We start from the raw sequence: 576,716 nt of genomic DNA on the forward strand, positions 1-576,716 counted from the left end.
AATTAATGATTATAACTATGATCTACGACATGACCTAGCACTTCGTTGTTTGTATGCACACCGAGAGCTTATGCACCAGAGAAATTCCTTGTCTGTCCAAAATAAAGATTATTCTATTCTATTCTATTCTATTCCATCCCAATTCCCACTCCCACTCCCTCTACTCTACTCTACTCTACTCTACTCTACTCTACTCTACTCTACTCTAGCTTATAACATGCCTGTGAGCAGCCTCCCTCCCTCGCAAGCCACTATTCATTTAGCAGCTGCGGATCCGATTTTGCCAAAAATAAAAGAAAGAGAGAAAAAAAATACCCAGGGATTTGGAAGCAGCAAGAGATGGTCCAAAAAATGGACTTGTGAAAACCAGCCAATTGTAATAAATTGTCAAAAACACGTAGCTGAATACAGATACAATTTTTAAGTAGTGGGCACATGTTGGGCGGTTGTGTAACTCTTAATTCAGCCACAATCCTCACAATATGAAGCCACAAAATATGATTTAGAAATCACTTGAGCGCGCTAAACAAGCCACAAAGAGCTTTAAAGGGGACAATCAGCACCTTGAAATTCACTCGGAAACACATTGGCAACCAATGCAGCCCCTGAAGCAGTGGTGTTACTTGTGCCAAATAAGCAACTCCATTTGCAACCCCTGCAGTTGCATTCTGCACCAGCTAAAGCTTCTGAATGCTCCTCAAGGGCAGCCCCATGTAGAATGCATTGTAGTAGTCCATTTATGGTCCCTTAGACCTCCGTTCCTGAATCATTTGTTATCTAAAGATGCTTCGTTATGGCTCCCAACGGTGATGCTTGATTGGAGAGGATGGGAATTATATTTCAGGACATCAGGAGAATGTCAGATAGGATTTTACAATACAGTAGAGTAGAGTAGAGCAGTGGTCCCCAATCCCGGGCCATGGCCCACTACTGGGTCTTGAGCCCTTTGAAACCTGGCCACAGAGGTGGCGAACGAGTGCAAACATATCTGCACTTGCGCAAGCAGTGGCTGAGCATGTGTGTACATCTGCGTGGGAACTCCATTTGCGTGAGCGGCAAACACGTGTGCCCCACTGCTCGTGTAGACTCATCTCCTCTCCCCCACTTCTACCGGTGTGCAAAGGTGGAAAAGTTGGGACCTCTGGAGTAGAGTAGAGTAGAGTAGAGTAAGGAATAGAAATAAAAATAATAGAAATTTAGTGGAATGGAATGGAATGGAATGGAATGGAATAGAGTAGAGCAGAGCAGAGCAGAGCAGAGCAGAGCAGAGCAGAGCAGAGCAGAGCAGAACAGAACAGAACAGAACAGAACAGAACAGAACAGAACAGAACAGAACAGAATAGAATAGAATAGAATAGAATAGAATAGAATAGAATAGAATAGAATACTTTATTGGCCATGTGTGATTGGACACACAAAGAATTTGTCTCCTGTGCAGGAGCTCTCAGAATTTGTCTCCCGTGTAGGAGCTCTCAGTGTACAAAGAAATATAAGAAACCAATAGGAGAAGGTAGTAGAAAAGATGAGAAGCCCGATTCATTTAAATGACCATGTGATTGTACTGTTCAACAACTACAGCAAAAAGGTTGTGAAATTGGATGCGACTCACTTAACAACCACATCACTTAGTGACAGAAGTTCCCAATTGTGGTCATAAATCAAGGACTACCTGTAGTATCTCACCCAAACGTTAACTGAGCATAATCCTACATAGCTTTTCCAAAATCTGATACTTGCTGAAGTGCCCTCCTGTAACAGATAACTCCAATCAACACAAAGACAACTGAGGTAGGAAGAAGTGGCTCCATTCATGTGAGGAGATACAGGCTTTTGTCATTGCTTTGGCCTCAAGTTTTGCATATATAGGGATTCACATCCTGGATATAATGCTTTTCAATTCCTCCTCTCAGGATGCTGCTGTAGGGCATTGCATGGCAAAACAACTAGACAGAGTTTTTTCCCTTGTGCTATTATTCTGCTGAATAATAATTCTACTTCCTACAGCACTGTCTTATGTCTAAGGATATTTATCCTTGTGGTAGGGCTGTATTGCTATTATTCTTCTCTCATTGACTTTGCTCTTCAGAAGCCAAATGGCAAATGTGGCCCTGGTTGCTGATTGCCAACTGCCCAAATATTCATCACGTGACTATGGAGATGCTGCAAAAGTCATAAGTGCAAGGACCAGTCATAAGTCAGTTTTTTTCAGTGCCATTGTAACTTCTGACAGTAGTCAAATAATTACTTGCAAGTTGAGGACTACTTGTATGAAGAAATCCAACATTTTGCACAGAATGGAACAGAATGTTTTGAAAGTCAGGTCCCATGGGCCAATCATCGTCTCTTTTAGTTTTCATTTCAGATAAATTGTTATTGGAACAATACTTACTTAGGAATGTTCAAAAGTCATAGGTCACATAAATAAGGAAGTGTTCAGAAGGAAATAACCACCAGTTTGCGTATTTAATGTAATTTATATGATAAATTGTCTGTTATACCCTGCAAGTAGAAATATGTCCAGATTCTGTTTGAAATAAGAAAGTCAGAATGGCGTCTGCATATATCTCTTTCCCATCAATTCTTTTTATCTCTGCCATCTGCTAAGCAGGAGTGGTATAACCAGACAGGCAAAACAGGAGCAGATACCTCCAAACCAGAAGGTAAACAAGTTAAGAGACAACTTTGTTCCTTACTTGATCAAGAAATATATGTGGGTATTATAACTGAAGAATTTAAGTTAGAACTGAAGTCCACCCATCTTAAAGTAACCAAGGTTGAAAAACATTGCACTTAGAACTTGTTCTTTCTTACCTTTCAGCTTCATTAAATTTGCATTTGTATTTGCATTTACATAGCAAAACAAGCTAAACAATTTCCAGTTTAGCCTGGTTACTAATGCAAACCCAGAAAAGGCTTTTGATAGTGCAAACCTTGACTCCAGCAAGGCAAAAGAGCTACCTGTAATGCAACATAATATCTGTGTAGTAGCCCATTATTTATTGAATAAATCTTATCTTCTGGGTTTACACACCATACTGATCTACAAATTAATCACCAGTCTGTTTTTACATAGTAAAAAGGCTGTTTTATGGTGCCATGGGTGATTCAAACAATTACTACTTAATTTATATCACAGATAGGTTCTTAAGATCAGGTGAGAAGAGAATCCAGATATGGTACTTGCATGGAAAAAGAGAGCTAGAAATAAAAATTAATTAAGAGATTGTACTAAGTTTCCAGCAACTATTCTTTGAATAAAAATACAGGGTCATCTGGAAGTTCTTGATCTTATGGTATTCTTTGAATACTCACAAAATGAAGACTATATTTCAAAAAAATTTTAAAGTAACAAAGGATTAAAATGCTATTACTCTTATTGCTGTTGTATGTCCCAATTCTATGCGGAATAAATCAGAGATAAAAAAGGATAGTATTAAAGACTACCAGTAATCCTCAATTTATGGCCACAACTGAGCCCAACATTCCTACTGGTAAGCAAGAATGAATTTTGCTCTGTTTTACAAATTTTTATTTTTATTTTTATTTTTTTTATTTTTTGCAATAGGAGTCACTGCAGTTCTTAGTAACACGGTTGTTAAGGGAATCAGGCTTCCCCATTGACTTTGCTTGTCAGAGGGTTGCAAAAGGGGATCACATGATCCCAGGACACTTCAACCATCATAAATATGAGTCACTTGCCAAGCATCTGAATTTTGATCATGTGCCCATGGGGATGCTGGATTAGTTGTAAGTGTGAAAAACAGTCATAAGTCACTTTTTTCAGTGCCTTAACTTTGAACAGTCACTAAATGAAGTGTTGTAGGTTGAGAACTACTTGTAGCCTTAATTTCAAGTTCCATGTATGCCTCCTATGGGTTATACCAGGGGTAAAATCCAGCAGGTTCTGACAGGTTCTGGAGAACCGGTAGCGGAAATTTTGAGTAGTTCGAAGAACTGGCAAATACCACCTCTGGCTGGCCCCAGAGTGGGGTGGGAATGGAGATTTTGCAATATCCTTCCCCTGCCACGCCCATCAAGCCACACCCACCAAGCCACGCCCAAAGAACCGGTAATGAAAAAAAAATTGGATTTCACCACTGGGTTATACCTTCAATCTGAAGAGATGTTTCCAGAAGCAGATTTCCTGATCCAGAATTTATAGTTATAAATTCATAAAAATCCCATTAAGGAAAAATTGACTAATGATAACAAAGGAAATTGAGGAGTAGCTGAAAGAAATAATTCATGGCAATAAATTAGCCCAGTACAGTACATTTTTCTACTGGGAAAGCATTACAGTTTCATTCTGAGGATACCTGTTGCATGGTATGTTTACCTGGGCAAAAATCCCAGTGACATTAATTGAACTTCCTCGTGAATAAACTTGTATGACATTGGGCTAATAATCTTCGGTGACCTGCACGTAGCATATATTTCTTTCTTTCCCTTTTGAAATAGGGTTACAATCCTTTCATTTTGAACTCTGGATGTTTATTAATGAAATTTATTGTGGTTCTGGGCAGAGTACAAAAATCCAATAAAACAAAAAATATAATGAATCACTACCTAAAACCATTATATAATTATGATTTTTTTTTAAAAAAAACATCAAACTATAAAAGCAGAATTAAAGAAGAAAAGACAATAAGAGATGGAGAAACGTTAATAATAATGGAATCACCTCACAAGTTCACCCTGATCCTGGACTCCTCGGATCTTCAGGCATAATCTTGAGGGACCTTTGAAAGCTCAGCATTGATGTCACCAATCCCATCTCTGTGTTTTAATATGCTAATTATTAATAATGTGTACAAATATTATTTTAATATTGATGTTTTAATACACAGGCACAGGTACCCCTCGACATATGGCCAAATATGAGCCCAAAATTTCCATTTCTAACCAAGGCAGTTGTTAAGTGAGGTCTGTTCCATTTTATGGCCTTTTTGGCCAAAGGTTTTAAGCAAATCACTGCGGTTATTAAGTGAATCTTCTGGTCATTAAGTAAATCTGGCTTCTTCCATTGATTTTGCTTGATAGAACCTGTTGGGAAGATTACAAATGATCACATGTTCATGTGATCCAAGGATAGTGCAACTGTCATAAGTACAAGCCAGTTGCCAAGCCTCCAAATTTTGATCACGTGACTGTGGGGATGCTGCAGTGGTTGTAAGTGTGAAAAACAGTCATAAGTCACTGTTTTTAGTACCGTTGTAACTTTGAACAGTCACTAAACAAATGGTTGTAAATCGAGGATTACCTGTAGTCCTTGATTTACGACAGTAACAGAACCTTCTCATTACTGTCTCAAGTCATGACGGTCATAAAGCTGTCAACAATCCAATTTTACAACCTTGCAGCAATTGTTAAGTAAATGCGACAGTCCGAAAGTTGTTGTTAAACGAATACGGCAGTTGTTAAATGAACCAATGGTTTATTATGGGCTAGTATGTCAGTTATCAGCAAAACCATCATAAAACATGGTCACATAACCACAAGATGTTGCAGATGGCAGTAAATGTGACTTGGTTGCCGAGTGTCCGAAATGCAGTCATGTTACCATGGTGGGTGGGAGGGGGAGGGCTGGGGGGCTAGCTGACTGTCAGAACTTCAGAACTGGGTCTGGACAGTTCGAGGGAGGTCCATTATAATTTTGACCAGTCTCTAAGCATGGCTGGGTAAGGAATTCTAGGAGTTGAAGTCCACCAATGTTAATGTGATTGAAAGGTTGAAAAAGTTGAAGAACACTATCTTTGAGTTTTTACCTTTTGTCCATTAATGGGTGTCAATGGTTGTGCAGACATTTTTAAGCTATGTCGGAAGAAATATCCAGATTCAGTTCCAAGTCAGGAAAAAAGCACTGAAGACAAAATGGAGGCTGGAGGCTTATTGGAAAGAGGATCCATTTATTGATGAAGCAGAAGCACGTGGGCGGTTCTGGGCAGCTGACCACATGGAGTTGAAAGTGAGGGGCTTTTATATCTTCTCTTGGGCTTTGAACTTGAGCTTCCTGTTCCTGTGCAAGAATATGTATTCTATTGGCTGTTGTCAGATTCCTATGGGGTCGTTTGTCTGAGCTCCCAGGTTTGATCGAAGCTTGCTGGGTGATGCAATATCCTTGGCAGATTGTGCAATGCAGTGACCTGTGTCTTCTGCTAAATGGTCCTATTATATCCTGAGAGGCCATGTCTTAATTCCATCACCCTGGAGCTGAAGGTCTTTTGTCCTGTAGATAGATTGGCCCTGTCCTGCTGGGGCTCTTAAGAAAGGTGGAGGCTGCTTTCCCAACAGCATGTTTCTCCTTTAGGGAAATATAATATTTAAAATATTTCCCAAAATATTTCATTCTTCTAGGAGGGGGTTGGGTGCTAACTTTGTACAGCTATGTGCTCTGAGTTTGCACGAGTCACTTGGCAGCAGTGAACGAATGCCATGCAAAGACAAAACTCCAACATTATGTTTATGTGTATACTTTTACCTATTCTTTGCTGTAGGCTCTTAGATGGCCCTGATAGCTTCCTAATTCCCACACCTGGGCTTGAGCGAAGTTAGGCAATGAATAATGCGAAGGCAGATCTCGCTCTGATACCACTAAACCAGAAGCAACAACCTACTAAATAAACTTAAGCTTCCCTGTCTAATTTATATATGTGATTATCCACACATGCTGGCCTGCATCGACAATATTTTCCACGACTGTAAGACCATTAGTAGTAACATGCAGCTGTTTACTCAGGGTCCCGCTGTGAGTTCTTGACCCATAATTGAACTAGACTCCCAGCTGAGATTTCTATGCTACATGGATATGCTGGGTTTTTTTCCCAGGAGTGACTCGATCCGGACATGTTAGGACGGCCTCTCCCAAAACGTCTCACCCAGCAGGTTTCAAATGGCAACGCACATGGTTGACCAAATTCAATACTTTCGTAAGATGCCATCTTGGGAGAAAGTCGATAGACAGGATTACGGCTTCCATCACCACCTGACTGTGGTGGTGATGGAAGCCATGCAAAGATAGAGTGGCTGCAGGTAAGGGAAGCAAACATGCAGGTGAATAGGAATAGGAAGGGCTTCCGTGACAAACAGCTAACCACACGCATGGTTTGTTGAAATCCACACCCTCTTTTCTGAATTCATTTCTGCCCAAGAACAAATTTCTCTCGTATCACACACCCTTCCGTTATATAACAACCATTGCACAATTGAGGAGACTTCTTAAGACTTCTTTTTGCATCTTCCTGGGTTGGCTCCAAATCTGATTGTGGTCTGTTTTCAGGATGCAGTCCTATTTCTCTTTGACTTTGCTCCCATTTACAGGTAGTTCTTGACTTACAGCTACAACTGAACCCAAAATTTCCACTGCTAAGTAAGGCAGTTGATAATTTGGTAAGCAAATTTAACAAACGAATAAAAAAGATTGCATAAGTCGGGGGTCACCAACCTTTCGCATCTCAGGGACCACTAAATTCATAATTTTAAATCCTGCCTAATGACCAGCTGGGTGGGGGTGGCTAGGTGGTCATGCGACTGGGTGGACATGGTCAACTTAATGTCACTCATGTCGAGGGGAGCCTCACCAGCCTCTACTCACCCCTCCCCTCCCAGCCACTCCTCGCCTTCCCGCCCAGGCTCCTTAGGGCCCCAACAGGAAGCAGTTGTTGGAGCTAAGCAGCCACCATGAGAAAGAGTTGGCAAAACAGCTCGGTTCAAATTGGATCTGACCGAGAAGGAGGCTCAGTAGAAGCACCTCACTGAGGACTAGGAGCATAGGCTTTCCAAGCAGAGGGAAGACCTGCGGGAATGCAAGGCCAGGTACCAGCGCCTGGAGGCTCAGCGTGCTGAGATGGTCAGCCAGTTCCAGGCCATGAAGCTGTCCCACTGGAACAAGGTCCTCCAGCTCTTCGCCACCAGCGGCACTTCCTTCCAGCCTTCGCCCAAAGCCCTGAACCAGGAGGCCAAAGCAGACCCCAAGTCGGAATTTCTGTCCCCCTCCGACCCACACAAAAAGACCCCGAAGAGGGAGACTCTCTGCAGCAACACAAAAATTCATTGCAATATAAAAAATGCAAACAATTTTTCTGCGGACCACCAAAATTTTCTTGTGGACCACCAGTGGTTGGTGACCGCTGGCATAACTGAGTTTGTTGTTAAGAGAATTGTGCAGCACAATTTTGCTTGTCAGAAGCTGGCTGGGAAGGTTACAAATGCTGATCATGTGACTTCGAGATACAAGGACCCGAGTACCTTCGAGACCGACTTCTGCCACCAATAGCCTCCCACCGGCCAGTCCGCTCCCACAGAGAGGTTCTCCTCAGGGTGCCATCAGCCAAGTTATGTCGGCTGGCGACACCCAGGGGGAGGGCCTTCTCTGTGGGAGCCCCTGCCCTGTGGAATGAACTGCCCCCAAAAATGCATAAGATCTCCGACCTCCGGGTATTTCGCTGTGCACTCAAGACCCTGTTGTTCCGCCAGGCCGGGCTATCAACATAATAATTTTAAATTGGGTGTTTTAAATTTCTGGGGTTTTAAATTGAGCCGAATTATTTAATAATTTTAAATAATTTTAATTGATGTTTGTCTTGTGCTTTTATTAGGCTGTACACCGCCCTGAGTCCTTCAGGAGAAGGGCGGTATAGAAATAAAATTATTATTATTATTATTATTATTATTATTATTATTATTATTATTATTATTATTATTATTATTATTATTGCAACTGTCTTAAATACATGCCAGTTGCCAAGTGCCCGAATTTTGATAACGTGACTATGGGGATGCTGCAACGAATGTAAGTGCGAAAACCGGTCATAAGTCACTTTTTTCAGTGCCATTGTAACTTTGAACGGTCGCTAAATGAATGTTTGTGAGTTGAGGACTACCTGTACTGGAGGCTGTAGCAATGCTAGTTCTCCTTCTTTGAATCACTGAGGATCTGCAGACAACAATATCTGTTTCCTCATCTAACTCCTGGCTCCTAGGTTCATTGTGTTGTTTTTCTCCTGACTTCATCAGGGTAACGATTCATCACTCTATTCCCAAAGCTTGTTTTTTCCTGAAGACATCAGGTCAGAATTTCAATAACTTCCTCATAATCAGCCTCAGTATGTTGCTAAACATACAGTCATTACAACAAGCATTCAGTTCTCAGAAAGCAAGCATGGCGGCTTCTATCTTCATAGCTCACGGGGCTTTTAAATGTAATGGAGGAATAGCAGCCTTGCAGCCAGGAAACCTTTGGAAGATTTCAATGCTTTTGTTGATATCTTTACAATTCCTTGGTCCAGTTTCCTCTCTTAGAAACTGTTCACGTTCTTTTGGAAACCAGCAAAGATATGCATACAAACACATGTACTGAAAAGCGGCTTGAGGGAATAGTAGCCATTTATACCATGCTTTTTTTAAACCAAGGGAGAGTAAAGAGAATATTGGACTGGTAGAGCTCAGAGGGCCAGAAACAGACAGTGGTTTTGCTCTATGTCAGCTGGAGTGTTGATCTCTTGTGTCTTCTATCTGTATTTGAGGCTGAAAGAAATGAGAGCAATTACAGATCAGATTTAAACTGCTTTGTAAGAGATTAGTGGGAGTAAATCGAAGGTGCAGAAATAGCCTTCAATTGCCAACAAAACAATTTTATATACCTAAATGGGGAAATATTTCAAATTCTTGTAGGTTCTGTAATTGTCGTTCTCTCTCCTCTCCTCTCCTCTCCTCTCCTCTCCTGTCCTCTCCTGTCCTCTCCTCTCCTCTCCTCTCCTCTCCTCTCTTTCCGTCCTTTTCCCTCCCCTCCAGTGGTAGGATTCAAAAATTTTTACTATTGGTTCTGTGGGCATGGCTTGGTGGGCGTAGCGTAGTGGACATGACAGAAGAAGGATACTGTAAAATCTCCATTCCCACCCCACTCCAGGGAAAGGTTACTGCAAAATCCCCATTTCCTCCTGATCAGCTGGGACTCGGGAGGCAGAGAATAGATGGGAGTGGGGAAGGGGTGGGTTCTAACCGGCTTTACTACCGGTTCTCTTTGTGCGCATGCTTCGCGCGTGATTGCCTTTTCAGTCACGCGCTTTGCGCGCGATCACCGTGCACATGCTCACTTTGCTCGCCTGCGTGCCAAACTTGCACTTTGCACAAGCGCATTGCGAATCTGCCCAGCTGAGGTGTGGCAATCCGCTCTGCCGCACCTCTCAGCTGGGTGAAAAAAGAAATATAAGGTTGGCATAATGCCGGGGTGGGCGGTAGGGCCCAGCTCCTGAAGACAGAGAACCAGTTCAGTGACGTCATATCGTCACCGCTACCGGCTCTCGAGAACTGGTGTGAACCGGGAGCAGCCCACCACTGGAGCGGGGCCAGTGGTATTTACCGGTTCTCTGAACTACTCAAAATTTCTGCTACCGGTTCTTCAGAAATGGTCAGAACTTGCTGAATACCACCTCTGCTCCCCTCCCTTCTCTTCTCTTCTCCTCCACTCCACTCCACTCCACTCCACTCCTCTCTTCCCCTCCACTCCCTATTGGTTGACCCTTGGCACGAAATATGAAAGCTTCTGATAGCCAGAAACCCATGGCTGCTGTGTTAGCTCCTGATCCACTGATTTGTTGCAAAGAACACCAAACCTCTGAATGGATCTTGATTTGATTCAATAAAATTTGTCATATACAACCTTTCCAGTGGTGGGTTGCTACCGGTTCTCCCCAGGTCTTGCGAACTGATAGTGGAAATTTTGAGTAGTTTGGAGAACCGGTAAATACCACCTCTGCCTGGCCCTGACCCCAATCTATTTGCTGCCTCCCGAATCCCAGCTGATCGGCTAGAAGGAAAAAAACTATTTAAACTCTTGCCGCAGCGCTTCAAAGGGCCACCCTACAGCTGATCAGCGGTAAAAGGCAGTGTGGTAGTAGATCAGTACGCTCCAAAACCAAATGGGTAGACCGGAACGCTCCAAAAACAAATTGCTAGAGCTCTGCAAGCAGTTAAAAGCCTGGTAGACCAGTACCTCTGCTAAATCCTAAAGAATTGTCATATGACCATCAATCCACGCCCACAAAAAAAGCCACGCCCACAGAACCGGTAGTAAAAAAAAATTAGAACCCACTGAACCTTTCCCATCCTGGTGCTCTCCAAATTTATGGGTTTCAACTCTCATAACCTGAGGCTAAGTTGTCTAAATGGGACTCAATCTAATGAATCAGGACGACAGCTGACTGGAAAAAAACTGTTATTAAGCAAGACTGCAGATTTGGGATTATTTGTAAGACGTCATTATGCTCCCAATTTTAAGCAGCCTGTCCAATGAGTGTATTCTCGCATATTTTTAGCATAGAATTATAGAGTATCTAGATAAAAAAGGTGTAGTAGATTAAGCAATAACAAACTCTTCCCACCAATAGGCAAGGATGTATACCCATCCTATGGTTTCCTGACGCTTTCTGGTTTTAGTCTATCGTGCTCTAAACCTCCACCACATGAAACTGTCAACCAGATCATGGAGAAGCCTTCTGCTGATCGGTCATCTGAAGATCACGTTGCTATAGGCAAGCGGCTTCCTGCAAACATTACTTGTAGAACATTCTCAAACCCTCAAGGCAGTTTCAGAAGTTATTATCATCAAATTACCACTCGCTCACAGATACACGCACCCAGCAACTCTGCCTTTATAAGAGGAGGGGGGTTCGAATAAAAACCCGTCAGATTCCATGGCAACATAATCTTGCTCTTATCTCATAGTATCTAAGAGCGGCTCTGTTCGCACAACATATTTACTCCATGACTAATGCGGTTTCTTAATTAGCCCAGTTTCTTGGATGTATACAACCTACTGAATCAGAATCTAGGCAATAGGTAGACTACGGTGTGTTTGAGATATTTAGCTGGAGCAGTGAAGGGTTGGACAATGAGTAAGAACACACAGTTATAGCTAATGGGTTAAAGAGAGCTGGCCATTGCATGAGGGAAACTGAGGTGTAATTTGTTGCTGTGAGAGTAAAGGGGGAGTTTGCTTGTTCCCCGTCTTCTTCCTCTGTGTGTTGTGTGTACTCTGTGATTTACCTGATGATGTTCCTGCTGCGTTGATTTACCTGACGATGCTCCTGTTTGCCTCTCTTATTTACTGTAAATATATTTATTTATATAAAACCACAAGTTGTCGTCAGCCTTTCCTGACAGTTAGAACAATTAATCAGTGCAACAACTTGCCTCCAGGAGTTGTGAGTGCTGCAACACTGGAGGTTTTTAAGAAGAGATTGGACAAATATTTGTCTGAAACGGTGTAGGGTTTCCTGCCTAAGCAGGGGGTTAGACTAGAAGACCTCCAAGGTCCCTTCCAACTCTGTTATTCTATTCTTCTATTCTGTGTCTCTGACTCCATTTGGACACTGGCTACGCGATTCCCTGACATGGTGTCATTGGCTAGTTTATAGTTTAAGGTATCCTGTGAAGTCAACCAATACTGAACTGGATTTGATTTACGGGAAGGCACTTTATAGTAGTGTTTTCAGAACAACGTCGCCTTGCGGTGTGCAACTGGAAGTTTTCAGCAACTCACCTGGCAGCTGAACAAAATTTCAAAGAAAGAGAAAAATGTAGCGTATAATAAACCAGGTTGCTTGGGACTGATGAAACATTGGTCATGTGACTTCAGGACGCTACAAGCAGCCTTAAAATGCAGGCCAGTTATCAAGCACCCAAATTGTGATCCCATGACCATGGGGAAGAAGGGGGCTGTCGGAATTTTAAAACCAGGTTGTAAGTAATTCAGCGGAGATCCGACGTGTCTTCAAATGGTCGCTAAGCGACCATTCATAAATCAAGGAGTACCTTGTATTGCCAATGAGGAGAAATGCTGGATGCTTAACAACCACTGGAAAGCTATAGTAAATACTGTAGCCTTTCAGGTTGACAAAATTCTTCATTGTTTTGCTGCTACAAACTAAAACCGCTACTGTACCGCTGTGGAAATGGACGATTTATCGTTCTACCATCATCCTCTCTATTTCGGGCATTCAGTTTCTCAATGTTGCTGCATTTGTGGCCTAAATATGTCACTCAAATACAAGAGGGAAGTTAGGGGCACAAGGTTTTGCCGAAGTGTATACCCCACTGCCACAAAGTGTTAGGAAAAAGGAAACGCATCTAGAGAGGGACTTGTCAGAAAACATTTAGATGAGAATCAAGTAGGCTCAGTGGAAGGTGAAAATGTTGGAAGGAGGGAACGAAATAGCTGGAATCTGGGACAGCTGTAAAGTCACATCGTTCAGCTTTGGGAAACTTCCATGAAAAAGTAGTCACGGAACCCCTCTCTTTATCCATAAAACATTAGAGGAGGTCTAATTTTTCATTTATCTATCCTTTCCTGCCTTCTTTTGCCCTTTTGTCTTCCAATAACATGATTCAGACAGCGAGGAGGCTGGTGTGATGCTGCACCACAGCCTGGGCAGCTGGCACTCGAGTCAGACAATGAGGAGGCTGGAGAAGATGTGGTGCCAGAGGCGGGGATTCAGCCAGGGCCTTCAGAACCTCCAGAAGCTCCCTTAAGTGACGAGGACAAAGAGGAGGAGCCTCTTCTCGATGCGCGGGCGCGCAGAGCTGCCAAAAGACAGGAGTGGCTCCTCAGGAGGAGGTCTCCTCAAGGGCTAATTGGCCACTCCCTTAGCCTATTTAAGGAGGAACACCGACTAAAGCAATTTGCAGGGAACAACTTCGTTCACATACTTTCGTGTCTTGTCTTGCTTATCTTATCAGCTTCCTGCAAATTGCTTCTGGGCATTCTACCAACCACAGTAAGCTTTCAGTATTATTCTTTGAATTCTTGGCGGCTGTTAATGCGGTTAATTAACAGCCGTTGTTGTAAAAAACTGGTTTATTTAGTAAACTAAGGTTTGAACGGACTTTGTGTGTGCTGCGTTCTTTGGGGTCCGTAGCTGGGGCAGAACAGTAGTCTACAGTTTACAATCATTCATTTAGTGACCATTCACAGTTACAACAGCACTGGAAAAGGTGACTAACGACTGTTTTTCACACTTACAACTTTTGCAGCATCCTCATCATCACGTGATCAGAATTCAGATGCTTGGCAACTGGCATGGATTTATGACAGTTGCAGTGTCATGTGGGGTCATGTGACCATTTTTTGGCAACCTTCTCACAAGCAAAGTCAAAGGGGAAGCCAGATTCACTTAACAACTGCGTTCCTAACTTAACAACCGCAGTGATCTGCTTAACACATGCGGCAAGACAGGTGGTAAACTGGAGTGCAACTCACTCAAAAACTGTCTCACTTAGCAACAGGAATTTTGGGCAAACTTCTGGATTTTTTATTTCATTTGGTGTTTGATTTGTAGCGAAATTAAGTACAGTAAATAAACAGGTGGACAATAAGGAAATTAAAGTAAGGAGGAATATCTACTTGCTGGCTAGGAAGGTCGCCAATGATGATCATGTGACCCTGGGATCAGTGGTGAAATCTAAAATTTGTTACTACCGGTTCTGGGTGTGGCTTGGTGGGGGGGTAATGTGACTGGGTGGGCGTGGCCTTTTTTTTTTACTTTTAAAACCATTTTTTCTACAACCTCTTCGGCAAAGAGGTTGTAAAAAAATGTTTTCAAAGGGCTCTGACGATCCCAGCTGAGTTGCCTGATTGGCAGAGACTTTTTCTTTTAAATGCCTCTGACGATCCAAGCTGAGTTGCTTGATCGTTAGAGGCATTTAAAAGAAAAAAAGTCTCTGCCGATCAGGCAACTCAGCTTGGATCGTCAGAGGCATTTAAAAGAAAAAAAGCCATGTGATCATCAGAGGCTTTTTTTTTTTACTTTTAAAAGCATTTTTTCGGCCGAAGAGGTTGTAGAAAAAATGCTTTTAAAAGTAAAAAAATGCCTCTGATGATTGTGCGGCTCAGCTGGGCATGGGGAGGCGGGTGCATGCAGGGATTTTTGCTACTGGTTCTCCGAACCACCCACCTCCATCGCTACCAGATCAGGCGATCCGGTCCAAACCGGAGCATTTCACCCCTGCCTGGGATGCACAACCATCATAAATGTTTGCTGGTTGTGAAGCATCTGAATTTTGATCATATAACCATGGGGATGCAATGGTGATAAGTATATTATAGATAAATAAGATATAATATAATATATCTATTACATAAGTGGCACGACTGGTCATACCGGTAAGTCACTTTTTTTCAGTGCCGTTATAATTTTGAACAGTTACTAAACAAAGGGTTATAAATTGAGGATTACCTGTATATCTTCTAGCCATGAAATCCATTTTTAAATATGCGCTGTGTGAAGAGTTCTTTCTTTTGTCGGAAATCTCTTGCTACTCGGTTTTATTAGGTCATTTTAAAATGATCTGTTTTTGTAAAGGCTAAGATTCCCTTTGCCATGTTTTTTCTCTCTCTCTCTCTTTCTCTCTCTCTCTCTTTCTCTCTCTGTGTGTGTGTGTGTGTGTATGTTATGTCTCTAAACTACAAACCCTTAAACATTGCAACTGGGAAAGATTCGCTCGCTCTTGTGGGAACTTTTTGAAGTTCACAATATTTACATTCCACCTTTTGCGATATAATAAAACCCTCCCCGAGAGCAAAGTCAAATTAAACTGTGAAATTGCAATAAACAAACTACCCCCGCATTAATGACTTTAGTCTTTTGTATTTGTTCGTTGCTTCGACCCATCGCTTCCCAACGCTGCCACTGAAAGCAAAGGAAATCTCCTGGAATCTGACTTCTTAGAAAGCATCAAGCAGGCTGTAAGATTTACAGTATGTCTGGACGGTTAGGGAGCCGAAGGCTGCTTTATCATTAAACAGCAGCAACTCTGTCTTTTGCTACGTCTATGTCTGTAAATAAACAATGTTAGAGGAACACAGTAAGTCTCCAGTGCTATCTGTTCTTCAATAAACAAAACCTCCAAAACAGAACTAACAGTCCTAGAAAGGTCAGGGGTCATCCTGCAGTCTCCTGATCTTCTGGAAGGCTGCAGAAGACCATCTGCAGATAATACACAAGCAAATAATAGGTACAAACTCAAGGTAAACCGCTCCAAACTCAATTGCAGAAAATATGATTTCAGTAACAGAATGGTCAATGCCTGGAATGCACTACCTGACTCTGTGGTTTCTTCCCCAAACCCCCAAAACTTTAACCTTAAACTGTCTACTGTTGACCTCACCCCATTCCTAAGAGGTCTGTAAGGGGCGTGCATAAGTCCACCAGCGTGCCTACTGTCCCTGTCCTAATATTCCTTTTTACTTACTCTTTTCATGTTTTACCTGTTATTTTATATATGCTTGACAAAATAAATAAATAAAAATAAATCTGGAGAAATTTTCACAGTACTGGCACAGGCGGGGCTCATGTATTTCAACAGGTTTTGTTTTGCTTTCATTTGCTTTTGGGGTGGGGTTCCTGGGTGGAGACAGGAACAGGAGGACTCTGAAAGATCTTCATTCCCACTTTTAAAAATCACGCCAAATAGAAATCAGAATAACAGAATTGGAAGGGACCTTTGAGGTCTTTTAGTCCACTCCAACCCCCTGGTATAGAAAGAGATCCTACACCCATGATGGGGAGCCTATGGCATGCGTGCCACAGGTGGCACATGTAGCCATATCAGTGGACACACGAGCTCAACCAGAAGTTGGCAAACGGGCCGTTTCTAGCCTCTGGAGGACCTCCAGGGAGGTGGGGAAGGCCGTTTTCGCCCTCCCCAAACTCCTAGAAAGGCTCTGGAGCCAGGTGAGAGAGAAAAATGGGCCTACTGGGCCTGCGCCCATGCGCGGGGTGCATAAAATTATGGGTGTGGGCACGCGTGTATGCAACCCCCCTCCCGGCACACGATGGCAAAAAGGTTCGCCATCATGGCCCTATATCATTTCAGACAAATGGTTGTCCAATATCTCCTGTGATGGGAGCACCCACAACTTCTGAAGGCAAGGAGGTCCACTGGTTAATTGGTCTCACTGTTAATAAATTTCTCCTTAGTTCTACGTTGGTTCTCTCCTTGATTAGTTTCCATCCAATGTTTCTTGTTTTGCCTTCTGATGCTTTGGAGAATAGGTTGATGCATCTTCTTTGTGGCTGCCCCTCAAATATTGGAATATTGCTATCAGGTCACTCCTAGTCCTTCTTTTCACTAGACTAGACATACCCAATTCCTGCAACTATTCTTTATACCGGTATGTTTTAGGCTCCAATCCTCTAATCATCTTTGTTAATCTTTTCTGCCCTCTTTCCAGAATCTTAATATTTTTTTTATAATATGGGGACCAAAACTGGATGTGTGGTATGGTCTTATTAAGACTTAAACAGGTACTAATACTTTGGGACACGGTGGTGCAGTGGTTAAGACGCTGAGCTTGTCGATCAAAAGGTCAGCAGTTCAGAGGTTCGAATCCCTAGTGCCGCGTAATGGGGTGAGCTCCCGTTACTTGTCTCAGCTTCTGCCAACCTAGCAGTTCGAAAGCACGTAAAAATTGCAAGTAGAAAAATAGGGACCACCTTTAGGGGGAAGGTAACAGCGTTCTGTGTGCCTTTGGCATTTAATCATGCCGGCCACATGACCACGGAGACGTCTTCGGACAGCTCTGGCTCTCTTCAGCTTTGTAATGGAGATGAGCACCGCCCCCTAGAGTCGGGAACGACTAGCACATATGTGCCAGGGGAACCTTTACCTTTTACCTTCATGTGCTCTTGATTCTACCCCTCTATTAATGCAACCTAGGATTGCATTGGGGGGATGGGGGGTTTGGCTGCTGGCACACACAAAATCCAATTGTTCCCATGTTGTCTTCAATTTGTTCTCCTGGGCAACTGAAGGTAAATCTAAGAACAGCACCAAGTAGCTTGACTTTGTACAACTGCTAGGCTGAGGGTAAGTCTTCGGTAAATGACAATCAGCTGATTAAGAAGTTCCATCTGTTTTTTCATTGTTCCTGTTGCTTCTAAATGTGAAAACCTAAAAATTGCTGAAGTTTCTGAAAAGGCAGCAGCAGCTGATGTAGCTGAATAAACTAATTTTTTTTTGAATGAGGAAAAAACTCTCAGCAGTTCCAGTAACATTATGTACTGTAAATGCACGCATCACTTCCACCATTTTTGACACTAAAACTGGGGGGTTGGGATAATCTTGAGAATAATCAGAATAGAGCTGGAAGAGACTTTGGAGGTCTTCTAATCCAGCCCCCTGTTCAAGCAGGAGATCCTATACCATTTCAGACTGTCCAGTCTCTTCTTAAAAACCCCCACTGATGAAGCACCCACAACGTCTGAAGCAGTGGTAGGTTTCAAAAATTTGGTTCTGTGAGTGTGGCTTGGTGGGCATGCCTTGGTGGGCGTGGCAGGGAAGGATACTGTAAAATCTCCATTCCCACCCCACTCCAGGGGAAGGATGCTGCAAAATCCCCATTTCCTCCCGATCAGCTGGGACTTGGGAGGCAGAGAATAGATGGGGGTGGGGCCAGTCCGAAATTTTACTACCGGTTCTCCGAACTACTCAAAATTTCCGCTACCAGTTCTTCAGAACTGGTCATAACCTGCTGAAACCCACCTCTGGTCTGAAGGCAAGCTGTTCCATTGGCTAATTAGGAAGTTTCTCCTCAATTCCAGGTTGCTTCTCTCCTTGATTGACTTTCCATCCATTGTTTCTTGTTCTGCCCTCTGGTGCTTTTGAAAATAAATTGATCCCCTCTTCTTTGTGACAGCCTCTCAAATACTGGAATACTGCTATCATGTCCCCCCTAGTCCTTCTTTTCTCTAGACTGGAGAAAGATACCCAGTTCCTTCAACCGTTCTTCATATGTTTTAGTCTCCAGACCTTAGTTTCTTAGTTTCTATTCTTTGCACTTTTTCCAAAATCTCAACATCTTTTTTGCAATGAGGTGACCAAAACTGGATGCAATATTCCAGATGTTGGCTTACCAAGGCTTGATAAGGTGGTACTAATACTTCACATGATTTTGATTCTTCCTTTTGTCCACGAGTAAATTTTTTCAGATAATGCCCTGAGTGACTTCAGTCATGTGAACAGAATGTATTTCTCAAGGTTGGGAGCTGCGCGTGCAACTTCTAGTGTTTTTTTGTGCAGTCACAACTTGTGCTTCTATTTTTCAGAGTATTGCATACTACTCCAGGTCATTAAGAATAGTGGAATACGATACGAAGGTAGCAAATGTATTCACCAAGTTTCAGACAAATTTCATTTTGAACCAATCGTGACTTAACGATGATTCAAGATTCAACCTTTACGGGATTTTTCAATTGTTCAGCAATTTTTTAAGAAATATAGTAAGAAAAAGTCTGTGCGAAATTACAGATAGTCCTTGACTTACAACCTTTCCTTTAGTTACCGTTTGAAGTTACAACAGCACTTAAAAAAGTGACTGATGACTATTTTTCATACTTAATGACCATTGCAGAATCCCCATAGTCACATGAACAAAATTTGGCACCTGACTCATATTTATGACAGTTGCAGTCTCCCGTGGTCATGTAATCATCTTTTGTAACCTTCTGACGAGCAAAGTCAATGGGGAAACCAGATTCACTTAACCATCATCAAAGGCATAGAAAATATATCCAAAGGTTTACATTTATGGATTGCATTAAACTATGATTTGCTTTTTGGCAAGTACCTCAATAAATCATAGTGACTAACTTCACTCTCAGGCCAAAACCAAAGTAACTGAAGGATGATTTTAGCTCTATTAACTTAACCAATTTAACCAGATTAGTTAAAAGCCTTGTCACATTTGAACAATGTATTAAGTTTGGCTAATCTTAACTTGGGTTAGATTCACAGAAGGAAGCCATAGCATTTCGTGTGAACCCAAACCATTTACAGGTAGTCCTCAACTTATAGCACTTCATTTAGTGACCATTCAAAGTGACTAGTCACACCTACGACTATTGCAGCATCTCCATGGTCACGTGATCAAAATTTGGATGCTTGGCAACTGGCTCATATTTATGACCTTTGCATGTCCCAAGATCATGTGATCACTTTTTGCGATCTTCTGGCAAGCAAAGTCAATGGAGAAGCAAGATTCACTTAACAACCATGTTACTTGCTTAATAAGTGCAGTGATTCATTTAACAACTGTGGCAAGAAAAGGTGTAAAATAGAATGGAATAGAATAGAATAGAATTCTTTATTGACCAAGTGTGATTGGACACACAAGGAATTTGTCTTGGTGCATATGCTCTCGGAGTACATAAAAGAAAAGATACATTCGTCAAGAATCGTAAGGTACAACACTTAATGATAGTCATAGGGAAACAGTCAATATAAATCTTAAGGATACCAGCAGCAAGGTAACAGTCATGCAGTCACAAGTGGGAGGAGATGGGCGACAGGAATGATGAGAAGATTAATAGTAATAGTAATGCATCCTAATGTGAATAGTTTGACAGTATTGAGGGAATTATTTAGCAGAATGATGGCGTTTGGGAAAAAAACTGTCCTTGTGTCTAGTTGTTCTGGTGTGCAGTGCTCTACAGCGTCGTTTTGAGAGTAGGCGTTGAAACAGTTTATGTTCAGGATGTGAAGGAACTGTAGATATTTTCACAGCCCTCTTTTTGACTCGTGCAGTATACAGGTCCTCAATGGAAGGCAGGTTGGTAGCCATTGTTTTTTCTGCAGTTCTAATTATCCTCTAATCTAATTATGGGGCAAAACTCACTTAACCAAGGGTGGGATTCAGCCGGTTCGGACCAGTTCGGGCGAACCGGTAGTTGTGACCTGCAAGTGGGCCCGCCCCCCCACCCCAGTGCTATGCCATCCTATTTAGCTGTGTTTTTTAAACCACGTGCTTGCGTGAAAGCGCGTGCGCAAGCATAGCACATGCGCAGAAGGCGCGCAATCCCACATTTTCGGTGCTGGGGCAAACCGGTTGTTAAATTATGTAAAGCCCACCTCTGCACTTAACAACTGTCTTGCTTAACAACAGAAATCGTGGGCTCAGTTGTGATTGTGAAGTTGAGAACCACCTGTACATATGTTGAAAGCCAGTGGGATATAGTAGCTATAATTGGGGACAAATATACCCCCATGCTGGTGTTCACCTTTAGCCACAAATGTTCACCAGGTGATATGGTTCTAATTTCTCTCTATCGCTTTCTCTTTCTCTTTCCCCAACCTGTCTCACAGGGTTGTTCTAGAGATAAATTGTAGAGATAAAGATAGATGCTGCTTTGATTTCCCCTGAAGGAAAAACAGGTTATAAACAGTGGTGAAATGTAAAATTTGTTACTACCAGTTCTGTGGGCATGGCTTGGTGGGGGGGATAATGTGACTGGGTGGGTGTGGGCAACTTTTTTTTTTTAACTTTTAAAAGCATTTTTTCTACAACCTCTTCGGCTGAAAAAAATGCTTTTAAAACCCTCTGACGATCCCAGATGAGTTGCCTGATCGGCAGAGGGTTTTTTTTTCTTTTAAAAGCCTCTGACGATCCCAGCTGAGTTGCCTGATCGGCAGAGGCTTTTTTTTAACTTTTAAAAGCATTTTTTCTGCCGAAGAGGTTGTAGAAAAATGCTTTTTAAAATTAAAAAAAAGCTTCTGATGATTGCGCGGCTCAGCTGGACATGGGGGGGGCAGGGATTTTTGCTACCGGTTCTCCAAACCACCTGCCGCCATCGCTACCGGATCGGGCGATCCGGTCCGAACCGGGAGCACTTCACCCCTGGTTATAAACCTTGCAAATAAAAACAGATCAAATTAATATGTTCACTCAAAATAATATACAAGAATGTATAAGTATTACCTCAGGAAAATTATGCATCTATCTAGATCCATGAAAGAATTGTTTGAAGAAATGTATGTGAAAACCCACACACATTTCAAGGAAATCAAAACTGACCCACCAAACTTGACAAATCCACAGACTTGGGGAAAAAAATGAGAGGAAAAAAAGGACATGCATGAGAAGCTGACCCAATCTTTAGTGGGTCAAGACAATTGGAACTGATGGGAACACCCTTCGTAGGAGAATTACAGTCCCCACGGAGACACCGCTGAGGGTAGCTGGGAAGTTCTCATGTCTTATTTTAGAAAACAAAATGTACTTGGGAGGAAGCATAATTGTAGGGCTGACTTAGAACTGGCTAGGCTTGAGAAAGTCTGGGAGAGGTAGATGAAGAATGATCCTTATTTGTTTCAGAGAAGCTAAGCAAGGGTAGCAATCTGAAATGCTGATTGCCAACCAGCTGTTTATTTACTATTCATTCATTCTTCTTCTTCTTCTTCTTCTTCTTCTTCTTCTTCTTCTTCTTCTTCTTCTTCTTCTTCTTCTTCTTCTTCTTCTTCTTCTTCTTCTTCTTCTTCTTCTTCTTCTCCTCCTCCTCCTCCTCCTCCTCCTCCTCCTCCTCCTTTTCCTCTTCGCCTCCTCCTCCTCCTCTTCTTCTCCTCCTCCTTCTCTTCCTCCTCCTCCTCTTCTCCTTCTCCTCTTCTTCTCCTTCTCCTCCTCCTCTCCCCCTCCCCTCGTCCTCCTCCTCCTCTTCTTCTTCCTCCTCCTCCTCCTCTTTCTTTTCCTCTTCTTCTTCTCCACCTCTTCCTCCTCCTCTTCTCCTTCTTCTCCTCCTCTTCTTCTCCTTCTCCTCCTCCTCCCCTCCCCCCCTCCTCCTCTTCTTTCTTTTCCTCTTTCCCTTCTCCTCCTCCTCCTCCTCCTTCTCCTCATCCATTATTTTAGAATACAGTAAAAAGGGCCAGTGGATTTCACATCACGATCATTATCTCATGTACAATTTTGTCCCCACCAGTAATGCCACAATTGCTTGATTATGTACCATCAAGTTAACCAATTGCCATTGTTAACTGAGGACTCTCTGTATAGGTAGTCCTTGACTTACAGCAGTTCATTTATTGACTGAAGCTACAACGTCACTGGAAAAAGTGACACATGTCCATTTTTCACACTTACAACCGTTGCAGCATTTCCATGGTCAAAAGGCAAGCGCTGGGCAACTGACTCATATTTATGACAGTTGCAGTGTCTCTGAGTCACGTCATCCCCTTTTGCGACCTTCTGACAAGCAAAGTCAGTGCGGGAAGCCAGATTCACTCAACAACCGGGTTACTAATTTACCAACGGCAGTGATTCCCTTAACTGTGTGATGCCAAGAAAAAAACTCACTTAACCAATGTTTCACTTAACGACAAAAATTTTGGGCTCAATTATGGTCGTAAGTTGAGGACTACCTGTCTACTGCCTAACACAGGAAGCAATATATAGCTAGGAAGAGGAAAGGAAGGATTGAATATTCATACAGGTGCAGATCACACAATATGCTAAGAACACAAATGTAATATATGATTAGGCATGTTGTAGAAACCCAGGTCATCCCATTAGTTCATAATTTCCCTTAATTGGGCATGGCATATTCTGTTACCCAGGAGTTACAGGCAGTCCTCGATTTGCAACCATTTGTTTAGTGAATGGCACCAGAGGTGGGTTTCAGCAGGTTCTGACCAGTTCTGGAGAACCGGTAGCAGAAATTGTGAGTAGTTTGGAGAACCGGTAGTAAAAATTCTGACTGGCCTCACCCCCATCTATTCTCTGCCTCCCGAGTCCCAGCTGATCGGGGGGAAATGGGGATTTTACAGTATTCTTCCCCTGGAGTGGAGAGGGAATGGGGATTTTGCAGTAACCTTCCCCTGGATTGGGGAGGGAATGGAGATTTTACAGTATCCTTCCCCTGAAGTGGGGTGGTAATGAAGATTTTATAGTAACCTTCCCCTGCCACCTCTACCAAGCCACGCCCACCAAGCCATGCCACGCCCACCAAGCCACACCCACAGAACCGGAAGTAAAAAATTTTGAAATCCACCACTGAATGGCACTGAAAAAAAGTGATTTATGACCATTTTTTCACACTAACCACCATTGCAGCATCCAAATGGCCACACGATCAAAATTCAGACACTTGGCAACTGGCTCATATTTATGACAATGGCAGTGTCCCCTGAGGTCATGTGATCCCTTTTCACGACCTTCTGGCAAGTGGGATCAATGGGGAAGCCAGACTCACTTTGCAGTCATGTTATTACCTTCACAACTGGAGTGATTCACTTAACAGCTGCGCAAGGAAGGTCCTAAAATGGGACAAAACTCATTAACAACGGTCTCTCTTACCAACAGAAATATTGGGCCCCAATCACCAAATTACCAACTGTCTGCAAGGAATATAATTTTTTTTTACTACCGAGTCTGTGGGCGTGGCTTGGTGCGTGTGGTGTGGCTTGGTGGGCGTGGCTTGGTGGGCATGGCAGGGGAAGGATACTGCAAAATCTCCATTCCCACTCCACTCCAGGGGAAAGATACTGCAAAATCCCCATTCCCTCCCCAATCCTGGGGGAAGGATATTGCAAAATCTCCATTCCCACTCCACTCTGGGGCCAGCCAGAGGTGGTATTTGCCAGTTCTCCGAACTACTCAAAATTTCCGCTACCGGTTCTCTGAACTGCCCAAAATTTCTGCTACCGGTTCTCCAGAACCTGTCAGAACCTGCTGGATTTCACCCCTGATATAAATCCTTCCACTCCCCACTATCCTGTCAGAGTTGAAGAAGCTTCTTGGATGAGAAGCGAAACGTCTTCAAAAGAAAAGAAAAAAAAACCCCAAGAAAGTCCAGTTGCCTCCTGAAAAAGCACCTTTGGGACAACCATGACCTGGATGTCTGAGAATCTCTACAGACCATTGGGCCCAATTGTGATTGTAAGTCCAGGACTACCTGTATACGTCCTTCGCTGGAGTACAAAATAAGAATACAAAATGGTACTTTGTGAAAATAAATATCCAACTTGCCTTTGGATCCAGCATTACAATAGGCGGTTGGGTTTCGTCAGGGGTGTAATGCTCCCGGTTTGGCTGGTTCGGCCGAACTGGTAGCGACGGCAGCCGGTGGTTTGGAGAACCGGTAGTGATGGTGACGCGAGGCTCCACCCACCCACCCGCCCATCGTTACTTCCTGGTTTTACCCAGGAAATAACCTGTTTTTTACCCTCCAAGCATGTGCAGAAGGGTTTGCGCATTCTCAGAGGGTCCACACGGCACTTCCGAACCAGTTGGGAAGGTAAGTAGATTTCACCCCTGGGTTTTGGTAGGAAAAAAAAAAAAGCTTTTATAGCTAGAATAAAATGAAGTGCCTGTTGTAATGCAGAGACTGACAAGCAGCAAATGCAACACCCCCTCCTTTCCTTCTGTAGCATAGACAGTGATGTAGACAGCTCTGCATAGAATGGAATCTGGGCTTTGAACCAAACTGAATGGCATGAGGTCAAGCTGCAGCCGGAGACAAATATAGCAGTGACTGGATGCTATTATGTACTCCTTTAATTAGTTTTTCTTTTTTTCTGTAGAAGCCAATGTACTAATTTACCACATTCCACAAATAAACGGGGAAAGGAAAAGCTGGTCTTTTAATTTTAGACATGAAGGACGAAGTTGAGTTGTAGCTCAGCTGCAAATGTGAGTAGTTATTGCAGTTTGGCGGATAACTTCAGTCCTGGGATCCTGGAATAGATGTGACAGCCTTTGGTAGTCCTCAACTTACAACCACAATTGAGATCAGGATTTCTGTGGTTAAGCAAGGTGGTTGTTAAGTGAGCCGCTTCTGATTTTACGACTCTTTCTCGTTGTTAAGTGAATCACTCAGTTCTTAAGCGAATCTGACTTTCACCATTGACTTTCCTCGTCAGAAGCCAGAGGGGAAGGACGTAAAGGGCAACATCTCATAAATACGTGCCTGGTTGCCAAAGGCCCACTTTCGATCACGGGGCTGTGGGGATATTGAGATGGTTGTGAAAGCAAGGACTGGTTGTAAGTCACTGTTTATCCAGTGCCGTTGCAACTCTGAACGGTGGCGAAACCAATGGTTGTACGTCGAGGACCAGCTGTATGTGAAGCTCAAATTCTAAGGCAAGGCTGCCGGATTTTAGGCTGCAAGTCTACACACAGCCACTAGATGGCAATGAAGAGATACTCAAGCACTTTATTTCCATCTAATGGTCATTTAGACTTTTGCAGGTTAGATGTAACAAAAACTGAGTAACAGAATAAGAGATTGAAGTGGTGGAATTCAAATTTTTTTACTACTGGTTCTGTGGGTGTGGTGTGGCTTGGTGGGCGTGGCAGGGGAAGGATACTGCAAAATCTCCATTCCCACCCCACTCCAGGGGAAGGATATTGCAAAATCTCCATTCCCACCCCATACTGGGGCCAGCCAGAGGTGGTATTTGCCAGTTCTCTGAACTACTCAAAATTTCCACTACCAGTTCTCCAGAACCTGTCAGAACCTGTTGAATAGCACCCCTGGATTGAAGGGACCTTGGAGGTCTTCTAGCCTAACCCCCTGCTCAAGCAGGAAACCCTATACCATTTCAGACAACTTGTTGTCCAATCTCTTCTTAAAAACATTTAGTGTTGGAGCACCCACAATTTCTCTACTCTAGTCTCCAACAGTTAACAAACAGCATGCCATTGACTGAAAATTGGAGTAACTAAATGGGAGAATTGTATTTTTGAAAGAAATGGGACCCTTTGTCTCCATGTGACAATCATATTTTCCTCACCCAAAGGTTGGTTTGCACCAGGGGTGAAATGCTACTGGTTTGGGCTGGTTTGCCCGAACCTGTAGTAAAAAATGCTACAGATTCACCAAACCGGTAGTAAAACAAGTAAAAAAAAAAAGTTCTGACGATCAGCTGAGCGACACGCGATTTTCGGAACTTTTTTTAAAAATTTTTAAAGCATTTTTAATTACCAGTTCTGGAGAACTGGTAATAAAAAAATGCTTAAAAAGTAAAAAAAAAGAAAGAAAAAAGTTCCGATGATCGTGCGTCACTCAGCTGATCGTCGGAACCTTTTTTTTTTACTTTTTAAGCATTTTTTACTACCGGTTCTCCAGAACCGGTAGTAAAAAATGCTTTAACAAGGTAAAAAAAAGCTTCCGACGATCACAGCTGTGGCGCGCAATCATCGGAACCTTTTTAAAAACTTTTTAAAAGCATTTTTACTACCGATTCTCCAGAAAATGCTTTTAAAAAGTAAAAAAAAAAAGGTTCTGATGATAGCGTGCCACAGCTTTAATCGTCAGAACCTTTTTTTTACCTTTTTAAAGCATTTTTTTACTACCGGTTCCGGAGAACCGGTAGTAAAAAATGCTTTTAAAAAGTTTTTTAAAAAGTTCCCAAGCTCACACGCCACAGCTGATTCCCCCTCCTCGTTGCTTACCTTCCCAAGCCTCCTTCTGGTGTGCACTGCGCATGTGCGCACATAGTGCACACACAGTGTGCACTTGGTGCACAGCGTGCATGCGCAGCCAACGAACCGGTAGCAAACCGGTTCAGATTTCACAACTGGTTTGCACCCAGGATGCATTGACTGGCTCTGTTCCTATTTTAATAAGCATTTTGGTTTGAAGCGTTCATTATTTCAATTTGAATCCTCATGTTTTGAAATGTCAGAGCGTTTTAATTTAAAATACTGTTCCAAATTGTCAAGTCAAGTTTTTTTTTTTTAAAAAAAAGAATTGGTTCACAAACATGGCAAAAATTCTCCTTGTTTCAAACTGACAAAATTCTATTTATCATTTCAATTAATCTTTCCGATTTGACTCGGAAAGCTGATTTGTTTTGGAGTTTCGATGGAATTCATCCTCAAATGAAATATCTCTGTAATCCTGGGACACACATTGTACTGGATCTTAATGTCTTTTATTTTGATTTTTAGTTCTATGGAAGTTAGTTCTCACACAATCGAAAATAAACATCCTGATGTGAGATCAGTACCAAAATAAGGAAAAGAAGGATGAATTCTGGTCCTTCAAGTTGAACCAGCAGACGAAAAAGGCATCAGAAGTTTGATTGTACAGTAGAGCTCACGGTTGCTGACATTCCTTCCTAGATCATTGCAGATGCTCCTTCATAACAACTTCATGGTGTTTTTTTTTTAAATAAATGTACTTTGTTAAGTCCTAGGAAATATATTCTTGCAGTTGTTTTCTCTGCCAAATTGAGAACATTTGTGGATCAAATCCACTGGGGTTTGCAAACCATAGTTTCTGGCAATGACTTTCAAAGATGGTCTGTGGACCATGAATGATCCATGGAGGTTTATGAGCTAGTCAATCATACTGGTAGTCCTTGATTTACCACCATTTGTTTAGACACATTTCAAAGTTACGACGGCGCTGAAAAGAGTGACTTATGACTGTCTTCGCGCTTACAACCATTGCAGTATCCCCATGGTCATGTGATCAAATTTGAATGCTTGGTAACTGGCATGTATTTATGACGGTTGCAGTGTCCTGAGGTCATGTGATCACCTGACAAACAAGTCAACGGGGAAGCCAGATTCACTTAACAACCCCGTTACTAACATAACAACTACATTGTTTCACTTAACAACTATGGCAAGAAAGTTTAGAAAATGGAGTAAAATTCACTTCACTGTCTTGCTTAGCAACAGAAATTTAAATGTGGTCATACATTGAGGACTACCCGTACTAAGATATTTTTCTCAAACAACATTCTCAACCAACAATAATCTGTTACAAGCTGTTGTTGTTATGCCATAGATTATGGAAAACATTGGAAGGAGTTAATGAGGACTTTATTTTAGATTTATTTAGTTAGCATATAAATTTTAGTTTTAAAATGCAGCCCTAGCCGTATCTTCTTCTCCCCTAAAATGTGAACTTTCATGCTTTTAAAGAAGAAACCATAGGGAAGAAAGTGTTTGTTAATGGTGCCAATGTATTTTGAGTCTTTATTTAATAATCCACCACTGCATAAGGTTTGAGAAACTCTCTGGTTGATGGCTCTTGTATAATCCCAGGTATGAAGGATTTATTTAATTAATCATGGGTATGGGAATTATCACCACATTTGTATTCCCTTCTGCCTCTTCTATTCCTTCAAGATCACCAAGTTTGGTTATCGAAGCAGTGATGATCAGATAATACCACCTACCACCGAAATAGTCGCATCACACACACACACCCCGGGAACCCTTTTGGCGGTTTTTAGGTAGCGCTTCATTCTGGATTTTCAGAAATCTCTATATGAGTAGAAGAGAAAATTTGTAGCTCAGGGTTGAACTGTGGAACCTTTGATGTTCTCTGAGTTTGGTTGCTTTCTTACAGACATTTCATTACCCAACTAGGTAACCCAATCAGTTCCAAATGCTAAGCGCTGATGATGTTACCTAGTTGGGTGATGAAATGTCTGCAAGAAAGCAACCAAGCCCAGAGAGTAACAGGGACCCCACAATCTCTGTATATTTAAAAGTACAGTCTAAAACAGGGATGTCAAACTAAAGGCCTGGGGGCCAGATCCAGCCCGTGTGGTGCCTCGATCTGGCCCGCAGGGCCACCCTAGAAACATCAAAGGACCAGCCTGCGGTGCCTCTGCCAGCGAAAACCGAGCTCAGGAGGGCTGCGTGCAGTCCTTCCAGGCTCTGTTTCAGCCACGAAGTCCTCCATTTTTACTGCCAGAGGGTGGCAGGAGGCTGTCACAGCTGAAAACAGAGCTCGGGAGCCCGTTTAAGCTGGCAGAGCAATCGGGCCACCACAGATGCCCCTGACATGAGTGACTTCAAGCTGGCCACACCCACAGTGGCCACGCCCACCACGGCCTCCGAGGTCAAACACAACCCTGATGCGGCCCTCAATGAAAACCAGGCACCACATAAATATGACGTGTAGAATAGCCCAAAGCATACATTCCAGTAGAGCAGGGGTGTCAAACTCGCGGCCCGCAACCCAGATGCGTCACGTGCTGGCCCCGCCCCAGCCCAGTTTAGCAAAGGGGGAAAAAAATCCCGATACGTCATGTGACACCGCCATGATGATGCGAGTTTGACACCCCTGCGGTAGAGAGAAGTTCCCTGAGGATGGGCTCCAGCACGAGTCCGAAAGCTCGGAAGACTAAAACTTTGATGTCCGTGACTGACCCAGATTGGATCCTGCAACATTATCCTGGGACTCGTATATTTGCCTTCATTCATGAGTAAAAAGTACATCTAGACATTAACACCCACGCTGATCTCGTACTCACTGTTTTGCAATGTGTGTTAAATGAATAAATAAACAGATTTCTACAAAAGTCTGCTAGCAAAGAAAACAGATCTTCCATGGGGAACCTCCGTATTCTCTGTTTCAGATATTTTCCCTCTCTGTCGCCATAGCTCTTGAATAGATTTAGAAAAGATCTGGTAATCCTGTCCCCCGACTCTTCCCCCTCCCCTCTGCCCCCAATGTGACTGCCAACATAGATGTCAACAGGATGATGAGAAATTAATGCTTCTGGTTTGGAAAATGTGAACTGGAGTCTTGGCTACGTATGCACAGAAATGTCTCTTTATTATTTCCCTGGCAAATCTAGATATTAGCTGGGGGAAAGACTGTTTTCATTATGACAAGCATTGTTTTTGTTTTAATAATAACATTCGTCCTCAACCTTGTAAATTAAAAAGCTGCTTCCGTGCAATATGTTAAGCATCATTATTTACGAGATTTTTGTGACTGTAAGAGCCCAGCTCAATACACTGACCCATTAAAAATGGGCTAAGTCAGTAACTTATAAATGCAACTTTGCAGCGTATGTTTTATTTTGGTTTTAATAGCAGGGATGCAGAATATAAGGCTCCCTGGGCCCAAGGCATTCTTCAAAGGAAATTACTCTAAAAGCTGAGCTAGCTGGTATTTTGTTTTGCAGCTTGCCACCTTTCCGCTTTCATAATACAGATTGTAATTTTTTATGTGAAAATTAGGGGCCCAGGGCAGAGGTATCTAAAAGGTATGGTTAAAAAAACAACAACAAGATGGATTCACGAAGGTGTGATCAAAGCTCTGCCTCGGCACCAGAGGTGGGTTTCAACAGGTTCTGACCAGTTCTGGAGAACCAGTAGCGGAAATTTTGAGTAGTTCGGAGAACCGGTAGTAAAAATTCAACTAACTCATGCAATTCCCCCCCACACACACACACTAGCAGTTCACCTCCCAACGACCCTTACCTGAAGTAATCACAAGACCCATCACAAGACTCACACCTGACTCATCACAAGACCTGTCACAAGACACACCCAGGGGTGGGCTGCTGGGGGTTCACAGGGGTTCGGGAGAACATCAAGCTAAGATTCTGTGCAGTTCAGAGGACCCCCAAATCCCACTCCTGGCTGGCACCGCCCTGCCCACCCCGCCCCTCCCAGGAGTCCCCACACCGCCCGTTTTGGATGCAGGTAAGTGCAGGGCATGCATGGAGGCTCAGGAAGGGTGAAAAACGGGCCTACTGGAAGTTCGGGAAGGCCGGAAATGGTAGGCCCATTTCCAGCCTCCAGAGGGCCTCTGGAGGCCTGGGAACGCCGTTTTTGCCCTCCGAGAGGCTCAAAGAAAGCTTCTGGAACCCGGGGAGGGCAAAAATGCTCCCCTCCATGGTGCAGGAGGCTGACTAGGCCATGCCCACCATGGCTACACTCACCCAGCAACTGGGCAGATAACCCTTTGCTAAAATTTTTGAAGCCCACCCCTGGACAAACCCATACCTGAAGCCTTTATAAACAGAACACTGACATTGAAATCTCCTAAACTCCGCTGAAGATGTTACCTAGCCTAGTAACAAAATGTTCGGAAATCAACCCACGAGCTCGGAGAACGAACCTTTACCCTCAGAGCTAAGTCAGTCCAACTTGAATTCCATTGACTCTTATCTACCGCCAATTTGCTTTGATCGTTAGTAGTTCAGATTCTTGCTTAAGCTTGCATAAACCTTTATATTCATTTGAACTGCCTGGATTCCCTGTGCTTGGCAATAGGCTGTTGTTTCATGACTTAAATACATCTAACATGACGGCAGTATTGGGTTTCATTTCTTCCTCCAAGTATGGCGTTTGCTGTAAAGTCCCATCCATTTTTAATTATTGCATTAAACCCACTACTACAGACTGTGATTATATCATATCACACATCCATCAACCGGTTGATGATTTAGTTATATTTGGAAGAGTTGATGCAAATATCACTAAAATTCTTTAGTGCAAGTAGGGTTTCACGATGAAAATTTTCACTTTATTCTTTCCTAGCTTCCTCCAGGATTTTACTTCTTATTGCAGGTCAAAAGTATTCAAGTCCGTGATTGGAACTGAACTGAGTGACACAAAGATTTGGAATATGAGCACTTTCAGCAGAAGAACAATCATAATTAAAATGGCGACTGTGGATAAGCAATGACCGAGGAATAAAAGCAGGGGTGAAATCCAGCAGGTTCTGACAGGTTCTGGAGAACTGGTAGCAGAAATTTTGAGCAGTTCAGAGAACCGGCAAATACCACCTCTGGCTGGCCCCAAAGTGGGGTGGGAATGGAGATTTTACAGTTTCCTTCCCTCAGGAATGGGGTGGGAATAGAGATTTTGCAGTATCCTTCCCCTGCCACATCCACCAAACCACACCACGCCCAACAAGCCACGCCCACAGAACCAGTAGTAAAAAAATTTGGATTTCACCATGGAATAAAAGTGAATATGGCAGATGTTCATGTCATGTATAATTCCATTTGCCAATAGAATAGTGCAAAATCTAAGGCATTTTCACATTGCCTGCTTAACCTTTGTAGAGATTTTGCCCTATTAACACAAAAATAACTGAATAATGGAAGGGACCTTGGAAGTCTTCTAGTCCAACCCACCTGGTTGCCTGCTCCAACAGGCGATTTTAGACTAGAAGACCTCCAAAGTCCCTTCCAACCCTGTTATTCTATGATCTACACCACAGTCCGGGGGAGGGTGTCAAACTCAATTTCATTGAGGGCCGCATCAGGGTTGTGTTTGACTTTGGGTAGGGCTGGGAGGCATGGCCAAGGTGGGTGTAGCCAGCTTGACATCACTCGTGTCAGGGGCGCCTATGGTGGCCCAAGCACTCTGCCAGCGAAAATTGGCTCCCAAACTCCATTTTTGGCTGGGATGGGCTCCTGCAACCCTCTGCCGGCGAAAATGGAGCTTGTGAGGGCTGCACGTGGTCCTTCTGAGCTCCATTTTCGCCGGCAGAGGCACCGTGGGCCAGTCCTTTGCTGTTTCCAGGATGACCCCATGAGTCAGATCTAAGCACTCACGGGCCGGATCTGGCCCCTGGGCCTGCCTGCCACGGTCCCTTGCTTTGCAAAATAGATGAAGAAAATGAAGATGAATTCCTAGGAGATGGGAGAGAGGCCAATGCAGGAGTTCCTGACAATGGGAAGCTGTTCACTGTGCAACTTCAAGGAAATCTTTGAAAAGTTTTAATTGGGAAATCTTATTTTACGATCTACACTGTCATGGGGATAGTCCTGACTTTAGTTTGGTCATACTCTGCCCCCTCTGAAGAGGGAAAATATACTCAATTGCACTAAAACCATGTTTGAAAATTCATCTTTCTATTCTAGAATGTTCCTCTATCTTGCTGCTTTTTCCCCCCCTGTATAAATTACTCAGACTCAACAGATTATGGAATATTTGATGTGCAGCATGTTGGAAATTCAATATTGCTCATCCTTTTACACAAGGAGGAATTATTTTGTGATTAATAGCAAGCGCTCAACCAAGATATTTTTAGAAAATGCCTCACGATGATCCTGGTAGGTTCATTCCCAGCTTAATGATCATGACTTCACCATCAGAAATAAGATTTGCTTGAGAAATAAGAAGTAGGGCATCCATAGTGGGTGGATAATTCACACATATCTGGATGGGAGTTTTGTAATCAAAAGTCAATATACCAATTGCGTCAGTTTGGGTACCCAGCTGCAGAGAGAAAGAGTATGCCATAAGCCAGACCTTAGAGTTCAAGTAGTTTATTATAAAATAGGCTGTGTGCTCCATTTAAACAATGCCAGCAAGAGTTGAAAGAGACGTAAGGAGGGGAGCAGAAACAGAATGGACTCTGGACAGGTGATAAAAGTGATGTAGGAAGAAGAAAGGTGGTGCTATTGTGTGGGTGACTGTTGAAGAGGCAGAGCTGGTGGGCAGAGTTAAGCACATCATTAGCTTGGACCTATAAATGGTCCAAATTCAATCCCTCTTGAATTCCATTGACCTTTATCTGACGCCAATTTAACATTGAACTCAAATCTCCTGTTTTCTATACAGGTGTCTTAACCTCTAGATCAGTGGTGTCAAACTCGATTTCATTGAGGGCCGCACCAGGATCGTGTTTGACCTCAGGGGACCAGGGTGGGCGTGGCCAGCTCGACATCACTCGTGTTGGGGGCACCTGTGGTGGCCCGAGTGCTATGCCAGCAAAAACAACTCCTGGGCTCCATTTTCGTCTGCCTTCCGCAACCCTCTGCCAGCGCAAACAGAGCTCGGAAGGGCTGCCCGTGGCCCTCCCAAGCTCCGTTTTTGCTGGCAGAGGCCCCACGGGATGGTCCTTTGCTGTTTCCAGGGCAGCCATGCGGCCCAGATCTAAGTATCTCGTGGGCTGGATCCGGCCCCCGGGCCTTGAGTTTGACACCTCTGCACTAGATCAAACTGGCTGTAAATTCCTGAACCATGGGGGTGTGATAATAGATAGATAGAAGCTATGTGGATTGACAACTCATAGGTGCATAGAAGCTCCCAGACAAAGCAGGAAAAGAAAGCTCTCCCCCTCCCCATTAATTTCGTAGATCAAGTTTTGACAGGCGACTAAACCTATTGCTCGAACTATCTGTTGAAACTCGCCTCCTTCTGTATCCTCTGCCCAGCTGATATTAGGGAAAACAATTGGTGGATATTTCCTCCCGTTGGCAGGGAAATCTGCCAATCCCTGTACCTTAACTTACTCTGCAGTAAACTGTAGTAACAGCACCACTCAGTGACCTTATCAACAAGATTTTGTTGTTAGTTGTGAAGTCGTTTCCGACCCATCACGACCCCATGGACAACGTTCCTCCAGGCCTTCCTGTCCTCTACCATCCTCTGGAGTCCATTTAAGCTCACGCCGACTGCTTCAGTGACTCCAATCAGCCACCTCGTTCTCTGTCGTCCCCTTCTTCTTTTGCCCTCAGTCTTTCCCAGCATTAGGTTCTTCTCTAGTGAGTCCTTCCTTCTCCTTAGGTGGCCAAAGTATTTGTGTTTCACCTTCAGGATCTGGCCTTCTAAAGAGCAGTCAGGATTGATCTCCTCTAGGACTGACCGGTTTGATTGCCTTGCAGTCCAAGGGACTCGCTGGAGTCTTCTCCAGCACCATAGTTCAAAGGCCTCAATTCTTTGGCGCTCAGCCTTCCTTATGGTCCAACTTTCACAGCCATCCATTGCAACTGGGAAAACCATAGCCTTGACTATACACACTTTTGTTGGCAGGGTGAGTTCTCTCCTTCAACAAGATAGAGACCCATTAATTAGAAAGCACCCATTTCTTTTGTCTGCTTTATGCTACCCCTCAGGCTGGCTCATGCCTGTCTGGTTGTGCCCTTAGAATGGTATTCAATTCTGCTGTTCCTGCTCTGGTTTTTCCATCTCTTCCTCCCCCTGAACTGAGGCTTATGGGAAAGAGGATAGGAAAGAGATGAAATAATGTGCACTTTTTTGATGGCCTGAAAGGCTGCAGTAGTCATCTGAATGAACCATGCATTAAGTAGCTACAGCAGCAAATGGAGCCATTGAAGTCTTTCTTATTCAACTACGCCTTCTTAAGAAATCAGCCCATTGCCTAGGGGGTTATGTATACTGTAGTCCTGTTAAGCACGTAGTAGACGCATAGTAGGTCAGCTATAAATGCATTTGCTTTGTTGTTGTTGAGAGGCAGTTGGGGGACACACAACCATGATGCTGGATTCTGTGCTTTTGTAAAGCTTGGTGGAGGAATTTTGTTTAAAAAGCTCCTCTAATATTACAAGATGTTGTAAAACGGGGTATAATTATAGCCTCCTAGAGTTCTCAGCCTTTTGCCTCCGGCCAGGGTAATTAATAGAATACAACATTTCCTTGATAAGCCCAACAGGATAATATGAAAGCGTCTCTTTTCAGCTTTTGATTTCTACAAAAGAGACAGTTTAAACAAGGAAGAAAGATCAATTGTCTTTATATTTTATTAGGGTAAATTAGCAGGGAAAAAAAAACCTTTTGTGCTGACAAGGAAGATCTAACTGCTTAAAAGAGACATCTGTTACAGTCACCAAAGAGAGTATTTATTCATTAGGGATCTAGGAAGTTATAAAGGGGAACAGATTTTAAAGATTGGTTCTGACCTCTACGCCTCCAATAGGGCCACTATGCACTTCTTGAAATGTATGCATAGCTATCTGTCTATCTATCCATCCATCCATCATCTATCTATCTATCTATCTAACTATCTATCTATCTATCATCTATCTATCTCAGTGGTGGGTTCCTCCCGGTTCGGTCCGGTTCGGCCGAGCCGGTAGCGGTGATGATACGATGTCACTGAACCGGTTCTCCCCCCCCCGCCCACCCCCCACGTTATTCTTACCTTTTATTTTGTCCCACCCCCAATCTATTGCTGCCTCCTGAGTCCCAGCTGATGACTAGAGGGAAAAAAACTGTTTAAACTCTTGCCGCGGGGCTTCAAAGGGCCGCCCTACAGCTGATCAGTGTTAAAAGCAAACAAATGAGTCGGGTCGTAAGTGCGAGGACTGGACGTAAGTGCGAGGACCTTCCAGAAATGACTCTGACTAGTTAGCCACGCCCATCTAGTCACATGACCTTCAAGCCACACCCACAAAATAAGCCACGCCCACAGAACCAGTAGTAAAAAAAATTAGAACCCACCCCTGGTTCCAAGTAATACACCCATAGCAAACAGAACTCAGGGCCAAGTAGCAGTGGTGGGTTTTTAAAAATTTTTGCTACCGGTTTGGTGGGCGTGGCTAAGTGGGGGGGGATGTGACTGAGTGGTTGTGGCCAACTTGACGTCACTCACACCCATGCCCACTCAGTCACATGACCCCCTCCACCTAGCCATGCCCAAAGGGAAAAGTAGGAAAATTTTTGGAATTTCCACCTATCTACCCCTGCCCTTCCTTTGCCAGTCACCCCCGTTTCCCCTCCTTTAGCGGCCCCGACCTTAGCCCCGCTTCCTCCCCCACCACCGCCGTTTTGTTCGGGCTGCTTACCTTTCGCGACGGCTGGTCCAGAAGGCAAGCTGACTGGAGTTTTCAGCAGCTCCCAGACAGCCGCCGCTGCTGGAAAGTGGCTGGCAAAGAAGCCTCCTGCTTTGTGGCTGTGGCGGCTGTCTGGGGCCCCAGGCCGCCGAAAAGAGGTCACGGAAAAAGCTGCTGCCGTGCCGTCGCCGCCATGTTCTTTGCGCATGCACATCCCATTGGACTTGCAAGGCAATGGGATGCGCGTGCATGAAGAACATGGCGGCGACGAACATGGCGGGCGGGGCGGGTGAGCGGCAACCGGTGTGAACCACCTCTGACAAATAGGTTCCTCAAAGAACAGGTTTTTATTGGATATATCATATTGGCACAGACTGGTGAAAACCGACTCTAAAGGTTCCCGTGGTTTTCACCTAATTAAAAGTAAAAGTATCCCCCTTTTCCCAAACAATCAGTCACATAGTCCAATCAAGGTGCTGTCTGGTTGCTTGGAAACTTCACTCCTCCTCTCTTCAGCCACCTGTGGGAATGTCCTTGGTTCTCAGGGGAAACTATTTTGTTTTGGCTACCCAACCCCAACTATCTCTGTTCCCCCTCTCTATCCCCCAGCACCATTGTGGCAACACTGAAGCCTCCAAGATGGCCTCAGTCAGGCCAGCTTCAGAGTTGACTATTTATCTATCTCTATCTATCATCTATCTATCTGTCTGTCATCTATGTCTGTCTGTCTGTCCATCTGTCTGTCTCTATATCTATGGACCACATTTTGGGCACTCTGCAACCAGCCTGCATTCCCACCCGTTTGCAATGTCCTGCAGTCACATGACTGCAATTTATGTTTTTGCTGGAAATCGGCCTTTATTTCTGTGGTTTGGGGCAAAACCTGGCCTGTTGTGAACAATGGGTTCATTTAATGACCATGGCATTCACTTAACGACTGTGGTATTTTCTTAACTGCTGCCATGTTTACTTAATGACTGCTACAAAAAAGGTCATAGAATCAGGTTGGGCATGTGATGACCAGATTTACAACTGTCACAATTTACACCCTTAATTGCCAGGCTCAATTCCAGTCGTAAATTGAAGACTAGTTGTATACAAAAAAAAATCAGTGTACAACTTACTTTATGTAGCTGACAAGGACACAGCTTTTTTCTTCTTCTAAGAATTTCTTGGGGGGGGGGGAGGGATCTTAAACTCAATGTCTCTTTTCTTGGAAGAAATGTAGCACCCACTTACCCAGAAGCTCACAATCATATTTCTAAAGCGGTTGGCAACTTTAAGATGTGTGGATTTCAACGCGCAGCTCGCTAGATCATTTCCTGCTGGCTTTCCTGGAATTTGCTCACTGCTAGAGATGATTGACAGGATAAGAAGATCTCATTTCTGTGCCATCTGTCTCCTTAGTTCTAGTTTTTATATAATTTTTCAAATAATAATTGGTTTTATATTTATAAAGTGATTTTATATTGTTATTCTTTGTAAGCTGCCCAGAGTCGCCTTGTTTAGTTTAGTTTAGTTTAGTTTATTGTCATTGCACCTCATATAATGAAATTAAATGCCATCTTCACTGTACATTATAACTATAAAAATAAAACACAAACACACATCCTTTACATTCTACACAATTGAATTGAAACCCCCTGATATTGCATTAATATTGCCCTATACAGTAGAAGTCAATATAGTTACTGCCCTGGGATAGAAGCTGTTTTTCAGCCTATTTGTCCTTGTTTTTATTATCCTGTACCGTCTGCCAGATGGTAATGGTTAAAAAAAAAAATGGTGCCCAGGATGAGATGGAGCTTTAAGAATGTTTTGAACTTTCTTAAAGCAGCGGGAGCTGTAAAGCTCTTCCAAAAAGGGGAGAGGGCAACCAGTGATCCTCTGGGCAATGACGTTAGCCCTCTGGAGCAGGAGTCTCCAACCTTGGCAACTTTAAGACTTGTGGACTTCAACTCCCAGAGTTCCTCAGCTGGCTGAGGAACTCTGGGAGTTGAAGTCCACAAGTCTTAAAGTTGCCAAGGTTGGAGACCCCTGCTCTGGAGTGCTGTCCTATCTGCCACTGTGCAACTAGCAAACCATAAACACATGCAGTAAGTTAAAATACTCTCTATGGTGCAGTAGTAGAAGGTCATTCAGTTGTTGTTTCCTGAGAAGTCTGAGGTAATATAATCTTATCAAGGAGATAGGTGGCCTATAAATTTCATAAATCAATAAATCAATAAAAACTCCCAGAATTCCCCAGCTGGTCATGCCTGCTGGAGCATTCTGGGGGTTGAAGTCCAGACACCTTAAAGTCATCAAAATTTGAGAAACACCAGTCTAGAGTCTTGCTCCTTTATAGACCCTTCACCAATTCAGCTTAAACAAATGTAATACATTGGTGTGCAGGTAGTCCTCGACGTACGACCACAATTGAGCCCAAAATTTCTGTTGTTAAGTGAGTTTTGCCCCCATTTTACAACCTTTCTTGCCACAGTTGTTAAGTGAATCACTCCAGTTGACGGGTTAGTCACAAGGTTGCTAAGTGAATCTGGCTTCCCCTTTGATTTTGCTTGTGAGAAGGTCACAAAAGGGGATCACATGACCCTGGGACACAGCAACAGTCATAAGTATGAACCAGTTGCCAAGCTTCTGAATTCTGATCACATGATCATAGGGATGCTACAAAGGTCGTAAGTGTGAAAAATGGTCACAAATCACTTTTGTCAGGGCTGTTGTAACTTTGAACGGACACTAAATGAACTGTTGTAAGTCGAGGACTTGCCTGTACTGTTAACAAAGCATTTTCTAAAGCTGGGCCCAGGGACAAAATCTACAATTTAACACAGTCTGGGAACATAGGAACTTGTAAAAAGGAAACCTCTAGAAAATCAAAGAAGAAATGACTGCATAATTATGCTAATTTATGACGGCTCCCTCTTCACCTGGTTCTTCATGATCCCAAATTATTTCTGACTCAAAATAAGAGAAGCACAATCTTCCACGTCATTTCCTGCTGTATCACTGGCTTTCCTAGAATTTGCTCAGTCAGCATAAGAAATCACACAAGATCATAAATAGATTGGAAAGAACCCAGGTGTGCCGTTATAAGGCTTAAGCGGATGATCTGACACAGGCAAAGAAAAAAGTGAACGAATGCTAAACTACAGGAAATACCAGAGAAAGGTTTGCCAGAATGAGGGGGAAAGCTGCAACGGCTGATCAAACATAATTGGTTTTTTTTTTAAAGATTCTCTGAGTAAGCTGGGATCAAAGCCAATGAACCCTAAGCCTGGCCCAGAGATTTATTTAGCGCTCAGTCCAAAGATTATTTCCAATTTAAGCCTTCCACTGTCAAGGCAGAGCACAGAACCTGCCAGGAACTGAAAGATAAAATGGAATATTGGCAGAGGCGGATGCCATAATCAGGTATTCATCCCTCACCTTTTCCATAATAACAATAGCAATAGCACTTAGACTTATACACCGCTTCACAGCGTTTTATAGCCCTCTCTAAGTGATTTACAGAATCAGCATATTACCCCCAACAATCTGAGTTCTCATTTTACCTACCTCGGAAAGATGGAGGGACGAGTCAATCTTGAACTGGTCAGGATTGAACTCCTGGCAGTCGGCAGAATCAGCCTGCAGTACTGCACTCTAACCACTGTGCCACTATAGCTATTATAACATCATCTTGCATATCTGTTAGCCCTTCGAGCAGTGGTGGGCCCGAACCGGCAGTTCCGACTATCATCTGGACACGCCCAACCGCCTCCACCCTATCCTGTCCCTGCCCTACCCTGTCCTATATTTCCTTCTTTCTGGCTCAGCTGATTCACGCGGCACAGCTGATTTCCGCGCCTCAGCTGTTCTACTTACCGGGGCTGCCTTAGAAGGTAAGCAACTGAGCTTCAAATTTCTGTATTTTGAATGCTGCGCACAAGTGCGTTAGGCGCACACGTGCGCAAAACACACACTCACAGAACTGGTTGATGATGATAATAATAATAATAATAATAATAATAATAATAATAATAATAATAATAATAATAATAATAATAATTTTATTTCTATACCGCCCTTCTCCCGAAGGACTCAGGGCGGTGTACAGCCTATTTAAAAACACAAGACAAAACATCAATTTAAAATTTAAAATTATTAAATAAATTTGGCTCCATTTAAAACCCCAGAAATTTAAAATACCCCAATTTAAAATTATCATGTCGATAGCCCGGCCTGGCAGAACAACAGGGTCTTCAGTGCACAGCGAAATACCCGGAGGTCGGGGATCTTACTTATTTCCGGGGGCAGTTCATTCCACAGGGCTGGGGCTCCCACAGAGAAGGCCCTTCCCCTGGGTGTCGTCAGCCGACATAACTTGGCTGATGGCACCCTGAGGAGACCCTCTCTGTGGGAGCGAACTGGTTGGTGGGAGGCTATTGGTGGCAGAAGTCGGTCTCGAAGGTACCCGGGTCCTATGCCATGGAGCGCTTTAAAGGTGGTAACCAGCACCTTGAATTGCGCCTGGAGGACCACTGGGAGCCAGTGCAGCTCGCGCAGGAGGGGTGTCACATGGGCACAACGAGTTGCGCCCATAATCACCCGCGCGGCTGCATTCTGGACCAGTTGGAGCCTCCGAGTGCTCTTCAAGGGGAGCCCCATGTAGAGAGCATTACAATAGTCCAGACGGGAGGTGACAAGGGCGTGAGTGACCGTGCGCAAGGGTCCCGGTCCAGAAAGGGCTGCAACTGGCGAATCAGGCGAACCTGATAAAAGGCCCCCTTGGCCACGGCTGTCATATGCTCTTCTAAAGACAGCCGTTGCAGCTTTCGAAGTAGTCCAGATGAGACACAAGACAAGGAGTATTCAGTCTATCTTTATTGTAAGGTTACCTTAACAGAATTTTGCCAGACTGAAAGTATTTCTCTCCTCCTTTCCTTTTATTTCTGGAAAAATAGGAAAGGTCCCTTCTGAAGGATTTCCCATGCCTTCCTTCCTCCTGTGGGCTGAGGTATCTTTTCCATGATGGTCGTCCAGTTTGCAGCTCTTCTTCATGTCTCCCAAGGTTATTCCCACCTGCTATTACACTATCAGAAGTGTCTACAAAGAGTATCAAAATATGCAAAACCATCAATCAAATCTCCAGATTGTTTTTATCCATACTGATGATCTCATGGTCTGATCCCTTCAGAACTCTTCTTAGATTCTTAAACCTGTTAGCTATATCATGTCTGTTTTGCCAAATTGTTTCTTTCCTGGTTGCAAATCAAGGAGGGATCACCTCAGGGGTGAAATCCATCAGGTTCTAACAAAGTTCTGAGAACCGATAGCGGAAATTTTGACCAGTTCGGAGAACCGGAAGCGGAAATTTTGAGTAGTTCAGAGAACTGGCAAATACCACCTCTGGCTGGCCCCAGAGTGGGATGGGAATGAAGATTTTACAATATCCTTCCCCTGGAGTGGGGTGGGAATGGGGATTTTGTAATATCCTTCCCCCAGGAGTGTGGGGGGGGAATGGAGATTTTGCAGTATTCTTCCCCTTTCATGCCCACCAAGCCACACCATGCCCACCAAGCCATGCCCACAGAACCAGTAGTAAAAAAAATTGGATTTCACCACTGGATCACCTGGTGTCCTACTTTCCATTTCTGTTCTGCTGCCATTATGCACATGAATGCATTAAATCTGAAATAAGGAGAGGCCACGGCCTTTGGAACTATCTATGCTAATTATCAATAATAATGTTTCTAATGGCCACAGAAAGTCCCATGCCTTTAGTTATAAAGATATCTATATATCTATATATCTATATATCTATATATCTATATCTATATCTATATCTATATCTATATCTATATCTATATCTATATCTATATCTATATCTATATCTATCTATCTATCTATCTATCTATCTATAATCAATCAAGATTGTTGACATTATATGATAACAGCAGCAAGATTGTTGATAGGTAAATATTGGAAGAATGAAGCTTTGCCTACTATCGAGGAATGGACTTCGAAGATGGCTAGTTTTGCAGAGATGGCGAAGATTTCAGCATATTTAAAAGATTGTTCACAAGAGACTTATGAATGGGAATGGAAAAGGTGGATAGAATATGTTCAGAACAAATACCAAATTAGAAAGTATCAAATAGCTTTTATTTGAAAACAATGTATTAGAAATATTTTAATATAAAGAGACAAAGAGGGAAAATTATGTAGGGGGAGGGATGGGTTCAGGTATATATATCAGTGTTATTAGTTATGAGTACATAATAGGGAAGTCTGGGGGGGGGAGGGTTAGGGAGGGTTAGGGAGGACGGGAAGTTTGGGGAGGGAGGTGGGGGGGTGAAAAAAAGGGGTGAAAATGTAATTGTAAAACTTTTGCAATAAAAAAAAAAAAAAGATTGTTGACATTAAAGGCTCTGCCCTTTTACCTCTTGTCTATTACTCGTGACTCTTTTCTTCTCTGCCTGTTTTTAATCCCCCCCTTTTTTTTTGCCAGTTAACTGTTTTTGAAGTTTGCCATTGTTTAATATCTAAACATCGAGCTATATTTTTTTTTTGCTGGCTGGACTGAGCGATGTGTGTAGCGATCCTGCCAGGCACAGTTTTTAGCTGGCCTTCATTGTGATGTTTCAGCAAGGTCAGACATGATATGTCTGGATAATGTTTTATCAGCTGAAAAACCTTCAGTTTTTGGCTCCGTAACTTTTGTCTGACAGCCAGCTAAGCATCATTCTTCTCCTTCTTCCCTCATGTCTTTCATATGCTTGAATTTCTACAGCTGAAGACTATCACATGTGTGTCTGCACAAAGATGCAGTAGAGTCTGGGATTTGCAAAGATGTGTTTACGTTCCCTTGTTCACTCTTCCTTCCCATTTTCACAAGCAATTATGCAATTCTGTTCATGCAGTGCATCGTTTTAGAAATACTAGAGAATTTTAGTTGGAACAGATAAGAGGAAATGTTTGACAGAGAGTATCAAAGCCAATATTTTTACTGTCTCACATCTTGTAGAAGAAGTTTTGTTTATGTGACACCAAACTTCACATGCCCTTATTATGATATTTTCAGGCAAAAATGATGCCTGAGGACACGAAGGAACTGTGCTTTTAATTATTATTTTTTTTAACAAGGAAAATGTAAATGTCTTTCTGTTTTCTGAACTGTATTGACAGGATACTAATTTACCAAAACAGTTCATCCCAGAACTGTCACAAAAACCTGGGATTTTATTATCATTTAATGTATAAAAAAAATAAATCATTTTTGTGAGGTAATTATTTTAGGCAAATTATTTATAAGATTTATTATCTGCTGCAGTCCCAGGCCTCTTGGTGGTCTACATGATTAAACATAAAAATAAAATACCCCCACAGTAAAAAAAAAATTAAATGGTAAAATCTAAAGAATATTGTACAGCTAGTCTCAACTTAGAACCAGTCATTTAATGACTGTTCAGAGTTATGTTGGCCCTTACACTTAAGACTGTCAAAAGGTCCTCATGGTCATGTGATCAAAATTTGGGCGCCTAGCAATCAGCATGTATTTATGATGGTTGCAGTGTCCAGAAGTCACATGATCATCATTTGCAACCTTCCCAGGCAGTTTCTGACAAGCAAAAACAATGGGGGAGGAACCAGATTCATTTAACAACCACGTGATTCACTTAGTAACCATGATGATTCACTTAACATCCGTGGCATAAAAGATCTTAAAGTTGAGTATAACTCACCTAACAACCATCTCGCTTTGTAATGGAAGCTCCAGTCCCAAGTATGGTCATGACCAGGAGTGGGTTCTAAATTTTTTACTACCGGTTATGTGGGTGTGGTTTATTTTGTGGGCGTGGCTTGGTGGGGGATAATGTGACTGGGTGGGTGTGGCCAACTTTTTTTTTTTTTTTACTTTTAAAAGCATTTTTTTCTACAACCTTAACAGGTTGCAGAAAAAAATGCTTTCAGGATTCTCGAACGACGAGGCAACTCAGCTTGGATCTCCAGAGGCTTTTAAAGGCATTTTTTCCCCCTACAAGCTCTTCGGCCAAAGAGGTTGCAGAAAAAATGCTTTCAGGAGCCTTTGACGATCCCAGCTGAGCCGCGCAATCATCAGAGGCTTTTTTTTCTTACTTTTAAAAGCATTTTTTTCGGCCGAAGAGGTTGTAGAAAAAATGCTTTTAAAAGTAAAAAAAAAAAAGCTTCTGATGAGGTGGGCGAAGTAAGTGAGCAGCGCCCAGGCCGGGGATGGGTTCGGGGGTGTGGCCAGTCAATGTTATTACTGGTTCTCCGATCTACTACAAATTTTTACTACCGGTTCTTGTGAACCGGTGCGAACCGGGAGCAACCCACCACTGGTCATAACTCAAGGACTACCTGTACAATAATTAATTCTGGATACCCTGGATACAGCTCTCTTTACAGTATTTTTACTGTACAGTATTTTATGAGCTCTGGTGGCGCAGTGATTAGAATGCAGTATTGCTGTACTGACTCTGCCCACTGCCAGGAGTTCGATCCTGACAGGCTCAAAGTTGACTCAACCTTCCATCGTTCTGAGGTTGGTAAAATGAGGACGCAGATTGTTGGGGAGCAATATGTTGACTCTGTAAGCTGCTTAGAGAGGACTGTAAAGCACTGTGAAGCGATATAGAAGTCTAAGTGTTATTGCTATTGTTGTTTTTTGAAGGGCCCAGATTGTAAGGCAGTGATGAAATCCATTTTTTTTTTACTACCGGTTCTGTCGGCATGGTATGGCTTGGTGGGCATGGCAGGGGAAGGATATTGCAAAATCCCCATTCCCTCCCCACTCCTGGGGGAAGGATATTGCAAAATCTCCATTCCCACCCCACTCTGGGGCCAGCCAGAGGTGGTATTTGCTCAAAATTTCTGCTACCGGTTCTCCAGAACCTGTCAGAACCTGCTGGATTTCACCCCTGCTGTAAGGGTTTAGCATCTCAGTTCACATCTGTACAGCAAAGCATAGATGGAGCATCAACCAATGTCTTGTGGAAATCGGGAGTTACCAGGTGTTTCTCCTGCTGATTTAAATGCTGCTAGTTCATAAGAAAGTATTTTGGAGCAGGAGTGTCCACCCATATAGAAAAAAACCAGTCAGAACAATAGCTGAATAGCTGTGATGATGCAATCAAAGCTCCACCTGTTATTTAACATGACTCAAAACACACATAAAATTCGTCAGATGGCACCATCTCGGCTATCTTGACTTTTCTTTACTGTATCCCTTGGATTCTCCGCTTTGGAGGGTGCAAAGAGGTAGAAGAGAATTCTGCAAGAAACCTAGGCTGTCTTTATCAAACTGAAAAGTAGTTTGGTGACAGATGGCATCTCCCACATTATAGGTCCATGCCACAGATGTTCTTTTAAAATGGCCGCGCCGTGGAGAAGTTCATCCAAATGGATGCAACTCAGGGGTGGATTCCACTTACCTTTACTACCGGTTCGCAGCAGGAGCGTGTGCACTCGCTTTGCTCGCTTGCACATGCTTCTGTGCATGTGCAGATCACCCATGATGATGTTGTGGCGAGTGGGCGGAGCCACCCGCCAGTTTTACTACCGGTTCTATAGAACCGGACTGAACCGGGAGCAACTCACCACTGATGGAACTGTTTAATCATACAGTATTGCAATAAGCTGGGTCTACATAAAGGACGTTTGCATATTAAGAACAATACATGGGCTTATTTTAATACTCATTTACTTGATCTATTTTTGAACTTCATTAGTACTGGTGGTTTGGGCGGTCGTTGTACATTTTATGAGATTTTTTTTTTAATTGGAGTCTTCAAAACACTGGAATACAAAATAACCAGTACAACGAAAATAATAATAATAATAATAATAAAACTGGAGAAGATTTAAAAAAAATACGAAGACCTGCAAGTAGAAATAGAACGGCAAAAAACAGCATCGGCATTGACAAATTCACCCTCAGTCAATTGCAAAAGGCAGCTTTACTTGGAACAGCTTACATAAGATTTAGATAACCTTGATTGTCATTTTTTACTGTGAGCACACTGGCCCACATTAAAAAGGAAATTCTGTTGCCTGCTTTCAAAAGAAAGTATATATCTACTCATACACATACATAACACACATATACACATGCTATATACATACACACACATGTTAATCACTGTCCATTTTGAAGACATAGCGGAAAGAGGAAACTTGAGAGTTCACAAGGTTGATGCTATATGGAACAAAACTGTGATCGAATCTGTATGTTCTGCTTCCGGTATCTCCGAGAAGGTAACAAGGAAAACAGGTCATGAAGAGGATGTGTAGTGTCCCAGACAATCCTGCGGCCAGAAAGAAATGAACTACCAATAATCTTTTTTGCCCTCCTCACCACTCTCTGCACCGCCTTCCTGACCAGACAATAATGCAATACGACAGGATGCTCTTGATTGTCCCTCTATAGAAAGTGGTAAGGACAGAGGAAGGAAGATGTATGCCTGCAAAGATATCTATAACATCATCAAACATCAACATCTACCTATCCCAGGTTCTTGGAAAGGATTCGATGGGTGGATAAAAACACCAAATCCAGTGTGAACATCTGGCTGACTGTATGACAAACAGCAATAATAATAGTAATAATAATAATAGGCAGAGCATCCTGTTCTCCCCCAGGAAGATTTCTGTAGGCACCTGGAACATCAGTTTATTACTCACAGGACTCCACCCACATATATGATAAAATTGCCAGTTGCAAAGTTTCAAAATTATCCTATTACTGATGTGACAACAAAGCAGTTAATTTAAGATGATTTTTTTTAATTTTTTTTTTAAAATAAAATTATAGAAATGTTTGTGTAAATTTTCCCAAACTGAAGTCAGTTGTGCCTTGTGATGCTAGCCTAAGCTGTTTTATTTTTCTGGGTATTTTAGTTCATAAAATAATACAGGTAGTCCTTGTTTACTAACAGTAATTGAGTCTGGGAAGTCTGTCACTAAGCGACATGACTGCGCCAATTCACAATGGTAGCTATGACCGTCCCAGTTGTTGTAGTTAAGCGAATCTCGCAAGAGGTGCACTGCAGTGGCTCAATGATGTTGGAGTTCCAGCGGTTCAAGTCCTAGCATTGCATTGTGGGGTGAGTTTCCATCACTTGCCTCAGCTTCTGCCCACCTAGCAGTTCAAAAGCATACTACATGCAAGTAGATAAATAGGTACCACTTCGGTGGGAAAGCAAGATAGCGCTTTGTGTGGACAGTCAGAATCCTGCTGGACCTTCCCGGTTGTGATGCCCATTTGTTCAATGGAGAAGGAGAGGATGCTGGATGATACTGCAGGATGCCATTCATCTTTTTTTCTGGTATGGAGTTAGTCTGCCTCCTGTGGCACACCTTGGAAAGTGTGAGAGCTTGAACCAAACAGGGTAGCCAAAGTACTACTCTGTATTAGCATTGTAGTCACCAGGCTAACGTAACATCACTATGTGCCAACTAAATAAATAATTGCAGCATTGTGCAGTCACCTGATCACCATTTGAGACCTCTTGCTAGCTTCCCCATTGATTTTGCTTGTTGGAAGCTGACAGAGAAGATCACAAGGATAATCGTGCGATGGGGGATACTGCAACATTGCAATTGAGCATCAGATGCCAAGTAGCCCACATTGCAATCATCTGATGCTGCGATAACTCCAACCTCGATAACCCATGGTAAATGCCCCTTGTTCAGCACCATGGTAACTTCAAACATTTACTGAATGAGTGGACATTGTGAGGACTATCTGTACTTCTTTATTTATCATGTTTTTCCGTTGTTGCTTGTTTTTGCAGAGCAACTTGGAAGCTCTGCTGAAGAACGATAAATAAACCTTTCCCTTCAATGATCACACATTCAGAGGCAAATACATACAAATAAATGCATCTGATTGACTAATTAGCCCATCAAGTGATTGCTGATGCCTACTGACTACACTGATAGAATGCTCTCCATGATAATCTATCTCCATCCTGGTCCTTCAGGACATCCAATGGTGGATCCATTGTCCCGTGACTGACTCCATTCATCTTGTTGCTGATTGTCCTCTTCTTCTCTTCCCTGCCACCTTCCCAGCATCAGAGCCTTCTCCAGAGAGCTGGATCTTCATATAAGGTGTCCAAAGAAGGATAATTTGAGCTTGGTGATTTGAGCCTTGAGTGAGAACTCTGGGTTGATTTCTTCAATGATCCGTTAGTTTGTTTTCTTGGCTGTCCATGGTATTCTCAAGGATCACATTCAGTTTTTTTCAATAATCTATGCTATCTTGTAAAAGGGATGAGGTGGCTCAGTGGCTAAGACGCTGAGCTTGTCGATCAAAAGGTTGGCAGTTCAGCAGTTCGAATCCCTAGTGCCGCGTAATGGGGTAAGCTCCCATTACTTATCCCAGCTTCTGCCAACCTAGCAGTTCGAAAGCACATAAAAAATGCAAGTAGAAAAATAGGGACCACCTTTGGTGGGAAGGTAACAGCATTCTGTGTGCCTTTGGTGTTTAGTCATGCCGGCCACAAGACCACGGAGATATCTTTGGACAGCACTGGCTCTTTGGCTTTGAAACGGAGATGAGCACTGCCCCCTAGAGTCGGGAACGACTAGCACATATGTGCGAGGGGAACCTTTACCTTTATCTTTTATGCTATCTTGTATTGGACTACAGCTCCCTTTGTTTCAATACAGCTGCGTTGTAGAATGATAGGAAATGTAGGCTAATGCATCTGGAGGGCGTTAATTTGGAACAGGATGTTTGTCTTTTTAATCAACTTACTGTTGACCTTTAATCACTGAGTAGTCCTTAACTACACATTAGAACAGTAAACCTACTCCTAATCCATCTAGTTTTAACATGCATATACGCAGAATGAGTAATAAAGCTGAACTAGCAATGTCTTGATCAAGAACTCTTCAGACAGACCCAAAGAGCAGATAAACAAAGCGGATGAGTAATAATAATATTTTTTTAAAAAACAGGACACAAAAAATCTCTTTGTTTCACAAAGGTGTTCCCTCAGGTACAGTTTTCATAATAGACAATAGTTTAGTTCTTGCCCATCTCTAACTGGCAGACAGAAAGTCTGCTAAAAAATCAAAAACAGAAAACACTTACCGGTATGTCAAAAGCAAAGGACCAGTATGTCAAATTAGGGACTGGAAGCAAAAGCAGTGGAGAAAACCCTTAGGAAATTACCGGTATTTATTTATTACATTTGTATTTTGCCTTTCTCTTTATACACCACTTATTGTAGTTTCCACATTGTCACTTGGCCTTTTGATATGTAGATAAAGTGGTTTTTGCTGCTCACGCTCTGAATTCTAAAACATCTTTCTGATATTATTTATGGATGTGTTTTCTTTTATTGCTTCCATGGTTTTTGTTTTTAAAGAAACTTTGTAATTTTCCCAGAGAGTTTTTGATTATTGGGTGGATGGTAATGATAACAGCAGTTTCAGTTTCAATAAACACTGTTTTTGGGAAAATTGACCTTCTGTTACCTTTGCTGATTGTCCCATGATCATTGTTCCTGATAATGTAATCAACAAGGTAAAAAAAGAGAACTCGTGCTATTTATTAACTTATCTTGGTTGTAAGATGTCACATGGATACTGTTATTGCCTCTTAATCTACACTGTCTTTACCTAGATTTTAGTTTTACAATCTGAGATTCCAGAGCAAGAAAAATTAGCAGGCTTTGCAACAAAACAAGAAGGGAGGGTCTCGTACAATGCTATCTTTCTCTTTTATTGCCCATCTCATTATTTCTCTGGCTGTACACTCTGGAGTCCGCGCCCCCCCCCCAAAAAACAAGAGCATCTCCTCAAAATCTTGATTTTCCTTGAGTAAAAAAAAACTCTAGAAGTAAAACTGGACCATTGCAAGGTAGAAACTTACACTACTGCATCATAAGAGCCATAGAAGCACATCTGGTTGAAGAAATGGCAAAAATCTCCATGCCATTTCCAGAGGTTTTTTTCCCCCCCTCCAGTTTTTGGTAATCTCAGAAAAACAACAACAAAAGGGTCAGGCCAGTGCTTTGTGTACCCACATGCTGGCTGGGGAATTCTGGGATTTGAAGTCCACACAATTATCATAAAGTTGCTGAAGTTAAGAAAGCCTGCTTAGGAAAAGAAGAGCTGCTTGTTTTCTTCAGCCTCTTCCCTAATAAATCCTTCTCTGCTAGGGAAGCAAAATAAATAAATAAATAAAAAATTAGCATTTAAAAAAATAAAATCCTTAAGACGCATTCTCTAAACGGCCTTGCACGCTGTGTACTTGTTTTTCTTAACAGCATTCCGAACATTTCAGAGTTTAGCTGGAAACCTTGGTGGGTCTTGCCCTCTTGCAAAATTTGTTTTCAATTACTCTGAGTGTCTTCAACTCCAAAGACATCCCTTTACTGCCTGTGTCCCTGTTCAGAACAGAACAGAATAACAGAATTGGAAGGGATCTTGGAGCAGTGGTGGAATTCAAATTTTTTTACTATGGGTTCTGTGGGCGTGGCTTGGTGGGCGTGGTGTGGTTTGATGGGCGTGGCAGGGGAAGGATACTGCAGACTCTCCATTCCCACCCCACTCAGGGGCCAGCCAGAGGTGGTAAATTTGCCGGTTCTCTGAACTACTCAAAATTTCTGCTACTGGTTCTCCAGAACCTGTCAGAACCTGCTGAATTTCACCCCTGCGTTGGAGTCTTCTCATCCAACCCCCTGTTCATGCAGGAGAGACCCTATACCAGTGATGGCTAACCTTTTTGCCATCGCGTGCCAGGAAGCGGGGGCAGGGGAGGTTTGCGTGCATGCGTACCTACACCCATAATTCTATGCGCCCCGCCCCACGCATGCGACCCCCCTCCCCCCCCGCTCCTAGCACGTGATGGCCCAGTAGGCCTGTTTTTCTTTCTCATCTGGCTCCAGATCCTCTCTATGCATCTGGGGAGGGCGAAAACAGACTTCCCCACCCCCTCGGAGGCCCCCCGGAGGCCCAAAACAGCCTGTTGGACAGGAAGTGACTTTTTTGCTGTTCCCAGCCTCCAGAGACTCCGACGCATGCACGCCGGAGCTGAGCTGGCGTGCCAGGCGACATGGCTCTGCGTGCCGCCTGTGGCACGCGTGCCATAGGTTCGCCATCACGGCCCTATACCATTCCAGACAAGTGGCTGTCCAGACTCTTCTTAAAAGTCTCCAGTGATAGAGCACCCACAATTTCTGACAGCAAGCCGTTCCATCAGTTGATTGTTGTCACTATTAGTTTTAGAGTTGCTTCTCTCCTTCATTAGTTTCCATCCATTGTTTTTTGTCTTGCCTTCTGGTGCTTTGGAAAATAGGTTGACCCCCTCTTCTTTGTGGCAGCCCCTCAAATATTGGAACTCTGCTATCATGTCATTCCTAGCCCATCTTTTCACTAGACTAGACAGAAAGATAATTTAATCACATAGACATTACAAACATTACAGAATGATGTTCATGTGTTACACAAATGACAGCTAAGGGATGTGGGAAGGTCTCCATAAGCACTGGCAATGGAAGCACCACAAAAGTAGGATAAATCAACTTTTCACCTATCCTTAATATGTTAAAACCTTTTGCAATTTGGATATATATAACTGCACTTTTCTAATGCTTTTCGCAGGCGTCTTCTTTAAACCCTGGGATAAAAAGCAAATTAAATGTAATTCACGCTTAATTTGTGGGCTTTAAAAAAAAGTATTTGCACACTTCAACACAAATATAGGTCTGAAGCTGTGATGCGGTTGAAAAATGTGGCTTGATTCTGCACCAGTTATCTTCAGCTATGAAAGGAAAACAAATCAAATATCAACTATGAGCCGATGCCTTCCATGTAAGTAGGGCATCAGCTCCAGTAATCCCCAGATATTAGCCTTGGTTGAGAGTTGGTCTAATGCTTCTGAAAGGCACTGGAGAAGAGAAAGCTGAAAAGGGAGATTTTATAGCGATTTCTTTCCTTCCCCATGGCCCAAGAGTAACTGCATTTACATTAGATGCTTAACTTGGTTTCTGAATTCTTGCAGTGCATTGAACCATTAAGGAACCAAATGGACTCGGTTTGTTTATGACACTGCAGGCAAAACTAAGGGAGGGAAAATTTAGCCTTAGGTTGTGTGAACAGAGTTACTGGGATTTTTAACTGCTTCTGGTCTATGGGATACACAAACCCAGCAGCCACAGAGTTGCGTACATGTGAGTTAAATTAAGGAAATGGTGTGGCATTAACAAACATCTTCCCTCCATTCAAGCTCCAGATGCGATTTTTAAATGAAGAACAATGATAGAAGGAATCTAACCTAGGAATTCATAAGATCTTTGTGTTTTTTCAGAATATTGTTAAGAAAAGCCAATGTGGCCACGTCACAAGGTGCGTCGTACGACTCATACCTCCTAAGGGTGTGTATGCAACATCACCGTGCACATCAAAAAGGGAGGCGATCAGCCTGTTCCCCACTGCTCCCACAACATCTGGACATTAAGAATTATAATGTCAGCCATAGTGTTCAGTTATCATTAAGTCAGCATATCCTGACATGTCCAGCCTGCTGGGCAGGCAAAGGAAATAGCAAGGAGAATAAGATGCCCATTAGCTCTTCACATTCACATGAGTTGGAGACCAATTGTGCCAAAAGAATGTATCTAAATTCATCCTGCTGGGTAGAAGGATGATTTTTCCCCCCAGAGTTTAAAAATCAAACTAGAAGCATGTTTCAGATTCCCACCTTTGAAATTTATCCTCCTATGAGCTGCTCTAAAATTAGAATGCTCAACTTTGTCCTATGCAGCATAAACTGATTTGATTCAGAAGGCTGAGCATCCAAATAGAAATTTCACTTGGCCCTGATTAGATTGTTTCTCTCTCTCTCTCTCTCTCTCTCTCTCTCTCTCTCTCTCTCTCTCTCTCTCTCTCTCTCTCTCTCTCTCTCTCTCTGTTAAGGGAGGGAGACTGGGAAGGTTGAATCATGGAATTAAATGGTAAACGCTGCCAGGTTTTCATTTCTCTGGAAGGAAAAGAAGAAAAGGTGTATTTGTCATGCTAATCTAATACTTAAAAGAAAAGAGGGGATGGGCCAACTATTAGAAAGACAATGCACAGTGTCATTTCAAATTATTTGTCGCAAATTTTGCAAATCTCCAGAAAGATCTGCAGCCTTTGTTAGGTGTTTGTCAACACACAAGAGCCCTAAATAACCGATAGAGGAATAATGAACTGTCAATCACAACCTTTTCCAACACCATCATCTAGAACAGATTATGCAACCAGATTGTGAGGTCTGTCAGACTAATCATTTATCAACTAACCATTTCCTTGGTGATTAATCCTTAAGGCGGACAGGCTTTATATCACTACAGATAGCTGGGTGACATTATAAATCTCTAGTCAAAAAAACGACTTCCTACTTCTGTGGATGTATCAGGTGACTGCATTGAAAGGGCTGTAGGAAGAAATATCCTTCTGGGTTCAGCTCCAAGTGGGGAAAAAGACTCTGGAAACATGGAGACTGCTTGGAAAGATGGTTTAATGGTGGACAGGATCACATGGTTTGAGTTCCTGAACAGAAAAAGGGGCGAGAGGCAGTGAGTCCCCGGGTTTTATGCCCTCTCTGGCTTTGAACTTCCTGGGGCCCAGAAAGAGTATCCTGATTGGTTGTCAAACTCCCAGGCAGTCTAGGGGCCTTAGCTAACTTTGTAGGTTGTCTCTCAAGCTTGCTTGAGTCTTGCCATGTAGTGAGTTTCTGTTGCTAGATGGGTCCTATTGTGTTGCAGATGATGGCCCATTGAGTGAGCTTGGCTGAGGCCTTAATGGCCCATTAACAAAGGTGTGTGTGTGTGTGGGGAGGCAGGAAGCTGCTTTGTCTTTAAAACATGTTTCTCCATTTCTCATCCAGGGAAACATAATATTCTGCCTTTTTAATATTTCCCAAAATATTTCATTCTTCTAGGAAAGGGTTGGGTGCTGCCATATATGTATGGTAGTTTTCATTTAGTTGATTCTCTAAACCAGGGTTTCTCAACCTTGGTAACTTTTAAGATGTGTGGACTTCAATTCCCAGAATTGCCCAACCACCAGGCTGGCTGGAGAAGTTTGGGAGTTGAAGTCCACACATCTTAAAGTTGCCAAGGTTGAAAAAAAAACAAAACCCACCATGTTAATTCCCAACAAGAATGACAGCTGGTAATTATTACAGTCCCCTTTATATAACATTCAGTACTTCAAAAATGTTTGTTCATCCAAGAGAAACAGTTGCACTGAAGATTTTTACGTAACCAAAACTTTGCTTTCCTTATTCTGCAGTCACAGGAGGTTGCGAATTCCTTAAAAGCTACTACAATTTCCTTCTGAGAAAATAACAACAACAGGACAGGAGTTGTGCTGAAGCCTCACCGTTCCCCTGTTTTGTCTAGCGTAGACCAGGGATGGAGAACTATGGTCTTTGTTGGCTCAGGGATTCTGGGAATTGAAGTCCTCAAGTCATAAAGGGGACATATTTCCCCACCTCTGGTCTAGACAATGCTAATAATTCTTTTTTTTTTTCTTTTGGAATTTTTTTTTATTTTTTAAACAAAACTTAAAACATAAAACAATTATCATCCATTACAATTACAGAAAGTGTATTGATCGGTTACAAATCTTTTGTACTTAATCCTCTATCCAACATTTTCTTATTTAACAGTTTATTACATTATTATTCTTATTTACCAATTATTTAACAGTAAATTATCCTCTATAAGGGGAAAAAAAACCCTTTATATATTTTATTATCTTATCCATTTCATATTTCATATTTCATTTCCATTCTTTCTTGTCTAACCATTGATAAAATAAATCCCATATCAAATAGTATTGTTTATCTTCTTGTTCCCTAATTTCAAATGTCAATTTACTCATTTCAGCACACTCCAAAATTTTCTTGATAACGTCGTCATCCGTGGGTATCTTCTCACCTTTCCAGTTTCTAGCAAACACAATTCTAGCCGCCGTTAAAACATTCACAATTAAATATCTCTTTCTCTATTGTATATTTCTGGTAAAATCCCCAATAAAAATATCTCTGGTTTAAAGTCAGTATGTTTCTTTGTCATTTTTTTCCAACCATTTGTGTATTTTAGTCCAATATCTTTTAGTTTCTGCACATGTCCACCACATATGGTAATATGAGCCCGGAGTCTGATGACACATCCAACATTTCTCCGATTTATTCTTGTACATTCTGGCTATTCTCGCCGGGGGTAAATGCCACCTGTAAAACATCTTATACAGATTTTCCTTATATGCTGACAATGCTAATAATTCTTGATAAGAAGCCATTGTCTCAAACCTAAACCCACACATTTATGTTCTTCCAAGTTGGCATTCAATACTAGGGTAACCATGCAGATTAAACATTTCCATATGGATTTATTACAGGTAGTCCTCGGCTTACAACTGTGACCATTCAAAGTTACAATGGCACTGATAAAAGTGGCTTCTGGCTGTTTTTCACACTTATGACCACTGTAACACCCATGGTCACACAATCAAACTTCAGATGCTTGCCAACATATTTATGACGGTTGCATCCCGTGGGGGTCACGTGATCCCCACTTGCGACCTTCAGACCAAGCAAAGTCAATGGGGAAACCAGATTCACTTAACAATCGTGTTACTAACTTAACAACTGCAGTGCTTCACTTAACGACTGTGGCAAGAAAGGTCGTAAAATGGGGCAAAACTCACTTAACATCCGAAATTTTGGGCTGAAATGTGGTCGCAAGTTGAGGACTATCTATATATCAGTCCCTGATTTAGAAAAACATCCTGCAAACATCAACCTGTAGAGGTGACTGATATAACCCAACAATTACCGGTAACCCAATTTCTAGCACAACTGAAAAACTTTTCTACCAACTGAGACTAACCTCCTTTACAAATTTATTACAACAGGCAATCCTTCCTCTTTTCTTTAATAATCAAGGCTGACTCAGCCTTCCATCCTTTCTAAGGTAGGTGAAATGAGGACCCAGTTGTGGGGGCAATAAGCTGACTTTGTATAAATGTACAAAAGAATGAAGGCTATTGCTTAGCGCATTGTAAGCTGCCCTGAGTCTCCGGAGAAGGGCAGCATATAAATCAAAATAATAATAATAATAATAATAATAATAATAATAATAATAATAATAATAATAATAATAATAATAATAATAATAGTCCAGATTTAATGTAGAGGACTGTCTCATTTTTGGAAGCTCACAGACATTCTGCAATTATAGATGCCATTGCTAACTGACTGGATGGTTTCTTTTTAAGGTAGCTAAGAGTTGATTATTTATCTGAAGGCTTCTGGGAATGTATACAAGATAAGGATTTGATTTTAGAGGATGTTTTACATCAAAGCAGCTTTTTCAACCGGGAAGGCAAATAGAGGCCAGAGAGGAAATATACATCAGCAAAGAAAACATATATTCAGGCCAAGGTTCAGCCTGTGTCACACCTCATCAAAGGATGTGGTGATTCCAGAGGAAAAGACCTGGTGAGACCTTTTCAATCCTAGAAAATTATCCTGGGTATTATTTGATTTAAGCATTTTTCGGCCAGATGATTTTCAGAATGGCATGTATGATGTGGAGCGGTGAAAGTCCTTGGGAAAAGGTGCTTTGTAAGGCAGTGGAGCATGAAGGAAGTTATCTCTAGTCATATCATTAAAGGGCTGCATTTTTCCCCTCCAGGGATTAAAGCAAAAGGTGTGGCTGTGAGTTTATCTGCACGTATACCTAGTCCAGAGTAGCTTCCAAAGCTGAAGAGAGAGCCTGGATTGGTGCTTGCCCTGTGCCGGGAAGGAGTTGCACAGCCATAACACCATGGTTAGAAATAGTATAATAAAGGGACTTGAAACTCAGATGAGATCCAAGAGAAAAGACAATTACTCCCCCCCCCCCTATTTTTAATGCAAAAGCAGATGAACTTAAGCAGGCTGACAAGCTAGCAGAGAGCCATTGATGAGATGGCTGGAAGGTCTATCCCAAGGGTCAGCAACCTGCGGCTCCAGAGCCGCATGTGGCTCTTTGAGTCCTCTGCTTTGGCTCCCTGTCAGGTGATCCCACCACTGGCTGGCCCCGCCCCTCACTCTCCCCTCCCAGTCACTCCTTGCCTGGCCTGAGAAGGTACGGGCGATGGCAGGGGATGGAGAAACAGCCAGGGCAGAGACAGAGAGATACAGAGAGAGAGGGAGAGGGGGGAGAGAGGGATATGTCAAAAGGATTTTGTGGTTCCCGGTGTTTTTTAACAACTGGTTCTCTGCCCTAATGACCGGCTGGGTAGGCATGGCTAGAGAATCATGTGACTGGTGGAAGTGAGTGACATCGAGTTGGCCACGCCCACCCAGATTTTGTGGCTCCTGGTGTTTTCTTTTCTGTGGGAAATGGGTCCAAATGGCTCTTTGAGTATTTAAGGTTGTAGACCCCTGGCCTATCTGTACTATCAAATTTGATTCAATTTTATTAATTTAGTATTGCAGTTTATATGGCGGCCTACCTCAAGACATGACTCTGGCTGGATCACAGCCGTTACAAATTTTACAAAAGAGAAAAGAGCAACATTAAAAAAACACGTTACAGCCCTACAAAATAAACAGCAGCAGTATTAGAAATCCCCAACAGCAATCATCATTGCCACCATACAGGCCCCACCAGATTCACAAGCCCATGGCACAACCGTGTCTTGAAGGCCTGAGGAAACGTTAGTCAGATTGGGGCCAATCTTATCTCTGGGGGATGATATTATGCCAGGGGTGGCTGACCGAATGGAGAGATCTCCACCGCGGGGGCTGAAATCCAGCAGGTTCTGACAGGTTCTGGAGAACCGGTAGCGGAAATTTTGAGCAGTTTGGAGAACTGGCAGCGGAAATTTTGAGTAGTTCAGAGAACTGGCAAATACTACCTCTGGCTGGCCTCAGAGTGGGAATGGAGATTTTGCAATATCCTCCCCCAGGAGTGGGGAGGGAATGGGGATTTTGCAGTATCCTTCCCTTGCCACGCCCACCAAACCACACCATGCCCACCAAGCCATGTCCACAGAACCGGTAGTTAAAAAAATTGGATTTCACCACTGCTCCACCGCCATGTCGCTTGTCCTCTTGGCTTGTAGTCTTTATTTAATCTATTTAATCTTCCTATATTTAAATCACTTTGTATTATTGTTTTATCTTTTTATCATTTTGTAAGCTGTCCAGAGTCGCTGCAACAGTGAAATAGGTGGCATATAAATTTAAGAAACAAACAAACAAATAGTGATAAGTATCTGGAATCTTCAGCTGTTTAAAAATGCAGCGATACAGGCAATTATGTGTACTCGTAGAACAGTACACGTAGCACCTCTGCTCTGAGAGCTATATCAGTTGCTAGTTTAGCAATAGCAATAGCACTTAGACTTATATACCGCTTTATAGTGCTTTACAGCCCTCTCTAAGCAGTTTTACAGAGTCAGCCTATTGCCCCCAACAATCTGGCTCCTCATTTTACCCACCTCAGAAGGATAGAAAGCTGAGTCAATCTTGAGCCTGGTGGGAGTTGAACTGCCAAATTGCAGGCAGCCAGTAGTCAGCAGAAGTGGCCTGCAGTACTATACTCTAACCACTGTGCCATGGAGGCTCAGTTTGATTTCAGGTCTAGTTCAAGGTGCTGGTTTTGATCTTTGAAGCCCTACATTGTATGGGACTGGATTACTTTTTTAAAAAATAAAATTCTTATTAAACAAACAGTAAAAACATGTTTTTAATGTTTTTAAGTATGGGACTAGGTTACTTGAGGGACCTCCTCTTTTGAATCCAATCTTTTGGATTGACACCCCCCACCCCCCCGATCCGGAGAGGACATGCTGTGGATTCCATCTGTTAGGGAATTATATCTGGTGGGTCCCAGGAGGTGGGTCTTCTCTGCCATGGTGACCACCTTGTGGAATCTTCACACCCAGGAAGTGAGGTCATCTCCACCCCTTTTAACATTCTGCCAGTCTATGGTATCAGACCTGTTGTCCCAGGGAGATCTTGCTATGGCTATCTTACTACAGCTAACATCATCCTCTCTGGCTCATGTGTTCTTTAATAGTTTTTTTAATAGGTTTTAATAATGTTTTTATATACTTCTTGGCTTTCTTTTTTTTGTTAACTGTTGCCCGCCGTCCAGACTCACATTCTTGTGAGATTGGTGGCCGTGCAAATATGATAGATAGATAGATAGATAGATAGATAGATAGATAGATAGATAGATAGATATGATTGAGATGATTGATATATATATATAGAGAGAGAGAGACAAAAAGAGAGAGAGAGACAGAGAGAGAGAGACAGAGAGGATAGATAGATAGATAGATAGATAGATAGATAGATAGATAGATAGATAGATAGATAGATAGAATAGAGGGAGATGATAGATAGATAGATAATGATAGAGATGACTGATTGATAGAGAGAGACAGAGAGAGAGAGACAGAGACAGTGAGGATAGATAGAGAGAGAGGAGAGAGAGAGATGATAGAGAGAGAGAGAGAGAGAGAGAGAGAGAGAATAGGTATGCTACCACTTTGTAAATAAGGCATAGTCTCCAGCCATAGTTGGTGAGGAGCAGTGAAGAAATCTACTTGGTGGTCTGGAAAAAAATGTAGACATCCTGTTCTTTTTCCAGGAACAGAAGTTGCTTAAGAGAAACAAGAGTGATTAACGTCTCCAGATAACAGTATGTGATCTCACCCGTTTTCAGGTCTTCCATCTCATATCTCCTACAGAGAATCAAGATACAGCTCTGGTAGCCCATATGTAGTTCTTTCCCCTTTAGATACAACCATGCTGTGGTCTGCAGTTCCTTCTTTGTTGCTCCACTTCATTTTGTCTCATCACTTGAGACCAAAATTGTTGTTCCTGGTGGCAACATGAACAAGGGTTTCCATAAACAAACTTAAGCCCACTCCAGCAAACCTCACGATCTGAATTATATAATTTCAACTCTAGGCCTCTCTACACAAAGCAAGAAAAGCTTCTGGGTATAATCCCTGAAACATCTTTGTTGCCTTCGTCAAAAAAGTCAAAATGGTAGTAATTAAATCTCCATCCATTTGGATGAGCACCAGGTAGACCTTCGACTGCACCACTGTGGCCGCCATTTTGAACACTCCCTGTGGACACCCCTGAGGTAATTTATAGCCATTGAATTGTGCCTGTTAGTAACTAAATTCAAAAAACAACAAGTCGTTTCCTCAAATTTTCCTTTTGACACTAGACTGGCGCACCATGTTGCCTTGGCTCCTAAGATACCAAAAACCAAGTGTAAACAAACAGAGGTTGTGTGGTTTGCGATGTCTCTAAACTCTAAAGGCAAGAGTTGTGTTTAAGGCATGACACAACTCATCTTTAAAATCGTGTTTTCTTCCTGTTAAAGATGACTCATAAGCGATTGCTTCAAGTATGATGAGTTGCTTCTACAGTACGTAGGAAATTTTTCACATGAGAGCCGTTACTGATGACATCCTAATTTATATTTTGAAGTGGTCCGGTCTCTTAGGGAGACCTGACCACATTATGTTCCTCTTGGCTCTGTTGGTGCTTTCACTCCAGTTAGTTCACCTTAGCACAGTAGTTTCTGGGTCATTTGAGGAATTGGATGTAAGGGAAGAATTAGTCTGAGGAATAAATGGCTTCACTTTGATGAACTTAGTGGCCAAAAACGTTAGACACTTAGTGATACAAATTGGTTTTCCCCAGCTTGATGTCCTCCAAATATCTTGCATTTTCTATTCCTAACACATCAGGAGGGCACCAAGCTGGGAAAGGCTGATCATCTAGAAATTTAAATTTGCCTTCCCCAAGCTGTGTGCTCCTTGGAGCTTGAAACAATTTTCTAGCCAGTGTGTCTTAAGACTTGCGGTCTTGATCCAATCCATTCAAAGTTTCCATGAAGATAGCTAGTCTAGTTTGCTAAGGAAAGATTCAATTACAGAATGATATTTGAACAACTTCTGACTCTACAAATTTAATTTGTGACTCAGTGTCTAGTGCAAACCTGGAAAATGAGTTATTTAATAGCCAAGTTAAATATACTAACCTAGACTGATCATTTAATTGCTGTAAATGTTTGGGTTAACACAAAATGCTAAGGCTTCCTTCTCAGAATCTAACTCAAGTTAAGACTAGCCAAGCTTAATACATTGTTCAAATGTGACAAGGCTTTTAATTAACCTGGTTAAATTGGTTAAGTTAATAGAGCTAAAATCATCCTTCAGTTACTTTGGTTTTGGCTTGAGAGTGAAGTTAGTCAGTATGATTTATTGAGGTACTTGCCAAAAAGCAAACCGTAGTTTAATGCAATCCATAAACATGAACCTTTGGATATATTTTCTATGCCTTTGATGATGGCAAGATGACTATGAAGAGCAGATGACATCTCTTCCCACCCAAGAAAATCCCAAAACCATGAAGATCCATCAAGGCACGTCGAGAAGCAGAACTGGAACAAGACTTACTGGCAAAAAATAACCTTCCATCATTGCACATTATGTTCATTTGTGGTTGCCGCAACATATTCTGTACAAGGCATATTCAGACACATCCTCACAGTTTACAACAACAAAATCACATAATAAAAGAAGTGTGAAACAGATTGCCTCAACAAAAAGATGCAAACAATAGTCTAGACATCAGATTAGGTAATTAGCAGCAGATGCAATTTGTTAGATCAGTGACACTGAAGCACAATATGAATAATCCACCAGTAAGCGTACACTTGTAATGGCATGCAGAAGGATCAAGATACACAAAATGTCAAAGCAGGCTAATTATTAGGCACAGTTAATGCATCTAGATCAGGGCTGTCAAACTCCTGGCCCGCGGGCCAGATGCGTCATGCACTGGCCACGTCCACCCCCGGTTTAGCAAAGGGGGGGGGAAGTCCCAATACGTCACATGATGCCGCCGTGACGACGTGAGTTTGACACCCCTGATCTAGATGATGCATTGTAGAGTACAAAATTAGTAATAAAAGTGAATTTTAAATCAGGAGGAGAAGTTCAAGCTCTGAATGTTTAGAAGTAGGGCTCTGATTTTTGGTAAATCTTATTGGTATAAAAGTCACCTTTCCTGCATTTTTATTTGTTTGTCCACTATCCCCACTCTGGGTTGACAACTGCAGATCAGGTGAGCTAGACACACAACAATACAACTGATTTAAAGTGCTCTTATCTGGGTCAATGTATGGAGGTTGAATTTGAGTTTATGGTGAATATGTAGGTCTATTAAGGAACAAATGTAAAAATCTCTTTTTCAAACCAGTGCAGTAGCTTAAATTGTATCCAGAAAGCATGGTGCTTGATCCCAGGTCAAGCAATGAAATAGAAGAGTGACACCTAGTGACAGAACACAGCATTACAGGACATGAATTAAAGGTAAAGGTAAAGGTTCCCCTTGCACATATGTGCTAGTTGTTCCCAACTCCAGGGGGCAGTGCTCATCTCCCTTTCAAAGCTGAAGAGCCAGTGCTGTCCAAAGACATCTCTGTGGCCATGTGGCCTGCATGACTAAATGCCAAAGGCACACAGAATGCTGTTATCTTCCCACCAAAGGTGGTGACTATTTTTCCACTTGCATTTTTTACGTGCTTTCAAACTGCTAGGTTGGCAGAAGCTGGGAGAAGTAACAGGAACTCACCCCGTTAGGCGGCACTATGGATTCAAACCGTGGGTTTCAGCAGATTCTTATTATTCTTATTATTCTTATTCGAATTTCTATACCGCCCTTCTCCTTTCGGACTCACACCTCTGGTTAGAAGATAAAATAAGATATAAAATACGAAAGTAAATAAGAAAATAGTGGGGAGGAAGAAGGGAAAGAGAAGTGAGGGAGGATAAGAAAAGAAACATTGACTTCTGACTCTCTTTGTTGCAGTAAAATAAGGCATTAACATCAAATCACAACTTTTTTGTTTTTTCATAATAATATGAACAAGCCATTTCTATAAAGATCTATCAATCTAGAAGTTCATGCATCTTAAAGTCACTGAGGTTGAGAAATACTGACCTATATATAGACTCAATTCTGAAAATAACAGAGCCTCTATGATTTTCCTACTCTGAACTTTTGGCAGAGGGACAGAGAGAGAGAAAGTTTTCTGCCAATGATTCTATCAGTCTTTCTTCCTTCTTAAACTCAAAACTTTGGAACTCATACAGTACAGTAATTATTTAACCTAGAAAATTTGCCTGAATTAACCTATAGTAGTCTTCACAATTAGAATCAGAATTTCCATTGTATAAGTGTATTGTGCCCAATTTTTAAAATCTTTTTGCCATGGTTGTTAAGCGAAACACTGCCTTTGTTAAGTGAATCATGGTTATTAAGCAAACCGAGCTTCCCCTATTAACTTTATTTGTCGGAAGCTGTCTGGGAAGATAGCAAACACTATTCACATGGCCCAGGACACTACAACTGTTGTAAATACATCCCAGTTGCCAAGTGCCCTTATTTTGATCACGCGACCATAGGGTTATTGCAACGCAACAGTCATAAGTGCAAGGACTATTTGTAAGACACTTTTTCCAGTGTGCTCTAACTTCAATCAGTCACTAAACAGATGGTTGTAAGTTAAGGATTCTGTTGTGACCCCAGCCCCGGAGGCTGATTTATCTTTGCATGCTGATTCGGAGGATGATATGGAGGAGGAGGAAGCTGTCACGAGCTATGTGCCGGAGGGGCCGTCTTCACTGGTGAGTCAGCAATAACTGACAGTTGCTGATGTGCCTATGGACCCCAGCCAAATTGAGGAGGAAACAGAGGCCAGTAACGACGAGGGGGAGACCCTATTGGATGCAAGAGAGAGACGTAGGAGATGTCGTAGAGAACAGCTATTGCCACATCCTAAGAGGTGTGGTCAGGAGACGTAGGGTCACACCCTACAAAGTATAAAAGGGGTGTGACTGGGCTGGAAAGGCGTGATGAACAATTTGTTGGCGTTTTGGATGCAGTGGAGTTACAACTGTTATTTTGGAGTTTTTTGACAAGAGTCTGCATTCCTGCATTAGCCTGCTGGCTGTCTGCCAAGACCTTTGGAACATTGCCTGGTAACTATTGGACTGATGTACGCTTTGGAAGAGAACTATTTATTAAAGGGCCACCTTCAGTCTCTCTACCCTGCATTTGTTACTGCCGAGATATTTGAGCCTCTGCAAGGCCACTCGTGTGAGGGGACAGAACAGATTCCCTGTATTTGCGCTGTTCTTTGCCTGCTAGGATGAATCCATTATTATGGAGCAACCAGATCTTCAAAATGAATGATGGGTCATTTCAATATATTTGGCCCAATTCGATGAGCATGTCAGTGGTGGTATTCAGCCGGTTCTATCTGGTTCAGGAGAACCGGTAGGGGAGACTATGGGATGCTGTATCCATCCGTGCGGACGTCATGACGTCCCATTTTTCCACATTTTTGAGGCTGTGCGCATTTGCGTGCACAATTTTGCGAACTGGTAGGGAAGGTAAATGAATACCACCCCTGGAGCACTTGTCTGGAATGGTATAGGGCAGGGGTCAGCAACTCACAGCTCTGGATCCACATGTGGTTCTTTCACCCCTCTGTTGTGGCTCCCTGTCACCGGTCGACTCCACAATTGATAGGGCTTTCAGTTAGGACAGGTAGAGGAAAAAGAATGCCACGGTAGGAGGAGACTCTATGATGGGGGGGGGAACTAGATTTCTGTTTGGCAGAGGAAAAAGGACACCGTGTTAGGAGGCGACTCTGTGGTGGACGAACCGGACTTCTGGTCAGCTGCGGAATTGTACGGGGGACTTCCGGTTAGGACCTTTGCGGCTCTTTGAGTGTTTAAGGTTGCTGGCTCCTAATATAGGGTTTCCTGCTTGAGCAGGGGGTTGGACTAGAAGACCTCCAAGGTTCAGGGGTGAAATCTACTTACCTTCCTTACTGGTTCAGAAGTGCATGGTTAAAACCAGGAAGTAATGACACCCGGGCAGCGACCACTACCGGATCGCCAAACCACAGGGAAAAATCCCTACCAGATCGGGCGATCCGGTCCGATCTGGGATCATTTCATCCCTGCCAAAGTCCCTTCCAGCTCTATCAATTGATTGATTGATTGTCCTCAGTAGAATGGGAAACTTCTCTACATTCCTCAGGATTCCAACAGGGTTGATTGCCTTTGGGTATGAATCATTTTAATCCATCTGTCATCCCTGACAAGAGGAATCTGTTTACAGAAAGCCTAAACCTAAACAGGAAGCAATCTGGCTATGAGAAATGGATAAATTTACACAGAACATGTACTCAGTTCGTGACAGAGAAATGCAAATCCAGAACCATCTTTTGCTCTGTGAGTCTGTCTAGAATCTGGTTGGTTGTCAAAATGGCCATAACGAGACTCCAGGCCTCCCCAACTGGATTCCGATGTCCATGGCTTTCTGCTAGTAGTTTCCAAGCTATTACCAATAGTCCTTGACTTACAACTGGCCACTTAGGAACAAGGACCCCAAAAAAGGTACTTAGGATCCACAGTCAAAATTTTGATGCACTCTCTCCCTCACGGCCACTGAGAAACTAACATTTATTTTCAGTGTCCAGCAAAAAAAATAAAAAATAAAAGTCCACTACAGACGATCAATTTGCTTAAGGACCGCAAGATAAGCTTAACTACAGCGTTGTTCACTTTATAACCACTGCTTTTGCTTAATGACTGCCACAGTTAAGTTCATAAAATTGGGCGTAGTCACGTAATGACACGCTTAACGGCCAGCACAACTTATAACTGTAATTTCGGGCTCAATTATTATTGTAAGATGAGGAGTACCTGTAACAAGGAATAATTTGATGTTACACCTTGATATTTCTTCAACAGCTTGCTCGGCTTTGCTAGCTGGTCTATTACCCCCACCCACCCCCGCTCCCGAATTTGCCAAAAAGTTAAATATGTAGACAGATGTTTGACATCAAGATCTTAATTGTTTTATCACAAGGACCTGCAGAGATGAGTACTTTGAAAATAATGGACGGGCCATCGGTAGTTCTTTGAAAATAATTCTTCTACGCCTTCCCTCTCCTCTTTCATACTTATTCCCCATGGCCATGACATTCTTCTTTTTTTATTTCTGCATCAAGTTTCTTGCTTTTTTTCCACATCCAGCTTTTACAGCTATTTTTAGAAGTGGTATTTGAGCAGCTCAAACAGATGGCTATAGAGCCTGACACTTGAATCCAAATTGAGGATCTGCTTTCCAAGAGCTACATGTGAAATCTATAATCTTTGGACTTTGGGAGACTAAATGAGCAGCGTGAACTCCCCAAAACTGCTCCTTATTTCATCAGCGCCCAAAACAGATGGTAGGGAATTGCCAGCTAAGATAAATTAGGCAATATTTTTATCATTCCCAGACCATTCTTCTCATACCGGAGCCGATCCAAGTATCCTGCCCCACAAGAAGTTGGAATGGATCCCTGCACCATTCTGGAATGTCTATTATCTATTCTAGAATACCAGGCCAAAATTAGAAACGGGGGTGAGATACTTTGAAGGGTCAATAAATCAGGGCCAAATAGCTCATTCTCCTCTCTTTGAGTAAGGTGACCAGACTTCCCGCTTTTGGCGGGACAGTCCCGCTTTTGAGCAATTTGTCCCGCGTCCCGCGGCGTTTTAAAAAAGTCCCAATTTTTCATTCTGCCTCCTGAGTCCCAGCTGATGGCTAGAGGGAAAAAAACTGTTTAAACTCTTGCCGCGGGGCTTCAAAGGGCCGCCCTACAGCTGATTAGCTCGGCTTCCCCCTCTCAGCTGTTTTGCGGAGGGCCCTTGCTGCTTGCTAAATTGCTCCAGCAGATTTTTTTTTCTCCTTGTGCAAACCAAGCTCAAAAGGAAACTGAAAGTGAAACAGGCTGTTGGCTTGTTTGGTGCAACGTTGGAAAATTAGGCAGCAGAATTCTTTTCTTTTTCCTCACCAAAAAAGGTAGGTACAGACAATGGGAAATTTAGGGCAAAAGAGGAGAGTTCAAGATTTTAAAACACAAAAGGAAAAAAAGCTCTTTTTAACTAGGGAATTGTAATAATTGAGATACTATTGTATACTGTGTTGAAAGCAGAAATGGTTAAGTTGTGGTTTGGAGGAATATATGGGGGAAATTATTTGGTTTATTATTATTGGTAAATATAATTAATTGATTTGTAAGAAATTGGATTGCATGGAAATAATTGGAATATTCATGTTCATATTGATTAATATACAAAAAAGATAGTTATATAACTAATTGATTTATATTAAAATGCTGAATTTGTATTAAACAACTGTATTACATAATTACATAATTAACCAATGTGAGGATGGATATAAAAATAGATGACAATGGGAAGGGATATAATATAGAATAGAAGGGAAAAATTGAATTTGATTAAGATTAGAGATGAGGATGAAGGGTAATATTGTTTTTTTAAAAAAATAGATGAGGAATAAATATGGCAAAAAGGAAATATAGAAATTGTAAATTTAATTGAAATGACTAAACACTGTTTAAATTTGTGAACCAGCCAAATATTCTGTTCAAAGAAAATACATTGCATGTTTGTATGTGTGTTTCTAATTATTGCTATTTATTCATATTTGTTCTCTTTTGTTCTTTAAAGTTTAACAATTCATTCTTTATCTTAATATCTTTATATTTGTTTGGGATTGGCTTTCTTTCTTTTCATCTTTTTTATTGTACAGCAATCTTTCTCCTCAAACCTACCACCTCTCTCTTTTCTTTCCTTCTTACTTTCTCTTCCCCCCACCCTCTTCTTCTCCTCCCTATTTCCTCTTCCTTTCTCCTTCTCCTCCTCTCTTCCTCCCTCTCTTCCCCTCACTCCTACTCTAATTTCCCTTCCCTTCCTTCATCCCTCTCTATTGCTGTATCCTTTTATGCATATGGACTACTCAGAGGGCTGAAAATGTTATTTTTGACTGGTCCTCACACTTTTGACCAGTCCTCGAACTTACGACTGTCCTCACATTTTACATTTTTGCCCTATCTTGTCACCATGGTGAAGAGAAGCAGTTGTGAAATGAGTGACATGGTTGTTAAGAATGCTGCACGGGCATAAATGTGAGGATGGTCATAAGTGTGAGGACCAGTCAAAAGTGTGAGGACCTGTCAGAAATGACTCTTTTCAGCCCTCTGGTTAGTCCTTTTGTGCATATGGACTACTCAGAGGGCTGAAAAAGTTATTTTTGACTGGCCCTTGCACTTTTGACCAGTCCTCGAACTTACGACTGTCCTCACATTTTACTTTTTTGCCCTATCTTGTCACCATGGTGAAGAGAAGCAGTTGTGAAATGAGTGACATGGTTGTTAAGAATGCTGCACGGCCATAAATGTGAAGATGGACATAAGTGTGAGGACCAGTCAAAAGTGCGAGGACCTGTCAGAAATGACTTTTTTCAGCCCTCTGAATAGTCCCTATACATATAGCCATGGCCACCCGGTCACATGACCAGCTAGCCACACCCACCCAGTCACATGACCTCCAAGCCACGCCCACAAAATAAGCCACGCCCACAATGGTGTCCCTCTTTACCAATGTTAAAATCTGGTCACCTTATCTTTGAGCTTTGTTTAGACCGGAGTGGGGAAACCATGGCCCTTTTATGACTTATGGACTTCAACTCCCAGAATTCCTATCAGCCATGCTGGCTCAGGAATTCTGGGAATTGAAGTCTACAAGTCATAAAAGGGCCATGGTGCCCCACCCTGGATTAGACCAACATCATTGTTAGCAACAAGGCCCAACAGAGGCAGCTGCGAATTAGAATCCAATTTTAATTTGTAGCCAGTCAACTCTCTGATTAATGGTTTACAGGATTAATATCTCAAATATTTTAGGAAAATATGCATCGTTTGAAACATCCCTGAAGGAGTTAATACCAAAAAATGTCTGAACTGCTTGGGCCTAAAGGAGAAGCATTCAAAGCTGTTAATGAATAAAACTGTAGTTTTATTTATTTATGATCCCGTCTTTATTATTTTTCTACATAACTCAAGGCGGCGACCAGACCTAATACTCATTCCTCTTCCTATTTTCCCCAGAACAACCCTGTGAGGTAGGTTGGGCTGAGAGAGAGCGGCTGACTTAAAGTCACCCAGCTGGCTTTCATGCCTAAGGCAGGACTAGAACTCACAATCTCCTGATGATTGGCCCAAAGTCACCAGTCAGAACTCATGCCTAAGGTAGGATTAGATCTCCTGGTTTCTACTGTAGCTTGATACCAAACTGAGTCTAGTTTTATCAAATATATAATTTAGATATTTCTAGGGCATTTAAGAATTTGGTATTAGAAAAATAGGGCTAAAATATAAATTTCCTTTGGAGATTTTTCTATCTCCTCCTCCTCTCCAAAAAAATAGGTTGGTTCACTTATAGAAAAAGCTGTCATTGCTCTTCAGTTTCATTTCCTTATTGCCTTTAGCGACATAATCTCTACAGACACAATCAGTGGAGTGGTAGCATAAGGTCCTCCCATTCATTTCTGCCTTCTATGAAGTCAGATTGTGAGTCCATTTACTCAAAATTTCATTTGCGCTCGGTAGCAGCGTTCTCCCCAATGATTTCTTGCAACCTTATCTGGGAGAATTCAACCTAGGCTGTACAGAGCCATGGCGTTATCATCCTTCCCCAAGTGCCAATCTTGGAAAACAGAGACACCAAGCCAGAGAAGAAGTAAATCTTTACACCAGCTAAAATCCCACAGAAATGACCAAGCTGTGAATTTGTTTTCTATATCTAAATTTAAAAATCTGAAAAGATAAATGTACAAGAAATGTCACCCTGATGGAAAGAATGAAATACTTCAAAGAGGAAGCATTTAGCTGTTGGCTCTATAGAAAGTCTCCAGCTGTTGCCTGGGGAAATTGTGGGATCCCATTCCCCAATTCTGAGAACTTTATTAGATCCCATCAAGTTTGAGAATGCTACAATTGGACTTGTGTACTCAGAAAATAGCCATCTTGCAATAGAATGGATAGACAGCCATCCTGACGTATAGCAAGGCAAATCAACACTCCCAGCTATATATCCCACCAAATATTTTCTGAAACTAGAAAGTCAACACAAGGCTCGTCAAAATGAGTCACTTCACATGTCATGTTAAATCTGATTTATTTTAGAATATTAAGAAGAGATCATCAAAATATCTTTGCAATATGCAGCCCTTTTCCGAAGGATATTCTGTAATGGAAATATCCAATGGTTCAGAAGAAAGAACTTTTCTGCTCTTAACCAGTTATAAATATAAATATAGGCTTTGTTCATGTACAGTAGCCCCTAACCCTCTCCCGTTACCAGGGGTGGGTTCTACATTTTTTTACTACTAATAAGCGTGGCTTATTTTGTGGGCGTGGCTTGATGGTCATGTGACAATTCTTTAGGATTTAGCAGAGGTACTGGTCTACCAGGCTTTTAACTGCTTGCAGAGCTGTACCAGTCTACCCATTTATCTTTGCAGGCACCGGTCTACTCATGTATTTTTGCAGGCAGGATTTAGCAGAGGTACTGGTCTACCAGGCTTTTAACTGCTTGCAGAGCTGTACCAGTCTACCCATTTATCTTTGCAGGCACCGGTCTACTCATGTATTTTTGCAGGCACTGGTCTACCCATTTGTTTTTGCAGGCACCGGTCTACTCATTTGTTTTTGGAGGCACCGGTCTACCACCAAACTGCCTTTTATCACTGATCAGCTGTAGGGCGGCCCTTTGAAGCCCCACGGCAAGAGTTAAACAGTTTTTTTCCTTATAGCCCATCAGCTGGGAGGCAGCAATAGATTGGGGGTGGGGCCAAATAAAAGGTAAGAATAACGTGGGGGGTGGGGGGACGGGGGCGGCAGAACCGGTTCGGTGACGTCATATCATCACCGCTACCGGTTCGGGCCAAACCGGGAGGAACCCACCACTGCCCATTACCCTGAAAATTCTTAAAAGATGATTGCAACACCGGTTGGCTGAATGTGTGAAGCTACTGTTTGCTTTCAGACCCTCCAGTTCAATACAGAAAGATGGACACAGGAACTAAGAAAACTCTCAGAAAAATACTGAGAAGCGACTGGATTTACAGGGCTGAGGGATTAATTTGATGCTAGATTGACTAGCTTTAAAAAGGAATTGGACCACTTCAGAGAAATCATGGGGTTCCATGGCTATTAGCCTGGGTAGCAGTGGGACTGTCTCTGAAGACCACCTGCTAGGAGACTGGTGGGCCACCACAGACTCCTGGATTAGCTTCCCCTATTAACTTCGCTTGTCGGAAGTTGTTGGGGTTCACATGGCTCAGGGACCTACAACTGTTGTAAATGCATGCCAGTTGTCAAGTGCCCAAATTTTGATCATGTGACCATGGGGTTATTGTAACTGCAACAGTCATAAGTGCAAGGACCACTTGTAAGCCACTCTTTCCAGCGTGTTGTAACTTCAATCAATCACTAAACAAATGGTTGTAAATTGAGGACTCCCTGTATTTGCTCTGTGCTTCGTCTGCTAGGATGAATCCATTATTATGGAGCAACAGCATCTTCAAAATGAATGTTGGGTAGTTTCGAGGTATCTGGCTAGGCTAGACTAGACTAGACTAACAGAGTTGGAAGGGACCTTGGAGGTCTTCTAGTCCAACCCCCTACTCAAACAGGAAACCCTATACCAGTGATGGCTAACCTTTTTGCCATCGCGTGCCAAAAGTGGGGGGAGTGCGGGGCGGGTCGCACGTGTGTGTGCCCACACGCATAATTCTATGTGCCCCACCCCTGTGCATGTGTGTGTGACCCCCCCTGCGCTTCCCCCGTTTTTGGCACATGATGGCCCGGTGGGCCCGGTAGGCCCATTTTTTGCCTCCCCAGGCTCCAGAGCCTTTCTAGGAGCCTGGGGAGGGTGAAAACGGCCTCCCCCCCCACCCCCGGAGGGCCTCTGGAGGCCGGAAGTGGCCTGTTTGCCGACTTCCAGTTGGCCCAGAAGGCCCGAAAATCAGCTGGCCGGCACACACATGTGCGCCGGAGCTGAGCTTGCATGCCCTCCGATATGGCTCTGCGTACCACCTGTGGCGCGCGTGCCATAGGTTCACCATCAAGGCCCTATTTCAGACAAATGGTTATCCAATCTCTTCTTAAAAACTTCCAGTATTGGAGCATTTACAATGTCTAAGTGTCATAAGTGTGAAAAACGGCCATAAGTCACGTTTTCAGTGCTGTTGTAACTTTGAACAGTCACTAAATGAATTGTTGTAAATTGAGGACTACCTATAGCAAAATCGCATTGTTGTATTTTTGAAAATCGCATTGTTGTATTTTTGTATTTTTTGCCACATTTAGAGGGCAGATTAAATACACATGATGATGTGAAGACTCTGACTCTCTCTCTCTCTCTCTCTCACACACACACATACACACACACACACACTTTGCAGAAATAGACATTCAAGATAGACACTAAAGGCCCTTCATTTTTTTCTCTGAAGAATAGCATGTTAGGAATAGCCTGTAGGCAGGGCAATTCCATATAACATAACCATTTTTCAGAATGCAATTAAATTCTGACCCAAGGGGAAATTCTTTTTAATGGGATGTATTTTTACAAATTCAAAGCAATCGCTCCTTTTGCTCCATGGGTTCCTTATGTAAGGCCCATTGCCTTGAGATTTGGGTCAGCAGAAAATGCCTTCCCTTCTGCGTACACACCAAACTGTAAAATCCCCACCTGCAACCCCACGGCCCACCATTTTCCCTTCATCTCGTGCGGGATCTACTAGCGCCTCTACATTTATTTAAAACATGCATGAGATGTATTTTCTGCTTGATGTGAATGCTCGGCTTAATGTAGTGCTTAGAATTAAGAGCCAGCAATAATGCATTTTTGCAAATTCTTTCCAAAATCCCATGATTAAGCTATAACCTAAATTGACAGAGATATCCCCTTCATCAGAAAAAGACGATGTTCACAAAACATGCCATAACATAGAAGCAGTCATCCATATTTTAGCCTAGCGCATGGGTTCCTCAAATTCTTGACACTGTGACATCTTAAGAGGTAGGTAGTCCTCAGGTTATGACTGCAGTTGGAATTGGGATTGCCGTCACCAAGCGATGCAGTTATAAAGCATAACTTCAGTGGCTGCATTGAATAGCAATGGAAATCTAACCAGTCCTGGTTGTTGTTGTAACTCCAGATGTGTGAGTTGTTACATGGGACATGGAAAGAATCCTAGGTAAAGAGTGTGGGAATGCCATAAACGGGTGGGGGAATTAGGGTTAGGGTTAGGACGTGGGTGAGAGCTCCAGAAGGCCAGAGAAAAAGAATGCTGTGTGTGTGTGTGTGTGTGTGTGTGTGTGTGTGTGTGAGTGTGAGTGTGAGTGCAGGGGGTCAAGTAAAGGTTTGAGCAGACGTCTCCAGCACTGCATGTCAGGGAATGTATAAATCTGTAGTTCTGGGAATGATTGCATAGGTGTTCCATTTATATTTCTGCAGATGTTAATGTTTTGGCTTGGGGGCACTCAAAACAGTAAAGCATAGAACAGGAAGTCGGATCAGCCAATCAGCATGCAGGATGCGCACCTCTGCACAGTTGGGATTTGAAAGATGTGCACATCGGCCCACCTGCAGCCATCGGCAACCTTCACTTACTCATCAATCCCTTTGCAGTGTAGGTATGCACCAATGGCTACGGACAGTTGCAGTCAACTCTAAATCAGCATTAAGAGAGCACAGCGTGCAAGCGTGCAAGTGCAGGAAGGCCAGGAAAAAGAGTGTAGGTAAGTGCAAGTAAAGTGGGGAAAGAAAATCACAGTGCGTACGAGTGAAGAAAGGCTGCGGATGGGGGAAGACTTACTTGAGCAACTTATGACCTTTCCTGATGGCTTCCCCAATGACTTTGCTCTTGGGAAATCGGCAGGGAAGCTCACAAATGGCAATGACATAACCCTAAGACGCTAAAAACCGGTTGTAAGTGTGAGCTGGTTGCCAAGGGCTTGACTTTTGTGCACATGACCGAGCTGATGCTGTGACAGCTGGGAACTTTGAGAACCAATCATAAGTCCCTTCATTCAGGACTGCCATAACTTCAATGGTTGCGGCCTTTGCCGTACCTCGAGGACTACCCGTCACGAATTCGTGAGATTGCTGTTGATGATGTGGATGGTGAAGAGTTGCTGAAAGAATTTAACTTCTTCCAGTTGTGTGGAATTTTCTGCTCTAGTTAATTCTGCATTCCAGCCTCTGTGTAGAAATCATCATCAGGCCTGCATGTGCAAAGCTGAAGCTCGGCCAAGATTTGGTCCATGATCTGCTTGGACAAGCCAGCTGCCTGTTCTAAATTCTTGGCAAACATTTCAATTGTCACTGGAGAAATTTCTGTCCAGGGTGGGTTTACGTGCACTTCTGAGGGGGTTTTGTGGTTTTTTTTTTTTTGGTTTTTTTTTGCTGATTTTGCTTGCCCTCCTCCCAGTCTAATGCCTTATTTTCTTCTCTTTTATTTTCTCCTTGTTTTCTTCACTTTTATTTTCTCTCCTACACTACTAGAGCAACAACTAAGGGACATGGATTACCAATGATCACCACTCCTAGTCTCGTGGACAGTGAATATACAGAAAGTCCTCAACTGATGACCCTAATAAAACCTGCCTTTTACAGTCATAATTTGCAATGGTCATAAAGCAGGTCACTCACATGACCAACCCAATTTTATAACCTTTTTTTTTTTTGTATGGTCTTTAAGCAATTGTTAAGCAAATACCATGGTTTTTAAGTGACTCCATTGTTCACTATGGGGTGTTTTTGCAAAAAACAACAACCGAGAAGTAAATGCCAGTTTTCTGTATAAATGTTGTAAATTGCAGTTGCATGATTGCGGGATGCTGCAAAAGGCTTTAAATGGGCCAAAATGATTTAATTTGATTTTATCTGGTTTTTAAATTTTTTGTATCTATGTATTTTATTGTTTGGCTGTTCACCGCCCTGAGTCCTTCAGGAGTAGGGCGGTATACAAATCAAATAAACTAAACTAAACTAAACTAAATGTGGGCTAAGCACCAAGGGACCAAAATGTGGTCATATGACCACGGGAGAGGATGGCCATTGGAACTTCGGAAAGATTGTGTCTTTTGAGATGGGGGTCTGTTGCAACTCTGCATGGTTGGTACCAGTGGTGGGTTTCACATTATGTTACTACCGGTTTGCCACTCGTGTACCCGGTTCATGCGTGCATGCCTTCCACCTCAAAAACGTGCCTAAATAGGATGGCGTAGAGTCGGGGCGGGGGGTGGGCCCAACCATGATTTCTGCTACCGGTTCGGGTAAACGGGTCCAAACCAGCTGAGTACCACCTGATAACAGTGACACCTAAAGTAGTATTTATCAACCTTAGCTACCTGAAGACTGACTTCAACTCCCAGCATTCCTCAGCCAGCTTGCTAAAGCAGTTAAAGTAGGAGAAGGGCAGGCGGAGCTGGGGGCTGGAGTTAAACGTGTCATCAATGTAGAGTCCTTATGTTGCCTCAAACAATTCAAGTCCAACTGCCCTTGAATCCGTGGACTTATTTAGCAGCAATTTAGTACTGTTAGTTGATTAGATTCTTGTGTATAGGCTTGAATGAATCTTCTGATCCTTTGTGCCTGACACTATCAGATTGTTATCATCAGCCTTTGCAAGGTAGAACAGGAACATGTCTCCAGTTTTACCTGGGCATGCCCCCAAAATATTCGAAACTCCTAACATTTCGTGCAACCTCCTGGGATATGTTCCACAATTTGAGAACTCCTGCAAAGCCAACCTGGGTTAGCAAATGGGTCAGTGAGTTGTGCTAATGCAGGGCAGAACAACTGTGATTTTTTTTCAGCAAATGCCTCTTGCAGATCTCTCTCTGTCAATCACTGATCCACCACTGAAGCTACTTTTTACATGCATCAATTATACTTGTGGCTTTATCCATTGGAGTTGGTCCTATGGGAAATCATGAATCCTCAGAATGATTGGACAGTTTTTTGTCTGAAATGTTATAGGGCAGTGATGGCTAATCTTTTTGCCATCGCGTGCCAGGAAGGGGGGGGGCGGGGGAGGTTCACATGCGTGTGTGCCCACACCCATAATTCTATGTGCCCCATCCCAAGCATGCGACCCCCGCTCCTGGCACATGATGGTCCAGTAGCCCCGTTTTTCTTTCTTACCTGGCTCCAGATCCTCTATATGCATCTGGGGAGGGCAAAAACAGCTTTCCCCACTCTCTCGGGAGGTCCTCCGGAGGCCCGAAAGGGCCCGTTTTCCACATTTCAATTAGACAGGAAGTGACTTTTTTGCTGTCCCCAGCCTCCAGAGTCTCCTAGAGAGGCTGAGAGCTGAGCTAGCGTGCCAGGCGATATGGTTCCACGTGCCACCTGTGGCACGCTTGCCATAGGTTCGCCATCATGGTTATAGGGTCTCCTGCTTGAGCAGGGATTTGGACTAGAAGACTTCCAAGGTTCCTTCCAACTGTGTTATTCTGTTAAAACAATGGGAATTTGAATTATTCTTCAATAAACCTTGTGGTCTGTGCACACATGGACAATCAGATTCTTAGCCCACCAGAAGACTCTTTATATTAAATAAGGTTGCTGGTGTTTGCAATAAAGGATCCTATCTAGTGTCCAGTGAGAAGGCTAAATTCCAGAGAAAGAATTATTGCTGACACACGGGGATTTTTCTGTAGTAACCAACTTCCTCTCCATTAATATTCAGCAGGCAATGTCTTCTGTCCCTCTAGAAATGTTCTTTTGGAATTTTTAAAAAAGTGATGGAATTTTAAACATATTTACCAGAGCAATTTTCTGAGGCTCAGCCATTTGATGACGTGTGGACTTCAACTTCCAGAATTCTCAAACCAACAAGGCTGGCTGGGGAATTCTGAGTACTGGAGTCCACACATTTTCAAAGAGCCTTGGTGGTGCAGCGGACTAAAGTGCACTTAGCTGCCAGCTACCTGCAATTACTGCGAGTTCAAATCTCACCAGGCTCAAGGTTGACTCAGCCTTCCATCCTTTCAAGGTAGGTAAAATGAGGACCCGCATTGTGGGGGCAATAAGCTGACTTTGTATAAAAAAGAACACCGCTTAGGGGGGGCCAAAAGCCCTACTAAGCAGGTATATACAAAAGTATGAAGGCTATTGCTTAACGCATTGTAAGCTGCCCTGAGTCTCCGGAGAAGGGCGGCATATAAATCGAACCAATAAATAAATAAATAAATAAATAAAATAAATGGCTACGCTTGAAAAACACTGCCCTAGGGAACTGGCCCTATGGAATGCAGTGGGATGATTTCCCCCCCTTTTTCTGATAGTTATATGAGAGGTCTTCGAAGAATGCCAGAGCTCTAGGCAAGATTGGGAAGTTGAAATAAACATCCTGGAAAAAGAAGGAAATGGTAAATAAGCAAACAGCATGGTTGCGTGCAGCAAAATACCAGGACTCAAGGCTGATTTAAAAGTCATTTTTACTTTTTTTTAATAGCCATAAGATTACACAACAGATTTGCCTATTACAGTGTTCTGCTGAATTAGTCTGCTGTTCCTGTTGTTAATTTATCTTCAGCTTTGATGGATTTTATTGTCATGTATGAGCTGCACAGGACTATTTCAAGATAATTTACTGCGTGAGGCAAAAAAGCCATTCAAATTGACACACGTGTTCAAATAAACGTATTGAATGTTCCCTTTCAAATCTATTTTCTGCATTAGCCTTTGGATTTTAGTTAAGACATTTACTGCAACATTCTGTGACTTTTATTTACATTTTTAAAATTACATTAAACTGTTTCGCAAAAAAAAAGAAAAAAAGGGGGGGTACACACAACAGTTAGCAAAACCATGCATCTCAACATTTATAGGTGTAACCATCTAAAAGTAAAAGGGAAAAAATGTCCTGGGAAATTATAAGCAAAGAAACTTCCCCAAATTTTATCATATTGCTCAAAAGTCTTCTTGCCCTCATTTTCTTTTTCTTTTTTAAAATTCAATTTGACCAACCATATTTCTCAACAACCCATTGCTGCATTTGATTAGAAGATCTCCAAGTTCCCTTTCAACTCTGTTTTTCTGTTTATCTGTTAATATTATGGAAGGTTAGTTGCTGGATGCACTATTTTTTTTCTCCTTCCAGTGTAGCATGATAATTCATTTAACCAGCCTACATAGCCCCAAATCTGATATGTTTGAAGTTTTGATAAATTCTGAATACTGGAGACAGAGCCATCAAGAACGTATGCAAAACTCAATGATTGATCCAGTCATACGAACCAAACCCCAAATGGGACAATAATAAAACAAATCAATTTCTATGTTCCACATTCTGGAAAGATGCACACACTTTTATCTTCTGAAACATTTGGCTGCGAGATCCTAACAAGATTCACCTACAAACATCTGCAAAGGAAAAATGTACTTGGATAGAAACAGATGAATGTTAGATCTGCATCAGTAAGGAGACCTCAAGGTGTACAAGAATCAAAAACTGTTAAGTAGTTAACAAGATCAATTAAAGATACAAAAAAAACCCCCTTCTTTAGACTGTTGGAACCAAGAGAGCTTCGGACAGTAGAAAACATGGAATGGATTTTGATATAAAAATGCTCCTTTATATGAAGGAGGTCTCTATTTATAATCCATGTCCTCCTCTTATCCGCCTACAAGCCTATATTATACTTTGGGCTGTTGGTTCTCGGAGCTGTAATGAAAAATTAAATGAATCAAGGCCAATTAGTAGACTTTACTCTGATTCAGCAGAGAACCTCCAGAACGCTTGTGCCATCTTTCAATGCTTAACAACTGTGAAATAATCTACATAGTTGATATCAAAACTTGTTTGGACTGAAGGATTAATAATGCTTGACAAACCGGGGCTGAGACTGACCTGCTGAGACAGCAATTGAAGACAAATAAAACAGAGCTTGGGATGGATACAGAAAATTAAGCTTCACTCTGTCAGGCCTCGTGGCTCATTAATGCAGGCCGTGAATCGAGGAATTGCATGTTATTTTAATATTTTATCGTGAGCCGGAGGTGTAGGGAAGAGAGGCTGGGGAAAAAAAGCTTGCACAAAAACTAATCTGCCTAGGAAATCAGTGCCACTGGCTAGAGTAAAGCCTGCACGTACAATACGAGTGGCTGTTTAAACGGTTGACACAAACACTTCCCAGCTCAAGCTTCATTCCTCTGCAAGATCTAACTAATTAGTACAACAAAGCAAGGAGTTTATTTAGGGGAGATGCCGGCTTTGATTGAGCAAGATCTTCACTTTGCAGGTTTGTTATAAATTGCCGGCGTTAACGTTTCCAAATACAGGAAGTCCTCCACTTACAACAGTTCATTTAGTGACAGTTCGAAGTTACGATGGCACTGAAAAAAGCAGCTTACATACATTTTTCACACTTATGACCATTGAAGCATCTCCCCCACCCCCCCACCCCACGGTCACATGTTCAAAATTCAGACGCTTGGCAACTGACTCGTATTTATGACGGTTGCAGTGTCCTGGAGTCACGTGATCAGCTTTTGCGACCTTCTGACAAGGAAAGTCAATGGGGAAGCCAGATTAATTTAACAACCGTGTTACTAATTTAACAACCGCAGTGATTCACTTAAAAACATGCGTCAAGAAAGGTTGTAAGATCTCACTTAACAACTGTCTCACTTAGCAGCAGAAATTTTGGGCTCAATTGTGGTCGTCAGTCGAGGACTCCCTGCGTGCAATCCTTCCACCAGATACAATTTGTTTGGGTTACACACCTTAATTGAATCAAATGCTACCACTGTTTTTAGAATGCATGTTATGTTGCTGTATGCTACCCACTCGGATCTTCAAAGAGGATTGCAAAAATAACCAATTGCTCAGGCGGTAATTTATAAAAATTTCCTTGCACCACGATTGATGAAAAGGCCTCAAACAGATTTCTGCAACGGAGACCCCTTCCCTACCTCCAGAATCTTCCGCTGTTGCTAAAACAACTCCCCCCCATGCTTTATAAAACCTGATTCCTATGCTGCAATCCTACGTACCAACCGAGAGAGAGAGATGGAATTATTTATGCTTAGGGAATCAAAGCTTTTCAACTGACAGGATGAAAATTTTTAAAATGTACTTAAGTTAAAATGTGCTTCGTTCCTAATAGGGAAGAACCTTTCTCAGCTAAATCGGTCCTCACCTATTTTTGTGACTCCTGAGATATGCCCAGCGAACAGACTCATCTTCCCACTGATCCTAATTCTACTGTACATACTGAAATTGGTAGGATGAAAGCACCCCAGGGCTGGTAAAGACTACTTTTGATTTCCTAAGCGTGATCCAGGGCATGCAGTCTTATTTATTTATTTTTCTGCTGGTGCTACATATTGCACATTATTCCTTATCTATTCCCCTCCCATCTGAAATTGGTTTGCAATAATCTTAGCCAACTTCCTTTGCTGGCTGGCTCGAATTTCTGTTCTTTTCCTTTCTCTAATTCTCAGGAGTTTAGTTAAGAGCATATTATGGTATAGTTCAGAGAGATCCAGATCCTAAGGGAATCTGAGAAAGATAAAAAGAAAACTTATTTTAAAACTGAGGAAATAATAATGGTTCTTTTTATTCCCTAAAAGAAAAAACAAGTCTGTACCATATACAGTCCTCGAATTACGACAGCAGTTGAGCCTAAAGTTATGGTTGCTAAGTGAGACAGATAAGTGAGTTTAGACCTGTTTTGTTACAGCTGTTAAGCGAATCCCTGCAGTTGTTAAATTGGTTACTACTGTTAATTGAATCTGGCCTCCCCATTGGCTTTGCTCGTCAGAAGGTCGCAAAGTGTGATCATGTGACCCTGGGACACTGCAACCGTCATAAATGAGTCAGTTGCGAAGCATCTGAATTTTGATTACGTGACCATGGAGATGCTGTGGGAGTCGTAAACAGGAAAAACAGCCCTACACTGCTTTTCTTTAGTGCTGTTGTAAATTTCAATAGTCACTAACTCAGGGGTGTCAAACTCAAGGCCCGTGGGCCACATCTGGCCCACGAGGTGCTTAGATCTGGCCCGCGGGGCCACCTTGGAAACAATGAAGGACTGGCCCACGGTGCTTCTGCCAGCGAAAATGGAGCTCAGGAGGGCCGCAGGAGGCCGTCGCAGCTGAAAACGGAGCTCAGGAGCCCGTTTTTGCTGTCAGAGTGCTCGGGCCACCACAGGCGCCCCCCACAGAAATGACGTTGAGCTGGTCATGCCCATCCTAGCCACACCCACCCCAGCCCCCTGAGGTCAAACACAACCCTGAGGCGGCCCTCAATGAAATGGAGTTTGACACCCCTGCACTAAACGAACTGTTGTTAAGTTGAGGAATACCCGTACAAGACTCCCCCAGGCAATCGTGGTTTATAACCATGGCAGAAAAAGTCATAACAGCTGCCATGTCTCCTTTAACAACCACCTTATTAGCAATGGAAATTCCAGTCCCAATGGTAGTCATATGATATATATATATATATATCTCGCAAGCTTCGTTTCTATCTCTGGGACCCACATTTAGGTACTGTTTCAGGTATTTGTTTATTTATGAACATTTGTATGGCCGCCCACTAGAGTCACTAGGCAAGCCATCTAGTGACTCCAGGCAATTTACAAAAATAAAAAACCAATGTAACAAATAAACAATAAATGCTCCACCTGCTAGAGTAGGGATTTTCTAATTTTCTCAGCCCACAGAATCTGTCAGTTAAAAATAAATTGCTATAATCCGTGACAAAGAAATAAAGCGTTAATGATAGAAAATTGGCTGTGAACCTGTAACTTTTTTTTAACGCTTAATCTCTCAAGGAAATCCATCAAGGTCTTATGGAACCCTAGAATCCCTGGAACGCAGTTTGAAAAACTTTCTTCCAGACGGTGCCTTGCAAAATCCAATGGAATTTATTCCTAAATAAAAATGTGACTAAAGTTTGCAAATGGCTTCGCCAATTTGAACGACTTTATTCTTCGTGGCCTATTCTTTGGGCCTATACAGACCCCAAAAATACCAGCTTCAGTTCAAATTAATATTCGCACTAGGGAGACTGCATTATTTGCAATAATTTTTACATCTCCCTCCGCGAAGCCCATTTTGATGTCTTCGCAGGAAAGAACGCTTTCCTTGCTATTTAATACCTTCACCGTGGGATGCTGCACCTTTAAATAAACTGCTACAAGCCAAGAATGCAAGAAAGTTCATGCAAGGGTCAGGGCAGCTCATCTCTGCTTGAAAAACCTGGTTATTTATTAATCATATTTAAAATTTAATGTCAGAGACAGCTTCCCTCCTGGGTAAGCCTTATTACTGCTGGATCCTTGTTTTTAAGGCTTCTGACAGTTCTAGCTGCTGGTGTGTTTTGCAGAACTTTTGCTTGGATGTAGAGATCAGGGGTTATTCTAGAGGGTCTGTTATATACCTTTATGGACTCCTACATAGACTGAGAGCCAGCATCATGCAGCAGGTACAGTACAGGTAATCCTCAAATTACAACAGTTCATTTAGTAACTGTTCGAAGTTACAACGGCACTGAAAAAAGTGACTTCTGACTGTTTTTCAAACTTACATCTCTTGTAGTAACCCCATGGTCGAAATTCAGATGCTTAACAACTGGCTCCTATTTATGATAGTTGCAGTGTCCTGACATCATGTGATCTTCTTTTGACACCTTTTGACAAGCAAAGTCAACGGGGAAGCCAAGTTCACTTAACAACCATATTACTAACATAACAACTGCAATGATTCACCTACCAACTGTGGCAAGAAAGGTTGTAAATTGGGACAAAACTCACTTAACAAATGTCTCACTTAGCAATAGAAATTTTGGGCTCAATTGCGGTCGTAAGTTGAGGACTACCTGTAACATATCTGCTGGCTCAGTTGGTCTCACTGTAAAATTGGCCTCACTTTAAAAGTCACAGCCCACTTCCCTTGTAGACTTCTGCATCTCACTCATCAGTTTTATGGGAAAAAGCAGGTGGGACCCAGTGGTGGGTTGCCCCCGGTTCTTGTGAACCGGTAGTAAAACCGGGGGTGAGGCTCCGCCCACCCATCCGGATATTGTCATAAACAATCTGCGCATGCACAGAACACTCATGCGTGCGTGAGCGAAGCGATTGTGCACGCGCAATCCCGTTGTGAAGCGGTAGTAAAGGTAAGTAGAACCCTCTCCTGATGGGACAGGATAACTTTGCAAGTCCTTTTTTAATTTATCAGACGCCTCTGTCAACCCTGAAGTGAACCTGGCTGAGGCCATCTTGGAGGCTTCAGGGTTACCACACAACAGAGGGAGTGGGGAAATAGTTAGGCGGGTTTGATAGCCAAAACAATAAAGTTTTCCTGTGGGAACCAAGGACATTCTCACAGGTGGCTGGCCAGAGGAGGAGCAAAGTAACCAAGCAACCGGCCAGCAACTGGATTGGACAGTGTGACCAGTGATTTGGGGGGAAGGGGAAACTTTTACTTTTAGTTAGGTGAAAGCTGCGGGAACTTTAGAGTTGGCTTTCATCAGTTGTGCCAATATGACGTATCCAATAAATTGTTCTTTGAGGAACTTGCCTGCCTCAGAGTTCTCCTTTCTATGGGTACATTACTTTGAACGCTGACAGCCTTCATGAGTCTATTCAGTGTTTCTCAAATAGGCGGACTTCAAACTCCCAGAATTCCCTGATGATGATGTTAATGATTATATCCATTCAGATATCCGACTCTTAGTGATTCTATGGGCGAGGTCTCTCCCACATCTTTTAATCTTGCACTACTTCTTTGAGTTGTTCTATGCTCTGGCTAGTGTCAGCTTTGATGGTGTCCAGCCACCGTGTTCTTTAACATGTTTCCTTTCACCACTAACTCTTCCAAGCATGGATGCTTTCTCCAGGGAAGAATTCCGTAGTCAGCATGAAATAAAGTTCACAGGTCTTAAAGTTAGGGAGTTTGAGAGATGCTGATGAGGGCTGAAGTCACAGTTCCCTGTAGGAGATGACCAGGCTGAGCCTGAGGGAAGGGTCAAATACGCCATCAGTCATGAGTTCCTTTGCGCCCACAAGAATCAAAGTGTAGCCCACCTTGAATTCCTTCTTAACTCCCGCTTATGTCCTTTGACTGTTAGTAGTTCAGATTCTTTTAGAGAGCTTAAGCTTGGAATAAATCTTTACACCCATGTGAACTGTCTGGTTCTCTGGATTTCCCCGATGTTTGACACTCCCTACTTTTAACCAAATCTTGCCCCTCACTGCAAGAAATAGGCTGCCAACTTTGCGTAACTTTTCATAGCCTGATTCTTTACCCTCCAATAATTGGACAGCAACTCCCATCATTCAATATAGGACGATGGGCTGCAATTACCCTCAGGTAATAAAGGTAGTCCTTGACTAACAACTGATTGCTTAACAACCATTCAAAGTTGCGATGCATCCAAAAAAGGTATTTATGACCCAGTTTTGAAGTTCTGACAGCTGGGCCCCCCTATAGGCATTTGAGTACATTTGGGACATTCAGCAACAGGCCCATGTTTATGGTAGTTTGCGATGTCCAAGTCACATGACTGCAATTTTCAACTTTGAGGTCTTTGGTGTAAAGCTTGGTTGTTTTCTTGCAGACGTTTCATTACCCAAACTAGATAACTTCATCAGTGCTAGAAGAGAGTGGGGTTGGCTCTCTCTTCTCCTTTATCAATTTACGTCTTTTCCCCTCAGAAATGAGTATTTACAAGGGGTCCTTGGTGCTCTCTGAACTTGGTTGTTTACTTGCAGTTCATTTCTGTTACAGTTTCATTACTAGACATTTAGACACTTAAAGAAATTTCATTGCTAGTACCGATGATATTACCTAGTTTGGGTAATGAAAAAACAAACAACCAAGCCAGCACCAAAGACCCTAACCCTAACCCTAACCCTATCCTGAACTACAAATATTCTCCATTATGGGTATTTGCTTTTGTCTCCAGCAATACAATCCCATTCTGGACAATAGGTTTTTTAACCATCATGGTGATTTGTTTAACAACAGCTGCAAAAAAAGTCACAAAATTAGGTTGGTCATGTGATGACCCACTTAAGTGGCATAATATACAACCATAATTCTGAGCTCAATTACAGCCATAAGTCAAGTACTACCTGTACCGTTGACTGTCTCACAGGTCGGTTGTAAGTCATTGCGATGACATATGGAAATAGTTCCAGTGCAATTGAATCCCATACATTTACATTCCAATGTACAGTTCTGACTCTAAATCTAATTAAAGTGCTGCCTTTTAAATTGGTGCGGCAATGAATTAATACATGAATTGCTCTACTTTAGATTTCCAGATGAATGAGACTTGAGTATCGTTTCAGTTGCATGAATTTCAGTTAAATACCTCTCAATTTACACAAAAATCCCTTAGTCAGGAAGTGAGGATGACCATCAAGCTTTCCTTCAACGTCCATTTTGCGCCATCTACTGGTCTGTAGGCCATCAAATAAGCATTATATTTCCTCAGTCCAATGTCACATCTGAATCCTGATCAATTGTACTTTTAAACGTGTATATAAACATCTATAATAATCTGCTTAGTTGCAGAAAGACGGCATAAATCAGATGAGTTGAAGTTGTTTGGAGACACAAGAATGTAATTTTTCTCCAGATTCAATCAACAGTCCTTTCATTTGGCAACAGTTAGGTCAAGGTTGGGGAACCTGTGACTTGCCTGATGAAGAATAATAATGAAGCATATACAACTGATAATTGAGGGACATTAGAAATTACAGCCTAGTAGCAATGCCATACAATGTATTGAGGCCACAGATGCTATTTTGATCTCACGAGATATACTTTTGAAATGCCACTTAGTTAATAAAAACCAGTTTTATCCAAGGCATGAAAAAAAGGAATACAGATTATTATTAACATAAACAGGGAAATCAAAGCTAGGAGAGGTCAAAAGAGCTAGACATGCAAAATAACACAAAGCATTTACAGCCATCTAATTGCAGCCCCTCAGTGATATGCCTAGATTCCCATTCAGTCATGGGTAAGATCAGTGGTGAAACGTAAAATTTGTTACTACCGGTTCTGTGGGCGTGGCTTGGTGGGGGGGGTAATGTGACTGGGTGGGCGTGGCCAACTTTTTTTTTAAAAAACTCTTAAAACTATTTTTTCTACAACCTCTTTGGCCGAAGAGGTTGTAAAAAAAAATGCTTTTAAAAGCCTCTGACGATCAGGCAACTCAGCTGGGATCGTCAGAGGCTTTTAAAAGCATTTTTTTCTACAACTTCTTCGGCTGAAGAGGTTGTAGAAAAAATGCTTTTAAAAGCCTCTGATGATCCCAGCTGAGCCGCGCGATCATCAAAGGCTTTTTTTTTTTACTTTTAAAAGCACTTTTTCGTCGGAAGAGGTTGTAGAAAAAATGCTTAAAAAAAAAAAGCCTCTGATGATTGCGCAGCTCAGCTGGGCATGGCGGGGGGGAGGGATTTTTGCTACTGGTTCTCCGAACCACCTGCTGTTATCGCTACCGGATTGGGTGATCCGGTCTGAACCGGGAGCATTTCACCCCTGGATAAGATGGTACCAAGAAGTAAATGATGACATCACAATGCAAGGTTCTCTTCTTGGATCTGTCTGATTGTGACATCATATGTATGTAAGGTTTACAGCTTGCATCATAGCACCTGTTTCACCTGACAAATTCTTCAGACTCTGTGGGCATGGATGATTTAACTCTTCTTAAGGCAATTTTTTTGTCAAACTTGACAACTTCAGTATGTGTGAATTCCATGGAATCATGGGAGTCAAAATTCACACACCTTAAATCCTTAGTGTTCTCTGAGTTTGATTGTTTTATTTTAGACATTTCATTACCAGAGTAGGTAACATCATCAGTGTATTTTCATTACCTAATGAAAATTACCTAATGCTAATGAAACACCTGCAAGAAAACAATCAAGCTCAGAGAGCACCAAGGTCCTCTCATTTTAACCTGAGCTACAAATATCCTCCTCTATCGATAACACATCTTAAAGTTGACAAGCTTGAAAATAAGGATTAAGTGAGTGATTCTACCTCTACCAGACATTCTGTGAGTTATCCATCCACAATCCCATCATGCTACTTTAATATATTTTAAGTTCCACTCGCATGCAGGTATTTAACCAGATTCATCATATAGGTATCCTCTGACATACGATCACAATTGAGCCCCTAATTTTTTATACTAAGCAAGGTGAATTTTGCTCTACTGTATGACCTTTTTTTTGCCATTGTTAACTGAATTATCCAGTCATTAAGTAAATGTGGCTTCTCCCATTGTCTTTGTTTGCCGGAAGCTGGCTGGGTAGGTTATAAATGGTGATCAACATAGACATGGGAAAGTGCAACTGTCATAAATACATGTCAGTTGCCAAGAGCCCAAATTTTGATTACATTACTATGGGGATGCTACAATGGTCATTAAGTGTGAAAAAAGGCCACAAGTCACTTTTTTCAGTGTGGCTATAACTTTGAAATGGTCACTAAATGTATGGTTGGAAGTCAAGGACTATCTGTAGTCCCTTCCTTGTTAGATGGACTGTCAGATATCCTGACTGGAAGTCATTTCTCTTGGCATAGTGCTTAAGAGGCCTTGATGAACTCTTTACACTGAAACAAATTGGACTGGTTTCTGGCTCGTGTTTAGTGGCATCTCCCAGCAACAAATTACAAAGTGACATTTATGCAGCCCTAGTTTGTAGTGGGAGGTAAGAAAATATTCTGCTCTCACTACAGTATAAATTGATTGAATGTGGGTAACAAGCCAGGTGCTGAATCATCAGGCTGGATTAATCAGCAGTTTGGAAACAGAGATTACAGATTCTCATGTTGCTCTTTTGATGAGCCTGACAAACTGCCTTTTCTTGGTAGATATCAGTCTAATTTAATTATACTGATGGCTACTCAATGTTTCAATAAGGCTTACAATATTAGTGACCTAAAAATAGCCTCCAAAATATATTTTGTTACATTTATAAAAGGATTTCCAAAGAACACAGCAAAAGTCTAAGTAATGAATTTTTACTGATTTATTCGTGAAATACGTTCCATGCTGCTTTTTAGCAAAGACTGCAGAGCAGCAGATGGAATTAAGAGACTAAAATGAAAAATAAATGCAATGTCAATCGATCACACAATTGAATAAGCAGAACTAAAAACCAGCAAAAGATGCAGATCAATTACCAGATAATGGACAGGCTAGAATGCCTTCAACACTAAATCAATCAACTGAATTTGACTGATGCTGGAAAATCAGCAAATTTGGGGTTAGGCAGGCTTACCTCAAAATGAAATTTCAGATATGGATTGTCAGCTTTAGAAGAGTTTCCAATGGTGAAGACAAAGGCCTATTTCATATTTCTTCATCCTATACCATGATAATTTGACACTGCATCGGTGATGGCTTGGTTTTATGCATAGACTAGATTAATATAACTGTATAGACAATATAAACTATGATTAAATTACTGGCTTAGCATTATGTGATTATTACCAACACCCAGACTAGACTTGTGTAGAAGATTGTGCTCTTTCACAAACTAGGTTTCATGCAGTTCATAATAAAGAGAAGCAACATGTAGAACTGGGCCTGAAAATGTCGGATGGAAAGTAGCTGTTTAATGTGAAGTAAGATACAATCACTATATCCAGTTTCACTTGGCAATTTGTATCCCTATTGACAATGCAAATATCTGTATAAGATGCTAACTGAAGATTCTGAAATCTGCTAAGAAAATTTTACACATATTACAGCAGTATTCATTTTGTGCCTTCTAATGACAAAATTACTACAGATTATGTTGGTTGTGTGAATCAGGAGTAAACTGGAAATATAAGTGAGATGAAGGAAGAATATGTAATCCTAGAGCCATTTGTGACCCACTTATATCAATATTAACATTACAGTATACCTTGCTGTTGTTTTCTAGCTTTAAGAACTAATGGTTCTCCCATAGCCATCTTTCAAATTGGAGCAATTGCAATTTAATTTCTCTTTACTAGCGCCTTGTAAAAGTCAGACAGGATTTGGATTAGGGGCCTAAAACTGTTAAAATCATGGAATCTGATACTACAGTATGAATATAAATTATTTTATCTGTCAAACACCTTGTATCACCATTCTCATGCCTTGCAGGCCAAACACTAACTTTTATTTTTTTGAAGTATCATGTGTACAGACGAGAATGCTTGTAAGAAACTATCTAAGAGACCTCAAAAATGTCCTGTCAGTAAAGGCTGACACCATAATCCACCGATAATCCATCAATAATCTCCAACCCTGAATTTTCAGATACATTAACCTCTAGGGTTAACCATTATAAATGGGAAGAAAATCCATTTGTGTTACAACCTATTTGGTCCTCACTTAGCCTCCCTTGCATTCTCTCCCTGACAAGTGTTCAGCTTAAATACTTCCTGAACTACCCCATCAAAACAAAACAAGAAATTATTGCAGTCAGTCAAGTCCTCCTTTATGCCAGCCTCAGTGTTTGAATTGGTATACAATTTATACCGTGTTTGAATTGAATTGACGGAAAAAAGAGAAAGAAAATATTCAATGTGGACAGATAGGATTAAAAAAAGTAATAAAATAGGCTTTAATAAACTATGTTACTATGGGAAACAAGCCAATTTGTCTATGGGGTCACCTGGATTTGAATCCGATGATGTTCGTCCATTGTGTTCGAAGAGGACCTTGACATCTAATAGGTTGTAGGCTGTCCACAATGTGTCCGCAGATGACTGGAAAGGCCTATATGGGCATAATTTGTGCCCGTATTTGAATCTGATGCCTATCTGAACTTCTTTAGAATTTTACAAATGTATGTTCCCTGCCCTGGTTATTACTGTTTTGAAAATTTTCAAAACAAACCACTTAAAAATGAGGAAAATAGGAGGAAAGAGTGTTAGATATATCCACTGACTTGAATTATTTATAAAAATAATGGCAGAATATATTTTTTTAAAAAAACCTGTAAATTGTGATGACATGTCACAAACTTGTATCCAACAGGGGGCGATAGCATCCATCCAATAAGTAGAACCAAAATGTTTGCAAAGAATGCAGATTTTGCTTTTAAAAATGTTATGCACAATCTGAAAACCAAATTGAATGATCTCCCAATTAGAAAAGGTAGAATTATTTAATCTGTAAAAGGCAACTGCGCTCCATAAATTTAAATAAGTTTGGTGGTCAGTATAAATAGGTAAAACATTCACACACCAGTTTGCTGCTTTGGACAACTAGCTGAAATGCCAAACCAGTATTAAAATTTGAGTTGATCTTCATGGAAAAAGGCATTTACTGGCATGTGAAACCTAGATAAGAATAAAAGCATTCCATCAGAAAATGATAGAAAACAAGCAGTCTTTTATTATTCCAAATGTATTTCAATTCAGGGTATACCAAATATTTCATAATTATATACAAATGTCCAGGTAAGAATTTCATCTATCTCTAAATGGTGAATCAGTTTATAACTCAAGTGTGTATCTAAACCCATGCAACCAGGTGAATCATGGTTCAGTTACTCATGTTTACCATGCTCTATGAACATGTTTATGCTGAACAGGTTACTCAAAGTGATTAATCCATGTTGCCAATGCTTTCTCCACAATTCTGATATTAGAGGCAGTCTGGTTTTCATAATTATTTGCTGCCATTTCATAGTTCAATTTCTCATGATCTCCTACCTTTGCAGAAAAACACAAAATCAACCCAACCAGATGAGAGTCAGTGGCAGGTAAAAGATGTCCCTACCTTTACACACTGAGAGAATACATTGGGGGGGAAAAGGGGGAGGCAGTAATGATTATATTTTCCCTGAAGGACAAATATTTCTAGAAGTGGTTCCTTATAAAGAAGTAACATTTCACAATACTAATTTTTCAGAAATTATGAAAAAGAAAATCTAGCTCTCCCTGTTTTAAGCTTCCTCAAGGTCAGAGAACCAGAGATATCTTGCTTAGGATTATCGCATTCAGACTAATCAACATTTTCCCAGCAATGTCACTCCTGCACTTCCCACATTGAATGCTTTCCCAGCCAAAACAGATTCGGAATAACTTGGGAGATCCAATGCTATGGGAATGGGGAACTTTGGTTTCTTCACAGCCAAGAAACAATCAAATATATTTAATAATAATAACAGGAACAGGAAGAGTTGGAAGGGACCTTGGAGGTCATCTAGCCCAACCCTCTGCTCATGCAGGAGACCTATATTAGTGATTCGAACCACCAAACCTTTCTGATTGACAAGCTCAGCATCTTAGCCACTGAGCCACCTAGCCAGGTTATTTAACCAGGAGCTTCTTATTAGAAGAGCTTATAATTGAAGAAAACTGTATTAGATGTGACCAATCCTTGTGTGACTTGTGGTCAGTCGCATTCTCTCAGCCAAACCTACCTCACAGAATTTTCTTGTTTGAAAAAAATAGAGAGATATAGACACTACCTCCAGCATCTAGAAGAAAGTCCTTCAGAGAAAATGTAATCATTATGGCCTCTCTCTTTTTGTCAATGCATTCTCTCAGTGTGTAAAGGTAAGGACATCTTTTGTCTGTCATTGATACTTATCTTGAGTATCTAATGCCCCTCAGTTCAGATTTGTTCTTGATATACACATGCAAAATTGCATGCACACTGCATGGAATTTGAGGCAATGTCGATAAGCCTGGGTATACTTCTCACAAAAGCTGGTTATTTTGAAGTCCTTGCTAGAAATCAGAAAGCTGAAGAAGGAAGAATAATATGGTTATATGGTATTATTTCTCTTTCTTCTCCTTTGAGGTCCTTTCATTAAGAATTAGGGAAGAAAAGAAAAAAAGTAATCAGACAAGACGAACAAGGTTCTGTTCTTACCCATCAACCTCTGAGTCACTCTCTTCAGCTTTCTGTGGTAGCCTTTTAATGCTAATGATTAAGTCAACACTAAGCAACTGAGCTGCACACTGAAGCACTGAAGCTACTAAGTGGTATTTACAAGAAATTGATTCTAGAAGCTTTTGATTTGGCAGAAGCTGCTGATTGCTTTTGAGGGCACTGGTAACTTGGAGACAGAGCTGAGGAAAGGCATTCCTTTTTCGTGTCATGCAGAGTGTTTTTGGAATACTTAGCAATACATCAGCAAGTATAGAACAAATGATGGATGCATTTGAGGACTGGCATTGTTTTGCATAGTTAGATAGATAGTAATGTAACAGGATTTCAAAGAGTCCTCCTACTGGCAGAACTGATCCCAGTTCTATGCAAGAGTCAGAGTAATTCTGATTACCCCTTTGATCATTCTCCTCATATTTAAGCAGCCTGGCACAACTGGCAGTAGTAACTTGCAGCTGTACATTTTTATCGACTGCATTAAAAGCAGGCTGTTTATCTTCAAGAAGTTCGTTCTCAGTCATTTGCAACCTTTTTTTTGGAAATTTGGGTTTTAAAGAAGCCGTTTGACAGCCAACTAAGTCATCGTCCCTTTTCTGGAATAATGAGCTCTTAATACCATGCATCAAATCAACAGAAGGCATGACTATGGTTGAAGAATTATAACTGGATGAATGCAGTAACTTTTCATCTACTACAGAAAAAGATGCAGTGTGTTTCTCCATTTTAAGCCCACAAGGTGTAAGATGCTTGGTGTTGGTTTGAAGTTTTCTCCAATCATTGTGTTCCTGAAATAATGGCTGATTGGGAGATGAATGTGGCTGAGTTTTATTCAGATTATTTAGAAGACCGTGATTTTCCAATTCTGAGTCACAATTCTGAGGAAGATGAATTGCTGTAAACATTTGTTGTAGCATTTTGAATGCTTCACGAAAAGCAGAAGCGTGTTGCTCCGTAACTCCATGTACTGGTCCACAGAGAATCACGCAATAAAGCTGGATGGTAGAGGTTTTCGCAAAGCCAATGTGAACAAACCTTTTGGTTCCAAGGTGGAAGGGCTGGCAAAATTTGGCTACAGCTGTTTGAGTGATTTCATGGTTAATATTATCCAAAGATGGTTTGAAAGGTGAAATTCCGGTAATCTTGCAAATAAGAGAGATTTCCTCTGTTAACAAGCAATCTACAATAGATATACCATTATTTTTGCCATAGCAATGAACAATATCATGCTGTTTTACACCTGATAGTATTACTTTGATGTCATTATCTTGTATGTGCTGTAGAAGGGTTTTGGTTCTTTTTGTAATCCAGATTTCTGATGCCTTGAATTGACCTTCAGCAGTTATGACAACTTCTATACCCAACTCAGAGAGAGAGGAGTGAATAGGTTCTGTTATTATTATAATTCTTTTATCACCATCTGCAGGACAGTATATGGCAAAGTCTCTGTGAAGTAGTAAGCCATCTAGGATCCTGGAATCTGAAAAAGGAAGGCCTGTCACAGTGGTATGCAGTTCTGTAAAACATTCATTCACCAAGTATAATGCCTCATTCTGATTTTTACCCGCTGTAACTTTGAAGTAAAAATCACATGTCAAATGAGTTAGAAACTTTTGTCTGTTACTTCCTACTTTTCCACAAAAATAAGGTTCTAACACTAATTCCATATTCCGTCTTGTATCTGAATCAGAAGCAGAAAAGATTGACCAAAAATGTTTCTTAAGGTCCTGTGTCATTATATGGTCCAGGATGTTTGTTTGGATCTTCACAAGAAACTGGGAAATGTGTTTCAAACTGCAATATTTCCCTTGATCTCTTTTATTAAGCTTTTCAAACTGTTGTAGTAAATCAGAGAGTAGAATGATAAAGGTTTTAGCGCCATCTCCAAACAAATTGCAGTGTGTAGAAATGCATGCTATCATAATTCTGTCAAAACCAAAGAAACCAATTGTTAACATAAAAAACTGTTTATTTCAAACATCTAAAGTATCTAAAACTCTCCAATTTCTGCCCAAAAGACAGTTCTTGACAAGACCCACATATATCTATAAAAGACTGCTAAACACAATTATCTTGTTTACATATGAATCTTCATGCTATAATTTCATGCACAAGCTGAAATGAATCATTTTAAGCATATATGCCTTTGAAAAGTTTGATTTGTTTGGAACTAGCAGAGATTATGCAGAAAAACAGATTTTGAGGAGTTGTTGAATAATTAAATAAGAATTTAAATATAAGATTTCATTCAAGACAGCAGGGTGGGCTTGGAAAAGCAGGTAATCAAATATTTGGCAACAATTATTAGCATTCATGGGAAGCATGATTTCCTAGATTGCTTTAGTTTAGCAATATACAGTATGTCATAGAAGTGAGTACATCCCCTCACATTTTGTAAATATTTAATTATATCTTTTTATGTGACAACACTGAAGAAATGACAATGTAAAGTAGTGAGTATACAGCTTGTATAACAATGTAAATGTGTTGTCTTCTCAAAATAACGCAACACACAGCCATTAATGTCTAAACTGCTGGCAACAAAAGTGAGTACACCTCTAAGTGATAATGTCCAAATGGGCCCCAACTAGCTGTTTTCCCTCCCTGGTGTCATGTGATGTGTTAGTGTTACAAGGTCTCAGGTGTGAAGGAGGAGCAGGTGTGTTAAATTTGGTGTTATCGCTCTCACCCTCTCATACTGGTCACTGGAAGTTCAACATGGCACCTCATGGCAATGAACTCTCTGAGGATCTGAAAAAATGAATTGTTGCTCTACATAAAGAGGGCCTAGGGGTGGGGACCAGCCTGTCAGTGCTCAGACCATATGCTGCACGTTGCATTAAATTGGTCTGCAGGGCTGTCGTCCCAGAATGAAGCTTCTTCTAAAGATGATGCACAAGAAAGCCCGCAAATGGTTTGCTCCAGACAAGCAGACTTAGGACATGGATTCCTGGAACCATATCCTGTGGTTCAATGAGACCAAGATAAACTTATCTGGTTCAGATGTTGTCAAGCGTGTGTGGTGGAAACCAGGTGAGGTGTATAAAGACAAGTGTGTCTTACCTATAGTCAAGCATGGTGGTGGGAATGTCATGGTCTGGGGCTGCATGAGTGCTGCTGGCACTGGGAAGCTACAGTTCATTGAGGGAATCATGAATGCCAACATGTACTGTGATATACTGAAGCAGAGCATGATCCCCTCCTTTCAGAGACTGGGCCGCAGGGCAGTATTCCAACATGATAACAACCCCAAACACACCTCCAAAATGACCACTGTCTTGCTAAAGAAGCTGAGAGTAAAGGTGATGGACTGCCCAAGCATGTCTCCAGACCTAAACCCTATTGAGCATCTGTGGGGCATCCTGAAACAGAATGTGGAGGTGTGCAAGATCTCTAACATCCACCAGCTCCATGACGTTGTCATGGAGGAGTGGAAGAGGACTCCAGTGGGAACCTGTGAAGCTCTAGTGAACTCTATGCCCATGTTGTGACCTAGGCTTACTGAGTCACTACAAGACACAATTAGTCCCAAACAAACCTATTTTATTATAACAGCTGAGAATTATGTTCATTCCCAGCTGAGTCCCAATTAGTTGCAAAACAAGTCCTTCAGAAGAAGTCCTTCGGGATAATCACCAACCTTTAACTTCTTTGACACCCTGCCAAAGGCCCATGAAGTTCAGAAACAAACAAGAGATGCTGACTGGAAACAAGAGTTAGCAATGTGGCTTTCCTGCAAAAGGCCCAAGTGCCTTTGTTTTTCTTTGAAGCCTTATGGGAGGGGCCAATCATCTCCTGGCCTTACTCCCAAGTCGTCCTTTTTGCTTTAGCTGCTCTTGCCTTCTGGCAGCTCTGCGCATGCGTGCACTAGGAACAGGCTCCTCCTGTTCCTCTGCCTCTCTGCTGTCTGATTCTTGGGGTCCAGAGTCCGCACATCACTCCCAGATGGCCCTGGCCCCATCTCTGCCTCTGACGCAGAGCCCTCGTCTGGGCCTTCCCCAGACTCTAGAACTGGCCCATGTTCATCCACAGCCTCCTCACTGTCCGACTCCGCTGCCAGCTCTGCAGGCTGCTGGCGGACCACAACAACTCAAGAGGGTTAAGGCAGTGCTGAAAAAAAATGGTGGCCACACAAAATATTGACACTTTGGGCCCCAATTGGACATTATCACTTAGGGGTATGCTCACTTTTGTTGCCAGCAGTTTAGACATTAATGGCTGTGTGTTGTGTTATTTTGAGGGGAAAGCACATTTACACTGTTATACAAGCTGTATACTCACTACTTTACATTGTAGCCAAGTGTCATTTCTTCAGTGTTGTCATATGAAAAGATATACTTAAATATTTACAAAATGTGAGGGGGGTGTACTCACGTCTGTGACATACTGTATGCAGCCCAAAGGCTGTTCTGCTGGGTAGAAATAATAGCAACAATGACAATACTGCAAAGTCCTCAATCAAATATATAATGTACAAGAAGGTCTTTGTGTTCCCGTTGATGGCATTTCCAGGTCTTTGAATAGCTGCAAAGCTGCTAGCGTGGTAAATTAGTTTTTTTTTTTACTATAATACATTAATTTTTGTTATTCATATTTGAATGCTATCTAAAATCCTATGGAATTAAGCAGCTATAAATTATATTAAGACAATAAATAAACAATACAATATAGTTCAACACTGTTCTAACAAAATATTTTCTATATTAGCCAGAGTCGCTTGAGAGAAAGCATATAAAATAAATAAATAAATAAATAAATAAATAAATAAATAAAATTGATACACACATACATTTGGAGTCTTTTGCTTTAGTTAAAAAAGATGACTAAGAAAAAATAGAACGCTCTTACAATTTTTGCCTCAGGCAAGCGTGAAATTATAGGTAATAACTACACCTAGTATTAAGCTTCCTCCATGAGAAAGGAAGAAGTCAAGTTCTGTCTTGTAAGTAGAGATGGTGAAATTACTTTTATGTCAGCTCAATCTCTAGAGCTGGATCTTGTATGACAACATTTCTTGCTTTTGAGCAGGAAAGATTAGTTTGTGTGAGTACATGTTATATTGCTCAGTGGCCCTTTCACCATGTAATGATAAATCTCATCTTTCTTTCCATCTTCGGAGGCAGAATATTTATTGGTTTGATTTATACGCCGCCCTTCTCCGGAGACTCAGGGTGGCTTACAATGCGTTAAGCAATAGCCTTCATACTTTTGTATATACCTGCTTAGTAGGGCTTTTGGCCCCCCTAAGCAGTGTTCTTTTTTATACAAAGTCAGCTTATTTCCCCCACAATCCGGGTCCTCATTTTACCTACCTCGGAAAGATGGAAGTCTAAATCAACCTTGAGCCTGGTGAGATTTGAACTCGCAGTAATTGCAGGCAGCTGGCAGCTAAGTACTACTTAACAGCACTTTAGTCCGCTGACCACCAAGGCAGAATAATGTATTTTAGATCTATATATCTCCACGAGAGTGGTAAAAATAAAAAAATGAATAAAGAATTGTGAAGTTGTTGGTGCTCTGAGCTTATTTTTTATTCACAGGCTTTTATTACCCAACTAGATAACATCATTACTGCTGATGATTCAGTTTTGAGCTATATATATTCTTTTCTATTAATAAAGAATATAAAAACAAAAAGCCTTTGTTTATTGAAAATATTCTTTTCTCATTGGTGTGAAGCAATCCTTCCAAGGGTTTGCTTCTAAGACAAAGGGCGGTTAAGAAATATGGAATATAAATAAATAAAATATATTACTACCTGGGTTTATTATCTTATTTTCCTATTGCGATTGTATGAGTATTTATGGCTTTGTGTTTATTGTATGATTACAGCAGCACAGGAACAGTGTAAAATAAATGATGCTCAAACAAGACACTAAATGTGAACTCCTAGCTCATATCGCATATTCACTGTGATTCAGTTAATTGATTTACTCAGCTAAAGTTTCTAGGTTGCATGGCATAATCTTATTTGACCCTGCTTTATTAACCATGTTCAATCACATAAAAATAAGTTTCATAAAGAATATAGTGTACTTTATATACTTGGGTTGCATACTAAAAATGATTCCTATGTGACCGAAAAGGACTAGTGAATCAGATTCAATTAATAGGCAAACATTTCATTTGCATGGTATGAGACATATCGGTAATCTAGTCCCAGGTTTGCATCACAGGAGAGGATAAAATGTGGTTAGCTAATTCTGGTCCAGAACTCAGCTGAAACTAAAATAACAACAATACTGCAAAAATGATTTGCTGGTTTTGGCTTAACTTGAATCATTTATAAATCATAATTTGTGATACAAAGAGCAGGGGAAAGAAAGGCTCAGCATCCCCTGACCTTCAGGTGCTACACATTTCAAAGCAGGATGAGGGAAGAGCAATTTCCCTGGTCCTATTTGAACTCTCAACAACTTTCAATGCCACTGGGTGTAGTATCCTTCTAGACCAGGGTTGTCATGCGCAGGCCACGCCCACCCTAGCTCCGTGACTAGGGAAAATCATTGCAAAATGTCACATGACGGCAACGTGACACAGCGAGTTTGACACCCATGTTCTAGACCAGTGGTCCCCAACCCCCGGTCCGCGGACCGGTGCCGGGCCGTGGAGTACCTGGCACCGGGCCGCGCAGCGGCCGGGGGACATGAACGCTGCAGCGCAAAGGCTCCTGGGCCGTGCACAAAAGCTCCTGGGCCGTGCGCAAAAGCTCCTGGGCCGTGCGCAAAGGCTCCAGGGAAGAGAGCCCCGCGCAGGTACGCACGTGTGGCCCAAAGACCCCACCCCTGCGCGCGCTCAGCGGGCCACGGTAAAATTATCAAAGGCTGATTGGTCCGCGGCGATAAAAAGGTTGGGGACCACTGTTCTAGACCATCTCTGGTGGACTGGAATGGGGGATATTTTCTTACAGATGCTCTTCTCTGCCTTGAAGGTGAGTTACAGCCAAAGGAGGGACTATCCCCTCCCAAATTCAGGTCTTGCTTGATGAGAAGGCAACTCTCACAAGAAGGGCTTTTGCAAAGCTATACCTAGTATGTCAACAGTGGCCATTCTTGGATCGGGAAGCTTTGCTCATAATCTCTCACACCCTAATCATCTCCCAATTGGTTTACAGTAGTGAGTTCTATATAGAGTTGTCCATAAAGAACATTTGGAAGTACTATCCCAGGCAGTGATGGGAGATACCTGGGATCATCCACCGGCTTCTGACAAGATTCAAGATAACAAGTTTCCCTTTGATGGCCCTACATGACTTTGATCTGATCATTTAGCCTATGGGTATTCTCTGGCTCAACTCACTCCTGGCCCCATCCTTACACAACTGCCCTCTGATGGAACTTTTTTCTATATCTTTCCCCCCACACTTTCCAACTAGGAAGTTGAAATCCTGAAAAGATCAGATTTTTCTAACCATCCTGAACTTCGGGAAATCTGACAAAGCCTTTCTGGAGGGGGGCACGCTATGCCTGAAGATAGGGTTCACCACTGCATGGCTTTTGTACTTAATGGTTTCGTACTTGTTTATTTTGATACTTTTATGACCATTTGGGGTTTTACAGATAGTCCTCGACTTACGACCACAATTGAGCCCACATTTTTTGTTGCTAAGTGAAACTGTTAAGTGAGTTTTACCTCATTTTACGACCTTTCCTGCCACAGTTTTTAAGGGAATCCCTGCACGTGTTAAGTTAGTAACATGGTTGTTAAGTGAATCTGGTTTGTCCCCATTGACCTGGCTTGTCAGAAAGTCGCAAAAGGGGATCACATGACTCCCGGGACACTGCAACCGTCATAAATATGAACCAGCTGCCAAGCATCCTAATTTTGATCCTGTGACCACAGGGACGCTTCAACGGCCGTGTGAAAAATGGTCGTCCCTTTTTTGTGCCGTTGTAACTTTGAACGGTCACTAAATGAACTATTGTAAATTGAGGATTACCTGTATTTTCTTTGTTTTTATTTATTTATTCATTCATTCATTTATTTATATTTATTTATTTTGTCAAGCATGTATGAGAAAATAAGTATAAGTATAAACATAATATAAACATATAAGTATAAACATGTATAAGCATAAGAAATGAGTACGAATAAATGGGAACAGTAGGACAGGGATGGAAGGCACACTGGTGCGCTTATGCACGCCCCTTAAAGACCTCTTAGGAATGGGGTGAGGTAAACAGTAGACAGTTTAAGGTTAAAGTTTTGGGGGTTTGGGGAAGAAACCACAGAGTGCATTCCAGGCATTAGCAACTCTGTTGCTGAAGTCATATTTTCTGCAATCGAGTTTATTTATTTATTTTATTTATTTATTAGATTTTTATACCGCCCCCTCTCCCGAAGGACTCGGGGCGGTGAACAGCCAAAGTTAAAAACATACAATATAAACAATTAAAATACGTTTAAAACAGAATTAAATCTAAAATGGCTCCCCAATTTAAAATGCCTTACCCATACCCCTATAAAAAGACGAATTTAAAATTTAAAAATTTAAAATTTCCACATTTAAAAAGGGGGAAGATTTAGGCCAGGCCAGCTTGATAAAATAGAAAGGTCTTAAGCGCGCGGCGGAAGGTGCGCAGATCCGGGATCCTACGTATCTCCGGGGGGAGCTCGTTCCAAATCGTAGGTGCCCCCACAGAGAAGGCTCTCCCCCTAGGGGCCGACAGCCGACATTGTTTGGCCGACGGCACCCGGAGGGGCCACTCTCTATGGGAGCGTACTGGCCGGTGGGAGGCTATTGGTGGTAGCAGGCGGTCCCGTAAATAACCAGGTCCTAAGCCATGGAGCGCTTTGAAGGTGATAACCAGAACCTTGAAGCGCACTCGGAAGACCACCGGGAGCCAGTGCAGCTCGCGCAGGAGAGGTGTCACATGGGAACTCCATGTCGCTCCCATCACCACCCGCGCGGCCGCACTCTGCGCCAGTTGGAGCCTCCGAGTGCACCTCAAGGGGAGCCCCATGTAGAGAGCGTTGCAGTAATCCAGACGAGAAGTAACGAGGGCATGAGTGACTGTGTGTAAGGAGTCCCGATCTAGATAGGGACGCAACTGGCGGATCAGGCGAACCTGATGAAAAATCCTCCCGGACACGGCCGTCACATGCTCTTCTAACGACAGCCGTGAATCCAGGAGGACACCCAAGTTGCGAGCCCTATCCGTGGGGGCCAATGATTCGCCCCCAATAGTCAGCGATGGCATTAGCTGACTATATCGGGACGTCGGAAACCACAGCCACTCGGTCTTGGATGGGTTGAGCCTGAGCCTGTTCCTCCCCATCCAGATCCGTACGGCCTCCAGGCACTGGGACATCACTTCAAGGGCATCGTTGGGGTGGTCCGGGGTGGAGATGTACAGCTGGGTGTCATCCGCGTACTGATGGTGCTTCACCCCAAAACCACGGATGATCTCGCCCAGCGGCTTTACATAAATGTTGAACAAAAGGGGCGAGAGGATCGATCCCTGTGGCACCCCACATATGAGGGGCCTCGGGGTCGACCTCTGCCCCCCTGTCAACACAGACTGCGACCGGTCGGAGAGAAAGGAGGAGAACCACCTTAGTACGGTGCCTCCCACCCCCAACTCTTCCAACCGGTGCAGCATGATACCATGGTCGATGGTATCAAAAGCCGCTGAGAGATCTAACAGGACCAGGACAGAGGAACAGCCCCTGTCCCGAGCCCTCCAGAGATCATCAACCAACGCGACCAATGCCGTTTCCGTGCTGTATCCAGGCCTGAAACCCGACTGGAACGGATCCAGATACGACGCTTCATCCAGGTACTGGGGAAGCTGTCCCGCAACCACACTCTCAACAACCTTCGCCACAAAACGAAGGTTGGAGACTGGATGATAATTAGCCAATATTGCCGGGTCCAGGGAAGGCTTCTTGAGGAGGGGCCTCACCACCGCCTCCTTAAGGGCGGCGGGGAAGACACCCTCACCCAATGAAGCATTTATAATCCCCTGGAGCCAGCCTCGCGTCACCTCCCGGGAAGCCAGCACTAACCAGGAGGGACACGGGTCCAACAAACATGTGGTCGCGTTCAATCTACCCAGAATCCTGTCCACGTCATCTGGGGTCACAGGATCAAACTCATCCCAGATAACAGTCTCAAGACCTGCCTCCGTCACTCTCGCTGGATCTACCCAGTCAGAGTCCAGACCTTCCCGAATCTGAGTGATTTTGTCATACAGATACTGAACAAAGTCCTCGGCTCTTCCCTCCAAGGGGTCCTCCCGCGCTTCCTGGTGGAGCAGGGAGCGGGTCACCCTAAACAGGGCGGCCGGGCGATTATCTGATGACGCAATAAGAGCAGCAAAATGCATACATTTTGCTGCTTTTATCGCCACTAGGTAAGTCCTAATATGGGATCTAACCAGTGTCCGGTCCGATTCAGAAAGACTAGCTCTCCAACTACTCTCTAGGCGTCTTTTCCGGCGCTTCATCTCCCTCAGCTCCTCGGTAAACCAAGGAGCCAGGCGAGATCCGCGCCGGGTCAGAGGCCGCAAAGGCACGACTCGATCCAGGGCCCCAGCGGCCGCCCTATCCCAGGCGGCCACTAGGTCTCCAGTCGAGGCGTGAGCCAGAACCTCAGGAATTGGCCCAAGCTCCGTCTGGAACCTATCGGGTTTGGAGCGGTTTACCTTAAGTTTGTATCTATTTTTTTTTTTTAATTTGATTTATATGCCACCCTTCTCTGGAGACTCAGGGCGGTTTACAATGCGTTAAGCTGAAACTTGCAGTTTCAACTTGCGGTTGAAACTGAAGTAGTGATTGATAGGTAGGATGTTGTAGCAGATAATTTTGTGTACTAAGATTAGATCAGACTGTAGGCGGCATAGTTCTAGGTTGTCCAGGCCCAAAATTTTAATCCTGGCGGCATAAGATATTCTATTGCGAGAAGAGGACTGGAGTAATCTTCTCATGAAATATTTCTGGACTCGCTCAATTGTATTAATGTCCGATATACAGTGTGGATTCCAGGCAGACGAGCTGCATTTGAGAATTGGTCTGGCAAAGTTTTTATATGCCCTGGTTAATAGTATACATATTATAGATTTTATATATAATATAATACAGTTATAATACCGTATTCTATTTTAGGAGGAGACCTTGACTTCAGAACTGGACGATCGATCACTGAAACAAGAAAATCAATAAAAAAAAAATAAATAACCCTCGTCGTCTCCTGTTTCTGTAGTATGCTCAGCCCAAGCCCCAGGCCAGTCTCTCCGCTCCCCCGCGGACCGCAAAGGGAACCTAGGCCACAAATTCGATCCGAAAGCGGCTACCTGGCCGTTGGCGAGTCCACATTCAGGGCCTCCAGCACACGCCGTCCGTCTCGGGAAAGCAGGACCTCCCCCGTGGGGCGGGTGAGCAGAACCTGTCCTCCATGAGGGCCGAGAGACCCGCGGACGGCCCCCGCCAGGGCCGCGGCCTCCTGGGCCAAGCGCCCCAATTCCAGGCGCGCCGCGGTCGCCATGGCAACGGCGGCCCGACCTGGTCCAGACGAAGGGCGAGACCCGCCGAGTGACGTCACCGCCCTCCGCGCTCGTAATTGGTGGGACACGGAACCATTCGGCGGAGTTGATTGGTGGAGTTTAAACTATTTGGTGTTTTTTTTTTTCGGTTTAATCCGCCAGAGCGTGGCTGCTCGTGGAGGGCGTCAAAGCCTCTGTGAGGCACAACGAGGGCCACCTTCCCCTCTTTCAGGAATAATGTTTTGTTGTGTGTGGGGAAGGTTTTCCTCACCTATAGAGGAGCCGTTTTCGAGAACGGCTTCAGTAAATATCCTCCTCTCTTGCCCTTCCCCTCCACGTTCCTTTAAAAATGAAATGAAGAACATCTTTCAACAAATCCCGAAATACCCTGAGGCGATTTTCGGAGGACCGCATTCCCACCCAGCCCCCACCCCCCGTGAAGTTCAAGCCCTTTCGAGGGGTTTCGCTGCCTTGCTGCACGAGAGGGGGGATTGCCAAGCGCGAGCCTCCGTCCCCATGACAACCAAGCAGCCCTCCGCTCGCGCGCTCCCAACGTCACATCGCACTAGGCTCCTGAGGAACGGCTAACCCCGCCTCTTCCCTCTTCCCATTGGCCGGAGCTTCATAAGGCCATCTCGGCATAGCGCCACCGATTGGCCAGGCGGGGCTGAGCCGCGAAGAGCGCGGCGCGCCAGAGGAGTTTGGAAAGGCGATGGGTGATTAGCATAAACTCCTCCCCTCTTCTCATATGGCCTCCGCGCTGCCCCTCCTTCTCCCGGTCTCTGCAGCGCGATCCTTCGCCGGCTTCACCTGGAATATCCTCGGCCGGCCGGCGCATCTTCGTTGCGGGGAGGCGGTTGGGAGCCCGTGCGAGCCCTACGAAGGAAGACGACGAGCCTTGACGAGATCTTCTCCTTCTCCTGTTTTGGGGTGGGGTGGGGTGGAGAAAAAGGGGGCGCAACCTCATCCTCGAGCAACGGACAGAAGACGCAAATCGCCTTTTCTGCTTGTCCCGTTTGGGCTTTTTGGGGGCGCATCGGAGACGGGGGGGGGGAAGGGAAGCTCGAGAAACCCCCCCAGCCTCGTCTTCTCATTCATCCTTCTGTAGATGTAGGTATTTTAAAACCTCTACCTGGCTGGGTCATCTGCGGGCTTGCCTTCCTATCCATTCCTATAAATGCGGGCTTGTTTTCCCTTCCATCCCCAGTTTTGGACTACCTTTCCATCATCCCCAGCCCTCGCGGTCAGGAACCTGAATGGGACCAGCCCAGGGGGAGAACCTATGGAAAGTAACCAAATGCTTTCCATCGTGGCCAGAGGTCTGGCCCCTCACCTGGTTTGAATGACAGCTGTCCTTCTACTTTTTTTGTTTTTGTTTTTAAATCAATTCTCTTTTTTTCTTTCTTTCAGGATCTTTTAAAGTATTTCGAAAGAAGAAGGGGAAAACCCATCACCATGGACTGCAGCACTTTTCTCATACTGGCTTGACTGGATGTTTTACTTTCTTAAACAAGCATGGGGACAGGCAGGTTATTTTAGCTGCCACTCTTGATGAATGAAGGGTCAGGTGCCCTAAAATTTATATATAGATATATCCAGCCCTACAGACTGTTCAACAGTAAGAAATAAGTGAACTTGAGGTACATCCATTATTTTGACAGAGTATCTGCATTCAGATATTGGTGGGTGGGTGGGGGGGTTTGTGACCAAAAAGGAATTTTGAATCAAATGCATGGTACAACAACAAAAACAATTAGGATAAGGTGAATGAGCCTTATACGTACCGGTAATTGCAGTTTATGGGCATATGCGAAGGAGTTTTGCGAGAACGTGGTGGAAGAAGTTTCTAGCTTTCTGTTTATACTGTGTCATAAACACCTACAGTGTTCTTATTTGACCAAACTAGGATCCGTGAAAGCTATGTTTCCTCAAACTATCCTTTGATTTAGGAAAGGTAACAAGAATCTTCTTTATTCTTAAGCAAAACTGTATTTGACAGTATTCTTCATAGCCTCTGCTAAAACAATTGTTGGAAAGCTTGCCCTAAATGGCATACTGTAGTTTTGTACAGTACATAGTTACACATATTGTTCCATACTTAGTTTAGACTGTGGCTAGCATCCCGAGTGGAGTAGGACAGCTTTGTGTCACAAAATGGTTCTTCACAAAAGCCAGCGCTCGTGCAAACGCCTTGAAGTTTCCTGACTGCTTTGACGTCATATACGTGCCTTTTTTTTTTTCTTGGTGTTTATAAAATCTTTTAAACAATTTTGTACATCTCTGGACATAAAAAAAACAGAACACTCACAATGTGGACTTTTCTGGGCATTGCTTCCTTTATCTACGTCTACAAAAAATGTGGAGATTTGCTAAGTTATGCTAACAAGGAGGTGCTTATTTCCACCGTGGTGTTTTTTTCTCTTGGCTTGATGCTCTCGTATTGGTACCGATTGTGGGGACCTCAACAGCAAAATAAGCAGCAACCTCATTGTGGAATGTTTTCCAATTTCCTTGCTGCCTTGCCATTTGTTGGCTTTTTCTGGACTAAATCCCACACTGATTCCATAGAGAAACTGCAGCTGAAGACCAGAAAGGTATGCTCTATTTTAGTTGAATAGTTTAAAAGAGAATAGTCTTGCTTTTTTTTTAATTTGGGGATTGACAAAATACATAAGATGGCTGTGAAAACACTATTACAAATTTGTGTTCCAGGAGGCTTCTCATGAATTTTACTGCAAAATTAAAATTGAAGGAACCTCATCAGATTTTAGATGATTTTACTGCTATAGAAGTGTTCGCTTGCATAAAAAACTCAGCTTTGAAATTTTATCTTGAATTTACAGAATGTGTCTCAATTATATAATTCTAGGATTTCAGATCCCAGCCAATTATTTCAGCTTGCTGGGACGAGGGCTACAACTATGAAATAACAGGCATATTCTTTCGAAATTTCAGTTATGCACACAAAGCAGCTACAGTACTAGACTACCTATTTAAATTCACCTGCAAGTAAGTCCCCTTGGTTGAATTTGCCACAAAGTAATCACATTTTAACAGTGTGTTTTCAATTATCATTCAATATCATGTATTGCATCATTTTAGTAAATTATGGTTACATAAACCATGTATGTTTGTGTGTGAACACTGCCAGTGTTTGGATCTAAATTGGGGGTGTCAAACCCGTGGCCCATGAGCCGGATGTGTCACATGCTGGCCCCGCCCGGTTTAGTAAAGGGGAAAAAAGTCCCGATATGTGACGCTGCTATGACGACACGAGTTTGACACCCCTGATCTAAATCTAGGCCAGTTTTTCCCAATGTGATTTTCTCCAGATCATCTAAGTCCTAGGATGACAATTCTTGGAAAAAGATATTGTTGCTGGGAACTTTAGAAGCTGTCCCAAGATATTTGAAGGCAGAAGGATGGAAGAGACAATGTGATTCACGCATTATTTAATTTAACATAAACCTTCCCTCAATCTCTTGGTTTCTAATTTTCAGTATACACTGTGTTTGTTAGTTATGGATGATGGGAATTGCAAGGTGGCCCAATTGGTTAGTGCTGGAGAAACAGAAAGTCCCATGTACAGGTAGCCCTTGACTTATAACCACTCGTTTAATGACTGTTCATAATTACAACAACTTTATGAGTGTTGCATCAGACCCATGGTCACATGACCAAAATTTGGGCACTTGGCAACTGGCATGTATTTATGATCCCCATTTGTGACCTTCTCAGCTGGCTTCTGTTCTGACAAAAGTTAATGGGGGAAACTGGATTCGGTTAACAACTGCTCAATTCATTTAACAACTGCAGTGATTTGCTTAACAACTGTGCAAAAGTTGTAAAATTGAACACGGCTTACTTAATAACCGTCTTGCTTAGCAAGAGAAATTCTGGTCCCAATTATGACTGTAAGTACCTGTACTGTCATGATACCTCTAAGTGAAGAATTCTTGGACAGCAGAGGTGAAAATCACCTGTTCAAAGGTACATGTAAGCATAATTCATCATAGTTGTCAATGGGCTGTTCTTGTATATTCATGATATGGATGTGCCAGAGCTGGAATGTGCAACTGTTGCCGTAAGAGCAATGAGACCATCCACAGACTAGAACAGTGGCTCTCAAAATTTAGTCTGGGGAGCCCTAGAGATCTGTAAAGTCAAACAAATAAATATTGTAAGTTTCTTTAGTTTTAATTTTAGTTTTAAAAGTTCATGTTCTACCCATGGGTGCTTTGGATAATAGCTTGACTCCCTCTTCTTTGTGGCAACCCCTGAGATATGGGAACACTGCTATCATGTCTCCTGTAGTCCTTTTTTTCATTAAACTAGACATACCCAATTCCTGCAACCGTTCTTCATATGTTCCTGCCTCCAGTCCCCTAATCATCTTTGTTGCTCTTCTCTGCACTCTTTCTAGAGTCTCAACATCTTTTTTACATTGTGGAGACCAAAACTGAATGCAATATTCCAAGTGTGGCCTTACGAAGTGGTATTAACACTTCACATGATCTTGATTCTATCCCTCTGTTTATACAGTTTAGGACTGTGTTGGCTTTTTTGGCAGCTGCTGCATACATGCTGGCTCATATTTAAATGGTTGTCCACTAGGACTCCAAGATCCCTCTCACAGTTACTACTATTGAGCAAGGTACCACATATACTGTACCTGTGCATTTTGTTTTTCTTGCCTAAATGTAGAACCTTAACTTTTTTCACTGTTGTATTTCATTTTGTTAGATAGCGTCCAATGTTCAAGTCTGTCACGATCCTTTTGTATCTTAAGCCTATCTTCTGGAGTGTTGGCTATTCCTGCCAGTTTGGCATCAATCTGCAAATTTGATGAGTTCCCCATATATCCCCTCGTCCAACTCATTGATGAAGTTGTTGAAGAGTACTGGGCCTAAAACAGAGCCTTGGGCTACTCCACTGCATACTTCTCTCCATATAGATGCAGTTCCATTGAGGACTACACGCTGAGTGCGGTTGGTCAGCCAGTTACGAATCCATCTGGTGGTGATGCTGTCTAACCAAGATTTTTCTACTTTATCTAGTAGTAGGCTATGGTCTACTTTATCAAATGCCTTACTGAAGTCCAAGTAAATTATATCAACAGTATTCCTCTGGTCCACTAATTTTGTCATTTTGTCAAAGAATGCAATAAGATTAATTTGTCATGATCTGTTTTTGACGAAGCCATGTTGGCTTTTGGTTATTACTTTGTTTGCTTCTAGGTGTTCGCTGATTCATTGCTTAGTTATCTTTTCCAGAATCTTCCCTAGTATTGAGGTCAGGCTGATAGGTCTGTAGTTTCCTGGATCTATTTTTTCCTCTTTTTTGAAGATGGGAACTACATCAGCTCTTTTCCAATCCATGTAGTAAATATTGATAACTACAAGCCATATAAACCAAAGCTCTTTGGGGTCCTCAATTATTTTTGAGAATGTAAAGGGGTCCCGGGATCAAAATGTTCAAGAAGCACTGGACTAGACTTTTTTTTTTCTTTTAATGATCCTCTAATCCCTTTTATCGGGGTGGAGTTAGAGTGACTGAATGGAGCTGAGCATTTACTAGCCAGGTGCCCTTCCTGATGCCTACCCGGAGTTCTCAGCAGATATTTTCTCTTTGCTCCCTGATAGAGAAACATCTGCTGCTGCCTAGGATTGAACTCTCCACCTCCCAAGGGGGAGGTGAGCGTCTTCACTTCGAGGCCACCGTGCCGCTCAATCTGTGGACTAGACCAGTGGTCCCCAACCTTTTTATCGCCGCGGCCCGCTGAGCGCGCGCAGGGGTGGGGGCACGGCCCAGGAGCTTTTGCGCACGGCCCATTGCGCACGGCCCAGGAGCTTTTGCGCATGGCCCAGGAGCCTTTGCGCTGCAGCGTTCATGTCCCCCGGCCGCTGTGCGGCCCGGTGCCAGGTACTCCACGGCCCGGCACCGGTCCGCGGACCGGGGGTTGGGGACCACTGGACTAGACTATAGTTACAAAATTTGAAATACTGAATATATTTCATATTGGGTGCAAAGGCCATGGAACAATTAAAACTTGAATGAAATCTGAGGCAGTTTTTCCAACTCAACAGGCATGATTTCTTCCATTTGGTCAGCCTTAGTGTTAGTGGGGAACTTTGAAAGGAGGAGTTTATGAATTCTTAGAGCCCATAGGCCTTGGGATGGGAACCAAAGAAATAGGGTCTTCGACAATCACCACTAATGTTTTGTTTTATCTGCTACTTCTAAGGAGGCAAAAATAAAAAACGTGTTTCTCATGATTCAGCACTTTATAAGCCCATTTGTAACAAGCACAGTTTAAAGTAACTTCAGTCACTAAATTTACAATTAGTGAAGTCTACTTTTCAGTAGACTGAACACCAAACATCCATCCATCTGTAAAACACTTTAGTAACAAAATAATTTTTATTCAGGGGTGAAATCCAGCAGGTTCTGACAGGTTCTGGAGAACCGGTAGCGGAAATTTTGAGCAGTTCGGAGAACCGGCAAATTCCACCTCTGGCTGGCCCCTAGCCCCGGGAATGGAGATTTTGCAGTATCCTTCCCCTGGAGTGGGGTGGGAATGGGGATTTTGCAGTATCCTTCCCCTGGAGTGGGGTGGGAATGGGGATTTTGCAACATCCTTCCCCTGCCACGCCCACCAAGCCACGCCCACAAAACCGGTAGTAAAAAAAAAATTGGATTTCACCACTACTTGTATCTGAAGTGCTGAAAATTAATTATGGCAGGAAGCCATTTTTCACTGCTTTTGAATTTATGGAAAGGTTGCATTTTTACATGCAATCTATCTATTCTACCACTGAGTTGTCCTTGGTGCAGCCACTTCTATTTTGAGTCTGCCAGGATAACTGTTTGTACCTTCTAATTGGTAAGTGGGCAAAAAAAAAAAAAAAAGTTCAATTTCAAGGTTGTGTTTGGTTAGAGGTTCTGGCTTACATAGAGTAGTGTGAGTATTTTAGAGTAAATGACATATGTGGTACACTAACCAGATTAGTGATGGGTTGCTATTGGTTCACCCTGGTTCGGGCGAACCAGTAGTGGCGGTGGCGGGAGGTTCCGCCCATCCACCCACCCGTCATCAAAAACGCTTTGTGCATGCGCAGAACCCTCTGCACATGCATAGAAGTGCAGCATGCGCACAAAGCGCACATGTGCTCCCGCACGCTCCCAATAGCGAACTGGTAGCGCCGGGAATTGAAACCCACTACTGAACCAGATGTGTCAAACTGATCAAGGCTGTGCTTTTACCATTAGCAGAGAATGGTGCATCGATATGTTTAAACCTGGTAATCTAGTTCGCTCTTTATCTATGTTACTAAAAAGTTGTACAAGTAGTCCTTGACCGACAACCATTCATTCAGCAACTGTTCAAAGTTACGAGGGCACTGAACAACAGGATGTTACAACTGGTCCTTGGAGTTTTGGCTGTCCCAGCATTCCCGTGGTCATATGATTGCCATCTTGGTGCTTGTCAACAGATTCACCCTTACAGTCGGTTGCACTGCTCCATGATCAGGTGATCACCATTTGAAACCTTCCTGCTGGTTTCCCCAGAAAGTCAGTGGGGAAGCTGGCAGCAAAGTTTGAGTAAGTCTTTCCCACCCCCAGTCCCTCTGTGTTTGGACCACCCCAGCCAGTTGCCTATTTCCACACACCCTTCCCATTCCTTCCTTGCACTCCTGCGCATCCTCTCCTATTTGTGTTCTCATGCGCACTCCCTTGTGCCCTCCTCAACCTTCCCCCATACCCTTCACACTGGTTTCCCCCAACCCAGCAGCAGCCATTTACTTGCCTGCAGGCCTGGGATTTACAGTTTCCTGCCAGTTTTCCCACTGACTTTGGATGTTGGAAACTGGTAGGAAACTGCCTCATCTAATGACTGGGATTTGGTTAACGTGGCAACTCGAACTGCAGGGATTGCTAGTGCTAAGGGATGTGGTTGCTTGCATTGCTTAATGATGGAATTGCCATCGTAAGTCAAGGAGCACTTGTTTTGAAGCCTTTGACTAAGACATGGTGAACCATGGAGGTTAAAATCCGTGAGCACATTTGTGGATGACCGTACGGAAGAAAGATTGTAACTTGGAATGTATATAATAATGTTTATAATATTGAGCATGAATTAATGAAGACAAGGCTCTTGAATATCCTCACCTATCTCTCTGTCCTTTTGATGGCCTGCATACCGGCTGCCATCAGGATTTTTTCATGAAAAATATTTGTGATAATAAATATTAAATATTTATAAAATAATAAATATTTATAAAATAATAAATATTTCAGGGGTGAAATCCAGCACGTTCTGACAGGTTCTGGAGAACTGGTAGCGGAAATTTTGAACAGTTCAGAGAACCGGCAGGAGTGAAATGCTCCTGGATTGGACCGGATTGCCCGATCCGGTAGCGATTTTTCCCTGTGGTTCGTCGATCCGGTAGTGATCGCCGCCCAGGTGTCATTATTTCCTGGTTTTAACCAGGGAGTAATGTTTTTTTACCTTCTGCGCATGCACAGAAGGTTTTGCACATGCACAGAAGGTGTGAGTGCGCACATGATGTGCCCGCACATGCGTGAGCGAAGTGAGCGCCCGCGCATGGAGCGTGTTCTTCCGAACCGGTAATGAAGGTAAGTAGATTTCACCCCTGCGGCAAATACCACCTCTGGCTGGCCCCAGAGCGGGGTGGGAATGGAGATTTTGCAGTATCCTCTTGCCACATCCACCAAGTCACACCATGCCCACCAAGCCACGCCCATAGAACTGGTAGTAAAAAAAATTGGATTTCACCACTGGTTTAATATTGTTATTTATACAACATTCAATAAAGAAAAATACTCAATGAATGCTTCAATTTTCATTTTTAATACAATAAATATTGATAAAAGCTCTTTTTAAGAGTCCTCCATAATTTTTAAAAGTGGGAAGTCCTGAGAGCAAAATGTTTAAGAAATGCTGATTTGGAAAAACGTAGGATAAAGCAAAGAAGCTTGAATTTGATTGCTGGGTGTGATAAGTGTTTATATGACGGAAGTGAAGGGTGCTTGAAAGTGATGGAAACACTTACCAAATGGTTTGATCCCAAGCAGGCAAGAAAAGAATGTATGATGTTCCCATGGACGTTTAATATATTTATCACCTGACGTTTAAGGAATCCTTATGGTGTTAGAACTGTGTTGATTGGAAACATGAATATGCATGAACTTTGCTATGCAAATAAAGCCATGCTGTTGACTGAGAACCTGAACGATTTACAGCCCATTTGAGATAGGTTGAGTGTTGCATGAGAAGTACAGATTTGAAAATTAATGGAAAGATAGTTGCACTTGACAACAAAAATGGAGTGAGATTGCAAGCTGCACACAGATGATGAACAACAGAGCAAAATGAAGATCCATGAGAGAGGTGAGGTTTAGAAAAAAAAAAAAACAAGGGGCAGTGTGAGATATTGCTTATGGCTTTGATGGAAGGAAAAGTGGTTTGCAAGATTAAAAGTAGAGGTTTAGTAAATGGCGATATAAATCAGTTTCAGCTGTTGCTCTTTTTATTATCTTAAGCCTTTACTTTCTCTGACATACTGTTGCTTATTCCTTTCCTTCACTCTGCCTAACATTGCTTATTTGCATGGACATAGCCCAAGGACTATTTATGTAATTATGCAATTATTTGAGGAAATAAGCTTCTAAAAGATACGTCCGATAATATGTTAGAACTCTGATGTAACCAGTTTACCTAGACTTTGAAACAGAAATATCTGGCAAAATAGTATTTGGAATTATCTGAAATAATCTACTGACCTGAGGACAGAAATTCTAAACCTGAAGAGGCGCCAGAAAAAAGAGGGGAAATTGCCAAGAATTTTACTATGCTGTTGTACAGGTGCTCTGAAAAATCTTAATTGTTGAGTGTTCAAAATCAGAAACTTCTTGGTTTCTCATATTTCATTTCAGTTCTTGGCACCCAAATGCCAAAAATGGCCTTTACATGTGCAGTGATGTGGTCCTGCATATGCTGCATTTAGATACTTGCCTCTTTTTACCTGATGCAGGTGCATAAGCCCTAAAGTTGTGAGGTAGATATTGTGGTTATCCAAATTTGTTATGTCCAAAATACCCCCTCAAATACAGCTGTTAAGTGTGACACAAAATTTAGACTGCTTTAAACTGAGTTTGAGTATAGGTAGTCCTCAACTTACAACTACAATTGTGTCCCAAATTTCTGTTGCTAAGTGAGAACATTTGTTAAATGAATTTTGCTCCGATTTATGACCTTTCTTGCCACAGTTGTTAAGTGAATCACTGTGGTTGTTAAATTAATAACACGGTTGTTAAGTGAGCCTGGTTTCCTCGTCGACTTTGCTTGTCAGACAGTGACAAAAACAGTGATCACATGACCCCAGGACACTGCAACCATCATAAATATGAGTCAGTTGCCAAGTGTCTGAATTTTGATGATGTGATGATGGGGTTGCTAAAACGGTCGTAAGTGTGAAAAACTGTCATAGGTTACTTTTTTCAGTGCTGTTGTAACTTTGAATGGTCACTAAAAGGACTGTTGCACTACTACAACTGTATTGGGAGTACCAAAATGTTTCTGGATTGTGAAAGGATTGAACGGTTGCCTGAAGAGCTCAACGGCCAGTTGAGAGCTCTTTTCATGTCCTCATTAAGTTGTCCGGCAAAGTGGTACCCATCTATCTACTCACAGCCACCTACTTTCGAACTGCTGGGTTGGCAGGAGCTGGACCTTGAGACAGGATGTCACCCCGTCCCACGGCAGCAACCGGGTCTCGAATAAGAGCCTGCCAATCGTCAGCCCAGGGTCCTAACCATTAGAGCCACTGGGCTCCCACTGAGTGTCACTAAATCTGCTGCATATTGTAAGGCCATTGTACCAGCCTAAATGCCTTTGATTTGTCTTCTTTCTGACTTAGGGTACAAGAGGAGTCATCCCTTCACCTGACAGTAGAACAGAAACCGATTCAGCTTCTACAGCCGCTGCGCAACCTGATCCAGAAGTGATCATTGTGGGGGCTGGTGTACTGGGCTCTGCTCTGGCCACAGTGCTGGCCCGGGATGGTAGGAAAGTGACGGTCATTGAGCGGGATTTGAAGGAACCTGATAGGATTGTTGGAGAACTCTTACAGCCAGGAGGTTATAACACGCTAAAAGAACTAGGCCTTCAAGGTACATGAATTGCTGGTAAAAACACTTCTGTCTTCCATTCACAGATCTGGGAATTAATGCTTTAACTGCAAGTTTTTGAAACTCACTCAACAGCCCGTCAGCTGTTCTACCTCTACTTTGTATTCTTGTAATTACAGGTAGTCCTGGTCTTATGACCACAATTGAGCCCAAAATTTCTGTTGCTCAGCAAGACGTTTATTAAGTGAGTTTGGCCCCATTTTACAACTTTTCTTGCCACAGTTGTTAAGTGAATCACTGCAGTTGTTAAGTTAGTACAACAGTTGTTAAGTGAATCTGGCTTCCCCCTTGATTTTGCTTGTCAGAAGGTCGCAAAAGTTGATGACACGACCTGGGCACACTGCAACCGTCATAAATATGAGTCAGTTGCCAAATGTGTGAATTTTGATCACATGATCATGGGGAATGCTGCCATGGTCATTGTATGAAAAGGGGGTCATAAGCCCCCTTTTCAGTGTGTTGTCACTTCGCAGTCATTAAATGAACTGCTGTAAGTCGAGGACTAACTATATTACAAAAGCCAGAAAAGAAATAATACTAATAAAACTTCTCCAATTGTACAGCCTAACTTGCCTTAAATTCATGGCTCAGAATTAACACTGAAAAAAGAGAAAAATCAAAAGATGAAAAACCAAGATAGTGAAAAAAACCTGCTTGACAGAGGAAAGATTTTATAGCTAGAAGAGAAGAAACGTGGTTAAGATTGTCATTATCATTGCTTGTTGGATATTGCCCTTAATGAAGGGAAGCAAAATGTGTGATTTTTGAACATGAACAGAGTGATGTTTTCTTCTTCTTCTTCATCCCACCATCAGTTTATTCATGTTTTTCTTCCTTCTTTTCAGACCATTTAAGGTAGTCCTCGACTTACAACAGTTCATTTAGTGACCGTTCAAAGTTACAACGACACTGAAAAAAATGACTTTTGGCCATTGTTCACAATTACAATGTTGCAGTGCTCCCATCATTATGTGATCAAATTTGAGATGCTTGGCAACTGGCTCTTATTCATGACGGTTGCGGTGTCCCGAGATCATGTGATCCCCTTTTGCGACCTCACAAGAGTCAACGGGGAAGCCAGATTCACTTAACCACCGCGTTACTAACTTATCAACTGCAGTGATTCACTTAACAACTGTGGGAAGAAAGGTCATAAAATGGGGCAAAACTCACTTAACATATCTTACGTAACAGACAATTTGGGTTCAATTTTTTTTTTGCTTTAATTTATATGCCGCCCTTCTCCGGAGACTCAGGGCGGCTTACAATGCGTTAAGCAATAGCCTTCATACTTTTGTATATTTATACAAAGTCAGCTTATTGCCCCCACAATCTGGGTCCTCATTGTGCTTGTAAATCAAGGACTACCTGTACCTATAAATATTTAGATAAACATTCCCTGACATCTTTTCTATGCTATTTCCCCAAGATATTATCTTAGTCCCAGGTTACCAGTGATGCAGTTTAAGTGGTCTTTAGCTGTTCAAGTGTTAGAGGAATTTTCCAAAACTGTCCAAGATGAACTTCAAATTTGACTTTTTCACCTATTACCCTGAAGGAAAGTTAAGTGCAATAATTTGAAATAGAGGCAGTAGAGAGATAATAAGATTCAGCAAAGGAAGTACCCTCATACTCAACCAGGTATAGGTAGACTTACAACTGGTTGCTTAATGACCATTCGAAGTTATGATCCACTTTCATGGCTATTTGCAATGTCCAGCACATTATGACTTTTTTTTAAAAACCAGAAACTGACATTGATTTCTTGTTAAAAAAAACACTCCCATTGCTAACAGTAAGTTTGCTTAATGGCCATGATGTTCACTTAATGACCGCTTCGTTTTGATTTACAACGACCACAAAAAAGGTCATAAAATTGGGTGTGGTTATGTGATGACCCACTTAATGACCAGCATTAGTTAGGATCATAATTCTAGGCTCAATTATGGTTGTACATTGAGGACTATGTACTAGTCCTCAATGTACTAGAGGACTAGTGTGTGCATAAAAGTTTAAATTCTATACATTTGCTGAACTTTTATGTAAAGAAAATTTCACTCAAACAAATACAGAGAAAAGTAATTAAAATAAAACACTCTTGAAATTGCAAGGAGATCAAATTAGTCAATCCTAAAGAAAATCAACTCTGACTGTTCTTTGGAAGGACAGAAATTGAAGCTGAAGCCCAAATCCTTTGGCCACCAAATGGGAAGAGTGGGCTCCTTGGAAAAGACCCTGAAATTGGGAAAGGGCAAAAGGAGAAGGGGACAACAGAGGATGAAATGGTTAGATAGTGTCATGGTTGCAATGAACATGAATTTGGCCAAACTCTGGGAGTCAGTGGAGGACAGGGGAAGATTTTGTCCTGTGGTCCATGAGTCGGCAAAGAGTCGGAACAACATCCACAACAACAAAATGCAGAAACAAAGTTCCCCGTTCTTTCGCTTGGGTTACTCCTGGAGATAATTCCTACTATTTGCCAGAGCTGTTGTGGACATAATATATCCAAACTTAGGGACCGTAAGTCTTTTTTCTATTTCCCTGGAAATTCCCTATTTCCCTTTTAAAAGAACAATGCTTTTTTTTTCTCTATCCAGAAGTGGGGGAAAAAAACAGATAAAATGTCTGAATTAAAGCCTACATGAAAAAAAAAAGCATTTGAACCTGAACTTCATTCAGACTTGAATCCAAATTGGATTCAAACTCAGCCCTTGATTCCATTCAGACTGGCTGAGAGGCTGCTGTGTTATGAATCCTGACTGTATATCCCAGGGTGGGGAACTATGACAACTTTACGATCTGTGGACTTCAACTCCCAGAATTCCTGAGCTAACCATGCTGGCTCGGGAACTCTGTGCGTTGAAGTCCACAGATCGTAAAGTTGCCATAGTTGCCCAACCCTGGGCTATACATACCACCAGTCACTGCAGATATCTTAGTTTACTTTATTGATTAGCCCTTGGGCCAAGTGCAGAGTTCTAGACGCAAATTATTAAGTAAAATCTGATAAAAACAATTTAAAATGGAATTGGAATGAAATACAATAATTTAATATAGAGATAAATAAAATACAATAAAATTATATTTCGGTGTCACCCCTATAACCTGGCCCAATCCATCCTACCTATGCCGAACACAACCAAACCATTTTGCTTAAGTACTGTGCTGTATTAAATGTTATTTTTGGATTCTGGCCACACATAAGGTAAGTGGTTTTGATATGGGGTCCCAATGGATCATTCGTTTAATATATAGACCAAGGTACCTGTCTGTCACCCTCTTATATAGGCAACGATCAAATAAGATGCGATCCAGGTCATCTACTCTGCTGCTGCGCAAATGCAGAGACGTCCATTGTAGGGTATAGAATGGAATCTCCCATATTTGACCGTTATTGTGTCAAGCTGTTCAAATCTCACTTGCGTAAATATCTCCCTAAGACGTTTTGGCAGTTGTAACTTTAAATAGCTGTCTATTTGAAAAGTACACTGTATATATGTGTTTTTAAGATAGCTGGCTCCTCCTAAATCTTCCTCCTTTCTCCATCCATTTATTTTGCAGATGCTGTGGAAGATATAGATGCTCATACAATAAATGGCTACATCGTTCATAACCTTGAGAACAAGGCAGAGGTTGAGATCCCTTACCCTTGCACAGCAGCCGGGCAAGTGCAGAACGGGAAAGCATTTCATCATGGACGCTTCATCATGGGTCTCCGAAGGGCAGCCATGTCAGAACCCAAGTAAGTATCATAATCTAAAATCTCAGCCCAAGTAAGTTAGGCCGCATGCCTAACAGGGGCATCCATCTGTTTTTCATTTTAAATGTGCTTTTCTTTTATTCATTGCATTTGAGAATAGTTTGGAGTTAGCCAGAAGAAGCATTTTCAATATCAGTTGGATTGGTTTTTATATGTTCTGTCAGTGAAACTCTTAGAAGTTAATGCGTAAACCCTTTTTGTTTTGCTGTTTGAGTCACCAGTGTTACAAAACAGGTTACTTCTGTTGAAGCCTAATTTTGTCATTTTTGGCATACTGACAGCCTGAAAACAAAGAATTAATTGTCTACATTAAAAGTACGTAAACCAGGGATGGGCACATGTGGCCCTTTTATAACCTGTTGACTTCAAGTCCCAGAATTCCTGAGACAGCCAAGCTGCACCCCTGACGTAAACTATCAGTCCAGAAAACAGATTGTATTTGAAGAGAGGGATAAGATTCGGAGTACACTTGAATTTATGCATTGCCGAAGCCCCTTAAATAAGTTGTGTCTTTTCCTGGGTTCATGTGATTGCTCTCGCAACTGCAGTGCATTCCTGGAAAAGGTTTAACATGTTCTTACAAGTGTTATGTGAATGTTCCAGGCACCCTTAATCAAAGTTCTCTCTGCAAGTAGCATTTCTAATATCTAGAAAGAAACTTGTTAAATATGGTGGAAAGAAAAAGTGATTTATAGAAACATCTTAGGAGGACAGAGGTTAGCTTAGGCTATCAAATTAGTGCAGTATTTCTCAAGGTTGGGCATTTTAAGATGTGTGGATTTCAATTCCCAAATTCCCCAGCCAGCTTGGTAGGGAATTCTGGGAACTGAAGTCCACACATCTTAAAATTGCCAAGATTTAGAAATGCTGTCTAGAAAAATGGTATGGTTTGTGCACTATTGGAAGACCTGAAAGCCCAGGCTCGGGACACATGATTTGAAGAATGTCTGTTTAGATCAGACATGGGCATTTTATGGCCCACAGGCCACATCTGACCTGTGGATAGTCCGAGCGTGGCCGGCGGCAGCAGCAACAGTGAAGGTGGGGCGTTGGTGGGGTTGGGGCACCAGGGCAGCATTGGTAGCAGGAATTGGTGCAGCATCGGGGGCGAGTACAGGGGGCGGGGTGTCAGCAGCAATAGGGCGGGGTAGACGCAGCCCTCGACAACTCTTCCAGTTTCTCATTGGCCTCTTGGGAAAATTAATTGTCCCCCTCTGGTCTAGAATGGTTCCTAGAACATACCAACCTGATAACACATAGTTATTCTCCTTTGCTCAGATTTTTCTTAAAACTATTTTCTTTCACGGTTGACACTTTAACATCTTCTTCCTTTTCTTTTCTTTTCAACTTCAGAAGTCCAGTTTTCCATATAACAGCTCTTTTGTCTAACAGTGAATATAATTTCATGGTTTATTAATTATGTACTTTATATGAAAATAAAAATCACACATAGAAAAAGAGGGGTACAGAGAGAGAATGAATGAATTTTTGTGGTTCACAGTGAACTAGATTTCCCTCTTCCTAGTCTAGCAACTTAACCATTATACCAATCTGGCAGCCAGACTAGATTATTTTGTCTGTTTCGAGAAGGGACCCTCTCTAGTTTTAGTCTTTAGTGTAGACCAGGTGTATTATACTTGATTGCATTGAGGACCACATCAGGGTTGTTGTTTGACCTTGGGTGGCCAGGTGGGCATGGCCAGTGCAACATCATTCATGTCGGGAGCACCTGGGTAGGCCTGGGTGGATCCTCCTGCAGCCCTCTACCAGCAAAAATGGAGCCCGGGAGCCCGAGTTCCGTTTTCACTGGCAGAGGCACCACAGGCAGGTCCTTCACTATTTTGAGGGCGACCACATGGGCCAGATCTAAGCACCCTGCGGGCCAGATCTGGCCCCTGGGCCTTGAGTTTGACACCCCTGGTGTAGACTAAAAAAGAAAAGAGAGAAGAAATACTTTCCAACTTGCAACATTTCTAAACAGAGGCACCCATTTCAATTCCAACACAATAAAATGTATACCATGTATGCATTTTTAAAAAATCTGCTTTTTTCCAGTGCAAAATTTATTGAGGGGACAGTGGTACAATTGCTTGAAGAAGAGGAATGTGTAGCTGGAATCGTATACAAAGATAAAGAAACTGGTGATACAAAGGTGAGATTTTCCAGCAATTCTGGTTATTCCAGTGTTCTAGGACACTACATCAGTTTTAAACAAGTTGCAATTCTTAATCAGATAGCTTATTACAGTGATGGTGAACCTATGACACGCATGTCAAAAGGTGACACGCCACAACCTTTTGGGTGATGCCATCATGCACCAGCAGCCGACAGTAAGAATTCTTGAAGGCAAATCCCATTGGAGCATGATTTTTAGAAGCTTTGGAGGCCATGTGAGAATGGGGTATACGGTCTTGTGCAGCTTCTGGATTGTGCTGAAGTCGTGTGGGAGGGCTGTGCTCTCAAGGAGCTTTCAGACCCTCTGAAAATTTTGTGCAGTTTTAGGACCCTGCAGAGACCGCAAAGGAGCATCCTCTGAAGCCACTTCAAGAACGTAAGCCTTGGGCGATCCCAAGCACATTGCGGTACAGCAGAAGGAGGCCATTTTGAATGGCAGCCATGGTACTAGAGCTGGTCGAGGCCTCAGGCTCTGCTTTAGGCCCAGCCTTGGCGCTGTCACCGAGTACCGCTGTTCATGGCGGCCTAATTGGGGAGAAGATAAAGAAATTGTTTCTGTTTTGTTTGCGTGTTTGTATGAGACATGCCAAAAAAGACAAATGAAGCATTTTTCCTAATTTTTGATGCGCTGAGCCCAAAACATTCGCCATTATTGGCTTAGTAAAATAATAGGAATACAAACCATATTTTGAATTAGGCAATGTGGTATATGCCTTCCAATGGAATCATTGTTTTTAAAGCACTTAATGTGGATGTCAGGATGTGTGCAAGGTGTAGCTTGAGGAATATAAAGATGTGTGAGAAAATCGCGGGTGAGAAGAATTCAGCGCAGAATGAAACCTTCAAAAATTATTAACTCATTCCTGACTCACATACTACTATGCGTTTCAGGTTGGCCTGTTAAAACCAGTAAGGTACAAGGAGTCCTCAACTTATGACCGGTTGCTTAGTAACCATTCAATAACAATGGACTTCCCCAGGCTAATTATGTCCCAGATTCGAAATTCTGACTGCTTCCCCCCTTGCGGTCATGTGATTGCATTTTGGGCATTCAGCAACTGGCCCATGTTTATGGCTGTTTGCAGCATCCTGCAGTCAGAGGTCTGTGATTTATGATATTTTTTGGCAAAAAGCACCCATTGCGGACAATGGATTTGCTTAACGACTGCAGAGATTCACCTAATGACCATTGCAAAAACAAAAAGTCATAAAATCAGGGACGGTCATGTGGTGACCCGCTTAATACCTAGCATGACCTATGACTGTAATTCTGGGCTCAGTTACAGTTAAAGTTGGGGACTATCTGTAACAGGTTGTGCATCGTGATCAGGGGTGCTATTCAGCAGGTTCTGACAGGTTCTGGAGAACTGTTAGCGGAAATTTTGAGTAGTTCGGAGAACTGGCAAATACCACTTCTGGCTGGCCCCAGAGTGGAGTGGGAATGGAGATTTTGCAATATCCTTCCCCCAGGAGTGGGGAGGGAATGGGGATTTTGCAGTATCCTTCCCCTGGATTGGGGAGGGAATGGAGATTTTGCAGGATCCTTCCCCTGCCACGCCCACCAAGCCACACCACGCCCACGGAACTGGTAGTAAAAAAAATTGAATTCCGCCACTGATCGCGATGATCATTATCATTTAGTCCCTATTTAGTTGATTTGTTTTGTATTGCAGGAACTCCACGCCCCCTTAACGGTAGTTGCTGATGGTCTGTTTTCCAAGTTTCGAAAAAATCTCATCTCCAGCAAAGTGAAAGTCCCCTCTCATTTTGTAGGATGCATTTTGAAGGTAAGTGTTTCCATAAAACACGAAGCAATACTATCATCAAATTTGGATGTTTGGTGGTTATAATTACAGTCCTCGACTTACAACCATAACTGAATCCAACATTTCTGTTGTTGAGTGAGAGATTTGTGAAGTGAGTTTTGCCCCATTTTAAGACCTTTCTTGACACAGTCGTTGAGTGAATCTCGGCAGTTGGTAAGATAGGAACCCAGTTGCATAGTGAATCTGGCCTCCCCATTGGCTTCTGACCTTGGGACACAGCAACGGTCATAAATATAAACCAGTTGCCAAGCAATTTTGATCATGTGATTGTGGGGATGCTGCAAAGGTTGTAACTCTGAAAAACGGTCATAAATCACATTTTTCAGTGCTGTTGTAACTTTGAACAGTGACTAAATGAATTGTTGTAAACCGAGGATTACCTATACCAGTGATGGCTAACCTTTTTGCCATCACGTGCCAGAAAGGGGGGGAGGCGGGGGAGGTTCGCATGTGTGCGTGCCCACACCCATAATTCTATGTGCCCTGTCCATGCACGCATGACCCCCTCTCCCCCCGCTCCTGGCACGCCTTTCTAGGAGTCTCTGGAGGCTGGGGACAGCAAAAAAAGTCACTTCCTGTCCAACTGGAAGTTGGGAAACAGGCCATTTCGGGCCTCTGAGGGGGTGGGGAAGGCTGTTTTCACTCTCCACAGATGCATAGAGAGGATCTGGAGCCGGGTGAGAAAGAAAAACAGGCCTTCCCCACCCCACCCCACCCCCCAGGCCCTCCGGAGTCAGGAAACAGCCTGTTTCCCTACTACTGGTGGGCCCAGAAGGCCCGAAAATCAGCATGTGTGTGCCAGAGCTAAGCTGGCGTGCCAGGCGACATGGCTTCGTGTGCCACCTGTGGCACGCGTGCCATAGGTTAGCCATCACGGACCTATACCATAGAATAGCATTTCACATGTTTTTATCTCTACCCACCACACAAATGATTTCTTTTGTTGCCCTTTTGCTGATGCATCTTCCTTAAAGCAGGCGTGTCAAATTCAAGGCCCGCAGGGTGCTTAGATCTGGCCCGCAGGGCCGCCCTGGAAACAGCAAAGAACCGGACTGCGGTGCCTCTGCCAGCAAAAATGGAGCTCTGTTTTCAGCTGCGATGGCCTCTTGCAACTCTCCACCAGTGAAAACGGAGTGCGGCCTTCCTGACCTCCATTTTCGCTGGCAGAATGCTCGGACCACCACAGGCACCCCCAACACAAGTGATGTCAAACTGGCCATGCCTCCTGGCCATGCCCCCACTCCCCGAGGTCAAACACAACCCTGAGGCAGCCCGCAATGAAATCGAGTTTGACACCCCTGCTTTAAAGCAGTTTAATCCAGTTCTTCAGTCCCAGATTCTCTCAAACTGGCTTGCAAAGAATCATCTTCAGGCATGAGTTGGAGAGGAAAGAAATTACAGCGGGGAGAAAACACTCCGCTTAGTTAAATGATTTCAGCCTGATGATGGGTTGTGGTAGAGCCTGTTGCTATATGAACTTTCAGTCTTGTTGAAAGTCTATGAGCCTTGGGTTATTAGTCAGCCAAAAATTACTCATTGCAATCAAGGAAGAGCAGGAAGGTTCTGGGAAATTCTTTTTTTTAAATAATGTTTTTCTTTCTTTCTTTGTCTATAAAGAATTCTCCTCAATTTAAAGCCAATTATGCCGAGCTGGTTTTAGGCAATCCTTGCCCAGTGCTTATCTACCAGATTTCTTCCAATGAAACTCGAGTTCTTGTTGACATTCGAGGTGAAATGCCAAAAAATCTTAAGGAATATATGGTTGAAAAGATTTATCCACAGCTACCAGGTAAGAACCTTTGCCCAGAGACTTAATATCTTTACAGGTAGTCCTCGACTTATGACCGCAGTGTAGACAGGAACGTTCGTTGACACTCAGCACAATTGATGAGTGAGCTGCATCTGATATTACAACCTTTTTTGCTCTGGTTGTTAAGAAAATCACTGTGGTCATTAAGTGAATTACATTGTTGTTAAGTGGATCCAGTTTTTTCCATTGATTTGCATATTGGAAACCCCCTGGGAAGGTTGCAAATGGTGATCACGTGACCATAGAGACATTACTACAGTCATGAGGACTGGTTGTAAGTGACTTTATTCATTGCCATTGTAATGTAGAATCATTGTTGAATGTTCGTTAAATGAATGGTCATAAGTTGAAGACTATTTGTATGCCAGTGACTTGAATAGTAGTTTAGGCATCTTTTTTTTTTAAATTTGATTTATATGCCGCCCTTCTCCAGAGACTCAGGGTGGCTTACAATGCGTTAAGCAATAGCCTTCATACTTTTGTATATTTATACAAAGTCAGCTTATTGCCCCCACAAACTGGGTCCTCATTTTACCTACCTTAGAAAGGATGGAAGGCTGAGTCAACCTTGAGCCTGGTGAGATTCGAACTCACAGTAATTGCAGACAGCTGGTGTAAATCACAATGCTTTTAGTCTACTGAGCCACCAGGCCCTTTGTGCATCTGTTTTAATGCAGTGTTTCCCAATCTTGGCTAGAATAGAGTAGAGTAGAGTAGAGTAGAGTAGAGTAGAGTAGAGTAGAGTAGAGTAGAGTAGAGTAGAGTAGAGTAGAGTAGAGTAGAATAGAATAGAATAGAATAGAATAGAATAGAATAGAATAACAGAGTTGGGAGGGACCTTGGAGGTCTTCTAGTCCAACCCCCTGCCCAGGCAGGAAACCCTACACCACTTCAGACAAATGGTTATCCAACATCTTCTTAAAAATTTCCAGTGTTGGAGCATTCACAACTTCTGCAGGCAAGTTGTTCCCCTTATTAATTCAGGAAATTTCTCCTTAGTTCTAAATTGCTTCTCTCCTTGATTAGTTTCCACCCATTGCTTCTTGTCCTACCCTCAGGTGCCTTGAAGAATAGTTTGACTCCCTCTTCTTTGTGGCAGCCCCTGAGATATTGGAACACTGCTATCATGTCACCTCTAGTCCTTCTTTTCATCAGACTAGACATACCCAGTTCCTGCAACTGTTCTTCATATGTTTTAGCCTCCAGTCCCCTAATCATCTTTGTTGCTCTTCTCTGCACTCTTTCTAGAGTCTCAACATCTTTTTTACATTGTGGTGATCAAAGCGGAATGCAATATTCCAAGTGTGGCCTTATCAAGGCATTATAAAGTTGTATTAACACTTTATGTGATCTTGATTCAATCCCTCTGTTTATGCAGCCCAGAACCGTGTTGGCTTTTTTGGCAGCTGCTGCACACGGCTGGCTCATATCTAAATGGTTGTCCACTAGGACTCCAAGATCCCTCTCACAGTTACTACTATTGAGCAAGGTACCACATATTCGGTACCTGTGCATTTTGTTTTTCTTCCCTAAATGTAGAACCTTAGTTTTTTCACTGTTGAATTTCATTTTGTTAGAGAGCACCCAATATTCAAGTCTAACCTTAAACCAGCAGTTCCCAACCTTTGTGCAGGGATGAAATGCTACCAGTTGGTTCCGGTTTGGGCAGTTTGCCTGAACCGGTAGTGATAAAAACTACCGGTTCGGGCAAACCGGTAGTAAAAAAATGGTTCCGACGATCACAGCTGTGCTCTGCGATCATGGGAACGTGTTTTTTTTATTTTTTTAAAGCATTTTTTTACTATCAGTTCGGGCGAATAGGTAGTAAAAATGCTTTAAAAAAGTGTTTCTCTACCTTGGTAGGTTGAAGATGGGTGGACTTCAACTCCCAGAATCTCCCAGCCAGCAACGCTGGCTGGGGGATTCTGGGAGTTGAAGTCCACCCATCTTCAAGCTACCAAGGTTGAGAAACACTGCTTTAAAAAGTAAAAAAAGAAAGTTGGCCATGCCCACCCAGTCACATGATCCCCACCAAGCCGCACCCACCAAGCCACTCCTACAGAACCCGTAGCAAAAAATTGTGCATTTCATCACTGCCTTTGTGGTTTGGCAGCCCTGCTGGGGGGAGAGAGGGGAACTGGGTCATGTGAGTGGCAGGCTGGCACACACCTGAGTGCTCGCTGGCCCACTGCTCCAGAACTTGAGCTGCGTGTGCACCCTCTGGCCAGCCACTCGCGCAGCCCAATTCCAAATAGGCCACGGCCCAGTAGTGGGTGGCGGCCCAGGGGTTGGGGACCTCCGTCTTAAACTACGAAGTTTAAGATGTGTGTGTGTCTTAAAACTGTCAAGGTGGGGAAACATTGTCTTAAAGTTGAAGAACTGAAGTTGACCTTGGGTTATCAGGTTATCAGAGATCTTATTTCTGTTAAGTGTATTTTCTTCTGAATCTTGGCCCAAGGACAAATGTTCTAAAACTCACAAACCACATTTGCTTGTGTTGTTTTTTTTTGAACAGAACACATTCAAGAGCCTTTCCTAATAGCAGTACAGAATGAACGCTTGAGAGTCATGCCGGCAAGCTTTCTACCGCCTTGTCCTGTCAATAAAGCAGGTCTGTGAACAAAGCAGTGAATGCAGAAAATATCACAAACTAACACAGAGCTGTCCAATCTTGGCAACTTGAAGCCAGTCGTGCTGGGAATTCTGGAAGTCTACAAGTCCTTAAAAGTTGTTAAGGTTGGACAGTCCAGATCTAACAAAAGGCTTGGGAGCATGGATGGGATTTTTTTTCTCTCTGAGTAGAACAAATTATGAGCCCCCTTATGGTGCTAGGGGGCTCATAATGACATTCTAAAAGAAGGTGATCATATATTTTTGAATCACAAGATCTGATACTGGAGCATACAGAATTACTTGCATATTTTTTTGCACTTCAGCCAATCTTTTTGACCATTGTTTAATAACCCTTAGCCTTTAGAGCAATTCTCTTTAGAATTAAATTGGCATCCTCTCTGAATGTATTGCAGTAAACATCAGAATACATTTATTAGTAAAACACAAGTTGGCTTTGGTTGATTAAAGATGTTTTAATATGGATTCCTGAAGCGGGAATATTAATTGATTCATAATTGACTTCACATCAGAGAGACTGAGAGAAAGCCAGCTCTGCAGGAGGGCAGTTACGCTTAGTTCAACTGCAATTTAATAGTACATCATTTGCACTAATTCATCTCATTTGCATAATGACATGTTTACACATGGTAAAGGTAAAGGAGTCCCTGCGGATTTTACTCCGCTAGTCATTGCTGACTACAGGGGGTGATGCTCATCTCCATTTCAAGGCCATTGAGGAAGTCGTTTCCACGGTCATGTGGCCAGCATGACACCACGGAGCGCTGTTACCTTCTCACCGAAGTGGTACCTGTTTTCACATTTGCCTGCTTTCAAACTGCTAGGTTGGCAGGAGCTGGGGCTAGGACAGGAACTCACCCCGTAGCGTGCAGCTCAGGTCTTGAACCTGGGCTGCCGGCTTTCCAGCTAACAAGCCCAACGTCTTAATTGCTGAACCATCATGCTTCTCCCCTTCAGATTCAGAGCCATTTACATGACTTTGATGCAAACTACCATGAATCATTTGAAATATTTGACAGTGCTAAGCAATGATGTACAGTAGTGGCCAAAATTGTGGAAACCTTTTGGGAAAAGTGTATTTTCTAAAACTAGCTAATAACACCACTTTTTTTGGGAGTAGTACCATAAAATTATATATCAATGGAAAGATAATTTAATCAAGAATGTAATGCATTAACTTTATTAGAATAGCAGTTACTATATAAAGTGGAAAAGTGAAACACATGGAAAAAACGAGATATACAAAAATTATCACCATAGAAAAAACGAGATATACAAAAATTATCATGTGAGTTAATCCTTAGTTGGGTAACCTTTAGATGTCTTCCCATGGAGTGAATCAGGGGTCAAATCTAGCACGTTCTAGCAGATTCTGGCAGTTCTGGAGAACCGGTAGCGGAAATTTTGAGTAGTTTGGAGAACTGGCAAATACCACCACTGGCTGGCGCCAGATTGGGGTGGGAATGAAGATTTTGCAATATCCTTCCCCCAGGAGTGGGGAGGGAATGGGGATTTTACAATATCCTTCCCCTGCCATGCCCACCAAGCCACACCCACCAAGCCACGCCCACAGAACCGGTAGTAAAAAAATTTGGATTTCACCACTGGAGTGAACCAAGTCTTTTAGTTCTGCAGCTGTTATAATGTTGAAACCAAGATTGAATGATTGCTTCTGTTAACTGGGTTTTATTGCTAGGTCACTTCTGACTAGCAAGTTTCTTTAGTCGGCTCCATAGATTTTCAATTGGGTTTAAGGTCTGAGCTATTTCCAGGCCATTCCAGCAGTGGAATATGATTATCTTGAATCTCCCCCCAAAAAAGTGGTGTTATTAGCCATCAAACCTCAAAAATACACTTTTCTCAAAAGATTTCCACAATTTTAGCCACTACTGTACTTTGTCATGAATGACATTGCAGTTTTATACACATACTCATTGGCGCTTCTTTGCAGTTTGCAGAACTTCTTTGCAGAAGCTTTGCAGAAGCTTCTTTGCAGTTTTACCAGCCAGTCACTTAACAATTTGCATGGAAAGGCTTTTAAGAAGCCTTTCAAACTTTTGAATCACATCCCAAAAAGTGCATCTGTGCAAGTTTTGATATTACGACTCTTTCCTTTTTAGGAGTCCTCCTCCTAGGAGACGCTTACAATATGAGGCATCCACTGACAGGTGGAGGAATGAGCGTTGCTCTGAATGACATCAAGATCTGGAGATGTTTGCTACAGACCATTCCGGATTTGTATGAAGACTCTGCTCTACTGCAAGTAAGATACATATATTTTTCTTTCATAAAGAATTGATGGTCTCCACGTTTCTTTCATACAACTTCAAGTATGCACTCTAATTTTATATTTGAAATCTTTTTTTTTTCCCCATCTGACTGAGTACCAAGTGGACCAATATGTTGGAAATTTATCTTTTGCAGGCCAAAAAGACCTTCTACTGGACAAGAAAGAAGTCTCATTCCTTTGTTGTGAATGTTCTTGCTCAGGCGCTTTATGAATTATTCGCTGCAACAGATGGTATGTGCTTGTCCGGAAATGCATTTTCCTACAAGCCTGGTTCTTCTCCTTCTCTTTAGCCTAATAATTTGTGCTGCATCTTGCTTCTCTTCCTGCTGTCTCCTTCATTCTTGACTGTCTTCAAGTTGCCAAGGTTGAGAAATACTGGTCTTAATGGTTTAAGTCAGGGGTCTGCAACCTTAAACACTCAAAGAGCCATTTGGACCCGTTTCCCACAGAAAAGAAAACACCGGGAGCCACAAAACTCCTCCCGTGCCTGAGTATTTCCTGAGCGGCCACAAAACAAGCATATGTAGTTGAATTAAACGTTCTGTTTTCTTCTAAAATTGTTCTTTTCTTGGATTTATCCATGGTTGGCCTACCGGGAGTCGAAAAGCTCAATAAATTGTGTGCCGGCGGGTATTGCACATTGGTGGTTGTGATGCATATTTTGAGCGACAGGGAGCCGCAGCAGAGGGATGAAAGAGCCACATGTGGCTCCAGAGCCGTGGTTTGCTGGTTTAAGTTAACTGGCTTCCTGTACATCAGGCTGCTCCTGTCTAATTCCCACCTGATGCATGACTTTTTTGAAATATTGGCATTTTTCTCTCAGGCTCCTTCCTCCATACCCAGTCCTCTTTACAGTTAATCAAAGAATTATTCACCTTCCTGTACACTTACTCATTTTTAGGTTGTAAGAAATCTCTCTCTGTATATGTGTGAGTGTGTGTGTGTGTGTGTGTGTGTCAAGCCCAAAATTGATGCTGCTAACAGAGAAAATTGTTAAGTGAGTTTTGCCCCGTTTTATGACATTTCTCACCAGTCGTTAAGTGAATCACTGCATTTGTTAAGTTAGTAACCCAATTGTTAAGTGAATCTGGTTTCTCGATTGATTTTGCTTGACAGGACGCAAAAGGGGATGACATGACCTTGGGACACAGCAACGGTCATAAGTATGAACCAGTTGCCAAGCGTCTGAATTTTGATCCTCACTGTGAATAACGGTCATAAGTTACTTTTTTCAGTGCTGTTGTAACTTTGAACGATCACTGAACGAACTGTTGTAAATCAAGCACTACCTGTAGATATGAATTCGATGAATCTTATTTTCTGGTTGATAACTTATCTTGCCCCATTTCTGGCCACAGAATGCTAGGCACTAGGCTTGGGGCTCAGAACATGGACACCCCTCTTTGAACCCAACACAGCTCTTACCAGATTTTATTTTTTATGGTTTGTTTGAAAAATAAAAATGAAATCAAGCAACTCCTTTAATTTCAAAAAAGCTGTAGAGCACCGTTTCTTTTACCTCTACAAGTTTAAGATACGTGAACTTTAACTTCTGGAAACAGCATGCTGACTGGGGAATTCTGGGAGTTGAAGTCCACACATCTTAATCCTGCAGAGGTTGGGAAATACTCCTGTGGAGCAAAAGTAAAAGAAGAAATACAGGTACTCCTCAATTTATGACCATAATGGAGCCTGGAACTGCTGTTGTATGTCATAGCGGTCATAAGTTAAGGCATGCACTTGATTTCAGTTTCATTTTATGACATTTTTTGCAGTGGTCATAAAGGAAACGATGCGGTTATTAAGTAAACCCATTGTCTTATAATGGCGGTTTTTGCTGGAAACTGAGATAAATAAAAGTTTCCGGCAGAAAAACATTGTCAATTGTGGTTATATGAGCGCAAGACACTGCAAAGGGTCATAAATGTGGACTAGTTGCCAAAAATGTGATCACATGACTGCGGGGTGGATGGGTGACTATCAGAACTTTGAATCCAGCTTATAAGTATCCTTTGGGGAGGTCATTCGAAACTTCAAATGGTCGCTAAGTGACCTGTCATAAATCGAGGACTACCTGAAAGAGGTGAACTTTAAAAGTAATAATAGTTGGTATCTACTATTCTAGAAAATAGTATAAAAAATAGAAAAAAAAACCATAGAAAAAAAATAGAAAAAAGGGACGTGGTGGCTCTGTAGCTAAGACACTGAGCTTGTCAATCAAATGGTCGGGAGTTCAGTGGTTTGAATCCCTAATGCCGCATAACGAGGTGAGCTCCCGTTCCTTGTCCCAGCTTCTGCCAACCTAGCAGTTCGAAAGCACATAAAAAATAGGGACCACCTTTGGTGGGACGGTAACAGCGTTCCATGTGCCTTTGGTGTTTAGTCATGTCGGCCACATGACCACGGAGATGTCTTCGGACAGTATTGGCTCTTTGGCTTAGAAATGGAGATGTGCACCACCTCCTAGAGTCAGGAACGACTAGGACATATGTGCGAGGGGAACCTTTACCTTTACTATTCTAGAAGTTGAAGGACATGCTGGAAACATCCTCATAGGTTTTCCTTCTGCTATCCTGAAGGTGACGGATGATATCACAAGTTCTCACATCTTGCTGCTAAAAATGGGCCAACTAGCCCTGTTCTCCCTTGCTTAATTGTGGCCCCTGATCTGAGCCAAACATCCAAGTACACTATATACCTCACAATGACATAACAAGCTATGTTAACAACTGCACCCTTGCAGAAGGACTTCTCTCCAAAAGTTGCTGTTGCCGTGATGTCAAATCCATCTGGTAAAGGTTTTGTTCACCTACGTGGGGCAGGGATGAAATGCTACTGGTTCACACCGGTTTGGGAGAACTGCTAGTGATAAAAGCTACTGGTTTGGGCGAACCAGGAGTATAAAAAAAAGCTACGACGATCAGCTGTGCCGCGCAATTTAAATTTGCTAGAATTTAATCCTGTTTTCTAGCGAATCTAAATCGCGTGGCACAGCTGTTCCTTCCCCTCGCTGTTCTACTTACCTTCCCAAGCCTCCTTTTTCCACGTAAAGTGTGCATTTGGTGCACACTACGCAGTGTGCATTTGGTGTGCACTGCACAGGCACACACGCAGCGCAAATCATGCATGGCGTGGGCAGCAAACTGGTGGCAAACCAGGGAGGATTTCACCACTGACGTGGGGTAAGATTTTAAAGGGAATGTTTATTTAGGCAAAATATTGTGCTATCGTACTGTACATTTTCATTTTTCTAATTTTCCCTGGCCTTTCTGCAAAGGTGACATCATGTTTCATCTGTTTGACAGATTCTCTGCAGAAGTTAAGGAGAGCCTGCTTTCTCTATTTCAAGCTTGGGGGCAAATGTATTTCTGGTCCAGTTGGATTACTTTCCATGTAAGTTGGGGTACTGTGCCCCCCCGCCTCCGATTCTTGTTCAACTTGTTATTGGCAGCAGTTGTAGGTAGCATAACCATGACTTGCCTTAAGAGCCTTTAGAACAGAGGTTTTCAAACTTGGCAGCTTTAAGACTTGTGGACTTCAACTCCCAGAATTCTCCAGCCAGAGTTGAAGTCCACAAGTCTTAAAGCTGCCAAGTTTGAAAACCTCTGCTTTAGAAAGAGACACACGGAAGGTAATAACGATCAAAAGTTTTCTGGCTAGACAATTAAATCAAGCCATATACCGTATTTTATTTAATAATTATTTACGGTGTAAATAGCTGAACTGGCTATGTCAGAATACAAATAGTTCTCAACTTATGCCTCCAATTGGAACTGTAACTTCTATCGCTAAGCAATGCAGTTGTTAAATGAATCATGCCAGATTTTATAATCTTTTTTTTTTTGGCTGCGGTCGTTATGCGAACCTGGCTTCTTCCCCCATTGATTTTCCTTGTGAGAAGCCTGTTGGGAATGTATGCAAAATGGAGATCACTTGGCTTTGGGACATTGCCATTGTCATAAATACATGCCAGTTGCCGAATGCCAAAATTTTTGGTCACATGACTGCAGGGCCACTGCTATAGTTGTAAGTGCAAGAACTGATCATAAGGTAACTTTTTCCGACACCACTGTAACTTTGCACTGTCATTAAACGAATGATTGTAAGTTGAGGACTACTTGTATGAGGGTTGAATGAAGTCTTTCCAATTATTGACTTCTTCAGCCTTTTATTATAATAGTAATTAAATCTAAGACCTTCCATGCCTAAAATACTTATAACTGTGTGTGGTCTCTCAGTATGACCCTATGGTTCTTGAAGATGTAAAATGTTAGAATTAGCAAATAAAATTTCTGCTTGCCTGCTTATGATAGTAACAAATATTGAATAAAAGAAAATAGCAAAGAGAGAAAGAGGAACTGAGCAGGAACAAATAGGATTTCAAAAAATTGAAGAATGGGAGTGCCTGAAATGAGCCTAATAAACAGTCAGAAAGTAATAACTTGTTATACAACCCCTCTGTTGAATTATCCTGCATTGTAAAGCAAGTTTTTATGGAAAAGCAGAGAGAACTAATATATTGTAAAAAGTGATTTGGGTTCTCAGCTTTCTATGGAAAAGTTTCAAGGGGGAAAAAAAGCAATATTCTTTATTCTGTTATCCTGCCGTATTAATGGATGGCCTTTTCATAGTTTCTAGTATTTTACTCACAAATATATATATTCCTCATAATTTATTTCTGCTACCAAATCTTTCTTTACAGTTTGTCTCCGAAGCCCATCGTCCTGATCGGCCACTTCTTTGCCGTTGCCCTCTACGCCACTTACTTTTGTTTCAAATCCGAATCTTGGCTCACCAAACCCCGGGCCATTTTCAGCAGCCTCGCGGTGATGTACCGAGCTTGCTCAGTCATATTCCCACTTATATATTCTGAAATGAAACACCTCGTCTACTGAATACAGATGGGCAAAGAGACGGGGAAGAAAAAAACCGCTTGGATTTCTTTGCGCCTTCCGGGACGTGTCCGTCTCTTTAAGTCGAAAAGATAACAGCAGCAACAAAACTGTCGGCCTGAAATCTCACAGCGGCGCTTTGAGGTTTATAAGCACATAGATAATCTTGTCAAACAAGGGCATGTAAAAAACAAAACAAAAACTCAACCATTCTAATCCAAAGGAGCGAGGGGGGGGGGTCACAACAGTTACTTCTGAGAGTAAGTGTCTAGCATATTAGAGGAGGGGAATGTTGGCAGATTGCCAAGTTCTTCCCTTTCCTTGTCCCCTCTGACATTTGAGGCCCGGACTTATAAAAAAAAATAAATTAATGACATTTCTAGAGCTATTGGTCTGAACTACGAGTGTATGCCCAGAGATCACATCTTAGAAAGCCCCCAGACTGTTCATGTTTTTTTTCTAGTCCTACAGAATTGGCTTTATTTCTTTTCTCCCTGACCAGCTGCTCTTCTTCTATTTCCTTCTTTTTGTGTGTGTGTGGGGTGGGGGGAAGAAATGGGAGTTTGTTCATCCCCTTAATAGGGACTTACCAACAGTGGAGGGGACAAATTAAAAAATGGATGATTTTGCTTATGTTGGCACAGTAAGCCATCATAACTGTTCTTAGACCGCAGGTAAAAACTGGCCTATTTAAATGATCTTCCAAATTCACTTTGCAGAGAGAAACCGGAAAAAGTATTCTCTCCAATCTGTTTGGGTTTTTTTTACAAAAAATATAGGATTTTATTTATTTACGAAGGAATGCTTGCTGAGATTCCACTGTAGCCTGAAATGACATAGCCCAGGGCTTACCACCTCAGGAAGAACTAAGCCAATACTAAGGTTTATGTGATGACTGCAAAGAATTCTAGTTGCCTTCATATTGCCGGCCTCATTAGAACTGACTCGTTTTGAGAGGTTAGATTAGAACTAGGGAACCTATGGTCCTCAAGATGTTGTTGTACTAGAGCTTTCATAAATAAGTGATGGCTGGGGCTGATGGAACATGGAATCGCAACATGTCATGGCAAGGTGGATGGCAGGAGGAATTAGTGCAGAGGGAGCAGTGATGTCTATGTATGGCACTGTCTCCATTCTGTCGGATTTCTGGGAAGAGAGTCAAGCATCATGATGGATCGAAAGATTTAGCTATTGGGTATACTGAGATAAACAGGGTTATGTGCTTTGTACACAAACACACACATTTATTTGTACCTTGTACAAATAAAAGTTTATAAAAGAGATACTTGCAACAACCCTTTTCAGCTACTGTAACAGAAATAGCTAAAATGGCAGTATGAACGGCACTGCTTTGTTACATTGATAAAATAAATGAAACTAAGGCGGTCAGCTCAAATCGATTTTTAAAAAAGCATCCGCGGCTCTTACATGTATATTTCTTCACCGATACTTTCTGGCATTGAGCTTTTCTGTCAAGTAACACGTAAACATGTATTCCATGAATATGCTGTGTTTTTGTTTCAAGTTCTGGTACATATTCTAGGGATCGTCTCCATTTTCTTTTCCATTCGATTATAGAAGGAAGGGGAATAGTCTTCTGGCAGGTCCAAAACCATTTTTTGGGGGGGGGGGGTGCGGCATTTTTTAAATGGGTGCCAGGAATAGGCAGCGCCAAGACAAAAACGGATTCAATTAGAATAAAAACAAACCAGTAGCACAACAGGTAGTCATCCCAAGTTTTTAATATATATATATTTCTGTTGTTGCATTAAAGTGTGCAACTTTTAACAGGACCTTTGGGGAGAGGGGTGAACATCTATATTCTTGTTGTTATTGTTATAGCCCAGAACTTATAATAAATTGCTTTTCTGATCATTTTTGTGCAACTCTTAATTTACATTCTCACATTCTGTTAAGGTTGAGATTCTGTGCTGGTTGCAAATTGGATGCCCAGAAATGGGAGGCAGAAACTCTAACCCCACCTTGATCTTGTATAATGTAAGATGGGAAAGAGAGAAAGTTGGACAGGTTTTCAAGAATTTGTTATTGTATCTTACTATGTTAAATAATATAATTACTATCCAAGTTTCTCATCTTATGCCAAACAAAATTGAGGAGTTATTTTGACCTTCTATGTTGTCCAAGTATTGAAGCAGCGTAATTATATGGAAAAGGCTACCTCAAATTGTGGATGAGAGAGACCTAACAAACTGGAATATGGTGCATTAGCTAAATTAGAAATTTAAGTAACTAGGTAAGATCAAACAGGAGAATTAGCAAGTAAAAATTTATTGAATAAATATAATGCTGTCTTGTGGTCCACCCTTACCGCTAAGACATTCTTTGAATAGTATGTGTCCATTACAAGCATGGCTGTTTTATTTGGCTAAGGGGACAATGGAATCTTGCTGAGACTAGCAGAATTATGACAAGATTGCTGTGACTTCTGGCATTTGACAAGGAGAAAGATAGCATCATTGTCTAATATCAGATAAGTCAGGAAGTCAGCAAACCTTGGATCAAACGTTTAGCATACAAGCTTCATGAATTGTATATTGTATACAGTTGTATATTAACATTGTATATATTATTAACGGGATTGAATCAAGATCACATGAAGGGTTAGTATTATTTTATAATGCCTTGGTTAAGGCCACACTTGGAATTGTTGCTTCCAGTTTTGGTTGCCACGATATAAAAAAGATGTTGAGACTTTAGAAAGAGTGCAGAGAAGAGCAACAAAGATGATTAGGGGACTGGAGGCTAAAACACATAAAGAACGGTTGCTGGAATTGGGTATGTCTACTTTTATGAAAGGAAGGACTAGGGGTGACACGACAGCAGCGTTCCAATGTCTAAGGACTCCCACCAAAGAAGAGGGAGTTAAGCCATTTTCCAAAGCACCTGTAGGCAGGACAAGAAGCAATGGATAAAAACTAATCAAGGAGAGAAGCAACCTAGAACTAAGAAGAAATTTCCTGACAGGACAATTAATCAGTGGAACAGCTTGCCTTCAGAATTAGTGGGGACTCCATTTTAAGTTTTAAAGAAGAGACTAGACAGCCATTTGTCTAAAATGGGATAGGGCCTCCTGCTTGAGCAGAAGGTTGGACTAGAAGACCTCCAAGGTCCTTCCAACTCCTGTTATTCTGATTCTCATTAACATACATAATGGTACTATGTAAATAATGCACTGGTGAAAAAGGTAAACATTTACAATCCATTCATTTCATTGTTATTTTTTTTTAGGTGCATTACAAAAAATATTGTTCCATATTCACATGCTGTTCAAAAATGATTTTTGTAAATTGTGTATGTCATAGATTAAGTACAAAATACACACTGCTTGAATTTAATAATCAGTTGGCTATGATGCCATGATTCCAGTTATTTTTATGAAGAATATTAATATTCAGTGATTAGCAAACTCATACATTTGTAGATGCTTTTTTTCCTTGTCATTTTTTGAGGTTTGTTTCTTGTTTCCATTCAGAATCAGCAGTTGATATTTCATAGAACTGTCCGAAATTCATCAAAAATGAAATTAGGCACGTGGGCCTCGACCACCTAAGGAAAAAAAGAGCTCATTATTCTTGTTAAATATTTCTTTTTTTACTTTTTAAATGTTCTTATTAAAGTTAATTGTAGGGTAAAATATAAATAAAACAAAAAACTAAGAAAGAAAGAAAAGTGCAGAAAGAAGCAAAAAGGGAAGAGAAAAAATATTGATTTTCAAGTTTTTTTTCAGTGCAGTAAAATATAAAAAAAGTTCCAGCCTCAATCTTTTGCTTTATATTTCCAAATGTTTCAAACTATTTCTATATTTGTGACATTGGCTTTCTGAAGAGAAGCACTTAGGCATGAAGTGGGAAACTGCAACTGTACAAGAATCATTAAGACAAATCTACACTTAATTCATTTAATTTTGGCTAAGCTTGCCATTTGCAGATCAAATTTTATTTTCAAAAAAAAAGATGAGCCTTGTTCCAAATTAATGGTGAAGTAAGTTATTCAGAGTGTGATATCCGAATTCCAAGCAAGCCAGACTTGCAAAGCAAACTGCTCAATTATTCTTTTATAGGAATCTCAGCTGTGGCTGCCTTTTAAAACCAGAATTATCAGAAATGATCTTCCTAGAGGAAATAGAGCCTTGATAGAGGAAAGAGCCTTGATAGTACAGTGGTCTACGCACCCTGTTATTAACACAGCTGCCTGCAATTTCTGCTGGTTCGAATCTCTCCAAGGCTCAAGGTTGACTCAGCCTTCCATCCTTTCTAAGGTAGGTGAAATGAGGACCCAGTTTGTGGGGGCAATAAGCTGACTTTGTATAAAATATACAAAAGTATGAAGGCTATTGCTTAACGCATTGTAAGCCGCCCTGAGTCTCCAGAGAAGGGCGGCATATAAATCAAATAAAAAAAAAAAATGATCTGGGAGTTGAGGTCCACATATCTTAAAAGTTGCCAAATTTGGGAAACACCGCTCCATAGCATATCTAAGGATGATCTGAGAAATACAGGCAAAAATTCTGGGTACTTTTGTCCATTCATTACATTGGACTCATTCTCAAAAAATCTTGTTATACTCACCCTTCTTGGTAATTTTGTGTAACGAACATAATCTTCTAAAAAAAGCAGGGCGCCCACAACATCTGCTGGCATTTCCGGGACCTTCTGGCTGTGAACAGGCACAAAACCACAAAACAAAATGTTTTTAATTTTGGTACATCTCTGATGGGCCAGCTACAAAACACATCAATGTTTTAGGAAAACACCTCTCACCTCCATATAGGTTCAGTTTAATTGAAGGATGATTTAGAATGGGGCCATTTTGTGTCACAGCACAGCAGACACAGAACCTAGCTGAGGACTGGCTGATCTCCCCATACCACCTCTTATTTTAAGAGGGATTAAACCTGGTAAATTATCTAATATGTATAAAGGTATGCCAAATGAATGTTGGAAGTTTAAAAGCAAAGAAGGGACTTTTTAATCATCTATGGTGGACATGTGATAAAGCAAAAAAATCAAATAAAAAATAAAATTGGAGTATGATTCATATTTTAAAACAGAAAATTTTGAAAACGAAGATAAAGGTGAAACCAGATTTTTTTTCTTTTGGGCCTAATGGAAAAAGACCTGGAGAAAAAATTTGGAACTTTGTTACTATATATGTTGAGAGCAGCATGACCAGGGGTGGGATTGAAAAATTTAACAACCGATTCACTGCCCGGTTGCTGAGTGGGCGTAGCCATGGGGGCGTGGCCTACTCAGCCTCCTGCACCATGGGGGGGGGGGTGTTTTCGCCCTCCTGAGGCTCCGCAGCCTTTCCTTGAGCCTCCGGGAGGGTGAAAAGAACCTCCCCCGGGCTCTGGAGGCCGGAAATCGGCTTGTTCCTGGACTTCTGGTAGGCCTGATTTTTGTCCTCCTGAGGCTTTCCTTAAGCCTCCAGGAGGGCGAAAATGGCCTCCCCCGGGCTCTGGAAACGGGCCCATTTCCAGACTTCCAGTAGGCCCATTTTTCGCCCTCCCAGAGCCTCCATGTGGTCCCTGCACTTATCTCACATCCAAAACAGGCTACATAGAGACTCCTGGGAGGGGCGGGGTGGGTAGGGTCAGACAGTCCTTGTAACTACCAGTTCAGTGAACCAGATTAAAATTAATATCCGGTTCGCCAGAACCGGTCCAAACCGGCTGAATCCCACCCCTGAAGAAGACTATTGTATGCACAAAAATGGAAGGACACTTCGATTCCTACCATGGACAAATGGTTGCAGAAGTTGATGAAGTTGGCAGAAATGGCAAAATTTGACTATTTTGACTAAAGAAAAGAATATAAGTACTTTTGTTTCCACATAGAGACCGCTTTTGAACTTTGTGCTTGAAGTGGAAAAGAATGAAACTTTGATTTTGGGTTTTACCGATTAGACTGATAGATCCTTATAGAAATGGCTTGTCCATAATATTATGAAAAATCAAAAAGCTGTGATTTGATGTTAATGCCTTATTTTACTGCAACAGGAGAGAGTCAGAAGTCAATGCTTCTTTTTCCTAATCCTTCCTCACTTCTCTTCCCTCTCTCCCTCTCCACTGCTTTCCTATTTACTTTCGTATTTTGTATCTTATTTTATCTTATAACTCAATACAAATATTAAACCATGAAAGCTGGTAAGTATTTGACCGGGAGACAAATCCCAGGCCTCTTAAGCTAGACAGGAATTTTAAAAAGTGCTGGTGCTATAAGATCCGTCAAGGACAGGATTTACACACTTTCAATATGTAGTTTGACTGACTAGCTTAACACATCATGTGAACTCATACTGCTTGTGATTTGTTAACTAAACTGTGCCTTGAGATTATGTGAATTTAACCATTGACAAGAAAGCAACGTTATGGTTGGATTATTGATGTACATCCTGGCAAATAGATGGGGAAGAAATGGAGGTAGTGACAGACTTTATTTTCCTGGGCTCCAAGATCATTGCAGATGGGGACTACAGCCAAGACATTAAAAGACGCTTGCTCCTGGGGAGGAAAGCCATGGCAAATCTAGACAGCATACTAAAAAGCAGAGACCTCACCCTGCCAACAAAAGTGCGTATAGTCAAGGCTATGGTTTTCCCAGTTGCAATGTCTGGCTGTGGAAGTTGGACCATAAGAAAGGCTGAGCGCCAAAGAATTGAGGCCTTTGAACTATGGTGCTGGAGAAGACTCCTGTGAGTTCCTTGGACTGCAAGGCAATCAAACCGGTCACTTCTAGAGGAGATCAACCCTGACTGCTCTTTAGAAGGCCAGATCCTGAAGATGAAACTCAAATACTTTGGCCATCTAATGAGAAGGAAGCACTCACTGGAGAAGAGCCTAATGTTGGGAAAGATTGAAGGCAAAAGAAGAAAGGGACAGCAGAGAATGAGGTGGCTGGATGGAGTCACTGAAGCAGTAGACGTGAGCTTAAATGGGCTCCAGAGGATGGTAGAGGACAGGAAGGAACATTGTCCATGGGGTTGTGATGGGTCGGACACGACTTCGCAATTAACAACAACAAAATTGATGTACAGTTCTGTGCCTCTTTGGGCGACCACATTTCAAACAGGTTTAAAGAGAATTGGAAACAATTTTAGAAAAGGGACAAGGGAGCCACCAATGATCCAACTTTTAATTTTATCGAGGGTGGGGAAATTATGGCCCTTTGAATGTTAGTAAGCTACAACTTTCAGAATCCCGAGTCATTAGCCAACTTGCATTGTTGCAAGCTGTAACTTAACAACATCCAAAGGCCAGATGTTCTCCTCCCTCTACTGAGCAGCTCATGTCTTCTTAATCATGGAGAGTAACACTCAACTCAGAAATTCAAATTAAAACTTCCTGGGTAATGACCATTTGAAGGGGAATCTAATCCTCCTAATGTATTTGATTCAGCTGCTGTGTTGCTAAGGGAAGGCAGTGCGAGGGCTTTGTGAAGGAAAAGTTGGTACCTGGTGCACTGTTCCATTGTGGAGCGAACAAATTGACCAATCAGACCCAGAAATTGTTCAGTGTAGCGTGAGTGAAACTGCTTCAGCAAGGTCAGGAGTCCCAGCACCAGAGGCGGCCAGTCAATGGGATCGGCTGGCTTTCGACACACCATCCCTGAAGGAAAACAAAACCTAACCTAATACATTTCCTCATAGTTTGGGGGGAAGGTTGCTGCATAAGAAGACACAGCTGGTGGCATCAATTCAAAATACTATGGAAAATTTGTGTTACATGGTGGAGAAAAAGTGGAGAAATGAATTCTCTTTGTAGTATTTACCCTGGATTATAGTCCACCTTAATATTTGCAAGTTGCATCTAAGGAACAGTTCATTGCCCAAGGACAAAAATCCCCAAAAAGGAATTTAAACAGAATTTGTATATGAAAGGTTTCCCCTGTCCAGGTGTATCCAACTCGGGTGTTTGTGTGTGCTCATCTCCATTTCTTAGCAGATGGAGCCAACTACACACACACACACACAATGTGTACATATATTTATAGATATACACTTATCTATCCTGATGGGCAAAAGACCCATATGCACATAACTATAAAACTAGATAGATAGATATAAATTGATATATTGATCTATATAAATGCAAAAAATTAAAATCTCAGGTGTTTTCCTGCGTCATTGTAAATAAGTTGGTTAAAATGTTTAAAATTCTGGTTAAAATCCCAGCTTGAAATTTTAGCTGAGGTTTTAAAGGACCTTGCAGAGTGCTCTGTAAGGATTTTTAGAAGACTTTAAGCTGGGATTTTAACCAGAATTTTAAACATTTTAACCAACTTATTTACAATGACGCGGGAAAACACCCGAGATTTTAATTTTTTGCATATGCACACCCGCGAAAACTTAAGAAGACATCTATATAAATGTATATATAAATATTCAATATGTGTACAGTATATCGAAATGTAAGGCATACCCCAAGGAAAGGTAAATCTTCATAGTCATTCAAATTATATCTTACTTAGGGTTCCTCTATTTTGCTCTAAAATTCCAACTATCTTTGATTACTGGTCATCTCACCAGAACTCATAAGAATTGTAGGACAAATTTAGAGCAATTAAACTCTGTGCAATTCTATCTGCAAGGAAATTTGAGTGCTAGTAATTTTGCTAGAGTGAAAATATTTTCCTAATCACCTACGTTTAAAGTTAAAGGATGCAGAATAATTATACTATACCTGAGTTTTTACTGTACTGAAGTTTTGGCAACTGAGAAATCAGAAACAGAAAATTCACAATGGGGAAATACGGCAATCGTTTCGTTGTAATGTAGATCTGGGAAAGAACATTTCGAAGAAAAGAATGTATTAATTTTTTTAAAAAGAATCCAGATTATTTTACAATCCCCGCTTTAGACAGCAAAGCAATGAAATTCATATATAACTTTTTAAAAAAAAAAAATCACTTAAAAGAACTGAAGAAAAAGATTATGCTGTGCTAAATCAATGAAAAGAAAGAACAGAGGGAGGAAAAATAAATCTATTAAAAAAAGGAAATAATGGGATAATTCTACAGTTGAGAAAATAGATAGACCATCAGGTTAAGGATCAGATATGTTTTTCTGAAGATGCTGTTTAATTAAGGTACCTTCACTAAAGAAGCCTTTTCTATCCACAATCCCTGAATGTTGGATGGAGCTTTTGAAATAAAGCCAGGGGTGAAATACTCCCGGTTTGGACTGGATCGCCTGATCCGGTAGCGATGGCGGCGGGTGGTTCGGAGAACCGGTAGCAAAAATCCCTGCCCTCCCCCCATTGCCCAGCTGAGCCGCGCAATCATCAGAGGCTTTTTTTTTTATTTTTAAAAGCATTTTTTCTACAACCTCTTCGGCCGAAGAGGTTATAGAAAAAATGTTTTTAAAAGGAAAAAAAGAAAAAGCCTCTGCCAATCAGGCAAGTCAGCTGCGATCCTCAGAGGCTTAAAAAAAAAAAAGAAAAAGCCTCTGCCAATCAGGCAAGTCAGCTGGGATCGTCAGAGGCTTTAAAAGCATTTTTTTTACAACCTCCTCAGCCGAAGAGGTTTTAGAAAAAATGGTTTTAAAAGTAAAAAAAAAAAAAGTTGGCCACGCCCACTCAGTCATATTACACCCCCACCAAGCCACGCCCACAGACCTGGTAGTAACAAAATTTACATTTCACCACTGAATAAAGCTTGATGTGATGACAAATATATTATCTATTTCTGTTTGCATTTCTGGCCCACTGTTTCTATGCTGTCCAGAGTTGTTGCATGGTTGGGTGATAAATTTAAACAAATAAACAAATATTTCCCCCCATATCTCTCCCCCCCATCCCCCCCTCCAATCTAAGCTCTGCTGCCTCTTTTTCCAAGAAATGAATTCTTTTCTTGCCTGCTTCACATTGTTTTTTTCACAGTTAAAACAGAATGGAGACCTTTTAGCAGGGTGGATAAAAATAAGATTTAAAAAAGAAATAATTAAAAAATTGGATTTAAAAATTTTAAATTAAAATTTTAAAAAATTAAAATTTAAATTGGATTTTTAAAATTTAAATCGGATTTTTATTTATTTTTATCAAATTTATTTTAATAAAATGCTTTTGGAGTAAAAAATTATCTAATGATAGTTTTCTATTTAAGATACATTGATAATTTAGTTTATTCAGCATGGAATAGAGCCATGATGGCGAACCTATGGCACGCTTCCCACAGGTGGCACACGGAGCCATATTGGTGGGCACACGAGCAGTGCCCTAACTCAGCTCCAGTGCGCAAGTGTGTGCCAGCCAGCTAATTTTCGAGCCTTCCGGGCCCACGGGAAGTCGGGAAACAGGCTGTTTCCGGCCTCCGGAAGGCTTCTGGTGGAGGGGGGGTAGAAAGGCCGTTTTTGCCCTCCCCAGGCTTCTAGAAAGCCTCTGGACCCAGGGAAGAGTGAAAAACGGGCCTTCCGGTCCCACTGGAAGTCAGGAAACGAGCCGTTTCTGGCTTCCAAACGGCCTTCAAGGGGGTGGGGAAGGCCGTTCCAAGAAAGACTCTGGAATCTGGGGAGGGCAAAAAACAAGCCTACAGTGCCTACCGTGCCATTGTGTGCCAAAAGCGGGGGGAGCACGGGGGAGGGATCGTGCGCACATACACGGGGGGCAGGGCACATTGAATTATGGGTTGGGCACACGCGCTTGCGACCCCCCCCACGTTCCCCATGCTTTTGGCATGCAACGGCAAAAAAGTTAGCCATTTTTAAAAAAATTATTTTAATTTGATTTATATGCCGGCCTTCTCTGGAGACTCAGGGCCGCTTACAATGCGTTAAGCAATAGCCTTCATACTTTTGTATATTTATACAAAGTCAGCTTATTGCCCCCACAAACTGGGTCCTCATTTACCCACCTTAGAAAGGATGGAAGGCTGAGTCAACCTTGAGCCTGGTGAGAATTGAACTCGCAGTAATTGCAGGCAGCTGGATGTTAAATGCTGCCTTAGGAGGCATTAACCTCCTACGCCACTCAGGCTCCTACTCAGCCATCACTGGAATAGAGCTTAGTTATGAAGCATGAGGGTGTATATTCTGCAATATTGGGACTGTCGGTGAGTCAACAGCAGGTCGAGGAAGAGCTGCTGCAGGACAGAGATGACAGTTGCTCTTTCAAAATTAGGATTTAAATAGAGTTGATTTAAATCAACTCCACCCTGCCTCTTAGTAAAGATGGTGTCTCATAGGTTAGAAAGCCCTGCTGATTAAACAGGCCAGTGGTTGGTGCAACACATTGGGATGGCACCAAGGGCTGAGATAGCTTAATAAGGAAAATGGCCTCACCTTATTCAATGGATTATGGATGCCAGCAGCCTCCAGGTAAGCAGTAATTTCATACAGCAGGGTGTTATCTTCTTTGGGACAAGGCAAAGAAGGATCTTGATAGTGGGCCTCTATATCAGCCAGGATTGCTCTACAAGAGGAAAAGGAATAGCAGAGCAGCTTTAGACCAACCTATTTCTGTATTCTATGTCCTGCAGTAATTAGAATGGATTTGAGAAGCCCAAATATTTGAGAGGAGTAGAACAGTGATCACCAACTGGTGGTCTGCGAGAAAATTTTGGTGGTCCGCAGAAAAATTATTTGCATTTTTTATATTGCACTAAATCAGGGGTCCTCAAACTACGGGCCCTGGGACAGATATGTGCAATGAACGTTTGTGTTGCTGCAGAGAGTCTCCCCCTTTGGGGTCTTTTTGTGTGGGTCGGAGGCAGGGAGAAATTCCGACTTGGGGTCTGCTTCAGCCTCCTGGTGCAGGGCTTTGGGCGAAGGCTGGAGGGACGTGCTGCTGGTGGTAAAGAGCCGGAGAGCCTCGTTCCAGTGGGACTGCATCATGGCCTGGAACTGGCTAACCATCTCAGCCTGCTGAGCCTTCAGGTGCCGGTACCTGGCCTTGCACTCCCGCAGGTCTTCCCTCTGCTTGGAAAGCCTATGCGCGTAGTCCTCAGTGAGGTGCTTCTGCTGAGCCTCCTTCTCGGTCAGATCCAATTTGAACTGAGCCAGTTGTTTTGCCAATTCTTTCTCATGGTGGCTGCTTAGTTCCAATAACTGCTTCCTGTTAGGGCCCTAAGAAGCGCTGGAGGGCAGGTGAGGAGTGGTGGGAGGGGAGGGGCGAGTAGAGGCTGGCGAGGCACCCCTTGACGTGAGTGACATTGAGTTGGCCACGCCCACCCAGTCACATGACCACCTAGCCAAGCCGATCCAGCTGATCATTAGGCAGATCATATTAATGGTCCGCGGGATTTAAAATTATGAATTTAGTGGTCCCTGAGGTCCGAAAGGTTGGTGATCCCTGGACTAGAAGACCTCTAAAGTCCCTTCCAACTCTGTTATTCTGACCTGCACTCCGGAGAGGCTGGACGAATGACCTCCCAGAGCCTACAAACTCTTACATTCTGTAATTCTATCAATATTTATATCAAACCTAGTAACTCTCTGCTCTGTTCCTGGGTGTTAATGTTATTGTTATTAATACTAATAACATTAATTATATTATTAGTATTATTACAATGTAATTATTTTTTCACTTGGTTTTATAATCTGTAAGCCGCCCAGAGTTACCCTGTAGAGGAGATGCACGGCATGGAAATGTAATCAATCAATCAATCAATCAATCAATATAACATTAAAATAACCCACGGCCTGGGAATAACTAGGCCTGGGAACCAGATAGGGAATTTTATGCTGGAAGTAGCTGCTTCATTGATGGCAGACTCCACCTCAAACCCCCTCAAATGGTTTATTTTATTGTTCTATTATTTTACTTATGTTCTGTTTATGTTTTTTTCATTTCTCTTCCTTTTTACCATTATAAGCTATCTACAGCACCCCCATGGTGAGATAGACCACAACTAAATTTAACTTTGTTAGTACAGTGGTCTAAAGCACCCTGTTATTAAGATCAGCTGCCTGCAATTACTGCAGGTTCGAATCTCGCCAAGGCTCAAGGTCGACTCAGCCTTCCATCCTTTCTAAGGTAGGTAAATTGAGGACCCAGTTGTGGGGGCAATAAGCTGACTTTGTATAAATATACAAAAGGATGAAGGCTATTGCTTAGCGCATTGTAAGCTGCCCTGAGTCTCCGGTGAAGGGCGGCATATAAATCAAATTAAAAAAAAAAAACTACCAAACAAATAAACCCCCTTTTCTATTTCCCCCAGCAGCTGCTATTTATAGATTTGTAAGCTTATGATTCTGGAGCTTGGAAAGGGTCAATGAGATGAATAGCCATTCACACTTGATCCTCCCAAAATGGGCCTGGATTTCTTTCAAAACCGAATTGATGGTCATGGTTACAATTAAGGGCCAAATAAAGAATTGGGACCACTTAGCTTGGATGAACATAAATCTGGATCAGATTTCAGGAGGATTCCAAACATTGGAACGGATACTTGCTTCCTGCTACCACAATCCATAAATGACTAGAGACTAATTTCACAATCTTTGTGATGCAACCTATTTTTTTTGAACCCATGGCTCTCCCCAAATTTGCTTAGCATTCTGGGTTGAGAGGAACATCCCAAATTGTAGATGTTCCCTTTTGACGCAGGTGGATTTGAAAAGCTATTATGATTTATGTTACCATCCCAGGATATGAGAAGCTATTATTGACACTGTTGCCATCCCAGTGACACAAGCTGGTCCCCAGGAAGCTTGCAGTCTTACTTGTTAAGGTTCTCCAGGGCAGCTGCTAAATGCTTGGAGTCGAATCTGCAGGAATAGTTAAGTTCGTTGCCTATTTGGCGTCTTAAAATCTGCATCTGGCCAACCTAGGGAGGAGACGATGAGAATTAAAAGACCCCCAAAATGAAAACGAATGAATAGGAGTAAGTACAATTTATTGCCTAAAACATCCTGGTTTTTTATATGGACACTGAGGATTACCAATGAAAAGTTACTATTAACTTTTCCTCATGAGGATTTTCCCAAGACATCCCAGATGTATTGATCCTACAACTTTGTCAGAGTAGTAATTTAAGAGCTGACCAGCTGCTGCAATGATGGGAATGAGTCAGCAAGGTTTTGGGCTGTTATCCCTTTAAGAACCTGCATAATAAGAGGAGGCCCTGTTAGGGCGTCTTTCTCTCACCATGTTTTCCCTGCTGTAATTGCTGATTGCTTGACCTATATATAGTATATATTCTTTTGTAGATAGAACCACTATTATATGACAAACCTGTTTGCTGTTATTGTTCCTGGGTTGTCTCATGTAGTAAAGCTGTGCACACTCTGACAAACTTCCAGAATTCCTATTCATTCAAGAAAGGGTAATGTAGGAAAGAGCACCCTAATTCTCTACATTATGATTCAGAAGACTCAACTAACTTATAAGAGAATTGCTCCCAAGAAAATAGGCACTTTGTCTCCTTAAGGATAGTGTGCGATTCTGACATTAATGGAGCCTCAGCTAACTTAGTTGTTTTCTTATAGCAATCAAAACTTCAGGTTTTACCCTCCTGTTAAAGAACAACATGGCTGTTGCATTTTATTTACCTACATATCCATATCTTTCCAATTTCCTGATCTAGACAAAAGCCTGGGATTTTCTGATAGCCTCCCACCCCAAAATTAACTAGGTCCAACTCTGTTTAGCTTTTTCAACATCAGAATGTCAGGCCTGGAAGCCATCTTTTGTATTAGGCCTTCAGACCTGCCATGTTTACTACTGTGGGAAACTGGGAGGGGGGAATTGTATGGAGCATGGGTGATATATATTGTCATAATAACATTCCTTTCTCAAGAAGTCAAGGACAACTTGCCCTGCACCTGGAAGGCTAGAACTGGGAGGCAGTTCTCCAGTTGGAACGATGTTTGATTGATCTAGACTTGTGGGTATTGGGCAGGGACTTAAACTTTTCTTTGGGTGGGGAAAACCTGGAAACTTTCAGATTTGGGTTTTCCCAGATATGCCAATATGACATCTCTAATAAAGTGTAATTTTAAGGGAACTCAAGCCTCAGAGTTTTCTTTCGTTGGGGGTGTTACTTGGAACCCTGACATTGAGATTGTGAGGACATCCAAGTTTTCAGAGACTTGAGATCCAGGTGGATTCTGCTGGTAAGGTACAACTCCCAAACTTCTTTCAACTGGAAGGTCACCAGATGTTCCCTCCCTCATGACTGAGATAGCCAAAGTACCTTCATAATTGTGTCCAGGTAGGCAGCCCAGATCTTCTGTGTTTTGGTAATTGCTGTAGAGTAGACTCTATTACAATTGGCTGCAACAGAACATTGAGAGAAAAATAAGTTTCAGAAGTGTCATCCCATCCCTCTCTTTAGGATTATTATTCTGTGTCCTCCACCTCATAAAAATACAGTACAGGTAGTCCTTGATTTATAACAGTTCCTTTAATGACTGTTCAAAGTTACAACGGCACTGAAAAATGCAACTTATGACCGTTTTTTCAAAGTTACGACCTTGGCAGCACTCCCATAATCATGTGATTGAAATTCAGACGCTTGGCAAACTGGTTCATACTTAACGACTGTTGCTGTGTCCCAAGGTCGTGTGATCCTCTTTGGCGATCTTTTGACAGGCAAAGTCAATGGGGATGCCAGATTCACTTCACAACCGGGTTACTAACTTATCAACTTCAATGTTTCACTTAATGACTATGGCAAGAAAGGTGGTAAAATGGGGCAAAGGTTCACTCAACAAATGTCTCACTTAACAACATAAATATTGGGCTCGAAATGCACGCCCCATTTTCCGCCCGTTCTGGGTGGCGGGTATCGGAATAGGCAGAAAATGGGGCGCGCAGAGGCCAAAAATGGGATGTGGAGGCCAAAAATGGGGCGTGTGGAGGTGGCAGTGGCGATCCTTGCAGCCTGAAACAGCTGATCCTTGGGAGGCCAATCCAACCGACAATCAGCTGCTTGTGCTAATCAGGCTGTGCTGAAGCTGAAACAGGCTGTTTGGTGCAAGGAGGCAGAGGCCAAAGGGTGGGGGCAGGTGGGTGGGTGGGTCTACATTTGGTGTATAAGACACACCCAAATTTTCATCCTCTTTTGGGAGGGGGGGGAAGTGTGTCTTATACTCCAAAAAGTATGGTAAATCCTGGGCATTTTCCAGCCCAGGATCCTGCTTGAAGGAACTTACCCACAAGTCCTTTCAGGGGGCTGACACTCCTCATGAGAGACTTCAGTGCTTCATGGACCCCTTTATCGCGCAGCACTATTTTCTGAAACATGATGAGGAAATTCTAGAGAGAAAAGAAAAGAGACGCGTTGGGATATTCTGCAGAAAAGTCCACTGAGGTTGCACATACTGTGTTTCGTATGGCATGAATAATCTAGAATGGAACCCAGGATCTTGCTTGCAGCTGTGTTTTTTCAACTTTGGCAACATTAAAATGTATGGACCTCCAAAGAAATGCGGGCTGGGGAATTTTGGGAGTTGAGGTCCACACATCTTAAAGCTGTCAAAGTTGAGAAAGACTTGATTTGTGAACTGGAGCAGGGCTAGGGCCTGGTTACCTGCAACTCTTTGACAATCATGAAGCAGAGAAGACGGTCTAACCCGTTAAGACCAAAGGTACCCAAAGTGTTCTGGATCTCGGCCAACAAGCGACTATTGGAGACTTCCTGGTGAGTTTTCATATCATACCAGGTGTTAAGTTGGTCAATATAGCAGGCAGACCTGATGGGAAACAGGTAAAAAGGTAAGAAGCCGCCACTGAAGGATCTTATCTGTGACTAGGTTGGCAAGGGTGAACAATCTTTAAGCAATCAGATATCGAAAAAAGTTGGACAGACAAGAAATAAGAAGATCTGCAATAGTACAACGTAGACACATTAAATTAAATGGCTTAGGCCTAGGATATTTGTTGGACCATCTGCAACCAGCAACAGCTTCCCATCGCCCGGTGTGTTCTCACAGGGAGAGCCTACTCAGGGTGCCGTCGGCTAGACAATTTCGGCTGGCGGCCCCCAGAGGTAGAGCTTTCTCTGTGGGTGCGCCCACCCTTTGGAATCAACCCCCCTGGGGCTCCGGTTGGCCCCTGACCTTCGCACCTTGCGCCGTGAACTAAAGACATGGCTGTTTAAATCGCCCAGCCTGGACTGATGAGGTTTGATTATTTTAATGAGTTTTAACATACGTTTAATTATTTTAATATGTTTTTATCTGGTTTCATTTTAATTGTTGTGAGCCACCCTGAGTCCTTTGGAGGTAGGGCGGCATACACATCAAATTAAATAAATCAAATTAAATTAATAAATTATGCAATTTTTCATACCGAGGATCAGTCTGTCAGCTGATCAGCTAAAACTTGTGCCGGGTTGGAATGAGATAATAGTTTTGAGTTTTTGACTAGTTCAGGAAGAAGAGGGGAGAAGGAGGAGGAGGAAGGGGGAGGGAAAGAAAAAGGAGGAAAAAAATTGGAAGGGGGAGGAAGAGAAAAGGAGAGGCAAGAAGAGTAGGGAGACGGGAAAGGAAAGGAGGAGGAGGAGGAGGAAGGAAGGAAAAGGAAAGAAGGAGGAGGGAAGAAAGAGAGGGAGAAGGAGAGGAAGACTCTGTAAGAGATGAAGGGGTAGGAGCTTTATGAAACTTTTGTCCGGTTTAACCCAGTCCTGCTGGTCATACAGTATGTGAAGATGTCAGGAAAAAGCCCATTTTCTATATGCTATATGCAAATTATGCAGCCCGCTTACTTTGGGTCAGTGATTCTCAGAATTTCTCTGCAGAGGCGACCGATAAAAGTAACAGATTCATCTGTAGGCACAAATTTGGGTATTGGAATATGGGTGGATTGGTAGATGCTTTGCCAGTCTTGAATCTGAAAAGACACGCACAGTGAAGTCATGCTCAGCTATATTCTGATTATACACCTAATTGTGTGTTTCCAAACCCATCAGGCTGTTTTTCAAAGACCACGGTATCCTCGTGTTATCTATCGGTGTGTTGGGTTTCAGGGCTCTTGACAGCTGCTCTCAGTCTGTCCACATCATCTAGATAGTCGACTTATGGCTGGTCACCCAGTCAACAGTGACTGAATTTTTGACAGACATCCGCCTCCACCCCGCTCAAGGCACTTACAACCTGGTTCCGAAGTTCCGCTCTCCCCCTCTTTAAAGTGAATAATGTGAATAATATAATAATGTGAATAATGTGAATGGTATAGGGTCAGCTATATGAACACTGGAGGACCCTCTTTATTCATATTATTATAAAAAAAGAAATGTGCTTGTTCAGAGATTACACTGTCAGCTAAATTCCATTCTTGGCAACATATCTTTTGAGGGGCCTATCTGTCAAAGATGCAAGGACCATATGTAATATACATCTTCTGAGGGGCCTATCTGTCAAGGATGCAGAGACAGCCATATGAAACAAAAGTTAATTATTATCAAAGGAAACCATAAATCTACGCATCAGTGGATACAGAACTAAGGAGGATGTTTAGGTAAAATTATCTCATGTACTATAAATTAATGTAGGAATTTGGTAATTAAAAAGTGTCAATTATCATGTAACAAATGTATGTTAACCATATATGGAAAACTGCTGTGCTAGCAAAATCCTTTGTCTTGGAAAGGTATAAAAACAGTTGTATCAGAACTCTTCCTTTGTTCAGAATTGCAGATTCAAATCTGGTTCTGAAACTACGCAATAAACTGACTCTGGCTGACCCAGGAATGTTGTTCAGTCTTCTCTTTCTACAACACCTTGGCCATATTGTCAGAGTTTGTTGCAGCAATCAAATCCAGAAAGCACACACAGGTAACTGATTCAGCAGGATTCATGAACTTCTCTTTGCATATATAATAGAACACATGAAATAAACATACAATACCAATGGCAGATTCTCCAACGTGGTAGTAGTTACAAGCAAACACAGGCAGAGGACAGAACAGTTTCAGTTTCAATGCCGCAGAGAGACTAGTTTCAGTTTCAGAGCTGAGCACAGAGCTAAGCCACGCCCAGGCTCCAAACTGTTTCAGTCACCAATCAGCTCCCATTGGCTGACTTAGTTGCTATGCCTATACATTGGCTGACCTTGTTACTAAGCCCTATTTAAGTTCGTGAATATTCTGACACATATGACTGCTGTCTGACGCATTTGCCAGAAATCTGCATTTAGGCAACAATCAGGCTCAGCGAGCATCAAGGACACTGTAGTGCAGCCCTGAGCTACAAATATATATTTTTTTCTATTGGCCTCCATACAGTCTGCAGCTTTTTAATTAAGGGGGTTTAATACCTTTGTCCTTAAGAAGTTGTTGCATTCCTGCTCCACGTTGTAATTAATAATTCGGGATACTTCCTCCTGCCAAATCTTTAATCCACAGATGTTGACATAGTCCTGGATGTACTCAAAGGAACGGTGGAACCCATCCATTGTGGCTGCCATATCTCTCAGCCTGGGCATGAGCTCGCTGGGCTGTGGAAATAGGGAAGATTAAAAGAGCCATCAGAAGGATATTCACCATCTTTGCTTTCTTAAATTTGTTCTTTCTCCATTCAGGGATAACTACAGAACGGCAGGTTTAGGAAACTCACGATGGGAAATGCTAAGGAAGGACTGCGAGTTTGGACTGCACAGTTGCAGCTGCCATTTTGATTACTTTAATCTCTTTGTGCACATCCCAGTACAGATAGTCCTCAACTTACAGCCATTCATTTAGCGACTTACAACAGGTCGTCACACTTATGACTGTTGCAGCATCCCCACAATCTTGTGATCAGAATTTGGGCACTTGGAAACTGGCATTTATTTAACCATGGTTTCAATGTCCCAGGGTCATGTGATTGCCATTTGTAACCTTCCCAGCTGGCTTCCGGCAAACAAAGTCAATGGCAGTGATCTGCTCAACAACCATGGCAAAATAGGTTGTAAAATCAAGCACGACTTACTTAACAACCTCCATGCCTAGGAATGGAAATTCAGTCCCAACCGTGGTCGTAAGTTGAGGACTATTTGTAGATGTTGCTATTCCAGAATTTCCTCCTCCAGCTCTTTTTCCTGAAACCTTCTCCTTTCCTTCCAAGGAGAAAGTATTTCACCATTACAAGGTGGAGATAAGGAAAGGCTGCTCTGGTTCCAAGTATTTTTAAATTGTATTCGCAAGCTGGAACATCCCTGCCCTACCACCTTTTAAAAGAATTGCCCATAAATCCAAAATAAAATTTGAGGTTGTGTGATGTGTGAAACCTCTCTTTTGTGAATCTCTCTTTCACACATTCCTTGTGTGTGACCAATCACATGTGGCCAATAAAGAATTCCAATGAACCTGTAGGAAGATGACTTGAAGCATTTACCGTATTTTTCAGACTATAAGACGCACCAAGATTTCAAAGAGGAAAACATAAAAAAAAAAAGAAATAGTTTTTGGTCTGGTTTTTTCCTCCCCAGGAGTACCCTGCAGATCTCCCAAACCCTCTGTGCGTCCCGTTTTCATGAAAAACGGGCCCATTTTGGCCTCCTGAACCCCCCCACGCATCCTGTTTTTGCCCTCCCCAGCCCCCAGGAACACTCTGCAGGCCTCCTGAACCCTCTGCGCGTCCCGTTTTTGGCAAAAACGGGATGCGCGGGGAGGGGTTTCAGGAGGCCAAAAATGGCCGTATTCGGTGTATAAGACACACCAACATTTCCACCTTCTTTTAGGGGGGAAAATAGTGCGTTTTATAGTCTGAAAAATACGGTAATTTCTAAAAGGGGAACAAGGAAGTATGAGAATTTTACTGTAACTGTTGGTGAGATAACAGAAGAGCTAGGCTAAATTGGAATTAGATCATCTTGTACCTTTGCTCTAGGATTGAAGGTGAGCCCTCGGTGTAGGGCAAAAGCCACACGTTTGACCAGCTCCTTTCTAATTCCATCTTCAAGCAACTGCTTTGGGTCAACCTAGAAAACCCATAGAAGAGAGAAATCATAATGTGCCTTTCCATTTGTTGGATAAGTCTTTCCTACCCTTTATTATAGAACAGAGTTGGAAGGGACCTTGGAGGTTTTCTAGTCCAACCCTCTGCTTAGGCAGGAAACCCTACACCACTTCAGACAAATGGTTATCCAACATCTTAAAAATTTCCAGTGTTGGAGCATTCACTTCTCAGGCAGGTTGTTCCACTTATTATTTATTTATTTATTGGTTTAATTTATATGCTGCCCTTTTCCGGAGACTCAGAATTGTTCTAATTGTCAGAAAATTTCTCCTTAGTTCTAGGTTGCTTCTCTCCTTGATTAGTTTCCACCCATTGCTTCTTGTTCTACCCTCAGGTGCTTTGGAGAATAGTTTGACTCCCTCTTCTTTGTGGAAGCCCCTGAGAAGTATGCTATGCCTGAACTAAGAGTTTTATCTTGAGGAAGATAAGATCATCTCCAAGGGAGGAAACCTTTGCAGAACAGCTACGTCCTCAATATTCTGATAGTAGATGCCTCTCGAGATTGTTTTTCATGTTGATCATGGATGACTTATGAAGGCCTCTTTGAAGATCATGTGGTAGCTATAATTGCAGGGACTAATCCAGGCAATCACCGGGAGTCAATACTGATTTGAAGAAACATAAGGTAAGGTAAAGGTAAAGGTTCCCCTCGCACATACGTGTTAGTCGTTCCTGATTCTAGGGGGGCGGTGCTCATCTCTGTTTCAAAGCCCAAGAGCCAGTGCTGTCCGAAGACGTCTCCATGGTCATGTGGCTGGCATGATTAAATGCCAAAGGCACACAGAACACTGTTACCTTCCCACCAAAGGTGGTCCCTATTTTTCTCCTTGCATTTTTTACGTGCTTTCAAACTGCTAGGTTGGCAGAAGCTGGGACAAATAACGGGAGCTCACCCCGTTACGCGGCACTAGGGATTCGAACTGCTGAACTGCCAACCTTTCAATCGACAAGCTCAGCGTCTTAGCCCCTGAGCCATCGCGTCCCTTTTTGAAGAAACATACATGCACACAAATATCCCTTGAAAAATGACCTTCAAAACTGCTATTCCTTCAGGCGATGCTACTGTGTCATTTTCACAGGGCCCCCACCTATCCCCAAATTCATGAAACTTAACTTGAGCAACCGACAAGATTTTCTCGTCCACCCGCAATGGAAAACGTTACCTTGATGATGCCAACCAATGTTGTTTTCATCATCAGGATGCCTTCTGTGAAAATGGAGATGGCGTGTGTAAGCTTAGCAACCTTTGAGAAAGAGAGGAGAGGTTGGTCATTAGAAGGGACCTCCAGAGCATTGGGCAGGTGAAAAGAACATCACTGATAAGGAAGCTGTTTTCTTCTTTTACCACATGGGCTTTTTTTTCCTTATCCCAAAGGCACTTTTTCAAGAGGCAACTGGACTTTCTGGTTCTTCTTTAAAGACGTTTCACTTCTCATCCAAGAAGTTTCTTCAGCTCTTCTTCAGAGCTGAAGAAGCATCTTGGATGAGAAGTGAAACGTCTTCAAAGGAAAAAAAAAAGAAAAAGAAAGTCCAGCTGCCTTTTGAAAAAGCACTTTGGGGACAACTATGACCCAGATGACTAAGAATCTCCATAGACATTTTTTCTCCTTAGTTTCCTGTTTTAAATAACATGCCCAACTGTCACTTCCTTATGACAAGAGGGACAGAAACAACCTTTCAATTTTCCTGATAAATATACATTCTTTATTACAGATCATCCAGGTCATGGTTGTCCCAAAGGTGCTTTTTTTCAAAAGACAGCTGAACTTTTTTTTTTCTTTGAAAACATTTTGCTTCTCATCCAAGAAGCTTCTTCAGTTTATTTTCAAAGAAAAAAAAATCAAGAAAGACATCAAGAAAATCCAGTTGCTTTTTGGAAAAAAGCATCCATGATCTGGATGATTCGAGAATCTCTATAAATGATGTCTTACTACCTAACACTGTTCTACCAGCATTTACGATTAACAAACCAGATCAGCTTCTTCCATTTTATTTGGAATATAGAAGGATATATGGGTGAAGGTGTATATTGGGTGGGGGTGGGGGTCAAATATATTTATTTACAGCTTCAGCTTAACCAAGAGACTTTGAAAGGAGGAAGTCCCAGATCTCCACCTTTCCTGGAAAGGTTCCCTGCCTCTAAAAGCTGGTTACTGGATACAAAACTGAGATAGATCAATGATCTGATTCTGAATATGAGAGTTTATTCATGCACATAGCTCTCATAAAAGTGGCAGTCCTCATTCTCTCATTCTTTGATCTGCAGGAAAACTTTCATTTGCATCTATAAAATGCCATCTGGTCTGGATAGTACAATAAACTGAATTATTGAGTTTAATAATAATAAACTCAATAAACTTGAGGGAACCAATCCCCTCAACAGTGTCAAACTATTCACTAATTTTGCATTACTATTACTATTAATCTTCTCATTGTTCCTATCACCCATCTCCTCCCACTTATGACTGCATGACTGTAACTTTGTTGCTTGTATATTTACGATTTATATTGTTTCCTAGTATGATTTGATTATCTGTACCCTATGACTATCATTAAGTGTTGTACCTTATGATTCTTGACGAATGTATCTTGTCTTTTTATGTACACTGAGAGCGTAGACACCAAAGACAAATTCCTTGTGTGTCCAATCACACTTGGCCAATAAAGAATTCAATTCAATTCAATTCAATTCAATTCAATTCAATTCAATTCTAATATTTGTAGCTCAGGGCTGAAATGAGGGGTCCTTGGTGTTCTCTGAGCTTTCTACAAGAAAACAACCAGAGTTCAGAGAGTACCAACGATCCCTCACGCTCTGGATGGTTTAATGAGATTTTAGGAAAAACAACGGGAATTGGCTATGTCCATCAAATCCTATCACTTGAAGGCATCTGGCTGGCTTTGGTGACAAACAAACCTGAGCATGAGTCTGTAAAATTCATACAAATTCCAAAAGTGCACCTAATCTCTCTAACCCTGTGAACTTTGATGCACCTCGTAGCGTGGTCCAAGTTGAGCATAATCTCGCAGCTTGTCTTTGTCCAGGCGAGTTGGCACCTCAATGATGTCGTGAGTCTGCAGTTTTATAATCTTCAGAAGGGAAGTGAACATGCTTTCTGGAATGATCTGTAAAACCTTTTCTCCAAAAACAACATAAAACAAATGCAAAAATATTGATTAGTGAAACAGTAGTTCCTTTAAGGGGTGTGACGCCCCTCTAGTTTTTAGCATGACAGTGAAGCATCTCACTGAAGCATCGCATGAAGAGAGATTTGAATTAGCAAAAGTTATCTTTTGTTACCTGCCAGTAAAGCCTTTTTCATCTTTTATTGGGGGGGAAGGAGGAGTCATAAATTGTTCAGTGCCATTGTAATTTAAGACAGTTGCTGAACAAATGGTCATTAAACGAGGACTACTTGTACACCAAACTGGCTTTCTAGCAGCCACATAGATAAGTGTGATCTATCCCAACAGGATATAATAAACTGTTTCAGTCAATATTATTTAGAATTTGGTGTCTGTGTTTACTACCTTCCCTTTCGTTTTTATATTTCCTTTCTCCAATAAAATTATATTATTTTTATCTAGAAATGTACCTTTACTGATTTAAATAGAGAACATTCTCATTATAAAAGTTCCCAGGTTGAATGCTGAGTGATTACACAACTACTCTTTACATTCTTAGGTTGTTGTTCAGTTTTTTTTATTGCTGGATTTGGGCAGGAAGATCCAAAACAACTTCGTTTCTGGCTTCTGGGGCTGGGATAAAGGAGACTATCCTTGGTTGAAAGGTCTAGAAAGTTCCTGGCTACAATGGCCAGGAGGTTCAGCTTGAAGTGTGATAGCCTGCTGCAAGCATTTTCTCAACTTCAGCCATTTTTAAGATGTGTGGATTTCAATTTCCAGAATTCCTCAGTCAGAATGGGAAACTCTGGAAGTCCACAAATCCTACCTATAACTAGGGAGAAATTTCCTGACAGTGAGAACAGATAATCAGTGGAACTCCTTGTCTCCATCACTGGAGGTTTTTAAAAAGAGATTGGACAGCCATTTATCCAGAATAGTATAGGAGCAGGGTGTTGGACTAGAAGACTAGGAGCCTGGTTTAGCTCTGCAGACTAAAGCACCGTAATTAACATCCAGCTGTCTGCAGTTACACCAGTTTGAATCTCGCCAGGCTCAAGGTTGACTCAGCCTTCCATCCTTTCTAAGGTAGGTGAAATGAGGACCCAGTTTATGGGGGCAATAAGCTGACTTTGTATAAATATACAAAAGTATGAAGGCTATTGCTTAACACATTGTAAGCCGCCCTGAGTCTCCGGAGAAGGGTGGCATATAAATCAAATTAAAAAAAAAAAAAAAAAAGACCTCCAAGGTCACTTCTAACTCTGTTATTCTGTATTCTGGCTGAGAAACAATGGTCTACTGTAAAGTTCTTCCAGAGGGGAACTCTTGAAAAATGGCTTTCTGTTCTGACCTAGACTTCCTTAGAAATTAAACAGCACAAACTTAGTCCCGGCAAACCTTTTTAATTCATAGGGCTGTAAATCACTTTCATTTACAGTCCGCAAGGCTTGATAAACAGTCTTTCAGAGGAAGGTTATCAACACCCACCTATCTCACGTGGAACGCTGCCAAAGAGCTAATTTCCAGATGCAGGGCAAGGCCAAACTTGGCACAGAGTCACAAACAGAATTTTCAAATCTTGAATCGGCCAGATGAACTAATTGCTTCCTGCAAAAGCTCACGTCCCGTTTGCTCTTCCTTTTATGTCTTATGGGAGGGGCCAATCATCTCTAAGCCTTACTCCCAAGTCGAGCCTGTTTCTTAATTGTTCCTGTCTCCTGGCAGCTCTGTGCATGCGCACACTGGGAACAGGCTCACACTGTTCTTCTGCTTCGCTGATGTCAGACTCCGGAGACTCTGGAGGCAGCAAAGAACTACCAGATGCCTTGGCCCCCTCTTTGCCTCCGATGCAGAGCCCTCATCTGAGCCTTCCCCAGACTCCAGGACTGGCCCATGTTCCTCCCCAACCTCCTCACTGTTCAACTCTGCTGGCTGCTGGCAGGCCACAACACTTTCCCAGTTTGTAACAGGGGAGAAAATATCCCCCCAAAGTGATCCTGCTCACCTTTCTCACATAGGACACCAGTTCTCCAGAATAGTACTGTGATACACTGAGAAGATCAGGACTGTTTGCTTGATTGATGCGAAGAAGGGGCATGTCAAGAGCTGAAGCCAGCTGGAAGTAAGTGACACAGAGATGTCAGTAAGGTTCCCAGATATACTTTACCTTATAATATGTTTTTTCTTGCTAGTGGCTTAGTGCAATGAATGAATCTAGGCCTTATAAATCATGGTTTGTGGCTTAGTCTACTAACTATATGAACTCAGCCAGTTGAAGCTTATTTAACAAAATGTGGCTAAGCAAGCTTTGTCTTTGGTGTGTAAACTGAGCCTCACACTTCCACGCATGAGAGTGAAAATAATGATTATGTAAGTGGAAAGTGGACCCGGTGGCTCAGTGACTAAGACGCTGAGCTTGTCGATTGAAAGGTCAGCAGTTCAGTGGTTCGAATCCCTAGTGCCGTGTAACGGGGTGAGCTCCAGTTACTTGTCACAGCTTCTGCCAACCTAACAATTCGAAAGCACATAAAAAATGCAAGTAGGAAAATAGGGACCCCCTTTGGTGGGAAGGTAACAGCGTTCCGTGTACCTTCAGCGTTTAGTCATGCCGGCCACATGACCATGGAGTCGTCTTCGGACAGCGCTGGCTCTTCGGCTTTGTAATGGAGATGAGCACTGCCCCCTAGAGTTGGGAACTAGCACATATGTGCGAGGGGAACCTTTACCTTTTAAGTGGAAAGTATCTTGAATCAAATAGACCCTTAGTTATTTTTCAAAGCCTAATTCCATTCTGGAAATACGCGCCAATAAAATGGATCAGTTCTTTATGGTCTTGGAAATCCAATTTGTAAACTTGAGACAAAGGATTTGAAGAGGGAGAAAAATGAGTCCTCCCCCCCTCCAAAAGACATAAAGGCTTCCCAACCTGACCTCCCAAAAGCTGGAGTTGTTATACTCTTATACTAACCAACTCACCTTTAAAAAGGTGGCCCGGAGTTTGGTTACCATAGATGGGCTGACTCTTATACTTTCCTGCATGATAGAGGTGAAACTGGAAGGGAAGGCAGGGGAGGAGGAGAAATGAAGTCATGATCAGTGAAACCAATATTCCAGGACACAGGTGTGCGAAAATATTTTTGTGGGCCTCTGACAATTGCCAAAAATGAGCGGTGTGCTTTTCTGCTATGCTTAGAAAGATGCACACAAAAATTAGTTTAATAAGGACTAAAACAGACATAACATGGTTAAGATTTAAATGGCAACTGGTTCATATTTATGACGGTTGCAGTGTCCCGGAGTCCCGGGATCACTTTTTGCGACCTTCTGACAAGCAAAGTGGATGGGGAAACCAGATTCACTTAACAATTGTGTTAATAATGTAATTGCTGCGATGATTCACTTAACAATGGTGGCAAGGAAGGTCATAAAATTGGACATAACTCACGTCACAAATGTCTCACTTCGCAACATAAATTTTGGGCACAACTGTGGTCGTACGTCGAGGACTAGCTGTAATCAGTACCAGTAAGAATAATTCCGAATGCCTCTGTATTGTCATACCTGTCGATGAGCTGCCAAGCGTAGGAAAGGTCCCCTACGATCTGCATGGTGATTAAAACCTCTTCTTTAATGTTGATGGTTCGGATCATTTGATGGAGGAACTTACGAGAGTCTGCGAGAAACTGGCAAACGTGAAGGTTGGACTCCAGCTGGTGAAATTCCTGGACCTGCATGAAGCATTTGAATGCAACTCATTCCCTGGGGAGGTTTTCAATCATATTATTCCACCAAGCAAATATTTGTAGACAAGGAACTCCCTCCTTACCTCTTCCAAAGCTTGAATCAACTGCACTGTTTTCCTGCCTGCTGCAGTGGAGTCGTTATAATTCAGAGACATGATCTGCTTGGAGATTTCTCTAAACCAAGCTTGCAGATTTTCTGTTCAGACAGGAAAAGGAATAAAAGGGGTCAACTTGTGGTGGCAGGTGTGACTGTCAATGCCCCTGAAACTCCCCTAAACTCTCAGTTTACAAATGTTGCGTTTCCAAATATTGACTAAAAAAAGCAAAAATAGAATTAGAGGATTGTTTTCTTTCATTTGCAACCATACTAATTGTTATGCCCCTGTTGGAGTCTGAATCTGAGACAGAAGACGGACAGTTGACAGAAAGTGGGAGAATGGCTCTGTTGGCTGTGGAGGAAATTGGGGAAGGGCAAAGTCAGGCTGGGCAGAGCAGAGGTAGAACAAGGGAGAGGGGGTTCAGATGAAGACCAAGGCCCACCCTCTCCTCATCCTAGGGCATGCAGGGAAGAACACAGAAGAGAGCAACGTGGGTTGCGTGGTTTACGAGGAAGGGCCCTGATTCCCATCACAAGGGACACCTGGGGATGGAGTTTAAAGGAGAGGCTGAATCCATCTAGTGTTGAGACTGGGGCCTGCATTCCTGGCATTCCTCCTGACTGTTTGAATTATAGTAGTGCTTCTGTGTGCTTATCTTGTCTTGCTGGAATTATTGCTGTGAAGCTTTTGGGACTCATTAAGTTGCTCTGCTGGAGTGACTTATCTGCAGTCATTCTGCTTACAGCATTTGGACTAGAGTATCTGCGGACAGAAGCTGCTGCAGGTTTGTGGGAGAGCTTTTCTCCAGACCAGAGAGTAAATGGGACGTTGGGGGCAAAGTTGGTGCCAATAAAGGGACTAATGCCGGTTCTCTCTGTGTTGCCTTCGTGCCACGCCCCGGGTCATCACACTAACCTTTATGCGCCATGGCAATGCAAGACTTAGAAGCCTGATTTGTGGGGGGAAAATACAGAGGCAGGATTCTTGACATTTTTTTAGCTTCGAGAAAGAAGATATATTTCTGCTTACTCCATAAAAACGTGGAAATATGTGAGCATCTCACTGCCAGAAATGCTTAATTTATTAAATATGCACCTGCCACGAAAGGATTCAACTTGCCATATTTCAGCAGATGTTTCTAGAGGACATAGGTCTGAATAGCAAGCGTCACATCTATCAAATAAATACTGAACACAATTCATCGTTGCTCTTTATTAATTCACTGAAAAAATTTAGCCCTCCATTTTTCTCCTCTTAAAAAGAGCCAACAGCATGAAGACAATGGCCACGTCTGCTAAAAACTAAAAGCAACCACTCACACAAGATAAAATCAGAATGCCTGAATAAATAAATGCAGTGAATTTCTGTTTCAGCCTACCATTTTTCTCCACTCTGGTTAATGGTTTCACTCCTGAAAAGACATCTGCCAGTTCGGCCATTCTTTCGGATCCTTCTGTTTTATAGCTCTCCCACTTCGTTTGCTTTTCTGACAACATTTGTTTGAACATCTAATGGAAAGACAGACGTTTCTCAGATTTATTAAATTTATATGCCACCCATCTTACTACCCAAAGCTCCTCTGGGAAGCTTAGATTAAAAGACAAGTGGCCAAAACACAAAGTTGTTAATGATGCACTGAAGGATGTCAGTGAATCGCTGCAAGTCCTATTGAAATCACTGACCCAAAAAATCAGCTTGCAGAGCTGGGTCTATGACTCAAAATATCTGATTAGGAAGAAGAGGTATATGTCAGAATGTTGATCAAATAAACTTAAAAGCACTCTATTTGACTCGCCATATGTTAAAATATGTTTGATAAATACATATATTTTGTTAATTTTGTTTTTTAACTATGCTTTTACAGGTAGACTACATCTAACACTGGAACGTTGGTTGCTAAGTGAGGGGGTTGTTAAGTGAGTCATGACTGATTTTGCAACCTTATTTTGCCACACCTGTTAGGTGAATTACCCAGGTTGTTAAATGAATCTTATGATCATTAAGTGACTCCGGCTTCCTCCATTCACTTTGCTTGTGGGATGCCAGCTGCAAGAGTCACAAATGGAGATCGCATGATCCCAGGATGCTGAAACAATCATAACATATGCAGGTTGCTAAGCACCCATATTTTGGTCATGTGACATGGGGACATTACAACGGTTGTTGGTGCAAGAACCGGTCATAAGTCACTGTAGTAACTTCGAACAGTCGCTAAACGGATGGTTGCAGGGTGGGGGCTACCTCTGCATGATTTTATTGTTTTATTTGTAAAAGGCCCGAAGTCATGCAAATATAATGGGTGCTACAGAAATTTGATAAATAAACACATAAAGATAAGAAATCATCAATAATACATTTTTCAAAGATTCTGCAAGAAAATAAGAAAGGATCAGGCCATCTTAAAAAAAACCCAAACATTTGTTTTATGAAATTCTCCTTCAAGGATTTTAAAGAGAAAAAAAAGAACTCATGAGGCTGTTTTTCTGGGTTCTTGCAATGATACATCTATGACCCAAGAGAACAATTGTCCCGACACCCTAAATAAATAGCCAAATCGCATGAATTTTCAAGTGTTATCATGTTGGAACGACCCATAGCTTCTTATGAACTGTGCCACACTCCCTCCCACCTCAGAAATGAGCCCCCAGATTTATTTATTTATTTTTTACCTCTTTCAAAATGAATTCAAACTGGGCTGTATCCAGGAGGAGCTGGAAAAGAATCTTGGGATTGAATCTGGAGTCAGTGAGAACTTGGTCTTTTATCTGGCGGAGGCGCTTGTTATTTGGATCATAAGCTGGGGAGGGAAGGAAAAAGAGGCGTGCTTTTTTTTTCCCCCAGAGGTAGCAAATTATTTGAAATCATTATTAAAAGTGAACTTGTCCCAAAGGACAAGCTTTTTTCAAGAGGCAACTGGACTTTCTGGTTTTTTTTTTTTTAAGACGTTTCACTTCTCATCCAAGAAGCTTCTTCAGCTCGGACTGGATGGTGGGAAACCATTTCCCACCATCCAGTCAGAGCTGAAGAAGCTTCTTGGATGAGAAGCGAAATGTCTTCAAAGAAAAACTAGAAATTCCAGTTGCCTCTTAAAAAAAGGGACAACCTGGATGATTGAGAATCTTCACAGACATATAAGTGAACTTGTGTTAAGGTATTTAATAGCGGGAACAGTAAAGGGTATAACAGGCCAAAACACACAGTTGGAGTTGATTTGTTGGAGAGTGTGGCTCCGGCATGAGACAATCTACGTTATGATTGGTTGCTGGATATAAAGGGGGAGTTTCCCCTTTTTTCCCCCTACCTGTTTCTTCTGTGTGCTCTGTATGCTGTTCTGTGATTTATCTGACGAATCACCTCATGATGTAGTGGTGTGCTTATATTGCTTGTTCTAAATATAAGTAAAGGTAAAGGTAAAGATTCCCCTCGCATATGTGCTAGTCATTCCCGACTCTAGGGGGCGGTGTTCATCTCTGTTTCAAAGCCGAAGAGCCAGTTCTGTCTGAAGACGTCTCCGTGGTCATGTGGCCGCCATGACTAAACACCAAAGGCTCATGGAATGCTGTTACCTTCCTACCAAAGGTGGTCCCTATTTTTCTGTTTGCATTTTTTATGTGCTTTCGAACTGCTAGGTTGGCAGAAGCTGGAACAAGTAACGGGAGCTCACCCTGTTACGTGGCACTGGGGATACGAACCGCTGAACTGCCTACTTTTCGATCGACAAACTCAGCATCTTAGCCACCGTGTCACCATGTCTCTTATGCTCTAAATATAGATGTTAAATATATTTATTTATATAAAACCACAAGTTTGACTGATTCCATTTGGACGCCAGCTGTCCAATTCCCTGACAACTTGAAACCGGCATCACATTTTTCTTTTTCTTTAATTTTTAAAAAGTTTTTTATTTTAAACACATTAAAAACACATTAAAAATCAAACATACTGGAGTAGATGGTATGAATGGTTGAAACATAAGGAAATAAGTTAAATGAATGAAGAAAGGAGGGGGAAAATGTGTATGATCTTTTGTTAGTAAAGAAGAAATGATATAAAGTAGAAAACGAATGTCAAATAAGTATATACTTAAATATTTGTAAATATTGATGTATAGAAAGAGCAGACCGCTGTGTATAGCTGAAAGAAAAGTGATATTTTTCTCCGGCATCACATTTTTCAGCAGGAGCAAGAGTTTCCATTCCCTTGAAACATTCCAAATGGGGTCTGAAGACCATGGCTTCCCTTGTTGGGTTTTTTTAACATACATGGATCCTGAATATGGAGACTGCATATGAATTACAGATGGTCCTCCACTTACGGCCACAATTGGGCCCAGAACTGAGGGGAATTTGAGAAGGGACTGTCTCTAACCAGGGCATGAAAATAAAAGGTGACTTGCCAAACAGTAAAATGCAAAACACAAATAACAACATCATATAATATTTTACAACTTTCTGCATCGACAATTATCTTTACTTTTAAATTCAATCAGCCTAATCATTCTCTTATTCTTGTATAACCATAATGAACATTCTTATAAACTAAATTGTTATATATACTTACATCCTATTTATTAACATAGTCAATATTTTATCCTTACCAGTATTCAATACTCTTAGATTCCAATTGGTCAATTTTCGATTTACATTTTTATTTCTTGTTTTGATTTCTATTTTTTCCCCCATTTTTTGTCTTTTTCTATTATGTTTTTGGTTTTAAAAATGTAAAATATTCAATAAAAACTATTTTAAAATAAAAGAAAATAAAAGGTGACTTGCAAACTTCCCTTTTCTAAATGGATTCTCCATCCTTGTTGTAAAACAAACCATCATCACCTCTTACCCAAGTCTGCAGTATGAAGCATCAGCCAACGGATGGCCACGTTGCAGTCCCTTAAGCAGTTCAGCAGTTTTGGGATGTTGTCCAGCACCATCTCTTCTCTTAAACAACCTTCTTTCAGAAATTGTTGCACTTGGGTGTGAATACGCTCAGTGACGGCAGCAGCTCGGCTGGCCTTCAAAGGCAGAAAACAAAGGCTTAGCATTAACAGAGGAACAGCAAAGCCCTAGGGCTGAAATGGACATTTCAGAACTCGTGGGCAAAGGCTCAACTACATCTCCCAGCATCCTTCATGCTTGGCTAAATTGTCTAACACACCTGGGGAATTGTAGTTTTCGATACCCAGAGAGTAACAAGTGCGTAACCTGGTATAAATGTTCCTAACCAAACTATTGAAATTCTTCAGTTTTTAAATATGTTACTGTTGCTCCTAAATAACTTAAAACGATAACCCTTAATTTACAAAATGTAAAAAAAAAAATGCAGATGTTCAACATATTCCAGGGGTGGGTTCTAAATTTTTTTACTACCGGTTCTGTGGGTGTGGCTTATTTTGTGGGTGTGGCTTGGAGGTCATGTGACTAGGTGAGCGTGGCTAGCTGGTCAGAGTCATTTCTGGAAGGTCCTTGCACTTACAACCAGTCCTCGCACTTATGACCTGACTCATTTGTTTGCTTTTAACACTGATCAGCTGTAGGACGGCCCTTTGAAGCCCCACGGCAAGAGTTTAAACAGTTTTTTCCCTCTAGTCATCAGCTGGGACTCAGGAGGCAGCAATAGATTGGGGGTGGGACCAAATAAAAGGTAAGAATAACGTGGGTGGGTGGGGGAGGGAGAACCAGTTTGGTGACGTCATATTGTCACTGCTACCGGCTCGGCCGAACTGGACCGAACTGGGAGGAACCCACCACTGACATATTCTAATGGAATAAGTTACTTTCCAATTTATGAAGAAATGTATCATTGCCAAATTTCCCTGTCAGGACTCGGAAGCAAATCATTCTTTCTCTGTTCAATGTTAGTTCGGGTGAAGTTGCTTTCCAAGTTTCTTTTCTAATCAGCAATCTGTTTGTGGTTGTTCTCAAAAAGCGAAACAGGGTTAGATCTGGTTAGTGCTTAAATGGGATATATTAGTACCAGGCAATCTCAACTGTAAGTGATTGTACACAGAAATGTAAGGGATTATGTCTACAGAACAGGAGAATTTATTTTAATTAATTTCTCCGCTTTTATTTCTGCTCTGCCATGTAATGCCATGGAAGGGACTCTTCAGTAACATTAGCATCATTCAGATTTAGTATTTATTTGCCTGGAGAGTTGAAATGTATCCTAGGAGAAGGAAGTGTCCAATTACTTTTGTCCTGCTGCTAAGCAAGCAACAGATTTTCTATGAAGTCATCAGTCCTTGAAATGGACGCAGAGGAGAAAGTAGCTACCTCTTGTGAAGTATAAACATGTACATTTGACTGAAGCTTGCTAATGAGAATGCTACAAGGGCACAAATGGTCACTCGGGAATTTTATAAGTCCACGAAGGGCGCAAAAGTGGATTGAGACATCTTGTCCAGCTTCTTTTATTAAATTTCAGCCACAGTCAATGTTGTGAGCTACACTCACTTAGTTATTACAGGACACAATTAGTCTCAAACAAAACTATTTTATTATAACAGCTGAGAATTACGTTCATTCCCTGCTGAGTCCCAATTAGTTGCAAAACAAGTCCTTCGGAAGAAGTCCTTCAGGATAATCACCAACCTTTATCTTCTTTGACACCCTGCTAAAGGCCTTACTTGACAAAGCCCCACGAAGTTCAGAAACAAACAAGAAATGCCCACTGGAAACAGAGTTAACAACGTTGCTTTCCTGCAAAAGGCCCAAGTGCCTTTGTTTCTCTTTTAAGCCTTATGGGAGGGGCCAATCATCTCCTGGCCTTACTCCTGAGTCGTCCCTTTTGCTTTAGCTGCTCTTGCCTTCTGGCAGCTCTGCGCATACGTGCACTAGGAACAGGCTCCTCCTGTTCCTCTGCCTCTCGGCTGTCTGCCTCTGGAGGCTCCGGAATCCGCGCATCACTCCCAGATGGCCCTGGCCCCATCTCTGCCTCCGACGCAGAGCCCTTGTCCGGGCGTTCCCCAGACTCTAGGACTGGCCCATGGTCCTCCCCAGCCTCCTCACTGTCCGATTCCGCTGCTAGCTCCACGGACAGGACCACAACAGTCAATCACACTATGGTTCTAGGCATCTACTATTCTTCCTCAAAGGTTGGCCAAGACCTTCCTTCCTTCCTTTCCTCCCTCCCATTTTAAAGTCTTTCTGATGTAGATCTACAGTCATGGGAAAATGCCCCCACTTCCCATTTAAATTTGCTATGCTCTCCTTCCTCACAAAGCTCAGCATTAGAGTGCACACCTTCCTTTCCCCACTTGTATGTGCAAATTCAGGATGCCAAGGGTAACAAGACAGGAAGGCCTTAAGGTAAGAGGTCCTTGGAAAGCTTTACATTTGCTGAAAAGATCACAAGTTGATAAATTTAATGAAAACAAATCAGATTCCAACATAACTTCACTTATCCTGCTATAAGCTCACATTTCCTTACCTGCTCCTTAACATTGGAAAGATCCAATGTGTAGTTCAGAGCTGTTTTGGCAGCCTTGTATGGATCCCAGGCTTCTCCCAGATTGACTGATATTCCCATGTAAATGCTAATAACCTGCAAACAGAAGCCAAAACAAAGTCCCTGAAAACTCCATTTATGGGGAAAGAAAAGCATCAACACGTCACAAAACAGATTTATGTATAGTTGGCTGCGGAGATGGCTAATCATGGTTGCAGTATTAGCTATGATGGCTATACATGGCTTTAGAGATGGTTAACCATGGTTATGCATGTGGTTAGCCATGGTGGTGGGTGTGACTAACTATGGTTGTGGATGTGATTAACCATGGTTGTGGAGGCAGTTTAGTGGCTTTCTGGCAGACATCATTTTAAAACTAGTGGAAAATCAATGCTGGACACGGTTTTAGGTTTAGTTATGGTTATGGCTATGGCTATGGCTAGCCATGATTGTGAAGACAGTTATCTGTGATTATGTGGCCAGTTAGCCATGGTTGTGGAGACAGCTTAGTGGCTCTCTGGCAGGCAAAATTTTAAGTTTAATAGAGAACAAGGGTGCTTGGTCTAACTATAGTGGGAAAACTTAACTGGTTCAAAACTACAACAATCCCAGAATTAATTAAATGTAAAAGGCCCAGTGGACTCTCAGATCTCTAGACCTGGATTCTGAACGGGTAAAGGGGAGAATGGAATTGTCCTCACTGGCTTTGCCTGGCTCTCTTGTATTCACACCAAGGATCTGAAATGACGATGAAGCGGAAACTTATGGGCAGCCTTGGGAGTGGGGTCGGCAAATGAGGAAAAATTACCACACAAACAGCATTGTCATACACTTAGATCAGACATCAAGACTCAGGGATGCAACGGCAGCATTGGCCGGATGACCTTGTGTGTCTTAATTTGAGCATCCCTGAAATTTATAATGTAATGTAATGTAATGTAATGTAATGTAATGCAATGCAATGCAATGCAATGCAATGCAATGCAATGCAATGCAATGCAATGCATAGTATAGTATAGTATAGTATAGTATAGTATAGTATAGTATAATATAATATAATATAATATAATATAATATTTATTTATTTATTTTTTCAGATTTCTATACCGCCCTTCTCCTTTCGGACTCAGGGCGGTGAACAGCCAAGATAAAAAACATTTATACACAAAAGTTAAAATAGATTTAAAATAATTAAATAAATTTGGCCCGTAATTTAAAACATTTCAATTAAAATCTATATCAAATTTTAAAACCAAACATAAAATCAGGACAGCCCGGCTAACTGAAAAAATAGGTTTTTTAGGGCCAGACGAAAAGTCCGGAGGTCGGAGATCACTCGTATCTCTGGGGGTAGGTCGTTCCAGAGCGCAGGTGCCACCACAGAGAAGGCTTTCCCCCTGGGGGTCGCCAGCCGACATTGTCTGGCCAACGGCACCCTGAGGAGGCCCTCTCTGTGGGAGCGAACTGGCTGGTGGGAGGCAATTGGTGGCAGAAGGCTGTCCCATAAGTACCCCGGCCCTAAGCTATGGAGCTTATATATAATATAATATAATATAATATAATATAATATAATATAATATAATATAATATAATATAATATAATATAATATAATATAATATAATAAATATAATATAATAAATATAATATAATATAATATAATATAATATAATATAATATAATATAATATAATATAATATAATATAATTAGAGTAGAATAGAATAGAATATATAATAATGGAATGGAATGGAATGGAATAGAATAGAAGAGATTAGCTTTATTTGGCCAAGTGTGATTAGACACACAAGGAATTTGTCTGGTGCAGAAGTTTTCAGTGTACATGAAAAACAACAGAATCATCACCATTCGTATCAATAAGAGTAGTAGCAAAGAAGATAATAAGATAATAATATAGCCATACTACATGGGTAAATATAAATACTTATCAGACAATACTGTGAGGATTAGGTGTTTAGCAGTGTGTTGGCAGGAGGGAAAAAATCTGTCCCTGTTTTGGCATGCAATGCCCTACAGCGGCGTCCCGAGGGGAGGAGGTGAAACGGTTTATGTCCAGGATGTGAGATGCTGAGGCAACTCAATCATTAATAGCAGCATTAACAATATATTTACCCAGTTGTCTGGAAAATATTTATCTACTATTTCTCTCATCTTTGCTTGTTGGGTGTGAAGGATGGAGGGGTCGAAGTAAAGCGTCACGTACAACATGGCTGCCTGCGTTGCCAGAGCTGTGCTGCGATGTTCTGGCAGTGGATATGCAGAAACCTGAGAAGGGAACAGAGTGAAAGGGCACCTTATGAGCCTGCTGGCTATTTTCCTACTTCTTCCCCTACCCTGGGCCTTTTTCCAGCCTGACTTACCTGGTTGTAGATATCATCTGACCTCAAGCGGCCAATCACCATGCTGATGAATATTTTGTTGATGGGCACCCTGCTGAAGTAACTCTCGGGATAGTTTGCGGGCCTTTTTGCTCCAATTTGACTCGAATACCCTGTGCTCCGAAGCAGCTTACATATATCATCCATATTGGAGTCAGCAGAGCGAGCAGCACTGGATGGGGCATGACACGCACACGTCACCAACGGAGGATCTTATCAAAGTACAAGTAGCCCTTGACTTATGACCGGTCATTTAGCGACTGTTCAAAATTATGATGGATCCTGAAAAAACTACTTATGACCCGGATTTAGAGTTCCGACATCCACTCCCACCTTGCAGTCACATGATTGCATTTTAGGTGCTTGGCAAACAGCTTACATTTACAGCCATTTGCTGTGCCCACAATTTAAAATATTTTTGAAAGAAACTAGCATTTACTTTAGAATGCCTTGGTAAGGCCACACTTGGAATATTGCATTCAGTTTTGGTCGCCACGATGTAAAAAAGATGTTGAGACTCTAGAAAGAGTACAGAGAAGAGCAACAAAGATGATTAGAGGACTGGAGGCTAAAACATATGAAGAAGGGTTGCAGGAACTGGGTATGTCTAGTTTAGTGAAAAGAAGGACTAGGGGAAACATGATAGAGTGTTCCAATATCTCAGGGGCTGCCACAAAGAAGAGGGAGTCAAACTATTCTTCAAAGCACTTGAAGGTAGAACAAGACGCAATGGGTAGAAACTAATCAAGGAGAGAAGCAATTTAGAACTAAGGAGAAATTTCCTGACAGTTAGAACAATTAATAAGTGGAACAACCTGCCAGCAGAAGTTGTGCATGCTCCAACACTAGAAATTTTTAAGATGATGTTGGATAACCATTTGTCTGAAGTGGTGTAGGGTTTCCTGCCTGGGCAGGGGGTTGGACTAGAAGACCTTCAAGGTCCCTTCTAACTCTGTTATTCTATTCTATTCTACTTCCAGTTTCCAGCAAAAATTGCCCCATGTTGAACAATTGTTCATTAATGACTACGGCATTGGCTTTATGACCACTAGAAAAAAGATAATAAAAATCAGATTCAGTCACATGGGGACCCACTTTCTGACCGTCACAACTTAAGACCAAAATTGTGGGCTCCATTACAATTGTAAATTGAGAATTACCAGTGCAGTAAAAAGGATAAATTTGAAAATCCTTTGATTTCATAGGTGCATCCTAATCCGTTTTTTGGTAGCAATATGAAAACAGTTTTTCTCTCTTGTTCCAGGATATTTTTTTTTCAAATTCTCAGTTTGGCTTTGAGCCCTGGTATTTCTTGAATGTCTTTCATGGAAGCACTAGCCAGACCAGACTCTACTTATTTTCCCAGGTCAGAAAGACTGGCTCAATTTTGCAATCAATGGCATCAATGAGAAAGTGGGAACTTTAAGATGAGTGAACTCCAGAATTTCCCTGCCAGTCACGTTAGCTGGGGAATTCTGGGAGATGAAGTTCACACATTTTAAATCTTTGAAAGTTGAGAAACATTGGAGAGAGACTTTCCTTTAAAGGCATTGCAAATGTTTCTTAAAACAAGTATATTGATGCAATCAATATACAGTAGTGGCCAAAATTGTGGAAACCTTTTGGGAAAAGTGTATTTTCTAAAACTAGCTAATGACATCACTTTTTTGTGGAGTAGTACCATAAAATTATATAGCAATGGAAAGATAATTTAATCAAGAATGTAATGCAATAACTTTTATGAAGGATTTGCTATTAGAATAGCAGTTACAGTAGAAAGAAGAAAAGTGAAACACATAGAAAAAACGAGACATACAAAAATGATCGCCATAGAAAAAATGAGATATACAAAAATTATCACCATGTCAGTTAATCCTTAGTTGGGTAACCTTTAGCATGAATTACGGCCTTACAAAGTCTTCCCGTGGAGTGAACCAAGTCTTTTAGTTCTGCAGCTGTTATAATGTGAAACCAAGATTGAATGATTGTTTTTATTAACTGGGTTTTATTTATTTATTTATTTTAAATTTGATTTATATGCCGCCCTTCTCTGGAGACTCAGGGCGGCTTACAATGCGTTAAGCAATAGCCTTCATACTTTTGTATATTTTTATACAAAGTCAGCTTATTGCCCCCACAATCTGGGTCCTCATTTTACCTACCTTAGAAAGGATGGAAGGCTGAGTCAACCTTGAGCCTGGTGAGATTTGAACTTGCAGTAATTGCAGGCAGCTGATGTTAATAACTGTTAATAACAGTGCTTTAGTCTGCCGCGCCACTAGGCTCCTATTGCTGGGTCGTTTCTGATTAACAAGTTTCTTTAGTCGGCTCCATAGAGTTTAAGGTCTGGGCTATTCCCAAGCCACTCCAGCAGTGGAATATGATTATCTTGAAACTCCAAAAAAAAGAAAAAAAGAAAAAAAAAGAAAAGAAAAGAAAAGAAAATGTGGTGTTATTAGCCATCAAACCTCAAAAATACACTTTTCCCAAAAAGGTTTCCAATTTTGGCCACTAATGTAATGGTTGAGTTTGAATGAAATAATCAGCCACAAAATAGCCAATTGATCATATCCTGAATCAGAGATATTATACCTGTATCGATAATAGGAAACCAGCATTCTCTCCCGGACTTCGCCTTCAATTTTCTGATCAATGACAAGGAGCATGACACCATACAAATAAAGGGCTTCACACTGCAGCAAAGAAGACAGACAGACAGAGAAATTCATAGTTAAAATTGCAAGGATATTAAGCAAAGTGTGTGATTTCCTGTTACATCAAACTCATTTATTACAGTGTTCTCCATCATAGAAATTTTGTGATGTGTTTAATAACAATTTTCTAATTCTTCGGTGAAAGCAGTTTGGTGTAGTGGTGAAGGCATCAGGTTAGAAACCAGGAGGTGAAAAGATTAAAATATCTAAAGAACAAAATACAGTAAATAAATATTGCTGCATGGTTAGAGTAAATTTACCAATAGCTGTTTTCCATCCTCATTCAGCAGCACTGTTTCCAGAGTTTGCTGAATATAAATGCCTTCATTGAGATCATCCAGGTATCTAGAAACAATAAGAATGAAATATAAATATAAATCTTCTGCAGAGGTGGATGTTAGCAAAAACTCCTGTTTATTTACAGATTTATTCCCTTCTTTAATTGGGCTTCCAAACCCTTTGACATAAATTCTTTCCAAAGTTCCTTTGCATCCAAAAGAATAAAAAGCTGATGCAGTCGAAGAGAAGGAAGAGCTATAAAACTCATTATTTGGCTGTCATTTATGGCTTTATATCCAAAGGATCTCAATGAATTTTATTTAGTTATGTGGCATGTTAAGAATTGTTGATCACTATCAAACTATCTTGGGAGAAGTGTCTCTTAATCACACAGTATTTAAATCATTCCTTGATACAGTGTCTTTCTCTTTACAGGTAGTCCTCACTTAATGACCATTCGTTTAGTAACTGTTTGAAGTAATACAACAGAATACAACAGACACTTTCAAAAGCTACTTATGACACAGTTCTGGAGTTTTGATGGCTGCGCGTATCCCCATGGTCACATAACTGCGTTATGAGACTAGTTATAATGCGTTAAAATGAGTATAAGATGCACCTTTTTCCCGCAAAAAAGAGGGTGAAAATCTGGGTGCGTCTTATACTCCGAATGTAGCTCCGCCCAGCCTCTCAAACGGAGGTTTCAGAGGCTGAAAAAAGCCTCAGAAATGAAGCTTCAGAAAAAAAGCCTCCGAACAGCGCTTCAGAAAAAAAAGCCTCTGAAAGGAAGCTTCAGAAAAAAACCCTCTGAAACAGAGCCTCTGTTTCAGAGGCTTTCAGAGGCAGAAAAAATAGTTTTTGCTGAAACAGAGTTTCAGAAGTTTCAGAAGCTGGAAAAAAAGCAAGGCACAGAGTTCACAACCAACGAACCTATTGCTAAAATTCACCTCTGGGAACAGCTGATTGGGCGTCTTATACACCGAAAAATACTGTAATTGCAGTGTTGCACAGTAACATAACAATTTATGGGTTTTTTTTAGCGTTTTTGACTTCCAATAAAAAATATCCATTGGAACATTGATTTGTTTCCACAACTGTGGTGTTTGATTAAAGAGTGCCCTAAAAAAGTCATAAAATCAATTCCAGTCATATGGGTGCCTCAATTTATGACCATCATGACTTACAACAGAAATTCCAGACTCCATTGCAGTTGTTAAATTGAAGATTACCTGTACTAAAGTATATTACAAGTTAAAAAAGACTTACTAATGTCAAAATTTAATGTCACATTTTTACATCAGTATCTTATTAGGTCTATCATATAACAGAAACATTGAGGAAAACTCTGAAATGGCATCTGCATACATTCTCTTATACCTTTTTCCCCTAATTTGATTATTTACTTAATCCACGTTTCAAATCTGATAAATATATCATGGCTGGTAATCCTGGACAATTAATCTGAGATCATGCCATCTTCTTCCCCAATTTTTAAAATATTATGTCTCAAACATTTTGCTCCAAATATGAGTGAATTCATATTTACAAATTCTGAGTGTTGTATGTGTGTGGAATTCTGCTGTGTTTCTGTTGTGTTCTGAAAAAATCTGAAATCTAAGCAACAATGACTTAATGATATTTCACATAATCCCACACTATTTCCTTGGCTGTAATACAAATTCTGTTCCAAATGAGTTGCTGCTATTTCAATTCATGTCCAATTGCTTACCTGTTTAAATCAACAATATATTTATGAACACTTTGGAAAGCCAAATAAAATCTGGTCAAAATTTCTATGTTGTTTTCACGAAATTCATCATCTAAATCTTGCAGTTCAGGTTTGGCTTCTAGCTTCCCTTCACACAATTCAGGCCCCTAAGACGGGGGGAAAATCAGGAACAGAATTAGTATGTTTGGGATAGAACACTAATCATTTAATACTTCATTCATTAGCATCTGGCAAAACTGAAATTAACTTTAAAGAATGCTTCAGTACAGCACAATTCTTACTTTGAAGTAGCTGAAATCAAATATGATATCTCCATATTTTTGTTGATCGGCTTTGTCTTTGAGGCGGAATACAGGCGGGACAAACTCGGACAGTCTCAGTAATTCAGCAATGATAGCATTTCCACAAGACACAATCCGAAGAACGGCTTGTCCACAATGATTATTTTCCGCTAAGAAGTCCAACATGGCGAAGAAGAAGGAGGTAGTATTTTTTCAGTGCAGGTTTATATAGTCGTCAAAATTATCTAAAGAAAAATCCTTTGCAATTCCTCCATTACATTCCTGAAAAAGTCATTAACCACAGAAAGAACATTTTAATGTTGTTTTTTCATGCTACAATTTTATTATTATTATTATTATTTCAAACTGAAGGTTGAATTTTGCAACAGCATTTTTACTGCAGAAGATAATTTAAAAGTTCTATTTGGAAGTAAATGTAGACCTCAGGATACCGCAGTTTGTGACAAGGATTTAAAGATTTATCCAGATTTTCTTGTTACAAAACCAGAAACATTCCTGTGTTATATTCCTATGTTGAGTGATGGTATAACACAAAATGTCTGCTTAATACAATCATTAATAATGAATAGAATTATTAAAATGAGATTATTGATGAAGTCAAATAGAACCTTCAGGTGCCAGGCTAATATATCTTGGAGAAACCAAATGCTACATAATTTTAAAAAAAAAATCCATCATGCTCTCATGTGACTTACTTTCACAAAAACATGCAGCTTTCATGAAAATGAATCAGAGCAGGAAGCTAGAAACATTTTGGCAATATGCCGAGTTTTTAAAGAATTAAGAGTAGCCACATAATTTTGAATTTGAAAACCATTCTGATTAAAAAATAATTGGATGGTCAGGGTGAATTGCAATTGTTTTCAACAGGAGAGGAAAACAAATTCCCATTTTCAGTATAAACATCTTTAAAATGAATAAAAATGTTGTCTATGAACTCAGGAGTTTCTTTTGCACAAGTGGACATCAGTTAGGCGATTCAGCTTCCTTGCTATCATTTTAAAACTTCTCTTTTAAGCTGATATTTATGTTCCACATTTTCACTCTTGGAGATCACAGCACACTTGTAAGGTAGGCCAGACTGACAATGACAACTGAGCTGGGGAATCTACCACTGGGCCCCAAAATGACTTTGCCTTCCACGTTTAATTAACAACTAATTTAATTTAATTAACATTATTGATTAGGCCCTTTATTAAAGGCCAGGCAGAATTATAAACACTCACACTTATAGTTCTTTTTATAGCTTTTTAAACTGCTTTTAATTGCATTTTAATGCTTTGAATGCAGCTAAACTGTGTTATATTATTAAATTAGGCAGACTTTGACGGCCCATGGATGACTTCACTAAACTGTAATGTAGTATTATGTCTTGTTCTGTTCTGTTGCCTTTTATTTTAATGTTTTAATTTTTTTAAATTCTGGCTTGTAATAAAAAAAGTGACTGATTAACGCTTCTGCTTCTCAATTGTATTGTTTGCTTGGTTTTTCTAAACCCTGCAGGCTGCCCAAACTCCCATATGTGAGACGGGCAGCTGTATAAATTTAATAAATAAATACATTTTTCTCCCCCAAGAGGCATCGAACTGCGCTTCGGTATTATGGCATTACCGAGAATAACACTCAATATTTGATCATGAATTAACACATTTTCCGTACAGGACTTACTTTCTCCTCCCCTCTTCCTGCAGAGAGGAAGAAGAAGAGATGGACGGAGACTTCTTTCTCTTTGGCTCCCCTTGTAGCAGACCCGCGAGTCAGGTCAGGACCCTGCGGGGTGCACGCAGCTCGTCAGAACGGGTGCAAAGTTGAGTGCAAGGCGAAAAACAGCCAGCAAAGAGAAGAAACCGAGCCGGAAACCGAGGCCAGGCTGCAAACGGCCATCAAGACAAGGCAGGGCCGGGAGACCTTCCCTTCATCTCATGTCACATGAGGGTTTGCGCGATCATGTGAACAGGCGCCGGCGTATGAGAAGCCTCGCCGCCCTTCCGAGTCGGTCCCGCCTTCTCTTGCAAAGCATCTGAGCGAAGATTCAAAATAAGAGAAAATAAAGAGGGTCTTTTTCCCCCTCCCCAAGGAAACAGGTAAGGTGGGGTGGGGTGTGTGGGGGGAAAGGGATGCTTAGAGTAACCGCTGGAGAAATAATTGCATCCAACACCCGCGCTCGATCCGCGTCCCGGATGAACCCGTTTCTTGCATTCACACGAATGCTTTTCCATCCCCCCAGCTAGCAAAAGGGCTGCCTTTGCCCAGGACTCGGCTTCCGTGCAAGCTTGGGGAGCTTTCCTGACTATGTGTGGATGCAGTCATGGTTTTGGGCGTATTGTGCGAACGGAGCCAAGTTTTTTTTTTTTTTTTAATGGAAAGAAAGCGGGGAGAGAGAGAGAGAGAGGTTTCATTTCTGAAAAGATGCTGCTGTGTGGAAATCTGGGGAGTTGAAGTCCACACAACTGAAAGTTGCCTAGTTTGAAAAAAAAATATTGATTTATATCTCGCTTTTCAACAGGTTCCCTGATGTGTTTGGTTGAGTTCTAGCTCACCTCGGCTTTCCAAATTGTTATTTTTACTTTTCATAATCATAATCATAAGTTTATTTGTCAAGCATTTATTATTTATTTATTTATTTATTGGTTCGATTTATATGTCAAGCATATATAAGATAACACGTAAAAGTATAAACATAATTTGAATACATGAAAAGAGTAAGTAAAAAGGAATATTAGGATAGGGACGGTAAGCACGCTGGTGGACTTATGCACGCCCCTTACAGACCTCTTAGGAATGGGGTGAGGTCAACAGTAGACAGTTTAAAGTTTTGGGGGTTTGGGGAAGAAACTACAGAGTCAGGTAGTGCATTCCAGGCATTGACCACTCTGTTACTGAAGTCATATTTTCTGCAATCAAGTTTGTTGGCAAGTGTTTTTTTTTTCTTTAACCACACAATCAAGTCCTTGTTGTTGTTTTTGTTGCAATATTTTCAGGATCAGACTCAATAAATCTAGTTTTTTTATTTAAAAAGTTTTTTTATTTTATAAAGAAACAAACAAGCAATACATAATCATTCAGTGTATCTTCTGAATACATCTTTTGTGTCTTCTTTTTACTCCTCCAATATTTATCATATCTTAAAATTATCATTTCATTTATTATGACATTTCCCCCACATTTCTTACTTCTCTATTAATACATTTATCTATCTTTTAATTTTATTAAAAATTATACAAGAATTTTATCCCCACACAACCTTGTTTTGTCATTGGCCAAGCAAAGAAAACATAAGAACGCTGCTACGTCCCAGTAAGAATAATTCATAATCATTCAAGAGCTATATGGGATCAAGCCGGCATTCTGGGTTAAAGACGAATGGAATAGACATTTATGAGAAGCCACAATCTCAGGTCTATATCCAGGTATTATAAAAGTGGACCCCATGGCTAGGTTCATTTCTGGTGCTGAAACATACGGTATTTGGTTTTGGTTTGGCATGATTGCCAATCAGATCTCTGGTTTAGCATGATGTGAATCCCAGGTACATTACTGTGCTTCATTCAACAGGTGGGAAAGAAAAGATCTCAATTTTAAGCGATCTTGTGTAAACACTGGTGTAGCGTCTCAAGAACAGTGCGAAGTCGCTGGTGCTTACCATCGTCTGAGATAGTTCTGGAGTCTAGCCTAGGGGAATTTTTTTTGTGGTCTAACCCTATGTGAGAATGACCTTGGGAGACTGATGCTGTCTGAGGAATGGTTAGATAATAGGAATAATTTCAAAAAGGAATAGAAGGGAAGGGAAGGAACGGAAGAGTTGAGTTGGAAGGGACCTTGGAAGTCCAACCCTGCTTAGGCAGGAAACCTTATATCATTTCAGACAAATGGTAGTCCAATCTCTTCTTAAAAACTTCCAGTGTTGGAGCATTCACAACTTCTGGAGGCAAGTTGTTCCACTGATTCATTGTTCTAACTGTCAGGAAATATCTCCTTAGTTCTAGATTGCTTCTCTCCTGGATTAGCTTCCATCCATAGTTTCTTGTCTTGCGCTCAGGTTCTTTGGAGGATAGCTTGACTCCCTCTTCTTTGTAGCAAACCCTGAGATATTGGAACACTGCTATCATGTCACTCCTAGTCCTTCTTTTCATTAAAGATAAGAGAGAGCATAGCCCACAGTTATATCGTGGGTGGAGCAAGAAGAAATCCTTCCTAGTATTTCAGAATATAAAATAGATGGTGGGAGACTTGTACTTTCAGACTTGCATGATTGTCTTAATGTAAGTCTTACAATAATTGAATTACCTTATGTAGCCATATTCCCGGTATAGTCTACCTGGTAAAGCTGACATAATCTGGCTATATTATGCATAGCGTGCAAGATTAATCGAATGCTGCCACCTGGTGAGACTTATTCAATAAGCAATAGTTGGATCAGGGCTTAGGGTGTCATTGTTTAGATATACAGGTCCTGCTAAATTGCAGTGACATCTGTTGGACTCATTGTTGCTATAGAAACTAAGCCCTGACCCTTCACAAACATAGCTTAGTGTGGTATCTGATATGTCAGTATTTTCCATAAACTAACCAATGATTAAACAAACAGTCAGAATGAGCAAGTAAAAAATTAGCTGCAGTTAAAATTATATGAGAGCAATAACATCATGGTATGCTTACAGCAACAGTAAAAATGGCACTTGTACTCCTATAAAATCCTAAATCTAGAATTGCCCAAGTTAGGGTTGGATGTTATTAATTAAATGTACAGGTAGTCCTTGACTTACAACAGTTAGCTTAGTGACAGTTCAAAGTTATGACGACACTGAAAAAAGTGACTTATGACCATTTTTCACACTTATGACCGTTGCAGCAATCCCATGGTCATGAGATTTACATTTCGATGCTTGGCAACTGACTCACATTTACGACGGTTGCAGTGTCCTGGGGTCATGTGATCACCTTTTGCCACCTTCTGACAAGGCAAGTCAATGGGGAAACCAGATTCACTTAACAACCATGTTACTAATTTAACAACTGCAGTGATTCACTTAACCAATGTGGCAAGAAAAGTCGTAAAATGGGGCAAAAATCACTTAACAAATTTTTCACTTAGCAACATACATTTGGGGCTCAGTTGTGATCGTAAGTTGAGGACTACCTGTATTTGCCTGTATTTATGAGCACTGAACACCAGAAAACTAGACACAAGAACAGTTTTTCCCCGAATGCCATCACTCTGCTAAACAAATAATTCCCTCAACACTGTCGAACTATTGACTAAGTCTGCATTACTATTAATCTTCTCATCGTTCCCACCACCCACCTCCTTCCACTTATGACTGTATGACTGTAATTTTGTTGCTTGTATCCTTATGATTTATATTGATATTGTTTCCTGATTGCTTATTTGTACCCCATGACTATCATTAAATGTTGTACCTTATGATTCTTGATGAACGTATCTTTTCTTTTATGTACACTGAGAGCATATGCACCAATACAAATTCCTTGTGTGTCCAATCACACTTGGCCAATAAAAAATTCTATTCTATTCTATTCTATTCTATTCTATTCTATTCTATTCTATTCTATTCTATTCTATTCTATTCTATTCTATTCTATTCTATTCTATCTCGTTTCGAAGCGACTCTTCTCAACCTTGCTAAATAGAGATGCTAAGGTTTTGACTGCTACTTTGGCACAAAGTTTTCAGAAGTTATTTACCTCAGTAAAAGCATCTAACAAAAGTGTGCATTTTTAGCTGTTTTCTCTCAAGGTGAAAACATTCAGTTGTGCTAGGAGAGCTTTTACACAGGTTTGCGTTGCGTGCCAGTGAGGCCTGATACTCATGCTTTAGTCACCCTCTGATTGGATTACTGCAGTGCGGGCTACATGGGGCTGCCCTTGAAGAGTATCCCCTAGCTTCAGCTTGCACAAAATGCAGTGATGTCGGCAATTATAAGTGCTTCCAAATGGCACATGTTAATAACACCTCTGCTCCCAGAGGTGCATAGGTTGCCAATCTGGGTCTAATTTAAGATTTTGGTCCCTAAAACCCTTTATGGCATGGTAACTACTGTACATTATTTGGGGGACTGCCTTGTCCTGGTTTGATCTGCTCATCCTCTCAGATCCGTCAAGAAAGACAAGGGCCATCTCTCTCGGGCAACTAACACCTGGCGGGCCTGAGGAGGTGGGCCTTCTCTGCTATGATGCCTATCTAAGGCTGGTTCTAAAGTTTGGACTTCTTTATATTCAATTTTGGCCCATTTTTTTTACACTTTGCTCCTTAACTTTAGTATTAGACCTTACAGATCCTCCCTGGTGGAATTAAAATTTGAAGATTTGAGGCAAAACGGGCCATTTCTGCTCAATTGCTACTTGGCCAAACAGCTGTTGTGACTTGTTCGTTTACAATATTCTACATGAATATTTATATTCATGTAGTACATATTTATAACATGTAGTACATAAAATACAATGAAATAGCAGGATGGGTTTATTTCTGGCCTGTTTTCATCCAGGTTTTGAATGGGAGAACATTGAGAAATCCTGGGACAGAAAGAAAACCAGGAAGTTAAAAACTTACTGGGAAAAGAATGAAACTATTTCCATATTATTGCCAAGAAAATTATGTGAATGTATTCCTTTGGTTGTAGTAGTTGAGTCTAAATTAAAGGATTTTTCAGCTGTTATACAAAGAGAACTAAAAGTCTTTAAGCTTTAATAGCTTAAAAGAACACTATGATTTCTGTATATATATTATATATATATTGTTTTGTTGTTTGCAATATTTGGATTAATATACAAACTTGTTGTCTATGTATAGCCAAGAATTAATTTTTCTCTCTCCTTGTTTAAGGCAAAACCATGCATACATTTTCTTTTCGAGAAAGCCTAATTTAACATTCAGTTTACATTTTTTATGTTTAAAACTGCTCACCAAATATATTTTAGAGGATTTAAATCATCTTCTTCCATTATTTGCAAAAGACTGTGTTCATTATTTTTATTTATTTTCTTATGTATATTTTATTATTCTGCTAGTGAGATGAAAGGTTTTTCATAGCATGTGTGGCTTAGGAGGAGAAAAACACCCCATATTTATTAAAAGCCATTACACCACTTCTTAAAATGAAACAAATCTCCCAATTAAAATGAAATAATAGCAGAAGTTGAAAGGCGTTGAAAGAATACGTGAATGGGTGGTTGACTTAAAGCCAATGTGATTACTCTATATGCCTGCTATACCACACCTACTATACCCAGCTAATATATTAAGTGACTACATGTTTAATAAAGTGTATATATTGTGCATGATCCAACCTCATGTGGAGAAATTTCATCGGTTGTGATATAATAAATGGTGTTATATCACCAGGCCTGGGCCTCATGAGACCTGGAGAGATGGCTCTATCACTGAGATGGATATACTCCCTTTCTTCATGCCTGGAATTTGGACATTATTTTAATAATATTTAAATTTTAAATATTAATAATATAATTTAGTATAATATAAATAATATAATGTAATATAATATAAATAATATAATTTAATATAATATAAATAATATAATTTAATAATAATATTTAATTTTATGACACTGATTTTTTTATATATTTATAAGATTGCTTTTATATATTTATATGGATTATGGTACACAGCACAGAGTCGCTTTCAGTGAGATGGGCAGCCATATAAATTCAATCAACAAATTAATGTCACATGTGCATGTTGCTCCTCCATCTGCTAGATGAACATGTAAACTTTTTTTTAAAGATTTGGTTGTTGTTATTATTATTATTATTATTATTATTATTATTATCATCATCATTATTTTATTCATAAACATTTTTGAATACAGTGTATTGTCAGGGTATACCATTTACAAGACAGAAAGAAAAAAAAAGGTCAACTGGAAAATAGTAATAAATATTAACACATGAACTAATAACAATAATAATGTAATAACACATGTACTGAGAATAGTAGTAATAATATAAGCAAATAATTTTAACTTAAGTTTCTTTTTATATTGGTTTATTTACATTTTTGTTAATTATAATGAGTGTAATTATAAACCTTGTCTATTGTTAATACAAATATTCGTAGTCTTTCTTCCTCTAATTTCTACCTCTCGTCTCTTATCCACTCATAAAATCTGTTCCACATCAAATAATATTCTGTGTCTTTCATATAAACTTTCATTTGGTAGGATGATGTTGACTGCTTGTTTTTGTGATTTTTGAATTGGTCTAAGAAAAGGCTTGTCCTTAAGATGGACACTGATTGCAGGTTCTTATTCCTTCCAAAATAGATTGAGATGGACAAGACAGTTATTTTTTTTAAAGGCTATGAAAATTGTATTATTTTATTTATTGGCTGATACCATTTTTAAGCCTGCTTTCTGTTTAAACCACGTTAAAAAAAACCAGATGGGTCACATGCATGTCATAGAATAATAAAAATTGTAGTGATAACCATTGTTTGTTTTTTTAGGGAACTTGATCAGAATGTCTGGACGTCCATTGATTTCCCTTAGTGGTGTGGACACATGTCTGACTTCTCTGAAAACCTGCAAGACCTACATAAACACTGGCATGGATGTAACCACAAATGTGGCCCTTGATCTTGTGGAAAATCACAGTGAGTTCAAGTTTTGGGATCTATTCTTCTAGCTTGTTTTTTAAAACTTTCAAGGTGTCTTGGGATCCTGCCACATAGGCTTCAGCCCCGTTCTTCCATTGTGTGATCCAACATGGACATTTAGCTATGTCAGCTGATTTTCTGTCAGCTTGAGCTTGGCTACCATGCAGCATAACAAACAAAATTTCTGATTTGCAATAGGAGTTTTGAGGATGGGCTGTTCTCCCTTGCAGCCTGAATTCTAAGACCTTCATAAGATCCTTGCTTTTTCGATTTCTTTCCAGCATCTGGGCTCAGAGAATCAATATGTCCTTTCCAGGTGCTAAACTGCTTTTTATAGATGTGGCTGCAACTACCGATAGTGGGGGAAAACAGTGAGCTACAAATTGTGTGATGCCATCTCCAGAGTGTTCAGTGGCATTTAGGTAAGGGGCAAATGCCATCTTTGAAAGTGAGTTGGCATCTCCTTGTATCAGTAGCCCAGTTTTGGGGGTACATGTTGCCAGATGAAAGTTCAGAAAACTTGGAGAGTGGGGGAAACTAAGACCTTTGATCATCTCCTTTTCTGACTTTACCAGAAGCAAAAATATTTGTGTTTTTCCAGAAGATGGCTGTAATTCAACACGGAGTGCAGTTGCTTGCCTTTGTGGATAGGAGGCATAGTTGTGGGGCACTCAGGTTTATTTATTCTTATTTATTTTACAATATTTGTAAAGCACCTTAATCCAAAAGATAGTAGGCTATGTAATAAAAAGAGAAGAACAACATATTAATTAACTGCATTCAAAAAGGGCAATAAAATAACTAACCCTACTATATTCTGATAGATGTATATAGCCCACATGCTCACTGAAATAAAATGGTTTTAAGAGAGGAAAGTTGCAGCCCTGGGTTTGGTAGTGGAAAGCATGTTTTGGGACTGCTATCAAAATACCTGTCTTTCAAATCATACCCCACTTAGATCACATGGAAACAGGACTCTAGTAGACTTCCTCTTGAAGTTTAGGCCAGATAGGCAGAATTATACTTGACCTGAAGAAGGCCATGTTAGGATAAAAATTGTGATTCAGCCCAAATGTTCAACATCTTGTTCCAAATTCTGGAAATCCTTCTTAATTTTCATCTATTAGTTCTAGTCCTCTTCTCGGGGGCAATGCCCACACCCTCTTTTATGCAACTACACTTCAGATTTTTGAAGGCTGTTTTCAGATCTCCCCAGTTGTCTCTTCTATTGGCTAAACATACCAAAATTTAACTGATCTAATGCCAAGATTTAAGATTATCTGTTGTTATTTATTTTTATAATACTTGAGATAATATCGTAACCATAAGATCAGTTTAACCATAAATATTCACTGGATCAAAAAGAGGGTTCAGTTGGGTTCACTTGGCAAATCTGCACAGATTTGGGAGTTGAATTGGGTGGCTTGAAATCCCTTCTAATTCTGTAGTTGAATATTCACTTATTACGTTTGTGCCCTGCTTATCTCCACCACCACAGCCCTGCAAAATAGGTTGGGCTGACAAGAGAATGATTGGCCCAAAGTCATTCTGCAATTTTTATGGTGAAGTAGGAAGCTGAATAAGGTATGTTTTGTCAAGATTCATGTCCCTAACCAATGCACTCTACTGCCTCTCAAAGCTTTCTCTCTACATCTCCCAGATAATTCACAATTCTTTTACAATTATCCTCCCACTTGTGACTGCATGACTGTAACTTGTTGCTTATATCCTTGCGATTTATATTGATATTGATTGTTTCCTAGTATGATTTGATTGCTTATTGTACCGTATGACTGTCACTGGGTGTTGTGCCTTGAGATTCTTGACGAGTGTATCTTGTCTTTTTATGTACACTGAGAGCTTATGCACCAAAGACAAATTCCTTGTGTGTCCAATCACACTTGGCCAATAAAGAATTCTATTCTATTATTCCCTAGGTGGTGTTGGGATTTGTAGTTTAATATCGTGGATGAAGTATTGTCCTTTGAACAACTATGGAAAGAGCATACCATGAGATGGCAGCAGAGACTTCATATTGCATAACTCATGAAGTTATTTGTGGTCATACTTCTGCTAAATGTTCTGCAGGTTCCTAGTATTGAAAGGCAAGAGGATTTAGGACCATGTCTTAAAGAAGGCATGAACAAAGAACTCCACTGTAAGAATTAACAGATCAAACTCGTCTTTTAGAATAAATTTAAATCAAGATTTTAGCATGCTTTTCTGTACTGGGAATGTCACATTTTCTTGCTTGGCATTGCCTACTGGGATTCTCAATCTTCATGCCAATGATGGCATGAAGTGATGGCATGTCAGTGATGGGGAAACAGTGATTTCCTCTCATTTGCCTTGTGCTATTAAGTCCTTCTTGGTAGGGCTGTTCAGTATAGCTGAAGCTACTTTCAAGGTATAAAAATGGATAATGATATTTAAATTTTTTTGCAGGTTTGCCTGACAATTTACATGCTGAATTATTACAATTTTGCTCAAAGTCACTCATAAAAACAGTGTAGGGGGTTAAATAAAATAATTATAAATTGTTAGCTCTAGAAAGTTGGCCAGGTCACAAAATAGATCCCGCAGATATTTCGGGAACTGTCCTTTTGCATATCAATACTAGGGAACTGCAGGACATTTAGCAAAGGCATGTAAGATATAATAATAGATTCTACGAAGCCTATCCAAGTTTCTCTGTGTTGCATTTTATACTGAACAAGATCAACGTGGGGTTATTTTGAGTTTCTTTCTCATGCTTCTGTCAGTCTCTGGACTGTTCAAATTCTTTAACAGGTCTCCTCTGTCTTCCCCAAATTGACTAAATTCCTTTGTATAAATAGGCGTTTTGTGATACAGAGTTGAAATCTACACCAACCAACTAATTTTACCATTAATTAGTCCCTAAGAATATGAAAAACCTGTCACTTTTCACACAAACATCTATATTTGGTTAAGGAATCCTTTTTTAACAAATCCAAATCACCAAGCCACTTTTTTCCACCTGATGCCCTTAAGAGGTTTTGAGATTCCCAACTTATGCACCTGGTTAGGAAATATGGGAAATATAGTTCAGTAGATCTGAAGAGGCTGAATGAGAAAAAACTGTTCAGTTGTTAACAAAAAAAAAAAAAGGCTGCTTGTATCAAAAGCAGTTAATAGTTTGATATTTTGGTTATCAATATGGCATCGTTGTGACAAGTATAGAAACATTGGACATCATCAAGCTTTATAATATAGATCCACCAGAGTCCTGCATATAGGAGCCTCTGTCTGGAGACAGGTCCTATTTTTCTTAGAGGAAGGGAGACAAGAACCAAACAATGATATGAGGCCGATTTTGAAAGTATTTTGGCTACGAATGATCTTGTGCTTCAAGGACACCAATCTCAAACATAAATATGCAAGGGCAACCAACTAATACAAAAAGATACGTAGGAGTGTGGTGAGAGCCAATGGTTTGTAGTGGTTAAGGGATTGGACCAGGAGTGGGAAGACCCGGAAAAATTCTCTAAAATCCTCCCTCCTTGTATTAATTTTTTTTAAAAAAAAATTCTACTGTTTAACTATAGAAAGCTAAGTGGTTAAAATAGTGTTTATCCTAGTGTTGAGACTCTAGAAACAACAAAACAATTAGGGAGCTGGAGGCTAAAACATACAAAGAACTATTGCAAGAATTGGGTATCTCTAGCTTAATGAAAAGAAGGAATGTTTGTGGCTTTGCCCAGAAATAAAGAAATATTGGAAAAAAATAAAAACATGGATAGTAGAAATAATAGATCAAGAAATTAAATTAGAACCAGAAGTTTTCTTATTAGGCATGATAAAAAGGAATATTAGAAAAGACATAAAATATTTGACACTACACATAATTACGGTGGCCAGACTGGCTATAGCACAACTGTGGAAAACAGATCGTATGCCAACAGATCAGGAAGTAATTCAAAAAATCTATACATGCGCAGAAATGGATAAATTAACTCTAGAATTAAAAGACAAGGAAGACTCAAAATATTTTATAGTATGGAATAGATGGTATAAGTGGATAAACCGAAGGAAAAAAAAGGGTAAAGATAAGAATTAGTGGAAATGCAAGTAATAATTTAAAAAAAAGCACCGTCAGATAGATAGAATAGGTAAATAAGTCACTGTTTGTATATTTGTATATATGTGTTTATATAATCACATGTATTTAGTATGTTAGTGTAACTGGATTGAAAATGTAAATTTTATGAGTGAGAAAATCTGTATATTTTCTCTTTTTTTTTCTTGTTAATATTTTTAAATTCAATAAAGTTTGTTTTTTAAAATAAAAAAAAGAAAAGAAAAGAAGGACTAGGGGTGACATGATAACAGTCTTCCAATGTCTAAAGGGCTGCCACAAAGAAGGAGTCAACCTGAAGGCAGGACAAGAAGAAATAGATGGAAACTAATCAAGGAGAGAATCAACTAAGGAAAAATTTCCTGTCAGTGAGAACAATTAATCAGTGGAATGGCTTGCATCCAAAAGTTGTGGGTGCTCCAATGTTGGAGGTTTTTAAGAAGAGATTGGACAACCATTTCTCTGAAATGGTCTAGGGTTTCCTGCCTGAGAAGGGGGTTTGACTAGAAGACCTCCAAGGTCCCTTCCAACTCGTGTTATTTTGTTATTCTTTGGTCACAATGCATTTCCCATCTCACCTTAATGGAAAGATAATCCCAAATCCCTACTGAGTCCATTCCTTTGTTATTCCGTCTAAATGTTTTAAAATCTTGCTTTTTCAAACTCTGGCAAGTATCTGAGGGTCATGGAACTCTCTCCTACTGACTACTTGAAAATCCAAAATTATGCCTGTTAGGGATTTTAAACATTTTCCCCAGTGGCCCACATAGTTCCTTTTAAAAAAGTGATTTATTTTTTAAGAGAAGCAACAGTTAAAAAAATAATCCCTAGAGCAGAGATTTGTGGGGCTTCAGTGATGTCTACAAACCATGACTCAGCTGAATCAGGTTGACCTAAGGAAGGAGTTGAAAATACAGAAAAGACTGGAAAGTTCTCCCTACACATACTGTTTTTGCGGGGGTGGGGGCACAGTTCACAAGTCCAGTATTGCAGTAACATCTTTATTCTCTGCTTGCCTTGTCATTATTCCTCAGAAAGCTTTCGTTATGTTGTTAACCTGACATTGTCTGGACTGGAGAAGCTGGCCAGGCTTTACATATCAGGGTTTCCCCCTTGTATCAATTTCCTTGTTTGGAAATGTCTCTTGCAAAGGTTAAAGAAAGAGGGGGTTTCTTTCTCACAAAGTTGGAAGTTACTTCATTTGACTTGTTTGTAATTTTTTTAAAAATAAAAATCAGTTTCCCAACTAACACTTGGGAAATTGTGACGGTTTTTTTCCCCAACCATTACCTGGGGACCCATAATCCACAATTATCTCTTTTAGAGTATGAATTTGCCTCCAGTGTCGCTCCTCAAAAGCTACCTGAATGGAATACAATGGCCATCTCCTATCAAAATTTGGGATTTTCCATCCAAGGTTTAGATTGAGGAAGGTGAAGGATTTCAGTTGATTTCATTAAAAGGTATAAAGATAAAGATTCCCCTCGCACATATGTGCTAATCATTCCCGGCTCTAGGGGGCGGTGCTCATCTCCGTTTCAAAGCTGAAGAGCCAGCACTGTCTGATGATAATTCCCATGGTCATATGGCCAGCAAGACTAAACACCAAAGGCGCACGGAACGCTGTTACCTTCCCACCAAAGGTGGTCCCTATTTTTCTACTTGCATTTTTTACATGCTTTCGAATGGCTAGGTTGGCAGAAGCTGGGACAAGAACAGAAGCTCACCCCATTACGCGGCACTAGGGATTCAAACCGCTGAACTGCCGACCTTAGCCACTGAGCCACTGCGTCCCTATGGCCATTTCCTATCAAAATTTGGGATTTTCCATCCAAGGCTTAGATTGAGGAAGGTGAAGTATTTCAGTTGATTTTATTGAACGCAATCAATTTGAGGAGAAAACTAGACAACCCATGGGCCCTGTGGGTCACCCTTTCAGAGATACCGGTATTTCCTTACCAGATTCTTCAGTGCCTTCAATAATATGTGCTACCTTCACTGGAAAAGTTGAGATACATTCAGAGATGTACAGTATCTGCCTTGAAAGTAGCCCATGTTGAACTGTATGGCACAGTCAAATATCGGCACTGGAAATGTTTTGGGGAGTTTTGCATTATGTCATAAACTTTTAAATTATAATTATGCCATAAAATGTTTTATGAAATTTGCCAAATTTCAATTCCATGGGATTGATGGTTCCTGAATTTTGGACACATTCTGTAAGTTAGGGCATTTGAGGTACCTTAGCTCAAAACATTTTGCACTGTTTTGCCTAGTTAAGGGTGATGGGAATGAGAGATTTAGTACAGGTAGTCCTCGAGCTATAACCAGAATTGAACCCAACATTTCTGTTGCTAAGCAAGATAGTTGTTAGGTGAGTTTTGCTCCATTTTATGACCTTTCTTGCCACAGTTGTTAAATGAATCCTTCCAGTTGGTAACATGGTTGTTAAAGTGAATCTGGCTCCCCCATTGTATTTGCTTGTCAGAAAGTCACAAAAGGTGATCACATGACCCCAGGGCACTGAAACTGTCATCAATATGAGCCAGTTGCCAAGCACCCAAATTTTGATCACATGACGGTGGGGATGCTGCAATGGTTGTAAGTGTAAAAAATGGTAATAAGTCATTTTTTTCGTACCATTGTAATTTCAAACAGTCACTAAACGAATTGTTGTAAATTGAGGATTACCTGTAGTAAATAGATTCAAAACACTGTTTTGATTTGGTTTGGGAAAAACAATTTTTTCTAAATCAGGGTGATAAAAAATATTGAGTTGGACATTAGCCTCGCTGTATCCAATGGGACATATTAATAATAAGGTTGAAGTTACATGTTATCTTAATTTGTAATATGAATTGCTTGGTTTTGGCTTAATATAATACATGGTTTCTTAAACAAACCATGACTTAGCATAATGCATGAATCCTGCCGCTGGCTGCGTCCAGTCATCAAATTAAGGAATATGATGGTCGAATGATAGCCTGTTGAACAACTATTGGCTAAGCATAATGTATGAATCTTGGCACTACTTGGGTTGATACATCATATTAAGCCACACTATTGCTTAAGTGTGATATTTGTATCCGATAAAACGGACTATATAAACAATGGACTGTATGGACTGTTGTGTGTAAATTAAGTTAATTTGGCATATTCAGCCAACCACGGCTAGAGAAAATTTGGTAGTATGATAGTTGAACATGACCAGTAGTTGGATTCCTATAGCATGTTAAGGAGTAACATTGTTTGTTTAGAAACTCAGCCACTGTGGCTTATTAAATATGGTTATTCCTAAGACATATATGATATGCCGTACGCTAAATAAATAATAATATGCCGTACGCTAAATACATAAATAATATGTTTAATGACTTTCTGAAGCCAAGCCAATTCTAGCTTATTTAACAAACTATAGCTACACAAACTCTGTGCACTCAGGTGCTGTAGTGTGTTTAGAATCAATCACATACATACATACATACATACATACATACATACATACATACATGTGTGTGTGTATGTGTCCGTGTGTGTATGTGTAAAATGGAGACTCATAGTAACATGGAATTGTAAAATCAGAATTTGGAAGCGGCTATTCAGGCCATCAGATTTAGGGCAAAAGTCCAAATTAAAGCATTTCTAACTGTTTTAATTATCTAACTTGAACACAAAAAGCTGCCATTCTATACTATGCATTTTGGAATGACGAAGAAAGGGCCTGTTTTATGGTACCTCCTGAGATTCTCCTTTTCTAAATATGGCCATTTTCTTTGGTCTTTCTTTTTCTTTTTCTTTTTTTAAAACAAAAGTTTTTTATTTTTTATATTCAAACAACCAAACATTACACAATCAATTATCATGCATCATTTTAACTCCACCCAACCCCCCCTCCCCAATTCCCCCCCTGACTTTCCAGAGCAAAAACAGGATATAGCATTTAACAAACATAAACTAAAATATGCTAGCTATTACAGAATTCAAAGCTCTCTCACACTTGTTAACTCCCCTTTTAAAAATTATACTTCAACCTTCCTTTTATAAATTCTCTTATCACATTTCACCTTTGTAAAAAAAAAACCATAATCTTATTTTAAACATTTTAAAATTCTCTTAATACATTAGCAGAACATTCTCCAAAATATAAGTTTCAAAACTTTCAAAAAGTTATCCATTAAATTTGAAGTTATCCACCTTTAGACTTCAATACTTTAAAGCTACCATAAAATTCAGAAGTTATCCAACTTTAATTAAGTCTTTTAACATCATGAGACAATCTCCAAAATATGACCAGTCTTTCTTTCTTTCTATATTTTTACCTTTAAAGTCCCATTTTCCATTTTCTTTGGTCTTTCTTGTAAGGCTTAGCTTCTTGTCTTCTGAGCATCCTTATCTCCTGTGACCCTATTGCAATTTCTCAGAAGTCTTCTTAAAGTGTGATAATTGTAGAATTGGACATAGTGCTTGAAATGAGTTATGAAGACCTTGCTTGTTCTTCAATTCCAGTTGGACAATTTATAGTTTAGACTGTAGAATGGTTGATTTAGTCTGTTTTGAAAAAGAACTGGCAGCAGCTGTTAATTCCCACAACAATTTTGTTGAGATCATAACTAGGAATTGAGGAGAGCCATAGCAATCAATGCTTACTTATTCACAGCGTAAATACAATGGGTAACCTTTTCTCCCTGGTTAATAAGCATATCCTTTGATTTGTCCAAGCCTGCAGGTGTTTATGATTTTCCTTTATTTGCATCATCACACTCTTTTGAACTTGGAAGAACCGGAATGGTTTACGTCCATAGAAAGCATAACCAAATAGTTATTACAATACAAGTGTCAGTGTCATTTTAAAGGGATGTCGCTAGAAGCTGTGGGCATTAAGAAATATGTAAAAAAATAACTCCAGTAAGATACAGTAAAACCGTGTTTTAAAAAACCTGATAAAAAGACAATAGTTATATAACAGGAGATTTCTGGTTTATCTTCCAGTTTAGGGTAGCTTGCAGCTTATCTTGGCTCATCTCATAATATTAACAGGGTCAGACCTGATCAGAACCTTACGATGGTTTTGAATACCAGAGCCATAAACTATGAAAATACATCCCAGAAGAATGCAATGGGACACTAATGGCTTACTGTGACCTATGAAGTCAACCGAGTCGAGTGCAGCTCAGAGGAACTTCCATAAATGCAATTTGCTGATGCGACATTCTGCAATATTTCATTTTAAATTCCTTGCAAGATCTTTTCTTTCAGAAAAAAAGCTCGTAAGTTCAAAATTGGGCTTCTCTTTTAAAACGAACAAGGAACCTTTAAATATAGAACATCAGTGGGTTTTTATGGGGATAGCTTGATAGAGATAGTAGCCCACAAGCATTCGTCTCATTTTGGCACTTAGAGACCAAGCATATTGGTTGAGCAATCTTTGGCCAAGGCTGTAGGCTGCCGGCTGATGATGAAGAGACAGCAGATCCTGTCATACATGTGGGAGGGGGAGTTAAAATTTCCTATTTTTTTTATGGGTTTCTGCAGGTGGTTTCCTAGTTTTAAAAAAATGATGTGGCAGCTATTTTCGAGTTTATTCTACTTCTGTATTCCAGTATAGTTTAAGGACTCAAATTGGTAGCCACTATAAAGGAATATAGAGCTTATTTGGAGGATAGGGAAAAAATGAATGAGGAATGAATGGAGGGGGCACTTATTTTAATGATTATACCGCCCTGTGAAAGGAAGAAGCACGTCTGTGATTTTGTTTGGTATAAGGTGGGACAGAGGAAAACTTGGAGAGATTTCCAAGGTTCTATTCTACCTTTCTACAAGTTGCCAGCCCTACAAAATAGATGAGATTGGGAAACCTACACTTTAAGGAAGCCTCTAGCTCTGCTTTACTGGTGAGATAGCCTGTAGTAATAGAATCTTGCAAGTCAGGGTGGTGTTTGCTTGAGCTTTTTATGAGCACAGGTAGTTCTTGACTTACGACTTGTCACTTAGCAACCATTCAAAGTTACAACAGACCCCCCTCAAAAGGTACTTTTGATCAGGATTTGAACTTACAAAGGCCACCCCCTTGTCAGTGGTGGGTTGCTACCTATTCGCCCCGGATCGTGCAAATCGGTAGAATCGGTAGCGGTGGGAGGGTCCGCCCACCCATCCAGAAGCTTGTACGCATGCGCGTAGAAGCATCATGCGTGCACCCACGAGCGAACCAGTAGCGACGGGTTTTCAAATCCACCTCTGCCCCTTGTCTGTGGTCACATGATCGCACTTTGGACACTTGGCTGCTATCTTATCAATAGCATCACGAAGCATAACTTTACCCTGTGTTGGATCTCTTTCCATAATCCCCAAAGGGCAGGGGATTGAAGGAATTGAGGTGCAGCACGTCTAGAGAGCATCTACATAGGAAAGACTGATTGATCCTGGTGGGAATAAATTTTCTCACACTTCTCTTTCTTTGGATTTATTGTGTTTGGCAGTTGATGGAAGAGAGCAGGCTGTGTTATAAGACCCTTTAATATTATCTTTATACCAACACAGTTTGGCTTTAGTTAGCTTCTCAAATTCAATACAGGATGACTCCTGATTTTTCGTGCCTCTACTTTTTTTTTACTACTGGATGGCACAGTTTCTGTCTTCCTGGATCCAAAACAAGGCATGCCTACTTACTTGTAGCTGCCATCAGTGAGGGCTTATTCCTTACTATTGGGGTGTTTCTGTTTGTACTAACAGAGAGTTAATAGGTGAATTAAATTTGATGCTCAGTGCAGACTCAAATTCCAGAACGCAACTTTAGATAGGTAGAATCATAGAAGTACAATGTTCAAAAGCCTTCAGAGGTCACCAATTCATTTGGGAGGTAGGGATATAGATCAGAGAAGGCTTATAACTCAATGCTAGAACAAACAGTTTGACTGCAGAAGGCTGTAAGTTCACACGGTGACATCTCTATATTTAAATAACATCTCCTTCATATCAAATTTGACTTTTGGTAACCTAATAGGGACACTCATTCTTGGTACCAATATAGAAATGCTTTATCACTGCAAATTTTGGGATGGTTTTTCAACACGTCAGTTTACCTTTCAGGTTTTCCTAGTGGCTTCTCATCCAAGAACTGATCAAGTCTGACCCCTTTAAGGTTTTTCAGCTCAATCAAAGTCAGTTAAATTTACCACATCGCTTTTCCAAGCAAGTGTCTCCAGAGCAATTCGGCAGATACTTTGTGTGGGTTGTAGACTCCATCTCATGCTACCACTAGAGTGACAGCACCGCCAGCATTCAAAAGTGACCAAACCATCAGCCAGAAAGCATAGGAACTGAGAAGTGGTCTGTGGTCATCACCTGCAGAACCACTCCTTTATTGGGGATGTCTTGCTAACTGCCTATGCTTTCCACCTGTTGCCTATTCCATTTGCACAACAGCATGTGAAATTGATTGTCAATCAGTGTTGCTACCTAAGTGGACAGTTTGATTTCACAGAATTTCACAGATTGACTTGGAGTTACATTGTGTTGTTTAAGTGTTCCCTTTATTTTTTTGAGCAGTGTAATAATGTGGCTCCTTGGGAAAATTAATTGCCCACCTCTGCTCTGGAGGAAGTGTCTTCCGAAGGGGGAGCATGATAGTGAAGATCTGCTGCCTAGCCCCCCCATGTACTTTGTGTGGTGGGGAATTCTCAACATGGTCTCATTAGGTCAGTGGTGGTGAACCTGTGACACATGTGTCAAAAATGCATAACATTTTGGGTGACATACCGGCATTCAGTAACAATTATTTTCCATAGCACGCCCTGTTTTTGTGGTATTTTCAGAGGCTGTGTGAGAATGGGTCTCTGGACTCTTTGAAAATGAGTTTGTACTGTTCGTTATAAAGAATTTTTGGCATGCCGACCTCAAATAGTTTGCCATCACAGTCTCAGGTGGACAACAAGGAAATTTGTGGCTAAGCCCTAAAAAGTCCTCCTTTGGAACTGATTCCCTGAACCAGGGGTGAAATCCAGCAGGTTCTGACAGGTTCTGGAGAACTGGTAGCAGAAATTTTGAGTAGATCGGAGAACTGACAAATACCACTTCTGGCTGGCCCCAGAGTGGGGCGGGAATGGGTATTTTGCAGTATCCTTCCCCTGGAGTGGGGAGGGAATGGGGATTTTGCAGTATCCTTCCCCCAGGAGTGGGGAGGGAATGGGGATTTTGCAGTATCCTTCCCCTGCCACATCCACCAAGCCACGCCCACCAAGCCACGCCATGCCCACCAAGCCACACCCACAGAACCGGTAGTAAAAAAAAATTGGATTTCACCACTGCCCTGAACCCACTAAGAACAGGTATCTCTCTGTAATGGCAAAGTTTCTTTCTTTATTTATCAAATTTATGTAGCTGCCAATCTCACCAGAAGTGATTCCTGGATGTTCTGCTGGCACCCTGGTTGCTGTGCTGTAGCCCTTCTACAACTTTTGAGCCATCTCTAAAGTAATCCATCTTGAGTCTGCTGGAGTCGCCCATCTTAGTGGCGACTGAGTCCAAGAGGTTAGTTTATGCCAGGGTGGATAAAAATCAATCATTTTTTTAAAAAAATCAAAAAAATCAGATTTTTTTTATTTAAATCAGATTTTTTTTATTTAAATCGGATTTTTTTGATTTTTATCGAATTTATTTTAATAAAAAACTTTTGGGGTAAAAATCTATCGTAAGATAGTTTTCTATTTAAGATACATAAATAATTTAGTTTACTCAGCATGAAATGGAGCTTAGTTACGTAACACAAGGCTGTATATTCTGCAACACTGGGACTATCGGTGAGTCAACAGTGGGTCAAAGGAGTAGCAGAGATGACAGTTGCTTTTTAAAAATTATGACTTAAATCGAGTTGATTTAAATCAAGCCTTTTTACTAGTGATTTAAATCATGATTTAAATTGTGATTTAAATCAACTCGATTTAAATCAAATCCACCCTGGTTTATGCAGCCGGAAATGAATGAAAGAACGAAGCTGATGGAGTCAGCAGAGTACCCAGGCACTTAGTCCTAACCTCATGGTAAAAGTGCCCTCCTTTTTCAACTCTGAATGCTCTGCCTCCTCCAATAATGCGGGGGTGTGGAGTGGAATAATAAAGGACCAACTTCATTTACTTCCATTAGTTCCGAGGCTTCTCACGGGTACAAATTTGACCTTGTTAATTCTGAAACTATTTGTCTGTGACAGTCTGTGGGAGTTGAGTAATGTATTAAAACTTTATCTAGTTTCATTAAGTTTCAAAGCACCTTGGGAGACTTTAGTGAAGGGGAAGAGCAGAAGTTTTGGAGCTACCTTGGTCAAGGGCAGGGGTGTCAAACTGGCATCATCATGGTGTCGCCACATAATGTATCGTGACTTTTCCTCCCCTTTGCTAAACCGGGCGTGGACGTGGCCAGCGCGTGACGCATCTGGCCCACGAGTTTAACACCCCTGGTGTCACCCCTAGACTGCACCCCTAGAGCAGTCTAGAGGACTGGCTGTGAGATTCTCTTAGTTGAAGTCCACACATCTTAAAGTTGCCAAGGTTGAAAAAACACTGTTCTAGAGGATCCAGAAAGAAAGGTTCCTTTTCACTCCCACCTTGCACTCATTTCGGGCACAGGCTGAATTCCCACTTTGCCCTTAGCTGTACAGGTAGTCCTTGACATGTGATCGTTCATTTAACAATGGCTGAAAGTTTTAAGACACCCTGGGAAAAAGTGATTTTGGACCTGTCCTCAAAGTTACACAATCCCCACAGTCTCATGATCGCAATTCGGGTGCTTGACAACTGGCTCACATTTATGATGGTTTTCAATGTCTTGCAGTCATGTGATTGAGATTTGTGACCTTACCTTACCAGCTGGCTTCCAACAAGCAAAGTCAAATGGGGAAGCCAGATTTGCTAAATGTATAATTTGTTTAACAATCATGATAGACTAGTAGGCAAATTGGGTTTGATCACATGATCACATGATCACTTAGCAACCAAAATTCTAGTTCTACTTTTGGTTGTAAGTCAAGGACTGTCCTTCCTTCCTTCCTTCCTTCCTTCCTTCCTTCCTTCCTTCCTTCCTTCCTTCCTTCCTTCCTTTTACCTGTTAGTATCCTTAATTTATCAGCATGAACGATCATCTTCCACCAGGGGAATTGGCAGGGTTAAATGATGTTTATGGGACTGTTAATTCTCAGATGGAAGCAACACAAAATATCCAGTGTTCAGAAATACCTTTGAATGTGACTAGCTCCTCAATTAATCTCTCTGCATTACTTCATGTTGGTCCCAGTGAGGTTTTTTTTCCCTATTAGTTATACCACAGTTGAGTTGGAATAAACAAATCAAATGGTTCAGTAAAGTGAACTTAAGTGAACTTAAGTGAACCAGGATGAGAGAGGAATAGTTTTAATTGAGGAAGGGTGGAAAAAAAATGAGAAAATGATCCAGATAAAATCAGGATGTGAGAGGAACAAGAAAGGTCATAGTTGAATGTGTTCTGTATGGTGCATTAACGCTGATGATAGAAGTTCACATTTTGAAGCTTTATGCTAGAGTGGGTTATGTTTATAAGTAACAATGAATAGCTTGTTGGATAAATAGTGGAGTGGGAAAGGTAATAAATGTCAGGTGTGCTTCCTTCAAAGTTGAAAAGACAATAAAGTTGAAAAGAACACATTGCCAAGGCAGGAAAATAGAAATGTTTATGTCCTTATTTAAAAGTCTGCCTTTAATTTAAATTAAATTAAATTCCTATTTATTTTCTTTGATACGTACTAGTATCACCTTCAAAATTACTACTGTTATATTTTTCCTTTAACCTAAGTGTTTCTCATTCTGAACAGCTTGACAATGTGTGGACTTCATGATGGCTGGGAAATTCTGGGAATTGCAGTTTACACATCTTAGGTTGCCCAGAATGAGAAGCACGCTTTAACTTAAGGACATGCAGATAAAAGGACAAAGAAGAGGGGGTCAGCCTATTCTCCAAAGCACCTGAAGGCAAGGCAAGAAGCAATAGATGGAAACTAATCAAGGAGAGAAGCAACCTAGAACTAATAAGAGAAAGGAGAAATTTTCTGACAGTGAAAATAATTAGTGTCATGGTTTGTCTTCAGAAGTTATTGGGGCTCCATCACTGGAGGTTTTTAAGAGGAGACTGGACACCCGCTTGTTTGAAATGGTAGGGTCTCCTGCTGCAGCAGAGGGTTAGGACTAGATGACCTTCAAGAGCTTTCAGTTCTGTTATTCTGTGATCAGTTGGGTTAACTGAATCTCCTTCAACATGTTGGTTTTGTTGCACCCATTCACTATGTCTCGGTAGGTGGCAGCATCTAACTGACCTTGGCTACTCTTGAAAAAACCCAGCAAGATTGGTCTTGATTTATCATTTCTGGCTAGTAGAAGACTGGCTAGGAAATCCTAGAGATGTAGCTAAATTGGGTAATGGGGAAGAGAGAATTGAGCTTGAATTAAGGGAAACTTTCCTTTGATATCACCAGGCAGCTTTTATTTATTTTCCAAATTTCCTTTGTCTCCTTAATTTGTAAGTCAACTTGATCACAGATTTTCCCCCGCTTGCTGTCTTTTGAGTATTAACTTCTGCTTCTGACAGACTAAATTGTAGACACAATTTTCCTGATTGATTTACTGAAACCATTTGCTTCTGAACTTCCCACTTTGAATGAATTTTCTGGGCTGGGGAATGAAGTAAGCAGTAAGAATGAAAAACCCAGCAAGAAATATAAACGTTGTCATGAATCAGTTGCTAAAAGACACCAATTTGTTCAGAAGGTAGCAAAAGTTTAAATTTTAGGTTGCTGATTATACTTTAAAAGCCCTTGGAAATGAAAAGGCCTTTTCATCTTAAGGCAAAGAAAGATGTAAGGAAACTGGTTTGCAATTCTCTAGACCAGTTTCAAAGTCTACATGCCTGGCATGTTTTGCTAAAGATGAGCACAGTCTCATACATTATCTGAAGACTTGAGAAGTTAATGTTATAATTGGGGAAGCAGCATTCTTTTCAGATGGAAGACGTTTCTAGGCTAGGAGTTTAGCTTTGCAACAGGTTGCAGCTGTGGACAATTTATGACACGGATAGTCAAATAGGTCACAGGGTGGAAACCGAGTGATGGATGGGCCAGCTGTCAAATATCCTATAAGGCAGGCAAGATGGCAGATACATGTTCAAAAGCCAGATTGGGAAGAGAAGCTGAGGCCAGAAGATCTGTTCAAATCCAATTATGTCTTCACTGGTTGGTGAAATTCCCTGATTTTTATATAGCTACCAATCTCACAAACAAGTGACTTTGGGTGGCAAACTGATGGTCCTCAAGGCAATCTAAACCAGTTAATGGAGCTTTGAGCAGCAGTGAGGAATCTCTGGCCTTCAGGGATTTGGTCAAGTCTCATATGTCTCCATTAGTTAGTGAAGTTCACCAATGGCCCTCAAGCAGTCTAACTCTATCAGTAGAGCCTTGAACAGGAGTATGGAGTCTCTGGCCTCTTCTAGAAGTTGATAAACCATAACTTTCAACATTTTTCAGTATTGGCTGGGTTGTTTGGAACAAGTGCGAGATGTGGTTCAACTCATCCAGAAAGCTACAAGTATCTTTGCATAAGTCTAGCAGATACTCTACTTATTTTGCCTGCATAAGGAGAATGGATCAGGGTGGGAGCCTACCGGTTTAACAACCTGTATGCTAAGCACGCGTGTGCGCAGTTTGAAGAAAACTCACCTTCCGCATTGCTGCTGGCAAGGAAAACAGCTGAAGGATGACAATCCACTCAGCCGTGCTGATCAGCTGGGCTTCGGAAACGGAAATATACGTGACTATAACGCAGGGGCAGGCAGGCCCATTTCAAAATCAGAGTGACCCGTTTCGCTCACGGCTGAAAGTCAGAGCTAATGGTTCGCCCGAACCGGTCTGAACCGATAGAATCCCACCACTGAAATGGATGGTTTGGCTTGATGGGACCTTATAGAACTACAATGCAGTGGGCCCTGACAATGCAGTGGGAAAAATCATAGTGATAAGGTAGTATATATGCTTTGCATTTCAGGAGATTCTAGTCAAACATTGAACAGGGTAACTTGAAGGATTACGCTTCATGTTATAATTATAAATGTCTAGTATAAAAAAGGTCACTCTTGCTTGGGGGCCTATCACGTGAGAATTAGTGAAATGTTAAAACAAATGACACCCAGAAGAGATAGCAAAGCACAAACAACTGTGTTCCTTCTTCCTCCTTTTCCTTGGTATATAGAACAGGCGCCCAAAACATTTATATTTTGCTGGAGCGTAAAGTTCTGTTTTGCAAATATCCAAGCTGTGATAGGTAAGGATAATAGGAGTTGTAATCCAAGCACATTTGGAGAGTACCAGGTTGAGAAATAATGCTGTACTATTGAAAATGGTATGCACAAACGGTGCATACACATGCTAAAAAATTAGAGGCCTATTTAGTTTCTGTTGAGCATCATTAAATTAGCAACAGAGGCACTGTGGGTGGATTGTTGAGCCCGGAAGAATAAAGTGTAAGAGATAATTAGTTAATATCCGTCTTGTCTCAGTTGGGCTCCACCTGTTTATTATTAGCTCCTTTTTTAAAAAAAAAAGTCTAAAATTCATAGCAATTAAGCCATTCTCAGTAAGTCTGAGGGCTGTCAGCTACTTGTTCTCTCAATCACTTTCTCTAATGAGAATGCTATTGTTGCAATTCCTTGCATTATCAATGTTCTGATGTATAGCTCAGTGAAGGTTAGTATTGGTTGGAAGTATGATTCATTGAGAGAGGAGGATGACATGTGTTCACCAAATTTATGATTCATGAAATGTGATCCATGTCAGTTCTGAAGGAGAGAAGAAGCTCACTGGCCACCTGGCTGGTGTGGAATTGCTTCCCAAAGGATCGTAGGAAAGCAACTGTATGAAAGGTAGGTGAGGACAGGAGGAGACAGGAGTTTGTTCTCAAGACTGATGTCTACAACTTCACCTGGATGTCTGTGAGTGACACTTTTTCCAAGTCTGAGAATTGGATATGCTTTGGAGAAAGAGGCTTCTTAGCCTTTCACTTATTACATTCTTGTGCTTTTGACTGTGTGCACACATTAGGCTAATCATAATTTGCTTTAAGCATTATGTTGCATAAGCACAGTTTCTGGGTTCTCGTGTCCCATTAATCCATAAAATACGGTTTACAAACCACAAGGGCCAATTTTCTGTAATGAGCTCCAATGAACAATATCTATATAAATACAAAACAATACAATTGACCAAGTAGGTTTGACAAAAGAAAACTTTTCACTCAACACATAATTATGGGATTTATGTTTATACAATGTTGTCATAGCAGGTTTGCTCAAGATATTTTGATGCCTGAAGCAAAAGATAAAATGATGTCCCTTCTCCATCTTACATACAGAAATTGACAAAGTTGATATCTTTCACTCTACTTATCTCAATCAAGTAAGTTTCACAGTCCATTTAAGAAGAGAAAAGAGACTTAGGAATTTTCCCAGAGAGATAGTTATGCAATTGTGAAGCTACCTTGGAGAAGACTCTTTATCTATAGCAGTAGATGAACTTAAGGCTCAAGCGTACACTGTTCATCAACAAATGAAGGCAAATATACATGTCCTCAGATAATGTTGCAGAATCCAATCTGGGACCAGAGGTTTTATTTTTCGAGCTTTCGGGCTTGTGCTGGAGATCATCCTCTGGGAACTTGTCTCTAGTAGAGAGACCAGCACACACTCTGCTAGAAAGATGTTCCCTGAAATTTGTCTCCAGCATGAGTCTGAAAGCTCAGAAGATAAAACCTCTGGTCCCAGTGACCGATCCAGATTGGATCCTGCAACTTTCCACTAAGTAACATGCTTAGACCGCAAAAAATCTTCAGTGGTTCGCCATAATTCACAAGATATGTTTTTCTCCCATTAGTTTATCCCTTGTTTTCTCCATTAACCCATTTCCTTTGCCCAACATGCTGAACTGTGAACGAACTGTATGGATTGAAATGCCACATCCTTCATTAAAAAGTGATTGGCATCTTTGTGGCTCAGCAGCTCGTGAGGATCTAGCCCAGGGGTATCAAACTCATGTCATGGAGGCATCACATGATGTATCGGGACTTTTTCCCCCTTCGCTAAACCGGGTGTGGGTGTGGCCAGCATGTGACACATCCGGCCCGTGGGCCAGGAGTTTGACAACCCTGACCTAGCCTATCACTTTAAACGGAGCCCAGAAATGGATGTGCAAACAGTTTAAATTTCAAACTGGTCCAGAATGTGGCCGCGCGGGTGATTATGGGAGCGTCATGGTGCTCCCATGTAACATTTCTCCTGCGCGAGCTGCACTGGCTTCCGGTGGTCTTTTGGGTGCGATTCAAGGTGTTGGTCACCACCTTTAGAGCGTTCCATATCTTAGGATATCTATGAGACCGCCTTCTGTCGCTGAGAGCTTTCCACCGGCCAGTACGCTTCCACAGAGAGGGGCTCCTCGGGGGCCCGCCGGTCAAACAATGTCAACTGGTGGCCCCCAGGGGGAGAGCTTTCTCTGTGGGAGCACCTGCCCTCTGGAACGAGCTCCCCCCGGAGATACAGATGATCCCGGACTTACGAACTTTTTGCCGGGCCCTAAAGACTTTCTTATTTCACCAAGCCGGGCTGGCCTAATTTTTAAATTTTTAAATTGTTTAATTTTAATCTGAATTTTAATGGGGTATTTAAACTGTTGGGCCAAATTATTTAATTTATTTTAAATTGCTTTTAAATTTTGTATTGTGTGTTTTTACCTTTGGCTGTTCACCGTCCTGAGTCCTTCGGGAGAAGGGCGGTATATTAAATAAATAAATAAATAAATAAATAAATAAATAAATAAATAAATAAATAAATAAATAAATAAATAAATAAATAAATAAATAAAGCAGTTTGCACAAGCTGAATATTTGTGCTACATTTTGCATGATTTGCATGCTTCCAAGTTGTTTCTAAAGTTAGCCCCAGTTAGAAAGAATTGCTGCAATCCTGTTTAGTAACTGAAACCAGCCTTGTTTAAGATAACTCATCGGAGGATTTGACCTTCCAGGAGGAAGATTAGGTGAGCAAGGCAGTAAGGTAGATTGCTATATTACAGTGTTTCTCAACCTTGCCTTTGAGATGTGTGGACTTTAACTCCCAGAGTGCAGGCTAGGGAATTCTGGGAGTTGAAGTTCACACAACTGAAAGTGGCCAAGAAACATTGCTATAATTAGTATACGAGGCACTGAATCTGTGTTTTGCTTGGGATGCTGCAGGATGCTAGCTAAGAAAGCACTGAAGAGACCTTTAGCATCCTGGCTAGAAAACGTCCTGTTTGTTTGATGCTGTTCATAGACTCTACCGAGAAAAGGAATTGCTCAATGGGAAAGGAAGCTTACTCTGGACTTTTGTACCGTTTACATGCCTTTTCCATGAAAAACAATACCAAATTATATGTTGCAATGGAGAAGGGATTTATTTGGAGGAAAGGTGAGAAGTCAGCTTAAAAGACATGTGTTTGGATTTTTTAAAATAATAGGTTCTCCTTTCTTGTGGAAAGATAAATCTTATGATCTGCTTCAGTTTTGTGGGCAAAGCACAGCTTCTGGTTGATGCTATTTCAATTTGGATAAACCTTTATTATTTTTGTTGGGCTAGAAAATGCTGACTCAGATTTGATTTTATAAGGGATGACATTTAAAAGAATGGGGGCTAATTATAGTTTCAACCATAGTTCCGCAGGAGAAGGCATTCATATTTCTGTTAAATATTTCTGGAGCAATATGATGACTCATTAAATACAACTTCTGCACTAAATACCCTGATTGCCTAATGATTAGGTGTTGGTAACTGAAATCACACGCACTCACACCATTCTTTCTCTCTCAAAATCCTTCTTGCATAAAACGAAGGAAATGTTGTTCTGAGTAATACATTAGCTGGGGTTGCCCAAGAATTGTAAAACGGCCTTTGGTTGCACAACATGTAAAAATGCAGTCTGGAAAATGTCTGTTATGCCTATGACAGAAATGTTACTTCTGTAATTACATAGGCAAAAATAGTAAAAAAAAAAAAAAAAGAGGATAATCTTTTTGATAGTGGTGAACAATATAATAGATGCTGATAATAAGTGTTAAATAAGTGTACAGTGGTCTAAGCACCCTGTTATTAACACAGCTGCCTGCAATTACTGCTGGTTCGAATCTCTCCAAGGCTCAAGGTTGACTCAGCCTTCCATCCTTTCTAAGGTAGGTGAAATGAGGACCCAGTTTGTGGGGGCAATAAGCTGACTTTGTATAAATATATAAAAGTATGAAGGCTATTGCTTAACGCATTGTAAGCCGCCCTGAGTCTCCGGAGAAGGGCGGCATATAAATCAAATTAAAAAAATAATAATTTCATAGCCAGCTGGTGGATAACTGGTGTAGGACAGTGGACAAAATTAAGTTCGTTTGCTTCCCTTCAGATCATTGTGGATTTTTAACCCATACTCTCTTGTGGGGTTTATGAAGATAAAGTGGGAATGGTTTTCAAAAATATAGATGGTTTTCTTCCAAGTAATGGCTTGGATTAATGTAACCTCTTAGGAAACAGATCTTATGATCATCTCAGCACTTCACATACCTCTACAGTTCAAATGTAAAAATGTGACTAAAATTATTTACTTGGAAAAAAAATTAGTTCAAGTAACCAAGAAGTTTACATGCTCAGTAAAAAAAAAAAAAATGCATGAAAGTAATAGTGATATTGATTGAATGCTGTCCTACCCTTGGCGCATAGTCACATGTTGCCACTTTAAAATTAAGAAATCTAATTTTGCAAACAAATTGGAAAGAAAAGTCTTCTTTCCATTTCTTCTTTTTCCAATCAGATCAAGAAAAAAAAAGGGGGGGGCCCTCCTGTAATGGTGCTACTATCAATCTTAGTTTGATATAAGAGACAACTCTGGGGCTAAAACAGAAATGGGAATATATCAAGCCATAATTAATGATGAGCAGATGGATAATTCAGAGTTGATCGTAGCTAGGAAAATAATGATTAGCTGGCCCATCTGTCCTGCATTCTAGGAAAAAGAGGTTCAAGCAGCTTTGAGAGGTCCTGCTTTAATTGATTTACTAATAATTAGCTTTAAGAATTTTGGCTTATTCAGTTTCAAAGATTCCCTATGTTCACTCCTTAGCGTCTTGACAATAAACTGAGCTACAGAAACTCACTGTAAATCTTTCAGGGTTGTACTCTGCTGTTAGAGATTTGATGGTTCAGAGGGAGGAAGAGAAAGATTTTAAATCTATACTCATTTGTGAGTTGCAGACTCATTTAACTCCTATTTCCTGGAGAGCAGATTGAAGATAATTTCCATAGAGACACATTTTGTCCTTCTCAGTTTAACCAACTGAGTTGGGAGCTGTATATCTTGGTGCAGTTGGGCATTTCCCATTAGTTGGAAACATTCTGTTACTCAGCCTACCACAGGCAAAAAGGGGGGGCTTTTTTGGTCCCATATTTTGTTACCACAGGGAAAACCAGATGACTCTTAGAAAGTCCACAAGTTGGAAACTCTGATGTGGGTGCCATAAGCTACTAAAATCTAAAGACTAGTAGTTACTATTAGTTTAATCCTTTATGAATTGTCTATTCCTCTTCTAAAGTCCTTCATGGGAGACTCAACTCTTGGAGATTACAAGTAAATATCCAAATTTGCAGGCAGTCTATATAACCTACAACCATTTGTTCAGTAAGCTTTCGAAGTTACAGAAACTTTGGTCCCAATTGTGGTTATAAATCAAGGACTGTAAACAGATTCAACCTAGAAATAAGGAGACATTTTCTGACAGTGAGAACAGTCAACCAATGGAACAGAAATTGCCTTCAGGAGTTGTGGGAGCTTCATCACTGGAGGCTTTGAAGAAGAGATTGGACTGCCATTTGTCAGAAATGGTGTAGTGGGTCTCCAGCTTGGGTGCGGGTTGGACTTGATGACCTACAAGGTCCCTTCCACCTCTGTTAATCTGAGAAACTACCTGTACTTGGTAGCAATATGGAGGTGGTGGTTGTTGCCATCTTATGGGATACAATTTTCAAATTTTACAGTCTAGCCCATAACTTTTTTCTCTGGTGGTCTCCCATGCTAGTATTTAAACAGTATTTAATTTCCAAGCCCCAACAAGATGGTTGGTGATATTCATTGGATCTTGTAGCGATGAGTTCCACAGTTGAACTGTGCCGTCTTTAGAGAAACACTTATGGCAGCAATTATGAGTGCTGATGTTAATGGTATGGAAAGTTGAATTGCTGTATTTACATGTACCTTGAAAAAGACGGTTGATTTCCATGAAATGTTTAATCATAATAGACCATGAATTGCAGCTGTGATCCTGGCACAGCACTATTTTGATTTAATTTATTTATTTAGGGTTACTTACTTTAATCTTAATGCAGCATTACAATGCATCAAGCCTTAACGCATCAAGCCTTTACTTGATGTCTCAGAATATTAAATGACTATAAATACAATTTAAAACATATTTTAAATGGTAAACAGACATTTAATGGAAGAATTTGGTCAAGTAAGATAGGCAAATGGATTTTGAAACTGAATCCATCCAAAGGTGCAGGAAATCCTTGACTTATAACAGTTCATTTAGTGACCATTCAACAGCACTGAAAAAAAAAGTGAGTTATGATCATTTTTCACACTTATGACCATTGGTCATGTGATTTATATTTGGATGCTTGACAACTGATTCATATTTCTGATGATTGCAATGTCCTTGGGGACTTTTTGTGACCTTCTGATAAGCAAAGTCAGTTGGGAAGCCAGATTCACTTTAAGAATCACGTTAACTGGAATGATTCACTTAGCAACTGTGGTCATAAAATGGGGCAAAACTCACTTAACAAATTTCTCATCTAGCAACATAGGTGAGAAATCTACGGGCTCAATGGTGGTAATAAGTCGAGGACAACCTGTATTTGAAATTCATGAGGGAGAGAACATGATCATTTCCCTCAAACCATCACTGAAAGAGCCTGTTTGTGATCTCCATCAATGATGGTTAGAACTGACTTTTAAAAGAAGCCACTCAGTCCGGTTTTCTATAATTAGAACGGCAGAAAAAACAATTGCTACCCACCTGCCTTCCATTGAGGACCTGTATACTGCACGAGTCAAAAAGACGGCTGTGAAAATATTTACAGACCCCTCGCATCCTGGACATAAACTGTTTCAACTCCTACCCTCAAAACAATGCTGTAGAGCACTGCACCCCAGAACAATTGGACACAAGAACAGTTTTTTCCCAAATGCCATCACTCTGCTAAACAAATAATTCCCTCAACACTGTCAAACTATTTACTAAGTCTGCACTACTATTAATCTTCTCACCATTCCCACCACCCATCTCCTCCCACTTATGACTGTATGATTGTAACTTTGTTGCTTGTATCCTTACGATTTATATCAATATTTTTTCCTGGTTACTTATTTGTACCCTATGACTCATTAAGTGTTGTACCTTATGATTCTTGATGAACGTATCTTTTATTTTATGTACACTGAGAGCATATGTACCAAGACAAATTCCTTGTGTGTCCAATCACACTTGGCCAATAAAAAAAATCTATTCTATTCCCTAATCTAATCTAATCTAATCTATTCTAATCTATTCTATCAATGCAGCATTTAGGGAAATAGTTTTTACATGTTTAAATTAAACTATGTTGCCCCTGCTTTTTTCTTGCATACATTTACTATGTTTGTTCTAATTTGGTTCTCTCTAAACATCTTCAGATTCTAGTTGCCTGAAAGAGTGAATTCCTTTTTTTTTTTTAATTAAGTAAACTTTTATTTTGCAGATGACCTGGAAGAAATTAAGACAATGGAAGAAGTCATGTTAGAATATGCTGTAATGAGCAGAGAACTGAGTCATTATGTACAAGCTGTTGAAGAAACAGTAAATCAGGTAAATGTGGCTGATCTTTAGTCCAACTTTTATAGCTTTCCCATGTCATGAAAGCAAACCCGGAGTTTGAAACACTCTAATGATTAACAAATTGTATGAGATCACTTTTCTTCTCTCGACATGTGACAGATAGCGAATTAGGAACTTAGTCACAGAAGCCGGTACTGTATTCATATATACATTTTGTGTCTTAGAACAGTGGCCAGTATTTGCCCTGCCCATATGAGAACCATTTGTTGTCTTGTGCCCTCTTTAATTTTAAAGCTGATCTTTGGTAGTGGCTAAGGAAGATAGGGATGCAGTGGCTCAGTGGCTAAGACGCTGAGCTTGTTGATCAAAAGATCAGCAGTTCAGCGGTTCGAATCCCTAGTGTCGCGTAACGGGATCAGCTCCCGTTACTTGTCCCAACTTCTGCCAACCTAGCAGTTCGAAAGCATGTAAAAAATGCAAGTAGAAAAATAGGGACCACCTTTGGTGGGAAGGTAACAGCGTTCCGTGCGCCTTTGGTGTTTAGTCATGCCGGCCACATGACCATGGAGACGTCTTCGGACAGCGCTGGCTCTTCGGCTTTGAAACGGAGATGAGCACCACCCCCTAGAGTCAGGAACGGCTAGCACATATGTGTGAGGGGAACCTTTACCTTTACTTTTACCTTTAAGGAAGATGTGGGAATTCTTTTATTTTTCCTTCCCTGTAACTTGGAATAAAAGTGACCTCCCTTAGAAGTGTATCTGAAGCACTTTAAGTCAGGGGTTTTCAAAAATTTTAAAGTCACAGAACCCATTAGTTGTTTTTTTTTTTAAAGTCCTTGAATTCCAGATCAAGAGGTAAAGCTGTAGTGATGGAAAATTGGCTGATTTTGAAGGAAGGTTGGTGTGTATGGGGGTGGGGTTGCTCCTGGTCTCTCATAGACCCCCGTCAAGTTCTTTAAACTTAATTGTAGGGGTCAGTGGAACACAATTTGGAAAATGTCGTTTCACTTATTCACTATGTTAGAAGAGCTCAGCATTTGTTCCGTACCAATCCCTGGATTTTAACAAGTGACATACTTTTGCAAGCTTCTATAAAATTCTGGAACTGTTTCAAATATTTCAGTGGAATTATGAAGTACTCGAAATTGTACCAAAAAAAAAAAAAAAAAAATCCTTGTGGGTACGGGGAAGGAGAGGTTAGGGGAGCTATCTAGCTGTATATGGAAGATGAAAATCTAAAGAGAAAGAAAAAATTATGTGGTAGAATAAAGGGAATGGTTAGTGACCGTGCTATGAAAGTTTGAGACACCGCCAACTCCATCCATTCCCAAACCAGGACCATGCTGCTATGCTGGGACTACAACTCGCAGGCAGGGACCTAAGGAATTCTGGGAGCTGTAGTCTCAACACATCTACAGAGAACCAGGCTGGGGATGTCTGAACTATTTAATGAGATGCAATTATAATATGCAGACATGAAGGTTATAGAGTTAGGGGAAGGAATATTAACAATTCAGAGACTTTTCTGGTGATTTATAGCACCAAATCTCTGACGGGTGTCAAACTCGGGTCATTACGGCGTCATCATGTGACGTATCGTGACTTTTCCCCCCTTCTCTAAATCGGGCATGGGCACGTGACACATCCGGCCCACGAGTTGAACAGCCCTGTCTTAGAGATTCGGGTTTGGCCAAGAAAATTGGGTAACCAGGTGGTATTGCAAAAACTGTAGGATTGATTGAAGCCAGAGATCAGAGAGTTGGCTTGGACAGATCAGAAAGCGGTGAGAGGCATGGAGGTGGATTTGACATGGTGAAAAGAGCTGTAGCATGAAACACGCCAAAACTGTGTCTTCAGACATGCTTCTTCAAAGCTTCACTGGCAAGCTGGATTAATCCTTTCGTCCAGAGATTCCACATCCCTTAAATGTCTTAAAGACTAAGACAGGGGTGTCAAACTGGCAGCCTGCAGGCCGGATGCATCACGCACAGGCCACACCCACCCCAGCTCCGTGAAGGGAAAAAACATCAGGAAGCATCACGTAACGGCAACGTGACGCCGTGAGTTTGACACCCGTGCTCTAAGAGGTGAATAGATAAAGGAGCATATTTGTAGCTCAGGCTTAAAATGAGGGGTCTTTGATAACTCTCTGATCTTGGCTGTTTTCTTGCAGTTGTTTCATTATCCAACTAGGTAACATCATCAGTGAGCTGCATTGATGATGTTACCTAATTTGGGCAATGACACTTTTGCAAGAAAACAACCAAGCTCAGAGAGCACCAAGGACCCCTCATGGATACAACCCTTAGCCTCTGTTTCATCACATTAACTTGAGATGAGGGACAATGAAATTCTGGTTATTGATACGGTTGCCACAGATTGAGAAGGCTTGGCGGTTCTGTCAATTTTGGGTGCAAGGCCTTTGCCCTCCAACCTAAGGGGGGGTGGGAAAGCGAAGGGCAAAGGCCCCTGGGCTTGTAGAAAAGCAGAACTGGCATTCCTGCTCTTTCGTCGCTTTCAGCGAAGGTGTTGGCAGAAAATGCCCTTTCTCGCTTGCCGTTAATAAAAATCCGAGGCAGAACACTTCAGTTTGATGCATTTTACATGGATGGTGTTACAACCCAGGCTGTTTTGATGGAAGAGCTGACCTCGGATGACCCTGTCAGCATGATTGCTTTACAGGAATCACAGTTAGTGGCATTCATTATGAGCAGCCGCAGTCGCTGTTTTTGGCAGATTGGTGGGTGTTGAGTAAGTAATCATGAGATCACTTGCTGGTTCCCAGAGCTATCCATTTCTTTTCTTTCTCCCCCCCTCCCTCTACCTCAAATAATCCTTCACCCCTGCTACTTATAAAACAATAAAAGGGTCTGTCGAAAATGAAAGATTGGTAGCAAAACGTATAGATAGGTGCGTAGCTGAGAAAGCCAAGTTTTTGTTGACTTAAGCTGTTGTAAGAGCAAAAGGGCAGGTGAGCCACGCCAACATCCTCATTTGATTGACTCAGCACTCATTGAATAAGAAACCAGCAATTGAGTTGCTGTAATATTTCTAACAATTGGCTTTGGGAAACCCTTTGTTTGAGCAGAAATGGAAACTCCCTTCTGTGCTCCTTTTAGCTTACCTGGCAGGTAACCCACCTTTTGTTACTTCTCTTTTTTAGTAGGCTTAGGTTATTTTTTATTTCTCACCCCCCCTTTTTTTTTTCTTCAGATTGATCAATATTAAATTAGCAAATTTAAGTGATGGGCTTAAGTCAGGGCTGTCAAGCTGTTGGCCTGCAGGCTGGATGTGTCACACGCTGGCCACGGCCACACCCTGTTTAGTAAAGGGGGGGGGGAAAGTCCCGATACGTCACGTGATGCTGCCGTGACGACGTGATTTTGACACCCCTGGCTTAAGGGTAACTTTATTTAATTTTTTAAAAGGAGGAAAAGTTTATATTTATTGAAAACACAGGTGTCAAACTCGATTTTGTCATGTGACACCTTGTGACTTTTTTGCCTTTGTGGAGCCGGGTGGGCGTGGCCTGTGCGTGATGCATCTGGCCTGCACGCCGCCAGTTTGACACCCAGTGGCAAAAATTATTTTCATTGTTTTCTTTGTCATGGGGCAGCATAAAGGGCAGGAATAAGCTCTGGACAGAGGATAGAGGACAGTCTGAGGGAATCCTCAGTTTATGCCTGCAATTGGGACCAGAATTTTGCTCATAACAGCCATAAATCGAGGCACCCATGTGATTGGACTAGATTTTATGACTCTTTTTACAGCAGTCATTAGGTGAATCACATAGTAAATGTGAACCCATTTCCCAGATGGACATTTTTTTGCCAGAAAAATGCTGCAGATCAACAAAAAATGTCATGAAATGTGGTCATGTGACCACAGGATGCCACAACCAATTGTAAATGTGAAGTGCCAAGTGCCCAAAATCACAGTCGTGTGAACACAGTGGCGGGGAGGGCGCCAAAACATTTTACGAAGGCTGGAAGTACTTTACGGGCCATAAAGCAAACTTTCCAAAGCTGTCGTAACTCCAAACAGTTGTTTAATGATAGGTCGTATGTCAAGGAATACCTGTCAAACATATGAAATTTTTATGCAGCCATTAGTCAATCAAAAATGGCTGAGATCTGCATTAAAAATCAAATATTGAAAAAAGTCTGGTGGTAGCACTTTTTCAAACTAAGATTTTGTTAAGTAAAATGTACTTTTTCTGATAATGATCAGTTGGGTATATGGATTACACCAGGGGTCAGCAACCTGCGGCTCTGGAGCCACATGTGGCTCTTTCACTCCTCTGCTGTGGCTTCCTGTCACTCAAAATATGCGTCACAACCGCCAATGTGCGACACTCGCTGGCATGCGATTTATTGAGCTTTTCAACCCCCGGTAGGCGAACCATGGATAAATCCAAGAAAAGAAAAGTTTCAGAAGAAAACAGAATGTTTAATTCGACTACATATGCTAGTTTTGTGGCCGCTCAAGAAATAGTCAGGCACGGGAGGGGTTTTGTGGCTCCCGGTGTTTTCTTTTCTGTGGGAAATGGGTCCAAATGGCTCTTTGAGTGTTTAAGATTGCAGACCCCTGGGTTACACTGTTCACTGCCCTCAACATCATGTATGGGTAGTCTTCAACTTACGAACACAATGGAGCTGAAAATTTCTGTTGCTAAACAAGGCAGTTATTACCTGGATTTTGCCCCATTTTACGACCTTTCTTGACACAGTTCAGTGATTCACTGCAGTTGTTAAGTTAGCAACACAGTTCGATAAGCTTCGATAAACTTTCCCATTGACTTTGCTTGTCAAGAGGTCACAAAAGCCGATTACATAACCTTGGGTCACTGCAACTGTCATAAGTTTGAATTGTTTGCCAAGCATCCGAATTTTGATCACCTGATCATGGGGATGCTGTGACGGTCATAAGTGTGAAAGATGGTCAAAAGACATGTTTGTGCCATTGAAACTTTGAACGGTCACTAAATAAATGGTTGTAAATCGAGGATACCTGTATTTGGAGGTATATTTTAATAATACTGTTCCTTTCAGCTGTCATGATATCAACGAGTAGATATAGCATAGTGATTTAGCCTAGCTTTAAAACAGCGGTCCACAACCATTCTGGCTGGGCGGAGGAAGGGGTGGCGGGTGGTGGGAGAGGGGATGGTTGCACAAATGCAGCGCATTCACCCACCCCTTCTGTGGCCCGGTTCTGAACGGGCTAAATCCCAGCATCAGGCCACGAACGGGGGGGGGGGGACTAGGGACCCTTGCTTTAAAGCATAATTATCTGCAGTATGGCTTCCTCCTCCTATGAGGACTAAATTCCATGTTTTTATTATTTAGATTAGATTAGATTAGAATTCTTTATTGGCCAAGTGTGATTGGACACACAAGGAATTTGTCTTTGGTGCATATGCTCTCTGTGTACATAAAAAGACAAGATACATTTGTTAAGAATCATAAGGTACAACACTTAATGATAGTCATAGGGTACAAATAAGCAATCAAATCATACTAGGAAACAGTCAATTTAAATCATAAGGATACAGCAACAAGTTACAGTCATACAGTGGAGATGGGTGATAGGAACAATGAGAAGATTAATAGTAATAGTAATGGAGACTTAGTGAATGGTTTGACAGTGTTGAGGGAATTATTTGTTTAGCAGAGTGATGGCGTTCGGGAAAAAACTGTTCTTGTGTCTAGTTGTTCTGGTGTGCAGTGCTCTACAGCATCATTTTGAGGGTAGGAGTTGAAACAGTTTATGTCCATGATGCGAGGGGTCTGTAAATATTTTCACAGCCCTCTTTTTGACTCGTGCAGTATACAAGTCCTCAATGGAAGGCAGGTTGGTAGTAATTGTTTTTTCTGCAGTTCTAATTAACCTCTGAAGTCTGTGTCTGTCTTGTTGGGTTGCAGAACCAAACAAACAGTTACTAGAGGTGCAGATGACAGACTCAATAATTCCTCTGTAGAACCACTCTTTTTTTTACCACTCTTGAAATGAATTCTGTTTCCTTACAACAACTTGTATGAAAACATCCTAAAATTGTAAAGTTTCTAAACTAAAAGCCGGCAATAATTTTGTAATATAATGGATGGGGCACAAAGAGAGTTTAGATATATTATTCTACAGGTAAATGCTTGACTGAGAAGAAGGATCTATATGTAGGTAAGTTGCAAGTTTGAATATTCAAATACGATATTCAAATTAGCACAACCCAGAATTGAGTTAAAGTGAGGCTAAGATATACACCGTTGTAGTTTTTGACAATCTCTGTGCATGCAAAATGGAGACATGGAAGGTTCTGTCAAAATATAATTTTTTTTAAAAAAAGTATTCATTTTATAAAGAATATACACACTATGTTTATACACAGTATACATTTTAAAAAGAGGCTTGCTGTTTACATTCGAGCAAAAATATAATGTAATTGAATGACATGAATGTGGTCATAGCTACAATAAAAGGACAAGATATTGGCACACCTGTATGTATGGCAGATTTTTGTTTATTTACTTTGCTTTCTATAACTACTCTGATTTTGTTAACCATAAATTTAAATCATAAATACATTCTTTTTTTTTCTTTGCTGTAATATTTTATTAATTGTACATACAAAAAATTATGCTTAAAAGTTTTCATTGCCTACTTCCATTGAGCTGGAACCAATTGCCATACTTTCCATGGAAATATCCCTTCAAATGGAGCAATTTAAACAATGCAACCATTGATTCATTAATCGCACTAATCAGGACCTATCTATAATCTTTCAACCAATTTTCCCTCTTTGCACATGTCTTAAAACTGGACATGTTGGATGTTTTCAGGAAGTTAGAAGACAGCTTATTAAAAGGTGCAACAGTTGATCTTATCTCTCTCATTACTGACCGGTTAATTACAAAGTGTGTTACTGGAATAAATTTCCTATCTTATAATTGGAGAAGACAATATTCCATATCTGGGACACGGAAGGGACAAGAAAAGCATCTTTTTTTTTTTAATTGAAAAAGTTTTCAATTACAAATTTCCCCCCCTTTCCCCCCCCCCTAACCGCCCCTCACCACCCCATCCCCCCTGTGACTTCTTCAAAATAAAAACCTAATACATAACAGATTATATAATATTTTACCATCCCCTTACCCCCACTCCAAATACTGACCCTTACTTCTAGTGATATTATTAATATTATTACTTCCCCCACTTACCAAACACTTCAAAATAACATTCCATTATAACACTATATGATAACTTCTGATTTAACACAGTAATATTATTATAACTCCCAATTTATCGATAGTCTGCCCTTTTTTTTCCCCCTTCCCCATACTTATGTCTGTATATTAATATAACATTTCAAAACAACCTTCCACTTTAAAACTATATAATAAATCCTACTTTAACATTTAATCTTTTGCGTATATTAATATAACATTTCAAAGCGGCCTTCCCCATGAATTCTAGTTTTACATTTGTTCTACTCTATCCATTTCCTCCACTCCCATGTATATGTCTCTTAAGCATCCCCTTTTTTTTAATCTATACAATCAATACAAACAAGAAAAGCATCTTGTTAAGAAGGGCTGATGCGGTTTTGATGCTGGCTGCACAATTTGCCACCCTGTGAATGTGTAAAAGTATGAGCCGTCAAATGTACATTGGTGGTGTGATGCAAGACATTGGCTGGCTGCTGAATGGGCAATAGCTTGGGTGGTGTTCTGGTTCTTCATGCAAATGTAACTTCTGGTGGGAAATTTGCTAACCCTTTCTCAGCAGTCTTCGTTGTATAACACTTGGAACCTGGAAGTTTTGCAAAACAAATCCAGATAGGAATCATTGTTGCACGAGGAGGGAGGAGACAGAAAGGGAAGCGAAGGAGTGATATAGAGGAACTCATCTTGATTGATATGAGAAGGAGGTTACCAAGGAAGACTATTGAAACCAAATTATTCTGCCGTAATTTTCATAGACGTTGGGAGTTTTAAATGCAAAAATACACAAACACACGTATGTATGTATGTATGTATGTATGTATGTATGTATGTATGTATACATATAAATGAATGCATATAGGCAGTCCTCGACTTACATTAGTTCATTTAGTGACTGAAGTTACTAAACTGAAACAAGTGACTTGTAACCAGGGTGGATTTGATTTTAAATTATTGGGAGTTTTAAATTGTCTCGGCCAAAAATTATTTAATTGGGTTTTAATCATGTCTTAACTTTTGTATTTATGTGTTTTATTTCGTGCCTGTTCACCGCCCTGAGTCCTTCGGGAGTAGGGCGGTATACAAATCTAATAAAATGAAAAAAAAAATGAAAATGAAATGAAATCGAGTTGATTTAAATCACAATTTAAATCATGATTTAAATCACTAGTAAAAAGGCTTGATTTAAATCAACTCGATTTAAATCATAATTTTTAAAGAGCAACTGCCATCTCTGCTACTCCTTTGACCCACTGTTGACTCACCGATAGTCCCAGTGTTGCAGAATATACAGCCTCATGCTACATAACTAAGCTCCATTTCATGCTGAATAAACTAAATTATTTATGTATCTTAAATAGAAAACTATCTTACGATAGATTTTTACCCCAAAAGTTTTTTATTAAAATAAATTCGATAAAAATCAAAAAAATCCAATTTAAATAAAAAAAAATCCGATTTAAATAAAAAAAATCTGATTTTTTGATTTTTTTAAAAAAATCATTGATTTTTATTTATTTATTTATTTTATTTTTTATTTTTATTTTGATTTATATGCCGCCCTTCTCCGGAGACTCAGGGCGGCTTACAATGTGCTAAGCAATAGCCTTCATCCTTTTGTATATTTATACAAAGTCAGCTTATTGCCCCCACAAACTGGGTCCTCATTTTACCTACCTTAGAAAGGATGGAAGGCTGAGTCAACCTTGAGCCTGGTGAGATTTGAACCTGCAGTAATTGCAGGCAGCTGGTGTTAATAACAGGGTGCTTTAGACCACTGTACTACCAAGGCTCCATCCCTTATCCACCCTGCTTGTAACTGGTTTTTCACACTTAACAACCTTTGCAGCATCCCCATGGTCACGCGATTCTTGGCAACTGACTCATATTTATGACGGTTGCAGTGTCCCAGGGTCATGTGATCACTTTTTGCGACCTTTTGACAAGCAAAGTCAATGGGGAAGCCTGATTCACTTGACAGCCATGTTATTAAGTTAACAACTGCAATGATTCACTTAACAACGGAGGCAAGAAAGGTCATAAAATGGGGCAAAACTCACTTAACACATACGTTGCTTAGCAACAGAAATTTTGGGCTCAGTTGTGATCGTAAGTTGAGGACTACCTGAACTGTGTTTTGCAGTGAAAAATAGAGACAAGGACTCTAAGATGTATTAAAAAGGCTGTTTATTTGAAGCATTGGCTGCTCATCTGGAATCCCTAATGCATTTTCTGTGCTCCTAACTGTGGTTGCTGATAATTGACAGTACAATTTATTCCTATCTTAAAGTAAAAAGAGATGTAAACTGTAAAAGAGATGTAGCCCGCTTGGTTTTTTTTTTTTAAACCTTAACCCAGGGGTCTGCAACCTTAAACACTCAAAGAGCCATTTGGACCCATTTCCCACAGAAAAGAAAATACCGGGAGCCACAAAACCCTTCCCATGCCTGACTATTTCTTGAGTGGCCACAAAACTAGCATATGCAGTTGAATTAAATGTTCTGTTTTCTCTGAAACTTTTCTTTTCTTGGATTTATCCATGGTTGGCCTACTGGGGGTTGAAAAGCTCAATAAATCGCGTGCTGGCAGGTGTCGCACATTGGCGGATGTGATGCATATTTTGAGTGACAGGGAGCTGCAGCAGAAGGGTGAAAGAGCCACATGTGGCTCCAGAGTCACAGGTTGCTGTCCCCTGCCCTAACCCATAAAGAAACTCCTGAAATGGTTCCCTCAACCTTCTGATTTAAATGCCTCCATATATACATGTATAATGATTGCAACCTTTTTGGTTCAGTGGGCAGGGCTGATTTTGGTTTGTGGATGGTCTTCCACATTAAAGAAATGATTACTTGGGTCTCAAAACATTGCTTTATCCCCGTGATTTTCAAACTTGGCTACTGAAAGGTGCGTGGACTTCAACTCCTAGAATTTCCCAACCTAATGGTGACTGGGGAAATTCTGGGAGTTGAAGTCCACGTATTTTCCAGTTGCCAAGTTTGAAAAACACTGGTTTATCAAAAGGCAAGTTGGATATACTTCATCAAGTTTTGTTGCTTCTTTGGAATACAAGGAAAATCCAGTGGTAATCTTTGGAAGAAAAATTATATCAGAAACTATTGTTTTGCTTGGCATTTAAATTTTGGTTGAAAATTAATCAAGCTTAAAAAGAATGGGAAGGGATAGACAGACACATAAAGAGAGCACAGGGGGTTTAGAAATGTAAAAACAAACAAATACATTGTCGGCTGGCGACCCCCCGGGGAAGAGCCTTCTCTGTGGGGGTACCCGCCCTCTGGAATGAGCTACCCCCAGGGATACGACTAATCCCGGACCTCCGGACCTTCCGCCGGGCCCTGAAGACTTTTTTATTTCAGCAAGCCGGGCTGGGTTAAAAATTTTTAATTGGGTGAATTTTATGGGTAAGGGGTTTTAAATTGGAGAAGCCTAAGATAATTTAATTTTGTTTTAATGTATTTTAATATTTGTATTGTGTGTTTTTAATTCTGGCTGTTCACCGCCCCGAGTCCTTCGGGAGAGGGGGCGATATAAAAATTTAATAAATAAAATAAATAAATAAAATAAATACCACCGATATAATGTTGGAGATCTCAGATTTGCCATTAAATTAAATAGTTGCAGTAAGTGGAAAGGAGATGCAGAAGATATTGAATACTTTCCTGAGATGTAACTATCTCAAATTCTGATCAGATGTTTTTACAATTGATTTAATGTGTTGTAGTAGCCCATGTACACCAGCTTTCCCAATCCTAAGTAATGTTGTAGGGATGACTTTATTTTAAAATGCATTTCCCCCCAGATTTTTTTCTGCTTTAACATTTAGTAGTAATTTTGCTTTGCATCCTTACTCTCATTTCTGAAAATGAAAGAGGGATATTACTTTCTATTACTGTTTTCCATTTTATGTCAGGGAGCGTTACAGCTTTTAAAAGAAATCCTTCAATTTCAGTAATTGTGCCGTGCTAAAAAATCCTTCCAGCTCTGAGGCACTAAAGCTGCTTTCAGAACAGTTTGAATCCTTTAGTAAACTTATAGCCCCTGCAAGCTTCGTTTTCAAAATCCAGTTTGCTTACATTTCTGAATCCCTAAAGCTCTGAAAGAGGTAAAATCCCTTCTGTCCCTATGCAGTCTATGAGTAGCTGATCTTATTTATTAATTTATTTTGACGTGGATGTTGATGAGGAAGTTACGCGAACTGAGACTTGCATTCTGAATGTTTTAGCATTTGCCATGTTCATTTTGAAAATGGAACTAGGAATGGTTTAATGACAGGAGAAACTCTCCTGAGAAAATCCAACTGATATTAAAGAAGGGGTGACAACTGAATAACTTACCCTGCATATCCCAAAGGTGCTTTTTCAAGAGTCAGCTGGACTTTCTGGTTTTTCTTGGAAGAGGTTTCACTTCTCATCCAAGAAGCTTCTTCAGCTCTGAGCTCACCTTGGATGAGAAGTGAAACATCTTCCAAGAAAACCCAGAAAATCCAGTTGCCTCTTGAAAAAGCACCTTTGGGACAACCATGACCTGGATGATTGAGGATCTCCATAGACATCTACCCTGTGTAATTGCAGAGATATTCTTAGGAAATCCATAGGGATGCTATTAGAGTCAGCAATGGCTCTCCGAAACTCCTTATCTGGTGCCCCAAAATCCTAACTCCCTCATCAGCAAAAGAAAAATTATTAAGAAAGCAACAAGAATGTCCCAGTAGATTACAGATAGTCCTTGACTTACAACCATTTGTTTCGTGACCATTTGAAGTTACAAATGGCATTGAAAAAAAGTGTCTTGTGCCTGTTTTTCACAATTACTGCTGTTGCAGCATCCCTGTGGTCATGTGATCAAAATTTGGATGCTTGGAAACTGACTCATATTTATGACAGTTGCAGTGTCCCGGGATCAGGTGATCACCTTTTGCGAACTTCTGATGAGCAAATTCATTGGGGGAGCCAGATTCATTTAATATCTATGTTACTAACTTAACAACTGCAGTGATTCACTTAACAACTTGGGCAAGAAAGGTTGTAAAATGAGTCAAAACCTATTTAACTACCGTCTTGCTTAGCCACAGAAATTTTGGGCTCAGTTGTGGTTATGAGTCAAGTACTATCTGTATATATTTGACAGGTGAGTGGGGCCAGCTTTCTTTCAGGAAGATAGGCTTGCCAAAACTGACTACCCTTGACAAGCTTCTCAGCACTGTATGAGGTATTGGTCTAGGACAGTGAAGAAGGCTAATCTTTTACATCACCGTGTGCCGACCTGCGAGCTGGAAATGGCACACAAAACCATCCCACCTGGACCGCGTGGCCTTGCTGGCCTTCATGCACGCAGGAGCTCTGAAACCCGGAAGAGCTGAGTTCCATTGTGCATGTGCGTGCTGGTACCCAAACATCCGGTTTCCGGCACGGAGGCGCGCCCGACATGGAAACCCAGAAGTTTGGGTGCTGGCATGTGCATGCGCAATGGAACGCTGCTCTTCCAGGTTTTGGTGCTCCCGCATGTGCGAAGGCCAGCTGACTAGCGTGCGTGTGTGCACTGGAACATGGAAGAGTACCCAGCAAGGCCACATGTACCACATGGGGTGGTTCTGCGTGCCACTTCCAGCACCCGTTCCATAGGTTTGCCAACACGGGGCTAGGAGTATTTTATCTTATATTTATAAAAGTTTGATAAAAAGGGGACCGTTCTGATAAGTTGCAAGGATAGAATCTTACATTATCTTCTGTACAGCTCATGGGCTAGGCTACTGTCTTTTATTTTCCTTTCCCTCTTCAAACATATTTTCTGTAAACCCTTAGCGTGTTGTTTTGTGGAATGACTAATGCATATTAGTGGATTTGTGTTCAGTTCTGAGTCACCACTTTGTTTTATTGTGACTTGAAATCCCTATAGAAATGAAATATTGTAGAGGACTTTAACCTTTTGTTCCAGGGATGTATTTTGACATAGTGGTTCTGTGTCAACAATTCTTCTGTTGTGGGACAAGCATTTTAGCTGGTGAAAAAAAAAACAATAGAACATTTTTGTAATAGTTTACTTTTATTTTTTAATAGAAAAAGATGAGCCAAACCATATGGAGTAACCATTGTGGAAGACATATTTGTTTTTACGTTAGCACTAGCCCTGGAATACAGCCTGTTTCTAATAATTGAGTTTCAAACTAGGATCCAGAAAACATGTAGCTCAATTAGCACACTTACAAATAGACTTTGCATCTTAGAAGCATAGCTTTTCTCAATCAACAGGTGGTCTGCTTTTCTCTGGCTTTATTAGGAAAACAGCCTCTTAAAAATACTGTTTAAAGTCTTTAAAAACATAGCAAGCAAGTCTCTGGGTTCCATTAAAAATGTTCTTATCCAGGACAAAGTTGAGCAAATATGTGATATGTCAAATGTGTTGCATTTCATGATAAAAAGCAAGTTGTCCAATTCAAAACAATAATGAGGAATGGGGTGTAAACTCTTATAATTTATTAAATTCTTAATCCAGTTAAATATTAGTTAATTCAGTTCTTTTTCAAAAGTGCTTGCTTCATTCATTCATTCATTCATTCATTCATTCATTCATTCATTTTCTATAGCCAAATGTTGTCCCTTGGAATTATACATTATAACATTGGTTGTGAGGTATGTTGGAGATACAATTTGAATAAAATTTCATAGTCACATCCATGTAATTTTGTTGGAAATGGCAGAGAAGTGGATGTGTTTGAAATGTTCTGAAGGCCTTCAATTTAAAAACTAACCAGATCTGAGCATGCTTAGCCTTTTGAGATCAGACTGAGTTGGTTAGATCCTACCATCTAGTTGGGTGTGAGCTAGAGAGACAATTTGGTGATATAGTCAGATGAGCCAGAGAGTCAGTTTGGTGTAGTGGTTAAGGCATCAGCCTAGAAACTGGGTGACTGTGAGTTCTAGTCCTGGTATAGCGAACTGGGTGATATGGGATCAATCTCCCTTTCTCATTCCCTCTCTGAACCCTAGGAAGAAGGCAAGAACAAACCACTTCTGAAAATCTTGCCAAAACAACTGCAGGTCCAGATAGTTGCCAATAGTCAACACTGATTTGAAGGCACATGTGCGCACGCAGACATGGTCAATTAAGTAATTATTACTTACCCATCGAACTTTATGCTAAGTGCCTATTGCCATTGTGGACCAAATTCAGCCTTATCTATAGTCATAGTCATTCTTGAGGCAGGGGGCCGGGGGACAAGGACACTGCAGTACAAAGTCTTAAGTTAATTGCCTGCAAATATCATGGCCCGAGTACAAAATGGCAGATGTGTATCATGACATTTCAGTGCACATTTTATCATTCTGGTGTCATGATGGTTAGTAATAGATTAGAGACAATCCCATGTTATTTTTCCCATTGTCTTGGTACCATATGGAAACCTATAAGTACTATATTTTTTTTTAAAAAAAATAAATACTTGGGCCTGATATTTAACCTTGAAATTATTTTTATTAGGGTTTGTCCTGCATGGGTCAGGGTTGGCTTGCCTTTGAGTAACTCACTTAGCACCCTGACACAGTCATTAAGTGAACCAACTGTTCACTATGGAATGCTTTTACCAAAACACAGAAATAAATGCCTTTTTTTAAAAACCAAAGGTTGTAAAATGTAGTGATGTGATTGCAGGATGCTGCAAATGGCCGTAAGTGTGGGCTGGCTGCTGAGCACTTAAATGCAGTCACGTGACCATCGATGAGAGTGGCTATTGGAAGTGCAGAACCGGTTTGTAAGTACCCCTGGAGAGGTCCGTCATAACTTTGAACGGTCTCTAAGTGACTGATTGTAAATTGAAGACTACCAGGACTATGTATAAAGTATTTGGAAGGCCTTGAGGGTTCAAGAGCCCTCTGCAAAGAGTGCTCAGATCCAACAAATACTAATGGAACTGAATTTTAAGTTTGAAATTTAATATTAAATAGTTTATTTTTAATTCATGTATTGAATTTATATGCTACCCATCTCATTGTCGAGCAGATCTGCACTCATCTGATTAAACACATTTTATTTATTTATTAATTAAATTTGTATGTCGCCCCCCTCCGAAGACTCAGGGCGGCTCACAATGCATTTAAAATCATTATAAAAAACATTTAAAAATTAAAAACATTAAAACTCATTCACACCATTCATGGCCGGATCTCACCAGATCGCAAGAGCGAGATCAACGGCCCCAGGTCTGCCGGAAAAGACAGGTCTTCACCGCTTTTCGGAAGGCCAATAGGGTGGGGATTGTCCGGACCTCAGGAGGTAACTGGTTCCAGAGAGCTGGGGCAGCCAGAGAAGGCCCTCCCCCGGCATTGTTTAACTGACGGGACCTTGAGGAGACCAACTCTGTGGGATCTTATCGGTCCCACAGTGATTATTCCATGTGGATTTAATGATTTTCTCTTTATGCCATACTAAAAAGTACATTTTGTTGGGAATTTTTCGAGGAATTCTTGGTGTCACGTCCAAGATTTGGAAGTGTAGACACATGTAGTCCTATTCTACATCTATGTAGATTAATACTGCACATCCAAAATTATAGAAACTAATAAGCCACATTGAAGAAGTTGAAGATGCTCTCTATAATGGATACGTTTGGGGCCAATATTTGTAGCTTTTGTTCATTTTTCCTTTCTTTTCCCTTATTCCCTGGGAATAATTTTTTAATCTGGATTTTCACAACGCTAGGTTTACCACATACATTGAGAAATTCAGGAAAGACTGATATAATGCTATCTGGAGCCATCATGGATTTCAACTGTTTTGCAAGAATTCATTGCTTAAAGTGTAGCAGGGATTATATTTATGTGGAGAAGATATTTTCTGGAGAAGAAGATAGATAAGAGGATGAATAATAAAGCAATTGACCAAACAAAAAGAAAAAAGAAAGAAGGGAAAGGAAAGGAAAGGTTGGAGAAGCAGCAGAATGCAGGAAAAGAAGAATGAATAGTCTTAACTTCTATGGAATCCTTGATGCTCCCTGAACTTGCTTGCAAAGATTTTATAACCCAGCTAGATAACATCAGTGCCAGATATTGTTACCTAGTTGTCAGATCAGTTCCAGGACATGTACTGATGACGTTAGTTAGTAAGGTAATGAAACGTCTGCAAGCAAACGTTTCCACAGTTCAGCCCTAAGCAAGTTATTCTCTTCTATTGATTTGGGGCCTCCTTCATATGTGTGTGTGAGTGTTTGTGTGTGTATGATTGTGGTTTCTCAAAATGCCATGTGCATTTTTGTATTGATCGAACACAAACAGCCCCCAAAAATGTGTATTATTGGAATATAAATACATCTGAACCACAAAAGATAGGTGATCGCAATGAAATGTAAGGAAATAGATATGAAAAGAGCATTAATAAGTCAAGTCAAAGACTTTTCTAGCTTAGCATCCTGTTTTCTGGATCCTTCATGGATGTTTCTGGGAACCAGATGTTTCTACGATTTTTTGCAAACAGAGCATAAAGGTAGCTACAATCTGTAACAGATGATCCCAAAGTTTTTTTTGGTTCACAGCACCTTTAGAGTCTCAGTAATTTTTTTCCACCGGTCCCTATTATGACCCTCCAGTGCCCCTGTGAGTTCATTGTGTCAGTTGCGAATTACAGGTCTATAGGATATTTCTCTGCCTCCGAGAATAGGAAGTGCATGTTGTTACGGGGCCTTGTACTTGACTTAATCACTTTAAACCACTTAAGCCAATAATTCTCAGTTGCTATCTAGTGTCTTTTTGGCATTTGCAAGAAAGTTACAAGTCCTGGAGCTTTTAAATTTTATTCTTCTCATCTCTCATCTCTCCAGCTGGCACTTTTAATTTAATTTTTTTTCTTCTCCACTTGAAAATATATAATATTACAGTACAATATTATAGCACAGAAAGAAAACAGTGGAATACATTTATAGACTGATAACGTTTTAATGTGAAAAAGTATGAAAAAACAGATATGCACAGAAGGGAGGGAGGGAAGGAAGGAAGGAAGGAAGGAAGGAAGGAAGGAAGGATGGATTATATATACTGTATTTTCCGGCGTATAAGACGACTGGGCGTATAAGACGACCCCCAACTTTTCCTGTTAAAATATAGGGTTTGGGCTATACTCGCCATATAAGACTGCCCCTCTTCCAATGCACACCAAATAAAAATTAAAAAACATCAACTGGCTCACCTACAATGTAAAAGCAGCTGTGCTAGACCCAAAATGGCCCCTGTAACAAGCAGGAACCTCACACAGCCACAAAAAGCCCCCCCAAAAAACTTTCACACTCTAAACACACACAACACAAAACAACTGGCTCACCCACAATGTAAAAGCAGCTGTGCTAGACCCAAAATGGCCCCTGCAACAAGCAGGAACCTCACACAGCCACAAAAAGTCCAAAAAACCAACTTTCACACTTTACACACACAAAATTCCACATACAGCTTTGTGAGATTTTGTGTGTTTGTGTAGTTGAAGTGAAACACTACAGAAACACACTAAATCTCAGAAAGCTGCACAAATATTGTTTTATTTTATTTTATTTTTATTTTTATATGAAAGCTAAATTTAAAACTTCCTAAACTTTAAATGGCTAGGTCTAAAAAAGAACAACTAAAAAAACCCCAATTGACTATTTTTTTTAAAGCTCCCAAAGGGGAAAAAAACTTACCCAATAGAACAGGGGTCTCCAACCTTGGCAACTTTAAGACTTGTAGACTTCAACTCCCAGAATTCCTCAGCCAGCTTTGCTTTGCTGGCTGAGGAATTCTGGGAGTTGAAGTCCACAACTAACTCCTTGCTTGATTGCAGGCAGGGAGTTGCTTGCTTGCCTGAATAGATTCAGGCAAGCAAAGCAAGGCAAGCGTTGCGACTAGCAGCTGAGGTAAGCAAGCTGGAGGGGGAAAACTTTTTCCCTTTTACATGGCTCTGGCCATCCCAGCTGAGTTGCAGGGAACTCAGCTGGGATCGTCAGAGCTGGGATCCTCAGAGTAAAAGGGAAAAAACTTTTTTCCTTTTACGTGGTTTCTGGCGATCCCAGCTGAGTTGCAGGGAACTCAGCTGGGATTGTCAGAGCTGGGATCGCCAGAGCTGGGATCGCCAGAGCCATTTAAGGCTCGTCAGAGCCTTTCGGGCTGGTCTGCCTGGTTACAGGAGAACTACACCCGGCGTATAAGACGACCCCCGACTTTTGAGAAGATTTTCATGTGTTAAAAAGTCGTCTTATACGCCGGAAAATACGGTAGTAATAGTTTTTTTATAATATGGAGCTACCTTTCCTGGTTGGGGGCTGAGGGGCTGCATGGAGAACCATAGTGCAAATTGACCAGAATCATCTCATGCATATATATGGAATGTTCAGATTTTTCTTGGGGCGGAATTTCATTTCATTTCCCTCTCTTCATTTTCTTTTTTTAAAACAGTTTAAGATCTTCTGTTATATTTTTCTCCAGCTGGAGTCTGAAAAGGTAGTGGGAACCCACAGAAGTTTGGGGCTTCAGATGCCAGCTTTAAATCTTATAGTCGTTTAGTATAGTATATGTAAATGCTGATATTCCCAAACCAGGGTATATATTTTGCCTTTTGGCAAGAAGCTACATCTCTAATTAGTTTTGGCTTTTTTAATCTTGAAGTTTGTCTTGTTTGAACATCTTCCTCCAGGGTTTGGGTGAGAATCTTGAAGATGAGAGTGTCAAAATCTCACGGAACCTCTGAGTTGAAAAGATGGAAATCTTTGAATTACAGTCATTTAACATAATCTTATATATATAGGTTTTATGGGAGGGATATCTGCAGTAATTGAGTAATGGCACTTGCGTTTTAAAAAGCTCCTGGCTACCTGGTGCTAATTCAGAAGTACATATCAACGTATATACATGACTCCAGTTTCATACCAAGGAGCGTTACTCCTCCCCCTCTGCATATCTGACTTGTAGATAATTATAGAAGAGTCATTAAATCCTTTGTTGATGCCAATCAGCAAGCAGAACTGAAAGCTATACACTTTTTCTTATCTCCATTTGATTCTGTTCATTCCCTTCCCATTTTTGTGTACCAGCAGGAATTAAAGACAAATTAATTAAAACAGGGAAATGCGATTAGGATCTACTAGTAGCTCTTTGAGTGTTTCACAGTGGATCAGCAAAGATTTATCATTCCCTGTTGTAGGACAATGTGATGTTTCCTTTTCCCCACCTTAAATTATACTGGCTGGTAGGGTGAAAGGTGCGATATAGTGATATAGTCAGATAGATGCAAGTAAAGCGTTCAAGTGACAAAAAGAACAGGATTCTTGAAGATATAATGAATAAAAAGAAAGAAAAAGAAGGGGGTATCAGTCAAGCTCAATAGAGTGATACAGAACCAACTGTTTAAACTTTTCTGCACCTGCAGCAATCTATCCCGTAGAAAAACGCAAATGGAGGTAAGCTTTGTGGAGTTCATAGAATAGAATAGAATAGAATAGAATAGAATAGAATAGAATAGAATAGAATAGAATAGAATAGAATAGAATAGAATAGAATAGAATAGAATAGAATTGAATTCTTTATTGGCCAAGTGTGATTGGACACACAAGGAATTTGTCTTGGTGCATACGCTCTCAGTGTACATAAAAGAACATGAGTCCAAAGCAGCTGAACTGAGCTGGCATTACAGGTAGTCCTTGACTTATGACTGTAATTGATCCTGAAATTACGGTGATAAGTCCTTACGGTCATAAGTCAAGGTATCCCTGTGACTGGAAGTATAAAAACATCGTGAATTGCAGTCACGTGACTATGGAACGTGGCAACAGGTCATAAAGTTGATCCGTCTTACATGTCATGTGACCTGACAGGGGTAACAACCATTTTATGACCATCAGAAGTGCTTTATGAACTGTAAATCATAGCTTTGGATGGTAGTAAAATGATTGTCAGGTTTCGAGGTTGTCTCAAATAAATTGCATTTCAAACAAAGTCTTTGAAGGAAAACTCCTATTTATTAAGCACAACATTCTAAAATCCGACTCCATCGAAGCCAACACTGACTTCCAGACCCAAAACCCTCCCTTTCCGTTCCCCACTCCCCTGCACTCATTGGCCATCTTCCAAGTCATTCTACCCCTAATCTACCGCTCCAGCTCAAAGGAATTTCCCCCCTCCCATCCCATCTCCTAGGGGATATTATCTCCAGGGAAAATAAATAGGTGAAAAGTCAAACGTCCCTTTCCAGACGCCTCCGCTTCTCCTTCTTATGTCAGCACTAGAGTAAATGCAGCTTGAAGTGCTGACAATGATTTCTTGTTAAGTGAGGACTACCTGTAGGTAGGGGGATGTGATCAATTTTGGGAGGCAAGTTAAAAAAGATGGCATATTGGAATCTGGCCCCATATCTGGGCCGACACCCAGATCACGACAAGGACTTAGAAAATGCCAGCTTGGGTCCTCATTTTACCAACCTCAGAAGGATGGAAGACTGAGTCAACTTTGGGCTGGTCAGAATCAAACTTCTGGCAATCGGCAGAATTAGCCTGCAATACTGCATTCTAACCAATGCGCCACCACGGTTCTAACATCCCAGCTTGTTGATAATGTTTTGATGCTGCTCTGGAAGAAAACCAGGCTAAAAGCCTAGGAAATACATAATCAAAAGATGGAAGCAACATTATTAGAAAGTAGACATGCAATCCTGCACCTCCAAACGGGGGGAAAAGGAACCTGCAAATTCAACTGTATCCACTCCCGCAACATCACAACATAACAGAGATGAGACCAGTCCTGACCATGATTCTCTCAGATCAGGAAGTGTGAGTGATACAATAGTTGTGTTGACTTTGCATTGATGAGTTTTTCAGCCTGAATACAGATGACATCTGTGGGATTGTTTCTTGTTAGAATTTTATTCTGATTTTTTTTTTAAAAAAAAAATTATTATTGTTAGTCACCCATAGTCATGAACTTGATTTGAATGGCCATATAACTCCATTGGGAAGTATTGTTTCCCTGCCATACCTGATACTGGTTCTCCATCCTTGGTAGGATTCGTGTCTCATATGGCTTAGGAACAGGGATGGTTAACTATGGTAACTTTATGACCTGTGGACTTCAATTCCCATAATTCCTAAGCCAGCTGCCCACCCCTGCTCTAAAAGGTATCAATATGGGGAAGGACAGCACTATGTATATTTGAGTGTCTTATTTTGTTTTGGGTTTGCTGTTATCACAAGCTGTGAGATTGCAATTCTTCCTGCTGTTTTGCTCCCTGCATCTTTTTGCAGTTTTTGCTGCAGCCCAGTAGATGGTAGAATATTGCCTGGACAACCCTATATATTACCTGCTATTATTTCATGGGAATTTGTCGGGTTAAGTTAAACATGCGGCAATGCAGAATAGAATAGAATAGAATTTTTTATTGGCCAAGTGTGATTGGACACACAAGGAATTTGTCTTGGTGCATACTCTCTCAGTGTACATAAAAGAAAAAATACGTTCATCAAGAATCATAAGGTACAACACTTAATGATAGTCATAGGATACAAATAAGCAATCAGGAACAATATCAATATAAATCATAAGGATACAAGCAACAAAGTTACAGTCATTCAATCATAAGTGGAAGGAGATGGGCGATAGGAATGATGAGAAGATTAATAATAGTTCAGCCTTCGTAAATAGTTTGACAGTGTTGAGGGAATTATTTGTTTAGCAGAATGATGGTGTTTGGGAAAAAACTGTTCTTTTCTCTAGTTGTTCTGGTGTGCAGTGCTCTATAGCATCGTTTTGAGGGTAGAAGTGGAAACAATTTTTGTCCAGGATGTGAGGGGTCCGTAGATATTGTCACAGCCCTCTTTTTGACTCGTGCAGTATACAGGTCCTCAAATGGAAGGCAGGTTGGTAGCAATTGTTTTTTCTGCAGTTCTAATTATCCTCTGAAGTCTGTGTCTGTCTTGTTGGGTTGCAGAACCAAACCAGACAGTTATAGAGGTTCAGATGACAGACTCAATAATTCCTCTGTACAACTGTATCAGCAGCTCTTTGGGAAGTTTGAGCTTTCTGAGTTGGCGCAGAAAGAACATTCTTTGTCGTGCTTTTTTGATGACGTTTTTGATGTTAGCTGTCCATTTTAGATCTTGTGATATGGTAGAACCTAGAAATTTGAAGGTCTCTACTGTTGATACTGTGTTGTCTAGTATTGTAAGAGGTAGTAGTATGGGAGGGTTTCTCCTAAAGTCTACCACCATTTCTACGGTTTTGAGTGTGTTCAGTTCCAGATTGTTCTGGTCACACCACGAGGCTAGTTGTTCAACCTCCTGTCTGTGTGCGGATTCATCATTGTCTCGAATGAGACTGATCACTGTTGTGTAATCTGTGAACTTCAGTAGTTTAACAGATGAATCATTAGAGATGCAGTCATTGGTATATAGAGAGAAGTGGGGAGAGCACACAGCCTTGGGGGACTCTTGTGCTAATTGTACAGGTATCACACTCATTTGTTCTGGAGACACTCATCTCCAGAACAAAACGCTTAGCTGATGAACAACACCTAAAACACTCTCACTAACGTACTAACATCCAATGGATTCCAAAGAAATAAGATCACCAACCTAATCCAAAAAGAAACCCCCACTAAAATCCAAGACAGAGAACAAGAAAACGGCAAAGCCCTCCTCCCATACATAAAAGGCACCACAGACAGAATCAGCAAGATCCTCCACAAACCCAACATCAAGACAGCATTCTGCACAAACCTAAAAATATCCACCATCCTAAGAAACCCCAAAGACAAAATTGAGTTAGAAAATCAAGGAGTATATGAAATCCCTTGCACCGCCTGCCCCACCACATACATCGGACAAACCAACAGAAGAATAAGTGCACGCATTGAAGAACACAAGAACTCAGTTAGAAAAGAGGAACCAACTTCTTCCCTGGTCCAACACCTCAAAGCCACAGGACATGATATTGACTTTAAAAAGACCAGAACTATCACCAAAACTGAACACTTTAACAACAGAATAATCAGAGAAGCCATCGAGATAGAAAAACGTCCACACAGCATGAATAAACGAGATGACATCTCCTGCCTGCCAGCCATTTAGAAACCCGCCCTTATTGACAAACGAGTCCCTAACACAAAGAATGACACCAGACCCACACTCACGAGAGCCACACAGGATGTAACCACCACACATCCACGCAGAAAGCAGACTCAAACCCACACTGATGATCAGGCACGACCACGGGCCAGAAGCCAGACCATAGCTGCATCATTAGCCACTTTAAACCCCTCCAATCCATACATGAAGCAGACTGACACCCAACATGAAGAGATGGCACGGCCACGAACACGAAGCCAAACAACAACACAGCTCACCAGCTCAAATCCCCCTGCTACTCAGACTAACCCGAGCACAACCAAGCCCCCACCTAAACAGAACACACACTGATCCAATCAGAGCACAGCCAACCCCCCATCCAATCAGAGCACAGCCAAACCCCCAACCAATCAGAACACCTCCACCCAATCAGAACACAGCCAAGCTCCCACTCAATCAGTTCACACCCCCACTGGCAGTTAAAAGGAAGAAACAGCTGCGATCACACACATTGCTCCTAGAAGCACGAAGCCGAGAACACCAGCCTGAAGATGACGAATGAGACTTCGTCGAAACGTTGCCAAGACACCTCCAATTTTACGCGGAGAAAACCCGAATAACCAAAGACCTATACACACACACACACACACACACACACACACACACACACACACACACACAATTTTCTAGATCTTTTTGTCTCTGTCTGTATACCAAGAGATATGTAGAAGAATCTTTATCATAGAAGGACATTTCCCATCTACATTCCCATCATTTCTTTAAAAAGTTTTTCTGCTTTCAGATTACTTTTCTAACCCAATACTTACGATTTTTAAGACTTCATGAGCTAATTTTACTGGGTGGTTATTATCAGCCCTGTGGAAAAAGAGAGTCAAAATAATTTTGCGTTGATTATGTTTGGTGTAAGAAGAGGCAGAGACACACTGGCAAAAATACTGTTACTAGACCCTAGAACATTATTTTTCAAACTTGGCAAGTTTAAGAAATGTGGACTTCATCGCCTAGAATTCTGGCTGGGGGATTCTGGGAGTTGAAGCCCACGTATCTTAAACTTGTCAGGTTTGGAAAACCCTAGAACAACAGGATTTTCAATAATGCTTGCCTGTCTGTTCCATGACCTGATCTACTTGAAGGGCTTAGGAATGCAGAAGAAGACTCATCTATGAGTTCCCTTAATTTACAACTACAATTGGGACTGTAACTTCAGTTGTTGAAAGAAGCAGTCATTAAGCAAGATGTCATGTGATTGCTTTGCTCAATGACCACAATCTTGGCATTCCTGGTTCTGGTTGTTAAGTGATCTCATATGTTGCTAAGTGGACAGAGTCCCTGTTAGAAGTGTGGGGTGCCTCACAGATGAGGGAGCAGGAGTGAAATCCAGCAGGTTCTGACAGGTTCTGGAGAACAGGTAGCGGAAATTTTGAGTAGTTCAGAGAACCGGCAAATACCACCTCTGGCTGGTCCCAGAGTGGGGTGGGAATGGAGATTTTGCAGTATCCTTCCCCTGGAGTAGGATGGAAATGGAGATTTTGCAGTATCCTTCCCCTGCCACGCCCACCAGCCACGCCCATAGAACCAGTAGTAAACAAAAAATGAATTTCACCACTGTGAGGGAGGCTCTGGGAGGCCCGGCACAGGCCACATGTAAGTGACTCTCTACTCAGGAGTTGAAAATTCTCCCTGCTGAAATCCAAACAGGCTTCTGGGCAGGGAGGTATACTTGTGTGCGGCCTGCAGTAGGCCTCCCAGGGCCTACCCAACACTTCTGAGACATCCTGTGCTCCTTACTTTACCATGATGTCTTTGTGTCAGGGGGCTGAAAATCCTGCTTGGATTTCAGCTCTCTCCAATCTCTAGCACTGGGTGGAAGAGCTCCCTGCCGAAGGATTTCAGCACCGTGCCTGCGTGCACAGAGCTGAAATCCTACAGCAGGAAGCTCTTTCACCCAGCCCTAAGAGACAATAGGGAGGCAGCAGCAGCTCTGCAATCCTCCCTGCAGGCTTCCCCATTGACTTTCTGGGGAAGCCAGCTGAGGAGAATGCAGATGGTGATCATATGATCACGGGACACGTGGCAACCAGTCATAATTGCAAACAGGTTGCCAGGCCCCCAGATGATGATCAGATGGCTGCAGGGGGGAGGGGTACATCAGATATTTTGTGATGGTAGTAAGTGCTTTGCTTTGAGTTTTAATGTTTTTAATGTTTTTAATTTTTAAATGTTTTCTATAATGATTTTAAATGCATTGTGAGCCGCCCTGAGTCTGAGTCTTCGGAGAGGGGCGGCATACAAATTGAATTAATAAATAATAATAATAATAAATTAATAAATTTGAATCATTGTTAAATGAACGGTCATACATCAAGAACTATCTGTACTTCTAGATTATTGCCAAATTGGGAGTTATAATAATATTACTATGCTAAATCAGAAGTTATTATACAATGTCATAGTAGAATGTTACTTTGAAATGTATGGTAAAAGGGGGATGTAATAATATTATTAGAAAGAAAGGGTCAGTATTTGGGGGATGGAGTAAGGGGATGGTAAAATATTATATTATATAATCTGTTGTGAATTAGGATTTTACTCTGAAGAAGTCACAGGGGGATGGGTGGTGAGGGGGGGTTAGGGAGGAGGGGGGGGAGAAAAAAGGGGGAAAATTTGTATTTGAAAAACTTTTTCAATAAAAAAAAAGAACTATCTGTACTTCTCACTGTACTTTACTACTTTTTACTGTTGCTACTGGTCCTCATTCATCTGCTTCCCCTCATTTATTTTTTAATCATACTTGAGAGATAAAGTGTATGTGTGTGAGAGATAAAAATGAATAATTTCTGCCTGGCTGAAGCTTGGCCCAGATGCTGGAATCTATAGAGAAGCTGACTAAGAGGCTTGTCCACCAGCGAAAGTAATTAGGGACTTCCCCCTAAAATACTTTCAACCAAGAAAATCGCATTTCTGGAGTTCAGGAACAGAAATTTGGAAATTCCATTCTAAGAGTAATCTGAGGCTACACCATCCGTCTCGGAGTTTCATGTTGTTGGGAAGAAATTTCCACTCAGCTTGTCTTTTGAAACCACATTCATCCCCAAAATTTTAACCTTGTTGACCTCACCCCATTCTTAAGAGGTCTGTAAGGGGCGTGCATAAGAGCACCAGCGTGCCTACCATCCCTGTCCTAATGTTCCCTTTAATTGTATTCATTTTATGTATTCAATTCACACTTATATTTATATATACAATATTATCTAATACATACTCGACAAATAAATAAAATAAAAAAATAAAAATAAATGGAGAACCACTAGACTAGAGCTTCTGACCACTACAAGCTGCCTTAATGATGTCTCATCATTAAGCAGAACAAGCTCGGAAACTGAATTTGCAACCAGCACGCATGGAAACTGTAGTGAAAATGATATGTTTGATATGTTTCACGCATACCCCATCTTCCTCTAAAGTAAATTTTGCTATTGGTGCCTCTACCTGAGGAATTAAGAGAGGGAGGATATTTACCTGATGTTAACAGATCTGTATTTTTAGGTTGGAAAGAGCATTTCCTTTTTGAAACAAACAAATGAATATAGGTGCAGGTGGTCCTCGAGTTATGACTGGTTCTTTAGCAACCATTTGAAGTTACGACAGATCTCAAAAAAGATACTGCCAGTGTGGATTTAAAGTTTGGAGGGTCAGGCCTTCCCTGCTGTCCCATAATCGCATTTGGGGCATTCAGCAACCAGCCTGCATTTACAGCCATTTGCTTTAATATATCATTGTCATGTGACCATGATTTATGATGTTTTATATTGGAAACCGGAGTTTACTTCTGGTTTCCAATAAAAAATACCCATTGTGAAAAATGGGTTTACTTACCAACTATGGCATTTGCTTAATAACTGTAGCAAAAAAGGTCATAAAATTTTGTTACGGTCACACAATGACCTGCATAATGACCCACATGAGTTACAACTATACTTATGGGCTCAATTACAGTCATAAGTCGAGGACTACTTGTATACATTGTGTATAGACTTGGAGGGATTTGTGCATGTGAGTGCATCATTTTTTTTTTAAGTACAGTGAGATAGGAGTTGATTTGTTCCTTTCCAGATGAAAATCTATTGAAAACTCACCACTCATTTCCCCCAATCAACATTACAATGTGCCTTGGAAATTTTTTTTTATATAGAAAAAGATTGCCCGTAATTTCCTGTATTTGCTTTAAAGAATTATCTTCTTCCTCCTCCCAAGTCATTGCAGAAAGAGTTCAGTAAAGCTGGAATATTTTATAGGGGAAAAATATCTAGCTGGATAATAGGTTATAACTTCACCGCAAGCTAGAAAATAAATACAAATCATTATGTTTATGTGAAATTTCTCCTTATATGTGAAATTTCTAGCATTGACACCCGTTATAATAAAAATCTTACCGTATTAATTTTAAATGTTAAAACAGATGAAGTCATGCACTTTTATATGGAAGGAAAATAAAACTGATGATGCACTGATCCAGTCCGGTGCTGCTCTTAAAACAGACCTGTTTATATTAAAATATTTAACTGTATTTAAAAGACAGAGTTGTAAAACTACTTCCAAGTCACTTTTAACTCAGTGCATTAGTCCTTGAGTTACAACCATTCATTCAGTGACCATTTGAAGTTACAACAGCACTAAAGAAAAGTGACTTATAACCAGTCCTCATACTTACAACCATCGTCACATCCCACAGTCATGTAATCAAAATTCAGGCGCTTAGCAACCAGCATGTACTTATGACATCATAAGCGATGATCAACATTTGTGATCTTCCCAGCCAGCTTCTGACAAGCAAAATCAATGGAGGGGAGTTATATTCACTTAATGATTGCATGATTCACTTATTGACTTCAATGATAGACTGTTGCCACAGCCTTAGCAAAAGAGGTCATAAAATCAGGTGCACCTCACTTAACTGCTGCCTGCCTTAGCAATGGAAATTCTGGTCTCAATTGTGATGATAAGTTGAGGACTGCCTGTACAGTACATGTCAGCAAGAGGTGTCAATTCTTAATCTCCACAGTGGAGTGTTAACAATCACAAGCTATACTAATTCAAATTTAGATCGGTATTTCTCTCCCCAGGTCATTCCAGCACATGAGTTTTAGTGGTTAACTAAGTGTTTTTCTCAAGCCGCTGTTTTTACATTTATATGGATCTCGTGGCTTGGTAGAAAATTCAAGAAATGTTCCCTTTTGGTGGTGTAATAAATCAAAATAAATTATGTATTCTAATTCAGACTTCTGTGACTTTTTGCTCTCTAACCCAGGTTGTCCTCGGCTTACAACCACAATTGAACCCAAAATTTATGTTGCTAAGCGAGATAGTTAAGTGAGTTTTGCAGCCATTTTACAGCCTTTCTTGCCGCATTTGTTAAGCGAATCACTGCAAGTGTTAAATGACTAATACAGTTCTTAAGTGAATCTGGCTTCCCCATTGACTTTGCTTGTCAGAAGGTTGCAAAAGGGGATCACATGACCCTGGGACACTGCAACCCTCGTAAATATGAATCCGTTGCAAAGCATCTAAATTTTTATTATTATGACCATAGGGATGCTGCAAGAGTCATAAGCATGAAAAACGGTCATAAGTCATTTTTTTCAGTGCCGTTACAACTTCGAATGGTGACTAAATGGACTGTTGTAAGTCAAGGACTACCTGAATTACTTTTATTGATCTATCCAGGTTCTTCTTCTTGTGCCATATCCATCATCGGACACTGGCAATCATGTTGGCAATCCTATTTTCGTCAACAGCCGCATGAAAAAGTGCTGCTGAGTTTTGTCCAAACCAAGTCCCTTAGGTTTTGAAGCCATGATGTTCTTCTTCTGCCTGGTTCTTGTTTGCCTTCAATCTTACCCTGGAGGATTAAGTTAAGGATGCCGTATTTCTCCATCGAAGAGGAAAAACGTCAGTCAGAGTGGGGATACATCCCGTCCAGCCAATGACCGAGTCCTATCCAAGCTAAAGCTCCGCCCCTCGAGGCTGCCCCAGTTCTTCGTCTCGGTCTTCGCCTGACAGGACGTGTCCTCCTCTGAAGAAAGTTTTCCTCACATCTCTACTAGTCTCCTTTCGCTGCCTATGATCTTCTTCTCGACCGGCAAGTGTTTCTCGATCTGCAGGCTTCGCGCCTCGCAGCGGGACAGTCTTTTCGCCTAAATTTGTGCTGCGTGTAAACGGCCTTTGCCTAGCAGCTATTCCTGGCGCTAGCGGCTGCTCGCCAGTCCCCCGGGTCGCGATTGTACCCGGACGGCTAGCGAGTGAAGAGCACCTCTTTCTCCAGCTGATCGGCGCAAACGGGGGTGATCGGAGAGATAAGGCTGGAGCGGACGCTCGCCTTAACCCACAGCCGTCGCTCATAGCCGGAGGGCTTGCGACGTGGGCGCTCGCTCTCCTGGGCTTGGTTTACTGTGGAGAGAGCGCTAGCCGTTTTTTTGTCTGTTGGCGCCCATTTCGGCGGCTCTAATTATCTTCAAAATGGCGGCCGCCATTCTTCAAATGGTTTTCTGTCAGAGATCAATTCTCTACTCCAGTGATGGCTAACCTTTTTGCCATCGTGTGCCAAAAGTGGGGGGAATGCGTGGGGGTCGGGCATGTGTGTGCCCACACCCATAATTCAATGCGCCCCAGCCCCCATGCATGCACACGTGACCCTCCGCGCTCCCCCTGCTTTTGGCACGCGATGGCACGATGGGTCTGGTAGGCCCCTTTTTTGGCCTCCCCAGGCTCCAGAGGCTTTCTAGGAGCCTGGGGAGGTTGAAAACGGCCTCCCCCCCCCCGGAGCTCCTCCAGAGGCCAGAAACAGCCCGTTTCCCAACTTCCGGTTGCCCAGAAGGCCTGAAAATTAGCTGGCCGGCATGCGCATGTGCGCTGGAGGTGAGCTAGGGCAACACTCATGTGCCCACAGATATGGCTCCGCGTGCCATCTGTGGCACGCGTGCTATAGGTTTGCCATCACAGTTCTACTCCGTAGAGCAGGATAGAAAAGATGTAACATCTAGCAAGCCTGATGTTCAGTCTTAGGCTTATGTCATGACTGCGGAAGACCTTTTTCATTTTTTTTTATTTTTAATTTGATTTATATGCCGCCCTTCTCCGGAGACTCAGGGCGGCTTACAATGCGTTAAGCAATAGCCTTCATACTTTTGTATATTTATACAAAGTCAGCTTATTGCCCCCACAAACCGGGTCCTCAATTTTGAAGAATGCTGTTCGAGCTTTCTCTATCCTTGTCCCTTTACTTCACTGATCATGTCCCAGCTTTCATGTAAATTAAAACCGAGGCACGTGAACCTTTTTCTAGTGGTATTCCTTCCGAATTTATCAGTGGTAAATTAATGGGTTGTTTGCTGACGACCATGAACTTGGTTTTTGAAGTGTTAAGCTTCAAGCCATATCCAGGTTACTAAACATAATTAAGCCTGAAGCAAAACTGTAATTTAGAACAGTCACTGCATGAAGTGTTGTGAGTCGAGGCCTCCCTGTGGTGCAGGAATACATGTCCCATAATTCCTGCCAGAGAGTGAAATCGGTCAGTATATCTGGAAGAGGCCAACTTTACGAAGGCTTAGGGAATCTTTTTTCCATTTATTGTACAGGTATATAGCTTTTTTACATAAAGCTGATTGTTGGTCTGAAGTATGCTAAAATCTGGAATTATGGTTAGCCTCCAACAGCACAGAAAATGCCCGTGTGTGGGTTGAGTGTGCCTGTGTGTTCTGACTACACAGCAAGTGAATGAGTTGCAAAGTGCAGCGTTAGCCTTCTTTTCTTTTGAAGAAAAGATAAGAAAGGCCTATTATGTATGAAGGCGAGGAGGAGGAGGAGATACTGAAGTAAAGAAATCTCTTGGAAAATCAGGTTGATCTGCACGGTGCTACCTTGAGGTATAGGATCAGGGTGAGATGAGTCAGGTTTTTTGTGGGATGAGAAAGGAGACAGACTTGCAGATAGAGGATCAGGTGTCTTCTTTAAAGAAAAAAAACATCTTTGAACTAAAAAAACCGTCAATCTGCTGTATTGCTAAACCCATTTGTTCTTAACTGCCTCTGCAAATATTGCTACTTTCTTAATTAGATATAAGAATTCTTACCAACTTAACAGAACAAAACAGAATAAAATTGTTGGAAGGGACCTTGGAGATATTCTACTTCAAGCAGGGGACCCTATATAGCAGAGGTCTCCAACCTTGGCAACTTTAAGACTTGTGGACTTCAACTCTCAGAATTCAGCAAAACTGGCTGAGGAACTCTGGGAGTTGAAGTCCACGAGTCTTAAAGTTGCCAAGGTTAGAGACCCGTGCTATATACCATTTCAGACAAATCTCATCTTCAAATCCTCCAGTGTTACAACACCCACAACTTCTGGAGGCAACTCATTCCACCGATGAATTGTGAATTGGAAGTTGTGGCAACCTCTGCATGAGCTGCTAGTGAGATATGAGACTTCCTGTTTGAAAGCAGAGATCAAAGAGGTGAGAAATAATCCTGCCTTGTTAAAAACAGATGTCCCTAAGTTTGAATTTTTGAGTTTTCTGAAAAATCTCTAAACCCATTCTGGATTCGTTTTGCAGGGGTTGAAATGAAGTGCATTTGGTAAACATCAAGCCGGAGAAGCTAAACCTTTTTGTAACCAACCTGCCTCTTTTCTCTACCAACAAACTGAAGCCTGAGTTGGATATTTTGTGAAACAAAAAAAAACCCTGTAGTATTTGTTGTTTTCCATCTGAGAAGAGGGGCTGTAAAAGAGGGGGAAAGAATGGGGAGATACCCCACAAAATCTAACATATATACAGCTAGTCCTCAATAGTGTTCTAGCTATTGAAATTTGATATTGTAAAATTTTAATGTCATCTATCATATATTTTTAGATTGCTATTTTTGTAACTGTTTTATCTTTTTCCCTTTTTCTTTTCTGTTTTGTTTGAAAAGGCCTTCGGGCTATTCAATAAACTATACTATACTGTAAGTGTTTTTGTTTTGCAATAGTGTTCAAAATTAGAACGGCACTGAAAAAATTGTCTTATGACCGTTTTTCACATTTATGACAGTTGCAGCATCCCTGCGGTCACGTGATCAAAATCCAGCTTGAATTTTGGCAGCTGACTCATATTTATGAGCGTAATATGACTCATATTATGTCGCAGGGTTATGTGATCACTCTTTGCAAACTTCTGACAAGCAAAGTTAATGGGGAAGCCAGATTCACTTAACAACCGTGTTGCTAACTTAACAACTGCAGAGGTTCACTTAACAACGGTGGAAAGAAAAGTCGTAAAATGGTGCAAAATTCACTTAACAAATGTCTCACTTAGCGACATAAATTTTGGGCTCAATTGTGATTGTAAGTCGAGGATTACCTGAACACTGAATGTGAAAAGCCAAGCTGCATAGAAGCGGAGGCTGTGGAAAGGGCAAATGGCTACGTTGAAACAGATAACTGTGATGGCTATTCATTGATTTGTTGATTTATGGAAGCTTAGCAGTTTCTTGCAAACCAAACTTATTGTTCATTGTACAGGTAATCCTCGATTTACAACAGTTCATTTAGTGACCATTAAAAGTTACAACGGCACTGAAAAAAGTGACTTTGTCTGTTTTTCAGTTACAACCATTTCAGCATCCCCATGGTCACATGATCGAAATTCAAGTCTGACTCATGTTTGTGACGGTTGCAGTGTCCCGGGCATCATATGTTCCCCTTTTGCAACCTTCTGACAAGCAAAATCATCGGGGAAGCTGGATTCGCTTAATAGCCGTGTTATTAATTTAAAAACTGCAGTAATTCACTTAACAACAGTGTCAAGAAAGGTCATAAAATGGGGCAAAAATCACTTAACAGCGGTCTCGCTTAGCAACATAAATTTTGGGGTCCATTATCATACATCGAGGACTACCTGTATTGTGCGAACATAGAAAATAGATTAGTTTTGCCAAATATTCAATTAGTATCTGCTTTTCTGTAAATTAAGACTACATTATCCCATTTAGGTTACGTGGCCAGCCTTGTCTGGGCTTGCAAGCTATGATACGTAGAATGCACCCTGTTTAGTGCTTGGATGGAGAAAGAACTTGGGAATCGTAGTCTGACACCACTGGAAAGTTGAAAAAATAATTCTGGAAAAAAATCAAACTCAATACCTACATTTACTGAAAGGATGGGGTTGTTTAGCACTGCTTACTTCTGTATTCCATTTTTTTCCCCTCCAACTTAGATTTTCAAACTCTTCTGAGCGGGGTCAAATTTAATTATAATTAGCACGTCTGTTCCTATTCCATCTGCAGTTTGTGAATTTTTTTATTGCCCATTAAAGGTTGGTTTTTGAGAATGGCAAGTGAGATTTCTAGAAAGTGATATGCCATTTAGATGAGTGAAGAGAAATTTTCCATGGAGAAAATATGCCTGCTCATCTCTTAAGACACTCTTAAGAGTAGCAACTTGTAATAAGGCGTTATCATTAGATCTTTAAGACTGCCTTGGCATAATAACACAGATATGTTCCTTATGGTGGTTTCTCTTGTTGCAGCCTTTGTTGAATCTCATCAGATAATTGCTGGAAATGGTAGCAAAGTAATTAAGATAACTAGAGAGAAAAGCTCTTAAAGATTCCCATTGTAAGCATAATACGCAAGCAAAAGTACCTTGGGCAAAGCAATTGTGTTTCTCTTCCAACTAGCGTGTACGTTTCAATGGCTAGGCTGATTGGGGTGGGTGTGTTGTATGATAGAATTTATAATCCAACCCAACTGGAAGGAATCAGGGAATCCTGTTCTGTGCAGACAGATGTTGGAACTTACGACTGTTTGTTTAGCAACCGGTTAAAGTTATGACGGACCTACCTTGGAGCTACTTACAATCTGGATTTGAAGTTCTGATGGTCGGTTCCCATCCATGCTCATGTGACTGAACTTCGGGCTGCATTTATGGCTGTTGCAGCATTCCGTAGTCATGTGACTTTCAGTTTTGCAAAAATTGGCATTTCCATTTTTTAGCAAAACCGTGTCTATAGTGAACCATCAGTTTATTTAACGATTGCCTCGTTTGTTTAATGTCCGTGGTGTCTGCTTTATGACTGTGGCATTCTTTTAATGACCACCACAAAAAAGATTGTAATTTTTTTTTGTAACCTGCATCTTACAACTTATGACTAAAATGGGCAATCTCCATGACAGTCATATGTTGTGGTCTATCTATAATGTTTGGTTTATTGTTAAGGGTTAGGACATCTCTGATATTAGGTTAATTTTTTAATGAAGTATAAGGTTTCTGCTTTTTAGCTACCACCATAGTAGCTCTTATTTTGGGGTGTGTAAAGTACTCTAGTTTTGACACAATCTTTTTGCAGCATAAAGTTAAACTTGGTTTGTCATTTTATCTTCCTTGAGAGTTAATAACACTACGCCTCCCCTTGAGGGATAAAAGAAAGTTTTATTTTGTTTTTAAAAAAACTCCAGTAAATTTTAGAGCAATTATTTAATTATGTTTAATTGAAAAGCAGTTTTCCCCCCAATTAACTTTAAACTTGCATAAATCTTTTCCTGGGTCAAGAATTAGGTAATGTAGCATTGAATTTGCTAAGCTTATCTGTAGGTAATAGAGACATCAGTTTTGCTCCTATTTCTTACTGCTTGCATAATTATAACTCCGGATCAGAGACATAATGCAAAATTACTTTCCTCTGCACTTGTATCTATTACATGATGAAGACTCTTAGATTCATAGCTGAATTTCTTCATTTATGGTTTCCATAAAACAGCAATTTACATCCTGACTTTCATCTGTGCTTCTAAGAAGTGCTTCCTTGCTAGAACACCAAATAAAATCTCTGCAAGAAAAAATCTCTTGTTAATCAGGACTCCGTGAGGCAAGTACCATCAAACAGGCAACGTATTTATGGTCTAACCATAAATATTGACATCTGCTTTATGAAAACAAGGAAACTGGCAAGAAGCTCCAAGCATGATTTTCTTGAGTAACTTCCCACTGCCAGTCCAGCCATTCAGAAATTTCAGAATGTTCCAATGATATCATCACCTTAGTCTGTTTCTGGTTAGATGTGGCTTTATTGGTTAGATCGAAAATATGGAAGAGGAGATGGTGATCAAGATTCTTCGGACTGTGGAAAGGTATTAAGACTTGTCTGTGGTTGTTAACTAAGGCTTTAACTTCGACTGAGAATAGATGCACGAAAATGCGTGGGACACAGAGCGCCTGTTGGCGACTCATTAAAGTAGCTGTTTCTATTTCTAGGAATGTGGGTCCCTGACAGGTGCCTCCGTTTTGCAGTTTGCGAACCTGAGAAATCGGGTTGCTGTTTAATGAATGGCAGATCGGTGCTGTGTTTGCGATCCGTGTGTTTTGAAGAACCTCTTCCAGGCTGAATCTGAAATATGTCCTGCACCTAATCAACATAGCTGTACAAAAACAGAAGCCGCACGTTCTGAATTCCAGTTGTAAAATGTGACCGGAAGAATCCCTTTGCCATCATGTTGTAGGAAGTTAGCACCCACCCCTTTCTCCTGGAAGAGTGAAATATTTTAGGAAATATGAAAAAGGCAGAATATTATATTTCCCTGGGATAAGCATGTTTTGAAGCAGCTCCCATCTTCCTGCCCCACCCTTTGTCAATGGGCCATTAAGGCTTGGGCCAGTCTATTCTACATAACAAAGATCTACCTCCTTCAGGCAGAGCCATAGTAGGAATTGCCAAAGATCCAACAAAGATAGGATTAGCCCTCTACACAATAGCAGCAGAAACTCACCACATGTGTCCTGGGAAGCATGTGACCTGGGAAGCACATGTGACCATCAGCCAGCAAGGCTAGCTAAGGCCCCCACCCCCTGGGAGTCTGACAACCAATCAGGATACTCTTTCTGGGCCCCAAGAAGTTCAGAGCCAGGGAGAGCATAAAAACCCAGGGACTCATTGTATCTCGTCCCTTTTTCTGTTCAGGAACTCAAGTCATGTGATCCTGTCCACCATTAAACCATCTTTCCAAGCAGTCTCCATGTCTCCAGTGTCTTTTCCCCCACTTGGAGCAGAACCTAGAAGGATGTTTCTTCCAACAATGTCCTACTTGGGTGGTTTTCTCAAAAAACGTAAAGGAGAATATTTATAGCCCAGGGTTGAAGTGAGAGGTCCTTGGTGCTCTCTGAGCTTGGTTGTTTTTCTGGCAGACATTTTATTACCCAACCAGGTAACATCATCAGTGCTAGTAGTCTGGTGCAGCTGATCAGCCTTCTTACTCTCTGGGTAATCCTTCCTATAGTTTTGTAAAGACTTTTGGGTTTGTTTATACTACATAGAATCTATCAGAGCTCTGAACATTCTGCAGGTTTTGAGAAGAGCTATTCAAGGCAGTGTCTCTTTGAATGAATGCCACTTCTGACAGAGCGCACGCTGAACTGCTGCGACCCACTTTGTAACTTCCTATACTGTTTGCTCTGAAGATTACATTTAGCCTTAACAAGAGAGGACGATATGAGTCATCCAGCCAGTTTGCAAAGCATGGAAAAAAAAAAAAAAGAAGCTGTCTGAGAACAAGAATCTCAGTGGGTGAATGAAATAATAATGAAGCCAGCAAAGGGAAGTATGATGGGAGGAAGTGTTCACTTTGGTATTGTCACGGATGAAAAAAAGATAATTTTTTATTAGACGTTGCTGGGTATTTGCATATATATATATATGTAGCCAAAGCGCATATATATATATATATATGAACCTTGGTGGTGCAGTGGACTAAAGTGCTGTTAAGTAGCACCAGCTGCCTGCAATTACTGCGAGTTCAAATCTCACCAGGCTCAAGGTTGACTCAGCCTTCCATCCTTCCGAGGTAGGTAAAATGAGGACCCGGATTGTGGGGGCAATAAGCTGACTTTGTATAAAAAAGAACACCGCTTGGGGGGGGCGAAAGCCCTACTAAGCAGGTATATACAAAAGTATGAAGGCTATTGCTTAACGCATTGTAAGCCGCCCTGAGTCTCCGGAGAAGGGCGGCATATAAATCGAACCAATAAATAAATAAATAAATGCTGGAACAGGACATTTCTTCATGATTGAGGTGTGTGGTATAGGAGATGGACTTCTTTTTTTATCCTTCCTTCCTTCCTTCCTTCCTTCCTTCCTTCCTTCCTTCCTTCCTTCCTTCCTTCCTATCCCACTTTTATAAGGAACTTAAGGTGGTGAACATTCATAATATTCCTTCCTCCTATTTACCACACAACAACCCTGTGAGGTTGATTGGGCTGAGAGAGAGAGAGTGACTAGCCCAAAGTCAGCTTTCATGCCTAAGGTGGGACTAGAACTCAAGAATATCTTGGTTTCTAGGCCAACACCTTAACCACTACACCAAATTGGCTTTTAAATGGCCATTTAGCTTAAGCAATTCAGGTTTGTAAGAAGAGAGGAATGATTAGTTGAAACAAGACTTGGGGAAAAAATTAGCTTGTGTAATCTTTCAGAATTACATAACATATATGTTAGCATTCATGAAGTCAAAATGTATATATGAACAAGCAAAAATGTAGAAAAGGAAAAGCAGAAATTAGTTTGCAAAAGAGAAATCTTCCTGTCATTCTCACTCCAAATTCCCTAAAGAGAATATTTTCTCATCCTTCACTCAAGAGCACTTTCTCTCCTGCATATGCCATAGGTCCTTCCCTGTTTCCCCTTCTTTAGCATTTCTGTAGGCTGTTCATTCATCTCACCTTGTTGAATGATACCGCTAAGTATTGAAGCTGGAAATGCAAGTAATCCTCAACTTTGAACAGTTCATTTGGTGACCATTCAAAATTACAGTGGCAGTGAAAAAACTGACTTCTCACCATTTTTCACACTTAGGATCATTTCGACATTCCCATGATCATGTGATCACTTGGCACCTGGCATGGATCATGTGACCTTCTGCAAGCAAAGTCAGTGGGGAAGCCAGATTCACTTAATGACTGTGTTACTAACACACTTAACGACCGTGGCAAGAAAGGTCAACTCACTTGCTTAGCAATAAAATTTTTGACTCAGTTGTAATCCTAAATCAAGGACTACCTGTTCTCAAGATTCCCATGTCAGGTGTTTGGTAAATAGGGGACTTGGAGGGACATGGTGGCTCAGTGGCTAAGATGCTGAGCTTGTCGATCGAAAGGTCGGCAGTTCAGCGGTTCGAATCCCTAGTGCCACATAATGGGGTGAGTTCCCATTACTTGTCCTAGCTTCTGCCAACCTAGCAGTTCGAAAGCATGTAAAAAATGCAAGTAGAAAAATAGGGATCACCTTTGGTGGGAAGGTAACAGCGTTCCATGCACCTTTGGTGTTTAATCATGCCGGCCACATGACCACGGAGACGTCTTTGGACAACGCTGGCTCTTCAGCTTTGAAACGGAGATGAGCACCGCTCCCTAGAGTCGGGAACAACTAGCACATATGTGCGAGGGGAACCTTTACCTTAAGTAGGGGACTGGTGACAAGGAGCTTTAAGGCTGGGAAAAGAATAGCCCGAAGCCCATTGGCTCAGAAGGGGAGGAGAAAGTACCGGTAACTTAACATTTAAAGCAAAGAAAGTGGAAGCGGGTTTCTTGCATTTTCCTGTGGCACATTTCTTTGTATAAATGGCGTCCTAATTCTCTGCAAAACAGCAATACAATGACTTCTGCTTGGGAATGCAGAAATTAGGGAGAGGAAAGAGTGTGGGCTTTATTGCCATGCCAGGCAGGAAGTCCTGATAATACTCAGTTGCAACTCCTCATTATACTTCCTTTCTCATTCGCACAACAGCAATAAAGCCAAAGCCCAGATTACAAATTACAATTGCTTTATTCACATAAGATGCACCTTAGCTTAATAAAAGGGCCAGATTTGCACAGCAGCCCAAGAGGATAGGTTCCTTCAATATGGTGAGATTTCCCAAGCTCATTTTATTTCATGTGAATCCGGTCATTGGCTCCTTCCTAGCTGGGGAGTTGACAGTATTGTTTTAATAAGAAAGAAAATGATAAAGCAAATCTCATTTACAGAGATTGGTGTGTTAAAGTATTTAACAAAGTATATAGTGCCTTAGCTGCTTATTTCGTATCCTTTTTATATGTCCCAAATAAATTATACAGGTAGTCCTTGGGTTACAGTTACTCATTCAGCAGCCATTCAAAATTTGATGGTACTGAACAATTAGCACTTACGATCAGTCCTCTGAATTCTGCCCATCTCAGCATCCCAGTCACATGATTGTGAAAATCAATGGGGAAGCCAGCAGGAAGTTGGAACTCGCAATCACATGATTTTTATAGGTACATTAAAGCTAATAAAAAGTATGTTTTACTCCGATTAATGGGTAGTATGATTATTTACAATTATTGTGTTAGTATGTTTTAATCTAGAATATTTATAATTATCAAAGTATCAGATTCTTCCCTTACGCTCTATCTAGATAGATTTGTAAAAAAATTGGTAGAGCTAGATAAAATAGCTGTTTAAACTTCAAAAGTGTTACATTAAAAAAAAGTCCTTAGTAATTTTTCATTCATTATTATTATGTCACGTAGAAACATTTAAAAAGTTGATCAATATATTTCTGCAGCCTGTGAAACAAAATAATTTTTCATATCAGAATTCAAGGATAAGCAAAATCTTGCTAGAAAATGAACAACTATTCACTTTCCTCTGATTCTTTTTTTTCAAAAGGACCAGAGGAGAAACTTCATAGACATCCTTTAAAAAAAAATTAGTCCATCAATAAACTGTTGAAGTGCTTGAACTTTTTTTTCTTTTTAATTTGGCCCCTGTGAGAAATAAACAAAAGCCATTTTCAGATCTTATAAATCTAGGATCAGGGTGAAATTGACAAGAGTTTGCCAGTTTCTTCTTTTACTTCAAGATAAGAATTAGAAAATGATCCACTGGTGAAATACTTTAAAAAAACAACAACTACAGAACAGTGTATTTCAGGTAAGCAGAAATAATAATTTAAAAATATATTTTTTTCTGTCTCTGTTTCTGTGAGGCAAAAGTTCACTAAAGTTCTGGAACATTACTACAGCAATTATGGTTGTCGAATTTAGGAATACAAACTTGTGAAAATGAAGATTTTTAAAGCTGGTCGCAATTTGTGCAAATGTATGTGTTTTGATGCTTTAACTTTGTAAATAGCATATCCCACCCTCCACCTTCCCCAAAGATCTAGACCTTTTAAGACCTGCATGCTGAAAGGAAAGTGATTAATTAATTTATTGACTCTACCAATGAGAGGCGATGTTAACCACAGTCTAATCCAGGGGTGAAATGTAAAATTTGTTACTACCGGTTCTGTGGGCATGGCTTGGTGGGGGGGTAATGTGACTGGGTGGGTGTGGCCAACTTTTTTTTTTTAACTTTTCAAAGCATTTTTTCTAATGGTTTGAAAAGCCTCTGCCGATCAGGCAAATCAGCTAGGATTGTCAGAGAGGCTTTTAAAAAAATACCTCTCTGAGATCCCATCTGAGTTGCCTGATCGGCAGAGAGGTATTTTTCTAAAAGCCTCTCTGACGATCCCAGCTGAGTTGCCTGATCGTCAGAGAGGCAACTCAGCTGGGATCGTCAGAGACTTTTCAAAGCATTTTTTACCACCTTTTCGGCCAAGAGGTTGCAGAAAAAAATGCTTTGAAAAGCCTCTGATGATCCCAGCTGAGCCGCGTAATGATCAGAGGCTTTTTTTTTTTACTTTTAAAAGCATTTTTTGTCAGAAGAGGTTGTAGAAAAAATGCTTTTAAAAGTAAAAAAAAGAGCCTCTGATGATCGTGCGGCTCAGCTGGGCATGGGGGGGCGGGCGCCCAGGGATTTTTGCTACCGGTTCTCCAGACCACCCGCCGCCATCGCTATCGGATCGGGCAATCCAGTCCGAACCGGGAGCATTTCACCCCTGGTCTAATCTATCAAAAGTTGATGTTGATGTGCAAGAAGGGCTTTTTTTTTTTTTAAAAAAAAATCAATTTAAGTGTGGAGGAGAAGTTGCTGGAGGCTGCCAAATAGAAGAACTGAACAGCAGAGCACAACAATGGGAGTTGCTTCAGTGTGGAGCTGAATTTTTCCTTGCATATCATTTTCCTGCTGAATGCCCTGTTTGCTGCGATTTGTTCCTAAAATAGCTACCAAATTCAACATTAATTTGCTTGCTTCAACTAAACAAATACATTTATTAGTGTAGGAAGCTTATAGAAAGATATAATCCCATACTCTATCCCCGTGATGGCGAACCTATGGCACGCGTGCCCGAAGTGGCACACGGATCCATGTCACCTGGCACACGTGGTGTTGCCTGTTCCTCTTCCAGGTTTGTGGCACGCATGTATGTGCGATGATCAGCTGGCCTTTTTGTGTGCGGCAGTGCCAGAAACTGGAAGAGCTGGTTTTCCGTTTTGCTGCGTAACCATGCACGCCGGCCAGCTGATCATCGCGCACGCATGCGCGCCAGAAACCTGGAAGACTAGCTGGCCAGCGTGCATGCGCACGCCGGAAACCTAAAATTCATTTTTAGGTGTACGCATGCACCCTGGGCAGCTCCTCTTCTGGGTTGCAGCCCAGACGAGCGTCCGCACACTCCCTTTTCGGCACTCAGTGCCAAAAGGTTCACCATCACTGCTCTACCCTTATCTACCCTTAGTGAAGGTCTGTCTACACTTGAGTTTTCAGTGGGAGTCACTTAAATTGCAGAATGCAATTTGTAGCAGATGTGCATTGGTGAGGATTCATGTTTATTTTTTATTTTTTTATTTTTTCTAATTTACATACTGTATTAGATAATATATATAAGTATAAGCATGAATTGAATACATAAGTTGAATACAATTAGCGGAAACATTAGGACAGGGACGGTAGGCACACTGGTGCTCTTACGCACGCCCCTTACAGACCTCTTAGGAATGGGGTGAGGTCAACAGTAGACAGTCTTAGGTTAAAGTTTTGGTGGGTTTTGGGATGAGACCACAGAGTCAGGTAGTGCATTCCTGGCATTGACAATTCTGTTGCTGAAGTCGTATTTTCTGCAATTAGAGTTTGGAGCGGTTCACTTTAAGTTTGTATCTATTGTGTGCTCGTGTATTGTTGTGGTTGAAGCTGAAATAATCATTGACAGGTAGGACATTGTAGCAGATGATTTTGTGAGTTATGCTTAGGTCATACCGAAGGCGGCGTAGTTCTAAATTTTCTAAACCCAGAATTTCAAGTCTGGTGGCATAGGGTATTTGTTGTGAGCAGAGGAGTGGAGGACTTTTCTTGTGAAATATTTCTGGACGTGCTCAATTGTATTAATGTCCGATATGCAGTGCGGGTTCCAGACAGATGAGCTGTATTCGAGAATTGGTCTAGCAAATGTTTTGTTTGCTCTGGTTAATAGTGTAATATTACTGGAGAAGAAGCTATGCAAGATTAGGTTTACAACCCTTTTAATGTCTTTTTGGCGATGTTGTTACAGTGGGCTTTGGCACTTAGATCATTTGATATGAGTACTCCAAGGTCCTTGACAGAGTGAGGGTCATCTACAAGGTCATGTCCACTTAGCTTGTATTTTGTGTTCTGATTCTTATTGCGTGAATTTACCTTAAGCCTCTGTTTCCTCATCTTTTCCTTTGCTTCCCTTTTCTCTTTTACCTGAGAGAGACTTCTTCGAAATGGAAGTTTGCATACTCATAGAAATACTTACCATATTATGTAACTTACATAACATTTCCAACCAGCAGCAGAACTTCCCTACTGAATTGGGGACAGATTTTTGTTTCTCTGTCATATTGATTTTGTAGAATTTTGAGCTTTAAAACATTTGTTACCTAGAGCTTCTCAATTTAAATTATATGTCTCTGTCATGGACTGCATGGTTGGCTCTAGATAAGGCAACCTATTTTTCAGTTTCTATCCCTGTAACCGATAGGGAGAATTAAATTGCATTCGGTTTAATGGTGGTTGACCATTAAGATCATGTATTGGAATAATATGAAAGTATTTAATCTACTTTACAAGGAGTCCTCAAGTTATAACCATAATTGGGACTAGAATTTCTATTGCTAAGCAAGGTGGTTGTTGAGTCATGCCCAACTTTATGACCATTATTTTTGCCATGGTTGTTAAGTGAATTCTTGCAGTTGTTACATGAATCATGTGATTGTTAAGCAAAACTGGCTTCCCCATTGATTTTGCTTGTCTGGAGCCAGCTGGGAAGGTCACAGATGGAAGTTTCTTGACTCCAAGATGCTGCAAATGGCATAAATATATATTGGTTGCCACATACTCACATTCTGATCATGTGATGATGTTGCAGTGGTCATACATGCGAGGACAGGTCATAAGTCACTTTTTTTTTAGTGCTGGTGTAATTTCAAATGATCATTAAATGAACGGTTTGTATGTCAGTGACCACCTGTAGACTTGAAAGTGTCTGTCTGCCTTTTTTCCTTTATTTATTTTTGATCTTAGCTCCTTCTGTCTATAATACAGTAGCATCACTGATTTAGATTGTACTTTTCAAGTGAAATAATCAAACCAAAACAAACAAGCACCTTCCCTGAAAAACTTACAGTGATGTTTGGTACCAGGTGTAAGTGACACTCAAGTTACATGAAGTCTGGCACAAATATAAGGAATATAAGTAGAAAATAAATTCATTAGTTATAATTTTTTGATTAGGAAGGCCTTTGAAAGTGTGTAGGGCGGTCGGAGGAAGGATGACACGGGGTTCTCAAGTGAGTTAAATTAATGTTACTGTATGACTGATCGTAGATTCCTCCCAACACATTAATTCGCTCCTTTGCCACTTAAATTAAAGCTTCCAGAGTTCCTTTCTAGAAAACCCATTGCTAGGGTTGCTGTCAATTCTGGAGTTCATATCCCAGTTTATCCATCTATGGCAGTGAGTGAAATTGTAAATCTACTTAGCCTGCCAGGACTTGCTGGTGTTGTCAGGTTAATTACAGCCCAGGATTGGTGTGGTTAAGATGGCAATGCCAGCAAGGTCGGGCATAATTCTTGATGCTTTCAATGAATAAGAGTTCGGGTGCCAATGGAGAGGTAGAAAGCTGGGTGGGGGCAGCCCGGCAGTGCTGCCAAATGGCGTTCTGTGGACATTTTGCCATTAACTTAGAAACACCGCCATTATTTAGCACCATCTTGTAATTATGCCAACTCTATGCTAATATATACACACTTGGCTAATTCATTAGGCAGCATTGTTGAATAAAGATCTTAAGTCTACTACATAGCCCCAAATTTGCATGGCATCGCCATGGCAGACCCAGAAGTGGTGTGCCCACTAATTAGTAAGTGACAGGTTGGCATTAGCAGGAGCTGGAATCCATTAGAAGGACATTGAGAACTGTTGATTCATGTCCAACTCAATCCAGCCAACCTCAGAGCAGATTCAGATGTAAGCTGAGCTGCAACAGGATTGCCAAACCACACAGCTTTCAGGCCATGCTGATATTTGTTTCTTTTCAGTTTTGCTGTTCTCCTAAAATCTACCTTTAAAAATTTGTAATTTATAGGATAAAAACCGTATCTGGAAGAGATAATTCTCCAGATTTGTATTTTAGTTTTCAGCCGGCCTTTAATGAAAAAAAAAAAAAAAAAAATGGGGGAAATGCTGCAATATATTGGATTATTTGTATTTATTTAAAAATAAAAAGGTAAAGGTTTCCCTCACACATATGTGCTAGTCGTTCCCGACTCTAGGAGGCGGTGCTCATCTCCGTTTCAAAGCCGAAGAGCCAGCGCTGTCCAAAGACGTCTCCGTGGTCATGTGGCCAGCATGACGAAACGCCAAAGGCGCACAGAACGCTGTTACCTTCCCACCAAAGGTGGTCCCTATTTTTCTACTTGCATTTTTTACGTGCTTTTGAACTGCTAGGTTGGCAGAAGCTGGGACAAGTAATGGGAGCTCACCCCGTTACATGGGATTTGAACCGCTGAACCTCTGACCTTTCGATCGACAAGCTCAGCATCTTAGCCACTGAGCCACCACGTCCCTCTTATTTAAAAATACAGTACATCAAAATTAGTATTTTTCAGAGAAAGCATAAATACAAAAGCAAAACAAAAACTGAACTTCTGATTCAGTTTCAGCCTTTGATAACTAGCTGTTGATATACTGACACAAATTCCATTTTCATTTCAGTTTTAGAGGCATTCGGACTTTTTTTAAAAAAACAAGGACCAACATTTGCTCCTTCAAGGAATGACATGCAGCTTCTTGTTGTGTTCCTGACCTCTTTGGAGTCATCCTGGTTTCCTTGAGAGATTCCATCCATTCCAAATTGGCTTTATCTGATAATAGTTTTCTGAGTGCAGAAGTGCAGGAAGTAAATATAAATTTAACTATATTTTAGCTGCAACTGTAGAGTCACTTTGGGTAGTGGGATGGGCGGCATATAAATTAACTGCCTGCCTGACAATGAATGAATGAATGAATGAATGAATGAATGAAAGAATGAACGAACAAACTTCTGTCAACCAGATCTTGCTTACTTAGCCATCAAGGCTATGTTTCGTTATGGATTTTCTGATGGAAACCCTGCAGGCTTTCTGCCATCAAGAGCCTGACACTAGCTTAGTTTGCACAAGCCGTGTACCATACATGTGGGTCAACACCTTCAAATGTGCCTCATTTGGCATTGTGGGTCCTTAATGCTCACTGAGCTTGCTTGGGAGACATTTCATTACCAAACTAGGTAACATCATCAGTGCTAGTAAGGGAGTGCGGTTTGCTCTCATTGTTCTCAAATGACACAAACACTGAGAGGCTTGCCTTGTCAGTGTTGGTGTCATTTGGCATTTTCCAGTTGTCCGGGAATCTGTTGCTCAACCGTCCCTTAAGTCATGATCTGAAGCAGTCTTAAGCCAGTCTCAGGATCAGATATTAACCTTCGGGAAATTGGGATTTCTGTGTAGTTGGAAATCCAGTCCTTTTACTGATTTATTACCGTTTCACATTTCACATGGTCTAATCCCTTATTTAATTTGGTACGCGGAGGAGCCAGCTTTTCATTCTATCCGCAGAAGATATGAGTGCCGCCTTCTTTTTGAAGGCAAGGTTTAGCATTGTAAGCCTGTGCTTGAGAAAAGGAGAAGGCATATAAAATAAATAAATAAATAAATGTATTAGTGGTGGGTCATTTCTTTATTTTTCCTTTTTTAAAAAAAGAAATTGGGGGGAGGGTGGCGGTGGAGAAAGCAGAAACCTTTCAGCCTGCTTTCAGTTAATAGAAAATGAGTCACTTCAAAGATTTGCTTCTCAGATGATTCAGATAGGCCACATGTGACTCAACTTGCAAATTTGCTCTGCTCTCATGAGTTCTTTCTCCCCTCCCAGTGAATAATGGTTGTCCAAATATAAATAAATTAATGATGGAGGGAGAATTTTTATTTTGCCTCGGGCACAAAAGCAAATGCATTCATAATTTTTCTCAAGGCACGCTGGAGAAATAGAAGGCCACGAGAAGAACATCATCTACTTCCCAGCCCAACAGCAACGCAAACATATTTCATTTTGTTGTTGTATTCTAATACCCTCTGTTGTTTTGCAGCCTTCTGATTTAAAAGCATTATACAGTCCCAAGTGCTGGGTGTATTAGATGCCATAATCTGAATAAATAATTCAATTTGGGTGCAGACTTCCTTTTCCTATAGTCCAGTTTTTCTCAACCTTGACGACTTGAAGATGTGTGGACTTCAAACTCCCGGAATTTCCCAGCACCCATGTTTTTTCCTCAGGACTACAGTTTGGTGGAAGCTCTTTCTAAAGAGATCAAGCCACTTAATATCATGTGAAAATCAGAGAGGATTGATGGAATACAAATTATTTGCTAACCTGAAGAAAAGGGATTATGGTACTTATTTAAAAGCAAATAGTGTTCTTTACTATTAATACCCTGTTTTCCCCAAAATAAAACATCCCCTGATAATAAGCCCAATCGGGCTTTTGAGTGCATGGCAATAAGGCCAAGGGCTTATTTCAGGGTTCAGAAAAAATATAACGCAGGGTCTTATTTTCGGGGAAACACGGTATTATATTTGTCTTTGTGCTGTAGAGAATCTATATGGTCATTTGCAAACTATACGACCAGCTACCTTGTTTCCCTCAAAATAAGACATCCCTTGATAATAAGCCCAATCGGGCTTTTGAGCGCATGGCAATAAGGCCAAGCATTTATTTCAGGGTTCAAAAAAATATAAGACAGGGTCTTATTTTCGGGGAAACATGGTATTTTTACCTTTTGGAAAAAGGCAACATTCTTCTAATTACTGAGCTGATTGCACAAGGTTACGCATGTGATGCGCTGATATGTTCTCTTTCATGGGATAACTTCTCACTTTCCTTCATTTTTCATAAACAGTCACACTGAGTCATTTGCTTGATTTTCCACATTTTATTCAAATCTTGGCAGTTTGAAGGGATTAGTTCAAAGCCCACCTTATTTTCCCCCTGTGTGTCAGTGCGTAGGCCAAGAACATTATTTCAATTGATGGGGCATCTCATCCTGATTATTTTTCCTATTTTGGGGTGGGTGTTAGAGTGCCCAGCTCTACATTAATTTGAATACAGTTAGCTCTCAATTTATGACCACAATTGAGCTCAACATTTGTGTTGGTAAATAAGACAGTTATGTGAGTTTTGCTCCATTTTATGACCTTTCTTGCCACAGTTGTTAAGTGAATCACTACAGTTGTTAAATAACACAGTTGTTAAGCGAATCTGGCTTCCCCGTTGACTTTGCTTGTCAGAAGGTTGCAAAAGGTGATCCCATGACCCCAGGACACTGCAACCATCATATGTACATGCCAATTGCCAAGTGTCTGAATTTTGATTACCATGGAGATGCTGCAATGGTAGTAAGCGTGAAAAATGGTCGTAAGTCAATTTTTTCAGTGCCGTTGTAACTTTGAATGGTCACTAAACAAATAGTTGTAATTCAAGGACTACTCCTATGTCAGCTTAATCTTGTGGTTGAGTGCTCTTTTTGTTCTCGAGTGGTCTTGTCAAACCGGCACCTTCTTTATAGGTTGGGGATGATGCCATTATGTGACCAATATATCTTGGGCCTCTGGATAATGGAAGGACATTTTGGGGACTGCACAAAAGTGTGCATATGTGTGTGTTTGTGTGTCAAAGGATGGAAGCAGCATCGCAATGTACTGTCTACTCTGCCCCTTTCGGATGTGCAGTCTGATACCACGAGACTACAAGAAAGGGAAGGAGGTTGCCTCTCAATGATGCAATGTTGCCCTTGCCAAAATGAAGAGAGAATCAGATCCTGTGGACACTCCTGAGTCTAAGCTCACTTCCTTTACTATTTGGAAATAACTGAAGTCTTAAAACGTGGCAGGAGTTGAGATGAATTACAGAAGTGGTCCATGAAAGAGAGTCAGCATTGTTCCAGATAAATGCTCATCCCACGTTTCTCTAGAAGTATGTGAATGCGTAATTGTTTATGTACTGGTACTTTTGAACTGTGCAAAAGTTGAATAATCATTCACTCTTCAAATGAAGGGGCAAAGAAAAGTTGCTCTTTTGTTACCAGGATCCCATATACATAAATGCATTACTAATAATATTTGGTATGTTAATACCTCTTTTATTTGTTATGCAAACACCTTTATTTATTTATTATTTTATTTTTATTATTCGAATTTCTATACCGCCCTTCTCCTTTCGGACTCAGGGCGGTGAACAGCCAGAATAAAAAACATTTATACATAAGTACGATTAAAAAATAGATTTAAAATAATTAAATTTGGCCCATAGTTTAAAATTTATCAATTTAAAATCCATATCAAAATTTAAAACCAACCATAAAATCATAAAATCAAGAGAGACCAGCTAACTGAAAGAGATGAGTTTTTAGGGCCCGACAAAAGGTCCGGAGGTCGGAGATCACTCGTATCTCTGGGGGTAGATTGTTCCAAAGGGTAGGTGCCACCACAGAGAAGGCTCTCCTCCTGGGGGTCGCCAGCCGGCATTGTCTGGCCGACGGCACCCTGAGGAGGCCCTCTCTGTGGGAGCGAACTGGCCGGTGGGAGGCTATTGGTGGCAGAAGGCGGTCCCGTAAGTACCCTGGCCCTAAGCCATGGAGCGCTTTAAAGGTGATCACCAACACCTTGAAGCGCACCCGGAAGTCCACCGGAAGCCAATGCAGCTCGCGCAGGAGAGGAGTCACATGGGAGCGCCCAGTCACTCCCATAATCCCCCGCGCAACCTAATTATTTCTGGCTTTCGAGGGAGGAATGGTGGGTTGAAGAAATCTCTCTGAAAGTGGAATTGATGATCCTGGCAAAGACCAAGGAACCAATAGCAATAACAATAGCACTTAGACTTATATACTGCTTCACAATGCTTCACAGCACACTTTAAGCAGTTTACAGAGTCAGCATATTGCCCCCAACAATCTGGGTTTTCATTTTACCGACCTTGGAAGGATGGAAGACTGAGTCAACCTTGAGCCTGTCATAACTCCTGGCTGTGTGTAGAGTTAGCCTGCAATATTGCATTCTAACCACTGCACCACCATGGCTCCTTGAGTGAGTGAGTAGACTGGTTTCTTGGAACTTCTTCAGATAAGGAGAGATCAGGAGATCACCCATATATGTTCTGAATGACTGCACCTCATAAGGAGATTACAAGACAGTGGGCTCCTGCAGGTGTAAGTCCTGGGAGATGATGGGAATTGCCATCTTCCCTGCAACTGAAGTCAATTTTTTAAACACACTTAAATTTGCTAATCTTACTTGCTAATACTTTTGGAATTTGATTATTAACTACTTTTAAGCTATTGAAGACCACAAATTAGCCACAATATCAACAGTTTCAGTCATGTTGTCTGCCTCTAGGGATATGCTATGTCCAGATGTGGAACATATTTTGTAGGATTCAATCTGGGTTGGTCACCAGGACCAGAGGTTTAGTCTTCCAAGCTTTCAGACTCATGCTGGAGCCCATCCTCAGGGAACTTCTCTCTAGCAGAGTGTGTGCTGTGAGCTATTCTGTGTGTGATATTTATATGGTGCCTGATGTGTGTGACTTTTAATTGTTGATTGGGGGTGTGGATGACCCTGGATATTAAATTGGCTGTTGTTTCCTTGTGCTGCCAAGCCCTCACCTCCTAAGTACTTCATAAGCTGGTGATAAATCAGCATTCCTGTTGACCGACAAGGGGTCCATTTCCCAGGCCTCAATCACTTCCCTGGCTGTTTTTGTACCTGCTCGTCCAACAATCTTAATAGCTGCAAAATTGAATGTATGTCCTTGTTCATTGCAATGTGAGGCTGCCAATGAGTTCAGGTCTTCTCATCTGACTGCTTGCTTGTGTTCTTGCCACCTGGTGGTTAGCTTCTTCCCTACGTCCCACATAGTCACAGGGGCAATCCACGCAGGGGATCTGGTAGATTGCATTGCAAGTATCTCCCACCAGGGGTGAAATGTACTTACCTTCCTTACCAGTTCGGAAGTGCACGTGCTGCGCACTTGCTTGCTTTGCTCACACGCAGGTGCACACATCACACATACACAAAACCTTCTGTGCAGGTGCAGAAGGTAAAAAACATTACTTGCTGGTTAAAACCAGGAAGTAATGACACCCGGGAGGGTGGGCGGAGCTTTGCTCTGCCATCGTTACTGGATCGCCGAACCAACAGCCAAGATCGCTACCGGACCGGGCGATCCAGTCCGATCCGGGAGCATTTCACCCCTGTCTTCCACCTCCGAGAGATCTTTACAATGCATAATTTGCCCCCGCATACCAGCCTCAGGGCAGTGTGCGACGCCGACTTGCAGATCTTGGAAGCTGCATTCTACTACTTCTGAAATATCTTTGAGGTATGGCAGGGTGTGCCATGTAGTTGGTTTTGTACTTTGTTTCTTCCTTTCTCTCCCCACCATGTTGCACAGACATCTTGTAACAAGTGCTTGTGGGTATCGGCTCTGCCTGAATTGTTCACGTAGGTACCTGCTCTCCAGTTGTTTAGCTTGTTGGCTACTACAGGGGGCTCTCACCCTGCGGTATAGGCATCATACCAAAAGAGAGTTGCATGGGAACTCTATGACCTGAGAAATAGCTTAGAAGTTGGGATAATCACAAGGGAGCAAGTAGCTTTTGAGGGAAGCTGCCAGATTTGAGTTGCAGCCTCTTAAGGTAAGAAATAGTGCCGCTGTGTGCCGTCGTTTTCCACATTGCGAAGGAAAACATGTGAATCATAGGAATTGTATCATGGGAGGTGGTCACCGTTAGCAGTACAGCAAACCATCTGTTTGAGAGTCAACTGTAAACTTTGTTTGAGAAAACTGCTTTTGGTATGTATCGCATGTGGGCTGCCTTTCTGAAAGGAATCTGCCTGTGAAGGCCAAAACAACTCTCTCTTGCAACCCCGCAAACACATGAAAAGTGAAGGAATTCATTCATGGAAATATCATAGGGGGTTGAGGGCACCTCGGTGCTCCTTGGCTGAAGTCACAAAGCTGGGATGAAAAAGTCACCCAGAAGAACCACTAGAGGCAGAGAATGCTTGGATTAGTCTCTTTCTCACCCAAGTCACTTTTACTTGTGTTTAAAATGCTACAGCACTCTTGAAAACAAATTTTCCTAGAGGGGGTGGAGGTGGTTAAACATTGCAACCTAAAAATAGCAAAATGTAATGAGAGAAACAATGAAAGCAATTAAAACACTTTCTGCATAGCGGCAATAAGAGATGATAATGATAAATGGCACATGTTTTCACTAAGCAAAAAAATCTAAAAGGCCTTTTGCAGGAGCCAATGTATAAAGCCGTTTTGTCCTGTATCCACGTTAATTAATAAATTATTTTTAAAATGTCAGCATGAATTCATGCTTAAATACACATTTAATGTCAAAACATGACTTAAAATTGTGTGTGTTCTACACATTTGCACATACCCAGAGGGAATACAAACAGCTTTGTGGTGCTCATTTTGCTTTTAATCTGGGATAAATATGGACTACACAATCAATATGGATGGAAACTTATCAAGGAGAGATCCAACCTGGAACTAAGGAGAACTTCCCTGACAGTAAGAACAATTAATCAATGGAACAGCTTGCCTCCAGAAGGTGTGGTTTTTATAAAGAGATTGGACAACCATTTGTATGAAATGGTATAGGCCTCCTGCTTGAGCAGGGGTTGGACTAGAAGACCTCCAAGGGCCCTTCCAACTGTTATTCTGTTAAATCCACTGCAGCGCTCTCAATCTTGACATTTGCTTAGGAATTTAAGATCAGTTCAGTTCTCGATAGAATTTACAAACTGAGTTTCTCGAGCATCTTGAATTTGAAGAGCTTTGCTCTTGAATGATGACTCTGCAAACGATGAGTTTATTTTTTCAAGAGCCAGCTCCAGAAGCTGAACATAGAGAGCAGAAAGTTAACTCCAGTCAAATTGCCCTTCGGCAAAATCTTGGAAAAGCAGCTAAAATCCTGACCTTGAGAGAAATTAAAGTTCTCTATTCTATTCTTAGGCAATAGCATATTTGAGTTTGGCTGATCTTTTATAGGAAATGTAAGAGGACCAGGCTGTTGTCTATGGAGATTCTCAATCATGCAGGTCATGGTTGTCTCAAAGGTGCTTTTCAAAAGGCAAAAGAACCTTGGTGGCGCAGCAGACTAAAGCACTGTTAAGTAACACCAGCTGCCTGCAATTACTGCAAGTTCAAATCTCACCAGGCTCAAGGTTGACTCAGCCTTCCATCCTTTCGAGGTAGGTAAAATGAGGACCCGGATTGTGGGGGCAATAAGCTGACTTTGTATAAAAAAGGACACCACTTGGGGAGGGGGGGCGAAAGCCCTACTAAGCAGGTATATACAAAAGTACGAAGGCTATTGCTTAACGCATTGTAAGCCGCCTTGAGTCTCCGGAAAAGGGCGGCATATAAATCGAACCAATAGATAGATAGATAGATAGATAGATAGATAGATAGATAGATAGATAGATAGATAGATAGATGATAGATAGGACTTTCTTGGTTTTTTTCCTTGAAAACATTTCACTTTCTCATCCAAGAAGCTTCTTCTTAGGCCCAGTACTCTTCAATATCTTCATAAATGATTTAGATGAGGGAAAAGAAAGGGAACTCATTAAATTTGCAGATGACACCAAACTGGCAGGAATAGCCAACACCCTAGAAGATAGGCTCACGACCCAGAAGGATCTTGAAAGACTTGAACACTGGGCTCTGTCTAACAAAATGAAATTCAACGGTGAGAAAAGTAAGGTTTTACACTTAGGTAAGAAAAACCAAATATACAAGTATAGAATTGGTGGAACCTGGCTCAATAGCAACAACAGCAAGAGGGATCTAGGAGTCCTATTAGACAATCATTTAAATATAAGCCAGCAGTATCCTGGCAGCCATCAAAAAAGCCAATGCAATCCTAGGCTGTATTAACAGAGAGACAAAGTCAAGATCATGTGAAGTCTTAGTAGCGCTTTATAATGCCTTGGTAAGACCACACGTGGAATACTGCATCCAGTTTTGCTCGTTGCAATGTAAAAAATGTTGAGACTCTAGAAAAAGTGCAGAGAAGAAGAACAAAGATGATTAGGGGCTTGGAGGCTAAAATATATGAAGAACGTTTGCAGGAATTGGGTATATTTAGTTTAGTGAAAAGAAGGATTAGGATTGACATGATAGCAGTTTTCCAATATTTGAGGGGCTGCCACGAAGAAGAGGGGATCAACCTATTTTCCAAGGCATCAGAAGGCAGGACAAGAAGCAATGGATGGAAACTAATAAAGGAGAGAACCAACCTAGCACTAAGAAGAAATTTCCTGACAGTAAGAACAATTAATCAGTGGAACAACTTGCCTCCAGAAGTTGTAGGTGATCCATCAGTGGAGGTTTATAAGAAGAAATTGGAGTATAGGATCTCCTACTTGTGCAGGGATTGGACTAGAAGACTTCCAAGGTACTTCCAACTCTTATTCTGTTATCTTTTATGGTGGAAGGTTAGTTGTTGGAAGGTAGTCTTTGACTTACGACTGCAATTGAGATCAGAATTTTGATCGTACGTTGTAATGGTTGTAAGTTGAAACAGTTTCGTAACCAGATTCAATTTTACTATCCTTTTTACAGCAGTTGTTAAGTAAATCATATGGTCATAAGTCTGAATCAAACAGTTGTTAAACAAATCATGCCGTTGTATGTCCGAATCCATTCTCCTGTATGGGCAATTTTTGCCAGAAACTCACAAAAAACATTGCAAATGAACAGTCATATGACTGCAGGACACTGTAATCAATCATAAATGTGACACAGTTGCCAAACACTTGAAATACAGACATGTGATGGCAGAGGGGCAATAGTTTATGATGAACTGTTTTATGGATCATAAAGCTCCTTTTCCAAGGCTGTTGTTAACTATTAAAAGTCTTGTTGTAAATCAAGGGCTATCTTAAAAAGCCATCAATATATAATACAATATAGTACATGACAATAAGTGAAAATCAATGAGTGTGAATAAATAGAATCCCTCAACAGAAGAGGAGGAGAAGAAGAAGAAGAAGAAGGAGACATAAAATGCTTAACAAATGATTTATCTGGGATTAAGGAAATAATTTGAGTTGTCCACTTGATTGTTTAGTGTACTTATGCATAAATGTGTAAGAAATGCCTATTTCAGCCATAAATTTATGTTTTTTGCTTCCCTTGTTATATGGAAGTGAGATTTGATTATGTCAGAAGAAAAATAAAAGTTAATTGCAAATGGGAGTGGAGTACCTAAGAAGTTTCTGTGGTGAAACAAGAAGAGATGAAGTCAAGAATATATGGTGATTAAATGAATGTGGTCAGAATACAATCATGATTGTTTGTACAAGGATTGCAAAGCAAGTATAAGAAGGAGGGGAAATGAGATTAAGAAGAAAAATGAAAAGATAATGGTTGAAGTTGATGAGTTCCTCAAAAAGAAGGGGTTTTTTTTTTTTGGTTTAAAAAACAAAAGGTACCATCTAATCTGGGGATGATCCAGCAGTGAAATCCACTTACCTTCGCTACTGGTTCAGGGACGCGAGCACGCCTCTTCTGCGCATGCGCAGAGGGTCAAAAATGGGATGTGATGATGTCCCGGCAGGTGGGCGGAGCCTTCCACCGCCGGCGCTACCGGTTCACGTAAGCCAGATAAATCTGGCGGGATTTCACCGCTGGGATGATCCGGTAATGTTGGCATGAAATCTGTAAGGTGGTTACATACAGATAGTCCTCGACTTAACACCACAATTGGGACTGGGATTTCTGTCTCTAAGCAATGGAACAACGGAGTCACACCTGGTTTTATGACCTTTTTTGGCATGGTGAATCACATGATTGTTAAGCAAAATTGTACATGACCATCCATTCCCCCATTGACTTTGCTTGTTGGAAGCCCCTGAGATCATGAATGGTGATCACGTGAAACCCCCCCCCCCCCCCAAGATGCTGCAACAGTCATAAGTCACTTTTTAAAAGGCGGTCATAATTTCAAACAGTTGTTAAATGAATTGATGTACGTCAACGATTAATTATCTGTAGTTACGGAAACAAATTATATTTCATGGTTTTATTAGTTTGACTGCTTTTAATGTTTTTTTTTGTTGTTGTTCTTGTGCTTTTTGATTATTTATTTTACTGTCCTGTTTTAAACTTTGTTCAACTGCCCAGAGTCATATATTATAATGGGAAGCTATATACATTTGTTTAATGTTTAATTTTTATACTCATTGTTTACTCCAGATGTAGCTAGTTCTAGAAATAGAATAGCATAGTTGCTATTATGCTTAACTATTAGCATAGTTGCTACTATGCTACAAGAGTGCCATTTTGGAAAAAAAAAAGTATTTATAAATCCAGTGCCAATTCAGGTCTCTGTAAATGTGGTCTTTCTGAGAAAGTGATTCTGAGGGGATGATTGTTTTTTTCAAAGAGAGAAAGAGAACAATGGTTATGGTTTGGTCAAAGAATAATTCAGGATAGCAGAGACAGCTTATATTTCCACCCCGTGATGAGGCTGTAAATTGTGATGTGTAACCAAGTGATGAATCATTGCATTGTAAAGCAGTAAGCAGCAATTTTGCAGTAGGTGCAGTACTGAAGTTTGATCACAAATCTTAATTCCGATTGTAGATATGTCTGTAAAATGTGAATCAGTCATATATATACTAACCTACCTTAGCCACCAGAAACATCCTTCCTGCTTGTCTTTATTTTTAGCCTTATAAAACGTGACAGATCACAACTGCTTTTTTTTCCTGGTTAATTTTTCATCATTTAGTCCCCTTCTTCCCCAGCCTCCTGCCTTCCAGCTGTGTTGCAATTCTTGCCGTTGTGTGGGAATTATTGAAATGGCAAACTGTCACAATTCTCCACGCATACCTTGCAACAGAAGGTTTCTTAGATACAGTCAACATTTTGGCTCCCAAATTTTTGCACATCTTCATAAAGCAGCACACGTATGCACACTTAACAGAGAGTTTACCATATTCACCTGGAAACTTTTTGGTCTCCTGTTTGATCTAAAAGGTTATTGGTAAAATGCCAAATTATGCCCAAATTAGCAGCAGATTCAAAGACATTAAACTGAAGTTTCAGACATGTGGCAACAGCATCAAATATATTCTTAGAATTGTACTAGTGATTCAGCTTTCTGGATACCACAGTTTCTCCTTTCCCCTTTCGTTGTACTCCTGACAGTTCTACTGCAGTACATGCTAACATTTATATAGATTAAATGTTGTTTTAAATTGTTTAGAAGCTCATGTCTAATATGTCCACGGAAAGCAGATGCATTTTTTGGATTGTGAAAAGCTGAGACATTCTTCGTTCTTTGCTTTCAGTTTGAGGCCAATTGCATAAAAATTTATACAGGTAGTCCTCGATTTACAATCATATATTTAACCGCCATTTGAAGCTATGATGGAACTGAAAAAAATTACTTACAACTGGTCCTCACACTTATGACCATTGCAGCATCAAGAGGGTCACATGATCAAAATTTGGGTGTCAAGGTTCCAAGTAACAGACCCAACGCAATCAAAACTCCGAGGCCAAGGGTGCTTCTCAAAGTCCAAATTTATTAGGCATGTCATATTGGCACATCTGGTGAAAACCCTACTCTGAAGGTCCTGAGGTTTTCCCCATCCAAATTAAATTCACAGTTCCTTCCCCCAGTCCACATGTCCATCACATGATCCATCCAGGCCACAGTCCCAACCTCAGCTGGTTTCAGTCCACGCCTCCCCAGCACCTGGTGGGAACGTCCTTGATTCCCAGGAGAAAGATTTTTATTTTGGCTACAAGTCCCCAGCTATCTCTACTCCCCACTCCCATTCCCATAGCTCCAACCAGCCTTGCTGTGGCAGCCCTGAAGATGCTCCAAAATGGCTTCAGGGCAGGGGTGGGTTCTAAATTTTTTTACTACAGGTTCTGTGGGTGTGGCTTATTTTGTGGGCGTGGCTTGATAGTCATGCGACAATTCTTTAGGATTTAGCAGAGGTACTGGTCTACCAGGCTTTTAACTACTTGCAGAGCTGTACCGGTCTACCCATGTATTTTTGCAAGCACTGATCTACTCATGTATTTTTGCAGGCACTGGTCCACTCATTTATTTTTGTAGGCACTGGTCTACCCATTTATTTTTGCAGGCACTGGTCTACTCATTTGTTTTCTTTTAACACTGATCGGCTCAAGGGCGGCCCTTTGAAGCCCCGCGGCAAGAGTTTAAACAGTTTTTTTCCCCTCTAGCCTATCAGCTGGGACTCAGGAGGCAGCAGTAGATTGGGGGGGGGGGGCAAATAAAAGGTAAGAATAATGCGCGGGGGGCGGGGGGGCCAGAACAGGTTTGGTGACGTCATATCGTCACCGCTACCGGCTCAGCGGAATCGGGTGGAACCGGGAGGAACCCACCACTGCTTCAGGGTTGACACTGGACACTTAATGATCGGCATGTATTTACAGTAGTTGCAGTGTCCCAGACTCATGTGATCACTCTTTGCCACATTCCCAGCCAGCTTCTGACAAAGATATCTTTGCTTAAAGACCATGTGACTCACTTAACAACCATGGCAAAAAAAGGCCACAAAAATCAGGTGCGAATCACTTAACCACCTTGCTTAGAATGGAAATTCTGATCTCAATTGTGGTCGTAAGTCGAGGACTACCTGCATTTAGAATATTGAGCACAAAAACTAAATTATGCAATTTTAGCAGACCCTGTTTTATACATTTCTGTTTGAAGTGCTACCTTGACTTGTTCCCCATTCAAAGAAGGCACAGAGAGTCACGCAGAGGCTCAACACGCAGGGATTTTGGCAAAACTTTTCATTTGTGGAATGGTTAAATGTTGTTTTAGCAACATAGCTAGTAGCTCCTCCTCCCCAATCTTCATTTAAAAAGAGGAGGAAAACTGAGCATTTTAAATATCTGTCATTTTTAATATATGCCCCTCTTTACCATTTTTTAAACTGAAGAAAATGTTTAGAATAGGGGTCAGCAACCTGTGGCTCTGGAGCCGCATGTGGCTCTTTCACCCTTTTGCTGCAGCTCCCTGACACTCAAAACATGTGTCACAACCGCCAATGTGTGACACCCGCCGGCACGCAATTTATTGAGCTTTTCAACCCCCAGTAGGCCAACCATGGATAAATCCAAGAAAAGAAAAGTTTCAGAAGAAAACAGAACGTTTAATTCAACGACATATGCTAGTTTTGTGGCTGCTCAAGAAACAGTCAGGCACCGGAAGGGTTTTGTGGCTCCCGGTGTTTTCTTTTCTGTGGGAAACGGGTCCAAATGGCTCTTTCAGCGTTTAAGGTTGCAGATCCCTGGTTTAGAGGATCAGGGGTGCGTGGGTATGCTTGCATGTGCCTGATAATAAAGAAATATTTAATTACAGTTTACAATTTGAAAACTGCTAGTCCATTTTTCTTAGTGCAAGCAGAAATAATATCATTGTACTAGGAAGGTTGGACGTAGCATATGTCCTCTTTTAGGTGTCCCGGAGGACAGGGCCATTTCTGTTTTGAAAATGCAGCTTCTTCTTTGAAAGTCTTGCAGAAACTTTCTCAAAAGCCAGCATGCGGTTGTACGTTTTCCCCTCTGTTCCCACAGGGTGTTTTCCATATTGCAGCTTCATGTTGCTGCTCATTTATCACTAGGGCCTGTCAGCTGGCAGGGTGACTTCCTACCCTTTTCCATCTTGTTAGAAGAGCTGGCTGCCTTGTTTAACATATTTTATCCACCAAGAAGGGGGGAAAAAAAAACCTGGTGAAAAGTAGACTATGAAGAGGGATTTCCTTAGAGTATCCTCAAGATTTAGAATGCCTTTTTTCACCTTGTCCTCCCTTTCACTTTTTTCTTTTTCTTTTTAATTTTGGAGAGCTTGGGTGGAACAAGTTATGCTAGTAAACCCTGGAATGACTCGTGTGGATAGTTATTGCTCAGGATGGGCTGATGTTAGAAAATCATCCTGTGCAAATGACTTCTCAGCTATGGATTCATCGGAGGCCATATTACCTTGTCCCTTACAAGAAATTCTTAAATTGGGATGACCACATGTGGCAGATAAGCTTAATATCTGTGGAGATTCTCAGTCATCCAGGACATGGTTTATTTATTTTATTTATTGGTTCAATTTATATGCCGCCCTTCTCCGGAGACTCAGGGCGGCTTACAATGTGTTAAGCAATAGCCTTCATACTTTTGTATATACCTGCTTAGTAGGGCTTTCACCCCCCCCCCCAGCGGTGTTCTTTTTTATACAAAGTCAGCTTATTGCCCCCACAATCCGGGTCCTCATTTTACCTACCTCGAAAGGATGGAAGGCTGAGTCAACCTTGAGCCTGGTGAGATTTGAACTTGCAGTAATTGCAGGCAGCTGGTGTTACTTAACAGTGCTTTAGTCTGCTGCGCCACCAAGGCTCTTTTGCCTTTTGAAAAGCACCTTTGAGACAACCATGACCTGCATGATTGAGAATCTCCATAGACAACAGCCTGGTCCTCTTACATTTCCTCATTTTACCTACCTCGAAAGGATGGAAGGTACTTTTTCTCAAGAAACAACTGGACATTCTGGTTTTTCCTTGAAGACATTTCCCTTCTCATCCAAGAAGCTTCATTCAGTTCATTGAACTGAAGTTCAGTGATCAGTGAACTGAATGAAGCTTCTTGGATGAGAAGCGAAATGTCTGCAAAGAAAAACCAGAAAGTCCAGTTGCCTCTTGAAAAAAGCACCTTTGGGACAGATAAGCTTAATTTTTCTTTCTTTCTTTCTTTCTTTCTTTCTTTCTTTCTTTCTTTCTTTCTTTCTTTCTTTCTTTCTTTCTTTCTTTCTTTCTTTCTTTCTTTCTTTCTTTCTTTATTCAATTTATATACCGCCCTTCTCCTAGTGGACTCAGGACGGTGCACAGCCAAAACTAAAATACATAACAATACAAAATTTAAAATTAATTAAAAGAATTATATACTTTGGCCCGAATTAAAACAGTGTGAATTAAAACCCATTAACAAATTAAAACTAAACAATTAATAACCATTAAAAACTAAAAAAGGGGGGCGGGGTCCTGCTTGCTGGAAAAGAAGAGTTTTCAGGGCTCGGCGAAAGACCCGAAGATCTGATATCCTTCTTATCTCCGGGGGCAAATCGTTCCAGAGGGCGGGGGCTGCCACAGAGAAGGCCCTCCCCCTGGGGGTCGCCAGCCGACATTGCCTGGCCGACGGCACCCTGAGGAGTCCCTCTCTGTGGGAGCGTACTGGACGGTGGGAGGCTATCGGCGGCAGAAGGCGGTCCCGCAAGTACCCAGGTCCTATGCCATGGAGCGCTTTAAAGGTGGTAACCAACACCTTGAAGCGCACCTGGAAGACCACTGGAAGCCAATGCAGCTCACGCAGGAGAGGTGTCACATGGGAGCGACCCCTCGCTCCCATAATCCCCCGCGCGGCTGCATTCTGCACCAGTTGGAGCCTCCGGGTACTCCTCAAGGGGAGCCCCATGTAGAGAGCATGGCTTCAGCACATGGCTGTTGATTTCTGACCGGATACAACCTGACATCCGATTGTGCACTGGGCAGGGGAATACAGCAAAATGTTTTCCCATGAGTGTCCAACATCGTATTTGTTATGATGTCCTTGTCCGAAATAAGTCATATCTTTTGGAGGATAATGTCACGATGCATATGGGGTCATTGCAGCTTCTACCAGATGGCTAGGGTGCGTCCATGGATCATCACCACAGTTGGAAGTCTGCATGACCTTCTTCTTTGCAGATCAGAGGTGCTTTTCATTTGGGAATGAAATAATGAATAACCTGTAATGGGAACTCTAAGTTGGATTTTTTTTAAAAATGGCACTTAATATTCTCGCTTTAGTCTCAGGTCTTGTAGGAGCATGGTGGCTCAAGAGGTTGGAACACTGGGCATGAGGTTAGCAAGGCCACGTTCGAGACCTGAAAGCTGCTGTTGGGCAGGGTTAAATTCCCGTTTTTCACTCCAGCTCCTGAAAGGAGCCCCCAGCTGGGCGTCCTGAGGGTAATAGTGATGTCACCCGCTAATCCTTTCAACCCGGAAACGCCTCAGTGCTTCTGACATGAGTGCAGCAGTCTCAGGACTGGAGTTAACCTATTAATATATTATTGTATTTTGGGAAGAGCCTTTTTTTGTGTATCTTTTAAGATCATTTTAGTCTGGACCAGGGGTGCTATTCAGCAGGTTCATACAGGTTCTGGAGAACCAGTAGCGGAAATTTTGAGTAGTTCGGAGAACTGGCAAATACCACTCTGGCTGGCCCCAGAGTGGGGTGGGGATGGAGATTTTGCAATATCCTTCCCCCAGGAGTGGGGAGGGAATGGGGATTTTGCAATATCCTTCCCCTGGAGTGGGGTGGGAATGGAGATTTTGCAGTGTCCTTCCCCTGCCACACTCACCAAGCCATGCCCACCAAGCCACACCATGCCCACCAAGCCACGCCCACAGAACCAGTAGTAAAAAAATTTGAATTCCACCACTAGTCTGGACTGTCTGCGTGGTCTCATGTCTTATCTGTTTCTATGGATGTTTTGATTTTGTACACCGCTCAGAGTCTACTGAAGATGAGAGACTATCACAAATTCGAATGAATGAATGAATGAATGGTTAAACGAAAGAACAAATGAATGATACCCTATAAACCATACGGTAGATGACATATTTCCACATTTGCATTAAATACAATAAAGAAAGAACTGGCAATTGCCTTCTTGCCAGCTTTGTTTAGCCTGTCTTGAGTTTGCTGTTTGGAGTAGCCAGAAGTGGAGGACTTTACGTCAGAGAAACTCATGGGTGGAAAAACAATTCCTGTTTGAGGAGAGAGAACATTTCAGGAGTGGAAATTATAGTGAGCTGATAGATCACAGAAGCTAAACATTAGAAAGTATGTTAATGCATTTGAAAGCTCTGAGTCAGTGATAGAGTATTGATAAACCGGATTGCTACAGAGATGTTTTTCCAATAGGTATTAGAGAAAGGCTGCTGTTGTTATCATTGCCGCAATTGCTATAAACAATCTTGAGGGGATTAGCCCATTAATACTTATGTGCTAAGGCCACTCCCTGCTTGCACTGGTTGTGTCACTGGCCAAATATTTTAGATACTCTCTGTTCCTCCACCCCCATGACAAAATAGCATGTGAATTTTCAGTACATTAGCCAATCCCAGGGAACTGTTGATTGAAGTGTATGATTGTTTCTTCATTGACAGAAGTGGCATGAAACATTGTCCTTTACCTCACGCTAGTACATTTGAAGCAAAACACGCCAGTATTTGCTATCAGGGTGTTTGGTTGGCTGCAAGCGTTTCTTTCAATCTGACATCTGGAAAGCAGCAGCCCACCAAAGATGGTGCTTCCATCCTTCACTAGGAGAAGTTGCAGGATCGATGAGTTGAGATTATCTGATTCACAGTGAACGGAATCAAGATGGCCCCATTAACCATTAAAAAAAAAAAAAACTCTTCAGGATGATGTTACTGCAGACAGGACAGAAAAGATAGATCTGGACATCTTAGCCTTCCTCATAAACAAAGTCACTCCATGATCAACTCTTTTGGAAGCAACCTTGATTTGGAGTCTTCTCCTTGATAAATTCTCAAGAATTACATTTTTGAACTACCGGTAGTCCTCAACTTACACCAGTTCATTTAGTGACCATTCAATGTTACAACGGTACTGAAAATGACCATTTTTCACAGTTATGACCTTTCCAGCATCCCCATGATCATGTGATCAAAATTCAGATGCTTGGCAACTGGTTCATATTTATGACAATTGCAGTGTCCGCAAGGTCCTGTGATCCCCGTTTGCGACCTTCTGACAATCAAAGTCAATGAGGAAGCCAGATCCACTTTACAACCGGGTTACTAACTTGTCAATTGCAGTGATTCACTTAACAACTGAGGAAAGGAAGGTCGTAAAACAGGGCATAATTCACTTAACAAATGTCTCACTTAACAACAGAAATTTTGGGCTCAATTGTGATCATAAGTCGAGGACTACCTCTATTTGGAGACTGTCACTCATATGATTCCTGCCATCTCTTTTCTGAAAGAGCATAACTATAAATAAATATGGGGATTGTATGATACTCCTTGAACTTTAAAGCAATTTTCTTTATTTACTGAACTCCTTGTCTATAGGTAATCCTTGACTTATAACCATTTGTTTAGCAACCATTCAACATTACAACATTACACTGAAAAAAAAAATGACTTACAGTTGATCCTCACACTTACAACTATCGCATCACTTAACGACCGTGTGATTCACTTAACAGGTGCACTGATTTCCTGAACAACCGTGGCAAAAGAGGTCACAGAGTCAGGCACAGAATTTTTGCTTGTAAATCAAGGATTACCTGCATCTGCTGGTCTTTTTGACTCCCCAGTTTCGATCTCTTAATATCGATAAAGATATTGCGGTACAATACTTCATTCATTCATCTCCATATTTTTGTCTTTCAAACATTCCTCTTACGATGCAACTGCAGATTCCACCCCTTCCCCTCCTCACCCCTTCCCGACTTCAGTCTTTCAAAGCTTTCATTCTTGCTTTGATTGTACTTGTCAGTTTTCTTTTCATCACAGTTCGGTGCAATAGGCACCGTCACTAAAAGATTCAACAGATTAGGTTAGGTATGGTACCGGTTTGGCTGGTTGTTTTTTTTTTTTTTTTAAGTTGGGGGAATCCTTTCCAGAGCACTACTGAGAAGAGAGGGGAAAAAAAAACATGAAATGCTAATTATGGAGCTCCCCACAACACTTCTCAGCTTTGTTGGAAAGAAACCTGTTAATTTATCAGCAACCCACGGCTCTGGAGCCGCATGTGGCTCTTTCATCCCTCTGCTGCGGCTCCCTGTCGCCGGTCGGCTCCACAATTGATAGGGCTTTCGGTTAGGATAGGTAGAGGAAAAAGGACACCGCACAAGGAGGAGACTCTATGGTGAGGGAACCAGACTTCCGGTCCGCAGAGGAAAAAGGACACCGCGCTAGGAGAAGACTCTATGGTGGGGGAACTGGACTTCTGATTGGCTCCAGAATTGAATGAGGGGCTTCCAGTTAGGACCTTTGTGGCTCTTTGAGTGTTTAAGGTTGCCGACCCCTGATCTAGACTCTAAATTACGGTAGCTCTTTAGAAGTGAGTCCAGCTATAGCTGAGTCTTCGTTTATACCTGGGACACCTTCCTAATTTAATATATTCAAAGACCACATGTTGGTGGGCAAAGCAGAGGCATCTTAGTTCTTCACACAAGTCCTTTATATTTCAGTTATGATGGTGTTTTTTCCCTGTATTAGCCAACTCAGATTCTTAGTACAGGCAATCCTTACTACCACAACTGAGCGCAACATTTCTATTGCTAAGTGAAATAGTTGTTAAGTGAGTCTTGCCCCTTTTTGCAACTTTCCTCGCCAGAGTAGGTAAGTGAATCACTGCAATTGTTAAGTTAGGTTAACATGGTTGTTAAGCAAATCTGGCTTCCCCATTGACTTTTTTCAGAAGGTCGCAAAAAGGGGATCACATGACCCCGGGACACTGCAACCATCATGAATATGAGCCGGTTGCCAAGCATCCGAATTTTGTTCACATGACAAGAGTATGCTGCAATGGATATAAGTGTGAAAAATGGTCATAAATCACTTTTTTCAGTGCCTTTGTTTGTAACTTCATTAAAAGTAACGGTCACATTTATTTTTGCAACAGACACTAAATGAATGGTTGTAAGTTGAGGACTATCTGGCTGGCTGGACTATACCCAACAAGAAGACCTTCTCAAAAACATTGGAGAAATATCAATATAATAAGAAACCACCAAAGTACCTGAGGGTAGGACATGAAGCAATGGGTGGAAACTAATCAAGGAGATAAGCAACTTAGAACTAAGTAGAAATTTCCTGACAGAGCAATGAATCAGTGGAACAACTTGCCTTCAGAAGTTTGTGAATGCTCCAAAACTGGGAGTTTTAAAGAAGAGATTGGATAACCATTTGTCTGAAGTGGTGGTAGAGTTTCCTGCCTAAGCAGGGGGTTGGACTGGAAGACCTCCAAGGTCCCTTCTAACTCTTTTATTCTTTTTCTATTTCTAAGGTTTTCAGCACTAAACTCATAAGTAGTGGAGAAAAACATCACCTCAGTTACCTAGGACTGAGTCTATTTAGGAATTATGGAATGTAGACTGTCGGTTGGAAAAGCAACCAGAAACCTGTCTATGTGAGGGGTGGAAGGCCCTGCCTTGCTGGAGGCACTTTGAAAGGGCATATTTCAAAAAGCAGAAGTCGGAAAGGAGCTGAGAATACCCTGTGGCAATTTTTGCAGGTTAGCCTTATTGAAAATTTCTTTTAGAATAGAATAAAATAGAATTCTTTATTGGCCAAGTGTGATTGGACACCCAAGGAATTTGTCTTGGTGCATACGCTCTCAGTGTACATGAAAGAAAAGATACGTTCATCAAGAATCATAAGGTACTAATGATAGTAATAGGATACAAATAAGCAATCAGGAAACAATAAAATTAAAAACAATAAAATTTTCAATAAAAAATTACTTTTCAGTTCAATTACTAATTGAAAAATTATTTTTCAATAGGACTAATTAAAAACATTTCCAAAGCAATCCTTTATATTCAAGGAAATTTGCAAGCATATTTATTTTGAATGCTGTTTATAAACTTAGTAAAGGCTGTAAATCTTGCCATTTGGAATGAAGGAATGGATTTGCTTGCCTTACATCTAGTAAGCTAGGCACTCTTGGCTTGTGGGAGAAAGTAAGGAATAAGTCTACCACAAAGCACTTATACACTTGACTATCAAAGTTTAATATTGGAGAGGTTGATATAGCAGTACTTTGAGGATTAAAACTGTCTGTCTGTCCATCCGTCCATCCATCCATCCAGAGCCATGCACACCCTTGACAAAATAGCATAGAAGAATATCCAGAAGTGAAATTTGAACACTGCCAAAATAACTTTTTCTTTCGCGTCTAAGGAACGTGAAGTGTTTTTCTGTCTTAGCAACTTTAATGTATGGATTTCAACTTCCAAAATTCCCATGGCTGGCTAGGGAATTCTGGGAGTCGGAAGTCCACACCTCTTAAAGTTGCTATGGTCGAGAACCCTGGCGATGTGAATGTGTCTACAAATCCACCACGATGTGAGCTCAGCTTGAAGGTAATTCTTAACTTTTTTTTAAGGATGGTGCGGGGAGGGGAGGAGGAGGTCAATTCTCAAAATGAGTGGTATAAATAAAATTCAAAGGTAATTCAGTGAAACATTTGCCCACCACCTACTGATCACCTATCATTGCTTCCATTCCTCAGAGTTTCATTGCTGTGTTGTATTTCTACACAACTATTAACACATTTGCAGCTCAGCTTGTGAAAGAAGTTTAGATATCTGTAATTTTGCCAGCCTTGCTCCCAAACTTCGTATCTCTTTGGCTCCAGTTCAAAGCATGCTTGTGCAAGCAGACAGGAGAATGTTTGTTCGAAAGTAAACTATATTTGATTTTGGTGTCTTATACACTCCACAGTATATGTTGCTGCAACATATGGAAATTCAAAAGCCCCAACTTCCCCTTCATACCTCAAACGAAGTAGGATGGGAGCAAGGTTTGAGACGACTGCTTGGGAGCTTTCCTTGTCATATAAGAGATTTAGCGAAAGTGTTTGTCATTAGTTCAGGAATTATTGGCTGCTACTAGGATATTATTTAAGGGGTGTGTGCAAGAGTGTGTGTGTACATAGTCATACCTAAAACAATGTCTACCTCAAATTGGCATTGTGAAGTGTATGTGAAAGCATTCAGGTACGGGCAGGTGAACTTTCCCAATTTCTCCTGGGTTAAATTGTAAGAAATGACATCCTGTTGATGTTAGTTAAGAGTGATTGCTTGGTTAAAGAAATCTCAACTGACTAATTGCAGAGAACGTGTATTTAGAATAGAATAGAATAGAAGACCTTGGAGGTTCTTCTAATCTAACATCCCTACTCAGGCAGGAAACCCTATAGCAGCGATGGCGAACCTTTTATTTATTTATTTTAATTTAATTTATTTTATTTATTTTTATATGCCGCCCTTCTCCGGAGACTCAGGGTGGCTTACAATGCGTTAAGCAATAGCCTTCATACTTTTGTATATTTTATACAAAGTCAGCTTATTGCCCCCACAAACCGGGTCCTTTTAGATACCGAGTGCCCTGACTATGCGTGTGTGCATGACCAAACTGAAAGGTGAGTGCGTGCGCGTGAATGCACCAACGTGTGCATGTGTGGACATGCGCATGCATGAACATGCGTACAGGCGCAGCAGAGATCCAAAGACCAGCTGGGCGGCAGGAGGCGGGGCATCCCAACACCAGTGGGGCAAGAGGTAAGATCTTTTTCTTTCGTGAGCTTCTGTTTCGTCGTTTGCAGGGAAACAGAAGCTCACGAAAGAAACTCCACGGAGATCTGACCTGGGGCGACGGCACGCGTGCCAGCAGAGAGGGCTCTCCGTGCCACCTCTAGCACGCGTGCCATAGGTTCGTCATCACGGCCCTATAGTATACAATTTCAGACGAATGGTCGTCCAATTTCTTCTTAAAAACTCCCAGTGTTGGAGCATTCACAACTTCTGGAGGCAAGTTGTTCCACTGATTAATTGTTCTCACTGTCAGGAAATTTCTCCTTAGTTCTAGGTTGCTTCTCTCCTGGATTAGTTTTCATCCATTGCTTCTTGTCCTGCCTTCATTCAAACATGCATGTTAATAGAATAATAACTCATAGAAATGGGATCTTCACAGATCCCCTCTGTAGGGGGACAGAGATGCAGGGAAACTCTTGAGTCCCTGGGTAACCCCTATGATGAAATAATATTTTCTGGTTTATGAACAATACTCTAGGATTTAATATGTCTGATTCAGGAGCTTAGTAATAGTGAATGAGCACCTAGTCTCCCTTTTGGTTACTGTATGTTGGGACCTGTTGTTGCAACTCCCAACTACTCATCCTACATGTTGACTGGGAAATTGGGGGAGTAACAGTCACAACCAGTTTGGAGAGTTTAGGGCTAAGGAAGGACACATGTTGCAGAAAAGTTATGTGTATTACTGCTCATTTTAATCTTGCAGGGTACATCCAAAATGATTTTAGATTATGTTCTCTGATCTTTCTAGCTCAATGCTGGCTGGGGAATTCTGGGAGTTGAAGTCCACACATCAGTGGTGGATTGCTACTGGTTCTCCGCGGTTCAGGAGAGCAGGTAGTGGAAATCTTCATAGGAGAGCGAACCAGTTCGCTCTGAATGTCATTTGGGCCCTTCCCCCCGCCCCCGTGCTATACTTACTTTTATTTCATTTTTTTTTTGGTCAGGCGTGGCAGAGGGGATTGCCATGCCTTAGCTGTTTTTTTTCTCAATGGGTTGCGTGAAGCGCAAGTTCGGCGTATGTGCGAGCGAAGCTATCATGCGCATGGCGATCGCGTGCAATGCGAACTGGTGGTAAAACTGTTTAAAACTCACCACTGTCACGCATCATAAAGTTGCCAAGTTTGAAAAACGATGCACTGGGTGAAAATTGGGCAGTACTCTCTCCCATACAATCTCCATGGAACATATACAGTATTAGCTTTCATAGATATTTGCACATTTTTAAATAGTTCCCCAAATAATAGCATTTTTTTTTTCCAGATTGCAAGATATCCCTGTTAATTACCGATAATAGGATCTGAACTAGCCAGGACTGATTAGGAAAACTATTTTGAAGTTGTGCAGGATAGCTTCATGTAAATTTTGATCCAATATGTAACTCTGGAAAAGAAAAAATAATTTCCAGTCTTGTAATCATGAGGGGGAAAGGGAAAGTAAAATAATATAGCATATCCCTTATATAAATCTATAGTTAGAGTGCACTTGGAGTTCTAGCTATATTATTCTAGCTATATTATATAAAAAAAAAATCAAAATCAAAATTACATATTGTTCTATACTGAGAGCCATTTTGGCCTAATTCTAAAGGTGGTTGGTCTTTACTACTGGAAACTGGGAAACCAGGAGACTGTGAGTTCTAGTTCCTCCCCAGGCATGAACGCTGGCTGGGTGACCTTTCACCAATCATCAAGAGACTGTGAGTTCTAGTCCCACCTTAAGCATGAAAACCGGCTGGATGACTTTGGGCCAATCACCAGAGATTGTGAGTTCTAGTACCAATTTAGGCATCAAAGTTGGGTGGGTATCTTTTGGGCATTCATTGTCTCTCAACCCACCCCACCCCACAGTTGTTGTGTGGAAAATAGGAGAGGAAGAAGTATAATTTTTTTTGTTAAATTATTTGCCGCCTGTTTCACTGTGGGGCTACTCTAGGTGGCTATATTATATACGTTCACTGCTTTTAATTAACTATTCTGAAGTAATAAAGGCAGGCTAAAATATAATAAATAAAATTGTCAAATCCTTAGAAACCATAAGAGGAATTTTCTTCCATCATTTATAATGATGGTATGGTAGGGTCTTCTGGTATGGGTAGGCTGTATTACGGTCATATCTCAAGGACTACCTGAAGGACTACCTATTTGTACATAGTTGGTATTAAATAACAATTTATGATATCAATATCACAAGCATAAAATTAAATAATTTTAGTTTTTGAAATTGAGGAGATAGCTGTAGATTACATCAAAGTATTTGTTGTACAATAAAGAATTTGATCTGGAGCTACCATAGTTACTTGGTATTGAAGTTGATATATACACCTGATATATTGTTAATAAAAGGGAAAAATATAAGTTGAACTAATTTAACAAAAATTAAAATACCCAACAATAATTTTGAAGAACAAAGAAAAAGGATTATGAGAGTCTAATGTTTCCCTTTTTGTACATCTGTTCATTTGTCATATTGTATGTATGGAGACCATTCTTGCTTAAATTTGATTAAACTTCTATTAGATATATATTCGTTTTGTCATTGCTATATATTCCGTAAATTTAAATTCCCAATAAGATATTATTGGAATTGTATCTTTCTTCCAATGTTCAGCAAAATTTATTCTTTTGTTATAAACATATATCTCATCAAATCATGATGTTTCTGATAATTTTTTTTCTGAGATTATTATGCCTACTAAAAAGATTTGTAGTTTCATTTCAAATTCAAATTGATATTTTACATGTCCACCATATGTGATAAAATGTTCTTTCTGATTCACGACACTTCCAACGTTTATTATTATGTGATTTGTCTGTGATAAATATTACTTGATGGCATTGTGCATCATCTGTAGAACATTTTGTACCAATTTTCCTTTAAGTTGTAACTTGGCATACATTTTACAGATTTAGTCCATAATTCTTCCTATGGTTGTTCCTTTAATGACTTGGAAGTCTTCAGATTTTACTGACAAAATGGTTGTCTCTAGCACGAGAATCACTGGTTTCAGTCCATAGATTGCTCATCAAACCTCAAAGGAGATATTGTTGAACTGAAAAAAAAAAGTGTGGGCAATTATAATAATGAGTAGGCTGGAACTGAGAAGAAAAGACTGTAGCGATTGTGGAACGAAAGCAAGTAAGAGGAAATATGATAGACTAGAGGCATATAAAAACTGAAGATGTAGAAAACGTGGATGGTGAAAATTTTTTCATATCAATATTCGGTATTAGAACTCAGTTCATCCCTTGAAACTACAAGGGAGATTCAGAACTGGTCAAAAGAAGGAAGTTTAGTTAAGTGTCCCTCAAACTAGGTATCTTCTTAAAACAGTGTTTCTCAATTTTGGCTGCTTGAAAGGTGTAGACTTCAACTCCCAGAATTCCACAGCGAGCATAGGAGTTGGGAGCTGAATAGTGGTGGGTTCCTCCTGGTTCGGTCCGGTTCGGCCGAGCTGGTAGCAGTGACGATATGACATCACCGAACCGGTTCTCTTTGTTTGGGAGCTGGGCCCCCCGCCCACCCGCCCCTTCTGCGTTATTCTTACCTTTTATTTGGCCCCGCCCCCAATCTATTGCTGCCTCCCGAGTCCCAGCTGATTGGCTAGAAGGAAAAAAAACTGTTTAAACTCTTGCCGCGAGGCTTCAAAGGGCCGCCCTATAGCTGATCAGTGTTAAAAGGCAGTGTGGTGGTAGACCGGTGCCTCCAAAAACAAATGAATAGACCGGTACAGCTCTGCAAGCAGTTAAAAGCCTGGTAGACCAGTACCTCTGCTAAATCCTAAAGAATTGTCACATGACCATCAAGCCACGCCCACAAAATAAGCCACGTCCACAGAACCGGTAGTAAAAAATTTTAGAACCCAGCCCTGGAGCTGAAGTTCTCATATCTTCAAACAGCCATGGCTGAAAAACACTATCCTCGTGTATAGGTCAATTCCTAGAATTGCTTACCTATTCTATCTATTACTGAGAATTCTGGGAGTCAAAATTCAGAAAGTAGGACTGGGAACTACTGGTCTAGTTATAGAGGTAATCCTCGCCTTATGACCACAACTGAACCCAAAATTTATGTTGCTAAGTGAGAAATTTGTTAAGTGGGTTTTGCCCCATTTTACGACTTTTCTTGCCACATTTGTTAACTGAATCCCTGCAGTTGTTAAATTAGTAACACGGTTGTTAAGCGAATCTGGTTTCCCCATTGACTTTGCTCGTCAAAAGTTTGCAAAAGGCCATCACATGCTGCAACGATCGCAAGTGGTGAAAAATGGTGATAAGCCACTTTTTTCATTGCCGTTGTAACTTTGAACAGTTACTAAACGAACTGTTGTAACTTGAGGACTGCCTGTACTGAGGAATTTGTTGCCTTCAGACTTGGCTACGGCTATTATTTTAGGTAGCTTTAAAAGCAGACTTTTGTGGGGACGTGGTGGCTCAGTGGCTAAGATGCTGAGCTTGTCGATCAGAAGGTCGGCAGTTCAGCGGTTCGAATCCCTAGTGCCGCGTAATGGGGTGAGCTCCCGTTACTTGTCCCAGCTTCTGCCAACCTAGCAGTTCGAAAGTACGTAAAAAATGCAAGTAGAAAAACAGGGACCACCTTTGGTGGGAAGGTAACAGCGCTCTGTGGGCCTTCAGTGTTTAGCCATCCCGGCCACATGACCACAGAGACGTCTTCGGACAATTCTGTCCCTTGGGCTTTGAAATGGAGATGAGCACTGTCCCCTAGAGTCGGGAACGACTAGCACATATGTGCAAGGGGAACCTTTACCTAAAAGGAGGCTGGACAAATTTTAATTTTGTGCAGAATTCAAAATTTCAAAACATCTAAGAACAGAGTGAAGTAGTGATCTGGCAAATCCTAAGGAGATGTTGATGCATTTGGTTGAGGCTTTACAGAGAGAGAGGATGCTTCCTACTGGACATGGTTGCATTCCTTCCTCCATTAAGTCTCTATCAATGTATTGGCGGGGAAAAATGGTAAATACAAATCAATGTTGCTTTGTCTCTCCCTTTTCTCACAGTGAGTGTCTCTCCCTTTTCTCACAGTGAGTTCAGTCCATTTGTTTAATTTTTTAAAAAAATATTTAACCTTTCTGTTGAATTAGCATGCCTAGTTTCAATAGCACAATTTCTGGTAATGCTTCATTTCTGATGACATTTCTTCCGTTCTTTTTTACTGCTCTGGAAGCTTTAAAAATGTGTACATGGTGCAATGTTATGATAGTATTTTGTGGCAGATTTTTTTTTTAGCACCTTCATTTCAAAATTCCCCATTTGAATCAAAGCAAGTCATTAATTAAGTGTGTTAATCCAATTTTAATGAGAATTGTGGCATGGACTGTAAAGTTGGTGTAATCATTTCCATATTCTTGCAGTTCCGGAATTTAATGTCATTGGAGCAAAGTAAATAATCTGGGAATTTTAGACAATCACTGCCTTTTTTTTCTTCTGATGAGCTCAGAGAACTGATATTTGCTTGGGAATAACTGGTTTAAATCTATGTCTTCTTTTATTTTATGTGTTTTTCTTTCCCAGATAAAAAAAGATAAACCAGAAATTGTCCCAAATTTAAGACAACTAGTCATGGAGAGATTCGGAAATCTGGAAAGCAAGAACTGTAATGCTGATTTACAAAGAAATGAGAAAGTTGTCCTATTTAAGGAGCAGATCAAGCAAATGAAGGCTCAGTGTAAGTGTGGCTTTATCTCTAAGTCGTCATGTTGTATATGGTTTCGGTGCCTCTGTTACCTTTGTCTCTTACTACAAACCTGTGATATTTATTCATGTATTAAGAAAAATTTTAGAGCCGTCCAACTCGGGAGCAACTCCAGGCAGCTTGTGAGAAATAAGACCCCAAATACAAAACCTAGCAACTCCCTAGCAACACCAATCAGACAAGCCGCTTGATGGGCTTTGTGTCACCCTTGGGTCCCTACGCCCACCAGCAGAACCATGCAGGGATGAAATTAAAAAATTTCCCCTGCCGGTTCTGTGGGTGTGGCTTGTTGGGGGGAGGTCATGTGCCTGGGTGGGCGTGGCCAACTCAACATCACTCACATGGAGGGGTTCCTCACCGGCCCCTCCCCTCCCAGCCACTCCTTGTCGCGAATGGTAGGAAAATGGGGAGGGAAATATTCCTGCCTTCCCTCAGTCTGTGCTGAGATTGAGGAATGGATGACAGGCAAGAAAATCCCCTTCCTCATTTTCCTGCCTTTCACAAAAACGGTTCCATTCCAGCTGCCCCCCCCCCAGTCCCCCTCCCTCCTGGGAACTACTTTAAAGGAACAGGCTGCAGCAGCTCCGTTGTGAATGGAGGGAGAAAAGTTAGCATTCTCTCTGCTGCATTTAACATTGAATTCTATGGAATATTGAGTGGCCGGGTGAGCGGCGACCGGCGGGCGTGGGTGGGGCCAAGGAGGGGTAATTACTACTGGTTCAGCGAACTGATGCTCATAATCCCTAGCGGTTCATCTGAACTGGTGGGATTTCACCCCTGGAACCATGTCTTAAGGGTCTTTTGAAAGTATCAAGGTGAGGATCAATCTGATTCCCACAGGTTTGATGTTCCACAGGGAGAGAGCCACCATGGAGAAGGTCCTTCTTCTTGTTTTGCGCTAGATGAACCCCTATAAGAGAGGGGACCCTGCCTCCCTGCTCTGGTGGGTTGGGTAGATGTAAATGAGAAAAAAGATGGTCCTTAAAATAACCTGGTCCCAAGTCATGTAAGGTTTTTAAAAAATGAAACCAGCACCACGAATTGGAGCCGGAAGCAAATCTGCAAGAGAAGTGACAAATGTGCAAATCTAGACTTGTACAAAACCATCTGGGCATCACATTTTGAACTAATAAAAGTTTCTGGGTACTTTTCAAGGGCAGTCCATGCGCCTTGCAGTAGTCAGAGGTAGAGAAACCACTGCTCTGCATCTAAAACAGCACATAAATCTTTGCTCAGCCATCCCATCCCAAATTACCTCTTGGCTTTTCGAAGAAGAAGGCAAAACAGTATACCTAACTAGAACATTGTGATGAAAAAGTGCATAGAGGTTTTTTTTTGTGGTCTTTCTGTTCCCATCCATTTTAACAACTGGCCTTTTTGAATTTCTCCATCAAATGTGTGAGGGATGATTTCTCTGGATTCTTTCATGGGAAGAGGAAAAAAAAATCTTTTAATAATTTCTCAAGGACAGGATTCCTCCATTTTAGTGACTAACTCAAAAATAACTCCTCGGAAGGAGTTTCCTCCTGATGCATTGAATGGAATTGAATTAATCTCTCTTTGGGATTGAATTGAAGCATTAAATTAAATTTAAAGCTCCGGGAACTTGCAAAAAGCCTTGTATAGCATCCAAAAGGACTTCATGCCCAAAGACACAAAAAGAGCCTTCTCGTTAGTAAATGAGTGTGAGCACACAACACTTCATGAGATTTTCACCAACATTCTCTTCTCTTTTGAAATAATTTTGAGAGCAAATTCTCTATTGTCAAACTGAATGGAAGCCAGAACGATTCCTCTTATACTCTGTTTCCAATTAATATGTACATTTAAACAGATTCAACATTTTCCTTTTAATTTACTAGTAAATTGTTTTAAAACACAAAAGAGGAAAATGGGAGGAAGAAGCTATGATTTTCATTCCTTTTATTAGGCTCCCAGGAAGGTGTCCCAGTAGTAAAAAAAATGATTTTTCTTTAGTCTCTTGGTGCTGGTTTTATTTTTATAATTACCGGTATGTAAGGAAAATCTTGCTTCATAGCCTTTTTTAATATTTGAAGGTGATTTTTTTTTTTAAAAAAATCAAACGTATGTTACATTCTCTTTTTGATATGATCTTTCTAAACTGATTAGGTAAGCTGTTTTTGTTTTGTCACTCTTAACAAAATTGCTCCAATTTCACAATCCAGGCTGTGTTGCAACTCTAAAGAGACCTTTGCTATAATCATGGAACTGTATTGTTAGAAAATGCTTACGGTGTCTGTTCCCAGGTTTACAGCTTGTGTATATAAGCCCTGCAACACCGCAGCATATTAAAATCCCTATGGCCCAATTCAATCATTTTGGGGCTGCTGTGGGAAAACTGGGATCCTTGGACAGCTTGTTTTCCAAATTTCTTCCAGGCATCCGCAGCCACAATGCTATTGGGAATAACACAGGTTGCATTTCCAGTTTGCAGAATGCAAGGAAGAAACCAGAGGGCCTGTCTGTGGAATGAGTTCACATCCCAATTGATTTTGGAAAAAAAATAATATGCATTTAATTTTGGTGTTCCACAAGCACTTTTTAAACTGGTGTGGAGTCACTTCTTTCAGACTCTTAAGGCTAATTCTTGGCTTATTGTAACCTACCAAAGCTTCGGATGGTGAGGCAATAGTTTGCTTGAAGGAAATGTCTGGAAACTGCTTCTCTAGAGCATGTTTTCATAAAGTAGATAGATAATTGTGGATAGGTAACCTTAGGTAGAGAGATGCGGTGGCTCAGTGGCTAAGATGCTGAGTTTGTTGATCAAAAAGTGGGCAGTTCAGCGGTTTGAATCTCTAGTGCCGCATAACGGGGTGAGCTCCTGTTACTTGTCCCAGCTTCTGCCAATCTAGCAGTTCGAAAGCAGATAAAAAATGCAAGTAAAAAAATAGGGACCACCTTTCGTGGGAAGGTAACAGCGTTCCATGCGCCTTTGGCATTTAGTCACACCGGCCACATGACCACGGAGACGTCTTTGGGCAGCGCTGGCTCTTCGGCTTTGGAGCGGAGATGAGCACCGCCCCTTAGAGTCAGGAACGATTAGCACATAGGTGCAAGGGGAACCTTTACCTTAGGTAGGCTGAAAACCTTTTGAAGATTTTTGGAGTAAGGCATCTAAGTTCTTCAGGCACTGGGATATTGTGGATTTCAAAGGAAAATCAAAGGACAAGTTTCTCTTCAGTCAACTCATTTTGATGACATAGACAAACTCATGGGATTATCTTGCTAAGAATACGGAAGTGTTTACTATTGCTGATTTTCAAACGTTGAGATTCTCAGTAGAAAAGCCCCTTTATCTCAGGGGCTGCCACAAAGAAGAAGAAGTCAAGCTATTCTCCAAAGCACCTGAGGGTAGGACAAGAAGCAATGGGTGGAAACTAATCAAGAAGAGAAGCAACCTAGAACTAAGGAGACATTTCCTGACAGTTAGAACAATTAATCAGCGGAACAACTTGCCTCCAGAAGTTGTGAATGTTCCAACACTGGAAGTTTTTAAGAAGATGTTGGATAACCATTTGTCTGAAGTGGTGTAGGGTTTCCTGTCTAAGCAGGGCGATGGACTAGAAGACCTCCAAGGTCCCTTCCAACTCTGTTATTCTATTTCTATTTCTATTCGGTTCTGTTCTGTTCTATTCTGTTCTATTCTCTGTCTATTAACTGGTTTCCCCCTTCTCAATATTAATGCCTGATCCTGCTTAGCATTTTGAGATCAGCCAAGACACGGCTGCCTCCAGCTTGGTATAATAATTGTATTAAAATACTTTGTTGGGAGAGGAAATGAGCAATTATGAATTACAGACTAGATTTCTGTTCTCGGCAAAGAAAAGAAAGAGCTCTTAACAATATACTTCCTTAGCAAGAGAAATCTGTGCAAAGTCTGCAGGTAAGAATGCTGACATAATGTGCTAATGCAGAGGCCCACGGCCCACTATCGGGCCGTGGCCCATTTAAAACTGGGCTGCTGAAGGGGCAGGTGAGTGCGCAGCTTCCCTTGCACAAGCAGCGGGCATGTGTGTTTGGGCACAAAGCTCCATTTCCACAGGTGCACACGCTTGCCCATGAAGCTTCATTGTGCAAATGGAACTGCGCACGGGCCTGCCACTCGCACAAAATCATCCCCTTTCCTTCCCCATCAGACTGCCAATCTGGAAAGGTTGGGACCGCTGTCCTAATGTACCTTCAGCAAAGGAGAACTCACCTGCTCTCAAAACTTTGTTCCCCTGAAGAATATATTATTAGGATATTGTGAGATGCATAATACCCGAGAGTGAGCCACTGTGAGTTAGAGAAGAATGGTTGAGGGACATAATCTTTGCTTTGTAATGAAGAGGTGGGCAGAACATTTGAAATTTCAATGCCCCAATCTGTAAAACGCATTCCTAGAGAATCCTGGGAAATGTAGTTCTTTGATGGGGAGGGCCACTGAACTTCTAGCACTATTTTCAAGTTAAGTTCTCAATTAATTTGGGGTTTCTACACAACCTTGGTCCTTAACTGGTGTGCAAGACCTCCATCAATCCCTTATTGATGAATAACTTGAACTTGAACTTCAGTGGAATGCATAAATAACCCTGGTGAATATTTTAGGAGTTGTATAGGCTGCCCTGGAACTCAGTGCCCTGAAATTCAAATTCTACCTGGGCAGTTTGATTTTTTTTTTTTAATGTCTCCTTTTGCACATGAAGTCCATTAATCCTGGTGCAATATTGGGAACGTAAGATAGTTTAGGAATAATTTCATTCTCGTTTACTGCAGCCTTCTGCAACAGTTCAGATGTAATGAACGATAGATTAATATAGTAAAATGGGAATTCTAGGCCTAAACCAAGTTTATCTTTTGAAAAAGAAGCTGGTGTTGGCTAGGAAATAGATCATTTACTGATACTATATTGGCTTGGCAGTTTCATTTTCTCACAACCACAAAGGTTATGCTGCTAAGCTATGCAAAACAATAACCATGCAATTGTAATGGAATGTTTCTGCCTTAGCTTCAGGGGGAATACATACCAACATGCATATAGGTAATTAACACTCGCACATACATACAGGTCTAACTCTTAAAACTCTCAAATATTTGCTCAAAAGATCCAACTTACGGCAACAGCTGTTGTTAAATTGTCATGGAGGAAGAGGTAGGGTGGGAAAATCGGAAGGCAAGAGTCTTCTTCAAGTGGAGCTTGATGACTTCATCGACATATTGTTGTAGAGCTCTTGAAAGCCATGTAAAAATGGTTAGCCACCACCTACTTTAAGGAATCTTTAAAAACTTCCCATTCTAGTATAGAGCCTCAATATTTCTTAGTGGTCCCCTGTCCAAGGCATGACTTTGCTTAGTTCCTTCCATCATCCAGAACAGATCAATTTACTACTGTCAACTGCTGAGATGGGTATTAGAAAAGAGTATTTAAATTCATTATTGAGTCACCTAAATAGACCAGCAAGACTGGTGATCATGATGATAACAAATAAAATTGTCATTCATTTTAAGAAGTCTTAATCTATAAATCAAACAGAGCTTAATCTTTTAATTATTAACTGATTGATTAAATCTGCATCCATCTGCAAATAACTAAAACAATAGATTGGACGGGAAAAGCCCACACAATGTTTTTAGAAAGCACTTGCGCTTGTCAGCCAGCCAAAGTCTTATAAAATGCACACTTTGGGATTTGAGGATTACACTTGATTTCATTAGAGAAACACTGTTCATTGTTAAATATATGATTATGAATTGTTTATAGTTAATAGGTTATTATAGTAGATTAAACTTAAATTAAGAATACTGTATATGAATTGTTTTTAACATTAATAATATACAATTATTAGCACTTTAAAGGTTGTTACGTAATTGCTATTATTCGTTTAAACCTAGAGGTTGTTGTATTTTACTATTGTTTCTGGACTGGAAAAAGTCAAAGGTCATCTTTTTTAATAATTAGTTTTATGTACTTTTTTGGTCACTTTCTAACTTTAGCATTTTATTTCTTTCTGTTTTTTCCTTTTATGATAGTTTGTGAATGATCCTTGGGGTTCTCTGAGTTTGGCTGTTTTCTTGCCTATGTTTCATTACCAAACTAGGTAATATCATCAGTGCTAGTAAGGAGTGGGGTTTGCTCACCGTTTATATTCTAGTGGCTTGCCCCGTCTGTGTTGGTGGGGATGTTCTTGATGGTTTTTGGTACAGGTAGATAGTCCTCAACCTATGACCACAACTGAGCCCAAAATTTATGTTGCGAAGTGAGAAATTCGTTAAGTGAGTTTTGCCCCATCTTATGACTTTTCTCGCCCCATTTGTTAAGTGAATCACTGCAGTTGTTAAGTTAGTAACACAGTTGTTAAGTGAATCTGACTTCCCCATTGACTTTGCCTATCAGGAGGTTGTAAAAGGAGATGACACGACCCTGGGACACTGCAATCGTCATAAATGTGAGTCAGTTGTCAAGCATCCGAATGTAAATCAAATGATCAAATGAGGGATGCTGCAATGGTCATAAGTGTAAAAAATGATCATAAGTCACTTTTGTCAGTACCGTTGTAACTTTGTACGGTCACTAAGTGAACTGTTGTAAGCCGAGGACTACCTGTATAGCTGTTGACTGTTAGCTCTTTTGGCAGTTCCTTGATTGGGGTATTGTTTACTTTTTGATTGCTGGTTTAATGTTAATCTTAGTGTTAATCTCTACTCATCTGGGTGTTGATTGCTGGTGGGGAGGTGTTTTCATTTTTTTTGTTTCCTTTTTGTCTTGTTGATTGTCTCTCTTGCACAGTATGTAGATATTGTTTATGTCTATGTGCCTGTTGATGGCTAACTTGTCAGAGTGCCAGGCTTCCAGGAATTCTCTAGTGTTGTTTGGTCTAGGTTATGGTCACAATTTCCCAGGTGAAAACAACCAAGTTCGGAGAGCACCAAGGACCATATATTCTCCTCGCCTTTATATTTTTATTGTTCTTTTTAAATTTTAATAATTTTTTTTTAAAGAAACAAATTAAAATAAATATGTTAAGGTTGGCATTTGGGACCAGTAGACCACTACTCATTTTTATGGCGAGCCGAAATTTATGGCTTCCTTGATTCTATTTCTGTTTATCCTCTACCAAGGGGTTTGAGTCCCTCACACCATTCTCCAGATAACAAGAGAGGTAGAACGCAGCCCCATTGTGTTAAATGTTACTTTCTCATCATTAGAGAATCTCGTTGATTCTCTATGAATCTCCAAGATTCAGTGCAGCCCCAGGGCTCCCTGTACAGTTATTCTGGGATCAATTAGGGTAATAAATTAAGGACTACAGGTAGTCCTCGACCTAGGACACCAATTGAGCCCAACAATTCTGTGGCTAAGTGAGACATTTAAGTGAGTTTTGCCTCATTTTAGGATCTTTCTTGCCACAGTTGTTAAGTGAAGCATTGCAGTTGTTACATTAGTAACACGGTTGTTGAATGAATCTGGCTTTCCCATCGACTTTGAAGGTGGCAAAAAGGGAATCACATGACCCCAGGACATCATCAATATGAACCCAGTTATCAAGCGTCTGAATTTTGATCATTGTGATCATGGGGATGCCGTAATGGTCGTAAGTGTGAAAACTGTCATGAATCACTTTTTTTCAGTGACCTTGTAACTTGGTACGGTCACCAAATGAACCGTTTTTAAGTCGAGGACTTGTGTTTATGCTGATCTCTGACTGTGTTGAAGATAGATTTGATTTGAGTGGAGATATTATTAATCATTTGCAGGAAGTGGCTGTGGAAAGATACTCCTGCAAATTCTTGTACTACGCCAGATACCATCTTACCAGAAATAGCAGATAGCATGTCAGAAATGGGGCAAAACAGCCAGACAGTAGTCAGAGCATCCGAGGTGAATCTCTATCTTCCTCATCCTGCCCCACCTTACAGCAAGGAAACATAAGTAGACACACATATTTGGCACTAGAGGTTAAAACCAGGGATGAAATCCAGCAGGTTCTGACAGGTTCTGGAGAACCGGTAGCGGAAATTTTGAGTAGTTCGGAGAAGAGCCTTGATAGTACACTGGTCTACGCACCCTGTTATTAACACAGCTGCCTGCAATTTACTGCTGGTTCGAATCTCTCCAAGGCTCAAGGTTGACTCAGCCTTCCATCCTTTCTAAGGTAGGTGAAATGAGGACCCAGTTTGTGGGGGCAATAAGCTGACTTTGTATAAAAATATACAAAAGTATGAAGGCTATTGCTTAACACATTGTAAGCCGCCCTGAGTCTCCGGAGAAGGGCGGCATATAAATCAAATTAAAAAAAAACAAAAAACCGGCAAATACCACCTTTGGCTGGCCCCAGAATGGGGTGGGAATGGAGATTTTGCAGTATCCTTCCCCTACCATTCCCACCAAGCCATGCCCACAAAATTTCTATTTTGCAGGAATTGGGAATCTCTAGTTTAATTAAAAGAAGAACAAAAGGTGACATGATAGCGGTATTCTGATATCTCAGGGGCTGCCACAAAGAAGAGGAGGTCAAATTATTCTCCAATGCACCTGAAGGCAGAACAAGAAGCAAAGGATGGAAACTAACCAAGGAGAGAAGCAACCTAGAACTAAGGAGAAATTTCCTGACAGTTAGAACAATTAATCAGTAGAACAACCTGCCTCCAGAAGTTGTGGATGCTTCAACACTGGAGGTTTTTAAGAAGAGAGTGGACATCCATTTATCTGAAATGGTATAAGTTTCCTGCCTGAGCAGGGGGTTGGACTAGAAGACCTCCAAGGTCCCTTCCAACTGGGTTATTCTGTTACTTTTTATAAATTCTGCTGTGCACTTCTCAGAGCTTTTTCTCACCTAAGAATTTACTCAGCACTTCAGGGAATGTTTTGCAATACAAAATTGCCTTGACCAGTCAACTGACTAATATTCAGGCTTGCTTCACTGCTCTCACTCTTCCCCAGACATTCAACCCAACAGTATTTTTTTCTCTTTTGCCCCCCCACCCCCACCCCCTCCCGAAGTTAGAACTTATTGCTTGTGGAGAGCAGGGGTGCCAACCCTCTGCCTAGTAGCAGTGTTGCGAATTGGTGAGGTTATTATCTTTGCAGAGAAGAAAATGTTTCGATCCTTTCAGCTTTAGTGCTACAGTTGCCCAGGCTTAGCAATTAAGCAACTGCAGCTGATTTTGGTGATGTTCAGCAACATTTTTCCCCTCTTCATCAGATCATTCTGTTCCCATAATTCTTGATTGTATAAGTAATTCATTTGTGCAATTGAGTTGTATTACAAAATCATGACATCTTGTGACCAGGCTTGCTTGCACTCATCAGAAATTTTGTCCATCTTTAGGATTAGTAATGTGCATATGAGGAGACTGTTGGATGACTTGCAATTTGTTTATACACTCCATGCTCCTTTTAAGAATCATTTCTCTCGGATTTGACTGATGGTAAGCCTTCAGTTGTTTTAAGAGTTATAGACTTCTATTTGTGGCAGCGGTTTATTTCTTAAGTATTAACAGGTTGTATGATATTCTTAACACTGCTATGCATAGCCAAGATCCACTGCTTTGTATGTGATTGTTAATAATATTACAGCCAATTATAAAATGCAACTTGGGTTGTAAAACAACCCTCCTTAAGTAATCTCCTTTCTTCATGCTTATTAGACAACCAAGGCTGAGTAGGTTTGATGGGAGCTAGAGTCTCAGTATGTCTACAAGATGCTGTAATGTACAAGTACAGATTAGGAGAAACCTGGCTAAAAAGCAGTCACTATGAGGGGGACCTTGGAGTCTTAGTGGGCAATCACTTAAATATTGTGCGGTGGCAGCCAAAAAAAGCCAATGCAATCCTTGGTTGCATAAACAGAGGGATAGAGTCGAGATCATGGGAAGTATTAGTTCCGCTTTATAAAACATTAACAAGACCACATCTGGAATACTGCATCCAGTTTTGGTCACCTCACTATAGAAAAGATGTTGAGACTTTGGAAAGAGTGCAGAGAAGAACAGCTAAGATGATGAAGGGCCTGGAGACTAAAGCATATAAAAAATGGTTGCAGGAATTGGGTGTGCTCAGTGGCTAAGACGCTGAGCTTGTCGATCGAAAGGTCAGCAGTTCAGCAGTTCGAATCCCTAGTGCTGCGTAACAGAGTGAGCTCCCATTACTTGTCCCAGCTTCTGCCAACCTAGCAGTTTGAAAGCAGGTAAAAAATGCAAGTAGAAAAATAGGGACCACCTTTGGTGGGAAGGTAACAGGGTTCCGTGCACCTTTGGTGTTTAGTCATGCCGGCCACATGACCACGGAGACGTCTTCAGACAGCGCTGGCTCTTCGGCTTTGAAACGGAGATGAGCACCGCCCCCTAGAGTCAGGAACGACTAGCATATATGTGCGAGGGGAACCTTTACCTTTATGTCTAGTTTAATGAAAAGAAGGACTAGGGAGGACATGAAGCAGTCTTCCAATATTTTAGAGGTTGCCACAAAGAAGAGGGGGTCAACCTATTCTCTAAAACACTTAAAGGCAGGAACAAGAAACAATGAATGGAAACTAATCAAGGAGAGAACCAACCTAGAATTAAAGAGAAATTTCCTGACAGAACAATTAATCAGTAGAGTAAGCTGTTTCCAGAAGTTGTGAGTGCTCCATCACTGGAGGCTTTTTAGAAGAGACTGGACAGCCATTTGTCTGAAATTATGTAGGGTCTCCTGCTTGAGCCTGGGGTTGGACTGGAAGACTTCCAAGGTCCCTTCCAACACTATTATTCTGTATACTTTGCTGTGTTGGGGAAAACAGATGTAAACTACTTAAATCAAGGCAGGGTTACACTTCTTCCAATGTCAGAGAGGAAATACATAGAATAGTTAGCAGTTCTTTCTCTTGGAAGCTTAAGAGAGATAAAATCCAAAGAAGGGCCTAAATATTGAGACTTTTTTAGATGCCAGCAAATACATGTTAAAAATATTGTAGAGAAAGGTTTTACCAGAGAAGGGACAATTCCCGTTAGAGAGAAAGAGAGAATGAGGCCACCTTATGATTTATCGAAAAATTTCAAAATTTCAATGCTGATGTCCAAGCGAATAAATTATGCAATAATTTTAATACGTTGGTGTGATCCATCTAGCATTGGACAACAAAGATTGCATTCCAAAACATTTTAACTACGAACCGCCAAACTTGATTTTAACTTAGTCCATTGTGCTGTGTGAATTCAGCCAGTGACTTTTTCCCTTTTTCCTTGCCCTTGGAGAGGGGACTGTTGCTCATTTAACCACAGGCTTTCAAAAGAAAAATAAAGAAAGAAAGAAACTCCTAATGAAATATTTTTGTCCACTGGGGATAGAAATGAGGACGGTCAACCTTAGCTGAATCTCCTGGGAATGAGCACCGTCATTTACCTTAAATCTGCATGGTGATGAAAAGCCAAGGGAGAGAAAAATGTTGACAGTCTTTGACTTTAACAAGTTGTGTCTGGACTCGTAAACAGAGGTTGTGTAGGAATCCTCTTCCCACAGTCAGAAGAACAGTAAGTAATAGCAGCTTGATTACTTTATCTCACTCTAGGCTGCAAATAATAATTACAGCAACTTAAGTCTGATGAATAAAAGCCGGGCATTAAAATGCAAAGGAAGAAAGCATTTCTTTAACAGGCAGTCATAATCATGTGTAATTGTTTGGCAATCTAATGTGGCTCTTGTAATCCATCTACATAATTACCTTTCGGGTTCCCCCCCTTTCTCTAATATCCACCCCTGCACCCCTGGGATATTACTGAAGCAAACTTATTTGAAATATTTCCTTTGAACAAGCAGAAATCAAGGGACTCCGATAGCTTGTTCCCATTGATGTTTCATGATCCTCAGACCTACATGGGTAATGCACCATTAATTTTTGGCAGCTGCCAAGCACAATGTATTTCAAAACATGGATAGGCAAACATGAAGAAGTATTGGCTCTCATTTCTTGAGCAATCCACCCGAATTAGCTAGGTGCTTTTGGGACTGAATCCTATATCTTATTGGCAGAGAGCCCCTTTGAATTTGGAGCAGCTCAGACATGTTGTTCTGTTGGCCATTGTGAAAGTAGCAGATGGCTGGGAGAATGTTGTTTGCTTCTATACAGGTAGTGCTTTCCAACTGCTAGGTGAGCAGGAGCTCAGGCAAGGACGGGAGCTCACCCCATCACGTGGTGCTCAGGTCTCAAACCTGGGCTGCTGGCTTTCCAACTGACAAGTCCAGCATCTTAACCAGTGGTGGGATTCAGCCAGTTTGCACCACTTCGGGAGAACCGGTTGTTAACTTTCTGAGCAGTTTGGCAAACTGGTTGTTGGAAGAAATCAGTAGGGCAGAGAACCGGTTGTTAAATTACTTGAATCCCATCACTGGTCTTAACCACTAAGCCACCATGTTGCCCCACTCAGTACAGCATAGAAGTAGAAATCTCTTGTTTGGAGAACTTACAATGTACAAGTGGACATACAAGAGACAAGAAAAGAAAGTGATATAGGGGAGGGAATTAAAGCCCTAGGAAAAATATATTTATTTTAATGCAAGTATTTAGGCTTGCAAAAGAAGGCTATGGGAATTGAAGGCTACACTAAGATTTTCTAGGAAATATGTCATACAGGATGGATCTTATGGGATAGATGAGTCTATATTGTTTTATGCAAACTGGATGCCATTCAGATACGTTGAATTTTGACTTTCAGAAATCTTAGCAGCAATAGCATTGAAGAACACCAGTTGGTGAAGATCAGTTTTATAAACCCAATTTGTTGCCTAAATCTGAAAGTTAAAAAAAAAATCTGCAGAACTACTGGTAAATATGTATTCTTCATTGTATTTTCCTCAAAAGAATCTTTATTTCTTAATATATTTTATCCAAAAATATGTACTTTTTTAAAAGCCAAAAGCTATATTGCAAAATATGAAGGAATGTGAAATCCCAATGATATTTGCATTCCAATCTGAACAGCTGGCCAGGATGTCTGATTTGTTAATGTACTTTTTGTAGGACTGGGAATGTGAAAAAATAATTTCCCACATAAAAAAAAAATCAAGGCCAAACTATGGTGGAATTGCAGCATGTCCAAATCTGATCTTGAACCATCTTTCTGGAGAAATCGGGGTTGATCACAAACATTACAAAGTTTTCTTATGATCTGCCTACCAGCAAATATGGATACTATCTGAGTCAGTTTTTAGTCGTCTTTTCATCAAGTGGCTAAAAACAAATAAAAGCTGAAAAGGAACTTCATATTCAAACCCAGAACTGCAAGTGTGTCCATATAGCAGCGTTATAAAAATAAACTTACTTATTTGTGTTAAATAAAAGCCCAACAATTGCCTTTGTATAAGATGCTAAGATTGGTTAAATTTAATCAGATGTGTGTATATTGTGAGTATATATGTTTTAGTTTATTGTACTGGTAGTTTTCGACTTACAACCATTCATTTAGTGATGGTTCAAAATTACAATGGCACTGAAAAAGTGTCTTACAACTGATCCTCACACTTACCACCATTGCAGCAGGGGTGGGTTCTATTTACCTTTACTACTGGTTCGCAACGGGTTTGCGCATGCGTAGATCGCTTCTGATGACATCAGGGTCAGTGGGCGGAGCTTCCCGCCAATTTTACTATCAGTTCTATAGAACCGGTCCGAACCGGGGGCAACCCACCACTGCATTGCAGCATCCCCACGGTCGCACATTCAAAATTTGGGTGATTGACAATTGGCAAATATTTATGATGATTGCAGCATCATAAATATTGAGTTATTTGATTATCATTTGTGACCTTTCCAGCTGGCTTTCAACAACCAAAGTCAATGGGAGAAGCTGGATTTGCTTAATGACCGCAGGATTCACCTAACAGTTGCAGTGATTCACTTAACAACTTTGGCAAAAAGGTCATAATATCAGCCATGATTCACTTAACAACCATCTTGCTTACCAACGGAACGTCTGGTCCCAATTGTGGTCATAAGTCGAGGACTATGGAAAAAGTGCAGAGAAGAGCAACTAAGATGATTAAGGCCCTGGAGACTAAAACATGAAGAACGGTTGCAGGATTTGGTTATGGCTAATCTAGAGAAAAGAAGGACATGGGGGGGACATGATAGCAGCATTTCAATATTTGAGGGGCTGCCAAGGGTCAAATTATTCTCCTAAGCACCTGAGGGCAGGGCAAGAAGAAATGAATGGAAACTAATCGAGGAGAGAAGCAACCTAGAACTAAGGAGAAATTTCCTAACAGTGAGAACAATTAACCAGTGGAACTGCTTGCCTTCAGAAGTTCTGGATGCTCCATCACTGGAGGTTTTAAAGAGACTGGACAGCCACTTATCTGAAATGGTATAGCATCTCCTGCTTGAGCAAGGGGTTGGATTAGAAGACCCCCAAGGTCCCTTCCAGCTCTATTCTGATTTGAATTGGTTTATCTGCCCAGCCTATTTTATTAGTTCATATTTCAGTGTGTTATGCAATCCCAGAAGGTAGGTTAATTCAGCAACCTGGTGAGTCATGTTGCACAAATGCAATCAACAATTGTGCTTGAGAAAGAGCTTCCAATTCAGGCAGACTAAAATGTACTGTGGTACCCAAATCTGCACTACCATGATGCTCAGATGGGAAGAGGTGAGTTGCAGCCTTTGAAGGGTTTACCCTCTCTTCCCTGTCCACTTCAAGGATCGTCCATGTAATTGCAATAGGCAGGGTTATAATAAACACTACCATTGATTCAAAATTTTGTTCTAAAGCCATGGCAATTTAACTGTCTATCTTTCAGTCTCCAATAGAATGGTACCCATTATCCTACAACATTGCATATCCAGCTGCTGGATCATTCTCCTGATGTCTCTCGTCCTCTTAACTTGTCAGTTGATCTACTGCCTGTGGATCAGCTTTCTCCAATCTAGTCCCTTCTGGTGTATTGTGGCTTCAGCTCCCAAAATTCTTACTCAGCATAGCTGATCTAAATGGAATGGCGATTAGAGCTTGCAGGCTCACTTATGTGTTGCTGCTTCCGTTTTTGCTCGCTGGAATTCCTCCATCTCTTGTGTCTCGTTTCCACCGCTTCTGTTTATAAAATCTAACCTTCTGGCATCCAGAATCCTCTTCCTCCTGTTGCTGGCTTCATTTATAGAATGGCTGGCACTGAATTCACATGAGAGACGCGATAAGTTTTCATTCACAGGCACTATCTTCACATAATAATAAAAAGTTTACATTGCAATCATACATCTGAAACAGCAGTTTTATGGTAGCCAGTTGATATCTGATAGCCAAAATGATCAGTGGGTAAACATAGTTCTCTTAATTGTTTCTAATTCCAACTCTGTCTGAGTAATTAATGGATAACCTCTTTCCTTCAATAATAAGAAGAGAGAGGAAAGCCAAAAGGAAGAGGCAGAATCCCAAAGAACAGGGAGAAACATGTTCCTAAGATTTAAGGTTTAATGTTTAGCCCTTGATGGATTGCGAATGAATGATTGCTTTTTATTTCAATTTATTTGCCATAAAAGTAGCAACGGCGTGAGTCATAAACCAAGGTCCCAAGCTTTGGGTTTGCTAATTAAAAAAAAAAAAAAAGGGGGGGGGTGTTTGTCTCTAATGAATTTGGCTTAACCTTCCGAATTTATTAGTTGCACACAAACATCATAAATGTTGTTGGGGAGCAACCATGGAAACTCTTGTTTTTCCTGCCATTGCTAAATTTACCACGGGTTGAATATTAACACAGTGCCTGGCAATACTTTCAAAGCAAAAATAGCTTTGGTGTGACTCACCGTGACTCATTTTACTGCTAGGCCTGGGACGGTGCCTAGAGTTGACACTGAACGAGCTGGCTGCCTGCATTGCTGCGGATTTTTTTCTCTCTCTCTCCTTTTCTAGGAACTGTGGACACAGCTCATTCTTGCGAATTATCTTGTGCAATACTTTGAATGCAGCAATGTGTTTGTTTTGCTTTCCAAGTCAGATGAATCAGAGGATGGTGAAAGACATACCCATAAGAAACTTTTCTACTTTTTAAATATATATATATATATATTTCCACAGTTCTAGAAAATACAGCTTCTCTGAATTTAGCTTTTGGCTTCAGCCGTCAAGAAACAGCATTCCAATATTAAACTTTATGACCCTTTCTCCGTATTATGTAACCTGTTGCTTTTAAAAATGTTCGCATCGCTTGGAAGGTGTTTTTCAAGAAAAGCTTTATTTTCTTGTTGAACTTTGACCCTTCCTATGACTTGGGAGTGGGGAGAGTTCAATTGTCTCATAAGCAGGCCAAGAAAGAGGAAGAAATTCATCCGACACATGCCACATATGAAGGATATCCTTTTTCACTGTCCATATTGCTGATTGTGTGTGCCTGTTTTGTGTCAGGCGTGAAAGACCAGGTCCACACGTGAGGGTCCAACTAAACTGATTTATTGCTAGTTTGCTTGTGGCTATGGAGGGATTCTAGTCTGATCCCTTTTTTAACTCCACCATCAGGTTCTTCCACTCCTTCTCCTACAGTAGGACTGGATTTGATACCTACAGTTCCTTTCTGCAGCTCTGAAACACTTCACACAGAACTCTGCAAAATTCCAATGTTTGCAAGCTGACATTTTTGTACAGGTGATCAGCTCTGAAACCCAGTGTTACTTTTGGCTTTGAAGTATAGCAGGTGATTGAGAAGCCAGCTACATAGTGATACTCTATAACTAATGATGGAAGATCCACTATTGATCTGCTCCTAGATAATTTCATGACCAAATTTGGAGCATCTGAAATAAGCAACCTGAGCAAATACACGCTAAGATTAATTTAATAGGATGCTTTGAAGAGAATATAGGAAATCCTTGTCTTATGGCCATAGTGGAGCCTGCCCATTATAGTTGTAAGTCCTGATGGTCATAAAGCAAGCTATCATGTGACCGGGCCTGATTTTATGACCTTTTTGCAGTGGCTATTAAGCCTTTGTTCATGATGGGGTATTTTTGCAGAAAACCAGAAGTAACCACCGATTTCCAGCAAAAATGTAATCATGGTCATGTGACCATGGGACATTGCAAACAGCCATAAAAGTGGGGTTACCAAGTCCTCAAAATGTGGTCTTGTGACTGCAGGATATAGCCATTAGAAGTTCAGAACCAGGTTGTATCTTTTGAGTGGTCAATCATAACTTTGAATAGTCTGGAAGTTGGGTCATGGCAACTAGACTTCTTTTTAGTTTGAAAAGTTTTGCTGCTTATCCAAACTTCTAAAGTTTGAGCAAGTTGGTTAGGGGGACCCCATATGGTGGTTTCATTTCTCACCTAACGTGAATAGGTTTGTTAGGTGAGTAGGCAAAGAGTTGTTAAGGGCCGTTGCTTCTAAATCCTTCTCTTAGGTGGGTCATTAAGTGTGACCTCCCTGTTGAACCTGTGAAGTAGTCTTGATCTTTCTGGGGAACTGATGCAAGAGGAGCATTAAAAAAATGGGGGACAGGTTGTGTCTGAGGCCTCCACCTCTATTGAGGGAAGGATTGTACAACTAAACATAAGAGGAGTAATGTAGTGTTGCAATCCAATGCAGTGAGGAATGTTCAGAGCTCTACATTGGAGAAATCAAGCAGCCTTTACACAAGAGGATGGCTCAGCATAGGAGAAACGATACTACAGGACCAGAATCAGCAGTGTCCCTCCACTTAAAAGAAAAAGGACACTCTTTTGAGGACCACAACGTTCACATTTTGGACAGGGATGGATTTAGGAGCAACAACCTTAACGAGACTCTGCCTACTCATAGATCAGGGGTCTCCAACCTTGGCAACTTTAAGACTTGTGGACTTCAACTCCCAGAATTCCTCAGCCAGCAAAGCATGTCATAGATGGCTTGAGAGAGGAGTGAAGGAATCCATTCATGCTGAAGTGGAAAATCCTTCATTTAATAGAGGGGCAGGCCTCAGACACAACCTGCCTCCCATTTTTTAGGCTACTCTTGCATTCAACAAGGGACTCCATCTCAATCTAAATCCTGAGAGAAGGGCCATGTCTTGAAGGTTGGAATAGAAGAGAACGTCGGTAACTCGGTGTTGAACTGTGAAGACCTTGGTGCTCTCTGAGCTTGGTTGTTTGCTTGTGGACGTTACATTACCCAACTAGGTAACATCATCAGTATGAGTGTTTGTGGAGTTACTGCCTGTTTATATACAGTAGCTTGCTCTTCTAGTTTTGATAGAGGTGTGGTTTCCTTCTTGGCGGTTTTGTGATTAAGAGTATTGTTTTCTGCCTGATTATCCGGTGTTGATCCTTGTTTATCTGAGTTTTGGCTGCTGGAAGTGATGCCTTCTAATCTTTTTGTTTCCTTCCTAGGTTATACATTGTCTCTTTTAAAACCTTTTTCTTTTCTAAATAGCAACTAATATTAATTAGTGTTGGAGCCTCGTATAGGAGGAATGGAAAGTAATTGTCACCAGAGGAGCCCTAGCTCTAGATTGCTATTAAATGCCATTTTGCAAGACCTGAGACAGAGTAGGAACTCCTTGAAAATCATTAGGGTGTGGGAAGCAAGTGCAATGAAAAAATCTGAAGTATTTATATTTTCATATTGATCCTGACAGAGTAACTCAGTAAGAGGATGACAGTTCAGACAGATTTTTTTAAAAAAACCCAAGTGTAATATGGAAAATAACTGGAATAAAATGTATTGAATGCTGTAATCAGTACCCTGTTTCCCCCCACAATAAGACATCCCTTGATAATAAGCCCAATCGGGCTTTTGAGCGCATGGCAATAAGGCCAAGCACTTATTTCAGGGTTCAAAAAAAATATAAGACAGGGTCTTATTTTCGGGGAAACACGGTATCTTAAAAAAAAAGCTTGTTTTGAACATTGTTGAATGCATTTTTCTAACAGGAGCACATTTCTTCCTACTGAGAAGCATAACTTCCATTCTGCCTTTTTAATTTTTTTTTTTTTTAAATGGGGTGGGAGAAACAAACCTCCAGCTTATTTTATTAGGAACAATGATTTTATCACAATCACATTAGTTCCTTTAAATTCAAGCTGCTTAAAATACCACACATACATTGATTATTTTCCATCAGTAAATCAGGGCAAAATCTGCGTTGTGCCTTTACTAAAGGAGAATATGATTTCCTTGGACTTTAAAAATAAGAAAGCTTTACTGATTGTTGATAGAGTTTGGATTATAATAGAGAGCATTTCTGAACTGTTATTTCTATCATCTTGCTATTGTTTCATTTCCTTAGATATTTTACCCAAACCAAAACTTCTGAATTTGCCTTTGAGGTTTTGCTTCAGCTTGAATCCTGATGGGTTTACATCCATTCTTGGAAACGTTTCATTTACCCCATCAAAATGCATCTCCCCCTTCGTCCAATTCCTAGGATATTTCATCATGAAGAATCTCCATATTGTATTGTGAAATTTCACCTTGGTAGCAGTGCTAATTAAAGTAGTTTCTGTGACTGGCCAATGTTAGGTCAAGCGTCATTATTTCTTAAAATTGTTTGTTAGGCAGTTATTCCATAATGCATGTCTTTAGCAATCTTTTCTAAGTTTATTGTACAACCTTATTAAGTCATCCACTCTTTCAGATTAGATATTCTGAATGCTAGAATGTGTTTATTCATATATGGAAGATATATTGTGGTTTCATAGACACCACCCTGTGTAGGAGGTGAAGTAGCTTCCTGCTGCTGTGGCAAGGGAGACAACCGAAGTGACTTTTGACCAACATTAAGTCACATCAAAAATGGCCAACCCATCCGCTTCACGCTGGCGGACTTTATGCATGAGAGGCTGTGGCCTAGAATGTTTCTTGCTGATGGTATATTTATCTAATTAGTGGGAGTTCTTTCTCAACAGTGTAAGATTAGTGTCCCAACCAAGAGTGAAGACTCTGCCATAATTATCAAAGTAAAAAAAAAAAAAAAGAACTAACTCGTAATACTCTTCAATAATTCCAGAATTAAAACCAAGACATTTTATGAATAGAGTAGCCACAATCAGGAGACAAAGGTGAGATTCAGCAGCCTCTTTTTCCTCCAAATGCTATTCCATTTTATGCCTTATAATGACCAACCTTTGGATCTAGACTGGGATAGAATAAACCCACTGAAAACATTACCCTGTCAGACCTGTTTTTTTATTGCCTATGAAGGTCTAGACTACTTATTGATACTGTTGATTGGAGAAGATGTAATTTCAGTCCAACATCAATTAGACGATGAAGATGGGCCATTAAAGAATGTTTCATCATTCTATTAGAAAATATTGGATACAATTTACATTTCTTTCTGTTAAGTGCCTATAAAATATTAGGGCAACACAAGAGCCAAATAATGGTTTCTTAGTTGAGAAGAATGAATTGCCAAAACCTGTTTTATGGTTGCAAAGAAGGCTTTAGTGACAGAAGTCGAGCACCAATTAGAAACTCTAGGCTTGTTAATTCAGGTTGATATTATCTGGTGCCACCTGATCCAAAGCATTCATCATTTTAGATAGAATGCATGAAAGTCTAATTTGCAATTTCCAGTCTCCCAGTAATTACATGGCTGTTTCTTACTAGTTTCTGCTATGACATTTAAATTTCCTGTCACATGAATCAAAAGCTGGGGTTGGGGGGGGGAAGCCTTTGTCAACAAGCGTTGACTACAGCACTGTGCATAGAGAAGGCAAGGATTTCAGAATTAGTCAGAACCCAGAGTAGATAGGATAATCGATTAATTAATCAATGACACACAACTGCCTAAGGTGAAAAATAAAGTCATATATGAAGCAAATGGTGATCCCCGGGGTGTGTGTGTGTGAGTGATGGTGATCGGGTCACACTCTGATTGAGGATAGGCCTATTTCTTCCTGACATCCAATATACTTCTTCCTCACCTTGACATTTTACACAAATAATGAAAGCTCACAGATTTAATGCTGTTCTTTATAGAACCTTGAAGCTACAGAGAAAAAAAGAGCCCCCCCCTAAATTTCAGTGGTTTCCTGAATCCCACAGAGTTAATCCACTCTGACATGAAAAATGAAAATCCCGTTCTGAATGTGTATGCTCCAGAATCCAGGTAAATGGGATGCCCCTCCCTGATTAATAACCCTAATTCCTCTGACTTATTCTCATCTCCTTTTGAAACTGGTCACCACAGATATTCTCCTAACTGTCTCTATATAGCACAACAGCAATTTCCATAATTTAACCATGAAATTTGCAAAGAAGTACACCTTTTAACCTGCTAGGGTTTTCCCATCACAGTTTCATTTTAGGATCCTGGGATCTTATTTTATGAGAAGGAGAAATAAAAGGCCTGTTCACATTCTGTATTCCACATATAAAGGTAAAAGGAGTCCCTGCGGTTTATAATCCACTAGTCATTGTTGATTCTAGGGGGCAGTGCTCATCTCCATTTCAAGGCCATTGAACCAGCACTGTCCGAAGAAATTTCCATGGTCGTGTGGCCAGCATGACATCATGGAGCATTGTTATCTTCCCACCAAAGTGGTACCTACTGTGTTTCTCCGAAAATAAGACCGGGTCTTATATTAATTTTTGCTCCAAAAGACGCATTAGGGCTTATTTTCTGGTTAGGTCTTATTTTGGGGGAAACACGGTACTAAATGCATCCATTTGGCTGACAATCTTAACTGGGGCTTATTTTGGGGATAGAGCTTATATTACGAGCATCCTGAAAAATCATGCTAGGACTTATTTTCCAGTTGGGTCTTATTTTCGGGGAAACAGGATATTTATCTATTCATATTTGCATGCTTTAGAACTGCTAGGTTGGCAGGAGCTGGGGTGAGGACGGGAGCTCATCCCATTGCGTGGTGCTCAGGTCTCGAACCTGGACTACCAGCTGTTCAGCTGACAAGCCCAGCATCTTAACCGCTGAGCCACCACACAGCCCATTCTACATATAATCATATAATAAATCTGCATCATGTATGCCACTCTCCTTTATTACTTTTTCCCCCCAAGCGCAATTGTTGTTTTTTCCACTCGGGAGTTGCTCCATTCCACTCAACATGCAAGTGGTATCTTTTATAGATGTACAATAACCATTTTGAGATGTAGCAATCAGAACTGTGCCCTAATTACAAATACAGACACATCATCAATGCATATAGGGCAATACATAAAGGTATTTTTTTTTCCCCCAGCAGGCTGCATACTGTATAGGGTGAATTAGATCATCCACAATAACCTTTCCTGGTTATTAATTCTAGGTCAGATCCTATCACTCTCCATGTCAATATTTTTTTTACCTGCAAATGGATCACTTTATAGTTATTACTTAATCATTGAATCACATAGCAATTTGCAAACTAGGCAGAAATCCGTGGTTTAAGATCTCTTCATTTTAAAAAATCTTCCATTTCTCTACTTTTCTACGTTTTAGGCCTGAAGATTATTCCTTGCATGTTGCAGAAAAAAGAACAAATTCCCTTCTCCTTTAAATGCCAGTTTTTGTTTCACCATCCTTTCCTTGAAGGAGGGGGGGGGGGAAATCAACCTTTATCCATTCTAACCCTGAGTAGCAAGATAATTGGATATAGGAATAAAGATGACAGAATGAGCAGTAGAATTCAGAAGACTCAATAAAATAAACTGATAGCCAGAAAAACAAGATGTTTCCAATAGAAGAGAATATTTGTAGCTCAGGGTTGAACTTTGAGATCCTTAATGTTCTCTGAGCGTGGCTGTTTTTTTGGTTTTTTTGCAGACGTTTTCATTATTCAACTAGATAACAACATCAGTGCTAGAACTCCACTTCCTTCTAGCACTGATGATGTTACTTAGTTGGGTAATGAAACTTCTGCAAGAAAATAACCAAGCTCGGTGAAACATCAAAGGTCACAAAGTGATATTAGTTATCTGCTTGTTATAGTTACAGAAATTATATATGAGATTAAGGCAAAAGATTGGCTTGCTGGAAGTAGCTGATTCCTGTTTAAAGTTAGGGTACATTCTTCAATAGCATCACCTTACTCAGTTGATTCAAAACATATTATAATTTTTAACAGAGACTATGCTCCATGTGATCATAATACAGAGGGGGAAAAACCAGGGGTGAAATCCAGCAGGTTCTGACAGGTTCTGGAGAACCGGTAGCGGAAATTTTGAGTAGTTCGGAGAACTGGCAAATATCACCTCTGACTGGCCCCAGAGAGGGGTCGGAATAGGGATTTTGCAGTATCCTTCCCCTGGAGTGGGGTGGGAATGGAGATTTTGCAGTATCCTTCCCCTGCCAAGCCCATCAAGCCACACCACGCCCACCATGCCATGCCCACAGAACCAGTAGTAAAAAAAATTGGATTTCACCACTGGAAAAACCTCTTGCTACAATACTGTCATTTATTCTGAATGTCAATGAAAACTGGCATCTGCACAGACTCCTATTTTATCCCATGATTCCTGAGTCTGTTTTGGTTTTTGCTGAAATAATATGCAGGTATAGGCTTTCATGGCTGGTCTGTTGGGCACAGTTGAACTTCGGGACATAGGGGACTGGAGTCTAAAACATACGAAGAAGGGTTGCAGGAATTGTGTGTGTCTAGTCTAGTGAAAAGAAGGACTAGGGGTGACAGGATAGCACTGTTATAATATCTAAGGGGCTGCCACAAACAAGAAGGGGGGGGGGGTGTCAACCTATTCTCCAAAGCACCATAAGGCAAGACAAGAAACAATGGGTGGAAACTAATGAAAGAGAGAACCAACCTAAAACTAAGGAGAAATTTCTTGACACATCAAATAATCAGTGGAATGGGTTGCCCAACCCATTGGAGGCTAAGACATGTGAAGAACAATTGCAGGAATTGGGTTCTTTTACTTGGGCTCCATGAACTTGGATGGGAAAAAATATAGAACTTTGTCTTCTTTTACTTTATTTCCTTTTTTACATTCAATAATGCATGTAAGCAACAAAGTATTTTATGCCCCTAGATTTCAATGTTTTTTAAATCATTTCCAAAAACATTTTATTAAAGTTATAAGAGAAGATACAAATTTCAGTGTTAATCATTAACTCAGAACATATATTAGTATATTGCATTTTTAAATTTTGTAATGTTTTGCTAGTTGAGGATAATTGGTTTCCATTGTAATTTAAGCTGTATTTGTGAATTTGCCTTTTTGCATTTACATTTTTTTGAGAAGGAGATCCTAAATTTCATCAGACTCTCCAAGAGCCAGTAGAGTAGAGTAGAGTAGAGTAGAGTAGAGTAGAGTAGAGTAGAGTAGAGTAGAGTAGAGTAGAAAAAAATAGATTAGAACAGAACAGAGCAGAACAGAATAACAGAGTTGGAAGGGACCTTGGAGGTCTTCTAGTCCAACCTGCTGCTTAGGCAGGAAGCCCTATATCATTTCAGACAAAGCTTGTCCAATCTTTTCTTAAAAACTTCCAGTCTTGGAGCATTCACAACTTCTGGAGGCAAGTTGTTCCACTGATTAATTCTTCTAACTGTCAGGAAATTTCTCCTTAGTTCTAGGTTGCTTCTCTCTTTGATTAGTTTCCATCCATCATTTCTTGTCCTGCCTTCAGCTGCTTTGGAGAATAGCTTGGCTCCCTCTTCTTTGTGACAACCCCTGAGATATCGGAACACTGCTATCATGTCACCCCTCGTCCTTAAAGTAAACCTACCCAGTTCCAGATTTCAGAACCCCCGATCTAGCCTATCCTGATGGTATTCTTAATTGTGCGGATAGCACAATAAATAATAGCTTTTAGCATCCTACTTTGCCTTAATCAGATCTTGGGAATCTAAGTCTTGGGGATATTCTAAAAATTCTTCTACCCTTATCTGCTATAATTTTTCGCTCTCTTGAAATGATATCACAGGTGCCCCAGAGATTGAATGAGGGACAGAAAATTTTACTGAGATCTTATTCCAGCAAGATAGGATCTACTGTATCTAATTGGATACCCATCTAGTTTCAGCTGGTTCATGGCACACTTCCGCCTCTTTGATGACATCCCAGTGCAAAAAGTTGGACTCGCAGGAGTAATCCAAAACTCCTCGATAGCATTAATTTAAGGAGAACCTTGTGGATTGTCAGCAATTTGAGCCTCATTCTTTCAGTTTAAAATAATATAAATCTAACACAGTAGGGGAATCAGTCGGTTATCGTAATCAACTAGCAGGTAAACAAGTGATTTATTTCCCAATAACTTTTTTTTTCTCATATGATGGTGACAAACTCCATTGCACAAGAACAGTCATATTCCAAAATTGCAATCAGGTTCTGGAGGACTTAATTGCACAATTGCTTACTGTGTCACATCGTAGTGCAATGACCTTGCTGTGGGAAGGGACGCTGTTTTCCTTCTCCTAAAAACTTTGTTTGACTTCAGCTGTGTAGGCTAAATACTGACATCCCCCTGTTTTTAATCAGCTGAACTCAGGGATTGGCTGACTTGTGTGAAGCTTTCGTATTTGTGTATGTATAAATCAATGTGCTATATCAGACGTCGTAATGGATACTAGCAGTGTTAGCAAACCATGAGTCTGGTTGGGGGGGGGAATTATTAAAGACAAATTTCTATTTTATGGGAAAGTCTTGATAAAAGTTGATTTATGTTTCAAATCCAAGTCAGTGCTACTTGCATTGCTTTCATATGCTTATAAGGCAGATCCCCCCCCCCCCAGGAATGGATCAGTGATGGCTAACCTTTTTTTCTTCGGGTGCCAAAAGTGTGCATACTTTTGGTTATCGCACGTGCATACGTGCCCACACCCATAGTGCAATGCCCCTCCCACACGTTCTGCCCCCTGCACATGCACATGACCCCCGCATGCGCATGCAACCCCCCTTCCCCCCCGCGCATGCATGTGCGACTCCCCCCTTTTGGCCTCACATCCCAAAACAGCACGGGGGGGGGGGAGTCTTTGCCTCCCAAAATGGCTGGGAGGGGGGGAAAGCCTCCAAAATCGCTGGGAGGGGAAAAATAAAGTCTTTGCCTCCCAAAATGGCCAGGAGGGGGGGGGAAAGCTTCACCTCCCAAAACAGTGCTGGGTGGGGAATCTCCGGAAATCTGGGAAGGCAGAGGCAACAGAAAGGAGAAAGGTAAGTCCCCCCATGCATGCGCGTGTCTCCCGTTTGCAGGGCAGAGCCGAAAATCAGCTGGCCGGCGGGAAGCGGGTGCGCATGTGCAGTGGAGCTGAGCTGGGCAATGGCTCACGTGCCCGCAGAGAGGGCTCCACGTCCCATAGGTTCGCCATCACGGAAATAGATCAATATGCAAGTTCAGTGCTGAAGCTCCCCTTCATTGAGTCTTAATGTTTAGGGCCAAATGCCCCATTGTGTCAGAACTCCGATCAACTATCTTGGCAATTTAATTTTTACTTAAAAATAGCTCTATGGCCCTCAGAGTGTTGTTCCATGTTGTTTTTAATAATCCTTCCAGAAACTAATGGATTGCTAATATTGCTAGTATCCAGCAGCAGAATTGAGGGGAAAATAGCCCTGATCAACTCGTTGTATGCCATGTCAATTATCTCCTCAACATAAACTCTTCTCTGCTTGACATAATAGTGATAGCACTTAGACTTATATGCCGCTTCACAGTGTCAGCGTTCCAAGTAATGTACCCGTAGAAAGCAGAACTCTGAGGCAGGCAAGTTCCTCGAAGAATAATTTATTCGATACATCATATTGGCACAGATGGTGAAAGCCAACTCTAAAGTTCCCGTGACTTTCACCTAACTAAAAGTAAAAGTTTCCCCTTTCCCCCCTGGTCACACTGTGCAATCAAGGTGCTGGCCGGTTGCTTGGTTACTTCACTCCTCCCCTGGCCAGCCACCTGTCGGAGTGCCCTTGGTTCCCACAGGAAAACTTTCTTGTTTTGGCTACACAATCCCATCCAGCAATTTTCCCTCTCCCTGCCCTTTCTTCTGCTTTGTGGCAACCCTGAAGCTTCCAAGATGGCCTCAGCCAGGTTCACTTCAGGGTTTACAGCCTCTTTAAGCGGTTTACAGAGTCAGCCTATCGCCCCCAACAATCTGGGTCCTCATCTTACCCACCTCGGAAGGATGGAAGACTGAGTCAACCTTGAGCCGGTGAGTATAATGCTTCATTCATAGTCACTGAATGTCCTCAAAGGAACAATGGGAATACATCTCTATACATAGGATAAACATCAGTTTAGAGTGGATGGTGATCACATGTAGACATTTCTATGAGAAATTCTGGATGTTCACTCCAGGATCTCCCAATTTACTATGTAATGCAGTTCTTATACAGCACAGGATCTCTCTCAGAGTAAGTTTTAAACATTGGACCAAGCTGCATCTTTATTGCTGATTTCTCACTTTTCTGGGGGTGAGAACGTTAGGTAGGATGAAATGATGAAATGTGGTTTCTGCTGCACCCAGACTTGAGGGAAAAGATGGTTTGATTAGGGTTTGAAGAGCTTAACAGTAGACACAGAAGGAGATTTGAGGGCTCCATCAAAGAAGAAAATCTCAAAGCAGCTATGCAAAAAGGCAAGATATGCCAAGATTTTGTCTAGCTCTCTGTTGTTTGCTGGATGGAGTTGTGAAAACGGGGGTCTGATTCATTGCAAAAATTACCTTATGTTTCTTCTCACTGCCATTTTTCCATTGCTAATAATTTTACAGGAGCTCAATAGTAGGTAATTGCCATTAGGTAATTATTGCGTTCTTGGTTTCTATTTTCTTTTCCAATGTTCCTTAGCACTGTAGATTTTGACTTATAATGGTGTGTGCTTTCTAATTTCTCCCCAATTAGGGAGAGTTGAGCTGCCATTTGCTCCTGTGTGTTAAAAAGACATTCATTGAATACATTCATTTATTGATCTTGTTTCTGTGCTGCTCTTAATCTATGAGAAAGCCTACAAAAGAAACCTTAAAACATTTTTGATATAGTCAGAGAACTAATCGATAAAAATTGTTGTTGCTGTTAAATAAAATCATCAGCAATAATACCAATAGTCTAAAAAGGAATTAACAGTACCAAAACCCTGTTAAAAGTCCATTTGTTAATAAAGCTGTTGGAAAGGCAGTTGGATGTCAGAGCAGTTGGTTCTACAAATAATGGGCTAAATACCCAATTTTCCACTTAATGTTGAAGAGAAAGCAGAGATGCCAGAGGAGGCTTACCAGGAACCATTATTCAAGGAGCCATTATATTTCTGTTGTCACATGCTCCAAGCAGGACTTTATAATATTTAGAACCTGCTGCCGAACAAATATTCATAATTGTAAAAGACAGTGTGCTACCATTGTGTGTAAAATATTTATTTATTTATTTATTTTAAAAATCGCTTCTCACCCCTGTGGGTGGTATGTGCCTTCCTCAATCTTGAGTCTTTGAGGCCTGGGAATTTGAGACTTCTGTGCAGTATCTTAGCTGTTCCCAGCACTGCACTGTTGTGGTCCGCCAGCAGCCTGAGGAGCTGGCAGCAGAGTTAGACAGTGAGGAGGCTGGGACGGGGGGGGGGACCATGGGCCAGTCCTTGAGTCTGGGGAAGGCTCGGAGGCAGAAAAAGGGCCATCTGGGAGGTATGTGCTGCCTCCGGAGCCTCCAGGGTCGGACCTCAGCGAGGCAGAGGAACAGGGGGAGCCTGTTCCCAGTGCGCGCATGCGCAGAGCTGCCAGAAGGCAAGAACAGTTAAGACAAAAGGGACGACTCAGGAGTAGGGCTGGGAGATGATTGGCCGTTCCCATAAGACTTAAAAGAGGAGCAAGAGAGATAAAGGTGGGTGATTATCCCGAAGGACTCTTTACAACTAATTGGGACTCATCTGTGAATAAACAGAATTCACAGCTGTTGCAATAAAAGAGGTTTTTGGGACTACTTGTAAGATTTAATGACTCAGGAAGCCTAGGTCAGAACATGCACTCTTCTGGAGAGAGAACTCTGATTTATTCCGGGCATCAGTTGGAGCCACTCTCCCAGCTTACCTTCTTGGCCTCTCCATCTCTAGTGCATCTCCTTAGCCTGGTAGCCACTGCAGTGAGCTTTTGTTTAGCAGTTTCTAGGGCTTTGGATGGAGTCAGGCCCTTGTATTTTTTTTTTTGTCAATAATCAAGTCTTACCCTTAAATCTTCACACCCTTTTATAATACCAACTGACTTTCTTTTCTACTTTTTTCTATGTAAATTCTGGAAAAGTTGGGATGTTTGGACATTTAATGAGTGATTTGCTTCCATTTCTTTGTCTAGTCCAGAGGTCACCAAGTGGTGGTCCATGGACCACTGGTGGTTCATGAGAATTTTTTTTTTTAAAGCATTTTTTTACCACCTATTCGCCAGAACTGGTAGTAAAAAAAAGGTTTAAAAAAGAAAAAAAGAGGTTCTGACAATCGCACGGCACAGTTGATTGTCAATCAGCTAATTGTCAATCAGCTGTGTCACGCGATCGTCGGAACCTTTTTCTTACCTTTTTAAAGCATTTTTTGTTGCTGGTTCACCTGAACTGGTAGTTTTTATCACTACCAGTTCGCTCGAACTGGAGTGAACCGGTAGCATTTCATCCCTGGGCAAAACTCACTTAATAAATTTCTCACTTAACAACATAAATTTTGGGCTCAATTGTGGTCATAGGTTGAAGACAACCTGTACTGATTAGTTTACTTTTGGAAGCAATCTTTTTCACTGGTCATGCAAGACAAATGGACCATCATCTTCAGGGATTCATTGAAATTCCTGTATTGAGTTAATCCTTGGATTGAAAAGCCCCTTTCAATTTTATGGTTCCATTGATTATCATTTAATAACAGATAAAGGCCCTGTTCTTTTGAAGCTAATATTCACTCTGCTTCTTAGCATTAAAGCCTATGGATGTTAACAGTTGCTTTCAAAAGTTTGTGCTTTTTATTCCAACACACTGCTTTATTTTGGAATCAGGCAAATAATAGGTCTTTCAAAATGCCAGAACATTCTATGTCATTCCAAATGCCTGGCAATGTTTTGTACCCAAAATAAGCATTGAATTAGAAGTTACTTGTTTTTGATCTGTTCTCTCTTATGATGATGATGATGCTAATCCGGTTATTGCCGCAGAAAATTTTGTTTGCAATTATTTTTTAAAATCTACAGATAGATTTTGTTTTCCGTAACTGAGCGTATTATATGTATCTATATAAGTTGATGGGATATAGGGAACAGTTATCTTGGCTTTTTCACAAGCTGGGAACAAAATTCTGAACTTTTTAGACTAATCTTTCCTACCAGGTAAACTTCAGATAGATTGAATGGCAGATTCCCATAATTTTTTAAGAAACTCAAGAGCACCAATTGGGAAGGATGTGAAATATCCTTTGATCTTGTCTGCCCTTTTCAGTGTTTACAGGTTGTGAGAAAACGTATTTTTTTGTCCTTATCTCCTCAATTATTCCAGGGTAAATCTAATACAAGGTAAGCACAGATTCTGAGTTTCTCCCAGAGTTGTGCAACGGGAATTGCAGAAGTCTTTCTGTGATGAAATTATTTGCTCGTTCCTTTTCTCTTCTAACTTCTGCCATTCTCAAAAAAAATCAATTAACGTTGAGTCCAACCGGTTCACTAAATGCTATCCATATATACGGTACGGTTCAGTGAAACTGTTATTTTAGATGCCAAAACTAAGATATAATTTCCTCTTAAAATTATTCAGACACCCACTTTGTTATTATTGCCAGTTTTTTTAAAGAGTTGACCATCAACTGAAATTATGAAACACTTGGAAAACAAGAGCTACCAATGTGATAAAGGAAAACAAGTCCTGGCATTTTGCATATTGTTGTGTTATGTTTGCCACCTAATGAAAGATGGCATTCATTTACTTAATTGTATGGATTTTGATTCATTCTTCAGGAAGCAACACTGTGTGACATGCATACACTGTGGGAGTTGAAGAGATAACTAGTTCTACAGAGGATCTAGATTTGAATATAGAGGATCTATGACAGGGGTGGGAACAGAAGAAGAAATACCAGATATAGGTAGTCCTCGACTTACGACCACACATTGAGCCCAAAATTTCTGTTGGTAAGTGAGACATTTGTTAAGTGAATTTTGCCCCATTTTATGACTTTCCCTGCCCCAGTTATTAAGTGAATCATTGCAGTTGATGTTAGTAACACGGTTGTTAAGTGAATCACTTTTCCCCATTGACTTTGCTTGTCAGAAAGTCACAGAAGGGGATGCCATGACCCTGGGACACAGCAACCGTCACAAGTTGCCAAGCACCTAAATTTTGATCACATGATCATGAGGCTGCAACAAAGGTTGTAAGTGTGAAAATGGTCATAAGTCACTTTTTTCACTGCCATTGTAACTTTGAACGGTCACTAAATGAACTGTTGTAAGTCGAGGACTACCTGTGTAGATGGAAATGCCTATGAAAGAAACATGGTGAGTGGCCAGATCTTTGAGGCAGAAGTACTGCCAGGCAGAGGCCCTAAACAAGGTATTTGCTGGTGGGTTTGTACCATTAAGTTAGACTTTTGCACCCAAACTAATATATAGCGATAATATTTAAAATAGTGTCCTGCTGCTGTATCTTTAGAGTAGTTTGAGAAGCATTGATGGAGGTGATCCTATTAACATAGTGTGCTTGGATTTTCAAAAGGTTCCTCTTCATAGAAGTCTCTTGAGTAATATTAGTGGTTATAGGACAGTGTTGGTGAACCTTTTGGGCAAAGTGCCAAAACAGGAGCGCGCGCGCCAGTGGTGGGTTTCAAAATTTTTTACTACCGGTTCTGTGGGCGTGACTTGGTGGGCGTGGCATGGCTTGGTGGGTATGGCATGGAAAGGATACTGTAAAATCTCCATTCCCACCCCACTCCAGGGAAAAGTTACTGCAAAATCCCCATTTCCTCCCGATCAGCTGGGACTCGGGAGGCAGAGAATAGACAGGGGCGGGGGCAGTCAGAATTTTTACTACCGGTTCTTCGAACTATTCAAAATTTCCGCTACCGGTTCTTCAGAACTGGTCAGAACCTGCTGAAACCCAACTCTGGGGCGCGCGCATGCCGGAAACTGGAAGAGCAGCCATCCAGTGCGCATGCGCGCCCCAGGAAGATGAACTTCCAGTTTCCGGTGTGCACATGTGCACTGGCCAGCTGGACTTCTGGTGCATGTGAAGACCAGCTGACTGGGGCACATGCGCGTTCTGGAGACCAGAAGATCATCTTCCTGGCATTCACATGCTCACTGGGTGACTGCTCTTCCGGTTTCCGGTGCTCCCGCATGCATGAAAACCAGCTAGCTGGCATGCCAGAACCCGGAACCCAGAAGGGCAGCGGGCAATGGCTCACGTGCCCGGAGAAATGGCTCTGCGTGCCTCTTCCGGCACGCATGCCATAGGTTCGCCATCACGGCTATAGGCTAAAAGATTCTTGCCTTTTATGAATTGCTGATTGGTGAAAAAACAGTAAGTAAAGAATAAACTAGAAATAAGGAGAAATTTCCTGACAGAACGATTAATCAGTGGAACGGCTTGCCTCCAGAAGTTGTGGGTGCTCCATCACTGGAGGCTTTTAAGAAGGACAACCACTTGTCTGAAATTGTATCGGGCAGTGGTTGTCAACCTGTGGTCTGAGGACCACTGGGGGTGGGGCACAATGTCCCGGGGAGGATGTGCCCATGATGACTTGAAGAAATGTTATGATTTAAGTCTTGAGTTAAGTCTTGGGGGTTCCGTGACCACAAAAAGTATTTAAAAGGGGTCCATGGTGAAGCAAAGGTTGAGAATCACTGGTATAGGATCTCCTGTTTAAGCAGAGGTTGGACTAGAAAACCTCCAAGTTCTTTTCAACTCTGTCATTCTGTTACTAAGAATAAATAGACAATTTTCTCATTAATGGGAAGTAGGGAATGAACACTTAGGGATCTAGGTGGATAAGTTTTTTTTAAAAAAAACCTTTTTCATAAACTGACTTGCTAGTAAGAAGTTTGCTGCCCAAATTAACGGATGAGACTAAATTATTTAGGATGATTAAAAAGCCAATGTGCCTGTAAAAACCTCAGAAAGGTCTCTTAAGCCTGGATGAATTGTCAACCACATGGCAAATGCAATTCAGTTTAAGTACCTGTTATTGCACGCTCGGGTCAAAAGACCACATTCATGTGGTCTGAACTGTAACTAACCAAGCAAAAGATCTTTGAGTCCCAGAATGGGCAGCAGAATGGAGATATTGACTTAATGTGCAGCAGCTGTAAAATAAGCCAGTTCCTTGCTAGGAGTCATTAGGAAAGGTATTCAAAATAAAAACGCTGACGCTGTAAAGTGCCCTTATATCAATCTGTGCTTTGTCTCTACCTGGAATACAGTGTACAGTTCTCACTGACGCTTCAAAAAGGATAGAGCTAAGCTAGAAAAAAATGACCAGAAAGGCAGTTAAGACATTTCAGAAACTTAAACAGCTTCCATATGAGAAATAGCTAGAAACCTTGGGGGGGGAGGGGAGAGGGGGGTGTACAACCAAGAAGAGACAAGATTGCATGGCATGGGGAATTAAACAGGGAAAAATATTGCTATCTCTCTCCCTTTCCTTTCCTTTCCTTTCCTTTCCTTTCCTTTCCTTTCCTTTCCTTTCCTTTCCTTTCCTTTCCTTTCTTTTCCTTCCTTCCTTCTCCATACTTCCCTTCCCTTCCCCTCCCTTTCCTTCCCTTCCCCTCCCTTTCCTTCCTTTCCCTATATTTTCCTTTCCTTCCTTTTCCTTCCTTCCTTCAACATACTTCCCTTCCCTCCCTTCTCTTCCTTTCCCTATATTTTCCTTTCCTTCCTTCTTTTTTCTTTCTTTCCTTTCCTTTCCTTTCCTTTCCTTTCCTTTCCTTTCCTTTCCTTTCCTTTCCTGTCCTGTCCTGTCCTGTCCTGTCCTGTCCTGTCCTGTCCTGTCCTTTCCTTTCCTTTCCTTCCTTTTCCTTTCTTTTCCTTCCTTCCTTCTCCATACTTCCCTTCCCCTCTCTTTCCTTCCTTTCCCTATATTTTCCTTTCCTTCCTTTTCCTTCCTTCCTTCAACATACTTCCCTTCCCTCCCTTCCCTTCCTTTCCCTATATTTTCCTTTCCTTCCTTCTTTTTCTTTTCCTTTCCTTTCCTTCCCTTCCCTTCCCTTCCCTTCCCTTCCCTTCCCTTCCCTTCCCTTCCCCCAGAGCTGATTGAAAAGAGTCTTAAAACAGACAAGAGAAAGTACTTCTTCATCTGAACTAATAGAATATTATAGAACATTGTGGAATTCCTTATAACAGGGCATGGCAGAGGCCCCTAATTGGATGGCTTGAAAAGGGAATTGGCTAAGTTTGTAGAAGGCAAGTCTATCAAGAGATATTATTTCTGAAGATGGTGGTATTTCTTTACAAGTTGGGTCAAAGACCAGTTGCCAGGAAGCAACCATATATGAGGGATAGGTTTCCATTTCTGGCAAACAAGAACTCCAGAGAGGCATCTGATTGACCATTGTGAGACACAAAATGAATTAAGGTGGCCTTGGTTCAATCCAGCAGGGATGCACCTGCTTCCTTATGTCTAGCTGCCATGTTGGTTTCCCTCTCATTTTCCTCTCACTTTGTGTCATTTTAAGGCACTGTAGGAAATAAGAACGGTAGTGCTTTACTCAGGGTATTTGGAGTGCTGGACCAGATCAGAGTTGGGTTTCAACAGGTTCTGATCAATCCTGGAGAACCGGTGGTGGAAATTATGAGTAGTTCGGAGAACCAGTAGTAAAAATTCTGACTGGCCCCACCCCCATCTATTCTCTGCCTCCCAAGTCCCAGCTGATCGGGAGGAAATGGGGATTTTGGCAGTAACCTTCCCCTGGAGTGGGGTGGGAATGGAGATTTTATAGTATCCTTCCCATGCCACGTCCACCAAGCCATGCCACTCCCACAGAACCGGTAGTAAAAAAATTTGAAACCCACCAGGGGACCAGATCTTTTGATTGAGCATGGGAGAGGAAGCAACTTTTAAGATTTCTACGCAGCAAATTGCTTGAACTTCAATTGATATCTAAGAAAACATTATCCTGCTCATGTTTTGGCCTGAAGGAATATAGTCGACTTTTGACTTACTCATCAGGTAGATGAGGGACTCAGGAAATAGACCTCAAAAGACAGAGGAAGTGAGAAACCAGAGGAGTGTTAACAGTGTTAGCAAATGGTGAATAAACAGATTATGATTTCATCTCTTCCCCATCTTGGAGCCAAAACCTTCTTCTAGGCACCCTTCTTAAGCAAGCACTCTGTAGTAGAACTGTCTTTTTAAAAGAAACACTTCGTTTTGCATGTGAAAGAAGAGGAAATCCGATTTTTAAGAAGATAACCTGCCCTGTGCACACTGATAAAGATATATAAGGAACTAAAGAAGCTTCTTGGGTGAGAAATAAAATGTTTTCAAAGAAAAAACAAGAAAGTCCAGTTGCCTTTGGGACAAGCATGATCTGGATGATTGAGATAGACATATACAGTATAAGGAAGTTTCTTCTTTCTTTTGTTTAAATCTGTTTGATATGGAGTATGTCTGTAACTAATTGAAAAATAGTGGGATACGAGAAACGGACCTGGTGTTGTTGCCAAGCTTTTAACTTAAATCTGTGTTTAGTCATAAGACACTTCACAGTTACAAATCGCTGCAGATGTATAGAAAGGTTCAAGAAAAAGACTAGGGTGCTACAGTAATTATGCCTCCCTTAATAGGGACTTTAATAAATATTATGTTAATGATTTAGTTACCAAAATGTAATTGCATAAACATATGACAGATCAAGTTACTTGCTTATGGGATTCACTTTATTTCCTTTAGTAAATAAATGTCTATCTCTATTGTCTATTTATCTATTATCCATCTGTATCTATCTGTCTGTCTGTCGAATCAATCTATCATATATTTCTTTCTCCTTCCTGACTTATGTGGACATCCTCAGTGGTAAGGGGGAAATGATAGACCTAATGATAATGTCATTATGCAAATGCCACAACTTACATACCCACATCAGAGCTTAGGATGCATACGGGCAACAGTCTTTTGCACAGTGGCATCCTCACTTTGAGTCCTCTTCGTTCTCTAGAGATGCCATGACTTCCTACGTTCCCTCTTTCCTTTTCAAAGATTCTCAACAGAACTTTAAAACAATGACATCATGTAATTGTAAAGCAAGAATTAAAAACAGCAATAGCAATGATAAACATGCTTGTTTATCTGGTCAAGACCAGTTAATTCAAGTTCCTCTCAAAATAAGTTGTTTTTTTAAGTAATTTTCATAATAAAAGGTTTTTATTACTTAGGCTTAAAAATCTGTAGAACTATAAAAAAGTAGAAAAAAGAAAGAAAATATAAAGGAGTAGGAAAGAAAGTGAGAGAGTATTTAACAAAACAACTTTTGATCTTCTTTGCGGCAATTAAAAACATTACATCTTCACTCTCCTATGGTTCCCTTCTTCCCATACGTAAACCTTTTTAATCAGTAAATCCCCAAATCAACAGTTCACTTTTATCCATTTACAGGAAAAAGCCATAAAAGTTTCCAGTCTTTTATAAAAGTACCGGTACTTCTTGTTCCCTCTTAATCAAACAACTTCGTTTAGCCATTTTTTTTTTACAAACATCCGTCTTCAAAATCCATTCCTCCATTATAGCAGTTTCTGTAATCTTCCGTCTTTATGCCTATAATAATAGCTTCACCGCAATTACTATATATAAAATCAATTGTCCGTGAGCCTTTTGTAGTGACTGTCCATAAGTTCTAGTAAGTAAACCTCCAGTTTCAGAAAAGTTCCAGTTTCATCAGGGTATCATATTTTTAAAATATCTGCATCAACCTTTGCATTTGTATCCAATATCTTTTTGCTTTATCACAAGTTAACTATGCATGATAAAATGCCCCTTCATACTTTTCGCATTTCCAGCAGCAATCATGAATATTTTCATACATCTTAAGTAATTTCTTTTGCGTCATATACCAACGGGAAATCATTTCCCAAAAGTTCTCTTTTAGATTATAAGACAATGTGACCACATCATCTTCTATTGATCCATTCGGATGTTATTTATATGGTTGTTTGTTTATATCTTGCCTTTATTATTTTTACAAATAACTTAATTTTCCCCTCAACAACAACCCTGTGAGGTGAATTAGACTGAGAGAAAGTAACTGGCCAAAAATCACCCAGCCAGCTTTCATGGCTAAGGTGGGTCTCCCGCCTTGTAGCTTGGTGCCATTTTATGGTACATTATTTAACTTTGCTCAAAATGAGTATTTATAAAACACCCTTTTGCCTAATTCATTGCAGGTCAACTCTTGATGAATTGCAAGTAATTCTGAGGGCGTGTGGCAATGATTGTGATATTCCTACTACAAGGTACCCTTCCATCTTGCCTGAATTGGTCACAGTCTCTTCGCAACATGGAATGGGAAGTATTACTACATGCTTGCAATTACGAAAAGATATTAAATTAACTAAAGAAAAACAAAATCAATACATTACACCTATAACAAGGTTTTTTTTTAAAAAAATCACTTGTTAGGGCAAATGACAGGAGCAGGAAGAGAAATAACCTCTGCTTCTTCACCAAATCAAGAGAAATTGCCTCTATTTCTGTCCTACCTTTTCTTCAAGGATGTGGTGCTGGTCGGTATAACTTTTTTTCTGTTTTATTTCTCTTCTGTGAAATTGCTTGGACTCTGCTTGTCATTTAACATAACATGCACACAGACACATCCCCCAAAGGAATACATGAATCCAACATTTTCTGGCCTATATTTTCTGCTCTGTACATGATGCTGATTTAATATTTCTGTTTTTGATATCCCAAACACTGATGGGAATACTGTTAAACGCAACAGAGGCTTTCATCAATTTGTGTTAGAATTTTTGAAAGTGGTGTTTAGAATATCTTTTAGAGCAGGGGTCTCCAACTGGGAGTTGAAATCCACCAGGCTTAAAGTTGCCAAGGTTGGAGACCCCTGTTCTAGAGAAAATATAATGAAACTTAGCTTCTATGAGGATTGGAATGATATGTTGAAGAAAGACTGGCTTTCAATTTGGAGATAGTCCTTGGTTTAAGACCATCATTGATTTCTGTTGCTAAGCAAGACAGTTGTGAAGTGAGTTTTGCCCATTTTATAACCTTTCTTGCTACTGTTGTTAAGTGAATCACTGCAGTTAAGTTAGTAACTTAACAAAATTTAAGTTATTATTAAATTTTCTTAAATTTCTTAAAACGTAAGAAAAAAAAACTTAAGAAAATATTTATAGACCCCTCGCATCCTGGACATAAATTGTTTCAACTCCTACCCTCAAAATATAGAACACTGCACACCAAAACAACTAGACACAAGAACAGTTTTTCCCCGAACGCCATCACTCTGCTAAACAAATCATTCCCTCAACACTGTCAAACTATTCACTAAGTCTGCATTACTATTACTATTAGTCTTCTCATCGTTCCCACCACCCATCTCCTCCCACTTAGACTGTATGACTATAACTTTGTTGCTGGTATCCTTACGATTTATATTGATATTGTTTTCTGATTGCTTATTTGTACCCTATGACTATCATTAAGTGTTGTACCTTATGATTCTTGATGAATGTATCTTTTCTTTTTATATATACTGAGAGCGTATGCACCAAAGACAAATTCCTTGTGTGTCCAATCACACTTGGCCAATAAAGAATTCTATTCTGTTCTGTTCTGTTCTATTCTATTCTATTCTATTCTATTCTATTCTATTCTATTCTATTCTATTCTATTCTATTCTATTCTATTCTATTCTATTCTATTCTATTCTATTCTGTTTTTTTTTAAATTTGATTTATATGCCGCTCTTCTCCGGAGACTCAGGGCGGCTTACAATGTGCTGAGCAATAGCCTTCATCCTTTTGTATATTTATACAAAGTCATCTTATTGCCCCCACAAACTGGGTCCTCAATTTACCTACCTTAGAAAGGATGGAAGGCTGAGTCAACCTTGAGCCTGGCGAGATTCGAACCTGCAGTAATTATAGGCAGCTGGTCTTAATAACAGGGTGCTTTAGACCACCAAGGCTCTTCTCTTCTCTTCTCTCTTCTCTTCTCTCTTCTCTCTTCTCTCTTCTCTCTTCTCTCTTCTCTCTTCTCTCTTCTCTCTTCTCTCTTCTCTTCTCTTCTCTTCTCTTCTCTTCTCTTCTATTCTAACACGGTTGTTAAGTAAATCTGGCTTCCCCATCGACTTTGCTTGTCAGAAGGTGATCACATGACCCCGGGACACTGCAACTGTCATAAATTCATGCCAGTTGCCAAGCGTCTAAAATTTGCATCATGTGACCATGGGGATGCTGCAATAAGAGTGAAAAACACTCATAAATCAATTTTTTTTTCAGTGCCATTCTAACTTTGAGCAGTCACTAATGAATGGTTATAAGTCAAGGGCTATCTGTGTTCAGTTCTGAACCCTCAGGTTGATTCACCCATTTTGTATTTGAAATGTAAAGCCAGATTTATCTTCTGCCCTCACTTGAAGACTTTCCTCTCTGTTACCAAAAAAGAAAGTTTATAGTCCTGGAGCAGCAGAGAACTGAATGTGCTTCCATAGAGACCGGGCAAGTCCAGACATGGAACTGGAAGAGACATAGATTGATACGGTCAAGTGAAAACTCCCTAAACATCCTTTGCCATCGCAGTAGCCTCTTGAGCGTATAAACAAGTGGAAAAAAATGTAGATGAGCCAGGCAGAAGCAATGAAGCCAGGTTGGTGCCAGATCCACACAAAAGCCAGGAGATGGTTGCTTAAAAGCTCCATTGCTTCAGTAGTTCCACCTGCTTCCATTGAAAAGTCCCTTTTTTTCTTCTTCTTTTAAAAAGCTGACATTGAACAGACAATTCAAGGAACTGGCTATTTATTGCTTCCTTGTTTAACAATTTGCAGGGACTCCAGGTTGGGGATTTTCCAACAAATGTTTAACTTTAAAGGGTTGCTAATTTCCAGAATAACCCCATCCGATGTAGAAATGCCGAGGCAGGCTGGGATATTTTCTCTCTGTCTGGGCAGCATTCATGCATTGCAGTAAGCTAAGGTTGTTTAACCATGGCTTTGAATAAACCACTGTTGGTGAGTCTATACAACAAACGAAGCCAGGCCAGATCACAGTAATATTAAACACAGTTTGGGAATCCAGTCAGAATCTTGTACAGTCTTCTGTGTTCTTTGCTTGTCAGAAGGTCATAAAAAATGATCAAATGACCTTGGGACTGAGCAACGGTCATAAATATGAACCGAGCATCTGAATTTTGATCACGTGATCATGGGGACGCTGCAAAGGTCATAACTGTGAAAAACGGTCATAAGTCACTTTTTCCAGTGCCGAACTGTCACTAAATGAACTGTTGCAAACCAAGAACTACCTGTATTTGATTAGTAGGCTGAAAAGTAGACCAAAAAGAGGGCACGCTAAAATTTAACCAAAACATCTCACACTTTTTAAAAGAAACTATACAGATTGTTATTTTTTTTTTTTTTAGAGAAATCCTTTGAAAGGTGTTTTGAAATATGTAGAACTTGTATGAAGTTTCCGCGGTGTTTGTGCAGTTGAGGTCATCTTGCATCACAGCATAGTTTGCACCACCGTACCTATTTTAACTTCCCCATCCTACAGAGAATGCTGCGAATGATCACTTTTTAAATCCTGAATGTGATGATTTCAGAAAAAGAGTTTCCATTCTTGAGCACCACTTCTGGCCATCTTTTGAGCAGGCTGGGAATGATGGTTTTGGGGCCTTGAACTAAATTTTCCATTTTCCACCTCTGCCATTCTCAACTTAAGTCTATGCCAGTGATGGCTAACCTTTTTGCCATTGCGTGCCAAAGGCGGGGGGAGCGCGGAATTCAATGTGCCCCACCCCCCGTACATGCGCGCGTGACCCCCCTCGCATTCCCCCCACGATGGCCCAGTGGGCCCGGTAGGCCTGGGTTTTTTGCCCTCCCCAGGCTCCAGAGGCTTTCTTGGCGCCTGGGGAGGGCAAAAACGGCCTTCCTCTCTCCCCTGGAGGCCGGAAATGGCCTGTTTCCTGACTTCCGATGGGCCCAGAAGGCCTGAAAATCAGCTGGCTAGTGCATGCATGCACGCTGGAGCCGAGCTAGGGCAATGCTTGCGTGCCCACAGATATGGCTCCATGTGCCACCTGTGGCACGCGTGCCATAGGTTCGCCATCACAGGTCTATGCATTTCCTATCAAGTTGTTAGAATACAAAGATTGCCTCACATTGTGCATAAAGCTTGGAATCACTGTGATTTCTGAGAGGGAGGATAACTTCCTCCTCAGAAGCTTTTTGTGGATTTAGAACTGAACAAGGAAACAGAAAGTGAAAATGTGACTTTTTGCCCCGCCAATAAAAGTGCACCAATTTAACTGAAGAAGGAAGTTACACTTTCATGATAATGTTAGTCATTGGTGTTTTTTCCTTTGTCCTTCTAAGGGAGTGAACACATTTCCTTCCACAATTATGGCAGTCAGGGGTGACATTAGAGGTGAACCAAAGGGACATATTATCTCTGAAGCCTTCAGCACCAAAATGCTGATGAATTTGTTCACAGCAGCAGGAACCGTTTCTCTGTTTTGTTGTGGCAAAAACAACCGTTTTGTGATACCTTAAAAACTACACATCATACATTTGTTAAGCTGGACTGATTTTTTTCCTACTCGGAAAGGAGATGTTAGTGGCTTATTTATACAACACCTAAAAATAGAAGTGGTCTCTAAAAATGTGAATTGCGAGTGCCACAAACATGAATCTGCAAACATATGAATCATATAAATATTTGTGAATGTGTTCGGTGTTGATTCCTATGGCGGTATTCATTTTTTCCTGATGTAATTTTAACATTTTGAGTGGATGTTACATAGCATCCATCTTCACCTTATTTAAAATTAATTGGAGGTTCGTTGTGAATTTTATTGCCTGTTCAGAATGTTATTGCTTAGAAATAATGTGATGGAGCCTAAACATTTCCATTGGTATTCTGTTTTAGATTTTGAGACTTAAATTTCACAGTGGTTGTGAAGAAGCAGTGCATCTTGGGTGCATTTGTTGGACACATTTCTCACTTGTTTACTCCTTTGATGGCTTACAGTTGAATATTTGAACTGATTCGCTTGTGAGTAGGGATGTGTCAAGAGTTGGCAAAGTTTGTGCCCATTTGATTTGTGGCTCAAGGAAAGAGGGATATGTGCATGAACTAGGCTTTAATAAGTGATGAATGCAGGCAAAATGTTTTGCTAAAAAGCTGAAGTTTGTTTTTCAAAAAAAAAAATTCTCTGGGTTGCTCATAAGCAGAGCAAATGTAAGACAAATAACATAATTAAAAACAGTGGAAAAAAAGTTACATAAGTGAGCAATCTGTGAGTAGGATACCAGCACCATCAAATACAGTAGTTTCTTCTATATCTGCTGCATCATCATCGCAAAGGGAATTGGGGTGAAAGCCTTCAGAGATTATGACTGGGATTGCTATGTTTCTCTGTCAGTTTTTCCTAAACTAGAACCATGCGGACATATTGAATTTCAACTCCCATCGTCTCAGTACATAACCATTCAGTACAGAGGTGGGTTTCAGCAGGTTCTGACCAGTTCTGGAGAACCAGTAGTGGAAATTTTGAGTAGTTTGGAGAACCGGTAGTAAAAATTCTGACTGGCCCCACCCCCATCTATTTTCTGCCTTCCAAGTCCCAGCTGATCGGGAGGAAATGGGGATTTTGCAGTAACCTTCCCCTGCTACGCCCACCAAGCCATGCCACGCTCACCAAGCCACGCCCATAGAACCGGTAGTAAAAATTTTTGAAACCCACCACTGATTCAGTAGCATTCAATAACCATCTGCTCAGGATTCACTTGGCCACAAGGTCTAAACTGAAACTATAGGGTTCTTGTTAGTAATCCATAACATGGCTAGGAGGTCCATTAGGTTTCCAACACTCTGAAGCCCATTTCTTTCTTCTCCCAGGTTTGGGATTGGGAAAAAAAAATCATTACAATATTTTGAAAACAGAGGTTGACTTTGAAATAGACCAGCTATTTGGATAAAGTTGATGTCAGCATTCTGATGCTGCCATAAAAAGGAGGAGACGAGGCTTGACTTTTCACCTACTTATTTTCTCTGTAGATAATATCCCCTAGGAGATGGGATGGGAGGGGGGACATTCCTGTGGGGTGAGGTCAGAAGCTGGGGAGACTGACTTGGAAGATGGCCAATGAGAAGATGAGAATTGGGGAACGGAAAGGGAAGGGTTTGGGGGTCAGAGGGTTAGTATCGGCTACGATGAAGTCGGGGCCAGATCTGTCGTACTCAATAAATGGAATATTTCAGCAAAGATTAATTGTTTGGGAGTGCAATTTATTTGAGATGACATCGAAACCTGACAGTTGATCAATTAAAATCCTTGATGTTCTCTAAGCTTCGTTGCTTGCTTGCTTGCTTGCAGACATTTCATTACCCAACTAGGTAACATCATCTGTGCAAGTGAGTGTGGGGTTTTCTCCCTGTTTATATACAGTAGTTTGTCCTGCCAGTGGGGTGTGGTTTCCTCCTTGGTAGTTCTTTTATTAGGACATTGTTTTATGCTTGATTATTTGCCTGGTGTTAATCCCTATTTATCTGGGTGTTGACTGCTGGGAGGATGTCTTTTTATTTCCTTTTTAGCTTTTTTATTGTCTCTTTCATGTTGTGTAAATACAGTTTATATTTATGTGTTTGAATGCCAAGATTGCCTAGCGTTTTTAAATTTAGCTTAGTCTAGGATGCTTACAGTTTTCCAGTTGAAATTATGTTTGGCTTTATCCATGTGGTGTGAGATTAGGGAGTTTTCATTGTGTTTTTGGCTACTAGTGGGTGCTTATAAATAAATAACTTTATTGTCATTGTACGTGTATACACAGTATACCCATGGATGTGTTCTGGTAGGCTTCTGAATAATGTCCTACATAATGGCTGTTACAGTCCTTACACGGCATATTGTACATGACTCCTGTTTTTTCTTCTTCGACTACTGGGTCTCTTGGTTTATTTAAGATATTTTGGAACACTTTAGTTGGTTTGTGTGCTACAATGATGCCATGTGATTATAATAGTCTGTCGGTAGTTTCTGACATGTTTTTGATGTATGGTAGTGTTACCCTTTTCATAGTTTGTGTTGGCTGTGCTGTAATGGTGATCAGCAATCATGCATGGATGTCCTTTGTATTGGAAGATATATAGACACTCTTTCCTTTTTCTGGTGTTCCGGATTGCTACGGTATATTTGTATTCATCTGAATAATGTTCTCACAGAGTTCCTTTTGTGAACATTTGGGTTGTTACTTTGGTAATGCAGCACTTGGTTAGGGTGAATTGATTTTCAGTAGACTTTCCTTTCTAATTTGCTGCCTTTTTCTCCGCTGATTAGGATATCCAAAGATATCCAAGAAAGATAATGTGCTGTTTTTTTCCTTCTTCCCTTGTGAATTTTATTCCTTTTAAAAATGTCTTCATGTACCTTCTCTAGTTGTTCCTTTATTATTATGACAAAGATGTCATAATAAAAATTTGGGTATGTCTAGTTTGATGAAAAGAAGGACTAGGGCTGTGATGGCGAACCTATGGCACACGTGCCACAGGTGGCACATGTAGCCATATTGGTGGGCACGCAAGCTCAGCTCCTGTGCGCATGCGCACGCCGGCCAGCTGATTTTCGGGCCTTCTGGGCCCACCAGAAGTAGGGAAACAGGCTGTTTCCTGCCTCCGGAGGACTCAGGAGGTGGGTGGTGGGGAAGGCCCATTTTTCTCTCTCCCCAGCCTCCAGAGCCTTTCTAGGAGTCTGGGGAGGGCGAAAACAGCCTTCCCCACCCCACCGGAGGCCCTACGGAGGCTGAAAACGGCCTGTGTGCCAATTGGGGACAGCAAAAAACGGGCCTACCGTTCCATCGTGTGCCATGAGGGGGCAGCATGGGGGGTCGCGCACACATGCATGGGGGCAGGGTGCATAGGATTATGGGTATTGGCACTTACGCGCACGACACCCCCCCCCCCCGCACGTGATGGCAAAAAGGTTAGCCATCACTGGACTAGGGGATGACATGATAGCAATGTTCCAATATCTGAGGGGCTGCCACAAAGAAGAGGGAGTCAAGCTATTCTCCAAAGCACCTAAGGGTGGGACAAGAAGCAGTGGGTGGAAACTAACCAAGGAAAGATCCAACCTATAACAAAGGAGAAGTTTCCTGACAGTTAGAACAATAAATCAGTGGAACAACTTGACCCCAGAAGTTGTGGGTGCTCCATCATTGGAGGTTTTTTAAGAAGAGATTGGACAACCAATTTGTCTGAAATGGTATCGGGTTTCCTGTCTGAGCAGAGGGTTGGACTAGATGACCTCCAAGGTCCCTTCCAACTCTGTTATTCTGTGCTGTCTACATATCTAATAAAGAACAACTCTGAATGTACAGGGGGAAGAAGAATATAAAGGCATTCATATATACAATTTTTAAAGCTTATTAGGGCATCTCATTTGTTAGAAGTACCCAGACTACCATGAAAAATGCTCTTTCAGTTGCTGCGTTCCATTCTTTTAAAAGGCAAATATATATCTTTGGCAAAAAAAAAAAAAAAAACCTCAGCCAAACCTTTGTCCAATTCGAATGTTGTGGTTTATACAGAAGTATAAACATCTGCCTAATTCTTTCTTCCCCGCAGTCGGTGGACTTTTAAACCTGCTTGCTTTTGGCTGCTTTATGCTCTTTGACCGAAGGGCTGCCATTAGCCTTTCTAAGTGCTTTATCTTAACCTCTAGTACAACTGTGAAACTGCATTCTCAATCTGGTTACTAAATTAATCCTTTTCACCAAATATTCTAAGTTTGCAAGCTAAACTGCCAAACTGCCAAAACTAATTGTGGCGTGCCCTGTGAATGGTTCACTAGGCCCAGAGATCAGACTAAAGATATTGGACAAACACAGGATATTCATACTTGGTGTGCATTACTGTAATCTTAAATTTTCTTTTTCTAAGCCATGGCCCTCAGATTACTTCCTCGAGGGGTCCCAGGTTTTAAAAAAGCCTCTCTGATCCTATCCTAACTTTTCTTAAAAGCGGTACAGTGGTATAACAACACCCATCTGTAACCTTTCCTCTGTATATTTTCTTCTCATCATAAACCTGCCTGTTCACTGCTGTTTCCCTTTTAGAAGAAATTGCAATCCTAGGCAGATGGTGGGTTCTGATACAAATGCCCTGATGACTGAAAAGAAAAAAAAAAGCAATTCTGACTACTTTCTTACTCAGAGTTTTCCTGCTTCATCCTGGCCTATTTTAATTTGCCCTATTCCACCTCTGTAATCTTCATCAGGGATAGTCAACTTGATGTCTGAATCAGGCCCCTGCAGCAGTTTTCTTGTCAGCAAATGAAGATGTGATAAAATGCGTACGTACAGTTTCATATATAAGGCCAAGATAAAAGTTCTTCAAGCTTCAAAGAAATCGAGTCATCCTCATTTTATTGCATTATAGAGCAGTGGTGGCTGATGCAGCCTTTAAAATTAAGCAGGAACTACTGGTTATCGCAGGGGGAAAATTAAAGGCAAATTCCTTTCTATGATCCTACCAGAAACCAATGAAAAGTGGAGAAAGAGAAGTAGGACAGGCTGACTAGCTAACAGCACCCTAGGCTGATACAATCTTTGGGTGTCATTTTTAAAAAGTTAGCAAATTCAATCATTATTTGCAGCCAGTGCTGAACAGAGGCATTTCTACCCTCAGTTTAATATAAAATTTGGTTTTCATATGAGCTTGCCTTTCCTCAGTAAAAACATTTCATGATGAGGAATAAAGGTTTTTTTTGAAGTTTGGGAGTAATGTCCTGGCTAAATCTGAGGGCATGTATTCTAAAATAATGAATGTAACTGCTATATGGTGCTTTACCATTTGCAGATGTTCAGAAATCAGTTTGCTCAGCAAAATAGATCACCAAGGTCTCTTCTTCTGCCACTCATACTTTACAGATGTGCTGGATTTCAGCTGCATAATGCCTAGTTAGTGTGGGCCTGTCGGATGTGGTTTATAGGGGCTAATTGGCAATAAATAGTCATTGTACCTTAGGATGTATTAAAAAAAAAATGGTTGTCCATACATTGTTTCTGCCCCTGAAATTTAATACTCCTTTTTACAACATATAGTTATAGCACATTGGAAGATTAATTCCACATCTGCCCTGTTTTAATATGCTATGAAATCTGAATGACCTCCAGATGGTAGCAAAGAGATATAGAAAAGTGCTGCTCTTTGCTGCCATCCCATGGTCAACTAGACTTTTGCAGCCCATGTAAGGTTGCAATCAATTGGATCAAATAACCTTGCATTCATCTGCCTATGTCACAAATTTCCATACATTTTGTTGCACTTTCTTTAATTTTTCTTATTGATGATGTGTGTATAATAGTTCTCTTTAACTGAAACCACAGTTTGCATTTTGCTTCTTCTTCTTCTATGTCCCCCCCCCTTTTATAGTTTAGTACATCCAAAAAAACAAAAAACAAAACCCCATTCATTTCTATGAAATCTGAGATCAAAAAGTTGCTCAGCCCTATCAGACTCTCTAAATGTTTCACAGTAATACTTCTATGGAAATTTAAAAGCCCTAAGTGCCAGCTGCATTGCAGCAGAGACCATAGGACTAGGATTTTGAGGGTTTAGCATTAGGCCAAAGCTTATATCACACACATCTGAATGAGTTTCTGTGGCAGTGACATGAGCCAGGCTTCTCTGACTGTAATTTAATCAATGAATCTGATTTAAACGATTGAACTTCATTATGTTTATGAAAGAATTTCAGACTTCCTCCCGACGAAACTTTTATCCTTTGTGAAGTTACATAACGGAGGTATTTACAGATTAGGTGGTTGGGTAGCTTTGCAGATAAGTGTTGCCAAAATATCTGGATCTGGTTAAAAGCTAATCAGGTGAAGCCAAACAACGCCAGTCCTTTCAACGTGAATTTCCATGTAGCACGTTGAAGAATACTTTCCATTTTATATCATGTGTGGCAATGAGAACAGCCTGGGGTTGTTTTTGTACCATAATTGTGTGAGAGCAGAGGGAAGCAGGCAAGCGTTGCTGTCATCTGCAACAGCCCCAAAACTTCTGTAATTATTTTAAATATCAAATGAGCAACTGCCCTTTTAATGAAAGTACTTGAAAGCAAATGAAATGATGGGATCTAGCTACAGGAGCTGATGATGCTCGGGAGAGGTAGTGAGAGATGCCCGCTGCCCTATTTAAATGAAATTTTGTGAAAGAATCTGAAGTGAAGAGTTGAAGTAGGTTGGGCCATTGCCCTGGTCCAATGGAGCTTTTATGAATATCAGTAGAAGAGACTATGAATATGTCTTACGAATATGTTTTCTTGTGGCTAATCTGGACTTCCCTGTATCTGGCATTAAGTGGATGGCTTCCTTCACGCTCCAGTTTGAAGAAAAGGGTTTATGGTCTGGTATTTCTCAAATAGCCGTCCTTGTATGCTACGTGGAAGTTGCTTTTTCAAATGGAAGGAATGTGAGTGCTTACGGAGCATACATCCAAGCAAGTTCCTAAATAAACTCAATAGTTCTTTTGAAGGAACCTAGCTGCAGAACTTTTTCCTTCTCTTCTCCATCATCCTCTCCTTATTTGTTAATTTACTACCAATTTCAGTTGCTAGTACTTGGTTAGAAGAGCCGTTTACCCTTACAAATCTCTAAAGACAAGCTGTCTTATCTGTATTATTATACATTTGCCTGCACTGCTTTTTTTAAAATTTTCAAATTCTGTCATTCTTATGTCTTTTACTACATACCAAGGGTTGACCCAAGTAGGCAAAACTGCAAAAGGAAAAAGAAAAAGAATGTGCTTCTCAATTATTTCTGAACAACAAACCCCAGGAGAAGATCAGTGGAAAGAATATCAGATCATTTATCCTGTTTGATCAGGAATCACACAACTGTATTAGCTCTTATTGGACAGTGGCATACAAACATTTCTGTAGGGTTAGGAATTCAGATAGTACTTTAGTTTCCAACAAAAGATCATCTGATCAACAGTTTAAAAACCTTAAGCATTTTTCTTCATATTGTCTTTGATCCAAACATTAACCGCTTCCAAAATAAGCTGAGAAAACTGTACATGGTAGACAGGATAAATTCCAGTGGCTTAATCACAAGCGCCATTTCACCCCTAGTGATTCATAGCATTTTCTAGAATCCTCTAACCATTATTATGCTGATGCAAATGTAGTGAGGATAGGTTTTATATTGCCTCTGTGATGGCTAGGTAACATTAGAAAGTCATAGAAATCACTAGGGGCACACAGAGATACAGGTAGTCCTCGATTTACAACAGTTCATTTAATGACTTTTCAAAATTACAAGAGCAGTTTCACACCTACAATCTTTGCAGTGGCTCTATGATCATGTGACAAAAATTCAGATGTTTGGCAGTTGGTTCATATTTATGACCTTTGCTGTGTCCCAGGATCATGTGATCGCCTCTTGTGATCCAAGCAAAGTCAACGGAGAAGCTGGTTTTACTTAACAACCGGGATACTAATTTAACAACTGCAGTGATTCACGAAACAACTATGGCTTGAGAGGTCGTAAAATGGGGCAAGGCACTTAATAACTTGCCTTGGGCTCAATTGTGGTCATAAATCGAGGACTACCTGTACATATTTTCTGAACAAACAAGCAACTTGACCACGGGTAGATTGTTTCCCCATCATTTTTATGAAATATATTTTCCATTTTGAATCTGTTGAGAAATACAGGTAGTCCTCCAATTACAATCATTCATTTAGTGGCCATTCAAAGTTGGCACTGAAATGGCACTGAAAAACAATGGCACTGAAAAAAGTGACTTATGACCATTTTTCACACTTACAACCATTGCAGCATCCCCATGGTCATGTGATCAAAATTCAGGCGCTTGGCAACTGACTTGTATTTATGACGGTTGCAGTGTCCTGGGGTCATGTGATCATCGTTTGCGACCTGAGAAGCAGGGAAGACAGATTCGCTTAACAACCCTGTGATTGACTTAACAACTGTAGTGATTCACTTAACAACTATGGTAGGAAAGCTCATAAAATAGCAATAGCACTTAGACTTATATACCGCTTCACAGTGCTTTATAATCCTCTCTAAGCGGTTTACAGAGTCGGCATATTTCTCCCAATGATCTGCATCCTCATTTTACCCACCTCGGAAGGATGGAAGGCTGAGTCAACCTTGAGCCTGGTGAGATTTGAACTGCCAAATTGCAGGCAGCCGGCAGGCAGCAGAAGTAGCCTGCAGTACTGCACTCTAACCACTATGTCACTGCGGTTCATGGGGCAAAACTCACTTAATAACTGTCTTCTTTGGCAATGGAAGTGTTGGGCTCAATTATGGTTGTAAATCAAGAACTACCTATAGATCCTTTTCCAATTTTATGTTAAAATCGCTTGGGTTGCCTGTATTGAATCTCTCTCTCATGACCACCCATCACTCTCTGTCCCGTTCTAACTGATACCTCCACTCCTGTTATCACATACTGATGGTCTTAAATCTCCTTCTCTGTAAGAATTAGTAAAATTCTGATACCATGGAGGAAGGCTCAAAGCTTCAAGGGAGAAGGGAGTCAAGCCTATTATCCAACTTCTCCCTCTGTTGTCTCTAGTTTCCAGCAGAGTTTAGAAGAATCTTGGCCAAGTTTCTTTACCACCAGGCAGGCAGCTGCCAGTGGAAACATTCCCTGAAGCAGTTCTGGCAGCCAAAAATCGCTGGCTCATGAGAGGGCTTCTTTCCTTCCTTCCAGACACGCTCCAAGCAGTCATTAGACCCTGGCAAGTAGATGATGTTTCCTGCAGCAGCGCCACAGCTGGGCTCCAGATCTCTGGAGGACTGGCTAAAAGATTTGACTGCTCCACAAATGGGTTTTGAGATCCTTTCCTCCAACCCACAGCATCTTCCCTTATAGTTAAAATCACAGAAAGCAATTGTGGGACTTCGGTCACGCCTCAAAACTGACTTCAAGAACTATGTCCAGTTTAGAGCACCATACTTAAAAAGCAGGATTCAAAGATCTGGTTTGAACATCTGGTCTCTCCGTGTGGTGGAATCTCCAGCTAGATGGAGGGAGGTGTTAAGAGAGGAGGAAGCTTAGAGTCCTTGCACTGCAGAAAGTGGCACAGGTCCAACCAACCCCAGCATCCCTGAAGCCTTATCTGACCCTTCCCGAGAGAATGTAGTCAGTCTGGCAAGATTCTTGTAACATCGATGACTAATAATAAAGCTTCTGCTTGAGATTATTCTGGTTGCTTGCACCTGACACCTGCCATTTTGGGAGTTATTTCATGTTGTTGTTTTTTTAATTTTTGTTTTCATTTACATTTGATGTTTTTAATTGTTATTATGCTGGTAAGTCTCCCAGGGTCACTTTTTTTTTTGTGAGATGGGCAGCTACATAAAGGTATTCAATATATAAAATAAAATAGATATGTCAGGAGCAAGAATCCGGGAGCCAAGACAGAATTCAAAACAGTGGTGAAATCTAAAAAAAAAATTTTTTTTTACTACTGGTTCTGTGGAAGTGGCTTGGTGGCTATGGTGTGGCTTGGTGGCAGTGGCAGGGGAAAGATGCTGCAAAATCCCCATTCCCACCCCACTCCAGGGGAAGGATACTGCAAAATCTCCATTCCCACCCCACTCCAGGGGAAGGATACTGCAAAATCCCCATTCCCTCCCCACTCCTGGGGAAAGGATATTGCAAAATCTCCATTCCCACCCCACTCTGGGGCCAGCCAGAGGGGGTATTTGCCGGTTCTCCGAACTGCTCAAAATTTCCGCTGGAGTTCACCCCTGGTTCAAAAGCACTATAAGTTTATTTCATGCTACTTAAGGTTATTCCATACACAAGAATCTGATCTGCTAATGGTCAATGCAGATTGATTCCAGGTAAGAGTCAACAGACTTCAAGGAGGCCTGGACTTGGGTGTCCTTCAGGGATGCAGTGTCCCCAGACTAATGATGTGTTTGACCCCACCCTCAGACTCAGCCTGGTCATCTTCTACAGATAAATTGAAAAAGGTGTCAAGAAGGACACTTGCAGATGATGAGGAAACTTAAATGCCAAGAAAAAGTTTTGAAGAGCTGGGGATGTTTTGTTCTGAGCTAGGCTTCCTGAGACAGTAAAAAGCACACGATTAGTCCCAAAAACCCTCTTTTTATTTCAACGGCTGTGAATTATGTTCATTCACAGCCCGTAATGAGTCACAAATAGTTTATATAGAGTCCGACAGAAGTCTGCCACAGTCCTTCGGGATAAGGCTGATAAGCTCCCACTTTTATCTCCCTTGACACGCTGCCAAAGACCTAATTGGCAATTAGCTTTGCAAGGCCACACGGAGCACAGAGTCAAAACTGAGCTTCAGAATTTAAACCGGCCAGAACAAACAAAGTTGCATCTTTCAAAGGCTCACGTGCCTTTGCTCCTCCTTTACGTCTTATGGGAGGGGCCAATCGTCTCCAAGCCCTACTCCCGAGTCGTTCCTTTTGTCTTAACTATTCTTGCTTTCTGGCAGCTCTGCGCATGCGCGCACTGGGAACAGGCTCCCCCTGTTCCTCTGCCTCGCTGGTGTCCAAGGCTCCGGAGGCATCACATAACTCCCAGATGGCCCTGGCCCCCTCTCTGCCTCCGACGCAAAGCCCTCGTCCGAGCCTTCCCCAGACTCCACGACTGGCCCATGTCCCTCCCCAACCTCCTCACTCCAACTCTGCTGCCAGCTCTGCAGGCCATCAGCAGACCACAACATATTTAGCTTTGAGAAAAGAAGACAGAGGAAGTATATATCTAAATATCTGAAAGAATGTCACATAGAAAAGGGTTAAAACTTGTTTCTTCTCATTCTTGAGGAACTGATGGATGTAAATTACAAGAAGCATATTCCAAGAAAAGATTAGAAAAATACATCCTAATAGTAGGAGCAGTTCAATAATAAATTCCAAGGATATATCAATGGTCTTCCGTTCATTAGATGTCTCCAAACAGAACCATGAAATCTTTAATTCTTGCATTGAGTGGGGTTTGACCTCAATGCCTATTAAACATCTTCCCAACTTTAGGATTCTCAAGAGACCTGCTGGATTCAACAAGGATGTTTGAACCACAGATTAAGCAAGAGGACAACATCTCTGGCATTAGTAGGAAGTTTGAGGAATCAGATATACTCATTTCTTATGTAATAATTTCATAAATTAGTCAGTCCCTTCACTGAGTCCATTGTGTGCTTCCAAATCATAGGATAAGTAAGATTGTCCCCGATAAACTTCCCTCTGGTGTTTCTGGTGTTTCCTGCCCTTCCAGAAGACCTTACTAATAATTTACTCTTAAATGCTGACTTGAAGAAAATATTGTGCAGGATTCTTATATGGCTACTATCCACATAAGGGCATGTACCCAGACCTGTATTTTAGCTTGGTTTCCACACTTCCCAACAAAGGAAATGCCTGTACATTAAGATCATTTGCAATATCTGATATTTGGATCTGTACAAGTAAAGCAAGTTTTAAGAGCTTACTGTTAGACATTTACTGTATCCCAGCAGAGGAAAAATATAACCATTTATTTATCACGATGATAGATTTATGTAAATTAACAGATGTCGGGGCCTGGGAGAGAAATTTGCAAATAGATCTGGAAGAGGAAAATTATGATCAATGGTATAGCTGTCATCTTTTTTCTGCCTAAACATACATCTGCCTATTTTTGGGCATCGCATCAGGCTCAGTCACAAATCGAGGCACGTTCTGACATTTAGCCCCTTATTCAGGAAATGGTATGACAGGCAGATAATATGGCTATGCTAATCTCTTTACAGGTAGTCCTTGATTTACAAATATTTGTTTAGTGGCTGTTTGAAGATACAACAGCAAAAAGTGACTTATGACCGTTTTTCACAGTTACAACCGTTACAACTTCCCTATGTGATAAAAATTTGGAAACTGACTCATATTTTTGATATGAGACTGTCATATGATCCTCTTTTGTGACCTTCTAACAAGCAAAGTCAATAGGGAATCCAGATTCACCTAACACCATGTTACTAATTTAACAGCTGCAGTAATTCACTTAACAGTTGTGACAAGAAAGATCTAAAATGGGACAAAACTCACTTAACATCTGTCTCGCTTAGCAATAGGAATGTTGGGCTCAATTGTCATAAGTCAAGGACTACCTGTATTGCAATGAAGCCACACACTCAGAGAATATTGGCATATGTATATTTCCACATAGAGAACTCATTGCAGTTTTGTAAATGGAAAAAAGGAATTAGTTCTGTATATAGAAATGCTTGTGTGTTTGTGTGTAAATATTTGGCTTTTTTCTGCCCTGCCTTTCCAAGTCAACAGATTTTTGACTATTCTTTTGATCCTTTGGCAAGCATCGGATCTTATATTGACATAGCAGTTATCTCTGGTTTGAGAATAGTTAGTTCCTTCTCTACCAAGTTCATTCTTCACATGTATCCAAATAATACATCTTTTCTCCAATTAACATTTGAACCTGATTTAGAAAATGATCTTTGTGTGGGAGGAAGGAATATGTTATGTAGAAAATGATATACACTGAAATTAAGATTTACATTGCTTAGACGTACTCCATTCATAGTGCCTATCATTTTAAGCTATCAGCATTACGACTTGGAAAATACACACAGTTTTGAAGGTAGATCTGGTTCCCTTCTCAGCTTCCCACTCTGCATGTTAATTAATTCCTCATTTTGATCTTTTATTTACTTTGTTTATCGTCCCGTTCCTGATTTTGTAGCTATTGTGGTGGAACATTTTACTTGTGTTTATGCTTTAAGCAATTACCTTTTAGTGTTTTAATTATTTTGTACGTGTTAAATGTCTGCCTGTAATTGAATCTGTATTCGTTTCTGGAAAGAGAGAAAAAACCACGTTGATTTGAAGGGATAGCATTTCAGGGGAATGGAAACAAAATCAGCCAGATGCCAAACCGAATAAGGCCCGAGGGTCCTTCAGAAATTGCCTTCACCCATGACTTATTTCCACATAAACTGAAACACAGAATGTCAATCTCTTTCCTCTCTCCTGTAAGTATAAACAGTGGGGCAGGAAATTGCATGCTGTCATTGGCCTTTATTCAGAATCATCTTTGAAGCTGGCAGGTGTGTGAGTGCAGGTGAATCCTATTAGAGCCTCTGCTAAGCCTGTTGGTCAAAGGGGCTATAAGAAGAGAGCCTTAGGGCCTTGCTAGATCCATCTGGGGTGCTCCAGGATCTAGCAAGGGCCGTGCCAATTGAGGAGACGTTGTTTGCTGATGCTGCATAACAGTCTTAAGGATGTGGTTAAGAAGCACAACAACAAACGGGGTTTCTCTCTGGCTGAAGGTTAATGCTGGTGGCAGTATGGAAACTCCCAAGCCCCAAGCTACCTATCTCTCATGAACAATCAGCAGTTTGGGAGATCAAGCCCTAACTCCGCTATTGTCAAGACAAGTAGATCTGGGTCTCTTCATGATCCTCTAAACAAATAGCAGAACTTTAATCATAAATCGCAGGTCAGCTTTAGCCAAATGCCTTCCACAATGTAATAGCCGTGTTATAGTCAACTTCGTATATTGGTTGCGTCACCCTGATTTATGGAGGAGATAAAGGTGGTTGTGGAAAACACAGTGCAGTAACGATGGCAACGGTTATTTGATCTCACAATAATTAGCTAAGCATTTGGTTGCACAATCCTTTCACAATACCTCTACGGGTTAGTTCATTAAACCAAATTAGCTTTGGCTTGAACTTTCATCATACGTTGTCCTAATCTTGGCTTCCTCTCAAAAGGGCTGAGGGGGAAAAAAAAACCCCTCTATTTCCACCTCAGATGTTTCTTCTCAAACCGCTCCATGTGGAGGATGCTGTGAATGTGTTTAATGTATACAGCTGTGGATATACCAGGTTGAAACTGCACATTTCTGCATCTCCTTTGTCATTTTAATATGCAGTAGTGTCTCATAAATCGAAGGATGCCATTTTTTAAGAAGTAGGATGCCCTACTTCTTTGAGCTTACTGTAACCTTGCATGCTGACAAACCACAAGGAAAGATTTGCCTGTTACTTTGCTCAGTAACAGAATCACAGAATTGAAAAAGGCAATTTCGGCCACCATTCCAACCATTGATCCAATTAAGGAATCTAATTAAGTCATTCCTGAAGATGGTTGTCCGACTTCAGCTAGAACACTTCTGGTGAAGAGAAGTTCAAAATCTCCATCAATAATTAGGTCCAAACTCTTCTTCCTGTTAGAATTTTTTTCCCCAACAATCATTTAAAATTTGATTTTCCTGTCACTATTATTCCATATCCAGCATTCAGGAACAATAGAAAAAGAGACCATCACTTCTTTTCCATAACATTCATACAGGTATTTGAAGAACATGGTTATACCAGTTTTCTTTTCTTGATGTTAAACATGTTTACTTCTCCCAACCTCTGCTAATAAAATTTAAGTTTCCAATCCTTTGATTTTCTCTACTGGCCTTCTCTGAATCTGTTCCAGTTTGTGTGGAGTGAGATTCAGGAAAAAGAAATGGGGTTTAACTAGCATAGAATAAAGTAGAATTATTACATTCCTCACCTTGGGGACTAAACTTTTATTTGTTTATTTAAGTTTATACCACTGAATCCAGAATAACCCATGGCAGCGTACAGTACAGTTCCATTTGTGCGAGCGGCATGTGTGTGTGCCCACTGTTTGTGCTGTGCGCCCTTGTGCATGTGCCTGCCACTCACACAAAACCATCCCCTCTCCTTCCCCCCCCCCCACCGGGCAGGCCGCCAAGCCGGAAGGGTTGGGGACCATTGCCCTACCCATTTTTATTTGAAATATTTTCTGTCTTGCTCTTTCAGTGTGTTAGCAGTAGTCAGAGTGGCCTCCACCAAAATAAAAGCTAATAAAAGCAACCAGTCAACAAAGAGTAATGTGCTATGCATATTTAATTGCGTGTGACAAGATCACTCGATATATAGAACCAAGTGAATGCCAGAGAGCACGATAGATGTTCCTGAAGACTAATTAAACACAATCAGAAATTGATCCTGGGTGGATGAGTGACTGCTGACCCACAGCAGAATCATGTTGTAGTTGGAGTCCTGTGTCCTCTAAATCCTCACTGTAGAGCAGAACTATTTGTAACCAAGGTTTGTTGTTAACTATGGGCTGGTGTGCTGGTAGAACCCAACCTGTGGATAAACAGCATTAATTCTCTAAGAAAGTGACATGGGTTGCAGGAACAGCTGCATCAGTGATTCTTAGTTGTTTTCCAAGAAACTTTTCTGTACAGAACCGCTAGGCCTTAATCAAGCCTCAAGGAAGTTCCATAATCAAAATTCTGTTCTATTAATAGAAAATACAGATAATCCTCAATCCTGAGCATTTTTGCTCAGAAGTACTGTTGTAAGTTAGGGCAGTCATTAAGCAGGTCACCACGTGACTATGCCTAATTTTATAATCTTTTTTTGCCATAGTTGTTAAGTGAACGCTATTTTCCAATGGGGATTTTTTGTCAGAAAATGGAAGTTTATAGAAACTATCCGCAAACTAGCAAAAATGCTAAAAATCGCAGTCATGTTAGCACAGGATGTTGCAAATGGCTGTAAAATGCGAGCTGGTTGCCAAGCATCCAAAATGCGATGATGTAACTACAGTTGTATGTGTGGGCAGCCATCAGCAACTTTGAAAACTGGTCATACGTAGCTCTGGGGAGGTCTGTTCATAACTTCAAATGGTTGCAGAGTGGCCAGCCGTTAAACGAGGACTACCTGTAAACATTTTGAGCAAGTGACTCAAAGATAGAAAAGACAGCTCAGTTCTGCTTTTCAGAGCAGTGCAAAACTTCCTTGACCTCTTTCAATACCTCTCTTTTTCCCCTATTCTTTCTTCACTTTTAGTTAGGACAAGATCAGCTGACTTAGAAGTTTGCATCTATTTGGGTCACTTTTGGAACTTTTTTATTGGGCTTCTCCAGGGGTGGGCTGCTGGGGGTTCGCAGGGGTTCGGGAGAACCTCTAGCTAAGATTCTGTGCAGTTCGGAGAACCCCCAAATCCCGCTCCTGGCTGGCCCCGCCCACCCCGCCCCTCCCAGATGTCCCCACGTGGCCCATTTTGGGTGCACGCAAGTCCTCGGGGAGGGCGAAAAATGGGCCTACCGGAAGTTTCCGGCCTCCGGAGTCTGGGGAGGCCGTTTTCGCCCTCCTAGAGGCTCAAGGAAAGCCTCCGGAGCACGGGGAGGGCAAAAATGCCCCCCCCCCTGCCATGGTGCAGAAGGATGACTAGGTCACGCCCACCCAGCATCCAGGCAGAGAACCCCTTGCTAAAATTTTTGAAGTCCACCCCTGGGCTTCTGCGTATTTGAAGCAGAGACTTACCACTCACCACTAACTATACTTTCCGTCCCTGAGAACAGGATATAAGAGAGCATTGTTTTCATCCCAGCCCGTATCTTAGTTGTCATATTCAGACAGCAAAATGCACACACACACACACACACACACACACAAATTTTCCTGGAGTTTGCTGAAGCAGGCAGGCATAAACTCAGCCTAAACTGAAGTTGCTTCTGTAAAGAACTCTTGAGGATTTCACTGAATATTTCCAGCTGATCTCCTCTGCAGAGAGAGAGAGGCGGCTATACAAAAATGTCCTTGTTTTCCCTTTTACATTTTACACATCTCGCATACAACACTGCCCACCATCAACTGTGAAGGAATATGCCAGCCTGGCCTGGCACATGATTCACTCTTGGTGTGTTTGAAGAAGTTTTAAAAAAAAACACAAAAACCCAGCAGTTTTGAGCAGATGAAATCATGGATATTTCTGGATTCCCTCAACACGTGCAGTACGTTCCCTCCTTCCTTGCTTGTCCCCAACCTACTCTGCTTTTTAAACTCTATAAAATTAAAACCAAAAAGAACTTTACTGTATACTTCATAAAACAAAGCACCAGCCTCCGGTGTAATTTCCTTTTAAAACCATTCTTTGATTCCGTGTAGGCTACTAGAGGTGGGATTAGGAATGCAGCTTTGTTTGTAAGTGTGTTTATTTGTTTGGAAGAAGACAAAGATAAGCTGGGATTTGATAATGAATAGCCTGGAAGCTATTCCATATAAGCTATTCCATATATAAGTAGAGATATCACCCTGCCAACAAAAGTGTGTATAGTCAAGGCTATGGTTTTTCCAGTTGCAATGTATGGCTGTGAAAGTTGGACCATAAAAAAGGCTGAGTGTCAAAGAATTGAGGCCTTTGAACTATGATGCTGGAGAAGACTCCTGCGAGTCCCTTGCACTGCTAGGCGATCAAACCGGTCAGTCCTAGAGGAGATCAACCCTGACTGCTCTTTAGAAGGCCAGATCCTGAAGATGAAACTCAAATACTTTGGCCACCTAATGAGAAGGAAGGACTCACTGGAGAAGAGCCTCATGCTGGGAACGATTGAGGGCAAAAGAAGAAGGGGGCGACAGAGAATGAGGTGGCTGGATGGAGTCACTGGAGCAGTTGGCGTGAGCTTAAATGGATTCCAGAGGATGGTAGAGGACAGGAAGGCCTGGAGGAACGGTGATGGTTCGGACACGACTTCTCAACTAACAACAACAAGCCTGGAAGCTACAGAGGATAGAGGTGAATGGGCAAGCAGCCATTCCCTCCTCAGTTTCTTTTGAGTACCTCCAATTATTAGATCTGTTCCTTCGCCACTATAGTTGGAGTTTCCTGGGTTAGTCTTGTGCAGACATTCATACTCTGGGTATAAAGCATGGGCGTCCAACTTTTTGGCTTGCCAAGACCTCAATGAGTGAAGAGGGATTATCTTGGGCTTCCATTAAAATACAGAAAGTCCTCAACTTACGACTGCAATTGAGCCCAAAATTTATGTTGCTAAGTGAGAAATTTGTTAAGTGAGTTTTGCCCCATTTGACGACTTTTCTTGCCATAGTGAATCATTGTTAAATTAGTAACCCGGTTGTTAAGTGAATCTAGTTTCCCCGTTGACTTTTCTAATCAGAGGTTGCAAAAGTGGATCACATGACCCAGGGACACTGTGACCGTCATACATGTGAGTCGGTTGTTCCAGCATCCGAATGTAAGTCACGTGACCATGGGAATGCTGCAGCGGTCATAAAGACTGAAAACGTAAGTCACTTTTTTTCAGTGTGGTTGTAACTTCGAACGGTCACTAACTGAACTGTTGTAAGTCAAGGACTATCTGTATATAATACAGCTTATGTATATAAATCAAATAATAACATTAAAAGTTTACGATCTTCTGAGGCCGCATTACTAGCTCTCCTGGGCTGCGTGTGACCCATGGATGTGGGCTGGACACACCTGGCGTGAAGAGTTGCTGTTTTGTTTTGTTTTTTGTTCAGTTACTAAGTCGTGTCCAACTCCCCATGCACCCCATGGACTACAGCACAAAAGCCCCCCCCCCATCCTCCACTGTCTCCCAGTTTGTTCAAATTCATGTTCATTGCATCTACTATGTTTTCCCGAAAATAAGACCCTGTTTTATATTTTTTGAACCCTGAAATAAGCTCTTGGCCTTATTTTTGGGGAGCTCTTATTATTTTGGGGTACGTGGAGGAAGACAGGGCTCCTCTTGCTATCTTACCTGATTTCCAGCTTTGTCTCCCTAACCCTAACCAGAGGAAATGATGGGGATCTGCTGCACATGTGTTTAAATATTTTCAGGAAGGATTTATTTTCGGGGAGGGCTTATTTTAGCGCATGCGCTCAAAAGCCCAATTGGGCTTATTATCAGGGGATGTCTTATTTTTGGGGAAACACAGTATGATGGTATTTATCCGTCTCATCCATTGCTGCCCCTTCTTCGTTTGCCTTCCGTCTTTCCCAACATCAGGATCTTTCCCATTGAGTCCTCTCTTCTCATGTGGTGTCCAAAGTATTTGAACTTCAGCTTCAGTCTCTGTCCTTCCAAAGAACAGTCAAGGTTTATTTCCTTTAGGATTGATTGAGTTGATCTCCTTGCAGTCCAAGGGACTCTGAAAAGTCTTCTCCAACACCAGGTGGAAAGAGAAGATGCACCAAATTCCTTGAGCTTATGTAGAATCCTGCATGCATCTGTTTTAATGCTGCTGTGGGAAGTAGACAAATCCTGCACAACTTTCCGTGTTTACCATCTCGGTTTTGTTTATCACATCCCTTAATAGCACATACCGTATTTTTTGGACTATAAGACACACTTTTTTGTCTCCCAAAAGGGGGTGAAAATGTCTGTGTGTCTTATAGACTGAATATTGCCGAAGCCCCACTCACCTGCCGGCCGTTTTTTTGCCTCTGCATGCCAATTTTCAGGCCTTTTTGTGGCCTGTTTTTGAGGGGTTTTTTGACCTGTTTTTGAGGGGGTTTTTTGGCCAATTTTTTCAGAAAAAACATCCTGAAAAAAGTCTAAAAAATGGGCTGAAAAAAGCCTTGAAAATGGGCCAAAAAAAGCCTCAAAAACCGGTCGAAAAAAGCCTCAAAAACCGGTCGAAAAAAGCCTTGAAAATGGGCTGAGAAAAGGATGGAAAAGGCCCGAAAATGGGGCCCGCAGACAGCAAAAACTTTTTTTTGTTGATTTCCTCTTCTAAATTTAGGTGTGCCTTATAGTCAGGTGCGTCTTATAGTCTGAAAAATATATAATCACATTGCAGGCTTCTGTATTGTTTTTACATCAGCACCTGTGCATCTCAGAAACCCTGTCTCAGGTTTGGGTTGCTATAACTAAAATTATTTTAAGAACCTCAGAAATAAAGTAACTGTATCCTGAATGTTGTCTAGGTTTAATTAATATGATGTGCTTTCGTGCTTTAAATGTCATAAATGAGAGAGGATCATGGAAAGCCTTAAGGGAGGAACTTTGAGGGAGGAAGAGTTACAAATCAGAAGTAAAGCATTTTTAAAAAGTAAAACAACGGCACTGAATGAGCGACATTCTAGAACAACAGTAATAATATTTACTTTTTTTCTTTAATGATGGATAATATTTAGACTCTTAATATTGGAATGGGGTCAAAGAGCCTTAAAGAAATCCAGTTGTTTAAAAGCATTGTTAAGAATTTGGAATTTTTTTAACCTCATCTTTGTACTCCTATCTGCAATTTATAAGCATATAACTTTTTTTTCGTTTTGACAATGAAGAGCTGATTTCATTTTCTTCTATTTCTTTCTTTCAAGCACCAATATACTGTCAGTCCTTTATATACATTTAGAGTTTTCATGACACTAATAAAAATACAGAAATGTAAAAACAGTAGATGTTTTTGAAACAATTTGGGAATTTTTCAAAACTATGTTGGCTCAAATGCTTCCCTAATTCATGATTAACTGAATCACCATATATTCATTTTTCTGAATTCACCTAATATATTGAAGCAATATATTCACCTAATATATTGAAGTCACAGGCTGACACAGTTGATTAAAATACATCGGCTAATTTGTGGTCTACATGCTCCATGATCTCAGGCATTGTATTTCTAATTCTCATTTATATAGAAACCAAGTTAATTGTATGAGCAAGGTTGGTAATCACGGTTTTGTTTGGGTGGAATGGGTCATGACATCTTCTCACGTTTGACAATGCTAAGAGGATAAACTATTTTTGAACTATTATCTCATCCACTTTTGGAATATAGATAGGAAACAAAATGATTCCATGACATCTCTTGAGTAAAAAAAAAATAGTATCCATAGGAAATTGGAAAATTTGAGTAAAAGTATAATAATGATAATGATTTTGTGGAAAATCATTTTGATTTTCCACAAATTTAAAACAATGTTGTGAGTTGTTCTGCTGGAGTACATGACAAAACCAGCACATGAGGTTAGTCACAGATATTTAAATTTTCCATGTACAACATTAAGATTCTTTATTAAATTACCTCCCTCCAAAGAGCTTGTTTATTAAATATACATCCTATCTTTTTGTAATAGGAGCTCAAAGTGACATATCTAGTAGTCTTTTTCTTCCATTTTCCCCCCACAACAGACTAGCGAAGTATGGTTGATTTCCAAGCCAGTCAGTAATTGAACTCTTTAAAAAGTCTCCCAGTTTAGAGCTTAGCATAAAATGCCAAATCCAGACAATGCAGCAGGTATAAAAAGATAAACAGAGAACGAGAGAAATTTATATCTTAAAAGCTTTCCTTAAAACGTAAGGTCTTCAGGATGTCAGTTGTGGGATGTTCTCCTGAAAAGTGAGTTGCAGAGCCAAGGGAAAGTCAACAAGAGAGTTTCTCCTTAGCTTCCAGTAGAAGCAACACAGTCCAGTCATTCACAAAGAATATTAATAATTAGAACACAGAAGATAGAATAATAGGGTGGGAAGGGACTTTGGAGGTCTTCTACTCCAACCCCCTGCCCGTTACCTGGAGATCCTATACCATTCCGGACTTTCTTTGGACTTGATGGATACATGTGATCATAGAAAGAATAACAGAACAACAAAACAGAATAACAGAATTGAAAGGGATTTTGGAGATCTTTTCTTCTAACCCACTACTCATGCATCAGTCCTGATACCATTTCAGAGAAACGGCTGTCCAGTCTCTTCTTAAAACCTCAAATGATGGAGCAGCCACAACTTCTGAAGGCAATCCATTCCACTGATTAATTGTTCTCACTGTCAGGAAGTTTCTCCTTAGTTCTAGGAACATAGTGTTTAAAGCTGGCAAGGAGCTACAAATAGGGTAATGAAAGCAAACAGTTGAAAGGGAGGTAGTAGAAAGAGAAGCTTTAAATAGTAGAATGAGAAGTTGTAGCTTCAAGAGGGATGAAGACCAATTAGAAGCCTTGCTCACCTCTTACTACTATTCATGTGTCCAGGGCAAGTTTTGCATTGGCGAGTCTCAATTAACCATGGAGGCTTTCTATGTAAATAAGGATTATCTTTTATTTTTACAGGCAGAATGGAAAAAGCAGTTAAATACCCACAAGAGCTCATCCATAATTTCCATCTCAGCATATGGAATAAGGTTGAACTAAGCAGCTAATTTTCTCATGTGGTGAATTCTAATAATTAATCATCAATTCCAGTCAATCTTGTTTTACTTTTTTTCTCTTTGTCCTGCATTTTTCCATCGTTTGGAAATATAATCTCTGGCACTGCATTCTCCCTCCCTCCTTCTCTCTGTGTATACACATTTGAGTGAGGAAATTTTTTCCAGGATTGGCTACAGTCAGAGTCAACAACCCTAGTTGACAAGACAAAAGCTGAGTAAGTTCAGAAAAATATATCTGGTGGTTCTCTTATCTTCCTTTAGGAGACTAATTTTAAATTGAGGGCTGTCTTCCTTTTACATAAATCCAATAACGGAATGATGGGACACACAGGAGGACTCCAAGAGATTGATTTTATTAAGCCATCTCTGGACATAAAAACCAATTTTTCATATGGTTCTAAACCAGGGGTCTCCAATCTTAGCAATTTTAAGACTTGTGGACTTCAACTAGTGGTGAAATGTAAAATTTGTTACTACCTGTTCTGTGGGCGTGGCTTGGTGGTGGTGGGTAATATGACTTTTTTTTTCTTTTAAAACCATTTTTTCTACAACCTCTTCAGCTGACGAGGTTGTAGAAAAAATGTTTTTAAAAGCCTCTGATGATCCCAGCTGAGCCGTGCGATCATCAGAGGCTTTTTTTTTTAACTTTTAAAAGCATTTTTTCGGCCAAAGAGGTTGTAGAAAAAATGCTTTTAAAAATAAAAAAAAAGCCTCTGATGATTGCACGGCTCAGCTGGGCAATGGGGAGGAGCAGTGATTTTTGCTACCGGTTCTCTGAACCACCCGTCTCCATTGCTACTGGATCGGGCGATCCGGTCCGAACCGGGAGCATTTCACCCCTGACTTCAACTCCACAACTCCAGAACTCTGGGAGTTGAAGTCCACAAGTCTTACAGTTGCCAAGGTTGGAGACCCCTGTTCTAAACCATTCAAAGAATGTATTAAATCACTGCTAGTGCTTTGAAGATGAGACAGAAAGAAAAGGGAAGTCAACATCTAATTTTCCATAACCCGATAGTACTTTCCACATATATCAAACTATGGGTCTCACAGCAAGAATGACAAAAAGAAAAATAAAATTGATAGTAGGATTGTATTAATAGTGTAGAAAGCATCTTTTTGTCCTTTTCCAAGTGGTAAGAAGAAGGAGGAAAAAATCCCGAAACTGACATGCACGTATCTGTTCACATTTTTATGCAGCGAAGACCTACCATCCCAACTCATCGTTGGGTGCTGTAACAGCTAAAATATGTGCTAATATTTATATATAAAATTCCCCCTCTCCTTCCTCTTTCTCGAAATGAACTACAAGCTTGGATTATTTTAATTCTGGGAAAAGCTCATAATTTCCCCTTATTCTGCAGAAGGACCCTGAGAAATACATTTTCTTTCACTTGAAGCTTTTGTGTACGATTAGCAACAATGGAAGCATTCAGTTGCAACTTCAAATCCCAAATTGGGATGCATATCTGATATCTTGGTAGGTGTTGCGCAGTTTTTGTGGGAGGAGGGCGGCATGAATATCTCAGCTCCGGACAAGGGACCGCATTGTCTTCTCTGTGACATTGATGTAAAGAGAGAACAGCCCATGCAGTGAAAGTGATCTCATAATCGAGGCAATTAAATAACAGTTATTTTGCCCAAATTGACCACAGCGTTTCCTTACTTTTTAACAGTCCTTTCACTAAGCGCTTCTCAGAAATTCAGCTGAAATGACCTTTGTAGCCGTACCAAACTTTTACGGAGAAGACAATCTGTTTGACTCGTTGGTATGTGGTAAAATGCCTTGGATGAAAGAGGTGGGATTCTCATATGCAGGATGGCAATGATATTTTCCCTCTATGGCTACTGCTGGCCTTCTTTGTTGATTGGTTCATTGCTGCCATTAAATATAGGTGTGGCCTGGAACACACAATGTCATTGTTTTCTTCTCTGTCTCTTTCTCTCTCCCCCCTCTCTCTCCCTCTCTCCTTTTGTCCCCTCCCTCCCTCTCCCACCCTCCCTTCTTCTCTCTCTCCTTCTCTCTCTTCCTCCTTCCCTCTCTCCCTCTCTCCTTTCTTCCCTCCCCCTCTCTCCTCCCCTCCCCTCCCTCCCTCTCTCTCTCTCCCTCCCTCTCCCCCTCCCCTCCTCCTCTCCCTCCGTCCCCCCCTCTCTCTCCCTCCTTCCCCTCTTCTCTCTCTCTCTCTCTCCCTCTCTCATCGGTTGGAATGGAGCAATGTGCCAGACATCCCAAAGGAAGAGCAGGGTCAGAAGATAGCAAGAGCTGGCACCAGAGTCTGTTTCAGGGCAGGGATCTTGGCAAGAGCCAGTGGTATTGACACCCAATTCCAACCCTCGACTCATAAATCTCAGGAGATAAAAGCTGCAGATACTTATTGGGTCTGATGGTATCGTGCTGATATTGAGAGCAAGTGAAAGCAAGTGTAAATCACTTTTTCAAGGAATTCTGGAAAAACAGGTGCCAAAAAGAAATGTGTTGACTGGGTGGGTTTTGGGCTTCATTTGCTTTTGGTTGCATGGACTTTTTTGTATATTAATAGTTTACGTGCGCATGTATATTGGCATCAGAAAACATGGAGTTTAGTGGCAGATCAATATGGAAAGTAGTGGACATTATCCACAGCAGCCTCCAACTGAGTTAGCTTTTAGCCAACTCACCCAACCCCCAATGTTTATCACTGAATCACGTATGAATGGAAACAGCAATACTGTCCAATTGTTTAGAGCAGATGCCAAACTGGAAGAGGGTGTGAAAACATTATCATTGTTATTGCTGTTAATATCCCATTTTCCATTTAGGAGTTAAGAGTAGCATGCAAAGCATTCTGTTGAAGTTCCATCACAGCAGGGGTGAAATCCAGCAGGTTCTGACGGGTTCTGGAGAATTTCTGGTAGTGGAAATTTTGAGTAGTTCGGAGAACCGGCAAATACCATCTCTGGCTGGCCCCAGAGTGGGGAGGGAATGGGGATTTTGCAGTATCCTTCCCCTGCCACATTATGCCCACAAAGCCACGCCCACAGAACCGGTAGTAAAAAAAATTGGATTTTTTGGACCACTGCATCACAGCAACCATTTTGGTTAGGCTGAGAGAGAATTCACAACCTAAAGTCATCTATTGTGATATCATGTGTAAGAATGGATTTGTCTCTTACCAGGGGTGTCAAACTCAAGGCCCACAGGTCGGATCTGGCCCTCAGGGTACTTAGATCTGGCTCACGGGGCCGATGTGGAAACAGCAAAGGACCGGCTCGTGGTGCCTCTGCCAGCCATAACGGAACTCGGGAGGGCTGCACATGCCTCTCCTGTGCTCTGTTTTCGGCTGCAACAGCCTCCTGCAACCCTCTGCCAGTGAAAATTGAGCTCCCTCCCGAGTTCCATTTTCACTGGCAGAGCGCTCGGCCACCACAGGTGCCCCCAACATGAGTGACGTCGAGCTGGCCACCCCTGCCCTCCCAAGGTCATACACAACCCTGATGCGGCCCTCAATGAAATCGAGCTTGACACCCCTGTCTTAAACCATCACAGTCCTGGTCTAGGGCCTTAGTCACTATAGGACACTGACTCTTTGCATGAAAAACAGGGTAGAGTAGAGGCCCGGAGCACAGTTATGGAGAACTCGTTCAAAATATGATTCAATACAGATAGTCTTCGACATACGACCACAATTGAGCCCAACATTTCTGTTACTAAGCGAGACAATTGTTAGGTGAGTTTTTCCTCATTTTAACGACCTTTCTTGCCACAGTTGTTAGTTGAATCACTGCAATTGTTCAGTTAGTAAGCTGGTTGTTAAGCAAATCTGGCTTGCCCATTGACTTTGCTTGTCAGAAGGTCACAGAGTGATTTATTTATTTATTAGTCCAATTTATATGCCGCCCTTTTCCGTAGACTCAGCGCGGCTTACAATGCATTATAGCAATAGCCTGCATACTTTTTTGTATATACCTGTTTATTAGGGCTTTCGGCCCCCCCTAAGCGGTGTTGTTCTATACAAAGTTGGCTTATTGCCCCTACAATCCGGGTCCTCAATTTACCTACCTCGAAAGGATGGAAGGCTGAGTCAACCTTGAGCCTGGTGAGATTCGAACTTGCACTAATTGCAGGCAGCTGGCAGCTAAGTGCTAGCACTTAACAGCACTTTAGTCCGCTGCACCACTGAGGCTCTTCGGAACATGAACATGGCAACCATCATAATTATGAGCCAGTTGCCAAGGATCGAAATTTTTATCTCGTGACCATGAGGATGCTGCAACAGTTGTAAGTATGAAAAATGGCCATAAATCAGATCTTTCAGCGCCATTGTTCACTTCAAACGGTCACTAAACAAACTGTTAGATTACCTGTATTTAGAGGATCAGATGGATTAATGCTACTCATTCAAGGTAGAAGAACAGGTCGGTTTCTCTAGAAGATTATTTATCTTGTCGGGCTTTCTCGTACCCTCATGGCTTTTAACTTTAATGAACAGAAAACAGGAAAATGACCTGGGCTGCATTGGAATGAAAATGAGAGCATGAGTTTCAGCAGGGAGCCAAGAAGGGGGCAAAGGGCAAGAGGTCATGACATACGTGTAGAGACCAGGCATGACGCAAGCGGGACAGACGTGATGATGCAAGGGCTAACTTCCAACCTTTGCTGATGACATGATGCTGTTATGACATGTGTGTCATGTTAATGTTATTGAGGCTCGAGTAAACACCATTGAATGAGAGTGTGGCTGACTATATATTTATGATTCTTGGGGAGAAAAAACTAGGGAAGGAAGAGGAATTATTGGTATCTTTTGAAAGTGTGCAAGAGAAACTAATAGTAATTTTACTGGGGGGAAAAACCCACACTTTTGTTTCCCTGCCTCTTTGGGTTGCTCCGGTCATCATTTCTCTAGCTTTTGAACCTTGGATGTTCTTCAGAATCTAATATCTATTCCCCGTTAGCCTCTTTTCTCCTCTTGGATGGCAGAGCAGTAAATGGTATGTTTATAAGAGGGCTGAGCTTTCCAACAGACAACCACAAATGTCTTTTGTGAAACCACCAGGAAATAGTATCTTTTGGGATATTCATCACTTTTTTCTGCCACGGCTTTAGCTTGCCAGGAATACATTTTCCCCTCTAAAATTGCTGGACTTCGTTGTGGAAGAAAAGATCCCTTTGGAAGCACTAAATGAGGCTCAGATGTTACCTGCTGTTTGCTTTGGTCTATTCACCAAATAACTCCTAAGGGGAACAGAGTGCCTTGCCAACTTCTTTGTATTTTTACCTCTACCACCTTGAAAATTGGAGATGCCCTTTTAGCTCAGCTCTACTCTTTAAATCAGAGTAAGTTAAATCTCTGGACCACTGGCAGACCCCACCTTTTTATTTTTGCAGCTCCCATCGTCTCTCTGCCAAACCTGTGTTAAGAAGTTGATGATTTATTGACACGATAGTTTTCGCTTTGGGATGGAGAGAGGAAAATCTCTCTTGCCATTTACAGAATCACCGATCCCACCCTCCTTTTACTTCTGGCTTTTAAAAATTGTTTTAATACAATGAAAAAGAAAGCAGACTTGCTGCAAAGTCTCCAAATCCTCTCTGTTTGTTAATGAAAAAAAAAATTGTCTCTGTGGCGTTCCCCGCCTATCGCAGGCTGTGTTCATGTGGCACTTCGAGGCAAAGGCAGGGCTAACTTTAAAAAACTTGCACACTTCTCATTAAATGTTTTTATTCCAACAGGCTGGTCTGGCCTAACTCTCCCTTTTAAATTGGGTTTTAAATGTTTTAGATAAATTGGATGTCTTAAATTTGTTTTTTGAGCCCAAATTATTTAATCTTTTTTTTTTTAAATTTGATTTATATGCCGCCCTTCTCCGGAGACTCAGGGCAGCTTAAAATGCGTTAAGCAATAGCCTTCATACTTTTGTATATTTTATACAAAGTCAGCTTATTGCCCCCACAAACTGGGTCCTCATTTAACCTACCTTAGAAAGGATGGAAGGCTGAGTCAACCTTGAGCCTTGGAGAGATTCGAACCAGCAGTAATTGCAGGCAGCTATGTTAATAACAGGGTGCATTAAACCACTGTACTACCAAGGCTCCTTTTTAATAGTTTTTAATTTTTGTATGTTATTTGTATTTTTAATCTTGGCTGTTCACTGCCCTCAGTCCTTCGGGAGTAGGGCAGTATACAAATATGATAAAATAAAATAAAATAAAATAATAAAATAAAATAATAAAATAAAATAAAATAAAATAAAATAAAATAATAAAATAAAATAAAATAAAATAAAATAATAAAATAAAATAAAATAAAATAAAATAAAATAAAATAAAATAAAATAAAATCGCCATGGATGTCCTGAAGATTTCCCTTAACATGTACTACAGATAGTCGACTTACGTCCATAACAGAGCCTGCCAATTATAGTCATAGGGCATAATGGTCACAAAGGGCATCATCATGTGATCAACCCGATTTTACAACCTTTTCTTGTAGCGGTTGTTAAGTCAAAACCATGGTTGCTAAGTATACCCATTGTTCACTATGGGGTGATTTGTCGAAACCTGGAAGTAAATGCCCTTTTTTTTTTTTTTTTTTGCAAAACTGTCATAAATCTCACTCTGTAGGACAGTGATGGGGAACTATGTCACACGTGCCGGAAGTGGCACACAGAGCCATCTCTCCGGGCATGCCAGACAAATCCAGTTGCTCTTCTGGGTTCCGCTTTGCGTGCACATGCGTGCCAGAAACCGGAAGACCAGGTGACCGGCATGCATGCGCACGCTGGAAACCAGAAGCTCAGCTTCCCAGCACATGCATGCTCCATCCTGGGGATGGAGCAAAGGTCATAACTGTGAAAAACGGTCGTAAGTCACTTTTTCAGTGCCGTTGTAACTTTGAACAGTCGCTAAATGAACTGTGGCAAGTCGAAGACTGCCTGTAAATCCTTCCGTTCCGCACCATTCAGGCAGAACTGAAGAAGCCTATTGAATGAGAGGCGAAACATTTTTCAAGGGAAAAAAAAAACCAAGAAAGTCCAGTGGCCTTTTGACTAGCACCTTTGAGATGCCATAAATGAAGGCTGGTTGCCCAGCAACCAAAATATGGTCATGTGACCATGGGAGGGTGGGGAGAGAGACATTGGAATTCTAGAACCAGGTGGTAATTCGGGAAGTCTGTTGGAACATCAATTGGTCACTAAGCAACTGACTATACGCTACTTGTACCATCTTGATGTTTCTTCACATTTCATCCTATGACCCGTGAAAAGTACACAGAGTGGACAAAGTCTTAAGCGTGTTTTAAGCAGAGCTTTTCAATAGAAAGAGAAGCTCCAGTTTACTGGCTCCTTCCGTGTATGCAAACACTCCACACGCATTGTTGTCGTTTTGCCTTTGACCCTGCAAACTGGATATCCAAATATCCATTCGGTACAGAACGACATTTCCTTGGCTAAGGTTTTAAGAGCGCTGGAGTATTCAATATTTGCTATTCAAAGTAGCAGGTGCCCATGGCTAGGGATGATATATGCTTTCGGCTGTTGGGACAGACTGTGCCAGCAACAGAAGAGTGGATAACAGAATAACAGAATTGGAAAGGAGCTGGGAGATCTTCCAGTCCAACCACCTGCTCAAGCAGGAAATCCCCATACTATTTCAGTCCAGTCTCTTCTTAAAAACCTCCAGTGTTGGAGCAATTCTGGAGGCAAGTCGTTCCACTGATAAATTGTTCTAAATTGTCAGGAAATTTCTCCTTGGTGCTAGGTTGTTTCTCTCCTTAGTTTCCATCCATTGTTCTTGTCCTGTCCTCAGGTGCTTTTGAGAACAGCTTGACTCCCTCTTCTTTGTGGCAGCCCCTCAAATATTGGAAAGCTGGTATCATGTCATTCCTAGTCCTTCTTTTCATTAAACAAGATACACTTCTTGTTTATTTATTTATTTATTTATTAGTCATATTTCTATGCCGTCCACTCTCCAAGGACTCTGGGCGGCTTACACCAAAGGCAGTATACTAAATAGCATATTGCTCCCAACAATCTGGGTCCTCATTTTACCCACCTCGGAAAGATGGAAGGCTGAGTCAACCTTGAGCGGGTGAGATTTGATCCGCTGATCTGCTGAACTAGCAGTCAGCTGAAGTAGCTGCAGTACTGCACTCTAACACTGTGCCACCTCGGCTCATTGTTCATTAAACTAGGCATACTGAATTCCTGCAACTGATCCCTTTTTAATGCCTGCCTCTGATCTTCTCAGGTGCATGGATCAGAAATCAAATTTGCCCCTTAAAATGCCTGCAAATAAGTTTAGTGGCAGATGCTTTCAAGAAGCATATTCAAGCCAGGCTAAAGCTCCATTGTCTGCATTATTTTCCTGCTGTCAGTGATGAGGAAAGTACCTCTAAAAAAAAGTCTCACCCTCAATTATTCTTTATGAGAAGGAACTAAAGAAGCTTTTTAGTTCCTGATAGGAACTAAAGACTTTTTTTTCACCAGGGCACATATTGTAAATCCTTACAGGCATTCCCTTAACTATACTTATTGTATATGGTAAATTTTAAATGACATATGCTGGATCCCATGTAGACTGCTGTGGAGTCCCAGCTGTGCTTTACATACCACCAATTCAGCTACATTTCCTTTAAAGAAGAATTGAAGATTTTTTAAATTTCATATTCTGCATGATCTGCATAAGATCCTATAACAGGGTTTCCAACTTTCCAACTTTAAGACTTGTGGACTTCAACTCCCAGAATTCCTCAGCCAGCCAATGCTGCTGGGAAATTTTAGGAGTTGAAGTCCACAACTCTTAAAATTGCCAAAATACCCCTGTCCTATAATGTAGTTTTGTATATAATCTTCCAAGAGTTCTGAGGGGTGCCCAGATCCAATCCAAATATACATATTACCAACAAAGCAACATAGAAGAAAGGAACTGGAAGAGTTACTAGCATTTTCTCACTTTTCCAAGGGATCCTTTCAGGGGTGAAATCCAGCAGGTTCTGACAGGTTCTGGAGAACCGGTAGCAGAAATTTTGAGTAGTTCGGAGAACTGGTAGTGGAAATTTTGAGTAGTTTGGAGAACCGGCAAATACCACCTTTGGCTGGTCCCAGAGTGGGGTGGAAATGGGGATTTTGCAGTATCCTTCCCCTGGAGTGGGATGGAAATGGAGATTTTGCAGTATCCTTCCCCTGCCATGCCCACCAAGCCACGCCCACCAAGCCACACCACGCCACACCACGCCCACCAAGCTACGCCCACAGAACCAGTAGTAAAAGAATTTGAATTTCACCACTGGATCCTTTATATATTATCCTGGCCACAAGGAAGTTAATACCTTTTGAATGGCTTCTGTGTGGCTGGAGTGATCATTAAAAGGCTGAATCATGGTGATGATAGGCAAGTTTCCCATAGATTTGCAAAGTGTGCTAGAGGAAACTAGAACAGGGGATCACAGCCTGTGACATAGTCACTGCCTTAGAATGTTACATAAAGGAAACTCACATTAAACCATAATTGTGTGTATAGCATAAGGCGTGAACCCAATCACGATGCCTTTTTATTGCATTGTGCAAACATGTACCGTGGTTTCCCCATCCCTGTGTATAGATCATTTAACGAGTTTACCTGTGCCATGAATTGAATTATTCTTGGAAAATGTTTAAACTCATAAACATTCCTATGTGAAATGGTTTTGTTCTATGAGTGGGGAATAAAGGAAGAAACCGATCTATTGTCTGAAATCTGGCTGTAGACAAGATAAATAGACTATTCAATATATCTTTGCCAGCATCCTTGTTGATTAATCATGTAAGCTTGTATTTGTTAATCAAATAGCATAAACAGTTAAGTAAAAATGTCTTCCAGCTGAGCAGTTGGGAATACATTCTTATGATATTGTATGAACTGTAATTTACTGAGTAAAATAAGGGAATAAGAGAGAGAGAGTGAGTGTGAGTGTGAGTGTGAGTTTAAATATAATTTGGTGCCCTCGTATTTGGTACTAATTGGGAATTCAAGTCCAACCCATTTGATAGATGCTAGAATCGATCAAGATCTGGTGAAAAACATCTTGGTTTTTAACCTTCAACTTTTTAATATGGTATATCTGAATTAGAGCATGCCTGATTTCCCATTTCTTTTGCATCAGCCTTTCCCCATTGGGCAATCCTGCAAGTGTAGAGAGACTGTATATTCCCAAATGCCCAACCAGCATAGGCTAGGAAAAATTTCTGGATATTTAAATCCAATGTACCTTAAAAGAAGACAGGGAAGTACACGCTGGGTGCCTCATTTTATTCTCCCAAGAAGCTTGTACAGCGGATTAAGCTGGCATTGATTGAACACAATCTATTGGAGGGACCTTGAAGACAGCAGAAATGTGTGGCCAACTATCACAATTTTGCCCATTAATAAGTCTGTATGGGTGAGAAAGTTTGGTGTAGTGATTAAAGAACCAAGCTAGAAACCAGGAGACTCTGGGTTTTAGTCCCACCTGGGCAGGGGTGAAATGGTCTGAAGTCGGCTACTGGTTCACTTCGCTACCGGTTTGCTTCGTGCGCGCATGCATGATGTGTGCCAAATGTGCGCTTTCCGCGCAAATGCGCGCAGGCGCTAACCCACAGCGCTGAAAGAGGAGGATTAAGAACCCTTTTCTGAGTCTGCAAAGCTAAGTAGAATAGCGAGGGGGGGGGAACAGCTGTGCTGCATGATTTAGATATAAATCTAAATATAAATCTCTCGGCACAGCTGATCGTCGGAAATACCAGTTCGTCCGAACTGGTAGCATATTTTACTACTGGTTCGGGGGAACCCGTTCGAACTGGTAGCACTTCACCCCTGCACCTGGGGCAGGAAGCCAGCTGGGTGAGTTTGGGCCAATTCTCCTTTCTCAGCTCTAGGAAGAAGGGTATGTTAAACCACTTCCAAAATCTTGTCAAGAAAACTGCAAGAAAAAAATTGGTTACAGAATTATAGCTGTCAACTTGTGCCAATTTTTGGAGATATATATTATTATAAAATATATTATTTACATACTTATCAACTCTCCACTCATGTAAATTAGGGAGTGACCATAACAGTTTGAGATCATGTATTTTCTTAACGGGGATGATATTATCCACTATTAATGTCAGTATTCTTTTTTTTAATATATTGTATGTCTATTGCTGGTCGATGACCATAATAAAGTTCTGTTCTGATCTATTCTATTCTATTCTATTCTATTCTATTCTATTCTATTCTATTCTATTCTATTCTATTCTATTCTATTCTATTCTATTCTATTCTATTCTTCAAGAAACCTGCAGAAACTTGTCTAGACAGTCCCAATGAATCAACACTGGCTCAAAACATAAAATACATACTGTATATATGGGGTTTACAGCTTCAAATAGATATTTGTTAGGTGCTAATTTATTGCCCTTTATGTGCATTGGCTACACAACCTTCTTTTTAACTCTTCAATTTTATAAAGAGATTGTCTCTGCCATTGGACAAGATGATAGACCAGATAGGTTATAGATGCAAATCTTTTTTTCAAACAGCATCTAGGTTTATACATCTCTTGAGGTATATAGTACTAATACACGGTACACGGAACAAACATGGTCTATTAGGTTTTGGCTTAACATGTTGTGAGAGCTCAACCATTGTTGCTTGAAATTGGATGTAGAATTGCAACTATTGTGCATTAACATTGCATACTGTTGGAAGAAATATCCTTCTGGGTTCAGTTCCAAGTGGGGAAAAAGACACTGGAAACACGGAGATTATTTGAAAAGATGGTTTAATGGTGGACAGGATCACATGGCTTGAGTTCCTGAGCAGAAAAGGGCCAAGATGCTGAGTGCCTTGGTTTTATGCCCTCTCTGGGCTCCACCATAGAGCTTCCTGGTCCTGTGTAAGAAATGCACTCTGATTGGTGGTCAGACTCCCAGGGGGTGGGGGCAGGGGTGGGTTCTAAATTTTTTTACTACCGGTTCTGTGTGCGTGGCTTATTTTGTGGGTGTGGCTTGGAGGTCATGTGACTAAGTGGGCATGGCTAACTGGTCAGAGTCATTTCTGGAAGGTCCTCGCACTTACGACCCGACTCATTTGTTTGCTTTTAACACTGATCAGCTGTAGGACGGCCCTTTGAAGCCCTGCGGCAAGAGTTTAAACAGTTTTTTTCCCTCTAGTCATCAGCTGGGACTCAGGAGGCAGCAATAGATTGGGGGTGGGACCAAATAAAAGGTAAGAATAACATGGGGGGGTGGGAGGGCGGGGGGGGGAGAACCGGTTCGGTGACATCATATCATCACCACTACTGGCTCGGCCGAACCGGACCGAACCGGGAGGAACCCACCACTGGGCAGGGGTCTTAGCTAACTTTGTAGGCTGTCTGTCTCTCAGGCTTGGTTGAGCCTTGCTGGGTGATGCAGTCCCCTCAGGTGCTATTTCGTGAGTTTGGTTGCTAGATGGGTAGAGGGCTAATCCTATCTTTGTTGGATCTTGGGTGAGGGCATTTGCCTATGAATAGACCTAGCTATCTCTTTCTCTCTTTAAGTGTGGACCTCTTCTGTGGGCTATTGAGGATTGTGGGAGCTATTAAGAATGAGTCTGTTTCCTGCCTAAAAACATATTTCTCCATTTTCCATCCAGGGAAATATAATATTCTGCTTTTTAAAATATTTCCTCAAATATTTCATTTTTCTAGGAGCGGGGTGGGTGCTCACTTCCTACAATACGTAAAGCAAACTCTATGCAACATAGGAACTTTATTAGGCCAACTCAAGATGACAAAATGCTGCGGTGAGAATGCCAGTGTGGAATAGTGGTTAAGGGTCAAAGGACTCTTCATCAAACAAGATGGCGAAAACGTGAATACTTGCACCCTGCTACGCTATCTTGAGTTTGGCTCATAAAGATATATGGTTAGATGCAGCAGATCATGGTAATTTGCTCTTTGGCAACTGGTTATCTCTGCTTCTTTCTTGGTTGTGTTTCTCTGATTCAAAGAAGCACTTAATAGTATTTCTCCAAATCTTGCGATCCAGGTTCTGACCAAATCAGAAACTTTCTTGAAGTGGTGCAATTCTTTTGAGATTTCTTCCAAAACAGAACCAGGTAACAAATTCTAGATGACAAATCTATCCTTGGAATCTCTTTACCCTGAGGACAAGCCCTTTCTTGACTTAACGGTGTGTTTCTCAGGAGTGAGAGTTGTAAAATATTCACACAGCTTGAAGCGTTTTCTCACTTGCTCAGAGCAGCTGGCAAATTAGAGCCCCGTGAAGCAAATACACGAGGATTTACAAAGACCTTTATCTTTCTCGCTCTCTGTCCGCAGTAGAAAAAGCTAAACGGAAAGGAAATTCCATGGAAAAGGGACAGAATACCTTGCGTAGGCATATCCTCCTCAAACCGAGGCGAGATTGTAGCTTGGTAAATAACCTTTTGCTTTGTCTGCACAAGGTTTTTAATTCAGCCTCTGGTATCTTCCCTTGACAGGATCTCAGGCAGCCCATCTGGGAAAACCCTCCAGCTGAAGTAATGCAGATTACTACAGTTAGTCAGATTGGATGTGGCTTTAGGCATGATGGGGCAATTTTCTGTTGTTATGCCGTTTTCCAGGGTTTGCTTATTCCTTATTCCTACTCCAAGATATTGAGCTCGCAAGCATGGATCTCATACCTAGTTGCAGCAACATTTGGCAAGGTGACTGGAAAATCTGGAAATTGTGGTTCTAATACACCTGGAAGGCACATGATTTGGAAAGGGCTTACTTATTTATCTCCCATGTCTGGTCTTGTGATATATGTGATATATATATATTGCTCCTGCATATTGAGCTATCCTAGATAACAGATGTTGATAGGTTGGGTCAGTACTTGTAAAAGAAAATTTCTTTCCCTTCCATTTTCAGACGCAGATGGGAGCCAAAGGGGTGCTAAATGAGTGTGCCCTGTTTTTTTTTCCTCATTTCCCCCCTCCTGTTCCTTGTATCTAGAAAAGTAAACATCTGGAAACAGAGGCTTTAGTTTTGTCGACTCATTTGCTTTGACCTTGGTGTTTTGTTTTGTTTTCTCCTTCTGGGAAAAACAAGGAAAGTAACAGCTAGCAAGCATTAGGGTTCCTGGAATCCTCTCTTTTTTACGGGGCTGTTGGGTTAACTGGTGTTGGAACCATGAGTAAATTATTCAACTTGACTAGCCTTGTGGTTGTTTGCACTCAGGCTTTCCCAAAGCAAAATCCTGTGTGTAGTGTCAGCATGCTGGCAATTGTGGACCAACGTTGCATGACCAATTGTCATGCAACGGGCCATCCTGATTATAAGATGGCAGGGATTGGTTTTTTCCTTGAAGCTGTTGCAGCCTGTGTATGAGAATAGTAGGAATGGTTGGAGGATTTACTCTCAGGTGCCAGAAACAACTGCCAGTGATAAAGATCTGCCAACTAATTTTTATCAATCTGAGCATCTTCAAGAGGGTTTGGCTTCAGATAATTATTTTTTTGAGTTCTTCTAATGGATTTGTCAATACCTCTAAGAAAACTCTCTAGTGGCGATAAAGGGTAATTGCACACATAGTCAACAAGGATTTTGAAATGCAACAGCCCTTGAGGCCATATCCTATCCTATTTATTGCTCAATGTGTTTGCCACTTCTTGGTTAAGATTAATCCTATACACAGAATGGAAGCCCCATTAACATGCTGGCGATAGGGATCTTATGATTCTTTCCCAATTAGAATCTGCAAATTCATTACCTGATGTGAAGAAATGCGCAGAGGGCATTGCCAATAAAGTAACATTGATGACTTGTTCCCAACCCTGAGAAAGTTGAGGTGCTTCAATTGAGTATGCTGTTGAGATGAGATGAAGCAGTTGGCTTGCAACTTCGTCTCTCTCTGTTTCAAAGTGTTTGTACAGAGGTGCAATGCAATAGAATTAAGGCATCTTTCAACCATGCCATTCCCATCGGAAAACTTTGTGCATTTAGCGTGTTATGAAACATTTTGGTTATTAGGCCTGTGCAGTCTCTTTGGTGGGAAGTTTGTCTCAGTGAGGCACCTCTCAGGATTGCAAAGCTTAATTAGTTTAGTTTTCTTCATCTGCTGTTTCTAATTTTCCTTCCTCTTAAATGTTTTGGATTTTAGCAATCCAGCTGGGTGCTGATTTGAGCAAATTCCATATCCATTATTTTCATTTGGTTGTGGGGGGGGGGTGTCCTTGGTGCTCTCTGAGCTTGGTTGTTTTCGTGCACTGACGATGTTACCTACTTTGGGTAATGAAACATCTGCAAGAAAACAAGCATCAAGGACCCCCTCATTTCAATGAGCTACAAATATTCTTTATTGGATTTTCATCTTGGTTCTTCTGCAAAATGCTCAACGTATTCAAAGATAGTAATGTTTATCCAATATAAAATTTTGATTAGAACATGCAATGTTTATCTTGATATTAATTATATAGTAAAGCTGGAAATTGGGACACTTCTTGAAACCGAACAGATAATAGCTTCAAAACAGACCATATGGTTATTCCAGAATGTGGCGATGGCGAGCACCATAAATTATTTTAAAAGCAATTAACAGAATAATAAAGTTGGAAGGGACCTTGGGGGTCTTCTATCCAACCCCCTGCTCAAGCAGGAAACCCTATTCTTTTCATTCAATTAGACAGATTCATGGATAATAGCCACTAAATGTCTTAGTTTTAGGGATCCTTTATTTTGAATAATAGATGCTGGGGACAAAGAATCGGATCGGGTGTTACTTTTGTCCCACGCTTGTGAGTTGCTAGAGATCATTTCCTGTAGGAGGCTTCTCATATGCAGACATATATGCAGAACATTATCTAATCCCTCCACCTAATTCATGCATATGCTCTCATAAATTTCATTCATAGTATTGCCTCATGTTAGACCCTTGCAAGGGTGATGTCAGCTAAATACCACAGAATGAATTCATTATTAGCCATCTGCAAAGTCAGTGAGATATCTGAATGAATCCCTTGGGAGGCATCTATTTAAAAAGTCACATCAACCTTTGGACTGGACTTGGGCTAATGCACAATACATAAGTCAGGCCCTGACTTCATGCAATATACATGTATTTCAGGCTTTCCAGTTGCTTCATTTACCTACCTGTGAGAATAGCGAGATGCAAGGCTTAGTCATTGCAACAGACTTAAGTGGATTGCTCTGCAACTCTTCTTCCCATTCCGTACCGCAGAAACACAACTCTTGATCTTTTATTGATTTATCTGGGCCCTTTGCAAATATATTGCTTAATTTCAGTCTGCGCTTGCCAATATAATTCTGTGAGGGTTTCTTGTTGTAAAAGTATGCTGCTTGCTATAATCTGTAAGGTTCTTGGAAATGAAGAAAACACAATGCTCGGCATGTGTCAGCATTGTGGTGTGGAGCTGATGCATAAGATAAAAATGGAATGAGCCCTGAATTTCATATTGTGTGGGTAGTGTCTTACTCCAATTAATTAGTTGTAAGTTGTCTGTTGCTACTACTCTGGAACGACTCCCAAACAGAAGAAAGCAGTGATTTTCTAATGCGGTTGTTCCTTTGATTAGTGCTGAGATGTGAGGGAAATGAGAATATCCCTTTAAAAAGGGATAATTAACCAACTATTCTAAATAGTCTGATGGCATTTTGCTAGCAGGAAATGTAGGCTTGTCCCAATTTTAAAGTGCCTCTTAGCAGAACACCTTCAGACAAGTTAATCCAGTAGTAATGGAAGCAGAAAGAGTTCCTTAGCAAGCCTTCATTTTAATGCCCTACCAATGTCTCCATTACAGAGGGATGCTTGACAAACTCTTGCCTTGGTTAGGGCCATCAAAGCAGACGTCTCTGGTGACTCTCTGGCAGCTGTTTCATAATGCTAGTTGGCAACAGTGGTCTATAAAGAGGAGAGAAGAAACTTCACATCTGGAGCAAGAGATTTTAATGAAAAGGAGGACTAGGGATGACATGAGTGGTGAAATCCAATTTTTTTTTACTACCGGTTCTGTGGATGTGGCTTGGTGGGCATGGCAGGGGAAGGATACTGCAAAATCTCCATTCCCACCCCACTCTGGGGCCAGCCAGAGGTGGCATTTGCCGGTTCTCCAAACTACTCAAAATTTCTGCTACCGGTTCTCCAGAACCTGCTGGATTTCACCCCTGGCTGACCTGATAGCAGTGCTCCAATATTTCAGGGGCTGCCACAAAGAAGAGGGGGTTAATCTATTCTCCAAAGCACCTGAAGGCAGGACAAGAAGCAATGGATGGAAACTAATCAAAGAGAGGTCCAATCTAGAACTAAGGAGAAGTTTCCTGACAGTTAGAACAATTAATCAGTGGAATGACTTGCCTCCAGAAGTTGGGGATGTACCATTCTGTCCCTGGAGTTTTTTAAAGAAAAGATTGGACAGCCATTTGTCCAAAATGGTATATGGTCTTCTGTTTGAAGGGGTGGGGTGGGGGTTGGACTAGAAGACTTCCAAGGTCCCTTCCAACTCTGTTATTGTTATAACTGGTTGATAATTGTTTTTTCCCCCCTTTCTCCTCTTCTTGTCTACTCTTTTTAAAACCGACTTTAGGTTTAATAGACATGTAAACCATAATATTTGGACTTCTTATTTTCAATGTATTCCAAAAAGCCACTTGCACGGAAGTTTAGGTAAAGGTCTGGGATGTGCAATGTTTTGGATGAGAAGTTAGAAATGTTTCTTGGTAATCCCACAGGAATTCCTGTCTGTTGCCTTTTTTCCTAAACAAATCAGGCTTGGTTTAAGAGGTTGCAGATAGTTGTTACGTTCACACCTCTGTACTGTTCCAGACATCTGTTTTGCTTTCAGATCCAGAGTATTGCATGGTCATAAACACCTCATTACATTTAGATCAATGTTTCTCAGCTTTAAGGGAATTGAGAATTATTCAGTTAATGGAAACACCAAGCAAATTTTCTTAAAGGGCTTCTTTTTAGCTTCAGAAGTGACATTATGGCATCACTCTGCTAAAATAATTCCCTCAACACTGTCAAACTAGTTATTAAGGCTGCATTTCTATTAATCTTCTCATCGTTCCTATCACCCATCTCCTCCCACTTATGACTGTATGACTGTAACCTTGCTGCTGGTATCCTTAAGATTTATATTGACTGTTTCCCTATGACTATCATTAAGTGTTGTACCTTATGATTCTTGACGAATGTATCTTTTCTTTTCTGTACTCCGAGAGCATATGCACCAAGACAAATTCCTTGTGTGTCCAATCACACTTGGCCAATAAAGAATTCTATTCTGTTCTGTTCTGTTCTGTTCTGTTCTGTTCTGTTCTATTCTATTCTATTCTATTCTATTCTATTCTATTCTATTCTATTCTATTCTATTCTATTCTATTCTATTCTATTCTATTCTACTCTACTCTACTCTACTCTACTCTACTCTACTCTACTCTACTCTACTCTACTCTACTCTACTCTACTCTACTCTACTCTACTCTACTCTACTCTATTCTATTCTATTCTACTCTACTCTACTCTACTCTACTCTACTCTACTCTACTCTACTCTACTCTACTCTACTCTACTCTACTCTATTCTATTCTATTCTATTCTATTCTATTCTATTCTATTCTATTCTATTCTATTCTATTCTATTCTATTCTATTCTATTCTATTGCTTTACCAGATAGTGGTTTAGTCAATGTACAGTAACCAATGTGACTGTACATTGGTTAAAGGGTTCTAAATAATACCTGGAAGAATTATTGTAGGGTTTGCCAGATAAAGATATATAAAATGAGCTTGAGACGCCAAACTTGCTTTGTTAAAGAGCAATACAAAACAGCTGGTGTTTTTCCAAAAACGCCATGCATTCATAGTAATAGCCAGATGTCCTTTTGCTTTATAACTAAGAATCTTTGTGTAAACTCAAGGATTCTCCAGTAATGCATGCAGATGAGATTTGAGGTAGATTAAGTGGCTAAGGAAGTAGCCTAAAAAATCTAAAAGCCTTCCACAAAATCTGCACATAGCTATTGGGCATGTTGTAAAGAAAACCAGAAGAACTTCCAATGAATAAAATTTCCATACTTTATGTTTCTTAGAAGGGTTTAAGGGCCATTTTCTAGGGTAAAATATCCCTGAACAATATACAATAGAATTTAAAACTGCAAACATCATAAAGCAATGTAAAAACAGTATTAAAATATGTCTGTCTCTGTATGTATGTGTATTTTATCTCACTCACTGGAGAAGAGCCTAATGCTGGGAAAGATTGAGGACAAAAGAAGTAGGGGACAGCAGAGAATGAGGTGGCTGGATGGAATCACTGAAGCAGTCGGCATGAGATTAAATGGACTCCAGAGGATGGTAGAGGACAGGAAGGCCTGGAGGAATGTTGTCCATGGGGTCGTGATGGGTCAGACATGACTTCGCAACTAACAACAAAATAGATACACACAGTATACCAAAAGTCAGACCACAAATGCTAATCATTAATGATTAGATCACTTTTATTATTATTTTTTTCTAGTGAAAATGTTACTGCACTAAGTAATGTTCAAAGCTCATGCTTCAAACATACAAGGAAGTGTTTAGAAGGAAATACTAACCAATTGGAAATTTAATGTAATATATATAAATAAATTGGGTATAGTGCCTGACTGTCTATTGAACCTGACTTCATGTATTTATATTTATATATGCTGTGTATGTTTGTATGTGTGTGTGTGTGTATTTGTTGACACCTTATGTATAACTCAGAGGCCAGGGCTAAATCTGGGGGACTCCATTTGAAAACCTGTGAAAAATTGTCATATTTCCAATATGACCATCTGATTTTATAATGAAGAAAAACTGTACAGTGATTAGCAATGATTGCCTTCTAATTCTGCGAGCCCTAGAGTGTAAAGTCAATCTGGTTACTTTAGCAGCTTTAAATACCTTTTAAATTCTACAATTCTAATATCCTATTCCTTTCCTCCAGATGTGATGCCTTGGAGTTCACCTCTCATAATCTGTGCCCATCTGGTCAATGATTGTAAGAACGGAAGATGAACAAATTTAGTTTACAACAAGGAACCCCCCCCCCCCCCGTGTGTGTGTGTGTGTGTGTGTGTGTGTGTGAGTGAGGAACACAGTGTTCTGGAACTAACGGTACTGTTTGTGTATAGAAATCGAGCAAAGAAGAAGATAATAAAACTGTCTAAAGAAATAATAGGTGAGAGTGTTGAATCACTGCTAAAGAATATGGTGATTGGATTGGATGAGCTTTTTAGAAAGGTTAGGCAATCTTTCATGGAAGAGAATTAGTTTGGTCCAGATATAGCTAGTTACACAGATGTCAAAGTGTTCTGGAACAACATAACTTTCAATTTTAATTAGGAAAGTTCAAGTGTAGCCATGGCCTTTCATCTATTTTTGTTGGTTTTTTGAAGGTTGTTTTCTGTAGAACCAGACAGTCCTTTAATCTGATCTAGCATGATTGCATTTAATAGAAAAAGTATCAGAGACATTGTAGTGCCCCTTATTTGATGTGACTTCTCTCCATAAATTGCCTCTCCATAAATAAAGACAACAGTCCTCAACCATTTTGGCCTCAAAAACTTTTCAAAGGCACTCAAAGAAAATACAGACTGGATGCTAAGGGGAATGGGTTTTTTTGCTTATCTACAGTATATATACTTCATTCATGCTTAGATTAATTTTTATAATTGTAATTACTTTTCCTTTAAATGTTCCCTTGATGCAACCTACCGGGAGTCAGCAGGGATAATGGCATTTTAAAATATACATATTCCATACGAAGGCCTTTTAAATAAAGAAATGAAATCTTTAAATGAATTTCAGGTCAAACTGCACTCGCGGTTCTTGCTGGTTTTGGAAATGAAAATGCAATCGAAGGAGCTTTTAGCTGACATTTGTGGACTCTTCTCAGAAGGAGCCATTATGTCATATGAGCCAGGCCAATCTGTGGTTTGAAAGGAAGAAAACCCAACCTTGTAGATGATCCTAGAGTCTGCAAATTATGTATGATGCTTGCCGTGAAATAGAATAGCCGTTTAATACTGATAGTGTTGGATTTGTCGACTGTGGCTTTATTATAATCACCTACATGCTGAGTTGCTTGCAGTTAACAGCTTCCAGTAATAGGATACAAGTTAGGGGTCTAGGAAAACGAGTGAACTTTAGTTGCTACTCCAGGACGGTGATGAGAATAATGGAATATGTTAAAGCAGGTACTTGATTTACAACCATTTGCATAGTGACTGTTCGAAGTTACAATGGTGACTTGTGTCCATTTTTCACCCTTACTCCTGTTGTAGCATCCCCATGGTCAGGTGATCAAAATTCAGATGTTTGCCAACGGGGTTCATATTTATGACAATTGCAGTGACAAGGAACGTAGATAGGGAAGACAGGCTCACTTAATAACCACATTACTAACTTAACAACTGTAGTGATTCACTTAAAACTGTGGCAAGAAAGATTGTAAAATGGGGCAAAACTCAACAAAAGTCTAGCTTAGCCACAGAAATTTTGGGCTCCATTGTGATCGTAAGTCGAGGACTACCTATATAGTGTAGATAGGAACTCCTTGCTTTCTGTTCTGTTCTGGAATCTACAGTCACAATATTCATGTTTTGGTAGGTATTTGGAATGAATAGAGTAGAGTAGAGTAGAGTAGAGTAGAGTAGAGTAGAGTAGAACAGAACAGAACAGAACAGAACAGAACAGAACAGAACAGAACAGAATAACAGAGTTGGCAGGGACCTTGGAGGTCTTCTAGTCCAACCCCTTCTTAGGCAAGAAACCCTATACCATTTCAGACAAATGGTTATCCAACATCTTCTTTAAAACTTCCAGTGTTGGATCATTCACAACTTCTGGAGGCAAGTTGTTCCACTGATTAATTGCTCTGTCAGGAAATTTCTCCTTAGTTCTAAGTTGCTTCTCTCCTTGATTAGTTTCCACCCATTGCTTCTTGTCCTGCTCTCAGGTGCTTTGGAGAATAGCTTGACTCCCTCTTCTTTGTGGCAGCCCCTGAGATATTGGAACACTGCTATCATGTCTCCCCTAGCCAAGGTCGGAGACCCATGATCTAAAGAGTTTACAACAATGGCAAATACTCTTCTCATCTTAGGCTTTGTGCCACATGTTACTCGTTCAGTTTCACTTGAGGTGCGCAGACCATTTTTTACTAATTCTTGGAAGCAGATCCCTGTTCTAGGTTCATGGAAAACACTTTGAACATCTGCTCGCAAGAATTTGCATTGGGAATTTGCAACCCTCTGGTTAAGGGATTTGACTCATTTACAATGGGTTTCACAATATTGCAGTGTTTTTTTGTAGAGAGGACAATGATTGAATTCAGAAAAATGCTTATTTTGTTTTCTCCTCATCTAATATTAGTATGAAAGAGTAAAGACTGATTTCTGGGCACACAGGTTACGGCCTACTCGGGACATGAGCACCTGCTTATTCAGTTCTCTGTATTGGTAACAAAAATAAGCTTTTGAGTAGGCAGCAAGTTAAAATAAAAGGTACTTTCAATATACAGATTACTTGTTCTTCCTGTAGAAGGAACTTAACAGATTACTTGTTTTTCCTGTAGAAGGAACTGAATAATGCCCTGAAAAATGACTTACCAAAAAATGTGATTATATTCTCAATTGCAGTAAAATAACTTCCCAAAACTTGGTGCCCTTCGGACGGGTTGGATTTGAAGTACATAATCCTTGGCCAGTCAGTTAGTCGCTACCATGAGTAGAGGTTGAACTGTAATGTATCTTCAGGGACAGTGGCAGTTAAAGGATGTAAATACCATGATGGATGTATTGGGGAATGGAGGTGAACTTTAATTGAAAACCAGGGTATCAGAATATCATACATATTGCATGTCTTTTAAAAATGGAAAGCTTTACAGTTTTATTCATGAGTGCCACTAGTGAATATCAATGCAGAAGGGAAAAGTCATCTGAAAGACTGGCTCAGCTAAGTCAAAGCTGAACCCGGAGAGAAATGTTTCTTCACCTTGTAACTCCAATTGTATGTATAAAAAAATCAATATAGGTAGTCCTCCAGTTATGTCCAACAGTGGGTTCTACATATGCTCAGGCCCGGTTCACCCGCCAACTCGTGCACGCCTTCTGTGCATGTGCCTTTCCTTGAAAACGTGGCTAACTAGGATGGCATTATGTCAAGACGGGTCACCGCTACAGGTTTGCATGAATCTGTACGAACTGGCTGAATACCACCTCTGGTTATGACCCTAATGGAGACTGCCCAACATGGTCGTCACTCATGACGGGCATGAATTCAGCCATCCAGGTGACTGGGCTGATATAACCTTTTTTTTTTTGCAGTGGTCATTAAGCGAATGCTACAATTGTTAAGTGAACTATTGGTTCATTAACAGAAAGGATAGAATCAAGATCACGTGAAGTGTTAATACCATTTTATACTGCCTTGGTAAGGCCACACTTGGAATACTGCATTCAGTTTTGGTCGCCACGATGTAAAAAAGATGTTGAGATTCTAGAAAGAGCGCAGAGAAGAACAACAAAGATGATTAGGGAACTGGGGGCTAAAGCATATGAAGAACAGGTGCAGGAATTGGGTATGTCTAGTTTAATGAAAAGAAGGACTAGGGGAGACATGATAGCAGTCTTCTAATATCTCAGGGGCTGCCACAAAGAAGAAGAAGTCAAGCTATTCTCCAAAGCACCTGAGGGTAGAATAAGAAGCAATGGGTGGAAACTAATAAGGAGAGAAGCAATTTAGAACTAAGGAGAAATTTCCTGACAGTTAGAACAATGAATCAATGGAACAACTTGCCTCCAGAAGTTGTGAATGCTCCAACACTGGAAGTTTTTAAGAAGAGATTGGATAACCATTTGCCTGAAATGGTATAGGGTTTCCTGCCTGAGTAGGGGGTTGGACTAGAAGACCTCCAAGGTCCCTTCCAACTCTGTTATTCTATTTTATTCTAATGGTTATGGGCTGGTTTTGCTCCAAACCAGAAAATGCTGGGTTTTGGCAAAGCCATTGTAAAATGTGATCACATAACCATGTTTGCAGAGAACATGTGGCAAGAAGGGTCATAAAATGAAACAAAACTCACTTAACAACTGTCTCAATTAGCAACATAAATTTCGGGCTCAGATGTGGTCATAATTCGAGGAGTACCTGTACATGATGACAATGTAGCACTTTTTAATCCTATAAAAGAGTTTGTGATTGCTCACATTTTATTGATCAAACTCCTTATCAGCATGATGGAAAACCCCAGCTGAAATTTCTGAAAATCTCATATTCTGCTTGCTTGCTCAGATCTGTGTTATATAAGGGAGTGATGCAATACTTCTACAGTGGGGTTTCCCATTTTTATTCCTGCAAATCAGAACATTTACAAGCAATCTCTGAGTGTTGAACAGGAACGTTCAGGATTCCCATCCCGCACACCCATGTTTTCTGGAAGTTATATAGCAGATACTATAAATACAAAGCTTCATTATTTCGCCCAGAAAATGAAGACAATCTGGTAGCATTTTCTGAAACCAGCTGTTGAAAATTGGTTGAAGTTTTACTCAACAAGAATGAAGGAAGGAGGAAGCAACAGAGTGTTCACAGCTATTCAGAAAGGAAATATTTTTAAATATGGCATTTAACAAAAACTATGGGTATCAACATTATTAACCCTTTAAAGCAAGGTAGTGCCTTTAAGAAGTACAGATTTATTTTCACATTCTGATCTGTTTCCTAATTTTAAAAAGCTACTTATAAAACTGATTTAATTTGGTATGGATATTTTTCCTCTCCAGGGCTTCAATCTTGGATGTGAAAAAAATTAATAAATTAACATTCGTAATTTTAGATAATTTGTTAAGGCTGATATTTTGATGACTGATTTTCAATTCTAGTCAATATAGACTTGACTCTGATTATCTACTTGTTTGTTGTGTTGTAAATTGTCACATTACTATGCCAAATTGTGTGAGCCATCTTATTTATTTGCTTGGCTGCTTCTGGGACAATTTTATGTCCCAGCAGTGTGTATAGGAGGCAGCATGACAAAAGGAGCACTGTGCCAACAAGCCATAAGCCATGCCCAAGACAACACATGCACACCCAAAAGAAGTGGAGCCTGTGGTCTGATAGTGCAACCCTGCTTTTGTCATTTGGAGGAAGACAACTGGAGTCTGCAGTTGGCCCAGAGCATCTTTCAAAACTCTAGGAAGCTCAGAGGATTAAAAATATATACCCAACCATTAAAATAATATATTAAATGTTTAAAGTCAACAAAGTAGAACCTATCATGTGGCCTCTAAATGCATAATATTAGAACTTTGGATCTGGTTCATAAGTCTCAAAGTAGGTCGTAACTTCAAATGATCACTAAGTAACTGGTTGTAAGTCGAGGACTACCTCTGCTTCCTTCCTGAGTTTGCTACTTCCAACTCAAGTTATATCTTCTACCTCATTTGAAAAGCATGTTGAAAGGAGAACAACAAACAAAGCACTTCCTCTTGGGTGGATGCTGATTCAAAGGGATGGAAGGGGGGGGCTATTAGGATAGCTCATTTCCTACCAACTCTTCCCCCTTTGACCCAGTGGTGAAATCTAAAATTTGTTACTACCGGTTCTGTGGGCGTGGCTTGGTGTTGGGGGGTAATGTGACTGGGTGGGCATGGCCAATTTTTTTTTTTTAACTTTTAAAACCATTTTTTCTACAACCTCTTCGGCGAAGAGGTTGTAAAAAAATGCTTTCAAAAGACTCTGAGGATCCCAGCTGAGTTGCCTGATCGGCAGAGGCTTTTTTTCTTTTAATTGCCTCTGATGATCAGGCAACTCAGCTTGGATCGTCAGAGGCATTGAAAAGAAAAAAAACCTCTGCCGATCAGGCAACTCAGCTGGGATCCTCAGAGGCTTTTTTTTACAACCTCTTCAGAGGTTGTAGAAAAAATGCTTTTAAAAGCCTCTGAGGATCCCAGCTGAGCCGCACGATCATCAGAGGCTTTTTTTTTTTACTTTTAAAAGCATTTTTTTAAAAGCATTGTAGAAAAAATACTTTTAAAAGTAAAAAAAAAAAGCCTCTGATGATTGTGTGGCTCAGCTGGGTATGGGGTGGGGGAAGAGATTTTTGCTACCGGTTCTCCGAACCACCCGCCTTCATCGCTACCGGATCGGGCAATCCGGTCCGAACCGGGAGCATTTCACCCCTGCTTTGACCTCTTACAGTTTTCAGCCTGTTTGAATTGGGTGGATGGATTCTACCAGGGCCAAGTGGCTCCAAAAGTCATGAGGATCTGAGACATAAAATATTTTGTATGAGACAATCAGCCACAAAGAACAGGGGGTAAACTTATTTTTCAAAGCACCCGAGGGCAGGACAAGAAACAATGGATGAAAACTAATCAAGGAGAGAAGCAACCTGAATGAAGGAGAAACTTCTCCAGTGAGAACAATTAACCAGTGGAACAGCTTGCCTCCAGAAGTTGTGGGTGCTTCATCAGTGGAGGTTTTTAAGAAGAGTCTAAACAGCCACTTGTCTCAAATTGTATAGGGTCTTCTGCTTAAGCAGAGGGTTGGACTAGCACAGGGGTGTCAAACTCACGGCCTGCGGGCTGGATGTGTCAAGCACTGGCCACGCCTACCCCCAGTTTAGCGAAGGGAGGAAAAAGTATGATACATCATGTGATGACAATGTGACATTGTGAGTTTGATACCTGTGGACTAGAAGACCTCCAAGGTCCCTTCCAACTCTGTTCGGACTGATCTTGACTTAAATCTGGAAGTCTACTGCTACTCACTGCAGCTCTGATGGGATTAAGGATACTTGGCTGTACCAGTATTGACTAAGACAGCAGAATGGTGACTAGATCCTGAGCAGTTATAATTTTGGACTTGTCTTCAAGGGCAACACCACACGGACTGAGTTGCAAGATGACAAGGGCATGAGATCCTATCCTTGAGCTGAAGTTCAGACTGAAGAGGCAAAGCTCAGCATTCTGAATTTGAAAAGGGAGAAGATAGTTACCCAAGACTGGGCATCTTGGGTGTGGTGATCTTCATGGGAGAAAGAATGAGATGAGACAAATAAAAAGTAAATTGGGAAATAAATTGAACAGCCCCCTCCAAGCTGAATCTAATCTTTTAGGACTGGAAATAATCCACAGGAGTCTGTGATCATCCAGTTTTTGTCAAAATTGTAAGCAAATCCAGATCATTTTCTAAGGTCTTGCTTCTTGTTAATGTCAGAATATGAATCACTGGTTATGCCAGACGCTCACTCTTTCAAAATTGCTGAAAGAACACAAGAAATAAAATTGCTGCCCCCAGTTACCCCTCACCCACCCTCCCACATACCCAGCACACACAGAAGCTATAATATGTCTTTTTTAAAAAGGAAAATTGCTCTGTTAAAGGGAATTGGTGTTTCCAAACAAATACGATAATTGCAAATATTTAATTCCTCTCCCACTATATATGCACTGCTGTTGATAAAAAGTGACCTGAATTTTTTGAGATAGTTAATGGTGTCTCAAAGCTTTTCTGCAGCCTTTCTCAACTTCTCCAAGCGTCTAGGTTGCATTAACAGAGGGATAGAATCAAGATCACATGAAGTACTGATACTGATTTATAAAGCCTTAGTGAGACCACACATAGAATTCTTCATCCAGTTTTGGTCACCATATTATAAAAAAAGTTGTTGAGACTCTGGAAAGAGTGCAGAAAAGACCCACAAAGATGATTAGGGACAGTGGTGGGGTCCTGCCAGTTTAACAACCGGTTTGGTGATCATGTGTTTTATACACGATCGCTTCATGCGTGCATGCGCCTGACATGCGCTGCATATATGTGCGTACTTTTAACAAAACTAACTTTCCACGTTACTTCTGGGGAGTCACACAGCTGCCGCACATATCAGCTGAGAGGATAAAGGTAAGTAAAGCGCAGAGGCTCTGGAGGCTGGGGACAGCAAAAAAGTCATTTCCTGTCCCACCGGGAGTTGGGAAATGGGCTGTTTCAGGCCTCTGGACGACCTCGGAGGGGGTGGGGAAGGCTGTTTTCGCCCTCCCCAGATGCATAGAGAGGATCTGGAGCCAGGTGAGAAAGAAAAACGGGCCTATCAGGCCATCGCGTGCCAGGAGCGGGGGGGAGGGGGGTTGCGCATGCATGCGCAGGGCGGGGGGCATAAAATTATGGGTGCGGGCACGCGCACGAACCTCCCCCGCCCCCCCTCCTCCTGGCACGCAATGGCAAAAAGGTTAGCCATCACTGGTATAGGGTCTCCTGCTTGAGCATGAGGATGGACTAGAAGACCTTCAAGGTCCCTTCCAATTCTGTTATTCTGAAATGTGAGCATCTTGGGACTACATCTTCCAGAATTCCCTATTGGTATGGGTTCAATTAATTGCTGTTTATAAGATGGAGCTAGTATGGTGGAAGGAGTCCATTGGAATGATAAATTCTGACAATGGAAAGATAGGCATGAAAGACAATGTATTTTCCTTGCTTGTATGTTTTCAAACAAAGACTGGTTGCTGCCAATTGCAGATGCTCCAAAGCGTATCTTAAGTTGGCAGAACGATGGGCATAAATTACTTTGAGGCAACTTCCAACTTGCCACCATTGGATCTTGAAAACCACCCCCTCCTATTTTTCATCATATTCTGATTGCTTAGTTATTTGAGAATAATATTAGTTCCCACTTTTCATTACTCAGATGATTTCATTGTCAAGGAAGTCATTGTCAATGTAAATATTTTGCATTATTCTTAAAAGTGAACTAGGTGTTCTTTTATTCATGAGTACATGGGTCAGGAAGCCAAAAGCAGAATCGGCTTAGTGATGCAGGAAAAAGACAGCTGCGCTGCCTTTCGAGACAATTGCAAGGGATGGGCCAGTCAGAACAGGGATACTGATTCCTGTATTAGGAAAAAAGTCTATAATCTGTGAAGTGGCTCATACTTACGCCTGCTTTTTTTAAAAAAAAGTCCTTTCCCTGTCGTGCTTCATAAATGGTTAATCTTCTCTCTGGAGCTGGGATAATTTGTGAGGTAAAAGTTAAAGGTAAAGGTTCCCCCTCGTACATATGTGCTAGTCCTTCCTGACTCTAGGAGGCGGTGCTCATCTCCGTTTGAAAGCCGAACAGCCAGCGCTGTCCGAGGACATCTCTGTGGTCATGTGGCTGGCATGACTAAACACCGAAGGTACACGGAACGATGTTCCCTTCCCACCAAGGGTTGTCCCTATTTTTCTACTTGCATTTTTTACATGCTTTCGAACTGTTAGGTTGGCAGAAGCTGAGACGAGTAACGGGAGCTCATCCCTGCTAGGCGGCGCTAGGGATTCGAACCTCTGAACTGCCGACCTTTTGATCACAAGCTCAGCGTCTTAGACCCTGAGCCACCGCATCCCTTAATTTGTGAGGTACAGACAGACAAATGTGATTGATAATACCTGCTTCTTTGGGTTTCTTTTTTTAATTGGGCTTCTAGTATAGTATATTAATTACAGGTTCCAGTTATGTCTGTTTCTATGTTTGTTTTTTAAAACATTATTTTGGATGGGTTGATGTGAGGAAAAGAGCATTTAAAAAATTCCAGGGAATTTCTTAAAGCTCTTATGGAGATTTATGTACAGCTGTGCAAATAGTCCTTAATAAACGACAGTTGTTGAACACTGGTGTGGAGTTACAATGGACTGGGAAAGGGTGCTTTTATGGCCCATAGAGCACTTCCAGTGGTCCCTCTATCCCCCCCAAGTCATGTGACCACATTTCAGGTGCTTGGCAACTTTTCTTCACATCAACTCATCTAAAATAGTGTTTTTAAAAAACAGACATAGAAAACATTTTATTTATTTATTTATTTTTGCGATTTATATGCCGCCATTCTCCCGAAGGACTCAGGGCGGCTTACAACAACAATCAATAATACAAATCACAAAATCACAAAATAAGTTAAAAACCCTTTAAAAACCATATTTAAAATTATTACAGTTTGTGCAACCCCTAGCAGATCAAGTTATTTGACAGAAGAGCCACGTCTTCAGTTCGCGGCGAAAGGAGAGGAGGTCCGGGGCTATCCTGAGCTCGGTGGGCAAATCATTCCAGAGGGTCGGCGCTCCGACAGAGAATGCTCTCCCCCTGGGGGCTGCCAGTCGACACTGGAACCTATAATTAATATACTATACTAGAAGCCCAATTAAAAAAAGAATCCCAAAGAAGCAGACATTATCAATCACATTTGTAAGTTACATTTATGACTGGTTGCAGTGTGCTGTGGCCATAGGACCATCATTTACAATGTTTTTTGCCGACAAAAAATGCCCACTTGGGAGAACGGGTTTGCACTTAAAACTGCATGATTCATTTAACAACTGCCATAAAAATAGTTGTAAAATCGGGTCCGGTCACCATGAGTCCCTCGATTTATGGATGCAATTCCAGTCCCAACTGCGGTGGTAAGTGAAGGACTACTTATATGATTGTTCTTTAAAGATCAGTACATTTAATGTCTCATTTAATATCTTTAGGGTTCATCTAAACTAGTTGTCCTCCAAAGATCTAACACCCAGTTCCCACCCAGCATGGCTTTTGACCATGTTGGCTGGACTTCGTGTGATTTAAAATTCATTACACTTATCGTGCACCAAGTTGATAACCCCAGGTTATTATTTTGTTGTAATTCCATACTTCGTTGTATGGGTGGATTGCAATTTAATTTTTGATTTGAGCAGTTGCATTGATTACTAAGGAAACTAAAGGACACACAATTTAGGGTCAGATCTTAAAGAATCTATAGATGGGACAAAAATGAATAACAAGTCCATAATTGGTTGGAGAGTGCAGAAAAATTCATCCTAGGAACAAAAATCTGCAGCAAAGCTGAGCTTTATTAAAATGAATATATATGAACATTGAGCATGCCAACTTGAAACACACCTGAAACATCTTATTTTATTTTTTATTTATTTATTTATTTTTTCATATTTGTATACCGCCCTACTCCCGAAGGACTCAGGGCGGTGAACAGCCATAATAAATACAAATACATATAGAAGTTAAAAACTATTAAGAAACAGATTAAGTAATTTAGGCTCAAAGATTAAAAAACATCCAAATTTATCTAAAGAGGTTTAAAACCCAATCTAAAACCCAGTTTAAAAGCCAATTAAAAAGGGAGAGTTAGGCCAGACCAGCTTGTTGGAATAGAAATGTTTTCAGGGCACGGCGGAATATGCGTAAGTCTTGGATGTTTCGTAACTCCGGGGGAAGCCCGTTCCAGATGGTAGGTGCCCCCACAGAAAAGGCTCTCCCCCTGGGGGCCGTCAGTCGACATTGTTTGGCTGACGGCACCCTGAGGAGTCCCTCTCTATGGGAGCGAACTGGTCGGTGAGAGGCTATTGGTGGCAGGAGGCGGTCTCGTAAGTACCCTGGTCCTGAGCCATGGAGCGCTCTAAAGATAGTAACCAAAACCTTGAAGCGCACCCGGAAGACCACTGGGAGCCAGTGCAGCTCGCGCAGGAGGGGGGTTACATGAGAGCGCCACATTGCTCCCATTACCACCCGCGCGGCCGCATTCTGGACCAGTTGGAGCCTTCGGGTGCTTCTCAAGGGGAGCCCCATGTAGAGAGCATTACAATAATCCAGGCGTGAGGTGACAAGGGTGTGAGTGACCGTGCGTAACGAGTCCCGATCCAGAAAGGGATGCAACTGGCGAATCAGACGAACCTGATAAAAAGTCCTCCTGGCTACGGCCGTCATATGCTCTTCAAAAGACAGCCGTGAGTCCAGGAGGATGCCCAAGTTGCGAACCCCATCTATGGGGGCCAATGACTCACCCCCAATAGTCAGAGATGGTGCCAACTGATTATATCGGGACGACGGAAACCACAGCCACTCGGTCTTGGATAGGTTGAGTCTGAGTTTGTTCCTCCCCATCCAGATCCGTACGGCCTCCAGGCACCGGGACATCACCTCGAGGGCATCATTGGGGTGGTCTGGGGTGGAGATGTACAGCTGGGTGTCATCAGCGTACTGATGGTACTTCACCCCAAAACCACGGATGATCTCACCCAGCGGCTTCACATAAATGTTGAATAGAAGGGGCGAGAGGACCGATCCTTGTGGCACCCCACATATAAGGGGCCTCGGGGTCGACCTCTGCCCCCCTGTCAACACAGACTGCGACCGGTCAGAGAGAAAGGAGGAGAACCACTGTAGAACAGTGCCCCCCACCCCCAACCCTTCCAACCGGTGCAGCATGATATCATGATCGATGGTATCAAAAGCCGCTGAGAGGTCTAATAGGACAAGGACTGAGGAGCAACCCCTGTCTCGAGCCCTCCAGAGATCATCAACCAATGCGACCAATGCTGTCTCTGTGCTGTACCCGGGCCTGAATCCCGACTGGAACGGATCTAGATAATTCGATTCATCCAGGTACTGAGGCAGTTGTCGTGCAACCACACTCTCAACAACCTTTGCAACAAAGCGAAGATTGGAGACAGGACGATAATTTGCTAATACAGCTGGATCCAGGGAGGGCTTCTTGAGGAGGGGCCTCACCACCGCCTCTTTCAAGACGGTGGGAAAGACACCCTCACTCAAAGAAGCATTTATAATCTCCTGGAGCCAGCCTCGTGTCACCTCCCGGGAGGCCAGTACCAACCAGGATGGACACGGGTCCAATAAACATGTGGTCGCATTTAGTCTGTTCAGTATCCTGTCCACGCTTTCGGGAGTCACAGGATCAAACTCTTCCCAAATAATATTCTCAGGACCTGCCCCTGTCATCTCCTCTGGATCAATCCAGAGGATTGATCCAGAGTTTTATTAAAACTCTGCCATGATCTGTTGGAGAGGTGGAGATTTAGCAAAGAAAGGGAAGAAAGATAAAGAAATCAATAAGTCCAACTTCCAATAAAAGCATCCTTAATGGGACCATGCAGCTCTCCCTGTTTAAAATATTTCCTAATATTTTATTTGGAATCAGACTTCTTTTATGAACTGCAAAACCAGTATAGGAAACTTAAAAGACTTCTAAGAGAAGTGTTAGAAATAAATATCTATTGGTTGTAGTGATTTCAGAGCTCATAAATAGGTACTAACCATTGATTTTCACACCAGGAATATAATTTTATGTTATATAGTATTTTTTTTAATCAAATATAGGTGAGAAGTTTGTAACTACCTGTTATGTAAGGAGAGAAGAATACGTGGTGTCGGATGGTTGTTAGTTTGTTTCAGTGGTGAAATCCAAATTTTTTTACTACTGGTTCTGTGGGCCTGACTTGGTGGGCGTGACTTGGTGGGCGTGGCAGGGGAAGGATACTGCAAAATCTCCATTCCCTCCCCACTCCAGGGGAAGGATACTGCAAAATCCCCATTCCCTCCCCACTCCTGGGGAAAGGATATTGCAAAATCTCCATTCCCACCCTACTCGGGGCAGCCAAAAGTGGTATTTGCCGGTTCTCCAAACTACTCAAAATTTCCGCTACTGGTTCTCCAGAACCTGCTGGATTTCACCCCTGGTTTGTTTTCTCTTTTTTTCCCTTTTACTTTGTATTTTAACTTTGCAAATAAAATCTAAAAATTAAAAATTAAAAAAATGGAATATGCACTAACAAAGTAAGGGAGAAGGAATTCTAGATTTTGACCTGGGTAAACAGAAGAGAAGGCTAACACAATCACCACATCATTAGGTGAGTTCCATAAATTGTATTGGATTCTAACCGCTCTATAATTACCGCACATCCGATTTGCAACAGGAGAATAATTATAGGCCCTGCTCAAAGGAAGGCAACTTATAAAACTGAATGAAAAGTCTGATTCATCTCGCAAGGCAACCTACCCACTCACTCTGGCACAGAGATTTTGTCTTCTTTATAGTTCCCCCCCCCTTTTACAATTTCTAAGGAAGGGGAAACTCCTGACACCTGTCTGAACATGGGCCGCTTGTAACATTTCAATCCAAGTTGTAAAATAATGTTTTGATTATAAGGTTTCGCCCACCTGAAAGGCAATTTCCAAAGTACTAATGACTCTCAGCAATTTTCCCCAATCTTCTTGTGAAATTCCCCTCTCGTTGCGCAACTCTGTCTCTTCTTGGCTGCAGATAAATCAAACTAATTTCTGTAAAACTCTAAAGTTGGCCTGCTTTAGCAATTGACTATTGACGAATCGTTAGGCTCTTTTTTCTGTTGTTGTTTTTTCTCAGAAGTGGAACTGAGTTCTTCAGCGAATAAGTTGATATCAGTCTGCTCTTGACTGGGGCCCTCCAGACGGACAGCACTGTAATTCCAGTTAGCCCCATGGACTAATCTCTGCAGTGGTCAGAGAAGCTAAGGACAAACCAAGTTGGAAAAAATTTTGGAGCATGGCGTCAGAGGTGATCTGAATTAGACCTCATTTTTATAGGCAATAGAATTGGCTGAGAACTAGTTTGGCATAGTGACTAAAGCACCAGATTAGAGATCAGGCGACAGTGAGTTCTAGTTCTGCCTTAGGGGAGAAGCTAGTTGGGTGACTTTGGACCATCCATTCCCTCTCACTCTTAGGAAGAAGGCACTAGTAAACCACCACTTCTGAAAATCTTGCCAAGAAAAATGCAGGTACTATTCCAGGTTACCAGATTTGGGCTGCAAAAATTGAGACAACCATTAGATGGCAGCAAACAGCAATGGGGTTTTGAAAATCTTTTTGCTACCATCTAGTGGTCATCCAGAGCAGCTCAGATCTGAATGCAGAATGCAGAATAACAGAGTGGGGAAGGGACCCTGGAGATCAAGCAGGAACTCTTATAACCATTCCAAGCAGGAAATCTATACCACTCCAGACAAATGACTGTCCAATCTCTTCTTAAAAACTTCCAGTGAACTTCCAAACCCGCAAGGTTTGAAGGTAACATAGTGTTTCTGACTAGCAATGCCCTTGTCTTGATTTAGACCGCACGACCCCACCTCCCAACCTGTTGCTCCCTTGAGTGCTGCCTCCATAGCCATGTAATCCTGCCGGAGCTCTCTGGCAAAACAGTTGAATGGCTTAGCGTCAAGGGATTTTCAAATCCAACCCTTTGCTTAGGGTAAACATGCAAATTGAAGCCTTGTCTGACAGCTTCCATCTGTCCTGAAAAATATCCAAAGAAGGGGAACTTAAGTACTGTCTAGAACTTCCACTATACATACGGTAGTCAATTTCCTCCAACGTTCTGGCTACTTCAATTTTATCAGTTAAATGTTCCTTATTGACTTATAGAGTCAAGGATGGCTGAATGTTTTCTATCTTCTTCTTCCCACCAAAGAACCTTGCCAACAAGGCTAGCCAGGGATTTCTACAGCATTCTTTTATCAGTAGAGTTTATTTTAAAGGACATTGTGGTTGGTCTAACATTCCCTTCAGGATTCTACTGTCTTTTTGAGCTATTTGTCTAGGTCTGTGCATACCAATTACGGTCCCGCATGATTCATTCACTGGGAAGTTTCCGTTGTACTTACAGTTTATTTTTACATGGCTTTGGTATATATTCTGCTTCATAAAATCAAAGAACGATGAAGATGCACCGATTCCAGGCAGTCAGTGTCTATAAATGAATAATGTATTGGACAGAGAAATAAAAGTTCATTGCAATAGGGGTGGTAGTCCTTGACTTACAACCACAATTGAGCCCAAAGTTTCTGTTGCAAAGCAAAACAGGTGTTAAATGAGCTATGCCCCATTTTGCGACTTTTCTTGCTACTGTGGTTAGCAAGGGAATCACTGCAAGTTGCTAAGTTAGCAATATGGTTGTTAAGTGAATCTCTCTTCCCCATTGACTTTGCTTAGTCGGACGGTCGCAAAAGGGGATCACAGGACTCCAGGACACTGCAGCTGTCATAAATATGAATCCATTGCCAAGCATCTGAATTTTGATCACGTGACCATGGGGGTGCTGCGATGGTCGTAAGTGTGAAAAATGGTCATGAGTCACTTTTTTCAGTACTGTTGTAACTTTGAACTGTTACTAACCAATGGCTTAAGTCGAGGATTTCCTGCGCTACTTATGGTACTCATACTTATCAGAATCTTAGTTAGAAAGTCCTCTGAAACAGGGTCTCCAACCTTGGCAACTTTAAGACTTATGGACTTCAACTCCCAGAATTCTCAGAATCCCTGCTCTGAAGGATTTTTAGGAAAAACCTGGCACTCAGCCATTCTCTTGATACTGGCAAGACCTCCATCTTCAGAACCCGATCTAGGAAGTGCCAGCTCTTTATGGCCTTCTGGAAGGGGAAGGGGTCTGCCAGATATCATGGGGAAAGGTGTTTTACAGGACAGGGACTGCTATGGAAATGGCATGTGTCCTAGGTCCCACTTCATCCTATCTGGTGGAATGGTTAGACACCTTCAAGGAGAGAAGCCAGTTTCTTGAGGTAGGCTCAAACTTCTCCCAGATGACCAAGCCAGACCAATGCTTTAGTTACCCCCAATAGGACATGCAAAGCCGCAGTCCAACACAGAGCAGATCTGAATGTTTTTATCAGTCATGGGCCTGGAATAATCTCCATGGCAGCTCTAAAAATAATTTTTTACCAACCCTCTTTCCTTAAGAGAAGACAGGACCATCCTAAACAGGGTTACCAGGCAGGAATCTGCAGAGGCAATAGGAGCAGAAAAATAAATACCTTGAAGCTGGTGGCAAATGTCTATGGAGATTATCAGTCATGCAGGTCATGGTTGTCCCAAAGGGTTTTTTTGTTCCCCCTTCAAAAGGCAGCTGGACTTTGTTTTTCCTTGAAGTGAACCGAAGAACCTTCTGAGATGAGAAGCGAAAGGTCTCCAAAGAAAAACAAAAGTCCAGTTGCCTTTTGAAGAAGCACCTTTGGGATTCTCGTGGCGACTTAAACGGTGGTGCATCTGGCAAAATGGACAGCCGTTCACAAAAGCTGTCAGAAATTCATTTTTAAGGTGCCGCAATTCTTGGCTAATTGTCTCTCTGGAGAGATTTGGGTATAATAGGCCCAAACTTCTGCTTGGCCAGAAGTTGCAACCTTATCCTTGCAACCAAAAAGGCTCTTGCTGTTCATCTGATTCAGCGCTAAACCCAATTGCGGAATTGCCAGTTGTAATCTCAACATAGCATCCTTCTCTCTCTCTCTCTCTCTCCCTCTCGGCCTCCGACCAAAGTGGAAAAGGAGCCAAGGACTGGGAGAGACGGCAACCTCTTACAAAGCCTTTGTAAGAAGATTCCCAGGGAAGTGAAAGGGTTGCATCATATAGATTAGAGATGGCCCCATCAGTGTTAATTATCAGAAGGGACAAGGGATGGGTGTGGTGGCATTTTCTTGCTTACTCAAACCATACTTTCTTTCCCAGGGTAAAAGGGGGCAGGAAGATCTGCAATCCCCCTCCCCTACTTTGTCAGTATTTCTCTGTAGATTTTGTGGGGGTGGGGGAGTAATTTAAGGATTAGAGATTCTATATCTATATCTATATATATATTAGTAGAATTCCAAGTTCCAGATTTGATGCAATGCTTCAGCCATGCTCATAAAATTAAGGAACAAAGTGGTGTTTTAGAATTAAAGATAACACATGAGAGGTTGTGATTGCAGTTCTTGAGAATATGTACAGGGAGTCCTGGACTTATAACCACAATGCAGTCTGCCCATTCTGGTCATAAGTTGTCACAATTGTAAAGCAGGTCTTCATGCAACCGGATCCAATTTTACAACCTTTTTTTTTTTTTGCAACAGTTATTAAACGAATTTGCAGAAAACTGGAAATAAACACTGATTTTTTTTTTTTTTTTTTTGTTAAAATATGCTGGAAGTTGTGGTTACATGATTGTGGGATGCTACAAACAGCCATAAATATGGGCCAATTGCTGTGTGCTCAAAATGCGGTTATGTGACTGCTGAGGGGGAGCCATTAGAATTTTGGAAGCAGGTTGTAAGTATCTTTTGGAGGATCTATTATAACTGTGGACGGTCGTTACAACCAATTGTAAATTGTACTGTATTTCAGAGTTCAAAGCACTTTCTGTGTCAGGCGAAAGAAATCAGGAACCAAGGTTGTTCAAATGAGTACAAATTTATTCCATGCTAGCTCTGTACAAGAACCTGAATTGACAAGGCAAATTGGAGGTAGATAAGAGTCAATGGAATTCAAGGAGACCTGGATTTAGATCTCTTGTGGGGACAAAGGGACTCAAGACTAATGACACGCTTGACTCCTTCCGCATCCTCAGCCTGGTCATTTCCTACATTCTATACATTAGCTTTTCCCACCTTGATCTTTCTAGGTGTGTTAGATGACTCTCAAGATTGTCAGCAGGTCCCACAATTCTCTGAAGGGCACCTCACATCTGGAAGGCACCATGGCCATGTTATCTGGGAATTCTTAGGAGGTTTCATCCTGGGAGGACCAGATCAAACATGAGGCGTGTGAATTCAGTGACTTTTGTGACCATCTTTCAAGATGGAAGAAGGTTGTTGATTGCAAAGGTTCTCAAAAGAAATGTGATTTAGTGGGATCATGACCTAAGGTTTCCTCCTTTATTGTTGATGATTTCTTTGATAAGATTTTAGGCAGTAATCTTCTTATCACTGCAATTCTTTGCTTACCCATTCTGAATCCATCTTTTCATCACCACTCCAAGTGTTAAGCACTCTTTTTAAAATACTCTTGTTTCAGCTAGCTATTTATATGCTTATTTATTTATTGATGATGAACGTTGCTCACTGGAGGGAGCGTGGGAGACTTTCCCCATTTATTCATAATGTAAATTTATGCATGATTTATATTGTGTCCTAAAAAAATATGTCCCTAATACCTTGAAGTAGAACTGGAGCAACTCTTTGCCCTAAAGGACTAAGAACACAACCAGACTGTAGGACCAATGCAATAAAGAAAAAACAGGGGATAGAGACTACCGATAGAGAAACAAGACAGATTGGATTGTAAGGCTGATTTCGGGGTTAATAAGCATGTCAATTCAACCTTCATAATGTAGACTCCATCCTTAACTGTTATAGGTAAAGGTAAAGGTTCCCCTTGCACATATGTACTAGTCGTTCCCAACTCTAGGGGGCGGTGCTCATCTCTGTTTCAAAGCTGAAGAGCCAGTGCTCTCCGAAGACGTCTCCGTGGTCATGTGGCTGGCATGACTAAATGCCAAAGGCACACAGAACGCTGTTACCTTCCCACCAAAGGTGGTCCCTATTTTTCTACTTGCATTTTTTACGTGCTTTCGAACTGCTAGGTTGGCAGAAGCTGGGACAAGTAATGGGAGCTCACCCCATTACGCGGCACTAGGGATTCGAACCGCTGAACTGCCAACCTTTCGATCGACAGGCTCAGCATCTTAGCCACTGAGCCACTGTGTCCCTTGCGTTAGCTGTTATAGTACTGCCTTTTCAGTCGTCCTTCTCTCTTCCACAGATGCTACTTTGATCACTAGCATCATTTCAACTTAGTTCCTTAACATGATGCTCTTGAGATGTTGGGACTGTCAAGACTGAGGCTGGCTAAGAATTTTGAAAGAAGCACATCTGACACATTAAGTGGTGCTAGGCTGACAAACAAGGGGCCTTATGAGACTTCCTTCCATCCTATCCAACGCGGTATGGATATTATAAGTGACGAACAACCCACTTCCTCCTTCCAATTATTTACTATGAGTTGCTTCTTACATAATGCCACTGCATTGCTTAGTCAGGCAACTTGCAGCTGTAAGAAGCATTATCTCATACTAGAGTGGGCAAATGAGTTCTGTGGAACCCTCTTTGAATATAGCAACTCATTATTCTCATTATTTTCAGATGTGAAACATGAAACGTAGTGCAAGTCTAAAATTGGCTGAGATTCCCAACTTTTATTCCTCAGAACAGATGGGGAAAAAAATGTGTGACCTTTTCACATTTAAGATAGTCCTCAACTCTTTCATCACCCACTTGGAATCCATTGTCCAATCTTCTACCAATGAAATGTTGCTCCATCTAGCTAAGAGAAAGTACGGTAGTTTTTTTTTTTTTTTAAGATGCTGAGCTTGTTGATTGAAAGATCGGCAGTTCAGCGGTTCGAATCCCTAGTGCTGCGTAATGGGATGAGCTCCCGTTACTTGTCCCAGCTTCTGCCAACCTAGCACTTCAAAAGCACGTAAAAAATGCAAGTAGAAAAATAGGGACCACCTTTCCGTGTGCCTTTGGTGTTTAGTCATGCCGGCCACATGACCACGGAGACATCTTCTGACAGCACTGGCTCTTCGGCTTAGAAACGAAGATGAGCACTGCTCCCTACAGTCGGGAACGACTAGCACATATGTGCGAGGGGAACCTTTACATTTACCTATCCCACCTTTGTTATGTATTTGTTTTACAAGAGTCATCTAAAAGTCTTTCTGTTTACATCCTGGTTCCTTTTGTGATGAGCTATCCAACAGTTATCCTGGAAGGGGCAATATCTAGCAGGCTGCACTTATTTATTTGGCTTTCTAGCTACTGTTGGGAATTCCGCCCACCTCTTCTGTAAAGCTGGAATGTGATCAATCCAACGTAATCAAGGCCTGGTCAGCGTATCAATACACTGTATATTATATGACACAATAAAATAATTAATTGTGCAAAGTTCTCGTTGACAGGATGTTGAAAGCAGGTGGAATCTTTGCATGACTGCCTCATGTGGTGTGTATAATTGCAGGCAATCAGAATATTTACATAAGCAGTGAAGAACTTCATTCCCCAGACTGAACTTTCTACTCTAGGCTGACACTGTCTTTTAAGTCTAAAGGCATTCAAGAAAAACTAGAGGACTAAGGGTGAGAGGATAGCAGTCTTCCTATAGTTGAGGGGCTGTCACAAAAAAGAAGGGTCAACCTATTCTCCAAAGCACCTGAAGGCCGGGCAAGAAGCAATGGATGGAAACTAATCAAGGAGAGATTCAACCTAGAACTAAGGAGAAATTTCCTGACAGTTAGAACAATCAATCAGTGGAACAACTTGATTCCAGAAGTTGTGGGTGCTCCATCATTGGAGGTTTCTAGAAGAGATTGGACAGCAATTTGTCTGAAATGGTGTAGGTCTCCTGGCTGAGCAGGGGGTTGGACTAAAAGACCTCCAATGTCCCTTCCAACTCTATTGTTATGGTTATGGTAATGGTCTTCTTGGAGCAAGCAAAGCCTTTTGCCTTCATTCCTGATCAATGTGGGCAAGCCAGCTTCTCTTATTTTAAAAACTGTCTGCACTACATAAACCATGGCCTGAATTTGGTAATCCAGGAATGTGTAATCCCAGCTAATAACACCTCTCAAGGGAATGCCACTGACTTGCAGATGACTCTGATTTCTGTTTCTTCACCTGATGGGTGTGGAGGAATGGGAAAGAGTGAGCACACATGTGGGTAACACAGCATCTTGCCAGGAGGAAGTTTTTCACTGAAAAAAAAAAGCCTGTGTGTTTACGAAGTTGTATCATCATGACTCAAAAGCTTTTACTGCAGATCCACCCTTTCCATCTTTTTTTCTTTTAAACAACAATTTCTCTTCTTTCTCAACGTGTGCAGTTTTGCTCCGAGAATCTTTCACCAGGTCCTCGACCTCCTTTTCTGCACGGTGGAGTGGTAGATCTCAGTGGATGAAAGAGTCTTTTTTTTTTCCAAGCCATTAATTCAACAGAAAGCCAACTGGCGAGATTTTTATTTATTTTTTTTATTTTAAATAGATCTGCACGGCAAACACCTCTAGCACGTTGGGCCCGTTTAATTTGCATCATTTCTCCCAATTCCAGGCTCAGCAAAGCTGAAAGGCAAAGCTATTTGAAGGCACAGGGGGGATACATTTATACCGTTCCATGCTGTTAGCTCCTGTTTTGGCTGTACAATATGGTTGCATTTGTGAACAATTTAGCTAAGATGTGGAAAAGGTGCAGCTGGTTTGTATTGACTGGGGCGATGGACCAAGAAATTGGCAGAGCAGTGTTCTGTCATAATTGTCAAATTCAACCAATTGTTATGCGAGATACTACCGCTTTACGGAGAAGGTATATATGTATTATGAGCCTGTGGAGCTCTCGGGATACAAATTTGCCTGTCAAAATTTATTGCAGCGTAGACTTGTTTACCTATGGATTTACCTTTCCATGATTTACTAGCAAAAAATTGCTTCTCTCTTGAATGGCCAGACGGCCATCCATTGTGCTCTAGGGGTCATTTCAAGTAAAGCCACTTAGATTATTATGTCTATTGTCTGCCCATCTGGAAAAACCCAGGAAGAAAAAAATCCATAAACAAACCTATGAGAAAGTAGGGAATCTTTGTCTATTTTTTTTTCCCAACCAGGAGTAGTCTTCGTGGCAGGTTCACATGACAGAGAAACCTAGTTTACAGGCCAGTTATTTGCAGAACAGAGAACGTATTTTGTAGGATGGAGAATGTATTTGTTGCTCAGCTATGGGGTGCTGGGGTCACTATCACCTGATCCATACATAATGCTCAGTAGAAATGGGTAGCTTCACATATAACACTAAGCCAAAATCAGCAAATCATAATGTAGTCCTTGATTTACGACCACAAATGGGTTGTTAAGTAAGTTGTGTCCAATTTTACATCCTTTTTTTTTTTTTGCTATGGTTGTTAAGTGAATTGCTGCAATTGCTAAACAAATCACCCAGTTGTTAAGCAAATCTGACTTCCCCATTGCTTTTGCTTGTGGGAAGATCACAAATGGCGATCAGGTGATCGTGGGACCCTGCAACCATTAATAAATACACGCTGATTGTCGATCACTTGAATTTTGACCTCATGACCCTGCAGGATGCTACAGTGGTCACGAGTGCAAGGATTGGTTGTAAGTAACTTCTTTCAGTGTTCCTTTTTTCCATTGCAACTTCAGTCTCTAAATAAATGGTTGTAAGTCAAGGACTACCTGTATTGTGTTTCGCATTATGTGTAAAGCAGGTTTCTGAATCAATTGCTGCATTGGCTCCCGGTGGTTTTCCAGGTGCGCTTCAAGGTGTTGGTTACCACCTTTAAAGTGCTCCATGGTTTAGGGCCTGGGTACTTATGGGACCGCCTTCTGCCACCGAGAGCCTCCCACCGGCCAGTACGCTCCCACAGAGAGGGACTCCTCAGGGTGCCGTCGGCCAGGCAATGTCGGCTGGCGACCCCCAGGGGGAGGGCCTTCTCTGTGGTGGCACTTGTCCTTTGGAACAACCTGCCCCCGGAGATACGTAGGATCCCAGATCTCCGTGCTTTTCGCCATGCCCTTAAAACTTTTTTATTTCATCAAGCTGGGCTGGATTGAGCTCCCCCCTTAAATATTTTTAATTATTAATTGATTTTAGTTGGGGTGTTTTAAATTTTATATTGGGCCAAAACTTGTTTAATTCTTTTAAAATTAATCTTAAATTTTGCATGTGATGTTTTTATCCTTAGCTGTTCACCGCGCTGAGTCCAGTAGGAGAAGGGCGGTATAAAAATCTAATAAATAAAATAAAATAAAATAATAAAATAAATAAATAAATAAATAAATAAAATTGCAGCTGGTTTGCATGATAGTATTCTGGCTCATATGATGGTATCTTTTATACCGAAGATGCTGAACAAAGCATAACTCCTCCATCAGATAACAAGTTATCAAGAAGACTTTTTTAGATGGAAATATGATACACATAGCTGAAAGGGATAAGGAAGGTGCCTATTGAAATTCCTTAAAGGTAAAGGTAAAGGTTCCCCTCGCACATATGTGCTAGTCGTTCCTGACTCTAGGAGACAGTGCTCATCTCTGTTTCAAAGCCGAAGAGCCAGCGCTGTCTGAAGACGTTTCCGTGGTCATGTGGCTGACATGACTAAACGCCAAAGGTGCATGGAACGCAGTTACCTTCCCACCAAAGGGGGTCCCTATTTTTCTCCTTGCATTTTTTACATGCTTTCGAACTGCTAGGTTGGCAGAAGCTGGGACAAGTAACGGGAGCTCACCCCATTACGCAGCATTAGGGATTCAAACCGCTGAACTGCCGACCTTTCGATCGACAAGCTCAGCGTCTTAGCCACTGAGCCACCACATCCCTCTAGACATTCCTTACACTCTTAAGTAGGATTTCCATGTTCAAGAAAAGTATACACTGAAGAATATGTATCATGGATAAAATTGGGCATGGTTGTCTTTATACCATAACTTAGGGGTCTTTGTAGGCTTGACTAACTTCCCCTAATCCTCTTAGGGTTTTTATATTCCTTCTAGCAGAGTATTTCTCAATCTTGGCAACTTTAAGACGTACGGACTTCAAGTGCTGGCATTCCCCAGCCAGCCATTCTGTGAGTTGAAGTCCACATGTCTTAGTTAGTATGGTTGAGAAATACTATTTTAGGATGCCCAATAATTATATGCCTAATATGAGCAACAATAGTGTCACTCCCAAGAACCCTATTTCTATAGTTCAGGGGTCTCCAATTCCCGGGCTGCAGCCCCCAGTCGGGGCTTGAACCTTTTGAAATTGGGCCGCGGAAATGGTAGGCGAGCGTGCATGTGCATGCATCTTCTCTAGTGCAAGCAGTGGGCGAGCTCTTGTGTGCATGCTCCATCTGCACGAGTGGCGGGCACGCATGCCCATTGCTTGAGCGAATGGAGCTGCGCGTATGGGCTTGCCTGATGCACGCATGGAACCATCCCCTCTGCTTCCAACGACCGATCTGCAAAGCCAAAAGGTCTGCTATAGTTTATTCTCATCAATACCAGCCTCCATAGCAGTATATCAAAGCTGGTGAGATATGGTCAAAAACATTTTAAGGATTCCCACCTTTTATAGCTCTAAAAATTTGTAAAAACAGTGTTGTGCATATGAGTGAGTGAGAGAAAAGCAGGAAAAGAAATCATTATTTGGTTATGGAGACTTTTTTTTTTGGTTCTAATGACATATCTTAGAATATAAGCAGGTCTCGCTGAAAAGATCAGAAGGAATGCTGTTTGAAAACACCATAAAAAGAAGCCACTTTTCCACGAATTTGCCCATTTGTTGTCTAAGATAAAGTCTTGTGAAATAGGCCAATATAGTAATAAACCACCTTGCAAGAGATGATGCTAAAATGCTGCAATATCCCATTTCTGCTGAAGTTAAATATTTGTTTTTGAAGTAAAACCTTGACCTATAACATAAATGTCAAAATCAAATAATGTAACAATACCTTTTAAATTCAGGAAGGAATCCCTGCATGCTTCTAAGTTTGTTTAACCTCTCTTTGGTTTTTTTCCCAAACTGGCCACAGTCATAAACATAACCATCCCAGTGCCTTTACACGAGTTGGGAAATATCTGAAATGAATTTAACTGTAGCTGACTAAAACATTAGAATCAAAGACATAGTCAAATGTGTGACAAATGATTGGTTTGTAAAGCTTTGCATCCCAATAGTTGTCAGTTTGCAATCAGTATAGTAGATTTGATGTGGTAGAACTTTAATTTGTCATGGGATTGGCTTCAATAAAGCTTGGGAGTTCATGACCTTCAGAGCATCCATCCGCTTATCTTAGGTCAGGGGTGTCAAAACTTGCGGGCTGCAGGCCATGGCCACGCCCGGTTTAGCGAAAGGGGGGGAAGTTGCAATTTGTCACATGACAACGCCGTGACAAAGCAAGTTTGACACCCCTGTCTTAAGTAATGTCAGGCCTGACACATACATACAGATCAGGGGTCTCCAATCTTGGCAACTTTAACACTTGTAGATTTCAACTCCCAGAAGTCCACAAATCTTGAAATCCATGGCTGTCTGGGGAATTCTGGGTGTTAAAGTCCACAAGTCTTTAAGTTGCCATGGTTGGAGAGCCCTGCTTTAGATCTTGCATTTGTCTCTGAGCAGATGTTAAGAGAACTGGAGATGGCAAGGATTTTCATCACTCCTTTGTCGAGGTCAGATTGTGTTCTGATCCAGTTTTGCCTTGGTAGCTACCCATCCATGCTCTGCAGGGTAGAGGAACCTCTTTCGTTCATCTGCCCCACATACCTGATGGATACAAAGGCTGAAGTGGTTCCATTCCTTCTTCAGTGGGTGTGTCAGCGCTCCAAGTATTTCACGCATAGAAAGCAGAACTCGGAGGCAGGTAAATTCCTCAAAGAACAATTTATTGGATACATCATATTGGCACAACTGGTGAAAACCAACTCTGAAGGTTCCTGTGATTTTCACCTAATTAAAAAGTAAAAGTTCCCCCTTCCCCCCCAGGTCATCGGTCACATTGTCCAATAGTGGTGCTAGCAGGTTTCCTGGTTACTCTACTCCTCCTCTTCTCAGCCACTTGTGGGAATGACCTTGGTTCCCACAGGAAAGCTTTTTATGTTGACGGCTAAGCCGAGTTATGTAAAATTTCCCCCTCTCTTTCTCCCCCTTCGCTTTGTGGCCACCATGAAGCCTCAAAGATGGCCTCGGCCAGGCTCGCTTCAGGGTTGACAGGGTGATTTCAACCTGTGACAGTGGAGTTAGGCGAGATTAACCTGGTGCCCACTGATATTCAAGGTGCCGGAGGGGTCAGCTTCCCTGCTTCTGCTTTTTCACATCTATATGAAGCTGCTGGGTAGTTTAGGGTACAGTGTCATCAGTAAGAGTGATGATATTCAATTGTTTGTCACTTCTTCAGGCTGTAAGGGCGATGCTGTTGATGCCTTTCCCAATACTTGGAGGCTTTAAGGGTTTGGATAGGAGGCAACAGGTTGAAACTGAACCATAGTGAGATGGAGTTGCTATTTGTCCATTGGGTTTCTCTGTTGCTGACAGGATTGATGCTTGATGGGCAGACACTATTCCTGAAGGAGTATATTCAGTGGTGGGATTCAAATAATTTAACAACCCAGTCCTAATGACCAACTGGGTGGGCGTGGCCATAATGGGCATGGCCAGGGGATGTGACAGGCAGCACTCGGCCTCCTGTACCCCCCCTGGGAGCAAAAACAGGCTGTGGGGGGCACCCCGTCCCTGCACCCCATTTTGGGCCTAGTAGGCCTCCCTGCACTTACCTGGGAGCCAAAACGAGGCACATGGGGATTCCTGGAAGGGGAGGGGCGGGGCCAGCCAGCAATTTAACAACTGGTTCACCCGAACCGGCTGAATCCCACCACTGTGTATATCCTTACCTCACAGTTGAAGAAAACCTGGGGAGATGTCCTACTTGGGTGGAGATCTGCACTCCTTTTATTTGCTATAAATGCCCCATGGCTTGAACAAGGCACTTTTTCCTTTCATTTAAATTTAACAGGAAAATAAGACGGGTTTAAAATTCAAAACAAAAAGATTTGCTTCCATTTATATCCACGCAGGAGGGAAGGGAGAATAGAGAGTTTTTCTTTTTCCTGCTTTTCTTTTTTTTTAGCAGCCAGGTGTTAGTTTTAGACTCCTCCTGAGAGAACAGCAGTAGACTTGGCAGTTTTAAGTGGCCCATGTCAACACTACTACTTAGTATTCAGCTTCTATGGTTTTGCACCGCGATTGCAGGAAAACACAGCCATGTTAAAGATGTCCCCAAAGTAGCAAATGGATGGTGTTACTTTCTCTAGATTTTGCAGGTAGCTTTGGGAAGCTTCAGGTTTTGATTTTGAACAGAATGGGGATTTTTTCCTCCCCATTTTCCACTAGAAAATGATTTTGCTAATTTTCAGCAATATGACACTAAATAGCAAGACCACAAAGTCAGGTACTTCCGTGGATTTTTTTAGATTGGTATATCAGATATGTGTATGAAATAGATAGATAGATAGATAGATAGATAGATAGATAGATAGATAGATAGATAGATAGACAGACAGACAGACAGACAGACAGACAGACAGACAGACAGACAGACAGACATCAAACATACACATCTGCCTATCCCAGGTACTTGGGAAGGACTCCATAGGCAGACAAAAATACCAAATCCAGTCTGAATATCTGGCTGACTGTGCAACAAACCATAATAAATATAAATAATATAAATATAATGTTTATGTTATAAAGAAAATAAAATTCTCCTCATCCTATCCGGAAGTAAACACCTTCCCGCCCCCAACAATTGTTTTCTGTCGAGGAAATAACAACACCCACCCATCTCACTTAAAAAATGAATAGAATAGTAGCTTTGGTTTAGTTTTGGCACTGTTGTGTATCTTGTAATTATACTAAAATAACTCCGTTCCCAAAATGTTGTTTCAGGTTGCGTTATGCAACACGCCTTTGAACTGCTTGATATTCTTTTATTGCTATATATTTCCATTTTTATCCCAGAACATCTGTTCTGGCAACATTTACTGAAAAGTGTGTGTTCCACCAGTTTATTCTAATCAGCTCGTCTGAGAATTAAGGCTTGGGAAGGAAAATTGCTACAGGCATTGAAAAAAAACCACGAATGGATCTATTTAAATGTAATGCAGAAAAAGTCTGGTTTTCATTCCCATAGAATTTATTATGTTTATAGCCTTCCTCAGTCCAAGACACAGGCAAAATAACTTTATCCTAAATACTAAATATGCTATTTCTAGGACTCCAAGATGTGGGCTGCAGAATTCCGAGCAATCATTAGAGTAGCAGAGAGTTTCCTCTATCTCTTTGTCGTCATCTGGTGGTTCTCCAGATTTTTGCAACCCACATCTAACATCTACTAGTTAGAATAAAAATAGCTCCTTCCATTTCTGGAAGATCTATAATTGGAGATTCTTTGTGGTGAATCTCTAATGAAAGATGATTCTAGAGTCAGTACCAGAGAAGAACATCTCTGCCTGTTTTTGGAATCTGATTTGGTTATAAATGATGTCCTTAAGCAAGAATCTCTATACTGAGAAAAGAGAAGTATGCATGACACATGACTTATCTTGCCCCCTTGTACTGCAATGTATGAAGCAAAGATGAACCTATTTCATATGTGGCAAAAGTTGTTTTTGTAACTGCCATAATTCATGGGTCTCTTACAGACCTTGGTGGGAAAAATTCACAAGGTATATGTGGCCTCTCCATGCCCCAGCTCTTGGTTAATTTATGAGCAAGGATGATGTAGGAGATGACTAGATTGAGCCTGAGGGAGGGGTCAAGTGCGCTATCAGTTTGGAGTCACACCCACAAGAGATCTATGTCCAGCCCTCCTTTTTTATATTTATTTATTTATTTATTTATTTATTTATTTATTTATTTATTTATTTATTTATTTATTTATTTATTTATTTATTTATTTGATTTATATACCGCCCTACTCCCGAGGGACTCAGGGCGGTGAACAGCCAAGAAATAAAACACACAGAATTACAAAATTTAAAAACAGTATAAAACCTAATTAAATAAATTTGGCCCAGAACAGATTAAAACAACCCTAAAATTTTGGACAAATTTAAAATTTACACTTAAAAAGGGAGGTTAGGGTTATTAAATCCTTAAATTCCATTGATTCTTATCTACCACCAATTTGCCTTGACCATTAGTAGTTAAGATTCTTGTAGAGAGCGAACATGGTATAAACATGTACACATTTGAGCAACCCTGGTTCCTGGTTTCTTGCACCTGAGACATGAATTCGAATGAATGCATGTTATTACCTATTATTTTTTTAAAAAAGGTAATTCAAGATGCTTACTGGAATGGTAAGACTAAGACTAAGGTCTTCCGGGTGCGCTTCAAGGTGTTGGTGACCACCTTTAAAGCGCTCCATGGCTTAGGGCCGGGGTACTTACGAGACCGCCTTCTGCCACCAATAGCCTCCCACCGGCCAGTACGCTCGCACAGAGTGGGCCTCCTCAGGGTGCCGTCCGCCAGACAATGTCGGCTGGCGACCCCCAGGGGGAGAGCCTTCTCTGTGACGGCGCCCACCCTCTGGAACAACCTTCCCCCAGAGTTACGTACAATAACAAACCTCCAGATTTTTCGTCGGGCCCTGAAAACCTATTTATTTCAACTAGCTGGGCTGGCTTGAGTTTAATTTTAAATTGATTTTAAATTGGGTTGTTTTAATTTACGGCCAAAATATTTAATTATTTTAATACTGTTTTTAAATTTTGTATGCTCTGTTTTTACTTTGGCTGTGCACCGCCCTGAATCCTTTTTGGAGAAGGGCGGTATAGAAATTTAATAAATAAATAAATAAATAAAATAAATAAAGAAGCTGCAAACCGAACAGTCGAGGATATTGCGAAGCACTAGTTCACACACGAAGAGGTAGACGCCTAAATTTAATCTTAAAGGCTGCTGGAGTTCCATTTCACTTTGCAGTGCTTAATGATGAGGTCAGGCATCCCTTTAGGACAGTCATAAAAAGATTGGAACATCTATTCAAGTACCATCTTTATGTCTGAATGGCGCAATCTATGCAGATCGAAGGAGATAAATATTGCTATAGAATTTATGGAGAAATTAGATTAGGAGAAGGCATGGGGATTGAGACATATATTCTGAGGTTTGGGGGCAGTGGGCAGCAGATCTGGGCATTTTGCAGCCCCCCCAGGTCATATCCAGCCCTTTGGCTGTCCCTGTCTGGCCCACGTGAGGTCAATCAGAAATTAGAAATCAAATGTAAATAAGTGTGGCATGTATACAATACATTTGTGTTGCTTTATTTTGAAGGTGACTATTTTTTCAATGTACATACCGTATTTTTCAGAGTATAAAATGCACCGGAGTATAAGACGCACCTTAGTTTTTGGGGAGGAAAATAAGAAAAAACTGATTGGCGGTTGGATTGGCCTCCCAATCAGCTGTTCACAGAGGTGAATTTTAGCAATAGATTCGTTGGTTGTGAGCTCTGTGCTGCTGAACTTCTGAAACTCCATCTCAGAAAAAAACTTTTTTTTTCTGCCTCCGAAAGCCTCCGAAACAGAGCTTCAGAAAAAAAGAGGCTTTTTTTTTCTGAAGCTCTGTTTCGGAGGCTTTTTTTCTGAAGCTTCCTTTCAGAGGCTTTTTTTTTCTGAAGCTTCATTTCTGAGGCTTTTTTCAGCCTCTGAAACCTCCGTTTGAGAGGCTGGGCGGAACTACATTCGGAGTGTAAGACACACCCAGATTTTCACCCTCTTTTTTGGGGGGAAAAGGCGCGTCTTATACTCTGAAAAATACGGTACATTATGTAAATGTGCACCTATTGGTTCAGCCCTACATAGCAGTCACAGTTTCTCATGTGGCCTCTTGGGAAAATAAATTGCTCATCCCTGATCTACAGTAATCTGAACAATTATGTAGGAAAAATAAGTCACATTTACTCCTGGTCCTACTTAGTTTCATGGAACAATCATACATAAGTTTGAGGAGTTTGGATTGAAAAATAAATCCAGTTAATTAGAACAAAAAGTCTATAGACCTTTTGTAGCCCTGCTGGTAGAAGAAAAGTCCATGATAGAATTAAAAAGGACCTGGTAAGCTTTTTAGGTCCCACGTCCCATTGTGTGATTGTGTGCTATAATCCGGTTGCTAATAAATAAAATATCTCCTAAAATTTTGAGCATGCATGAAATCTATTAAGATTTTGTCCCACACAGGAGATTTTGCATGGAATCTCAAAGATTGGGGCCATTTATTTATTTAGAAAATCTGTTTTGAGATTTGCAAGCATGGCCAAGGAAAAAAGACACCCTAGATATACAGGGGGACATATTTCCAATTTCTGAACTGCAGGTAGTCCCTGATTTACGAACACGATTGAGCCCCAAATTTCTGTTGCTAAAGCGAGACATTTATTTTGCCCCATTTTTCTACCTTTCTCTCCACAGTTAAGTGAATCACTGCAGTTGTTAAGTTAGTAACACGGTTGTTAAGTGAATTTAACTTCCCTATTGACTTAGCTTGTCAGAAGGTTGCAAAAGGCAATCACCTGACATCAGGACACTGCAACAGTCATAAATATGAGTCAGTTGCCAAGCGTCTGAAATTTGATCCTGTGACCATGGGGAGGTTGCAAGGGTCATAAGTGTGAAAAAGCGTGAAAAGATCATAAGTCCCAGTGCCGTTGTAATTTTGAACAAGGACTGTTGTAAGTTGAGGACTACTGTATCATTTAGCCCAGGGGTCTGCAATCTTAAACACTCAAAGAGCCATTCAGACCCGTTTCCCACAGAAAAAAAACAACAACTGGGAGCCACAAAACCCTTCCTGTGCCTGACTATTTCTTGAGCGGCCACAAAACTAGCATATGTAGTTGAATTAAATGTTCTGTTTTCTTCTGAAACTTTCCTTTTCTTGGATTTATCCATGGTTGGCCTTCTGAAAAGCTCAATAAACCACATGCCGGCAGGTGTTGCACATTGGCAGTTGTGATGCATATTTTGAGTGACAGGGAGCCGCAACAGAGGGGTGAAAGAGCCACATGTGGCTCCCGAGCCGCAGGTTGCTGACCCTTGATCTAGTCTTAGGTCCAAATCAAAGCCCTTTATGTGTTAAGAAATCCAAGGTTGAACACCTAGTATGCCATGTGTCTAGCAACCCCTTGGAAAATTTATTTCAGTTCAGAAGATCCCTTGAAATCCTGCCAAGGCTGGACTTGAGTATCGATCTGACGGAAAGACCCGGAGTCCTGTTTCCCAATAACTGTAGTGCTGTGTAGCTTTTCAAACCCACAGTCTTGCGAAGGCCATTTGCTTCAATCAAATTGCTTACACCAAGCTGCCACTGCTTGAACGCAGATGTTGAAAGAGCCATGCTGATCTCTTCCATCCTTGGGACACTGACCTCTGACTGAACTACTCTGAATAATCACCTCTCAGGCCATTCACTCTGACGAGCAGCTTACTACTCTGGGAGGGGTGCTGATAAATCCATCTTTCCTCAGAGTTCTCCTGCCTTGTGAAACCTTCCTTTGTGGAGGGGTGTGGCCTCTGTGTGTGCTCAGATTTCACTCTTTTATCGGCGTGTCGTCCAGATAGGTGACTCACTTCTGCAAGCCCAAATGTTGGGACGCTGCTCCAAATAGCTTCTGTTCTCTTCAGAAGGGATTTAAGAACAACAGTAGAGTAAACCTTGGCAACAGAGGTGGTATTCAGCAGGTTCTGACCAGTTCTGGAGAACAGGTAGCGGAAATTTTGAGTAGTTCGGAGAACTGGTAAATACCACCTCTGACTGGCCCATCTATTCTCTGTCTCCTGAGTCCCAGCTGATTGGGAGGAAATGGGGATTTTGCAATAACCTTCCCCTGGAGTGGGGAGGGAATGGAGATTTTACAGTATCCTTCCCCTGGAGTGGGGTGGGAATGGAGATTTTACAGTATCCTTCCCCTGTCATGCCTACCAAGCCACGCCCACCAAGCCACACCACACCCACCAAGCCACGCCCACAGAACCAGTAGTAAAAATATTGGGAATCCCACCACTGCTTGGCAAAGAAAGTATCTAGAACTCAAAAATTTAAACAGGTGCTTTGCTCACCCCTGTATCTAAGAAAAGTAGGTAATATTGCATTCTGAGTGTATAGCTTTCCTCAGTTTTATATAATTAAACAATTAAGGGGTTGTTTCACTTACTACATTTAATCCATAATGTATGTGTTCGATTTTTTGTTTGTTTGTTTGGTCTTCTCTGGTTTATCAGATCAAATCTTTATTCTGGTCCAAGACCAGCATAAGGAGGGTGGAGTCTAGCTGATCATGTTGTGGGTGATAGACCATGATTCATGGCTTACTATGTGTTGTATGATTTAAGTTATTCAAGAAGCCACGTTTATTTATTTATTTATTTATTTATTTTATTAAATTTTTATACCGCCCTTCTCCTGCTGGACTCAGGGCGGTGCACAGCCAAGAATAAAAAACATCCCAATACAAAATTAAAAATTTTAAAAGAATTAAACAAAATTTGGCCCAAAATTTAAAACCTCCCGACTAAAATCCATTTACAATTAAAAATATCTTTAACGTTGAAGAATGATCAGATTCCCGTCCAATCATTATACAGATGAACAGATTTATTCTGTCACAAGCTTTTTGCAGATTAGAGTACCCTTCACAAGATGTATTTTCTGCCCAATGAAAGTCCCCAAACTGCTTTTTCAAAAGGCAACCGGACTTTCTGTGTTTGTTTGTTTTTTCTCTTGGAGACTGAGAATCACCGTAGACATCTGCCCAGTGAAAGGGATTCGGGTCTCAATTGTTTATGCTATTAACAGGAGGGTCTGTAACAGTAGTAGGTTTCAAAAATTTTTACTACCGGTTCTATGGGTGTGGCTTGGTAGGCATGGCATGGCATGGCTTAGTGGGTGTGGCTTGGTGGGCATGGCAGGGGAAGGATACTGTAAAATCTCCATTCCCTCCCCAATCCAGGGGAAGGTTACTGCAAAATCCCCATTTCCTCCCAATCAGCTGGGACTTGGGAGGCAGAGAATAGATGGGAGCGGGGCCAGTCAGAATTTTTACTACCAGTTCTCCGAACTATTCAAAATTTCCGCCACCGGTTCTCCAGAACTGGTCAGAACCTGCTGAAACCCACCTCTGGTCTGTAAATGGAAAGAAAGTAGTGGGGTTCAAATCTACAAGATTGTGGGCTCAATATTATAATGGAAATTCAGCCTCTTTTTCAATGTCCCTGGCTGTTGACGGAAGGGGGGGAAAAATACAGTGTCAAAAAATTCCTTCTTTCTGCTGCTTGCAGCCTGAGAAAACTGTTCCTTTTGGAAAGGCAATTAGCTGAGAAATAGAACTCACTGATCCTGTTTCAAGTTCAACCTTGGAACAAACAAAAATTTCTCTGTGTAAATGCACATATATAACTACACAGCCGCCCCCAAAGTAACAGTACTGGTACTATTTGAACTTCACACGTCCTTTGGAAAGCCCAAAATAGAAGTTACGCTAAATATAAGACTCATCATTATTAGAGGTGAGTTTTGAAAAGTTTGTGCAGAGGCCGTTCAAACTGAATTAAGTGGACACGGTGTGATGTTCTTTCTAGATGAAAGGAAGTACAATCCGGCCCCTGCTATTGAATGCCAGTGGGTGGTGGCCCCTGCTTTTTCTCAGAACATTGGAGAAGAAAAAAAAAAACACCAAGATTTTGCTTACCAAATGCCCACTAAAAAAAAAAAAAAAACCAGCTTCAAAAAGCTTGATTCCTATCAGCCCAGAAAGAATAGTGTGTTCCATCTGCCAAGATGCCCTGATACCATAAAAATAAAAAATGGGGAGGATATGCTAGTTATTTATTATTATTATTTCTTATTTATTGGACTTCTATATCGCCCTTCTCCCGAAGGACTCAGGGCAGTGTACAGCCATATTAAAACACATATAAATTTACAAAATTTAAAAACAATTTAAAATCAAATATATAAAAAATTTGGCCCACAAATTAAAAAACTAACACCCATTATAAAATTTATATTAGGCCAGCCCGGCTTGTTGGAACAGAAGGGTCTTTAGGGCGCGGCGAAAGGTACACAGGTCGGGGATCGTACAAACCTCTAGGGGGAGCTCATTCCAGAGGGCTGGTGCCCCCACAGAGAAGGCTCTCCCCCTGGGTGTTGCCAGTTGGCATTGTTTGGCCGACAGCACCCTCTCTGTGGGAGCGTATTGGCCCCCAATACTCTCCCACAAAGCGTATAGTTGCATCAGAGAATGTAGGGGTGGTTGCTTGTACCCATGTATGTATTATCTGACTATGCTAAAGCCTTTGATTGTGTGGATCACAACAAATTGTGGCAAGTTCTTAAAGAGATGGGAGTACCAGACCATCTTATTTGTCTCTTGAGAAACCTATATGCGGGTCAAGAAGCAACAGTGAGAACTGGACACGGAACCACTGATTGGTTCAAATTTGGGAAAGGAATCCAGCAAGGCTGTATATTGTCATCCTGCCTATTTAATTTATATGCAGAGCACATCATGAGAAAGTTGGGGCTAGATGAATCAAAGTTGGAATATGGATTGCTGGGAGAAATATCAACAACCTCAGATATGCAGATGATACCGCTCCAATAGCAGAAAGCGAAGAGGAACTAAAGAGCCTCTTGTTGCGGGTGAAGGAGGAGAGTGCAAAAGTTGGCTTGAAACTAAACATTAAGAAAACTAAGATCGTGGCATCCGGCCCTCTCAATTCCTGGCAAATAGATGGGGAAGAAATGGAGGTAGTGACAGATTTTATTTTCCTGGGCTCCAAGATCACCGCAGATGGGGACTGGAGCCAAGAAATTAAAAGATGCTTGCTCCCGGGGAGGAAAGCTATGGCAAATCTAGACAGCATTCTAAAAAGCAGAGACTTCACCCTGCCAACAAAAGTGTGTATAGTTAAGGCTATGGTTTTCCCAGTTGCAATGTCTGGCTGTGAAAGTTGGACCATAAGAAAGGCTGAGCGCCAAAGAATTGAGGCCTTTGAACTCTGGTGCTGGAGAAGACTCCTGCAAGTCCCTTGGACTGCAAGGCAATCAAACCGGTCAGTCCTAGAAGAGATCAACCCTGACTGCTTTTTAGAAGGCCAGATCCTGAAGATGAAACTCAAATACTTTGGCCACCTAATGAAAAGGAAGGACTCACTAGAGAAGAGCCTAATGCTGGGAAAGACTGAGGGCAAAAGAAGAAGGGGGCGACAGAGAAGGAGGTGGCTGGCTGGAGTCACTGAAGCAGTTGGCATGTGCTTAAATGGACTCCAGAGGATGGTAGAGGACAGGAAGGCCTGGAGGAACGTTGTCCATGGGGTCACGATGGGTCGGACACGACTTCGCAACTAACAACAAAAATGTCATTATCTGTTTATCTTGCACATTTAATAACAGTAATAAAAGAAAGAATCCGGCGACAATACTTTTTAATATCAAGCAAGCACACCTGCCTACCTGTCTGTTTTCCCAGCCCCACTCACTGCCTCTTGTTAAAATTCCACACATGTAAATACCACTAAATATAGGAGGTCAATTTAGATCAGGGGTCTCCAACCTTAGCAATTTTAAAGCTGGCAGACTTCAACTCCCAGAATTCCCCAGCCAGCAAAGTTGGCTGGGGAATTCTGGGAGTTGAGATCCTCCAAGCTTAAAGTTGCCACGGTTAGAGACCCTTGGTTTAGATGCTTTGACAGACCACCACTTATAGATGACATCCCCTATGCTATGAATACGATACTATATTAAGAATATCTAAGTTATTGGCTGTTGCCATGTTTTCTGACAATGCAGTCAAAAATTAACGTTCCAATTGAAGGATCTGCTTCTGTAAGTTGGCTTCTAAAAGTGAAGTCTAGCAAATTTACCAAAGTTACAAGCTCACCCAAACAAATAACAAGTAAATTCTCCTGTTCCTCAACAATACCAGGGTTAGTTGTCCATGGAGCAAGAAAGCGGATATACTTTATCGCTTTTAGGTGATCCTTAATCATTCAGGCAAGCAGGAATTCAGCTGTTCACAATCCTAGAGATTAGAAATTTGTGTGCATCAATGCATCACAAGGGAGGATCTGTGCTGTAAATCATTTCTGTGCAATCTCCAAGTCAGTTTGACCCAGGTGAACAGCATTGTTCAAGCAGCATAATAAGATATAAAAGTATAGGAAATAGCATGAGGCTGTAATACAGTACATATACTTCCATAGAAGCTACACATTTTTTAAAAAAGGCTCTTGAATGCAGGAATAAACAGCAGAGTTTCCAACAACTCTTAACAATTGGTCGTATGACACATTCTTTGGGGTGGCACTGACTTAGATTTTATCCTGTCTGTGTGCTGTATAAGTGAATTGTTGTTTTATCTATTCTAAGCCAACTGCAGTGCACGTGAAGATATTTAATTTAACAGTAACAGAGTTGGAAGGAACCTTGGAGGTCATCTAATCCAACCCCCTGCTCACACAGGAGACCTGTACTAGAGATTTGAACCGCTGAACTGCCAATCTTTCTGATTGACAAGCTCAGTGTCTTAACCACTGAGCCACCTAGTCAGGATAAGATAAGAGAACTGTTTTAACCTGTAGCTTTTTATGTTTATATCTGTCTTACCCTTTGTAGGCTTATTTACGTAAGCAGAAAATCAGAAAGCAATGACAGTAAAGAATAAGCTCTTAAGCAAAAAATAATTTAAAAAATTAAAGATTCTTTTAGTCATTAGAAGATACTATAAATATAAGTGAGGATGCTTATTTCTCTTACATAACCAATATGATATTTTAAAGTAGCTAGAGCCATTTATATGTACTGATTATATATTGAGAGAGGCTAGATTGAAAAATGAACTTTTATGATGCGGCTGATGCCACGGGTCTGATAAGTGAAAATGCAAAAGGATCTGGGAAACTGTGACAATGAAAGTATCGAGAAAAATGGAACTAAGATAAAATATAAAAAGCAAACTAACGACAACAGATACAATCAGCCTCAAAACGAAGATACTGAAGTGATGGGCAGCTTCTGCCTTTTAGAATTGATAGTCAATTGACTGCACTTTTAGTCAAAAGTGCAGTCAAGATTGCTGGCAATGGCTTCCTCTGTAACCCTCTATGGAAGCAAAAGTTGGGCTTTGAAGAAGCAAAACAGAAGCTTTTGAACTTTTGGGCTGAAGAAGAATCAGCCAAGAACACAAATGGATCCTTTAACAATCCAATCTAGGCTTTTACTTTTTTTTCCCACCCCAGACCACCCCAACGATGCCCTTAATGTGATGTCTCGCTGCCTGGAGGCCGTGCAGGTCTGGATGGGGAGAAATAGGCTCAGACTCAACCCCTCCAAGACTGAGTGGCTGTGGCTTCCGGCGTCCCGATATAGTCAGCTGGTGCCATCGCTGACTATTGGGGGTGAATCTCTGCCCCCCCACAGAGAGAGCTCGCAATCTGGGCATCCTCCTGGATGCACGGCTGTCTTTAGAAGAGCATATGACGGCCGTGGCCAGGGGGGCTTTTTATCAGGTTCGCCTGATTCGCCAGTTGCAGCCCTTTCTGGACCGGGATGCCTTGCGCACGGTCACTCACGCCCTTGTCACCTCCCGGCTGGACTATTGTAATGCTCTCTACATGGGGCTCCCCTTGAAGAGCACTCGGAGGCTCCAGCTGGTCCAGAATGCGGCCGCGTGGGTGATTATGGGCGCAACCCGTTGTGCCCACGTGACACCCCTCCTGCGCGAGCTGCACTGGCTCCCATTGGTCTTCCGGGTGCGATTCAAGGTGTTCGTTACCACCTTTAAAGCACTCCATGGCATAGGACCCGGGTACCTTCGAGACCGACTTCTGCCACCAACAGCCTCCCACCGGCCAGTTCGCTCCCACAGAGAGGGTCTCCTCAGGGTGCCATCAGCCAAGTTATGTCGGCTGGCGATACCCAGGGGGAGGGCCTTCTCTGTGGGAGCCCCAGCCCTGTGGAATGAACTACCCCCGGAAATGTGCAAGATCTCCGACCTCCATGTATTTCGCTGTGCCCTCAAGACCCTGCTGTTCTGCCAAGCCGGGCTATCAAAGTAATGATTTTTAAATTGGGTTTTAAATTTTGGAGTTTTAAATCTGAGCCGAAATTATGTAATAATTTTAATTATTTTTTAACTGATGTTTGTCTTTGTGTTTTTAATCGGCTGTACACCACCCTGAGTCCTTCGGAAGAAGGGCAGTATAGAAATAAATTTGTTTATCTATCTATCTATCTATCTATCTATCTATCTATCTATCTATCTATCTATCTATCTATCTATCTATCTATCTCAAAGCACCAATGGCCAGGCTCAAATTTACATGTTTTGGACACATTGTGTGATAACCCAGCTCCCTAAATACATAATGCGGCGGAAGAGAAGAGGACTATTAAACAGCAAGGTAGATGGACTTAATTTCAGAAACAGTGGGGCTTTGTGGGGAGATCTCAAGGGTCAGATTAGGAACAAATCACCTGGAGAAGGTCTGACTGTTGAAACTGAACTTGATGGCACATCATGAGTCAGGGCCATTTAGAATGGAGGGTGCCACACTCCTCACAATTAAACAGTGTTTTATGAGTGGTGGAGTCAGAATGGACATCAATTTTTTCAGTAAATGAGGTTGCACTCCCAACATCCATGACAAGTTTGCCAAGCATCCGAATGATCACATGAGCGACGGGGATGTTGCAATGGTCATGTGAAAAAACAGTCATAACTCCCCTTTTTCAGTTCCCATTGCAACTTCAAACAGTCACTAAACAAATGGCTGTAAGTCAAGGAATAGTTGTATTTCTTTCTGATGTTAGAGCACTGATAACAGACTTGAAAAGACAGTGTCAAGAACCAACCCTCAATCTTAGTATAAGGCAAATAACTGATAATAACTGATAATGTGACCTTGAGGAAGAAGAGTGTATTAAGAGCTTCCAAAAGTGTATTTCCTTGAATCCCTACATGAAAAGACCTATTCAAGGATTGTTTTAAATTGCTATTGAATGAAGAACTCGTTTGATTTCTTAGCAGACCGAAAGATCTATAAAGATAAGGGCTTGATTAGCGCGGTTAATGAATCCCACAAAATGGTCTTATTGTTCAAGTTCGGACTATTAAAAATGATCTTGCTATGGAAAATAGAGGAACTGGTTCCAGCTCAGTGGAAATAGGCAAATGAAAATGTTTAAACATTAATTTTATAGGTATATTTATAAAATATAGTAAAGAATAAAAAGAGTACAACTGAAATTTATGGGAGCTTGAGACATTCCAACATCTTGCTCTATTTTAGTGTTGTTATGTTAGGACCTCAACATGTTCCATTATTTGTTCCATTCTTACTCTAATGTAATAATGAGCTTTTTTAAAACTTCTGTTCTGTTTTCCTCCGATGGATTCTTCCCTTTCTCCATTTTACACACAAAGAGGTGTGAAGGTGAAACTGCTACTTTTCATGTTTACACTAGATAGATAATCCTAAACACTTCAACTCATGCTCGGATTCAAGCGGTCCCAGTTTCCATATCTAGTATCTCCAGTTAACCTGAATTATGGTTGTGGGGGCTAGAGAAAGTAGCTGCTTTTAAAAAGCCACTGGCTATCCAGGCAAATAATACTGACTCAACTGTGTGGGACTATATTTCCAATTCATCCATTACTCATCACATTGTTCTGACCTAGGCTTCCTGAGACATTGAAAAGCACATGGGGGTAAAAAGGTCTTTATGGAGTTTAAAGACAAGTTTAACTAGCCTTGACTAGTTCTTAAATCAGTCCAAGTTTTAGTTTAATACAGAACTTTCTTTCTTCTAAAGCTACTCATTTCTCCCTTTTCCTAATGCAGTGTTTCTCAACCTTGGCACCTTTTGAGATGAGTTTAGTTTAGTTTAGTTTATTATATTTGTATACCGCCCTTCTCCCGAGGGACTCAGGGCGGTGAACAGCCATGGTAAAAACAATGTACAACAAAAATTAAAAGCTTATTAAAATAATTCAATCATTCGGCCAAATTTAAAACATCCAACTAAAATCATTTTAAAACCCCTATCAAAACCCAATTTAAAAAACCTTTATCCTGTCAGCCCAGCTTGCTGGAATAATAGGGTCTTCAGAGCGCGACCGAAGGCACGGAGGTTGGGGATCCTTCGTATGTCCGGGGGCAGTTCATTCCATAGGGCCAGGGCCCCCACAGAAGGCTCTCCCCCTACATTGTTTGGCTGATGGCACCCTGAGGAGGCCTTCTCTGTGGGAGCGTATTGGTCGGTGGGAGGCAATCGGTGGCAGAATGCGGTCCTGTAGATAACCAGGTCCTAAGCCATGGAGCGCTTTAAAGGTGGTAACCAACACCTTGAGTGCACTTCATCTCCCAGAATTCCCCAGCCAGCACACGCGCTCACAGTTTCCTACTCTGCTGGTTGATTTTTGAAGGCTTTACGTTGTATTATTTCATTAATTTTTTTTCGACCTTCTCCCAAGGAGCTCAGACTGGAATAAATGTTTCCCCCCCTCCTTTTTTCCCCTAACACCAGCATACTGTAACCTGTTCCTTTCAGTGGCGCTGGGTCTCACAACCCCAGCATAGCTATTATTGGCTTGGAATTTGGAGGGTACCCAGATACTTTGACCCTCACTGTGAGAAAACCCAGGCTGAAGTCCCCAGAGCTAAGCTTCTGTTGATTAAGCCAGAGTTGGCTATCTTCTCATTATTGAGCTTAGTCATGAACCACCACTTTTCATTCATCATGCCCGGATGGATTCACATGACGGACTAAGCCGAAACCAAATAACCCATACGATAGTCCAGGGGTCAGTAACCTGCGGCTCTGGAGCCGCATGCAGCTCTTTGGGCCCTCTGCTGTGGCTTCCTGTCAGTGAACCCACCACTGGCTGGCCCTCCCCTCCCCTTCCAGTCACTCCTTGCCTGGCCTGAGAAGGTAAGGGCGATGGCGGGGGATGGAGAAGCGGCAGGGCAGAGACAGAGAGATACAGAGAGAGCGGGAAATAGAGAGACATAGAGCGATACAGAGAGAGAGGTGGGGAGAGAAGGGGTAGGAGGGAGAGAGAGATATGTCAAAAGGATTTTGTGGTTCCCAGTGTTTTTTAACAACTGGTTCTCTGCCCTAATGATTGGCTGGGTAGGCCTGGCTAGGGGGTTCATATGACTGGTGGAAGTGAGTGACATCGGGTTGGCCACGCCCACCCAGGTTTTGTGGCTCCCGGTGTTTTCTTTTCTGTGGGAAACTGGCCCAAATGGCTCTTTGAGTATTTAAGGTTGCAGACCCCTGCAATAGTCCAACACAGTCTGTGAAGATTGACAAGTGTACTCAAATTCTCCTCCTTTTTGTTTTCATTTGAGAAGAAGTAGAATCACTCGGATGTTGGCACCCTGAGCATAGCTTGGATTCTCTTTCAGCATCACAGGTTTGTCCTCGACTTTACAACAGTTCGTTTAGTGACCATTCGGAGTTGCAACGGCACTGAAAAAAGCGACTTACGACCGTTTTCACATTTATGACCTTTACAGCGTCCCCATGATCACGTGATCAAATCTCAGCTGCTTGGCAACTGGTTCCTATTTATGACGGTTGCGATTGTCCCGGGATTATGCGATCACCTTTTGCAACCTTCTGACAAACGAAGTCAGTGGGGAAACCAGATTTGTGTTACTGCACGGATTCACTTAAAAATTGTGGCCCCCCAAAAATGTCTTAAAATGGGGCAAAATGCCCTTAACACATGTTTCACTTAGCAATAGAAATTTTGGGCTCAATTGTGGTCGTAAGTCGAGGACAACCATGTATTGGCTGTTTGAACGCAATCTTGGTGCAAACTTAGGTTGCCTAGCCAGCCTTCAGCTGTCTGTTTCTGAAATATTTTGGTCTGGTGGCTTAAAAAAAAAAAAAAGGAGAGAAACAGATGTCATTTGGTACACAAGGATGAAGGGTATTACGTAACAGACAGGATGCTCTTCCATTCTATTCCACCAGCTACATCCCTCTTCCCACATGCACGCAACCCACCACTCCCTGCAGAGAAACAAAGTTGTGTTCTGCAGATCCAATTTTTGTTTGTTTTTCTGCCTTGACAGATGGAAGGAGTTAAGCTGGCACAACAAAGCATGGCACCACGTAGAAATAGCTTGATTCATCCACGGCATGAATCATCCCGAGTTTTCAGCCCCCATTATAAGACAAAAATTAATCTGGAAAGGCTGGCAGCGAAACTACGATCTTGGTAGCCATGGAGGTAAACACTGGAGTTGGGTTTTGCCAGCCGTCATTCAAAGCTGTCTCACATATATACACCCTCCCTCTGGCATTGCCCAGCCTTGCAACTGAATACACAGAAGAAACGACACTCACAAAGGGACATTTGCCATTTTTCTTACAAGTCCCAATTTTTCCTGTATGCCTATCCTGAGTTTTGGGGATACATTAAGGATGTGGGATACATGAAAAATTGGACTTATAAAAAAGTCCAATTTTTCCTGTATGCCTATCCTGAGTTTTGGGGATATATTAAGGATGTAAAAACTCTCCCTCCCTCTCCTCTCTCTCTCCCTCTCTCTCCCTTTCCTCTCTCTCCTCTACCTCTCTCCCTCCCTCTCCTCTCTCCCCCTCTTCTCTCTGCCCCTCCCTCTCCTCTCTTTCTCTCTCCCTTTCCTCCCTCTCCCCTCCCTCTCCTCTCCCTCCCTCCCTCTCCTCCCTCCCTCCCTCTCCTCTCTCCCCCTCTTCTCTCTGCCCCTCCCTATCCTCTCTCTCTCTCTCTCCCTTTCCTCCTTCTCCCCTCCCTCTCCTCTCTCCCTCCCTCTCTTCCCTCCCTCCCTCTCCTCTCTCTCTCCCCCTCTTCTCTCTGCCCCTCCCTCTTCTCTCTCTCCCTCTCCCTCTCCTCTCCTCTCTCTCTCTCTCGCTCTTCACAAAAAACATCTCTACTAGATTGCTGTACATAGAGATATGTAATACGTTGTAGATCACTAGCCTACGCTCTATACTGTTTTATTTTTTTTTATATTGAAGTTTGTTATAGTGTGAAATACAAATAGAAACAGAGATCATATATACCGTATTATTAATGATGTATTAATAAGCTGAAACTTCATGGCAAGGTGCATGAAACATCAGCTTATATGGGAAATGCTCTTTTGACATTCCACAACCATGAAACATATGTGGGATATTTGTCCACCTACCCATATTAGCAGCAGCAATAAAGTTGGATAGGAATATGTTGTACTTTTGAAAGTCAGCCCAGAAAAATAACATGATAATACTAGCCAGCTATTATGGTAATGGACATTCTCCCTCTCTCTCTCTCCCTCCCTCCCTCTCTCGCTTTCTCCCCTCCCTCCCCCCTCTCTCTTTTCATCCAAATACAGTAGTCCTTGATTTACAACCATAATTGAGCTCAAAACTGTTAAGCAAGGCAGTTCTTAAGGGAGTTTTCTCTGATTTTATGACTTTTTTGGCCACCGTTAAGCAAACCCCTGAAGTTGTTAAGTGAATCTTGCAGTCATTAAGCGAATCTGGCTCTTCTCCCCCCCCCCCCATTGATTTTGCTTGTCAAAGGTTTCAAATAGTGATCACATGATCCTGGGCAATACATCTGCCAAATATATATATATATATATATATCCCAGTTGCCAAGCGCCCACATTTTGATCACATGATCGTGGGGATGGCTGTAAGCTTGAAAACCAGTCGTAAATCACTTTTTTCAGTGCCGTTGTAACTTTGAATAGTCACTAAACAAATGATTGTAAGTCAAGGGCTACGTATATTGGACTTGAGATATGCAGCCTTAATAGTTACACATAGACAGTGCAGAAGAAGTCTCTTCTATTTGTCTATTGCTGCCAAGAATGGAACTTAAAAGTCATGTTTAAGTCTAGTTGAATTCATAGAGGTTATGGATAAACCCACCTAATATTCACGATAACAGTACTGGAGGGCTTTACCAATAGCAATAGCACTTAGACTTAGATACTACTTCATAGTGCTTTACTGCATTCTCTAAGCAATTTACAAAGTCAGCATATTGCCTCCAACAATCTGCAAATGAGCACTTCTGAATATCAGTGGGATAGAATCCACTTGTTCAAGAGAGTTTTAAGGGGGAATGCCTACGTAACCGAAATTGAAAACAATGCTTGCTAAATGATTGCCCAACTGATGCAGAGCTGCTTTTGAATGTATTAAGCCATCGTATTTGTGCAAATGGATGTGTAAATCTATTTTAACGTTCTTGCAAACTGGGAGTTGACGTAGCTGAGTAAGAAAGCTTGAGAGGTGGATCTGGACTATCTGCCTTTTTTCGAAACATGTAGTCCAGCTTTAACACAACAAATATGAAAGTAGGAGACCAGTTGCATTGCCTCACGTTTGGCGTCTATAGGCAAGAGGAGCTACAAATAATTATCAATAGCACGTAGAGGTGGTGAAATCCAAATTTTTTTACTACCGGTTCTATGGGCGTGGCTTGATGGGCATGGTGTGGCTTGGTGGGCATGGCAGGGGAAGGATACTGCAAAATCCCCATTCCCTCCCTACTCCTGGGGGAAGGATATTGCAAAATCTCCATTCCCATCCCACTCTGGGGCCAGCCAGAGGTGGTATTTGCCGGTTCTTCGAGCTACTCAAAATTTCCGCTATCGGTTCTCCAGAACCTGTCAGAACCTGCTGGATTTCATCCCTGCTTAGACTTATATACCACTTCATAGTGCTTATATAACACGCTCTAAGTAGTTTTGGGTAGAGGACAGGAAGGCCTGGAGGAACGTTGTCCATGGGGTCACGATGGGTCGGACACAACTTCGCAACTAACAACAACAACAACAAAGCAGTTTACAGAGTCAGCATATCATCCCCAAAAATCTGGACCCCCATTTTACCAACCTCCGAAGAATGGAAGGTTGAATCAACCTTGAGGCAGTCAGGATCGAACTCCTGGCGGTGGACAGAGTTAGCCTACAATAGGGTACTTTAATCTCTTCTTTAAGGTGATTGGAGGAGGGGGGGGAGAGATGATCTAGCCAAGGGGTGTGAAACTCGATTTCATTGAGGGCCGTATGAGGGTTGTGTTTGACCGTGGGGAGTGCGTGGCTGGGGTGGGCGTGGCCAGCTCGACATCACTCGTGTCGGGCGTGTCAGGTGTGCCTCCTTTCAGTACTCAAGAAAGAAAAACCCCGACTCCATTTTCATAGAGAAAGGTACTTTTACTGAGTGTGAACTGAATGCCACCAAAGAAGAGCAAGGTCTGAGGCAAATCACATATAGAAAGCATCCTTAAAACCCTCCCTCCAATCGTCCAGTCAGGATTATCCAATCCACATCCCCCCCAGGGGTCATGTGGGGTGCAGCTTCCGATGGTGCCATCCTCCTGGTATGCCACGACGGTTGATCTTGAGTGGTTATCAGCGCTCTTCCCAGCTGCAGAGAAAACGCTGAGGAAAACTTTCTCCCCTCTTCTCCACCAGCTCACTTCCCCCCTCCCAGACATTCAAATAGCTCCCCCTCCCCCCGTTACAATGGCAGCCGAGCAAGCAAGCAATAAAAAGGCAGAGGCTGACAGGGGGTGTCTGTGGTGGCCCAAGCATTCTGCCGACTCCCGAGCTCCGTTTTCATCTGCGACGGCCTCCTGTAACCCTCTGCCAATGAAAACAGAATTTGGGAGGGCCGCCTTCAGGCCGTCCTCAACCTTCCCGAGCGCCGTTTACACTGGCAGAGGCACCAGGGTCGGTCCTTCGCTATTTCCAGGGCAACCCGAGGTGAGCTGAGGTGGCGCAGTGGTTAGAGTGCAGTACTGCAGCTACTTCAGCTGACTGCTAGTTCAGCAGATCAGCGGATCAAATCTCACCGGCTTAAGGTTGACTCAGCCTTCCATCCTTCCGAGGTGGGTAAAATGAGGATCCAGATTGTTGGGGACAATATGCTATTTAGTATACTGTCTTTGGTGTAAGCCATCCAGAGTCCTCGGAGAGTGGGCGGCATAGAAATATGACAAACAAACAAACAAACAAACAAACAAACAAATAAATAAATAAATAAATAAATAAATAAATAAATAAACAAACAAACAAACAAACCCCGTGGGCCAGATCTAAGCACCCTGCGAGCCGGATCCAATACCCGGGCCGTGAGTTTGACACCCCTGATTCAGCCTATAGATTTGAGAACTCCTTGTGGTCTCCAGTCCAAGTACTACTAACCAGACCTAACCTTTTCCTATGTCCCAGCAATGATATTTTTTTTTAAAAAAAAAAAGCCTTATTTATTTCTTATTTATTTATGTATGTATTCACATTTCTGAACTGCCCATCTCCCTCAAAGAGAGAGATTTGCATCCGCAGTTAAATGCGTCATTCTCATGCATGCTACCCAGAGTCATTTGTCGAATGAAATCAAATAAATAAATCATGACCGAAACAGATCCATCCAGAAAACGAACAAGCGGGACTGAATGTCATTTCTCCCTTCTCTCATGCTACAGTTGGGATCCAGCCGGATGCAGAAGAAGGACCGGCCCTTGAGCAACTCGATGAGGATGTTGCAGTGACTCAAAGTCAGAGGAAATTTATTTGCCCCATCACACAGGTAGGTCCTACATCTAGGTAGCAGAGAGGAAAGAATGATAGCTAGCAATAGAAGAGAATATTTGTAGCTCAGGTTTGAATTGCGGCAGTGGTGAAATTCAAATTTTTTTACTACTGGTTCTGTGGGCGTGGCTTGGTGGGCATGGTGTGACTTGGTGGGTATGGCTTGGTGGCTGTGGCAGGGGAAGGATACTACAAAATCTCCATTCACACCCCACTCCAGGGGAAGGATATTGCAAAATCCCCATTCCCTCCCCATTCCTGGGGAAGGATATTGCAAAATCTCCATTCCCACCCCACTCTGGGGCCAGCCAGAGGTAGTATTTGTCAGTTCTCTGAACTACTCAAAATTTCTGCTACCGGTTCTCCGAACTACTCAAAATTTCCGCTACCGGTTCTCCAGAACCTGTCAGAACCTGCTGGATCTCACCCCTGAATTGCGGGCAGGGGTGAAATCCAGCAGGTTCTAACAGATTCTGGAGAACCGGTAGCGGAAATTTTGAGTAGTTCGGAGAACTGGCAAATACCACCTCTGGCTGTCCCCAGAGTGGGGTGGGAATGGAGATTTTGCAATATCCTTCCCCCAGGAGGGGAGGGAATGGAGATTTTCCAGTATCCTTCCCCTGGAGTGGGGTGGGAATGGAGATTTTGCAATATCCTTCCCCTGCCACGCCCCCCAAGCCACACCCACAGAACCAATAGGAGAAAAAAATGGTTTTCACTCTTGATTGCAGGATTCCCTGCTGCTCTCTGAGCTTGGTTGTTTTCTTGCAGACGTTTCATCACCCAACTAGGTAACATCATCAGTGCTAGAAGAGAATGGCGGGGGGGCTAAACTTCACTCTCTTCTAGCTTTAATAATAGTACCTAATTGGGTACCAAAATATCTACAAGAAAACAAACCAAGCACCAAGGACCTCACAGTGATAGCTAGAGAAGACAGAGCAGGTTCACAATTGCATTCTGCTCACATTCCGCAATATGAAATCATATGCTGGAGGTTACATGCATATACTATATAGTGCAGTGATGGCTAACCTTTTCCGGACCAAGTGCCCAAAATACTCGCGCGCACCTCCAAAATGCAATGCACGCATTGGCCCCTGTGCATGCAACCTGCCCCCCCCACATACCCTGTGCATGCATGCGCCCCCTGCATATGCGCTCAGCGTGTGCCCCACATGCATCCGCATCCCTGCATGTGCCCCATCCCCCACGCATGCGCGGCAGAGACCCGAAGACCAGCTGGTCTGTGGGAGGTGTGCATGCATGTGCGGCAGAGTTGAGCTGGGGCAATGGCTTGCGTGCCCACAGAGAGGGCATTGTGTGCCACCTCTGGCATGCGTGCCATAGGTTCGCCATCACGGGTATAGTGTGTCTCTTACTTTATTTGATGTTTACCAATAGCTTTTGGCTCAAGCCTGCAATGAAATTGTTCAAGAGGAGTGTTACTTTTTCTGTAGTGAAAGCCTTTTAAGTGTGAAATGGCTGCAGACTGATTTTCTTCTGCAAAAGTCCCACCAGTTTGTGCAATATAATTTGGACACAAAAACTGATGTGGTTAAAAACTAAAGGGATACAATGCCTAATGGACAATTGAATAGAGAAGATTATGGTCTGTTGCCATCCACTTTCTTTGCTTGCTTTTTACCTTATTTATCTAATAAATATATTTCTGGTGGCCCACTAATATTTTGCAAGACAAAAGTGAGCCTACTTGTCATATGCAAACTTGAACATATCCTATTTTTTAAGAATGTGAAAAAGATGCCTTGTTAATGGGGACTCAGGATCTACCACCCTTGCAGGAATCCTATTCTTTTTTAAGCATTTACGTTTTATTTTCCCCTCTTTTCCTTCTCTTCTTTTAACCCTTGATTCAGCAATCCTTTTATTTGTCCTACCCTCCCTTTGAGCAAATACCTGCCTGTATCTCCATGTATGCGAGAAAATCAATTCCAAATTACTTCATTCGCTGGCAGCCTTACATCACAGTAATAATCATAAACAACAGTAGTTGTAGTTGTCAATTAATGGGGTTTAATTTGTGGAGCTGCAACAATAATACAGAAGCCACTGACAGACACTACTGAGTTGTTGATTTGAACAATTGGTTATGCAGCCCAATAATTTTATTGCAGGAAGAAATGAAGAAACCAGTTAGGAATAAAATCTGCGGCCACACCTATGAGGAAGAAGCCATCTTGGAACACATCCGGCGCAGACAACAACATAAGAAGAAAGTCAAGTAAGCAGTCCTGAGTGTTGATGGAAAGTGGAGGGGGGGGGGAAGAGAGAGAGAGAGAAGGGAGAGAGGAGAGAGAAGGGAGAGAGAGAAGAGGGAGAGAGAAAGTGGAGGGAAAGAGAGAGAGAGAAACAGGTAGTGAGAGAGAGAAAGAGAGGAGCAAGAGGAGAGAGAAAGAGAGGAGCGAGAAAGAAAGGAGAGGAGAGAAAGTGGAGGGAAAGAGAGAGAAAGAGAGAGAGAGAAAAGAGAAAGAAAGGAGAGGAGAGAAAGTGGAGGGAAAGAGAGAGAAAGAGAGAGAGAGGAGAGAGAGAGGGGAGGGAAAGAGAGAGAGAAAAAAAATAGGCAGAGAAAGAGGGGGAGGGAAAGAGAGTGCGCGCCTTATTCAACTTGCAGAAGTAAAATGCAGATTGTGTGAGTTTACAAAATTGTTGCTTGGAAGCCAACCCAAGACCAGATGTATAACTTACTATCTCATAAGAAGATATGGGTAGTTTTTGCCATTACATTTCCTCATAAAAAATATTGCACAGAGTGACAACTGAAGGACGCAATTTGATAACACATCCGTAACATGTAGGCCGCTGTTATGGAAATTGGAGTACAGATAGTCCTCAACTTACAACAGTTTGTTTAGTGATAGTCCAACGTTACAACGTCTCTGAAAAAGGTGACGTATGACTCTTTTTCCCATTTACGACCATTGTGAGCAAACTCAGCCTGCAATACTGCATTCTAACCACTGTGCCACCACGGCTCTTAATTTTGGTCTCATTATGTTCGTAAGTCGAGGACTACCTATTGAGAGTTCCTGTGTCTCCTAGTTCTCTTAATAGCTCATACTCCAGCTTTGTCAGACATGTTGGATTGATAATAAGGTGCCATCACATTGCCTCCTAGCAACCACACAGATTAGACTTCTTCAGGGTAATTTGTCTCCATCTTAATTTTCAAGTCTTCCAACGCTGTACCCATTGCTACTGTAATTGAATTTATCCTGCTTCCTGCTGTATAACAGATAACAGATTAACAAAGTTGGAAGGGACCTTGTAGGTCATCTAGTCCAACCCCCCCGCTCAAGCAGGAGACCCTGTACCATTTCTGACAGATGGCTGTCCAGTCTCTTCTTGAAAGCTTCCAGTGATGAAGCTCCCACAATTTCTGAAGGCAACCTGTTCCGTTGGTTGATTGTTCTCACTGTCAGAAAATTTCTTCTTATTTCTAGGTTGAATCTCTCCATCCATTATTCCTTGTCTGGCCTTCAGATGTATTGGAAAATAGCTTGACCCCTTCCTGTCTGTGGCAGGCCCTCAAATATTGGAACTCTGCTATCATGTCTCCCCTGGTCCTTCTCTTCACCAGCCATGCCCAGTTCCTGCAACCGTTCATTGTATGCTTTAGGCTCCAGACCCCTAATCATCTTTGTTGCTCTTCTCTGCACTCTTTCTAGAGTCCCAACATCTTTTTTATAGTGTGTCGTTTACAGCATATAGATTTGTCCTCTTCTCTTTCCTTCCCCTTCCTTCTTTTCCAGAAAGCTGTCTTAATATACCGTATCCAAATAGCCTAATTTGAGCTTGGTTGTTTGGGCCTTCAGTGAGAACTCTGGATTGCCTCTTTTAATTATCCCCAGCTACCACAGTTGCTAATAGGAACTGTTATCTGACACATCTAGAGGAACTAAAATGGGAAAAGCAGATTTCTTCTGAGCTTTCCAGTCCTGGATGTCTGATAACAGTAGTATAAATAATCAGACGCTAATTACTGTATGTCAGTTGGAGAAAGAAACAGCTCTTTGAAGTATTAGTCCTGAGGACATAGTGTTAGCCATAAAGCAAAGCAATTTGGAAAAGGGAACAAGGGATTTAATACAGAAGCATGCCATCCTTTTCCCTAATTTTGCTCTCCATCCCAAAGTATGGCTTCTGTTATCTTGAAACAGCAGCTAAGGCAAGTTGGCAATATTATTTGGTACCTGGGAAGCTTATGACTGTCGCCATTCATTCATTCCTTCACCCACCTGCCTGTCCGTGGCAGGTGCTGCAGCATGTAATTTCTCTCTCAAGGTATAATTAACACCAAGTACAATATTAAGATGAGTCAAGCAAGGATCCAGATGAAATATCTACACTAGAGAGTTATAACAGGCTCTGTTCTGACTGGTTTGCTGGATTGCCTTTGGCAACTTAAGCGCATAAAAGGAACTCTCCTGGATCAAATCATTGGGCTGCCTTGTCCAGCCTTCTGATGTCAATTTACAGGTTAACCAGAAGCTTCCGAGAAGATATGAAGTGATGGCCTTCCCCCCTTGTGGTTCCACAGCAATTGGTTTCTAATCCATGCTACCCCATGTTCAGGAAGTAGCAAATAGCCATCATTTTGATTGTCTATGAATTTGTATTGTCCTTTTTTTTTTTTTTTTTTTACACTATTTGAATTAATGGCCGGTCTAGTAAATGGCAGTAAAAAGCTAAAATACAAGAAGGAACAGTTCTTGCTGAGCTGGCTTCTGCTTGCATCTAAATTTCTAGGAAAAAATAACATTTAACAATATCCAAGTTAAATATTTAGATGTGTAAGCAGCTGGGAAACTTATCATCTAAGCTCTGACCTTGTTTTTAATTTCTGCTCAAGAGACTCCAGACTTTATCCCGCACTGTACAGGAACATCCTTTATCTCCTTCCAATGTTTCCTTTCTCAATTCTTAATTTCAAAAGCGTTTGAGCTATTGTCTGAATTCACAGATGACATTGTCTGATTGCTTAGTCCATAATCGGCTGGGTCCATGCATTGCTCTGTGTCATAACCAGGGCCTACAAAATACACAGCAAGATTCACCTGAGATGGTCAATCAATCAAATCTAACTCTCAGTGTTTCCCAAACTTGGCAACTTTAAGATGTGTGGACTTCAACTTGGATTGTGGATTTAGACTGGAATTAAAGTCTTCAAGCAGTGTCATCTCAACACTTGCCACTATTCTGGGTTTGGGATAAACAGATTCCATTTTAGGCAGCTCAGAAAGTAGATGACTACCCTTAGGACAAAGGTCAGCAACCTGCGGCTCTGGAGCCGCATGTGGCTCTTTCATCCCTCTGCTGTGGCTCCCTGTTGCTGGTTGTCTCCACAATTGATAGGGCTTTCAGTTAGGACAGGTAGAGGAAAAAGGATGCCATGCTAGGAGGAGACTCTGGTGGGGGAACTGGACTTCCGGTCAGCAGAGGAAAAAGGACGCCGCGCTAGGAGGAGACTATGATGGGGGAACAGGACTTCCGGTCAGCTCCAGAATTGAACGGGGGCTTCCGGTTAGGACCTTTGTGGCTCTTTGAGTGTTTAAGGTTGCCGACCCCTGACTTAGGAATGGAGCATCTTCCAAACTTCTTTCTTACCATAGACCAGTGTTTCTGAACCTCAGCAATTTTAAGAAGAGTGGACTTCCAACTCCCAGAATTCCCCAGCCAACTGTGCTGCCTGAAGAATTCTGGGAATTGAAGTCCACACATCTTAAAAGTTGCCAAATTTGTGAAGCACTGCTCTAGATAAAGAATTGGCAAAGCGTCCTTCCACATTAGGAAGCTAGTTTCCTAGATAACTCTCAGCAACGTTTAAACACATGCTCATGGACATATTCAGTATTAAATGTTGGCAGTAATACATTTTCTGTGGTTAAATCTTGGTGTTTAAATCAGGGATTCCTTTTGGGTCCTCTTTGGGGGACCCGCTCCCCACAAACTGTTGTATGCTGCCCAGACTCACTATGTGCATGATGGGTGCTATAAAAATGTGATAAATAAAATAAATAAATAAGACACCCACCCTCCCTGTTGCTGTTTCAGGAGCCGAGAATAATTGCTGAGCAGCAAAAGTACCAGCCTTGACTGTGTCATACAGCTCCTTTTTGACTGGAGGCTTTCTAGGCAATTTAACAAAATTAATTAATCTGGGTAAAAACATGTGCCAGATAAATAATAATTATCTTCACCTCTTTGTAGATTGGGCGAAACAAACCCCAAACTGTGAGACTCTGTGGTTTGCCCAAGGCAAACGCATCACGCTGGAGACACAGCACCGGAGAACTGCCTTTGTCGGTCTGGGGCAAACGCCTTCCCAGACGGGATTTGGGGCTGCCTGCGGAGTGAAGGGCCTCGGAGTGGCTGCGGCTGAGTCCGTCTCTCCTCTCCTGGGCCCCTGTGCTGCAGAGGCTGCGAATCGGGGCCGGAGAACAGGTTTTATCAGAAGGGCTTGCAGTAGTCATATCTGCAGCACAAGCAGTTTGAAAATGGGCCGGGAACATAGATGTGGCAGAGAGGATTAATATCTACATTTTATGGGGAAGAGGGAGATCCTCAGCAGTTGATTTTTAACAGAATAACGCAGTTGGAAGGGACCTTGGAGGTCTTCTAGTCCAACCCCCTGCTTAAGCGGGAAACCCTATACCGTTTCAGACAAATGGTTGTCCATTCCACTCCTTGAATTATGACCACAACTGAGCCCGAAATTTATGTTGCTAATTGAGACAGTTGTTAAGTGAGTTTTGTTTCATTTTATGACCCTTCTTGCCACATGTTCTCTGCAAACATGGTTATGTGATCACATTTTACAATGGCTTTGCCAAAACCCAGCATTTTTTGGTTTGGAGCAAAACCAGCCCATAACCATTAGAATAAAATAGAATAACAGAATTGGAAGGGACCTTGGAGGTCTTCTAGTCCAACCCACTACTCAGGCAGGAAACCCTATACCATTTCAGGCAAATGGTTATCCAATCTCTTCTTAAAAACTTCCAGTGTTGGAACATTCACAACTTCTGGAGGCAAGTTGTTCCACTGATTCATTGTTCTCACTGTCGGGAAATTTCTCCTTAGTTCCACCCAGGTTGCTTTTCTCCTTGATTAGTTTCCACCCATTGCTTCTTGTCCTTCCTTCAGCTGCTTTGGAGAATAGGTTGACCCCCTCTTCTTTATGGCAACCCCTTAGATATTGGAACAATGCTATCATGTCATCTCTAGTCCTTCTTTTCATTAAACTAGGCATACCCAGACAGTTCCTGCAACCGTTCTTCATATATTTTACCCTCCAGCCCCCTAATCATCTTGGTTGCTCTTCTCTGCACTCTTTCTAGAGTCTCAACATCTTTTTTGTTTTTTAATATCGTGGCGATCAAAGCTGGATGCAGTGTTCCAAGTGTTGTGAACTGCTTGAGCAGGCTATATAGAAGTTTAAGAAATCATTATTATTGTCATAATCGGGGGCCGCGGTGGCTCACATGGTAAGACACTGAGCCTGTGCATCAATGAGGTCAGCAGCTCGGCGGTTCGATTCCCTTGAGTGAATAAACCGCATAAGGACAGGAAAGGAGCCTCCCCTGATGCCCCATTCAGGCATCCCGCAGGTAAAGATAACACCGCCCGAAAAAATTCCTTTCACAGAGGCAGCCGGCCACTTTAGTGATCCCTGGCTAACACATGCCATACGCTAAAAAGTTTTTTTTTTTTAATTGTCATTATCATCATCAACTCTCCCCGCTTCCCTTGGACATGTACTTCTACCATTTCAAGACAGATCTGATTCAAAATGCAAACTTTCAGTCCATCACAGTTCTGCCCCTTCTTTGAGAAATTGGGAGAAAGCAAAATAAAGGTAATGCTTGAGTTATCACCACTTGCTGAGCAGCCATTCAATTTGCAATGGCGCCGAGGGAGGGAGGGAACTTAAAAAGCGGCACACAAGGTACACAGTGACAAAGTGGCAGCCATCGTAGCGTCCCCATTGTCACATGATTGTGATCTAGGCACCCAAGCGCCCAGCTTGTGATTGTGACATTTCAGTGAGCTAAAGTCATGTGATCGCCATTTGCAAACTTCCATGCCAGCTTTTCACAAGCGGAGTCAATGGGGAAAACTGGAAGGGAAGGTCGCAAGTTGCTCTTGTAAAATGCTCCTCTTGTTCTCCCAAGGAGCCCCACGGACTACAAGACCCCTGGGATCTTGTACTCTGTTGTACCTCTTCCACCTGCCTGTCAGAGGTGGTATTCAGCCGGTTCGGACCGGTTCAAGTGAGCCAGTACTGGCGACCTGCGGGTGGGCGCAATCCCGTCCTATATCGCTGTGTTTTTGACGCCGCACATATGTTGGCTGGAGAATTCTGGGAGTTGAAGTCCACAAGTCTTAAAGCTGCCAAGTTTGAAGACCTCTGGCCTAGAGCACACAACTGCAATACACTGTGGTTATTTGGGTATATCTTTCAAACTTTTTAAAGGCAGGAGCAGGATAACAGAGGATAAGAATCGTGAAGATGAGAGATTTGGGAACATTTTAGGAATGAGAAGGAAGAGCCAACCATGGCTATAGGAATCAAGCTAGGAAAACCTATCATAAAACTTTTTTTGCTATCCCAGGTATTATCTTAAGGGCTGGAAGCATTACTTCACGTTTTAAAAACCAATTTAAGCTTGCCAATGCCACATGTTGCATTATATCAGACTAGAGATGGTTACAGAACTGGGGAAAAATGGTAGTTTGGGCTTATCTGTATTGAGTGATCAGAGTTGGTGTATTCTTTTTATTATTATTATTATTATTATTATTATTATTATTATTATTATTATTATTATTATTATTATTATTATTTGAGGAGGCAACCCTCTATTTTTTATATATATCTAGAGATTCCCAGTCATCCAGGTCATGGCAACTAGATTTTGTTTTTCCTTGAAAACATTTCCCTTCTCATTCAAGAAGCTTCTTCAGTTCTGACTGAATGGTGGAGGATGGAAAGATTTATATTCCTTGCAGTCATCTGGTGGTTGGGGCCACTTGGAGGTTTCAGTGTCACCTGAATAATGCAAATTGGTGTGGAACCTCCTTGGAACTTTCTTCTATTTTTCATGCTGTTTGGTCTTCTGTAGCATTTCCGTGTCAGCCAAGGAAGCTGTCTTTTCGCCTGTCTTCTCCCCTGTCTCTTCAAACCTCTCAGAGTATCCTCTGAGAATCTGCACAGTTCTTTGAAGGTATCAAACAATATGCAGACTCTACAGTCTCTAATGCTATTACTCATCATTACTACCACCACAGGCAAATGGTGTCTCACTTACGATTGATCTACAGGGAGAAATGTTCCTAAATCTCAGCAACTCATTCCTCCCCAGGCTATCCATTCTCACCTGTTTATATAATTACCTTCTGCAGTCTCTCTCTCTGAACAAAGCTGATTTACCTACCAAAAGGAAGGTTAGCATTAAATCTCAGAAAATCTCTCCAAAATCCAACATATGGCCTGTTATTTTCTTTGCATTTATTCATTGTTCCTGACTTTTTTTTTTAAATGCCCCTTCAAACTGAACTACATTTGGATAAAATTAAGTTAATAGGGAAGGATGTCAGCCCACAAATAATCTTAATTTGTGTGGGTTTATTGTACGTACAATATGTGCCCAAAGAATGCTCCAACTCTGAGCACAGATCTCAAATCATAACCTGCAAGGCAGATTCAGTTTTGCCTTCTAGAACTCTTGAATTTTACAAAATTCAGATTATTCTCACTGTAATTTCAAAGCACTATAACCAATGTGTATTCTGCAGCAGATTGGATGATTCATTACCTAGTTGCCTATATTTATAAACTACTCTTACAACGTAACTTTCCTGAAAATAGAATACCAGGCAACAGTATACAAATAGAGGCACTCCGATTCTAGACTAGGGGAATCGGTTTATATATGTTTTTATTAGTTTATAATGTAGCATGCAAAGAAAATGCAGAAGTAAATAATAGGAAAAATAGGGAAGGGAAAAGGATAAGGGAAAAGTGAGGAAAAGAAAAGGGGAAAAAGAAAGAAAAGGCATTGACTTCCGATTCTTCACAGGTTCTCAGAGTTATGGGTTCCAAGAGCCATCCACCTTTCAGTTTGTTTTTTCATCAGTACCATTAACTGGAGGATGTATTTTTTTTTAAGATGTTACAATTTTTGGACAACCGGAAATCAGAAATTCTTGCTTACCTGTTACTGCTCATCTGAGATTAATGTAGGCAACGTAGCAGAGAAGGAACAGACAACTTTCCACAGTCTAATAATTTCCTATTTGCCAGACTACAAATCCCATTAATCCCTGGGCAGGGCAGACTTCTGACCATGAAGCATGGGATTAATGGCAGTCACAGTTCAAACGTCTGGGTGAAATTATGAGCCCTTTGCAGTTGAATCCAAGGCAACCTTCAAAGAGAAGTTTTGAAGAGTCAAATAAATAATGGAGGAAAGATGCAACTCCATTGAAAGGCTATTCCAGACTGAGAAGCCACCAGTTATTGGCTGCTATCCTGCTCAATTATTAAACTAATACAACATCCAAAACAGATCTCAACATGTGGATAAGATGAATGGAAGCAGCCCTTTGCATTAGCCATTAATGGCCATTAATGGACCACACTAGTCCATTGCTAGTGTCAGGCGTTTCCATCGACAGGCAGACATCAACTGAAACGGAGCTAATTTTGAAGCCAGTGTCTTGTTTCTAGTCCCAAAGGTGCTTTTTCAAGAAGCAACAAGTCCAGTTGACTCTTGAAAAAAAGCACCTTTGGGACAACCATGATTCAGATGACTGAGAATCTCCATTGATGGCTTGTTTCTCGGTTTGAAACATGGATAAATATAACACTTCTTCTGAAGGTCATTTTCCCACTGAAGGAGCTCATCGGAACCACCCCACTGGATTTCAAGATAATAGTGAGAACTTCTGTTTTGCTAATTTGGGTGTGATTTTAACTCAGACCGTTTCCCCTTCTTTACAGATGCCCCCAAGTTGGCTGCAACAACAAGGAAGTCAGGAAAGCAGATCTGGTGTTCGATGAAGTCCTCAAAAGAACGATTGACATTTGGAATAAACGGAGCCAGTCAACACAGTAGAGAGAGTCCCGGGCCCTAGCGGTTGTTACAACCAAGAACACGGGGCATTAGAAGAGTTCAACTGAGCCTAGGTTTCTAATTTTCAGCTGGTTGTGTAAGAGATTGTTGCTGCAAGTATTTCAATAGCAGGCAAAGTTGAAGGTCTGACCTGTTGCTAAAAGCATTTTCTTGGAAGCTGCCAAGTGTAAAATGCCTTGCTTTGTTTACCTTTATGTAGATTTTTTTTAAAAAAACAGTATTCAGCTCCTGCATTTTGTAAATAAAACTATGAAGTCCATCTTCAGTCCCCTTTATTTGGCAAGGAGAATTTCTGCAGAATTTCTCTCTGGGGTTCATATTACAAAGTATACTGTAAAATCTTAAATCGTCATCTTCTGGTAGATGCTTTTCCCCATGGACAAGACATAATAAGCTATCATTTGTGAATTTTTGAATATGTGATGGTAACGTGTCACTTTTTGTCAGTCCACTCCATCTCACAGAGGAAAGAAGCAGCATTGGGTATTTTCACTGCCCTGAATTACTTATAAACTAATAAAAGGTAAAGGTATAGTTTTCCCTTGTCCAGTCAGAAAAACGACTCTAGGGGGCAATGCTCATGTCCATTTCTTAGCCGTGGGAGCCAGCGTTGTCCAAAGACATTTCTGTGGACATGTAGCCAGCATGGCTATACATTGAGGTCACGAAACACTGTTACTTTCCCAACAAAGTGGTACCTATTTATCTACTCACATTTGCATGCTTTCAAACTGCTAGGTGGGCAGGAGCTGCAGCAAGGGACAGGAGCTCACCCCATCACACATCGCTCTGGTCTCAAACCCGGGCTGTCATCTTTCCAGTTGACAAGTTCAGCAGCTTTAACCACTGAGCCAATGCCCTCCCCCCCGTCCCCCCAAAGCAATAAAGCCAGGATACAAATCTAATAACAAAGTAAAATAAATGTATTGATTTAGCCGCAGTAAATCGGATTCATGCTACTGAGCTAAGTCCTATTTGGTGATTTCTAAAACACCATGGCTGTATTTACACAGTGGCCCTAAGCTTAAACTAACCTCATTATGACTTGGTATGATGCATGAAGTAAGGAATGCATTGCCACCACCTGAGTAGAGATAGAAGGGTGTTAACAGGTAGTGAAAAAGGGAAATGTTAGCGAAGGAATGTTAGTAGCATTAAGACAAATAAATACTTGATGCTTTCTTCCAAGAACAGAGCAGCTAAATCACCCAGTCTAGTTTCTCATTCTGATAAAACCTTGTGAGACAGCCTCAGAGGGGAGGAAGTTGTTCAAGGAAGCTCGCGGTGGCAATACATGTCTACCTAGAAACAAGTTTTCAGGAGCCGCTACTCTAACCTTCTAGCCCAGGGGTATCAAGCTCGATTTCATTGAGGGCCGCATCAGGGTTGTGTTTGACTTCGGGGGGAGGGCAGGGTGGGCATGACCAGCTTGACGTCACTTGTGTCGGGGTGCTTGTGGTGGCCCGAGCACTCTGCCAGCGAAAATGGGCTCCCGATCTCTGTTTTCAGCTGCGACGGCCTCCTGCAGTCCTCTGCCACTAAAAACGGTGCTGGGGGAGGGGGGTTTCGTGCAGCTGGCAGAGGCACCACAGGCTGGTCCTTCACTGTTTCCAGGGTGCCGCCCCCCGGGCCAGATCTAAGCGCTGCCTTGAGTTTGACACCTCTGTTCTAGCCGGTCAAGAGGTCTAGTTGGTGTCTCAACCCTAGTGGGCTTCTCCTCTCCTGTACAATATCTTACCTAGAAGTAGATTCATAGGTTTGTAACCTCAGACAGCTTTATGGGTCTGCAGAGATACACATTCGTCCTGCTATGGTAGAAGAATTCATCAGCAGTGGACATACTGGTGGGATCAAGATGTCCTTTGGTAAACGGTGAAGAAAGTAGTGAGAATGGAAATGAGAACATTTAACAGCACAAGTTCTATTGATGCTTGAAGAATGTGAGAGTAATCATCTAGGAGATGAGTCTGAGAGAAAGAGAAAGGAAGGCTGACATGTTTTTGATTGCTTCTGTCTAAGACATCGGCTCCTCCAAAGGATTATTACAGGTAGTCATTGACTTACAACAGTTCATTTAGTGACCGTTCGAAGTTACGACGGCACGGATAAACAAGTAACTTATGACCGTTTTTCACACTTAATTACCATTGCAGCATCCCCCATTACATTTGAATGTTTGACAGCTGACTCATATGACGGCTGCAGTGTCCTCGGGTCATGAGATCCCCTTTTGCGACCGTCCGACAACCCAAGTCAATGGGGAAACCAGGCTGACTTAACAACTGTGTCACTAATTTAACAACTGCAGTGATTCCCTTAGCAAATGTGCCAAGAAAAGTCATAAAATGGGGCAAAGCTCCCTTAATAAATTTTTGACTTGGCAACATAAATTTTGGGTTCAATTGTGAGTCAATTGTTGAGGACTACCTATATTGAATACAGACTTATGGGGGGAGTGTGTGTGTGTGTGTGTGTGTGAGAGAGAGAGAGAGAGAGAGAGATCTGTGTGTATCTCTCCCTTCCTCTCCCTATCCCCATCTGTCTGTCTGTCCATCCATCCATCTATCTACTGTATCTATCTATCTATCTATCTATCTATCTATCTATCTATCTATCTATCTATCTATCTATCTCTCTCTCTCTCTCTCTCTAAAAAATAACTATATGTGTATATACGTGTGTATAGACATGTGTATAAACAAATCCCTACAATTTTCTTGGAAAGGTTTTTCAGAAGTGGTTTTCTATTGCCTCATTTCTAAGACTGAGAAAAGCGAACAGCCCTCAGTCACCCGGCTGTCTTCGTACCTCAGGTGGGACTAGAACTCAGTTTCCCAGTTTCTAGCCTGATGCCTTAACCACCGTATATACCAGACTGGCTGCTCTCAGAGCATAGATAGGCTAGTTCTATGAGATCTTTACGCAAGGTCTGAAGAATTTAGTCAGCTTTTCTACAGAGTAGTGATGTTGCTGACCACAACAACCTTTTGAAATCAACACATAGTCAGAGAAGAGGAAATAGCGGTCTTAAAGCTAGAAGGTGAGCTAGTCTTCTTTCCGAAATTCTCCAACTGATCTTGGAAACAAGTTAGAATTAGCGATTGTGTCCGTGTTTCAATGATCGTTTAAAGAGAGCCAAGCTCTGTGTGTAATATACTCGCACAGAGCATACTCAAATGGGAAGAGGGAAATTTTGGATCATATCTGGCTGCCTTATATGAGGAGTGTAATTATTGCACCGGCTTTCCACGAATAACTTACAATAAGAACTGAGTAATATTCTTCTCATGCAGGCAGGACTGAGTTACGTGGCTCTATGCTTAAATTAAATTAAATAGGATTGCCAACATGATCGCCAACATCCAATGACGGATATGGCACAAGAAGAAGAATGCTTAAATAGATATAGGGTAGCTATCTCTAAAGACAATGTGTCTACATTAGAACCACTTGCTTATCCAGATCATTTATAGACTTTGTGGCTGCATTTTCTAAGCTTGATTCATTTTCACTTCAGTTAGGTTTTTGTGTCTTACTCTGTTTTTGCAAACCCATCCCTTGGCTTCAAAATGTAATATATTGTCTGAACTGAGCTGTGGGTCTGGGTTCGCACATCACATAAAGACACAAGACATGGTTTGGATTTGATTTAACATTTCATTTTCATTTCATTTTCATTTTATTTAATTTGTATACCGCCCTACTCCCGAAGGACTCCGGGCGGTGAACAGGCACAGAATAAAACACATAGAATACAAAAATTAAGAGCAAAAGTAAAATCGAATTAAATCAATTTAGCCCAAGACAAATTTAAAACCCCAGGTTAAGAACAAATTAAAATTTACATTAAAATTTACATTAAAAAAAGAATGGGACAGGTTAGGTTAGGCCAGACCAGCCTGGTGAAATAAAAAGGTCTTAAGAGCGCGGCGGAAGGTGCGTAGATCCAGGATCCTCCGTATCTCCGGGGGGAGCTCGTTCCAGATAGTAGGTGCCCCCACAGAGAAGGCTCTCCCCCTGGGGGCCGCCAGCTGACATTGTTTGGCTGACGGCACCCGGAGGAGTCCCTCTCTGTGAGAGTGTACCGGCCGGTGGGAGGCCGTTTGCAGCAGCAGGCGGTCCCATAAATAACCAAGCCCTAAACCATGGAGCGCTCTAGAGGTGGTAACCAAAACCTTGAAGCACACCCGGAAGACCATCGGGAGCCAGTGCAGCTCACGCAGGAGAGATGTTACATGGAAGCGCCACGTCACTCCCATAACCACCTGCGCGGCCGTACTCTACGCCAGTTGGAGCCTCCAGGTGCTCCTCAAGGGGAGCCCCATGTAGAGAGCATTACAGTAGTAATCCTGTAAGAACTGAGACAAATCAGCCATCAACAGGTACATCAAGATAAATACCATCCACATACCATTCAAAAAGGTAAAAATGAAACAAAAAAAACCCAAACACCTTCTCACCAGCAATCAACACCCACATAAGCAAAGATTAACACCAAGATTAATATTAGACCAACAATCAGTAAACAATAATCAAGGAATTACCAACACAATCAAACCGTAACCAACAATCTAATCAAGGAACATTCCCAGCAAGGAACATGAAAGGGCAAGTCAACTGTATATAAACAGTGAGCAGATCCCACTCCCTTCTCGCACTGATGATGTTACCTAGTTGGGTAATGCAATGTCTGCAAGAAAACAACAAAACTCAGAGAGCACCAAGCATCCCTCTGTATGAATTCTGTCATTGCTGTTTGCAAAACCTTGGGTTATAGCTTGGGGTTTTAATCAAAACTTGCTAATGCCAGCCGATTTGGTGAATCATATATGAACAAGTCATAACTTGGTCATGATTTTGTGAATCGGATCATCCCCAAGAGAACAAAAAGGATCAGGGAGGTAGGAAAAATAAATTCAAGTAATCCTTTTTCATACATCATAAAGTGACAACAACAGATGAGCTAGTTCTAGGAAGCAAAGAGAGAAATGGAGAGTGGGTTTAGCCCTACTTCTTCCACTTACTATGGACTTCTTTTAGAAGCATCTTTGTTGCTTCTCTTGAACCTAACAAGGAGACAAATGGGAAGGCTGCTTGAAGAATGCCAGCAAAAGGGTTGCATTTAGAAGAAGACAACCAAGGCTATTTCATCAGTGACCTGTGCACCGGACAGAAACTATTGCCACATACAGTTATTATCTCACCTTTACTTCATCCTTGCTTTCAGTTAAACAACATCTGAAAAAGTTATGAAACCTGAACTTAGAGCAAGAAGCCAAGGCCAGTGGGTGGAGCAATTCAAGCCATTTTGTGTTCTGTTGCGAATTTAGTTGCACAAGAACTCAAAAGAAACTTAACTTCTATTTATATGCTCCTGGAGATGCTTAGCTCCTCAGGATTGCTACTGAAACTTGAACATCAATCACTTAAGACATCTATCCATCCATCTATTCAGTTCCTACACTAGAAGTTAAATGTCTATGGAGATTCTCAGTCATCCAAGTCATTGTTGTCACAAAGGTGCTTTTTCAAGAGGCAACTGGACTATCTGATTTTTCTTTGAAGATGTTTCGCTTCTCATCCGAGAAGCTTCTTGAGCTCTGGCTGGTTGGTGGTTGAAGTTGAAGTTCAACTCTTGAGTTGTTGCAGATAGTCCTTGACTTATGACTGTAAGGGAGCCTGGAATTTCTGGCAAAAGTTATGATGGTTGCAAATTGAAGCACTCACATGACCGGACATGATTTTATAACTTTTTCTGTCATGGTTGTTAAGCCACAGTTGTTAAACAAATCAAAAGTATTCCTTTAGGCATTTTTTGGGCAGAAAAGGCCAGAAACTGGTATGAATTGCAGTCATGTGATTGCAGAACACTGCAACTGGCCATAAAAGTCAGCTAAAATGTGGTCATGTGATCACAGGGATGTAGGCAGGCATTGGAGCTCTGGAATTGAGTCTTAAATAGCTTTTGGGGAGTCCGTTGTAACTTTGAATAGTTGCTAACTAACTGGTCATAAGTCGAGGACTACTTGTATTACATTTAAACTCCCATGATCATAAGTGATATTACTTTAATAGGACAACATATTGATGGCCTCTTGTACTCTATGCCTTTCCAGCAGACTGGGGGAAGCTAGATTAACCAAAGCAGACTGGTGATATCAGGGGTGAAATGCTCCCGGTTTGGACTGGATCACCCGATCCGGTAGCGATGGAGGCGGTGGTTCAGAGAACTGGTAGCAAAAATCCCTGTACCCCCCCATGCCCAGTTGAACCGCACAATAATCAGAGGCTTTTTTTCTTTTAAAAACCTCTGACGATCCAAGCTGAGTTGCCTGATCGTTACAGGCATTTAAAAGAAAAAAAGTCTCTGCTGATCAGGCAACTCAGCTGGGATCGTCAGAGCCTTTTGAAAGCATTTTTTTACAATCTCTTTGCTGAAGAGGTTGTAGAAAAAATGGTTTTAAAAGTAAAAAAAAAAAAAATTGGCCACACCTACCCAGTCACATTACCCCACCACCAAGCCACGCCCACAGAACTGGTAGTAACAAAGTTTAGATTACACCATTGGTTGATATATTGAGGCTCTAGAACAGGGGTGTCAAACTCACGGCGTCATGGCAGCATCACATGACATGTTGAGACTTTGCCCCCCCTTCATTAAACCGGGTGGGGGCGGGGCCAGCACGCGACGGATCCGGCTCGCAGGCCGTGAGTTTGACATCCCTGCTCTAGGAAGAGTGCAGAGAAGAGCAACAAAGATGATTTAGGGGACTGGAGGCTAAAACCTATAAAGAACGGTTGCTGAAATTGGGTATGTCTAGTTTAATGAAAAGAACGATGAGGAGTGCCATGATAGCAATGTTCCAATATTTCAGGGATAAACCAGGGATGAAATCCAGCAGGTTCTGACAGGTTCTGGAGAACCGGTAGCGGAAATTTTGAGTAGATCAGACAACTGGCAAATACCACCTCTGGCTGGCCCCAGAGTGGGGTGGGAATGAAGATTTTGCAATATCCTTCCCCCAATAGTGGGGAGGGAATGGGGATTTTGCAGTATCTTTCCTCTGCTACGCCCACCAAGCCACACCACGCCCACCAAGCCATGCCCACAGAACTGGTAGTAAAAAAAATTGGATTTCACCACTGGGATAAACCTATTCTAGCACCCGAAGGCAGGAGAAGAAGCAATGGGTGGAAATTAATCAAGGAGAGAAGCAACCTAGAACTAAAGAGAAACTTCCTGACAGTTAGAACAATTAATCGGTGGAACAACTTGCCTCCAGAAGTTGTAAATGCTCCAACGCTGGAAGTTTTTAAGAAGAGATTGGATAATCATTTGTCTGAAATGCTATCGGGTTTCCAGCCTAAGCAGGGGGTTGGACTAGAAGACCTCCAAGGTCCCTTCCAATTTTGTTATTTTATAAGTTACAATACATGCCAGTTGACAAGCATCTGAATTTTGATCACGTGACTGTAGGGGTGCTGTGATGGTTGAAAGTGTGAAAACTGGACGTAAGTCACATCTATGGAGATTCTCAGTCATCCATGCCACAGTTGTCCCAAAGGTGCTTTTTTCAAGAGGCTTCTTGGATGAGAAGCGAAACGTCTTCAAAGAAAAACCAGAAAGTCCAGTTGCCTCTTGAAAAAAAAAACACCTTTGGGATGGACATGTCATTTTTTCAGAGCGATTGTAACTTTGAATGATCACTAAATGAATGGTTGTAAGTCGAGAACTACATGTAATGGAATTGCTCAAAATATATATTTCAAAATTATACTCTGGTAGCAGTTGGAAGTTGTATTGAAGATTGAGGGGCGAGGTTATATGTGGCCCCATGACTGGGTTCACATGACACACTAAACCAGAGCATATACACCTAAGACAAATTCCTTCTGTGTCTAATCGCACCTGGCCAATATTCCTATTCTATTCTATTCTATTCTATTCTATTCTATTCTATTCTATTCTATTCTATTCTATTCTATTCTATTCTATTCTATTCTATTCTATTCTATTCTTTTCTCTACTCTACTCTACTCTACTCTACTCTACTCTACTCTATACTCCACTCCACTCCACTCCACTCCACTCCATTCCATTCCATTCCATTCCATTCCATTCTATTCTATTCTATTCTATTCTATTCTATTCTATTCTACTCTATACTCCACTCCACTCCACTCCACTCCACTCCACTCCACTCCACTCCACTCCATTCCATTCCATTCCATTCTATTCTATTCTATTCTATTCTACTCTATACTCCACTCCACTCCACTCCACTCCACTCCATTCCATTCTATTCTATTCTATTCTATTCTATTCTATTCTATTCTATACTCTACTCTACTCTACTCTACTCCACTCCACTCCACTCCACTCCACGCCATTCCATTCCATTCCATTCCATTCTACTCTATACTCCACTCCACTCCACTTCACTCCACTCCACTCCACTCCACTCCACTCCACTCCATTCCATTCCATTCTATTCTTGACTAACTCAATAGCAGTTTATAATCCTAGTGTTCCAAACAGGGGTTAAAATCACTAACAGAACTAAAGAAATAACATACATTAAATCTACAAATTCATCAGGATCACCGCAACGTATTCTGATGTTCTGCGAGCAGAAAAATCCATATCGTCATAAATCCATGTAATGTGTGGTTGTTTTTTTCTTCAGTCATATTTTCCAAAGGTAAAATCTTAGTGAAAACTCAGTCTTGCTCACTCCCTGAAACAGCTTATGATTTCTGTTCAGTCCCTTGATTCCAGCTTCTAGTCTTCATAAAACTCCAAGTCCAAGAAGTGGTGGAAAATATGTCTGCAAATTGGGGTTGCCCCGAAAGATTTTCTCCGTAAAACCGAGGTGTTTCTTTTTTTTTTTTTTTTTAATTTGATTTATATGCTGCCCTTCTCCGGAGACTCAGGGCGGCTTACAATGCGTTAAGCAATAGCCTTCATCCTTTTGTATATTTATACAAAGTCAGTTTATTGCCCCCATAATCTGGGTCCTCATTTTACCTACCTTAGAAAGGATGGAAGGCTGAGTCAACCTTGAGCCTGGGGAGATTTGAACTTGCAGTAATTGCAGGCAGCAGATGTAAGTGGATGTTAATAACAGTGCTTTAGTCTGCTGAGCCACCAGAGCTCAGATCTCAGATCAAATCTTCTGAATAAGATTTGCCTGGATTTAAAAAAAGAAGGAAGGGACCAAATAGACTAATTCAAGTCTTTTCACTCGTGTGATCTAACTTCTGAGGGAGGAGAAGAGAGAGGGGGGGAAAAAAGCAAGGTTGAATGGGAATATGAAAAGTTTGACTCGCAAATTTCCTATAGCAAAAACAAAGCAGGCTTTCAGGCAACAAAGTCAGGAGACGGGTTTTCATGAGATCTTGGCTGAGGCCCTCTGCTGTGCTGGCACAAATCTCTCCTCCCCAGCCCCACCCCCCCACCCCATTACTTGTAGACATAATGAATGCCCTACAGCCTGCAGAACAGAGGTGCCTCCCTTGGTTCTCCATGAGAGCAGTCCTGTGCCTTTAGGGCACTGCAGCCACTTCCTGTCACTGGATATTCATGCTTCAGCCCACAGGATGGGCGGGGGGGGGGGCGGAGGGAGAGACTGGTGGGACGTTTGGTTTGGTTGGGTTAAGGGTAGAGGAGTGATGGCTAACCTTTTTGCCGTTGCGTGCCAAAAGCGGAGGGAGTGTGGGGAGTCGCGGGCACGTGTGCCCACATCCATAATTCAATGCGCCCTCCCCTTCTGTGCATGCGCACACAACCCCCCCGCGCGACCCCACACTTTTTGCATCTGATGGCCCAGTGGGCCCGGTAGGCCATTTTTCGCCCTTCTTGGAGCTTTCTTGGAGCCTGGGGAGGGCAAAAACAGCCTCCCCCACTCCCCGGAGGCCCTCTGGAGGCCAGAAACAGCCAGTTTCCTGACTTTCACTTCCGGTGGGACCAGAAGGCCCGAAAATCAGATGGCCGGCACGCGCATGCGTGCTGGAGCTGAGCTAGGGCAACGCTTGCGTGCCCACCAATATGGCTCCGTGTGCCACAGTTGGCACGCATGCCATAGGTTTGCCACCATGGGGGTAGAGCATTATAGCAATAGCACTTAGACCCGTGATGGCATATCTATACCACATGTACCACAGGTGGCACACAGAGACCTCTCTGAGGGCATGCGAGCTGTCGACCCAACTCAGCTCCACTGCTCATGCGCGCATCTCAGTGGTGAGATTCAAACATTTTTATAACCGGTTCTGTGGGCGTGGCTTGATGGGTGTGACATGGCATGGCATGGCATGGCTTGGTGGCCGTGGCAGGGGAAGGATACTGTAAAATCTCCATTCCTTCCCCAAACCAGGGGAAGGTTACTGCAAAATCCCCATTTCCTCTCGATCAGCTGGGACTCGGGAGAATAGATGGGGCGGGGCCAGTCAGAGGTGGTATTTACTGGTTCTCCGAACTACTCAAAATTTCCGCTACTGGTTCTCCAGAACTGGTTAGAACCTGCTGAATACCACCTCTGGCATGTGTGTCCCGCCGGTCAGCTGATTTTGGGGTCTCTGCTTCGCATGCACGGGAAGCGGGGCGCATACGGGAGACGCGTGCGCATGTGTGTAGAGCAGGTAGGAGCACAGGAGGGTGCGGGGCACCTCCCACAGCACGTTTTTGGTCCCAGGAGGCTGCAGGGAGGCCCGCTAGGCCCAAAACGGGGTGCGGGGGATGTCGCACATGCATTCACGGGGGAGTCACGCACGCATGCGCAGGGGAGTGCGGGGGAGGTCACGCGCATGCGCAGGTTGTGAGGCGCGCAGTGGGGCATCACACACACATTGAACTGCTGTTGCGCTTGCACGCGTTCAGCACACAATGACAAAAAGGTTAGCCGTCACTAACTTAGACTTATATACCGCTTCACAGTGCTTTTACAGCCCTCGCTAAGCAGTTTACAGAGTCAGTCTATTGCTCCCAACAAACTGGGTCCTCATTATACTGACCTCGGAAGGATGGAAGGCTGAGTCAACCTTGAGCCGGCGAGAATCGAACTGCCGGCAGTGGACAGAATTGGCCTGCAATATTGCATTCTAACCACTGCGCCACAACGGCTCTTATCCCAGAGACGGGACTTGGAAGATGGAATAACCAAAGAGTCAGGGATGCATGTTGTATGAAAGCGATCAAGAGATATCTGGAAGTAAAAATAGGTACAGGTAATCCTCGACTTACAACAGTTCATTTCGTGACCGTTCGAAGTTACAACGACACTGAAAAAAGTGACTTATGACAATTTTTCACTCTCATGACTGTTGCAGCATCCCCATGGTCTCGTGATTTACATTTGAATGCTTGACAACTGGCTCATATTTATGACAGTTGCAGTGTCCCGGGGTCATAGGATCCCCTTTTCCATCAAGCAAAGTCAATGGGGAAGCCAGATTCACTTAACAACAGTGTTACTAATTTAACGACTGCAGTGATTTGCTTAACAAACGTGGCAAGAAAAGTTGTAAAATGGGGCAAAACGCACATAACAAATTTCTCACTTAGCAACATAAATTTTGGGCTCAATTGTGGTCTTAAGTCGAGGACTACCTCAAAAGGTTTCCCCTGTCCAGTTGTCTCATCTCTTGTTTCTTAGCTAAGGGAGCCAGCATTGTCCAAAGACAATTTCTGTGGTCATGTGGCCAGCATGGCTATACACCAAAGGTGCATAGAATGCTGTTACCTTCCCACCAAAGTGGTACCTATTAATCTACTTGCATTTGCATGCTTTCGAACTGCTAAGTAGGCAGGAACTGGAGCGAGAACGGGAGCTTGCCCTGCTGCAAAGTGCTCTTGTCTTGAAACATAAGAGTGAAAAACGGTCATAAGTCACTTTTTTTTAGGGCCCTTGTAACTTCGGTCACTAAGTGAACTGTCGTAAGGATTACTCGTACTGAATCCATTTCTTCCAAAGGCCTCCGGTGTTTGCACGGAGCTGTTGGGGGAAGAAACAATCTCGAAAAATAAAGATGATACCATCTGCTTTCTAATTAATTCTTTTGAAGTTATTTCGGTATAGTAGGAGTCACAAGCATCATACCAACAAAAAAAAAAAAAAATCTCGGGACAAGCCGCAGAAAGATTCCCTGTTGCAATAAAGTGGCTTTTTCGGAAATTGTCCCTAGTCTACACACCCTGCTCATTTGCCCTGTCTTTCAAGCACCCTGGGAAAAATGCCAGCATTGGTTGAAGACAGCTGGAACACCCAAGCGGCTTATAGCATCCACCGCATCCATCTATGATGTGCTGGTGGAAATAATTTCACGCTACTGAAAACTCCTGTATCAGAGGTGACCATTTCTGTCGCTGGGGGAAACTACCATTATCCCATCATTATTATTTACTTTATTCATTAAACATGAAACTCAACTGAACATTCAAAAATACATCACAAATACCAAGGACTGGTGCTAATGGTTGATACGGGTTGCTGCCAGCATCCTAGGTATCAACCAAGTACATTACTATTATTATTATTATTATTATTATTATTATTATTATTATTTATTGGTTAATCTTTAGTGAGATTCACAGCCTTTGAGGCTGGTTAATAGCTCAGCAGCTCGAGTCCTAACCAAGGACCTAGGAACTGTTAAGGTATTGTCGGAGGATGTAAGCTGTTCCGAGTAAGGTGGTTTTATTATTATTATTATTATTATTATTATTATTATTATTATTATTATTATTATTATTAACCACCTCTCCTCCTTAACAGTCTACAATTTTGTCTTGGGAGAAAATGGGCAGTGAAAGCCCCTTTTTCTCAGCCGATCATAATGTTGCAGTAGGGTGACACATGTCAGAAAGCATCTTTTCTTCCCCTGTTCCCAGCATTTCATGTCCAGCGCGCCAAACAATTTCTAATGGCCCCCATTGAATCATGGCTCGAGTTAAGATCTGTTTTTAAAGGCCGTAAGAACATCAAGATCCATCCTAAAACTTGAAACCCATGGCAAAAATGACCTCTATTAGAGGAGTTCTACTCTCTTTTCTACTCTCTCTTTTTCCTTCCTTCCTTCCTTCCTTCCTTCCTTCCTTCCTTCCTTCCTTCCTTCCTTCCCTTCCTCTTCTTCTCTTCCCCAATCCTTTTATCCCCTCCCTCCTTCCATCCCTTCCATCCCTTCCCTCCCTCCCTCCCTCCTGTCCCTCTCTCCCTCCCTCCCCCTCTTTCCCCTCCATCACTTCCTCCCCTCTCTTCCTCCTTTCCCTCCCTCCCTCCATTCCTTCCCTTCCCACCCTCCCTCACTTCCTCCCTCCTTTTCTCACATCCTTTCCTCCCCTCCCTCCTTTCCTCCTCTTCTCTTCCCTCCATCCCTCCCTCCCCTCCCTCCCTTCCTTTCTTCCTTCCTTCCTCCCCTCCCCTTCCCCTCTTTTCCCTATCCTCCCCTCCCTCCCTCTCTCCTCTCTCTCTCACTCTCTGAGAAAGAGAGAGAGCGAGAGAGAGAGAGGGAGGGAGGGAGAATTCTTCCCACCATGAGTCACCCTAGCAGTTTGCTGTCAGTTTTCTTCGCCACCACACAAGCAATGAAGCAACTTGCCTCCCTCGTCAGCGGAAACCCAAATACTTTCTGCCGTCCTGTAGTAGCTCCGCTCCTACTTCCAGTGAATTTTGTGAAATGACTTTGACAGCGTGAAAAAAAAAAAAAAAAAAAAAGACTCGGGATTTTCTGTAAAACGTTTCAGTCGAAAGACCCAGCTGTTGAAAATTGAAAGACCCACGCTGTTTCCTTGGCTGCCTGCCCCCCCCCCCCCGCCCCATGCCAGGCCTCATCAGTCCATCCATGTGATTGAATCTCTGACATTTATGGATGCTGACTCAAGTCGGGGTACTGTGGTTCCTATCCACCACCACCCCACCCCACCCCCGGCGGCACATAAGCGTTCCCTAATGTACAGAATTGACACTTCAGGATGTTCTCAGTCAGTCTTTTGCCTCTGAATTCTTTTCAAACGCTCAAACTTTCCATCAATCAGAGGTTTCTGTCAGTTGCTCTCTCAGCTCTCGGAGTGGGTGGTGGTGTATCAGGTGAGGTGTGAATGCCTCAGACTGCTAGTGTAATACAGATTGCTCTACAGATAATCCTCAATGAACAATCATTTCTTTAAAAAAAAATATTTATACCTTTTTCTTTAACATGTATAAGTATTTAACAAACAGTGTATTGTCTGGGTCATTTTACCTATACATAATAATAGTAATAATAATGATTTAAGGTCCAATAATAATAATATAGTATATATTATACTATAATATATACTATACCATATACTATGGTGGTGCAGCAGACTAAAGTGCTGTTAAGTAGCACCAGCTGCCTGCAATTACTGCAAGTTCCAATCTCACCAGGCTCAAAGTTGACTCAGCCTTCCATCCTTTCAAGGTAGGTAAAATGAGGGCCCGGATTGTCGGGGCAATAAACTGACTTTGTATTAAAAAAAGGAACACCGCTTTGGGGGGGGGGGCGAAAGCCCTACTAAGCAGGTATATACAAAAGTATGAAGGCTATTGCTTAACGCATTGTAAGCCGCCCTGAGTCTCTGGAGAAGGGCGGCATATAAATCGAACCAATAACTAACTAACTAACTAACTAACTAACTAACTAACTAACTAACTAACTAAATAAATAAATAAATAAATAAATACATACATACATACAGCATGCAGGTATACAAAGACGTCATATATCATACATATATATGTTGCAGGAAACAAATAACAGGTTTCTACTAATTCTAGTATTTCAGTATATCCTTATTACTATTTCCTTACATTAATATTCTTTACTTGTATATAATAATATTCTTCCAGCTTCTAATGTCTACCTTTATTATCTAACCATCGATAAAACAAATCCCAAGTTAAAAATTATTCCGTGTCTTCTTTATCCTTTAGCTTTAGCGTTAACCTATCCATTTCCGCACAATCTAATATTTTTTTTGATTATATTTTCATCTGAAGTTTCCTCATTTTTCCAGTGCTGTACAAATACAATTCTCGCTGCTGTCAAAACATGTAGAATTAAATATACATTCCCTATTGTACATTACATATACATTACCTAACATACAACCATTTCTTTAGTGACCGCTCGAAGTTACAACAGCCCTGAAAAAAAATGACATATGACCGTTTTCCACATTTACAATTCTTGCAGCATCCCCATGGGATCAATGGCCAACTGGCATGTATTTATGATCGTTGCACTGTCCCAGAGTCATTTGCAATCTTCCCAGCTGACCATTTATGCTTAATAACTGCATAGTTCACTTAACTGCAGTGATTCGCTTAACCATTGTGTCAAAAAAGCGTTGTAAAATGGAGCACAACGTGCTTAACAACTGCCTTGCTTAACAATGGAAATTTTGGGTTCAATCGTCATAAGCAGTGGTGGGATTCAAAATTTTTTACTGCTGGTTCTGTGGGCGTGGCTTGGTGGGTGTGGCATGGCATGGCATGGCTTGGTGGACGTGGCAGGGGAAGGATACTGTAAAATCTCCATTCCCTCCCCACTCCAGGGGAAGGTTACTGGAAAATCCCCATTTCCTCCTGATCAGCTGGGCCTCGGGGGAGGCAGAGAATAGATGGGGGCGGGGCCAGTCAGAGGTGATATTTACCGGTTCTCCGAACTACTCAAAATTTCCGCTACCAGTTCTCCAGAACTGGTCAGAACCTGCTGAATACCACCTCTGGTCATAAATCAAGAATTAACTATAGTGGCATAAGAACCCAAGAAAAGCAAGAATATTTCATTCCCACAGTGGCCAATCAGATGACTCCCAAGAAATCCATACATTAAGCATGAACCTGGTTGAACCTTCCTGTCTGTGTACCACATGAACTAAGCATTCATTCATATACTACTTTGGAATACTGAAGTTCCATCTAGTTATCAAGATTATTAAAATAGTCATCTTCTCACTCTTGGAGAACTTCTAAACTTTTTCATTGGTTCCTCAAATGTCTATGGAGATTCTGAGTCATCCAAGTCATGGTTGTCCCAAAGGTGCTTTTTCAAAAGGCAACTGGATTTCCTTTGTTTGTTTTTTTCCCACGAAGATGTTTCGCTTCTCATCCAAGAAGCTTCTTGAAAAAGTACCTTCAGGATTGTTCCTCAAAGGAGTTCCACCTCAAAGAGGGACATCTAACCTCCACCCTCCATGCTGAACCAATATTCTCATGGAAACATTTGCCGTCTTTTATTTCTTTAGTACAGTGTGTCTCAATCTTGGCAAGTTTAAGATGAGTGGACTTCAAGTCCCAAAATGCCCCAGCCTGCTGAGGCATTCTGGGAGTTGAAGTCCACCCATCTTAAACTCGTCAAGGTTGAGAAACATGGCTCTAGTACCACAGAAAGGAGAAAGTAGGTGAGTATTTAGAACAAGGTGGGCAGTTAATTTTCCCAAGGCACCACATGAGAAACTGGGATTTTTGTGGCGGGCCAAACCAATAGGACCAACACATTGCTGTGTAGGTAAATAGGCACGCACATACACATACACGTGAACTGGAAAAAAAAATAGCAGTCACCTTCAAAATAAAAGCAATGCAATTGTATTGTGTGTATGGCGTACACTTATTTACATTTGATTTCTAATTTCCGACTAACCCTCATACGGGCCAACTCAACCAAATTCTCACAATACATTGAAAGGTGAACGACTCTCTTGTGCGGGCCCCCCCACCTCCATTTTTCTGGCAACACAAACTTTGCACTTTCCATTTTTTAAAAAAATTAACCCAAACTAGACAAGCTAAATTTGAATAACCTCCTATCCAGTGGTGAAATTCAAATTATTTTACTACCGAATCTGTGGGCAAGGCTTGGTAGACGTGGTGTGGCTTGGTGGGCGTGGCAGGGGAAGAATACTGCATAATTTCCATTTCCACCTCACTTCAGGGGAAGGATATTGCAAAATCCCCATTCCCTCCCTACTCCTGGGGGAAGGATATTGTAAAATCTCCATTCCCTCCCCACTCCTGGGGGAAGGATATTGTAAAATCCCCATTCCCACCCCACTCTGGGACCAGCCAGAGGTGGTATTTGCCGGTTCTCCAAACTACTCAAAATGTCCGCTACTGGTTTTCCAGAACCTGTCAGAACCTGCTGGATTTCACCCCTGCTCCCATCCATTCCCAAGGGCTGAAAATGCTGGCTCCGTCTCCAAAGTGTTAACAGGTCCTCTGCAGTCTTTGGATACTAAGACAAATGCTAACAAACTATAATGCAGGGCCTGTTCTGCTTTACCTTAAAAAAAAATACTACCACCCTGGTCACAAACAAGTCCCACAAACAAGGCTGCATCCCAAGCATAGCATAAGCCAGCATCTAGCCAACCACATTTTGACTTGACAACTCTTTGTGGCTGCTTGAAATCTTCAGTCTGTTCCATTTTTCGTCTCAAATTGGCTGGTGGCTCACACGCTCCATGCCGTTTGTCTTTGACCCCGCAATAATCCTGATGATAGCCCTGTGAAATTACACGTTTAATGCTGTTGGGAAGGGAAATTGGCAGAACACGCTCGACAGACAAATGCTCATCCCAGACACAAAATATGACCTTTCCTTTTCTTATTTCAAGTCCAACATTTTCGGCCATGCTAGTAAGTGAGTGGTGTTTTATAAACAGCGGTCTCATTTCTGCCTGGGACCCAAAGAACTATTATCCTGAAGAATGTCTACGTGTCTAGTGCAGTGTTTCTCAACGGTGGCATCTTAAAGATGTGTGGACTTCAACTCCCAGAATTCCCCAGCCAGCATAGCCTGCTTCCTGTCTAACAAGAAGCACCAGCAACTTGGTTTGCTGGCACCCTCCAGGCCAAGGACATGGGATAGGCCTGACTTGGGTGCAGAGGTGGGTTTCAGCAGGCTCTGACCAGTTCTGGAGAACCGATAGCGGACATTTTGTGTAGTTCGGAGAACCGGTAGTAAAAATTCTGACTGGCCCCACCCGCATCTATTCTCTGCCTCCCAAGTGCCAGCTAATCGGGAGGAAATGGGGATTTTGCAGTATCCTTCCCCTGGATTGGGGAGGGAATGGAGATTTTACAGTATCCTTTCCCCTGCCCCGCCCACCAAGCCACACCCACCAAGCCACGCCCACAGAACCAGTAGTAAAAAATAATTTTGAAACCCACCTAATGCATCGTTTGTTACTGCTATAAAAATACTAATAGGAGTTGTGGATTACTCATTGGGTGGTTGTGAGGTCAAGGAAGAGAAAGCATTCAGCCCTGTAATAAAGAGCAGCCATAAAACAATGCCCCAAATGTGACACAATCTTGCCTGCCTCTTTAGATCAGCAAAACCGGCTGAACAAATTGACAACAATTATATAATGAAGAATGTGCCTCTTCTATTAACCCAGCAGCAGCTGTGTCTGGGATGGTTCGTCTATTCTTGAGAGCAGAGCCTGTTCAGAGGCAGAGAATAAAATGGCTTCTTTGAAGGCTTTGTCTTAAACATCAGTCTATTTCAAGTCGAACATGGGAAGTGGATCACCTAAAGCGGGTGTCAGCAACCTGTGGCTCCGGAGGCGCATGCGGCTCTTTGGGCCCTCTGCTCCCTGTCCCATCACTGGCTGGCCCTGCCCCTCCCAGTCACTCCTTACCTGGCCTTGGAAATCCAAGAGATACAGAGAGAGGGGGAGGACAGAGGGAGAGGGCGACAGAGACACATAGATACAGAGCAGTGGTGTGTTTCAAAATGTTTTACTACTGGTTCTTTGGGTGTGGCTTGGTGGGCATGGTTTGGTGGGTGTGGCAGGGGAAGGATACTGTAAAATCTTCATTCCCACCCCACTCCATGGGAAGGGTACTGCAAAATCTCCATTCCCACCCCACTCCAGGGGAATGGTACTGCAAAATCTCCATTTCCACCCCACTCCACGGGAAGGGTACTGCAAAATCTCCATTCCCACCCCACTCCAGGGGAAGGATACTGCAAAATCCCCATTTCCTCCCGATCAGCTGGGACTCGAGAGGCAGAGAATAGATGGGGGCAGGGCCAGTCAGAATTTTTACTACCGGTTCTCCGAACAACTCAAAATTTCCGCTACCGGTTCTCCAGAACTGGCCAGAACCTGCTGGAACCCACCTCTGATATAGATTGCATTAATGTTCTTTGAAGTACACTGAATGTGCTTCAAGCAAATAGCTGGATTTTGTTAATAAGTATTCTGCTACTTGAGTCTTCTCCAACTTGATGGCCTATAAAAAATACTTCGACTCCCGGAATTCTTTATCAGTCCAAAACTAAGAATTCTGAGACTGGTGAAGTCTTAACGTATCTCGAAACTGACCTACAGGATCCCAATTTACAGTTTAGAAAAGGAAGTCTATAAGCAGTCTGAAGATCAGGAAGAGGGAGGCTTGGTGGTAAACAGGAACTCTTCAACAGAAGGGGTAAGAAAAGAGAGCATTCAGTATACAAGAAAGACAAGATGAGTTGCTGGTGGGAGGAAGGATTTGCAAAACCTTTTTCCTAGGTTTTGGAAGGAAACGGCAGATGGAATCCATGGAATAGCCCCCCTAATCATGTATAGGCCTTAATGGGATTAAAACACAACGATTCCTCTTGCAAAATAGGTTTCATGATGTCCCTCTTAAAATAAATTGAAAGTAGCAAGTGGCATGGAGGTTACTGCTGTGTGGTTGGTGAATGGGTCAATTTGAAAACTCTACAAATACCTGTATTTGGAGCCCAGAATTCTACAAATGGTTGGCCTCAAGGTGTGTATCTCCTTTGAGAATCTCCAAATCAGCGTTGCTCAACCTTGGCAACTTGAAGACTTCAACTCCCAAAATTGTAAGAGTTGAAATCCACAGACTTCCAAGTTCCAAGGTTCAGAAACGCTGCTCCAGATGTCTGGAAGCAGCCGCCTGGCTAAGCAGTGAAATGTTTCAAACCCAACAAAAGTAACTCCAGTTGCCATGACTCCACTTCCAGACAAGTCTACCTGGATGACTGAGAATCTTCATTGATGTACTGCTCCAGATGGTACTAACGGCACCAGCTGAACATGCAATTAAGCCAAGGATCTGGCTGATAAATCACTTACTAGCCAAGCTCCACTGTCACAACTAAGTCAGCCCTGGAGTGTATGTGTGTATGTTGCATGTGTATGAGAAAAAGTAAATAAAAGCACACTAGGTTTTACAACTATCTGTCATCTATCATCTATCTCTGATCTATCTCTATATCTGTCATCTATCTATACCATCTTCCTTCCTTCCTTCCTTCCTTTCCTCCCTCCATCCCTCCATTTCTTTTTTCCTTTTTTTCTCTATCTGTCTGTCTGTCTAGCTGTCTCTCTGTCTCTGATCTACCTATCTACCCACTCACCCACCTACCCATCCATCCACCCATCCACCTATCCATCCATCCATCCATCCATCCATCCATCCATCCATCCATCCATCCATCCATCCATCCATCCATCCATCCATCCATCTATCTATCTATCTATCTATCTATCTATCTATCTATCTATCTATCTAATCTACCTATCTACCCACCCACCCACCCGTCTGTCTGTTTGTCTCTCTCTCTCTCTACCCCATCTATCTATCATCTATCTATCTATCTATCTATCTATCTATCTATCTATCTATCTATCTATCTATCTATCTATCTCATCCATCCGTCTGTCCGTCCATCTATCCCATCCATCCATCCATCCATCCATCCACCCACTCACCCACCCACCCATCCAACTATCTATCTATCTATCTATCTATCTATCTATCTATCTATCTATCTATCTATCTATCTATCTATCTATCTATCTATCTCTATCATCTCTGCCCCACCTGTCATACTCCTGTTGACAATATCTGTGTGGGTAATTTTACACAGAATATCAGCTGCCCTGCAAATTAGCAACTGGTTCATCAGAATAAGAGTTTGTGGTTTAAGTTGGAGGGTTATGAATTTCCCTAACTGATTGTTACAGATTGAAATAGGTTTGTTTTTAAAAATCTGCCTATTCCGCAAATATGTCCATTTTGCTTCACAAACAAGCACTTTCTTGAGAACCTGCAGGAAGTCAGACACCTCCAGCTGACCAGATTGAAACTTTTACACCACACTGTGAAAGAAATCTTTTTTCTTCATCTTGAACCCCTATTTGAAGTGCCATAAATTACAAACAGCTTTAGGTGAATTGAAAAGTCTGTAAACATTCACAGCAAGAGAGAGATATTTTGTGAATCGATTTGCAAGTTTTTATAGCAACCTTTAGCACTCATGACGTCCATTTTGAGAGGTCTTGGCGTTTCCTGATTTCTGTACACCTGCTAAATTTGTATCACACAGTGTGCTACTGGCTGAAAGCAAGTAGGAAAAAGGTGCTTTTTCAAGAGGCAGATGGACTTTCTTGTCATCCTGAACACAGATGATGACAAGCCCAAGGTGAACAGTCTTCTGAACTGAAGGACACTGTCATGCACAAGACTCTGAAATCTCACCAGCTGTTACAAGAAGAAGGTCATTGATTTCTTGCAATGCCTACTGAAGTACAATGCCATCGACAAACAATAATACTACTGTCTTTACCCTGGGGAAGCTACGCTATGCATATAATGGACTCCCCAAAATCTACAAAGAGGGAACTCCACTCAGACCAATTGTCAGCAGCCACTTGCAACATCGGAAAACTTCTAAGCCCCTTATTAGCTCCTCTACTTGGCAACACCACCCATCACATCAACAATTTACAGGACTTTGCCAGGAAGGTTTGAAAACTGGACCTGGATGAGATCATGGTTTCCTTTGATGTGACTTCCCTCTTCACAAGGAAGTCCAGTTGCCTCTTGAAAAGGCACTTTTGGGACAACCATGACCTGGATGACAGAATCTCCATAGACAAGTAGGAATAAGGTGACATCTACTATGGTTTTCCATCAGAGTTGGAATGTTACATGTAGCTTGTTGAAAAACCTATCCAGTTCCATCCAATACAGATCACCCCTTCACTCATTCTGAATTCCTTCTTAATCAGCTTGGTCACCAAGCATTTGCCCCAAGCATGTGTTGGGTAAGAGGTTAGTTGTAAGTTCAACCTAAGAAAGGTTCCTTAGAAGAGATGCAAACTTTGTCAAGGGTTGCCAAACAATCATCTCTCAACCAGAGAGTCCTCAGCTGTGAATTGAGAAAGTGTGAGAAGTCACTTGCGCAATGTTCCCAGGGAGTGCGCATGGCTTACACATCATCTAATTCCATTAGAACTAGACATGCACAAAGTCATAACCCCACACTGATTATCAAATAATTTGGACACAAGATAGAATTTTGTTTATATATTTATTTATTCATTAAATTTAAGACCCTCGAAAGAATGCAGAGAAGAGCAGCAAAGATGATAAAACAACCAAATCATACAATGAACAGTTGAGGGAATTAAATGTGTTGTGTCTATTGACAAGAAGAACTAAGGGTGACATGATATCAATCTTCCAATACTTGAGGGGCTCTTCCAGAGAAGATGCGGGGGGGGGGGGGAATCAAGCTGTTCTCCAAAGCACCCGAGGGCAGGACAAGAAGTAACGGATGGAAGATCATTAAAGAGAAATCCAACCTAGAACCACAGAGAAATTTCCTGAAAGTGAGAACAATAAATCAGTGGATCAGCCTGTTTTCAGAAGTTGTGGGTACTTCATCTCTGCAGGTTTTCAAGAAGAGATTTGGATGGCCATTTGTCCGGAATGGTGTAGACCTGTGATGGTGAACGTATGGCACATAACCCAAAGGTGGTATGCAGTGCCCTCTCTGTGGGCACGCGAGCCGTCGCCCTAGCTCAGCTCTGCCTTGCATGCGCGTATACCTCCCACCAGCCAGCTGGTCTTCAGGTCTCTGCCATGCATGCGTGGGAGCGGGGCACATGTGGAGTGGCCGCGCACGCATGCTGGGGGTGGGGCACATGCGGAGGACACGTGTGCATGTGCGGGGCGCATGCTGGGGGCACTCGGTCCGGAAAAGGTTAGCCATCACTGATGTAGGCTCTTCATGCTGGCTCAGGAATTCTGGGAGTTGAAGTCCACAAGTCATAAAGGGGGCCATAGTTTACAGGGTTGTCTTTTCAATTCTTATTTTATACTGCACAAAATGGAGTATCTTGCAGAATATGATATAGAAAGTTACGAATGGCCTGATGGCAATACGACTGAAGCTCTGTCTTTTTCATAGGTCCATTGCACAGGTGACACAAGTTAAAAAAAAAACAACAGTCATCGATTGCATGTCTGACTGCTAGTTCGATTTTTTAATATGACATCCTGCAGCAAACCCGGCTACATCATTTAGGAAGTTTGGCATCTCGTCCATTTTGTCCTATTGAGGTTTTTCCTTCTGGATTTTTCTATCTATCTATCTATCTATCTATCTATCTATCTATCTATCTATCTATCTCTATATTACTGTATATCTATCTATCTATCTATCTATCTATCTATCTATCTATCTATCTCTATATCTACTGTATATCTATATCTATCTATCTACTGTATATCTATATCTATCTATCTATCTATCTATCTATCTATCTATCTGTCTGTCTGTCTGTCTGTCTGTCTGTCTATCTGTCTATCTATCTATCTATCTCTATATCTACTGTATATCTATATCTATCTATCTATCTATCTATCTCTCTCTACTGTATATATCTATCATCTATCTATCATCTATCTATCTATCTATCTATCTCTATATCTACTGTATATCTATATCTATCTATCTATCTATCTATCTATCTATCTATCTATCTATCTATCTATCTATCTACTGCTTCCTTAGTGCTGACGCCAATGGCATTCATTTTGAACAACTCAAGTATGACACATTGAAAGAGCTGAGGAAGCTTTTACTGAAAGTGTGAGTTGTTGGCTGTCATGCTCCATTAGACAGGTTGCTCAGCGAGTGACACGCTGGATGTCGTGCTGAGCTGGTCTTCATTTCAAGGAAGGGTGCAAGGAACAGTTTCTACCGAGGGCTTATTACAGGAAGTCCTTGATTTACAGCCATTCATTTTGCGACCGTTCAAAGTTACAATGGCACCAAAAAAGTGACTTATGGCATGTTCCCGCGATCAGAACCATTGTGATCATGTGATCAAAATTCAAGGGCTTGACAACACGTGTGTATTTACGATGATTTCAGCAATCTAGAGTTACATGATTGCCAATTGTGACTTTCTCAGCTGGCTTCCAACAAGCAGAGTCAATGGGGAAAGGCGGATTTGTTTAATGACCGGGTGATTCACTTAACATCTGCAGTGATTTGCATAATCACCAGTGCAAACACGATCATAAAATCTGGTGTGGTGTGGTTTACTTAAAAACCACTTTGCTTAGCAATGAAGCTCCCAATTGTGACCACAAATCGAGGACTACCCATATATCGGCTGCCAAACAGGCAAAATGAAAATACAATATTGTAGGTTGTCTTTTTACATTTCTCAAACCTCTGAGCTTCAGACCAACTGCATGAGCTTGCAGACAGCCCTATCTCCAGAAAAATATAAACAAAACCCTTATGTTTGGTGAAGTGGCGAAGAGATCACCAGTTCTAGTTCACTGTGTCAAGTGGAATTGAAGGGAACGAGGCTGAGCTACACAGGTCTATGACAACTTGCCATGACTATCTCACCACAGCCAACTTGCCACAGGTCAAGAATTATAACAACAACAATAATAATAATAAGTCACGATATTTCGTGATTTTTTCCAGTTCTTTTTCTTTGACTCTGGCATTGCTGTACCTGGAGACGGCAGAGTTGAAGAAAAAGAACTGGAAGAAAAATCACGAAATATCGCGACCTGGCCATTGAAACTACACGATTATGGATGAAACATGTAACAGTGATACCCATTTGTCATCGGGGCACTTGGTATCATGTCCAAGAATTTTATAAGATACATCAACAAATTGCAGCTTCCTGCAATAACACCAGCGGAACTGCAAAAAACTGTGCTACTTGAAGCATTGTACATCTTAAGAAGGTACTTGGTTGATACCTAGGATGCTGGCAGCAACCCGTATCAACCATTAGAATAGAACAGGACAGGACAGGACAGGACAGGACAGGACAGGACAGAACAGAACAGGACAGGACAGAATAGAATAGAATAGAATTTTTTATTGGCCAAGTGTGATTGGACACACAAGGAATTTGTCTTGGTGCATACGCTCTCAGTGTACATAAAAGAAAAGATACGTTCATCAAGAATCATAAGGTACAACACTTAATGATAGTCATAGGGTATAAATCCTATTAGCACCAGTCAATGGTATTTGTGATGCATTTTTGAATGCTCAGTTGACTGAGTTTCATGTTCGATAATGGTGATGATAATAGTCAAATAGATTATTCATAGTCAAATAGAATCATTAAAGGAAGCACGCCAAAAGAGGGACCAAACAAAATGTGAACGACAAAAAGTAAATCTTTTTAAATCGTTTGAAATAATTAAATTGAATTGCTGAATTGTCCTCCAGCGAGTTTTTCCTGTGGCAAAGTCAGCTACAGGCAAATTGCCCAGCGGCAAGTTGGCTGAAGCCAGCTGTCCCATTCCGGAGCTACACTTCCCAAAGCACCCGAAGGCCAGACAAGGAATAATGGATGGAAACTGACCAAGGAGAGATTCAACCTGGAAATAAGGAGAAATTTCCTGACAGTGAGAACAATCAACCCATGGAACAGAAGTTGCCTTCGGAAGCTGTGAGAGCTTAATCCCTGGAGGCTTTCAAGAAGAGACTGGACTGCCATCTGTCAGGAATGGTATAGGGTCTCCTGCTTGAGAGGAGGTGGGGTGGACTATATGACCTATAAGGTCCCTTCCAACTCTGTTAATCTGTTACTATCTGTTACTTCCAGTGTCTCGCCCCTGGGGGGAAAAAAGCGGGGCGCATCGATGGGTTTGAGGCCTGGCAACTGGGACCTTCACCCAGGGCTGAAATCCAGCAGGTCCTGACAGGTTCTGGAGAACCGGTAGCGGAAATTTTGAGTAGTTCGGAGAACCAGCAAATACCACCTCTGGTTGGCCCCAGGGAGGGGTGGGAATGGGGATTTTGCAGTATCTTTCCCCTGGAGTGGGGTGGGAATGGAGATTTTGCAGTATCTTTCCCCTGGAGTGCGGTGGGAATGGGGATTTTGCAATATCCTTCCCCTGGAGTGGGGTGGGAATGGGGATTTTGCAGTATCCTTCCCCTGGAGTGGGGTGGGAATGGAGATTTTGCAGTATCCTTCCCCCGGAGTGGGGTGGGAATCGGGATTTTGCAGTATCCTTCCCCTGGAGTGGGGTGGGAATGGAGATTTTGCAGTACCCTTCCCCTGGAGTTGGGTGGGAATGGGGATTTTGCAGTATCCTTCCCCTGGAGTGGGGTGAGAAAGGAGATTTTGCAGTATCCTTCCCCTGGAGTTGGGTGGGAATGGGGATTTTGCAGTATCCTTCCCCTGGAGTGGGGTGGGAATGTGGATTTTGCAATATCCTTCCCCCAGGAGTGGGAAGGGAATGGATATTTTTGCAGTATCCTTCCCCTGGAGTGGGGAGGGAATGGAGATTTTGCAGGATCCTTCCCCTGCCACGCCCACCAAGCCCCGCCCCGCCTACCAAGCTCCGCCCACAGAACCGGTAGTAAAAAAAATTGGATTTCACCCCTGCCTTCATCCCCTACCACCACCTTTGGCTCCCTCCCCACTTCCACGCTCCATCTCGGTCTCTGAGGAGCGCACAGAGAGAGAGAGAGAGAGAGAGAGAGAGAGAGAGAGAGTGCGCGCGCGCCCTCGCCCGCCCGCTTCTCCCCGCTCGCTCCCGCGGCTTCTGAATGGAGCCGAAGCCGCCAATGAGCCGGCGGGCTGGCACCCCGCGGCCCCGCCCACTTCCCTTTGCGTCACGGGGCACTTCGGATGCGCTCCCAGGAGTTTGGCAGAAGCGCCGGCAGACGGTGAGGGCGGCTGGGCGCGCACGGAGCTGCTGTCGGCGGCGGGGGGGGGCTCCAGGAAGGGATGCGCGCCAGCCCGGACGGCATTGCCCAACGCTCGCTCACCGCCCGCGCGGCTCCTTACAGCGCCCTTTAAGGCGGAGCGGGTGGAACCAGCCGGGAGCAGAAAGCACGGCAGCCCGCTCGGCTCCTTCCGTCGGCTGCCCGTCCGGCTTCCTTTGGCGCAGGAGCCCGAGGTCCTGCCTGCCTGCTCGGCCGCCGCCGCCTTCCAGCTCCATGAGCCGCCAGCTGGAACCCCGCAGCCCCGCCGCGCTTCTGCACTCGCCGGCGGCCGCTCCCCGCTGCCGGAGCGCCCCTGCCAAGCGCTTGCTTTTGCACGACGCCGCCGCCGCCGCCGCCGCCGCCGCCAGCGAGGAAGCTCCGGCCGCCGCCAAGTGCGCCCGCCTGGCCGTCGATTACACCGCCGCCGCCGCCGTCCCTCAGGATTGCCTCAGCGCGCCGGGGTCGCCTTGCGCACCGGTTCCGCCCGGCGAAGCTTCGCTTGCCAGCGCCCAGGGCCCCAGCTTGGTGGCCGGCTACCTTTTGCTGCCCTTGCTCGACCGGGAGCACGTTTCGAGGGCGCTCGACATCAACACCGGCCGGGAGCTGCGTTGCAAGGTAAGCCCGGGGCGCGAGCTGGGCAGCCTCTGCAGCCGCCTTCGGGGATTTGCTTGCGGGCGGGCGAGAGAGAGCGACCTTCCCCCGGGGTGGTGGGGAGACCAACAGCGCGCCGCTTCTTCGCCCTGAATGGGACTCGGTTAAAGGCGGCCGTGACGATGAATAATAGCCGGCGTTTTCAAGGGGCAGCCGGATCGGCTGTTGTGCATTGCAAAGCGAAGATCTTGACTTGCAAGGCTGAGCCTTTGGACGACGGTGTGTGTTTGTGTGTGTTTGTGCGAAGGGGGGGGGGGAACAACGTGAAAGGAGCCTGGATAGCTCAGCAGACTAATGCATTGTAGAGTTAAACTACAATGCATTAGTCTGCTGAGCTATCCAGGCTCCTTTCACGTTGCAATTAGTAAGTTCGACTCTCCCCAGGCTCGAGGTTGACTCAGCCTTCCATCCTTTCTAAGGTAGGTAAATTGAGGACCCAGTTTGTGGGGGCAATAAGCTGACTCTGTATAAATATACAAAAGGATGAAGGCTATTGCTTAACGCATTGTAAGCCGCCCTGAGTCTCCGGAGAAGGGCGGCATATAAATCAAATTAAAAATAAAATAAAATGAGAACGCGGTCTGCAAACTGCCTCTCGAACCCCACCAGTTCCCTTCTGCCTTTTGCTTTTAAAGGGAGCTTTAAAAAGCAAAGAAAGAGAGAGGGAGAGGGAGAGAGAGAGAGAAAGAAGCCCAGATCCCCACTGAAGGGGGGCTTCCTTCCGAGGAAACCTCAACATCTGGAAGCCAAGAAGGCATCGATTTGTGCCGGGATCGGAACAAAAAAAATAAAATAAATAAAATAAAAAATTGAAGGTCCCGGGAAAGAAAAGAAAAGGAAAAAATACGTGCAAAAAACGCGATGCCTTTCTGAAAATTCCCAAAATTGGGACCCGATTCGCTTTGCAAGCGCAGACTTTGGCCCAGAAATGGTCCCCCCCCCCCCGGCGATATTTGGGAGGTGGATGTGGATGCACGAAGAAGCGAATCCCTGCAAGAAAAGAAGCGCATCCCGGCTGGATGCGTGCGTTGTGTGTATGTGTGTATTTTTAACTGCATCGGGAAAAGGTCCTGGGAGTAAGGAAGGGTTAAGGTTTCCTCCGTCATCCTCCTCTTGTTTTCCGCTCCCCTCCTTGCAGCCTAGTACGCAAGCAGGACTTGACTGCCGCTAGAGCTGGGGAGAGCTTTCCAAGTTTTCCATGAGGTCTCTCCTCGGCTCTTTAAATAAAACACGCACTGTGCCTCCCCTCGCTTCCTCGCCTTGCCAAGAGAGAGAAAGGCTGAAGCTGCAGCCGTGAAGTTTCCTACTGCCACCTGCCGGCTCTTTCTGCAACAAATGGGGCTGCTCCAAGCGTTAAAAGTCCACGGTGGAACTCTTGGGATTAATAACAGGAGCTGGATTAATAACAGGAACAGAGGTCATCTAGTCCAACCCCCTGCTCATGCAAGAGACCTATCCTAGGGATTCGAACCGCCGACCTGCTGACCTTTCTGATCGACAGGCTCAGCGTCCTTTGCCACTGAGCCACCTCGTGATGCAGGAGAGGGTGTGTGAAGAGTCCTTGGAGGTCATCTAGTCCAACCCCCTGCTCATGCAGGAGATCTATCCTAGGGATTCGAACCGCCGAACTGACGACCTTTCTGATCGACAAGCTCAGCATCTTAGCCACTGAGCCACCTCCTGATGCAGGAGAGGGTGTGTGAAAATCCAAACCGGCTCACCTGCTGCCGTATAATGGACTCCCTCTAGAGCAGGTGTTCCTCCCCCCAAAACTTGACAACTTTCCTCCTCCCTCCCAAACTTGACAACTTTGAAGTCCCAATTCCCAGAATCCCCTAGCCGGCATGCTTAACTTTAAAATAATGTGGACTGGCTGGGGAGTTCTGGGAGTTGAAGTCCACCAGTCTTAAAAGATGCCAAGTATGGAGATTCTTGCTCTACAGTAGAGCAGTGTTTCCCAACCTTGACAACTTTAAAGATAGGTGGACTTCAACTCCCAGAATTCCCCAGCCAGTCTACACATCTTAAAAAGTTACCAAAGTTAGACATGTTGGCTGCGGATTATGGGAGTTGAAGTCCACACTTCTTAAAAGTTGCCAAGGTTGGGAACCACTGCTCTAGAGAGCCTTTTGACCACTGACCTCCACTTTTAACCTCCTCCTGCTTTTCTCCTGCTTTTAGAAACAGCCTAAATATAGTTAGAACCCCGTATGCTCTTCCTTAAAGTGTAGTAGTTACAAGCAGGCGTGCCTCCGGTTAGGCTCTTAAGTTGCCAGATCGACTTCCCTGATACACCTTACAATCTACATTCTAACACAGGGCAGATAATAACAGAGAAAAGAGAAGAAAAGGAACGTAAGTGGGTGGGTAGAATTTTGTTTTGTTTTGTTTTTAAATCCCAGGCAATTCTGGGAGTTGAAGTCCACAAGTCTTAAAAGTTGCCAAGGTTGGAGACCCCTGTTTTAGAGGATTGCCTGTTCTGGCTTGCAAACTCTTTGACCTGTGGTGAGAATTGCTCTTTTCCAAGTCAGGAAAATCTGTCTCATTCTCTTGAAATATTTATCTTTTAACCTCCGCTGGGTTTGCAACCAGGCTGATGTAGCCTAACACGGCTTTAGCATGTATGGGAGACGAAGTTCCGATAGAGAAGAGGACTTTGATGATCCCCACCCACCCAAGAGAGAAAGTAGCAAGGAAGAAGAGGCTCTCTCTCTGTGTGTGTGTGTGTGTGTGTGTGTGTGTGTGTGTGTGTGAAATTGTTTGGAGACCCTTTGCAATATATTTTCTCTCTGGGAGTTTGTGCCAAGTTGGAAGACTCACCATTTCCAGCTTGGCTTAGGATGTGAGTAAGCTCTTCGCAAGTCCCAGAACATGATTGCAGTCTTGCAAAATATCTGTGAATAAAGTATGAGAAGCTTTAATCTTCTTCTTCCTTGCCTAAATGTTTCAGCTCGGTTGCCTTCACCTTTGTTTGACTCACTGGGAGGTGATTGCTTTGGTGGCTTTTAATAGCTCTTCAAACCTCCCCCCCCAAACACACCTCCCCTTCATTTTTCCTTGACCGCTCTGGAGAAGGGAGCATTACTGTACATACGTGCTGGCAAGGAATTGCTGGTCAGTGTTTACAGTGAGTGTGCAAAGGATTCAGGGCTGGGTTTTTTTTGTTTTTTTGGTCTTCCTCGAATGCAAAAAGCAGGAATTGTAGATATTAAAAGTTTTAATGCAAAGGGGTGTGATGTTTAAGCGGTGTCTGGAGAGAGGTATCGCAAACAATACAATACAATCAGAACTACTTTCCCAGATTAGATCAGCGTTTATTTGGTATCATGTTTTCCAGTAGGCTGTTAGTTGGATACTTCTTGTCCTTGTTAGGGAATTAAGACTTTCTTTGCTATCTATGCTAAGTGTTTAACGCCAGATGCTCTACAGGCAGAAGTTCTCTCTAGCTCAGGAAGAGCCTTATGTACCTCCAGGAGGTGGTAATTTTCAAAACCTAGCAGCCCAAGACATCATGCGGATCTTGGGCCATGAGGGATGTCCTAGTTCAACAGTTTGGGAGATGGCCAAGTTGCCACCCTTTCTTTCAGCTACTTGGACTATTGTTATTCCATCATGTTCCCAAAATGAATCCCCCTTCCTCATCTAAATATCTTTGCACAGAAACCAAATGCATCTTAACTTCAGTTGCCTGGTCCAGGAAGTGTATAATTCTTCCAAAAGCTTGATTTGTCTCTCTTTTTCCATGCTGTTCTGTTTGGATCATAGCCGCGTTCTTCAAAGGTGGCAGTTTCTGCGATCTCCTCTTTGGTGGGTGATTTGATGGAGAGTCTTCCTTTATTAGTAAGAACTTAGCTTAATGAATGTAGAGATATCAATAGAAGAGAATATTTGTAACTCAAGGTTTTTGGTGCTCTCTGAGCTTGGCTGTTTCTTGTAAACGTTTCATTATCCCACCAGGTAACATAATCAGTGATAGAAAGGAGTGGGGTTTCTAATAAAATCCTGGTTGTATTTTCTAATTGGGTAATGAAATGTCTGCAAAAAAGCAGCCAAGCTCAGGGAGCACCAAGGACCCCATGACTGCAGATATTTTAATCAGGATCCATCAAGGTAATCTATCATGCTGCTTGTATTCTCCAATAAAACCTTATTTAATCTCTTTTTTTTCCCTTCTTGGTTCTATCTCTAGGTCTTCCCTCTCAAACACTACCAGGACAAAATCAGGCCTTACATCCAGTTACCATCACATCGAAACATCACTGGGATTGTGGAGGTCATCCTCGGAGAAACGAAGGCATATGTCTTTTTCGACAAGGACTTTGGTGACATGCATTCCTACGTTAGGAGCTGCAAGCGTCTGCCGGAGCAGGAAGCCGCTAGACTCTTCAAACAGATTGTGTCTGCAGTCGCTCACTGCCACCAGTCTGCCATTGTGCTGGGGGACCTCAAACTCAGGAAATTTGTGTTCTCTAATGAAGAAAGGTGAGCCGATGGGCCTATGTGATGGTTGGCTTTCAGGCCTCTCTCCAAAGAGGATCCTCAGACCACGTGCTCCCAATTGCCATGTCTAATGCTAAACCCGTAGCCTTTGTGTTTTTGGTTTTCGTCGCTAGGCCGGGTTTGGCCCAGGCGAGGCCAGTTGCTTACCCCTGCTGTGAATCATAGAGCAGTTCTCTGTACCAAATAGGCCTCTATAGAATGAGGAAAAGATGGTGATTCAGTCTGGGGAAACTAATACTTTTTTTTTTTTTTTTGAAGGGAATAATTTATTTATTTATTTATTTTATTAGTCCAATTTATATGCCGCCCTTCTCCGTAGACTCAGGGTGGCTTACAATGCATTATAGCAATAGCCTGCATACTTTTATGTATATACCTGCTTATTAGGGCTTTCAGGCCCCCCAAGCGGTGTTGTTCTATACAAAGCTGGCTTATTGCCCCTACAATCCGGGTCCTCAATTTACCTACCTCGAAAGGATGGAAGGCTGAGTCAACCTTGAGCCTGGTGAGATTTGAACTCGCACTGATTGCAGGCAGCTGGCAGCTAAGTGCTAGCACTTAACAGCACTTAGTCCGCTGCACCACCGAGGCTCCTGTATAATATCTGATAACACCTCCCATAATGTGTAGCAAGCTACAGCCATTTTGATGATAGCCTGCGAAATTATACCCTTAACGCTGTTGGGAAGGGCAGGTAGGCAGAGCCCATTCAAGGGACAATGGGCATCCCAGGTGACCTTCCCTTTTCTTATTTCAAGCCCAACATTTTTGCCATGCTAGTAAGCGAGTGGTGTTATATAAACAGCTGCCTCACTTCTGGCTGGGATCCAAAGAACTATTACCCTGAAGAATGTATAAATGTCTCAACCTTGGCATCTTGAAGATATGTAGACTTCAACTCCCAGAATTCCCCAGTCAGCATACTCTGCCTTGATTTGCTGGCGCCCTCCAGGCCAAGGCCAGGGCAGACCTGGGTGCCATTATTCCCCCTCCTAATGCATCAGTTACTGCTATAAAAATACTAATAGGAGTTGTGGATTACTCATTGGGTGGTTGTGAGGTCAAGGAAGATAAAGCATTCAGCCCTGTAACAAAGAGCAGCCATAAAATAATGCCCCAAATGTGACACAATCTTTCCTGCCTCTTTAGATCAGCAAAACAGGCTGAACAAGTAGACAACAAATTATATACAGGTAGTCCTCGACCTGCGACTAAAAGGGAGCTGAGAATTTCCATTGTACGTTATGAGGTTCATAAAACGAGACACTCACGTAACTAATCCCAAGCCGATGACATTTTTGTGGCTGTCATTAAGTGGATGTCATGGTTGTTAAGTGAACCCGTTGTCCCCAATGTGTGTTTTGTTGCTGGAAATTAGATATAAATTCAAGTTTCTGGCCAAAAAATAATATGACCATGGGATGCTACCAACAGTTGTAATTGCACACCGGTTTACCCAACATGTCACTGCAGGGGGAGGCATTAAAACTTTGAATCCAGGTTATAAGTCATTTGGGGGGGGGGGGAGGTCTGTCATAACTTGGAACGGCCAGTCGTAAGTCAAAGACCACCTGTAATGGAGACTTTGCCTTTTCTATTAACCCAGCAGCTTTGTGTGGGATGATTGATCCATTCTTGGGGAATTCTGGGAGTTGAAGTCCACATAACTTCAAACTGCCAAGATTGACAAACTCTGGTCTAGCGAAATGTTGAAAGTTGAATGATTGCAATGTAGGCATAGCACAAATAATTTTTGAAAGGGGACATATTTTCTCTGTTCCTGACCTCCTTGCAGGGGTGGGTTCTAAAATTTTTTACTACCTGTTCTGTGGGCGTGGCTTATTTTGTGGGTGTGGCTTGATGGTCATGTGACAATTCTTTAGGATTTAGCAGAGGTACTAGTCTACCAGGCTTTTAACTGCTTGCAGAGCTGTACCGGTCTACCCATTTATTTTTGGAGGCATCGGTCTACTCATTGGTTTTGGAGGCACCGGTCTACTCATTCATTTTTGGAGGCACTGGTCTACCCATTTATTTTTGCAGGCACTGGTCTACTCATTTGTTTTTGGAGGCACCGGTCTACCACCAAACTGCCTTTTACCACTGATCAGCTGTAGGGCGGCCCTTTGAAGCCCCCTACAAGAGTTTAAACAGTTTTTCCTTATAGCCCATCAGCTGGGACTCAGGAGGCAGCAATAGATTGGGGGTGGGGCCAAATAAAAGGTAAGAATAACAGGGGGGTGAGTGGGGGGGGGCAGAACCGGTTCGGTGATGTCATATCGTCACCGCTACCGGCTCGGCGGAACTGGGCCGAACCGGGAGGAACCCACCACTGCCTCCTTGGGCTACTTTTTAGACCTTGAACCTCCTGGCGCTGTTTTTAATCAGATTGCTTTCTTACTTCCACATTTTTCTTCCTCCACAAATCCCACTTAAATATCCTTTCCAAAGGTTTCACAAAAAGGTTCCTAGGAGAAGCACGCGTGCTTGTTTATTTAAATTGCAATTCTTTCCGCCTCTTAAGGTCATTTTTGTGCTTTTTTTTTTTTTTTAAATCTACATTCTTATTGGAGCAAATAAATACATAATGCAGGATGGTGTACGAACAAGAAGCCTGTTTGTTCCAGAGTTATGAACTGGCAGTTTGGTGCCAGATCCTGGCTTCTCAGCAGGGGCACACATGACTAGGTTAATCCTTGTCGGATGTTTGAATGTTAAGCTTTTTCACTGAGGCTCGTTTGTACACAACGTGCCATGCGTGCTCTTAAGGATCTTAAGTTGCCATATTTGCAAACAAATATATTCGCTACAGAAACGGGGACGGGATTCTGATTGCTAAGTGAAATACCTTAATTTTCGACTAACAGACTCCAGCTGCAGGCATGAGATTGGAGGCTGTTTAAAATCCAAAATGCTTCCTCTTGATTGAGCTGAAGCTTCCCAATGGTTAATTGGCTTCCATCCAAACAATTTTTTTTTTTTTAAAAAAGAAAGAAACTAGCATAACTGGTCTATGAATGACTTTGTCCCATGCGGTTTGACTTAGATTACAAGGTTAGGTGTGCGGCGGAGTAGACATGAATTAAAGATTGATGTACTTTTAAGTGTCATGCATTTAAATGAATTGTATTTGGGCATTGACGGCAAATGAGAATTAGATAAAGAACCTGTGATGAATGGAAGGGTTGGGAGAATGGAAGCTATACAGAGAGGTTACAGGCTTAGCTGGGAATGCCATCAGTGGCACAATGGGAAGGAATGAGTGTGTTTTCGGCAATTGCGTACAACCTATTTGTGTGCCCTGCTAATCTATTGTTTCAATAAAGTCTTGAGACTTTATTGAAGGTCACAAAACTACCTTGGCTACCTTCAGATTTGGAGGCCTTCAAGCCACCTTGGTTTGATGTAGAAGGAATAGCGTTGGGGTCAACTCAACACTATTCAGCCCAGATTTTCTGTTGCTAAAACGAGACAATTGCTAAGTGGGTTTTGCCCCATTTTACAACCTTTCCTGCCCCAGTTGTTAAGTGAATCACTGCAGTTGTTAAGTTAGTGACGCGGTTGTTAAGTGAATCTGACTTCCCCATGGTCTTCGCTTGTCAGTAAGGTCGCAAAAGGGGATTGCGTGGCCCTGGGGCACTGCAACCGTCATAAATAGGAGTCAGTTGCCGAGCATCTGAAGTTTGATCAGGTGCCTCCAGAAGTTGTGAATGCTCCAACACTGGAAGTTTTTAAGATGATGTTGGATAACCATTTGACTGAAGTGATGTAGGGTTTCCTGCCTAAGCAGGGGGTTGGGCTAGAAGACCTCCAAGGTCCCTTCCCACTCTGTTATTATAAAAGACTTCTAAAAGACTACGGGGATGCTGCAACGGTCATAAGTGTGACAAACTGCCATAATTCATTTTTTCCCCCAGTGCCGTTGTAACTTTGAACGTCTCTAAACAAATGGTTGTAAATTGAGGATTACCTGTGATGCACAGCTCGACACCATCTCCCTCCTACCCCCGGTGTAAGTTTGCATTGTATTTTTAGAGAACGAGTCATGTAGTTTGTGTTAATACAGTTTGTGTTGTTTTAGCAGAGAGCTGGCCCAGTTTATTGGCTATCTTGAAAGAATTGGGTGGTCCTTTCGATCTTGGCCCTATGGCAGGGGTGAAATGCTACTGGTTCACACCGGTTCAGACGAACCGGTGGTGGCGGTGGGTGGTTCGGAGAACCAGTAGCGGTAGTAGCAGAGCAAGACTCCACCCACCTGCCTGGATGTCATTACTTCCTGGTTTTAACCTGTTTTTTACCCTCTGCGCCTGTGCAGAAGGCTTTGCGCATGCATAGAGGGTCCAAAATCGCATGTGACTTGCGCACTTCCGAACCGGTAGGGAAGATAAGTAGATTTCACCCCTGCCCTAAGGGCAGGTGGAGAGAAAACGTTGTGAAGTATCAATGGATGTATTTCACAGGCTTGGGTGCACGCTGCTCCACCCAAGCTCACGACTGTGCCAGCAATGCAAGGTTACTTTTCTTTGCCCTCCTCTGGAGATAAATTGTAGGACCCCTTAAAGAAAGAGTGCTATGGGCAGAGGGGAGGAAGGTAGGAATTTTTGAGATCCTCCCTTTGAAGATAACTGTAGTTGGGTCGTGTGTCAGCTGGCCCAGAATAGGTAGGAAAAAGCAGCCCATTTGAACTTGGTGGGAGTCCTGCTTTTGGCATCCAGAGCAATTTCACGCCCGATTGCGGCAATCCGTGCATTACTTTGAAGTGATGGAGCACGGTTGCTTGTGAATGCTAGGGATTGTGTCGTTAATTCTCCCTGTATGCGCGCGCGCGTTGCGTGCTCTAAAGCCTTTGGTGTTTAATTTCACTGTTTTTGGTTTGGGTGAAGGAGCAGCTGATTGTTCTGTGTTACATTAAGGAACAAATTATTCCCAGCCTAATTCTGAATTCTTGAATCTGGTAGGGGTTGCTCCTCACTATGGACTGGAGGTCCATAGATAACATTCATTTCCCTAAAACGGGTCTGCAACCTTAAATACTCAAAGAGCCATATGGACCTGTTTCCCACAGAAAAGAAAACACCGGGAGCCACAAAACCTGGGTGGGCGTGGCCAACCCGATATCACTCACTTCCACTAGTCATATGACCCCCCCTAGCCACGCCTACCCAGCCAGTCATTAGGGCAGAGAACCAGTTGTTAAAAAACACCGGGAACCACAAAATCCTTTTGACATCTCTCTCTCTCCCCTCCCTCCCTCCCTCCCTCTCTCCCTCCGTATCGCTCTATGTCTCTCTATCTCCCCCTCTCTCTGTATCTGTCTGTCTCTGCCCCAGCCACTTCTCCATCACCCGCCGTCGCCCTTACCTTCTCAGGCCAGGCGAAGAGTGACTGGGAAGGGAGGGGAGGGCCAGCCAGTGGTGGGATCACCAACAGGAAGCCACAGCAGAGGGTCCAAAGAGCCGCATGCGGCTCCAGAGCCGCAGGTTGCTGACACCTGCCCTAAGAGGAGATTACATCGTCGTCTTCTTCTTGCATTTAATTCCTGTGTCTCTTAGTCCCAAACCTTTTGGGTTTTGTTTTTTTTTGGGGGGGGGGGGTTTCAGGTCTCCTGTTGCAAATTAGCACTTCTAAATAACAGTGGGATAGTGGCACATGAATGTGGGCATCCAGAGTGACAATTGGGACAAAGAGATTGCTGAATGGAAGCTTTCATGGTGAGATGGGTAGCTGGGTTTCTGCACCATAGATGAAGCATCTGAGCTGTTCTCCTGCTTTTCAGTGCCATTAGGTGACTTTGTAACTTCCAGCCATCGGGCGCTCAACGAGGGTTTTAACAGGCGTGTGTGAATCAGTTGATCAAAGTCAAGGTTGAAAAGCCTGTAGCGAAACAATGGCTCTTTGGCAACCAGCGGGGCCTGGGGATGAGAGCAATCTATCAGAAAGTACATGTTGACCTAAAAAAATAAATAAAACAACAACAGCAACTGTTTCTCCTTGCAGGGAAACAGTTGTTTGTTGGCTGCCTGTGATAAATTTGAATCACTTGCTGAAACAGCAGATTGCCCCTCCGTGCTGCTAATTTAGAAACTTAGTAATTGCACAGGGCTGATGTTGTGTGCAACGCGTTTGGTAACCCCGGAGGTGAAGCAATATTGGGCAAGAGGTTAGCCTTTAGTAAGCACAGGTGTGAAAACATGAGTCCCACCAGCCAGTTGGAGAGCAGGTAGGGCAATCTGACTCATATTTTCCATGTACAGGACCAGCTAGGAGAGGGGAAAGGGAGGAGGAAGGTCAGGGCAAGGAGGCTGGCCAGCCAACGGTGTCAGGAAAAGCGGCACCCCGCCCCACAGAAGCCGGAAAATATTTAATCCACAAATATAAAAAACAGCACTCTAGCAACGCAAGGTTTGGGGAAGAGAATTCTGCATAAAATAAAAGCTGCACGGTTCTTTCTGTACATGTGTTGTGAATTGAGGGGTGGGGATGTTGTATAAACTGAACTAGAGAGTTACGACTATTTCAGGAACAAAAGGGATGTAAGTTTTGGCTGCAATCCCATCAGCGAGTTAAGGCTTGATGTCACCAAGACAAAACTGGCTTTCATCCAAGATCATCGTCGCCCTGTGAATGTGTCTTGCTGCAATGGAGTCTTTCTCCTTTGCACATGTCATTTCCTTCACTCCTTTCTCCTTCGATGACTGACAACCCATTGACAATCCAGCCAGTGAGGTTGGATACTGGCTGTCTTGTGGCCTCATTCATGCCTAGAAGTTTTGCTGTGATTTTTTTTTTCCTTTGAAGAGGTGGCCATTCTGAAGGAAGCAAATGATGGCTAATTTATTCCCTTCACCTGCGTTACAGATAGTTCTCGACTTACAACCACAATTGAGCCCACAGTTTCCATTACTAAACAAGACAGTTGCTAAATGAGTTTTGGCCCCATTTTATTTATTTATTTATTTATTTATTAAATTTTTATACCGCCCCCTCTCCCGAAGGACTCGGGGCGGTGAACAGCCAAGATTAAAAAACATACAATATAAACATTAAAATACATTTAAAACAAAATTAAATCCAATGGCTTTCCCCAATTTAAAACCCCTTACCCATAAAATTCACCAATAAAAATTTTTAAGCCAGCCCGGCTTGCCGAAATAGGAACGTTTTCAGAGCCCGGCGAAAGGTTCGGAGGTCCGGGATCAGTCGTATCCCTGGGGGTAGCTCATTCCAGAGGGCGGGTGCCCCCACAGAGAAGGCTCTTCCTCGGGGGGGGGGGTTCACCAGCCGACATTGCCTGACCGACGGCACCCTGAGGAGACCCTCTCTGTGGGAGCATATTGGCCGGTGGGAGGTTATCGGTGGCAGAAGGTGGTCTCATAAATAACGGGGCCCTAAGCCATGGAGCGCTTTGAAGATGAGAACCAATACCTTGAAGCGCACCCGGAAGACCACCGGAAGCCAATGCAGCTTTCTTGGCACACAGTGGTTAACGCTTCAGTGGTTAAGTTAGTAACACGGTTACTAACCGAATCTGCCTTCCCCATTGACTTCGCTTGACAAGGTTGCAAAAGGTGATTGCATGACCCCAGGACACTGCAACTGTCGTAAATACGAGTCAGTTGCCAAGTGCCTGAATTTTGATCACGTGATCCTGGGGTCATCAGTGCGAAAAACGGTCCTAAGTTTCTTTTTTTCAATGCCGCTGTAACTTTAAACGGTCACTAAACAAATAAGTTGTAAGGCAAGGACCCTGTGTCATTGAATGCATTTTTACTCATTGACCCCTGATGTCCATTGGTTTAACGTTTCAAGTGGCCCAGGTGTGTGAGCCATTGGGGTTCAAAAGCTGTGCTCCTGAGCATTTTGACGGTGGCGTTGGATCAACAATGGCTCACCTGTATAATAAAAGTGCCAATGTCCTTGAGAAGGGAACAGGCTGATGAACTTAGGTGAACTCCATAGCATGTGCCTTATTTTATCATCTTTGCAAATTAACCCTGTGTAGAAACTCTCAGTGGTGTTTGATAATGCAAGCTGCTGTTTCAGAACAGCGGCCGACGTTTGAGAGAAGTGTGGATGGGCCAGTGGTGAAATCCACTTACTTTCGGTACTGGTTTGGGTGCGCTCCTGCGGGGGAGCATGTGCACGCTATGCGCGCACCTCTTCTGCGCATGCACAGATGATTAAAAAACAGGACGTAATGACGTTCCGGCAGGTGGGTGGAACCTCCTGCCGCTGGCACTACCGGTTCAGCGAACCGGATAGAACCGGAGAGGATTTCACCACTGGGATGGGCTCTGTTGCATGTATCTGTGTGAGTGTGGCGTTTACCTCTCTGGCATTCTAACTGAGGTCTTGTCCTCTTCTGTCCTCCAGGATGCAGCTGAGACTCGAAAGCCTGGAAGATACCCACATCATGAAAGGAGAGGACGACGCATTGTCGGACAAACACGGCTGCCCAGCGTACGTCAGTCCAGAAATCTTAAACACAACGGGAACCTATTCCGGGAAGTCGGCTGACGTTTGGAGCTTGGGAGTTATGCTGTACACTCTCCTAGTGGGACGGTATCCCTTTCATGACTCAGATCCTACCGCCCTCTTTTCCAAAATCCGGCGTGGACAGTTCTGCATACCGGACCACGTTTCTCCCAAAGCACGGTGTCTCATCCGCAGCCTCCTTAGGCGAGAACCCTCTGAAAGACTCACCGCGCCGGAAATTTTGCTCCATCCTTGGTTCAACGCCGTTTTGGAATCTGGGTACGCTGACCAGGATGTACGAATCTCTGATCAAGTGGTCCCGGAGCAACTGAAGGAGGACGATGATATGAGCCTCTTCTTTTGCTAGCTCCACCTACTCAACTTTGCCTCGGGGACAAGAGATGTCGCTCTTGCGTGTCAGCGTTTTTGTGTCCGTTTTTGTGTCGGGGTCCATCTTGTAGATGCATCGCTTTCCAAAAGCCTTCTTCCACTCAGGACCATTGAGATCTCAAATGCACTTAACCCACAAGGTGGAAGGCCTCTTTATCTTCTCCCACGTCCACGAAAGTTTGAAATCTTGGCTTGCTAAATCTACGGATTCTCCCTTGGTGTCGGGGAGCGGGGATCTGCCATCCATCCGGCGCAATCATGCTGAACGTTTGAACTAGAATCTGGAGAAAACAGCAAGCTAATGTTGGATTTCATTGGAAAAATCAGATTGCTTTACCTGGAATTTGCAATACGGCTAGTCCTCGACTTACAGCCATCCATTTAGTGACCGTTTACAAAGTTACAACAGCACTGGGGGGAAAAAGCGACTTATGACCAGTTGTCCCACTTACAACCATGACACCATTTCCCCACGATCACGTGATCAAAATTTGGGCACTTGACAACCAGCATATGATGGTTGCGCATCATGTGGGTCACCATTTGTGAACTTCCCAGCCAAACAAAGTAAATTGAGCCGGGGGGGGGGAGCTGGATTGGCTTAACAACCGCCTAATTCACTTAACAACCTCAGTGATTCATTTAACGAGCAGGTTGTAAAATGGGGTGTAAGTCACTTAAACAACCACCTTGCTTAGTTCGCAGTGGAAATTTTGGTTCTCGGTTGTGGTCGTAAATTGAGGACTTCCTGTATAAATGTTGCAGCCTCTTGTTGCTTTCCTTCTTTTCTTCCGCTTAATAGAAAAGAGCTTTTGAGAGCTCCCTGTGCCTATTCATATCCACATGGCCTGTCTTCGCTGCCCAGTTTACTATTACAGCAATGGTAGAAGTGCCAGAGGATTCTCCTGCCTCCCATCCATCATGCAGATGACAGGATCACCAGCTGGCCTTTGATTACAGAATCTTTTTGCTGGTGATGTAAGAGCAAAATGCAGTTGTGGTTCTTACGAAGCCGGGCAGGACTAGGGGATGATCCCAGTGCTAGAACGATGGATTGGCATTTAAAAAAAAAAAGGAAGTGTGGAATAGGAGTCTGACAACGATTTCTAACAATTCTTTTCCCTCGCGTGGCTCTCGTATCCTTCAGGGCAGAGTCCAGCGGTTGTTTTTTGTTGGTTTCTTAGACAAGAGAAAGTCCAACTTGAACATTTTCGACCTTCAAGGCGACAGGCTGGGTATCCAGGTCTTGCAAAACCTGTTGATCTTAGAGGCTCTATAGCCTTTTTGAACAGCTGGATTTTACAGTTTGAAACCCAACTTGGTTAATCCAGATTTAAGGCTGCCGCTTAGCCTTTCAGCAGAGCTTTTGTTGAAGGGACAAATCCGGCAGCTAATCTTTTGTTATTTTGACCCGCAGGAGCCTTGATAATCTAGAATGAAGTGGCCTTGAGTCTGAATAAGATTTGGGGACACTTTGGTGGTGTTTTAGGCCTGCTTTGCCACACTCGGAGAGTTTCCACAGATAACAAAAGCGTGCGTTGTGCTGCCAATCCCAAAGGTGCCAAACTGTATTTAGCTTCCAGTGTTTTGCTACTGAAAGGGTCAGAATCATTAAAACGAATATCTCTGGCTTTAGGAAAAAGACCCCAGCCTCTCTCCATACATAACAACCTCAGTGGACCTCTTAAAATGGCGTCCATACCATCTGAGTGACGGGGCCCTCAGTGCTGTTCTACATTCTTGAATATCCATAGGATTTTAACCCTTAAAGCAGACAGGGGTCTCCAACCCTGGCAACTTTTAAGCCTGGCAGACTTCAACTCCCAGAATTCCCCAACCAGCAAAGCAGCGCTGGCTGGGGGATTCTGGGAGTTGAAGTCCACCCATCTTCAAGCTACCAAGCTTGAGAAACATTGACTTAACACAACCGTGTGACTAACTTAACACGCTGCGGCGATTCACTTCACAACCGTGGCAAGAAAAGTTGTAAAATGGGGGGGGGGACTCAGTGTCTCGCTTAGCAGCAGAAAAATTTGGGGCTCGGCTGTGGTAATCAGGCAAGGGACTGCCTGTATTTGATAGAAAAGGTGAAACCAATTTTCTACTTCTTCCATGACTCAGCAGCCAAACAGTTGTGGATGTGCATGTGACTTGACAATAATGCACTGTTTATGTTGGTGTTTTTAAGTACAAGTGTTAGCCAAGGGAGGATCTGTGTATGCTTACCTAGGTGCCGTTCTCACCCTCTGACATCACCAGCAAAAAGGGCTTCCAGGAAACAGAGGAAAAAGATTTCTATCCAACTCTGGTTTTGGTCCCTGCCCATCCCAAGTATGCCAATCCAAGACCAGGGGCAACTTTAAGTCGGCAACTTTAAGACTTGTGGACTTCAACTCCCAGAATTAGTCTAGTGAAGAGAAGGATCAGGGGAGACATGTTAGCACTGTTTCAATATTTGAGGGGCTGCCACAGAGAGGAAGGGGGGGGGGTCAAGCTATTTCCCAAAGCACCTGAAAGGCCAGATAAAGAATAATGGATGGAAACTGACCAAGGAGAGATTCAACCTAGAAATAAGGAGAAACTTTCTGACAGTGAGAACAATCAACCGATGGAACAGAAGTTGCCTTCGGAAGTTGTGGGAGCTTCATCACTGGAGGCTTTCAAGAAGAGATTGGACTGCCATTTGTCAGAAATGGTGTAGGGTCTCCTGCTTGGGCGGGGGGTTGGACTAGATGGCCTACAAGGTCCCTTCCAACTCTGTTAATCTATTTTGTCTATCTGTCTGAATTCCTCAGTCATCCAGCCGTTTTTGCTGGCTATATCAGAGGGTGAAAACGGCACCTTGGTAAACATGGCCGGCTGAGGAATTCTGGGTCACGAAGTCCACACGTCTTAAAAGTTGCCGAGTTTGGAGACCCCTCTCTGCCCAAGACCACACCCCATCCGTGCACCTCCTGAGAATCCAGTCATTCCAGATACACTTTTCAAAGCTCAGGTCATGGCTTTTGGATGCCAAATGTTAGCGGAAGCCGTCAATTTTAAGCATGCTTTCCCAAGCAGTCATCTGAAAGGGCCTGGTTTGGTTCCCTTGTATCTGTTGGGTGTCGCTCTGTAAGCAGCCTCAACATCCGAATACAAAACACATCAGCCAAGGGTGGGGTGGCCTAACCTGAGAGTCAAAGATAAGCTGTATCTCGTTGTGTAGACTGAAAGGCAGTTGTGTTTTGGCTTTTTGTGCAAGTTGCGTGATGCAATACCCTGGCTCCCTCGAGTTCTCTTCTTGCCCAGTAGCTGAACCAGGAAGCAATACCAGCATGTTTTCCTTTTGACTTGCCAACTCTAATCTATAAAACTCTCCTTCCTTCCATCCTTCTGTCTTCTGCATTTTCGTTGCTTTCTGGCTGTAAGAGGCGGTCCTATTTTAATTTGTGATCCATAATTGATGCATTTTGCATAAGCATTAACTTTCTGAGTCAGATAATGAAGTCCTTGACATCGGGGTCCATTCCAGTTAAGTGTAAAAACAGGCGCTCGTTTTTCTCTGAGTTGTAGCTCCTCCAGACAGGAAAATTGAAAGAAGCTTGTGATAATTGGAAGATAAGTTGGTTTCTTTTTGCTAATCACAGTCCAAAAAAAAAAAAAAAAAAAGCTGAATCTGCTGTGGGCAGGCTTGTGAGTATGTCTGTGCAGAATCCACAAAGAAAGTGTTTTTGATGGGAAAGCACTTAGCTTATTTTTCTAAAACTGTCTTGGGGGGGGTAGGCTAGGAGTAAGAATCAGTAGTAAAACTACAACTCCCAGTATGACTGTTGGGGAGGGATGCTGGGAATTGTAGTTTAGCTCGACGTGAAAGGCCTTAGATGCTGGATAAGAACACACTGCAGACTTACATAGCTTTATCTTTCAAGGTACAATGGGAAATGTAGTTCTGTGAAGCCATTGCTGATAATAAGCCACGTACAATGACCGCAATAGCCATAGTTTCTTATAGACAGAGCTGAAAAAGTGAGGTTTTAAAATCTCATGCGATAACTATTTCAAGGCTTTTGCAAAAAATAATAAATAAATAAAAGGGCTCCCAAGATTCAGTGTGCTTTCTCTCCTGTGTACGTCTCATGCAGTGTTTTGTCACCGAGTTCTATTTTTCTAATTTAATAACTGGTGCGTGTGCCCTAAATAAATCCGAGTTAGCAAAGAGCAGATTAAATGTGAATGATGGCTGGCAATACTAACTTGATAAATCAAGATAATTAGAGGTGAAAAGTTGTTGACCTTAATTGCACTAAGACTCTTGTGATTTGCTTTAATATATTTGTATCTGTGATACAGGTTTTTTTTTTTTTTTTTAAATATCCTTGGACCTGCCTAGAACTCTGTATATTTTGGTAGGTGGAAAGTTAATAACACTGTTGAAACTCTGTAAATATGTACATATTTTGAGGATTATCATGACGAAAGTTGTAAAATTCCTGTACAAAAAAACTTTAATAAATCTGGTTTCATAACAAATTGTTTGCCTCCTTTGAAGCTTTGTGGGATTTCCTCATTTTTGATCCTGCCACAATCTCGCAACACTTGGCACTTAAAATGTCCCAGTGAAAACAAATACAACAGAGTTAAAAAAAACACAACAGCAAATTGCAAAATCAAAACTGGAAGGGAGTAGAGAAAAATGATAACAACAGGTGGTGTAGATGATGTTATTGAAATAACTTCAAAAAAAAAAAAAGCTCCGTTTTTAATAACTTTCTAAAGTTTCTAGGGAGGGGCTGCTCTGGTTTCAAGGAAGTCCTATTCCATCACTGGTGCTACTCCAAAAAAGCAACATCTTCAAGTTTGCAGGATCCAATCTGAATCACCAGATTCAGAGGTTTATTCTTCACAAGCTTTTGGACTCATGCTGGAGCCCATCCTCCAGGAACTTTTCTCTCTCTCCAGAATGTGTCATTCTAGAGCAGGGGTCTCCAACCTTGGCAACTTTTAAGACTTGTGGACTTCAACTCCCAGAATTCCTCAGCCAGCAAAGCTCAGCCAACAAAGCAAAGCTGGCTGAGGAATTCTGGGAGTTGAAGTCCACAAGTCTTAAAGTTGCCAAGGTTGGAGACCCCTGTTCTAGAGAGAGAGAAGTTCCCTGAGGTGGTGCTCCTCCAGCACAAGTGTCATTCTGGAGAGGAGTTCCCTGAGGATGGGCTCCTACATGAGTCCTGAAAGCTTGGAAAAATAAATAAGGATTAGAATAAACCTCTGGTTCTGGATGCGGTGGCTCAGTGGCTAAGACACTGAGCTTGTCGATCAGAAAGGTCGGTGGTTCAAATCCCTAGCGCTGCGTAACCGAGTGAGCTTCCGTTACTTGTCCCAGCTTCTGCCAACCCTAGCAGTTCGAAAGCATGTAAAAATGCAAGTAGAAAAATAGGGACCACCTTGGTGGGAAGGTAACAGCGTTCCGTGCGCCTTCACCGTTTAGTCATGCCAGCCACATGACCACGGAGACGTCTTCGGACAGCACTGGCTCTTTGGCTTAGAAACGGAGATGAGCACTGCCCCCTAGAGTCGAGAACGACTAGCACGTATGTGCGAGGGGAACCTTTACCTTTACTTGGTTCTGGTGACTGACTCCAATTGGATCCTGCAACATTAGCCTGGGACACATATATCTGCCTTCATTAGTGAGAGATATGGGCAGCCCATGCCTTTGAACAGTTGTAATTTGGGCCTACCTCTAGAAAGCTGGACCAACAAGGAGTCCGTCCTTATATGATCTACCAGGCCAGGTGGAATTTAGTTAGAGAAGGCCGTCTCAGAGCTACCCTAGAGTTTTGTAAGTTGGCACAACTTAAATTGGATTCTGGTAACCAAGGCAGGACCGACACTATAAGAATGATATATTCCCATCATTCTGGATTAGTTTTAACTTCCTAAGAGTCTTTAAAAGCAGCCTCATGCAAAGGACATTACAGTAATCTACATGGGCAGTGATGAAAGCATGAGTTGCATTCACAAGGACGTTTTGCACCAAGAAAGGATGCAGATGGGTAAATGCCTCCAACCAGAAAGATGTTCCACACCATTTCCTCCAGTTATAAGCCTGCTGCTGGGTAGCTTGTGCCTGTCCATCCATGGATCAACTAACACCAGAGGAAAACAGATAGAAGTTCCATATTTACTTGGGTTCCATTATAACTTGGTTTTTTTTCTTCCACCCAAACCTTTATAGTCTTCAGGATGAATATCATCTTTCTCTCAACAACTTGGAGTAGTGACGTAGAGTTCTTGCTGAAGAACTGTACATCAGCAACAGTAATTTCTCTCCCACCCCGCTCTCCATCTAATCTTGTTCCAGTCCTGTTAATCCAGGGGTGTCAAACTCTATTTCATAGAGCCGGGAGGTGACAAGGGCGTGAGTGACCGTGCCTTGTGCACGGTCACTCATGCCCTTGTCACCTCCCGGCTGGACTATTGTAATGCTCTCTACATGGGGCTCCCCTTGAAGAGCACTCAGAGGCTCCAACTGGTCCAGAATGCGGCCGCGCGGGTGGTTATGGGCGCAACTTGTTGTGCCCGCGTGACACCCCTCCTGCGCGAGCTGCACTGGCTCCCAGTGGACTTCTGGGTGCGATTCAAGGTGTTGGTAACCACCTTTAAAGCGCTCCATGGCACAGGACCCGAGTACCTTCGAGACCGACTTCTGCCACCAATAGCCTCCCACTGGCCAGTTCGCTCCCACAGAGAGGGTCTCCTCAGGGTGCCATCAGCCAAGTTATGTCGGCTGGCGACACCCAGGGGGAGGGCCTTCTCTGTGGGAGCCCCAGCCCTGTGGAATGAACTGCCCCGGGAAATACGTAAGATCTCCGACCTCCGGGTGTTTCACTGCGCACTGAAGACCCTGTTGTTCCGCCAGGCTGGGCTATCAACATAATAATTTTAAATTGGAGTATTTTAAATTTGTGGGGTTTTAAATTGAGCCAAATTTATTTAATTATTTTAAATTTTTAATTGATGTTTTGTCTTGTGTTTTTAAATAGGCTGTACACCACCCTGAGTCCTTCAGGAGAAGGGCGGTATAGAAATAAAATTATTATTATTATTATTATTATTATTATTATTATTATTATTATTATTATTATTATTATTATTATTATTATTATTATTATTATTATTATTGAGGGCCACATCAGGGTTGTGTTTGAGCTCTGGGGGCCATGGTGGGTGTGGCCAGGTCGACATCACTCGTATCCGGGGCACCTGTGGTGGCCTGAGTGCTGTGCTAGTGAAAACGGGCTCTCGAGATTTGTTTCTGGCTGCAACAGCCACCTGAAACCCTCTGCCAGGGAAAATAGAGCTTGGGGGAGATGGGGTTGCATGCGGTCCTCCCGAGCTCCATTTTCACTGGCAGAAGCACTGCAGACTTGTCGTTCACTGTTTCCAGGGCAGCCCAGCAGGCCAGATCTAAGCACCCCATGGGCCAGTTCTGGCCCTCAGGCCTTGAGTTTGACACCCCTGTGTTAATCCTATGGTCCTCCTCCCGTTTGTGGCTGTCATATGTAAGCTGGAATCCCCCAACTCACAATAACCAGATTAATAGGAATGATGTGGAATGTGGGCCAGAAACACAGGAGGGAGGGGCTCTTTTCCAGGGAGCAAAGTGACAAAGAAACTTGGAATCTTTGGTATGCAGAAAGAGAAGGAAGGTAGGCTCTCCCTAAGCCATTCACAGGATATTTCTAGTAATTATGCAGTGCTTTAGCCTGGCAAGATTTTTGTCATAGGCGAGCAGCAGTAAAGAAACTGCTCTGAAGTAACTCTTTGTGTCGTTCTTGGTTCTTTGAACCGGACACACAGAGGTTTGGACCGGTTCAAGCGAATCGGTAGTGGAAATCAGAGGTGGGCCTGCCCACCTGCCCCGGCGCTATGCCGTCCTATTTAGCCATGTTTTTGAGGCTGGGCACATGCGTGGAAGGTGTGCGTGTGAGCAAAGCGCACGCGAGTAAAGCCGGGCACATGCGAGGAAGGTGCACATGTGGGGCGAACCGGTGGTAAAAATAAGTGAAACCCACCGCTGCAGACACGCAATCGATCTTTAGGACTAGGACTGTTGTCTGCAAGTACGTTTCTGCCTAAGTGTGCCATCTTGCCTATTCCTGGCTCTACAGGTAGTCCTCGACTTACAAAAGATCATTTAGTGACCATTCAAAGTGATGAGAACAGCACTGAAAAAAGGGACTTAGGACCATTTTTCACACTTATGACCGCTGCAGCACCCCCAGGGTCACATGATTTACAATTCGGATGCTTGACAAAGGACTCACAGTTATGACGGTTGCAATGTCCTGGGGGCGGTGGTGGGATTCAGCCAGTTCGAACCACTTCGGGAAAACCGGTTGTTAACTTTTTGAGCAGTTTGGTAAACTGGTTGTTGGAAGAAATCATTAGGGTAGAGAACCGGTTGTTAATTATTAGGGTAGAGAACCACAACTGTCTGGGGGTGGTGGTCATGTGATCCCCTTTTGCGACCTTCTAACAAGCGAAGCCAATGCGGGAAACCAGATTCACTTAACAATAGTGTTACTAATTTAACAGCTGCAAGTGATTCACTTAACACACACGGCAAGAAAATGTACTTGGTTAGTTGGTGAGCAGGAGTTATTTACCCAAAGCTGTCTTTTCAGTCCATTTCCTGTGCTAATGGGACTAAAAGGTAATTACGCCAGCCTTCTCAGCTAGAGAATATGCAAGAATTCTTTTTTCTGTAGGTGGATTGTATAGGCAAATTATAGGAAGGTTACATCTATTATAATTGATGTCCAGCAAACCGTTGTCATCTGGGATGCATTGCACCACCTCAAAATTTGCACCACAGTAACAAATTTTAGATTTCACCACTGAAGTTACCACACACAGCAAGCATAGTTTCCATGAACTTGCTGATTGGTCCCACAGCATCATCTCTCAAATTATTTCCCTAAAGTTATCTTGATGATGTATACATATGCAAACTACCTATGTAGATTGATTTAGATTACCCTCTCAATTCAGGGCACACTATATCTTAGATGGAAAAAGTTTCGTAACATGACATCTTAGAACGGCGAGAACTTTGTGATTTTAAGGTAAACAAATACATGTTCAGCCAAGGAAATTAAAAAAACCATTAAAAATATGAACGTAACTTTTGTTGACCTAGGAGAGGACTTAAAGTCTGGATGCTTTAATGTTCTGGACTTCCCTTGTTTGCAGCTGTTCATGGTCTTGAGGAGAAGGAAGGAGTTTTGAAGAAAATTTAAGCCAAAGTTATGGTAATAGTTAAACCAATATTTAACTCTGCTAAATTCTGCGTAAGCAAGGCTACGTGGATTAAAATTATGAATGCTCATCTATCATATTTCGAAGGTTGTCATGATGGCGTATATTTTCATTTTAATATATTGATATCAGGCTGGAAAAACAAGTGATGAATTCTAATTTACGTTGCCTTTGTAGTTGAATGATAAACTCACACAATGATGCATTGATATATAACTCAAATTGTCATTCATAGTTGTATCCATTTCTTCTCTACAGATACCGTAGGATGGTTTGGGAACTATAGATTGTCCAGCAGTAGTAACAGCTGGAAGGACTGTGGATTGAACCCAAAAAATACACATATCAGGATATAAGATACCGTATTTTTTGGAGTATAACATGCACCTTTTTCCCCCTAAAAGGGGATGAAAATTTAGATGCATCTTATACACTAAAGGTAGCCCCGCCCACCCAATGGCTCCCACCCTTTGGCCTCTGCCTCCCAGCAGTTTACCTCCTTGCAGCAAGAAGAAACAGCTCGTTTCAGCTTCAGCACAGCCTAATTAGCACAAGTTGATTGTATCAGCCTTTCGACTCTCAGCTGTTTTGCTCTCAGCTGTTTTATGTGGGCCTCTGTTGCTTGCTGAAAGGAGGTAAATTGCTGGGAGCAGATTTTTTTTTCTTGTGCTAATGAAGCTATGATGAAAACGAAAATGAAAGTAAAGCAGGCTATTTGCTGCAAGGAGGCAAAATTGCTGGGAGGCAGAGGCAGATTTCTTTTTCTTGTTTTCCTCATCAAAAAAGGTAAGTGCGTCTTATAGTCTGGAGCATCTTATACTCCAAAAAATACGGTAATTCAAGCTATACATTACACACTTATCTGAAACATGATTACCATTTCTGGAGGGAACCTTGAATATTTTTCTTTTTTCTCCAAGACTTAGATGGCAAAAATTTATCTTTACTTCTCATCTCAATGGATGATTCCAACATTTGTTCTATTGCTGTACCAAAATGGTATTTATTTATTTATTTAATTTATTTATTGGTTCGATTTATATGCCGCCCTTCTCCGGAGACTCAGGGCGGCTTAAAATGCGTTAAGCAATAGCCTTCATACTTTTGTATATACCTGCTTAGTGGAGCTTTTGGGCCCTCCCAAGCGGTGTTCTTTTTTATACAAAGTCAGCTTATTACCCCCACAATCCGGGTCCTCATTTTACCTACCTCGAAAGGATGGAAGGCTGAGTCAACCTTGAGCCTGGTGAGATTCGAACTTGCAGTAATTGCAGGCAGCTGGTGCTAGTTAACAGCACTTTAGTCTGCTGCGCCACCAAGGCTTTAGGTTTTCCCCCATAGCCTTTCTTAAGAAAAGGTCACCTGTTCCCAGAATGATGGTTGTAATTTGGTAATGAGATGGCTATAATGGTGGGGAGCTTGAATGTCTTGCTGCTTGAAGCCAAATTATAATTCCAGCGTCCATCCAGCATCTTTCCTAGATTTTCAGACTTTTGTTAAAACTCACGGGGGAACTCTGTCTAGGACATATTTAGATCAGTTACAGAGAATCAAATAAATATAAGTAGAATTGAAACGAAGGGGAACGAAACTCCAACATGTTCCACCACTTCTGCAGAATGAAATGAACTCAAAATGCCTCCTCAAGAAACGTATTAAAGAGAAATCCAACCTAGAATTAAGGAGAAATTTCCCGAAAGTGAGAACAATTAATCAGTGGAACTTCAGAAGTTGTTGGGTTCTCCATCACTGGAGATTTTCGAGAAGAGACTAGACAGCCATTTGTCCGGAATGGTAGAAGGTCTTCTGTTTGGGCAGGGAGTTGGATTAGAAGACCTCCAAGGTCCCTTCCAATTCTGTAATTATGAAATTCTCAAGCATCCCGAGAATGTGGTAGCACCTGCTTTCTCAAGGGAAAAAAAAAAAATGGGGAGAAAGGGAAAGACAGATTTTTGGCACAACATTTGCTTGTTCCATGAATTTCAATGACACCAGTGGCCTTAAGTTCAAATATATCATCTTAACACGATTACAGAGCAGGCTGTAAGTTTAGGGTTTGCCAAACCAGAAAAATATTTGCTCACTGCATGAAATCCAATTATTGCCCTTTAGCTACACGGTTATAATCTTTTTTTTAAGGAAAAGTGGGGAGGGAAGTTGGAGGGTTTTTTTTTTATTATTTCTTCCCCCAATTGCAAAATACAAGCCTTTTAATTTTTTTTTTCTTTTGGGTAACTTGACTCTTTCTTTTATTTACAGTATTGAGGAACAAAACAAGGCCATTCTGCTTCCATATTTGGCATGGAAGCAGCAGGGGTATCAATTACGTTCTATGAAGTGCAAACATTAGCATAACTGCGTGAAGCAATCATGTTCCTAACAACTGCAAGCCATCTACAGAAGACCAAAAATAAATAGAATTCACAGAGCAAGATGTAACACTTCTTCCAGGGTGGTGTTGGTGGTGTTGTAGAGACAAGTGCATTCTTTGCATGCCTTGTGTCTTTGCCCAACAGGGAAGGTATTTCGGATGGCTGGATTTACTCACAGGCTAACTGTGCGTTTCTTCTCGCACTGCAACGGAATAGGTGATAGGAATTGGCCCAAGGCTCATTTTATTTAGATGGCCTGGAATTCTTGGTGCAGCTCTACTGAATTACTGAGTGATTAATTTCCAGCGAGAGAGAACAGGTGAACTCAACAGGGAGTTTGATCACTTGCCTTAGACAACTTAATTCGAAATCCCTTTTAGACCCCCCCTTGAATCTGCTTGCAGATTCATCTACTGAAACCAATGGGATTGACTTGGAAGTGTTGACATTTTAGATGTCTCGGAGGCAAATTCAAACCACATAACATTTTGGAGGCTGTTTGGGTTCCTGACGTTTAACGGCAGCAGGAAAAGAAACATTTTAAAGATGGGTTGCACGTTAGCGTTGATATTTGAATCAGTAATGTCCTGCACAATCTCAAAATAACATTTGCGGATGGGCTAAATTTATAGTTGTATGAATCAATGTGGACGTTTGCAGGCAAAGATGTGGAAGTTTACTTTAAATCAGTGCATGAACTTGCGTCCTTCTTCAATTCTAGAACAAGAAGCATTTTCTTGCCCGCCTACTCTCAGCCTTCCTTACCTGCTCATATTTTTCCTTTTGACTTTCTCTTGGTTTCTGAGAACTATTCTTTTTGCCATTCTTCTTCAAGAAGTGCATCAATGCAAGCTTTTGCCATTCCTGTTCAAGTTAGTTAATCTACCGGAGCATCAGTGGTGGGTTCTTCCTGGTTCGGTCCGGTTCGGCCGAACCGGTAGCGGTGACGATATGACGTCACCGAACCGGTTCTCCCCCCCGCCCTCCCACCTCCCCACCCCCACCCCCACATTATTCTTACCTTTTATTTGGTCCCACCCCCAATCTATTGCTGCCTCCTGAGTCCCAGCTGATGACTAGAGGGAAAAAAACTGTTTAAACTCTTGCCTCGGAGCTTCAAAGGGCCCCCCTACAGCTAATCAGTGTTAAGAGCAAACAAATGAGTCGGGTCGTAAGTGCAAGGACTGGTCGTAAGTGCGAGGACCTTCCAGAAATGACTCTGACCACCTAGTCACGCCCACCTAGTCACATGACCTCCAAGCCACACCCACAAAATAAGCCACACCCACAGAACCGGTAGTAAAAAAATTTAGAACCCACCCCTGCGGAGCATCAGTTAAAAGTCCAATAAGTACTCATTAAATAGCTTTATTCTTGGTATTCCTATGCATGAACATGTAGATGATATGTATTTTTCCTTCAGGAAGTTTCTTTGATCTTGCCATGTGGGGAAATTCACTGGAGAAAGCAATTATGTTTGGAAAACGGTAAAGGAAACCAGGCCATCAAACAACACATCAACACATCAAAGCTGGTGAGCATAAAAAAGGAATAGTGCAAGATTGGAAGATGTGGAGCAGTGGTGGGATTCAATTTTTTTTTAATACCGGTTCTGTGGGTGTGGCTTGGTGGGCGTGGCATGGCTTGGTGGGCGTGGCAAGGGAAGGTTACTATAAAATTTCCATTCCCACCCCACTCCAGGGGAAGGATACTGTAAAATCTCCATTCCCTCCCCACTCCAGGGAAAGGTTACTGCAAAATCCTCATTTCCTCCTGATCAGCTGGGACTAGGGAGGCAGAGAATAGATGGGGGCAGGGCCAGTCAGAATTTTTACTACCGGTTCTCCGAACTACTCAAAATTTCTGCTACCGGTTCTCCAGAACTGGTCAGAACCTACTGAATACCACCCCTGGTGTGAAGAGACCTGGCCCATAGACTCGTCAAGAATTGGACACAACTGAATGGATATCATCATCATCATCTCCCTACCCACTGTGACTTCTACAGTATTTCAATTTCTTCAAACTGAAGGGACCTCTAGATGGAGATCTCACAGTCCACCTAATCATAAGGGATCATTGAGGCATTCTGTCTTTCCGTGGTCATTTAATGTGCACAATAACAACTGGTGAAGAAGCACAGGACATTTAGAAATTAAATATGGTGGTGCTTGGACTCCCCTTTCCATACATTGCAAAGCAGAAGCCTTCTCTGAAAACATTGTGCAAGGAATGCCCTTATGAAACCTTTACAAAGTTTACTTCACCTTGATCCCAGCTCCTGCTAACTTAAATCAATACGTCCATGCAAGATTAGTGCCCATGTTTTGCAAATAGTTATCGCTGTCATTGTTTAGGATGCTCTTTCAGTGCCCCAGTCTGGCTAGCATCTCTGAATTTCCTAGATCAGTGTTTCTCAACTTCTGTGACAGGAAGGGTATCTGGCCAGTAAACATTCAGCTCTATTCAGTTGTCCAGACTCCACACCGCAAGGGATTATGGGATCATTAAAAGACGATGATGATGATGAGTGTTTCTCAACTTCAACAAGTTTAAGTTGAGTGGACTTCAACTCCCAGAATTCCCTAGCAGCCAACTTCAACTCCCCAGCTGGAAGTTGAAGTCCCCTCCCCAGCTTAAAGTGGTTGAGGTTGAGAAATGTTGTCCTAGATTTATTCAAGTACAAACCAAGTCCAAGCTAGATACTGAACGTTAATTGGACAGTCAAAAAAACTTATTTGGTATAAATATCAAATAGGCACAGAAAACCGTTTCTTCAAAGCAATTCATAGAAGCAATGAATAGGGCTATCGTATCTGAATTTCAAAACTCTGCATGACCACTAGATGTCCCTCTTGGTTGCCATCTAGTGGTCTGCAGGAGTTTTGCAGCTTCCATCCACAGAGGACACATTATCTTTCCTCGGAATTCCTTCTGTTACTTGCCAACTGAAAATCAGTTAACTGCCGATGATTGATGGCTCCATAATAGTGGCAGATCAGGAAAAGGAACCTTCCTGGTCAGTTTTTAAAGACAACATTCCAATTATACATAGTCATTTTCTAGAGTGGCCTCTTGATTACACATTTCCTACATTTCCTATTAGTTTCCCTTCCTTTTTTCTTTCCCTTTTCTATAGTTGATCGTCCCTTTTGTGCAAGACATTGGATTAATGGCTTTTGTCTTATTACTTTAGACTGTATTCTTTTGTAATATTTAAACAAAGTTCCAATTGATATTGTGGGAAGCCACCCCTCTCCTAGAAGAATGAAATATTTTGAGAAATATTTCAAAAGGCAGGATAAAATATTTCCCCTAAAAGAGAAATAAAAATCTTAAGGGAGACAGAAACTCAGAGCCCCAGATCCCTGCCCCCAGCAAATATTTTGTGCCCATTGAGAAGGACTGGGCTAGCCTATCTACAAAACAAAAGAGCTTCAGCTCCAGGATGATGGGATTAAGATATGACCCTTCAGGAGATAATAGGATTTACCCACTACCATCTAGGAGCAGAGCTCACCACATTGCACAATCTCCTAAGGACATTGCGTCACCCTCCAAACTTCAACTAAACTTAGCTCAGCCCTACAGAGCCAGCTATGACCCCTACAACAGCTAATAGAATACATGTTCTTGCTCAGTAACAGGAAGCCCAAGTTCAAAGCCCAAGAGAAGGTATGAATACTCCTCACTCTCAACTCCATGTGGTCAGCTGCCCAGACTCACCCATGTGCTTCTGCTTCATCAATAAATGGACCCTCTTTCCAATCAGTCTTCAGCCTCCATTTTGTCTCCAGTGTCTTTCTTCCGGCTTGGAATTGGACTGGGATATTTCTTCTAACAATATTTTCATTTTTCTTTTCTTTTTTCCAAGCACCATAATAAGTGATGGGGAGAATGGACTATTGTGTGCTTAAGCTTTTTTTAAGGGAAGAGGAAAATAAGGAAGAGGAACCCAAAGATGTTATTTTTTTTCAAAAGGCAACTGGACTTCCTTTGTTTTTCCTTGAAGACTTTTTGCTTCTCATCCTAAAGAAGCTTTTTAGATGAGAAGCGAAACATCTTTAAGCAAAAACAAAGGAAGTCCAGTTGCCTTTTGAAAAAGCACCTTTGGGACAACCATGAGATGGATGACTGAGAATCTCCATAGACATTTAGGAAAGAGGAAGAAAAGACAAGGATTGATGCATGTGTAGGTTAAAATATGAATCCCATTCTGGAGTTTTTGAGTTAGGGGTGAATCTGATAGTTCCAGATTAGAGGGAAAGTTTATAACCATTTGAACTTTAGAGCAGGGGTCTCCAACCTTGGAAATTTTAAGCCTGGTGGACTTCAACTCCCAGAATTCCCCAGCCAGCTTTGCTTTTTTCTTTATCATGAAGATAATGAAATGAAATGGCTTTGCTGGCTGGGGAATTCTGGGAGTTGAAGTCCGCCAGGCTTAAAGTTTCCAAGGTTGGAGACGCCTGCTTTAGAGGACATCTTCATACCAAAAACTGAACTAAAAGTGCTATAGATCAGCTCATTAGTAGTTCGAATTTCCATTACAAAAAAACCAAAGTCTTAATTTCCAAGAAACAGCATCTCCAGTCATCTGTTACAACTACCACCAAACAATTCTGGCATTTAAGATGATATTCAGCGGGCTTTGTGTAATTTTTTTATTTTTTATTTTTTTTGCCCCATTGCGCAAATTTCAGATTAGGGAAGGATTAAGTAACAACAGTGCGGCTAAACTATTACACATCGCTCCTGGCTATTAGCCAAGGAATTCAAGCCTGTAAAAACTGACATTGCTTCATAAGTCAAATATAGCCCTAGTCCCCATGGTAAATGACCCTTTTGTAACTCAAAGGAAGCAATTGCTCCACAGCAACATGGGCTTTTGCTGGGAAACAGTTTTTCCTCAACCTGTTGCCCTTCAAATATATGAGGTTCTTATCCCCAGAATCCTCAGCGGATGGAATTCTGGGAAATGTAGGCCAAGCACATGTAGAGCAGTAGTGGGTTTCAAATCCCATTGCTACCGGTGTACTCGTCGGCTCACGCGCACCGCTTCTGCACATGCACAGAAACGTCTGGGCGGGTGGGTGGAGCCTCCCACTGTTGCTGCTACTGATTTGCCTGATCCGGGACGAACTGGTAGCAACGCACCACTCAGTGGTGGGTTTCACATTTTTTTAACTACTGGTTCTGTGGATGTGATTTGGTGGGCATGGCATGGCTTGGTGGGCGTGGCATGGGAAGGATACTGTAAAATCTCCATTCCCACCCCAGTCCAGGGGAAGGATACTGTAAAATCTCCATTCCCCCCCCCAAACCAGGGGAAGGTTACTGCAAAATCCCCATTTCCTCCTGATCAGCTGGGACTCAGGAGGCAGAGAATAGATGGGGGCGGGGCCAGTCAGAATTTTTACTACCGTTCTCTACTCAAAATTTCTGCTACCGGTTCTCCAGAACTGGTCAGAATCTGTTGAAAAACCACCTCTGCCACTACTGATGTAGAGGTGCAAAAGAATCCATAAACCCAGATCTGGAAATCATTCCTTTCAATGGGATTGATATGGGGTAAAGTTTCCTTAGGAGCTTTTCTCCTTTCCAGAATTTTCTCCAATCTGAATTTAGTATAATGTATAAGTTCTCCCATGGGGCTCTGCCACTTCTCTCCTGAAAAGAAGGAGAATTTGCTGTTGGGTCTCTACATGCCATGAATCTAAGGCAGTGTTTATAAAATCTGGCACCTTTAAGATATGTGAAACATCTTTGCTGGGTGGCCGTGGCTGTGGTGGCCGTGGCTGTGGTGGGCATGGCCTAGCGAGCTTAATGCACCATGGTGGGGGGGGGGGTTGTCCTTCCCGGGTTCCAAAGGCTTTCCTCGAGCCTCTGGGAGAGCGAAAATGGCCTCCCCACGCCCTGGAAGCCCAGGCTCTGGAGACCAAATGTCTGCTATGCCCATTTTTCGCCCTCCCAGAGCTTCCACATGCGCCCTGCATTACCTGCATCCGAAATGGGCTGCATGGGGACTCCTGGGAGTGGTGGGGTGGGGTGAGGTGGGAGGGGCCAGCCAGGAGTGGGATTTGGGGGTTCTCTGAACTGCACAGAATCTTAGCTAGAGGTTCTTCCAAACCCCTGCGAACCCCCAGCAGCCCACCCCTGGGGTGAACCTATTCTCCAAAGCACCTGAAGGCAGAAGAAGAAGCAATGGATGGAAACTAATCAAGGAGAAAAACATTCTAGAAATAAGGAGAAATTTCCTGACAGAACAATTCATTAGTGGAATGGCTTGCCTTCAGATGTTGCAGGTGCTCCAACACTGGCGGTTTTCAAAAAGAGATTGTCTTCTTTAGTTTAGTTTAGTTTTATTAAATTTTTATACTGCCCTTCTCCCAAGGGGACTCAGGGCGGTGTACAGCCAAGATAAAACCAACAATACAAAAGTTAAAAACAATTTAAAATTATTAAATAGTCTGGCCGACCGTCTAAAATACAGTAACCCATTAAAATAATATTTTAGGCCAGCCCTGCTTGATGGAATAATAGCGTTTTAAGGGCGCGGCGGAAGGTACGGAGGTCAGAAATCCAACGAATCTCCGGGGGCAGCTCGTTCCAGAGGGCAGGTGCCCCCACAGAGAAGGCTCTCCCCCGGGGGTCGCCAGTCGACACTGTCTAACCGACGGTCTGAAACAGTATAGGATCTCCTGCTTGAGCAGGCAGACCTCCTAGAAGACCTCCAAGATCCCTTCCAACTCTGTTATTCTGTTGACTTCAACTCTCGGAATTCTGGCTGGGGAGTTCTGGGAGTTGAAGTCCACACACCTTAAAGTTGCTAAAGTTGAAAAACACTGGTCTGAGGTAACGGCCTAAAAAAAAAAAAAAAAAGGAATCCCTTTATCACAAAGACAGAAGAGTGCCAAATGCTGAGAGGACATAGCTTTCAGCCTTTAAATCAGGGGTCTCCAACCTTGGCAACTTTAAGACTTGTGGACTTCAACTCCCAGAGTTCCTCAGCCAGTGAAGCTTGTGGACTTCAACTCCCAGTGAAGCTGGCTGAGGAATTCTGGGAGTTGAAGTCCACCAGTCTTAAAGTTGGCAAGGTTGGAGACCCCTGATTTAAATCCTCACCGACAACATGGGCTAAAATGTTCTCTTTTTCACTCTATGGGCCACAAAGTATTGATTTTTTTTTTTTTTTTGCAAACAAGGACACAAACCCATGTTGCCCTGTTCCAACTGAGAGAAGGGGACTTTTCATAACGGGGAAAATAAAGACCCCACCCACAATACGAAATGGCCCATTGAGACACAGCCCTGGTCTTATTTTTAGATCAGGGGAATAATTTCAAAATGCAATCTATAGGTTTCAAAAAATGAGTCCAAAGATAAGTGATGACAAAGCTTTGAAAACCAGGATGACTCACAGAGAAACTATAAATGTAATCAACTGTTTAAAGCTTTGCTAGTTCTAAGGCATCTTGGTATTACTTCAGGCTTTTATACGTCACTTTATGGTGAAAGCAGTTTACAGTTACAATCTCACTAGGAAGGAGAGGATGGAGAAAAAAAAAAAAGGCCAGAATATCTTTTAAGTCAATTTTAGACTATATACCTTTTGCCCAAGAACCTCAGTTTTATTTGTTTTATTTATTTGTATTTTTCATCAAGCATGTCTTTTATGACAGATACAAGTGTAAACATAATTATAAATACATGAAATGGATACGAATAAAAGAAAACATTAGGACAGGGACGGTAGGCACGCTGGTGCGCTTATGCACGCCCCTTAAAGACCTCTTAGGAATGGAGTGAGGTCAATAGTAGACAGTCTAAGGTTAAAATTTTGGGGGTTTGGGGATGAAACCACAGAGTCTGGTAGTGCATTCCAGGCATTGACAACTCTGTTGTTACTGAAGTTGTATTTTCTGCAGTCTAGTTTGGATCAGTTTACCATGAGTTTGTATCTATTGTGTGCTCTTGTATTGTTTTGGTTGAAGCTGAAGTAGTCATTGGCTGGTAGGACATTGTAGCAGTAAATATCTGGCAGAACACAAAAGGCAATGCAGCAATTTCTTTCTTTCTGAAAGAACAGTGCCTTTTCAGTAACACCTGTTTTGAAAGCATAAATGTTGAACTTTACCAGTATGTGCATTGGGAGGTGGCAGGTGACGGGGGTGGGGGGGGTGGGGGGAAAGAAAGAGGAAATATGTAGAGTTGGGCAACACTCTGTGCAAAGGTTAAACAAGCTCCGAGCTATTGCTGGAGACAGGTTGCAACGTGGTGAATAGTCTGAGTGCCCAAACAACCTAGGCGGTCACTTGAGGTAACAGCTCTTTCAACTCTGCCACTAAAGCAAAACACGGTGCTGTTGCAGGGCAGTGTTTCAGTGTTCCCTTAACCATAATGCAGATACCAAGGAGCGTAATAAGAATTGTTGATAAGAAAGACAAAAAAAATCTGGATAGTAGTAGACGTGGCAGTACCTGGACACAGCAGAACAGAAGAGAAGGAACTGGAGAAGGCAACAAAATACAAAGACCTGCAAATAGAAATAGAACGACTGCGGCAAAAGAAAGCAAAGATGGTACCAATAGCGATAGATAGACCCGTTGGGTGCAATCCCAAAACATCTGGAGCATTACTTGAACACCATTGGCATCGATATCACCATTAGTCAACCTCAAAAGGCAGCTTTACTTAGAAGAGCCTATATTCTAGAATAACAACTATAACACCATCAAACACAACATCTGTCTATCCCAGGTCTTTGGGAACAACTTAATAAGGGGATAAAAAATGCCAAATCCAGTCTAAACATCTGGCTGACTGTGCAACCAACCAACCAACCATAATCACCCACCACCCCCACAACAGTTCTAATCTTCATGAAGATTTCTTTCAATATTTGGAAAGATCGATTTTCTGAAGCTTGGGAATAAATGTTAAATATTTCAGAAGATCAATTTCTGAAGCTTGGGAATGACAGACCTCAATAGTTGCTAGATTTAGACTACTATGCCTTGATACTGCTGTGTTCACTATAAATGTAGTCTACACACCCTTTGCTATGTGTCTAGAACAGGGGTCAGCATGTGGAGCCGCATGTGGCTCTTTCACCCCTCTGCTGCGGCTCCCTGTCACTCAAAATATACATCACAACCGCCAATGTGCGACACCCGTCAGCACGCAATTTATTGAGCTTTTCATGATAGGCCAACCATGGATAAATCCAAGAAAAGAAAAGTCTCAAAAGAAAACAGAACGTTTAATTCAACTATATTATTTATTTATTTATTTATTTATTTATTTATTTATTTATTTATTTATTTATTCAATTTATATACCGCCCTTCTCCTAGTGGACTCAGGGCAGTGCACAGCCAAAACTAAAATACATAACAATACAAAATTTAAAATTAATTAAAAGAATTATATACTTTGGCCCGAATTAAAACATATATATGCTAGTTTTGTGGCCACTCAAGAAATAGTCAGGCATGGGAAGGGTTTTGTGGCTCCCGGTGTTTTCTTTTCTGTGGGAAATGGGTCCAAATGGCTCTTTTTGTGTTTAAGGTTGCAGACCCCTGGTCTAGAATCACTGTTGAATGAAAAAGGAAAGACTTACTTCCTGTTTTCTTTTGTGGAAAGTTTGGAAGCTAGGAAGACTATAGAAAGGTGATGAGAAGACTGAGCACAACATTTACAATCGTAACAATGGCCACATCTTCACTGAGTATATATCACGCTTCATTCCTGAGAATTACACCGAGTGTTCCTTTATCTTTTAAATAATTTCTGAAACAAATTCTTTTTTGTCAATTGAAAGAGAAAAAATTCACTGTCCGCTTCTGCCTCCTAGTAATCTATTTAAATTCCAGTCTACTTGGCTGAGGTTTACTAAGGCCTTTGAAAGTAGGGTAATCTTTTGCAACTCCGAGACAGTGTCGTGAATGCTAACTTGCTTAGTAACTTGCTTAGCTACAATTAGCAGGCAGATCAGGGAAGCTTCATGAGAGTCAACAGAAACAGCTCTCCAGATGTTTGAACTATGGCTCCCGTGGCAGCCAACAAGCGATGATGATGATGTTATCCATTCAGTTGTGTCCAACTGTTGGTGATTCTATGGGCCAGATCTCTCCACATCTTCCAATCTTGCACTACTTCTCTGAGTTGTTCTGTGCTCTTGCTAGTATCAGCTTTGATGGTGTCCAGCCACTGTGTTCTTTGACAACCTGGTGTCCTTTTAACTCTCCCAAACATAATGCTGGAGATCAATGTAGTCCTCTGTGATTTAACTTGTATTTCTCAGCTTTAGCAACTTCAAGATGTGTGGACATCAAATAAAAAACGATTATGGTCTTTGATCACCTTTGAATAGATATCAATTATCAGGGATTTTGTGTGTTGAAGTCTGGACAACTTAAAATTGCCAAGGTTGAGAAACACTTTTTTATTTTTGTTGCTTTCAGCCCTGTTTTTTAAAAAGATCTCATCATGTAATTTTCACAGCAGCTGGGAGACATCCTGCATCAACTTCTAAAGGGGCACAAATATATTTTATTAGATTTGTAGATAACCTTTTCTGCTCCTGAATTCAACAGAATTCCCCCCTCCATTCTTTTTTTGTGGGAGGAAAAATTCCTACCTCCTCTGAATATTCCTTACACAAAAACCCAGTGAGTTAGAGTAGGCTAAGAAAAAGTAGGTTACAGAATAATAGAATTGGAAGGGACTTGGAGGACTTCTAGACCAGCCTTTTGCTCAGACCCTATACTATTCCAGATAAGTGGCTATCCAAACTCTTCTTAAAGGCCTCAAGTGATGGAGCACCATGACTTCTGAATGCAAACCATTCCACTATTTAATTGTTCTCACTGTTAGTAAGTTTCTCCTTAATTCTAGATTGCTTCTCTCCTTGGTTAGTTTCCATCCATTTTTTTTTCCTTGTTTTGCCTTCTGGTGCTTTGGAAAATAGGTTGACCTCCATCTTCTTTATGGCAGCCCTTCAAATATTGGAACGCTGCTATCATGTCATCCCTAGTCCTTTTCTCTAGACTAGACTTTTCTCTAAGTAGACTCTAGTTTAAAAAGGTGACTGCCATGATCAACTATCAAGCATTAAGAAGTCAGACTAGACTTGATCCCAATTGTCTGATTGTGATCCTAAGGTTTAACCAGCATTATATAAATTCCACATGTATGTATTAAAATAGCCTAGCCGGTGAATCTTCGAAAGCTTTTGAGTTTTCATCATGACTCAGCAGTAATTCCACTCACCACAGATGTCAACAGCTGGAAACATCGTTGTCATTTTTTAAATATTAAGCACTCAGACCCACCATTCTTTCCAGTAAGGTGCTGTTGCTGTTTGACTCAAAGCCACTTTAAGGATGCATCCATAGAATTTTCCAGACAGCCAAACCAGAGGTGGGTTTCAGCAGGTTCTGACCAGTTCTGCAGAACCGGTAGCGGAAATTTTGAGTAGTTCGGAGAACTGGTAGTAAAAATTATGACTGGCCCCGCCCCCATCTATTCTCTGCCTCCCAAGTCCCAGCTGATCAGGAGGAAATGGGGATTTTGCAGTAATCTTCCCCTGGATTGGGGAGGGAATGGAGATTTTACAGTAGCCTTCCCCTGCCACGCACACCAAGCCACGCCAATCAAGCCATGCCATGCCATGCCCACCAAGCCACGCCCACAAAACCAGTAGTAAAAATTCTGACTGGCCCCACCCCCATCTATTCTCTGCCTCCCAATTCCCAGCTGATTGGGAGGAAATGGGGATTTTGCAGTAATCTTCCCCTGGATTGGGGAGGGAATGGAGATTTTGCAGTATCCTTCCCCTACCACGCCCACCAAGCCACGCCCACCAAGCCACTCCACACCCACCAAGGCACACCCACAGAACTGGTAGTAAAAATTTTTGAAACCCATCACTGAGCCAAACAGAATATGTTTGTTATTGTGATGGACTGTCTGCTAAAACAAAGCAAGGCTGTGGGCATACATTTGAAAGAAAACAGAGAAACACGTATTTGTGGAGTTGGTCTCGCAAGAATAAGACTGTTTATTCACAGAAAATATGCACGTGTAACCCTTGTCTCCATTCTAGGTGGTTAGAGAAAGAGTTAGATCTCCTGCATAACTCAGCTAGAAGTTAGAAGTACGGATGGCCTGGAACAAATAGAATGAGTATTAGATAACTCCTGGAGCATTCATTAGTCAAGGCTTAGGAATAGGGATGGCTAGAGACCAATAGAACAAATTGTTAGATTATTATTAAAATGTTTATTAGATGATATTTTTTATATATCCCGCCTTGTCCTGCCTTCTGCTTTAGTGAAATTGTATAAAGCTATCTTAATCCTTTGTTCTGGGTCCTGGCATTTTGCTGGCTGGGACCCTTTTTTTGCTGAAGCGCTTCAATAAAAGGAAACAAAACCTTGTGTCATCTCGTGTCTGGTGTGTTTCATTGGCTTTGGCACCAGGCTCAGACCCGAACTGGGGACAACTGTCTTTCTCAGAGTGGTTTCTGATCTTCAGAGTGGTTCCAGTTTAATCTAGATCCCTTTGTCTTTCTGGTGGTAACCTGTTCATGAGCTAATCTGGTGCAATTTTACTTTGGCGGCCAAACAAGATCAACCAATTAAAGACTCTCTGTTGAGTTGGCTTCCGAACAGTATGGGGAGAAGTTGAAAAGAAGATGTAAAGGAGAAGAAACTGTGTGGATATTATTAGTAAGAAACTAAGCTTTCTTGCCAGCATGGTGTGGCCTTTATTTCATAGTACTTTGGAGGTAGAGAGCCATCATGATAAAGTACAAGATATTCTTGCAACTTGGATTAAGCAAAACCTTGGTTAGGAAGGTAACCATCAAAAGTGGATCTCCACCTTTGGGGAGAAGGAAGGAACGTGCTTGTGTGAAGTTGGGTAATGAGAGGTGTCACTGAGGAAATCAGATATTCTGGCTCCTGTTTATCAGTCATTGTGTTGACACTGTTCTGGCACCTGTATTGAAAAATCCATTTTGGGCATGGGGCAGATGGCAGGGAGGAAGCAGAAGAGCAAGAAACATGGGGAGAACTGCTAGATAGAATCACAATGATTTATTATGGACATATTCCATTGATAAAGACTCATAATTTCACAATTTTCTTCCCAAAGCACTTGATCTGTGCAAATGGTTAGAGGGCAATCAAATCACTGCTTATCTAGCTAAGTGATTTGTCTAGAATGTTTGGGGTCTCCAAACTTGGCAACTTTAAGACTTGTGGACTTCAACACCCAGAATTCCTCAGCCAACCATGCTTAATCGATGTCAGGATTAAGGCTACCAGAATTGGGGTTGTAGAAATCTAGAGAAACATTAGAGGGCAGCAAAGAGTGTCTCTTTGCTGCCCTCTAATGGTCAACTCTACAGAAGGTCTACTAGTCAGAAGCTGTCTAAGAGCACTCTTTTGGATCATTTCTTCTTTTTGCACATGGGTACCTGCTGATCAAAGCTAAATATAAGTTTTTATTGAGTTAATGTTAAACTAGTTCCACACCTTTTGCCAAGAAAACTAGGTGGACATGCCCAGGTAGTCACCATGAGTCAAGCTTTTCTTTGGTCTTTCTTTCCACCGCCTCCTCTTTTCCCTTCTGTTTTATCTCACCCCTTGGTAGGATCCCATTACACAAGTCTAAATTAAACGTTACATTTTATTCCTCAGAATGAAGTCATCAATTATTTGTGTTCCATTCCACCCCACCTCAGACATTGTTTTAGAGCTGGGAGTCCACCGCACGCTTTGGCGTGAAAGAGCAATTGGCCACCAGTTCTTTTCCTGCTGGGCAACTTTTTTGCTGGAAACTTCCAGCTGACCCTGATGCTTAGCCAACCTTTTGGCTGATCTTAACTAAAGCCAAGAAGGATCAGACTTGATTAATGCGTGAATTGAAGATGATTAATAAAACATCCATTTAGGGTAGCGGTTAAGGCACCAGGTTAGAAAACAGGAGACTGATGCTGGTCTCAATTTAGGCCTAAGCAAGCTGGGTTACCTTGAGCCAGTCAATCAATCTCAATCAGAATAGAGCTGGAAGTGAGCTGGAAGTCCAACCCCCTGCTCAAGTTGGATATCCTATACCCGTGATGGCGAACCTATGGCATGCGTGCCACAGGTGGCACGTGAAGCCACATCTGTGGGCACGCCAGCGTTGCCCTAGCTTCAGCGTGCATGCATGCACCAGCCACCTGGTTTTTGGGCCTTCCGGACCCACCGGAAGTCTGGAAGTGGGCCGTTTCCGGACTCCGGAGGGCCTCTGGGGGGTGGAGTAAGGCCGTTTTCACCCTCCCCAGGCTCCAAGAAAGCCTCTGGAGCCTGGGGAGAGCGGAAAACAGGCCTACCGGGCCCATCGGTAACCTTTTTGCCATTGTGTGCCAAAAGCGGGAGGAGCGCGGGGGGGACACGCATGCGCGGAGGGGTTGGGCACGGGTGGCATTGAATTATGGATGTGGGCATGCGCACGTGTGCCCCCCACCCATTCTCCCCCCGCTTTTGGCATGCAACGGCAAAAAGGTTAGCCATCACTGTCCTATACCATTTCAGACAAGTAGCTGTCCAGTCTCTTCTTAAAAGCCTCCAGTAATGGAGCACCCACAATGTCTGAAGGCAACTTGTTCCACTGGTTCATTGTTCTCACTGTTAGGAAGTTTCTCCTTAATTCCAGGTTGTTTCTCTCTTTGATCAGTTTCCATCCAGTGTGCTTCTTGTCTTGCCTTCTGGTGCTTTGGAAAATAAGTTGACTCCCTCTTCTTTGTGGCAGCTCCTCTAATACTGGCATACTGCTATCATGTCCCTCACTATCAGCCCTAGGAAGATGACAGGGTCAAATGCTTTCTAAAAATCTTGCCAAGAAAACCTCAGAGACTTGTCCAGACAGTTGCCGGGAGTCAAAAACTGACTTGAAGTCTGTAGAGTTTCTCAGTCATCCAGGTCATGTTTGTCCCAAAGGTGCTTTTTTCAGGAGGCGACTGGGCTATCTTGTTTTTTCTTTGAAGACGTTTTGCTTCTCATCCGAGAAGCTTCTTCAGCTCTGACAGGATAGTGGGGTATCCTTCCATTCCCCACTATCCTGTCAGAGCTGAAGAAGCTTCTTGGATGAGAAGCGAAACGTCTTCAAAGAAAAAAAACAAGAAAATCCAGTCGCCTCCTGAAAAAGCATCATTGGGACAACTGATTTGAAGGGAGAGAGAAAGAGAGGGAGAGAGGGAGAAAAGGAGAGAGGGAGGGGTGAGAGAGGGCGAGGGCAAGAGGGAGAGAGGGCGAGAGAGATAAAGAGAAAGAGAGAGAGAAAGAAAGAAAGAGAAAGGAAGGAAGGAAGGAAGACAGACAGAAAGAAAGAAAGATAGAAAGAAAGAAAGAAAGAAAGAAAGAAAGAAAGAAAGAAAGAAAGAAAGAAAGAAAGAAAGAAAGAAAATTCTAGGAAATTTTAGGCCAGACTGGAAAGCAAAGAAAAAATCAGGAAGAAACCAATCTGCAGAGGTAATATAACTCAGAAAAAAAAATAAAAATATAAAAAAATGATTAAAAAAACCAAACAATCCACGTGAGTCTGCAATTTAATAGAGAGCGACATGGCAAAGTTCACTCCCTTTGTGTGTAGGGCGAAGCAGATCCAGAGCTGAGAGTCTCAGGTTCTGCCTCTCCCCAGTCTACACAATTAGCTTGTTGGGCCTACACAATCTCCCTCAAGGGTAGCTGAGCGACTCTTTCCCAGCTCGATTCTATTATCCCATGCATGTGTTCTTACAACATTTTTGTGTGTGTTTATGTGTGTCCTTACTTCCTGGTTCTTTGTATAGGGAAACAGATGGTAAGCTTGCTCTTACAGTATCGAATGTTTATTTATACCATAATAAAGATGTTCGCAACAAATCATGTAGACAGATTCTCCAGTTTTTTCTTTGCTCCCTTGGTGAAGACGTTGCTGGTTATGGAAATTGCGCAACTGAGGTCTGGGGAGCCACTTATCCAATGCGGTGTCACCCTTAAGACCAGACAAACCTAAGGAGGGGTGGGCTTCAGATCTTTTAACAAGGGGTTTGCTGCCGCGTTGCTGGGTGGGTGTGGCCCTGGTGGGCATGGCCTAATCATCCGCCTGCACCATGGCGGGGGGGGGGGATTTTTCCCTCTCTCCGGCTCTGGAGGCTTTCCTCCTTTCGATCAACAGGCTCAGCATCTTAGCCACTGAGCCACCATGTCCCTTTTGAAATAAATAAAAATGATTGATTATAATGTTTATCTCATAAAATATTTACAACATTTTATTTTATTATTTTTATTTTATTTTATTTTATTTTGAATTTGTATACCGCCCTTCTCCCTGAGGACTCAGGGCGGTGAACAGCCAAGTAAAAACATCAAATACAAATATTAAAATACAGTTAAAAGATATATATAAATTTGGCCCCCTTAATTAAAAACGATAAACAAAACAATTACAAACACTTAAAAAATTAGGCCAGCCCGGCTTGCTGGAAAAAGAAGGTTTTAAGGGCACGGCGGAAGGCACTGATTTGCCAAATTTCACTTCCACAGGAGTAATGGATCCCAGGTTTTGGATGCATTCTGTACCTTTGTCCGCTTGAAGTACCTTGGGTTCAAAAAGTTTTGCCTTAGGGTGCACAGTTTTGCTCATCAAAGGTTCTCTGCAGGGGTGGGTTCTAAATTTTTTTACGACCGGTTCTGTGGGCGTGGCTTATTTTGTGGGTGTGGCTTGGAGGTCATGTGACTAGGTGGGCATGGCTAGCTGGTCAGAGTCATTTCTGGAAGGTCCTCGCACTTACGACCAGTCCTTGCACTTACGACCCGACTCCTTTATTTGCTTTTAACACTGATCAGCTGTAGGGTGGCCCTTTGAAGCTCCCCGGCAAGAGTTAAAACAGTTTTTTTCCCTCTAGTCATCAGCTGGGACTCAGGAGGCAGCAATAGATTGGGGGTGGGACCAAATAAAAGGTAAGAATAACGTGGGTGGGAGGGCGGGGTGGTGGTGGGAGAACCGGTTTGGTGATGTCATATCGTCACCGCTACCAGCTCGGCCGAACCGGACCGAACTGGGAGGAACCCACCACTGGTTCTCTGCCCAAGAATCAGAGTTTTAGTCGTGTGTAGATGAAAGTGACCATCATCCATCTATGGCTTGGTGAGGTGAGGAAGCTAAGCGGGCATGTGCAACCAAGACCTGAATGGGCAGATGTGGTTTCAAAGTTGGTCCTCAAGATTCGTTGAATGATTGTCTAAATTCATGTTGGAATTGTTTTTTTTTTTTATTGTATCTAGCAAACATCTAGGACAGAGATGGCTAACCTTTTCTGGACTGAGTGCCCCAAGTGCAAGCGTGCAAATGCGTGTGTGCCAAAAACCCCAAAATGCAATGCGTGCATTATTATTTATTATTTATTTATTAATAAAATTTGTATGCCGCCCTTCTCCGAAGACTCAGGGCGGCTCACAATGCATTTAAAATCATTATAAAAAACATTTAAGAATTAAAAACATTAAAAACATTAAAACCCATTCACACCATTCATGGCCGGATCTCGCTGGATCGCAAGAGCGAGATCAACGGCCCCAGGCCTGCCGGAAAAGCCAGGTCTTCACCACTTTTCGGAAGACCAATAGGGTGGGGATGGTCCGGACCTCAGGAGGTAACTGGTTCCAGAGAGCTGGGGCAGCCACAGAGAAGGCCCTCCCCCGCGGGTCTGCCAGCCGGCATTGTTTAGCTGATGGGACCTGGAGGAGACCAACTCTGTGGTCGCTGGGAGCTATGCAGTAGAAATGCGCATGACCCCTATGCATGTGCCCTGCCCTGTGCATGCACACTTGGCCCCCTGCATGTACCCCACCCCCACCACGCATGTGCACACAGCCCCCCACATGTTCCCCGCCACTGCACATTTGCACGTGGCCCCTTGTGGATGTGCCCCACCCCCCACACATGCGTGTCCGCCCCTTGCATGCAGGGCAGAGACCTGAAGACCAACTGGCTGGCGGGAGGCGTGCACGCATGCACAGTGGAGCTGAACTGGGGCAACGGCTCACATTTCATCAGAGAGGGTGCTGTGTGCCACCTCTGGCACGCATGCCATAAGTTCACCATCACGGATCTAGGATTTCATGGATTCCATAACAGCTATGGACTTATTTATCCCAGTTTGTTACCAGCCCAATTCATGACACAGGTCGTAGTCTGGATCTGAACTCTCAGTTGGACTGGAAGTTAGCAAATGCTTAATATCAGACACCTAATCTCATCATCATGGACAGATTTCTACCCTGTTAAAATTTAAAATTTCAGCCTGTAAAAGCCCACACCTATTAAAATATGTCTCTGGATCCAAATGATGGTTTTCTCAGGTGAAAGTTGGAGGGGACTGAAGCATTCACATTATTGCACCTGAATACCTAACTATATAAAAAAATCATAAATAGACAGTGTTCTGCCTTAAGGAATAAACAAATCAATGTTGATTGGGCAATATAAGACAAAGATAAGATAATGAGGAAGCAAGCGTAAAAAAGAGATAGGATATTTGTGAATTAAGCAATCATAGGCAGAGTCATCATGGATCTGAGTAGTCTTCACAAATCACTACAGGTAGTCCTCAACTTACAATTACAGTTGAGCCCAAAATTTTTGTTGCTAAGCAAGACAGTTGTTAAGTGACTTTTGCTTTTTCTTCTGTTCCTCAAGGTTATTCTCACGTCCCATTATGTTAAACAAGCTTAATTCACTCCAGTGGTTTTAAACTCATACTTTGCAACTATAAACTGAGCACCTGAGCTGAGTTTACACAATAAAAAGCTAAAATAGGATTGGCTGGTTTATGGCTTAGGCTATCATGTGAACATAATGTTCCCTTACTCTATTAGCATAACACGGTCTTAACTTACAACAGCTATTTCCAATCTGAAGATTTTAGCATGTATCAGGACTGCAGCTTGCAGAAGTCCATAGTTGGCATGGCCTCTTATTGGTGGTGGAACTCCACATTGCCATCCTAATACACCTGGGCCATGCCAGTTTAAATTTATCATGACATTTCTAAGGCATGAGTGAAAACTGCACAATTGTTCTCCTTTATATCCAGTGAAATTAATGTAGCACAACGTTACAGAAGGTCTCTAAGGATGACGTCTCCAGACGTCATCTTTAGTGAAACGTGCAAACCAGTCTGCATTTCCTGCGTCGGATAAGGAGAGCAAATCTTTCTCCTTCTGTCCTGGCCACTTTTTACAGAGGCACGACTGAGAGCATTTTAACAAACTGCATCACTGTCTGGTTTGGTGGCAGCCGTGCCTCAGATAGAAAGTCCATACAGAGAGTAGTGAGGACAGCCGAGAAGATTATAGGAAACTCACTCCCCTTTATTCAAGAAACTGCTTATAAGCGCTATGTGCTTAGAGCTCAAAATATCGTTAGAGACCCCACACACCCATTTCACGGTCTGTTTCTGTTGCTCCCCTCTGGGGGGACGTTTCGAAGTATTTCTAGCAGGACTACCAGATTCTTAACAGCTTTGTTCCCTATGCCATCCGTCTGGTAAACTCACAAGATTCATTTTTCTTGCCATAAACATGTGTACACCTGAACTAGACTGTGTTGTTTCTTTGTGTCATATAATATATGTGGGTATATACATAATTTTGTATCTATCTATCTATCTATCTATCTATCTATCTATCTATCTATCTATCTATCTATCATCTATCTATCTATCTATCTATCTTGTCATTTTTATGTAGTGTAATATTGGAGGTGGTGACCATTTAAGAGCTGTATGCAACGATGCTGCTAGATGGTGGGGCAACATTGTGGCATGCATACAAAAGGGATAGGACTTTTATTGCAACATAGATCTATTTAAGGTGTCCTTGATGTTTACTGAGCTCTGTTGTTTCCTTACCCAACTAGGTAACATCATCAGTGCTAGAAGAGAGTGGATTTTGCTCTCTGTTTATATACTTGTGGCTTGCTGGCATTAGTGAGAGTGTTCTTGGTGGTCCCTTCTTCGGGCAGATGTTTACTGTTAGCTTGTTTATTTGAATTGGTAGTTCCTTGATGGAAATATTGATGATAGATAATATTGATGGTAGATAGCATCTACTATCATTCAGATTTTGGATACTGCTGTTTGATCTACTGTATCTCCACTCCATTGTCATGCTGATATGTTCCTCCATAATTCAACTCTCTTCTGTTTCACCACCCCTGAATTTAGAACGCATTTCAATGCTTCTTTAAACATTAAACTTCTGTGTAACTTCAGATTTGATACATCCAAAGTATGAAGATGGTGTCACAACATTTGGAGAAGTATGAACCTCAGAGACTCTCCCCAAGATCAGGTCTCCACAATAACAGAATACAGAATAACAGAGCTGGAAGGGACCTTGGAGGTCTTCTAGTCCAACCCCCTGCTCAGGCAGGAAACCCTACACCACTTCAGACAAAAGGTTGTCCAATCTCTTCTTAAAACCTTCCAGTGTTGGAGCATTTACAACTTCCGGAGGCAAATTGTTCCACTGTTTAATTGTTCTAACAATCAGGAAATTCCTCCTTAGTTCTAGGTTGCTTGTCTCCTTGATTCGTTTCCATCCATTGCTTCTTGTCCTGCCTTCAGGTGCTTTGGAGAAGAGCTTGACTCCCTCTTCTTTGTGGCAACCCCTGAGATATCGGAACACTGCTATCATGTCATCCCTAGTCTTTCTTTTCATTAAACTAGACAATATTCAGAGGCATTTCATAAAAGGATTTGCATACATCAAATTCCTGAAGCGTAGTTTTAGAAAGCCTCTTGGGGCTTGTGCAATATGTACTCATCCATCATTCTGAGGGGCTCTTAACTCCTAAAGACTAAAAAGGGATTGGAGAGTTGCACGAGACCTCCCAGGCTTGTGGTAAAGACGATTAAGTTCAAAAGAGAAGGTTTTTGTTTGATCCTGCCTGAATAACAAGTCATCCCTCAAACTGTCACTGGTATATAATTTACTAGTTGCTTTGCCACCATATTTCTCTATAATAGTTCTTTTTTTAAAAAAAAAATATCTGAGGAGGAGTTTCTTTGCAGCTCTTTTGAACTTTCCGCTTTGTAGCGGGGGGAAAAAAGAAAGAAAGGAAGAAAGAAAGAGGAAAGGGAAGAAAGAAAAAAGAGAAAGGAAAGAGAGAAAGAAAGAAAGGAAGGATAAAGGAAGGAAAGAGAAAGAAAGAAAGAAAGAAAGAAAGAAAGAAAGAAAGAAAGAAAGAAAGAAAGAAAGAAAGAAAGAAAGAAAGAAAGAAAGAAAGTGTCCAGCTTTGGCCCACTTTTGAAGACACTGTAATCTTAATCTAATTCCTTCCTATTAATAAAGACAGAAACATGGAATAGCTCTGGATGGGAGTCAGGAGTTTGAAGAAGCAACACAGAGAAGATATGCCAGAGGGTATTATGAACTGGGAAAGGAAATATGTGACTCCTGCAGTTTTTTCTTGAGTGTGTTTTTGTGTCTTTGAGTCAGTTTTTGACTCCTGATAACCACTTGGACAAGTCCCTGTACAGGTAATCTTTGACTTACAATACAATACCGTTCGAAGTTACAATGGCACTGAAAAAAGTGACTTAGAACCATTTTTCACACTTATGACCACTACAGCATCCCCACGATCACCTGATTTACATCATATATTTGACACAACTGGTGTCATATTTATGACGGTTGCAGTGGCTCGGAATCATATGATCCCCTTTTGCAAGCTTCTGACAAGCAAAGTCCATGGAGAATCCCAATTCACTTAATAACCGTGTTACTAACTTAACAGAGGCAGTGATTCTCTTAACAAATGTGGCAAGAAAAGTTGTAAAATGGGACAAAACTCACTTAACAAATTTCTCACTCAACGGCTCAACTGTGGTCCTAAGCCGAGGACTACCTCTAATTTTCTTGGCAAGGTTTTTTTTTGGGAAGTGGTTGGCTTTGCAATATTCTTCCTAGGGTTGAGAGCATTTATAGTCATAGAATTTTTATTGGCCAAGTGTGATTGGACACACAAGGAATTTGTCTTGGTGTATACGCTCTCAGTGTACATAAAAGAAAAGATACGTTCGTCAAGAATCATAAGGTACAACACTTAATGATAGTCATAGGGTACAAATAAGCAATCAGGAAACAATATCAATATAAATCGTAAGGATGCAAGCAACAAAGTTACAGTCATACAGTCATAAGTGGAAGGAGATGGGTGATGGGAATGATGAATAAAATAAATTCATAAATAAATAAAATTTATAAAATAAATAAAATCTGTTTATTTATTTGGAAAATTTATATTAGTCGCCAGAGTATGACTGGCCCCAGGTCACCCATCTGGTTTTATTTATTTGGGTTTTTTTATTATATAATTTATATGGCCACTATCTCACAAGTTATGATTCTAGGTCAGTGTTGGGGAACCTTTTTGGCACTGTGTGCCGAAATGGGAGCATACACATGCCGGAAACCAGAACAGCAGCTGCCCGGTGCACATGCGCTCGCCGGGAAGATGATCTTCCGGTTTCTGGTGCATGCATGTCTTCCGGTTTCTGGCATGCATGAATGTATGAAGACCAGATGGCCAGACTGCACGTGTGCACATGAAGACCAGCTGGCCAGCACGCTGGAACCTGGAAGAGCAACGGGTGACGGCTCGCTTGCCCGAAGAGATGGATCTGTGTGCCACTTCCACCATGTGTGCCATAGGTTCGCCATCACAGTTCTAGGTGGTGTACAATCAAGTGGGCGGTGAATATACCTAGGGCAGTTCTAGAATTTATGGTCTTCTCGCTTCTAGCCTTAACTGTTACACCCAACTGGATCGCTGATTAATATAGACTTATGACATCATTATATTACTGGAAGAATTTTAATGAATGTACCAGGGGTGGGTTCTAATTTTACTACTGGTTCTGTGGGCGTGGCTTATTTTGTGGGCGTGGCTTGGTGGTGGGGGTAATGTGACTGGGTGGGCGTGGCCAACTTTTTTTTTTTAACTTTTAAAAGCATTTTTTCTACAACCTTAAGAGGTTGCAGAAAACAATGCTTTGAAAAGCCTCTGCCGATCAAGCAACTCAGCTGGGATCGTCAGAGGCTTTTCAAAGCATTTTTTTTACCACCTCTTCGGCCGAAGAGGTTGTAGAAAAAATGCTTTTAAAAGTAAAAAAAAAAGCCTTTGATGAGGTGGGCGAGATAAGCAAGCGGCGACCGGGCCGGGGACCAGTTCGGGGGCATAGCCAGCCAATGTTATTACCAGTTCTTGGAACTACTACAAATTTTTACTACCGGTTCTTGCAAACCAGTGCGAACCAGGAGCAAACCACCCCTGGAATGTACTCTGCAAGGATTCATCATAACCCACCCCATGCTTACAAACCAAACCATCATAATCCACCCTGAGCTTCCAAACCTCCCAGTTCTAGATGGATTTTAGATACTTTGTGTATGTAAAGTTGTGTCTGCATCAATGGGATGCCCACTTTTGGCTCTTAAGTTGATGGCTCAGAAAGCTTGGCAGATCCCATCTTTCATACATTGATGTCCTTCTTGGTAGAATTAAAGCACTTTGTTCTTTTTTGAAATGTTTTTGGGCTGTCATTCATACAGTGCTCTTCCGTGACCGTCCTATTAGGGCTGATACAAATTGAAATTCAAAGCCTCTAGATAGGAACAGGTGATCTGCTGAGATGCAGTTTTAGAAGGACATTTGAAAATCCTGGTTTATTCCTTAAGAACCACGTTCGATTTTCACAAGAGATTCTTAGCAAACCAGGGTGGATTAACCTGCCACTGATCAGATAAGCCACTCGGTGTTTGGGTTGTTATTTTAATTTTCAAAACATCCTACGTGCAAAGGGGTAATGTAACATTTGGCTCTCTTGAGCAAGTGGCCGTGTACACAAGTCGCTATTTACTCAAGATATTTCCATCGCACACAATCAGGATTACCTAATGAAGTTTCCAATGAATGTTGCAAATACCCTACCTTGCGACAGGTGTTGCCTTCCGTAGAAACATAAGTCAGATAGGACAAATGTCAACTGATAGGAAGGTGAATGGGGAGAAACAATAAACAGATGAGGAGTGTGGAGGCATTAGGAAGCATAGTTAGTAACCTGCAGGGGCTCCCCTAATAGAAAATTGAAACAAAGACATGGAAGTAACTATGAGAAAACAACAAGATAATTAAGGCAGTGTTTCTCAACCATGACCACTTTAAGACGTGCGGACTTCAACTCCCAGAATTCCCCAGCCAGTACAGCTGGCTGGGGAATTCTGGGAGTTGAAGTCCACCCATCTTAACGTGACCAAGGTTGAGAAATGCTGAGTTAAGGCATTAAGCTAGAAGTCAAGAGACTAGTCCCACCTTAAGCATGAAAGCTGGTTGGGTGATTTTGGACCAATCACCTGGAGTCCACGAGTTCTAGATTCGCCTTAGCCATGAAAATTGGCTGGGTGACTTTGGACCAATCACCATGAGGTCTGTGAGTTCTAGTCCCACTTTAGGCACGAGAGTCACCATTTATTCACTCTCAGCCCAACCCACTTCACAGGGCTTTTGTTGTGGGGCAAACAGGAAGAGAAAGGAGCATTCTGTATGTTCACCACCTTGAGTTACTTATAAAGATGGAGTAAAAAAATCTAATGAATAAATAAGCTAGGGAATAATATTATTGCATAGACTGCTTCTTTAAGGCCAGGATTCTGAAGGTGCTTACTTCATTTTCCATCTTTTTCTCTCTTCTAAATTATTTATTTTTCACATTTTGGAACCACCCACCTGCCTCAAATTATGGCTAATGTGGGGGTGGGGGAAATATATTTTTGGAGGGGGCGCATTTGTTTTGCCAGCAATGCGGGAAATTTCAAGTCATTTCATTTCTTTTCATTTCCTCTCGACTTTCGTTTGGATTCATACTGTAAAATGCCCCAGTCACCTGGTTAGCTTTTCTTTACACAACCGGGTACAATAAAACTTGCCTAAAAAACAGGTTGGTGGCTACACGATTGCAGACACTGGTATTTCAGGGTTTTTCTCAGCCACTGTATTACACAAGCGTAATATTGCATCTCCTGGGCAGCTCTTCTGTGCAATAACCTCCCTTGATCAGGGATAGGCAGTCAGTAACCTTCAGATGTTCTCCTCTTCAGCTTCCATGAACACCAGCCAACATGAGTAATGACTAGGTATTGTGAAGATGTAGTCCTGACCATCGTGTGGGCACCTTCTTGTCTCTACTTTAAGGGGTTATTTATTTCTCCAAGCATTTCTATACTGTCCTACTTTAACAGAGTAAAAGTGATTTGCAATAGAGCAGAAGTCACTAAGGATAAATTACAAAAGTCACCTCTACCCAAAATTAGTTTAGAAAGCACCTCAGGACAGATGTGTTCTGACTATCTTGTGAAGGGTGAGTGCCCCATAGATTCAGGATCAAGATATCCCATATCTCATTGAGATACTTGATTATGAATATATTAACAGTGGCTAGAATTGTGTTTGCTAAAAATTGGAAAACTGAGGTAATACCCAAGCAAGATGAAGTTATTAAAAAAATCATGAAATGTGCTGAAATGAACAAATTGACATTTGAAATTAGCGAACAGGAAGGCAAACAATATTATAAGATATGGGATTTATTTTATCAATGGCTAGATAATGAAATATGGAAATGAAATATGAAATGAATGTTGTAATATAATATATGGAAATGATTTTTAAGGGATGAAAATGCCATTGTTAAATGAATGACAAATGAGAATAATAATGTAAAGATATACATTAAATTGATAATGTAAGAAATTAGAAAATTAGTAAATTATGAATATGAGCTGAAGCACAAAAGATCTGTAACTGACCGACCCACTGTTTGCAATTGTAATGGATGATGGATGTTTTATGTTTTGTTTATAAAAGTTTTTTTTAAAAAAAGATATCCCATATCTTGGGGTCAATTACTACTGAATAGGATCCTCCAGCACCCCAATCCTTTCATGGGGGGGGGGTGATTCTCAGCAGCCTCCCTTGGGCTGAATGCAGAAGACAGGCTGAATCTTGGTGGATGAGACGGTCCTCTAATGTCAACCTCTTGAAGAAGCACCTTTGGGACAACCATGACCAGCCAGGCAAGGAATAATAGATGGAAACTGAACAAGGAGAGATTCAACCTGGAAATAAGGAGAAATTTTCTGACAGCGAGAGCAATCAACCAATGGAACAGAAGTTGCCTTTGGAAGTTGTGGGAGTTTCATCACTGGAGGCTTTCAACAAGAGATTGGACTGCCATCTGTCAGAAATGGTGTAGGGTCTCCTGCTTGGGCAGGAGGGTAAGATAGATGAACTACAAGGTCCCTTCCAACTCTGTTAATCTGTTAATCTGATCTGGATGCCTGAGAATCTCCATAGTAGACATATAATGTTAACGTCAGCATTATTCGCAAGCATTGCACCATCTGAATGAATGTTTAATAATGCTGCTAACTCTCTCTTGGTAACTAGGATGCTTCATTTGGGGACAATTGCAGCTTCTTAGTCATTTTCAAGGGCAGCCCCTTATATGACCTGTTGCAATAGTTTGAGATGAAGACATGCCAGAGTTTTTAAGGGTTTCCTTCTCTAAATGGTTGACCAAAGCTCCCCTGGCCCCATCTTCAACCTGCTCTTTGAACATGAATCTAGGAAGATCTCCACATGGTCAGCTGCTCCTTCAAGAGGAGTATGACTTCATCCAGGACTACCTTTGGAGTCAAGGTTAGGCCAGGTTGTTCGACTATGAACAACATCTTGGTGGAATTTAATTTAAGCTTATTTTGACCCATCAAGTTCCTTTCAACCTTCAAACTCTGGGTTAGAATTAGGATTAAGCCCTTCATAACACCTCAGTTCTGAGGTGAAGATGTATAGTTGAGTATCACTGGCAAGTTGAAGATTCAATCTTCATTTATAGATTCAAATATGGCTGAATCAAGAGGGAGCACCCCACTACTCACTTCAACACATGGGGAAGGTGGCAATGCCCCCACTTCAATCATGGGATTGGCATTGGTATTGATTTGACCATGGCAATGGATAACTATCTTCTCCATCTTCAGATCATATCACCACTGCTCTGTGATGAGCATTTATCCTGTGACAACTTGCCTGATAACACCTGGAACAGATCCACGATCAATATAGAGGCTATAAAGTCCCTGTCCAATGGGAAACCCCATGAAAGTCATGAAAATTGAAGTTGCCCAGCCCCAGACATCTTGGAGACTCCACCACTAGCCCAGATAAGAGCTCCAAAGGATTAGGCAAGGCTCTGTTGGTCAGTGGGTTGATCAACACCTCAACAACTGACTAGCTTGCTTGCAATCTATTGCACATGCAAGCACTTATATCAAGTCTGGGCAGTGTTTCTGATTACAATTAAAGTTGCATGAAAGATCATTACCACATCTTCTCCCTGACTTTGGAGTAATGGCTGCAACACCAATGGGACTTCATGTGGGCAACTTTTACGCGAGGAAAGAAGTTAAGAAACAGTAGCTTGCTAAACATGTATGGTTGTTGTAAGTGTTTAACCAAGGACTCCCATTCTATCCTGTTGACCCAATTCTCCTCCATTCCAGTGGTGGATTTCAATATTTTTTTACTACCGGTTCTGTGGGTGTGGCTTGGTGGGCGTGGTATGGCTTGGTGGACGTGGCAGGGGAAGGATATTGTAAAATCTCCATTCCCTCCCCAATCCAGGGGAAGGTTACTGCAGAATCCCCATTTCCTCCCAATCAGCTGGGATTCGGGAGGCAGAGAATAGATTGGGGAGGAGCCAGTCAGAATTTTTACTACCGGTTCTCCGAACTACTCAAAATTTCCGCCACCGGTTCTCCAGAACTGGTCAGAACCTGCTGAAACCCACCTCTGCTCCATTCCATAGTGCAGTGAAGCTAAAGGTTATACAATGATAGCATGTAAGGCTTGGGAGGATCTTGAAGATCATCTGGCCGAACCTCAACCAATGCAAGAAGCAGCCACTGCAGCATACCCAATAGATGGCCATGTTTGAACTTCTCCAGCAAAAAAGAAAAAAAAAAGAATCTACTACTCAAAGACTAGTTAGATTTATAGTTGAAGAACTTTTTAGGAAATGCAGGACATATTTGAGCTCTGGTGACTCCTGGCACAATGCAAACCTTAAATACACAGTCACATGTTTAGGTATCTGAGTAATTTAACAGAACAGAAAAGAAATGCAGAGTTGAAAGGAGCCTTGGAGGTCTCCAAGTCCAGCCCCTTGCTCAAGCTGGAGAACCTATGCCATTATAGATATGTGGCTGTTCAATCTCTTCTTAAAAGTCTCCAATGATGGAGCACCCACAACTTCAGAAGTCAAGCAGTTCCACCGGTTAATTTTTCTCACTGTTAGGAAGTTTCTCTTTAGTTTTAGAGTTGCTTCTCTCTTTGGTTAGATTCCATCCATTGTCCCTTGTCTTGCCTTCTGATGCTTTGGAAAATAAGTTGACTCCCTCTTCTTTGTGGCAGCCCCTCAAAAATTGGAAGACTGCTATCGTGTCACCCCAGTCCTTCTTTTCTCTAGACTAGACCGGGATGAAATGCTCCTGGTTTGGACCAGATCGCCTGATCCGGTAGCAATGGTGGCAGGTGGTTCGGAGAACCGGTAGCAAAAATCCCTCCCCACCCCCATGCCCAGCTGAGCCGCGCAATCATCAGAGACTTTTTATTTTATTTTTAATTAAAATAGTTTTTATTGAATATAAATATTAAAAAAGACATACGTAACATATACACAACAAACATTTATACAACATATACACAAAAAGAGTGTAATTTCTTCTTAAGCATTTTTTCAGAGTGACGTTCTACAATTCTACTTATGATATATTCCTTCACCTCTCCTTAATCTAATAATATTTTTTATTATATATATATATATATTTAAATCGGTAATATTTCCCCTATATTTTTTGTATATTTCTGATTTTTAACCAATTGTACCAATTATTCCATATTTTATTTTTAAAAGCATTTTTTCTACAACCTCTTCTGCTGAAAAAATGTTTTTAAAAGTTAAAAAGAAAAGCCTCTGCTGATCAGGCAAGTCAGCTGGGATCGTCAGAGGCTTTTAAAAGGAGTTTTTTTACAACCTCTTCGGCTGAAGAGGTTGTAGAAAAAATGGTTTTAAAAGTTAAAAAAAAAAAGTTGGTCACCCCCACTCAGTCATTTTACCCCCCCAAGCCACGCCCACAAAACTGATAGTAACAAATTTTACTTTGGACTAGACATACCCAATTCCTGCACCTGTTGTTCATATGTTGTAGCCTCCAGCTCCCTAATCATCTTTGTTGCTCTTTTCTGCGTTCTTAAAATCTAATACTCCGTTTCCCCGAAAATAAGACCTCCCTGGATAATAAGCCCAATCGGGCTTTTGAGCGCATACACTAAAATAAGCCCTCCGTGGAAATATTTAAACCCATGTGCAGCCGGTCCCTGCCATTTCCTCTGTTTAGGGTTAGGGAGACAGAGCTGGAAATCAGGTAAGATGGCAAGAGGAGCCCCGACTTGATCTACGCACCCCAAAATAATAAGATCTCCCCAAAAATAAGGCCAAGCGCTTATTCCGGGGTTCAAAAAAGTATAGTATAAAGCTATTACATCCAACATTTAGATCCAATATAAAGAAGCTACTGATACGTGGAGAGAAAAATCTGCATTAAAAGAGAGAGAGAGAGAGAGAGAGAGAGAGAGAGAGAGAGAGAGAGAGAGAGATTTTTTCATATTATGAACCAGGTAACCTTTTCTCTGAAAACAGTTGTGTTTTGGGTAAAACATTCATTATTCTGGATTCCTCTGGCACAGCACGGTGAAAACTGCAGGATCAGGAAATGGATAACCTAGCAGAAGGCATGTGAAGAACAAACTACATCTCTAGGTGATTCATTACCCTGTTGTGAAATTGCAAAACAATACCTCTGCCAATCCCAAAGAGGCACAGGTAAAGTCCACATCTAGCTGGTCGTAAACCAGCCCTTCTGAGTTCTTTGATCTCATTTTCCTTGTTATTTTTTTTAAAAAAATAAAAAATAAAAGTTTCCCAGAATGTCCTTTAAAATAATAGTGGCTGTTTCAAAGAATGTTTAGCAATACTGCATTCAGTTTTGGTCGCCACGATGTGCAAAAGATGTTGAGACTCTAGAAAGAGTGCAGAGAACAGCAACAAAGATGATTAGGGGACTGGAGGCTAAAACATGAAGAACTGTTGCAGGAATTGGGTATGTCTAGTTTAATGAAAAGAAGGACTAGGGGAGACATGATAGCAGTCGTCCAATATCTCAGGGATGGCCACAAAGAAGAGGGAGTGAAGCTATTCTCCAAAGCACCTGAGGGCAGGACAAGAAGCAATGGGTGAAACTAATCAAGAAGAGAAGCAACCTAGAACTAAGGAGAAATTTCCTGACAGTTAGAACAATTAATCAGTGGAACAACTTGCCTCCAGAAGTTGTAAATGCTCCAACACCAGAAATTTTTAAGAAGATATTGGATAACCATTTGAAGTGGTGTAGGATTTTCTGCCTGGGCAGAGGGTTGGACTAGAAGACCTCCAAGGTCCCTTCCAATTTATTCTATTCTATTTTATTCTATTCTATTTTACATCTTTCATGTCCTCCTTTTACATTGGAGGAAGTCAAGAGGAATCAAGTTCAATCTGAAGAAGGCACCTGTTTTGGATTTTCCTAGTTTTCTATCTCAGTTCTCTCTCCTTGCACATCAGGGATGGTGACCAGTGATTTTAGAAGGTCCTCAGAACCTTCTTTGATCATTATTGCTTAACAATAGCGGCAATATTCATGATAGGAGTCTGTAGGTGCCTCTCTAGGAGTCTGTAGGAGTCTCTCTAGGAGTCTCTGGAGGCTGGGGACAGGAAAAAATGTCACTTCCTGTCCCACCGGGAGTCGGGAAATGGGCCCTTTCAGCCTCCGTAGGGCCTCCAAGGGGGTGGGAAAGGCTGTTTTCGCCCTTCCCAGATAAATAGAGAGGATCTGGAGCCAGGTAAGAAAGAAAAACGGGCCTTCCCCACCCCCCCAGGCCCTCCAGAGGCAGGAAACAGCCTGTTTCCCTACTTCTGGTGGGCCCAGAAGGCCCGAAAATCAGCTGGCCGGGGCGTGCATGCGCCGCAGAGCTGAGTTGCCGTGCCCACTAATACGGCTCCGCGTGCCATCTGTGGCACACGTGCCATAGGTTCGCCATCACGGCCCTATACCATTTCAGACAAATGCCTGTCCAATGTCTTCTTAAAAATTTCCAGTGACGGAGCGCCCACAACTTCTGAAGGCAACCATTCCACTGATTAATTGTTTTCAGAAAATTTTTACTTATTTCCAGGTTGGTTCTCTACTTGATTAATTTCCATCCATCGCTTCTTGTCCTGCCTTCGGGTACTTTGGAGAATAGGTTTACCCAGGGGTGGGCTTCAAACATTTTAGCAAGGGGTTCTCTGCCTGGTTGCTGGGTGGGTGTGGCCATGCTGGGCATGAACTAGTCAGCTTCCTGCACCACGGGGGGCGGGGGGGCGGGTGTTTTTGCCCTCCCCGGGCTCCAGAGGCTTTCCTCGAGCTGCCGGGAGGGTGAAAACGGCCTCCTCAGACTCTGGAGGCCTGTTTCCCAGACTCCAAATGGAAAAATGGTCATAGGGTCACTTTTTCAGTGCTGTTGTAACTTCGATTGGTCACTAAAGGAATGGTTGTAAGACAAGGACTACTTGTAGAAGGCAAAGGGCTGGTTGTATGCTGAACGGGGCTGGCTTGGTTGGGTTTAGAAGAAAGCAGCCATTGAAACTAGTACTTGCTGGAGTTACTGCTACTTAAAAGGAGGAAGGAGCCCGGGGCCGTCCCATCCTGTATCAAAAAAACCCTGTGCTGTGTGTACTTCAGAAAATCCCCCTGGCTCCTACACCTTCCTACATTGATGAAAACCACAGCTGTTCTCAAGGCAACTCTTGCTAGTAGGACAACGTTGAATTCCATTCTATACTTTCCATAGAAATGTGTGCTTGGTATAAGAATACATTGGGTTTGAGGCAAGATGCCCTACAGTGGGAGAATGGGACAATTTGCCACAGCCAAGTTGCAGCGGACGAACTCACCATGGCCAACTCGCCGCAAGACAACTTGTTGCGGGATAATCAGGGGTGAAATGCTCCTGGTTCGGACCGGATCACCCAATCCGGTAGCGAGGGCGGTGGGTGGTTCGGAGAACCAGTAGCAAAAAATTCTTGCCCCACCCCCTGCCCAGCTGAGCCACGTGATCATCAGAAGCTTTTTTTTTTTTTTTTACTTTTAAAAGCATTTTTTCTAAGCCCTCTTCGGCCGAAGGGATTGTAAATTTTTTTTTTAAAAGTAAAAAAAAAAAGCCTCTGATGATCGCGCAGCTCAGCTGGGATTGTCAGAGGCTTTTAAAAGCATTTTTTAAAACAACCTCTTCGGCTGAAGAGGTTGTAGAAAAAATGCTTTTAAAAGTAAAAAAAAAAAAAAAGTTGGCCATGCCCACCCAGTCACATTACCCCCCACCAAGCCATGCCCACAGAACTGGTAGTAACAAATTTTACATTTCACCACTGGGGATAATTTAAGAATTTATTAAATTATTTAAAATAAATAAACAATTCTTTTGTATCCTTTCTTTAATGATTTTATTCCACCATATCTTGGTGCAGTGGTTAGAGTGCAGTACTGCAGGCCACTTCTGCTGCCTGCCGGCTGCCTGCCTGCAAATCTCACCAGGCTCAAGGTTGATTCAGCCATCCATCCTTCCGAGGTCGGTAAAATGAGGACCCAGATTGTTGGGGGCGATAGGCTGACTCTGTAAACCACTTGGAGAGGGCTGTAAAAGCACTGTAAAGCGGTATATATGTCTAAGTGCTAATGCTATCTTTGATATCAATGTAACTCTTCTCCTGCAGTGACTTGTCCTGTAGCGAGATGGCAGTGGTGAGTTGTCCTGCAGTGAGTTGGCCATGGCAAGTCGGCTGTGGGGCAGTGGTGGGTTCCTCCCGGTTCCGCCCGGTTCCGCCGAGCCAGTAGAAGAGATGATATGATGTCACCGAACTGGTTCTGCCCCCCCACCCTCCGCCCCCCCCCACATTATACTTACCTTTTATTTGGCCCCAACCCCAATCTATTGCTGCCTCCTGAGTCCCAGTTGATCTGCTAGAAGGAAAAAAGCTGTTTAAACTCTTGCCGCAGGGCTTCAAAGGATCAGCTGATCAGTGTTAAAAGCAGTGTGCTGGTAGACTGGTGCCTCCAAAAACAAATGAGTAGACCAGTGCCTGCAAAAATAAATGGGTAGACTGGTACAGTTCTGCAAGCAGTTAAAAGCCTGGTAGATCAATATCTCTGCTAAATCCTAAAGAATTGTCACATGACCATCAAGCCACATGCACAAAATAAGCTACGCCCACAGAACCGGTAGTAAAAATTTTTAGAACCCACCCCTGCTGTGGTGAGTTGGCTGTGACAGGTTGGTCATGGTGAGCTGGCTAACAGAAAATTGTCATAGACCCAGGGGTGAAATGCTACCGGTTTGCTCCGGTTCGGGCAAACCAGTAGTAAAAAAAAGCTACGATCCGATGATCACCTGTGCCGCGCGGTTTAGCTTTGCTAGAAAGCAGGAAATCTTTCCTGCTTTCTAGCAGGATAAGTTCATTGTCTCTGGATGCGAAAGAATCAATTGCACCCAGACACTTGGCAAAATAGCCAAACATACTTTCGATAGAATTCTGGAGACTGGTGTGCACTGCGCACTGCACATGTAGTGTGCATTTGGTGCACATGCTTGTGTACAGCATGTGCTTGGCATGCAACACGCATGTGCGGCCAGCGAACAGGTAGCAAACTGGTTCAGATTTCACCCCTGCATAGACCCCTCCAGTGGTGCTCAGTATCAAAGAAACTGGGATGGAGTGAAAACAGGGAAAAGGTGGGTGAATGGGCGGTAACTGGTTTTGAATGGAGCATTAGGCCGTTGTCTTACTTCTGGGTAGATTCTCAGCCCTCCCCCATTGATTATGGGACTGGCACCACTTTTGATGAGAAAATTCTTTTTACATTAAGAGCAGCACTGAAGTTCCAGCAAGACAGACTAGCTGGGCTCATGCTAGTCTACGCTAAAATTTTCAGTTCAACTGAAAACTTATTCTTTTTATGCTCTTAGTTTAAATATAAAGGCACAATGGCTCAGCAGTTAAGACGCTGAGCTTATCGGCTGGAAAACTGAGATAACCCTGGTTCGAGACCCAAGCGCTGTGCGATGGGGTGAGCTCCCATTACTTACCTCAGCTCCTGCCCACCTAGCAGTTCAAAAGCATGCAAATGTGAATAGATAAATAGGTACCACTTCAGTGGGAAGATAACATCATTCTGTGCATCTTGGGGTATAATTATACTGGCCACATGACCACAGAAGTGTCTTCAGACAACACTGACTTCCTTGGTTAAGAAACAGAGATGAGCAATGCCCCCTAGAGTTGGACTTGACTAGACAGGAGAAATCTTTATCTTTACCTAGTTTATTTATTTATTTTTTTTATTTATTTTATTTTTGATTTATATGCCGTCCTTCTCCGGAGACTCAGGGCGGCTTACAAGGCATTAAGCAATAGCCTTCATACTTTTGTATATTTTATACAAAGTCAGCCTATTGCCCCCACAAACCGGGTCCTCATTTTGCCTACCTTAGAAAGGATGGAAGGCTGAGTCAACCTTGAGCCTGGTGAGAATTGAACTTGCAGTAATTGCAGGCAGCTGGAAGCTAAATACTACCTTTAACAGTAGCATTAGTCTGCTGCGCCACTCAGGCTCTATGAATTTATGAGTTTAAATATGGTCTATGAATTATAAAGAAAAGCATATATTTAATAACAACATTTCTCTGACCAAATCATTTCTAATTCTCAAATCCCAAAGTCAAAACTTCATTTTTCTCCTTTTCCTGTAGGAACTCTAATAGTGGTCTCTAAGCTGCAAGAAATTTAGTCAAATTGTTGTCTCTAATCAAAGCAGCCAATTTCACCAACTCAGACAACTCCATCAAAATCCAGTCTTCCTTTGTCGGTATCTACCTCTTTTCCATCTTTGTGCATATAATAATCTTGCAGCCAATGTCATTTATAAAAACCAAAATCCATGTTTTCTTTATACTTATTTGTCTATCATCCCTAATATATATATATTTTTTCTTTTCAGCTTTCAATTTTACATCCATTTTTCAAATTTTCTGAATTGAAATGCATATCTGATTCCAAAACATCCTTAGCCTTCTTATATGTCCACCAAAGATAATAAAAAGTTGGTAAAGTCATTGAATTAATTCAGAATGGATTAACAAAACAACAGAGTTGGAAGGGACCTTGGAGGTCTTCTAGTCCAACTCTCTGCTCAGGCAGGAAACTCTATATCATTTCAGACAAATGATTGTTCACTCTCTGCTCTAAAACCTCCAGTGTTGGAGCATTCACAACTTCTGGAGGCGAGTCATTCCACTGATTAATTGTTCTCCCTGTCAGGAAATTTCTCCTTAGTTCTAAGTTGCTTCTTTCCTTGATTAGTTTCCACCAGAGGTGGGTTTCAGCAGGTTCTGACCAGTTCTGGAGAACCAGTAGCGGAAATTATGAGTAGTTCGGAGAACCAGTAGTAAAAATTGTGACTTGCCCTGCCTCCATCTATTCTCTGCTTCCCAAGTCTCAGCTGATTGGGGGAAATGGAGATTTTACAGTATCCTTCCCCTGGAGTGGGGTGGGAATGGAGATTTTACAGTATCTTTCCCCTGCCACGCCCACCAAGCCACGCCCACAGAACCGGTAGTAAAAATATTTGAAACCCACCACTGGTTTCTACCCGTTGCTTCTTGTCCTGCCCTCAGGTACTTTGGAGAATAGTTTGACTCCCTCTTCTTTGTGGCAGCCCAGGGGTGAAATCCAGCAGGTTCTGACAGGTTCTGGAGAACCAGTAGCGGAAATTTTGAGCAGTTCGGAGAACCGGTAGCGGAAATTTTGAGTAGTTTGGAGAACCAGCAAATAGCACCTCTGGCTGGCCCCAGAGTGGGGTGGGAATGAAGATTTTGCAATATCCTTCCCCTGCCATGCCCACCAAGACACGCCCACCAAGCCACACCATGCCCACCAAGCCCCGCCCACAGAACCAGTAGTAAAAAAATTTGGATTTCACCACTGTGGCAGCTCCTGAGATATTGGAACACTGCTATCATGTCACTTCAGTCCTTCTTTTCATTAAATTAGACATACCCAGTTCCTGCAACTGTTCTTCATATATTTTAGCCTCCAGTTCCCTAATCATCTTTGTTACTCTTATCTGACCAACCATGTCTGGGCTGATTATTACTTAGATGAGACACAACCAGGGAATCCCTTCTCTATTTAATAATATTTTGTTTTTGGTTTCCAAGCCTTTGAGGGATTGCACATGAGCCTGAGGGTGCAAGCAACACACTATTGTGGTATAGTTGCAACATTTTGGGGCGTTAATCAGACCCAACTTTACAACAGGGTAAAAGCCTGCCAGATGCAGTTTTGCAAAATTAAAAATCTATCTGGGGGTTCTAATTTCCAGTCATTTTGTTACCAAGATCTTCTCAGATTATCTTTGGAGCCAAAAACCAAATTTTATGCTGATGCGGTCAAACCTATGAAAACTTTTAGGGAGTTTCCAGAGCACTATAAGACGTTTACCAGCAGTGACCATTCTTATTATGTAGAAGATAATAGAGGATATAAATCCACAGTACTTATCATTTTTCATCCTTTGCTTAGTGTACACCAGTGTGATCCATAGGCACATTTCATTTCATTTTCATTTCATTTTATTTAATTTGTATACCGCCCTACTCCCGAAGGACTCAGGGCGGTGAACAGGCACAGAATAAAACACATAGAATACAAAAATTAAGAGCAGATGTAAAATCGAGTTAAATCAATTTAGCCCAAGACAAATTTAAAACCCCAGGTTAAGAACAAATTAAAATTTACATTAAAAAAGAATGGGACAGGTTAGGCCAGACCAGCCTGGTGAAATAAAAAGGTCTTAAGAGCGCGGCGGAAGGTGCGTAGATCCGGGATCCTCCGTATCTCCGGGGGGAGCTTGTTCCAGATAGTAGGTGCCCCCACAGAGAAGGCTCTCCCCCTAGGGGCCGCCAGCCAACATTGTTTGGCCGACGGCACCCGGAGGAGTCCCTCTCTGTGAAAGCGTACCGGCCGGTGGGAGGCCGTGAATAGTATTGTCATATTCCTCACTCAGTCATTGCAGCTTTCAGCCATGTCTTGGATAGAACAAGGGCTTATATTTGAATGGTGCTTCCTTATGAATCTTCACCCTTCCACTTCCTTTACTCAAGTGAAGTTCTCTTCCTCCCTCATGTGGTGTGGCCCTTTGTCCTTTAAAGTCCCTTAAGCTTTTAATTCTTATCCAGAACATTGATGTCTTGTCTCTTGTGATACATCTATCCTCAAACCAGTGGTGAACTGTAAAATTTGTTACGACCGGTTCTGTGGGCATGGCTTGGTGGGGTGGGGTGGGTACAGCCGAAGAGGTTGTAAAAAAATGCTTTTAAAAGCCTCTGACGATCCCAGCTGAGTTGCCTGATCATCAGAGGCTTTTTTTTCCCTTTTAAAAACATTTTTTCCTCGGCTGAAGAGGTTGTAGAAAAAATGCTTTTAAAAGCCTCTGACGATCCCAGCTGAGCCACACGATCATCAGAGGCTTTTTTTTTTAACTTTTAAAAGCATTTTTTCGGCCGAAGAGGTTGTAGAAAAAATGCTTTTAAAAATTAAAAAAAAAGCCTCTGATGATTGCACGGCTCAGCTGGGCATTGGGGGGGGGGGGGCAGGGATTTTTGGTACTGGTTCTCCGAACCACCCACTGCCATCGCTACCGGATCGGGCAATCCGGTCTGAACCGGGAGCATTTCACCCCTGCCTCAAACTCAACTTTTCCAGAAAAAATCTTAGTTTTTCTTTCTTAGAGTCCTCCAAGTGTATTCGTCATGTACCCCCCAGCTAGTATGGTTAACATAAGGTTCTTTCTCCTTTGGACTAATAACATTTAATGGTATAGGGAGTCTTTGACTTACGGCCACAATTGAGCCCAACATTTCTGGTGTTACGTGAGACATTTGTGAAGTGGGTTTTGCCCCATTTTACGACCTTTCTTGCCATGGTTGTTAAGTGAATCTCTGCAGTGGATAAGTCAGTAATCCGGTTGTTAAGTAAATCTGGCTTCTCCATTGACTTTGCACGTCAGAAGGTTGCAAAAAGGGGATCCCATGATCTTGGGACACTGCAATGGTCATAAATATGAATCATAAATATGTCAAGCATCTGAATTTTGATCAACTGATCAGGAGGATGCTGCAAAGGTTGTAACAGTGAAAAACGGTCATAAGTCACTTTTTTCAGTGCTGTTGTAACTTTGAACGGTCACTAAACAAACTGTTGTAAGTCGAGGACTATCTGTAATATTCTGTCTTGCTGTTGGATAGTAGGACATTAATGAGTTACTTTTAACTCCTAGCTGGATCTAGCCTCAGGATACCAACATGGTGGCAATGTGGAAGATCATTGATATTAACAGATTAACAGAGTTAATCGAGAATTTATCGAGGACTACCTGTAGTGATTTGGAATAGTGCCGTGGGGTGTCTTCTACTCAGGTTCTAGAAGTGACAATCCAGAGAATCTAGAGGACTTCCAGAACCATAAGCATTGCAAATTGATGGATGTCTTCCAATTCTGAAGACTCTCCTCAATCCTAATGCTCAAAAGGTTATCTATCACATCCCCTCACGGAGTCATAAAAAAAGAAAGAAAGAAAGAAAAAGCAAGATCTCCACCATTCAGCTACCCAAACCCAAAGATGATCCATTCTTCCTTCATCTGGAAATCTGGAACGATGCAAAGATTATTCTCTCTTTCTTTTCCTTTTCCTCGTTTTGTTGAGTTGGCATATTTCACTTCTTACAGAGGAGGTGGCAGCTGTTGTAAACTTTCCTCATCTGCTTGTTGCACAGAAACGATGACCCACTCAAAGAGGGTTTCCCAATTCCCTGCTTTGGTTCCTCTTTCAGGTTTAGGCTATTTCTACACCAAGTTCTCCTGGCAATTTGGAAATGAGTTGACATAAGGGTGACTAAGAGGGAAAGACCCAATAATGTCAGAATTTCAGAATCAGCTCCTGGATTGCGTAAGAACTATTTTTATTGCAGTTCAGGGTGATGGCTGAGATCTTGAAACCACTTTTTTTGGGGGGAAGATTCAAGTAACTCTTTCCCTCAACACTTAAGCTCTTTGCAGGAGTTTCTGTAGATGAGATCACCTGCAAAAGGGAAAAAAAAGAGAGGAGGGTAAAAATTTGGCTGTTTCTCTCCGTTTCTCTCCCTCCCTACACTGAAACTTTTAACAGAATTAACAGAATAACAGAGTTGGAAGGGATCTTGGAGGTCCTAGTCCAACCCCCAGCTCAAGCTGGAAACCCTATACCATTCCAGACAAGGGGCTATCCAGTGCCTTCTTAAAAGTCTCCAGTGATGGAGCACCCACAACTTCTGGAGGCAAGCCGTTCCACTGATTAACTGTTTTTAATTGTTAGGAAATTTCTCCTTAGTTCTAGGTTGCTTCTCTCCTTGATTAATTTCCATCCATTCTTTCTTGTTCTACTCTCAGGTTCTTTGGAGAATAGGATGTTGACTCCCCTCTTCTTTGTGGCTGTCCCTTAGCTATTGGAACACTGCTATCATGTTTTCCCCAGTCCTTCTTTTCACTAGACTAGACATATATCCAATTCCTGCAACTGTTCTTTGTATGTTTTAGCCTCCATCCATCCCCTAATCATCTACCTTTCCAGAGTCTCAGCATCTTTTTTAGAACAGAACAGAACAGAACAGAACAGAATAGAATAGAATAGAATTCTTTATTGGCCAAGTGTGATTGGACACACAAGGAATTTGTCTTTTGTGCATATGCTCTCAGTGTACATAAAAGAAAAGATACGTTCATCAAGAATCATAAGGTACAACACTTAATGATAGTCATAGGGTACAAATAAGCAATCAGGAAACAATATGAATATAAAGTGTAAGGATACAAGTAACAAAATTACAGTCATGCAGTCATAAGTGGAAGGAGATGGGTGGTGGGAACGATGAGAAGATTAATAGTAGTGCAGACTTAGTAAATAGTTTGACAGTGTTGAGGGAATTATTTGTTTAGCAGAGTGTTGGCGTTCAGGAAAAAACTGTCCTTGTGTCTAGTTGTTCTGGTGTGCAGTGCTCTACAGCGTCATCTTGAGGGTAGGAGTTGAAAGTTTATGTAAAGGATGCGAGGGGTCTGTAAATATTTTCACAGTCCTCTTTTTGACTCGTGCAGTATACAGGTCCTCAATGGAAGGCAGGTTGGTAGCCATTGTTTTTTCTGCAGTTCTAATTATCCTCTGAAGTTGTGTCTGTCTTGTTGGGTTGCAGAGCGAGATGACAGACTCAATAATATAGAGGTGCAGATGACTGACTCAATAATTCCTCTGTATAATTCCTCAGTCACCGTGTTTTTATAACATGGTGACTGAAATTGGATGCAGCATTCTAAGTGTGGTCTTACTATAGAATACTATCTAATTTATTTTCACACTATTGTTTATTTAGTACACTAAAGAATGATCATACAATTATTATTTCACGGAGAGTAAAGCCTTTATTTGTGCTACTTTTTCCTAGTTTGACATGGAAGGTCTATCTCCCTTGGCTAGATATGGCTGTTGTTATTCAAAATGACCCTTGACTTACGATGAATTGATCTATCACTAAGTGATGTGGTCATCAGGTGACTGCGCCCCATTTTATGACTTTTTATTGCCATGGACATTAAGTGAATCACACGGCTCTTAAATGAATCCAGCTTCCCTCATTGACTTGTGCTCGTTGGGAGCCAACTGGAAGGTCACTAATGGTGATCATGGACCATGGGATGCTACAGTCGTCCTAAATGTGGACCCATTGCCAAGTACACCCAGATTGTGATCACATGATAGTGAGGAATGCTGCAATGGGCATAAGGTTATAAGCCATGTCACTTTTTGCTGCACTTGGAACTTGGAATGGTTGCCAAATGAAGGATTATAAGGTGGTTATTAAGTGAATCAGGCAAGATTTGAATGACCTTTTCTGCCACAGTTATTGTAATTTGTGGTTGTAAAACAAGTGTGGTTGTAAAACAAGGAGTACTTGTATTCAGCTATGCTTTGTTGGCTGGGTCATGGCTGGGTTCACATGTGACACAAACCATAAATACTTGGGGTCAATTACCACTGAATAGGATCCTCCAGCACCCCAATCCTTTCATAAAGGGGGGATAATTCTCAGCAGCCTCTCATGGGGTGAATGAAGAAGACAGGCTGAATCTCGGTGGATGAGACGGTCCTATAATGTTGTTAACCTCTTGAAGAAACACCTTTGGGACAACCATGACCAGCCAGATAAGGAATAATGGGTGGAAACTGATCAAGGAGAGATTCAACCTGGAAATAAGGAGAAATTTTCTGATAGTGAGAACAATCAACCCGTGGAAAAGAAGTGGTCTTCGGAAGTTGTGGGAGCTTCATCACTGGAAGTTTTCAGGAAGAGATTGGACTGCCATTTGCCAGAAATGGTGTAGGGTCTCCTGCTTGGGTGGGGAGTTGGACTAGATGACCTACAAGGTCCCTTCCAACTCTGTTAATCTATAATCTGTTACTCTTACCTTTCTGGTAGTTATTACTGCTCTGAGCCTTATCTGAACAGGAAAGGCAATATTTCAAAATGTTTAACAGGATAAAGATAAAGACTCTTGTGAGTCAAGCTTGATACCTGGAAATTACATGCAGGCTTAGATACCTAGTACTGCAAGAACATGGAAAAAGCTGCTAAAAAGGCAAACAAGAAAGATAGTCCTTGAGTTACAACCAATCGTTTAGTGACCTTTCGAAGTCACAAGGGCACAGAAAAAGTGGCTTACGACCGTTTTTCACTCTTTTCGCACCGTTGCAGCATCCCCACGGACATGTGATCAAAATTTGGATGCTTGACAACTGGCTCGTATGTGATCTCCTCATGTGTGATCCCCTTTTGCAAATCATCGGACAGGCAAAGTCAACGGGGAAACCAGATTCATTTTACAGCCGTGTTACTAACTGAACAACTGCAGCGATTCACTTAACAGCCGTGGCAAGAAGGGTCTAAAAATGGGGCAAAACTCGCTTGACAACAATCTCCCTTAGCAACGTAAACGTTGGGCTTAATTGTGGTTGTAAGTTAAGGAGCATCTGTATGGATTTCTCCTCTATAACTAGAGGGGGACATTTTAAAGGAGGGGGTGATGAGAGAGAAAAAGCCAGCTGTCACAGAAGGTCCTTTCCCCTGAGTTATATATATCTTGGTCTGTCTACCCCAGAGGTCGGCAACCTTAAACACTCAAAGAGCCACAAAGGTTCTAAGTGGAAACTTCCATTCAGTTCTGGAACCTACTAGAAGTCCTGTTTCCCCACAATAGAGACTCCTCCTAGCGCGGCATACTTTTTCCTCTACCTGTCCTAACCGAAAGCCCTATCAATTGTGGAGCCAACCAGAAAACCCGCCCCTTGCCATAGAGTCTCCTCCTGGCGCACTATGCTTCCGCCCCCTAACCGGAAGCGCCTCTCAAAATTGTGGCGCCGACCGGCGACAGGGAGCCGCAGCAGAGGGATGAAAGAGCCACATGCGGCTCCAGAGCCACAGGTTGCTGACTCCCGATCTACCCTGTTGTCAGAACACAAACACAACCTTGAAGTGCCATTTGGGGCCAGATTACGACACCTCTGGATGCCGTTTAGTAAGCAGTGTGTGACAGCTTGTTCAGAGTCCAGCACATGTTGCGTGAAAGACCTGCTTTCAAAACATGGCTGGCTTTTTTTTTTAAATTATTATTTCTTAATTATGAAGCAAGAAACTTAGCTGAGGTTAAGCAAAGGAACCTTTAGCATCGTGTAGTACATTAGAAGATGGAAGCCGTGACTTCAAAATTAGAATGAAGTAAGATTCCGTGCTTTCAGAAGGATGCAAAAAGAGAGACGGTTGAGGATTATTGTAATGCTTATGGGGAAAAAGAAAGAGAGATTGGAAAACAGTGAGGAAACGATAAGGAAATCACAGAGGCACATGCCTGTACATGTGACTGGGGTATATACTTTGGAGAAGGAAAACAACAGAACTTTACAAAATAATGAATGGTAAGGGAAAAAAAAAACCAGTAGCCTGTTCCTATTTATTCACTTGTGCAATATTGCAACAACACAGCAGTCAGCAGAATAAAGGAGGAAAACAACTTGCAAGCAAAAAGAGAGAGTCAAGGGAAATATCAAATGATAGTATTGATGACTGGAATTGACCACCAGCTAGAACAAGTGGTAATATGCTTTCCTTTTCAGGTAATGATTGGCAGGAAGGCACCAGGCCCATGTTTTGAGGTGGACAGAAAAAAAGAAAAAGAAGAATCAGTACAGCTAAATGAATGAAAAACCACAACAAAAGTACTAGGCTAGAAACCAGGAGACTGTAAGTTCTAGTCCTGCTTTCTGGTTGGGTGACTTTGGGCCAATCAGGAGATTGTAAATTCTAATCCTGTTTTAGGTGTGAAAGCTGGTTGGGTGGGGCTTTGGACCAATCACCAGGAGACTGTAAGTTCTAGTCCTGCCTTAGGCATGATTTATGACCATTTTTCACATTTATAACTGTTGCAGCATCCTCACAGTCATGTGATCAAAATTTGGATGCTTGGCAATTGACTCATACTTATGACAGTTACCGTGTCCCGGGGTCATGCAATCACCTTTTGCGACCATCTGACAAGCAAAATCAATGGGGAAGCCAAATTTACTTAACAATTTGTGTTACTAACTTGACGACTGCAGTGATTCACTTAACAACTGCGGCAAGAAAGGTCGTAAAGTGGGAGAAAACTCATTTAACAACTGCCTCCCTTAGCAACGGAAATTTGGGGCTCAGTTGGGGTAAATTGAGGACTACTTATATTGTAAATCCATGTGGATAAGAAACATGACTTTTTTTTTTTTATCAAGAGTAATGCACCTGGAGTTAATACAAGGAAAATGGTTCTGTTGTAAGCACCTTATACATGAGAGAATAAACAAGAAAATAAATTAGGTGATAGAAACCTGTTGCTGGCAGGAAGGATATATATCCATGGCAGGGGTTAAATCCTCCCGGTTCGGACTGGATCACCCAATCCGGTAGCGATGGTGGCGGGTGGTTCAGAGAACCGGGAGCAAAAATCCCTGCACCCACCCTCCATGCCCTGCTGAGCCGCGTGCGGCTCAGCTGGGATCGTCAGAGGCTTTTAAAAGCATTTTTTTCTGCAACCTCTTCAGATGTAGAAAAAATGCTTTTAAAAGCCTCTGACGATCCCAGCTAAGTTGCCTGATCGTCAGAGGTTTTTAAAAGCATTTTTTTTCTGCAACCTCTCCGGCCGAAGAGGTTGTAGAAAAAATGCTTTTAAAAGTAAAAAAAAAAAAAAGATGGCCACGCCCACCCAGTCACATTACCTCCCCCCAAGCCACGCCCACAGAACCAGTAGTAACAAATTTTACATTTCACCGTGGATTCCACGGTTGTGTTTGCGGTTCTTTCTGAGCCGATTGTATTTGGCAACCATTATCCATATCTTGGTTGTGTTGTAACTTGACTTTGCAATGTGTTTTCCATTCGGCTACCTTTGAAAAAGTGCCCGTCTGGTGCAAAATATGGCAGTTAATGTGCAAGCTTGTGCATGATTAATCAGACCACATGATCTCAATGTTGAAAGATCCACCCCTGCAGCATGTAAGGTGTTAAATGCTTTAAAGCTTAACTGTGTGAGGGGCAGATTCTCTCCTTAGGAAACTGTCCAGTGATAAGATTCTGTCGGAGAAGCCCTTTTTGAAGATGCTCCATGTTTTTTGAGGTCACTCGATCAGGCCTGTGGGAAAGATTCTTCTCTTGCACCATGCCCAATTTAGGAAATGTGGTTCTTCAGGAGATACATTTGGAGTTTGAAAAAAGAAAAACATGATCAAGACACAGCTCTTCAACCTAGATTATTTTTAATCAATGCATTGTATAATTTGCCTTGTCTTGTCTTGATTGTGGTCTTCTGCTTTTTCTCCTAGTCATTAGTCATCCTAAACATTCAACAAATTCATAAGCAAAATAGACTTTCAAATAATCAAACAAATGATGAATGCTACTTTGATGAGTTCATATCTGATCATGTCCCTCACTCAGATCCTCAATAGATTGTTCATCTATAGCAGTGTTTCTCAACCTTGGTAGCTTGAAGATGGGTGGACTTCAACTCCCAGAATCTGGGAGTTGAAGTCCACCCATCTTCAAGCTTCCAAGGTTGAGAAACACTGATCTATAGATATTGTTAATGTCTATGTGTTTATTGATGGCTGATTTGTCCGAGTGCCAGGCTTCCAGAAATTCTCTGGTGTTTTTGGACTCGTCTTGTTCTAGGATGGTCACATTTTTTCCAATTCAAACTATGGTTAAATCTGTCTATATGTTGTGAAACCTCAGAACTGTTTGTCAAGAGGTCAAACTATGTCAGGGCTTAGATTCCAACAGTTGTTTCTCTCAGGCTTTATATATAGAGACATACCAAACTCTGTAGCTTGTGCTTGGTGACCAGCGTTGTGTAATCAAGAGGATCTCTTGCTTGGTGACTTGTGAAATGCTTACAGGTTACCTCGTGCCTTTATTCCTTCCTGTTGAGTTTTGCACCCTTGGCCCTCTTCCTTTAATTTCTTTTGACAATCGAGCATCCATCCCCTATCTCGAAGAGATCAAGAATTTGGGCTACAATTGAGCAAGCCCTCCAATAAAAAGCTTGTGGTATAATCCAGTGGTGACATTTGGACTCGTGAGATATTGTGCAATGCTTTATAGCGTGATTAAAAAAACGACAGTAAAAAACAAAAAAGGTTTTCAGAAACAACTAGGGATGTGAAAGGAAGTGATAAAAAAGACCCAAGTGAAATGGGATCCAAATATCAGAGGTGAGTAATCGATCAATCAGAATAGAACTGGAAGGGACCTTGGAGGTCTTCTAGTCCAACCCCCGATCAAATAAATAAATAATAATAAATAAATAATTTTATTTCTATACCGCCCTTCTCCCGAAGGACTCAGGGCGGTGTACAGCCTATTTAAAAACACAAAAAACACGACAACAATTTAAAATTTAAAATCATTAAATAATTAGGCTCCAATTAAAATCCCAGAAATTTAAAATACCCCAATTTAAAACGTTATGTTAATAGCCCTGCCTGGCGGAACAACAGGGTCTTCAGAGCGCAGCGAAACACCCGGAGGTCGGAGATCTTACGTATTTCCGGGGGCAGTTCATTCCACAGGGTTGGGGCTCCCACAGAGAAGGCCCTCCCCCTGGGTGTCGCCAGCCGACATAACTTGGCTGATGGCACCCGGAGGAGACTCTCTCTGTGGGAGCGGACTGGTTGGTGGGAGGCTATTGGTGGCAGAAGTCGGTCTCGAAGGTACCCGGGTCCTATGCCATGGAGCGCTTTAAAGGTGGTAACCAACACCTTGAATCGCACCCGGAAGACCACTGGGAGCCAGTGCAGCTCGCGCAGGAAGGGTGTCATGTGGGCGCAACGGGTTGCACCCATAACCACCCGCGCGGCCGCATTCTGGACCAGCTGGAGCCTCCGAGTGCTCTTCAAGGGGAGCCCCATGTAGAGTGCATTACAATAGTCCAACCGGGAGGTGACAAGGGCGTGAGTGACCGTGCGCAAGGCGTCCCGATCCAGAAAGGGCTGCAACTGGCGAATCAGGCGAACCTGATAAAAGGCCCCCCTGGCCACGGCCGTCATGTGCTCTTCTAAAGACAGCCGTGCGTCCAGGAGGACACCCAGATTGCGAGCCCTCTCTGTGGGGGGCAAGGATTCACCCCCAATAGTCAGCGATGGCACCTGCTGACTATATCGGGGCGCCGGAAGCCACAGCCACTCGGTCTTGGAGGGGTTGAGTCTGAGCCTGTTCCTCCCCATCCAGGCCCGCACGGCCTCCAGGCAGCGGGACATCACATCAAGGGCATCGTTGGGATGGTCTGGGGTGGAGATGTACAGCTGAGTATCGTCAGCGTACAGATGACACAGATCAAGCAGGAGACCCTGTACCGTTTCAGACAAATGGCTGTCCAGTCTTTTCTTAAAATCCTCCATGATGAAGCACCCACAGCTTCTGAAGGCAACCTGTTCTACTGGTTAGTTGTTCTCTTTGTTAGGAAGTTTCTCCTTAATTTTAGGTTGCTTCCACTGGCGAAATCTAATTTTTTTTTTACTACCAGTTCTCTGGGCGTGGCTTGGTGGGCGTGGCTTGGTGGATGTGGCAGGGAAAGGATACTGCAAAATCTCCATTCCCACCCCACTCCAGGGGAAGGATACTGCAAAATCCCCATTCCCTCCGAACTCCTGGGGGAAGGATATTGCAAAATCTCCATTCCAACCCCACTCTGGGGCCAGCCAGAGGTGGTATTTGCCGGTTCTCCAAACTGCTCAAAATTTATCCGGTTCTCCAGAACCTGTCAGAACCTGCTGGATTTCACCCCTGTTTCCTTCCCTCCTTGATTAGTTTCCATCCATTGTTCCTTGTCTTGCTTTCTTCTGCTTTGGAAAATAAGTTGACCTTCTCTTCTTTGTGTCCATTGTTAGTCCATAGTTAACACATGACTTCTGAATGCCGCCAGGCAGGGGTGGGTTCTAAATTTTTTTACTACCGGTTCTGTGGGCGTGGCTTATTTTGTGGGCGTGGCTTGATGGTCATGTGACAATTCTTTAGGATTTAGCAGAGGTACTGGTCTACCAGGCTTTTAACTGCTTGCAGAGCTGTACCGGTCTACCCATTTATTTTTGCAGGCACCGGTCTACTCATGTATTTTTGCAGGCACTGATCTACTCTTGTATTTTCGCAGGCATTGATCTAGTCATATATTTTTGCAGGCACTGATCTACTCATGTATTTTTGCAGGCACTGGTCTACTCATGTATTTTTGCAGGCACTGGCCTACTCATTTGTTTTCTTTTAACACTGATCAGCTGTAGGGCGGCCCTTTGAAGCCCCACGGCAAGAGTTTAAATAGTTTTTTTCCCTCTAGCCATCAGCTGGGACTCAGGAGGCAGCAATAGATTGGAGGTGGGGCCAAATAAAAGGTAAGAATAACGTGGGTGGGTGGGTGGGGAGGGGCGGGGGGGGAGAACCGGTTCGGTGAAGTCATATCGTCACCGCTATCGCCTTGGGAGAACCAGGCCGAACCGGGAGGAACCCACCACTGCTGTCAGGTCATGGAGTCAGAATTCCTGGGCAACTTGCTTTTGAGTTGAAATAAAGGTGAAGAAGGACTGTAGCTTAGTACATTTTAGGCATCTATTTGAACTCTAAAGAAATCTCATCTTAGAAAAAAAAGTCCAGAAACTTTAGGACTATTCACCTGGTGATGTCATTTCTCTCAGACACAGCTTCTTGCAGCCTTCAGAGGCAAAATAATGTTTTTTTTTAAAAAATGCATTTTTCCAAGCTGGAAAATGTGGGCTCCTCCATCCCATATAATCCTTTTGCAAGCATCTACAGAGGTGATCTACAGAGGTAGAGGGACGCGGTGGCTCAGTGGCTAAGACGCTGAGCTTGTCGATCGAAAGGTTGGCAGTTCAGCGGTTCAAATCCCTAGTGCTGCGTAATGGGGTGAGCTCCCGTTACTTGTCCCAGCTTCTGCCAATCTAGCAGTTCGAAAGCATGTAAAAAATGCAAGTAGAAAAATAGGGACCACCTTTGGTGGGAAGGTAACAGCGTTCCGTGCGCCTTTGGTGTTTAGTCATGCCGGCCACATGACCGCGGAGACGTCTTCAGACAGCACTGGCTCTTCGGCTTTGAAACGGAGATGAGCACCGCCCCCTAGAGTCAGGAACCACTAGCACATATGTGCGAGAGGAACCTTTACCTTTACCTTTTAGGGGTCATAGCTGGCTCTGTAGGTTGTGTCAGCTCCCAAGGTTTGGTTGAAGATTGGCTGATGCAATTAAGGGGCTTGTTGGGCAATTCCTATTGTGGCTGAGGGCTTTGTTCAGACCTTGCTGCAGGGAATTTGCTTATGAATAGAGCTAGCTATCTCTTTATCTCTTAAGTGCTGACATCTGCTGAGGGCTATTAAGGAAGGTGGGGGTTGCTTTTCAAGAACATGTTTTATCCAGGGAAATATCATATTCTGCCTTTTTAATATTCTCAAAATATTCTTCTAGGAGAGGGATAGGTACTAACTTTCTAACAGTAGCAAAGTAGCTTTTGTAGCTTATACTTTGGTGCCCTCTGAGCTTGGTTGTTTTCTTGCAGATGTTTTCATTACCCAAACTAGGTAACACAATCAGTGCTAGTAAGAAGTGGCATTTACTCTCTGTTTATATCCCTCCCCCACTCCTTACTAGCACTGATGATGTTACCTAGTTGGGTAATGAAATGTCTGCAAGAAAACAACCAAGCTCAGAGAGCACCAGGGACCCTTCATTTCAACCCTGAGCTACAAAAATTCTCCTTTACTGGTTTACATTTTGCCACTGTGATGCCTTTGCTGGCACATGGCAGAGGGTAAGAGTACCTCACTCTACTGTGGCATTGGAGCAGGGGTGAAATCCAGCAGGTTCTGGCAGGTTCTGGAGAACCGGTAGTGGAAATTTTGAGTAGTTTGGAGAACCGGCAAATACCACCTCTGGCTGGCCCCGGAGTGGGGTGGGAATGGAGATTTTGCAATATCCTTCCCCCATGAGTGGGGAGGGATTGGGGATTTTGGAGTATCCTTCCTCTGGAGTGGGGTGGGAATGGAGATTTTACAGTATCCTTCCCCTGCCATGCCCACCAAGCCACGCCCACAGAACCGGTAGTAAAAAAATTTGGATTTCATCCCTGCATTGGAGTGAGTGCTCGTAGCAGGGGATAGATTACAGGGAGTCTTTGACTTTTCTAGGTGCTTAGTAACTGTTTAAAATTTATGACCTGGTTTCAAAAATCTGACAATCTGCCCTCTCCCATGGTCCTACAATAGTATTTTGGGTGCTTGGCAACCGGCCCACATTTACAGCTGTTTGCAGCATCCTATGGTCACATGGTCACGATTTATAGTGGTTTTTTTGTTGGAAAGTGGCATTTACTTCCTGTTTCTGCTAAAAAATACCCATTGGTATAGCGCAGGGGTAGGCAAACTTAGCTCTTTTACACCTTGTCGACTTCAACTCCCAGAATTCCTGAGTCAGCCAAGCTGTCTTAGGAATTCTGGGAGTTGAAGTCCACAGGGTATAAAAGAGCCAAGTTTGCCTACCCCTGGTATAGTGCAATGATGGTTAACCTTTTTGATGCCAAGTGCCCAAAGCGCCCACGCGCGAAAGCACACGTGCGTGCCCAAACCCCCCAAATGCAATGCAAGCGCCCCCTGTGCATACGCCCCGCCCCATGCATGCACGTGCATCCCCCGTGCATGTGAGTGTATCCCCCATGCATGCATCCCGCCCAGGAGTGGGTTCTACTTACCTTTATTACCGGTTCGCAATGGGACTGCGCGTTGGTGTTGGTGGGTGGATCCACCCGCCTGTTTTACTACCGGTTCTTGCAAACCGATCTGAACCAGGGGCAACCCACCACTGATCCCGCCCCCACGCCCTGTTTTGGCTTCCAGGTGGTGCAGGAGGCTTTCCAGGCCCAAAATGGGGTGCAGGGGGCACATGCAGGGACCCCCATGCTCTGTTTTGGGCCTGGAAAGCCTCCCGAACCAATATGGAAGCCAAAACGGGGTGTGGGGCACAGCGCGAAGCCCCCCTAGGCCCTATTTTGGGCCTGGACAGTTTCCTGCACCAACCTGAACCCCCGCATGAACTCCGCCCCTCCACACATGCACATATGCATCCTGCACATGTGCCCCACCTCTGCACATGCGTGGCAGAGACCCGAAGACAAGCTGGCTGGCGGGAGGTATGCTGGCACCTGTGGTGGAGCTGGGCTGGAGTGACGGCTGGCGTGCCACCTGTGGCACACATGCCTTAGATTCACCATCACGGGTATAGTGGGTTCACTTAATGGCCACTGCAGAAAAGTTTGTAAAATTGGGCACGGTCACATGGTGATCCACTTAATGGCTGGCATGACTTACGACTGTAATTCCAGGCTCAATTACAGTTATAAGTCGAGGACTAGCTACATAAGATTTTTTTTAAAAGTTTTATTCCCACATTTTCTGTTGATTTCCTAATTCTGTTCAGTTTTCTTTTGAGGAAGCTGTAGATGTCCGGGAAAGTTCAGCTTAACCAGTGGCTAAAGAACTAAAAAGGATAGCAACAATGCCTCTGGACATAGGGAGACAGCATATTCGAATTACAGGTAGTCCTTGACTTACAACAGTTGATTTAGTGACCGTTCGAAGTTACAATGACACTGAAAAAAGTGACATGACAATTTTTCACACTTACGACCATTGGCAGCATCCCCATGGTTACATGATCAGAATTCAGACGCTTGGCAGCTGACTCGTATTTATGACAATTGCAGCGTCCCGGAGTAATGTGATTCCCTTTTGTGACCTTCTGACAAACTCAATTGGGAAGCCAGATTCACTTAACAACCGTGTTATTAACTTAACAGCTGTGGTGATTCACTTAACAACGGTGGCAAGAAAGGTCATAAGATGAGGCGAAACTCACTTCACAAATGTCTCACTTAACAACAGTTGGGCTCAGTTGTGATTGTAAGGCGAGGACTTTCTATTGTGTCATGGACATATGGGATGAAAAAAATAGTGCCATCAGTGGAGACAGAAATCTGTCTTTTAACGCAACTATAGTATGGTGTAAGGGAAAAATATTACAGTCCAAAAAAAAAAATCACACTATTTCCTCATTCTATGTTACTTCATTATCTATAATACATGAAACGGCAAGGATTTTAAGGACAGCCACTTGTAGAAGTCTTTTTTGGCCAAACAAGCTGATTACTTTTTTTTTTTTTTTAAAGTTTTATTCTGTTTTGTTTTTAATTTGTCATCCATGATTGTTTATTTTCACTACTTGCTTTGGGAATTGTATATTTTCATTCTGAATTTATTTGGAAGTGGTTGATGATCTTCCCCAAAAAATAAATAAACTGAACTGATATCAAGGACAAAAACCTTGCTTGTTTTCACCTTTGTAACTCTGGGAGGTTTTTGTAAATAATGATAGTGCTTAATGGCATTTTCAACAAACTGCAATGAAGCCCAAAATGATGGACATGCCTGATGATGTAACAAGAATGTAAGTTATGACATCTGGGTGATTACATCATCATGTACATCTCATCACTGGCTCTCTTGTGGATGCACATAGGAAAGAACCAGCTGTGGTAATAATCGATAAGTCAGCCAAAAAATAAAACTCCCTATTAAGGTAATATCTTTCTTAGGGTAACTGAAAGAACTCTTAACAATCCGTCAGCTAAAGATGGTCATAAATCCAGAATAACAGTTCTTTGGGTTAATTGTTTAATCATGATTTGCAAGTTATCTTCTTAGAGAGTATCAGTGGTGGGTTCCTCCTGGTTCGGTCCAGTTCGACTGAGCCGATAGCGGTCACGATATGACGTCACCGAACCGGTTCTCCCCCCCGCCCTCCCACCCCCCCACCCCCCCACGTTATTCTTACCTTTTATTTGGTCCCACCCCCAATCTATTGCTGCCTCCTGAGTCCCAACTGATGACTAGAGGGAAAAAAACTGTTTAAACTCTTGCCGCGGGGCTTCAAAGGGCCGCCCTACAGCTGATCAGTGTTAAAAGCAAACAAATGAGTCGGGTCGTAAGTGCGAGGACTGATCGTAAGTGCGAGGACCTTCCAGAAATGACTCTGACCAGCTAGCCACGCCCACCTAGTCACATGACCTCCAAGCCACACCCACAAAATAAGCCACGCCCACAGAACCGGTAGTAAAAATATTTAGAACCCACCCCTGGAGGTATGATAAGAAAACCTTCAGCCCTGGACTTCTGCAGGTTTTCAACATGTGCCAGATGGTGGATACTGCCCTAGAATTGTTGCCTGGCCCCTTTTGTGTATGTGTACGGTGTTGTTAAACAAATGTGGTGGGGCTTTGATTGTATGCCGACTGTCACCTTTTGATTACCCTTGAAGCAGCTGCTGTATCTAGAAATGCCAAATGTCAGGTGTTAGAATGGCGGTAGGTCATACCAGGTTATAGTACGGATCAGTGGTGGGTTTCAATTTTTTTTTACTAGCGATTCTGTGGGTGTGGCTTGGTGGGCGTCGCGTGGCTTGGTGGGCATGGCAGGGGAAGGATACTGAAAAATCCCCATTTCCTCCCGATCAGCTGGGACTCGGGAGGCAGAGAATAGATGGGGGCGGGGCCAGTAAGAATTTTTACTATCGGTTCTCCGAACTACTCAAAAATTCCACTACCAGTTCTCCAGAACTGGTCAGAACCTGTTGTAACCCACCTCTGGTATGGATTTTCTTCAAATTGCTAGTTAGAATAGATAAGCGAATAAATTATTGGACCCTTTTTATATTCTGGAGTGGGGGCTATAGAATGCTTTCATTGTTAAAATGAAACTGTTTTTCTAGCGATACATTTCTTGTCCATCAAATACAGGTAGTCCTCAACTTACAACAGTTCATTTAGTGACCGTTTAAAATTACAACAAACAAAAAAGACTTATGACCATTTTTCACATTCTCACCGTGGCAGCATCCCCATGATCAAAATTCAGACACTTGGCAACTGACTCATATTTATGACGGGTGGCAATGTCCTGGGGCCATATGATCAGCTTTTGCGACCTTCTGACAAGCAAAGTCAAGGGGGGAGGGGAGCCAGATTCACTTAACAACCATGTTACTCGCTGAACAACTGCAGCCATTCTTAACAACTATGGCAAGAAAGATTGTAAAAAGGGGCAAAACTCACAACAAATGTCTCACTTAACAGCAAAAATTTGGGCTCAATTGTGGTCGTAAGTCAAGGACTATCTGTATGCACAATTCTTACAACCCTAAAGCAAAGCCATTATTATTTACTTGAACAGCCTAGAAATAGAATTTAAAATATTGATATGCTGTGTACGATCTATGCCTAGGGCACAAACGGGATTCTCCCACCTTTTTCCTGGTATTTTCTTGGCAGGGAATAGTGGTTAGATATGATGTCCCTTTAAAGAAAAACGTATCTAAGCCTTTCTTCAAACTACAGACAAAATTTTCTGCCATCAGTTGAAAGGCATTGTCTTTTTCCAACATCCATCATTGGGGACTGCAAAAAAAAGAAATTGAGAGCACATGTCACCCTCCTTCTAAGGAGGAAGGGGAGAAATAGCGGGAGTTACTTCTGTTTGTACATAAAGATGGAATAGAACCAGGGTTATTTTTTCATTTCCGTTTTCAGATCATGGACTTTATTTGTTAAAAAAAATAATTGGAACCCTTGGTCAAGAGCCTTGGTGGCGCAGCAGACTAAAGTGCTGTTAAGTAGCACCAGCTGCCTGCAATTACTGCCTTGATAGTACAGTGGTTTAGTGCACCCTGTCATTAACACAGCTGCCTGCAATTTCTGCTGGTTCGAATCTCTCCAAGGCTCAAGGTTGACTCAGCCTTCCATCCTTTCTAAGGTAGGTGAAATGAGGACCCAGTTTGTGGGGGCAATAAGCTGACTTTGTATAAAATATACAAAAGAATGAAGGCTATTGCTTAACGCATTGTAAGCCGCCCTGAGTCTCCGGAGAAGGGCGGCATATAAATCAAATTTAAAAAAAAAAAAAAAAAAAGTTCAAATCTCACCAGGCTCAAGGTTGACTCAGCCTTCCGTCCTTTCGAGGTAGGTAAAATGAGGACCCGGATTGTGGGGGCAATAAGCTGACTTTGTATAAAAAGAACACCGCTTTCGGGGTGGGGGGCGAAAGACCTAATAAGCAGGTATATACAAAAGTATGAAGGCTATTGCTTAACGCATTGTAAGCCTCCCTGAGTCTCCGGAGAAGGGCGGCATATAAATCGATCCAATAAATAAATAAATAAATAAATAAATAAATAAATAAATAAATAAATAAATAAATAAATAAATAAATAAATAAATAAGCAAGCAAGCAAGCAAGCAAGCAAACAAACAAACAATTAACCAATGGAATGGCGTTCCTCCAGAAGTTGTGGCTGCTCCATCACTGAAGGTTTTTAAGAAGAGATTGGACAATCATTTGTCTGAAGTGGTGTAGGGTTTCTTGCCTGAGCAGGGGGTTGGACTAGAAGACCTCCAAGGTCCCTTTGAATTCTGCTACTCTGTTATTCTGTAAGAGGTAAAGCTCTAGGGATGGAAAATGGCTGAGTGTGACTGAACGTCTTTGTTTTACCTTGAAATCTGAAAGAACCCCATGCATTTCTCAGGAACCTTAGAGTTTCTTGGAGCACAGATTAAAAAAAAAAAATCTTGACGGAAAAGTTATTCGTAGCCAGTTCCTTTAGCTGAAAATAAGGATATGAAATTAAGCAGAATATAATGTTCTGATAATGTGAGCCTGAACTATTTGATCATCTTTGCTGGCCTGGTCTTTATTTGGCTGAGGTTGTCCTGTGGTCCCTTTTGTATTTTGGGGGTCAGTTTCGTTTTAAGTGGCCGTCCTACAGGGCAGCCTTCAGTGCCCAAGAAAAGTTTGGGGGATTTTATGGGAGTGAAGTGGGTGCCTTCCAGGTGAGGGTTCTAAATTTTTTTTACTACCGGTTCTGTGGGCATGGCTTATTTTGTGGGCGTGGCATGGTGGGGGGTAATGTAACTGGGTGGGCGTGGCCAACTTTTTTTTTTTTACTTTTAAAAGCATTTTTTTCTACAACCTTAAGAGGTTGCAGAAAACAATGCTTTGAAAAGCCTCTGCCGATCAGGCAACTCAGCTGAGATTGTCAGAGGCTTTTCAAAGCATTTTTCTTCGGCAAAAGAGGTTGTAGAAAAAATGCTTTGAAAAGCCTCTGACGATCCCAGCTGAGCCGCGGGATCATCAGACGCTTTTTTTTTTAACTTTTAAAAGCATTTTTTTTTGGCTGAAGAGGTTGTAGAAAAAATGCTTTTAAAAGTTAAAAAAAAAAAAGCCTCTGATGGGGTGGGTGGGGTAAGTGAGTGGCGACCGGGCCAGGGACTGGTTCGGGGGCATGGCCAGCCAATGTTATTACCGGTTCTCCGAACTACTACAAATTTTTACTACCGGTTCTTGCGAACCGGTGCAAACCGGGAGCAACCCACCACTGGTGCCTTCAAGTAAATCTCCATTTTTGCCTGCTTTGAAATTCTCTGGGGCAAACCAGCGGTGCAGGGACTCTGCCTGCAATCCACTGTCTGCAGTGATGAAAAATAAGGGAGTTATTTCTCTTTTGTTATAAACTGCAGCTTCCTATAGCGACATTTCCATTGGGATCTTGACTACTGTAGCATGGTACAGGGGATTTCGCTATGGATTCTATTTGGGGAGGGCAAAAATGCCCCCCTCCTGCCGTGGTGCATGAGGCCGACTAGGCCACAAACCCCCAGCAAACGGACGGAGAACCCCTTTACATTCTAGAAGTTCCAAAATGAAGTTATAAATATAGGCAGTCCTTGACTTACAGCAGTTGATTTAGTGACCGTTCAAAGTTGCAACGGAGCTGAAAAATTCAACTTACGACCATTTTACACACTTATGACTGTTGCAGCATCCCCATGGCCCCATGATCAAAGTTCAGATGCTTGGCGACTGATTCATATTTATGACGGTTGCAATGTCACGACGACGGTCATGTGATCAGATTTTGTGACCTTTTGACAAGCAAAATCAATGGAGAAGCCAGATTCACTTAAGAACCGTGTTACGAACTTAACAACTGCAGTGATTCACTTAATAACGGTGGCAAGAAAGATCGTATGAAGAACGGTTGGAGGAACTGGGTATGTCTAATTTAATGAAAAGAAGGACTAGGGGAGACATGATAGCAGTCTTCCGATATCTCAGGGGCTGCCACAAAGAAGAGGGAGTCAAGCTATTCTCCAAAGCACCTGAGGGTGGGACAAGAAGCAATGGATGGAAACTAATCAAGGAGAGAAGCAACCTAGAACTAAGGAGAAATTTCCTGACAGTTAGAACAATTAATCAGTGGAACAACTTGCCTCCAGAGGTTGTGAATACTCCAACACTGGAAGTTTCTAAGAAGAGATTGGACAACCATTTGTCTGAAGTGATATAGGATTTCCTGCCTAAGCAGGGGGTTGGACTAGAAGATCTCCAAGGTGCCTTCCAACTCTGTTATTCTATTCTATTCTATTCTATTCTATTCTATTCTATTCTATTCTATTCTATTCTATTCTATTCTATTCTATTCTATTCTATTCTATTCTATTCTATTCTAAATATAAAAAGAGAAGATATTGCAATTCCTGTAGAGGTTAGGGTGTGGGATTAAAGAGTGAGAAGATCAGTTTCAAGTCCAAACTCAGCCATGAAAGGTTACTGGGTGATGTTGGGTTAATTGCTTCATCTCAGCATACTTTCCAGGTTGGCTGGGATACACTGAAGGGAAACACTTCTATAAAAGGGTCTAAGGTCTTAGAAGAAAGGTGGATTATAATACATTGATAGTAATGCCACATTTAGGCATACACATAGATGTAAGCCAAGAAGCCAAGTTACAGACCATCCAGAAGAAATGGGAGAATAGGAGAGGGAATGGGAGAGAAGCAACTTGGAATTAAGGATAAACTTCCTAACAGTGGGAACAATTAACCAGTGGAACATCTTGCCTTCAGAAGTTGTGGATGCTTCATCGCTGGAGGTCATTAAGAAGAGTCTGGAAAGCCGCTTGTCTGAAATGGTATAGGGATTCCTGCTTGGGGGTTGGACTAGAAGACCTCCAAGGTCCCTTCCAGGTCTATTCTGATTGATTGATTGAAATTATGGGCACTGAAGTTCATAAGGTGTGAACATCTGGTTGTTGGTACCCGTATCCAACTATCCCCATCCATATTCAACATTATTGACATCCTGCAAATTCCAGTTCATTGATTATTTTTTTTAAAATGCCATCAACGCTTATCGATCAGAAAAAAAAAAAGCAGAGCCTGCACTTGTGGGAAAAAAATGCTAGGAAGAAGCAGAAGATTCTGGATTACAGCAGAATTTGTCTTGAGGCAACATTCGTCCGTTTCAAAATTTAGCAGTGCCATCTACAGGTTTGCAATAGTCAAATGTTGACACATAGACCCATCCACACAGACTGATCTCCCCCCCACCCCCCCACCCCCCCACCCCCCCACCCCCGTTTAAGTTCCTGATTCATTGCCTTTACCAATTCCTTGCCTTCCAGATATTCTGGACTCCATGTCACATCTAATTCCATTCAGTTGGCCAAGACAGTCCATTGCATCTGAAAGATTTTAGCTTGAGGAAGGCTGGTTTTAATTCAACTTTCCTCCCTTGGGAATAGGAAACGATACACGCTTGGGGGATTATGCAACAAAAGAGACTCTGCTTTTTTTTTTTTAAAAAAAAAGTTTTTTTATTTATAATACAAATTAAAAACAATGGACATAGCGTGACCTCTCCGGTTTAAACATTTTCATCAAATTTTGTCATATAAATAATACATATATTTACATTAATTATCACATTTCAAATACGTATATTCTTTCATCCATATAGATTATTCTGATATCTAATTCAGTCGTATCTATCATAACAAATTAACATAAAAACTTCCAAACATTTTACTCAACAATGGTCCTATATCCCAGCATTTCTCCTCCTTTCCAGCCAATAATAAAATTTGTTCCAGATTTCATAATACTCTGATTCAAGATAAAGAGAAGAGACTCTCCTTTAAAACAGTTCCTTTAGTTTGCTGACTGGTGTTGGTGGAAAAAATGCTTTTTTTTTTTGCTTTTCGGTGAAAAAATGCTTTTAAAAGTTAAAAAAAAAAATCCTCTGATGATTGCGTGGCTCAGCTGGGACCGTCAGATGCTTTTAAAAGCCTCTGATGATCCCAGCTGAGTTGCCTGATGGGCAGAGGCTTTTTATCTTTTAAATGCCTCTGACAATTCAAGCTGAGTTGCTTGATTGGCAGAGGCTTTTAAAAGAAAAAAAGCCTCTGCTGATCAGGCAACTCAGCTGTGATCGTCAGAGGCTTTTAAAAGCATTTTTTTCCTACAACCTCTTCGCCAAAGAGGTTGTAGAAAAAATGGTTTTAAAAGTAAAAAAAAAAAAATTGGCCACGCCTACCCAGTCACATAACCCCCCGCCCACCAAACCACGCCCACAGAACCAGTAGTAACAAATTTTAGATTTCACCACTGTATGATGGTATAGGTAAGTAGCTATTCTACAGGTAGTTTTTGGCTTACAACAATTCGTTCAGTGACCATTCAAAGTTACAACATCACTGAAAAAAAGTGACTTATGACAGTTTTTCACACTTACGACTGTTGCAGCATTCCCCCTGATCATGTGATTCCGAATGTGGATACTTGCCAACTCGCGTTTATTTATGATGGTTGCAGTGGCTCAGAGTCATGTCCTCACCTTTTGCCACCTATTGACAAGCAAAGTCAAGGGACAAACCAGTTTCACCTAACAATCACGTTATTAAGTTAACAACTGCAGTGTTTCACTTAACAACGGTGGCAACAACATTTGCAAAATTGGGTAAAACTCACTTAACAACGGTCTTGCTTAGCGACAGAAATTTTGGGCTCAGTTGTGGTTGTACGTCGAGGACTACCTGTCCTTAAACTGAAAAAAAAAAATTCAACATACAGTACATTTTGAGGATTTGGGGAAGTATTTTTGTTCAGCACTGATGATGTTACCCAATTGGATAATGAAATATCTGCAAGAAAATAACCAAGTTCAAAGAGCATCAAGGACCCCCCCCCCAATTCATCCCTGAACTATATATACTCTCTTCTATTGGTAACCTTATGGATGCCCTTAGTCTTCTCTGTTCCTTCAAGGAGCACTCCAAGTCAAAAGTTGCTCACCTCTGCCATACTTCACAGCGTTCCTCATTGTTCCCTATTTTCTCTCTGTTCTGGAGTTGGCTTGACACAGTGGTGAAATCCAAATTTGTTTACTACCAGTTCTGTGGGCGTGGCTTGGTGGGCATGGCAGGGGAAAGATACTGCAAAATCTCCATTCCCTTCCCACTCCTGGGGGAAGGATACTGCACAATCCCCATTCCAACCCCACTCTGGGGCCAGCCAGAGGTGGTATTTGCCAGTTCTCCGAACTACTCAAATTTTCCGCTACCGGTTCTCCAGAACCTGTCAGAACCTGCTGGATTTCACCCCTGCCCTATGGGTACCAGGAAAGACACTTTTCATTCTCCCAGGCACACTCAACCAGTAAAGCTGTTTATTTTAAACATATTTACTACTTAGAAACTTCTACACCGGCTGTTACTTTTATTACTTTATTACTTACGTTATCGAGTGTTGCAATTGTGTGCAATGGTGGATTTTAACGATTGCTCTGACTTGTTCTATGGAGCTTTTAGAGTAGTAGAAAACTCCCTCTCTCCTCAGGAAAAAACTGGTTTAAAAATTAGCAAAACCTTTAGAGCATGGCTCTCCAAACATGGCAACTTTAAGACTTGTGGACTTCAACTCTCAGAATTCCCCAGCCAGCATGGGGAATTTGGGGAGGTGGCTGAGGAATTCATGGCTGGCTGACGAATACTAGGAGTTGAAGTCCACAAGTCTTAAAGTTGGCAAGTTTGGAGATCAGGGGTTGGGCTGCTGGGGATCCATAGGGGTTTGGGAGAACCTCTAGCTAAGATTCTGTGCAGTTCAGAGAACCCCGAAATCCCACTCCTGGCTGGCCCCAACGCCCCCCTCCCTACCCTTCCAAGGAGTCCCCATGCAGCCCGTTTTGGATGCCGGTAAGTGCAAGGCAAGGACAGAGGCTCGGGGAGGGCAAAAAACGGGCTTATCAGAAGTTCGTGAAGGCCAGAAACAGGCACGTTTCCAGCCTCCAGAGGGCCTCCGGAGCCTGGGAGGCCATTTTCGCCCTCCCGGAGGCTCGTGAAAAGCCTCTGAAGCCCAGGGAGGGCAAAAACACCCCACTGCCATGGTGCAGTAGGCCAACTACCCATGCCCACCATGGCCATGCCCACCCTGCAACCAGGCAGAGAAACCCTTGCACAACTCTAGAGGTTGCTATGTTTTTTCTGCCTGTTCTGCTTTTTGTCCCCATTGTCTTTTTGGGGGACAAAGGATCCCTTCTAAAGCTCTCCAATTCCTTCCTGATTCCAAGGTGTTTGCCAAGAAGGTTATCTTTTCCTTCAATCTCCACCTCTATTTACTTCAACATCATTCAGGATACCATATCCTCTGCTTCTGATTTCTTGTAGCCACAGACTCGTATAACCAGATTGTTCACATCCAGGTTAACTTCCTTCCTTTTTCTGACAAACTCCTGTCCGTTTGTGCCAGCATTAATTTACTTCGTTATTTCTCAACTGTGTTGTAATCTTCTGGTCTACACCGTTATGATTTACTGAGCCAGATACTTTTTGTCTTCTCAATATTTTTTAACTATTAAATAGTCCTCATCGTGATGTTATCTAATTTGGATAATGAAACATCTGCAAGAAAAAAATCCCAAAGGTGCTTTTTTCAAGAGGCAACTGGACTTCTTTATTTTTCTTTGAAGACGTTTCGCTTATCATCCGAGAAGCTTCTTCAGCTCTGACTGGATGGTGGGGAATGGAAGGATTTATACTCCTTGCAGATAGCTGGTCCTTTGCATTCTTCATGTCTGCAAGAAAACAACCAAGCTCAGAGAGAGCACCAAGGATTCCCAGATAGGGATGGACTGCTGGGGGTTTGCAGGGGTTCGGGAGAACCTCTAGCTAAGATTCTGTGCAGTTCGGAGAACCCCCAAATCCCACTCCTGGCTGGCCCCTCCCACCCCCTCCCCTCCCAGGAGTTCCCCACGTGGCCCGTTTTGGATGCAGGTAAGTGCAGGGTGCGCGTGGAGGCTCAGGGGGAGGCCTTTTTTGCCTCCTGGAGGCTCGAGGAAAGCCTCCAGAGCCCAGGGAGGCCAAAAAGCCTCCCCCACGCCATGGTGCAGGAGGCTGACTAGGCCACGCCCACCATGGCCACGCCCACCCAGCAACCAGGCACCAACCCCTTGCTAAAAGTTTTGAAGCCCACCTCTGCTGCCAGATTAAAGTTTTGTTATATACTTTGCATTATATACTCAGTGAGGGTCTGTATGAATGAGGAGACGGCTTGTAACACGAACCGTTTATTAAAAACAAAGGCAACTCCTGAACAGAAAATCTACATTAGAAAGAGTTGACAGATCTTATATACTGAGCTGTCAAAAACAACAACCAATAGTAAGCCTTAATTTTCCCGCCTGAAGGGATGCGGCAATAAACCAATCAGATCGTGTTTCGTCAGCACGCTCTACGCTCCTTCAGCAGCTCCGCGGACACAACACCTTGCATTTAACTGCAGTTAATATTTTCAAATATGCTTTAAAAGAAAGTGCCAGGTTTAGAATTCTTTCCTTGGAGATACCATATCTGCAACTTCAGTAGGCATGAGCAGTACCAGGCTTGTCACATAAGAATCTGCCTCAAATCCTTTTAAGGAGCTCACCTTCACTTGTTCCTCAAATGTGTGAAGGAAGGAAATATGACCGAAACCTCAGGCCTTCCTCAACATTAGTAGAACCTGCTGGCCACATCCTTAGCCTCCCTCCCTATGTTTAAATGTGTGCAACCACTTCTCCATGCAGTGGATGGAGAAGAAATAATGAGGACAATCCTGTCAGAGGGTTGGACTAGAAGATCTTCAAGGTCCCTTCCAACGAGAGGTGGTATTCAGCAGGTTCTGACCAGTTCTGGAGAACCGGTAGCGGAAATTTTGAGTAGTTCAGAGAACCAGTAGCGGAAATTTTGAGTAGTTCAGAGAACCGGTAGCGGAAATTTTGAGTAGTTCAGAGAACCAGTAGCGGAAATTTTGAGTAGTTCGGAGAACTGGTAAATACCACCTCTGACTGGCCCTGCCCCCATCTATTCTCTGCCTCCCGAGTCCCAGCTGATTGGGAGGAAATGGGGATTTTGCAGTAACCTTCTCTTCAGGGGTGGGTTCTACTTACCTTTATTATCGGTTTGTAACAGGGCCACGCACATGCGCTTGCTTTGCTCGCGCAAAAGCTTCCTGATAACGTCGGTGTCGATGGGCGGAGCCTCTGCTGGTTTTACTACTGGTTCTATAGAACTGGTCCGAACTGGAGGCAATCCACCACTGCTTCCCCTGGAGTGGGGTGGGAATGGAGATTTTGGAGTATCCTTCTCCTACTATGCCCACCAAGCCACGCCCACCAAGCCATGCCCACAGAACCAGCGGTAAAAAAATTTGAATCCCACCACTGCTTCCAACTCTGTTATTCTGTTGTATATTCAGTGCAATCTGTCAACCGTTTCTGGGGTGGATTCTTTCTTGTGAATTTGCTATGCAACGATGACATTGCTTCGCTCTGCTCTGTATGAAACTTGATCCCTGGCAGCAGAGCAGATAAATGCAGAGCAGGGGTGAAATGTAAAATTTGTTACTACCGGTTCTGTGGGCGTGGCTTGGTAGTGGGGGTAATGTGACTGGGTGGGCGTGGCCAACTTTTTTTAAAAAAAACTTTTCAAAGCATTTTTTCTAATGCTTTGGAAAACCTCTGCCGATCAGGCAATTCAGCTGGGATCATCAGAGAGGCTTTTAAAAAAATACCTCTCTGAACACATAACCACATCCAGTGTATATATGTGTTCTGTGTTTTGTCTTTAATTAAAAACTTAATAAATTTTTTTTAAAAAAAATAAAAAAAAATACCTCTCTGACGATCCCAGCTGAGTTGTCTGATCGGCAGAGAGGTATTTTTTGAGCCACACAATCATCAGAGGCTTTTTTTTTCTTTTCAAAGCATTTTTTTACCACCTCTTCGGCCAAGGGGTTGCAGAAAAAAATGCTTTGAAAAGCCTCTGATGATCCCAGCTGAGCCGCGTGATCATCAGAGGCTTTTTTTTTTTTACTTTTAAAAGCATTTTTTTCGTCGGAAGAGGTGGTAGAAAAAATGCTTTTAAAAGTAAAAAAAAAAAGTCTCTGATGATCACGTGGCTCAGCTGGGCATGGGGGGGTGGGCGCAGGGATTTTTGCTACCGGTTCTCCGAACCACTCGCCGCCATCGCTACCGGATCGGGTGATCCGGTCCGAACCGGGAGCATTTCACCCCTGATGCAGAGCATAAACCAGAAACATTTTTTTTGTCTTTGTTTTTGTTCAGCCTCTTCGTTTTGGCCTAAAAAACAAAACAAAACAAAACAAAACAGCCCAGATGCCCAAATAAATCATGAATGAAAAACCTGCTGCAGAGAAAGAGAGAGAGAGTCCTAGCTGGACTGTTGTGAAAGGCTCTGATACAGCATCTAGAAAAACAGGTGGCTGTGCTATTTCGGTGTTGCGTTTGTCAATATTCATATTGATTAATCACACGGTTGCCTTGTTTTGGCTGCTCTTAATGCAAAATGTGCTCCCTGTTCTCGATTAGGCCGTTTTCTTTCCACTTCATAGTCAGCGAGCTCTGCTGATTTCCGTTGAGTCACCCAGTGTAATTAATATTATGTTATTTACCCATGTTTTGTCATTTGGGTAGCAAGATGATTCATCTCTCAAAGAAACAGCCAGATCCGAGCGAGAGTTTCTAGCATTTTGCTTCCTTTTTTTTTTCTTCACATGGAATATGAACCGAGGGCGACCTTTGAAAGAAACTGAGTCACGCAGATATAATATTTACCTCGATTGTTGCAAGGATGAGATTATCTTCAAATATCTCCTGCAAATATAAATAACTGGAGTGGGGGGGGGGCAGGGGGGGAAATAGGAGGGAATCAGGCAAGTTCCTTTCGGTGGGTTCACAATCTTGTAGCTAATTATATTCCGAGAGGGTGCGAGAGCTAAGAAAGGCTCTCATGCAAATGCTTCCTTGATTTCTTCTGGGTTCTACCTAACAAAATGAAAATTCAATGTAGAGAATGAAATCCAACATAAAATGAAATTCAACGTAAAGTCTTACACTTAGGCAAGAAAAACCAAAAGTACACATATAGAGCCTTGGTAGTACAGGGGTTTAAGGCACCCTGTTATTAAGCTGGTTATTAAGACCAGCTGCCTGCAATTACTGCAGGGTTCGAATCTCGCCAAGGCTCAAGGTTGACTCAGCCTTCCATCCTTTCTAAGGTAGGTAAATTGAGGACCCAGTTATGGGGGCAATAAGCTGACTTTGTATAAATATACAAAAGGATGAAGGCTATTGCTGAGCACATTGTAAGCCGCCCTGAGTCTTCGGAGAAGGGCGGCATATAAATCAAATTAAAATAAAAATAAAAATATATAGACTGGGTGAAACCAGGCTTAATAGCAGTAACTGTGAGAGGGATCTTGGAGTCTTAGTGGATAACCAGCTAAATATGAGCCAGCAGTGTGCAACGGCAACCAAAAAAGCCATCCTAAATTGCATTAACAGAGGGATACAATCAAGATCAAGGGAGGTACTAATACCACTCTATAAAGCAGGGGGGGTTCTACTTACCTTTACTACCGGTTTGCAACGGGATCTTGCTCGCGTGCTCGCTTTGCTCACGCACGTGCCTTGCTTCTGTGCATGCACAGAAGCTTCTGCGCATGTGCAGATTGCTTCTGTTGACGCCAGGGTCAGTGGGCGGAGCCTCCAGCCGTTTTTACTACCAGTTCTATAGAACCAGTCCGAACCGGGGGCAACCCACCACTGCTATAAAGGCTTAGTAAGACCTCACCTAGAATATTGCATCCAGTTTTGGTCACCACTACTTCTACTGCTTGACAGTTGTCTGCAGTTTGGCAGTTCAAATTCCACCAGGCTCAAGGTTGACTCAGCCTTCCATCCTTCCCAGGTTGGCAAAATGAAGACCCAGATTGTTGGGGGCAAGAGGCTGACTCTGTAAACCGCTTAGAGAGGGCTGTAAAAGCAGTGTGAAGCAGTATATAAGTCTAAGTTTTATTGCTATTCTTTCTGGGCTGTGCATGAAACAATGTTAACGTATGTATAGCTTACATTCTTCCTTCCTGTAATGCATTAATAATCAGGATGATGGTTTGTTCTGTAGGAAGAAATATCCTTCTGGGTTCAGCTCCAAGTGGGGAAAAAGACACTGGAAACACGGAGACTGCTTGGAAAGATGGTTTAATGGTGGACAGGATCACATGGCTTGAGTTCCTGAACAGAAAAGGGGCAGATACAGTAAATCCTCGGGTTTTTATGCTCTCTCTGGCTTTGCATTTCTTGGGGCCCCGAAAGAGTATCCTGATTGGTTGTCAGACACCCAGGGGGTGGGGGTCTTAGCTAGCCTTGCTGGCTGATGTAATCTTCCCAGGTGCCATGTGGTGAATTTCTGTCGCTAGATGGGTCCTATTGTGTTGCCGATGATGGTCCATTGACAAAGAATGAGTTTCTGCCTCTGGCCCATTGACAAAGGGTGGGGGCAGGAAGACAGGAGCTGCTTCAAAACATGCTTCTCCATTTCTCATCCAGGGAAACATAATATTCTGCCTTTTTAATATTTCCCAAAATATTTCATTCCTCTAGGAAAGGGATGGGTGTTAACTTCCTACAGTTCAACTGTTAATAATGATGATCTAGGAAACTCTGTAGTGTCCCTTCCCAGTCAAAGTAGCTTTGAGGTATGTCATCAGAGAACAGAAGCAAGGCATTATGCAAGAGTGGTCAAAAAAGTCAAGATGGCAGCCATAATAGCCCGATCAAAACTCTGCCTTTTTAAAAAATATATAAATCATGAGACGCATGAACAATTTCAGAGCTTCAATTGCATTGTTGACTTTTTTAAAAAAAATCTCAATTTAATTAGCGGCATATGTTTTATTTATATACCACCTCACTTCAACAACTCTGGGCAGCTTACAATAAAAATAATAAAAGACTACAAAAACACACGCATGGAAAATCGCAGGCGGTTTGCCCTTTCTGGTTTCCTCCCTCTTGTTTTTTTTTTTTTTTTTTTAAAAGCCACTCTTGCTTGGAACCACTGTGGATCAGTTAGCATTCCGACAAGGCATGAAAATACTTATTTATGGAACTACATTGCAAAACCACCTGGCAGCTCTTCGTTCAAGAATGGAAACTGTGAAGAAACGAGGCATCTCTCTTTTGCATATATCACTCAGCCCCAGCTGCAGTCAGCAAAGCAAGCACAAATCATGTTTTCCAATTATAGTTTACTATCCCCAAACAAATCACGGGTTATTTACTGACGCGATTTGCATATCATGGTAAATCAGAAGCGGCTCCGGTTAGCGGGTAACACAATCTGTGAGCTCAGCCTAGAATTACAACCGGTAAGTAGGAAGTTAGAAATACTTCAACCCCCCCTGTCCCCCCCCTGATCTTCTGCAGAAGGTTAACAGTCCCTCGGGCTCTCCCAACCCCTGCCTGCATGCCTTCAGAATTGCCTTCATCAACCCGGTTGGGATCAGTTTCTAATTTCTCCATGATGTCATCTCTAGTCTCTACAAGGGCAATGATCTCCACAGTTTGCTGAGCTGCTAAGTTAACACCAGAAACACCTGTTCTTTGCTGTTTCGTAGGCACTCAGCTGCTTTGCCACTCCCGGATCACATTCGAACGACAAGTGATGCACAGTTTGCCATATTGAAAGAACTCTGGTGATTTTGGTGAAATAGAATGGAATGGAATGGAATGGAATGGAATAGAATAGAATAGAATAGAATAGAATAGAATAGAATAGAATAGAATAGAATAGAATAACAGAGTTGGAAGGGACCTGGTAGGTCTTCGAATCCAACTCCCTGCTTAGGCAGTATGAGGGATCTCACAAAGATCGATGGTTCGTTGAGGGCGCTTCCAAGAAAAGGCAGCACACAAGGATGCAATCAAGTTAAATCTTTATTTAGAAATAAAGTAGGTAAAATGAGTTCCCTGGCATGGAGGCATCCATGCCTGGATTGAGCCTATGGATCAGTCCTGTAGGAAGTTAGAACAAGAGCCAAAAAGCAGCCCCTGTGCAGGGGTTCTCATAGGGGTCCTTGGCCCCTCCCTTACCAAGGTGTGTGAGGGGGCCGGAGGACCATTAACTGTCCCCAATGGGGCTGCAGGGGCCAAAGCCCCTTGGCTCACCAGTGGGATCAAAGGTGCCTCTTTGCTCCCATCTGGTGGCCTTTTGAGAAACTGCCATGGCTGGCACAAAACACCTAAGAGGCAGGAAACCTTATATCATTTCAGACAAATGGTCGTCCAATTTCTTCTTAAAAACTTCCAGTGTTGGAGCATTCGCAACCTCTGGAGGCAAGTTGTTCCACTGATCAATTGTTCTCATGTCAGGAAATTTCTCCTTAGTTCTAAGTTGCTTCTCTCCTTGATTAGTTTCCACCCATTGCTTCTTGTCCTGCCCTCAGGATACCCCCACTATCCTGGCAGAGCTGAAGAAGCTTCTTGGATGAGAAGCAAAACGTCTTCAAAGAAAAAACAAGAAAGTCCAGTTGCGTCCTGAAAAAGCATCTTTGGGACTAATCAAGGAGAGAACCAACCTAGAACTCAGGGGATTTTATTTATTTATTTATTTAGCGTATGGCTGGACACACACAATATTAAAACACTTCATTTTTACAGGTTAAAACAATTAAAACAATTGAAAAAAGAGCAGTAAGAAAACCTAAGAGGAAAACAGAAATAACATTTCAGAGTTTAGCATTGGTATTTGTTATTTCTGTTATTTCTGCTGTTTTTGCTATTTTTTTTTTTGGTACTTAAAAGGTCCTTAAAAGGACCGTGGGATTGTGTGTGAAGCCAAGAGATCCTCGCGGATGTCTGGCTACCAGTCCGTCTGTTACTCATTTAGTACCACCCAGGAGGCACGTGTGGCTTAAGGGTTGCCATGGACGAGAGTAACTTTGCCTCCCAAAACTAAGGAGAAATTTCCTGACAGTGAGAACAATTAATCATCACTTGTGTTGGAAGAAATATCCTTCTGGGTTCTGCTCCAAGTGGGGAAAAAGACACTGGAAACATGGAGACTGCTTGGAAAGATGGTTTAATGGTGGACAGGATCACATGGCTTGAGTTCCTGAACAGAAAAGGAGGAATACAGCAAGTCCACGGGTTTTTATGCTCTTTCTGGCTTTGCATTTCTTGGGGCCCCGAAAGAGTATCCTGATTCGTTGTCAGACTCCCAGGGGGTGGGGGTCTTAGCTAGCCTTGCTGGCTGATGGTCACATGTGCTTCCCAGGGCACATGCTTCCCAGGTCACATCTGGTGAGTTTCTGCTGCTATTGTGTAGAGGGCTAATCCTATCTTTGTTGGATCTTTGGCAATTCCTACTATGGCTCTGCCTGAAGGAGATAGATCTTTGTTATGTAGAATAGACTGACCCAAGCCTTAATGGCCCATTGACAAAGGGTGGGGGCAGGAAGATGGGAGCTGCTTCAAAACATGCTTATCCATTTCTCATCCAGGGAAATATAATATTCTGCCTTTTTCATATTTCCTAAAATATTTCACTCTTCCAGGAAAGGGGTGGGTGCTAACTTCCTACACTTGTCTCCAGAAGTTATGGGTGCTCCAACACTGGAGATTTTTAAGTTTGGACAACCATTTATCTGAAATGAGATAGGGTTTTCTGCCTGAGCAGGGGGTTGGACTAGAAGACCTCCAAAGTCCTTTCCAACCCTGTTATTCTGTTAATCATAGACTGAATGAAAAGGGAAAAGAAATATTTGACGCCAATGGAATGGGCCAGATGTTTGCAAACGTTGATATCCTTCACACTTTCTAATAAGTGCCCTTTGGGTATGAGTGGGGCTGATTTGGTTATCTTAACAATGGCATTCCCAACTTCAATGTGACAAATGGAATGATACTGGAGTGTGGCCAAGCGGGTATGATTAAGTGTACACAATCCTATACGCCCATCCAAACTTAAGGCTAGTTATGCTTAAGTATGAGTCCACGCAAATCAAGTTGTGTAGAGATGCAACACAGGTGAGTTTGAACAGCAAATAAAGACATTTGTTTCATGAATGCTAAATGTGTTTTGGAGGGCTTTTTGCAACAGACAAACAGTATTTATGTTATGTCTTAATATCCTCTTTGGCCTGAACATGAAATAATTCTTAAACATCTAAGACTTTTATCACCATTTAGCTCTAGTCTAGATGAACCTCTTTATGTTAAAAATGAATCCTTATATTTGAAAATCTGCATTCATCTTTATTCCACTTGCTTTCATGGTGGGTTGATGCTTATACAACTTAATTTAATTTCAAGAACTATCTTAGATAAGCATATCCAAAGCCTCCCATCTTTCTCACTGGAAACAATGGATGGCAATTAATCAAGGAGAGAAGCAATGACTTGGACGAGGGGATAGATGGGGAACTCATCAAATTTGCAGATGACACCAAACTGGCAGGAATAGCCAACACTCCAGAAGATAGGCTCAAGATACAGAAGGATCTTGACGGACTTGAACATTGGGCGCTATCTAACAAAACGAAATTCAACGGTGAAAAAAAGCAAGGTTCTACATTTAGGGAAGAAAAACCAAATGCACAGGTACCGTATATGTGGTACCTTGCTCAATAGTAGTAACTGTGAGAGGGATCTTGGAGTCCTAGTGGACAACCATTTAGATATGAGCCAGCAGTGTGCAGCAGCAGCCAAAAAAGCCAACACAGTTCTAAGCTGCATAAACAGAGGGATAGAATCAAGATCATGTGAAGTGTTAATACCACTTTATTAGGCCTTGGAATATTGCATTCAGTTTTGGTCGCCACGATGTAAAAAAGATGTTGAGACTCTAGAAAGAGTGCAGAGAAGAGCAACAAAGATGATTAGGGGTCTGAAGGCTAAAACATATGAAGAACGGTTGCAGGAACTGGGTATGTCTGGTTTGATGAAGAGAAGGACTAGGGGAGACATGATAGCAGTGTTCCAGTATCTCAGGGGTTGCCACAAAGGAGTCAAACTATTCTCCAAAGCACCAGAGGGCAGGAGAAGAAGCAATGGGTGGAAACTAACCAAGGAGAGAAGCAATTTACAACTAAGGAGAAATTTCCTGACAGTTAGAACAATTAATAAGTGGAACAACTTGCCTGCAGAAGTTGTGAATGCCCCAACACTGGAAAAAAAAAACTAGAACTAAGGAGAAATTTCCTAACAGTGAGAGCAATTAACCAATGGAATGGTTTGCCTTCAGAAGTTGTGGGTCCTCCATCACGGGAGGCTTTTAAGAAGAGGTTGGAGAGCCACTTGTTTGAAATGATGTAGGGCAGGGATGTCAAACTCGTGGCCCACAGGCCAGATGCATCACGTGTGTCCATGCCCACGCCCAGTTTAGCGAAGGGGAAAAAAGTTGCGATATGTCATGTGACGATGCTGTGACGACGTGAGTTTGACACCCCTGATATAGGGTCTCCTGCTCCAGCAGGGGGTTGGACTAGAAGACCTCCAAGGTCCCTTCCCTCTCTGTTATTATATGTTATTCAAAGTGGAATCTTATTAATTTGCAACCTGGCATCTTTCAGAAGATGAGGGCTGCCTTTCACCATCCTCATCCAACATTAATCTGAAAAGTGGAAAATTGTCCAGCACCAGTAGAAGACATTTACCCAAAAATGTGTTTCTGAAAACAGCAAGTAGTGGTTCAGAAAGTATTGATGCAGAAGCTAAGCAGTGTCAAACCTGGTTAATATCTGAATGGGTAAACCTTCAAGAATATCAGGCTTGGACTATAACATTAAAAATAAAAACCCAATGGATGTTATGACAATTTCCTTTTATATTCCTACAAACTATCTGGAACAGTCTGTGTACTTAATAGTACTGAACTTTATTTGAAGACCTTCAAATAAAGAGATAAATAAATAAAGAGATGGCTCTTGGAGTTTTAATGGGAAAGTCACGTAAATGTGAGCCGGTGATGTGCTGCAGCTGCCAAAAAGGCCAATGCCATCAGGGGTGAAATGCTCCCGGTTCAGACCGGATCGCCCGATCTGCTAGCAATGGCAGCGGGTGGTTCGGAGAACCGGTAGCAAAAATCCCTCCCCACCCCCATGCCCAGCTGAGCCGCGCAATCATCAGAGGCTTTTTATTTTATTTTTAAAAGCATTTTTTCTACAACCTCTTCGGCCGGAAAAATGCTTTTAAAAGTAAAAACAAAGCCTCTGCCGATCAGGCAAGTCAGCTGGGATGGTCAGAGGCTTTAAAAAAAAAAAGAAAAGCCTCTGCCGAACAGGTAAATGAGCTGGGATGGTCAGAGGCTTTAAAAAAAAAGAAAAGCCTCTGCCGATCAGGTAAATGAGCTGGGATCTTCAGAGGCTTTTAAAAGCATTTTTTTTACAACCTCTTCAGCCGAAGAGGTTGTAGAAAAAATGGTTTTAAAAGTAAAAAAAAAGTTGGCCACGCCCACTCAGTCATATTACCCCCCCCCCACACACACAAACAAGCCACACCCACAGAACCGGTAGTAACAAATTTTATATTTCACCACTGAATGTCATCCAAGGTTGCATTAACAGACGGATAGAATCAAGCTCATAAGGAGTGATACTATTGCTTTATAATGCCTTAGTAAGACCACACTTGGAATACTGCATCCAATTTCGGTCACCACAATATATAAAAAAAGAAGATGTTGAGACTCTGGAAAGTGTGCAGAGAAGAGTGACAAAGATGATTTGGGGGGGCTGATGGCTAAAACATATGAAGAATAGTTACAGGAATTGGGTATGTCTGGTCTAGTGAAAAGAAGGACTAGGGGTGACATGATAGCAGCCTTCCTATATTTGAGGCAGTGGTGGGTTTCTATTGGTTCGCCCCGGTCTGGGAAAACCGGTAGTGGCGGTGGCGGGAGGCTCCACCCACCCACTCAGACGTCATCATGGACGCTCTGCGCATGCGCTCCCAGATCCTAACGGGTAGCGAAGGTAAGTGGAACCCATCACTGATTTGACAGCCTGCCACAAAGAAGAGGGGATGAAGTTCAACCTATTTTCCAAACTAGAAAGATTGTTTCTATCCAAACTAGAATGAATGGATGGAAACTAAGCAAGGAGAAAACCAATCTAGAAGTAAGGAGAAATTTCCTGAAAGGGAGAACAACTTACCAGTGGAAGGAAGACCTTGCCTTCAGAAGTTGTGGGTCTCCAACGCTGGAGGCTTTTAAGAATAGATTGGACAACCAGTTGTCTGAAATAATATACTGTCTCCTGCTTGAGCAGAGGTTGGACTAGATTAGGATTAGGTCCTTTGCAACTCTCTTACTCTGCTAAATCTTGTTCTTGTATGGAATCTAGTCTTTTTTAGTTTAAATGCATTAGGGGGCGCTCGAGCTCTGCTTGAAGCCTAATGGAGAACATTTTAGCTCAGTGAACTAACATTTTCATCCTTGAAGTAGTGAAAATACCGTCTCTTTTGTCCCTTCTCGCTCACATCTGTCTTGAATATGTGTCAGGGGAAAGCCATATGTATAGAAGTACTTAAAACAGAACATAATTTAGTAGTAACAACGAACAGCACCATTTCCCCCTCCAAATACAACGCCGTCCAAAAAAGTGTGTCAGATCACATCTTCGATCACGTTCACTGGAGATGGTGAAAATTGCATGCCCAACGTATCAGAAAAGATCTGTTGGGACAGGCCGATGTAACAATTGATCAGAAAAAAAGAGGGCTCTGGAAACTTAAAAAAAAATTATATTTATTGAATTTTCAAATGTTAAAATACACAGTACAAAAAATAGGAAAGAGAAAAAAATAGAAAATTATAACACAAAACAAAAACAAACAAACAAAAACAAACATAGCGAAACTTAAAACACTAATAACAGCTTTTCTACATCGGTATCTCTATCCTAATTAACTTCCATACACAAATTCTTCTTCTATCTATCACTATCTTAATTTACATCCTCATCTAAGTTATAATAACTCCCAGGGGTGGGTTCTACTTACCTTTACTACTGGTTCGCAACAGGGCCGCGTGCATGCGCAGAAGCGTTTTGATGACGTCGGGGTCGGTGGGCGGAGCCTCCCGCTGGTTTTACTACCGGTTCTATAGAACCGGTGCAAACCAGGGGCAACCCACCACTGATATCTCCTATTCACAATTCGGTTTCGTGACAAAATGTTCCTTATATTTTAGATTTACTCTCCAGCCAGGAATACCATCTATTCCAAATTAAATAGTACTTGGTATCTTCCCTTTCCTTAATTTCCATGGATAATCTATCCATTTCTGCACATTTGTATTTTTTTAAAATTATAATTTGATCCGGGGGGGGGGGGGATATCCGGTTGTTTCCAATGCGTTTCTTTGGGAAGAGAAAATTAAGACGGCATATATATTTCCAGAGACATCTGGTGTGAAATGCTCTGATAAATATTTGGGATACTATAATGTAAGATATTTGGAACTATTAGATGAATTTGGAAATTTAAAAACAGAACAGGATCTAAAAAAACAAGGAGTAAAAATTGACTGGTGGCCATATTTGCAAATTTGGACAAAATATAAAAAAGACAGGGAACAATATGGTATATACAGAGAACAATTGGAATTGGATAAGGTATTATTAGGACCAGGGCAAAAAATGATCACAAAAATGTATAATTTCCTGTTAAAATTTAAAATGGAAGAAGAAACCGTGAAGGAAATAATGATTAGCTGGGCAAGAAATTTTTGCATACAACATTCATTTGGATCAATGGCATAAATTATGGGAGAGAAACTGCAAGCTAACAATGTCAGCTGCTTACAAGGAGAATCTTTACAAGATGTTTTATTGATGGCAACTGCCACCGGCGAGATTGGCTAGGATGTTCTCAAATAGGTCCCCAAAATGTTGGAGGTGCAGCCATAACCAAGGGACATTCTACCACATGTGGTGGACCTGCCCTAAGATTAGGAAATTTTGGTGGAAGATAAAAAAATGGCTGGAAGAGATAACTGGGTGGAAGATAGGAAAAAAAAAAAAAACGGAACTATTCCTCCTGGGTATTTTGGAAGAGAAAATGGAAAAGAATTTACAATATATCATATTACATATACTAACTGCGAGTAGGATTGTCATAGCACAAAATTGGGTTCTGGAAACTTTAACAGACAATGGATTTAGCTAGGATTCCTTTCAGAGAAACAAAGTCCATGCAATGGGAGGGTCCTTTCTTAAAACCAATTGTTTAAAATTTGGTAGCGGGATGTGGAGTTTATGAGAAAGGATTTTTATCAACTATACTGTTAGGATGTAGGTAAGACAGTGATGGGTTCCACCCGGTTCGGCCCGGTTCAGCCCGGTTCGGCCGAGCCGGTAGCGGTGACAATATGACGTCACGGAACTGGTTCTCTTTGTTCGGGAACTGGGCCCCCACGCGCCCCCCTGTATTATTCTTACCTTTTATTTGGCCCCGCCCCCAATCTATTGCTGCCTCCCGAGTCCCAGATGATCAGCTAGAAGGAAAAAAACTGTTTAAACTCTTGCCGTGGGGCTTCAAAGGGCTGCCCTACAGCTGATCAGTGTTAAAAGGCAGTGTGGTGGTAGACCGGTGCCTCCAAAAACAAATGAGTAGACCGGTGCCTCCAAAAATAAATGGGTAGACCAGTGTCTGCAAAAAACAAATGAGTAGATCGGTACAGCTCTGCAAGCAGTTAAAAGCCTGGTAGACCAGTACCTCTGCTAAATCCTAAAGAATTATCACATGACCATCAAGCCATGCCCACAAAATAAGCCACGCCCACAGAACCGGTAGTAAAAAAAATTAGAACCCACCCCATGTGGTAAGAGGACAGAAGAAAATAGGCTTAGGATAATATAAGAGGCTTTTTAAGAGTTTTGGAAGAAAAATCCAACTGGTTCAGTTCCAATCTGGGAGAAAGATGCTGGAAACAACATGGAGGCTGACTGGAAAGTTAGTTTATTGATGAAGCAGAACCACATAAAGACAGCATGCAGTTCTGGGTCAACTGAACAACTAGTTAGATGAGTGCCAGATTTTATACAGGTCCTGAACTGCTGCTGCGGGGGTTGGGTGGGGGGAAGTTATGCAATGAAGGGGCTTGTGTTCTTACAGGGTGTTGGGCAATTCCTATTGTGGCTAATGGCTTTCGTCCTTTGCTGGATCTTGGGTGAGGGGCTGCTTTCTAATCCTACCCTTCTGCCTTTGTTAGCTGTCAAACTTTGCTGCAAGGAGTTTCGAAATATCCTGTCTTGAATGGATTTCTGCCTGCAGTATTTGCTTTGCTTATGAATAGAGCCACCTAGATAGTTTCAATAAGCTCTTTATCTCCTTAAGTGCTGGCATCTGTTGTGGGCTATTAAGAAAGACTGGGGGCTGCTTTCTGCCTCTAAAAACACGTTTCTCCAGTTCTGCTTTAAGGAAATATAATATTCTGCCTTTTTAATATTTCCCAAATATTTCATTCTTCGCGGGGGTGGGGTGGGGGCTTCCCACAATAGGATGGGTTTCTTTTGAGGAATATGAGCAAGAGGTTGAGAATTAACATGGAAATAAGGAGAAATTTTCTGACATTGAGAACAATCAACAGTGGAACAGCCTGCCTTCAGAGGTTGTGGGATCTTCATCACTGGAAGTTTTCAAGAAGAGACTGAAGATTTTGAATAAACTGTTGCACCAGGATGCTATGTTACCCTATTATGGATGACGGATTTAACAATCTAGTGGAAAGACATCAAAGAAGATACTAAATGAATTATAAATTTAAAGTTATTGTCTTTTCTCTTTTTATAAAATGGAATGTATATATAGACATATGTATATTTCAGCAGAGTGGGCAGTGGATTATATTTAGAATTGTAGTGCATGGTAATCTTGTAGGAAACTGGGTTGAAATAGGCTAGTTTAGTGATTGATTAGTTTAAGAAAAAGGATTTTTAAGTCATATATTTTGGGGAGTGGAAGAATTGGATAGAACTGAATAAATTTGGAGAAGGCTGCTTTGAAATATTAAATTAATATATATAAAAGTAAAAGTTATGTTGTTGTAATAATAATAATATTTTATAAGTTTGGGGGAGGAGAAAAAGGGTAGATTGTGAAAAGCGGAGAAAAGCGGAGTTATAAGAATACTATGCTAAGGGTCAGTACTTTGAGGAGTGAGTAAGGGCATGGTAAAATATTAAGTAATTAATTATGAATTAGCTTATTGTTGTGAAGAAGAAGTCACGGGGGGGATGGGTGGGGAGGGCGGGTTGGGGAAGAAGGGAGGAAAAGGGGGAAAAACTTGTATTTGAAAAACTTTTTCAATAAAAAAAAAAGAAGAGACTGGACAGCCATCTATCAGAAATGGTGTAGGGTCTCCTGCTTGGGCAGGGGGTTGGACTAGATGACCTAGAAGGTCCCTTCCAACTCTGTTAATCTGTTATCTGTTACCGAGAAGGTTGTTCCAAGGTGTTTTTTTCCAAAAGGCAACTGAACTTTCTTGTCCCCCCCCCCCTGTGAAAATGTTTTCCCTTCTCATCCAAGAAGCTTCTTCAGTTCTGAGAGCTGAAGAAACTTTATGGATGAGAAGAAGCAAAATGTTTTCAAGGGAAAATATCAAGAAAGTTCAGCTGGCTTTTTGGAAAAAGCACCTTTGGGATGATTTCCATAGATATCAAGAAGGTTATTCGGCAGAATGTATGAAATTGGAGATGATGGAGCCCCAGCATTGATAATGTTACTTAGCTTGGGTCATGAAACATCGGCAAGAAAACAAGCAAGCTCGGAGCGCACCAAGGACCCCTCATTTCTTATCTTTATCTTTTATTATTATTAGATTTGTATACCGCCCTTCTCCTTTCGGACTCAGGGTGGTGAACAGCCAAAAATAAAAACATTTGTACACAAAAGTTAAAATAATTTTAAAAATAATTAAATGAAATTTGGCCCATAATTTAAAACATTTCAATTAAAAATCAGTATCAAACTTTAAAAGCAACATGGAATCAGGCCAGCCCGGCTAACTGAAAAAAGTAAGTTTTTAAGTCCGGAGGTCTGGGATCACTCGTATCTCTGGGGATAGATCGTTCCAGAGGGTAAGTGCCACCATAGAGAAGGCTCTCCCTCTGGGGGTCGCCAGCTGACATTGTCTGGCTGACGGCACCCTGAGGAGGCCCTCTCTGTGGGAGTGAGCCGGCCGGTGGGAGGCAATTGGTGGCAGAAGGCGGTCCCGTAAGTACCCCGGCCCTAAGACATGGAGCACTTTAAAGGTGGTCACCAATACCTTGAAGTACACCCGGAAGTCCACCGGAAGCCAATGCAACTCGCGCAGGAGAGGTTTCACATGGGAGCGCCCCGTCGCTCCCATAATCCCCCGCACGGCCACATTTTGCACCAGTTGGAGCCTCCGGGTGCACCCCAAAGGGAGCCCCATGTAGAGAGCGTTACAATAGTCCAGACGAGAAGTGACGAGTGCTTGAGTGACTGTGCGTAAGGTCACTCAAGCTTGAGGTCACTCAAGCTTAAGGTCACTCATTCAACCCTGAGCTACAAATATTCTCCTTTATAAGTTGGAGACTCTCATCCTTTCTATGTTTTTTGCTCTGTTACTGTTTTTAATCTATGCATTTATTTAAATTTGTCGGCCTACTTCTTGATCCCAAGCCCGTATGTTGTGCCAAGCAGCAGACTAACCATCAGAAAGCCAGTGAACTGCCAAAAAGTTGCATGAAGAAAAAAAAAGCGGTAGGAAATGCTTGGAATAATGCAGGCTTAATTTAAAGTTCTGCCTGCCCTAAATAATTTTCATACGTCCCATCTATCTCACTGTTCAATAATTCTATTGGCAGCTACTTATGAGATTTAAAGGCCGCCCCGATCTTTTTGTTTTTGGAATATAGGCAGATCCATCATTCCAAATTCAGCTGGTGGACTGGCTCATGAAATAAGCCACCTGAAATCATGCATCCAAGAAATCGAGCTATATACAGGTAGTCCTTGACTCACAACAGTTCGCTTAGTGACAGTGACAACGGCACTGCAAAAAGTGACTTATGACCAGCAGTGGGCTGCTGGGGGTTCGCAGGGGTTCGGGAGAACCTCTAGCTAAGATTCTGTGCAGTTTGGAGAACCCCCGAATCCCGCTCCTGGCCGGCCCTGCCCACCCCGCCCCACCCTTCCCAGGAGTCCCCACCTGGCCCGTTTTGGATGCAGGTAAGTGCAGGGCATGCACTGAAGCTTGGGGAGGGTGAAAACGGGCCTACCAGAGGGCCTCCAGAGCCTGGGGAGGTGTTTTTGCCCTCCCAGAGGCTCAAGGAAAGCCTCTAGAGCCCAGGGAGGGCAAATATGCCCCCTCCCATGGTGCAGGAGGCTGAGTAGGCCACACCTACCATGGCCATGCCCACCCAGCAACTGGGCAGAGAACCCCTTGCTAAAATTTTTGAAGCCCACCCCTGCTTATGAACATTTTTCACATTTACGATCTTTGCAGTCACATGATCAAAATTCAGATGGTTGGCAACTGGCTCGTATTTATGATGGTTGCAGTGTCCCGGGGTCATGTAATCAACTTTTGCAATCTTCTGACAAGCAAAGTCAACGGGGAAGCCAGATGGCGCAGTGGTTAGAGTGCAGTACTGCAGGCTATTTCTGCTGACTGCCGGCTGCCTGCAATTTGGCAGTTCGAATCTCACCAGGTTGACTCAGCCTTCCATCCTTCCGAGGTGGGTAAAATGAGGACCCAAATTGTTGGGGGCTGTAAAAACTGCTTAGAGAGGGATGTAAAGCACTATAAAGCGGTATATAAGTTTAAGTGCTATTGTTATTGCTATTCACTTAACAACCCTGTTACTAACGTAACAACTGCAGTGTGGCAAGAAAAGTTGTAAAATGGGGCAAAACTCACATAACTAATGTTTCACTTAACAACAGCTATTTTGGGCTCAATTGTGACTGTAAGTCAGGGACTACCTGTACATCAGTAGTGGGATTCAATTTTTTTTTACTACCGGTTCCGTGGGCGTGGCTTGGTGGGTGTGGTTGTTGTGGCTCCGATCACCGAGCCTGTGTTATCAGCAGGAGAGGACTCCGAGAGTGAAGGAGAGGAGTTGGCAAGGCTTCCCTCTCCAGGACCCTCCTCTCTGGCAATGCCTCCGGTGTCCTCCGAAAGCCAAGAGATAGGCCCGGGGCCAAGCACTTCCATGCAGCCGCAGGTGGACAGTAATGATGATGATGATGAGTCTTGGCTGGACCCTCGACAGCGTCGCAGAGATAAACGCACGCAGCAGAGGAAGAGGCGTGCCAGGGATTAGGCTGAGTCACTGGACCACACCCCACAGGGTATAAAAGGGGGTGTGGTGGTCGTTCAAGCTCTCTGATGAGCAAAAACTGATATTGAACAAACCTCTCTGCATTGCTGGACTTTTTGAGTATTCTCTTATCTCTTGCATGTTGGCTTTGAAAAACACTCCCTTCGTAAGTAAAAGACTCTTGGCAGCCAGCCACTGGGTTGCGGCCAATTCTGCTCTTAGAGAAACCTTTGTCGGCTGGTTTATTTCACTATTGACTGTCTGTGGGGTTGCGTGTGTGAGACGGGGACAGAACAGTGGTATGGCTTGGTAGGCATGGCAGGGGAAGGATACTGTAAAATCTCCATTCCCACCCCACTCCAGGGGAAGGTTACTGCAAAATCCCCATTTCCTCTCAATCAGCTGGAACTCGGGAGGCAGAGAATAGATGGGGGCAGGGCCAGTCAGAGGTTGTATTTACCGGTTCTCAGAATTACTCAAAATTTCCACTACCGGTTCTCCGAACTACTCAAAATTTCCACTACCAGTTCTCTAGAACTGGTCAGAACCTGCTGAATACCACCTCTGGTTGGAAGGGACCTTGAAGGTCTTCTAGTCCAACCCCCTCAGGATTGTCCTCATTATTTCTTCTCCGTCCACTGCATGGAGAAGTGGTTGCACACATTTAAACCTAGGGAGGGAGGCTAAGGATGTGGCCAGCAGGTTCTATTAATGTTGAGGAAGGCCTGAGGTTTCGGTCATATTTCCTTCCTTCACACATTTGAGGAACAAGTGAAGGTGACCTCCTTAAAAGGATTTGAGGCAGATTCTTATGTGACAAGCCTGGTACTGCTCATGCCTACTGAAGTTGCAGATCCCAACGTTATCCGGAAGCTTCTGTGCGAGCAAAGCAAACGCACGGGTGCAGCCCCATCGCTAACCGGTAGTAAGGGTAAGTAGAACCCACCCCTGAGGGGAAGGTTACTGCAAAATCCCCATTTCCTCCCAATCAGCTGGGACTCGGGAGGCAGAGAATAGATGGGGGCGGGGCCAGTCAGAATTTTTATTACTGGTTCTCCAAACTACTCAAAATTTCCGCTACCGGTTCTCCAGAACTGGTCAGAACCTGCTGAAACCCACCTCTGCTGTACATGTTTTAGATAAGTCATGCACAGTTGTTTTGAGATTTGATTTTTTGCATATTTTGAGGAATTAGCCACTTGAGAGAATTGCAAAAGCCTTGCTTTGTCTGAGCTGCAGCTAATGACTGGAGAATATGTTGATCTTTGAAGAATGGAAGTCTAAATTTAGTCAAAGAATCTACTTTCCCCAGAGCTTTGCTTGCTATGGGTTTATTACTTGGAACCCTGACACCATCTGTTTCAAAGATGGGTGCAGCTGAACTTTTCAAACCAGAGCCAAATCAGAAACTTTGAGAAAATATATTATTTTGCAAACTTTCTCAAACTTTCTCCCATTTTATTAGGTCTTTAATTTAGTTTGTGTCAGTGCCACATTTTTAATATTTTGTCAGTACTATCTCAAGTTTATTTTCGCTCCAATATATTTATTACTTAAGGACTATACTTATAACTTTTATTCCGTTTGTGCAGTGATTTAATCTTCCTTCCTTGGCATTCAATTATCCTTGTTTATGAGGTTGTATTAATCAGTGTTCAACGGTGAAGTAAAATTGATTCTGACTTTGAGCATCTGTGAAATCTTTTCAATTCCTCGTGAGCTATGCAACTTTAATATAGATCAAAGTAAAACAAAGGCTATTTTGATTCAAATTCAATACTGAGTGACGTCAAGATGTCCATGTAATTTTCCTGGTGGCAATTAAGTTTCCAGAACTTTTTTTTTTTAAATAACCATTTTTTAAATAATGTTTTTTGGAAAATATTAAAGGGGCTCAGGGCTCTATCCGTCAGCAAGTTAATTTTGCAAAAGATTAAAAGAATGGGAAGAAGAAATTTGGTATACAGGTAGTTCTCAGCTTAAGACTGGTTGCTTATTGACTGTTCGAAGTTATGACAGACTCCTAAAAAGGTACTTATGACCCATATTCGGGGTTTCAATGGCCAGGCTCCCCCCCCATGGTCATGTGATTGTAGTTTGGGTACTTGGTATCCGGCCCACATTTATGGCGGTTTGTGATGTGATCATGAGATCACAACTTACAACATTATTTGCCAGAAACTGGTATTTACTTCTGATTTCCAGCAAAAAACATCCATTGAGGACAATTTGCTTAATAACTGTGTCATTTGCTTAATCCCCCACAAAAAAAGTTCATAAAATCAGGCATGGTCATGCAACAATCTGCTTAATGACCAGCATGACTTATGACCGCAATTCCAGGCTCAATTACGGTCATAAGTCAGGACTTCCTAAAATGGGAACATATGGCGGACATTTTTACATGATGCAGGTAAAAAAGGTAGATGAAGGAATAAGTAAAACAGGTATTTTCTTCAATGGGTAAAAAAGGGCAGGGCTTTGAATGCATGGTTGTGGCTACCATTGTGACTTTTTTGACCTTGTTCTACAGATATTACTGATTGCCTCATAGGAGAAGTTCTGAGAATTGCATGGAAACAACCTTGATAAGGACCAGTGGGACATAAATGGTGCAGAGATGCTCCAAACAATATTTGCAGTGAGATAACTATTTTCCTGGCTTTATTTATGTGTGAGAGAGGAAGAAAGATAGAGAGAGAAAAAGAAAAGTAGAGAGACAGACAGAGAGAGAGAGAGAGAAAGGAGAAAGAGAGAGAAAGGAGAGAGAGAGAGAGAGAGAGAAAGGAGAAAGAGAGAGAAAGGAGAGAGAGAGAGAGAGAGAGAAAAGGAGAGAGAAAGAGAAAAGAAGAAAGAGAGAGAGGAGAGAATGAGAAAAGGAGAAAGAGAAAGAAAGAAAGGAGAGAGAGAAAAGGAGGGAGAAAAAGAATAGAAGAAAGAGAGGAGAGAATGAGAAAAGGAGAAAGATAGAAAGAGAAAAGGAGAAGGAAAGAGAGAAAGAGGAGAGAGAAAGAGAGAGAGAGAGAGAGAAAAGGAGCAAGAAAGAACAGGAGAAAGAGAAAGAGAAAAGGAGATAGAAAAAGAGAAAGAGAGGACAGAGAGAGAAAAAAAGAGAAAAGGAGAAAAGGAGAAAGAAAGAACAAAAGAAAGAAAGAAAGCAAGCTAGCAAGCAAGCAAGCAAGCAAGCAAGCAAGAAAGAAAGAAAGAAAGAAAGAAAGAAAGAATTTGACGCCTAGAATCCAGAGTTAGTAGAATAATTTGCAGATGGTGGAAGAAAAAAAACCCACAAACCCAAACGACACACAGCTGTTATTTAATGCAACTTTACTTATTTATTTTTCCTTCTAATGCTCCCTGACATTCATCATCCTTTGCTAGCATGATCAGCATGCAAATCTAGAGCCACGCGGCATTGTTATTCCACAGGCGTCTTTAGAAGAGTTACTTTGGCAAAGTTTGGAATTCTTCGCTCACGTCTCTCGCCCAACCATTTGTAGCCTTGGGCAACTGCCCAAGATATGCCTGGAGTCGACCGGGCCCTGAAGAGGGATCACATCACATCGTGGCTGTGTGCTACAAATCCCGCAAGAGGGAATTTCCTCCCTCGTAAATATCCTCAGTCTGACACATCTGGGAACCGAAAAGCTGGCTCCAGAGAGATAGGGAGATGTTTATAACAGCAACAGCAGCAGCAGTTTGGCATCATCTGTGCCAGAAGCAGATGAGCCGAGCGCAGCTTGAAATTCTTGCCTGAAGCAAAAACCGGTTCTCCCCCCCACTCGAGTTTGCATGTTTTCGAAAGGGTGCATGACATCTTGAATAAATATAATGCAGGATGAGCTATCTTTTTTTACCCCTCGCTCCTCCTGGTGGGTATTTCCATGAAAGCAATTTGTTGGAGACCATAGTACAGGGGTGTCAAACACAAGGCCCACAGGCCAGATTCGGCCCGTAATGTAGTCGGATCCAACCCGCGGGGCCGTCCTGGAAAATGTAAGGAACTGGGCCGCGTCGCATTCGGCCTGGTTTACCCAATGTGAAGAGGAAATATTAGGCCCACGTGGCTTCGGCTCATTCTACCCAATGTAAAGACAAAACATGCCAGCAGTTTGGGGACTGGCGTCAAGCCGGCCATGCCCACCCAGTTGGCCACACCCACCCAGTCGGCCACACACCCCGCCCTCTCCACCCAAGGTCAACCACAGCCCTGATGCATCCCTCAATGAAATTGAGTTTGACATCCCTGCCATAATATATAGCAGCGTTTCTCAACCATGGCAACTTGACGTTGTGTGGACTTCAACTCCCAGAATTGCCCAGCCAGCGAGGACTTCAATGTCACTGCATTTTTGTATTTACCAGATGAGCTTTTATTTTTGGATTTTCAGACTTATCGTAGCTTGCCAAGTTCTTATCTCTAAGCTAACTGCACATGTCCACATTCTTTCACTTTCTTCTAACTTTCTTTGTTCTCCGGCCAGGAGAGGTCCGGCCGGGAAAGCTTTGCCAAGATGTAATCTATTTTAGATAGTAAGATGTTTTATTTTCTTTATAACAAATAAATGAGTTTTTCTTAGAAAATGTATCTTTGGGTTTATTTTCTTGCAAAGTATACACAAGGAAAAATGCCACGATCCAACTCTAATTCAGGCAATTACCTCAGGAAGGTAACGGGGCTGATTGCCACTCTGACATTCAATTCCCCAGCCGGCAAGGATTTCCATGTATAGATTTCAATACCCATAGTTCAGTTGTTTTCTTGCAGATGTTTCATTACTCACCTGGACAAGGTAGAACCTCATCAGCTGCATTAGCTCTTTCTAGTAAAAAACAACAACAACCTTGAGTCCAGGAAGACCTCCAAAGTGCTCACCATCCTTCTGCTACTATTCTGTTAATAATCTAAAGCCAGCTAAATCCCTTTAAATGAAGCTTAGGCAACAGGATTTGATGGTGACAAATCTTATGTGTGCAATGCATGGTCCTGAACGTGTTTTCTTGAGCTTGTTAATTACATTTTAGTTGTCAGGGTCACCCCATATTCGCAGAGGGATACAGCGAGTGAGTGATAAGATCCACATTTCTCCCTGACAAGCAATAAATAAATAAATAAATCCTGAAAATGTTCCCATTAACAGATAGCTTCAGTGAATCTTCATTATCGTGAAGTGCAGCTGGCAGCTGAACGTTATGGTATAAGCTCTTTTGTCATAATCTTTATTTCAAGATGCGAAATATCAGTTTAAGGTCAGCGCTGTGGGCAAAATACATTTCTCTGGTTGATGGGCATCAGCTACTGATGAGCTCATGGCTATCTCATTGGCCTGCGTCTAATTTGGGATCAGTTTAATTTAATTAGGTCAGGAGGAATGCTGTGGCTGTTTAATTCCAGCGAAGGATGGGGTTGGGTTAACTCTATCATGTTTGGTGAGTGTGGATCGTGTGTTTTGGGGTAGTCCAAGGGAGGAGGATCAGTTCTCTCTTGAGAACAGGCCTCTTGACCCTGGAGTGAGCTTCCAAGTGGAAGACTGCTGACTAAATGTATGCTTCTATTTTTACAGGCTCGGGAAGCAGGGTTGTCAGGGTTCCAAGTAACATACCCACAGCAAGCAAAACCCTGGCAGGTAGATTTGTCAAATAATAGCTTTATTGGATATGCCATATTGGCACAGGCTGGTGAAAACCGACTCTGAAAACTCCCATGGTTTTCACCTAATTAAAAGTAAAAGTTTTCCACTTTCTCAAAAAAGTCACATGGTCCAATCAGGATATAGTCCAGTTGCTAGGTGACCTCAGCCCCCTCCTTCCAAGCACCTGCTGGAACATCCTTGGTTCCCAAGAGAAAGTATTTTATTTTGGCTACAAGCCCCCCAACTATCTCTACTTCCCCTCCCTATCCCTTAGTTCCAGTTGTGGCAGCCCTGAAGCCTCAAAATGGCCTCAGTCAGGTCAGCTTTAGGGTTGAAAGCAGAACAGTGGTGGGTTCCTGCCGGTTCACATCGGTTCTCCTGAACCCATATGTTAATTTTCTGCTCAGAAAACAGGAGAACCTGTTATTGGAATAAATCTTTTCCCACTTTACAGGGCTAATCCTGCAAGGAATGCAGGAAGGAAAGATTCTAGTGTGCCTGTATTTCTAGCCTAATCCTTATCTTAATTGTTGCCCCTGCTGCTTTAAGTGTTTTCAGAAACTGCCTCTGGGTTAAGCTTTGTTACATTGTAACAGCCTTAATGGTTCTTGGCAGTACATCCAGACTTTCTGACTGTAGCTGAGCTTCTCCGGAGTACACACACCCCCTGAGTTTTTTGTGGTACTTTTATTCCTGGGGCTTGAACAGCTATTTACAGAAGGGTTGGCATAGCCATAGAAGAAATGGCTGAGAGGCAGGATGCAAGCTTGGCATTCTGTCTGATTTTTTTACTGCCTTTCTGAGGGCATGTGATTTTTTTCTTAAATCTGGATGATTACCTTAGGATATCTTGTGAGGTGAGTGAGACCAGCTGGTATTTTCAAGTGGTATGAATGGATCTAATGATTGCTTCTCCTGGTGCTTTGTCAGTTCACTGAGCACAGAAGCCTCTTGTCTACGGGGATTCTTCGGTCATCCAGGTCATGGTTGTCCCAAAGGTGCTTTTTTCAAGAGGCAACTGGATTTTCTTGGTTTCCAGAAAGTCCAGTTGCCTCTTGAAAAAGCACCTTTGGGACAGGAGTCTCTTGCATTGCTGCATTGCTTGCATTGCGAGTGTTCACATTTTTGAACCGGTGATAAAATTATGTGAAACCCACCTCTGCTTCTAATCCAACCTGCTCAAGTCTGAAACCCAGAGATGGGTTTCAGCAGGTTCTGACTAGTTCTGGAGAACCACTAGCGGAAATTTTGAATAGTTTGGAGAAGTGTTAGTAAAAATTCTGACTGCTCCCCCATCTATTCTCTGCCTCCCAAGTCCCAGCTGATCAGAAGGAAATAGGGATTTTGCAATTACTTTCCCCTACCACGCCCACCAAGTCACACCACCAAGCAATGCCACGGCCACCATGCCACACCCACAGAACCAGTAGTAAAATTTTTTGAAACCCACCACTGCTGAGACCTATACCTATTTGAGACAAGTGGCTGTCCAGTCTCTTCTTAAAAATCTCCAGTGATGAAGCACCCTCAGAGTGATGAGGATCCTCAAAGAACCATTTGTTTGGTTTCTGACTGCAGCCTGACCCTTGACCAAGCAACCACAAAACAAAAAATTCTTAGGAGGAGTTACTTCATATGATCTTCTCTTGAGACTAATTTAAAGTAAGGGAAGACAGGGAAACTGCTGGAGAGATGATTGACACAGATGGTGGACAATGAAAGCTGAAAGTAGTAGTGGATGGGATAGGTTATGGGAACAGAACCAGAGGTGGCTCTGATCAGTTCTGGCGAACTGGTAGTGGAAATTTTGAGTAGTTCAGATAACCAGCAAATACCACCTCTGGCTGGCCCCACCCCCAATCTATTTGCTGCCTCCCAAGTCCCAGCTGATTGAGTCCCAGCTGATCAGCTGGGTCTTCTTTTGTTGCCCTGCACAGGAGAACGGAGCTGGAAAGCAGGTTAGTGGGGTGGAGCGGAAATGGAGTTTTTACAGTATCTTTCACCTGCCACGCCCACCAAGCCACGGCCACAGAACTGGTAGTAAAAACTTTTGAATCCCAACACTGGACAGAACTTACAGTTAATCAGCACAGCTGAGGTTTCCTTGAACTGACTATGCACCATCAAGTTGTTTGAGCACAAAGATAGATTTCCTCCATGGTAATCTGTTTCTAACTCAGGATTTAAGAAGCAATTGGATAGCTGTTTGTTTAAAATGGTATAGGGTCTCCAGCTTGAGCAGGGGATTGGCTTAGAAGTCCTCCAAGGTCCCTTCCATTCTGTATTCTGTCTTCCAGCAATGCTTTCATTGCCATTGTGATTGAGTCTATCCATCTTGCTGCTAATGTCCTCTTCTTCTCTTTCCTTCACTTTTCTTAGACAGCTAGGTCTTTGCTTAATATATCTGAAGTAGGATAGTTTGAGCCTTCAGAAGTTGTGAATACCCCAACACTGGAAGTTTTTAAGAAGAGATTTTATAAAAAAGACATTGAGACTCTAGAAAGAGTGTAGAGGAGAGCAACCAAGATGATTAGGGGACTGGAGGCTAAAACATACGATGAATGGTTGCAGGAACTGGGCATGGCTAGTCTAGTGAAGAGAAGGACCAGGGGAGACATGATAGCAGTCTTCCAATATTTAAGGGGCTGCCACAGAGAGAAGGGGGTCAAGCTATTTTCCAAAGCAACTGAAGGCCAGACAAGGAATAATGATGGAAACTGAAAAAGGAGAGATTCAACTTAGAAATAAGGAGAAATGTTCTGACGGAACAATCAACCAATGGAACAGAAGTTGCCTTCGGAAGTTGTGGGAGCTTCATCACTGGAAGCTTTTAAGAAGAGACTGGATTGCCATCTGTCAAAAATGGTGTAGGGTCTCCTTGGGTAGGGGATTGGACTAGAAGACCTCCAAGGTCCCTTCCAACTTTGTTATTCTGAGCCTGATAATTTGTGCCACCCGTGAGAAGTGGTAGCCTCTAAATATAGAGGACCTGCGTTATAATATCTTGCTTGTTACCTTCACAGCTAAGTCATATTTTTTTCCAAGCCTGTCATTGTGCTTACTTATATTTGGACATAGGGATGGAGCAATTCATCCAATGGAATATTGGCTCATCAGCATAGGCTATTACCCTGTACCACTCTACAATGTCTGAATTAATCAGATCAACAATCACGATGAAGAATAGGTAGAGAGGGAAGTTCACTGGTTGGTAGATGTATATTGCATTTTTTTGAGTCAAAAGCTACCTCCTTAGCTGCCCCAAAGGATGATAGAGTAGGAGAAACTTGGCACTCGGAAAAGCGATTCAAACAAACTTATATTTCCTGCAAATTAAGCTTCTGGCAAACTTGTTCATTTTTCTTTCCGACTGAGCTAGTTGTCCTCAGGGACTGTCCCCTCTCTTTACCACCTGTCATCTGGCAGTGTCTGCTCCTCTTATTTCAGCCCTACGTCTTAATTTTCTAAACTGCTTCTTAAAGGGAAATAATCCCTGTCTTGCTTAGTCAAGATATATGTGTGTGGGAGGTCTCCATGTAGCAATGCAAGAAAGGAAAGTAAATCCTCCTTGACCTGGCCAGTCCAGACTGAAGAATTCTCAGCTATGCTCACAAATAAAATTGCTTATCTCCATTTCAGCTGCAGTTACTAGATTTCTTCATTATTTGAGATGCATTCCTGTTAGGATTCTTTGCTTTCCAAAGACTGGACACACCATTATGTAGCAGATTTGTACACAATGCTTTATTACAGGACATACTTTCCCCAGCAACAGGTAATCCTCAGTTTATGACCACAATTGGGGTTGGGACTTCTATCAGTAAGCAATGTGGTCATTAAATGAATTGTGTTTGATTTTGTGACCTTTTTTTTTGCCACTGTTAAGCAAATCACATGGTTGTTAAGTGACTACTTCAGCTTTCCCCATTGACCTTGGTTGTTAGGTGCTCCCTGGGAAGATCATAAATGATGATCAGAGCCCTCCTCCTCCCCATGCTGCAGTCATGATTACTACATAAAATGGTAAAGGTAAAGGTTCCCCTCGCTCATATGTACTAGTTGTTCCCGACTGTAGGGGGCAGTGCTCATCTCCGTTTCAAAGTTGAAGAGGCAGCACTGTCCGAAGACGTCTCCGTGGTCATGTGGCCGGCATGACTAAATGCCAAAGGCACACAGAATGCTGTTACCTTCCCACCAAAGGTGGTCCCTATTTTACTACTTGCTTTCAAACTGCTAGGTTGGCAGAAGCTGGGACATGTAATGGGAGCTCACCCCATTACGTGGCACTAGGGATTCAAACTGCTGAACTGCCAACCTTTCGACTGACAAGCTCAGAATCTTTAGCCACTGAGCCACCCTGTCTCCGATTACTACATGCCAGTTGCCAAATGCCTAAATTTGGATCACACAACTGCAGAGATGCTGTGACGATTGCAAATTTCTTACTCTCTTATAATCCCTTTCTCTCCAATAAATGTAAACACAAACATTAATTCTCTTCTTGTTATTTCCCAGCCCTGGGGTGAGTGTTCCAAAGGTGAGGAAGTAATTAGGAGGCAAGTTTAATATACTAATCATTAAACATGAGTGGTGGGAGTCTTAATTATCTTTAGTCATGATAATAAAGACATCAATTATTGTATCAAATGAGTGATGATTCCTTGGCGCAAGCACAGCAACATTGTATATAATCAGGTTGGCTATAGAAATTATTGCTGGAGATATGGGATCCAGTCCATGGGACATGAAGCCATCGCCTATGTTAACTGAAGTTGGCAATTTCTTGCATCTCTTTAATTGCTGCATAAGGCAGTTGAGAGACATTGTGCTTGCCTTGTCTTTTACTGCATTTCTCCCATTATATACCGTGGCATGTCTCAAACCTGGCAACATTAAGACATGTGGACTACAACTCCCAGCAAGCTGGCTGGGGATTTCTGGGAGTTGAAGTCCACATGTCTTAAATTTGAGAAACACTAGTTACAAAGAATGAAGGTGTTGGAAGAAATCTCCTTCTGGGTTCTGCTCCAAGTGGGGAAAAAGACACTGGAAACATGGGGACTGCTTGGAAAGATGGTTTAATGGTGGACAGGATCACATGGCTTGAGTTCCTGAACAGAAAAGGGCAGATACAGAAAATCCTCAGGTTTTTATGCTCTCTCTGGCTTTGCATTTCTTGGGGCCCCAAAGAGTATCCTGATTGGTTGTCAGACTCCCAGGGGGTGGGGGTCTTAGCTAGCCTTGCTGGCTGACGGTCACGTGCTTCACAGATCACATGCGGTGAGTTTCTGCTGCTATTGTGTAGAGGGCTAATCCTATCTTTGTTGGATCTTTGGCAATTCCTACTATGGCTCTGCCTGAAGGAGGTAGATCTTTGTTATGTAGAATAGATTGGCCCAAGCCTTAATGGCCCATTGACAAAGGGTGGGGTCAGGAAGATGGGAGCTGCTTCAAAATATGCTTATCCCAGGGAAATATAATATTCTGCCTTTTTTATATTTCCTAAAATATTTCACTCTTCCAGGAAAGGGGTGGGTGCTAACTTCCTACAAAGGCAAATATATGTGTGTCCCAGGAACCCTGCAACTAGCTTATACCCTCCCTGGCTTCTTAACTTCCCTAATTCCTAGACATGATCCACAAAGCCACCCGTTTAAAGAAGACTGATTTTAAGGTTCAAGCAATAAGAGAACGAAGTTTCCTCTGCGCACCAGCATTTCCGAAAGAAAGTTTAAGAAACGAGGCAGAACAAACTCATGGAAATTATCCAACTTCTTTAGCATAATGTCAACAATCTGAAACAATTTGGGCCATTACCGCAATTGCTTTGTTTGCAACCGGGTTTCTTTGGAGAAGCCCTCTAATTATTTTGAAAGCATCCTGAAACATCCAGATCTAATCTCTTCTCGGTAGCTACATCCGCATATGCTTGCTGTCTTTTCAAAACAGACTAGTTCCTCCTGCCGCCATTTGCAAGATATCTTTCCCTCTATTTTTTTTTTCTTAGAAGCCTCCAGGAGGCAATGGTTTCTCAAACCCCAATTTAGATCATCCAAGTTCTTGTTTTAGCAAGGAGAAGGAATGTTAATTGAAAAGGCAACTGGGAGGACCATTATAGGATGCAGGAATGGGATGATGGTTGTGCTCCCCATCTGTTAAATTTCTATTGCTCAGTATTATTAGAAAGTATAATTGGGTTGGGTATGCCAAGCTTGTTATTTCACTGGGAACGGATGGAATTCCTGGCTTGGAAAGAGTTAGAAAAGACTCAAGCTGGAAGGGATCTTGGAAGTCTTCTAGTCCAACATTTGCTCAAGCAGGAGACCTATTTCAAACAAGTGACTATCCAGTCTCTTCTTAAAATCCTCCAGTGTTGGAGCATCCACAACTTCTGAAGGCAAGCTGTTCCACTGGTTATTTGGTCTCAGTGTTAGGAAATTATTCCTTAAGTACTAAGTTGGTTCTCTCCTTGATTAGTTGCCATACATTGCTCCTTGCCCTATCTTCGCATGTTTTGGAGAATAGGTTGACCTCCTCATCTTTTTTTTTTTTTTAATCAAAATATCAAATCAATGTGTGAACAGTGTGGCATCTGAGTGTCATACATTCTAATACAAATCCGTTTATATATTTCTAATAATAATGCATACTTATATTAATTTATAGTCTATCCCTATTCAATTATTCCACATTTTCTCTTGTTATTACTTTCATTTTATGATATACAAAGTATACACTAATATTCCCCCTTTTCTTGTTTATATCACTTATTCTAGCTTTTGATCATATCATACTTTATTAAGGAACTTTTCCTTTCTTTCTTGTCTAACTTCTAATCATGTCACCACCTTTTTTTTCCTGTTGTTGTTCTGATTACTTTTTCTTTTCTCTCGCTCTCTTCTTCCTTTTCTTTTTTTCTTCTTTTAAGTAGGTGGCAGGTTGACCTCCTCATCTTTGTGGCAACCCCTCAAATATTGGAACACTGCTATCATGTCACCCTGACTCCTTTTCTCTAGACTAGCCATATCCAATTCATAGCTCTTTTCCATTTGGAAACATTTCCCCCCCACATAAACCTGAATGCAGATTTTAAACCTGTGGATCAGCACAACATTGCTCCAGGGCTTAGGTTGAAAGGTTGAACCTACCTTGGCTCAGAAAAAATGCCCTTGTGATCAGACTAAATGGCTTACTTACTGTATTTTTCAGAGTATAAAATGCTTCGAACTATAAGATGCACCTACCTTTTTTGGTGAGGAAAACAAGAAAAAGAAATCTGCCTCTGCTTCCCAGCAATTTTGCCTCGTTGCAGCAAACAGCAAATAGACTGCTTTACTTTCATTTTCGTTTTCGGCATAGCTTGATTAGCACAAGAAAAAAAAATCTGCTCCCAGCAATTTACTTCCTTGCAGCAAGCAGCAGAGGCCCGTGCAAAACAGCTGAGAGCAAAACAGTTGAGAGCAAAACAGCTGAGAGTCAGGATGCCGATCCAATCAATTTGTGCTAATTAGGCTGTGCTGAAGCTGAAATGAGCTGTTTCTTCTTGCTGCTTGCTGCAAGGAGGTAAACTGCTGGGATGCAGAGGCCAAAGGGTGGGGGCCAGTGGATGGGTGGGGCTACATTCGGTGTATAAGACGCACCTAAATTTTCACCCCCTTTTAGGGGGGGAATAGGTGCGTCTTATACTCCGAAAAATACAGTATACTATCAGAAGTCAAAATCATTCAGATGAAATGGTCAGTGGATGAAAACTGTTGAGGACTAAAATGGCGATGGGCCAACGGCCTTGCGTACTATCTTGGTTTTTAAATGTTCTCATCCATTCCTGGCTGACCATTTTCTACTGCGTTTTCTTCAACAGAATGGAGACAGCTCAGTGCAGAGATCAGATGTAGCAAAAGATGATTTTTCTGTGGCATTTAACTGGCAGTTCTTTTGATGTCTACCATCTATAAACTGTCACTTACCGTTTTCTGCTCAACAGCATGCCCAAGAAGCACAATTTCTTGAGAATTTTCAAACTGAAGGACTGGTGATGTCCTTAAATTGACCTTCTATTATCTAAGTTTTTGGAGATTAGAACATAGAATCAAAGGGCTGGAAACGACCTTGGAAGTCTACTAATCCAACTCCCTGCTCAAGGTAGGAGACCTTGTCACATCCGAATCAAATGTTTGCCTAGTCTATTTTTTTGAAAAAATTCAATGATGAAGCACCCACAACTCTGGCAGACAAGCTATTCAGTTGATTGTTCTCACCCTCATAAAATTTCTCCTCACTTCTAGGTTGGCTCTCTTCTTAACAAGCTTCCAGCCATTACTTCTTGTCCTGTCTCCTCAGAGGCTTTGGAGAATGATGCAATTCCTCTTCTCTGTGATAGCTTTTTATAAACATTCTCGGTACCACTATCCAAGTCATTAGAGGAAGTGTTAAAGGAGTACCAGGCCCACATCTTAATCTCTTCGTACCTCACTCCAGTTTGATGAGGAACCATTGATGAGCACTTTATGAATATGGTTTTCAAGCCAGATGTCGGTCTTTCTAGTACAGGGGTCCTCAAACTATGGCCTGTGGGCCAGATACGGCCTGATGAAGCCATTAATCCAGCCCGCACGGGACCACAAGGCTGCCATCACCCTACCTACCCGTCGGCCCCCACCTGCCTTCTGGAGGCCAGGGAGGCTAAAAACGGGATGCGTGGAGGTCCCAGCCTCCAGAGAGAGAGAGGGAGGGAGGGAGGGACACACACACACACAAACACACACACACACACACACACACACACACACACACACACACACACACATAGAAGTCCCTCTCCCCTCCCCCTCAGGCATCCACATCCCTTCTCTAACCTGCTTTCCACCTCCAGGAGCATAACGAACTAAACTTTAATCTGTGAGTATTGTTTAATGGACTGCTAAATTGGCCATGCCCACCCAGTCACATGACCACTTAGCCACACACACCCAGCAGGTCCGGCCCCGCAACAAACTGAGGGACTGTGAATTTGCCCCCCTGTTTAAAAAGTTTGAGGACCCCTGCTCTAGTAGTTCCATCATCCATGCCATACCTGGCTGATCAGAAAATTATCGGGCATTTTACTGCCGTACTGAAGTTAAGACAGTAAGATAGATTATGTAAACAGCATTTCCTTATTTTACAAGGAAAATTACTGAATCAATAGAATGAAATTAATTTAGTTTGACAAGAGTGGTCCAAATATTGTTTTCAAGGTACTTAAAGACTGATTGCTCCATAATTTGTGGTAGCATCTTCCTGGCTGTCCATGACTGATTATCTGGTCTTTAGGTTGCCGTAGTATGCAATCTCATTTTTTTCTTCCCTTTCTGAAGATGGGCATGACCTTCTTTTAGTCATCTGTAATTTTATCTACGCTCTAGCATTTCTCAGAAATGGGGAAGTCAGTTGAATCCATAAAACGATGTAAATTGAACAG

General features: G+C 41.9%; 5 protein-coding genes and 1 long non-coding RNA gene across 9 annotated transcripts; 4 read left to right on the top strand and 2 right to left on the bottom strand.

Annotated features, from left to right (window-relative positions):
- The first annotated feature begins 67,365 nt into the window (after positions 1-67,365).
- Positions 67,366-78,750, top strand: LOC117668406 (uncharacterized). Its single transcript, XR_004592275.3, has 3 exons — positions 67,366-68,014; positions 74,542-74,825; positions 75,592-78,750. It is a non-coding gene; the product is annotated as an uncharacterized LOC117668406 (long non-coding RNA).
- A 12,674-nt stretch (positions 78,751-91,424) lies between these two features.
- BBS10 (Bardet-Biedl syndrome 10) lies at positions 91,425-104,737 on the bottom strand. Of its 4 annotated transcripts, none has more exons than XM_034422288.3 (3): positions 104,702-104,737; positions 104,039-104,089; positions 91,425-94,873 (listed from the first exon to the last, which is right to left on the bottom strand). In XM_034422288.3, exon 3 carries the CDS (start codon positions 94,867-94,869, stop codon positions 92,929-92,931), a length of 1,941 nt encoding a protein of 646 aa, XP_034278179.1. In that variant the 5' UTR covers positions 94,870-94,873; positions 104,039-104,089; positions 104,702-104,737; the 3' UTR covers positions 91,425-92,928. The 4 variants fall into 4 exon arrangements, with proteins under 4 accessions (XP_034278179.1, XP_087747521.1, XP_060537824.1 ...); XM_087891395.1 differs by lacking the exon at positions 104,702-104,737 and adding an exon at positions 104,242-104,481; XM_060681841.2 differs by lacking the exon at positions 104,702-104,737 and adding an exon at positions 104,242-104,380.
- Positions 104,738-104,845: 108 nt separating this feature from the next.
- SQLE (squalene epoxidase) lies at positions 104,846-136,900 on the top strand. Its single transcript, XM_034422290.3, has 12 exons — positions 104,846-105,540; positions 105,841-107,024; positions 115,371-115,623; positions 119,203-119,383; positions 121,457-121,553; positions 123,250-123,363; positions 125,020-125,191; positions 127,728-127,823; positions 129,964-130,106; positions 130,268-130,364; positions 133,439-133,526; positions 134,836-136,900. The coding sequence occupies exons 2-12, from the start codon at positions 106,740-106,742 to the stop codon at positions 135,026-135,028; spliced, it is 1,719 nt and encodes a 572-aa protein (XP_034278181.2). The 5' UTR covers positions 104,846-105,540; positions 105,841-106,739; the 3' UTR covers positions 135,029-136,900.
- On the bottom strand, positions 136,750-179,695 carry WASHC5 (WASH complex subunit 5). The gene is made up of 29 exons (XM_034422291.3): positions 179,421-179,695; positions 177,732-178,013; positions 177,451-177,596; positions 175,703-175,787; positions 175,321-175,421; positions 172,711-172,900; positions 172,463-172,615; positions 170,316-170,429; positions 167,727-167,898; positions 165,557-165,684; positions 164,266-164,395; positions 162,873-162,985; positions 162,608-162,774; positions 162,023-162,098; positions 161,052-161,162; positions 158,915-159,055; positions 157,084-157,164; positions 155,781-155,882; positions 154,239-154,418; positions 152,689-152,813; positions 151,513-151,675; positions 151,136-151,238; positions 150,175-150,254; positions 148,703-148,806; positions 146,321-146,450; positions 143,727-143,823; positions 142,499-142,652; positions 139,615-139,702; positions 136,750-138,592 (listed from the first exon to the last, which is right to left on the bottom strand). Exons 2-29 carry the CDS (start codon positions 177,915-177,917, stop codon positions 138,536-138,538), a joined length of 3,477 nt encoding a protein of 1,158 aa, XP_034278182.2. The 5' UTR covers positions 177,918-178,013; positions 179,421-179,695; the 3' UTR covers positions 136,750-138,535.
- On the top strand, positions 179,684-428,639 carry NSMCE2 (NSE2 SUMO ligase component of SMC5/6 complex). The gene is made up of 7 exons (XM_034422292.3): positions 179,684-179,836; positions 186,235-186,381; positions 211,346-211,452; positions 285,215-285,368; positions 417,116-417,219; positions 419,360-419,466; positions 428,248-428,639. The coding sequence occupies exons 2-7, from the start codon at positions 186,249-186,251 to the stop codon at positions 428,360-428,362; spliced, it is 720 nt and encodes a 239-aa protein (XP_034278183.2). The 5' UTR covers positions 179,684-179,836; positions 186,235-186,248; the 3' UTR covers positions 428,363-428,639.
- Positions 428,640-455,337: 26,698 nt separating this feature from the next.
- On the top strand, positions 455,338-473,941 carry TRIB1 (tribbles pseudokinase 1). The gene is made up of 3 exons (XM_034422293.3): positions 455,338-456,031; positions 460,257-460,549; positions 468,941-473,941. The coding sequence occupies exons 1-3, from the start codon at positions 455,651-455,653 to the stop codon at positions 469,407-469,409; spliced, it is 1,143 nt and encodes a 380-aa protein (XP_034278184.2). The 5' UTR covers positions 455,338-455,650; the 3' UTR covers positions 469,410-473,941.
- The last annotated feature ends 102,775 nt before the right edge of the window (positions 473,942-576,716 follow it).

This window comes from Pantherophis guttatus, chromosome 3, assembly GCF_059756535.1.
Source record: "Pantherophis guttatus breed Tessera chromosome 3, ASM5975653v1, whole genome shotgun sequence".
Taxonomy (NCBI): Eukaryota; Metazoa; Chordata; class Lepidosauria; order Squamata; family Colubridae; genus Pantherophis; species Pantherophis guttatus.

Bases quoted from the DNA above. Each gene is read 5' to 3' on its own strand.
- BBS10 (XM_087891394.1), bottom strand. From the start codon at position 104,432: ATGGCGACCGCGGCGCGCCTGGAATTGGGGCGCTTGGCCCAGGAGGCC. The intron at 94,874-104,241 runs GTAGCCGCTTTC...TGGTTTTGACAG, and splicing joins GTGGACTCGCCAACGGCCAG to AATTATGATAGCATGCATTT.
- SQLE (XM_034422290.3), top strand. From the start codon at position 106,740: ATGTGGACTTTTCTGGGCATTGCTTCCTTTATCTACGTCTACAAAAAA. The intron at 125,192-127,727 runs GTAAGAACCTTT...TTTTTTGAACAG, and splicing joins GATTTATCCACAGCTACCAG to AACACATTCAAGAGCCTTTC. The intron at 127,824-129,963 runs GTCTGTGAACAA...TTTCCTTTTTAG, and splicing joins TTGTCCTGTCAATAAAGCAG to GAGTCCTCCTCCTAGGAGAC.
- WASHC5 (XM_034422291.3), bottom strand. From the start codon at position 177,917: ATGTTGGACTTCTTAGCGGAAAATAATCATTGTGGACAAGCCGTTCTT. The intron at 154,419-155,780 runs GTACAAGATGAT...CTATTTCCACAG, and splicing joins CCTTCAATCCTAGAGCAAAG to CCCAGCGAGCTCATGCCCAG. The intron at 150,255-151,135 runs GTAAGTTCCTTC...GTTCTGTTGCAG, and splicing joins CCCCCTGAAAGGACTTGTGG to CCAATTGTAATAGAGTCTAC.
- NSMCE2 (XM_034422292.3), top strand. From the start codon at position 186,249: ATGTCTGGACGTCCATTGATTTCCCTTAGTGGTGTGGACACATGTCTG. The intron at 285,369-417,115 runs GTAAGTGTGGCT...CTCATGCTACAG, and splicing joins CAAGCAAATGAAGGCTCAGT to TTGGGATCCAGCCGGATGCA. The intron at 419,467-428,247 runs GTAAGCAGTCCT...CCTTCTTTACAG, and splicing joins CAACATAAGAAGAAAGTCAA to ATGCCCCCAAGTTGGCTGCA.
- TRIB1 (XM_034422293.3), top strand. From the start codon at position 455,651: ATGAGCCGCCAGCTGGAACCCCGCAGCCCCGCCGCGCTTCTGCACTCG. The intron at 456,032-460,256 runs GTAAGCCCGGGG...TTCTATCTCTAG, and splicing joins GCCGGGAGCTGCGTTGCAAG to GTCTTCCCTCTCAAACACTA. The intron at 460,550-468,940 runs GTGAGCCGATGG...TCTGTCCTCCAG, and splicing joins GTGTTCTCTAATGAAGAAAG to GATGCAGCTGAGACTCGAAA.